The sequence below is a fragment of the Balaenoptera borealis genome (assembly GCF_965194805.1).
Source record: "Balaenoptera borealis genome assembly, chromosome: 17".
NCBI classification, from domain to species: Eukaryota; Metazoa; Chordata; class Mammalia; order Artiodactyla; family Balaenopteridae; genus Balaenoptera; species Balaenoptera borealis.
In genome coordinates this window covers 7,989,820-8,440,772 of record NC_138876.1, presented here as the reverse complement: position 1 = coordinate 8,440,772, position 450,953 = coordinate 7,989,820, and the positions used below count along the sequence as shown (strand labels likewise).

Here is a 450,953-nt window from a genome sequence, read left to right as displayed (position 1 = left end):
TGCCAGGCCTTGCACTATGCATCTTATATTTATGTATTTAGTAATCACATCATCCTACGAGTTTGGGCACTAATAACATTACAACTTCATAGATGGAAAAATTGGGGCATGGAGAGATTAAGTAGCTTGTCCAAGGTCATGCCATTGGTACTCTTGGTAGGATCTCACTGAGGTGGGAGTAGGACTACTCTGATGGATGATCTGTTCCTCTCCAAGACTTAGCCATTCTGCGTTTAATGGTTAAGACTATTGGATTTATGGATGGAGGAGTATGTTAGAGAATTGTTAGAAGGTAAATGCCCTGCCTTGTCCCCGGTTTTCAATCCATGAGAAGGGATTCTCCCCTAAGTGCTCTTGGCCTCTTATTGCACCCCATACTTTTCCATGGATGTTGTTAGTTACCAGGTTGGCAGGTAACTTTCCCTTTTTTCTAATGTAAACATTGTACTATAAATTTTCCTCTCAGTACTGCTTTAACTGTGTCCCACAAATTTTGATATGTTGTGTTTACATTTTCATTCACTTCAACATATTTTTAAATTTCCCTTGAGACTTCCTCTTTGACCCATGGATTATTTACAAGTCTGATGTTTAGTTGTTTGAAAAATTTCCTGTTGTCTTTCTGGCATTGATTTCTAGTTCATTTCCATTGTAGTCAGAGTATGACATCAAATCTTTTATAGTTGTTGAGATTTCTTTTATGACCCGGGATATGATCTTAGTATATACCCCATGGGTGTTGAGAAGAATGTGTATTCTGCTCTTGTGGGGTGGAGTGTTCTGTAAATGTTGATTAGATCCTCTGGTTGATGGTGCTGTTGAGTTCTTCCATATCCTTGATACATTTCTGTCTAGTTGTTCAGGTTGGGTCATTTTTATTGTTCTGTCTTCAAGTTCATGAATTCTTTGTTCCTTCCACTTTATTGTTTCACCCATATATAAAGTTTTTTATTTTGGTTATTTTATTTTTTAGCTCTAAAATTTCCATATGGTTATTTTTTACATCTTCTGTTTCGTTGTTCGTGACTATGCCTTTACTGAAACTTTCTATAGTTTCCCTTGTTTTGAGTATGTTCATAATTGTTTGTTGAAGCATTTTTATGATGACTGCTTTAAAATTCTTTTAAAATAATTGTAATATCTGTATCATCTTGGTATTGGCATTTGCTGATTGTCGTTTCTCATTCTAGTTGATATTTTCCTGATTCTTGGTAGGATGAGTGATTTTTGGTCAAAACCTGGACAGTTTGGGTGTGCGTTAAGAAAATCTAGATCTTATTAAATCTTCTGTTTTAGTAGAACTCGACATCACTGAGGTGGGAGAAAAGGCACACCACCTCACTGCTGTTCGTAAGGATAGATGTCCACATTCTTGCTCCATCTCCATTGCCACCTGACAGATATCAGTTGGTTGGGTGTGGGAGTTTAGGCTCCCTGGTCGGCCAATGCTGATGCAACCCTAGCTGGGAGGATTGGCATCCTTACTATTGCTGGCTGGGAGTGGGTGGAAGTTCAGGCTGCCCACGTGGTCTCTACTGACCCCACAGAGAGAGGGGGCTCATTCCAGCCCAGCTGGGGTAAAAATTCTGGCTTCTCACATGGCCTTTCAGTCACCACCCTGGTGGGGGCTTGGAGAGCCTCTTTAACTTGGCAAGGGTGGAATTCCCAAGTCTCCCCAGCTGGCTTTTGCTGGCATGGGTTGGGGTGGAGCCACAGTGTTTTTCTGTGAGGTTTGCTGGAATAGAGCAATTATTGTCTAAAAGTTTGCTGTCTTGCCAGGCTCCCCTTTCCTGGACCTTTGGCTCGAAAAGCTTTTCTCGGGGCTTTTTTGGGGGTCTGTGCTTATTGGCATTTCTGGTTGCTGTCTTCTCTAACACCCAGTCTGAGATACATGAGGCAAAATAACATTCAGGGAACTTGCTACCATATTGTTCCTCTGGTCCTGAGGTTGCTTGATGGCTGTCTTCTTCTGTCCATCTTTTAGTGTCTTCTTCTGTTTGTGTTACATATAATATCCAGGGGTTTTAGATGTACTTAGCAGGAGGAATAGGGAAAAAATGTGTCTATTCCATCTTCTGGAAGCAGAACAGAAGTCAAGTTCCAGGAATTTTGATTATTGCTCTGGCAACCAAGGAGAAAGAGGAATGTGGCTTTGAGTCACTGGTTATGTGGGAGATGAGAGTAGCTGTCCAAGACAGTGGCAGGGGACCCAGCAACATGGCAGCAAGCGGAGTTCTAGGGGAGATGGCTGGTAAGCAGTTCTCTGTGGTGGGCCAGAAAGAGTGGCATCTGATGTTTGTTTTGAAGCAATTTCCTCCTCTGGATTCCAATTATTCTCAAATTCCCCCAAATCTCCAGTAGGTGCTTATTATACCTAGCACCCTAGTCTTCAAGAATGAAGGAGATGAACGAGAAGACTATGTGATTGTATTAGGATCGAGGAGGGAGGGAGAGGTGACAGGGCCAGTGATGCCGGACTGATGGAGGCCTGAGCCAAGAGCAGACTGGGGGAGGCCAGACCAGGGCACTGCCACTCAGAGTTACCACAAAAGCTTGTACGTCCTCCCAGCTCAGGGGGGATCAGGTGAGAGCAGTGACAAGGAGCTGAGTCATCATGAGAAAGGGGTTTTCATGGTGAGGAGGCAGTGTCTTGGTGTAGTTCTCTCCAAGCTTACCGCTCCATCGCTTGGGTGGAGAGAAGCACCTCTCCTTCCAGGTATGCGTCATGCTGACTCTGAAGGAAGCCCCTGTGGCTCTGGCCCACTGGCTGCACGCTTTCACCCTCGTTGACTCCACTCTGTTGCTTCCCAGAGGCCAGACCAGCGAGAATGACTCAGCACACAGGCTGACCTGTGCAAGGTCCGTGCATGCGTGTTGGGGGTGGTAGGAAGCATGGTGAGTGGGGTTTCTGGTAGACCTCTAACCGTGGTTTCAATGTTTTAGAAAACTTGTCTGCTTTAGAACACCTGGACCTGGAGAGATGGCAGGGGCTGCAGAAGGCTATGCTTATTATATTGTTATAGGGTCTCCATAGCATGTGTAGAACTAGCCCGTGTAATGGGGGTAGCAAGGGGCCACACGGGGGGAGTTCTAATTTTCCAGTAAATGCCAGCACATCTTCTCAAATCACCTTTGCCTGAAATCTAAGTCTCGTTGTTAGTTATCTCCCTGACCCCACGGCCAGGTGCTTCCTTCTGAACACCTGTGGAGTGAGCCTCCATCCCCTGCCCCTTCAGGTGGAGAAGCAAATGGAGAAAACACACTGATGTGCAGGCTTCGTGTGGAAGACACGGTTCCTGCTCTTTTTTGGTTGGCGACATCCGAAGTCCTGGGACAGAAGGGAAAGGAGAACAAATATGAATATGAATGTGTGTGTGTGTGTGTGTGTGTGTGGCTTCTCTCACTAGAATTCGTACAGTCTGTATTAATGGTTCTGCCTGTTTTGTCCTCTGCCATATCCTCATTGCCTAGAATAGTGTCTGCTACACTTTGGGGCTCTAAAGAAACATTGTTGGAAGGAAAGAAGGAAGGGAGGGAGGGAGGAAGGAAGGAGGGGGAAGGGAGGAAGGAAGGAGGAAGGGAGGAGGGAGAAGGGAGGTGGGATTGCGTTTCCTTCGTGGTGGGCCTGAGCTTGTTGCCCAGAAAGCCGCAGAGCTTTGACCTTTACCCCTGAAGGTGAAGTTTGAAGCCATGCCCCCCAGTTCTCCTCCCCGACAGCTGCACAAGATTCTTATGCCCCACTGGCCACATGAGTGTCCTCAGAGGGAGCAGACGCAGGCGGAGGAGCTCCTTGTGGCCAGCAGAGAAAACAGGGCGGCGCTGCTTCACTGAGCGCCGCTGGTGGGTGGCCTGGGGGCGCCCCCATCAGCTCTATAAAGGCTCCCTGGCCAGAGCCCTAGGCGGCAGCGGCTTCTACCTCTATGTCCCTGGAAGGGCCCAGGAAAATGGCCCTGGCCCTGGCAGTCTTCAGTCTGCTGGGCTCAGCCTGCTTGGTGTCAGCCAACAGCTTTGGTGAGTTTTGAGCCTGAGGCCATGGAGCGTGGGGTCAGGAGGGAGCTCTCAGGCCAGCCCCTTGTTAGCCAGGATTTGCCCCAGGGCCTTGAACCCTCTGTGATCTCATTTAATCCTCACAGTGTCCCGAGGTCAGTTACTTGATCTTCCCTTTTCAGATGAAGAGACAGAGGGTCTTGAGAGGGAAACTGGATGGTCCGAGGTCACGGGGTCAGTGATCTGTGGAGAGGAGATGGGAAACCAGATCTTCCTAGTTGGATTCTAGTTCTCCCCACCCCACCCTGTTAGCAAATTTTGGCATTACCGTTGTTTTTTTTTTAATTCTCTTAGAGATCTCAAGTACTAGGTTATCCGTGTGGGGTATTTGAGAAATAGTCAGCAGGTAGTGAAAAACACAGATCTACCCGTGGCATGAAATAGACCTAAATTCTAGCTGTGGCTCAGCCACTTAACCTGTGACTTTGGATAAGTCTCAGCTTGCTTCCTCGCTGGGAAAGTAAGCATTTGTGACTGTGATTTCTGCATAAGCTCCTGCATGTTACACGCATTCTCCATGGAAAATAAGACACATGGGAGTTATTAATCTGTATTCCCATGCGGGACCAGGAAGGTGCTCTGTCTTCAGGGAGTGCCTTGAGAAATTCAAGAGCACCTCCTTTATGGTGTTCTGACCTGACCCAGCTGCTCCCTTGGGGAACGTGCAATCCAAGGGTTCATTTTGAATCCTTCTCTTGCCAGCTGTATGATCTTGAACAGACGACATTCCCTGCCCGAGTCTTAGGGCCACATGGGTAAGGTGGAGATAATGCCTCCCGGGGGATTACGGGAGCTAATGTCATAGTTGGAAAAGTGTGAGTAGCTGCAAAATTGCAAGTTAGAACATACTTGATGATGGTGCTAGAAATAAAACCCGGAAGAGCATCTGTGCCTTTAGGGAGCCCGTCTCTCTTACTGGAATCCAGACCAGCAACTCCTCTCTGATGAGTCACTTCCTTTGTGCAGAGTACCAGGTGGACGCCCAGCCTCTCCGTCCGTGTGAGCAGCAGAGGGAGGGGGCCTTTCTGAAGGGAGCAGACTACGTTCCCCAGTGCGCTGAGGATGGCAGCTTCCAGTAAGGCCTACTCCAGCCATGTGGACTCAGGGGCCTTGGAGGCCTTAAAGCACATCGCATTCCTGTCCCCTGTCCACCCTTCCCGCCCTCCCTCTGCTCTCCTCCTTGAACGTGAGATGTGGCTACTGTCACCTGGAGGGTGCCTGCCGCTCAGATCCTCAGATTAATCAACACTGAGTCATCTGACCCAGAGCGCCCCAACCCGTGCTTCATTGCAACCAGAACCAAAGACGCGCCCTCCTTTCCTGCCAAAGCTTCGACCCTAATTAACAAGGGGCGCAGGGCTGGGGAGGTCAAATGATTGATGCTTCGGCGCCTCTTCTCCTCCCTGCATCCTCTTGATGAGTCAGAGGTGGAGGGAAGCGGGGGCCTCTGGACTTTCAGGTCAGTGGCTGCCTCCAGGCTGTGCCGAGTTCGGCTCTCTGGGCGGCATGACGCCGTCTCTCCACTGGGCTCCTCTCGGAAAGGGGCTTTTGGCTGCCCTAACGTGAACTCGGGGCCCGGACTCTCTGCCGGCAGAGTGGAGTGATAACACACAGGAACCCTTTGCATGTGTTTCACTTTCCCCACGCTGTTCCAGCCACGTTTGAACAAGGGGGACTCCGTCTCTAGGACTGTGTTCTGGGAAACATCCCTGAGACATCCGGCACCCCCCACCCCACCTCCATTTTATTCGCACGCTTGCTTTGTGCGCCTGACAAAGCTCTTACCTACTCTCGAGAGTGCAAAGGCCAGCGCAAAGGCCGGTCCCTGCTTGGAGCTCTGGGAATTCTGGAGCGGAGGAGTTAGGAGGATGGTTCACCTTTGCCGCTTTACTTAATCTGTAGCTGTCCCCGTATCTCTTTCCTGGCCACGTGCAGGTTCAAGCCAGCCCTGCCCCTCCTCAGAAGCTTTTGCATACGATGTTCTCTTTACCTGGAACACCTTTTACCTTCTTGGGCCCCTGGTATAACACCTGTTTGCCCCTCCACCTCAGTTTAGCCATCACTGCCCCTTGGAGACCCACAGAGCGCTTCCTGAGTAACCGTAACCCAGGCCACTGTCTGCCCGCTCCTGGTCCACGTAAGGAGCACCTTTACCCCCTGCAGCCTCCATGGGGCAGGAGCGTGGACACCAGGGTGGCCTTTGCTACAGGGCTGGCAGACTGGCCGGGTGGAGAATGAATGTGCGGGGCTGTCACAGGGGTCAGCGCTTTCCCTTTCTCTAGTCACCTGCCCTGCTCCACACCAATCTCTTCCTAGTTTAAATGAATTAAAGCTTGGAGGGATGGAAAGGAAGAGGAAAGGTACCTGACTGTGTCTCCTGCCCTCAGGACTGTCCAGTGCGGGAAGGAAGGCGGCTCCTGCTGGTGTGTGGACGCCGACGGCAGGGAAGCGCCCGGCAGCCGGCAGCCTGGGCGGCCTGCGGCCTGTAAGTTGGCGGGGGACCCGCTGGGGACAACTCACGTCCTGGATAGAGCACTAGGCTTGGGTGTGTCAAGGGTGAGTCTCCCCATGGGCTGCTGGATCTTCCCCTTTGAATTAGACCCTATCTCCTACAGGACTGCTGTGAAAATCAAGGGGACAATCAAGTCATTTGTTTAGCTAATCGCCTCTGAATTCCCCCATGTGCCAGGCTCGGTGCCTGGTGCTAAGGAAGCAACAGGGAACAGACATCAAAGGTCTCTGAAACCAGAAAGCGGCCACGTGCACAGGAAGAGTTCTTTCACCTGGGGTGTTTCTAAAATTTGAGACTGAGGTGAAAACTTTCCTGTTAAAATAATTGTTATGATGAGTAGTCAAAGCCCAGTCCCCGTTTAAAGCATGTCACAGTTCAGCCTAAAACAAAGGTCAGTTTACACTGGTCATCTTAAAATTGTGAAACTGAGCCTGGAACCACTTATCCTTTAAAGGAGCAAAGCTCTGTTTTGGGCACTGGTTTTGGGGGCCAGCATGCTGCTGGGTCCCATGCTGTCACTGAGTTCTTGTTCCTTGTCTGTAACACGAATATAGTATCTGCTATAGGATCAACTGTGACGGTTGAGAGGATTTAAAATGCACATAAGACACCCGGCCCACAGTAAGTATTCAATAGGAGCAGTAATCACTAATGTCGCTAGTCCTCATGCGCCTGAAGAAGGCAGTTGTATTTTAATTCTATAGATAACGTCAGTGGGGCACAGAGAGGTGACAGACTTCCCCAAGGTCACGCAGCAAGTGTGCGGGGAAAGTTGAATTCAGACAAGCTGTCAACAGCCAGCCTGTACTCCATTCACACTGCACCTCTGCAGCGCCAGGGCTGTGGGGTGTCCCGGGGACCCATGGGACACGATGAAATCTGCCCTTCCAAGCTCGGTCCGCAGGATGTCAGAAGAAATCCTGGGATATAGAGTTGGGCAGTTGGAACGCTGGTCCTGAGGCTGTCACCAGCTCATCGAGCACCCATGGGCTGTGGGAAGGACCGCCCTGCCTTCCCGTCTCTGGGGAGGGAGCGTGGTCCTCCTGGGCTATGACCCCTACGTTGCCACTGCTGTCCTGCTCTGACGCCGCTCTTTGCTGCCACAGGTCTGTCGTTCTGCCAGCTGCAGAAGCAGCAGATCTTGCTGAGCAGCTACATCAACAGCACGGCCACATCCTACCTCCCTCAGTGTCAGGATTCGGGGGATTACGAGCCCGTGCAGTGCGACCTGCGACGCGAGCAGTGCTGGTGTGTGGACCCGGAAGGGATGGAGGTGTACGGGACCCGCCAGCGGGGAAGGCCGACACGATGTAAGTCCCACTGGCACCAGCACCCCATGAGGAGGCGGAGGCTGTGTGCGGCCTCCCATATCGGAACCAAAATGGGGTCAGGGCTCCCCGAGAAAAGGCAGAGGACCTGGCCCTCAGCACAGAGAAGGAAGGGATTTTAGGAAGGTTTTATCCCTTCTGATAGTTCCATGTGGTGGACAGCAACATTCACCGGCTGATCATTAGAAGCGTAAGTAGGATTTCGAGGAGCATCTCCTGTCCCAGGCCTTAGTCCCTGTTCGGGATGCTGTCACGAGTGTAGTATGAACCCATGCACCTAGACTGCAGAAGCGTACACACCTCCTTGTATGGAAGAATTAAAAATTGTTTTCTTGGAAACGTTTAGGTCCAGGGAGCTGTGAGATAAGAAACCGCCGTCTCCTCCACGGGGTGGGGGACAAGTCCCCGCCCCAGTGTTCTCCAGACGGAGCCTTCATGTCTGTGCAGTGCAAGTTCGTCAACACGACGGACATGATGATCTTTGACCTGGTCCACAGCTACAGCAGGTAAGGGCTGCCGGGCCCCTGAGTGTGCTCATCACGGGCCATCCCTGCCCATCTCCTGCCAAAGCTCCTGCTCACTTTGGGACTGTATGCTGGGGCGCGCGCACACGTGTGTGTGTGTGTGTGTGTGAGACACGCAGCCCGTGGGAACGGAGCGAGGCCTCGCGCTCCTTTGCTGTGACGGACATCTGAAGGGCTACAGCATTCCCCACAAAGCAGGCTGGCAACAGCCATTCAGATTAAAAATAGGTGAACCCTCTGGCCCAGCCAGCCTATGGAGATAAAAACACCAGAATGTGGAGATGTATGTACCAGGATGTCTACTGCATCGTTTTTTATTGTAGCCAAAAACTGGGAACAAAGTACTGACAACCCAAGGTGGATGGCTGGATAAATGTGTACCTGCCATAAATATTTCTACAGCCCTTTAAAAAAATGCAAATCAACTATTCCAGTTGATTCGGAGAGGATTCTGCAGCACATTAAGATAATATGATACACAAGGTACAGATAATATAAGAGGATTTAATTTTTAGAAAACAAACAAGCAGACAGGTCCCTTCATGTGCATATATGATTATATATTATGTTCATATCATGTGATCATGCTTGCGTCCGTATAGGATTAGGTGAGCGCAGAGAAAAATATGAATAAGCACATACTCTGTGGTTATCACAGCCGCCTTGAGGGTCAGGTTGCTGTGGAGAAGGGAACCAGCAGAAAAGGAGAAAAGATGGCTCCATAAAAAACGTGGACCGTTTTTATGCATTTTTATAAATTGCATGTATGTTTGCACCTATCAACGAGTTTAAAGATTTAAATAGCAAATATAAAAAGGGAGATGCATCATAGATCTTGGCCCAAATAACTGGATAGCTGCTGGTTATTCAAGATGGCTACTTTATTACCGTAAAGGGCTCGCAGAGACTTCAGATATAATTGAAACATTCTGAGTGAAAATAAATAAGAATATTAGTCTGTGAATACTGATAGGAATTCTCTTGGAGAACCTGAACCTTTATGTGGCTGGCTTTCAAAACAGCAAGTTTCTTTCCCTATGAGAGAGAGGGGTCACAGATAAAAGCCTGTGACCAAGAACTGTCCCAGAGATAAGTCTCTTTTGAGCTGCATAGTGTTTTAAAAACTGGGGGATTTTAAGTAGAATCCTGTGAAATTTCCATTTGTGTAGGTAAAAATAGTTGAACATCAGCAATTTTATATGTTCAGCATAATACACAAAATTCTGAATTCCTGATTCTGAAGAACAAGGGTGAGGGCTACATGCATTGTCGCATGGCACCAAGAAGCTGGTTCTCTTTGGACTGAGCGCGCACCCCCCGCTGCTCTGGGTCTCTCCGTGTCCTGCTGCCACACACCTCCTGCTCCATCTGTTCGCATTACCCGCCTGGCCCCACAGCATTTGCCCTGTGACCCTCATTCTGACTCTGTCACTGCTGGCAAAGTGACCTGGTCACTTACTTCTCTGAGCCTCAGTGTCCTCATCTGTAAGGACAACACTGGCTCGTTAGGTCATGGTGAAGATATGCTGAGCCCTTGTCTCTAAAACCACTGCGAAAATTGTAAATTATTATGCATCTGTAAGGAATCCTTACAGATTCCTTACAGATCACCAGCTTCAGCAAATGTAGGTTACATTCAGCAAATGTAGGTTACATTCCCCTCCCTGCCCCACAAGGCCTGCCCGTGTGCACATAGGAATCTCCAAACAGCCTGATTTACTGATGCTCATTGATGCAAACCTACATGTGCTCAGTTCAAGTTCAACTAGATGTTCACTATATACAGGAAATTTGAGATCCTTTCATTTACTTCAATATTTACAAAAATAATTGGAATTGATGGTCTCTGGCACACAGTGGGGAATCTGAAGCACAGAAGTTAAGGACCCTAGCCTAGGAAGCACAATTGGTGGGTTCCAGAGCTGTCTGTCTCCTTTTACCATCCCACAAAACCTCAGTTCATCTCTGTTCCCCACAGCATAGAGCACAGAGCCTTGCATACAGTAGACCTACAGTCATCAAAAGAACTTCTTGCAGGTGCCAGCTTGAGGCACAATGCATAGCTGCTTCCACCAGAGGGCAGCCGAGTTAAAGGCAAACATTCAGGACTAAGCGTCTATTGTTACGGAACAAAAAAAGTTCACCCTTGAAATGGGAGCCTTTCTTTCATGTAAGCAAGCATGTCTCTGAGCGAATTCTGATTTAAGAAGGTCATGGGAAGGGTCAGGTGGCTGGTTACTGGAAGCCCAGCCATATTCAGGAATTTTCTGATAAGCAGACCTGGGCAGTGCCAGCCCCAGTCACTCCACTGGGGCGAAGTGTCAGGAGCCATGGAGGCTACATGGAGAGTCTAGATGTAACACCTAGGGTCGCCAGTTGAAAAAATACCGGATGGCCAGTGATATTTGAATTTCAGATAAACAAGGAGTAATTTTTTAGTTTCAGTACGTCCCCAATACTGCATCAAGAATTTTAAGCCTGAGTGGGAGTTGGGTATATCTTATTAACCATCAGACTTGGATTTTGAAAAGAATGGACTGGGGTTGGGGAAGAGCAGAACAGGTGCCTGGGGGTGACTCTACAAGTTCGGAGGCTGCCGTACTAGTCCAGGTGAGAGGTGCTGTCGACTTGGACCAGAGCAGGTGATGGAGAGGACCGTGGTGAGATGGAGTGGGATTGGACAAATGTTGACTTGGTGGACTCCACAGAACTTGGTGAAGGAACAGACATGGGAGGCGAGGGAGAGGAAAAGTTAAGGAGGACTCCAAGGTCTGGTTTCTGGATGGATGTTACAGGAAGAGTCTGGAAAGGAAAAGTCACAAATTTGCTTTTGGAATATTGAATCTGAGGCGATTTCTATGGGAAATTCACATGGAGAAGTGGCGTAAGGCAGTTGACCTATTTCCATGGGGCCACCGGGAGCCTGGAAGCCTCATTTGCCAACCTGTTTGTTGTGGGTTCTTGATGTGCTGGGTGATGATTTACACTTGAACTTGGCCACAGCATTTGCCCATTTAAGGCAGGTCCTTTTGCCTCTTGAAAAAGGCAGCTGTTAACTACACCTGTTTGGCCGGTGACCAAAAAAACATGTCATGATGGGGTGACATGATGGAGTGAGCTTTGCTAGTCCTTCTGACCCTTCCCCCATCTTTCTCATCGCCCTTACCTAACCACTAACTAGGGAAGCGTTTTCTGGCTAAGCAGATTGTAGTAAAGGGCTTAAGAGCCGATGCCATTATCAAGGCTTTAGTGACCCGAATTAAATTCAGTCAGCTGGTTTCTTTATCAGCTCTGTCCTTAGTGACTGAGCTCATTCACACTTCTTCAAATGCCTTGCCAACCCATGCTATACAGGTGATCCAGGGAGAAGGAGCAGATGCGTCATAACATGTGGTAAAAGGGCCTCGTTACCTGCACGTGTGAGCGACTGTGTGTGGCGACATCCTCATGACTCATCACCTGTTACCCTCACAGGACCCTCTGCAGTGTCTGCAGTGCCCCAAGCATTGTGGGAGTCACAGCGCTTGACTTTGAGGAGGGCTCTGCTAGTCTTCATCAATGGCAAGATGTCTGGAGGGGCTGTCTGGGAGAGGGTTGGAGCATCTGACTGAGTAGGGGTTGTTGGCTCCCCGGGTCCAGGGGCACGAATCCTACACTGCAGGTGGGCAGGAGCGGACGCCTGGCAGGGGCTGACATTTTGTATTGCATGGAGCCTCATTTGTGGTTTCTTTAACTCTATGTTGGCCACAATCTGAACATAAAAGCAGAAACACCATCATTTTCCCCTCCACTACAATTTTCCTTCTTGAGGACTCTTTTATTATCATCCTGATAAAATCCAAAGAAAGCATCCTTTTCCATTAGTTGAAGGTTGAGGTGGGTCTCTGGGTTGAATTGGTGGAATGTGGGACTGGAGTGATTTAAACTTCCTGTGCCTCATGCTGGAATGGGCTTCAGAACTCCGGGCCAGCTGAGTGACCCATCACTGTCTATTAGATGCCAAGAAAAGCTCAGTGTCCGGCTAGAAAGAAGAGTGTCAAAACAGAGGACTGCCTCTCAGGATATGGGGCAGGAATAGGGTACAGCCAAACACACTGCGTAACACCATTAGCAGAGATCACGTGGTGGTAAAGCCCTGGATTTGAACCCCCGTTCCCACCACTGGTTCAAGACCCATGGCCAATATACCTCACTTTTTTAACCTCTAAAATGGGCATGAAAAAAATACCATCTGCCTTTTAGAAGGGTTAAATGAATTAAATGAGTCAACATATATTAAACATTTTGCAGGTTGTCTTCTACAAATTAGTGTTCAATAAATGGAAGTGATTATGCTACTATTATTAGCACTTTTGTAATTGAATTGTCCCAGGTTCCAATGAATGAACTTCTGTCATATACCTCCTGTCAGTGGGAGCAACTGGGCCAAGTGAGTTTTTAGTTTCTTTTATTCAACTCACTTAGTGTAACATTCTTTTTAATTTAACTCACATACACACAGTCATAGACCAACAACATGGAAAAAATCCATGATTCTACAGTGCGTTCATAGGTCTTATTTTGTGCATTCATTTCCATTCAAATTAACTAATACTCGTGCACCCTGTGTTCAGGCTCTGAGCAGTTCCTGCAAATATATTCCCTTCCAATACTGGTTCATTTGCATAGGAGCAATTGTAGTGTATGTACATGCCATTTTGTATTCTACCCTTTTTACATAATATTATGCATGCATTCGTTTAGGGGGTTTACTATAATTTACTTTTAATTTTCATATCTTTGGACATTAAGGTTGTTTTCAACATTTTGGTAGAATATATTACACAGCAATAGACCTATCTGTGCAGAGAGCTGCTTTTCTGCTAACTTATTGGTTGGGGATATATTTCCAGATGTAGGTAGAAACATACTATACTTGGTTTCATAGACTTGCTATATAGGGCATAAAATAAATCTCTCAATGTTGCATAAAGATGAACAAATCCTCTCTGGTTCCTATGTCATTGCACGTGGGAAGAACTCCTGATACAGCTTTACGTCACTCACCTGGGCTTCATATTACTTCCAGGATGGGGAGTCCAGCCAATTAGCTCCCTTTAGCAATTGCCGGGTCAGGCAGGATTTAGGCATCCTTTTCCTCAACTTATGGCAAGGGATGTATAGTCCTTGTTAGTGATTCACATTGATTTGGTGTTTTTTTCAACTATGGGACTGGGAAATGGCCTACATAAGAATTTCCTATCGTGGAATTTGGCTTCTTTTCAAGCTCTTGAAAAGTTGTAAAGGGATCTGAAGTCGTCTGATCTCTCCAAATGAGATCATCTACAATGTGTACCATATGTCTGTAAAGCACACTTGGCCCTTAGTCTCTAGGGTTATATTCTAGTAAAGGAACTTGTTAATGCAATGCTCATTAACTGTTTTCTGCCTGGTCCTATGAGACACACGCTTGGGCATAAATTGGTCAAATGCCACGAGTGAGAAAAACGCTAATTAGTAGATGACAGCCAAGCACAGCTTTATTTTCACAGGTCCAGCCTCGCTCTGGCCAAGGACAACCAATTTAGGAAAAAAAAATACATTTACTGCAGGAAGCCTGGAGCAAATGGCATGAAATAAAGAAGCAGACATTTCTTTTCCCCAGATGAAATGAGGCCACGTTAATTTATTTCTACAGGAAGAGCTCATGATGACTTGCTTTTTATGAAATGGTGATCGTGAATCCCATTGTCTCTTAGGTTCCCAGATGCATTTGTGACCTTCAGTTCCTTTCGCAGAAGGTTTCCGGAGGTGTCTGGGTATTGTCACTGCGTGGACAGCCAAGGGCGGGAACTGGCTGAGACAGGTAAGCGCGTTCGCCAGACCCGAGAGCCTAAATGTCACTCCCTGTAAACCAGAAATAGCGGCTGGGCTGCCCTGGATATGGAGGCGGGCGTGGCCCTCGCAGACTTTCAAGGGCGGCCCTGTAAACACAGCTGCTGCTGGTCCACGCGGCGCCTTTGCACACACTGGAAAGAGGTGCCCGGCCCCCACCCCGCCCCGCCCCTGCGCAGATGCAGCTCCAAGCTTGGCAGGTAGAGCCCGGGATGGACTGCAATATCTCACTCTCTCAGCTGTGCTCCCTTGTGCTGTGAACAAACTGTGCAACCGTACATAGCTGCCCTGACTTTGAAAACCATTAAAGCCCTGTTCAGACCCAAAGCACAATGATGCCAGTGGAGGCTCTGGCCTCTTCATATCTGTTTGCACGGTGAGGTCAGGGCCTCCTGTCTGAATGAACCCCTCCCTCCAAACGCTTGCTGTCTTGGCTCAGGTTTGGAGCTGCTACTCGATGAGATTTACGACACCGTTTTTGCTGGCCTGGACCTTGCTTCCACCTTCACTGAGACCACCCTGTACCGAATACTGCAGAGACGGTTCCTAGCAGTGCAGCTGGTCACCTCTGGCAGATTCCGATGTGAGTACTAAGCCCACGGCAGATGTGTGTGTTTCTGCTAGGAGAGAACCACTCGGGTTTCAAGTCGCTGCAGTCTCTGTCCCAGCAAAGTAGGTGCGGGGATTGAAACAATCTCACCAGCATCCAGAACGCATGCTGTAAACACACCAGTTGTCCTTTCCTTTACCACGCGGATCTCTCGTAGGCCCCACGAAATGTGAAGTGGAGCGGTTTACAGCCACCAGCTTCGGTCACCCCTGCGCTCCGAGCTGCCGCCCAGATGGGGAGTACCAGGCGGTACAGTGCCAGAGGGACGGGCCGTGCTGGTGTGTGGACGCCCAGGGACGGGAGATCCAGGGGACGCGGCGTCAAGGGGAGCCTCCGTCCTGTGGTGGGTGTCCTCTCCAGGCCTCCTCTCTTGTTCTCGTCAGGTCATGTGACTTTAAGTGTCTCTCCAGACGGACCTCTTCATAACCCATTAATTCCATTGCCTCCTGAGGGTGCCCCCACGGGCCCTTCAGGTTCAACATGATGCAAACCCGTTTTTTTTTTTTTTTTTTTTTTATAAAGGAACTCCTTTATTTTATTTATTTATTTATTTATTTATGGCTGTGTTGGGTCTTCGTTTCTGTGCAAGGGCTTTCTCTAGTTGTGGCAAGCGGGGGCCACTCTTCATTGCGGTGCGCGGGCCTCTCACTATCGCGGCCTCTCTTGTTGCGGAGCACAGGCTCCAGACGCGCAGGCTCAGTAGTTGTGGCTCACGGGCCTAGTCGCTCCACAGCATGTGGGATCTTCCCAGACCAGGGCTCGAACCCGTGTCCCCTGCATTGGCAGGCAGATTCTCAACCACTGCGCCACCAGGGAAGCCCTGCAAACCCGTTTATCATCATTAATTTCCAATACATTTCTCGTCCTGCGTCAGGCATGGTTGCTTCCTCAGGGAGCTCAGAGAATAGTAGAAAAAGAATTAAGTGTACACGTGCCATGAGAGAAGTGTGTGCTGATAGCTGAAGGAGCACAGAGCAGAACGGGGTCAATCCTATCTCGCAGCATGTATGGCAAGGAAACATCCAGGAAGGCTTCATGGAAGAGGTGACACTTGATGAGCATCTTCTAACATAAAGATGTTTCCTGAAGGAGGAAAATAAAGAGAGGCGTTCTCTCTACAAAGAGCAGGAGAAGCAAAATTATAAGGACATAAATACAAAAGGGTCCCGACTTATGATGGTTTGACTTACAATTTTTTGACTTTACAATGGTGTGAAAATGATACACATTCAGTAGAAACAGTGCTTTGAATCTCGATCATTTCCCGGCCTAGAGATATGCGATATGAAACTTGCTCGTGATGCTGGGCAGTGGCAGCGAGCCGCAGCTCCCCATCAGCCGCTCGATTGTAACCCATACACTTATGACCATTCAGTACCCAGACAGCTATGCTGTCTTTCCCTTTCAGTACAGTATTCAATAAATTACATGAGGGAATTCCCTGGCCGTCTAGTGGTAAGGACTTGGCACTTTCACTGCCGGGGCCCATGTTCAAATCCTGGTCAGGGAACCAAGATCCTGGAAGCGTCGTGGTGAGGCCCAAAAAAACAAATACTTACATGAGATATTCAGAACTTTATTATAAAATGGGCTTCGTGTTAAGATGATTTTACCCAACTGTATGCTAATGTAAGTGTTCTGAGCACATTTAAGGTAGGCGAGGCTAAGCTACAATGTTGGGTATTCAATGCGTGTTCGACTTCATGATATTTTCAGCTTACGATGGGTTTATCAGGATGTCACCCCACCACCGTCGAGGAAGATCTGTAATAGGCGTTGGTGAGCTAATGAACAGTGAATCCGCGAGAAGGATAGAGAAAAAACATGTTGGAGTATGTTTGGGGTGGGGAACTCTCAAAGGCAGGGGTAGTAAGGTCTTTCATAGCAAAGCAAAGGCTTGGGGGCTTCATCCTGGAGGGTCAGAGGAACTGTTGAGGGTTTTTAAGCTGGAGAGTGCCATGTGGGGTTTGTGTATAGGGAAGACAGCCCAGGCATTTTGGAGGGCAGATTGTACAGGAGCATCAAGCTGCAGGTAGTGGGGCGTTTGAAGGTCATTGCAGTGTCCTGAAGAGAGATAAGGGGCCTATGTTACTTTCCTGGGGTGGCTGTAACAGATGACCACAAACTGAGTGGCTTAGAACAACAGAAATATATTCTTGTACAGTTCTAAAGGCTAGAAGTCTAAAATCAAGGTGTCAGCAGGGCCGTGCTCGCTCTCAAGGCTTCAGGGGAGAATCCTTCCTTGCCTCTTCCTGGCTTGTGTTAGGCGCCAGCAATCTTTGTGTTTTTAGACAGAAACGTAATTGTTTTATTTTATTTTTAAAAAATTTTTATTGGAGTATAGTTGATTTACAATGCTGTGTTAGTTTCAGGTGTACAGCAAAGTGAATCAGTTATACATATACATATATCCACTCTTTCTTAGATTCTTTTCCCATATGGGCCATTACAGACTATTGAGTAGAGTTCCCTGTGCTATACAGTAGGTCCTTATTAGTTATCTATTTTATATATAGTAGTGTGTATATGTCAATCCCAATCTCCCAATTTATCCCTCCCCACCCTTACCCCTGGTAACCATAAGTTTGTTTTCTACATCTGTGACTCTATTTCCGTTTTGTAGGTAAGTTCATTTGTACCCTTGTTTTAGATTCCACATATAAGCAATATCATATGATATTTGTCTTTCTCTGTCTGACTTACTTCAGTCAGTATGATAATCTTTAGGTCCATCCATGTTGCTGCAAATGGCATTGTTTCATTCTTCTTTATGCCAACAATCTTTGGTGTTCCTTGGCTCGTGACTGCATAACTCCACACTCTGCCTCTGTTGTCACATGGCTGTCTCCCTGTGTGTCTGCCTCTGTGTCTCGTCTCCTCTTCTTGTAACGACACTAGTTGTATAGGATTAAGAGCCCACTTAATCCTATAATTAAGAGCCCTCTAGAGTAGTAGAGCCTACTCCAGTAGGCCCCATCTTAACTCATTACATCTACAATGACCCTGTTTCGAAAGAAGATCACATCTGAGGTTCCAGGAAGGACATGAGTTCTGGGGAGACTATTCAGCCCAGGATGGGAAGCAATACTGAAGTAGAAGCAGCGGGCTGTGGAAGAGGGTGTGGACATGAGACATGTCACCAGGCATCCCAGTAAGACTCCGTTCCAGGGACTTCCCTGGCGGTCCACTGGTTAGGACTTCGCCTTCCAATGCAGGGGGTGTGGGTTCGATCCCTGGTCGGGGAGCTAAGATCCCACATGCCTCGTGGCCAAAAAACCAAAACATAAAACAGAAGCAATATTGTAACAAATTCAATAAAGACGTTAAAAATGGTCCACATCAAAAAAAGAAAATCTTAAAAAAAAAAAGACTCTGTTCCACCTTGCAGTGAGACCCTGAAAGGTGTTAGCGGTGGAGGGGGAGGAATCCAGGAGCCCTTGCAGGCTTCCAATTTAGGTGAGCTGGATGGCCTGGGCAAGATTTGGAACAGTGAAGGAGGAGTACAGTCTTTTTAGAGGCTCAAAATAGACATGTGTTAATGTTCTTTCAATACTTCCCGGTAAACCATTTGATTTCTCCAACTTAACATTTTGAGTTCTTGGCACAGTATTGGGTACCATTCTATCTGCTAAGTGTGAGGATGTAGAAAAAGGACATTCTGAAGCTCTGCCTTGAAGGTAGTTTTACAATTACACTTTGGTTCTGTTAAAACCCAGAGAATATTGTGCCCTCCAGTTTCCAGGTGAAAATGAAGAACTGCGTTCTTCCAAGTTAAAACCAAAAGTACTTCCAAATGCATGGATCTTATATTTTTTTTTACTTTTTCCCTCTGGTGTATCAGTCCTGTTTCCATGGAAACAAATGCCACATGGAACGAATATCTGAATTTTCTTTCTTTTTTTTTTTTTTTGCCTTGGTAACTCTACATAACAAATGAATGGACAGGATATGCTCTTAATTTGGAAAGAGAGTAAGCCGAGCCGTGAACTTGATTTCTTCCGTACCTTGCTGTAATATCCATTAGAGGAAGCTGCGGCCTCGTGGACGGATGTGTTGTGTGTTCAGATGTTGCCAGTCTTTCTCACTCTCTCTGACCGCAAGTTCCAGCTCTTTCTCTATTGCCTGGTTACAGAGGAAAATTGGCTGACTTCCTTTTTGGCACCCATGTGAACTGAGGGAAAAGAATTATTTGGAAAAGTTGCGGGTGGGTGGGTTGCAAAGGCCTTCTAAGGTTTACGGTTTTATGGAGAAAAATGGAGCTTGCTCCCGTCCACCTATGTGACTGAGACAATCGGAGTTTGAATTTAAAATCTTTTCTCTGAATGGGATGACAGTCAACTTAGGATATTCAGATGGGATGACCGTCAACTTAGGATATTCGGATAGAATGACCTGACTATGCATGTATTGAGTTGACTGAGTTAATACTATTTAATTAATAATTTCAAGGAAAGGTCAAGAAGCCTGGGAGAATGTGCTAAGTGTGTTTGCTGAGTGGGCATTATTGTATTATGTTATGGGAAATATCATAATTCCTAAATACTGTATCAATATGTTGAAACAGGAAAATATTTCTAATTATGGGAAATACCAATAGCACTTAAAGTATGGTTCTTATCCTCAAACAGACTACAAACTAGTTAGCCTAGACGAAATGACCCACAAGGCGGAATTGGAAGCCACACGAAGAGCATATAATGAAGCATTAAAGGCCATTAAGAATTCCAGTAGGAGAATACTGGAAAACAACATTTCCTTAAAAACAAATAGGAATTTGTTGGTATAGTAGTTTCCTAGGGGGGCTGTAAGAAATGACCATGAACTGGGTGGCTTAAAATAACAGACATTTATTCTCTCACAGTCCTGCAGGCCAAAAGTCTGAAATCAAGGTGTCAGCAGGGCCGCGCTCCCTCGGAAGGCTCCGGAGTAGACTCCTTCCTTGCCCTTTCCTGGCTTCTGATGTTTGCTGGCAATCGTTGGCATTCATCGGCTTATAGCTGCATCACTCTTGTCTCTGCATCCATCTTCATGTGTTTTTCTTCCCCGTGTATCTCCTCTGTAACATGGCATTTTTTAAGGACATAAGTCATTGGATTTAGGGCCCACCCTCATCCAGTATGACCTCATCTTAACTAATGACATCTGCAGAGATGCTCATTCCAAGTGAGACCACATTCTGAGGTTCCGGGTGGACTTGAATATTGGGCGAGGCAGGACACCTGGTGGGGAGACATCATTCATGGTGGTGAATGTGTGGTCAGGGTTCCAGAAAGTGAGCTGGTGTCTCTGAGCCCAGCCTGAGGGGGAGGTCACCCTCTAATGAAATCTAGGAGAGAAAGTCAAGTCAACTGGAGTCCTTACTCCCCAAGATGGGGGCCACGGGTTCTGCTCAGGGGGAAAGGAAAAAATGTTAATAAAAAGATACAGAGAAGCAAGAGGTATGAATTCGGTCCTTGACTGACTTTTTTCATCTCATTACCAGAAAGATCTGAGGCCTTGTGTCAGGGTTACTGGTGATAGTAAAACCATTTCTCTGTTTGCATCTCTGTTTGCATTTCTCCTGCAGCTGAAGACCAGTCCTGTCCCTCTGAGAGGCGGCGGGCCTTTTCCAGACTCCGCTTTGGGCCCTCGGGCTACTTTAGCCGGCACGACTTGTTCTTGGCTCCCGAGGAAGGACCGGGCTCTCAGAGAGTCACCAGATTTGCCTCATCCTGCCCCTCCTCGATCAAGGAGCTCTTTGTGGATTCTGGGATTCTCCACCCAATGGTACAAGGGCATGATACACGGTTTCCTGCCCTAGAAAGTCTCCTCAAAGAAGCCATCAGAGGGATTCTTCCCTCCCGAGAGCTGGCCCGTCTCGCCCTGCAGTTCACCACCAACCCAAAGCGACTCCAGCAAAACCTCTTTGGAGGGAGATTTTTGGAGAATGTCGTCCAGTTTAACTTGTCTGGAGCCCTGGGCCCAAGAGGTACGTTTAATTTCAGCCGCTTTTTCCAGCAACTTGGTCTCCCAGGCTTCCAAAATGGACGGGCACTAGCAGATCCGGCCAAGCCCTTCTCCGTGGGACTGAATTCAAATCCTGCCACGGAAGCCCCTGAAGCCTTGAAGATGGGTGTTGCTATGAATAAGCCAGTTGTGGGCAGCTTTGGCTTTGAAATCAACTTACAAGAGAATCAAAATGCCCTGAAATTCCTTTCTTCCCTCCTGGAGCTTCCAGAATTCCTTCTCTTCTTGCAGCATGCTATTTCTGTGCCAGAGGACAAAGCAAAGGATTTAGGTGACGTGATGGAAATGGTGCTTAGCTCCCAGGGCTGTGGGCAGACACCTGGCAGCCTTTTTGTCCCATCATGTACTGCAGAAGGGAGCTACAAGGAGGTCCAGTGCTTTGCTGGAGAGTGCTGGTGCGTGGATGCCCGGGGCCAAGAACTTGCTGGCTCCAGGGTCAGAGGTGGACAACCGAAGTGCCCCGCAGAGTGTGAGAAGCAAAGGATGCGCATGCAAAGCCTCTTGGGTAGCCAGCCTGCAGGGTCCAGCCTGTTTGTCCCTTCTTGTACCAGTGAGGGGCACTTCCTCCCCGTCCAGTGCTTCAACTCAGAGTGTTACTGTGTGGACGCCGAGGGTCAGCCTATTCCCGGAACTCGAAGTGAACTTGGAGAACCCAAGCAATGTAAGTCTGTTGGGTATTCAATCTGCAGACTCTGATTCTCCCCTGGGGTGCTGACACAGTGCATTACAGTCGTAGCTAAAGCCCCAACTTCTGTTATGGCAAAATACGCTGGCTGATTTTTTTTTTTAACTTTTAATTTGATATGGGAGTATAGTTGATTAACAATGTTGTGATAGTTTCAGGTGTTCAGCAAAGTGATTCAGTTATACATATACATGTATCTATTCTTTTTCAAATTCTTTTCCCATTTAGGTTGTTAGATCATATTGGGCAGAATTCCCTGTGCTATACAGTAGGTCCTTGTTGTTTATCCATTTTAAATATTATGCTAGCTGATTTAAAAATTGTCCAGAAAAGTCTTGATAGTGTTCACCATTTTAAGGAGTGAATAGGGAGATTTATTTGGCCTTAAGGAACTGCCACATACGCGTCTGCCGTGCTGGCAACAGCTGGTCTCAACCGTGTTGGTTCAGTGATGGGGATGTTCTCTTTCTGGATGATATTTACAAATTTAAGGTTGATGGCGTCTCTATGGTTGTATAAGGTGTTAGATGGAGTTTGGACAGTTAAGGTCTTCCATCTCGGTCTTCGGGGCTTATTAAGCTTCTTAGCCTGACGTACCTGTGCTTTGTTCCTCCCCAGGCCCCACACCCTGTCAGTTACAGGCTGAGCGCGCCTTCCTTGGGACGGTGCAGGCCCTGGTCTCTAATCCCAGCATGCCGCCCACCCTCTCCAGCATCTATATCCCGCAGTGCGGTGCCAGCGGGCAGTGGAGACACGTGCAATGTGACGGGCCCCCCGAGCAGGCCTTTGAGTGGTATGAACAGTGGCGAGCTCAGAACAGTGGTGGCCAGGAGCTGACCCCTGCAGAGCTGCTAATGAAGATCAGGAGCTACAGAGAAGTGGCTTCCAGAAGCTTCCGTCTCTTTATTCAAAGTCTGTATGAGGCTGGCCAACAAGACATCTTCCCAGGGCTGGCAAGATACTCTTCAGTCCAAGATGTCCCGCTGGCAGTGTTGGAAGGGAACCTGACCCAGCCCGGAGGGAACATCCTTCTGGAGCCCTACCTCTTCTGGCAGATCCTAAATGGCCAGCTCAGCCGATACCCAGGGTCCTACTCAGACTTTAGCACTCCACTGGCCCACTTCGACCTCCGGAGCTGCTGGTGTGTGGATGAGGCTGGTCAAAAGCTGGAGGGAACCCGGACCGAGCCCAGCAAGGTCCCAGCATGTGAGTTAAACCACGAAGACCTGAATTTGTGGTTTTTTAAAAAGGGTGTCTGGTGGGAGTGTATTGTCAAAGCTGGAATGGAGTTTAGAGAAGGCCAGGTACATCCCTTCAACATATGGTTGAGAAAACTGAGTGTATTGGTCAGCTCAGGAGGCTATAACAGAGTAGCAGACTGAGGGGCTTAACCAACAGACATTTGTTTCTCTCAATTCTGGAGGGTGGAAGGTCAAGGTGCCGGCAGACTCGGTTCTTGGTGAGAGCCGTCTCCCTGGCTTGCAGAAGGCCACCTTCTTGCTGTGTATTCACGTGGCAGAGAGAGAGAAAGCTTTGGTCTCTTCATTTTTTAAGACACTAATCCCATCATGAGGGCCCCACCCTCACGACCTCACCTAAAACTAATCACCTCCCAGAGGTCCCACCTCCAAATACCATCCCACTGGGGATTAGGGCTTTAGCACATCCCTTTGGGGAGGACCCGAACATTCAGTCCATAACACCGAGGCTCATAGAAGGGAAGTGATTTCCCTACATCTACACAGTCAGGCATCGGCAAAGTTAATGTAATTCATTTTTAAATTTTCATATAATCGATTATTTAAATCAATGCCTCAAATTTTAACTGGATGTCTTCTGTGTGCAAAGCATTATCTTAGCCCAATGAAGGCTGTAAAGTGAATATGACCTGGCTCTTGCTCTGTATGGCGAATGCTTTAGTAATCTGTCATAAGTTAGGTGCATCGTTTGGTTAACCAGCACATATTATGATGGTTTTGTTACTTATAAGGACACTGCTAGGTGCTCTGGACCTCAGGAAGAGCTTCTGTCTTCAAAGTGCCTTTATTTATCCATACTTGAGGGGGGTTAATTCAAGGGCTAATTGAAGAGCTGCTGAAGGAGGTCTGTGAGTTCAGCTTTGTGGCAGAAGACTTATAACAAAGCTATGGTGTATGACATAAACAGAAGGAAGCTGACTTTGTGTCTTAAACTAAAATGCTTACCACCAAATAGCCATGCCATCAGTTTGAAAGAGCAACCAGACAGATTCAACACTGGTATTACCAAAGCAGAATCTCACTAACCAGCAGTTGCTAATTTTACAGGTAATATTATAGCTGTTTAAGTCCAATAAACTCTCTCAATTCATCCTTTGCAATGTTCAACATTGTCCAGACCTTTCTGGCTATTTTTAAAATTAATCAGACTATTTTTTTAATTTTAATTTTTTTATTTAAAAATTTTAAAGAATTTATACAGTTTTTAAAGGTTACAGTCCATTTACAGTTACTACAGAATATTGGCTATATTCCCCATGTTGTACAATTCATCCTTGAGCCTATCTTATACTCAGTAGTTTGCAGCTCCCACTCTCCCATCCCTATATTGCCCCTCCACTCTCACTGGTAACCACTAGTTTGTTCTCTGTATCTGTGAGTCTGCTTCTTTTTTTGTTATATTCACTAGCTTGTTGTATTTTTTAGATTCTACATATAAGTGATATCATACAGTATTTGTCTTTCTCAGTCTGACTTATTTCAGTTAGCATAATGCCCTCCAAGTCCCTCCATGTTGCTGCAAATGGCAAAACTTTATTCTTTTTTTATGGCTGAGTAGTATTCCATTGTGTGTGCGTGTGTGTGTGTGTGTGTGTGTGTGTGTGTGTATATATATATACACATCACATCTTCTTTATCCATTCATCTGTTTACAGACACTTAGGTGTCTTCTTTATCCATTCATCTGTTTATGGACACTTAGGTGGCTTCCATATCTTGGCAATTGTAAATAATGCTGCTATGAATACTGGAGTACATGTATTTTTTTGAATTAGTGTCACTATTTTGACATTAGCCAAAGTTTAGGCTTTAGCAGAAGTGGGTTTTGGGTGATAGGAATATGTGATGAGAACGGTAATGCCCTGGGCATCTTGAACAGCCTGGAGACCCACTACTAGGATTTTCCTTTAACATGTCAAGTCCTAGCAATGGGCTGACCTTCAAAGTCTACACACAGATGTCAGCATGACTGTTATATAAGAAGTCTCATTTACTTTTTGAGATTCTATGGACCAATGGTCAGGTCTCCTACACGGAGACATTCCTATAATTTTAGATGATTTAAGACTGAATTTGGTGCTCTTTGGATCTAATTTTTGGGGCCTGAGTTGCTGATACCAAAAGCACCTAGTAAATTCAGTAGCTAGTCTTATTCACTTTGAGACCTTATTCACCAAAGCGTTGGAGCTGGCCTCAGAATATACCATCTCTTTCATTGAGTAACGAGAGGTTGTGTAGAGTAGACCACCCGGGTGTATAGAATAATCCACTGGGAAGAAAGTATTAGAACTTCCATTTATATTTAGTATTTTATCTCTTCCTTTTAAATTTCTGTTTTTGTTTTTGCCATTAATTGTTGACAGCTGAAACAGCTGAGAAAACTGTACCCAGCACATTATTATACTGGTACATACATATGCTTTATAAATAAAGAAATGCACATGTTTTGCGGGTGCATGTTCAAACTCTTTCGTTGATGGGGGCGTATTATCAGAAGGGCTTGGTGGCCATTGGTTCAGAGCCCTGATGCTCAAAGTGGAGTCGAGCAGCACCAGCACCACTTTGGGAACTTGTTAGAAATTCAGAATCTCGGACCCCACCTGCGTAATCAAAATCTGCATTTCTGCAAGATCCCCAGGTGGATCTAATGCTCCCTAAAGTTTGAGAAGGATGGACCTAGAAGACAGAGCTCTAGGCATCTTGAATCCGGGTTCTGTTACCTCCTACTCTGTGAGCTAGAGGAAGGTCGTTCCTCTTAGTCTTAGTTTCATCTGTAAAATCTGGGTTATGACAGATAACTACTTCAAAAGTGTTGGTGTGAGAATTATAGCAGATAATAGATGGAAAGTGCTAGGTCCAGTACATAGAAAGCCCTCAACTAACTGGATTAATACGACTGACAGTAAGTAAGGAGGTGACCAGTAACTTACTACACACGTGCGGGGATGATGGCTCCTGCCTCTAGGGATATGGTGTCAGGTCCTGTCCATATTGCCGTCTCTGGCCTGTTTGCAATTTGCTTTCTTCACTTCATGCGCATTTATGGACCACCTACTGTGTGCACTGTGCCGTGTGATGAGGAAACAATCATGAGAAAGTTATGGTGTCTGTCCTCCAGGGGCTCAGAGACTAGTGTGGGAAACTGACTTGTCATCGGGTAATAAACTGAAATGATAGAACAGAAGTGTGAACACAGAAGACACGATGGAGGATGCCCAGAGAATGGGGCTACTCACTGAATGGGGAGTTGGGGACAGTTTGCATGGCATCAGCTTCTGGATCGTGAGGGATGTTTGCCCAGCCCTTCCTCACAGAGGAAATAGATGTGCCGAGTCAGGGAGACTGTGAAAGGGTCTGCTTTGTTGGGGATGGGTGGAGAAAGGTGGTAGGAAGGGGGGCAGGCTACCTAGGAGGGAATGATAGAAGGAGAGACTAAGGGTAAATTGGGGCCAGATTTTCAAAGGTCTTAAGTGTCCAGTTATGGAATCTTCGTTCTATTCTGAAAGACATGAGCAGTAAGCATAGACTTTTGAATGTGAACTTTTGCTTCAGGGATTCCAAATCCGTGGGATTGAGAGAATAGATTTTTTGATCAAGAACATCCACAGAAATCAATGTCTTCAAATTCCAGATGTCAAGAGTTTCTGGTAATCCTGTGCTCTCAAAAGAATCTACGGAACACATTCACTGTTGAATTCAGTGTGATTGATTGAAATAAATATGGCTGGGTGGCTTTTTATAGTAGTCACAATTTCAAGGACAACATGTACCAGACATGTGCCAACCACTTCAGCTGCCACACTCATAGAATAATTACAAAAACCCTATGGGGTAGATTCCCTGATTATCCCCATTTCACAGATCACAAGACTGAAGCTCAGAAAAGTTAAGCACATTATTACACAGCTGATAAGTGATCATGCTGACATTTGAACCCAGGGGTCTCTGAGAGTCATGCTCTTTCCTTTTCACAAGAATAACCCTCTACTAAATTACAATGTCTCCTTTCAACTTTTGATATCCATCCATCCATCCACTCATCCATCCACCCATCCATCCACTCATCCATCCATCCATCCATTCCCCCATTTATCCATCTATTATCCATCAATCCATCCATCTGTCCATCCTTCCATTTGAGGCAGCTGGTGAACATCACTGGTTCTAGAGTCATACTGACTAGATTGGAATTCTGAAGCAACTATTTGCCAGCTAGGAGCTTGTTTAAAGTTATATGACTTCTCCATGACTCAGTTTGTCATCTGTAACACACAGAAAATAATAACATCATATTGGGCTGTTTAATAAAGTAAATTGTTTGTGTAAATGTTCATAGTACAATGCCTGGCATGAAATAAACATTAACTACTACTAATCTTCTTACAAAATAGATACTCCATAAATGTTGAGTGAATGCAATTGTGGAGACAAAACAGAAAGAACATTTCAGGTTGTGGAAAGAGCTGAGGTGAAGGAAACAGCTGAGGCAGAAACATGTGTGTGAGTGTGTGTGTGTGTGTGTGTGTGTGTGTCTACATGCTCACATACTTCAAAGGGGTCAAAGGGAGCAACACGAGGTGGATGAATCCATCTGTGATGTCTTTACTCCCCTAGGTCCTGGCTCTTGTGAGGAAGTGAAGCTTCGTGTCCTGCAGTTCATTAAGGAAGCAGAAGAGATCGTCATGGCTTCCAACAGTTCTCGGTTCCCTCTGGGAGAGAGTTTCCTAGCGGCCAAAGGAATCCGGCTGACGGATGAGGAGCTGGCCCTTCCTCGCCTCTCCCCGCCCCGGGAGACTTTCTTGGAGAAGTTTCTGAGCGGGAGTGATTATGCCATTCGATTGGCAGCTCTGTCCAGTGAGTGCCCCGTGCTTCTGGTTTCTTGTTCCTTCTTTGGGGGAAGCAAGAGCTTGAATTAGTTTCTCTTCAGTCATCTTCAGGACTGTGGTTTCCCTGGGCCCATGGGTTCCGGAAAAGACAAAGGCTTTTTGTGATCCCAGCCAAAGCTGGAAGTTTGCCCACCTCTCCAAGATGTCCCCCAATCCTCCAGCAGAGCCCCTTGGGGGCAGGGCTTCACATTTTGTATTGCAGATGGTGCCTGCCGCCCACCTGGAAGCCAAGCATTCTGGTTAAAAGGTTCAAACGTGTGAGCCCCAAATGCTCCTACTCCCCTCATGGCCTGTTCTGAGGCTTCCCTCCATTTCCAGGGATTCAGGAACACCCCTCCAAGGGGGAAAGGAGAGGAACCCTCCTAACTGAGGAACTTCTGGGGTGAGGCACCTTCCTCATGTGAGCGAATCTAATGCAGGTAGTAATTCCAAAAGGCACAACTTAGTACCTGCATATAACAGAAATATGCTCAGAGGACCGACACTGCTCTGGCCTAATAACAACTCAACATTAGTTGACATGTACCTCTGGCCAGACACTTCCTGTGCTAAGCAGATTGCCAGATCTTTGCATTTGATCCTCCAACAGCTCCATGAGAATGATGGTATAATCACCATCTTTGATTCTTTTCAAATGTGGAAACAGAGGTTAAGTCACATGCCCAAGTTCACCCAGTTAATAACTAGCAGAGCCTGGATGCGATGCTGGTGGTTTGGCCCCCGGGCCTCTGTCCCATGCCCCTGCTCCCTGGTATGGCCAGGCTTGGAGCCTAGATTGGTCTCATCCCAGGGCCCCATCTCGTCCTCCAGCACCTGCAGCCTGCTCTGGCAGCAGGGTCCCATGTCCCTGCAGTCCTCTCGCTGACCCCGCACCAATTTGGCAGGGAGAACCGATTCGTCTGTCTCCCAGCATACCCGAGTTCCCAGCCCCTTGTCAACTTAGCCGATTCCCTGTCAGGGGTTCTCTGGGCTTGGGTCACAAAACAGCAAAGCAGTCCTCCCCTCACAACATCTGTACTGAGATGAAGAGCGCCCACGCCCGCAGGCTGGAGCCTCCCTGCTTTCACGTTCCTGGCATGTCTGCTGCCACCTTGACATTGGGTTTTGCATGTCTTTATTTCCCTAACCACATGTGAGAGTCTCCCAAGAGCCATCTTTGTTTCCTGCTTCTCTCCCTCACCAGCCATCTCTTCTGGAGGACAAGGCACCCGTCTTATTCTTTATATCCTGGGGCCTGGCACAGCACTCAACATATAGTGGGAACCTGGAAAATGTTGCTTAACCATCCTTGATTCTTTCCTCCTCTTTTTTTCTCTTCTCCTTCCTTCCCTCCCCTCATGCCCAGGTACTTTCTTTCTCTGTTCCTTAGAGACTTGGAGATTCTGCTTTTGGCAGGAAACCAGTTTTTTAAAATTTTGTGCACGGGCAGGGTATGATGTAATCAAAGAGAGGGGGAGGGACTGATGCCCCTTGAGTTGTGATCACATTGGTTAGGGAGGGAAATTTAGAGGAAGGGAAGAGAGAACGGTTGGCACCATAGGGATTTATTTGCTGAATGGTATGATGGCATGTTCCTCAGAAGTCAGGCTAAGGAAGTTCCCCTCCACCAAGCCACTGGCTCTGATTTTGCATGTCTGGCATCACTGGGAAAAAAGGAGGTGTCTGTAGAGAAGGACCAGGGTTGGTCACTTTCCTTGGCATCCCTCCAGATGAGAAGAGGCACGTCTACTGTTGCAGAGGAGAGGAAGCTCTTGGTGTGCAGACCTCCACGTCCTGGAGAGTATGGGGATCGAAGGCCCAGCACAGAAAGAGAGTGAGGTCCGCAAAGTGTCTTTGACCATCAGAACCTGGTAGCAGTGTCCCAGGGCCTCGTGAAGGGGAGGGGTGGGCGCAGGAGGAAAGGTAGCTGCTACGCAGCTGTGCCTGGCACATAGTCAACGTGTGATAAATGTCATCAGTGATCACTGCTGTCTCATGTGCCTGAAGACACTGTGTTGACCTCATCAGCTCTGAATGAGAATTCCTGAAGAAGGAGGAACAGTGATTCCATTCCTTCAAACTTCAGCCGGCACTTTTCTTTTCTTTTTTTTTTTGGCCACGCCTTGCGGCTTGCGGGATCTTAGTTCCCCCACCAGGGATCAAATCCGTGCGCGCTGCAGTGGAAGTACAGAGTCCTAACCATTGGACCACCAGGGAATTCCCATCAGCTGACATTTTAGTTTTATTTTTTTTTACATTTTTAGTTTTAATGGGCAGTCTGGTAAGTGCCTACCCACTGCTCAGTGAGCCTATTTTGGGTGGAAGTGTTTGTCACATAAATAAAAAGGCTGCCTATGTTGAAACAGGGTCTGTGTGGCTGTTCTCAGGATGGAGCCCACGCGGCCCGGGCTTTGCCAGTCAGGCACTCACATCTCTGCTCCTCTCTCCTGACTCCAGCCTTTGACTTCTACCAGAGACTCCGTGTCCACCTGGGCAAATCCCCACGGGCATCCACCCCTCTGCGGTCCAGCCCCTACGTGCCCCAGTGTGATGCATTCGGAAGTTGGGAGCCCGTGCAGTGCCACGCCGCGACTGGTGAGGGGGGCGGGCGCCCTGGGGAGGCCAAGTGACACCACTTAGAGGAAAGAGCCCGGCCCTGGGGGGCAAGTGAGCTGGACTCTAGGCCCCTGTTTGGCGGCTGGGGGCAAGTCCTTTAGTTTCTCTGGCCTCTGGTTGTCCCATCTGTACAATGGGAGCAGTGGCCTTCTACCAGCCCAAAGGTCACGTGGGTGCTTGCTGAGGTTTCTGGGTGTTGAGGCCTGTGATTGTGGACAGTGTTGGGGAGGGCAGACAGACGGGAGGATGGGTGAGGGACCTTACTGGCACTGCTATGCATGCAAAGAAGGAAAGTTTTTAAAATTTTTTAAAAATTTTTATTGGAGTACAGCTGATTTACAATGTTGTGTTAGTTTCAGGTGTACAGCAAAGTGAATCAGTTATACATATACATATCTCCACTCTTGTTTAGATTCTTTTCCCCTATAGGCCATTACAGAGTATTGAGTAGAGTTCCCTGTGCTGTACAGTAGGTCCTTATCAGTCATCTGTTTTATATATAGTAGCGTGTATTGCGGGACACTTGGGGCAGGTCCCTCAGGGCGCTTCCTGAACTCTGGCTGTGGCTCTTTTCCAGGACACTGCTGGTGTGTGGACGGGAAGGGAGAGTACGTCCCTACCTCGCTGGCTGCCCGCTCCGCTCAGATCCCGCAGTGTAAGAGGAGCCCCCCCGACCCGGGCGGTGGGCGCTCTAGTGGGGGGTGCCCGCTCCCAGCCTGGGGAGGCTCCGTGGGTCAGCCCTTCAGACGAACCCCTGAGGGCAGCCGGACCACACCTCCCCCAGTCCCCAGGCCTGGAAGACTCTCCCTGGGCTTGGCCCTTCCTAATCGGTGCTCCTCGTTTCCCAGGTGGAGAGAGGCAGCTGCGGGGAGAGAGGGGGCCCCAGGTCTCCCGCTGCATCTGCTCCCTGCGCAGTTTCTGCCACTTCTGTAGTTTCAGCGGCCACCTCACGTCTGGTCTATAGTCCAGCCTCTCTCCTGAGTTCAGACCCGTGCAATCAAGCGCTCACATTACAGCTCAGAGATGATACGTCCCATGTGGGTCTTTGTCCCTGAATCTCAGCCTGCTTCGTCTCTGAGGTTCCAGCTCTATGTATAAGGCATCTCCATCCACCCAGATGCACGGCTCTGACACTCGGGCCAGCCTGGGCTCCCCACCCTTCCTTGGCACCCATGGCCAGTCTGTTAAGAGCTCCCCTCTCTCCCCGCCAGGCCCCACCAGCTGTGAGAAGTCTCGAGCCAGGGCGCTGCTTTCCAGTTGGAAACAGGCTGGTTCCCAAGGAAAACCATCTCCAAAAGACCTGTTCATCCCAACCTGCTTAGAGGTAAGCCTCTGAAGGCCCAGGAAGGTTTGAGAGGGAAGCTAGAACTTCCTGGATGGTGATTTTTCTAGTTTTCAATAAATTTGTTTTAGTTGAAAACTCACAGGAGTTCTAGACCTGGGTTTTTGTCCCAGCCCTGGCCGACCCTAGCTGTGTGAACTTGGGTAATTTACTTACCTTCTCTGTGCTTCTCTGTACTTTGTTTTATCCTAAGATCAGGCCACATTTTAATCTTTCCTAGCGCTAGGATTGTTTTGAGGCCCTAAGGAAATATCTTTAATGAAAACTCTTTGAAAAATAATCTACATATACAGTTTCTGAGGCCATTTGCCACGTCACCATGCTCATCACATTTCAGCTTCTCAACATAAATGGGGGACGTAATATATTTCCCTCCGCAGCTCCCTGGATGGTTGTCATGATTTAGTGCAGTGACTAATGTGAAAGCTCTTAGAGAAAGGCTTCTTGCTGGAATCAACCACTTGGTGCCAAATGATGGAAATCTCTGTGCCTCAGGCCCCTTTCCCTGAAGTAGGGGTGATAGGAACACCGCCACCCACTCTGCTAGGCTCCAAGGGGCTCCAAGAAAATCAGATGAAATCAGCAGTGTAGAGGTTAATGAAACTGCAAATTACTGAGAAAAAATTTCCTTATTATTGTTCCTCATTATTATTATTGTTTGGTGCTGTAAACATGGACCCCAATTATGATGGAGTTTTGTAGAGAAATTTAATCTTTTATTTTGGCTGACAGCCCCCTACCGCTGGAATGAGAGTCTGCTCCATCATCCGGGGTGGCGAGTTCACCCATGGAGAAGGAGAGGCAGAAACCACAGCTCTGACGGAGGGAAAAGGGGTTCAGAGCAGGTCCCAGAGAACCTCTGATCATGTGGTTTCCCAGCCTGTCTCCTGGAGGACCCAGGTGCCAGGAAACAGGACCCAAGACGTCCACTGCCCAAACTGGATGTCTATGCCTTGGACCCAACTCCCGAAGAAAAGTCATGTTACTGGCTAAAGTGTTCTCAATTTTAAGTCTTTATCCCATATTTTCTCAAACCTTTGCTTGGCTTTGACTCTTACCTGTGTAGCTAAAAAGCCGTGCGCCCAGGGGTGCATCACCTGATTTCTCTGGGCCTCTCTGAGTAGAATGGGGACAGTGGGCTCCCTACCTCCCAGGGACTGAATGACACCCCCGGGGAGGGGGGGGCTCCTGGTTATGTTCTCTGTAAATGTCGGGTGTTGTTATGATGGTCGTTTCTTGTCTGTGAACATGGCACAGCAGAGTATAAAACGAACAAGTGCCCAAGGAAAGCTCAAGGGAGCCTCCAGTGACGGCCAGGAGGCCTGGAGGAGCTGCCCTCCCCCCGATACCTGCTGTTACACACACTCAGGAGAGATGGTGTTTTCTTCCATCAAGGGTTCTGAGAAGGAACACGCTCAAGGGTCCATCGAGTCCCACCTCCTTCCGTTTTAGATGAGGAAACTCTCCCCAGTGAAGCGAAGGAGCTTTCCCAGCATCCCCCAGCTGGCCCTGGGACAGGCCGAGGAGACAGGGGCCCCGGTCAGGGTTTGGGTGGCTGCCTTTTACCTTTCCCTTATTCCCTGTTACAGGTGTTACAGACTCCCTTTCTCCGAGGGATGCTTGTTGAAAATCATTTCTGGAACGGGGGGTGTTATTTCAAGAGAGTGGCTGGGCTTTGTGGCTGGATGGGTTTAGGCCTAGCCCGGGTCTGCCATTCCCCAACCTATGGGATGTTGTTCTGTCACTTTCCCTCTCTGAGTGAGCCTCAGTTTCCCCCGCCCTAAAATGGGTTAACTGTGGTTCTTGTCTCATGGGGTTGTTATAATCACCTGCTCAAATAATGCATGTAAAGGGTCTGGAAGAGGACAGCACGTCCCCCGCTACCCCTCCATTTGGAGAAGCCATCCCCAGTAGTTCTGAAGGAACATTCTTGACATCTGGCTACCGACCTATCAGCTACGAAATCACCTTCCCTTGGTGACACGACCTCGGCTTTGTCTCAGACAGGAGAGTTTGCCAGGCTGCAGGTGTCAGAGGCCAGCACCTGGTGCGTGGACCCGGCCTCAGGAGAGGGCACACCGCCTGGCACAAACGGCAGTGCCCAGTGTGAGTACGGCTCCTCGCCCATTACCCCCTGCCCCACCCATGAGCACCGGGTGTGGAGCTCCAGGAGCTGGGGCTTCACGTCCCACCTCGGCCACTTGCAGAGCTGCGCAAGCCTCTAACCTCACTGTGCCTCAGTTTTCTCACCTATGAAATAGGGACGATATTCCTCCACTTCAGTGGGTTCTTGGGAGAAATACACACAGCAGGGATTGGGGCTGCGCTTCGTAACTAGAGGCGCAAACCAGCGCTGGTCCCTATTAAAGTGGGCACTGGTGTTTTCGTGGGGGACCAGCTGTGCAGCACCGATGCTACCACAGGCTCCAGCCTGGCTCTGCCATCTGGTTTCCATGGTGAGGTCAAGACGATGTCCCTAAAGTGCAGATGTGTTTATGTCCCTCCTCTGCCTGGAACCCCATCGACACTCCCCATGGTCCTTAGGGCCAGGCTCTTTGCTGTGGCTCATGGGCCCCTGTGTGTCTGGCTCCTGTATCTTCTTTTGCTTCCCTTGTTTCTCCATCTCAGCATCAAGATCCAGGTATAATAAACTGTAGTCAGACTTTTTCAAGCAGGCAGGCACTCCCTTCCCCCGGGGCCTTCACATGTTCTGGTTCAGCCTCTGCAAACCTCCCACCCCTCCCCAACCAGCTGGCTAAGTCTTACTCAGCCCACCCATAGGTCCCTCCAGGAAGCCTTTGCAGGCCTCTCCCTTCCACGGCTGAGTTCACTACCTTCCTACGGACTCCTAAACTGCCCTGCACATCTCCTGTTGTCGCCCTTATCATCTGAACTGTGGTTGCTCACTTACTTGTTAGATATCCTTTAAGACTGTAAGCTCCTTGAGGACAGGCAGTGTGTGTGTGTGTGTGTGTGTGTGTGTGTGTGTGTGTGTATGGAGCAGATAGGGGAGTACAGACCTGAGCGAGGCCCAGGCTTTGCGCTGTCCTAGTTCAACACCCCAGTGGGGAGGCAGCCCCAGACCCTGGGGCCCTGCAGGCAGGTGGCAGTCGGTGGTGGGTGGTGACAAGGACTATGGCAGCTTCACGGGCAAAGAGCCCATGTGGCCTGTCTTTGTGTCAAGGCCCGAGCCTCTGTGAAGTGCTCCAGAGTGGAGTTCCCTCCAGGAGAGCCAGCCCTGGCTATGCCCCAGCCTGCACGGCGGAGGATGGAGGCTTCTCCCCAGTGCAATGCGACCCGGTCCAGGGCAGCTGCTGGTGTGTCCTGGGCAACGGAGAGGAGGTGCCTGGGACCCGCGTGGCTGGGAGCCAGCCGGCCTGTGAGAGTAAGTGGTGATGCCGCAAAGGGGCTCCCTGGGCTGGTGGGGTCCTGCTCATCTCTCCCTTTGTCCCGGCTGGGGTTGGGGGGACTCCAAAGGTGCCAGGACAGTGGGGGCAGGAAGGGAGACAAGGGAACCGCAAGAGGGATGTGGTCGCAGTTGATTCCCGTGATGCTGAAACTGCGTCTACTTCCTACCAATGCCCAACCCTGGGGCTCAAACCAAGGAGAGCCCGTGCGGGGATCTCCTGAGCCGGCACCTCACAAAGCTCAGGCGCTGGCCTGCTGAGGGGTGCCGGGTCTTGGTCTCCCCATCCTCGAGTGGGGAGGAGGGTACAGACAGCAGGATCTCAGTGTGGGTGGGTCCATCCCAGCCAGGGAGCTTTAGGAATCCGTGGAGGTGTTGATCTGTTTATTTTTATTTCTAGTTTAAAAATCATTTGGATATCAGATATTGAAACATATCTCTTATGAATATATATTATACTATTGAAATAGATTATTACTTATTAAAATATATTATTTAATTATCAATTACTTACCTTTCATTCCTCCTATATACTCAAGTCACAGGACATTGCAGTCATGCTAAAATTCATGGGCACAGGTAGGTTACATTATCTGTGACTTCCGTTTCAGAACAGTAAATGAAGACATTGCAAAATATTTATTACAAATTGGGATGTTGGGTCTGGCAGGGTTGAGGAATATTGCACTAAATACTACTTTTATTGCAATTGCCTTTCTTTTGCTGTCCTTACTGTTTCGTTGCCTTATTTTTAACTTTTGCAGTCTATAAGCAACATTTTGGAACTGCGGACATATTTAATTAGGTCTAGTGATTTCTATGCGTAAAGAGAATTTTTATATTTGTAAATTTATATTTATATTGTAAAGAGACAGGGGGTCTCTTCAAAGGAAGGGTGGGAAGGCAGAGTCACCTGCTCTATTTGTGGGGCTCTGTCCCCTTCTGTCCATTTCCTCACCTGCCCCTAACCTGTGGCATGTGCCCACGGCTCTCACCACACGCCTTTTCTCCCAAGCCCCCAACTCCGCCTCTCTGTATGGGGCCTGCTTCAAGGGCCTCAGCAGCTTCCATCATGCAGGGAGCATGGTAGGTGCTCGATGGGTATTTATGAGTAGCGCTCCCTGCCAGATGCTGCCGAGAGAAGTGACGTGGCCGCCTTAGGGTTGGGCGCCATGCACATTGAACTTGCAGGGCGTCTAAGAGTGGTCTGCACTGTCCGGGACCCAGGAAACAGCCTGATGTGTCTCCTGCAGGAACAGGTCCGGAAGCACAGCTCTTCCGGGGTCTGGGAAGACTGCATGCGGCTTGGCCTTGCAGGATTCCACGATAATAACTCACCTGTGCAGACATTTACCTGTTAAAATGTGCTTTTCACATTACTTATCCCATTTTTGCCTCCCAGCGATGCAGGTAAATAGAACAGTCCTACTCCCCATTATACAGATGGCAAAACTGGGACTCACAGAAGCTCGTTAATATGTTGAAAGCCACACAGCTGGCAAATGGAACAGCCAGCACTAACGAAGCCCCTTCCTGCTGACCTCCTGCAGGGCGTGGTGGAGAAAGCTCAGATGTAGGGGCCAGACAGACAGACCTGAGTGTCAGCTCTGCCACCTCCCTTGCTGGGTGACCTTGGGCTAGTCCCTTAACCTCTCTGGACCACAGGTTCCCAATCTGTGAAATGGGCATGGGGAATCGTAGCTATTTCTTAGAGTCATCGTTAAGATTAATTCAAATAGTCTCTGTAAACAGCTCCGCCTGGTGGCTCAGAGGGCAGCCTCCAGGGCCAGGCCTGGCTCCCCACTTGCTGCTATAGGACTTAGGGCAGAAATTTAAGGTCCCGCTGCTTTGGGGTCCTCACGTGTGGGATGAGGGTGACAACAGTCTTGCCTCACAGAGATGCTGTGAAGATGAAATCAGTTCCTGGGAGACGCTTGGGCGGCCCTGGCGCGCAGTAAACGCGCCGTGTGCACGAGCTCCCGTATGAGGGGCTGGAAGCAGGGTCTGGTTTCTGGTCCAATCACCAGCACGTGCCCCAGGCAAGCCACTCAGCTCCTCTGAGCCTTCGTTCTCCTCGCCTCTAAAATGGCGATGACGCAGTTATCCTTTGGAAGGACTGCGTGAGATTACGGAGGTAGAGTGCCCTCTCCATGCTGGCCCGCTGTGGGTGTTCAGTTCACTTCAGTTTCCATACTTCTTCCTTTTTCCCTCCTCCCCGACCACGGAGGCTGCGTGAGTCAAACCATAGCCAGGGAGTCTGCATTTCAGTGAAACTGGGGAAGAAGGCCGTGGGAAAGCAGGTCGGCTGGGCAGGGTGAGACACTGGCGAGAGGAACGTCTGTGTCTCAGATGACGCGGAGGCCCCAGGAGGAGATGCCTTCCCAGCCAAGTCAAAGCACTCACTGGCCCACTCCCAAAATAGGCCGTGGAGGGGAAGCAGAAGAGCCACAGGGTACAGAGCCATCCTGGGGGCCTGGAGGGGAACTGCATTTATTGAGGGTTACTCTGTGCACCAGCGGCTCACATGTGCACATTCCCTCACTGACACCTCGCTTTTCACACACATATGCGCATACGCCTGGCACACTCGTGGAGAACATAGGTTCTGGGGTCCAGTTTGGCCGTGTCCCAGCTCTCGGATCACAGGCAAGACATTTACCCTCAGTGCGCCTCAGTGTTGGCATCTGGGAAATGGGGATAACGGGACCTACCCCACAGCTTTGCGGGGAGAATTGAAGGAGTTGATACTGGTGACGCTCTTAACAGTATCCCTGGCACGTACCAAGGGCCACACCGTGGTTTTTAAATAGAGCTGTGGTATTGGAGGCTCAGATGGTGAGGGGCTTTCCCTGGGGTCCCGCGGGAAGGATGAGAGTCAGTTCTGGGCCCACATATGGGTCCAGCTGGGGATCCTGCATGAGTCCTGAGAGGGGCCTGGCCGAGTAGCTGCAGGAAGCCTCGGAGGACAGAGGAAAGAGCGTGGGCTGGAGACGCGGGGGCCTGCAGGTTGCAGTTCCGCTCTGCCTGGCGTGAGGAGGAGCTTGGCCTCGTCAGCCTCAGTGGCCTTGGCTGCAAATGGGGGCCTGGCTGCTGGTGTGGGAAGCCCCTCGCAGGTCCTCGGCCCCTGGCCCGGGCGCCCTCCCACGTGAGAGCTCACAACTCAGCGGTGCTCTGGCTTTCCAGGTGCCCAAAACCTTCCCCCCTGTACTTGTCCCATCTTGGTGGTCGGAAGTGCCAGGGACCTTTATCGCCATCCTAGAGGTCGGACACGGAGGCTCAGAGACGTACGGGGCTGTGCACAATCACGCGCTCAGCACGGAGGGGTGGAGTCCTCCCCCAGCCTGGCGAGCCCACTGTCTAAGCCAGAAATAGGGCCGGGGCCTGGGAGACGTCCGTGAGCCATTATAACACCGAGCGCTGAGGGCTCTGGAAAGGGTATGCTGGAGCCGGGAGCCCAGGGAACAGCACGCTCCCATCCCTGTGCAGCACCAGACTAAAGGGCCTTTCCCTGCTGGGGTCGTGCTTCGATTCAAAGAACCTGCACTCAAGCCCTGGCTCTGTCCCTCCAAATCCTCAAACCTCAGTTTCGTCATCTGTAAAAGGGGGATGATAAAACCGGGGATACCTGCTTCATAGGGTTATTTTGAGTGAGGTCCAATTAAGTATTGATCATGACAGAGTTAAACAACCTCTAAAATTGGTGGTAAATATCAGCTATTATTTCTCTCAGAAGCTTACCCTCGTGGTGCATCAAACGCTATTTCATTGTTCTGAAAGGGTGAATTCACACCCTGTAATCTCCAGTCAGGCAATAATGTGTTATGCTTGTTGTTATTGTTTAATAATTAATAATAATAATAATAATAACTAACGTTAATGACCATTTATTAGCTGCCAGTAACTCCTCTGAGCTCTTTACACGCCTTAATTCATTTTGATTCACACCATCCCTAGGTGGCAGGCACTAATGCTATCCTCACCATTTGATGGGCGAGGAAACTGAGTCACAGAGACAGTAATTAACTTGCTCTAGGGGGCTCAACTAGTAAATGATTGAGCCAGGATTCAAAGCTTGCAGGCTGGCCCCATAGCCCACAGGCTGACTCTTCCCATCCCCAGCGTACACGTGGTACTTGGTAAGAGCCAACTCAATAAGCCCTCAAATTACAGTGCAAAATTTTGGCCAGAGGCCATCATCTTTATTAGATAGAAGACCCAGGCTGCCCCCTGGAGATCAAAATGGGTCATTCTCCATCTCTGAGGCCCCCAAGTACTCCTGAGTCACATGCGGGTGGCAGATTTTAAAGCCAGACATATGCAGGCAGCAAGGCTATGCTTCAGAGTCAGATGATTAACTAATCTCTAGCCAGGTGTGACATTGTCTATGGAGTGTGTCTGTCCTTTAATTTACTTAGTTACCCACTTATTTAACACATACTCATGGAGCTTGTGTTCTGGGTCAGCATTGTGCCATGGCCTGGGTGGACAGAGGAAAGGGGTCCTCTTTCCTCTCGGAGCTCAATCCAGTGGGGAGACCAGAATGCAGATAGAGTCTTGAATAATTGATAACACGGCGGGGGAGTGGTCTACTCCAAGTGGCCTGAGAGCTTAGAGAAAGGAGGCCTAAGTTGGCCTGGGAGAACTATGGAAGGGGTTAGACAGTTTGAGGGGTTGAGCTGATAACTGAGGACCTGAAAAGGAACCTTCTAGGCAGATGAGCAGGCAGAGGGAAGGGCATGGGGTGTGCAACCAGCCTATGGTCAGGGAAAGACAACTATGGGGCAAAACGGGGCTGGAGGAGACCAGAGCAGAGAGAGGGAGTCGGGTCAGCAGGCGCTCGGGGGGTCTTGAGAGCCAAGTCCAGCTCCATTTCTGTCCGCCGGCGGCGGGGACAGGATTGGACATGGGAGCAGAAGGGCAGGAGATGAGACCCTAATGCGGGGAGCGGGTGAGGAAGCTTCGCTAGCCGTTCAGGAAGATGACGAATGTCTAAATGAAGGAAGTGCGGTGGGGAAGAAGAGAAGTCGAGAAGGTGTGAGCCTCTGCCTCGGCTGATGGGCAGAGGAGGTGGGACCATCTTGGCTGGCTGCCATGTTCCTGGCTGGAGGTGCCAGGCCTTGAGCTTGGGGTGCTGAAGCCGGAGCGGGTGTGGGCAGCAGACACTGAGTTCTGAACCCATTGGCTTTGAGGTGGAGGAGACTGGCTGGGAATGGGACTTAGAGATGGGAAGAAGCTCGAGAGGGCCTGAGCTGGAGGTGGAGGAATGAGAGTCATCCCTGCCCAGGCGTGCGATAAAACCGAGAGAGGATGGGCTCGGCCAGGCCAGGCGGAGGGCGGGGCGGGGTGGGAGCAGGCGCAGGCTGGCCTGCGGGAAGGGAGGATGAGGGGGCCCCGTGCGGGTGAGCGGCGGTGAGAGGGGCGAGCGCTCAGCCCCGGCGCTGGGCAGGTGCCCTCAGCTGTCCCTTTCCTTCTCCTAGGCCCGCAGTGCCCACTGCCCTTCAACGTATCAGACGTGGCCAGCGGGGCCCTCCTGTGCGCGCCAGCCTCAGGCCCAGGTGGGGCTGCCACACAGCGGTGCCAGCTGCTGTGCCGCCCGGGCTACCGGAGTGCCTTCCCGCCAGGGCCACTGATGTGCAGCCTGCGGAGGAGACGCTGGCAGTCGCAGCCACCCCAGCCCCGTGCCTGCCAGCGTGAGTGGCCCCAGGAAGGGCTGCCCGGCGCCCCGCTGCCTCTCAGGGCCCGGGGCCGAGGCCTTCGTTTTCCCCACCCGAGTGTAGCGTGTCCACCGTAAGCCAGGTGGCGTCAGAGCAGGAGAGAAGGCCCAATGGAGCATTTTCTTCTGGAAGGAGCAGATGTCCTTCCCAGACCCCTGGGGGGGGGGAGCTCTATTTGTGGCTTCTCTGGAGCAATCTGCCCCTTGAGACGCCTGCCATCATTTTGGGCTCTTGGATACAGGACTGCATTCAAGATGCAGGTGCTCCAGTGGCCGTATCGGTTACTATGGTATTGGCAAGCTTAGAGCTGCTGGTCCGGCCTCTGAGAGGGACAGTGACACTGCCACGCCAGCCCTGCCCCCAGGTGCATCTGGAGCTCCGGGGTATGGCATCCTTTCTGATCACTGTGGGCCTGGGCCGTATTTAAATATGGGCAGAGCTCCTTCCTCCTGTTCTCATAGCAAACCCACTTTCACATGCACGTGGCTGTGAGGCCACATCAGGCTCTGACTGCATCCGCCTTGGCAAAGGCTGGCCGTGGTTACTCACAGCCAGGCCAGGCGGGGGAGGACTCGGGGACCGGCGCTGGGTCCACCCAGGGCAGCGGGAGGGGCATTCAGGAGAGAGACCCAGATCCTGGGACTGACTGTCACAAGGCTCTGGGTGGCTGGTAGAGCGTCAAAGGACAGTATTTGTCATAAAGCATTCTGAAATAGAGAATACTATCCAGAAAAAGTTCAAAATATGATTTGGACAAATAAGTGGCCTATTTCCCTGGATGATGACAGAGTGGCCTGAGCCGAAATTAAGACCAGACTGGTCACGACTGAGCAAGGGACTTGGGAGAAGAGAGGCACAGGTCCTGAGCTCCTAAAGTGGAGCGCAGGGCTGCTGTGTACGACTGTGCAGGTTGTGCACTGAACAACCTTAGAGAAAGCCTTTCACATAGGCTGTGGTGAAACTCTTAACTGGCCAAACCAGGTGCAGTGGCCCTGTTTGAGTGCAAGGTAGTGTGGAAGATTTTTCCAACAAGAATGTCCAGGTCCCATATAAATGTAAAGCAGCGTGGTTTAGAGGCTGAGGCAGGACTGAGTTTGCCGTGAGGGCGCGAAGTAATTTGAGACGAGCCGGCATGCTAGGAAGTAGTTAGACTCAGAGGGTGACAAGCAAGATGGCAGTGCTCGTGGGCTCCAAGCTAAATGAAGAAGGGTTATTTTTGCAGAGGAAAAACCAAGCAAAGCAAAGAAAAGAATCCCACAGCTCTTCCGCCCCTGTCATTTGACCTCTGGTGCTTGCCTGCAGGGCCCCAGCTGTGGCAGACTCTCTGGACCCAAGGGCAGCTCCAGCTCCAGCTCCCGCCGGGCAAGGTGTGCCACGCCGACTACGCAGGCTTGCTGCCGGCTTTCCAGCTCTTCCTATTAGACGAGCTCACAGCCCGCGGCTTCTGTCAGATCCAGGTATGTGCCTGCCCTTCCCCACAAGGGGGGCTTGGACTGAGCTGAGGGTCACCGGGCAGAGAACCTCAGATTTCAAATGAACTTACGGTTCAACCCACGGTCGTATTACCAATGGGCAAAGTGAGGCCCAGGATGAGAGCGTAACTCAGACAAGGCTAATGACGTAGAGGCGGAGGCGGAGCTGGTATCCGTCTCAGCATTGGCCATTCTTTCTGCACAAAGATATCAAACCAAACGTGTGCTGAGCGCTTCGATTGTGCCAGGCACGGTGCATCCCTTAGCATGGATTAGTTAATGCGATCCTCACTGGAACCCTATTATTATTACCGTTTTATTACTAGAGAGTAAAAATAATTGGCCAGAGTCACACAGCTGGGAAATGGTAGAGCCAGGCCGGCTGACGTGAGGACAGAGCTGTGGTCGCCATATGGTACTGTCCCCAGCCATGAAGAAAGAGCCTGGGAATGGGGCAGAGAGGCTGCAGTGCTGCGACACGCTCTCTGAGCTGCTGTGCCGGGGCGGTCCTTAAATCTGTGAGGAGGCATCATGGATCCTCCGTGGAAGGAAAATGTTACATGCCAACTGGAAAGACATGGTTACCAGCGAGGTTTTAGCTGTGTAATAGGCAAGGACTTCGGTGATGTGACGTCCCAGGCGTTCACAGAGGGACTCTTTAAAGGTCACTCCGTTAAATAAGCCCTTGTTCTGCTCAAAGGCTGCTGACTCATCAGAGCAACTCATTTCTCGCACCTCATGTTAAGAATTTCGGAGAACACACATTTTCACAAAACCAAATACGAAGAGTATTGATTTTAAAACAAAGAGAAACAAGTCTTGCCCCCTTTTATCTAAAGAAAGGCACTTGACAGCAGTATCAGCAATATTTATTGGTTAGTGGGCCCTGGTTGTATTCCTGGTGCCAGGCTGGAAGTTCTTTCCTTATCTCTAATGATTACAGCACCCTCCTCACTGGGTATCATTAGCCCTTGATTGGTAAGTGAATTAACTAAAGCCCATGGAGAGTAAGTAAGTTGCCCGAGATTTCACATCACGGAGTAAGTCTAGACTCTTATTACACCAAATTTGTTCATTCTTTCACTCGTTTTTTTCCTTCCTTCATTCTTCCATTTAGCAAGTGTTTGGGTGCCTGTTAACAGGCCAAGCATGGTTTTAGGCACTGAGGATTGTCAGAGATAAACAAAGCCAGACACTAGTTACAGGGGCCAGGACAGATTTTCATCAGTAATATACTCGGCAGTCCTCAGCCTCTCCGAAGCTAATTCAATCTGTAACGTGGGGTAATGGTAGTTCTGACTCCACAGGCCTGTTTTGGAGACTAAACTAGCTAATATGTTTAAAGCGCTTCACGCAGGGCCTGAATAATGGAAGATGTTCAAAAAGTGTGCGCATTGCCTCCCGGGAATGCCAGGTGCCTGGCACACAGCGGTTCTTCTCCAGTGACAGTGGCACGAACCCCATGTCCGCTGGCGCACCTGCACCCTGGGTGTCACGGGGTGCACGGCACACAGTAGGTGCCTGGTACCAGTCTGTGGCTTGATCTGCCATTCATGTTGAATGACCTCCTGCAGCCCAGGGCCTGTGTTAAGAGGGCATCGTCTGGACCCTGAATGAGGTGGTTGAGGCCTCTCGTGCAGCAGGCTGACAGCCAAGGCCCAGATCGACTCTGGATCATGGATTGGACAGATGTCACTTTCCTTCACATACCCTTCCTTTTACACGGAACCTTCTCATTCACCTCTAGACGCCCAAGCTTCTGTTAAACTAACACCCGCTGGGGCTTGATATAGAAGCTCTTGGGATGTTGCTTTTGAAAGAGCATGATGGGAAGAGGGCCCAGTGAGGCTTGTGTTGAGCCCCGGCCCCTGCCTGGCCCTGTCCCCAGGCTAACCAGGCACCGCCACCGTCCGTCCACCCGCCCTGCCCTGCAGACGGTCAGGGGGCACTGAGGGCCGTGCTCAGGTTGGGAGGAGAAGCCAGGCCGCGTGGTCACAATGCAGGAGCTGGTGCTTCCCGGGAGGGAGGGCCGTGTCCTGCTGGACGTAGGTGTTGTGAGGACATCGGCCGAGTTGGTAGAAGTTGTTTCTCCAGTGAAGTACAGCCCTGTGAATTTGGAGTGTTTAGGCTTTCTTTTGTGTGTGTGTGTGTGTGTGTGTGTGTGTGTGTGTGTGTCTGTCTGTCTGTGCCCTTTTAATTTTATTTTTTTGAGAATCTTTAAATCTTTATTTTTTTTCTAAGTATACTTGTTTTCTTTGTAGTTTATTTTATTTTTACATATACGTGTATCTATTCTTTTTCCAATTCTTTTCCCATTTACGTTGGCTTTTACTCTGCTTACACCTCTGTCTGCAGGCTTCCGAGGACAAGGGAGGGGTCAGGAACTCCGATTGCCCGGGGCCAGTTCCTGGGTCAAAGGGAGGTCACGACCTCTCCACGACCTCCTCCGACAGTAACATAAGGCAGTTTCGGTGCCTGGCGCGGGCTCGGCAACGCTGGCTCCCTGCTCCGTGTTCTTGAGCTCGTGTCTCCGTGCAGGTGAAGACGGCTGGGACCCCTGTCTCCATCCCCGTCTGCGACGACTTCACGGTGCGGGTGGAGTGTCTGAGCGGGGAGCGGTTAGGAGCCAATGTCACGTGGAAATTGCGGCTGGAGGATGTCCCGCCCGCCTCTCTCCCGGATCTGCGTGACGTTGGTATGTTTTCCCGCATTGCTGCCTTGAAGGCGCACAGACTCGCTGGGTCTCAGTGTTCCTATCCGTCAGATGGAGCCACTGCGGCCCCAGCGCCTTCCTGTGGGGCTCAGGGAGGGAACCATGTGCCTGGCCCGTGTGCGGAGCTGGTTCCTGAGAAGTTTATAAAGAGCAATAGCGTTCTGGTCCATAGCTGACTAGAGCTAAATAATATCACCCGACTGCGCTTTTGAGAACATTTTCTAATTCTCCTCTTGGTTTTCTGGGCACAGAGCAGGAAGACAGGTGTGAAGTAGGGGAGGGTGGGGCGGGGTGAGGGGGTCTCCGTTGGTTTATAATTTATGTCCTGCCTACTTCCAATCAGAGAACGTCTCAGACCACTGACACTGTTTAAACCCATTATTAACACTATTTAAAATGGAGTGGTAATGATATGGTTGAATCGAGAATAGAAAGATCTAAGGAGAAGCAGAGTGGATCTTACGATCGTTACTCTGAACCAGGGTGGGACATGACCCATGGGCTTCTGACCAGAGGGTGGGAGCTTCTCCACTTCCCCTTCCACTATCTGGTGGCCAAACGCCGAGGGTCAGGGCTGGCTGGAGCTTGACCTCTGTTCTATGAGGGGGCACTTGTAGAAAACGCCACAGTGTAACCCAGGAGGCAGACTGTATCTCAGACATTCTGCAGTGCCTGTGGCCCTAATTACCATCTCCCCCCAGTAGCGTTATGAATTAAGAGTCACTTTTTGTTTTCCTCTGGAAACAGCCTGCATAATCTGGGTATGTTTGAAGCTGCAAATGGCTGAGATGTTTATTCCTGGCGTCCGTGGCCTGGGGCTGCCTTTACAGTAGCCGCTGTGGCGTGAGTGTTCGCTGCGTGCTGGGACCCGCCCCAGCTCCCGATGTAGTGCTCACCCGTCTGCTTTCTTCCTAGGAAACGCTTGGAGTTCGACAGCTGGAGGCCTTCTCAGCGTTTAGCTGAACCTGAGACGGAGGCTCTGCCTTCCCTTTGACCGGCCCCATCACATTCTCTCTTGTAATCCTCACCAACTGCAAGAGGGGCATTCCTAGCCCCATTTTTCAGATGGGGAAACTGAGGCTCAGGGATGGTGGCTTGGCCAAGGTTGGGACAGTAGCGTATCTGGGTAGTGTACCTTAGATGAGTGACTGAAGTCAAGATCTCCTGTGCCAGTGGGGGTCCCATCGCTGCCACAGAAATGACGGGAGCTGGAGGTCTGGTTTGGAGTCCTAGTCGTGCTTCTGATTCTGTGTACCTTTGGGTCAATCAGCCCCCTTCTCTGGGTCTCAGTTTCTCCCTCTGTAAAATGAGACACTGGGAAAGGCCTATGTCTCCTTTCTCTGTGGACATTCTGGGTGGCTCTGTCCCTGGATCCTCCCTGACCCTTGCAGGAACAATGACACTCCTGCCTCATCTTGTGTCTTGCAGAGGAAGCCTTGGTGGGCAAGGATCTCATCGGGCGCTTTGCAGGTCTGATCCAAAGTGGAAAATTCCAGCTTCATCTGGGTTCCAAGATGTTCCCAGCAGACACATCCATCCGCTTCCTCCAAGGGGACCGCTTTGGCACCTCTCCCAGGACACAGTTTGGGTGCTTGGAAGGATTCCATCAAGTCTCGGCCACCAGCAACGCCAGTCAGGACCCACTGGGGTGTGGTAGGTTCCCCCTCTCTCCCTGGACCGCTGTTACTGAGCTGTGCGAGGTTGTGGGAAAGGCCACAGAGCTCTGATAGAGGTTATTCTGACATACAGAGTGGAGACTCATTCATTTATTTATTCAATGAAAGCTTTTCAATTGTCCAAATATACGCACAGGCGTATAGTTATCGCCCACCAGGTAGTAGCTGAAACTAGAGGCAACATGACAGAGGAAGAGCCCCCATGTTTGAGGTTATCCTTCCTCTTAGTCCTGATGAGCTTGGACCCTGTGGCCTGGGCTGCACTGTCTTGGTGGAGAAGGCCGCTGTCTACCCCGTGTGCTCCGTGACTTTTCCTAGTCTGGTTATGGCAGCACGTCACTCACCACCATCCCCAAATGGCCAGCGATCATCCCAGGACATGATGGTTCAGGGGAAGGGATTCCTGGTGGAGGTTTACTGGGCTGTTCTTGGCCTGACACATAAGCAGCCTTGGAAGCCATTCTCACTAGACTGCAGCTGCCGGTTCCCTGAATAGAAGCTGTGTGATTTGCTGCCATAAAAAATCGCCACAAATTTAGTGGTTTAAAACAACACCCACTTATTATGCTATAGTTCTGTAGGCTTGAGTTCTCACACAGGGTCTCACTGGGCTCACATCAAGGTGTCAGGAGGGCTGCATTCCTACCAGAGGCCCTGGGAGGGAATCAGTTTCCTGATTTTTCCAGCTTCTAGATGTTGCCCACGTTTCTTGGCTTGTGGCTTCCTTTCTTCATCTTTAAAACCGGCAGTGTTGTAGCTCTCAGGCCGTTCTTCTGTAGTCACAGCTCCCTTGGATGCTGTCTGTCACTTCTGAGGACCTTATGATTGCACACAGCTGGGTAATCCAGGACACTCCCTATTTTAAGGTCAGTTGACTAGCGACCTTAATTCCATCTGCAACCTTAGTTTCCCTTTGCCACGTGACCTAACATATTTACAGTTTCCAGGGATTAGGACATGGACCTCTTTGGGGGCCATTGTTCCATCCACTACTGAAACTTCCAGGGCCTCATCGTGAGAAGCCATCCTCCCACATGGCATGAGACAGAGGCATTTTTATTGAGCTGAAGAGAGAGAATATGTTTCTCAGTTATTTATTTTTCCACTATTCATGTTGGTTGCAACACAAAAGCTATAAGGCCTTTCCTCTTATGAAAGCCATGCCAAATTCTAAGCTCCACACTGGATTTCAGACGCAGGCAACTCTTAACACAGAAACCAGAGACACAACCACTTCTTGCTAATATTTACAGAGGATTTTGCAGTTTACAAAGCACCTTCACAAATACTTAACTCTCACTATCGCCCCCGGTGGCAGGTCATCTCCCCATTTGACAGGTGAAGAGGGTGAGGCTCAGATGAAATGAGGTCATGTGTCTGTAGTGCCCAGAGCAGGGCTGACTCAAAGGAGGGACTCAGTTCTCTGTGGATGAGTTACCCCAGGTCCTCTGGGACCAGAGCTCACGATCCTTCCACCTCAACAGAGCTGCCCAAACAACGAAGATAAGAAGTAGAAGCAGGCGTGGATGGTGTCACCTGCCAGGGTGGGAGAAACAGGGTCACAGCAACGGAGGTGACTGCAACACCTGCCACTGTGTTCTCAGATGTGCCGTGAAGAGCCCTGGGCTCCATTGCCAAAAGCTCACTGTGTGTGTGTATGTGTGTGTGTGTGTGTGTGTGTGTGTGTGTGTGCACACAAGCGCGCGTGTATTGGGGGGAGGCTGCTTTTATAACCACCCCAGGCGGTGTTGGTACGGGGGTCTGGGAGCCCCGCTTGCAGGGGCTCAGCCACCTCGGGTGCCCCCTTGGAGCGTGGAGCCAAGAGGCGGGACAGCAGGAGAGGGAGAGAGGGACTAGTCAAGCGCCGGGCCCCCATTTCCTGTGTGTAGAATAAAGGGTGCGGACTGGGAATCTGGTCCTAGGCTCCCTCGGGGGAACTCGGTTGATGGTTAGAGGACCGCTTCCTGTCTACCAGGACGGGTAGTGTGGCTCAGCTGGGAAGTGGGAGGGGAGGCTGAGCCAGGAGCACAGACAGACTTGCCTGACGGGTGTCAAGCAGTGGGGACCCAGGGAATCAGACCCCAGCCTCGGGGTGACCGGGCTTCAGAGAGAGTGGGAGTCACAGGGTGGGCCTGTGAATGAAAGGTTTGGCCAGGGCTGCACTTGCTGCAGATCAGGAGGTGGCCACCTTTTTCCGTAAAGGGCCAAAGCAAGTCTTTTAGCCTTTGCAGACCATTCTGTTTCTGTCTCGTGGACTCAGCTCGTCCATTGTGGGGAGAAAAACGTGGCTGTGTTCTAATAAAACTTCGCTTGCCAAACGGAAGGTGAGCTGAATTTGGCCTGAGGGCTGTAGTCTACCCATCCTAGCTCTACACAAACTTACATTCTGTTCTTCAACTGCGGCAGCTTTTTACCAAGTTACAGAGCATTGTTGATCACACCATTCAGCCCCACCGCTTACTCCAAATGGTTAGAAAGGTCCAGAATGGAATTCACAAAAGCCGTACCAAAAGCCCTGGATTTTCTCCAGTGTCAATGATAACATCCATTCTCTATTGAATTTCTGCATTGCTCTGGTCCAGGATGTCAGGTATTTTTAATGTCATGGGATGGACGAAGCAGCTGGGGGGCATACAGTTAAGAGTGTTAGGAAACTGCTCTTGGGAGTCAGGTGGACCTGGGTTCGAGTCTTGGCTCCAGCACCTTCTTAGTGTGGGTTCTTGGGACACTGCCTATCTTCACTAGGCGTAATCTGGAAAACAGGGACAGTAGTACCTACTTCATGGGGATTGTGATTTGCAGAGCTGAATGTAATCGATACAAAGCACATTGCTTCACACAAAGTGAAACTTCAGCAAATTGTTTTGTTGTTAATTGGCCCAATGAGATTTAAACTCAGCCCTGCTGTTTCCAAATTCTTTGTTCTGTCTGCTGATTCACAAGTCTTCCTTCTCAACAAGGGCTCTTGGTGAAATCACGCCCTCGGATTCTTGTATCTATTCTTACTGGCTCTTTTTCCTTCTGAAGCACATCTGGAATACAGCTGTGAGGCTACAAGCAGAGCCTTGTCCTGTGGAGATAAGGCAGGGTTTCTGTGTGTCGTCTTGGGGGGCCAATCTGGATGGTCCCCTGGGGGAACAGTGATTCAGGGAGACCGGTGGGAATGTCCACCTCCCATGGCTCAGGCAGGCATGGCAGCCTTCATCTAGGCAGTGCCTACTGCAAGGGGTGGAGGCTTTGTTTGCACCTCCCATGCAGTCAGTTACGTTCACCCTCTTGCCTCACTGCCAGCCAGATGGCTTCCCCTCAGAATTACCTGCTGGCAACCTTCATACCAGGTTGGTCCATTGAGGAGAATCCCAGAGAAATTGTCTGGATTTTCCATTTCCATTCTGAACGACATTCACTGTCACTCGTTCACTCACTGCAAATTCTTATAATAGAGCTAGTTCTCTACGAATTTTTTCCTGAAGTAACATGTTATGCCTTGTTTCCTTCCTCCCTCCCTCCTTTCCTTCCTTCCTTCTTTCTAGTCATGCATCTGTCCATGCATGCATCCATCCTTCCTTCCATCCATCCTCCCATCCATCCATCCACCCATCAATTCCATCCAAGCTTTCAAAATATAATTATGTGTCAAATACCATGTGACATACTCAGGGAAGCAAAAGTCATAGCTCCACTTTCAAGGAGCTCACAGTCTAGCTGAAGAGAGGTTAAGTGAAAAGACGGCTAAAATATCACGTGAAAAGCCTTTTGCTTCCCAGTCAGGGCAGTGAGGGACGGCTTGCTGGGGTAGTCAAGGCTGGCGTGAAGTCTTAAAGGCGAGTTAGAATTGTCGCTTGGGCAAGAGCAGACAAGAAGTGGTTTGTGTGTGTGTGTGTGTGTGTGTGTGTACGTGTGTGTGCCCCCGTGTTGAGTTCACTAAAGTGATGAAGGACATTCCAGAAATGGAGATTAGTGCAAAAGCAGGGAGTTACGAAGTGCTGTGGCTTTATGGGGACAGTGCACATGGTTTGTGTGACTGGAGAATGGGGCCTGAGAGATAGGAGACGACCAGAGTGGGAGAGGCCTGGGGGCACAGCAAGGGGCTTGGTTTGGTGGGGTCACCAGGGGCGAATCTTAAGTTGGAGAGTGACGGGGCCAGGGGTGGGGTTGAGCAAAGCAGGCTAAGGAGTGAAGGACAGTTATGCTTCCTCAGATATTTTTCTTCAGCAGAAACACGGCTGCTGTTGTTTGGGGACTTTGGGAATGGGTTGGCTGGAGGGATGGCATAACCCCAAAGCTTTGTGCAACTTGCAAACTCAAATTGGCCAAATCGCCTCATTTTACGGAAGAGGGAACTGAGGCCCCAGGGATTTTTCCAGTGATTTCCATGAAGGGATTTAACTGAGGGATAGACATTCAGTTGTTGTGGTGGACTCAGGGTCTCTGGGAGGACCCACCTGCTGGGGAAGGAGGCAACGGAGCCTCACCGTGATGTTCACAAAGGTTCCTTTGGGTGCAAAAGACTCTTGACATCAGACATGGAAAGAAACAGAACGCAGATTGCTTGCGCGTGGTCGAGAGGCCTGAAACGTATGGCAGCAAAAATTCCCAGCTCTCTTTTTTCTGTCCCTTCACCTGCACCCTGGGTTCAGAGGCAGCAACTCAGGCTGGCTTAAAAGGTTTTGTTTTCCTTTAGCAATGAACTTGGAGACTACTTGAAAAAATAGCCACAGTACTGAGGTAAAAATACTAGAGATGATCAACAATGTGACTCATAGAAGTAACGAAACCCCGCTCTCTGAGCGAGGATGTGCATGGCACAGGGCAGGCCGGAAAACACACCATTCAGTTTCCAGGATGTGCCTGGAGTTTCTGATTTACTCAGAAACACCACACACATATGCACACTCAAGAGAGTGGCTCTCAGATCCACGCTGGCTCCGTTTGAGCACATCCTACACGTTTGTGCTCACTTCTTCGTCAAAGGAAGGTGGTTGAATTGGTGTGTGGAGAAAAGGCTTTGGTTTGGCGAGAATGGGGCTTGAATCCCACCCCTATCATCTAGCTGCCTGGTTGACCTTGCCTTTGAACACCAGTTTTCTCCAGGCTAGAATGACGCTGATAGCTTTCCCATAATGTGGTAACATTGTAATACCTGGCACTGTGCTTGGCGCGTTCTATAATTTTACTTCCTCCCTGCCCTTTTCAGAAAAGCATGCTGGGGGCGTCATGCACGAATGTCCTGAGTCTCAGCTTCCTCATCTGTGAAATGCGGGTAGAACACTAACTGCTGGGTATGCTGTAGTGAGGTACATGCGGTACACAGAGGAGTGCCAGGCACAAAGACAGCGCTCCCAAGAGTGGGCACGCTTTTGGCTCCCACCCTCACTGGGTAACAGCTCACTTCTTCTAGAAGTTATTTGGCAAAATCTCCAGAACACAACCCTGAATCAAGAAAAAAGACAAAATAGAACCTCCTTCTGCTATCCCCTTCTCTGAGCTGTCAGAATCCGTGTGGCCAAGTTCACGCACTCACCTCAGAGCAGAGCTCTTGGACGCCAACTTAGAACCCTTATGTGACATGCATCTGTCCAGTTTGGGTTTCTAGTTTCTCAGCTCGTATCATGTTGGAGGAAGCAAATTAGGAAGGGTTGGGAGTGTTAGAGGGACAGAAAGCACTGAGACTGCTGATTGACAGGGGAGCACAGGGAGGAGACGAATGAGGTGAATGCGGCATCCAGGGTGCAAGATGTGAGTAGGTCCTCACTCTCAGGGTCACACTTGGTGTTTCTGAGTAAATCAGACTCAACAAGCCAACTGTGAGGGCCTCTGTCAATCCTGTGCCCCGGGCATCTCACTCACCTCCCGGTTGTCCCAGGTCTGAGCCATGCCATCGCTGACTGACCAAGAGGGAGAGGCCACATTCAAGTGAGATGGTGCTGAATTGTTGAAATCACCCCACGGAAGGAGGGCACCCTGTTTGGACAGAGTAGGTGTGAGGTTGACTGCCAGGAATGACTCCCTCAAGTCTAGAACCATGCGTTGAGCACCTGTGGGTCTGGCATTATGATATGTGCTTTCTGTAAATCATCACTACACTCCAACGGGATAGTATTATTAATCCTTATTTTACAGAGCAGAAAATGGAGCCTCAGGGAAGTCCAGAGGCGTTTAGGTAGAGTGGGGAGAGGGGTTTTACCCGATCTGTCTGACCCCAAAGTTTGCACCCACCACTGTGCTCTCCCATGTTCCCATGGCAACCTATGGATGGACAATCATCTTTCCAGATGTTCTCAACTGCATCCCGTGACAACCTTCTCTTTGTCTACTAAGCTCTAGCTCAGTAGCTGGCTTTTATCTTTCCATTCCTTGAATAATCCAGACTCATTCCTGCCTCAGGATTTTCACACTTGCTGTGCTCTCTGCACAGAATTCTCTTCTGCATCTTTGCCTAGGGCACTCCTCACCCACCAGGTCTCACGTGTCGCCTCTCAGAGGGGCCTTCCTCACTATCGTGCCCTCCGCTCCTGCTTCATGTCACTCAACTCTGACATTCCTGTTGGACACCCTCTCATCCTACCAGCCCGTCAGCTCCTGGAGAGCAGGAACTTTGTCGACCCTCTTCACGGCTTATCCCCTACTCCTAGAGCCTGACGCACAGCAGATTCTCAGTGGGCAATTTGTTAAATGAACGAGCTCTTGTCTGATTTTGGAATTTCACAGACCCTGTGTGTTCTGAGGTTGTAACTATAAAGCCAGTGTCTTGTTCTTTAACCTCATTGCTCTGTTTATCTTTTCTAGTTAAGTGTCCTGAAGGAAGCTATTTTCAGGACGAGCAGTGTATCCCCTGCCCTGCTGGATTCTACCAAGAGCAGGCAGGTAGCCTGGCCTGCCTCCCTTGTCCCGTGGGCAGAACGACCGTTTCCGTTGGAGCTTTCAGCCAGACTCACTGTAAGTTCTAAAGGGTCCTGCTTCGAAAGAGAAACCCTACGGTGTCATGGGGACACTGCAGGACACCTCGACCTCGTCACTACTGACATTTTGAGACAGATAATTCTTCGTTTTGGAGCGCTGTCCCTTGCACGATAGGATGTTTATTTGCAGCGTCACTGCTCCTTACCTATTAGATGCCAATAGAACCACCCGTGCACACCAAGTTGTGACAACCAAACTGTCTCCAGACAATGCCAGATGTCTCCTAGATGGGGGCAAAATTGCCCACCCTTGAGAACCATTGGATACAGATCGTAATCCAAAGGGTACCACCTTTGAATGCCTGTGCTCTGTCAGGAGCTAGGCCAGACATTTTACCCGTGTCGCTTCATTCAATCCTCCCAACTCCCCTTCTAGGTAAACATTATGAGCCCAGCTTTTACGTATAAAAAGACTAAGGCTCACGGAAGAAATTTAGCTAAAGTCGCTCAGCTAGAAAGTGACATAGCTGGCCTTTGATCTCGGCATTGTCTGATTCTGAAAGTTCTGATTTTTGTAAGTCAGTGTTATCAGATTAAGAAGTGGAAGATGTTTTCCACCTATGATCATTACCACTGTGTAACTCATATTCCCTTTCTGGTCCCATGAATCTGTCAGGACTCTGTGTACCGGTGGCCTTCCTGTATGTCATGTGATTTCACTTGGCCTATTTACTTAACAGTCAACTGGGGAGTGTTGGGTTTTCCCTAGCAGGGGCCCATAACTTGCCTTGTCGCAAATCTTTTCATGTTAGTCTGAAATGGTGTCAACATGAGGCATTGCTTAAAATCAGAGTAGTGTTTAGAATTGTAAAATAATCAAAAGAGATCAAGTCACCTTCTGTGATAGAGGCAGTTTCCTTGGTCAGGAGAGCAGTGGAAATAGGGCGGTATTTCCAAGAAAGTAAATAGAGGAATTTCCTAGGCCGGAAGTCTGACATTCCTTCTGGAGGAGAAACTCTTCCCCAGGAACTCAGAGTGGTCCTTGACACCCGGGCGTCCCGCTCAGTTTGCACACGTTGGCTCCAGACACTGTGGTTTGGGATGACATGAAGTGTTGTCACACGGCCCGAGGAATCCTTTCTTAAAAGGAGTTCCCGGCAGTGCGCTGATCTTTGTCTGTGGAGCGGTGCTGCCTACATGGCAGGGAGCAGAGGGGGAGGCGGAGGCTCGCCACCCCCCAGACCCGTCTCCATCCTCACGCTCCCTCCTACTGGCACTGCGGCCTCGGCCAAGTCACCTTCCTTCTCTGAATGTCAACTTCCGGAAGTGGTGATAAAGACCAAGTACATATTTCTTATTATAAGTCACAGTAGCAAAGCCTGGGGCGGCTCGGAGGCTCGTATTACATGTCAGACACTGAGCGAGGTACTGGAATAAAATAGCGAGCAAAGCCAGATGAGGTCCCTGCCTGCTTGGGAGGGAGTCAGGCAGCTGCGAACCGTTCCCTCCCGCAGACAAACGGAAATGATAACTGCTCCCGGCTCTGAGCAGAGGCATGGGTCAAGAGGAGAGTGTGTAACTCTCGGGCATCAAGGGGTCTGCGGCTTCCCGGAGGAAATGAGGACCGGCCGGTGAAGAGTTAGCTCCTTGCAGGCTGGGGAGAAGGGTGCACCAGGAGAGGAACCGGGCGGCAGAACCTGAGTCCCAGCAAATGGTATCAGAGCAGGCGGTGCGCTCCAGGCCGACTGTGGACACACAGGAGCACGTGCAGGGTCAGATGGGCGGGGCCAGGTCACAGCGGCCTTAGGGGCCCAAAGATGAGCCCAGACTTTGTCTTTTGGTTGGGGTGGGGACACTGACAAGTCTAAAGCTGGGCGGTGTCTGGCTCCGACGTGTGACTTGGACGTCTGATCAAGGACTGGGAGCCTGGAGTCCGGCAGGGAGGGGACCCCAGAGACAGAGCACTGAGAGCTGTATCCATCTTTGGTTCCAGGTGTCACTGGCTGTCAGAAGAATGAGGCAGGCCTGCGGTGTGACCAGGACGGCCAGTACCGAGCCAGCCAGAGGGATGGGGCCAGCGGGAAGGCCTTCTGCGTGGACGGCGAGGGGCAGAGGCTGCCGTGGTCAGAGACAGAGGCCCCGCTGATGGACGCCCAGTGTCTGAGTACGTGCAGGCCGTTAAGTGAGCCACTCCTGGGGACAGGGCGTGTAATCCCAAGGGCTTTCTAGAAGGGGAGAGACATGTGAGATGCAGTTTCCCCAACCTTTCATTTCGAAAACTTTTAACCTATGTAGGAGTTGAAAGAATAGTAGGAAGAACAAATACTCGTCACCCAGATCCAAAAATTGTTATTGTTTTGCTCTTTCTCTCTCTCTCTTTTAATCATTGGAAAGTATATTTCAGACATCATGAAACCTCACCCCTAAATACTTCAGTATCATGAGAAATGAATTTAAAAATCATTCGTCTGCTGAGGTTTCCTTTCTTGTGGGCAGCTTGCCTCCGAAAAGCTGGTCAGCATTTCTCCCTCAGTGGGATGTTGGGGGAAGACCCGAGTGCCAGTCCTTCTTCCATGTTACTTGCTGGGTTACCCAGAGCAAATCGCTCAACTTCTCTGATGCTCATCACCCCAGAAGCCTCCTGCTCGCCTCCTGAGACACCGTGAGGGTCAATATTATCCTATGAAGATGCCAAACATTGAGCCCAGCTCTTCAATGAGATAATGGGTGCGAAAGAACTGACAGGAGTCCTATAATCCTAGGTGATGGGAGTGGGGCCAGAACTAGTTTAATCCCAATGGTGCCCTTTACTGGTCGTGCAGTGCTGGGCAAGTCGCTTACACTCAACAGTTTCCCCATCTGTAAAATGGGATTGTTAATGCCTTAGCGAAGCGTTAATGAATGCCAAGGATGTGTGTGTGTGTGTGTGTGTCTGTCCATGGATAAATTGCAAATCCAACGAAAATCTTTATTATTATTTGCCAGTATCCCTCCTCTTGGGCAGAAATAGCAATTGGGGAGTTAGAGCTGGAAGTGCTTTAAGAGATCAGTTAGGCAGATCTTTGTTATCCTTTACAAACGAGGGAGAGGACGTCCTCAGAGGGAAAGCAACTTGCCCAAGGACCACGGTGATTACTGGCCATTCTGGGTGCTTGCATCTTAACTCTGGCCCTCTGCATCCGTACCACTGGCTTGGCTGTGCGGATTATAATGCGCACTTTGTAAAGCATTTCCTGGCTTGTTCTGCCCTGTGTGCATCTGGAGCAGAAAGGCCAGTTTAATCAGTGGCACCAGGAACGTTTATGAGGAGCAGCTCAGCTTTGCCAACTTTGACGACGCCTCCCTGAAGTACAGGTTTATGAATAGCCTCCAGGTTGGTCCTCAGCATCTTGGCTTCTTATGCAAAGCTTGGAGCTTAGATTTCCCTTTCTGGATATGCAGGAGGATTTCCCTGTTAAGAAGCTGGGCCCCCACTGGGATGGCAACACGCTGTCTCAGAATCCTTTCAACTTGACTTTGAGATCTTTCTCTTTGGGCGTGGAATTGAAGTCTCATTGTAGAGGTTTTTGTCCCCTAGAAAAGGCGAAGTGCGTAGAGGTCAGCTGTATAATTCCCGGAACAGGTATCCACCAGCGAGGGCGGTGCCCCTTCCGCATCCCGACACCACCTCCCTTTGCCCGACCTGGGTCCTCAGACACGTGGATCACTGCTGTAGCCTCCTAATTCATCTCTCTGCTCCAGCCTTGCCTCCATCCAATGACTTTCCCACGGTGCTTCAGAGCAGTTAAGAGGCAATTCTACTTATACAATTCCCCTTAAAACTCTTCGGTGGCTCTGTGGTGCTCCAGGATACAGTAAAATTGCACCACCTCAGCACCCTCTCTGGACTCTAGCCTCATTAGACCACATGTTCCTTTGGGGCTAGACCTGTATCTTTCTTTTTGTTCTATTCAAGAGTAGCTGGCGCTTGTCGACACAATGAATGAATGGCTCTAATTATCTGGGCTTCTTCGGAACTATTTCCTAAAGGTCATCAGGGAAAGGGATTCTCCCACCACCTGAATTCCTGCAGCCAGTCTGACAAGCCCCGACACCGAGGCGGGGTGTCCTTGCAGGGGGCAGAGGGACCCAGCGTTTCCTGAGTTGTTGCCGGGTACAGGGTACTCCATGCTGCTCTGTTTATTCCTCACACCAGGCAGCTGAGACTCTCAGAGGTTGAGACATGCCCGGGACACAGAGCTGGTGAGGGCGGTGGCATCAGGACTGGCTGACTCCAGAGCTAGTGCTCCTTCCCCACTGCCAGCTGCCTCCTCACCTTTTATCTCTCTGCTGCAACTTCAGCGTGGCCCCCTTGATCTTTTTGACACTGCCTGTGGTAAACCCTTTGTTTAGACCTTGGCCAGTGGAAATATTTCAAGCTCATCTTCCCTTTAACTCTAGATCCAGTTTTCTAGTTCTGCCCTTTGTTGGTCCACACCGAAGACTTCATACTCCATGTCAAGTGCTCAAACAGAGGAATACGCCTACCATTGGAATTACACCATCTTCATAATGTTCTGCCCTGGTTTCCTGGTGTTGTAATGATTTTAGCAGTCATCCATCCATCCTTCCATCCATCCATCCATCCATCCATCCATCCATCCATCCACCCATCCATCCATCCAATAAGTAGAAAACTAGTATATATCTGTCACTATCCTAGCTGGCGGGTGTTCAAATATCATCAGAACATTATCCTTGTCTTGGAAAGAGACAGGCACATAAATAGCCACAGTACACTGTGCGGAATCATGATCAAACAGGGTGATGTGCTCTGATGCTGACCCTTTATACTTTCCCCAAAACATTTGTAAATATCTGTTATGTATGTAAATTTGTAAATATCTGTAAGACATGTGGCAGATTACACCAACAGAATGTATAAATCTGCACGCTAACTTAATATTCCATGGAATCATTGGTAGCTCAGTTCATAAATTGTTTCTGTTCTGTTTGTCAATGAGCTTCTTCACAGAACTCTGAAATGTCAGGACCTCCATCACCAAGGTGTCCCTTATGTGAAAACCAGCAGATTCTCTAACTGAAGTGCTAAACTTACAGCATTTATGGCTCCTGAGAAGATTTTAATTGGAAACTGAAAAATGTTTCAAATTTTATTTAGTCTCCTGCAATGCTGTAAGCTGCTGGTCCATACCAACCAAGCCTTAGGGACACTGGCTGCGTATAACGTGGTGTTTGCTGGACTGGAGCATCTGGCCCCTATAAATAAGACAACAAGGAGTATAAAAAATAAAAAAGAGAGGAGGAGGTGAGAGCGGAGGGACTGAGTATGGGCTGAGCACATGAACTTGGCAACTTCAATGATCAATGAAGGACCACTTTGTAAAATTAGAAATTGTTTTTTAACATCTTTATTGGAGTATAATTGCTTTACAATGTTGTGTTAGTTTCTGCTGTATCACAAAGTGAATCAGTTATACGTATACATATATCCCCATATCTCCTCCCTCTTGTGTCTCCCTCCCACCCTCCCTATCCCACCCCTCTAGGTGGTCACAAAGCACTGAGCTGATCTCCCTGTGCTATGTGGCTGCTTCCCACTAGCTATCTATTTTACATTTGGTAGTATATATATGTCCATGCCACTCTCTCACTTCATCCCAGCTTAACGTTCCCCCTCCCCATGTCCTCAAGTCCATTCCCTACATCTGCGTCTTTATTCCTGTCCTGCCCCTAGGTTCTCCAGAACCTTTTTTTTTTTTTTAGATTCCATATATATGTGTTAACATATGGTATTTGTTTTTCTCTTTCTAACTTACTTCACTCTGTATGACAGACTCTAGGTCCATCCACCTCACTACAAATTACTCAATTTCATTTCTTTTTATGGCTGAGTAATATTCCATTGTATATATGTGCTACATCTTCTTTATCCATTCATCTGTTGATGGACACTTAGGTTGCTTCCATGTCCTGGCTGTTGTAAATAGTGCTGCAATGAACATTGTGGTACATGACTCTTTTTGATTTATGGTTTTCTCAGGGTATATGCCCAGTACTGGGATTGCTGGTTCATATGGTAATTCTGTTTTTAGTTTTTTAAGGAACCTCCATACTGTTCTCCATAGTGGCTGTACCAATTTACATTCCCACCAACAGTGCAAGAGGGTTCCCTTTCTCCACACCCTCTCCAGCATTTATTGTTTGTAGATTTTTTGATGATGGCCATTCTGACCGGTGTGAGGTGATACCTCACTGTAGTTTTGATTTGCATTTCTCTAACGATTAGTGATGTTGAGCATCCTTTCATGTGTTTGTTGGCAATCTGTACATCTTCTTTGGAGAAATGTCTATTTAGGTCTTCTGCCCATTTTTGGATTGGGTTGTTTGTTTTTTTGATATTGAGCTGCATGAGCTGCTTGTATATTTTGGAGATTAATCCTTTGTCAGTTGCTTTGTTTGCAAGTATTTTCTCCCATTCTGAGGGTTGTCTTTTCATCTTGTTTATGGTTTCTTTTGCTGTGCAAAAGGTTTTACGTTTCATTAGGTCCCATTTGTTTATTTTTGTTTTTATTTCCATTCCTCTAGGAGGTGGGTCAAAAAGGATCTTGCTGTGATTTATGTCATAGAGTGTTCTGCCTATGTTTTCCTCTAAGACTTTTATAGTGTCTGGCCTTACATTTAGGTGTTTAATCCATTTTGAGTTTATTTTTGTGTATGGTGTTAAGGAGTGTTCTAATTTCATTCTTTTACATGTAGCTGTCCAGTTTTCCCAGCACCACTTATGGAAGAGGCTGTCTTTTCTCCACTGTATATTCTTACCTCCTTTATCAAAGATAAGGTGACCATATGTGTGTGGGTTTATCTCTGGGCTTTCTATCCTGTTCCATTGATCTATATTTCTGTTTTTGTGCCAGTACCATACTGTCTTGATTACTGTAGCTTTGTAGTATAGTCTGACGTCAGGGAGCCTGATTCTTCCAGCTCCATTTTTCTTTCTCAAGATTGATTTGGCTGTTTGGGGTCTTTTGTGTTTCCATACAAATTGTGAAATGTTTTGTTCTAGTTCTGTGAAAAATGCCATTGGTAGTTTGATAGGGGTTGCATTGAATCTGTAGATTGCTTTGGGTAGTATAGTCATTTTCATAATGTTGATTCTTCCAATCCAAGAACATGGTATATCTCTCCATCTGTTTGTATCATCTTTAATTTCTTTCATCAGTGTCTTATAGTTTTCTGCAAACAGGTCTTCTGTCTCCTTAGGTAGGTTTATTCCTAGGTATTTTATTCTTTTTGTTGTAATGGTAAATGGGAGTGTTTCCTTAACTTCTCTTTCAGATTTTTCATCATTAGTGTGTAGGAATGCAAGAGATTTCTGTGCATTAAGTTTGTATCCTGCTACTTTGCCAAATTCATTGATTAGCTCTAGTAGTTTTCTGGTAGCATCTTTAGGATTCTCTATGTATAGTATCATGTCATCTGCAAACAGTGACAGTTTTACTTCTTCTTTTCCAATTTGTATTCCTTTTATTTCTTTTTCTTCTCTGATTGCTGTGGCTAAAACTTCCAAAACTATGTTGAATAATAGCAGTGAGAGTGGGCAACCTTGTCTTATTCCTGATCTTTGTGGAAATGGTTTCAGTTTTTCACCGTTGAGAACGATGTGGGCTGTGGGTTTGTCATATATGGCCTTTATTATGTTGAGGTAAGCTCCTTCTATGCCTACTTTCTGGATGTTTTTTATCATAAATGGGTGTTGAATTTTGTCGAAAGCTTTTTCTGCATCTATTGAGATGATCATATGGTTTTTCTCCTTCAGTTTGTTAATATGGTTTATCACATTGATTGATTTGCATATATTGAAGAATCCTTGCATTCCTGGGATAAACCCCACTTGATCATGGTGTATGATCCTTTTAATGTGCTGTTGGATTCTGTTTGCTAGTATTTTGTTGAGGATTTTTGCATCTATGCTCATCAGTGATATTGGCCTATAGTTTTCTTTTTTTGTGACATCTTTGTCTGGTTTTGGTATCAGGGTGATGGTGGCCTCGTAGAATGAGTTTGGGACTGTTCCTCCCTCTGCTATATTTTGGAAGAGTTTGAGAAGGATAGGTGTTAGCTCTTCTCTAAATGTTTGATAGAATTCTCCTGTGAAGTGATCTGGTCCTGGGCTTTTGTTTGTTTGAAGATTTTTAATCACAGTTTCATTTTAAGTGCTTGTGATTGGTTGGTTCATATTTTCTATTTCTTCCTGGTTCAGTCTTGGAAGGTTGTGCTTTTCTAAGAATTTGTCCATTTCTTCCAGGTTGTCCATTTTATTGGCATATAGTTGCTTGTAGTAAACTCTCATGATTCTTTGTATTTCTGCAGTGTCAGTTGTTACTTCTCTTTTTTCATTTCTAATTCTGTTGATTTGAGTTCTTCTCCCTTTTTTTCTTGATGAGTCTGGCTAATGGTTTATCAATTTTGTTTATCTTCTCAAAGAACCAGCTTTTAGTTTTATTGACCTTTGCGATCATTTCCTTCATTTCTTTTTCATTTATTTCTGCTCTTATCTTTATGATTTCTTTCCTTCTGCTAACTTGGGGTTTTTTTTTGTTCTTCTTTTTGTAATTGCTTTAGGTTTAAAGTTAGGTTGTCTGTTTGAGATTTTTCTTGTTTCTTGAGGTAGGATTGTATTGCTATAAACTTCCCTCTTAGAACTGCTTTTGCTGCATCCCATAGATTTTGGGTTGTCGTGTTTTCATTGTCATTTGTTTCTAGGTATTTTTTGAAATCCTCTTTGATTTCTTTAGTGATCTCTTGGTTATTTAGTAGTGTATTGTTTAGCCTCCATGTGTTTGTATTTTTTACAGTTTTTTTCCTGTAATTGATGTCTAGTCTCATAGAGTTGTGGTCAGAAAAGATACTTGATATGATTTCAATTTTCTTAAATTTACCAAGGCTTGATTTGTGACCCAAGATATGATCTATCCTGGTGAATGTTCCCTGAGCACTTGAGAAGAAGGTGTATTCTGTTGTTTTTGGATCAAATGTCCTATAAATATCAGTTAAGTCCATCGTGTTTAATGTGTCATTTAAAGCTTGTGTTTCCTTATTTATTTTCATTTTGGATGATCCGTCCATTGGTGAAAGTGGGGTGTTAAAGTCCTTTACTGTTATTGTGTTACTGTCGATTTCCCATTTTATGACTGTTGGCATTTGCCTTATGTATTGAGGTGCTCCTATGTTGGGTGCATAAATATTTACAATTCTTATATCTTCTTCTTGGATTGATCCCGTGATCATTATGTAGTGTCCTTCTTTGTCTCTTGTAACAGTCTTTATTTTAAAGTCTATTTTATCTGATATGAGTATTGCTACTCCAGCTTTCTTTTGATTTCCATTTGCATGGAATATCTTTTTCCATCCCCTCACTTTAAGTCCGTATTCATCCTGAGGTCTGAAGTGAGTCTCTTGTAGACAGCATATATATGGGTCTTGTTTTTGTATCCATTCAGCCAGTTTATGACTTTTGGTTGGAGCATTTTATCCATTTACATATAAGGTAATTATCGATATGTATATTCCTATTACCATTTTCTTAATTGTTTTGGGTTTGCTTTTGTACATCTTTTCCTTCTCTTGTGTGTCCTGCCTAGAGAAGTTCCTTTAGCATTTGTTGTAAAGCTGGCATGGTGGTGCTGAATTCTCTTAGCTTTTGCTTGTCTGTAAAGGTTTTAATTTCTCTATTGAATCTGAATGAGATCCTTGCCGGGTAGAGTAATCTTGGTTGTAGGTTTTCCCCTTTCATCAGTTTAAATGTGTCCTGCCACTCCCTTCTGGCTTGCAGAGTTTTTGATGAAAGATCAGCTGTTAACCTTATGGGGATTCCCTTGTATGTTATTTGTTGCTTTTCCCTTGCTGCTTTTAATATTTTTCTTTGTATTTAATTTTTGATAGGTTGTTTAATATGTGTCTGGGAGTGTTTCTCCTTGGATTTATCCTGTATGGGACTCTGTGTGCTTCCTCGACTTGATTGACGATTTCCTTTCCCATTTTAAGGACGTTTTCAACTATAATCTCTTCAGATATTTCTCAGTCCCTTTCTTTTTCTCTTCTTCTTCTGGGACCCCTATAGTTTGAATGTTGGTGCGTTTAATGTTGTCCCAGAGGTCTCTGAGGCTGTCCTCAATTCTTTTCATTCTTTTTTCTTTATTCTGCTCTGCAGTAGTTATTTCCATGTTTTTATCTTCCAGGTCACTTATCCATTCTTCTGCCTCAGTTATTCTGCTATTGATTCCTTCTAGAGAATTTTTAATTTCATTTATTGTGTTGTTCATCATTGTTTGTTTGCTCTGTAGTTCTTCTAGGTCCTTGTTAAACATTTCTTGTATTTTCTCCATTCTATTTCCAAGATTTTGGATCATCTTTACTATCATTACTCTGAATTCTTTTTCAGGTAGACTGCCTATTTCCTCTTCATTTGTTTGGTCTAGTTGTTTTTTACCTTGCTCCCTCATCTGCTGTGTATTTCTCTGTCTTCTCATTTTGCTAAACTTACTGTGTTTGGGGTCTCCTTTTCGCAGGCTACAGGTTCGTAGTTCCCGTTGTTTTTGGTGTCTGCCCCCAGTGAGTGAGGTTGGTTCAGTGGGTTGTGTAGGCTTCCTGGTGGAGAGGACTGGTGCCTGTGTTCTGGTGGATGAGGCTGCATCTTGTCTTTCTGGTGGGCAGGACTGCCTCCGGTGGTGTGTTTTGGGGTGTCTGTGAACTTAGTATGATTTTAGGCGGCCTCTCTGCTAATAGGTGGGGTTGTGTTCCTATATTGCTAGGTGTTTGGCATGGGATGTCCAGCACGGTAGCTTGCTGGTTGTTGAGTGGAGCTGGGTCTTAGCATTGTGATGGAGATCTCTGGGAGAGCTCTCGCCGATTGATATTATGTGGGTCTGGGAGGTCTCTGGTGGTCCAATGTCCTGAACTTGGCTCTCCCACCTCAGAGGCTCAGGCCTGAAACCTGGCTGGAGCACCAAGACCCTGTCAGCCACACGGCTCAGAAGAAAATGGAGAAAAAAAGGACAGAAAAATATAATGAAATAAAGTTATTGAAATAAAAATATAATAAAATTTTTTTTTAAGTAATAAAAAAAAGAGAGCAACAAAACCAATAAGCAAATCCACAATGATAACAAGCACTAAGAACTATACTGAGATAAACATAAAAATCAGAAACTAATCAGTTGCATACAGCAAACCCCAAGTCTACAGTTGTTCTCAAAGTCCACCGCCTCAATTTTGGGATGATTTGTTGTCTATTCAGGTATTCCACAGTTGCAGGGTACATCGAGTTGATTGTGGAGATTTAATCCGCTGCTCCTGAGGCTGCTGGGAGAAATTTCCCTTTCTCTTCTTTGTTCGCACAGCTCCTGGGGTTCAGCTTTGGATTTGGCCCCGCCTCTGCATGTAGGTTGCCTGAGGGCGTCTGTTCTTTACTCAGACAGGATAGGGTTAAAGGAGCGGCTGATTAGGGGGCTCTGACTCACTCAGGCCGGGGGGAGGGAGGGGTACGGAATGTGGGGTGAGCCTGCGGTGGCAGAGGACGGCGTGACGTTGCACCTGCGGTGGCAGAGGACGGCATGACGTTGCACCAGCCTGAGGCGTGCCATGTGTTCTCCTGCAGAAGTTGTCCCTGGATCACAGGACCCTGGCAGTGGCGGGCTGCACAGGCTCCCGGGAGGGGCGGTGTGGAGAGTGACCTGTGCTCGCACACAGGCTTCTTGGTGGCGGCAGCAGCAGCCTTAGCGTCTCATGTCCGTCTCTGGTGTCCGCACTGATAGCCGCGGCTCGAGTCTGTCTCTGGAGCTCGTTTAGGCCATGCTCTGAATCCCTTCTCCTCGCGCACCCCGAAACAATGGTCTCTTGCCTCTTAGGCAGGTCCAGACTTTTTCCCGGACTCCTTCCCGGCTAGCTGTGACGCACTAGCCCCCTTCAGGCTGTGTTCACGCAGCCAACCCCAGTCCTCTCCCTGGGGTCTGGTCTCCAAAGCCCAACCTCAGCTCCCAGCCCCCGCCCGCCCTGGCGCATGAGCAGACAAGCCTCTCGGGTTGGTGAGTGCTGGTCGGCACCGATCCTCTGAGCGGGACTCTCTCTGCTTTGCCCTCTGCACCCTTGTTGCTGCGCTCTCCTCCGTGGCTCTGAAGCTTCCCCCCTGCTCACCCCCCGTCTCCGCCAGTGAAGGGGCTTCCTACTGTGTGGAAACTTTTCCTCCTTCACAGCTCCCTCCCAGAGGGGCAGGTCCCATCCCTATTCTTTTTTCTCTGTTTTTCCTTTTTTCTTTTGCCCTACCCAGGTGCGTGGGGAGTTTCTTGCCTTTTGGGAGGTCTGAGGTCTTCTGCCAGCGTTCAATAGGTGTTTGGTAGGAGTTGTTCCACATGTAGATTTATTTTTGATGTATTTGTGGGGAGGAAGGTGATCTCCACGTCTTACTCCTCTGCCATCTTGAAGGTCCTCTCAAAATTAGAATTTTTTATATCAAGATTTTTGAAGGCTTAATGCATGCCATTTCTATTATATTAATACTTCCCTCTCCCATTCCCACTCCAAAGGTAATAAACTTTTTTTCTGCACTTATTATGCAAACTGAGAATATATTGCTTTGGATGGCTTTGAATTTATTGACGTGATGAAAACCAACTCAGACATGGTCTCTTTTATAAAGCAGTGGATGTGTGTGAGAATGAGGGCCTACATACATGTTTATAATCATGTCTGCAAAAAACTAGTACTCATGCACTTCAGGGTTTCTTTTTGATAGTTACCTGTAAAATATTGACACTCTTGGGCATTTTGGCTTGTCAGATAAGTCTCATTCCTTGAGAGTTAAATGCAGTGCTTTTTGCTTGGTGAAAAGTGAGTTCCAAGTCTCATAGCCTTGAGAAATTTTATTTCTTTCTCCTCTCTTATCTAGTTCCAAGAGCATGTGACTGTGTCATTCCTACAGATAGGAGCTCAGGTGTGTTGATGGTACCTGGGAAAACAGATGCTAACATATCATTTAAACAAATGCTATCATAAAAATATCTGAGCCTAATGACACATTTTCAAACTTACGTGAACTCATGTGCACATGTTTTGTCTTTTAAAAATAACTTACTTCTTTACAGAAAGAGGACAAGTTGTTTTAAAATAAATATGAGATATCATTATAAATAAAACGTTTTATTTATAGAATTATACATAAAATAATTATGAGATATCATTAGCATTCAAAGATAAGGACAAGGAAATATAAATTTAGATAGAAAATCAATATCAATGTGAAAATGGGAGTTGTGAGGACTAATACAATATTAAATTATTCTTCTTACTTCCTGACAATGAGGTGGAAAAAGGAGACATGGCAAGTTATAGCTCTCAGTATTAGCCATGAGGCAGCATTCTGGAACTACCCTTAAAAGGGAATTTCTCTTTTTGGAACACCTGTGTGACCAAGGGCTGTGAGTGGGAAGTGATTTCTTGACCTAAAACTCTTTTTGGCTTCTCTGCAGAGGCCCCAGACCCCTCAGAGTGAAATTTCACAGATTTGCTTTCCTTTCAGTGATGAGGAAATTTGAGAAGCTCCCAGAATCTAAGGTGATCTTCGATGCCGATGTTGCTGTGATGGTCAAGTCCGAAGTTCCCGGTTCTGAGTCCTCACTGACGCAGTGCTTGGCAGGTGAGGGGCCGGGCACCTGGGTGGTGCCATACAAATATGCTGTGCTGATCTTGCAAGACACATCAAGTACAACCCTTGAAATGATCATCAAATATACGTTATAAAAAATACTTTGTAAATCACTTGATTCTCAAAATGTGCATCCAACTCATAATTTCAGTTAGGAGTTTATAGTGCATCCACCACCTGCCAAGAACGAGGCTCTGCCAGATGTTAGGGAGCAGAATTGAAGGGCATTCGTTCCTTGTAGAGCATTTTGTCCAGATCAGGAGCTGTATCTGTTTATTTCAGCGGTCAGGCCAGAGATGGGTAATAACAACTACCACTTACTGAGTATTCACCTTTACGAGCATTAGCTCATAATCCTCCAATCCTCCATGAATAGTCATCGTGACCCACGTTACTGTGTGTGTGTGTTTGGGGGGCAGGGAGTAGGGGTGTGTGTCCGTCTGTCCTCAGCATCTCCTGAGGGGCTGGCGGGTGACTGTCCCCTGGTGCTTGCAGGCTGTGCGCTAGATGAAGCCTGCAGCTTCCTCACGGTGTCTACGGCGGGATCGGACGTCTCCTGCGATTTCTATGCTTGGGCAAGTGACCACATCGCCTGCACAACTTCTGGTCGGGTGAGTCGTGGCAGCTGCATGGTGGGTCTGTCTCTTGTCCTACATCAGGCATGCCCTGACTGAATTGACACCACTTTGATCAGGTGATGGAATGAGATTGTCAATAGCTGATCCCACGTTACCTCCATTTCTTCAAAACGATGGGACTTTGGGAAACTGAAACTGCAGAGGACCAGTGATGGCTCAGGAGGAAGTTAACTTAGGGACTGTTTATCTGAGCAGCATCATTTCCGGACAGATCCATCAGAAGAGGATTTCCGTGATGAGCCCCCTCCTTCTGTCCCCCACCCGCTTATCTCATTGGGTAGCTTGGGCCACTGGACGCGCCAGGACATTGTCCAGAGCCCAAAATACCATCTGTCTCTCTGAGCCCCAGACCCCAGCATTCCTTCCCATTGTAGAAGTAAAACATGATTATGGCTTAAAACGGAAAAGAAAGTTAAATATTAGTTAGAACCACACGAAATTGCTGTTTCAGTAAGTCAAAGCTGGTCGGGTATCAGCAATTTCATTGTTACCATGAATTAGGACAGAAAGGTATGCAGTGAAAAGCAATTCTCCTAACTTCCTAACTCTTAGCCACATGCAAATCTCCATTTTTACTCCTCCATTCCTTATGGATCCTTCCAGAACATTTCTATGTGTTTATAAGTGTTTATTACATAAAAACATTTTTGTTTACATGCTAATATTTTACAATACATATTCTTTTCTACCTTGATTTTCTTACATAATATTTATCTTTCTGTATCTAAAAAATGAGCCTTGTTCTTTTTAATGGCAACATACCAATCCATTCTTTGCATGGACCTCATTTATCTCACATTTAAGGGCATATAGATTTGTTAGCAGTTTTTTTTTAAAATACATTTATTTATTTTATTTATTTATTTTTGGCTGCGTTGGATCTTCGTTGCTGCGTGCGGGCTTTCTCTAGTTGTGGTGAGCGGGGGCCACTCTTAGTTGCGGTGCGCGGGCTTCTAATTGCGGTGGCTTCTCTTGTTGCGGAGCACGGGCTCTAGGCGTGCGGGTTTCAGTAGTTGTAGCATGAGGGCTCAGTAGTTGTGGCTCACGGGGTCTAGAGCGCAGGCTCAGTAGTTGTGGCGCACAGGCTTAGTTGCTCCTCGGCGTGTGGGATCTTCCCGGACCAGGGCTCGAACCTGTGTCCCCTGCATTGGCAGGCGGATTCTTAACCACTGTACCACCAGGGAAGTCCCCTGTTAGCAGTTTTGCATCAGCACCAGGTACCAGTGCTTGTGTGCAAGTGCATATTCATAAGTGACAGCCCAGAAACAGCATGGAAGGTGGACCCCTGAATTTTAGGACTCAAGCTGGGGCCTGGAGCTGTAGGATCTTGAGGAGAGCAGAGAGCTGTCTTGGATTGAATCTCAACCCTGTCATTTTGGGGCTGTTTACCAGGTGCAGGTTCCTTAACCTCTGTCTCCTCATCGGTAGGATGGAGTCTGGTGAGGATCTGAGAGACTAACTCCGTACACACAGTAGATCGTTGAGGACACGTTCACTTCTTTGAGTTTAAAGCATTTTGAGGAGGATGACCGCGCCTTTATTTGTTTTCGCTATCATGATTCAGACCTGCCTTAAGATATATCAGGGGGAAAAGGGGGTGGGGTGGGGGAGGGAGGATGGGCTAGTAGGCTGGTGACGCTCAGCAGGAACTCACCACCTTAACCCATTAAGGTCAGGACTGAGCCGTGCTCTCAGTGTCGCCTCTCCTGCCCTGGGACAGGGCAGACAAGCTGGGCTTACTTGTTATCAGGGTCCAGGAGCTGCTCCTGCATCTTGGCTGGTCCACAGTGAGTGATTCTGCTAATAATGGGACACCTCTGTCCAGACTTCCGTCAGGTCCTTTGTGGTCTGAGGGTCACAGCTGTCAGTGACAGTGGTTCCCTAGGCGACTGTCAAGTCCTTGGGAATCCCTGATTTAAAGAACGTCTACTACTTGTGTTTCCCTAAGGGATCAGAACCAGCTTATAGAATTAATAATAACAGAAAGAGCTGACACTTGTTGAGTGCTTACTAAGCACCTGGCACTTCTGTGAGTAAACGTCTTAGATTATTGATCATCTGATCCTCTGCTGACAGCTGCTTGCTCAGTAAGTGTGGCTTTTAGTCTACAAGATATACAACATTTCATTTTATTAAAAAAGGCAAAAAAAGAACTAACTCTAACTTCAGCCCCTCAGCCCATGAGAGACACTGTCTTACAGGGAGAGTAGTTAGAAGGCGGCTCTGGAGCCAGCTTGCCTGGGTTCAAGTCCCAGCCCTGCTACTTGCTTGCTGCTCTTTTGCACCTTGGTTCCTCAGAGCCCCCATAAATATGGGGTAATAACAGCACCCGCCTCACAGGACTGTTGTGAAGTCATACATGGGAAAGCTCACAGGACAGTTTCTGCTGCAGAGGAAATGCTCGATGACCTTTGTCCTAGTCGTCACCATGGTTGTTAGTGTGTTATCCACACATCAGGTCGACAGGGATTCCATCTCAACCATTAGTAAGGCTCCTCTCCAGGGCCGGGGCCCTGCAGTGCCTTTGACCATGAGGGATCGGTCCACCCAGCCCAGAGCTGAGGCCACGGTCCCAGGAGCTGACTTCAGGCCCCTTGGCGCCACTGGGTCTGGGCCAGGCTCTGGGTGGGGAAGGGACTCTTGCTGAGGCAGGAGCCCCGTGCTTTGGGTTACCTCCGCCCCCTCCCTCAGTGCCCGCCGCCACGCAGCAGAGCCTGACTGCAGATGGGACCAGGGCTCCTGTAATCTGGGACCCAAGACTCAGGTCCTTCTCAGTCTGCAGGAATCTTGCCTCCTCAAAGGCTCTTCTTCCCTCCTCAGACCATCATCCGTTCAGTGAGTTCGGGTTTTTTTTCTAAAAAGCAAGGAGAGCTGTTGTCTTCAAATAGCCTTTGTTTTAGCCTCTGCCCTCCCCAAATTCCCAAAATTGAACTGGAAAACTCAAAGTTGGAAACTTTGCAGGGGGTGGGGGCAGGGAGGGGGCAAAATACTAGAAACAAGACAGAAATTGATACAGATTTAGCCTACCACACCCACACAGCAAGAGCTCTGGACCTAGGGGTCAGAGGCACTGGAAAACAGCAAGATCTTCAGAAGCCTGACCTCCCCATTTCCAAGCTAAAGAACCTTCCCCTGATCCTCCCTGTGTGCAAGCTATGTGCCAAACAAGGTCTTCCCTGAGCTGGGCCCTGCCTCTCTCTCTCTCTCTCCTCCCATCACGCCCCTCTCATAACTGACAGTCCCTGAGAACCACTGGACCTCGTTAATGAAAACACCCACGGGATCCCAGGTCTCCATCTCCGCCCTTTCTTCTGCTTACAATCCCCCTTCTCTTGTTTCCACCTGACAAACTCTTATTTATACGTCAGAACCCCACCCAGATTCACCTTTTCTGGGAAAATTTTCTAGCTCCCCTTTCTCAATAGAGTTAACCACTCCTTCTTCAGGGGTAATTATCTCCTCTTTTATTACACATGTCTTTGCAGCTAACACTCTGGGCTGGAATTTACTGCTTACATGTCTGTGTGCTTCAATAGATGGGGAGAAACTAAGGAGCGGGAATCTTCTCTTATTTATCTTTGTAGCCCCCGTGCCTAGCTTTGGTTAGAGTTTAATAAATGTTTGTTGAATTTAATTGTTAAATGTCACCGGACGATAATTCAGCCTCTTTCCACGTTTAGGAGGAAGATGCACTGGGGACCTCGACGGCCACCAGCTTTGGAAGTCTTATGTGCCAGGTGAAAGTGAGGAGCAGGGGTGGAGACTCTCCAGCTGTGTATCTGAAAAAGGGTAGGTTGATGAGCTGGATGGCCCGGGGCCCCCGTAGCTTAACTTGTTCAGTGTCTGGAGCTGCTTTCCCGCAGGACGCCTTTAGAGAGGAGCCACGCTGCCCCCAGCGCAAGGGGCAGGGAGGCCCGTCCTGCAGGTGAGCGATTCAGTTGCAGAGCAGACACAAAGGCTGCGGGCAGAGGCCAGCTGAGTGTGCCCTGTGCAAGCTCATGTGGCTGCCTGTGATACGGGGTGTCCCCAGCAGGGCAGCAGGCCCTGGGCTCCCTGCAGCTGCCCACCCTGACCCTCCATCTCACGGACCTTCACTCCCCTCTCCCTTTCGTGTCCACCCTCCCCGGAAGCTGTCAGACCTTCTCATAAGCAGCCAGACCTCCAAGCTCTTGTCTCTCCCTGTCCTGCACTCAGGACCTCCCCGGCTGCAGTGTGTATGCACGTTACCTGGGGGCTGGTAACACAGCAGATGCCGAGTCAGTAAGTCAGGGTAAGGCCAAGATTTTGCCTATCAAGTAACCTCTCAGGGACGCCAAAGCAGCTGGTCCCTGGACCGCACTTTGAGTAGCGAGGCCGTCTTGTATTTTATAGTTTACAGCTCACTTCCCCAGACGCCTTTCATTCCACCCTCACAGAGATTCTTGAAGGAAGGTGAAAATGGGATCGTAATCCCTGTTTTACAGATGAGGAAACTGAGGCTCAGAGAGATTAAGAGTGTTGCCCAAGGTCATATTGCTAGTAAATTGGGGATCTGGGTTTGAACCTAAGTGCGTCTGATTCCCCTGCATGGCCTCACAGAGGGGGTCAGGGAGATACTTTTGGTCTCTGTAACACATGTGGAAGAAGCAGTGGGTCTTTTCCAAGAATCCTACAGCCTGCACGACTCTGCCCTATCCATCAGGGCCAAGAGAGGGGACAGCAGTGCAGGGTCCTGAGCCCTGGCCCACGACTGCGCTCTGCCCGTGAGCTGTGATGCCCTTTCTAGTCACCGCTCTCCCGGCCTCGCTTCCTGCGGTTAAGGGTGAGGGGGCTAGAGCCCGCCTGGTGGGTTGACCCCAGCTCTGCCACCACGAGCTGTGTGTGACGGTGGACAAGTTCCTTGACATTGTAGGCTGCTGTGATTCCGTTAGTCAAATAAGAGTCACAGGTCAACTGAGGTTGTTGGGAGGTGGGAATGAGGATGCTTTCAGAATGATGCGATGCTTTTAAAACAGCGTGTGGCGTGTGGTAAAGAGCCAGAGGAGGGCTTCTACGACCCTTGTCACTCCTGCTAACAGTTTCCCGATGACCCGAGGCAATGGCTGTGGACCGGAAGACAGGCCAGGGGACCTGAGCGAGGACGGGGGGCGGGGGGGAGGGGTTGGAATGAAGGTGGCAGGCATGTCACTTCCTTAGGTCTGAAGCTCCGGGCAGGCAGCCCGGCTCCCAGCAGCTTCAGAATTGCGCTGCGAGCAGCTGGCGACGGAGAGGATGCCTCGGCCCCGGCCCAGGGCCTCAGCCGACCTCGGCAGCAGGCTCAGCCCACGGCAGGGACGAGCGTCTGTGTACTGTTGTCTCCGGTCCTTCTTTCGCCTGATACCTCCATCCTGTCTTAAATGAGAGCTCCCCTGGGAGAATGGAGTCCAGCAGAGCTGGCTTTTCTCTGATCTCTGGCCAGGTTTTAGAATTTCTGCCCCAGTGTTTATTCCACTTATTTTTACTACCCATTTTGAAAAATGACAGAACACAGAGATTATTTTCTGAAAAGGAAAACCAAAATAAAACAAGTAACCCCTCTCAAAAATGCTCTTTAAAACCCTACTTTGGCCTTTTATCATATTTTTTTAAAAACGCAATTGTATTTCTTTTTAAGTGTTTGTTATTTTTTTCTCCTCCTCATCTCCTGGAAGTTTATACTTTGGGGGAAAATTGCAAGGGAAATTGTGAAGCTTCTTTGCTGCCAAGCTAAATCAAGGGCAGAACTGTTTTTTGCCTTTTTTTGTTTTGTTTTGCCTTTTATATTTTCAAGCAGAAAATGCACAGACCCAGCCATTCTGGGTTCTGTTGTAATGGAAAGAGAAGGGAGGTAAACTGGATCTGGCTTTAGACTCCGCTGCTCCCAACTTACTAGTTCTATCTTTGATCAGGAACAACTTCTTTATTTTACTTTCTGTAAAGTGGGAATAAAATGCCACAGCTGAGCAGGAAAGGACACAGTTTCTGAAAGTCTCCTGCACAGTCCGTGGTACCCAGTAGGTAGTGAGCATGTCCCTCCACACGCCTGAGCTTAAGTGACCTGGAAGATGGGACAGCTTTGTCCATCCTCCACGGCCATCCTCTGTCCATACCCACTTAAGGTCCGTGGCCTTGACTGTGGAGGAGGAGCCATGTGATTTTTCAGTAGCAAAGGAAGTCAGGGCCTGAAGGTTCCTTGGAGATTATCTAGCCCTCACGTCACAGGTGAAGCCTAGAAACAGGAAGCATCTTGTCACACTGCATCCAGGTGGACCAAGGACTGTAGGCCCGACCTCCCCCAACTCGGGAACATCTCCCAGACCTGCTCCATTGTCTAGGACTCCAACACCATGTGGGTGAGCCCAGCACTGCACGTCCCATACATGTTTACTGAGTGCCCGTGGAAGTATACGCACTTCGCAAGTGCTGTGGGTGCCACTGTGATCGAAACAGACAGAATCCCTGATTGATAGAGGAATTGGTCCAGCAATAAAAGCACTTCAGAGGGTGATACGTGCTTTGATGAAAATGAAACAGGACACTGGGGTAAAGATGAACGTGGGCTACCTAGAAGAGCCAAATTCATGGAGAAGAAAGTGGAACAGTAGTTACTTAGGGCTGGGTGAGGGGGTAATGGGGAGTTAGTATTTGATGGGGACAGAGTTTCGGTTGGGAGGATGAAAAGTTCTGGAGGTGGATGGGGTGATGGTGCACAATATCATGAATGTTCTTAATGCCACTGAACTATACACTTAAAAACGGTTAAAGTGGTAAATTGTTTGTTATGTATATTTTATGACAATTTAAAAAGGAGAAGAAAAATGAACATGAGCTGCTTTGGGCGCTCAGGGAAGGAACTTCAGAGAAGGGAATGTCGGAACTAAGGATGAGGAGGAGCCCACCATGCCCAGATCTCAGAGCAGGTGGTCCTCTGTGCAGGCTGTGAGGAGGATGGCCAGTGAGCTGAGACGTGGCCCTACCATCCAGGGCGGCACTGTGCAGTAGAACTTTCCGCAGGGATGGAAATGCTCAATAAATCTCTGCTGTCCAAAATGACAGCCAGTAGCCACATGTGGCCACTGAGCACTTGGAACGTGGCTATTGCAGCATGAACTCTGATGAACTGAAATTGATCTTCGAGGAGTCACACGTGGCTTGTGACTCCTGCTTGTGAGAGCGGGGACTGTGTCCAGGGAATCACAACTGGTGGGGCAGCAGTAGCTGTCTCAAGTGGCTTAACTGTAGGGTGAAGGATGACAGAGCCTTAGTAGAGGCACAGACAGAATGTAAGAGAAATCAAGGGAGGGAGATGAATTCTAACCGTTTAAAGCTGGGAGATGGGCCCTTTAAGTCAAGCTGGGCTTTGGCGAAGGGTGGGCGGGGGCTTGGCCTGGCACAGTTAGAGGACAGTCAGGCAGAGGGGGGCTGCGTGAGCGAAGGCTTGGAAGGAGAAGATGCTCCCTTTTTGGAGACCTGTAATGTATCTGCTGAGCGTCAGATAAGGGCCAAGCTCATGGTTCAGCCTTTTAATGTCCAGTCTGTCTTTTCATCTGCTCAGCATCTGTGAGGATTATATACCGTCATCGCCGGTTACAGAAAGGAAAGCTGAGGCCCGGAGGACCTAAGAACTCACTTGCCAGGGGTGCTGCGGGGATTCGCACTCGGGTCCGCCTGGTTCTGAAGCTTGCACTCTTGCTCCCACGCTGTAAGGTCTCCACCACCTTTAGGTGCATGTGTTGGTTAAGACCTGGTGACCTGCCAGGCCACTAGGAGGTCAGGGTGGCCGAGAGCACAGGCTCTGGTGTTCTTTCTGCCACCACCAGCTGTGTGAACCTAGGCCAGACTGTTCACTCGTTAAGGTTCTCTTTCCTCAAGTGCAAAATGGATATAATAATAGAACAGACATGTTGGCTAGAGTGAAATATATATATCTGAAAAAACCTCATATTTGCAAAAATATGCTCTAAAAATAACTGGGCTTTTATGGGAAAACGAGACTTAGGGACAGGCAAAACCCAAACCAGGCCACTTCTAGCCAGAGGACTGACAAAAACAATAGCAATCCTATTTAAAATGCTAGCAAAACTTTAAAAAGAGACATATTGAATCCATCACAAAGAAATGCTACAGTAAATGTGAAGGGCAGGGTAGCTTGATGGGGGAGGGGAAGGCCTGAAGATGTTGAGGCACAAAGATGCACAGGGAGAAGGGAAAATCGCAGTCCTCACTTTGAAGACAGAGCCACTGGCCAGTCTGAGGCAAGAGGAAAGCCGTGGGCTGATGGGCATCATGTAGTCCTGTGTTTCTGCAGCTTGCTGCCTTCAGCTGCATGGGTATGTGCTGCATTCACCTGTAGTTTGATGACACAAGGCAGCGACAAGCTGGGAACACTGCGGATCAACCAGTGCAACCTCAGCATTGCAGCGGCCGAGCTGCCTGTGCACCACGTGTTCAAACCACTTTGCGTTACAGGAACACACGTGACAGCAGAGCAGTCCGAACCAAACTCAAGGGCAGTGAACATTAAATGAGGTCGTCTAGGTGAAGCACGTGGCCTGATGTCTGTGTGTATAGTTAGAGCTCAATAAATATTTGCTGGGAATAATAAAAACCATAATAAATGCCAGTTCTCCACACCTCCCCTTCAGACCCTCAAAGGTGTGGTGGGTGTTTGTCCAGGTGTGCTGGTTTGGGGCCATGGCTTTGGTGGGCTCCATTGCTCTGCACACGCAGGAGGCCCAGGATTGTCATGGCACAGAAGCATCTCGCTGGACCGCACCCTGTACCTGGTGTGGTCAGAGGGTCCACTGTCATGTGACCAGCACGCTCTGCTCAACTCTGCATTGTTTTGAGATCTTAAAAAAATTTTTTTTTCTACCTTTTCCCCAGGCCAAGAATTCACCACGACAGGTCAGAAAAGCTTTGAACAGACTGGTTTCCAGAGTGTGCTCTCCGGAATGTACAGCCCCATTGCCTTCTCAGCCTCAGGAGCCAGTCTGACCGAAGTCCATCTCTTCTGTCTCCTTGCCTGTGACCGTGATTCCTGTTGCGATGGCTTCATCCTCACGCAGGTCCAAGGAGGTAACATGACAGTGAGGGCTGGGGCTTCCCTCTTCCACGACCTGCGGTCTACAAAGTTTGGGAAAGGCATGGGATTGCAGAAGACAGGATACACAACACGGCGAATGCCTGGGGAAGCGGCCACACTCACTTAGAAAGTGATATTCACAAAATTAGGGACTATCATGACCCTTCGAACAGGTCACATACTATGTTGGCCACTTTGCGTTTTAATACCACGTTTTTCCTTAGTGCTGCCTTCAGAGGAGGTATTTCGAGCTCCATTTTCACAAACCAGGAAACTGAGGCTCAGAGACTTTCAACCAGCTGCTCCTAATCACTCTGCTCATGACACAGTCACGGAGTGACGGAGCTGAGATTTGAGCCCAGGTGTATCTTCAACAGCGTCTCACTGCCCCCTCTGAAGCCTGGACCATCCACATTTGGTTAGAAAATGTTAGTTCATTTCCATCACCCATGATCATTCATTCAGTGATTATTTATTGAGAGCCTACTGTATACTAGGTCCTGTGACCCATAGGGCTGGAATTTTCAGTTGTCTCTCAACAGTGGGAATAGACTTCTGTTTACAAAAATAAATCCTTGTCCTTGGCTACGTAGCCTTGTGGTTGTTGAGAAGGGGCTTAGGTCAGACGGACCTGGGTTCTAGTCATCACTCTGTCACTATCTCACTTTTCTTGAACAAATTGCTTAAACTAAGTTGTAGGTCCCTTATCCATGAAAGAGAGATAATGATAATTCCTATTTGTCTATTCGTTATAAAGATACTGGGTGCAAAATGCTGAACTTGAGCTTGGCTCCTGGTATGCTATTAATTTAGTGACAGAGGGACTTACCTGTAACCAACTGCATGATTGGCAGCTTCAGCTTATGGAGAATTCTGAAGACTAAAAAAAATGTGAAGTAGTCTTATATATCTTTTTATGACCCTCACTTACAGTCAGCTATAAACCTTAAGTGATCACCATACCTGTGCAATCCAATGTTCCAGGTATTGGGGATCGATAAAAGGAGCTTAGAATGTGGTCGGGGAAGCAAAGGTACCATGAAGGACCATGACCTTCACTCCCTCATCTGTGCTGTCATCCAGGCGCGTATGGAGTTCCGCTGTGCACCAGGCTCGATACACAAGGCAACACAAGTGTCTGAGGCCGTAGGAGGCTTGAGTGCAGAGGAGGGAGATGTCAAGGGAGCTTGGTGGTCAGGGAGAGCTTTCTGGAAGAGGAGAGACTTGATCCAGGCTTTGCGGGATGGGTGGTGTTCAGATGGTAAGAGAGGAGAGAGAGTCTGGTCAGAGTGGGCATCCCTGGGAGCTGAGCTCAGTCGGGGAGACCGCGCATTCTGGAGAACATCATCCATGACACTGGACTTATCAGCCTACAGACCCAAGGCTGTGATCAACTCTAGCATCTGTACATCATTCCCTCCAGACTCAGAGGTAGATACTGTTGGCTGTCTAGCTTGGTCACCTGGTGGGACAGTTGTATGGTGAGCGATGGAAGATATCAGGTGTCAGATTTGGTGATGGGAAAGGGAGATTTGGGAAGGTCCATATGGGGTATATGCTAAGTATGAAGTGGCTTTAAGACATTCACAAAATGTGGACTGAGCTTTTGGATACAAAGATTCAGAGCTCAGAGAGGGAGTCTGGGTGGGAGATGGAAATGTGTGAACAGCCAGCGTTGAGGTGGTAGTAGAGGTGTGGGTATGGATGGATTTCCTAGGAAGGGGGTGCTGGGTGAGAAGATGGAGGAGGGTGGGACTGATCCCTGGGAATATCTACATAACTGATGAAGAATCTGCACAGAAGACAGAGAGGAGGAGACCCAGGAGAGCAGCAGGTCATAGAAACCAGACTGGAGACGGTTGAAAGATGAAGGAAGTTGTCAACAGTTTTGAATGCTGCTGGGTGTTCAAACAATGTGACTCCTGAAAAATGCTGAGGTCAGCTCGCAGTGGTCAGCAGAGGCTACAGTGAGAATGTTTTGTTGGTGGTCAAAGGAGCCCGGGCAGGAATGTGGATTGAAGTAAGTTGAATCCTAAAATTCCTTCTAGGTTTAATGCTTTGTGGTTATGTGATGCGCATTCATGTCAGTGTTTAGATAAGCAAAAAAATAGACATTGTACACACACATGTACACAGACACATGCACACAGGCACACCTCATTTTATTGTACTTCACTTTATCGTGCTTCGTAGATGCTGTGTTTTTTTACAAATTGAAGGTGTGTGGCAACCCTGCACCGAGCAAGTCTGTCGTGCCATTTTTCCAGCGGCATTTGCTCACTTTGTGTCTCTGTGTCATGTTTTGGTAATTCTCAAAATTTGTCAAACTCTTTCATTATTATTACATTTGTCATGGTGACCTGTGATCAGTGATCTTTGATGTTACTGTTGTAAAAAGATTACGACTTGCTGAAGGCTCAGCTGATGGTTAGCATATTTTAGCAACGAGGCACTTTTAAAGTAAGGTATGTACTTTGTTTTTTTAGACGTAATGCTATTGCACCCTTAGAAGACTACAGTATAGTGTGAACGTAACTTTTATAGGTACTGGGAAACCAAATATTCCATGTGACTCACTTTCTTGCAACATTTGCTTTATTGTGGTGTCCTGGAACCAGACCTGCGACTGCTCTGAGGTGTGTCTGTATATGTCCTCTTTGTGTGTGCCTATATGTAGAAACACTGCAATTCAAATCCAGGGTGCTTTCTGCCTTCTTTAATCTTAATGTCTTTTCTGAGGATACCACAATTTCCCCAGATGTTCGATTACTCACCAGACCACAGGATTTTTCCAATTGGAAAGGTTGACTTCATTTTCCTTAGGGTCATCTATGGAATAATTACTTTGTTCTGTGGAGCAGGAAGCCCACACAACCCTTTTTTCCATGACGTTTCTGGCTAGCAGCTTGCCTATCTTTCCCTCCCAGTGTAACCCGTGATCTGTGAATTATGTCGATCTGAACAACCACCTCGCAATGCTGCAAGTTAAGCTTTTCTTGGAGACACACATCAAACATCAGGCAGATGTTTTTCCCGGTCTAGTCTGATGGGCAGCCCTGGAATTTTAACTTGTGAAGCTTTGGCTGGATCTGCTGATGACCAGAAATGGAATCCCGCTACATGCTTTTTCTGCAGTCTGGAAAGGCATTTAATTTCTGGTGGAGTCCTCCTCCTCCCCGTCCCCTCCTCCCCTGCAAGACTCCAGCTCCTCCAACCTCCAACCCTGAAATGGCTTTGTTTCCACTGATAATTATTAGTGAAAATTCATGAGGCTTCTGGACCTACATTTCATGAGCCTACTTGTAACACAACAAGGAGTTGAGGCCACTTGGAAATGGGGTTCAGTGGCACTTGTGTGGCCTGAGGCTCCCGGGAGCGTAATTGAAGCTGGCTCACGTGATCAGCAAAGCGATTTCAAATCTCCAGCCGGCGCCCACCTCTCAGACACCCGGGGTTCTCATCGACACTTGAGCATTAGTTAAAGAAGAAAGCTGCCTGCGTTTCTCTTCCCAGGTCTGAGAGCCGGAGGGAAAACGTGCCCCACCTCTTGTTTAAGTCCATGGTTCTTTCTTTGGCTTCGGAGAGGGGCAGCCGCAGAGCTCAGGCTTCCTCTGGGCTCTCGGCAGGCGCTTGCGCACCCCTGCTGCCCTGTGCTTGCTCCGGCCCTGGGTCCGGCCAGGCCGGGCGAGGCGCTCACTGCCCGCGGGTCCTTCCTCTAGCTCTGTGCAGTCACTCAAACAGCCCCATCTATGAAGTGAAGTGGCCTCACCAGCTCAGGGCTTCTGGGGTCCGGCTGTGCGCTAGGATCACCTGTGGTGCTGTTCACAGGACTAATTCCCAAATGCCACCCTTGCAACCTGTCAAGTCGGAACCTCTGTAGTTGGTGCCCAGGAACAAGCCCTTTCAAACTCTCTCTGTGATTTTGATATAATCGGTCTAAACACCCTGGTTTGAGAACCACCAAGTTAGTGGGTCTCTAAGGTAACTTTTTACCACAGAGATGCTGCTGATGATAATGATGACGATTAGTTTTAACTGCTCAGGTTAAAAGTGGGACAGGAGAGAACAGAATGTCAAATTCATAAGCCAGACGTCCGTGAGTCATCTACATTGGGGAAATTTTGGTGCAAGAAGTTTGAAACTTATCTGGATTTGGACATAAATTAGGATAAAGAAGGGAATAGGAGCTGCAGGGTGGTCTATTTCCTTTTTCTTTTCTTTTCTTTTTTTTCACCAGGAGAATCTGAACAACTATACTACCTAACAGGGTTATGTATCCAAATAATACATAAAGTATTTAATTTCTAGATCTCAATAAATTTGGGCAATGTACTTATGTGAAGCTCAGTTTCCTCATCCGTGAGATGGAGATAATAATGTCAATAAGAATTAAGGAGATTAATATACTTAAAGCACTTATCATAGTGGCTGGCACATCACAGGCATCCAAAACATTTGAGTTACTTATATTTACCCAACTAAAATCACTATCAAATTCAGTTAGCTTGGGGGTAGGATTTTCTGCTACTAAATAAATTCATAACATTAGGATAGCTTTTTTAAAATTCAGAGTTTGAAGATATATTCAAGACGAAATAGTCCAATGCCTTCCAATTACCAAATCTAGTAATGGATTTCTCTCTATGCATCCAGGGATGTGGGCACACAGCCTTGGCTTGGTTACATCCAGAGACAAGGAGCTCATTTCCTAACAGGGAGACTTGTGCCATGGGTGCACAGCGCTTGGCTTTTAATAGTTCCTTACTTTGAATCTAAATACTGCTTCCTGAGCTCCTTCAAGATTGATCTCCTCTGTGTGTGTGTGTGTGTGTGTGTGTGTGTGTACGAGAATGAGAGACACAGAGAGAGAGCTGTTTATTTCCTTGAAGCCTCAAAAAGATGGAAAGTGGAGACAGAGGATTCTGGCAGTAAGACCCCTGGTGGTATCAGAGGTGTCATTGCTGCTGTCCCCATGAAGAAGGGCTCTCATGGAGGAGGAGGTGGTGTCCCTCCTCTCAGGAATTTGCCAGTAAGACAACTTCAGGACGATTGGGGAAGGATAGCCCAAATTAAAACCAGGCTCCTGAGTTCCAGTGTCCACTCCCGAGGAGTAGTTCCCTGCCCACAGCCCACAAGCCTCTCAGGGCACAGCTGCGTGTCTCTAAAGGGTCTCTGCTTGGTCCCCACCACACTGACCTCTCTCCCCTCTCATGACTGTAGGTTCCATCATCTGTGGGTTGCTGAGCTCTCCCGATGTCCTGCTTTGCCATGTCAGAGACTGGAGGGACCCTTCGGAAGCCCAGGCTAAAGCTGCGTGTCCTGGGGTGACGTATGACCAGGACAGCCGGCAGGCGACGCTGCGTCTGGGAGGCCAGGAGTTCAAGAGTAAGCCTCTGCCTTTTGCCCATGTGCGTTCCGTCACAATGAACTGTCCTCACCAGCAAGGTCTGCTCCTTTGCTGTGAGCCCTCTCCATACCCTGAGCTGTTTATCCTTCTGAAAAGAAGCTGCACCCAAAAGCTGCAGAAAAAACAACCAGAGCGTCTCAGCAGCGCTCCACGGGAAGCGTGACGGAGCTCTGGGGCCGCAGGTTGGCTGGGGGGGAGGCTGGCTCAGCAGGGCAGCTGCACTGACCTTGGCCGGGCTCGTTCACGTGTCTCGGGGGTCGCTTGGTGGTTGACCGCTCTTGTCTGGACTTGGCCAGGGTGGCCTGGCCCTACTTCACGCGCCTCTTCTTCTGGACGAGCACGTTCCCCTGTGGGCAGAATCGGGAAAGAACGAGGGAAACAAGCCAGGCCGTAGAAGGTTGAGGCTTGGACCCGCCCCTGCCACCACTGCCTGTCGCACTGGCCTGGCCCGGCTGGGAGTCAGGAGTGGGGGACATACTCCATCTTTCAGTGGCAGGAACTGCAAGGAGGGGGAAGAACTGGGGCCAGAAATGCTATCTGTCCCCCCAGGGCCACCTCCCTGGGTGTGTCTCCCCCTCTGTCAGTTAAGGAATTCCAGGAGGCAACCACCGCACTGCCCAACCCAGATACAGGGGCACAGGGAACCGTCGGCCCCCCAACAGGGGCTCCACCGACAGAAATAACCGCTGAGCTTGCTCCTTGCCCTTTTTTCTTTCAGAAGCTCTTCCACCATGTTCCATAAGCGTATAAGCGCGGGATCTAGAGATCACCCCTGAGATCATCCGCCCCACTCCTCATTTTACAGGGACGGGCCTTAGCACCCGAGGCCCCGGCGGCCAGTCAGCTCTCCCTCCGCCTCCCCCAGCCCCGGCCTGTGCTCCTCGCAGCAGAGCTCCCAGGCAGGAGTAGAGACTGCTCTGTCCTGAGCCGGGGCCACCACGCCAGGGCGCTCAGTGTGGTCAGGACCGGCAGGCTTAGCATCGCCAGATGATCGTGAGAAATGCAGATTCTCAGGCCTCTCCCCAGACCCCAGGGAGGCCCCAGGAATCTGTTCTGACGGGCTGTCTGGATAATGCCATGCCCGCTAAGTTTGAGAAGCACGGAGTAGGTGACCTGGAAGTTTCCTTCCGACCGGGAGAGTCTGAGTTTTCGGCGTGAACGGGGCCCAGCTGCTCACTTACCTCTCCCGGCTGCAGTGTGAGGTCGGGGGCGGTGGGCTCCATCTTGCCTCCTCTCTGCTCTACTTACCTGCCGGCCTGGGAACTCGGAACTGGACCCCATGGTTCCAATCCACCCTCTGAGTTGAGAGGGCTGAAAGCACGAGCTGGTGTCAGCCCGACAGAGGAGAGGAGGGCACTGGGCAGAGGTCAGAGGAGCCGTGAGATGCCCTGGAAGGTGGTCCTCGAAGGGCTGGCAGAGACCATGTCCTTCCTCCCAGAGAAGTTTCCACGCCCTGCTTCTCAGTGTACTGCAGCCCTTGGGGTTCTAATGGCAGAGAGCTCAATGTCACCTCCTCCAAAAGCCCTCCCTGACTACCCCTGCAGGGCTTATCGCTTCCTCCTCTGCGGAGCTTTGTGCATGCTCCATGCATTGCCCTGTTAGACAGTGCAGTGGGCAGTACGTCTAAACTGAGGCTTTGCCTGGCTGCTTCTCTCCCTGGCCCAGCTGAGAGTTTGCCCCCTGGTGTTGAATCCCACCTTTGGACGCCAGCTGTGTGACCTTGAGCAAGCCAGTAAATATCTTCAGGCCTAATTGCTAATGGGGTAATGACAGTTTCCCTCTCACTGGGCTGTGAAGATGAAAGGCGAGGGTAAACAATAACAATGGTGATAGAAACGCCTTCCATGGTGCTCACTAGGAGCCAGGCCCTGCTCCAAGGTCTTGACCTTTTCTAACTCATGAATCCTCAACACAGTGCTTTAAGGGAGGTACTACTGGGACTCCCCTGGCGGTCCAGTGGTGAAGACTCCACGCTTCTACTACAGGGGGCACGGGTTCCATCCCTGGTTGGGAAACTACAATCCCGCATGCCGCGTGGTGCAACCAAATAGGAAATAAAGTTTAATTAAAAAAAAAAAAAAAAAAGGGAGGCACTATTATCATTATATCCCCATTTTACAGCTGAAGACACTGAGGCACACAGAAGTGGGGTTTTTCCAAGGTCTCAGAGCTTGCACGTAGAAGGGCTGGGACCTGAAACCAGGCATTCTGGCTCCAAAGTGACGTTCTTAACTGCTTCCCTATATTGGCACTTACAGATGATACACGTGTAGAACTTAGTGTGGTATCTGACACATAGTATTAATGTTAGATGATTTTATTGTCATTTAAAAATCTGTCATTTTTTGTTATATTTAAGAACTGGACTTACTATATAATATATAATAAGAACTGTGTCTTATTAATTTCTGGAGTCACACCATGGAGCATAAAACCTGGCATAGAGAATATACATAGTATCTGTGGAATGCCTATTTACCAAAGCCTGGAAAAAATATTGCAGATTTGTGGAATTCCATGAGGTTTAGTTTCTTTTGGGGTAAGTAAAATCAAATAGCTTATTTCTATGATGGATAGTAAACACATGGTATCCATTACTCTGAGAGGTAGCCCAGTGTGGAAACGAGCATTTGAAGAAAGACATATGATCCATTCATGGGCAATAAATCCAGAGTGAAATGCTTAACACAGAGTGTGTGCTTGGTACGTGCCCAAGAAGTGAAGACTGTGCCCTTGTCTGGCCTCCCTGAGAAGGAGTGATTACTGAAGACTTTTGAAGTTCTTTATTTTTTTCAGTGCCCTCTGTGTATATATATATTTTGGGGTGCTGGCAAAGCTTTAAGAAGGGAACCCTTTGATGGGGATTTCAGGCAGCCTGAGGCATATTCATGATGTTCCAAATTGAAGGTTGACTTGCACACAGACTGATCTGGAGGCCACCTCCAACTGGGAACAATAGGGCCAAATCCTTCCTTCCCACAATATGACATCAGCCTTAAGTACAATTAACCCTTGAGAAAATAAACATAGGGATTTAAATTCTTACTAAAGTGTGAGTACCTGATAAGTACCTTTTCCTAATGGCAGATATTGATGGAGGGATACTGATGGAGGGAAAAAGGAGTGAGGATTCCAGGTATCTGAACAACTGAAGGAGACACTGTGGAATGGATTGGTAGCACGTGGGAAGGGGATAGGGATGATAGAGGATTTCTATCCCTCCCACGGTTGGTTGAGGGCCAGCCTCTTCCTTCCATTTTGCAAATGGTTAGATGGTCTTTAAAATACAGACTCTGGAATCAGTCCCCAGGATTCAAATCCCAGTGTGAATGCTTACTCGTTATATGACCTCTCTGTGTCTTGGTCTTTCCAGTTATAAAATGAGGATAATGGTGACTTCTGATGCCTGGGGAGGTTGGGAGGATTATAGGAGGAAAGCATGTGAAGCACTTGGAGTAGTGCTTGGAGGGAGGCAGGCACTCAGTAGATACTGGAGACCCTGGAGCAATGGTTGGCATTTAAAATACTGCAGCTGAATCCTGCTTCCCCACCCGTCCCCCAGTTCCATGACCTTGTTCAAAGTACCTAACCACCCTGAGCCTCAGGGTCTTCATCTGTAAAATGGGGGCACACTTTTTAAATATATTACATAAGGCAGTGCTAATGTGCTCTACAGCATGTAGTTTAAGGTATCGTTTTCTGAACCCCAAGTCCCTGGTCCCCCAGTTGCACATCCAGCAGAGGCGCTCTGTAGGATGTCGGGTCTGGACATCCGCTCTCACTGTTCAGCTCACCAGTACGGCAAGGGTCTGCTTCAGCAGTTGGTTCATGGAGAATGAGTATTTTCTTATAAAATGTAAGTGAATTGATTGCCAGTTGTAGGAAATCACAACCCAACGGAACACACTAAATTCAAATAGTGAGCGCGTCAGTATCCGTGTCGCATTTTACAAAGCATTTTCACATCCATCAACTCAACTGATCCTTTTGACAATCTGGTGAGGCAGAGGCAATCTGAGGCAGAAGTGTGAGGTTATATTACACTTTTGCTCATGGGAGTGAATTTCATAGCTGTGACGTGTCACACTTCAAGAAACTATCTTTGCATTAAGTGCCATGGCTGGGGCTTCAACTCAAGCTTTGGAGACCAGAGCTGTGAGGGGCATCTCTCACTGTCTGCTGCAGTGGCCCTGCATCTAATTTACTGGAAGCAGAAAAGTGCTTCAGAGGTATGCTTGTATCATACCAGCAAATTAAGGAGTCTGGTAATTGAGAATTTTGCTCCCTGGGCATCTCTCTGGGGATGCTCTACTCCAGATATTGGGGAATGAATGTCATCTACCAGCATATTCTATTTCAAGATTTTAAAGGGCTGTGGGGAGAAGGGAACAAAAGGTGCAGGAAAGGCAGAGGGTCAATTGTGCACTGCAGAGATGAGCTGGGAGGGGCACAACAGCCATGGGGAGGGGAGTTGCTGAACTAGCTCAGCTATCACTCGTCCTGAGAAGCAGCTGGGTGTGAGGTGCCAGGCCAGGTAGTAGACTACAGAGACGGGTAGAGTGGTTTCTGCTCTCAAGGAGCTCACAGGCTAGTTGGGGTGACAGATACGGATATTATTAAAGTATAGTGGGCCTCCTATTTGCTCATCTTATGGACTGATGAAGGATTGTGGGACACAGAACCCCCTTTAGCACCTCTCTCCTCTTTTGTTAAGCCAACCAACCCTTTCCTGCTCCATGGGAGTAGGGTAGACTTCTAATATTACCCAGAACAAACAAATACACCCCAAAACAAACAACCCCACCAATCACCCGGAAGCAGTCTTACCAGCACGTTTTACTGGCTGTGAGGTTTCTCTTTCCTGTCACCGATTTCTGTTTAAACTGGTGCCAGGTTGACGTGTGTCTCAATAGAAGAGTCCACTCAGGGTCTGCATCTCCCAAATTCCCAGTGGACGTGTCGGGTGTTTTCAGCTCTTTGGTGTTGGCTGGATCATCTTCTTATTTCTAAGAAAAAAGGCTTGGAAAGCTCTGGGGCTGCACATGCCTCATTTCTGACAACACCTTGTAGTGCAGATGAATTAAAAAATAGGCAGACTGAACGTCCCCTAGTGCCCATAGGGATTTAAAATTGGATAGGAAAAACAGGCCTTGGAAGAAATACTTCTTGGTTTTTTCTACATCCCAAAGGCTTCATGTTGTTGATTAATGGTGAGGCTCAGCCCGATGGCTGGCATTCTCTTTGTGGGAGTCTGTTTTGTATCAATGATTGTCACTATCTTGGGATGCTGGGAGCTGAGTGGAGGAACTTCCATGCATCTATAATGTTCATGGTCACCAAGTGCATCTGGAGTAGATGTATGATGGACACCTACACACAGGATGGCTCTCTTAGTTCTTTACAGTAGCTGTCATTAGCACTAAGCAGAGCCTGAGGCAAGGATTCAGGAGTGTAGTTTATGTAGGAAGGGCAAGGAATATAAGTAGAGACATGGTGGAAGTGATGATACAGAGAAGAGAAAATGGCCAGTAAAAGATGGACTCTGAAACCTAGGTTTTCCAGTTTAGGATCGTGCCCACTCCCACGTTGTAGATTCAAACTACCCATACCATGCGCCCCTCCCCCCCTCCCCCCCGCCCCAGATGTAGCACGTGATCTCTGCAGAAGTGTCCTGAAGTCAGTTAAGACCACACAACACCCATCAACCCTCGAGAGTCAGGCTCCATGCCAAAGCCCCACAGTTCTAAATGTGTGTGTGTTCCTGCAACCTTGATTACAGAGAGAGCAGATCACATAAGCCAGAGTCTGCAGGCCTGTTTGTGTAACATGGGTATTTTAACTCAGTTACTGTGGAAGGCATGGAACGATGTCTGGACAGTCTAAACCATTAGCCAGGAACAGGAGGGATAACGTTTCCTTCTGTTCTATATATCTTCTCACCATCAACAATATTGAACTGGGGAAGTTTTGGGGAAAGGAGTGCAGGATCAGAAGTCTGCATTAGGAAATCTAATTTGGTGGCCAGCCTTCTTGTGCTTGGGCAGATGAGGCTCTGCATTTACTTGGTGGGCTCTGAAAATCATTGATTGCTTTGTTTTCCTTATTCATTTGTCTTTGCATTCGTTACGGTGCTGAACGCTGGTTCTATGGCAGGGATTTTACTAGATGTGGGTGATACAAAGAGGAATAAGGCCCATGTTCAGCCCCTGGAAGCTCACAGTACATTCAAGGAGCTGGAAAATTATGGTCAAACATGAGATTGAAGATAGACATTCCCAACCTCACGAATACCATCCCCGTTTGCCAATGGGGCAAGAGTCTCCGAGGACGTAAGTGACAAGGAAAATTAACACAGCTGTTGAGTCTTCTATGAGTTTGGTTCACTTTAAATCAATCCATAGTTCCTTAAGTGAGTCTCAATGTCACAGGATCCTGACCCCTCCCCACAATAGTCCCTTTGGTGCTCTAAGAAAAACACGTGGGCTCTGGTTTTGGAGGATGGAGGGAACGAAAAGTGCCCACTGAACTGAGACGGTATCTTGACACTGTAAAATGAGGCAGGCAGCTCCAAATAATCAATGGGTCTATTTATTATAGGGTAACTTACTCACAGGGTGGGATGGGGATTGAGCATCAATGATCTGGAAGCATTAGTAGCTGCACTCTGCACTACTGAGGAGCCACTAGGACAATTTTATAATTAACCTAGAGTATGGGGGTACGTGCTTGGAAACAGGACGTGCATTCCTAAGTGAAGATTTATGAATGGGTAACATACATCAGCCAAGGTCTTCATCATTGTTTGGAGGCTACCAGAGCACAGAGGCCACCTGGACCTAATGATCATTAAACAGTATCTATTAACTACAAAGCCCTTGATGACAGAGAAGTGATTTATGGCACAGTACAGCCCTAGGCAGGGTCAGTGGAAGGACAGAAAGGATTGTAGTGGCCCAAGATGGCATCAGTTATGCTAACATCCATAATTCTGGCCAGCTCTGGTTTTGTACCAGCAGCTGGAGGAAAACTCCGAGAAGATTTTGGGATGCGCCTTGTGTGGGAAACAGAGTTTCAGCCCCAGGAGGGGCCAGCGTCGGGGAGGTAAGGCAGTTATGATCATGGTGGGTCCCCAGTAGGAGCAAGCACACTCAAGCTCATACAAATAAACATCTTCTTTGCAGGTCTGACACCCCTGAAAGGAAACCAGAGCACCTTTACCAGTTTCCAGCAGGTTTATCTCTGGAAAGGTAAGCTCTGTGGTGGGAGGGGGTGAATAGGACACTGATGGCAGGAGACGGTCTGGATCCACTTCTCACTCACAGGGCACTCTGCTCCCCAGAGAGACAATGTAGAGATTTACTTTCCAAGTGAGTGCTCTGTGTGGACAGAAGGGCCCCAGTTCTCATCAGATAAGATACCAAAGTGTAAAACAAAAATGAAAAGTGTGGAAACCTAAGGAAGGATGAAGGAATTAAGCGCTGGTTCCTGTGAGATCAAGTTCATTGACCACAAGCTGCCCTTGTTAGTAGGATGGGGGCTCTGAGGCCACCGCAAACTACAGGAGGCGTTTCTCCAGGGGGCCTCGGCCGCAGGCCCCTCCTTCCCCAAGGCTCGGTGGGGGACAGGACCCCAGGTGGGTGTGCCATGGGCTCCTGCTTAGAGCTGATGCTACCTTGGGTTCATGGGACAGGTTGGGCTCAGATGAAATGCATATTTGGCATCTCTTTTCTGCTTTGTTTGTTCTCCTTTGAATTGAATGAACATTGACCTAGTGCCTGCTCAGAGCCAGGGACTGTGAAAGGCATGTGGGGTGAGACTAACATGGTGAGAGAGACGAGTGAGGCACAGCCTTGACCTGGAAAGGGCCGCAGCCTCAGGAGGGAGCAGACAGGCAGGGGATCGTTGCATGTCATGGTCCTAGGTGCTGGGTGGGAGGCATGAGGAAAGATCCCCGGCCACTGTACCACTCCCCTCCTCTTCCCATGACCCCTCCTGACTGATCTCCAGTCCGCTAAGAGATAGGACTGGTGACCTGATTCTATGCCTGTGAAATAGTGTGAGAGAGCACCAAGGGTGGGCTTAGAGTGACTGGGTATGAATTCTGGTTCCTTTACTTCCCACCCGTGTGAGCTTGAACACATGGGTGACAAGGCAGTAAAAACGGTCCTGGCCTCATAGAGTTGTGTGAGCATTGGCTCAGTAATTCCTATAACGTACTTAGTACAGTACCTGGTGCATGCTAATTGATGTGAGTGATGGTGGTGATGACGGTGGATGAGGAGCAAGAGAAGGAAGAAGGAAGAAGAAGAAGAAAAAGAGAGGGGAGGAAAATAAAAGGAAGGTGCCCATCATCATTTTCATTTTAAGGTGATATAATGAGATTATACACTTCTTTTCTCCTTTAGTAATACCTATATGGTACATATGGGGGTTGATATTCTGTTCATTTTTCAGACAAAAAAAAAAAAAAAAGAGAGACTTGGAGAGGTTAAGTGACATGCTCGCAGGAGCATCTCAGGAGGTGGTCCTGGGGTGGGCCCCAGACACTGGTTCCAAGTCCAGTGCTTTCTACTTATTAGAAATTTCTGTGTTGTACAATATAGCCTTGTAGCTTAATGACTATAAATGGAGTATACCCTTTAAAAATTGTGAGTCACTATGTTGTACAACTTTAACATATAATAGTGTACATCAGTGATACTGCAATTTAAAAAAATTAAAATTCTGGTAAATAATTTGCTAGCTGGTGAAAAATGAAGGACTTGCTTCTCCCCAGGACATTTGCCCCACTAAACAGAAGCACCCAAAGACCTGCCTAAAACCCGGTTCCCCTGTCACAGAAGACTTGTTCCTGACTTGGGAATTTCATTTAATTTTTTCAAATTCCAATTCATCTACTTTCTACCTGCATGTTCTGGGATAAGTTATTTCAAGTCTGTGAGTCTCAGTTTTCTCAAGAGTAAAATGGAAGTCTTACTCCGTCCCTTCACAGGGGGTCGTAAAGACCAATATTTATAAGCATATCCTGTTAACTCTAAAAGACTTTACCAATGCTAACAATTTCAATATCAAGGACAATAATAGTTCTCTTATGCAGAGGTTGGCTGACGTTCCACAAAAGGCCAAAGAATGCAGACCTATGCCACTGGATTTGTTCCAGATTGTACTGGGGCACCTGGCTGTGGCCCATGAGGATTTCCTACATTGTCATTACCATTTTGTTGACCAGAGGACTATCTCCCCTTTTCCTCCCCAATATTAGAACCGCAATCCTTTTTTTTTTCTCCTAGATTCTGACATGGGGTCTCGGTCTGAGTCTATGGGGTGCAGAAGAGCTGTGGAACCAAGGCCAGCATCTCCAACAGAAACAGGTACCCACCCAAAACCTCTTAATATACTTGGTGTCTGGCTGTGGAGACAGATGGTGAGGCCAAGGGTCTGGTCGATGAGTGGACCCATGAACGCCACTCCATTCTGCAGCCATGGCCTCCCTCTAAGCTTCTAATCCACTATCCATTTCGTAAATACGGACCGCTCCGCGGAGGGGCAGTTGGCACAAAAAAGTAAGGTGAAATGACTGCAAAGTCACCACTGCTGCTGAGAAAGAAAACAACCATAATAACAAATCCAGCAGAAAACTATTAAAGAGCAAGGTTTATCTGAAGGTGATCAGTGCCTTCGATTATGTACACTCTGAAGAATGTAAGCAAAATGTACATGTTCTGGAATTGTTTAATGAATGAGATGTCTAAGAGGGTCTTTTGAGAGAGAGTCATTTTATGCAGTGGAAGATGTAAATCCACACCTTCCTAGGGACAGAGTGTGTGTGGTGTCTGAGGCTTCTCCATTGCCCGAGGCTACAGTTGTTGTTCCTTAGGTGGAGCTGAAAGTCGGGGTGGGGGGCAGAGGGAGAGGGAAAGAGAGCCAGATAGAGAGAGAGAGAGGGGAGGGGAGGAGGGGGGAGGGAGACGGGAGCAGGTCAGCCTGCAGCACGGTGGTGGGGGACAGCACACCCGATGGGAGAAATACCACATTGCACAGCAGAGAGACTAGGGCTGGAGCGGCTTTTGGCAACTCATTATGAACTGCACGGCCATGGGTACTTTGCTCACCTCCTATGAGCCTCGATTCCTGCTGTGTAGAATGTACCTTGCTTTCCACTTATCCTCTTATAGAGAACATACCAGGGAAGACACCTGGCACATTGCCTGGTACATAATATCCCCAGATGCCCACACAATGGTAGTTTCTTCCCTTTCCCATGGCTTTGGTGCAGATAAAAATGAGATCATGTACATAAATCATTACAACTGGGGCTCATCCCATACTAGCTGTTCAGCAGTTACGAGTTCGCTCTGCGTCCATAGAGCTGTGGGCTCGAGGGCTGTGTCCTGATTCAGAGTGTGGTCCTCAGGTCAGGAGAGCAGGGTTCGAATCCCAGCCCTGTCTCCATCTGCCTGTGCAACCCCGAGTCATCTTCTCTGAGCCTCAGTTTCTCCTTCTTTAAATGAGAGTAATAGCACTCCCCATGAGACGGGATTAGAGGATGTAATTCTATAAGTTGCCGTGACACAGAGCAGGTGCTCACAAATCGGTAGCTGTTATTACGTGGTAGTTGGGATTATGATCCTAGCACCGAGCCTGGCTCGTAGCAAGCCTTCCCGAAGGTTCTGTCCCCAGTCCGTCTCTCTTCCTTGTATTGCCTGTCGGACAGCAGATCCCAGCTGGGGATCGTGCTAGGGTCACGGTGCATATTCCCGTCCAAATGCCTTAGCAGCTATGCCCTCTGCACCTTCAGAGGTTTGTAGTGGAAGCTTCAGTCTTGCCAGCGAGGTGGGGGGAGTGGGTGAATGGACACCCACTCAGGAGCCTTCCCCTTCTTGTTCTCAGGAGCAAGCATTTAGCTGGGTCCCTCCTGCACAGAGACCTGGCCCCTCTCCTGTGCCATCTTTGCCTGCACTGGCAGATTGGCATACTGGTTGTGTCCTGGGAGCCTCCCAAGCCCACGGCTGCTGTTCAGGTTTCTCTGCTGCCGCAGGGGCGGGGGCAGTGAGCTCACCAGGCAGGGGCGGGGGCAGTGAGCTCACCAGGCAGGGGCGGGGGCAGTGAGCTCACCAGGCAGGGGCGGGGGCAGCAGCAGGGGGCCTGCTCCCCCTTGAGACTCCTGGCTGCCAGGTGCTGCCTCTGGTGCTCTAAATCCATCACCTCGCAAACGTTGTGACAGCTCTGCTCATCGCTGTCGTTCTTCCCGTTTTACCAGTGAGCAACGCGGGGCTCACAGCGCCTGCTGGCCCTCGCTTCAGCCGGTCCAGCACTAAGAAAGCAGCCATGCTGGGGTTCAAAGCCTGGTCAGCTGACTCCAAGGCCCAGGTCCTTCCAGAACACAAGCTGCTCCCAGGGGCAGACAGTGTGGACTTGAGAGCTGAGTCTTGGTGGCCCCTGGCGGGCAGGGCAGACGGGTTCCGTTTGATTTGCAGAGTAGACTTCTGATTTTATCTAACGGGGCCAATATTTTTAAATTGGAAGATTTTATATAGAAATTCAGATTTCCAGCTTCTGTAGAGAAAAACAGAGGAGAAGCTCTAGCAGCGCAGGCTTCAAATTTCTGCCTGGCGACCACCCTGGAGCTGAGCTGAGCCGCCCCCTCCATGGGGTGTGGCTCTCCTGTTTGCCCCTCCCCCCCAGCCCCCTACACTCCTGCAGGCCAGCCTGCGCTGGGGACATTTACGTTTGTGGTCCCCAACCTTAGCAGCGCCTCTGAGCGGTAGCCAGACTGCTCGCGGCCATGTAAGTGTGAATGTTTTCCTGGTACTTGAGAATGTTCTGTGAAATCCGTCATCATCCACTGTGCCGGGACCGCATCTACAAAGCTATCGCATGATTCCCAGGGGAAGGACTCCCTCTCCTCCCCCCACCGGAAGACCTTGGAGGGCTTCAGGGTGAATAGACAAAGCCCAGCTTGGGTTTCCCCTTCCCAGCTGATTACATTCCTGGACTTGAGGAGATAACGCCCCTGCAGGAGAAACCCCGCTGATGGGCTCCCCTGTGGTGGGGCTCACTTCCCTGGCCGGTGCTCCTCCGTGCTCCCCAGAAGGGCCTTTCCCAGTCACAGCACAGCGAGGAATGTTCCCCTTCCTGCTTCCGGTTACTGCAGTTACTCCGAGTGTCTCAGACACACACAGAAAAGCAGAGAACAACCTCCCAGCTGGCAGCCCGCTATTGGCCTCCTGGCCTTCCAGAGGATTGCAAAGTTCTGAGAGAACAAGTCGAAAATGGGTTCTTCCTAATGCAGCATCAGGGATAAACTGAGAGGCTACAGTATCCATTCTTTCACCCAGCAGACATTTTCTGTGCACATACTCGGTGCCCTCGTAAGTTCCCAGGCTGGTGAGAATTCCCGTGTGCCAGCCACGGCGGGCCAGGGTCGTGAGGGCTGCGATGGGCTGTCAGTGCAGAGGGCTTGCAGGGAGGAAGGATGCTTGACAGCCTCCGGCAGGTAGCAGGGGCTTCTCAGAGGAGCCTGGAAGATGTGCCAGGCATTTCCAGAGAACACCTGGGTGAGGGAGGGCCAGGCAAGGGGGACAGCCTGTGCAGAGGCTCTGAGGACAAAGTGTGACTCCAGGATCTACAAGTGAGCCTCTAGGCCGGCTGCGTTGTTCTTCCTTTCTTCCTCTGCCGTCTTAAGGGGTGGTGTGTGCCCTCCTACCTATGCCAGGCATGGTTCAGCAGGGAGACAGGCGTGCAAACCAGCCATGGTACAGTAGCATGGGAAGCAATAACCCGAAGGGCAGTGGCTGCACAGAGGAGGGGCTGGCGACATGGTCTCTGGGGTCTCTGTTTGCACTAAACTTCTGGCCCTGCCAGACCTCATACACTTCTATCCCCTTTGGTGATAGTTGTTGGTGAGGAGACCCAGCCTTGGTGAGCCTGCTTTAAGTGGCCTGAAGAGTGGGCTTCTGAGAAGATGCTGCAGTCCAAGGCAACGTGGGGTATGCATGGGCTGTAGAGCCCCGCATTCCAGAGCCCCAAGCTAAGGGATGCTGTAAACCTGCCCCAGCTCATTCCATGATCCGCTTTATGCCCCCAGGGAAAGCCCCTCTGGGAAGTCAGAGCCCTCATGAGGTGCAGAAATGTACCCTTACTCCTGGGCTGGGATGCTGGGTCCCTCAACGCTGGAGACCCTCTTTATAGAGCCACTGAACATCAGAGCAGGAGGGAGCAGTGTTGGTCCTTGAAGCACAGGAGGACTAGGCAGGTGACGAGGAAGGGGGTAAAGGGCAGGTGAGCACGGACAGTAGTCCTGGGGCAGCAAGCAGTGAGGTGATGAGCTGGAATTACCAGTGTTCTGGGAGCAGAATAGAGATTAACTACACGATTAATGTAGTGTGATGTACGTGCTTCTTGAGCGTGAGTTGAAGCAATCAGAGATGAGGCTCCTAAGGCAGGTAGAGCCCGGACCAAGAAGAAAGCTTGGACTTCCGTCCCGTGGGCAGTGGTGTACCCAAAAGAGCCTTCAGCCAGAATCATGGCATATGAAGACACAAAGAAAGATGGGGGTGGGGTGAGGTGGGGGATGTGTAAGCTGGAACTTTCAAGTCTGGGGCTGAGCGGAGCTGAGAGCTGTCTTCACAGATGAAAGCTGCCATTGGGAGGAAGTTAGAACTTCCATGTGGCTTTGGAAGACAGAAGGAGCATCAGTGGTTCACATTTACAAAGAGGCGGATTTGATTCCTCAACTTCCTAATGATGGGGTGGGCGGCCACGGTGGGCACAGACATGTCATGCGGGGCTGCAGGGACCTCGGCCAGAAATATCGTGGGGAAGAGTTCTGCCTTAGGTGAAAAGTTGAACCATATGGCTCCCAAGTTTTCTCCCCAACCAAGATTCTAAGGTTTTGCAGCTCCATAATTTTTAGGGCTTTCTGGGACCTTCTGAATCTTTCCTGCCTGACCAGACTCCCAACCCTATTGACTCCAGACATGCTCTGGCCTCACACAGCCTGCAAGTGTGTGTGTGTGTGTGTGTGTGTGTGTGTGTGTGTGTGTGTTTGTGTGTGTGTGAGGCAGACAGACAGAGAGACAGAGATTCACCATGGAGATAAAGGCAAAGGAAGTTGACTTGCCCCTTCTTTTTCAGATTTGACAACAGAGCTTTTCTCCCCTGTGGACCTTAACCAAGTCATTGTCAATGGAAACCGATCCCTGCCCAGCCAGCAGCACTGGCTTTTCAAACACCTATTTTCACTGCAGCAGGCAAACCTGTGGTGTCTTTCTCGTAAGTATCCTTAGACCTCGTCCTCCTTCTTCTCCACCCTGTGGTCAGGCATCTCAGGCCTAGTTTAAAAACTCTTGAGACACAGATATGATCAAATTCAGTAGCATAACTCAGGGGTCACTTCAGTGTTAGTGTCATGGGTGATACAGAAGACAGGACATAACCCATATCTTCAAGAAGCTAATCGTGTAGTTAGTCTCTACTCTGCTCTCAGAACCTATCATCCATCCATCCACCCACCCATCCACCCATCCATCCATCCATCCATCCATCCATCCATCCATCCATCCATCCATCCATCTATCCATCCATACATCCATACATCCATTCATCCATCCATCCTTTACCTAACAGGCACATGCTGTGTTGCGCAGGTGCTATGATCTAGGCCTTGTGTTTCACCTTGGGAATGAGAAAATAAAAATCAGCCATATCCCTCCCCATTAGGGAGCTCACATGTACCAGTGGCAAAGTCTGACACGGGACTGGGAGCAGGGGAGATTGTTCACAACGCCACCAAATTTTACATCCTGTGGCCTGTGGTCTGAGGTCCTGACTGCCTCTGAGATGGTCCTGGGCAGATCCAATGGAATTTTACCCTCTCTCCTCCCATATTGCTGAGTTTCCAGCTGACCCCTCACCCTCTTGGACTTTGCCTTTTTTCAGAGCCACCTGGACTCCCTGTTTCGGGTATGGCCCTCTCCCCAGCTGGGAGAACCCTAGTGTTTTTCTTGGGCCGTCCAGACTGGACAGCTTTGACTGACCTGGGCCTCTTCCCTGCCTGGGAAGAGTCCCCACGGGGCATTTCTCCCAGAAGGTCCTGTAGAGGTAACCCTCCACTGCTGGCCTCCCTAGGACTAACACCCAACTGTTCTCTTGCCTGTAGGCTGTGTCCAGGAGCCCTCTTTCTGTCAGCTGGCAGAGATAACAGACAGTGCACCCTTGTACTTCACCTGCACCCTCTACCCAGAGGCCCAGGTGTGTGATGATGTCATGGAGTCCAGTCCCAAGGGCTGCAGACTGATCCTGCCCCGCAGGCCAAGTGCCCTCTTCCAGAAGAAAGGTGAGTGCTTGGTTGGATCAACCCAAACTGCGTTTTTATTGGGCTACTGGCTCTGTGGCTTTACAAATATCCAGATCAGTTCTTCTTCTTTGAAAAATAGACTTCCCTGGCGGTCTAGTTGTTAAGACTCTGTGCTTCCACTGCAGGGGGTATGGGTTCGATCCCTGGTCGGGGAGGTAAGATCCCGCAGGCTGTGTGGAGTGGCCAAAAAAAAAAAAAAAAAAAGTCTGAAAGTATAGTTACCCAGGCTCCTTGTAGAGATGCAAAGGCATTTAGAAATACATCAAATTGACTCGAGAGAGAATAATGTCACTCTGGAATCCCACTGTTCATAGAAATCATGTTTTTTGCACATAGCAGGTGGAATTCCAATTGGCCATTTATTATAGAAAATCCCAACAACTGTGGCTTCAACAAGATAGAAGTTGATTTTACCCCTTTGAGAACATTAATGATACTATTTGGGTGGAGGGGGGCTCACCTTGCCCAGCCTTCATTTCTTCCATCATGTTGAGATCTTTCATTTACTGTTCTATCTTCCTTGCTGGAGGCCTATCTCAGGTATCTGGTGACCCTTGATTTTTCCACTTAAATGTAAGACAGGGACCCAGAAGCTAACTGGGAAGCTCTGAGTGTGTTGTGGGAGCTTGTTGACTTGGGCTTTCTTTGTAGGATAATCTAGTTGGGCCACCCTTTGGGGACTCCCTCACGTCCGTATATCTAGGCCCTTCCTCCAGAGGAATCTTGTAATATCTGGCCTGGGGGCGTGAGCCTGGCTGCTTGTGGTTTAGATGCCAAATAAGGTTGGAAAATTAGGGGATCTCAATATTCACCATGTAGACTGACTGGAAAAAGTCCCCCGGCTTCGGTGTGGTACTCCCTCCATTACAGCTCAACCTGGCACCCCCGAGAGACCACATCCTTCCATGGTAGGAAGGGGCAGTTGTTGGCTGTGGAAAGAAGAGGAGGGCCTCTGGAGACCTAACCGCTTCTTCAAAAGCTTCGCAGCCCGTTCTGTTTTAGCTCACTTTCATCCCAGTGCCGCTGATACTTAAGCTTTTGGGGATTCCAGAAGGTGGATGGGGTTGCTTCTCAGTTCTTCCCACAGAAAAGGCGAGAATTCAGCTTTCTTAGGTTTATTCGGTCAACTTTTACTCCCCTGTGTTTTTTCTAGCTTCCAAAATTTGTTTCTCTCTCCCCTCTCCTATTCTCTCTTGCCTTGGGGGTATATGCCTTTACTATTATTTTAGTGAGATTTGCAGTGGGAGCAGCCTGTTAAGTACATGGGTTTGATATGCCATCTTAATCGGAAGCTTTCAGCATGGTTTGTATACCTTTGTCCCCTACAAAAGTATCTTTATGGCTACAGCACATCTCTCCTTAAATAATATAATGTCTTTCTTCCCCTGTGTAGTTGTACTGCAAGATAAAGTGAAGAATTTTTACACTCGCCTGCCGTTCCAAAAGCTGATGGGGATTTCCATTAGAAACAAAGTGCCCATGTTTAACAAATCCATTTCCAACGGGTAAGCTGTTTCCATTCACTCCCGCCCCACTGCAATACTCATTATTAAGACCCTTCTGTTTTCATAAAGATGGTGATATAATATCAGTTAAAGGCACAAGCATAAAAGACTGTAAAACCCAAAGCAAAGGGTGAAAAAGTAATAAGGAGGTAACTATCTAAAAACCATGGCTAAGGTCAGTTACTAGTAGTCAGCACAACATTTAGCCCTGAATATCTGGTCAGCTGATGCAAAAGGGAAACATTGACCTGTGTTTTATCAATTAATACAAGTTACCAAGCATTGTAATAAAGTTGATCAGCGAAGTCTTCCTGTGCTGCATTCAAAATCCAGAGAGCAAGCAGAACTTTCAACGGGACCATAGGCATATAAGGACTTTTAATTTATTTAATTTTTTATTTTAAAAATGTATTTTATTATTGATTTAATTAGTCAGCTGTAATTTAGTTGTTTTCATTAAAGGTGATGTTCCTCTCCACCAGTCTGTGGATCTTACCCATGAGAATTACCAGGAGGACTTTTTACAAACTGCATTCCTGGGCCCTACCCTGGACCTACTGAATCAGCATTTACAGGGGTCTCAGGAATCTGAATTTTACCTAAGCTCCCCCTGTTGAAGTTAGAATTTGAGAGTCATTGATCTATGAATTGTTGATCTACGAAGTGTGGTTGGTTTATGAAACTATGCCATGCTGCTGGCATTTAAGATCTGCTTTTGAAAATGGAGATGAAAAGATGATACAGGATAGTCTGCCTTGAGTTCTGGCTGGGTACCACCCATGCCGGCAGGAAGGGGCACAAGAAGGAGGGTGGGAAACGGGGGTCAGCCTGACCCTGGTGCTGGGGTGGGGGCTGCGGGAGCAGAGCTTGTGTGTGTGGACTCAGGAAGGGGTCGTCATAGAGAGCAGGCCCCCAGAAGTCAGTGTCAGCGATTCAGCCCACCCCATAGGTCCTGCCCAGCACAAACCTTCAGGCCTGCTCTTTTCCCCTTCCGCCAGCTTCTTCGAATGTGAACGACTGTGTGATGTGGACCCGTGCTGCACTGGCTTTGGCTTTCTGAACGTTTCCCAGTTAAAAGGTAATAATAATATATACAATGGAATATTACTCAGCCATAAAAAGGAACGAAATTCAGTTATTTGTAGTGAGGTGGATGGACCTAGAGTCTGTCATACAGAGTGAAGTAAGTCAGAAAGAGAAAAACAAATACCATATGCTAACACATATATATGGAATCTAAGAAAAAAAAAAAAAAAAAGGTCATGAAGAACCTAGGGGTAAGACGGGAATAAAGACACAGACCTACTAGAGCATGGACTTGAGGATATGGGGATGGGGAAGGGTAAGCTGGGATGAAGTGAGAGAGTGGCATGAACATATATACGCTACCAAAAGTAAAATAGATAGCTAGTGGGAAGCAACCGCATAGCCCAGGGATATCAGCTCGGTGCTATGTGATCACCTAGAGGGGTGGGATAGGGAGGGTGGGAGGGAGGGAGACGCAAGAGGGAAGAGATATGGAAACATATGTATATGTATAACTGATTTACTTTGTTATAAAGCAGAAACTAACACACCATTGTAAAGCAATTATACTCCAATAAAGATGTTAAAAAAAAAAAAAGGTAATAATGGTAACTCTCTCTGGTCTGCATACAGCACTTTACAGTCTAGAAAACCCGTTCACATCTACAGTCTGATCTAATCCTCAGCGTCTCCTCGTGGTGGGTGGGGAGGAGTGCCCTTCATTCACATATGGGAAGTGGGGGCTTGGAGAGGGGAGGTAGCTAATAAACATGGTAGCTGGGACATGGCTCCTGGTCCAGTGCCCGGTCAGCGTTACACGACTCTTCTACCTGACCCAAGTAGCCTTCCTGCCATGGCTCACTTAGCTGGCTTCTGCTCAGCTCTCAAGACCTGTCAGGCAGCTTGGTAGGGTGAACTTTGGATCCATCCATATGATCTGCATTTAAATCTTGATTCTGGACAAGCCACTTAATCTCTCTGAGCCTTGGTTTCCTTATCTGTAAATAGGGATAGAAATGTTACCCTCCTCCTAGGGCTGAGTGAGGACCAAAGAGTATGACGCAAACACAGCCCCAGCATAGCCCTGGGCACACGATGGGTCTGTGCTGTCTCCATCGATGTCCTCTTTGATCAGAAGCTCATTAAGGTGGCGGGTTTTTCATCAGTGACTAAGATCATCCCTGGAAGAGTGTGCTGCACCCCAAATGTCTGCTGAAGAATGAGTTTGCAGAATTTCTCTCATTCCGTTAGAATCTTCCATCATGATCATTTCCCTGGTCCTGGTTATTTTTTGCTCCAGGAGGAGAGGTGACATGCCTAACTCTGAACAGCTTGGGAATTCAGATGTGCAGTGAGGAAAATGGAGGAGCCTGGCGCATTCTGGACTGTGGCTCTCCCGACATTGAGGTCCGCACCTATCCCTTTGGATGGTACCAGAAGCCTGGTAAGTGATCTTCTCCGAACAGCTACATGGGCATCTTTAGTTGACTGCTTCTCAACTGTATATTAGGATGATGTCCTTGGCCCTGGGAGGAGATTAGTCAGGATTCATTGGGTGCAAGCAACAGAGACAGATTCTATTTAACTTAAGCAGAAAAGGAATGTATTGGAAGTCTGCTTGTAGACTCAAAGGAAAGATGTCCAACTAGGTCTCAGCTCCATGGATGTATTCAGCAGGAGTGAATGGACAACCTCTTCAGTGTGACACTGTCTTCATCAGTCTGCTCCAGAGGGTTTTGGAGGTTGTGTTCAAGCTTTAAATTTAAGGGAGAGAGTCTGGCCCTGGCCTGGTCCTTGCCCTAGAAATGAGAGTAACAGGATGTCTGACCTGGAGGAACCTTAGAGGTCTGTAACTTTGGTTTCACATTCTGCATTTCACCCAACACAATACTTTGCCCAAAGTCGGAAAGGAGAGGAGAACTGACATTCCTCACGTGCCCACTGTGTGTCTACATATGTGCTGCGGCTTCTACACGGGTTGTACAATGTATTACTCAGTGCCTCCATGGAGTAGACATTATTTCCTCCATTTTAAGATGAGGAGAGTATGGTGTAGACAGTGGAAGTTATTTGACCCAAACCACATAGCCATCAAGAAGCAGAGTCAGGTCGCAAACCCAGCTCTCAAGACTCCAAACTTCACTCTTCCCCTTTACCTGCTGCCTCCTGGCAGGTCTCCCATAGGGCATGAGTGACTGTATGTGAAACTGTCTGGACACATTGCCTGAATGGTTTTCCCCCAGCTAAACTCAACTGACCAAACAAGTAGTTGACCAATAAATTGAAAAAATAAAACTAATAAACTAATAAACAAAACCGGCGGTAGGTTGGCCTCTTATCCCAGAGCTATGTCCAACCCAAGAGGCTTGGGATGGGACTTTTTGGTGGAATCTGGTCCTTGACATTTGTTCATGAGCCTACTAATCCCCGAGACATTCTGTGGCTTCAGGGCCGGTTTTTTTGGGGTTGATTGTTACCAGGCTGAAAAAAATCTTCCTTGCTGATGTCTGCTTTGAGCATCCTGTGACTTGATCTGAGTTCACTCTATTTATTACTTTTATTTTATTTTAGCATCTTGAATTGTTTTAAGAAAAACATCAGGAGTGTATGATGAAACATCCTCAGTGGGTTTCTATTTGGGGGGGTGGGGTGGGGTGTGCCATATAGAGGAGGGGGAGTGAATGCCTGCATAGGACGGTGGCCCCGCAGGAGATCCAGTGCCAGCTCTGGGTATTCAGGGCCTTCAGAACTGAACTCTCAGCCCGCAATACCTCCTTGCCCATCTGTCCTCCCACACCTCTTCCCATGTCCTCAAACCACCAAAGCTGGAAAATGTCATTTTTCATCTTTCTGTTGCTCAGGGAAGAGTTGGATAAAAAGAAGCTAAGGAATAATTCATTTGTTCAGAAATGTGGGAATCAGATCAGAGGGTTACAACTTCTTGGCAGGACTTAGCGAGGAAGAGAACCCAAGGTGCTTCTTGTCCCCACTTTTTCCATCTGTTCCGTGTCTTTTTATCTCACTGCACAGACCACTAAGTTTTTCCAACGTATATTCTGTGGGGTCAGGCTGGGGACTCAGGAGTTCTGACCAGGAACTACAGGGCAGGGAATTACAAATTCATTCGACAGACACTGACCGAATGTCAGCCATGCCTGGGGGCCTCTGGTTTTACAAATCCAGCCTCTAATCCCTGGGCTCTTACTGTGCGCCTGGCTGGATGTCAAGCGCTTTGTAAGTGCTGCCTCACCTAATCCCCATAACCACTGTTAGCTGAGGTTCAGGGAGATTAAGTCACTTGCCCAAAGTCCCACATAGCAGGTAAATGACAGAATTTGGACCCAGCATTTTTGGACCCTAGTCAGAAAGAACTGGGTCCAAGTAACCAACCATATAACCATATTATATGGCTATGCTCAGCCATATGACATAGTCACTCTGTTACATGGCTGAGTAAGGATAAGAAATGATGCCTGTCCTCCAGGCGCGCACAACTTCAGGAGGAGTCACAGACTGTAAATAAATAAGCCGTTCTAGCTCTGGGTTGCTCATGTCGTAAATCTGGAAGTTTTCAAACTTTATTGAGTGTCCATACTGGGTCTTGCACTGTGCTGGGTACTAGGAAGTGTGGGGTTAATAAGATGTAGTCATTTTTTTCTTAGGTGCTCACATCCTAGTGAAGAAGATGCGGGCACATATGATTAATTGTAGCATCATAGGCTCAGTACTAGAACTGTCATGTGCATGAAGTGCTGTGGGAACATGGGAACAAGAAATTAATTCTGCTTCAGAGCGGTGGAAATCCATTACTGAAAGCCTCCTACACCCTCCTTTATGCTTCAGGGACCACCTCCTGCAGGCTCTGGCCCGCTGGCCTGGAGCTGCCCAGGCAGGCAGGTTTTCACCCTGCATGCTGCCTGCTTTCAGTGTTCGGGTGAGTGGGGAGAAAAATCTAAAAATGCCAAAATGGCATCAGTCTCTCAGGACCCCTGGGTGGAAAACACCTCGGGATGCACATGGCTTACGGCCATTCTGGTGTGAGTGGCTCTGAATTTTCCATTTCAGAAGAATGGGAGGAAGAGGGCCAGCTGTCAGGGGTTCTGGTGACCTGGTGTGACCCATGACCCTCCATCAGAGCAGAATCAGGTCCTCACCGGTCAGTCTTTTTCCCTTAAGTCATCTTCACCACCCAAAGCGGGTGGTGGCTTAAGTCTTAAGACTTGATGGCTTATCTCCTCCTAAGACCCAGGCAGAGAAAAGGAACCTTACTCAGGGAAATTGGTTTGGTAAATTAGACCATCTCTGCACTGGGTCACGCTGACCTAGTACAAAACCACCTTGTGTTGTACGATATATTTTGAGCCAAAGCACCCTCATCTTCTGGATTCTGAACCTTAGATGCTCATGTGTTCTGTTTTCTGTAGCAGACAAAACTACCCCAGTGTAACGCTGGAAAGTCCCAACGGGCAAGCTGACATCGTCGTTACTTTCCCCGCATCCTTATCTTTGTATTAGACAATCACACACAATAGTAGGAAGTAGGGCCCCTGCAGGGCCAGGGAAGCCTGCACAGAGGGGGACCTGAGCCTTGAAGGATGACCTCTCCGTCAGCACAGGAGACACGGGTTTTTACAAAGGAATTCTTGCAAAGAATTTCCGTCAATAGGCTTTGCCCTCGCTTCAAATCTATGGTTTGGTCATTTAGTGTACTGGCATCTCTGTTGAGTGATGAGCACAGACCCCTGATCTGACTGCAGGCTGAGAGCCAGACACAAAGAGGGTAACACAGGTCCTGTTTCTGAAGAACGACACTGAGGAAGGGGAAAGGAAGGGCTATTTGTTGAGCTCCTACTATGTGTCAAACACCATGGAAGCATCAGGGGTAGAAGGTCCTCCCCAAAAGCGGTTAGCCTGGCTGGGGAGGCAGAAGTGAGAGACATGTACATCTCTCAAGCACTTACTAATGTCAGAAACAACTCTCCAGCACTCTCCCTGCATTCACTTACGACGCCTGTGGGGCTGGTACTCTCCTATCCCCTCACCGGGAGGTAATTATTCCCTCTGTATCAGAAAGCTACTCAGCCCTGTGGCTTGTGTTACGGTGCGGGGTCGGGGGACCCACGGGGGCTTCTGAAGCACAAAAGGGGAGCAAGAAATTTTGTTCTATAAGGGATTAGGCAAAAGCCACTCTGGGGGAAAATCTGGGCGTAGATAAAGGAAAGCTGGGTGAAGGGCGCAGTGGCCGCTGCGTAGGGATAGTGGGTGGGGTGGCCGTGGTCCTGCCCTGCGGCCCCCGGGTCCGCAGAGATCTGCACACAGGCAACATAACCCTGGTACCGGGCTGTGTTCTCAGAACAGAAGTGAGAGTTGAGTCTCCTAGGATCCAGGAGAGAGGCACAAACATAGAGCAGGGAGCGCCCAGAGGGGCCCCCAGAGAGCCTGCAGCCATGTGCTTTCTGACTGCTGTCCAAAGAGAACAGAAATTTCCATGGGTCTGAGCACCAAACTGAGAGGCTCAGGCCAAGCAATTGTGGATGCAGATGAGGCTGTTGGCAGCCCCTTTGCGACAGCAGGACCCAACGAGGACGTATCCTAGCAACCAAGGTGGGGGTCCTAGCAACCAAGGTGGGGGTTCGGGGGAAGAAGGCTGCTCTGTAGTCCAGCTGCCCCAGAGCTCAGGGCTGCCTGGAGGGGGCGGCCTCCGGGGCGCTGCTACCTGCTGCCCTCGGAGGAGAATTCCCTCGGGCTGCCATTCGCTCCGCAGCTGTGCGTGACTTGCAAGTGGGGCAGGGTCTTTGGTTTGTTTACAAAGTCAAATGCGGCATCTAAAAAAAAACAACCGAAGCCTCACACTTCCTTTGTTCTTCTGCTAAGCAAATGTACTTGGACCCTGTAGCTGTTCTAGATATGGGAAATGGAAAGGAAATGACCAGCTCTTCTAATTATGCCTCTCTGCAGCCCACATAGAAACCACCACACGTAGGAGAACTTACCGTGCAATCTGCTCTTCACATCATCACTCACATCCCCTCAAGAGTGTCTGCCATTTACTTAGCACGGAGTGGGCTCCAGGGCTAGGCTAGTGTTTTGCAGGCAACATCTTATTTGGTCCCCAAAGAACGTGATGAGGTTGGGTCTATCCTTACCCGCATTCTCTGCTGTGCTGGCAAATGTGTTACAACTGGGGAGGGTGGCGGAGGCCCTGATTTGTAGTTCTGCAGCAGTTGCCACTTTCCATGGTGTAAATACTCCAGCCACGGCCCATTTCAAGCCACCAGCTTGATGTCACTGAAAGCGGAGCTGGGAAGAAGCAGAAGGGTTACCATCCATCTGTTTAACAAGCATGAATTAAGCTGAGCAACTTGCTCAAGGTTGCACAGTATGATTCTCTGTAGGGGCGTCCCCAGGGACGGAGTCCCTCCCAGGGGCTGAGGCTCAGTGCCCCGGGGCCCAGGGAAGCGGAGAACTTTCAGGGCTCAGCTATTCCTGTACAGTGAAGAAGGCCCCACCCAAAGGGCCGACAGCCCCCCGTCAGGAAACACTGATGGAGGATGAGGAAGGGTAAGTAGAGCAGCAGCAGCAGCAGAGCTAGGTGGTAAATGCCCGGCTGAGACACGCACATGGCAATTCTCCCCGCGGATGTGCGGCAGCTCGCCTCACTGTTCTCACGGCATTAGACGTATACAGTTTCCAGTGTGTCATTAGTGCTGTATAAATGTTTCCTTTGCAAACCGAGCTTGCTTTGAATTTCCAGATAAATTTCCAGAAGCAGAATTACTGGGTCCAAGGGTGTGGGCATCTGAATGCCCTCGATGTAGATTCATCAGACTGTTTTCTGAAGATTGCACTGACTCTCAGGGTCTTTGCTCTGAGAAAGCAAAGACGGACATTTAAATAAACAAGCTGGCCCCCTGGGCGCTGTAGAGGGTGGTGGGTGGTTCTGAGTCATTCTGAGTTTTGTGGGCGGAGCTCACAGAATGTTGGGTGACAGGAGCCTTAGCTCAGCGACCCTCAGAGTGAGTCCCTGGCCCAGCAGGGTCAGCATCGCCTGGGAACTTGTTAGAAACGCCGGATCTCAGGCCCCAGCCCACACCTGCTGAAACAGACAGTCTGGGGATGGGGCCAACGTGGTGTGTGTCATCAAGCCCTCCAGGGCATTCCAGTGTCTGCCGAAGGCTGGGAACCAGGACCATAGAATGATGACCGGGAGCAGGTGCTTCTAGGCAGATGGAGTCAAGCAGGAGAGACACACGACAGCTCTGGGCTGTAGAACTCAGGGAGGCTGGGTCGTGGCATGTCTGACCAAAGTGAGGAAGGCGGCGGAGGGGATGGGATGGGAGGGAACCCAAACCGGGACTTCGCGGACCAGAATAGAGCATGACTCTGACTCGAGGCTTTTCATGGAGGCAGACAAGGCCAAGAGTCAAGGACAAGGGTGTGTCACAGTGAAAGGGCGATGTTAAGAGTGAATAGTGGCCGGCATTTATTGAGTGCTTACTGTATGCCCAAAGCTTTACATACAACAACTCATCTAAGCCTCACAACCCTGAGAGAGGTACTGTCATTACCCCCATTTTACAGACAAGGAAACTGAGGACAGGGAGGTGAAGTAACTTGCTCAGGGTCACACAATCTCACCCTGGGTCGTTGACTCTTGACTGTGGGCCCCACCCATGAGCCTTGACCCCTGACCGTGCTACACCATAGCTCAGAGAGGGAGAAGGTCTGACAGCACTCCTAGTTTGGGCCACTGGAAGACAAGGATGCTGAGGCTTTGAAGATTTTGATTTGTTCAGTAAGGGAAGAGGAAGGGGAAGGGGATAATGAGCACTCAGGGTCACCTACTGGGTCTGCCTCGTTTCTCATTTAATTCTGACATCGTCCTCATGTGCCAGCACCAAAACTGGGTATAGAAGAAGCCAGATAACTTGTCCATCTGCCCTGCTTCTAAGAGGCATATGGAGGTTCGAGCCCAGGTCTGTCTGCCCTCCTAGTCCCGGCTCCGTCCACCTGCCATGCGGCCTGCAGTGAATAGCTGCTGTCTAGTGAGCTCTCACCCTGTGCCTGGCCCTGCACTACCTCCTGTCATGCCCACAGCCATTCTCAGCATATGTTGTGTCATCCCCAGTGTACAGATGTGAAAACTGAGGCCCAGAGAGGCTAAGTGCCCTCCCTGAGTGAGTCAGTTAAGCCATGGTGGTGGGTGTTTCACTTGTTCACTGTGTGTCTCTGGGTGCTCACTCTCTGGAACATGGTAGGTCTGCACTTCTTCACCGCTGGCTTTGGAAAACAATGTGAAGATGACGAGTGCTGTGTGTCACTCGTAGGCAAAGCTGTGAGAGCAGGAGTGAGGTCCCCTGCCACAGCGTCTGTGAGGCAGGGGCTTGATGGCGCCTCCCCGGCCTGGGCCTTGAGGGAGGGTGACACAGAGGAGAGAAAGCAGCCCAGCTGCAGTGAGCTTGTGGTGCCAGGTTGGTTTAAGCCCCCGAGATGTCAGGACGTCCCTTCAGCACAGCCTAGCCCGTTCTGACCACGCGGGAGTGGTGCCGGGCACTGTGGGCCCACTGTCTGCCTTCCAAGTTTGACTTTTCTGTCACCAAGTGGGACCTCTATTCCTGCCTTTCAGGACTCAATGATCGAAAGGGTAAAAAAGAGCTAAAGGGCTGCCTTTGTCTTCTTTTCAGTTGCTCAAAATGATGCTTCCAGTTTTTGCCCTTCGGTGGCTTTGCCTCCCCTCACAGAGAACGGTAAGTTCATTGTCTTCTTAATTTCTCCCATGTGATGCGGCCTCATCTTTCTCCTTGCTTTTGTCCCATAGTTTATAGCTCCTGCAACCCTCTCACATTCATGAACTCAGGCTCCTCTCAGTTACACACATGCATAGAGAGGGCAAGTACCAGCACCACGTGCATTTTACAGATGAGGACACCGTCTCACAGCAATTTAAACGGCCGCCAAATAATGCCCCCGGCTGGAAGCAGAGTGGGGCGGGAGCCCGTCCTCCCGATTGTCATTCTCAGGTTTGTTGCACCCTATTGTGTAACGACTAGGCCTGCACAACCCCGGGGCCGTGTCAGGAAGAGTAGTGTTTGGGAACTATGTGCAGAGGAGTCGGGGCTCCGAGCCATCGGTGCCCCGCGCAGCACAGTGACATCTGAGGCCGGGCACTGGCCCTGATCCCAGGAGCACCACCTGGGCTGAGGCTGCCGTCTCCTTCTGCACATGGCACCGTCGCCACCGCACACCCCCCGTCTGGCAGCAGGAAGCGTGGGGCGGTGGTCGCCGTGGGACCGGGCAGGGCAGTGTGGGCTTCGCTGCATGTCCCTTTTCTGCTTCCCCTTAGTCAGGAAATGAGAGGCTCTCATCATTCCTGTCCTGTGACATGATGTCTGAGGGGCACTAGATGTCTGTCATTATGGTCCTGGCTGAAGGGACAACATGTAGCTCGTGTAGGAGAGAATCATTTGTCATCAAGGCTGGGCTGAGAGTATAAATGTCCTCAACCATGTCGTCACTTCCTTCCCTCAGTTAAAAGAGCTGACTTTGTGCGTATTTTTCTTCCTGAGCATTCTGTACAGAATATCAATGTCTAAGCACTTAAAGATTTCACATCTAAGGCATTTGATCTTCACAGCAACCTCAAGGGGCAGGTCCTATTTTCCTATTTGTTAATTACAGAAAAATTCAAACAATGCTGAAATACAGAAGGAAAAATCACAGAATTATTTAGAAGTTACTCCATGTCAGTTCATACATCGGTTTATTTCCTAATCTCCTTAGACTTTTCTGTATGGAAAAGTAGTTGTAATCTTGCTACAATATTACGTGTTTTGTTTTTACCTAATATTGCATCATGTGTATATTTCCAAACAGTTATATATGTCTAAACCATTCATGTATGCATATGTATATTCATTCATGCATTCATTCATTCATTCATTCATTCATCTGTCTATGTTCTTACCCTTAAAATGCTCCCAATCTGGTGATGAAGAAACGAAGACAGTACAGTGATCAGACACGGTTGTCACATTATCCTAGTAGGTCGACGCACTGTCGTTCACTAAGTCATTCCTCTATTTCTGGGCATTTGATTGTTTTTGACTCTTCACTATTACGAAAATACCACAAGAATACCTTGGTACATAAAGCTCTTTCCAATGTTGAGATTATTTCCTGGGGGCACACTCTCCAAAGCAGAATTACTGGGTTTGAAAACTCTAGATTTTTTGACTCTAGATCTATATTGCCAAATTAGTCCCAAACAGTTGTTTGTAGTTGCAGACTTACTTACTAGCAGTGAATCAAAGTGGGGTTTTTTTTGTTTTTGTTTTTTTAATAAATTTATTTAATTAATTTATTTATTTTTGGCTGTGTTGGGTCTTCATTGCTGCATGTGGGCTTTCTCCAGTGGCAACAAGCAGGGGCTACTCTTCATTGCGGTGCGTGGGCTTCTCATTGCGGTGGCTTCTCTTGTTGCAGAACACGGACTGTAGGTGCTTGGGCTTCTGTAGTTGTGGCTCGCGGGCTTTAGAGTGCAGGCTCAGTAGTTGTGACACACGGGCTTAGTTGCTCCGCATGTGGGATCTTCCCAGACCAGGGCTCGAACCCGTGTCCCCTGTATTAGCAGGCGGATTCTTAACCACTGCGCCACCAGGGAAGTCCCTCAAAGTGGTTTTTTTTCCATCATGTGCTTAGAATCCTTAAGTATTATCACTAAAAATATGATTTATTAAATTTACGGTTAAAGAAGACTTCCATACCTAATGTCAAATGCATATATTAGATAGGAATCGATCAACACATAAACCTCTTCAGGTGATTTTACAACGCTTCCAGTCTGTTTTTGCCAAAATCTGTATTACTGAGCCTTGAGTTACTAACAAAAGAAAGAAAAGGTGTAGAATTCCACATCTCCCTTCACACACACACAAAGTCTACGGAGCTGAGTAGATGTTTTGAAGGCGGAATGAGATGTCACGGTATTTTCAAATGTGCCTTTGACGAGTGTGATTGGAAAGCAGGAGAGATGGGGGGCCGACATTCCATGTGTGCTTAGAGCTTCCAAGTTGGAATGAAGAGTTTGAGCATATTCCTTTGATGTGAGTCAGAGGGAGGACATCACTCTGCCTTCAGGGTATTGGTGTGTCTGTGTGATTGTGACATGGATTGTGTGCGTGTGCACGTGTGTGTGTGTGCTCACACTTGCATGTATATACCAAACATACGTAAAACCCTCATCTTTATGCACTTTTTATTCGGGGAGAAAAGGAAATATTTATTAAATACCAAGCATTTCATAAATCATTTAATGCTCAGAAGAAAGTTAGATGGTAACAAGGTCTATTTTTCAAATAAGGAGACTGAAGCTCTGTTAGGTTAAATGATCAAGCTGGGATTGGAACCCACATGTGCCTGCCTGGCCCCCCTCAAAGTTAGATGAAAATATTTGGTTTGAGCTTCTGGAAAGGGTGACAGAGATGGACTTCCCAGCCCCAGACTTGTCGGGAGACCTAAAGTCTTGGCCTTGTTTCTTTTATGAGATTGTGTGTATAAGCTGCCCATTCAAAGCCTCTTTGAAAAGGGGATTCTGACGAGCTGATTGGTCGATGGGGATGGTGAAGCCGAAGGTGACTTGTGAAGTCTCAGGGGCCTGTCTTGGGTACATACACTCTAAACGCTTGGTTTATGTTGCTCCAGAGAAGACTTCAAACACATTAACGGGGGGTTCGAAGACAGCAGGAGTTTGTCAAATGGGTGTTTCAGAAAGTCTTTCCAAAGAGAGTGCACGTGCAAAGGCCCAGGGCCACAATACAGCCTGAGGCATTCAGACATTGGAAACGGTTCAGGGTGTGGGCCTAGGGCTGTCAGCGGGAGAGACGGAAGGTGATCAGTAAAGAAATGCTGTAGCTTGAACGTGGAGCCGGTGTGGGACTTCGTACTGGGTTTGGAACGAGACCTTGGCAAGATCTCCTGGGAGCGCTAGGGTGGGCACAAACAGAGAAGCGTGTTATGGCAAAACAGATCCTCTTTCACTTCAATTTACTTCAACTCGGTGAATATCTATTTTGGAAAATGGATTCTGAATTGTCACTTACGTTCCAGGAAAGGTGTTGTGCTGGGTTGGAGGTCCTGATTGCAAAGAGAGGATCCCACCTACTAATCAGGAGAAAGGCACAGGAAGAAGGAATTTGAGGAGATAAGCCACTTACCAAAGTGAAGCCACTTCCAGTGGCAGTGGGAGCCTGGGGAAGGCTCCGCCAAAATTCACCGCATGGATTTCTATATTCCTAGTTAGTGGAAGCACCAGGCACATCATGGCCAGTCTGTGCCTTAAAGGCCAGCGTGCATTTGTCAGATGGCCAGCAGGGGGCAGGGGGCATCCTGGGCAGAGGGCGGTGCATGGACAGAATCCCGGGGCTTGCATTAGCACAGCACATGCAGGGAGATACAGGTAGCTCAGGACTGCAGGGCCAGGAGGGAGGCTGGACAGGGGACTGGGGCCAAACATTCGAGTGCCTTGGGTATCACAAATCCTTGAAGGGTTTTAAGCAGTTCCATAATGAGCTTTAAAATGACTCAAACGCTCTCCCTTTGGGCTGTGTGGGAGATGCACTGGTGCCTGACAAGCTAGGCTTTGAGAGAACGAGGACAGTTGCGTCATCTGTGTATAGAGTGCCGTTCTACGCTCTTTAGGGAAATATTGTGTGCTTTTTTAAACGGGCAAAACAGTAAAGATGCTATTTCTTCATAAGAGAAAATGTCCATTGCTTCTTAAAAGACCCACGACAACCAGTCCAGAGCAATGCTCAGGGTTAGCATGAGATGTCTTTTCAGATGTTGGACCCTGTCTGTAGGATGACCACTATCTGCCCCCTCCTGCCGGCCAAATGGCGGGGGGCGGGGGGGGGGTCTTCCAAGGTCTAATTCCCAGGAGAATTGACGTTTTGCTTGTCATCCACTATTTCAGAAGCTCTTCTCTTAGAGGTGCCATTGAAGCAAATTTAGATTATTTAGAGTATTTAGATTACAAGCGAGGGGAAAACACAGATGTGAGTCTTTAAAAAATTATACCTGTACTCTAAGTTCATTTCACCTGAGCAACTTCAAAATACCCTTAAAAAAATGCCCCAGCCCTCGACTGGGATCACAGGTTGCTACCAGCAGATCGAGGCTGTGGGTGAGGCTGCAGTTGAGAGGGTGTGAGGCGTGGCTGAGAGGGAAGCCTGGTGAAAGTTTGCCCTGCTCAGCTGCACCAGCCTGGAGCTCATTGACAGCAGCAAAGCTGCCACTGGGTATGTGGAGATAGAAGTGGCCACACCAGCAGTCTTTTCTGGGACATGCGATTTGTAGTCAATCACTTTTGTCTGCTTTGCCTCTGGCTTTTCACAACTGTGCCAAAGGGTTGATAGAATTCAGTTGATCTTTTCTGCAAATGTTTTCCACTAAGCTGGAGGCAGAGTCGTGTGATCCTAAAAAATGCCAGCCCTGGCAGGAGTGGGTGCATCATCTCATTGAGGGAAACGTCAGGGCATTCTGGCGTGGAGATGGGCTTTGAGGTCCGTCTGCCCAGCTTCCAATCCTGTTCCATCACTTGACACATGGGTACTCTGGGGCCAAATTCCTCAGCCTCCTGATGCCTTTGTTGGCCTCTGTAAAATGAGGATGATGGTGAAAAGTAAGAAATATCAACCTAGTAGGCTTGTGTTGTGGAATAAAGTACAAGGCTCGGCACAGAACCTGATAAGAGTGGGTGTTCAAGGAATGTCAGTAATAGTGCCCAAGTCCAAACCCATCTTTTTATAGAGGAGGAAACTGAGGCAGAGAGAGAGAGAAAGTGACTCTCCCAAGTCACAGCCAGTTAAGGGCAGAGCTATAAAATCATGAATTTGTATATTCCTAGGTATTGAGTGACTAAATATGTCAATCACTGTGCTAAATGCTTTCCATATTTTAATCCCCACAACTGCCCTAGGCAGTGTGCACCATTATGTCCATTTTACAGATTTGGAAACTGAGGGTCAGAAAGGCCCAAGGTCACATAACTAACGAATGGTAGAACTGGGGTTCAAAGCCAATCTGAATCCAAATCCAGAGTCTCCCCACTGAAGATGGTGACTGTTGCTGGTTGGCTTCCTCAGGAATCAGACTCTGAGTTCAGTATGCAGGTCATTTTTTAAGGGAATGGAATCAAAAGGGGTGGGAGAGGGAAAGAGAAGGGCAGAGGGAGAACTTGAGCTTCAGTGCAACCTTAGAGGAGGCCTCAGCTGACCTCTAGGGATGCTGGGACGATCTTCAAAATTGTTATGCCCTCACGTTGGTCACTCACTGATATGGGCTGCCCTTCTGGGGGGTCACTCTCCCTGCAGGGGCTGTCAGTGGGGTCTATCTGCCAGCAGCCCTCCTAGCGGCTGGGGAAGAGCCCTTCTTTCCTGAAGGGGGATCTGGAGGACATCACAGCCTGCAGCCTAGGGGTGTTATACTTTAATCATCTCATCTGGGGCACATTTGCGGGTGGAACGGGTGCTGTTACAACTGTGCAGTCTGCCTTGCACCAGCCTTGGGGCACTGTCACGTGCCTGCTGTAGCCACGAGTCTGGTGGCGCATTAACCCACACAAGCTAATTCTTAATCCCGTTGGTCCTTGGGCTGAAAGGGCCAGGTGAGCAGGCACTGACTCCAAAATTGCCTAATGTTTGTATAAAACTTAAATCTCCTTTCCAAATATGCACAGAGCTGATGCGTGCACACGCACACTGACACAGACAGACACACACACACACACACGCACACTCTCTCTCTGGGCCTCACGGTGTACACTCTGTCCCTACTTCACGGGAAGTGCTGTCCAGGGGAAGATCCCGTATCCCAGGGCCCATCGAGGTGAGGCTGGCAGGCATGCACTCTTTCCTACCTTCAGTCTGTCGAGAGTGCTGGGTCTAGTTAGTAGCTGCGTGCCCAGACTAACGCGTGCAGCCAGGATGCACATCTGCCACGGCCCCGAGCCACTGGGTAGCTGTAACTGGCAGGGCTGAGTGTGCTCTGGGCACAGCCTTGCATGTGGCAGCTCCCCTGGGCCACTTCTCTGCTTCTCTGAGACCCAGGGGCTGAGATGGAAGAACAGCTGGCAAACTGGGATCACAGCCACGGCAGACTGAAGGAAAGTGGGACACGTGGGGAAACTGGGCCCCAGCTTGGAAGGCTTCACTTCTCTCCACGAAGCAGGATGGAGCCTCCGGCCAGCTGGTGAGGTGCTGGATTTGGGACACAGTTATAGTTTCTTCTGCCTCGGCTGCCATTCCCCTGTTCATTCGCTTATTCATTCAACAGGTGTTTAGTGAGCACTTACTCTGTGCCGGGCACTAGGTGCTGGGGCTACAGCAGTGAACAGAGCCGCAGCAAGCCCTGCCCCATGGAGCCTTCATGCTAGTACATCTTCAGGGCTGGCTCCTCCTCTGCTCTGAGCTAACATCACTGCCTCAAAGAGACCCCCGACCACCCCCATCAAAGCAGCCTCTTCAGCACTCTCTACCCCTTCACCTTGCTTTATTGTCTTCTTCTCTTTTTGCTGTGAAATCTTCTCACTTGTTTACTTCTTGAGCATTTGTTTGCCCTCCTCTAAAAAGGAAGCCACAGAGGGCAGGGACTTTATCTGGCTTGTTCACTGCTATTTTAGCTCTTAGAAGAATGACTGGTACCTAGTCAGTTCTCAAGAAATAGTTACCAAATGAATGAATATATTTTTCTTGCTTGCTTGCTAGATTTCGTGCTCCAAAGGGCAGTTATTTTGTAATTCATGGTTTGATCCTAAACACTTAGCAAAGTGTCTAGTAGACTCTCAATCTTAATTGTTTGGTTTTTTTAAAAAAGAAAAAAATATATAAATGTTCACTTTGCTCTAGGTTAATATTTAAAACCAACAGTGATTCAATTAATGCTTGTTGAAAGAATGAATAAATGAATGAATGGTAACCACATGAGTGGATTGGAACACACATGGGATACAGGAATCCTATCTTTGCCACTCCTTAGGTATGGGAACTTGACTAATTTAAAAGATATTTGTGAATCTCAGTTGTTGCACCTATAAAATGGAGACGATGATGTTTTCAAAGAGGCTGTTATTAAGCTGGAAAGATATATTACATGTAAAATTGCTGCACCCAATGTCTGGTGAAGGCTGACTGTGTTGGAATAGCTAGATTAGGTCAAGCACTGCCAGTTCTAAGGGATCCTTTCCACAGGTCATCTTTGTGAATGCTGCCCCTGCAATTGTACAGTATACAACCTGTGCATATGTACATAGTGGGCCTGGGAGGCATTTGATCAATGTTTGCTGAATAGTTGTGTCTTAAACCTTTGTTAGATCTTTGAGGCTGGAGAAAACAGAGGATTTACCTTGATAACTCCCTCCCCAGACAACACCAGTTTTGTACCTGGTCCATCAAGGGTTTATTTGCTCGACTGAGTTGAAGGAAGTAGAACCAAGAACAAAATATGCCAACCTAGGACCTACCTTCTTTTTAATATAATATTTTCTCCAAGAGTGGTCACATTTTAACAAGTGGGTAAACCAGAAAGATTTCATTTTTAAGAGTGGAAATTCAGACCATTTGCTAAGCATTTGGGGGAAAATATTTTAGACAGGTTACCCTTCCTAGGAGCCCTGTAATCATTCTGAGTAGCTGACTGTGGATTAGACCATTCCTGAATGCAATCCATCAACAGTGGTAGATTTCCTTTAGTTTTATATATTATAATAATTTTAGCTGTTGATTTAAAAAGGTAATACTATGTTACCAAGGGCTACACAGTTTTTTTTAATTAAAAAAAATTTTTTTAATGATCCTTTGGTCATTCTTCATTGATTTTTCCCCCCCCCCACTGTTGAGTCTGTGCTGAATTCTCTGGCCTCCTTGGTGGAACTGAATTCAATTTACCAAGGAAGCAATCACCTTCCCTCCCCCATGAGTAAAGTCCAGGAGGGGAGAGGAGCCTAACACGGGAGAGACCGAGGGAGGGGCTTCAGTAGAGACAGAGCATCTGGGGTCATGGGAGGGGCAGTGGGGGACGAGGTGAGAGGCGATGGGTTCAGAGGATGGAGGAAGAAGTCGTGGTTTGTCCCGCTGGGATGGAGCGAGGTGGAGAGGATGAGCTCCCCGTCAGTGGGGTATTCAAGCATGTTGGAGATTCCCTCACTGTGTGGGGGGTGGTTTACGTGCCCTCTAAGTTTCTCTTTACGTTTTCTATTTTGGTCATTCTAACGATCGGCTCCATTACGCTTTAAGGTGTGGGTTTTTTTTTTTTCTTCCGTTTTTGTGATAACTTACCCACAGGCAAGCAGAAGGCTCTTGGCAGATGTTTTGAGAAGCAGAAGCAATGAAGCAGAGGGACCTTGGCGCTGGGCGAATCTGGGTTTCAATTCCAGTTCTATTCCTACTCTGTGTAACGGGGGGGCCAGTCACTTCACTGCTCTGAGCCTTGGGTTCCTTGAGGCAGAGTTTTCATAATATCACCTACATCCGCAAGTTGCTGTGAGATCTGGATGAAGTCGTGTAGGGCAGGTGCTTAACACAGTGCCTAGCGTGCTAGCGGGTGCATGCTGAGTGGCGACAGCAGCAGGGGCCCTACCCTCACGCTGACTGGAGAGGCAGAGGGCGGGAGTGCAGTCTTGGGAGTTTGCCCGCCTGGGTTCAAACCAGCTGTCAGACCTTGTGCAAGTTACCTACAGTCCACTCAGAGGTCAGGAGGGCCTCCGTCCCATGCTCTTGTTCAGTGTCTCTAGGGAAGCCTCCGCATCATTGGAATTACTTTACTCAGCTCACGTTGGTTCTCATATGCATCTGTGCCTCCAGATTTCTGCAGTTTTCCCCAGCTCCCTGGGATCACTCACAATGACCCCAAGAAAGAGGAATTCAGATGCTCTCAGTAACCCATTTATCATGCCACCTCCCAGGTAGCCTTTGCATGTGGGTGGAATTTGGGGGGTTCCACTTGATAGGAGTCAAACTTCCTAGAGAGAAATCAGATTCAATCTGAGCCTTTGAATTTCCACTAGGAATTTTGTTTGCAATGCGTTTAGTGATTTGTCATGAGGACATGGACAGAGTATAGCTCCAAGTCTGGTTTCATGTGTATGCTTTTTTCTTAGACATTTATCTAGAAGTGCCTTTGAAGTTAGCTGTGTAAAAGATGATTACTCACCAACCACAAGCTCATAATCTCAACAGATGCTGGACCATTTCAGATGTCTTTGAAAACCACTGCCTGAGATGTACATGTCACTAAAGGGAACCAATTTATGAGTCTGGAGTTGAGTCATGGGGAGAAAGGGGCAGCTGTGTTGGGGTGGGGATTGGGAGGGAGCAGTCTGGGTCAAGTCCTTGGCTTGCCAATCATGAGCTGTGACTTTAGCCAAGTTATTCCCCACCTGTGATCTCTAGTTTAGTCCCTTGCAAAATAGTAATAGTGATACAATTAATGCACAGGTTGATGTCATTATTAAATATCACAGTGTAAATGAAGATGTTTCACAAACTAGAATGCATCACATAAACGTGAGATATTATGAAATCAAATGCCCATTCCTTGCTTCCTATGTGATTAATTGATCAGCTAACTGATTTATTCAATAATTATTTACTGAGGTCTTGTGGTATGAGAATAATTATAGCATTAATCTTTATAGAGATGAAAAAAGAATGAGTATCCCATTTCTCCTTTATTAATTAAAGAGCTGTGTTCATTCACTCATTCATTACATATTTATGGATTGGGCAACTCATGCGAAATTGTAATGATGTTATTCCTGTTTAACATGTAGATCCCTTAATAAATGCTAGCTACAGCTATATTACTATTTCTATTGTTAATATTTTTATATGCTATCATGATAGGTCTTGGAGAATTAATGAAAACTAAGGCAGAGTCTTTGATCTCAAGATGCTCATAATTTTAACAGAGAAAAGAACATAAGTAAGTTTCAATGCAGCATATTAGTGGAACACTAGACATATTTAGAAGATACTTAGAGCAGAAGAAAAACTACCGGGGCATGGTGGAAGAAGGAGTCTTTCAGAGGGGTTTGCAAGGGAAGTGACGTCTGAGTTGGGTTTTGAAGGATGATACAAGCTCATCATATGCATAAACTGATTTCACTTTGTAAGTGTAAACAAGGGGAATAGTGAACAAAGTCAGACAACACAGAGTGTGTTGCTAGACCGCCAGATGTGACTTTGGGGTGGTAGGAAGTGGACAGACGAGAGAAGTGTCTGGAGAGGCAGGCGAGGGAGGCAGCAGACAGAACGTGAGGAAACTTGAGGGCCATGCATTTTGCTAGCAAATCGGATAAATGCATTTAGCCCATCCACTTACAATGGTAGAATCTGAAATTTCGAGTTGAAACTAATATTCATTTTGACTTTCCTTCTATAATGACCTTTCTAGATGGATGTTCAGTCTACTGAAACACCAGTTGAGGATGACGTTGAACGTTTCAGGTCAGGTAGTCCCGTGGGTGGAGTGCCAATTCTCAAGATAGAGAATATAAGGAGGGGACCAGTTAAAGAGTGTGGGTGAGGATGGAAGTAAGATGTAAGTGTTCAGCTTTCAACATGCTGAGTTTGGGATGCTTCAGGGACATCTGCTTGCAGGTGTCTAGTGAGCACTGAATATCTCAGCATGAGGCTTGGGCGAAGGTCTGGCCTGGAGATACATTTGATCATCACTGGCATGTCGGTAGTATTTTAAGTCATGGGGATCATGAGATCACCCACGGAGAGTGTGTAGGATGCAAATAGTAAAGGTCAGGGACAGATCTCTGAGGAATTGCAGTTTTTAAGGGAAGAGCAGAAGAGAAGCCAGAAGAGCAACTAGAAAGCTAGAAGGAGCAGGTGGTGTCATGGAAACCAGGGGTGGGGCAAGTGGTCAGTAACTTCAGGGAAGGTGGGGACTGAGAACATTCACTGGGTTAGTCATGAAGAACCCTTCGCAAATTTCACAAGGTGATGAGGGAAGAAACTACTTAGTAGTGATTTGAGAAAATGGAAACTACAAACTTTCCAAAAAATCTTGGCTCTGAAGAAAAAGAAAGAGATTGACAGCTAAAAAAAAGAATTGTAGAACACTTGTTAGTAGCTATCAGTGTTTAGGTCATGGCTCACCCATGATATTGTATTGAAGACAGCATACTCCCCCATACGTACCAGATTTTGCATGTATTTTCAGGGAAACGGACCCCCTTAAACCCAGACCCTAAGTTAAGAAACCTTGGGCTAGAGTAAAGGGTTGTTTTAACAATGGAGAAATGTGTGTACGTTTTTATGCAAAGAGTGAAGTGTCAGTGTCCAGGGGTAGACTGGGCATATAGGAGGGATGGGAGTGGGCCCGGATGGGGGGATAGTTGGTAGATGGATGTCCCTGAGGGGGTGAGGTCAAGCTCTCGAGCACCGATGGGGGAATTGGCCTCAAACAGCCACCCTTTCTCTGTTCAGGAGAAACAAAGAGGGAAAGATGGGACGGTTCATAGAGAGTAGATGGGGGGTGGGGAGTTGAAGCTGATGCTGATAACGGTCCCTCTTTCTCTGGGCGGCAAGAAGTCAGGCACCTGCTGAGAGTGCAGGGGTCATGGTGACACCTAGGCCTGGGGAGAACGGAAGAGAGAGAGGACTACATTGTCAGGCTGCGCTGAGACTTCAGTGGAGGCTGAAGAGCCAGAAGTTGTAAAGGCGCCAGTCTGTTTGTCTGTGGATATTTCTTTAGCCGTGCTCAGGCCAAGACAAGTTGCAGAGGCAGCAGGCCCATCGGATTAACCCGACGGGGAGGAAGGGGGGCTGAGGGCAGTGGCAGAAGGGAAGTTGAAATGATGGACCAACCAATCGGAGGCCTTGGTTTATGAGCCAGTGAAGATGGATAACATGGCGGGGGAGGGTGGGGTAAGAGAGTAGAAATCACAGTGAAATTAAAGAGCTGGTTTTAATGGAATAAAGTATAAAAATGCTAGAAGGAAGGAGGATTGTGGGATGTAACAGCAAGCGTCCCTTAGACAAGTAGGATTTACAGGGTGACAGAGCTCAGTGCCGTGCCAGGGTTTGGGATGCGATTGTGGAGGTACTTGGCTGGAGTGAATGCAAATACAGTTTTCTGGGATTAAAGAGGCCAGGAGACTGAGACCAGACTATGAAATGGGCCATCTACTTTCCCCATAGATGACAAAGTCCCCCAAGATTTTAGCAGGATTTGAGGTGAAGATGAAAATTACCAGCTGGCTGGCAAAGAATTTGAAGAATGTGGGAGAATGACCAGGCATCCCTAGTTGAGGATGAGGAGAAGTGCTAGAAGGTTTCATAGCTAGAAGATTGTGACTCAGAATGAGGGTAGGGGACATCATGGTAAGAACCCTTGTTTCCAGGACACAGTGGATAGGGGAGGATGAGAAAGGTTCGGGGATTCGCTGTGACAGCAGGGGAGGATTTCCGAGAGTGGCAGCTGCAGGAGGCTGGGTCAGGGGTCGGGTGAGACCACCTCCACGTAGAGGAGACAGGCAGGGCTTGGATTCTATCCTCGGACTGGAGGGCAGCTCATGTTTGCCAACTTTTCATTCTACCAAATAAGAACCTTTTTAAAAAAACAAAACAAACGAATCATTTTGTAAAAGCACATTAACATGCCAGGTTAGGAAGGAGAACTATCAACATGTCATAAAATTACAATATTTTACCTTCCAGATGGCATTTTCCAGATGACTCCTCATTCCTGGAAAAAGTACGAAAACTCCCTGTCAAGTTTCCTATTGGATTTTTGGTTCCCAGAATGTAGACCCTCCGTCCGTCATGGTACATAGTGACTGAACCCCTGTCCCTTCTGTCTCTGCCTTCGGGCCTGGGGGTCGCAAACCACAGCCTGCAGTCTGTTTCTGTGCAAGACTTGTAAGCTTAGAATGTGATATATATATAGATAACCTGCAGCAGAGAATGAATGTGGCCAACAATGCTTAAAATATTGATATTTACTATTTGGCTTCTAACAGGAAAGCCTTGCTGACCCCTGTCCTAGCCTGAAGATGTGCTGTCTTCTCCATCCTTCCTCCCAAGTCCCTGAATCATCAGAGTGGGTCTTTTCTGGTCCTCCTGGGCCCTATAACCAGACCTAACCCCCACTGTGCAACACTCTTGACCAGGAAAGTGAGGGGGTGGCAGCATTCCTATCAGTACTATTAATGCTCGTGTTTTGGTTGAAAATGCCCTGCTTTACAAGTAACAGTGTATACGCCCTTGTGCATTCAGCAGCACGGCAGAGCTAGAAGCTCTGGTTTTGGAGGTCAACACACAGAGGGTAAATCTTTAATAAATGTTACTGAGTACTTGTTCTGCTCCAAGCAGTCTGTAGGTATCAATCCATTCAGCCCTCACCCTCACCGTGTGTCCAAGGCCCACTGACTTTTTATGCCACCACACACACTGGGGACGATGATATGGTGTTGGGAAAACCAGATGGGAGGACCGGCACAGCTGCTTCCACCCCCTCCCTCAGGGAGGCTAGAAGGATCAATAGCAAGCTGTAACCCTTAGCATATGGGAGACCCTCTCTGTGACTCAGGTGACATCAGGTGACATGACTATTCCAGTTTACAGAGTACAATTTAGCCCATGTCGGAGCTGGCAGTGGGCAGAGCTGGGATTTGGGCAGGCAGGGTGCTCCCAGAGCGGTCCCTCCTTAAAATGTGCACACAGTGGTGGCCAGAACAGCCATCCACATGGCTGTGTGTGGATTAAATGAAACGACACACATAGCACATCGCAATGCATCTGGCAAATAGGAAATGGTTGGTAAACATTAGCCGTGGTAATATGTGTTATTTGACATGATAAGAATTATCATTACAGTCAGCATTTCTATGCAACACAGGGGTACAGCAGGCTCTCTGTGAGTCAAGGAATGGATGTTTTTACTGGATAGTCACTCACTGTATTAGTTCGGGCTGTGTAACAAAATACCACAATCTGGGGGCTTAAACAACAGAAATTTATTCTCTCCCAATTCTGGAGGCTGGTGGTCCAAGATCAAGGTACTGGCAGGGTGGGTCCTTCTGAGGGCTGTGAGTGAAGGATCTGTTCTGGAACCCTCTCCTTGGCTTGTAGATGGCAGTTTTCTCCCTGTGTCTGCATGTCATCTTCCTTTAATGTCCGTTTCTATGTCTAAATTTTCCCTTTTTATGAGGACACCAGGGACCATTCTAATGACCTCATTTTAACTCCATTACCTCTGTAAAGGTCCTATGTCCAAATAAGATCACATTCGGAGGTGCTAGGGGTTAGGATGAATTTGAAGTGTGAATCTTGGGATTGAGGGGGCACAATTCAACCCACAGTACTCACTGCCACCCCTCTGCTAAGCTCTGGAGGTGCAAAGTTAAAGTTGAAGGCATGCTTCCTGGGGAGCTCAAAAATAGGTATTTGGAGGCTGAACAGAGGTAAATACGTCTCTGGGTATTTTTCTAATGTTATAAATGTTAAAACGGGTCCAGTAGGGTCTGCTATGTCAGGCATTTCTCTCTGAAGGTATGCTAGACCAACATGGTCTGGCTCTGGTCACATTTTCATCTCTCAAATAGTTGCAAAATAACAAGGGACATCTTTTTTCTTCTTTCTGTTATCAAAGGAACATCTAGGTTTTGGGGGTTTTTTTTTTTTTTGAGTGTTAATGAGGGTAAAAATAGACCAGTGTGACGTGGTTCTCACTTGAAAGACGGTGTCTGGTGAGAAATCAGGATGTCTGAGTCTTGGTCCCATCCAATAATGACAGCACGCAAGTGTCTTCTACCAGCAAGATTTCGTGGCCGTAAAGCTGCGAAAGCAGCGTCAGCGAGTCTGTTATTCTCTGCTGACTCCAAGGTCACGGAGGCTTGCTGGTGCCTGAAATGGTTTTCCTGTTGAAAGGCTTCAAAGCGTTGATGTTTTTCCCCCGGCTGGCCTGGGCATGGAAACCACTTCCAGTATTTCCTCAAGCTTTTTCGATGTTCAGCACCTATCACTTCGATAAGCATTGAGGAGCAGAAAGGAATTCTTCTTGGTTCTGATTGCAAGAAGAACAATAAGAATCCTGGATTCTTTTCAGTGCTTTAGAGTGTCTACTTGTTATCTTCATTCCTGGTGATTCTTAAGAAAATCACATTGATCTTTTCTTTTAATAAATGGCTCTGTGATTATTTGAATGTCGGAGAGAAGGTCAGGCATTTGTGACTGGCTTGACATTTCTGCACTTTGATCTGATTAAAAAACTTTGAAAGGCTCTTCCCCCCTCCCCCCGCCCGTTTTTCAAATGAGAGGGAGGAGGGCCAGAGTGGGAACTCACCCTTGGTTACCCAGACAGCAAGCGAGACACCTGCTCCTCCTGGCTTAACACAGGTCTGTAGTTACGTGGGTGTTTGGTTTTTGTTTTGTTTTGTTTTAGCTATTTTTAACAGCTGAAATTACTCTATCTGAGCCTTGAAATCAAAATCAAACATTTCCTTCTTTAACTGATGTCTGTGTGGAAAGGAACAAAGGAAGGCAGGAAGACAGGAAGGCAAGAAAAGAGGAAGAAAGGAAGGAAGGGAGGGAGGAAGGAAAGGGAATTAAACACAGTTTTCCATATATTGGTGGAAATTTTCAAACATATTTTAGTCTAGTGATTTTTTTTAAGCTTAGTCTACATTAAAAGGGAATAATGCTGCCTGGAAGGGAATGGAAGTACCTTGCTATCACCCCAAGGCCTGCCTGTGCCCAAGGTTGCAGGCCGTGCTACCCCTCCCGGCCCCTCCCCTCGGCCCTGCCCACCCTCCGCAAGGCTTAGGTGTACGGGGGAGCATAATGGCACAAGGCTGTCCCGGGTTCAAATGCTGGCTCACTACCTTTCAGCTGTGTGGCCTTGGGCAAGTCATTGGCCCTCTCTGGCCCTCATTCACTTTTCTCTTCTGTAAAATAGGGATAATGTTGTCCATCTCAGCATTGTACTGTAAGACAGAATCAGATCATCTTGAATTTGCCGGCCCACTAGATGGTAGCACACGTTGCCAGTCCGTCCCCATCACAGAGGAAAGGTCTGTGTGACATGGGTGAGTCTCTCTTTCCTTCAGGGTCACCCTTTCCCCTCTGCTAATGGACAGGCAGGGCCACGTTCTTCTGAAGACGTGTTCTCCTCCAAGGTCTTCAGACCTGTTGGCGAACTATTTCATAGGTAGGTTGTTTACAGTATGAAAGAGTCATCAAGATTCCATACCATAACACAGGTTTGTGTCAAGGGCTGAGAGGGAGTGCATTTGCTGCTGGGAAGGAGGTCCCAGTCTACAGCCAGGCAGATGGAAACCACGCTGGCAGGGTCTGAGACCAGGCTCTGCCCTGTGACCTTGGGAGGAGCCCTGTGACCTGGGGGAGTGCCCTGTGACCTTGAGGAGTGCCACTGTGAACTTGGGGAGTGCCTCTGTGACCTTGGGGAGTGCCTCTGTGACCTTGGGGGGTGCCCTGTGACTATTCCTCCCGGTGGCTCATTGCCTCATCTGCTATGACTAGGATGGATCTGAGTTAACATAAGTAACTCAAATTATGTAGTAAAGCAACATCTCTTTCTACTTATGATTGTACAACGTGTTTGGTGTATGGGTGACCATGGCAGCACCCAGGCCCACCATGTGAAAGTGAGAGGGGTGCGATACAGCTGAAGACCTCAGCAGACTCGCCCTGTTACCCCGAGGACATTGGGCAGTGGGTGTCATAATCAGATTTGGAGGTGACCCCGGTTGCAGTGTGTCGATGGCCTGAGAAGGGATGAGGGGGCAGGTGACAGGGAGGCCTGTTTGGGTCTCAGTAACTGGAGCATGAGTAACTGGAGTGAAACTGATGAGGCCAGAATCTAGGTGGAAGAGAAAGGACAGTTCCCTGAGGGGCTGAGGAGGCGGAATTGCCAGGACAGAGTGAGGGAGAAGGTGATGAAGGCGGAGGGATTTCTGGGCTGGGCAGCAGGGTGGGTGGTGGAAGCGGTCCCCGAGGGAAGAAGGAGTGCGGCGTGGGAGCAAAGAGCAGGATGGAGGGAGGGGGCGGCGATAGGCTCACCTGGGGCGCGCTGGGCTCACCAATCCTTGAAGTGCTGCTGTTGCCGGAAGTCGCTGTATTCAGCAGCAGGCCTCCTGGTCGGGCACATGTCCTGCCTCCACTGTGCTAATGGCCTGACCGGGAGCCCTAGGGCCAGAGGCGGGAAGGGAGGTGCCGACAGAGGCCCTCCCGGGCAGGAAGCCAGGTGTCCTGGGACAAGGCTGGGGTGAGGGGATGAGGCGAATTCAGGAGGAAGGTTTTGAAATCACCAACAGTGATTTGTGCTCCTTTACCCCTTAGAGAACTTCCCCCAGCACCTCAGTCAGGCTCCTACCTCTATAGTTTCCAAAAGACAGTGACCCAAACACAGCAAGAACCCAGCAACTCGGCCCAGAGAGAATGGGAGCGGCTGATTTCACTAATCCTGCCCCAAGCAGGCTCTGTGCAGCTCACACACAGTAGCTCATTCATTCCCAATGGCCGTCTTAGAAGAGAGCATCTGGTAATATACCCATTTTACTGATGAGGAAACTGAAGCTCAGAGAGGGTGAGTGGTTTGCCCAGAGTCACAGAACTGTTAAGTGGAGGAGCTGGGATAAACTCTTGGAACCTGGCTTCTTAAGCAAGTACGTGTCACTTATGCCATCATGAGTTATTGCTGCTGGATGGCATGTATTCCCTAAAACTGGAATCTACTGTGGGCCTGTTTCCAAAGTAGCCACAGAGATATGAGCCTGAGCTTCAACTACGTCTGTGAGTTACATTCAGAGTAGGTTCAGGTCCTGTTAGAAAATAAATACACACAAATACAGAGCTTTCCTTTTGGTCAACTGTAACCATTTAAAAAATATAATGGGAAACAATCCCATTCCATTCTTAATGACACCGAAAATTAAACAGAATAAAATTAAAAATCTTTTTCTCAAATTAATTTTTCCAAATAACATCCACAAAATGTTTTCTTGAAACTTGACAAAGTGATTTTCAACTTCATCTGGTAAATAAACAACCAAAAAATATTTTTAAAGGAAAAATAATGTGGGAAAACTTTTACCATTTGACGATAGAATATAGTATAAAGTGACTCTAGTTTAAGCAGTTTGGGAATAGAGCCAGAATTAGCAGAGATGAATGAAAAAGAATTGGTACTCACCAAAGAAAACTCATTTACATATAAGGACTTAATATATGATAAACATGGCATTTCAAATTCAAGGGGAAGTGATTTTCTGATTTACTTATTTAGCTAGTTATTGGCCGCACTGGGCAGCTTGTGGCATCTTACTTCCCTGACCAGGGATTGAACCCAGACCACGCAGTGAAAGTGTTGAGTCCTAACCACTGGACTGCCAGGGAACTCCAACAATTTTCTTTTTTAAATAAGTGATGTTGACAATGCAGTCTGTAAAATATATTTTAAACAAAGGAAGAAAAAACTAATTAACAAACCACAGATGCTGCATTTCGGAGCAGACTATCCCTTTGGGTGAGTCTGAAAGCTGTCACCATCTCATGCACCCAGAGAGGAGGTCTGCCTTGGAGTAAATTGTGGATTCTGAAGCTGAAGGAGCGGGGCTCAAGCCCAAGCACTGCCACTTATCAGCTAAGCACTTTGGGTGTGTTTACTGGATGTTTCCTCATCTGTAAAATGTGCACAGTAGTGATGCCCACGGCACGGGTTATTGTGAACATTAAATAGCAATGGTATTGCGAGGTTCTTGGCAAATTAGTAAACTCTTGTGAAATGCTACCAAGATCACCCAGCTTTCACGCTTCACTATGCTTTTGCATTCACAAAGAACTTGTTCTGAGAATTTTCATGAGATGCATGTGGAACCCCGGATGTTAGATTCTGCATGGCAGCAATGGCTCATCCGGGGGTCCTGCCAGCCAGGGGAGGGGGACAGTTGCGGGGTGTGGCAGAGAGCTGACTCCAGGCCCTGGGATGGCGACAGATGAGCTGACTCTCACTTTGGAGGTGAAATTCACCCTTTAATTAGAGCGCTTTCCCCTAGACATCAACCTAAAGGTGGAGGGCAGCCAAGGCTTCCATTTTAAGACCATAATTGGCAAGTTCCGTCCTGAAATCCCATCATAACTCTTCTCTGAAATTGCACTGTGCTCACCATCTAAAAATATGCACCTCGGTTTGGCCACGTTGCAAAAATGCCACTTGTAATGACCATGAAAATAGCAACATGTGGAGGGTGCTTAAGGAAATGAAAGCCCAGGGTCTCTTACAGGGAAGCCAGGTCCCAAGTTCAGAAATACACGGTCGCGGTGAAGAGTGGCCCCCGCTTGCCACAACTAGAGAAAGCCCTCGCACAGAAACGAAGACCCAACACAGCCATAAATAAATAAATAAATAAATAAATAAATAAATAAATAAATAATTTAAAAAAAGAATCACTAGTGGGTCTGGAAATTAGTTTAAAAAAAAAAAAAAAGAAATACACGGCTCCAGATTCTGAGGATGGCCCTGCAGCTCTAGGACAGGTGTGGGGCTTTCACTTCCTCTTGCTGAGTCTACATGAAATCTGGTTGCATTATTTGGCCACCTCTCTGGATAAACCTTTTTTCTCGCTCTCTTTTTCTTTACTTTCTTCCTTCCTTCCTTTCTTTCTTTTTTCTTTTTTTTTTTGTCTATAAACAATGTTAAATTTATTAACAAAAGTCCCCTCACAGAGCAAACTTCAGATCTAGGTAGTTTCACTGACGAATTTTATCAAAGAATTCCATTCTTTCTCTTTCTTTCTTTTTCTTTCTTTCTTTCTTTCTTTCTTTCTTTCTTTCTTTCTTTCTTTCTTTCTTTCTTTCTTTCTTTCTTTCTTTCTTTCCTTCCTTCCTTCCTTCCTTCCTTCCTTCCTTCTTTCTTTCTTTCTTTCTTTCTTTCTTTCTTTCTTTCTTTCTTTCTTTCTTTCTTTCTTTTTCTTTCTTCCTTCCTTCCTTCCTTCCTTCCTTCCTTCCTTCATTGAAAAGAAGACTGGTGGTGCTGGATTGTTTTGCTACTTTATTTACCATTCTAATTTTAGTGATGCTCAGTGCTCTGGTGTCAAAGACAAGTTCAAGATAAAAATGACAGTCTTCCCCATATAGCTAAGAGCATGATGCTATCAAAGACAACGACCTTTTCCTACCTGGGGATAATTTTCTGGAGAGGATGCTCGACTCTGTAGGAAGCTCGGAGGGACGGAAGCAGCACTGGTTTACAGCCAGGAGGCCTGGGTCTGTCTCCGGCTTTGTCACTGTCCAGCTCCGCATTCCTGGAAAGTCACATAACCTCTTCCAGCTTCCGACTCCTCATCTGTGAAGGAGGCCTTAGAGTCCCTTCCCCACCCCCATCTGGGGCACTGCGAGGATCAAACATGATGATGTTTTACAGACAAGGAAACTGAGATGCTGGCGAATCACCCCCAAAGGGCCTGGGCGATAAGTGACGGCACTTTGTAAACTGTGAAATGTTACACCTAAGACTGCCATTGTGTTTTGCTAGCACAAGGTAGACACTCACAGATATTTGTCATAAGGGTGAACTACTACCGTCTTCTGGAAAAAAAAAAAAGTCAAAGACAGAAAGAAAAAATAAGTAGATAAATAGATTTTCTCCATTAACTATCAATGCTGTACCCACTGAACGGTTCCATACAGTATTCTGGTATTAGCGCTCCCAAGTGGTCATGGAGGCCTATTCTGGGAGGTGGCATCGCGCCTAGTTTGATGCCATTTGTGGACAGAATAATGCACTCATCCCCCTGGACTCACAGTCCTTCCTCACGGTGGAAGCTTGAGCCCCCCCCTGCAGGGTCACCTCTGTCCTCACAGGGACACAGGTGCTCTGGCAGATTTCTTCGCCTCTGCCAAGCACCTCTGTGGCCGCCACAACCAGATGTCCCTCCCTCTCGCTGTGACAGCATGTCCTGTGCAAGGACTGGGAAGCAGCAGAGTAGAGCAGTCGGAGGCACAGGCTCTCTGGATGCAGAGCCCTGCCTTCCATCTTGTTCCACTCCGAAAGCACAGCACGCTCTTGGACTAGCCGTTTTCACATCCCTGTGCCTCATTGTCTTCATCTTTTATAGAGGATGTCTTAGCTGGGGTTTTCCAGGAAACAGACTCTGAGATGGAGATTTGCATGCAGAAAGTTTAGCGCTCACTGCTCTTGGGAGCAACACCTGTGAGGAAGCGAGGGGGCAGAATTGGGCAGGGGGAGAAGTAGAACGTTGATGCAAACCAAACAATGGCCGCATTGATGCCTCAGTGAGCTGTGGAGCTGGGCCGGCCCTTGGGAGTGGTCCCATCTTGAGGCAAGGGGGCTGGGCCTTTGTATACCCACAGGGACTAGTTTGGGGAGGAAGGCTGACCCTGTGGAGGGGAGGCAGCTAGCCTAGACCTAGGTAGTTCCTAGAGAGGGACTCAGCTGGTAGCCCCGGCCATAAGCTTCCCAGCAGCTGGGAAATGAGAGCCTTGGTCCTGAAGGCAGCCCAGGCAGTACATCACAAAGCACCACATGAGGAACACTGACAAGCCTGTTATTATCATGGTTATTAGCGTTATTCTGACTTTTGCATTGTAACAACTGTACTACAGTGTTTGTCTTGTCATTTCACATTCTCTCCCTTCTACTGTGAGCTGCTCAATAGAAACGCCCATGCTTTTGTTGCTTTGGTTGCTTTGTTTTTCACCTCTGTATCCCTAGACTTGAGCACGGGACCTTGGCTCATATTAAAAAAACTCTTAAAAATCATAGTAGAATGGAGAGATGGATAAAGAAATGGGGTCACATGGGAACAGAGACCACCAGGAGGGAGCCCCTGGGCACCCTTTGGGGGCATCGGATGGCACTCCACTAACTGTCCCTGCTTTCCCTCCTAGTCGCTCTGGACTCATGGCAGTCCCTGGCCCTCTCTTCAGTAGTTGTTGATCCATCCATCCGGAACTTTGACGTTGCCCACATCAGCACCGCTGCCATGGGTGACTTCTCTGCTGCCCGAGACCGCTGTTTGTGGGGTAAGGGGAGTTTCCACCTCCAGGTAGGGGGTTGATTGGGATGGGACCCCTCTCACACAAGTGCTCCTCAAGATTCTGACCTCAAAAACACATAGGAGACCCCGAGATCACCTGGGGTGCCTGGCTGGAAGGAACTCACCTCGGGGAGAAGACCCTGGTGGGGGGACTCTGCTCTGTAGTCTCCTCATCCTCCTGCAGGGTTGGCCATGGTCAAGGTCTCCAAGGGCCTAAGCCAGCCAGAAAATGCGCAACATTGAACCAGGTCAGAGGAAGATCAGAGGAAGGATCTCGGGGGTTAGTCTGAGATGGAGGAGATGCGTGGAAGCTGTGACGGCTGTCCTCAGGTTACAGGTGGGCCGTCATGGCCAGGAGGAAGGATATTGTTCTGGCCAAGCTCATGGGACAAGCAAAGACCTATGGGTAAAACTCAAATTTCAAGAGACATTTTTCAGTGCAATATGAAGAACTTCCTAATAGGCAAAGCTGTCCACAAATGCCTACTTCCGTTACAGGGTTTCAGTCACTGGTATTTAAACAAAAGCTAGGTGACCATATGATCAGAATGTTCTACAAAGGCTTCACCTTGTGAAAGAGGCCAAGAGTGGGTAACATTTACACTTCTTCAATTCTGAGATTACATGGATCCCCTCCCCTACAAGGTTGGATACCAATAGGCACATATTACGGCCAGGGCCACCATGTACAGCTGTATAGGTTGTACATCACGCAATTCTGGGTGGTGCCACAGCACAGAGACTGGGCCATGACTAAGGCCTTTAGGCAAATGCATGACTTGCTCAATCACATGAAGCAGCACTACTTTCAGAGCTGTTCTTAAGACTGAATACCCTAATGCCATGAATCTTTTAAACAGTCTAGGGCATGACCTGGTACACATGGGAAAGGTCATAACCCCTGACGGAAGGTGGTGGGTGTGATGGGGTGGGGGAGGCAGAGGGAGATGAGGCTGAAGAGGAAGGCACGGGCTGGAGCGTGAAGAGCCTTGTCTGGTATGACTTCAATCGGAGAATGACAAGAGCACATTTGTGAATAAATAAACAACCAATATCCGGACTGCTGTGTGGAAAATAGATTGATGGGAGGGTTGGGTCCTCCACCACCACTGTTTTCTTCCCAGCCCCTAGCACTGTGCCTGGTGTTTAAATGAAGAAGTGAGTGTTTGTATAGATGGATGCACGCATGCGTAATTGGATGGATGAATGGATGATGCATGGGCGAACGTACAGATTCATGAGGCATGATTGGATGGAAGGATGGCTGGCTGGCTTGTCCCCTTGGAAACTTTGACTTCGGGCTGACCCTGAAGGAGGATGAGGAGACTGCAGCAGAGAGCCCACCCAGGGTCCTCTCTCCCGGGTTAATTATTTCCTGCTGGGCATCCCAGGTTATCTTGGGATGAATGGAAGGGTGGGTGGGTGGATGATACACAGATTTATGGATGTAAAATTGCATGAATGGATAGATGGATGATGCTTGGATAGATGGAAGGATGCATGCATGGATTCATGGACGCATGATTGGATGGTAGGATAGATGGATGGATGGATGGATGGATGGATTCATGGACGCATGATTGGATGGTAGGATAGATGGATGGATGCATGCATGGATTCATGGACGCATGATTGGATGGTAGGATAGATGGATGGATGGATGGATGGATGGATTCATGGATGCATGATTGGTTGGTAGGATAGATGGATGGATGGATGGATGGATTCATGGATGCATGATTGGTTGGTAGGATAGATGGATGGATGGATGGATGGATTCATGGACGCATGATTGGATGGTAGGATGGATGGATGGATGGATGGATGGATGGATGGATTCATGGATGCATGATTGGTTGGTAGGATAGATGGATGGATGGATGGATGGATTCATGGATGCATGATTGGATGGTAGGATAGATGGATGGATGCATGCATGGATTCATGGACGCATGATTGGATGGTAGGATAGATGGATGGATGGATGGATGGATGGATTCATGGATGCATGATTGGTTGGTAGGATAGATGGATGGATGGATGGATGGATTCATGGATGCATGATTGGTTGGTAGGATAGATGGATGGATGGATGGATGGATGGATTCATGGATGCATGATTGGATGGTAGGATAGATGGATGGATGGATGGATGGATTCATGGACGCATGATTGGATGGTAGGATGGATGGATGGATGGATGGATGGATGGATGGATTCATGGATGCATGATTGGTTGGTAGGATAGATGGATGGATGGATGGATGGATTCATGGATGCATGATTGGATGGTAGGATAGATGGATGGATGGATGGATGGATTCATGGATGCATGATTGGTTGGTAGGATAGATGGATGGATGGATGGATGGATTCATGGATGCATGATTGGATGGTAGGATGGATGGATGGATGGATTCATGGACGCATGATTGGATGGTAGGATAGATGGATGGATGGATGGATGGATTCATGGATGCATGATTGGATGGTAGGATAGATGGATGGATGGATGGATGGATTCATGGATGCATGATTGGATGGTAGGATAGATGGATGGATGGATGGATGGATTCATGGATGCATGATTGGTTGGTAGGATAGATGGATGGATGGATGGATGGATTCATGGATGCATGATTGGATGGTAGGATAGATGGATGGATGGATGGATGGATTCATGGATGCATGATTGGATGGTAGGATAGATGGATGGATGGATTCATGGATGCATGATTGGATGGTAGGATGGATGGATGGATGGATGGATTTGTGGATGCATGATTGGATGGTAGGATGGATGGATGGATGGATGGATGGATGGATTCGTGGATGCATGATTGGATACATGACTGAGGTGATCTCTCAGGCCCAAGCCCCACTCATCTCCTCCTCTGCAGAATGCTCCCATCACCAAGCCTGCGTTGTCACCACTCTGCAAGCCCAACCTGGCGCTGTGAGGTGCATGTTCTATGCTGATACCCAGAGCTGCACGCACAGCTTGCAGGCCCCAAACTGCCAACTTCTGCTCCGTGAAGAGGCCACCCACATCTACCAGAAGCCAAGTGAGTGCTGGCCTGTGTCTTTGCAGCCATTCCTGAGGGCCTGGGTGTGGCTGGGAGCGACTGTCCAAGCACCTGGTGACTCATGGGCAGTGGCTTTTGAGGTTCTTAAGGGAAAGTCGGTCAAAGTCATCCTAGGCTCTGTGGCACTCACATGGGATGGACTGAAGGAAGGTGAAAAACCCTGCTTCTGACCTAGAACTTCTCTGCACCGCCTTTACTCATTACTTCCTTTGAGTTATAGAAGCCATTTTGGCCTTTGCATTTCTGAGTAAAATAATTAAATAGGCCACTTTTTAACTACTATTTTAGAATTTAGAAAGTTGTTTCACATGCCTTATCCCATTTGATACTCACACTATCCTGTGAGGTGGCAAGATAAGGGTTTTATCCCCGTCTTAGAGATCAGGAGACTCTGGTCCAGGGAAGTTAAGTTACTTCTCTGATTTCACACAGCTAGCGATGACAGAACGGGGACTTGGAACCAGATCTCCTATCTCTAGAGGCAGTCCTCTCCCACAAAACCGCATCGCCTGAAGACCACACCACAGTGCCCGGAGAGAGCAGCTGCTTCCAGCTCGGTTTAGTTTAGAAACATTCAGTAACGTGCTATTATGTGTCAGCCCTTGTGTTAGGTGCTGGGGATACAGGGGTGAAGCAAGCAAGGAGAGAGCAGCATATAAATGCATCCCTAAGTGACCTAATAAGAGCTGTGGAACAGGAAACATGGGAATCGAGGGCCTGAGGGCCCCATTATACATGCTTATGGGATGAAATGAATAATTTTTTAGAAATGCTGGCCATGTCTGCCATCTTATCTTCAAGAGCAGATGTCAGCAAACTCTTTCTGTAAAGGGCCAGATAATAAATATTTTAGGCTTTACAGCCACAAATCTCTGTTACAGCTACTCAACTCTGCTGTTGTAGCAGGAAAGCGGCCACAGACAATAACAATCCACAGGCATGGCTGTGTGCCAATAAAACTTTATTTACAAAACCAGGTAGCAGTGGGATTTGGGCCCACCCTGTCCTTGAGCATTAACGGTCCTTCAGGCCTGTCTGGATCCAGTGATGTCTCCTCTGCCCCCTCCTCCACCTCAGCCTTTAGATCTGGAGAGGGTCCCCAGGGCTGGGAGTGCTTTGATTCCCATAAACTGAGGTCTTGGGCCCTTAATCTCAAGGCTTGTCTTCTCTCAGGACGTTTATATCATTCAGTCGAGTTAGATAGATTTCACCCATAGTGTAGCTAATCTGCACGGTAGTCCTGCTGAGAAATGCCTTCAGTTTGAGGTCTGAGTTCTGTAAAACAAATCCGACTGCTTCTCACTTAATTCTGTGTGTCTCAAATTCAATGTGAAATGCTCACTTTCCAGCAGAAGATGCACGCCCACATTTATCTACATAGATGTTATTTGTTTGCACCTAATGTATATGTAGAGCTACAGATAACTTTCTTAATCCAGAGAGTCACAGGGCCTAAATATGTGGGTATTCTGAAAAGAATCCACATTTCTGCAAAAGATTCCAAAGGGAGAAATGCACATCAAACATTTTCCCCATGTTGGATCTCTTTCAGTCTGGGATTCACTGGGCAGCCTCTGGAGGGAGGCTTAAATACCACCGTCTGTGGGAAAGCAAGCTTGCCTTCCCTCGAAATTCTTTAGCTTTTACATTTTCTGTCTTCACTCCCTGCTTCAGATGCTGCCACATTGGTGAAATGTGGCTGTTTCCTGCAGAGCTGACCTCAGATGGTTTGCTACTTTAGCGCCCACAGTCCTGAATGCTGGCCTGAGAGCCTGTGATTTGCAATTGAAACAGGAAATCTTGTGAGAAGGAAAGAACTGTGGGAGTGAGAGCAGTCATGATTTGTGATCAAGGCCAGATTACAAATCGGCAACTGTTTCTTTCCATCCTGAGTTTCCATTTTGAGTTCTAACTCACATGCCAGTGTTTATGCAACAGAGAAGTTTTCACTCAGTTTCCTTCCTTCCTTCCTTCCTTCCTTCCTTCCTTCCTTCCTTCCTCCCTCCCTCCCTCCCTCCCTTCCTCCCTCTTTCCCATTCACTCATTCATGTGTTGATCTCCTGTCATTTGCCAGGTACTGGGCTTGGGACATTACAGGCATTGTGTTATTTATTCCTAACATCTTTGCATTGTAGGGACTGCTACTGTTCCTATTTTGCAGATGGGAAAATTGAGGATGAGAAGAATTATAGAGGTTTTCTAAAGGAGCTGGTCCATAACACAAAACACAGACCTGCTGGACTCCTCAGACCATCCATCGTTTCCTCCTCACCACATTGACCCTCAGTGGCCTGGAAGTCATGAGTGCACATCACGCCAGGGAGTCTCGGCCCCGGCACCACTGACATCTGGGACCAGAAAGCTCATTGTGGGGACCGATCTTCTCTATTGCAGGGTGTTTAGCAGCTTCTCTGGCCTCTACCGTATGAGATACCAGTAGCTAGTATCCCTCGCCAACCCTTATGACAACGAAAAACGTCTCCAGACATTGTCAAATGTTTCCTGGGGTCAAAACCACCTCTAATTGAACCACTGCATGGTACCAAGCTTTGAGGAATGGATAGACTTCCTCCTGTTTGTCTGTCTCTCTGCCTCCTCTCCCAGGCTCACGTTTGGTCATCCTATATGTGTATTTTAAATAGACAGAGCTGCAGACAAAGCTGCAAAGCTTTCTCTCTCCATCGGCCCACAGAGAAGCAGAGCAAACCAAACACACATGTTGGAAATAATGAGAGACCCCCCGCTTGACACACACACAGACACACACACACACAGACACACACACACACACACAGAATCTCTTCACCAGTGTTGGTTTCCTCCGTGCAAGGCCCTAAGGCCTGTGGGGAACCAGGCACATGCCTGTCTTAAGTCCCTGAAAATGGCATCTGGCACTGAGCCGGGGCCCAACAGAAGTTTACTGAACCAATGAGTGAATGTGAGAAATATAGTGGAGGAGATAAGACAGGGCTGAAGAAAGGCTGATGAGTGTCTGGAGATGAGCACTGCAGGGGGGGGGACGGAAGGCCTGTGGAGCACAGCGCAGGGTGGCCGGCAGCACCGGCGTGAACTCGTAGACCAGCTGGGATCCGGACGTGAGCAAAGGGGGATGGCCACTGCACACCTGGGCCGAGGCCTGGCCTTGACCCTTTGTGGACCTCTGACCCTGTGGTCAGAGTTGGGGTTCAGAAAAGTATAGCTTTGAATCCTACATCACTTTGAAGTCCTGACAGCTGCCCACCCCCAGACTCTAAACCTATTTCCTCCCCAGTGAAATACAAGTACCAGCTCTGCAGTGCCTTAGCTGCAATTCTGAAATCCAAACGCTCTAAAAGTCAGAAAAAAACAATTTTTTGTAAGTTTGTGGCAAACTCGTTTGGTGGCAATATCTGACCTGAAGTGACCGAAGAAATGATATTATGTGTTCATCCCTCTTAGTAGGAATAACCTATACATTTCATCCCAGAAGTAACTGGTGTGTCTGTTGATGGGTCTCCACTCCACACCCCCATGGAGGACTGAACCTTGCACGTTCTGTGCCCCTCTGTTCTTTTTAAAATCCAAATAATTCTGAATTGTGGTAACATCTGGCCCCAGGGTGCTGAGTCAGGGGCTGTGGGCCTGGGTTATCTCTGGGAAGAACTTGAGATGGCGCATCTGGGGGAGGGATTGCTCAGTGCCCGGGGAAGATCAGGTGTCTTTGCTGGGTTTCTTTTCTTTTTTTTTTTTTTTCCACATTTAACACTAGCATGACTAGACTTAAGCTATTGGGGCCTGAATGAATAACTAACATTTTTTTTTTTTAATGCAGAAAGCAGTGTTTGGGCTTTTAGATTCGTTTCTTAAAGTACATTCGGAATACCTGTGAATAGAGCACCAGCTGCTTTCTCTCCCTCCCCCCTCCCAGACATCCCTCTGCTCGGCTTCGGGACATCTGCACCTTCTGTGACCATCACCACCCACGGCCGGCTGCTGGGCAGGTCCCAGGCCATCCAGGTGGGCACTTCATGGAAGCAAGTGGACCAGTTCCTGGGAGTTCCGTATGCCACCCCGCCCCTGGCAGGAAGCCGCTTCCGGGCCCCGGAGCCCTTGAACTGGACAGGGTCCTGGGATGCCACCAAGCCACGGTAAGGGTGGAGTGGAGTACATTTTGGGGGATGCCCAGGGAAGCCCTCTCTCATTCTAAGCCTTCAAGATGAGACTTGATAACAGACCAGTGCATTCGAATTTGAGCCACGCGTGGAGCAGGGGTTATATTTGTTACGATGGTGTTGAGTGCTTTGACACATGAACTCCCACCTGTCGGTGACTTAACATTGTCTTGGTCCCGCACAATCCCTTTGGTGATGGAGGGGCAGGTGGGCTTTGCTCCGTGCAGTAATGCGGGCACCCAGGCTGATGTGCCTTCTTCAGCGCAAACCTTCTAAGGTTCCTTCTAGGGGCCTTCCTTGACTTTGCATCCAGGAAAGAGAGGCTGTGGAAGAGTCTGCAGGGGAGGGTTCCATGGGCCACAGCTGCAGGTGGGGCGTGCATTCATCACGTGCCCCGGTGTGGCGGTGACCAGGACTCAGCCTCCCGGCCACTCCTGACTTCAGTGGGGCTGAGAAGTAAGCAGAGAAGGAAAAACACATGAGCTAGTGAAAAAATAATTTAAAAGGACTTTGATTCCCCCAACAGGAACAATATTAAAAGGAATTTTCAAAAAAGGGGAAAAAATGGAATATCTTATTTTCCTTCCTCATCAACTGCTTTCAATTTTGCCCATTCCCTCCCATGCATATACCACTGTAAAGAGTTGACAGATTGGATACGATCTTGTGATTTTTCTAATTAAAGCGTGTTCAGAGCGCCTGTGGAAAGAGCACCCATGTCGCCCTCTCCCATCCCCACGGCCTTTCCCCTTCCCACAGGGGTCCGTAGCTCTGTCTCAAGGCAGCCGCATTCTCCCGGTCCATCGCTCCCATGGCTGGCTGCCGGTCAGGTCTGCAGGCCCAGGGACAGATAGAGGGACGAGCTGGGGGCTCTGGACTGCTCCAGGCAAAGCAACAATGAAGACTTAAACCAGGACAGTGGCAGAAAGATGCAGAAAGTCATGAATAAGTCTCCACCCTTGGGCAACCAGGGAAACAAATATGGACTAATTAGAACACTTTAGCGTGTTAGGATACACCCATTGGACAGATGAGGTGGTTGAGGCTTTTGAGTGGAGAGTAGTTGGAGAGCTAGGTTCATCAGAGCCCAGTGCTAACAAGGCCTGGGCGGGTAACCATCGTGCCTCCATTAGATGTGTCCCAGATGCAGTCTCAGCTCTTATGCCAAGAGATGTTCCAACTGGCACACTTGGACCCTGTACTGATGTAGAAAGCAGGCTGGGACACCTTATCCCAGCAGGTCTGCTCACTTGGAGCCAGGAAGGGCCCAGGTTGCAGGTGACACACATTTTCCTCTTTATCCGGGCATCCTTCTTTCTGGGCCAGCCCTTTGTCCCTGTAGGATGTTCCTCAGGCCCGTGGTAGAGAGAGGGATGGCATGCTGCTGTTTCCACCGTTTACTCACCAATCCCATTAACCATTTCCTGAAGCTGCCTGATTGCTGGCGGGCCGCCGGGCTTTTGGAATGGGGCAGTTGGCTCTGCCGCCGCTGATGGGAAGGGGGCTGGGACTTGTCCCTTTGGTTTTTTTCCCTGCAAGTCATGCCTTCTGTCTGTACCCGCAGGGCCAGTTGCTGGCAACCAGGCGTCAGGACGCCTTCGTCCCCCGGGGTCAGCGAGGACTGCCTGTATCTCAATGTGTTTGTCCCTCAGAACGTGGTGAGTGCTGCAGCCCTTGCTATGTTTGCCCTGAAAACCGCCCCATTAGAAATCCCCAGCCCCAGAGCGGCCAGCACGGTCCGCGCTGCGCTCTCCTGGTGGGTTCTTGGCTTCCTGAGGCCTGAGTGGCTGAGAGCAAGCCCGGGTCCCCCACGGCCTCACCTGATCTCCCGCACGGGAGCACGTGCACGGCTCTCCTGCTCCGGTCCCCTAAGAAGTATCCATAAAGCGCCAGTCACAGGAGGGGCCGTCTCAGTGGGAGGCAGCTATGAACAAAGCCAGGCGGCCACCCTTGGGGGGGCTTACATTTCAGTGGCAGGAGCAGAAATAAACAGAGAAGCAGATAAATATATTGGACAACTGTGGTATTGATATGGTTGTGAAGAAAAACACAGCAGGGGAGGAGACGGAGAGACAGGAGGAGTGAGGTGGTGATCAGGAGGGCCCGCCTGAGCAGGGGTGCGGAGGAGGACGGGTGAGGACCAGCTGGTGACGCAGGGCCCCCTGGAAGGCCATGGGCTAGGGAAGTGTGGAGCTGGATCAAACTAATCCGCAAATGAGGAAACCAGTGGCTCTTCTTGGAGAGACCCTTGGAGAGACCCCCCTAGGGGGTATTTCTTTCCATGTGGTCTCTCATTCGAGGCAGTTCTAGAGGGTGAGGTTTGGGAGGTGACCCTGCCTTTGGTGAGGCCCTGTTTTGAAGGCTGTATCTGCCTAAGTAGCAGCTATGATCCTGATGTTGAGTGTTTGAGTTTCCTGTTTTGGGGGAAGGGTCAGAGCTCATGAGAGAAAACAGAACTGATGAGCCTTAGGAAACGTGAGTTTCTGGTGACGCCAACCCTGTACTGACAGATCCCATGGTACGTGTGACTGTGCCACCGCTTCCTGGTCCCCTACTTTACCAGCAGTGAGAGGCGATGTACTTTGGAGGTTTGGTCACAGCAAGCTGACCTGAGTAAGCTTTGGAACAAGGGCGCCTAAATGTGCAGGCTCTCCTGGGCTGCGTGAATGGAAGTATTCTCTCTTGCTCGTGTGCTACTCAATAAAAATAACTCAGGGTACTTTGAAGAGGGGGATACAGGGCCTGTCCCTGACCTCTCTGGTGGCCCACAGCAAATGAAACCAAGGCCACCTGAGCTGGCCTTTTTCTATGGCATTTAAAAGGCCTCCTATTGGAAGAATCAACAAGCCCACCAAGTGGTGACACCTACGAGAAGGAGTGTCCCAGAGGGAGGGAGGGGGGCTGGGGTCAGAATTCTGCTCGGTCCCTTCCTCTCTGTAGACGTTTCAAGAAGCCACTTCACCGCTCTGAGCCTCTGTTTTCACACCTGTAGAATGGGGGTGCTTAGAGTCGTCTACCTTGTGAGGCGGAAGCTCTAATCAGACGTTCTAGGTGAGCACACTTAGCACGGCACCCACCCGGGCAGGCCCTTGGTCAGTGTTTGCTGTTGGTGTCGGAGCCCAGGGCACATGGAGTAGAGAAGTCACAGCCCAGGGCTTCAGGGCCTGAGTGAGCGAGAGCCGCGTGGGGCCTTGCATTCACCTTGGCCTGGGGCGAGCTGTCAGATCCCCTAGACGGAACCCACTATTCTGATAGGAAGGGGTCAACCTGGGGTCAACCTGGGTTCAGACACCAGCTCTGCTACTCGTAGCCATGTGATCTGAGGCAGGCGCTTTAACGTCAGCAGGCCTCTGCTTCCTCATCGGTAAAATGGGAGTAACGACAACACGCCAGCCTCACGGAGCTGTTTGAGGACTGAATAGATGACACACGCAGATAGTCAGCGTGGTGCCTGGCGCTCAGTCGGGCTTAACAAAGGTGCTCTGTGTTAACAAGATGGGGTTCCAGGCACGGTGACCAAACTCAAGGACTCCCCAAGGAGGACACAGAACCGTCTTCCAGAATAAACGTGGGCCAGGAGCTGGGCTGCTGGGAGACCACGTGGCTGCATGAGACAGGTCCCCGGCCCACTTGGCAGCGTGGGCAACGTGTCTTCACTTTTTATGGCGCTCAGGGTCCTCATCCGGGAGATGGGTTTTGCTCCTTTGCTCAGTCTGCTCTATCAAAGTACCACAGACTGGGGGGCTGAAACCACAGAAGTGTATTTTCTCATGATTTTGAAAGCCAGAAGTCCAAAATCAAAATGTCTACAGGTTTGTTTCCTTCTGAGGCCACTCTCCTTGGCTTGTAGATGGTCATCTTCTCCCCCCTGTGTCTCCACAGGCCTCTCCTCTGTGTGCATCTGTGTCTAAATTTCTTCTCTGTATGAGGACGCCAGTCCTATTGGATTAGGGCCATCTTGTTACAGGACTTGTCTCCAAACACAGTCACATTCTGAGGCAGCCAGGGTTAGGGCTTCAAGATGTGAATTTGGGGGGCACACAGTTCAGCCCCTAACTGAGACTAAATATGCCTACAGGGCAGAGGTGAAGGAAGAGTCGTGCGTCGCCTCACAGTCGGGCACCTGCATGGGGAAGGCGCCCTCACCGAGCTCTGGTGGGGTGAGAGTGGCCGCCTGGAGCTCCCACATTTCTCCAATCCCTACAGGCCCCCAGCATGTCTGTGCTGGTGTTCTTCCACAACGCCGCAGAGGGCAGGGCCAGCGGGGGCCAGCCGGCCGTGGACGGCTCCTTCTTGGCTGCTGTTGGCAACCTCATCGTGGTCACTGCCAGCTACCGAGTGGGCGTCTTTGGCTTCCTGAGTTCCGGTGAGTTGCTGGCGTTGGTGGGGACCGCTGACCTCCTGAGCCGGGTGTGTTCTTTGTGTGCGTTTAGTCCTTTCTTCCCAAAGCCCCATCCCTTCCCGGCCCGCAGCCCTCCTCCAGCCCCCTGAGCAGGGAGTGGTATGACCAGTGCATTCACGAGACCCTCCAGCCATGCTGGTGCCCATAGATGAGAGTCACAGTTACTACTGATTACACTTATCATGTGTCTGAAGCTGTTCCAAGTACACGTTTTATCTTGTGATATATCTGTGCGTGCACGTGTGTGTACCGAGACGCCAGAGGGCTAGACCCTTGCTCAAGCTCACGTGGTCAGGAGAGAGCAGAGCCAGGATTCACCACCAGGGTCGACCTGCCCTGGAGACTCTAAGGCGTGGATTAGAGCTCTTGGGCCCTCAGGGAGCCATTTACTGGAGTGAGGGCTGCATAGACAGTGATTTCTGATTCCCCTTGAATTCCAGCGTCACTTGTGAACATCCGGCCTGTCCCCTATCTATCCAGTCACAGATGCCTTTATCACTCTGGTTATGCCCTCCACCTTCCCCACCAGCCCACAGGCAGAATTGAGGCTTGGACCAATCCCAGTGTCATCTACCCACGTCTTTTCCTCCATCTCCCCACCCCCCCGCCCCCAAACCCCCAGTGGTAGGGCAGTTGTTTGACAGGCAGACATGGCAGAAGGCAGACACACTGGTCTGGGAATCTGAAGAGCCAAGGGTTGTCTGTGTGACCTTGGATAAAACGCTTCCTTTCTCCAAGTCTCAGTTTTCTCCTCTGTAAAATGGGAATAATTTTACCCAACTTCCAAAGTCACTGTGAGGCTCAAGTGATATGTGACATGTGAAGGGGCTTTAGAGGCTGTGATGGGCTTTACGAGTCCTCAAGGACAGGCACCTAGCAGCATCTCTGCTCTCCTGGGATCTCATTTAAGACCTGGAATGTCCTGCCTGCTGAGTATGGCTGGGTGGGTGGGAGGTACCCTGGCGGGAATGACGGACTCCTCTAGAATGTGGCCGAGTGGGGCAGGCGTCCTGCGTGAGCAGAAGCCAGGCAGTGCTGGGAAATGAGGGCTGGATGGACCACGTGGCAGGAGGCCTTGAGTGTCATAAAGAAGATTCTTCGTCTGCACAACAAACATGAAACAGGCAACAAGTTAAGGCAACATGTGACCAGGTGCCAATGAGGGGACTGTGGATGATGAACAGATTCCAGACTTTCCTTCAGGGGTGCAGGGGCAGCTGCTGGAGCACTGAACGCCCTGCCCGGGTTTTCTTTCCTCTTTTCAAACACACGACTGACGATCTGTTAAATCAGGAGCTCCTTTCTCTAAAGAGATGGTGAAACTCAGAACCCAGCCTGTGGGACCCGCTCAGGTGGAGCTTTTCACAGACACGGCTGACTCTGGCTCAGAGCGTTTCCAGACAGAAGAGAGCGAATTTCCATATGCCATCCCTCCGTGAGGGGGCGGGGATTATGATTTCATGGGCTGTGATCTTATGGAGAATTCTGTGGGCTTCCGGGAAGGGAAACTCATTTCTGCTGCCGGCGAGGCAGAGTCCGGGGTTGGAACTCTTCCAGAACACCCACACCTTCTTACTCCTGACTTGCAACACTGCCTGTTCCTTGTGCTTAAAGCAAAGCTGTCAGCAAGAGAGGAGAGTTACCCTCACCCAGCGCCCATCTCTACCAGACATCTTTCCTGGGTGACGTCATTTCAGTCTCCAGGCACCTCCGCGAGGTCAGCCCTGTGCGGTCATGTCACAGAGGAAACGGCGAGGCTCAGAGAGTTTAAGGGACTTTATGCCCCGCAGCCGTGAGTTAAATTTAATGTCACACTGGGCGTTAAATCCCGTGGATGAAACACTAAGAAGAAATAATGGTAGCTTGCTCCCTCGATGTTTTCGTTTTTGTTGTTGTTGTTTTTGTTTTTTTTGCAACTTTCACAATCGCTTTTAATTCAGGACAGTTTTAAAATATCTTTAACATATAATTTGAGTGTTCAAGGAAATAGGGAAAGGAGAAAAATGTTAACTTAGTTGTTTTCACAAATATAATCTCTTTTAAAACTGAAAAAAAACCCAGCTATCTAAAGTTGACACGTCTGGAAAAGTTATCTGTGCCACTCCCTCTCCTCTCCAAAGAAAAGAAAACTCCTCAGAGAGAATTGCTTCCCCTTAAAGTTGCACATTTAAAACTGGGGTTCCAGGAGATTCCATGGTGTTTGCTTTCCTGTTTACATGTGTTGTCTGTGTAAGAGTCCTCTCAAGAATTTGTGCTGTTTGTTCTATTTCTTAAGCTGGGTGGTAGGTTAATGTGTTTGCTTTTTTCTCATGCTTTATATATAGTGCTTATATAACATATATGACATATATATTATATAAGCACTATGATATATAATTCATGTAAGGGTAGGCTATTTTTTAAGAAGTGGGGATATATATATACGTATAACTGATGCACTTTGCTGTACAGCAGTAACTAACGTGATATTGTAAAGCAACTATACTCCAATAAAAATTAATTTAAAAAAAATAAATGTAGGAGACAGGGGATACAGAGGAAGAAAGAAGAAAGAACAATACTTAGAAGTTAATGTTAAAGATTGAGAATAGGTATCATTTTAAAAAATAGCTTACTGTCCCTTGATGTTTAGAAATGCCCTACAGATTCCTCATTCTTCTGTGTACAGAGAGGGTCAGTGTTTTAATTCATTTAGCCTCAGGCAGCTTTTCTTTGCTTTATTCTGGAGACCTCCTGCTATTTCCCCCATTCCAGAGCTTTAGCATCTCTTACCTGGAGCTCCTTGCAGTTCAGCCCCTAGGGGAGCCATCAGTCAATCAAGTAACCGAGACCCAGAGAGTGGCAGCCAGGGGCGGGTGGGCGGAGGGGCAGCAGCGCTAGGACACACACACAGGCTTCCTGGCTGCAGGCAACCACCTCCCGCCAGACACTGAGCGTCCCACGGCAAGGTTCCAGGCGGAGAAGGTGAGCTCTCACAGCAGAGGGAGAAAAGGGCAGGTGTGCGATGCAGCTAAGCCCCCAGTAAACTTCCAACACAAATACATCATCCCTTTCCCATTAAACAAAAAATGTAGGGAATTCCTTGGCGGTCCAGTGGTTAAGACTTGGTGCTTTCACTGCCGAGGGCGCGGGTTCAATCCCTAGTTGGGGAACTAAGATCCCACAAGATGAGTGGCACGGCCAAAAAAAAAAAAAGAAAAGAAAAAAAATACATATATGTAATAGATTTCATTATTTAGATGATTTTAAGTGTACAGAATAATTTGAGCATAAATTACAGAGTTCCCATACGCTGCGTCCTCCCCTGCCTCAGTTTCCCCTGTTGTTAACATCCCGCACGGGTGCCACACATTTGTTACACTCCGTGAGCCCATAGCGGTATGTTGGTATTGACTAAAGTCCATACTCTACAGCACGGCTCACTCTCTGTGCTGTACATTCTGTGGGTTTTGACAAACATACCATGATGCGTGTCCACCAGTCATACAGAATAGTTTCACCGCCCGCCCTGAGACTTCCCTGCGCTCCACATATTCATCCCTCCTCCTTTCCGTTTTAAATAGTTGGAAACTGCGGTTCAGGACAGGTCCGGAAAGAGCTGGGCGACTTCAAGTGCCAGCCCCAGGCTGGTGTCCTGCACGGTGCACAGGATTTGCACCCGAGAAGAGCAAGGTCCAGGAGCGGCTCCTCGCTCCATGGGGCTCAGGGGCTCTGGGCGGGTCCCTCCCGGTCCCTCCCTCAGTGTCCCATCCCACGCCAGGCTGCCCGTCTCTCAGGAGATCAAGCATGTGAAGGCAAACACCGGGAACCTTGCTGGCACCTTGCAGGGGCTCCCGAGGGCTAATGCCCCTTTCCTTTCCCTGGCAGGGCCTCTCCAAGCCAGGGCTCTGCTGCAGCCGTGTCCCGGCCCTGCATCTGGCCACCAGCAACTGCAGCCGCTGGCATTTACTGAGTTCGGCCAAGTCGCTGCTTCATGTACATTATCTCATGTGATAAATGTGTGCAGCATCTGCTGTTGTAGCCCAGAGTGAAGATAATCCCCCAAGAGCTCCAGACTCAGAGGCACATTAAGAAAGGGATGGGAGAGACCTGAAAACAGCAGCTCATGCCAGGCCTGCGGCCGACTAGACAAACTCGTGTTCTCTGCGAGAAACCCAACAGTACTTAAAAGGAGCACGATTCCTGATGAAGAGCAATTGGGAAGGAAGTGAGGAGGTTGGTGACGGGCCAGGGAGGCCCTCTCCCAGCCTGGGCCCTGCCGGTGGGACAGACCCCAGGGGCGTGGGCACAGTGATTATCCTTCTCTCTCTGGCAAAACAATGCCGCAAGGGCAACCCGGGCCAGTGGCGTGCAGGGTCAGAGGAGTGGGTCGGCCATGGCTCGCGGGCCCTCTGCAGGGTGTGGGAGTAGAGGAAGTGGGCTTTGGCCAGGGAGACAGACCGAAGGCCAGACACGTAACACACCCACCACCCCGTCATCCCTGGGGCACTTGGAGCCTCCCCTCCGAGGGGGTCTGCTCCCCATCCTAACCAGAAAAACAGGCACAGAGTCCTGCCCCCATCACAGGTGTGGTTTCTGCTACTAAAGACAAGGCAGACCGTGCAAAGGGCACCTGTGAGATAATGCTGGCACCTAAACCTGTTCCATTTTACTTAAGAAAAACCAAACAAATTCCAGAGTGCTTTATGCCAGGCATTGCACTGTTCTGTTCCTTTTATGAATATTAACAAATTCAATCATCATAACACCCTATTGAGGTTGGTACTATTATTATTCCATTTTACAGATGGGGAAAGTCAAGTCACATTAAGTAACTTGTACGGGGCCCGGCACAGCTAGTAGGTGTTGGAGTGGGGCCTGTGCCCGGCTGGTCTGGGTCCATAACCTGCCTGCTAAGCCCACACAGCATGATGCCTTTTATCGATGGCCATCAACAAGAGCTGGGGGAGAACCCACTGTGAGCCCAGCTAAGGAGCTTTAGAGGGACAGATGAAGAAATCACACGAGCTAGCAAGAGCCGGTTAGACAGTGAGCGAACTATCGAATGTTTGCTGGTGTGTTCTGACCAGAGAGGTGGGAGCGCGGAGCTGGGGGTGCCGATCAGGGCGGCGTGAGGCAGATGGAGAGGAGCGCCGTCACACTGTCCAGACATCTTCCACTCACACCCGTCTCCCTCCTGGACTGTACACACCTGGCCAGCAGAGAGCAGCCCTGTCCAGTTTCACACCCCCAGCAGCACTGCGCGCTATGTGTTTGTGGCGGGGCTGAGCCAGGTGAGACGGAGTACCGGAGGATAAAGAGAATGGGGCTCAACCAAGGCCAGACTGCAGGGCGATGAACACGGGTAATGAGCAGACCCCGATGGCTGGACGAGGGCCGGTGTTAGAAAGTGAAGGGGACCCAGACTGCTCAGATGGGCTGAAGTCAATCTTAGGGGGAGCTGAAAAGCCAGGAAGGAGTTAGACTTGATGCGGCAGGAATGAGGGAGTTATGAAGGCTTCCGAGCAGAGAAAGTTCCATAAATAGAGTACTTAAATTTTTTAATGAAAATAACACAGTGCCTTGCACACCATAGATTTTTTTGACAAACGTTTGTCGAATTGGATTGAATGTTAGGACAAAGAGCTCTGAGTGTGCATTGGATTTAAGTGCCAACTTGATTTCAAATTTGCTTCTTGCACCTAAACAAACTCTTTCCCTCTCGAGTCTCAGGTTCCACCAGGGAAGGAAAGGGTTGAACTAGACCATCTCAGAGCAGCTAGCTGGCTGCTTTGTGTGTACGTCCCGGAGGGTGTCTGCTTCGAGGGCCAGGATCTTGCCTATCTTGCTCTCTGCGCTATCCAGCACAGCGCCTGGCATGAGGTGAAGCCTAGTTCAGACTTGCCTCCTGAATGCACCCTCATCTCTGACATCCTAGGGCTCTGTAGACCCCAGAATGTCAGCATTGTAAGTGGGAAGCTGGTACATGGGGCGTGAGAGTCAGGGACAGTGGCGTCCCTTCCTGTTGTCACTAGAAATGCAGGCCGTGGGCGTCACTTCCCAGACTGGGTCTTGTACAGCTGGTGCCTGGCTTTCCTGCCCTCCCTCAGAGCTTGGAAACAAAAGCACTCATCCTAACCAATGGAATGTGCATGTAATCCAGAAAAGTCCGCAGAGAGGATGGTGCCAATGGCTTCACTAAACCCAGAACATGAAATGCATTTGAAGAAATTCTGAGTGTCTCCCCAGCTGGAAGAGTAATTCGTACCATTATGTCCACTGAGCTGGTGTTCTCGTCAGCTTTGTGAACACCAGCTTGGGGAATCGGATGCAAGGTCTTTCTATTTTTCTATTTGGGAATATGGGTTCTTTCTGATAGTTTTTCACTTGATGTTGAATTGTGTTCATAATAACTGTAGTCATTTCATTTACCTAACATTTCATAAGGACCTACTCTGTGCTTCTGGTTTTCATGGAGGGTAGAGTCTAGCAGGGAAGCCAGTGGTGACAAATACTTTGAAAGGGGCCGCTCACTTCCCCTGAGGGCTGCCTGTGAGTTGATGGTGTAGCTAAGACTTGGAAGATGACTGGGCCAGAGGAGGGAGTTAGAGAAGGTCAAGGGGAGAGGGGGCAGCTCTGGGTGGAGGAAATCACATGTACAAGCACAGGCGTGGGGGAGGGCGGGGCTGGTGTGTTTGAGCATCTGATGGGAAGCCTGGGTCGTTACAGCACAGGACAGGGGGGAGACAAAGGGAGATGTGGCCTGAGAGATGGATGACCCGGTCCCGGGGGGCTTTGAATGTGCTAGAAGAACTGAAATGGTGTCCTAAGGACCATGGGATGAGAGGGGAGATTTTACATAAGATGGGGCAGGGTGTGTGTGTGTGTCAGAGAGAGAGATAATCAAGATTCTAGGTTTAGAAGACCACTCTGGATGCGCCATGGAGAATTCACTGTCGGGAGGAATGTGTGGATACAGGAGGCCAAGGAGAAGCGTGGAGGGAAGGGGCTGGTGATCAGTGGCGGGAGAGCCCGCAGCAGCTGGGGAGGAGGGGGACGCGGCCGAAGGAGGAGTCAGGGGAGACCCCCACGAGGTCGTGCAGGAGCAGGGTGGGCGGTGCTGCGCTTGAAGGAGAAGGTAAGAAACTCTGCCGAGGCCACCGGTGGGAGCACTCAGGAGACTCAGAATCAGTTCCCTTTGGGGCTGAATGGACTTGAGGTGCCCGTGAGACGGCCTCCTGGGGGAACTCGAGGGACCCAGGCCTGGGAGAGTGCCCTGGGCTGCGGACACAGTCCCGAGAGTCACCGGCATGTAGGCAGGGGTTGGAGCCACGGCTTCTGCTGGGGTTTCCTGGAAAGAAGCCAGAGACGAAGGGCATGAGCCTCGGCTCAAACCAGCACAGGCCTGGTGTTTCAGGGTAGTAAGTGGTGTAGACTGATAAGAAGAAGCTGTTGAATTCAGAGGGTGGCCAGAGGGGCCTGGCAGGGAGTGTCCCAAATGCCGAGGAGGAGAGCGTGTTTTGGCTATGTGTTTTTTTGTGTCTGAATCATTCGATTTAAAAAAACATGCTGAGCTTTTGATACATATTTACTGAATTCTATGAAAATAAGAGAGATGGACTCAACTTAGTGCTGCATATGTGGTCATATACATGACTGTAGTCAAAAGGTGTGTGCTTTGGAAACAAGCAACAGGATCAAATGACAATCAACAACAAACAAACAATGTAAGAAACTTGAATCGCAGCTCTGCCGCTGCTGCGAAGGTCATGGAAGGTAGCGGGAAGAGGTGGGACCGAGAGACTCAGCCGGGCCTGGCCATCATCGGTGGGGAGGAGACACGGAGAGTCACGGGCAGTGGGGGGAGATGGGGGGCCAGAAGTTCAGCTCCTTCTCGTCGGATGCGCCAAGCCTGGGGTCTGAACATGCACTGCCTCTCATCTGAGAAGCCGCCCTCTACGATGGGGCGGCCGTGGCCCACAGAGGTGGAGGGACATGTCTGCGGTCTCCTAGCTGGCAAAGGCTGAAGCGAGAATCCGGGCCGGATGGGCCTCGTTCCGGAGCCCAGGCGCTTCCCACTGCCCCACTATATTGGGAGACCACAGTCCAGACCTATGTGGACGGGAGCCCAGGCCCCCCACCGGCACCTCGTGCCTGGCTTACACAGCACGAGGATGGTTACATCCCAGGTTGCAGAATCGCGGAGTGCTGAAGGCTTTCCTCTTTCTGAAGGGTCCAGCGAGTTGAGCGGCAACTGGGGGCTGCTGGACCAGGCGGCGGCTCTGACCTGGGTGCAGACCCACATCGGAGCGTTTGGTGGGGACCCTCGGCGCGTGACACTGGCAGCAGACCGTGGCGGAGCCGACGTGGCCAGCATCCACCTTCTAACCACCAGGGCCGCAGACTCCAGACTCTTCCGGAGAGCCGTGCTGATGGTGAGTCGCCTGCTCTGCCTTCAGTCTTGCTGAAGGTGGTCCCTCCTTGCCCCCGTTGGCTTCAATTGCTTGGACTTGCTCTATCCTTTGTTCTGAGTGGGTGTCCTGCCCATGGCCATCTTTCCATGTTCACGTGAGCCAGGATGCTGCAGGGCTCCCCTGACTGCTGTCCATTCATATCTAAAATGTTAATAATTCTAGACGGGGAAGAGTTTCTATTTCCTGGGAGTGCCTCATTAGGGTTTAATAGCAATTAAAGGAGTGGCGGGCAGCTGGATCTGTCACAGAGCAACAAAGGTTTGGCCACCTTTGTTGCTGACTGGTGAATGAAGGCAAAGCATAGAACATAACACTCAGGATTCCACTGGACGGTCTGAAGTACCTGCTGAGTGATGATGATGATGATAGTGATGGTGATGGTGATGATGATGATGGTGATGATGATGATGATGGTGATGATGATGATGATGATGGTGATGGTGATGGTGATGATGATGATGGTGATGATGATGATGATGGTGGTGATGATGATGATGGTGATGATGATGATGGTGGTGATGATGATGATGGTGATGATGATGATGATGATGGTGGTGGTGATGATGATGATGGTGATGATGATGATGGTGATGATGATGGTGATGGTGATGGTGATGATGATGGTGGTGATGATGATGATGATGATGATGATGATGATGATGGTGGTGGTGGTGATGATGATGATGGTGATGATGATGATGGTGGTGGTGATGATGATGATGATGGTGATGGTGATGATGATGGTGATGATGATGATGATGGTGGTGATGATGATGATGGTGATGATGATGATGGTGGTGATGATGATGATGATGATGGTGGTGATGATGATGATGGTGGTGATGGTGGTGATGGTGATGATGGTGATGATGGTGATGATGATGATGATGATGACATGATAATGTTGATAGTGATGGAATAATTATGATGGAGGAAACAACCTATTGACCACAGCATATGCTCTGATGGCTATTGTGTCACTGATTAGCTTCTAATTTTATTGAATGTCCAACTGGTGCCAGGTACTATGCTCATTTTTGGAAATGCCATGCTAAATAATACATGTCCTAGTTCTCAGGAGCTTGTAGTTTACTGGAGAAAGAGGTGACAAACACTTAAAGCAGATATTTAAAAGAGCATCTTAGAGCAGCTCAGAGAGAAGCTCCCAACCAAACTCAGGGGAGAGAGGGAATGTCCCAGAATGCCTCCTGGGAGAGAGACTGCGCCAGCTGATGTTGAAGGCTGTGTAGGCACGTAACCGGAGTCCTGGCGCCAAGGGAAAGTTGGGCTCTTCGCTGGGATCTGCCCGTCGTGCCGTGCTGCTGGAGGAGCGGGTGTGCGTGGACAGCGGTGTGGAGGCAGAGAGCAGCCAGGCTGCGCTAAACGCCTCGGGTCATCCTGAGCGCATGGGCGCCTTCACCCTCCTTTGTGTGTTTGCTGGTTCGGTTTCCCGTTTTAACCAGTACTAAGTGTACAATTCACTGGCATTGAGTACGTTCCAGTGTTGTGCAACCGTCAGCATGAGTTGTCACCAGCACTTTTTCATCATCCTAAACAGAGACTCTGTACCTATTAAACACTAACTCCCCTTTCTCCTTTCCTCCCAGCCCCTGGCAACCGCCATTCTACTTTCTGTGTCTGTGAATTTGCCCACTCTAATATGAATTTACCTCATGTTAGTGGAATCCTGTAAGATCTGTCCTTTTGTAACTGGCTTATTTCACTTAGCATAGTGTCCTCAAGCTTCATCCACGTTGTAGCATGCGTCGGAATTTCATTCCTTTTTAGGGCTGAATGATATTCCATTGTATGTGTACACCACGTTCTGCGTATCCATTCATCTATTGATTGATGTTTGGGTTGCTTCCCCCTTTTGGCTACTGGAAATAGTGCTGCTATGAACACTCTCGTGCCATCAAAGGGTTTTAGGCAGGTGGGAAACTTGCTTAGACTCGCCTTCAGGAAGACTTCTCTTAGGGCTCGGCGGAGGATGCGTGTAAGAGGGGCAGTGCTGGAGGAGGAGAAAGCAATGAGGAGACTACTAAGTGACACAAAGGAAGGTACGAAGGAGAACCACTGAGGCCAGTGCCATGGACCTGCTGGCGATTCTGAGGCCATCAAACCACATCCAGCTCTCTCCAGCCTTCCCAGGATCCAACGCTGTGATCGTACGGAGGGTGGAGAAGGGTCACTGTTTGGGCACAGCTGAGGCGGGATCAGCATCGTCTCTGTCCCTGACAGGGAGCTGGGCCTCCTGCCACTTCGTCTCTCCCCTTCAGCCACGGGAGCCTGCTAGTACTCCTTGAAGGGTCCCTGCACTATCCTTCCTCTTACTGGTAGTTCCCTGTGTGTGGATTCCTTTTCTCCCATCTTCCTCTTTGCCCGCCCTACTCGTCTTTCAGGGGCTCCTTCCAGACTTTCCAGCCTCGAACCAGACCCTCTTCCTATGGCTGATGCCATCTGTAAATCTCGTACGGCATCTCTCCTGCTTCCCCACCGGTACATAATTACTCCTACTGCCGTGTGTGTCTCTCTTACAAGACTGTCACCTCCAGGACAGCCGGGGATGCCTGGCTCTCCACAGAGCCCGGGGCACCCAGCACTGCTGTCTTAGGGTCGATGCTCTGTGATTAACATCCTGGCGGTAAAGGAGCTCATGAGCCTGGGAGGGGGGGTGTCAAGGGACCCACAGGCTAGTCCACTTCTCGCCTTCCCACCCCTTTCTTGTGTTTCTCGTCCTTTGCTTCAGGTTTTCTTCAATCTGTCCCTTCATGCTTGGTGCATCTGAGTGGCAGGAGGCCTGAGCACAAACATCTTTCAGTTCCTGGTATTGAAAGCAGACCTTCCTGACTTTGAGTTGATCCTGAAGGGCTGCGTTGATTCCCCCAGGGCCTGCTCAGAAGCCAGACACTCAGTGGGACCCAGAGGACACCAAAAATTCCTTCCAGTGGGCCCAGAAGGCAGAATTTTCCTTTTGAAAGTTCTGGAGGGTTTAGATGTTTAGGGAATTTCGAAAACTAATCTGTTTTAACAAATGGTAGTGTATTTAAAAATAATCCCTCCATCTGTTTTAGTCATTTAGAGGCAGCTTTTACAACTGCTCCCTGCAGTTTTGGGGATGCATGTGAAATTATTTGGGAATGAGAGAATTAAAATACTTCAAGATATTAGCAGTTCTTCAATGTGCTCTCTACCAACAGATGTTTGGGGGAATGAATGTGAGTTGGTGCTATATTCTTGGATAAAATCTTCAGTCTTTCTACAAATCTGGGGACCAGAACTGTTGAAATTTGGATGAAACAGACTCCTGTGATAATTAATAACTTATATTTATTTGTTTAGCATGTTTGGGACCATAAATCACTTCCAATATATTATTACCTCATAGATTCCTCACATTAATTTGCCAGGGACATTTATTTTATTTCTAATCTAGACAAAAGAAAGCCAAGGCTCAGAGATGTTTAGTGACCCGCTAAAGAACACACAGTAAAGAAGGAGCTGCATTAGGGGTTGGAACCTGAAGCCAAATCCTGTGTTCTTTTACACTGTGAGGCTCCTTCTCCAAGAGCCTGTGACTCATTCGGGGTCTCAATGTGTCAGAGGAAGAGTGCAGGCCTAGGATCCGACAAGCCTGCATTAAGATGCTGGCCTTGGGTGAGACACTTTACCACTGCCTTCTTCATGGATAAAATAGGTGTGATTAATTCTGTCTCCCACGGGCTCACACAGTCGCGATATAGGGTTTGTAAAGTGCCCTGCACACCGTGGGAACTCAAGGAACCCGAGCTCCCCCATGTCGCAGGCCAAGCGAAGGCAACTCCAAGCAAAAGCAGGTCCTGAGTGTTTCACGTGCCCTGGGGGCCAGGTTGAAAAAGGAAGAGGGGAGCCATATTGCAAGCCTGAATTCTGTGGCGCTGACCCCTTGGCCAGTTTTAAGAGAAGGCAGAGGAGGTCATGTCCTCTGTGCTATGATTCTCAGGACGCAGAAGAACTTTCCATTGCTTTCCTTTGACATTGCCGCAATTCTGCATTCCTCCGAGTGAACTCCAGGCCTCAGAAACTGGCCTCAAGCTAAATTTTCCGGCCTCCTTTCCCACATGAGCCCTACAATCCAGGCTCACCAGCTCTGCCACCATTCCTAGAAAATGCTATGCCTTCCTCTAGATCTTTCCAGGCTCTTCTGTGGTCAGCACGTCCTGTTTTCCACCTGGAAAACCACTCCACCCTTCAGGGCTCAGCAGAATGGGGCCTCTAAGCCTTTCTCCAGCTCTAAAACAGAAAGCATCTCACCGTGGTGAAGAGACTTCTACTTAGCAATTTTTAGGAATTCCGGCTTGTGGTCCATGCTTGTTATTTTTTCTAACACATCTTATTCCATTTCTACTGTGACTCGGTGCTTGATTGGGTACGTGATTTATGCTCTTAGTAGCTCTTAGTACGGCCTTAACACTTAGCTCAGCTCCTGGTTCAAAGAGGGCACCTGAGACCATGCTGAGTCCATTAAACCAGCAGTGGTGGAGAGCGGGGGATGCTGGTTTGGGCCCAGAGCACCGATTTTTCGCGTTTTCATACAGACCTCCCAGTGGGAGCACTTGCCCCATTGCTTCCCTTAATCAAAACTGGCCTAGCTATTCACAGGCTTTGATGCTTCCATATATATTGTAGAATAATTCACGGATTTTTAAAAATATTCCTGATGGGAATTGGATTGTAGTTTCATGTAATTTTTCAAATCATTTCAGAAAAATATCTGTGTTTTTAGGATGTTAGTTCTTATATCCATGGATCAGTTTAACCCCATAACCAGGAATATAGTATTTTTGTCTCCTTACATCTTCTCATAGAGTTTTGAACTTTTCTCCATAAAAGTTTTGCAAAGTTATTTTGAGGCGAGACAGTATGTAAATGGTTTCGTGTTTTCTATTTTACTTTCCAGTTGGTAAATACGGGTGTAGGGGGAAAAGTTGGTTCCGCATTTGGCGAGCTTTCTTACCGCCTCTAATATTTTATCTGTTGGTTCCATTGGATTTTTCTATGAAGTTATCTCATTATCTGCAAATCATGGCGGGTTTATTTCTGTGTGCTTTGGAGCAAATACTCACCTGCTCTAACAAGGAGACCCATCACAAAAGTAGCTTAAATAACAAATGTGTTTCTTTTTTTTCCTCTTTCCCATAATGTTTCCCCAAGTGTGGAGTACAGGTATCTCGTGATCTCTCAGGGGCCGGCTTCCTTCTAGGCGTTTCTCTGTCATCCCAGGGCCTTGCTGTCATCTGCAGGGCTGAGCCCGGGCTGCCAGGAATTGCAGACTGTGGGGAGGGGACGAAGGAGAGGAGAGCCAGCCCTGCTGACATGGGGAAGGAAGGGCACATCTCCCCACTCCGCCCTGCAGGGACCTCCTCTGGTTTTCACTGCGATGGCCCCAGCACCCAAGACAGTGTCTGGTATTTAATAGGTGTCCAAAAATAGTATTTGTAGAAAGAAATTCTTGGAAGAACAAATAGCAGAGGTATCAAAAGTAATTTGCAGGGGTGTCTAGGTGAGACAAACTTTTCGTAACAATTGCTAAGAAATTGTTCTCTCCCTCGATCCCTGGACATCCACCTTCAAGTTGGATGAGACACCCTCAAAAGTCATAAAACCCTGGTTTCTTAAGGCTGCACCTCAAGGAGAAACCAAGATACTAACCAGTGCAGGTTCGTCTTGTGTTCCCTGGTCTCCTCTCTCTCCAGCTGCAAGTTTTTTTGAAAATTCGAAACCCACAGAGCTTCTGAACGAACCACCCACCGGCCTCACCCAGAAAGCTCTCCCCACTTTCCAAGAATTAAATATTTATTAGGTTTATTTTAATCAGGAATACATACGTGATTTAGCAAAGTGTAATGCTTCCCACTTAGAAATTCCTCCGCCTACTCCCCAAATGTTCCAACCACGTCAGTCACAACAGAAAACAATACAGAAGACGCTGTACACACAGGAGTTCACCAGGTCACCCTGCCTTATGGCGCAAGTCGGTGTCCCCAGAGTTACATTCCTTTCCCATACATTGGCTGGCTCTATAGAAACAGCCTTTGGGGAATGTTGAGGAAACCACAAGTGTCTTCTTGGATAAACACACTGGAATCTGATGATACAGAAAATCATGTAAGCGCGTGTGCACACACCACCAGCGCAGTGATCTCAGATGGACAGAATGTATATATACTGGACAGACAAACCTTTCCTGTTGGCAGCGCCCCTCCTCCCCCGAATCCCTTTGCAACTGGGAAAATGGGTCATGGCGACATCTGCAGCCCCCTTCCTAACAGGATCTGGAGATAAAGGCTTCTCCTGCTCTAGAACTTTGCTATGTTTTCTCTCTCATCTCTTAAAATTATGTTTGACAGAATTAAGCCACTCCAATTCCCATCTTTCCTGGAGCTGAGCATTTTTATTCACGTGGCTGCCGGACTTTTTTTAGAATAAGAAATTGGATGCATTATTCCTTTAGAACTTATCAGTTTCCTTTTTTCAAAAAATCCAACCATTCTCACTTATCCAGTCCAACCAACCCTTCCACTGTTTAAAGATCCAGCTGAAACATGAGCTCCTGGGTCACCCTTACCTGACCCCACTCCCACCCAAAGCTGTGAGCTGATTTCTCCTTTACAGCCCCCTTTCACAATATTTGTTTATACACTTTTCTCCCTGTCTACACTGCTGGGGCCTCTCTCTCTCTCTCTTTCTCTCTCTCTCTATACACACACACACACACACACACACACACACACACACACACGTATACATATTTTTGACCTGACACCTTACACAGAACTTAACACAGTGCCGCTTCTGGCAGTCACTATCATGAATGAGTAATTGACGCATTAATATAGACAAGAATCTCAGCATCCCAGAGCAGCTCTTTCTGTGCTGTGAAGCCGTGGTTGGAGACCTCATGAAATCTTGCGCGGGGCCAGGCCTGCCCTCGTGCTTCCCCCATCAGCAGCCACCCCCTCTCCCATCACTCGTGGTCTCAGCAGAAGTAGGGAGGCCATCTGACTTCTGCACACGTACCTTTGGAACGAGTAGCCCAGGATCTCCCCATTCAGGGCGCGTAAGGAAGGTTAGCATTTAGTGTCACTGAACTCCCTTAAAAAGAGAGGGAGATGTATCCCAGAGGTCTCTTTGCAGATCGATTACAAAAGTTCAATGCAGGAGATCAATTTGCAAACCCAGACTTTCTGCCAGGCCACAGTTTCTGGCTCATCTTCTTCTCAGGCTTTTCTCATTCAGAAGTTTTCTTCAGTGACCTCAGAGTGAGCCCACCTGGGTGGCGTGTTGGAGAGCGGTCCTTGGTTGGGCACGTTCCTGTGAGAGAGCGTCTTTGTCTTTCCCACAGATGCGGCGTGCACATGCACACACGCAGGGCTCTCCTGAACCCTCGCCCGAAGATGCCAGGAGTCCACATTTTGCAATGTGTCTGATCAGATGCCAGAGGGGTTCCCTTTGTCATGACGCAGATAGAGAAGATGAGAGTTCAATTCTCCATGTGGCTTCTCTTGGCTTCTGGAAGATGTGGGGTTCCCCAGGGACCAGGAAACCGTGCCTCTCTGCAAGATCCCAGGTGACAGTTTGAACCTCTGTTATTTTGGGCAAACACCACGGGGTCTGTTCTCGGGCTAGTCTTCAAAGTATGGCGTCGACGAGAAGAAAGAGCTCTTTCTTTTGCTTCCACTGTACATCAAAGAGACGCTTTTCTTCTTTCGATCGAAGGAGGTGCTGTCATCCCCGGTCAGGGACAGGTAGGAGGCGATGCTTTCCCGAAGGCCGTAGCTGAAAAGGGACTCGTCCACACTGAGTGGGTTCTCAGCCCCCTCCGGGTCATCTTGCCGTCTGCGAGTGGGCAGCACGTGGACAGAGAAAGGGGCAAAAGAGAGGGACATAGTGAGATGGAGGACAAAAGAATGAGAAAAGGAAGAAAAACAAATGAAGAGCCTGGTTAATATATATCTAACATTCTAATTCTGCTTCTTGCATTTGCGGCTGTGTAATCTTGGAGAAATCACTCAACCTCTCTGAACTGCCATTTCCTTGGATGGCTAAAACTTCCAACTATAAATTTTAATGAATAGTTCTTCATGATATTTACAAGGAAGATCTGTTTTATTCATTTCCCAGGCAATTCTGATGACTGATTTTCTTTGAATTTGCCAATGGGATGTCTGGATCGGTGTTTAATTAATAAGATAACCCCAACTACAGAGATAATCCCAACTACAGATACCCCTAAAAATGCAATAGCTGACAATCAAATAGAACAAATAAGGGAAGATTATTTTTTTTTCCCTTAAAAAAATGAAGTCGCCTTAGGATTTTGCTTGTATGTTTACCTTCATGATTAAGTTTACAGTAATATTAAATTTGTACAAGATTGATTTGTGTGTTATTCTCTAGGGTACTAACAATTAGAAAAAAGCAAGATGGTATCATTCAGCTAGAAAATATTCGGCTAACACCAAAGGAGGGCTCGATAAATGTTTGCACAACTGCGGGGACTGAGGCCATGGCAGGGAGATGCTAGGGCCATGCCACCCGGGGCGTGAGGCCTGAGGCTGGGGACAGTGGGATTCCTGGGGTCTGCATCTGCTCAGAGCGAGGGTTTAGCAGGGCCAGCGGTAACTGGCCATGGTGTTCACGTGCCAGGCTCACGTGCTGGTTTGGGGCTTACACGTTCGTTCATGGAGGACACACACACACACGCAGACACACACCTGGACACCCTCTTCCAGTCGAAGGTCTTCTGGCGCAAGGTGACGGGTGCGTCGGGGGCCCTCGCTGCTGGGGCAGCCGTGGTCTGAGTGAGGCAGGGCGTGGTCAGCACACAGCAGAGGCCGTCGGCCACCTCTGAGGAGGGAAGCAGAGAACCAGTCGGTGACTGTGGGTTGCCCCGGCCAGTGTGGGGTGCGGGGCCCTGGATATTCACAAGGGGGATGGAGGCTGAGATCTGAGAGGGGCTGGGAGTCACGTGCCCAGCTGTTGAAGAAATATTAACGTGTCCTGGGTACACACTGTGCTTAGCTTGACACAAGTAAAGAGAAGAGTTTAGGATCCAGAATCCACCAAACTTGGGTTCGAGTTTCAGCTCCGCCCAGATAGTGAATCACCTTGACCCTCTCTGAACCTGTTTCCTCAATTGTTGGATGAGGGGACTGAGCTACCGAGAGAGAACAGCTGGCAGAGCACTCGCACGAGGGCCCAGACTCAGGGGTTTCACACCCAGGCGCAGGGCCATCAGCTTCAGGTGAGCCTCCTGTGTGCACGGCGGTGGGGGAGATGCGCGCGACGTGGCTTCTCCCACGGCACGCAGAAAGGGTTCAGCACGGCATGGGTGGGGCTAGTGCATCTTTAGGAAGAAAGGGAGATGAAACAAGGGAAGAAGACAGACAGGAAGGGAGAGAGAGAGGAGGGAGGGAGGGAGGAAGGAAGGAAGGAAAGGAAGGAAGGAAAGGAAGGAAGGAAGGGAGGAAGATGGAGAGAGAAGGAGGGAATGAGGTAGAGAGAGGGAGGGAGGGGAAGAAGCAAAGACAGAACAAAAAGGATAAAAGACACAGAAATAGGAGGAGAAAAAAGATAAAAGGCAAATGGAGAAAATGGACGAAGAAAAAAAGGAAGAAACGTCTCTCTTCTCTACCCTAGATACAAAGAGGATGAAAATTAAATAAATCCTTTCCTTTTACCCCTCTGCTAGTAGGACATAGCTGAGTTTCCATGGTCCCCCATCTTTCCAGGAGCTTTAAGATAGAGAGCCTCCATCTCTTCGAAGCCTTCCCATAGCCCACGACATCATGAGAAAGACTCAAGCCTGCTGGGCTCAGATGTTCTTCCAGATGGAGGAGATTCTGTGTGGCCCTATTGAGGTTGAAGAGCCCAGTGGGTCTCATGTCCTGGGGGAGATGAGGTAGCCGAGTATGTGAGCTGCCACTGGCCTCTCAGGACAACGCCACTCCAGCCCCGAGCACATAAGTCACCAGGGTTTAGGAAGCTCATCGCCCCTACGGCAGGCTTCACCTCCCAGCTTATTGATGCAGCTCTTGGGGTGTCCTTGCCAAAGAACAAAAGGTAATAGTAGCTGAAGAAGCAAGCCCAGGCTGCAGAGGGTGGCAGTCAATAATGCTTCATCTCCACGTGATTTTCACCGTGAACTCAAATGTCCACCCACACTGGCTCACACTGAGAAATGTGAGATTGGACCCTGAGGTTACAGGGAGCTTAACTGGATGTGAATCTGAAATAATTACCTGTCACGGGTTGGAAATTGAAACGCCCTCCCAGATTAGGAGGCAAAGGAGACTGAGTCAGACACAAAGACAAAAGAAACCAGCAGCAGTAGATAGCACAGGCGGGGGAACGTCCTTCCTTAGCAAGGTTAACACTTAGGGTGAGAAATACATTTTGGCAAAGAAGAAGAGGACTAACACTTCTGAGCACGTAGGCTGAGCCTGGTGCTGAGCGAGCGTGGCATGTGTCAGCTCAGGGGACTCCGAGCTACTCTGGGCCGTCAGTACCGTTACACCCGTTTGGGGAATGAAGAAACCAAGGCCCCTGGGGTCAAGATCACAGCCAGTTCACAGGCATTATTTTTTTTGGTCCTAACAATAATCCTATGAGGCATTTTAATCCCCATTTTATAGATGCAGAAACTGAGGCCCTGAGATATTAAATAATTTGCCCAAGAGCACAGGATAATAAATATAAGTAACTCATAAAACAAAATTGTCTGTTCATGTCGCTTAGCACACATCTTCTCTGATTCTGCGCCTTTAGGAAGAACCTGGTGGGACGTAAATTGGCCACATTATTCCCACCTTGAGGTCCTGAAGGCACCGGAAGCCTTTCAGGCCTCCAGACCCTTTTCAGTCATTCGCAGAGGTGACTGCTGCCTGCGATCCCTGTGCTGATGCGATGGCCAGGGGCGCATATTTGGAAGGCGCTGCTTCTGTGCTGGCGTGAGATCCTCGGGCGTCTGCGGCCTGGGAGCCGTGTGGACCTCCTGGTCCATAAAAACCTTTGCTGGGCCAGCATCCTTTTCATGTTTGCTTTCGTCTATGCAAAACTTATGGTCGCCACACCTCTCAGATGATTCTTATTAAAAGCCAAATACCACAACCAAATTTGACTCATGATCAGTAAAAGCTGACTGTTTCCAGGACTCCCTTCCTCTTTCATTTTTAGCTAAGCTGCTAGGTGTTTGGGTATCATGGGAGAAATATTTGTTATCATTTATTTTGCGTCCGCCATGTGCCAGGCTGTGATGATCGTGTTACGTTCACCTTCGTGTTCAATAATCATGACAACCACCTGCAGGGGCTGCTGCTCTCACCCACCTTCCATGAATGGGGATCCGGGGCTCTGAGAGGTGAAGGTCTTCGCCCACGGTCTCACGGAGCCCGTACAGGAGGCTGGGCCTGGGTCTCCCTAGTGGCCATTCCTCCTTCCAGACCTGCACTTCTCCCAGGCCAGGTGTGACAACCCAGCCCCGTGGACTCCTCCTTTCACCTTGAAATGCCCTTCAAGATCCCACATCCTAAAGAACCCAGGGCGTGGGATCAGACATCCTGAACCCAGAAGGGGGAAGTTGCTTACAAAGTGAAAGCAGCTTCTGTCTTCCTCCCTTTCACAAGGCAGAAGCAGGGAGGAGGGAGGCCTCCTGGCCGGGGAATAGTGGCTCACGTAGCAGGAGCCCACGTTTGCGTGCCCGGCGCTCTCGTCAGCACTTTCCGCGCTCTAACTCGGTGAACCTCACAGCATCCGCGCGGTAGGAACAGTTAGCACCTGCATTACCTGGAGAAATGTGGGCACAAAGGTGAACCGCCAGCCCAAGGTTGCCCAGATCTGGGATATGAACACAAGAAGGTTCCAGAGCCAGCTCTTAGAAATGCAGCCACCTTTTTACTATTTCTCCCTTTTCCGTAGGGTAAAACTCTAACTCCTGACCTGGCATTCAGGCCTTTCCCAATCTAACGTGAAGGTCCTCTTCCAACTCTGCACACTATATCATCGCCTCCATCAAACCCCACTCTGCTTCCTCCATCCTGGAGGATACGCCCCATCCTGGTCAGCATGGAACATTTGGACCTCTCTCCTGGGCCCAGGGAGGATATATGGATGAACAAAGTATAATCCCTGGTGTCTAAGAGCTTGTTGGGAAACACAGACTAGTACACAGTTAACTAGGTCACTGGGCAGGACGCCCAGAGTTCTAGGGAGAAAAACACCTGACATGCTAGGAGAGCAGAGAAAACAGACCATTAGTTTTCTGACTCTTAGGGCTTCATCAAGGAGGCGGCTTCCTGTTGGCCTTGAAGGTTGACGAGGATTTTGACATGCAGAAAAGGGGAAATGAGTGGCATTTCAGAACAAAGCCCCAGAGGCCCAAGCGTACAATCCACTTAAGGAAGTGCAGACTGTCTGTGGTTGTGAATGTAGGGACATCCTAATTCGTTTCACTTACAGGTAGAGAGGGGGTGAAGTTGAGGTTGGCTGCATCTTACTTACTTAGGCAGCCTTCACATTCAGTCTGTTTTAGCCTGGAACTTACAGTCTGAATTAAAAAGAAAAGAGCATATGAAGAAGCCAGGATGGGCAAGAGAGCAAAGTAAACCACCTGGCATATCTTGGTGACCCGTGTGCAGCCTAGAGTGAGTGCCCAGGGTAGGGGCAGTTAGCAAAGAGGGGCGTCATGTATCGGTCCCAATGGAGTGTTTCTTACCAGAATAGTGGTTCACCAGGTCCTCCAGGCACTGGAAGGTGAGCCTCGGGGAAATGTAATACCAGTTGTTCGGCAGACGGAAGATGCGGTAATGCTTCACCTGCCGGTGCCTAACCGAGAGCGAGTAAAAACCTGCAGGAAGTGGAGGACGAGTCAGTGGCATTCCATGTGTCCCCACCCAAGGGCCGCCAGCTAAGGAGCCCACCACCGCTGAGGCAGAGAGACCTTCTCGGCCTTGTGATATGATGGTGGTACCCAGACACACGCTTTTGTGTTTCGAGCAACGGCTGCTCAAACCCTGTCTGCTTGATTGTAGCTCACTCTTTAGAGACCCCGGGAGCGTGGTATTTGAGCAGCGCAGTTGCATTAACCTTATTGCAATGCAGGTGTTCAAATGCAAGGGCTAAGTCTTTGCTTTGCGAGTTACCATTCTAGGGTCTTCCACTTCCTTTTGTGGGTCCTTAGACCAAATGAAATGACTAGAGTTGGGTTGCACCCTGTACATCCCGGATCTGCGGTCATTCTCGAGTCTTTCCCAAGTTCACGCTCCAAGATATTTGTGCTGTCATTTTCCTCCATCACACAGTTGAGGGGCCCTTACAGTTATGCCCCCTTTTCCTGGTCCCTTCTGCCTCTGACTTATGCTTCTCAGAAATTCAGGAACTGTGGCAGTTAAGACATTTTTCTGAGTATTCCTAAGCGGCATGAAATGTGTTTTGTCTCCTTCAGCACCATGAGGGTAATGACCCAAGATGGGTTAATCAGAGTAGAACTTTGGGTGAGCACCTGCCACTACCTCTCTTAGCCTCGATTTCCCCAAATGGAAAGTGAGAGAATTGAGCTTAGGTCATGTTGAAGGGTCCTTCCTGCTCTGTCTTCTGGGGTTCGAGGAGTGAAAAGGCTGGCGAAGCAGTGAGATGGAGGGGCACTTGTACTTGCTGAGTTTTTGCTGCATGTGCTGGGCTGGGGGTTGAGCTATTTCATAGCAACGTCTGTGATGATTCTCAGAAAGACTCTGGGAGGTATTGTTCTCAAATACTATACAGATGGAGAAACTGAGGCTGGAGCGCTGCGTGCAGTAGCCTGAGGCACACAGCTTGGAAGTGGCAGCCCCGGGGTGGGGCCTTTGTCCTCCCAGAGCAGGCCTCCTACCATTCTGCTGGCCATCCCTCGCTCTGTCCCAGGCCCGCCCTCTGAGTCAGTTCAGCATGTGTCTTCCGGTAATGTCAGCAGGGACTTGAAGGATGGTGAGTAGGTCAAGGGTAGCAGGTGGAAACTTATGAGAACTTTGCATACCCAAGGGAGCAGGGCCTGGGCCCCCCACCTGGGCCCCAGCTCGGCTGCAGCTCGGCCTGATTATTTTTAGATCAGCTCTGGCAACTCACATTGGGTCCGTCCCCCGCCGCCCCCCGGCCGTGCCTGAGTCTGGGTCTCCTGCCTCGGGAGATCCCTGGGACCTGCACAAGAAGTTTTGCCTTTGCTTCGCGCTTGCTCTTACCCAGCATATTCAGGTTTCTGAGAGAAAAGTTGTTCCTGGATTTTTTTAAATATTTTAATCACGTATATATGGTCCCTGCTTCCCCAAAGGAAAGCTGATGCTCATTTCGGTGAAGGGCTCCATCCAGCACCAGGTAGCTCTGGTGCTTAATAAGTGCACGGGCAATAGTCTCAGATACCACATTTTCTCTTCTTTGATAGCGAACGTGCAAGAAGCAGGCTAAGAACTTGAAAATATTTTCTATATTTAAGAAGTTAATATCAATTCTCAGTTAGCCTGAGTAAGCCCAGGCTATTAATGTTTTGCTTCTGCGAGTTTAAGTGTATACGCCATTCCAGACACCTGCCAAGTATTTTCCTATTATTAATCCCATGTTATAAAGAAGGGAACTTGGGCTTAGAGAGAAGAGGTGACTTCTTAGTCATTCACGCAGGCCAAACTAGAGTTCGGGACCCTTGCTTCGAACCATGACAAAGCCCGGCTCTTTCTTTTTCACTGAATTCCTTAGTGCGTAGGATGTATGAAAATTAAAACAATGAAGGTCATGGTGAATCTGCTGGTCCCGATTCTCTAAGCTGCCTGATTTCACTGTAGGGCACAGCCAGGACTACGAATGAAGGTCTGCTGTGTAGTAAGAACACAACAGGTGTGCCAGGCCTGCCGTGGGTCAGAGCCTGTGCCAGCGACGCCCCCCTCCCAGGTCACTGCCCCTGGCTTGGGTGCTGGCCGCACTGATGGCGTGTGGACCGCTGGGAGCTCACCGCGCCGGACGGGTTTGCGTGCCTCGTGGGAGGAGGGAACCTGAACCAGGTAGTGGGTGCGTCAGCGCGGAGCAAAGCCTGCTTGTCTGACGCACGTACGGAAGGATGCATTGGAGGCTGCTCACCTCTCTTGGTCTCACTCTCCCGGATCATGAAGGAGCCGATCTTCGTGTCTGGCAGCTGCAGTAGCTCCTCAGCTTTGTCTCTGCCCAGCCCTTCAAACAGCCAGCTGGGGAGAAGAAAGACAGCCATGGGCGTCCTGAATATACCCCCCCACCCCAAGAAAGGCAGGAGGCAGGCAGAAGTGAGCCAGGTCCAGCTAATATAAAACCCTCTGTTGGGATTGAAAAGATAAAAGAGCAAGGCAATCAACGGTTCATTCATTCATTCATTCATTTAACCTTTCAAATAAAATTCCCAAGTACACACTGCAAGCCAGGTGTTACATTGAATAGTGAGGACACAGAGATGCACAAAGCATCTTTCTTACCCTGTTTCTCAAATGCCAGCTGCACTGTGCCCGTTCCGTATTATATGAAAGCATCCTAAAACATGATAAGGGACCTATTTGGTAGTTTATTTAATGTCTATGTCCCTGATAATCTGACTACCCGGCTTCTCCATCCATGGGGGCAGGGACCGTGTCTGTCGTTTGAGGTTTTGCCTTTGTGTCCAGGTTATCAAGCTTGGTATATATCTGTGAGTGAATGAATGAATGAACATGAGAAAGGAAGGAAAGAAGGAAGGGAGGGAGGAAGGAAGGAAGGAAGGAAGGAAGGGGGAGGGAGAGAGGGAGGAAGGGAGGAAAGAAGAAAGAAAAAAATGGTGGTGCCTAATTTCGCCACCTGATGCCCCACCTTGCATTCATTCTATTTCCTCCTTGTCTTCTCTTTTCAACATATTTTAAACTCAGTTGTCATTGCATGATGCATTTCCATACGTTTCTTGCTTTTTTTTCACTTAACAATTGAAAAAAGCAGTTGTAATACTGTAGTCCAGCTTTCCAATGTAATGTTCACCTTCCAGAGGAGAGTGGGCACTTTGAATACGCTTTAGAAAGCAGCTCGGGACACAAAGGAATCTGTGTTCTAAGGGGAAGGGCCCTTCTCATTTTGCAGACCAGGCTGGGCCAGATCTCAGCATGGAAGGAAATGCTGTTAGCAGCTGGCTGGTGTGTACTCGGAAGCAATTGTACATCCTTTTTTAACTGACTCTGTTTCAGTGAACGTGCCCCGGCTTTCAATCACATGTCTGGATGAGTGCGTGCTGTGACCAGTATTAACACTCTGCTGTTTCTCACTCTTTAACATTCCCTGTGGCATGAAAGCGGGCCATTGACGGGGCTGGCTGAGGGCTCCTGAAGCACCGTGTGTGAGAAGACACGCAGGCATAACGTCCCATACCGTTTATTTATGAACTGGTCTCCAAGAAAGATTTTGTTACTAAGATCATGATGACTCCATATTCGGCCAAATATTTCAACTATTCCCTTAGGTCTCCATAGTATATGGCATATTAATTATTTCAGCGTACATGACATTCATCCTTTCAAGTCCTTACATGAAATTCCACTTATAAATATGAAGACAATAAAACAATGACAGTAACAACAGCCACGCATGAATACTAATTATCGGCCACATACCATATTAAGCACTTGAAATCTAATCCTCATATCAACCCCCTAAGACAGGTAGTATTATCTCTCTTTCACCGATGAGGATACTGAGGGTCAGAGTGATTAAGTAATTTATCCAAGTTACCCACGTTGCAACTGATAGAGCTAGAATTGAGATGCATTTTTCGAATTCCATAACCACTATGCTGCATCACCTCTCTTCCTGTTACATATTTTAAGAACATTTATTGCATCTGCTAGATTAGAAGTGCTATAGTGTCAGGATTACATCTTATTCATCAGGGTTCCTCACTCCCTGCTCCTGCCAGCGTTCAGCACCACATCTTCAACATGAAGGTATCCATGCATGATTGCTAAGTGAATGGATGGATCAATGACACACAGCTGATGAGAAGAGTTCCATGACTCACTTCTCTTTCAGAACATAACTCTCATAGTAGCTACTGCCCCACCTCCACTCAGCTTCGTCATCCTAAGCACAGAGACAGTTTTGGGTGTTCATCATCAAAATCAGTAACACTGCCATGAAGTGCACTGAATTCTATGCTTCAAATATTCAGGCAGTTTGCTCTGCTTCCCCAGGTGAGCAGGTGGCGTGCAGAGTCCTTCTCTGACTGTAAGGAAGTTATTTCTGGATCCCTCAAATGCAAAGTAGAGCTCCCTTCTCCCTTCCTATATGCCAAGGTCTGGCCTTGGTAGCTCGACAGATGAGGAGACTGTGGCTCAAGGAGGTTAAGGAAGTTTTCCGAGGCCCCACCAAGGAAGCAGGGCTGAGACACACCTGTCCTGGCCTGGGTGTGCTGGCCACCAGGGCCACCCGTCATGTCACAACTGCAGGGGAAAGCAACGTCCTTGCTTTCTCATCTGCTGTGCCCGATTATTTAAAGGGTCTCCTTTCCTGCTTGACTTCTCCATTTGTCAGGTTGGGTACGTAAGCATTTTTGTCAGAGCCTGTTCTCTGTGTTCTGGATATGATTTGGTAAGAATGTAGCTAATACGTATTGAGTGCTGATGGTAATGCCAGGCATGGTTTCAAGAAATCTCCGTGTATTAGCCTATCTCATTTTCCTAACAACCCTAGACTTTGGTCCCATTACTATATGTTATTATTCCTTTCATTCTATACTATGATCTCTATTTGACGCGTGAGGAAAGGAAACTGATGCTTACAATGTTGAACGACGTGCCCACTGTCACACAGCCCATAAGTGACAGAGGCGGGTTTGAACTTAGACTGGCTTTTGGCTGCTGCATCCTGTGATCACAGTGTCTGAATCCTGATTGCTACAGGAACACCGCATTAGAGCTGCAAGGTCCATCATTTGTCTTAATATTGAGGAAATCGAGTCTCAGGGGAAGGTTAGCCCAAGGTCGCACCATTCCTTAGGGACTGAGCTGAGCGTAGAAGTGACCCTCTCGAACCAATACCTTCCTTTCCACTGTCCCAGGCTGGGATCTCTCTATGCAGATGTCTGAGTCACTTGCATAAAGATCATGCTTTATTGATGCTATTTTGGAAATGTACTCACCCATGGTAAACTCTGGCCACACATATTCCAGGAATGTAGCTCTCTCGACCAGTGCTAAGGGAAATGGCTTTCCACCAGCCCCCTTCACTAGAAGGACAAGAACAAATAGAAAAGAGCGAATAGGGGAGTGGCAAAGTGAATGAACGAATGAAGAGAGTAATCAGATTTAACCTGGGATACATTGGGATGTTCCTTTTTTAAGGTCTGTCAATGGCCATGTTAACTGGAATTTCTCCCTATGAAAATTTAGTTTTTAAGTGTATCCCCCCCCCCAATTCTGAGCTAACAGGAAATCTTCCCACAAGTTGGCAATAGCCACCTTTCAGGGGTCAGCAGATGGTGTTTCCAGCTGATCTTCCACAGTTGGAGGCTTTTTAAAAATAAATGTTTGCTGTGCTGAAATAGACCCTGAGATTCAACCAAGATAGTTTCACATGTCTACATCAATGAGGATCTAAATAAAAGGCTCTCAGAGCCCCTATTCCTTTTATAGCCTATTTCAAATCATGGAGAGACAACAGGCTAGAAGGCAATACCTTTCTGTTTATCATCAGAAGTTTTTTTCGGACCTCTGTGTCCTCTTCCTGAGTCTGCACTAATATATAATATCAACCCTGCCTGTGTCGGGGAGATGAGGCCAACATGAGAAGCAGACGTTGGATCATCAAGGGCCTCAAAAGCCAAGTTAAGGAATTAAATTTTATCCATCAGGCAATGGGGAGCCACTGAAGGCTTTAGAGTACTGGCAGCACTAAGGAGGGTTAAGCATTAAGGCCTGCTGTATGGGCCAAATTTCTCACCTCACAACAGGACCAGGGCCCATGTGGAATTGGACAGCTATAGCTAAAATCTAATGATTCCCACCAAAATCGAGTTCTTCTTTTGGGGGCTTTGTCAAAGTTTTGGAAAGCTCACTCACTCAGAAATCACACGCAGTTTCTCCCCACGGCGGAATATCGGGGGGCTGATGTCAGGAGACGGGTAGTCACTCAGCACAGCCAGGAAGTCGCTGTCCACTCCTGGGGAGACAAAGGCAAAGGGGATGTAGAGGCAGAGGGAAGACCTTCCTGGGGACTTTTCAGCTAAAGACACTTGATTGTTTTGAAATAGCAATTTTCAGCTGGTCCTCCTCTCTTCAGGGATGGTGAGGCAGGATGCTTGAAGGAACCCAGAGGGTCAGGTGACCTACTCTCATGATCAAGCCTGCCCTGGCCCTGACGTTCCCATCTGAGAAATGGGGATCCAGAGGTCCTTGAGCTGAGGTCACAAGATCTGACTCCATGGTCTGCCCCTGTGTCTACTGATCCATATAATCTTGGGCAAGTCCTGGAATGCCTCCTAGCCTTGACTTTCCCATCTTTAAAATGGGGCTAATAATACCTCTTTCCAGGATTTTTTTTATGAGATACGATGAAAGTATGTAGCATCATCCATGAATGATGGGATGTTGTGAAAACGTCCCATCTTATTACCATCACCTCAGGTACCCTCCTTGGGGTTTGTGGGCCCCATGTCTGCAACGTATCAGGGTCGGGATGTCGGGCTTAGGCTCTGTGAGTTCTGAGGACCCACCAGGGTCAGGAGGTATTAACTCTGAAGCTCAACAAAGCCCTTCTTCCTTGTAGAATGTAAGGTGCCGTGTCGGGAATCTACTTAATAGGGACGTTTGCTGGGGAGGGGAGGTGAAAGAAAAAATAAGTACTCATCATACATATGTTGAAAGTAATTCTGGTAAAGTTTTGAAAAGGAAAGCATGCTCTCTCGTTCATTCTGGTTCGGGTGACTACAGCTTACTGTAGACTAGAGATAAAGAGATAGCATGGGAGTTCACGTTTTGACACTAAACAAAGCCTTGTTTCACAGCCTTAGTGATTTGCCGTAATTCGGATCCCTTAGCTGCAGGAGAATATCGGGGTATGTCTTTGGGGAAATAGCATATCCTACAAATTGGCAGATTCAGTCATTGTTTGCTGTGCTGTTGCGTTGATCAGTCTGTCTGCTGGCTGGGCATCTGAACTCAAAATTCTGGGTAACATACCATTTATTCATTCATTTGCCAATTATTTATTGAGCACCTACTGTGGGCCAAGCATGGCGAACAAAGCAAGCCAAGTCTCCCTGCTGTCACAGAACTCACATTCTAGAGAGTGCACCAATAATGGGGGGAGGGGTCATTCCCCGCCCCCTTCACCCCAAGAAAATCTGGAGAAATCCCAGCCAGCACCTGGGCACCTCAGGCTTGGTGGCCACTTTCTAGGATCCAGATACCCTCATGCTGGGACCTCTAGCCCCTGCCCCTTAGAGCCCATATGTCCTGTAGTCTCCAACTCACATCTCCCCTATCAGACTAAGTCGAAAGAGAACTTAAGTACGAGGATGAATAAGAATAAATGAGAAACGAGTGATCTCCATGGAAGAGCGCACTCAGACGGATTGTTCACTTGGGGAAACTGAGTCACAGACAGTGAGATGGAAATCAAAAGTGATTCACGGTGGCCACAGTCAGTGAAAGCGGGGAGGGCTCACGAGAAGGAGTGGAGTCGCCGGGGAAGGGCTGACCAGTGAGGCCTCTGACCTTCCCTGAGCCTGTGGGGAGGCCTCTCCACACTCTGCTTTGCTATAAAAAGAGTTCTTCCCTTGTGTAGCTCCGGCCCAGTCCAATAAGTAGAGGTGGCACTGCAGTTGGGCTTGAAGCCCGGAGTCCTGAGTTTTAATAAGGGATGGATCCAGACTTGGTGGGACACGAAGCCTATGCACATTTGGAGGTCCTCTTTAAGAAAAAGAGCACGAAATTGCAGATACGGTGTTAGGTAAGGGCCCTAGGAAGGTGCTGGGCAGTGAGTGGGGCCTGGTACATAGGGTTTGTCCAGCTGCCCGGTAAATCGGCCCCGGTTCTGAGGCTGATTTGCCACTCTGAGTGTGGACACATTTTCCCCTCTGGGGTGTGGGTTAGTCTGGGAAATGAGGGGTTGGAAAATGCCTTCATGATGGAAATCTGTCCTTCGTGGACTAATTGCTCCCAAATATGAAAGGACCACTTAGTAACATGGCCTCCACTGCCTCCGAAGCGGTGAGATAGGCCATTGTGTTTTTCTCAGCCGGCCAGGTTCCCCCATCCTCAGAGCCTGAGAGCAGTCTGTTCCCTCTGCCTGGACTACACTCTGCTGTCCCCTCTCTCGTCCCTCCCACCTCTGTCAACTCAGAGGTCACCCCCAGAGGGGAGGCTAGCCTGATGCTTGGGAGAGGCCCAGCCCTCCTCTTGTACCCCCTCTTGGGCCCTGGGCTTTTCCCTAGAGGCAATTAGCCAGGGTTGTATGTGTTTTTGCATTTGTGTGGCTATTGGGGAATGGCTGTGAACCTCTAGCCAGGGCTGTATGTGTTTTTGCATCTGTGTGGCTATCGGGGAATGGCTGTGAACCTCTAGCCAGGGCTGTATGTGTTTTTGCATCTGTGTGGCTATCGGGGAATGGCTGTGAACCTCTAGCCAGGGTTGTATGTGTTTTTGCATCTGTGTGGCTATCGGGAAATGGCTGTGAACCTCTAGCCAGGGTTGTATGTGTTTTTGCATCTGTGTGGCTATCGGGGAATGGCTGTGAACCTCAGGAGGGTCTGGCCGGGGCCCCTAGCCCAGCACCAGTCCCGTCCCACCCAGGATGCCCAAGGCAGGTTTACCAAATGAAAACGTGAAGAGGTCCCCGTGCTACTAGGCCTTTGGAAAGTGCTACTGGGCTAAGGTTTTAAAGGGTCCAGGAGAAGGGAACCTGATCTGCAGCAGGCAGCATGGGGTGGGGAGGGCATCACAGAACCAGCCCCTTCTGAAAAACGAGTGTGGAAATGAGAGGCACAGCATTTATCTGTGCCGATAATGGAAACTTGAAACACGTTGTGTGTCTACAAGAGCGGCTGGGCCTTTGATCTCTGATTCAAGAGTAAGGCTGTGAAACAGAACAACCGTCTTTTCATATTGCTAAAAACAGAAACAAAAACAAAATCCCGTTATAAAAAAAATGTTTCAATCGGGGAAAATAGGCTTAAGGGTCTGGAGAGTTTCAATTTCACAATAAGAGTTGAGTTTCCTGTGGAATTTTCGTAATAATGATGTTTTTTTATAGTTATGACACTTAAACACTGCTGAGAAAATCTTGCATTGGAGCTTCCGCTTCAAGGTTATGGCCTTTGCGTGGTCCTTTGCCAGGGATTTCAGGTCCACCCCTATCACCTTTTTCCCCAGCGTTGGAAAAACAGAAGGCATAGAAAGTTCAGTTTGTACTTTTGTGGGAAGGGCGGCCATTCTAAGCAAGGTCGGGGGCCAGGATCCTAGCTAAGTCTTCCCTGAGCTTTGGTCCCTATGGTGAAATAAACGGAAGATAGGAAATTTAAGTTTGCTCATAAAGTTCAAACACATTATTATGGACTTCTGGAGCCCCTGGCTTTGTGGAGAGCAGAGCATTTGAATTAAGTCAGACATATGAGTGATACAGGGAAGTGGAGCTCAGAGGAAGCAGATGGGATTATTGCAGACTCAAGATAAGGAAACAGATTAAATGAAGAATAGTGTGCAGGGCAGACAAAAGAGAAATCCAGGGAGAATTTTCAGGAGAGAGAACCGGCTTTGAAATAAATCAGGCCTGGCTTAAATTCCACCTCCTCAACTTAATTGTTCTGCAAGTTGGAGAAACATTTATTTTTAACTAATCTGAGCTTGATTTCTTCATGTATAAAACTGGGAAATATCAAAATGGGCTTCATCTGATTGGGTTAGGATTCATGAGGAACTGTCTGTATAGAGCCTGCCTCAATCAGTGGCAGCTGGTGTCATGTTTATGGCACCGGGTGGGGTTATCATGCCGTAATCCAAGGCCAGTCTCAGCCAGTAGTGTTCTAAATTTTGAAAAGCCTCTAGTCCCATAAATTTGAAAATATTCTTATCTTCTAAAAACAAACTCCATTTGCTGAGAACAGAAGATGAAATTCAAGAGACCAAATATTGGTGATAGCTCAACTCAGAAATGAGTCAGACTGAACACTGCACAAAAGTGTAAAATAGGAAATGGATCCAAAAAAGGAAGGAGACTGAGGCAGAACTTACTAGCCACAAATATTACTTGGTCAAAAGAGGACAGGCCCTTTTTTGCATTATTATTCCTTAGAGTAGTATAATCATTTCTTTTAAAATGCTGAAAATCTTTTAGTAGATCCCATTTATAACCATCTTGCAAAAGCAGCCATTCTTTACTTCCTTTGCTCCAATACAATGCTGCCGAACATATATTCTTATTTAAAGGGTGAAGAAACCAAGGCTTGGGGGAGTGTTAGGAAAATGTCTGGGGGAGAGCAGGAGGGTTTCCAAGCTCATGGTCAGGTGCCTAAGCCACTCAGGCCTTTTTGAGATGTAGTTATCAGGCTCTTCCCAGTTGATCTTGACCCCTGACAGGCTGGGACAAAGGCTGATGTAAGGGAGGCTTCAGAGCTGGCACAAGGAGCTCAGTGCCGCTGGCAGGAGAGGAGTAACCAACCCAGTGAGTTCAGCTTCTGCTTTTGCATTTCCTTGAGTCGTGCTCAAACTCATGGCCTCGGGAGGGGTCAAAGCAGACCTTACTTTTAGTATCTTTTACTGGAAATACACCCCCCACCCCCCAAACACACACCGAAACAATAAGACAGGGCTAGGCAGACTGGCCTGATAGAAGGTCTACTGAGATCTCTTGGTCACCACGAACCACTTGTACCTGTGGGTCCTGTGTTAAGGGCTGGAACGTGAGACCCAGTGGCCCAGAAATCTCTTGGCTTCTCCATTGCTCAGATGGGACAGAGTGGGACTGAGCAGGCCCTGAGGTTCTCAAATGGTACAGCCAGGTGGAGAGTCTTGCCAAGAACACACAACCAGTAAGTTGAGGGCCTCGTTTCGGAGCCAGGTAACCTATCAGCAAAGGAGGCAGACTCTGTTCTTGATGACCTGCTCTTCTCCTGGTCACAACTGAGTACCACCTACACTACCGCTTACTTAATAGCGTTTCTCTTCATGTTAATTCAGTTTAAAAAAGCCTTTAGTCCCCTTCTAAGCAATGTGAAATCGGGGGTTTGATGGACTAATCATAATTTGCATGGTATCCTTTAAGTGTACGAACGTTGTACATTCAATATAAAAGTTGAATGATCATGTTGCACCTAAAGCCATCGTATGTACCAGCAGTGGGGTAAGTGAGACCGGGGGGAGAAACCTGCATCTAGTCAAAGATCTGACGCGGGTTCCCGTCTGTGTCCCTCACAAGGGCACTTGAGTGTCTGTGTCATTAAATCTGGTGACCACGCTCTCTCTCACTCCAGAAAACACGTGTGCTTCTTGCAAGTCCGTCCCCTCCAGGAACGTGATGCGTGGGTGAAGAGGGGGGACTAGATTCCGGCCACTGACTTCAAATCCCAGCCGTATGGCCTTGGGCAAGTAACCCTGCTCGTCCCTCAGTTTCCTCAACTGCCAAGTTGAAATGATAATAGGGATCACCCCTTGCACTGTGTGAGAATCCAGAGTCGATGTGTCTAAAGCACGTGGCATCATGGCTGGCACATCTAAGCACCAAGTAACTCGAATTATCCTCATGTTACCAGTGAGGACAGAGAGACACTAGGGAGACAGCTGGCTTCTCTCTCTCTCTCTCTTTCTCTCTCTCTCCTTGTGTGCTGGTGTAGGGGTAGCTCTGTGGTCTGCAAGTTTTAGGGGGCTTAAGATGCACCAGGGGGCTTGTACGAAATCAGGCGTGCTGCTCCCTCCCGCCACCCTTGGATTCCCACAAGCAGGTCTAGCGTGGGGCTCAGGAATCTGCAGTTTTGATGATTACCCAGGGGATCGAGGCAGGTGGTCTGAGCACCACTCGCTGAGAAGTGTTCTGCTGTCTCTGAGGCTCCCTGCCCCCTCTTCCTCCCCCAGAGCCCCACCCGCCCCTCTTTCCACCCACCCTGGCAGCACCCTTGATGCTATGTAAATGCACAGTTTAGCATTATTTCCATCCTTGCATAGAAGGGGGTCTGAGCAGCGTCTGGGTTTGTGTTACCACCTCTGCCAGTGAGATCTCACTTCAGGCCAGGGCAATAAGAAGATAAGGAACGGGGAGAGGAAAAGATCACAGCAATGTGACTGAACGCTGTTTTTAAGGTGGAAATATGCTATTTCCCTACTCCTCGGGAGTTCCCTGGGTCTCATTCAACTTTGTACCGCCTATGTCGGGCCCAAAACAGGAGTCTGAACCATGTGTAGAATTTGCAGAGAAAATGAGCTATTTGGGATGATTTGGAAACAAGTCACGGAATCCCCAATTCTATCACTTTAAAACTTTTTTGGGGGGAAGGCCATTTAGACACAGCCGAGTGCAATCAGAGAGCCCCAAATGGAGTTAAATAAAAAAAGTTCTTCTACCCACGTGTATCAGGCGGCTGCTTTGTGTTGCCATTACTGCTGTGGAGGGATTGCTCTGATCTCCATTTGAGAGCCTCCCTCGTGGGAGGCTGTGTGACTTACCTGTGGTCAGGTAGCTCCCAGGGGACAATACAAGAAGCCCAACAAGGTCATCTGACTTTGAGACCTGCCCTATTTCCATCAAGCCCTGCTACCTCTCTGGGTTTTGTGATGTTTGTTCGTCTCTGGGAACTAGACTAATCAGGAATGTTCTGGAAAGCTTAGTTTAGGAGAAAACCGAGGGGCAAACCCATATTCCAAAGCATTCACAGTCCTGCTCAGGGCACTTGTTTGTCTAGAAATCCACAGGTTGACCTCCTGCTGATCCCTATGCGGGGCCTGGGGCCTCAGGCCCACCACTCAGGCTAACGTCAGAGGAAGCACTAATTGTTTGTTGGCCCAAAGCAATCCACTCCCACATGACCTCCTAGGCAATTGAGACCAATCAAATGAGTAAGCAGGAGTGTTACCTGAGAGGTGGTTGTTCCATGAAAACCCACATTCTTTACATCATTTGAATCGAGACTAATTAATGTAGCATCAACTGTACCACCTGTCCCTTATTCGATTAGGTGTCAGAGAAAAGAGGAAATCAAGTTAGGACTGATCGCAAAGGAAACTTTTCAGGGGCGGGGGATGGAAAAGCCACCACCCGCCAGCGCTTGATGTGGTTGCCTGGATCACAAATTGGGTACGACCTGGGGAATTCTCCGAACCAGGGGGCGGAGGGTCGGGGAGACCCCTCTCCCTCCTCTCTAGAGGTGACCTCCCGGCCACACGGTGGAAAAAGAGAAACTTATTTCATGCCGATTTGCATTGAAAAAATAAAGGCAAATGGGCAAGTCCTTGGAGGCCCGTGTTTTCATGGGGTTTGCTCAAGCATGCCGCCCCTGTCAGCCCCGTGGGAGGGGCGACCACGCAGGATGGGCTCGTGGGCGGTGCCTCCCCTGCCACGGAGCCGGCGCCCTGGGCCTGGCAGTGTCGGTTCTCTAGAAGTGGCCGTGACCAGAGGAGGAGTCTAAGACTTGAGCTGGTTTGGAGGAGGTGGGAGAAGGGGCCCAGGGCCTCTCCCATGGTGGCAGGAGAACTGCACACAGCCCTGAGCTTTGCATCGGAGGGAAAAGGTTCCCCCGCTCGCTCGGGGGCCCACGGCGCAGCTCCACCTAATCACGTGGTTCCATCTCCGGGAACATTCTTCTTGTCTTCCCCCACTTCTGTTTGGGGAGGGGTATTGAGGAGCTGGAAAGGAGGGTTGCTAGAATTGCCCCGCATTTTACTTGAGCCGGGGACAGAACAGGAAGGTCTCTGCATGGTCACTTGGGGACATCTGAGGAGTCATGAGACTGTGCATAAGTTGGGGGCCTCCACTTTGGAAAAAGTAAGAAGGCGGCTCCTTTTTGAAGGGGCCCCAGAAGTCACGGAGTGAGTGGCAGGTAGCGTCACGGCACCTGGCTCCGTCCCTGCTCCGCTCATGTGGAGCTGTGCTCGGCACACACCATGCTGGGCGTCTGTGCGTGTGAACGTCACCCAGTTCAGTGCTGCAGGGGACATGGTGGAACCAGGTGGGGTCACCCCCATTAAGAGGGAGGGACCAGGCCCCAAGTGCTGTGATGTAAGGCGGGAAGCCCAAGTGTCCCAAATCCCCCATGACTCACCCTGGGGACACTGTTGGGTCACCCACCCTCCTGACCATCCCCCTCCTAACTCCTAAAGGACCCACAGGTGCAGCCACAGTGTCCTGCTAGGAAATAAAGGTGAGGGTGTTGGTGGCCACCAGCACCCCTGAACCTGGAGCTCGATGGCTTTGCTCTCAGCCTTATATGAGCTACAAGGAAATTTTAATAATTAAATTCCTATTTTTTAATTTGTATTGTTTGAGTTTCAAATTTATAATCTCTAATATCATAAATGCTTGCATTATGTTACGCGCCTAAATCATCATTGCGGATGTCCCCTCTCAGCTCTCGGGCCATCCCTGAACGAGACTCTGTAGCTTCGGGGGTCTGGCTCAGCCTGGCATCTCTGGGAAAAGCTGATTCTTGTCGTCCTCAATTAACCCATCACATTGTGCCCTCCCCCTAGAACGCCTGTCCCCTGTGATCCTACCAATGGACACAAGGATTCCTTTATTTTCAGGAAGATTTCCTAGGGCTAGTGGCTAGCTTCGTAAAGTTACACTGAAAACACTCCAGCAGAGCTCTGATAACATTATATACCCATGATAATATTATATACCCATGATAGTATCATATACTCATGAGAGTATTATATACCCATCATAATATTATATCACAGCTGGCAGGCTATGGTACGAAAGAGCCTAGGTTTCAGAACCAGACCCGCCTGGGTTGGAAATCTGACTCTACCAATAGCTAATATACAAATTACATTTGCTTTGTGGGCCTCAGTTTCACCACCTATAAAATAAAAGGATCGGGGCTTCCCTGGTAGCACAGTGGTTAAGAATCTGCCTGCCAACACGGGGGACACAGGTTCGATCCCTTGTCCGGGAGGATCCCACATGCCGCGGAGCAGCTGGGCCCGTGCACCACGGCTGCCGAGCCTGTGCTCTGGAGCCTGTGAGCCACAGCTGCTGAGGCCCGTGCGCCTGGGGCCCGTGCTCCGCAACAGGAGAGGCCACAACAATGAGAAGCCCGCGCACAGCAACGAGGACCCAATGCAGCCAAAAATAAACAAATAAATTTATTTAAAAAAATAAAAAATAAAAGGATCGAACCAGCTGCTTCGAAGGTCCATCGCAAAGTGCCAGCGATTCAGCATCCTTCCAGGGCACCATTGTGGATCTTTTTTTAACATTTAATTACAAACATGTTAACACAAGCCAAGCGAGAGAGACAAGTATAAGGAAGCCCAGCGTACCCACTGCCCTGTTTTAACAGCTCTCAGCACCCGCATTGCCCCATCTTCGCCAAAGAAGCCAGACTTACCCTCTGGGCTAGGCGGAGACCTCTCGGGAGGCGCCGGGGTAGATCGCATGCTGTTTCCCATTTCTCTCTCTCCCCGGGCTGTCGAAGCCACTCGAAGCCAACGGCTCAGGGGATCCACACGGAGAGTGAGCCACGAGCCCTCTGGGTGGAGAATGACCCAGTTTAGAGTACATCCTGCATCATTTTTTCAGGCAGCTCACTTCTTGAAAGGCGGGTGTTTTTATGTGAAGATGAGATTCGTGAAAGTTGGTTACATTTGTGCAGCTCTACTTCTTTTATCAAGGGAATGACAGAGAAAAACCACAGAGAGGGAAGTTGCTAGCAAGTGCTGTCGGTGGAGAAAGCTTCTATTCCTCCGCACGGCTGACAGCAAGCAGCCGGCAGTGTTTGTGTGAGAGACTGAGTGCCTTTCAGATCCCCCCGCCCCGGCTCTCCTGAGCCCTGACCCTCAACTCCCAGGGTCCTGGCATTCGGAGCTCTTAAAACTCAGGAGTTATGTGGCTCCACAACCAAAAGGGGGTGAGAAGAGGGTACTTTCTGTTTCCACTTTCTCTCTTCTGTTGGAGTTTCTCAACATGCTCTAAGCAACGGTGACAAGTGAAAAACCCTGACAATACAGTTTGTTGGCCGCCTGCTTCCCGTGCTGCTACAGCACTTTGACACCTGCTGTTACTTTTGATTATCATAGAATCTCTGCATCCCTAACCCCATTTTGCAGAAAGGAAAACTGAGTCTCAGAGAAGGTAAGGATTTTGCCCAAGGTCACACAGCATGTAACCGGAGAGCTGGGATTTGAATGGCTGATGCTAAGTCTCCGGTTTGTTCCATAATGTTCAAATTCTGGCTCTGCACATGCAAGCTAGGTGACCTCGGGCAAGTTCTCGACCCTTTCCTGACTGTCTCAGGGAATAATAATAAAACAACATTGGGTTGTGGCTGCAACGTTAATAGATAAAGCCTGTGAAACACTTAGAACATGACCCGGCATAAAATCCTTGTAGGTTATTGCCATTTACTGTGTGTTTTCTGATAGTCCATAGTGAGAAAAGCTTGAATTCTGGGTCTTCGTACAAGTATTTTAGAAAGGGACTTAAATGATTCCAGCATAGGCGTGTCCTCCCAGGCTGCTTGAGGCACAGAGAAGAAGGCCACATCCTTAGACAGAACTATTCCTGTCTCCTGGGGACGAAGACAGTTGGTGGGGCAGAATCCCCCAGCCGGTGTCCAGCCCACTGGGAAACTTGCATTCCACCCCGTTCTTTGTCTCCAGTTTAAGATCAATGCCTTATGAATTTGAAAGGGTCCCAAAGTCAGCTAGTCCAACCCCCAGCCTGGCCTTACATCCTTCCTTTATGCATTACAGTTTCAGATACTGGAAAGATGGGTACTCTCAGAGCAAGGCCTTTCAGAGGCTGAGGGAGGTCTGCACCACTTCCTAACTGGGGGGCGGGGATACCTGGTATATTATGAAACAAGGAAAACCAGAATGAGTGTTCTTTGAAAGTTAATCTATTTTAACTACTTACATGGACAGTTGATCACTTACAACTCAAGCTAAGAAACTGTAGTATCATTGTGCTGTTCCCAAGATAATGGCAAGACTTGCAAAAACTGTAAACTCATAATGCACTGCAGAACATGTGGCTGGAATGGGCCACATGCTCAAATGAGGAGTCCTGTCTTCTGATCCTGTTGGTCTTTGTGACTGGACACAATGGGGATAGTTTAAGGGTAAGGCCCCTCCTGATGCAAGGCCAGGGCCCTTCTTCCTCTACCTCGCCTCCCCCCCTCCCCAAATACAGCCAAGGGGATGCTTTGTCCCTGGCAGGGCCCTTCCTGCAGGCGGGGCATGTTTTAACAGCATCACCCTGGCTCCAGGGGGCAAGGACGACTTTTCTTTGTCCCTGGCCGGTCCCTGGTCTGGTGTAGGCACTCCCAGAAATGAGCTCCAAAAAAGTGCTGGGGAAACCACGCCCTGAGCCAGTGCCCGGAGGAAGGCGGCCCACGGGGTCCCACCCGGAGGACAGGGAAGGCCGCCGCCTCTGGGGCCCCGCCTGAGGCTGGTCCAGGGAAGGAGCCAAGCAAGCAGACTGACTCTGGGGAGCCCGCGCCCCACGTGGGATGCACAGGTGTTCGAGAGGCACCTGCTGCCTCCGTCCCGCTCCCGGTGCCTTTCTAGAGCCCACAGTCTCCCCAGTCCCTCAGCCTCCCTCTCTGTTATCACCAAGGCCTTCAGGCCTCTAGAGAAAGCTCTCGGGACAGGTGGAGGAGAGGCCCTGGCAGGCCTGCCACGCGGAGATGACTCTGAAATGTGTGCTGGCCTCGCCCCTCACTCTCCCAAGGGCCCTCACACCCCCGTCACTTGACTCCTCGAACAATGCCACTCTGCTCCCTGCAGCCTGATGCTTGGCCTCCACGATCGGCTAGCCCCCAGGGCTTGTGCCTTCCCCCTCCCCGCCCCACCAGAGCACCAGTAGGCAGGTGAACTCCCACCCCTGCAGGCATCCCAGGCCCCTTCTCTGCAGCGTGTCTTAGCCGCCCTCCTACTCCATCTTCTCCCCGAGCCACTTCCAAGCGACAGCCTCTAGCCATCATGTCCAGCACTCATCTCTACATCAGCGACTCCAGAAAAGTCGTGGGGAGAGACTTTGTTATCTCTCCAAGTGAATTCTAACTTCACCTCCCTGTCCAACAACTTTATAATTCTTCTCAGGCATTTGTGTGCTATTTGGAGGAGTTCAGGGAATCCAATACAGAAAAACAAAACAAAACAAAAGACTTGAAAATTGCATTTTACAGACGGGAAAACTGAGGTCCATCCGAGGAAGGAAACATACCCATGGTCTCGAGAGGAGAAAGCGGAGTGGAGGCCGGGAGCCCGGGTTCTTGGTCCTCTCCCTGTTTCTGTCTGGCAGGTGGGCGCAAGCTGTGAGCAGGGGCTGGGCTGGGCTGGGCTGGGCTGCAAGCACCATATCCTGCCCGCGCTTTTCAGAAAAGCTCATCAGTCCAGCTGCCCCTTAGGGGTCTGCTCGCTGGCTTCCTATCGGCTCCAAGTAGGAGTGAACTCATCTGAAAGAGGCTTTCATTTGAGAAGAGCAAAAGTGCCTCCAGAGACTGAGAGCTGGGGTCTGCCTAATGAAATGGCTGAACAATCTGATTTAATCTGTGACAGTTTTATGCAGTGGCTGGAGGTGGGAGAGAGGCTATGAGAGACAATTGCTTCTAGAAACAATAAGGAGAGAGCCAAGGAGAAATGAGTTAATTAACATTGGCTCTGAACAGTCTTGCTTTCCTTCTCCCTTTTCTTTGTGATGTCAGAGGATTGAGACTGGCACTCGCCTCTTCCTTTTCCCCCAGTCTTTGGATCAACGCTTCTGTTTCTCTGCATGACCTTGGGCCCCAGTTTACTCTTCTTAAAAATGAGATGAGTGGAAAAGGTGATCTCCAAAGAGAGAGCCACTGAATCCCTTTCAATTCTAGCCATCAAGACTCAGTGACCTTTTGAAAATTATTACTAAGAGAAAAGACCCACTGTCACTTTCTTATGAAGTCCCATTAGACAGAATCCAAGCCTTGTCTTTACATCCCTCAGGATCCAGGCAAGGCAGTTCAGGTATGCTGTATGCCCACCTCCTGGTGGGCAATTAGCAGATGCCACTGCCTTTTATCTTCCCAGCATCCCAGGAGGCAGAGTTTCCCAGCTCACCTTCTCTGTATAGGGGTCAGCCTGTTAGCTCCCCTGCCCACACACCTGGGGCTGGAGCCCCGGAGACCAGGGATGCAGGGGCCTACCTTCCCCTCCCGGCCTCAGAGCCCACGTCCTTTTCCCAGGGCCATGCTGCCGTCTCCACTGGAAGCCAGGTCCCCGAGGGACTCTGTTCAGCAAGTGGGTGGCCACCCTTTGAGCGGACACCTGGAGTGGAGAGGTCACAGGAATGTGGGCTGTGCCGTCTCCAGCTGGTTTCTGTTTGACCAGATCAGGGATCCTCTTGTCGCGTGCTCTGCGTTATCGTGTGGACACAGGGGCTCAGACTTCTCAGAGCCTTCCACTCCCAGGACAGCTCTGTGCATCTTGCCCACTTTGTGCTTCTAAAAGCCAGGCCTCGCTGTGGGAAAGGAAGTAACCTGAACCCCTTCATCGTATGACAAGGGGGCGACAGCTCGAGGAGCCCCAACCAAGGGAAGGCAGGTCTGGGACAGTTGGGAAACCTTGGCGACAGTCGGAATGTGAACACCTACTTAGGGATGGAACCCTCCCTTTGGCCCTAGGTATTTCTTCCACAGAGCGTGACAGCGGGAAGCCCACCCACCTGACCTGCTTCTAAGGTGTGGGAGCAGATGGCCCGAGTGGGGACCCTCATCACCCGTCACATCCACCCCCCCCACAGCAGCAGTCATGTGAGAGCCACTGCCACCACCTTAGGTGGTCAGCCCTTCCTCTGCCAGGCACCTGGCTCGGCATTTTACAGCCTTCGTCCCCTGGGTGGCTCATAGCAGCCCTGCTCTATAGGCGACATAAATTAAGTAACGTGTCCAAGGTTATACGATCAGTAAGAGGACAAATAGGTTTTAAACCAGCTCTGCCTGACTCCAAACCCCTGCTCTCAACCACCATGAAATGCTGTCCTGCTTCTCTGCCCTCTGGTCCAGTCCAAGAACTCAGTGGAAAGTGATTTTGAAAGGTCACCAAAGCAAGCTTAGGGGACCATAAACTTTGGGGTGAAACTTTAGTCCAGGGGACGCAGAGGTCCAGAGGGGTCTCTTGGATGTCAGGTGGCCCAGGGCTGGGGATCTGGCTGGGAAGGGTGGCGGGGCAGGAGGGACCGGAGAGAGAAGCCAGTTAAGGCCTGCTCAGGTTCAGCTGTCATGGCCACTGTTAGGTGGCCTGGCATGGTCAGAAGGGCAGGAATGAATCATGTGGAATGTTTTCCAGCCTTTCAAAGCATTGCTTTAAAGAACTATTAATGCTATGGGGGGAAAAAAGAACCCAAAACAAACAAAACTAGTCATGCTCATACTATCTCAATTTTATAAAACTTTAACATGCATATGCATATATGTAGAATAATATTAAAGGCAATTATTGCCGAGATGTTTCCAAGGGCTCTCTCTGAGTAGTGATTTTATAGGTGAATTTCTCGATTTCTTCTTTAATCCTTTCTAAAATGTCCCAATTTTTCTCCCATGTGCCTGATTTGCTTTTATAATCAGAAGCAGAACTAGAGAAGAATGAGGGTGCCTTGCAAAGAGGGTTTTCAAAGCAGGCAAGCCTGAGTTCAGATTCCAGCTCCCTGGCCTACTGGCTGTGTGTCCTTTGGCAAGTTACTGCACTTCTCTGAGCCTCGATTTCCAAATGCAGACATTTGAGGTATTAATACATGTCCTGAAGGGTTATTTTGAGGATTAAATTAAGGTCATATTTAAGCAGAGATAAGTTTGGTAAGATGGGATAGCTACAGATTTACCCACACTGGATCCCTTGGGGGTACTGGGTGGCCAGCTAAGTCACCGTGCAAGTTTGAGCAGTCCTTCCCCTCCTTGGGCTTCAGGTTCTCAAATATGATGGGGAAAGAGTTGGGCCAGACAATGGCTCACAGCCGTTTTGCCTCATCTACCATGCCCCCACCCCCTGCCCCGTGCCCCGTGAGTGGTACCGGGTATCCGCCCAACTGCCCTGGGACTTGCTCAGGGCTGCTGGTGGTCTGCCACTCTGCACCAGGGGCAATAAGAGCTGGGACAGGGCCTTAGCATCGGTTGGCTCCCCTGCCAAGGATCTCGCAGGATTTCCGGGGGGCACCCCACCACATCCTGACCTCGCTCGGCAGGTGCACCACCCCTGTGACCCACATCGTTCCCTGCTCTCCTCTCCGGGCAGGTGCAGCCACAGGCCTGTCCTCCCTGCCCCCCGGGCCCACCTTCTTTTCCTGCCGCTCCACGGAGAAGGAGGCTGCGATACAGTCTGCTGGTTGAAACCTGTTTTAACAAAGTTGCCCCAGAAGCTCAATATGAAAAATAGATAAAAGCAAGCTGCCGGTTGGGGGCTGGGGGCTCAGCACTCTTGACCCTTTATTTCTCCTGATAGGACTCCCTGATCCTAGGATATCATAAAGCACCAATTGAAACAGAGCAGTTCAGTGCCCTCACATTACAAAGAAAAGGCTCAGAGAGGGCAAGCCATCTGCTCTGGGTCGCTCAGTAAGTTTGGATAAGTGCTATGACCCCCTGTCCAGCACTCTGTCCACCACAGAGAGCCATTGCCCATTTGCCAGCGCTGACCCACATGTCCACGAGCCCGTGTTCTGGCCCCTTCCACCCTTGGGTGTCCGGAAGGGGATCTCATATACCCTCAGGATAAATGGGAGGCTTGGCTTTACCCTAAGACCAGGGTGGATGCATCCTAGAAAACATTTTATGGTCATTTTAGGATGTCATAGGAAGAAGCCAGATTTGGGACCTCTTGGTGCTGGGGCAAATCTCAGTTTCACCTCTTAGGAAGTCACTAAACTTCTTTCCACTGTTTTTTGTTTGTTTTTATTTAAAAAACAAGCGTAGCCATATCTGCCTTGCTCGATTTTTCATGAGTAAGGATTAGAGAGTAGGTGTTACAAAACGAGCATGTTGCGGGGCAGGGGCGGGGGTCTCTGTGGCTCAACTCTCTGCTGACAGTAACTGAGCTACAAGCAAGTGCCTTCTCCCCAAACCTACGGGATGCATGTGAAGCAGTGTCCAGCATGGAGAGGTGGGCAATACAGTCATTCCTGACATGGCTTTAATATGTCATTGAAAGCAAAATTTCAAATTTCCCCATTTCTTTGTTTTCTAGATCAGCTTTTCATACTCAGAGCCTCCCCGCCGCAGCCAATACCCAGGGCTGGTGGGATATGGTACCTCCAGTCTGTGAGCCTGTTGGACACTGAACACATCTGACAAAAAATGTTACAAATGAGGTTCAGGCCCCAGGCCAGGTCCTGGATACCCTCATAACCTATAAGCTGACATCATAATCCTTGGCAATGAGAAAACAGTTGTAAAGAAAATTATTTTGATGTTAGATCACACAGATACACAATTGGACAGAATAGGACAACAGTGAATATGAAATAGGCTTTTCTTTTCATTTCAAATCTGGATGCTTGGGAAATGCAGGACTCCTTAGAAAGAGGAGGGCATCTGGACACGTGGGCCCAGGGATCGTGAAGTTAGTGATTCCTGTATTACATCGCCTTTCCCAGCAAGACTTAGTTTTGCTTTTTGGTCACACACACGAACCACCGGCGAGGCTCATAAGCTTATGGAGTGAGATGGAAATTGATATCTTGCCTCCTAACGGCATTTGCATGTGCTGAGCCCCGCGTGAATCACTTGTCAAAACACACAGGTGCCCGGGGTGAGGACCCCCGAGCTACTCTTTTTCAGCTCACCATTCCATCCTTATCTCTTCGGGTTCACCTGCATTGCCCCTGAAGTGGATTATGATTCTGACACTCATTTCTGTGATTGTTTGATGAATGACTGTAAGTGCCGTGAAGACAGAAGTCTGTTTTCACTCAGAGCTGGAACACAGTAGATGTTCCATAAGGAAATAAAAGGAATAGATGAAAACTGAGGAGACACTGTGCCTGGGAGAGACACACCACTGTCATTATGCCTCTTGTATGACTGAGGAAACCGAGGCCAGAGAGTTTACGTCACTTGTCCGAGTTTATCACCAAGCTGGTAAAAGAGAAGGCAGGGTTTGAACCCAGGCGTCTGGCTCCAGAGCCCGGCTCTTAAGTATTCTGCTCTGAGGCATAAGGAAATGGACGGAGGGTTACATAAAGCTGAATCAACCCCTTTTTATGACAAGATCACGGCACTTCTCTTGTGTGCTAGAGGGTCAGATACATCATAGGTGTTCAGTAGATGGACCAATAGGCATATCGATAAAGTAGCATATTGGGAAGTGGGTCCTGACACTCTGGGTGCTTGGAAGTTCTGTTCAGAGGATGTAATTTTTTAGCTGATTGTCCATGTGACTTGGAGGGTGTGGAGGTCTGGAAGAGTAGGGGGAGATGGCACATCTGTACTTTGAGAAGGAGCGCGGCCGCCTGCCAGGGTTAACGTGAGAACTAAATTTAAAGACTTCAGTGACAACTGGTTCCCCTCTGCTCTCTGTCCTGGGCTCTGTCCCCTTTGTGGCTCACGCCACAGTTCATCATTATGTATTTGTTTCTTTCACAACCCCAGGTTATAAACTCCCTGAGAACACGATCCCATGTCTATTATATTGCTCAATGAAAAATCATTACCTAGCAGGTGCCTGGCACATAGTAAGCGCTCACTGAATTCAGTCGAGTGGATAAAATTACCATCTACAAAGTACTCAGCCCAGTGCAGGCAGGTGGCGCTGTGCTTTCAGCGGCAGCCTGACCCTCTCAAGGTGGTCCTTTCCCCCTGAGCGCGATCGGGGGGACAATTCCCACTTTCTTCTGAAGCTCCTGAAGTCTCCCCACCTTCCCTCCCCGCTCCTCAACCCTGAGCGCCCCCGCCCCGGCCATGGTCCCAGCTGCCTGGATGGTGCCAGGGAGGGAAGTGTGACTTTGCAAAGCTGTTTGACAACAAAAGTGAGCCACGTTGAGGCCACACAGTTTCTGTCTGTAGCTCAAGTTACCGTAATGAAATGAGACCCCTCCCTCCGTGGTTCTCAGATAGGAGGAAGTGGTTCGGACCCAGTGTACTTATTTCCTTTGGAACTCTTGGGGAGGAAAGAGAGGGAGGAAGTCAGTCACACAGTACAACCTCAATGCATATTCATTAAGGGAAGGATAGATGGATGGACGGGTGGACAGATGGATGGATAAATGTGCTTACAGGGCCCTCAGGTTGGCTGACAAGAACCGAATGCTCTAGCCTCACATGCTGGAACATTTTAATGAGAATTTTAAGCTCCAGCTTCTCTCAGAGCTGGGGGAAATAAATTCTTGCTGAATGTCAAATGAAAAATTAAAACCCAGCAGCATCTATTAATGCAGGAAGCTGATTGGGGTTTACTGAAATGAATCATTTCTAAGTCTTTAAGAAAGATTCAGTCCCCTTGGAAATACATCGAAGCTCAGCGTGGGGAAATTTTTTCCGTAATAGGAAAATGATGTCAGTGCAATACAAACCTACCCGTGTCTGCTTCACTTATATGAGATGGAGGAACACTTAGAAATAAGCATTCAGAAAAATCAAGAAGGAATGTCCAGGTCGTCAGCTGTGCAGTTTGACCCATCATATTTAACACAGTCTGCTACTGTTTACTGCCTAGGGATATACAAGTAACTTGGGGTACTTTAATTTTCTGGATTACGAATGATATTAATAGCTGCTATTTAGTATTTAGCATCTCCTACATACTGTATATAATTTAAACTTCTTACTAACACACATGGAAGCTGGTCTTCTTTTTACGAGGAAAAAACTAACCCTCAGAGAAGCAAAGTAACTTGCCCAGAGTCACTCAGTTCACTGGCGGCTGACCCAGGATGTTGGCCCAGTGTAGCTGATTAAAACAATGGGTTTCCCTGGTCTTACTTCCCTGATTCTAGATCTGTTTAAGACGCAGGAGTCTAAATAGCTTTCAGTCTGTCTGTTCCATCGTTTGTTTTTTTTAATTACTATTTTTCTTGAATTTAATTTATTTTTTATACAGCAGGTTCTCCTTAGTTATCTATTTTATACACATCAGTGTATACATGTCAATCCCAATCTCCCAGCTCATCACACCACCACCTCCACCCCGCTTTGCCCCCTTGGTGTCCATACATTTATTCTCTACATCTGTGTCTCTATTTCTGCCTTGCAATCGGTTTTTAATATTATTACTATTATATTTGTCAGAGCATGTTAAGCACTCTTGAATAGCATTTTTCCAACTGGAGACTATAGATTGCACCAGATTTTGCCAGAACTTCGATTTGGCCTTACCTCCCCAGTTTTAAAAGGACCACAGCCCCAATTTATAGCACCTCATAGCACGCTACAGAAAGACGATTTGCAGCTATGGGGTGTTATTTCTCCTAAGACAGGAGCACTGCTTTAAAGACACACTTCCGTCCTTCCCACACCTGCTCTCACTGAGGTAAGGCTCCTCCTCCCCCACCTCAGCCCTTGGAGCCCTCAGAGGCTCTCACCAGCTGTGTGACTTGGATGAATCACCAAGACTCATAACCTCTCTGAGCCTCATTTTCTCACTTGTCAAAAGCAAACAGTCATCGTAATCTTACAGGATTGTGCCAAGGAGTGCAGGAGAAGAGCCTGTCATGCAACACCCGTCCCCTGCCACTCAGCTTGGCAGACTCCTTCCCTTCACTCTGCGTGCATAACCCCGATTCAGGACAGTCTGAGGCCAAAACCCAGGCCATTTCCCTGACACCAGGCTCTCTGGACCTCTAAGAACCTAAAAAGATGTGGAGTGTGCCACATTCCTTAGGGGATTCTAGTTCTCCCAAATCTCTTCTAATCCTCACATTTTGTTTTCAGATTTTATATGCCTCGCATGTTTGCCTTTCCTTTAATCCTACTCCTGCCCTGTACACAGCCCACCTGCTTGGATTCTTGTTGCTTATTATCATCCGTTCTCGTTGGCATCTTCCCACAGAAGATCCACACTCCCAAACTCCTAGAAGCACTATTGTGATGTCCGCCTGCCCGGGTTCCATGTACCTTTAGACGTCATGACTCCACACTGATAGCATTTATTGAGCACCTACTATGTGTCTGAAACTGGCTTGGACACTTTGCATATGTCAGCTCATTTAATCTGCTCGATACCTGTGTGAGTTGGGTACCATTATTCCTACTTCACAGAGGAGAGAATGAAGGCCTGGAGAGGTTTAAATGTCTCGCCCAGGGTCACACTGCTAAAAAGTCTAATAGCGAGCAGGAGTGTCCTCGGTAAGAAGCCTGCTATGTGCTAGGATGTTCTGTGGCTGGAAAATCTTCTCTGGCAGGAGCGTGCCCGTCCCAGCTCTCCCAGCCCTTCCTGCCACACGGTTCCCCATCACCGAGCAGCCACGACACGCCAGCCACCGTGTTAGGTGCTGAGCCTCACTTGAGACCAGGTCCTGCCTGTCCTCCCAGAGCACATCTGTCTCCAGAAAGTCCACCTGCTACCAGCTGTGTGTCTCTGGGGTCCTGAAGCCTCCTCCACCCCAGCCCCCCCCCCATGCGCCCCCAGATACCTTCAACAGCTGGGCATGGTCTCCCCTGGGAGTAGCTGAAGAAGGGCTGCCAGGAGCACCGTCACCACCTCTCCATCAGCGGCCGCTTCTGCGGCAGAGTGAGCCTCGCGCGGGTGCTGAGGAACCCATGCTGTCAAGAAGCGCAGTTGCTAAACCAGTTGCAACTTCCTCTGCTAGAAACAAGAAAGGCTTGCAGAAGGCAGGTTCCTGTTTTCAGCAACGGCACTGAGCAGACTTCTCTCTGTAAGGACGGGGCAGATAGCAGCATTGTTCTTGTTCTTTTACAAAGCACTTGGGGATATAGGCAGCTTGATTCTAAATGTCTGGGCCATGCTGGGCTTTCAGACACTGGAACTTTGTGTCTCTAATTAAAAGGCAGAGGAGGCCAAGAGGCTGCTCTCACGGTCCCCAAAGCTCACTGGGTCCAAGGAGGCTGCAGTTCAGAGCTGCAGCTTCTCTTTTCTCAGTTTATTGATGTCACTGCCCAGTGGACCCTGGAGCAGAGCTTCTGGCCCTGGCTCCGCTGTAGATGAGTTTTTTGTTTGTTTGTTTGTTTTGTTTTTTTAATTTATTTATGGCTGTGTTGGGTCTTCGTTTCTGTGCGAGGGCTTTCTCTAGTTGTGGTAAGCGGGGGCCACTCTTCATCGCGGTGCACGGGCCTCTCACTATCACGGCCTCTCTTGTTGCGGAGCACAGGCTCCAGACGCGCAGGCTCAGTAATTGTGGCTCACGGGCCCAGCTGCTCCGCGGCATGTGGGATCTTCCCAGACCAGGGCTCGAACCCGTGTCCCCTGCATTGGCAGGCAGATTCTCAACCACTGTGCCACCAGGGAAGCCCTATAGATGAGTTATTAATTGGCAGAGGCTTGAAATAGTGGGCATCAAAGACCCTTTACAGAAAGGAGCAACCCACCAGCCTTCCCGGGGAGGCACACCACCTCTTGGCTGTGCTACACCAGAAGAAACTAGAAAGGTTCAGAAAAATAATCAGCTTCTCCAGGTTTCTGCTTCCAGTTGACTAAGAAAACAGGGTAACTGAATGTGTGATGCTTGACTGGATCCTGGATCGAGGGAGAAGGACTAGAAAAACATTGGGATGGAGGTGGGGGATATTCAAATATATATGGCACGTTAGGTCACTTGTGTCGGTGGTAATTGTCCTGGGTGTGAGAATGACATTACAGTTATGTGAAGAAAGTGTTAGTTCTGAGGAAATACGTGCCGATGTACTTAGAGGTCAAGAGGCATGGTGTCTTTAACTTTCAAATGGTTCATTAAAAAAAAAAAAAGAAAACACACACACATATAAAGAGAAAGAGAATGAGAAATGTATTTGAGAAATGAGAAATGAGAAATGTATTTGAGAAATGAGAAAGCAAATGTGGCAAAATGTCATACTTTGTCAATCTAGGTGAAAGGCATAGGTGCACTGTACTATTTCAACTTTTTGATGGGTCTAATAATTTTTAAATGATAGTATACAGCTCCCTGTTCATAGCATGTGAATCTCAAGCAGGAAAGCCCAGGCACATGGGGCACAAGGGCTTGTTGGTGGCAGAGATGGAAGCTGCCGGGATGCCGACTCCAGGCGGCCCGCCCGGAGTTGCCTGCGTGAGCTGGGAACGCCGGATGAGTTCCCTCTGAGAGCCCTGGCCCAACCCGTGCTTCACAGAGAAGACAGAGCATCCAGGGACTTGCCCAGAATCACACAGCTGGTCCCCAAGCAGAGCCAAGGCCAGTGTCTTGGGCTGCTGTCACGGCCCCAACCCGGCAGGGCCAACACGGCCAGCGGGGACAGTCATCTAGAAACCTCTCTCAGTGTTGTTCTCGAAGATGAATTAAAAACACCAGGGCTGCTTCTAGGTTTAGCAGGAACTCTGTACTAGAGAGGTGATTCCTTAGACAAGGAATCGTAAAAGCCCCTGCTCTGCACAGGGCACCCTGGGAAGGTGCAGAGGAGATGGTGCAAAGACTGAATGGGTGATTCGCTTGGATGGAGAAGAGCGGGTGTGCAGGGAGAGGCAGAAGTGGAGTTTTTTTCCCCCAGGATTCACACAGAGGAGTAAAAAAGGTTCAGATTGATAGTCAAAAGTCATGAGCTTTCGGCAACTTTTCAAAAAATATTTACTGAGAATCTATTATGAGTTTGACTGAATTCATCCCCTCATTCAATCATTTATTCAATGAAGTTTTCCAGGCGCTGGAGTTCAGCCGTGCACGAAAGCCCCACCCTCACTGAGCTTATTACCTCCTCCGGGGGAGCCAGGGGATAAGGACTGAACTATAGCAACTGTCAATTCCGGTGACTCTACAAGGAAATGACATGGCCAGTGTGATAGAGGGGACCAGGGTGGGGGATGGGCTCTCTGTGCCATTGGCTGAGACCCGCGGGAGGAAAAGGACCCGGCCTTGGCACAAGCTAGGGGGTTAGAGGCTCATGCAGACTCTGGAGAGTAGGGGAAAGGCACAGTGGGGCTTAAGGAAGCTTCGAGTCTGATGGCGGAGGGCGACAGCAGGCAGACAGGGACCAGAGAGGGGTCTCCATCAAAGGCAGCAGTCCACACCCAGGAGAAGCTGCTGCAGAAGGAGAAGCCCAGAATTTGGAGCTGCGGGAGCCCGGGTGGCGGGAACCACTCTGCCCATGTGCAGGGGGTGACTAGGTAGCCTGGGGCTATTGCCCTGGCCCTGGTGTTTCACTACCTCCCTGTCAGACCTGCCGAAGCAGAACGTGTGTGAGATGTTCTTGAAGCTGTCAACCGCGCTGCCAAGAGCCCTGGGCTGCGGGCCGAGCAGGGGAACGGTACGGAGGTCAGAGCCCGCCCTTAGCAGGGGATGCCCCCGCCAAGGTCCTTAAGGATAAGTCTGGGGTCAGCCCTGGCTGGGTGACCACGTCGTGTCCGGCGGCCACACTTTAGAGCACATGGAGACACCCAGGTCCATAGGTGTAAAAGCACCTGATTTCTGGAGGGCTTTGCAAGTTAATTCGCTGTTAGGACCCAGGCTAGTGGCCACAGGCAGGTTAGCAAGACGCCCCCATGGGTTGAGATTTGCTCAATTAATTTCCTCGTACTTATGTGCGGTCATCACCTTATTGAAATCAAATGTTCCACTTTGTAAACAACCAGATTTACACACTTAATATTGTCGGGAGCCGGGTGTAACCTCCCCACCTGGGGGTCCTCAGGTCTCCTAACCCAAGCAGGACCAAACCCACTTCTCCAGCGTCAGGTCTCAGAGGGGCTCCAGGCTCCAGGAGGTAAAGGTGACTCAGCGTCACACGGCAGGGGATGCAATGCTTAAGCCCCACAGTTTACAGCTTGGTCCCATGTTAGCAGCTTCCCAGTTCTACTCAAAAGTATTTTTCCTTCTTTCTACGTAAATGTTGGAAAGGATAGAAGATGAAAAAGGCAACCTCAAGTACTAGTAAACCCCCTGTCAATGGGGAGAGTCAAGTGTAAGTTAGTTCACTCAGTAGGGAAGTTCAATAAGCATGTATCGAACATGAGACTTGTACTTGGTGCCATCAAACTGTCGATGGGATTCTCCTTTTCAAAGGGGTTAAACCATACAAGCTTCAAGATCCCATGCAAGCTACTGGGTTCTCTGAGAGCCAAGTTCGTGCACCTCCTATGGCTGGATAAGTACTGACTTATTCACTCATTCAATCATTTATTCAACAGCCATTTGTTGAACACCTGCTATGTGCTAGATGCTGCCCTCGGTGCTGAGTTAGAGAAATGAACAGGTAATGGCATAGAAGGTGGCTGAGAGAGTGGGGACAGCAAGAAGGCTCATCTTGGAAGAGAATTCTGAAAAGATCCCAGAGTGCCGCCATCATGAAGATCAAGAGGAGGAGCCATCAGGCAAAGCCAAGGGCACGTGCACAGGTTTGGGGTTAGAAGTTCTTGCAGCGTTCAAGGAGCAGAAAGCAGGGAAAGGGATCTCATACTGGGGGGATGCCAGGAAAGGAACTTGGCTCTTGCTATGGTCCCTCTTTCTTCTTTCCAATGGCTCTCTATGTCTAGACTTCACCCAAAGAAACCGAGGCTCCTAAGGTTTAACTTACTTGCTCTGGGTCCCACATCTGATGAGGTCTAGCCCCGGGAGGTGAGCTTGCTGTCACTGTTTTGCTGGCTCCCACCTGGTCCTCTCCTGTCCCAGTGCTCCTGTCACTCTGTCCCAGCCCTGTATGCTTGAATGAGACTTAGCGCCTGTCTCCGTCCTCCTCAAGTACCTGCTGAAGACTTCTGCATCCCACAGGACTGACTCCATCCCTTTTCAGCGTTCATCACAGTTCGTCCTCCCCACTCCTCCCGTGAGTCCCCACTCAGAGCCTCCACGCCCTGTTCCCTGCAGGGACCTCCTGCGCCCCTCTGTGCTGCAGCCAGGGCTCCTACCTCTTCACCGTGTACTTTGCCGCTGCCCTGCCCTTCCCTTCCCTGGGTGAGAGGTCCTCCCTCCTGCCAGGCCCAGCCCAGAGCTCACCTTGTCCTTACGAGTTCCCAGACCTCCCCCAACCAAAAGGGATTGCTCCCTCCTCGCAACACCCCTTGGAGTTTTACCTGCCCCTGCAAAAATAGGACACACGCATATTGGAGTCAAGAGAAGAGAGCGGTTCAGGGTATTTGGGAGCTGTGTGACCTTGCCAAGGTTTCTGAATCTCTCTGTGAGCCGAAATGGTGTTACTAATCCTACTTCTTTCCTAGATTGTGAGAGTCCATAGGAGGATGTGTGTAAATTACCTAGCATAGGGCAAGGCACGAGGTGGGGCACGGAACATGCACGCCCCCCCCCCCCTTTCCTTTCAAAGTGGAGAGTATAAGCTGGGGAGGGCAGGGACAGGTCTAACACAGGACCGTGAGCCCTGCACCCCGCCTGTCCCCAAACAGATGACCCATCCCCATCCCTCAAGTGCACAGATAAATGAAGGTGATGGATCTGCCTTCTGAACAAAAGCATGTTCACTGTGGGTATTGGCTCTTCACCTCTGGGGAGGAAAATGAGCTAACCTTGGAAATCATCTGGGGGACATCAGACCCTACTGTTTCTCTAGAAGTGGGAGTTCATGTTTCTGGAACCATCTCCAAAGTAGGGTAAGTGGTCCATCTGGATGAGCTGAATCCTCCAGCTAGAGTGGGACCTGAACGTGCATCGTCAGAATCTTCGTGCTTCTCTGGGAGCCCTCTTGGAGCTGACAGTGTCCTTGGGAAAAAGAGAAGCAGAAGCTCTGTGTGCACTGGGCTTCTCTGCTGTGAGAAATTGCATAAATGCTGCCGATTCACCAGAGCTGTTCTCTTCTGTTGTTGCCCAACCCAACCCCATCTTGTCCCCCTCAGGGACCATGGGTTCCCAGAGCTGGGGAGGCTCTCTGAGCAGGGGCCCGGTTTCAGCCTTCTCAACGTCGCAACTTTGCTTTCCCTATTAACTTCCTCTAGACGCACTAAGATGCACACTCTTGTTTTCTGGATCTAACAGGTGTTTATTTATTTAAATGAATATTGTATTACGTAAATATTAGCCTCACGCCAGTCATGAGGCTAATCTCTGGGGGCACAAGGATGCCTGGGACACATGCCCTGTCATCCAGGAGGTCGGGAGCGGACCACGATGACAGCGCAGCCGTGTGGGGCCTCCGGGGTGAAGGAAACCAAAGGAAATGGTCCAAAACGTTGCAATGGGCCCAAGGCTCAATGGACGGGTGATGTTCAGCTCAACCTTGAACACAAGCAGAGTCCACTAAGGCTACGCATTTGCTGGTGCTGGCCAGGACGTTCCGTTTGTGCCGTCTCGTTTTTTCCCGTTATGGGATGACAAGTTGCATCTTGTCTGGAGTTGGAAGTGACTTCAGTATCTGCCACTCACCGGTCATCCTGCCCCCTGTGATCTCCTCTGCCCTCTCAAATGCACCTGGGGCAGGCTGATGAGTTGACCCTCCTCAGATCAGTTCAGTCTCAGCCCAGATCTGCCCCCGCCTTCCACCCACCCTCCCCGCACTGTGCTCGGCATCTGTGTGGATTCCTCCCTGGTCCTCACTGCTCCAACCTGCCGTCTCAGGGACCTTCCCCTTTCTCCTATTGCCTGGCAGGCTCTGCTGGCTTTGCCTCTGAATTTACTCCCATTGTTCCCCTCATTTTACGATCTGCCAGAATCAGGCATGAGTCTCCAGTCCGGGCCAGCCAGGGCTTGATCCTTTCCTCTTAGGGACTCGGAGCCTGGCGGAAGGGCTCATGTTCCCTTTACCCCCTGCAAAAGGTGGGATCAAGCCCTGTCTGCCCAGGTCATGTCCTCTGTCCTAAGGTGATGTTCCCCAGGCCGGCTCCTGCCCCGTGACAGTGGTGGGGAGGAGGGATGGAAGATGTGGTGCCATCTGTCTGCAGGATCTTAGTTCCCCAACCAGGAATCCAACCCGTGTCCCCTGCAGTGGAAGCGCGGAGCTCTAACCACTGGACCACCAGGGAATTTCCTTAAAAAAATGTTCTAAAAGGATAAGGCTACCTAAGTGATATTTATAAGTAAATATTTTAGAATTTTCTTCCTGTGCTACAGTGGATTGTCTCGTACACCCTATCTGGGAGACCAAGACTCTAGTAGAAGCATAAAGGAGGAGACAAGGCATCATTTCTACACGAAGAGCGTTCTTACCAAGGAATTTTGAAACATTATGGGTTATCTTCCCTTGGGGCAAATATGTAGTCAGTCTTCTGGGAAGGGCACAGAGACCCTTGTGAATTCCACTTAGAACAAAGACAAGAGGCAGTCTCCCCAAGAGAAAGAAGAGGTGGTGCATAGTGGCATCAGGTGGTATCAGGCCCTGTGAAGGGAATTTCTTCAAGGGTCTCCCTAACATCTCCCTTTCCCATCTCCATGTTGGTGTGACTTCCAGAACCGTTAAGTTCCATGAAGGCAAGGAGCCTACCTGTTTTTGTCAGTGCTTGACACCTGGCACTAGCACCTTGCATGGCCAGAGTGGCCGTCAAGCATTTACTAGGAGGCAGGAAGGGCAGGGAGGGAGAATTGCAGGGTGGGACAGAGGAAGTAAAAAAACAAAAAAGCTCCCCTCCCTGTAGATGACAAACTTTCTGAAGGTTTTAATCATCTTCAGATTCCCTGCAGCATCTGGCATATAAGAGGTGCTCAAAAATGCCCCTGGAATTATCCTGATAACAGACTAGCTTCTAGCAGCAGAGCAGGCTGTGTACCTGGGCTGGTAGAAACAGCTGGACAGACATTTAGAGATCAGGCCTCTGTGATTAGCTCCCCAGCATGACCAGAGTCAGACCTCTTAACTGCTTTGCCCCTGTATTTTCATCTCATAAACAATAATAGCAATTAAACTCGCCCAAACACCTCGAAATGTGCTTTAACAGCACAAAAGGAGGTTACGATCTATCACAGGATGGTTGTGGCTTTTATTAAAGTCCCCTTACTAACTTCTAACTCGCTCGTTCTATGATGTCTTAACACTTCTGTGAGATAGGCTTTTCACGCGTGACGAGATCCTGTGGTTGTCCTCTAAAGAGCAAGCTCAAAACTGGCCTTGATGTAATTTAGAATGGTGTCGTCCATTTATAAGCCACTGGATGGGTGTGAAATTGTCAGCCAGCCTTTACTGAGCCTCAACTGAGCCACAAGTAATTACACCCAGCATCATCGGGCCGCTAAGGAGGGATAGGAAAGGACAGACAAGCTCAGCTGCTTAAAATATCCTTGGCCAAAACAGAATTTCAACCCCAAAGCCTTCTTTAGACTGGAGAAAATTTCACTATTTTTTTAAATTTTAGTTTGAGTAGCAATAATATTATAAATAATAATAACTGATCTCTGACAGTGCTCTACAGGTTGTAAAGTATTTTTCAAACCTGTTATTTCATTTAATTTTTGCAAGAACTCTTTGAAACATCAATTCTGAGTTTAATGACGGCTACTGCTTATTAGAAAGCTAACACATGTAAGTGCATTACCTTTTATGTTACCAGCTCATCTCAACAAGCAAGTGAGGTAAATATCCTTCTTACCCCCATATTACATTTGAGGAAACTGAGACACGGGGGGGGTTTAAATAGCTTTCCTGGTGACACACAGCTGGTAGGTGGGGGATGCTGGACTTGAACCTGGGCTAATAATTGACATACGGCCCATGCTCTCGATGCCGTACCTTGAGACACTATTATATACCCATTTTACAGGTGGGGAAACTGAGACCCAGGGAGTAAAGCCACTTACCAAGTTGTCAGCTCAGGTTTCAGTAAGATTTCTCTAATCCCAAAGCCCATGCTCTGCCCATTCTTTTTTCTACACTGTATAATAATTTATACTTGTTTTCCCTGACAAATTTGAAGGGGATGGAGTTGCAAATGATATGACATGGACTCCGGGAGCTCAGCTGGGGCAGGGCTTCAGGAGGGTACCTATTTAGTTCATAGTAATGCATCAGCACCTTAGCCAGAGTCCCCTGGGATTGTCAACATGGGAAAGTTTGGGGAGTGGGTCTGCTGGAATGATGGGCCCCGGGGCTACCCTTGTTTACAGGGCGGGCGCTAGGCTCAGACTTCACACCCAGCTAGAGCTAATACAAGATAAGGAAGTGGGCAGTGGAAAATGCCAGGCCCATCTGAACACACAAGGCCAAGTGCGGGGGGGGGTGGGGTGTGAGGCTCAGGCCCGAAGGCACAGCCGCCAGGACAGGCCCGGGTGGCGGGTTTCCGTTCAGGTGGTTGTGCAGGCAGTTTGCCCTTTGCAACCTCAAAGAGCAAGTCCACGGTGGCCTCTGTGGTCCGGACGTTACGGGAACCCTGGACAGTCCACTTCCAGTGCGGCCCCCTCGCTCCAGGCCTCCTCCCCACCTCTGTGGCCAGCACAGGGGCTCCCATCCTGGAACCTGACCCCAGCACCCTGTAACTGAGCTCCCTGGGGCAGCCCCCTCCCCACACCTTGGCTCGTGGCACCCAGGAAGGCCCTCTTGGGCCAGTGCCCTTCCTCCCAGCCCAGCCTCCTGCCGAGGTGCCCCCTCCTCAGCTGACCTCTCCAGGGATGTCAGACCCACGCTGGGCCACATCCCTCCTCTCTGCTCTGCTCCTGCTGACTCCACCCAGAGTCACCACCAGTCATGTCCACGCAGCCCGGGTCACCCCTCCTGCTGATACTGTCCCCTGAGCGGACACCCTGTCCCCCAGCCAGTTCCCCTCCTGCACACACAAGACCATCCACACCTGCCAGAATCTCAGAGCTTCCACACACACTGCGCTTCTCCAGGGCAGGCACAGGGAGCCCTTTCTATGGGTCAGGAGCTGGTCGGGGCCATTTACCCCAGGAGGGAAGGGAGAAGGAAGAAAGCAAAGGAGGGGGAGATGGAGAGAGGGAGGCAATCGGGGGTGACGGGGAGGAAACTAGTAATCAGACATGGCTTTTGCACTCCTAGATTTCTGGGCTGGGCTCTACCGTCTTCTAGCTGCTCATATTTGGTGGGGAAGTTCACGTACCACAGCTGACTGTGGAGTCAAACTTACAGGGAAAACAAGCAGCTCCGTCTCTCCCGTAGGGCAGAGCGGCCAGGCTTCGGTTCTAGGCCAGCCTCCTCTGGGCTGGGAACCCAGGCAGTGCCTCTCACCCCTCCATCTTTCCACCTTGAAATTAGATGTGCAGGTGCAGCCCTGGGCAAGGGCTGGCTAACACCCAGAGCGGCCGTCACTACCATTCACTCATGTATCCTGATGTCACCAACCCACACAACAAAACTAAGAGGGATGAATAAAATCCCGACTTTACAAAATGGATTTGGTGAAGTTAACTGATTTGGTGAAGTTCATTGATGCATCACTATGAACACGACGAGGCCACTAAGGGACAGAGCAGAGGCTCAAACGCAAGTCTGTCTGATTTCTAAGCCCGTGTTCTCACCACTTCTCTACACTGGTTTTGCTTTTCAAAATTTTTAAGCGCACGACAATGTAGAATTAGTCAGCAAAGGGCTGGCATGTCCTACTGGGAGGACGCACAGAACTAAGAGGGAGAGAAGGAATGGAAGCCAGTGAAGCGTTTGCTCTGCCCCAGGCCCTGCGCTGAGTTCCTCACACAGTGTACTTCCCACACCTCTTGCAATAAGGCTGTGAGGCATGTGCTGTATCGTTGAGGGGACTGAGGCCTAAAGGGGTGACTGATTTGTTCAAAGCCAAAGAATAAGAACGTGGGAAAGCCGAGGCTGACATCCTCCGAGGCCAAGGCTTGCCCTCTCTTCCACACAGTCCCAGCTGCCCTAGGCATTATTCCGGGTCAGCTGGTCCCTGAAACAAAGCCACAGGAATACATGACTGGAAAGAAACATCTAGGCACTTTTGCAAGTTATAATTTTGATATTAGCTTTAAAAAGCGACACCTGCCCACCGTGTATGTATGAATTGCTTGTTGAGAACAGGGAGAAAGACTCAGGAGCCTGCCTTTTCGATTCCCTTTGAAATAAGGGGGCAGCCATCGCCTTGGCCATCACTCAGGGTGTCACTTTTAAAGGGTGATACCTTTGCCTGGGAAAGCAGTACTTTTCAAGTGCCAAGAGTTTAAATGGTTTCTGACAGCCAGAAGGTGACTGAGGCCGTTGGATGTAATGTTTGTGACAGATGGAAAAAGGCATTTTGTCAAGTGTCCAAGAGCCTGGAGGAGAAACATGACAGGAGAGCAAGCTCTGTTCTAAAGGGGCAAAGCCAAGGCCCAGCAAGTGCCCGGGAGGCTCCCAGACCCGGGAGGGCTCCCCCCAGCGGATGCCTGGGCAAGGCCTCCACACAGCGCGTCCAGGTAAAGGGGACAATCTGTAGCCAGGTCACGTGGAGAGTACCATTTGCCAAAGATGTCAGGAGAAGGGAGGCTGAGAGCAGAGAGTTGCCTTTTCCCTATTCCCTTTGGCATAGGGAGGCCGGACGGTGCAGCTGCTTTGGAGACAAACAGACTGAATCCAACTCGGAAGCAGTGGGTGATTTGGGGCAAGTCATTTATCCCGTCTGAGGCTTTGTCCCTCTTTCATAAAAGGGACACAGTCTTCTCTCCCCAGTTCCGAGGTTTAGAAGATGAGGTAAAGGGCGTGGAACGCAGCAGGCGCCCATTACCTGCTGGCATCTCCTCCTCTTTCTTCCATGTGTAGACACGGTTGGTTGGTGGGTTAAGTTTGCAAATAATAACGCCTTTTTGTAAGGCATTTTGGCAGCACGTTATAAAAAATGTTTTAAAAATATGTATAGTTAGAATGCTAGGCAGGACTCCTGAACCTTGGGTTAAGCAGTGGTTTCTTATATATGACCGCAAAAGCAAAAACAGCAAAGAAAAAAATAAATGCATTGGATCTCACCAAAGCTAAAAACTTTTGTGTTGCAAAAAATACCATCAAGAAAGTGAAAAGGCAACCCACAGAATGGGAGAAAATGCTTACAAATCATATATCTGTTAAGGGACTTGTACCCAGAATATACAATGAACACTAATAACTCAGTAACAAAAAGACAAATTATCCCAATTTAAAAATGGGCAAAGGATCTGAATAGATGTTTCCCCAAAGAAGATATACAAATGGCCCATAAGCACGTGAAAAGATACTCAACATCATAGACATTAGGGAAATGCAAATTAAAACCATGATGAGATACCACTTCATACCCACTAAAATTTCTATAATAATAATAAAAAAGACAAAGCGTTGTTGAGGATGTGGAGAGATCGGAACATTCGTACATTGCTTGTGGGAACATAAAGTGGCACAGCTGCTTTAGAAACATGTTGGCACCTACTCGAAGGGTTAAATATAGAGTTACCATATGACCCAGCATACACACATACATACTCCTAGGAATACAACCAAGAGAAACGAAGACATATATCCACACACGCAAAATTAAACACGAATGTTCACAGCAGCATTGCTTATAATCACCAAAAAGTAGAAACAACCCAAATGTCCATCAGCTGATAAATAGGTACACAAAATAATCGTATATCTAGGCAGTGGAGAATTATTCAGCAACCAAAAGGAATGAAGTACTGATGCTTCCATGCTCTAACATGGATGAAGTGAAAGCAGCTAGACACAAAAGGCCACGGTATTGTGTGATTCCACTTATATGACATGTTCAGAATGAGAAAGTACGTTAGTGGTTTCCAGGGGCTGGGAGTGAGGGTGGGGAATGGGGACTGACTCCTAGTGGGTACAGGATTTCTTTGTGGGATGATGAAAATGTTCTAAAATTAGATTATGGTGATGGTTGCACGACTGTGTGAATATAACTAAAAACCATTGAATTATATGCTTTAAATGAGTGAACTGTCTGCTATGTGAGTTATAGCTCATTAAAACCATTTTAAAAAAGTTAGCTATAGGGGCCAAGAAACATGGATTAAAATACTATCTAAATATTTACCATACATATACAATAAAAAAATATTTCCCTTTAATAAAGGTTTTCACATGATATCTATTGGGAAATGATTAAAATATTATGTAAACTGCTCATTCAATACATTTTCGTTATCTCGCAGAAAAAAAAATATGTATACCTTTTGACCTAGTAATTCTTTTGTATATGAAAATCATGATGGCTATGTGAATAGATTTAGCTACAAGGATGTGCATTTCAGTATTGTCTAAAACATCATAAAACTAGAAACAATAAAGCTATCATTTACTGAATACTCACATGTGTAATGCACCCTATTGTTATATGAAAATCATCTTATTTTTCACTACAACAGTCCTCTAGGGAAACTATCAGCATCATTACACTCCTTCTTACAGATGAAGGAAGAGTCCAAATCAAAAAGTACAAATCAGAGCAGGGCTTTGCATCCAAGTGTGACCTGCAGCTGCTCCTAACCTCTCCATGACTCTCTCCCTAACAGCCTAAATACCTGATGCACGATGGCATTAGAAAATCTCATAAATGGCTAGGTATCAGCACAGACTGATATTCACAATGCACTGTGAGATAAAAAAAGACAAGTTCAACATCAATATGATTTAACTTGTTTCCTACTCATAACACACACACACACACACACACATACACACACACGGAAGATACATGCTAGGAGGATAACAGTATTTAACCGTCATGCTCCCTGATTGAGAGGACAGTAAGTAATTTTAATTTTCTTTGTTTTGTTCACCTGTATTTTCTACCATAGACTTTTGTGCTGCTATTTTTGCTTTAAAAATTGCAAAAGTTGCCGTTCTGCCTTTAACTAAACTGAGGTGACACCGATGGCTGTAGGACAATGCATGTTAGCTTTTTTCCAGGGTGTGAAGAAGATTGCCATTTCGGTAGACCTGTGATGTGATGATGGCAAGGCTTGTTCTTGGGACCACTCCTCTCGGTCAGGACGGCCTCTCCCGCCCTCGGGGGTCTTCCCACCTCTTATTTCCCCTGATAAGTGTTCTTCCATGGCCTTGGCCTTGCCACTCATCCACTGATCAGTGACTATGGCTGCTTTCCTCTTGACAAGAGTCAAGTTATGTTTTAGTATGGAATTGATCTTTTAAATGTAATTAAAATTCTTTCTAATTAAAAGTAATATAAATTCATTGGAGAAAAGTTAGAATATTCTGAAGAGTGTAAAAAGCCCATAAAACTCACCCATCATTCCCTCTCCTGGAATTAATAGGGGACTCTGGGAGTTGACAAAGTTGGACTATCCAGAGAGCCTGGTGGAGTGATAGGCAGTGGGGAGATGGCATGAATTTCACAGGACCCCTGCCCTCCCTCGAGGCAGCGTGGCATCATGGGAAAGCCACAGCATCTTGGGGTTCAGAAAATCTGGCTTCTTAACCTCCTTCACCTGGTACCAGCAGCTTACTAAACTTCCTTGACACCCTTTCCTGAGTATACCCCAATTTCTTTTTGGAATGAAGTGGAGAATGTACAAAAGAGGTGATTAAACAAGTAATGTATTTTCTTTTTAAATAATACTGGTTCTTCCTACTTCATCACGTGGGTGAGGGTATTGAAATGAGACTGAGTGAGCGCTCTGTATAAAGCAGAGTGTGGGACAGTTGTAAATGCACATCAAAGTGACCTAGGGTGGGTTCTGGTCTGTGTGGCTTTTCCAGGCTGCAGACATAACGAGAGCATGACAACGGACCTTTGCAAGCTGTCCTGTGTGACTTCCCCATTCGGCACTCCTGACGCAGGAGAAGTCAGACTCTCCCCGCCTTTCCTCTCTCTGTCCTGGCCACCCTCGCAAAGATTTTGTTTACAGGTCATCACCCATAAGCCACCCCGAGTGGCGTGGAAAATAAGGGTGTGATGGGCTGAGTTCTCGTTGTTTCCAGCCATAGGTAGGACAGTGTAGGGGAGAGACAGTGCAAGCCTTATAACCCTGGCTCTACTGCTTTTAGTCCCAAGACCTTGAGCAAAGTACTTGCCCACTCGGAGCCTCCATCTATAAAGTGGGGATGGTAATCCTTATAGGGCTGTTGCTGGGATCACATGAGAAAATGTGCATGAATGACTGGCTCTTAAAAGGTACGTTGTAAACATTTAATTGCCTTCCACTTCCCTTTAAAAGTTATATAAAGATGGAGCAGGAATTCCCTGGTGGTCCAGTGGTTAAGACTCCGTGCTTCCAATGCAGGGGGCACAGGCCCTGGTTGGGGAACTAAGATCCCACATGCTGCGTGGTGCGGCCAGAAGCTTTTTAAAAAATGTTTTAACAAAAGTTATATAAAGATGGAGAGACGCAGGTGGAGAGAGGCTGCAGAGGGCTTAGCAGGCGTCCCACGGCCGGGAGGAAGCAGACCTGGCCGTGAAGCCGTACCTCTTGCTCAGTTCCCTGCGCCTCAGAGGGACCAGGCTGTTTGTCTTTCCGGCAGGTTCTGACTCCTGCCATCAGCTGCAATTTATGAAGTGCTACCCCACTTTGCCACACTGGAAGTTGCTTTCAAAGTTTTAAAGAGAATGACAAGGTAGAATTAGTCACCGAAGAAGGGCTGGCGAGCTGTTGTCCTATTGGGAGGACCCACGGAACTAAGAGGGAGAGAAGGAATGGAAGCCAGTGGTGAGCGCTTGCTCTGCCCCAGGCCCCGCGCTGAGTTCCTCACACAGTGTACTTCCCACACCTCTTGCAACAAGGCTGTGAGGCTGGCGCTTTATAGTGGAGAGCCCTGAGGCTTACAGAGGTGATGTATTTTGTACACACACACTTCTCCGTAAGAGAGGAAGCACTCACGGAGCCTCTTTCCAGCCTTGCCTTTCATGTGCTCCCCTAGGTTACGATTCATCCCTGTACTTGGTGTTAAGATGCTTGGAGGCAAGGGCAACACCTCGGCTGATGTTCAAAGGATATTAACAAGGGCTAAGATACAGGTTTTTTTCCGCATCCAAATTCCCTGGGCTTTCACCAACTAAAAACAAGAACTGCTGATTCCTAAGAAGAAGAGGAAAGGGGAAGCGTGCTCTTATGCCCTCAGGCTAGGGTTTCAAGATGAAAGTTGTGTTAATTACCATCCCTTTGACTGAACTTTTGCCAAACTCAAAGTGTTACAAATTAGACTAAAACTCATGCTTTTAGGGATCAAGAAAAGAAGACGATTTCGGTGTAGAAAAGATTAAAGAGAATACTAATATTAACTTGGATGTACAGAAGGTTTTTTAAAGAGTCTATCTCTTGCTTTAGTTTGCGGAATTCTCTCTGAGTTGTCTGCCTCAATGGTGTCCCCCAGTCCAGCTAGTCTACAACATTCTGGTCTCAACCTTCCAGGCTTGGGCCCGTTCCTAGGAGAGGGTCCTATGCAGGGCAGTGGCAGTGAAGCACTGGATCACGCCTCACCCCTTTCTCCTCTGGCCACACGAGCCTCTGCTGGGCTTCCTGCTTCAGACAACACCTCTCCCATTCATCCCACTCAGCGGTCAATCCACCATCCAGCCATTCATTTGAGTTCCTGCTCACCAATGTTTAGCGAAGGCCTGCTGTACGCCAAGCTTTGTGCTAGGCTCCGGGGGTAAAGGAATAACCATCCCAACCTCTGCCATCAGAAGTTCATCTTCAGAAAGCTTCGAGGCTCATTTGCTGAGAGGCTATTGAGTGCTATGCACTATTTTCAGCACTGAGATGCAAAGACAAATGACTCAAGGACATTCCTAAAATACCTTCTCTAACACCCTGTTCAGAAGCCTGTACTGACTCCTCACTGCCTGTGAGATACCTGTCCTGTATCTTGGGGTTTACTACCTTCTAATTGCACCTCTTGCTTAGGCTGGATTTAAAGCCCTCTCACTTTTGTTCCTCACTACCTCTCTATGCCCATGCCTCTCTTCACCCAGGAGAATTAATTGGTCCATCCATCCACCCATCCATCCATCCATCCATCCATCTACCCATCCACTTACACAGCCACTAGCTCACTCATTCAGTACATATTTTTCTAAGTCCTGTTCTGGGGATGCTGGGATACCTGAAACCAGCTGCTACCCCCTACAGCTCCCTTGGGTAATCAGACCCCTGAATTCACCTGCCATCCCTGCCTTTTCCCCCCAAGAGTGGCCACCTGCCGTCTTTCCTTTTCTCTAATCGTTTCCTCCCATCAAAGCCCACTCAAGTCCTACTTCTGTGCAGCTTCCTCTGGACCACCCTCATGCTCAGAAATCTCTCCCCGCTCTGAACTTTGAAAGCATGAGAACTCCTGGCTCTCTCTTGACCCTGATGATAGACAGATTCATCTTGAGGCCACTAATATGTGTGTCCTAGGGATATAGTCCATATTTTCAAAAAGTAGGAAGTGAATGTGAACAGAACTCCAAGACAGAGATTGCAAGGGACTTGCTCCCTGTCACTAGGTTTGTAACAACAGGTTTAATTAAGTGACTTTGATAATGATAATATCAAATGATAGTACGTCAAATTGTAGGAGTGAAATACCTGGGTAACAGTATTCATCACGATAATTGTAACTAACTTTATGGAGTGATAATTCCATGTTAGGTAGTTTGCATCCATCATCTCGATCACTCTGCGTACCAGCCCCGTGAACGTTCACCAAAATATCCCCATTTCTCAGATCAGGACTTGGAAGCTCAGAATGACAAAGGGAGTTGGCAAGATGGCAATGGACGGAGCTGGGGTCGAAACCCTGGTCTGCCCGGGCCCGGAGCCGTGACCTTCCACTTTGCTTTGGCCTCACATTCACACAGGGACAGAAAGGGACCGGTGACCAGAGTCATAAGACTGAGGGCTCACAAGGTTAGAACATGTTGCTAAGGAGCCAGCTGCCTGGATTCAACTCCCGGTGCCCTCGCTCTCCAGCTGTGAGACTCGGGGCAAGGACCCTGATCTCTGCCCTGAGTTTCACCCCCGTAAGGCAGAGATAACCCTGTCCCCACTCGTAGGGTTGTTCTTGGGTGTAAACCAGCCTCTATGTGTACAGCCTTCTAGAGTGTGTGGCACATACTGAGTGTTATTTAAATGAGAATTATTGCCATCATTGTTACATCTGCGTGCAGGGCACCTGCGCAAGGGCTCGGCGTGAATTAACTCCTTGATTCCACACTGTGCCCCCGGCAGGCTCCCAGCTTCCCACCCACCCCCTCCTTCCCTTCACCGTCCCCTCACGGGTGAGGGACCCATTGTGGGGGGGACGGGTGGCAGAGGGTGACGGACTCGAGGAAGGAGATGAGAAGGAGCTGGCACCTCCTGGAGGGCTCACCTGCCACCCAGAGCCACCTCCTTGGACTCACCTGTCCCCCTAAGAGAGGGCCACCAGGCCCTTCTGGGATGGCGTGTTTGTCACAGAAACTACCCCCTCCTTGGTGCTTTCCGGGGAAGACCTGTGAGTGGTTCACTGAGGTGTCCATTTCAAGAAAGTCTGGTGTGTCTTGTGTGTGTCTCTGTGTGAGAGTGTGTGTTTTTGAGTGTGAGTGTGTCTTTGTGTGTGTGTGTGTCTGTGCGTGACTGTATGTGTGCATGACCGTACTGTGAGTGTGCCGTTCTGTCTGTGACCACGTGCTCTGTGCCCATGCTTGGCCAGGGGCAGGCCCTGACTCTCGGGTGACCACAGTGGCTGGCTGAGTTCAAGACACCTTCCCATGTTCAGAGGCTCCAGAAAGAAACAACAGTGGTCAGCAATGGTGGTTTTGCCCTGCACTATTTTTAAAGTTAAAAAAAACAACAAGCGGAAATTCATTGCCACTCTAGGTCAGATTTAGGTAAAGCGCGGGCCCAGGGCTGGGGAGGGACGGCTGGCGTGACAGGCGGCTGGAGAGACCCTGCTGCCGGTCCCCAGCCCCCTGAGCCCCGGGCGCTCACAGCAGTAGGGACCTCACCGCCCGCCGCGGGGAACACGCAGCCAGCCCCTCTGGGCATGCGCACCACGGCCTGTGCAGTAGGTGCGTCGTCCCCATTCACAGATGAGGAAACCGAGGCCCCAGGTGTCACTCACTGGCCAAGGTCACTACATCAGCGAGCGTCAGGGCTGGGGTGAGAGCCTGGTCCCTCTGCCCCCAAAGGCCCCGCTCTTTGCGCGACTCTGCGCACCACACCCTCCTGCCACCCCCAGTTCTCTGTCTTCAACCAAGTGCTTCAAAGTGAGGGCTGAGCCGGCCGTTGGCTTGTTTAACCACTGATTTTCCATGAAGAATGTGGTTTCCTTCAGAAAGATCGATTAAAACACAGTACTTGAAGAGAGGAAAGTTCTCTGAGTTCTCTCTTGCCATGTCAGTGTAACCCACGCCTTTAACCACTTCCTCACCGTATCAGGGACTCTGGCTTTTTATATCTGTAGAAAATGTAGAACACATTAGAGGGCCCCATCCTGAAGTCCACATCTCCTCACAGCCTATCTGTGGGCAGACGAGGGTCAGAGGCCCACCTCAGACTTCTGCACTTTGTCAGCTCGAAGCGCAGTTTAGAACATGGGGCTTTAACCTTGAATATCGTGAGCGTGTATTAGTGTGTGTGTGTGTGTGTGTCTGTGTGTGTGTCTTTTCCCTTCAGACTGAGCACATCCAATGGTTCTCAGAAAAGCTGACATTCTCAGTGTTGGAAAGATAAACCCATGGGCACAGGGACTCCACGTAAGGGTTCAACCTTCATGACCTTTACTTGCTGACACCATTGCTGAGCTCCAGGTTGGCTGGCATTGGCTGGCATTTTACTTTTATTACTGCTTAGGACTCGCCCTGGTTTATAGACGCTGAAGCTCAGAGCAAGAGCCCTTGGCTGGAGGTCCACAGAGCCTCTCTGTGCCTGAAACCCCCTCCTCTATAAACTAGGGTGATAATTCCCCCTGCCTCGTGGGATGGTTGTGAGGCTTGAGTAAATTAATATCTGTCAGATACTGAGGATGCACAGAGACACTCCATCGAGGTTGGCTCTTACTATTCTTGGGCACCTCAACCACCCCAGAGGGGCCACGTGGATCGATACTTCTGGGTCAAGGTGCCCAGGAGGAAAGGTGTTGAGGATCATGTGAAGTCAGCCTGTAGACTTGGGGCCGGGTCTGGAGCACAGAGCTTCTACATTCGCTGCATTGAGCTTCTGGGATTTGGAGCCTCGACCCTCCTTGTGGACAGGCCCAGTCCCAGGCCCCAGGCAGAGGGCTGCCTGCCCTCTGGGCATCTGCTTGGCCCAGTGCTGCCCTCAGCTCTCTGTCTACCCTCAGGGCAGCCTGTTCTCATTGTGGCGCCCGTGCTTTGCCCGTGCCCCTCAGTCCTGACCTGAAGCACAAAGACCCCTGGGACCTCCGGGGGGCAGCGCTGGAATGTACTCCCTGTTCCAGGAAGCTTGTCCAGCAGGCTTTCAGGAGGATCAGTGCCCTCCCCTCTAGACCTCTGTCTGTTGTCTCTTTTACACAGTGGGTACGAGCACCAACGACCCAGGGGAGCGTGGGCACTGCACTTTACAGTTTCCAGAGTGCTTCCTCTGCATTACCTCAACGCCCCTCTCAAAGACCCAGAGAGAGCCGTACCTGCTGGTAAACCCATTTCACGTATGAGGAAACCGAGCTCTGTGTTGCTGGTATTTTTAGGTCAGGGTAGGGCCTAAAATGGAAACAAACACCATGGAGTCAGCCAGATCAGTGTTCTCTTTACACTGGAGCAAGGGGGGCAGTTCAGCTCCTGGACACACCATCTTGTGCTGGATGTGAAGACACACATGGCATCACGTGGGGTTGAGAGCACAGCCCAGGGGTGGGCTGCTGAGACTGGGGTCCTGGCTCTGCCGCTCACCAGCTGTACGACGTTGGACAAGATACTGAACCTCTCTGTGCTTTGCTTTCCTCTTCTCTAAGATAAGGGCATAAATAATATTTACCTCCCAGGGTTGTGGAGAGGATTTATTGAGTTAATACATGTGAAGTACTTATAGACTGTGGTTGCCAAGCTCCTAGCTCCTGGTATATATTAGGTACTCGATAAGTGAGGATTCTCCCTTTCCTCTTGGAGCCTTAGTTTGCTTGTCGACAGGGCGGGGATGACGGTTGTACCTACCTTGTATTCTTCTTGTGACGATTACACGAGATGAAGCAGAAAAAGTTCTTGGGAGGGGACCACCTGGCAGGTGGCAGTAAGTGCCCCATGACCAATACTCTCCAGCCCAGCTGCCCCTCATTACAGAGGTTGGTCATAGATCTAGAGCTTTCCACTTTCTGCCCAAGGTCCTGGAACACAGCAGACTCTGAAGCCCAGCTGTCTGAAGTCACAGGCTGGTTCCACCTCTGATAAGATTTTTGGCCTTGGCCAAGCTACTTCATTTCCCTATTTCTTTCTTTCCGTATTTATAAAATGGAGACAGTAACAGCCGCTAACGTACACATCTCTTATGAGGATCCAATGAGATAAAAAGGCGGAAGCTCTCGAGATAGTCTAAGTCCCCAGTCAATGGCTGTTCTGTTACTATTATTAGTGGCAGCATCACGAGTGATGGTAGCGGTGCCAGCAAGTCCCAGACCGTCCCTGATTCCATGGTGGGCAGTAGCCCGCGTCTGAGCTGGAGGGAAGGGGTGACCCACAGAGGATGGGCCCCAGGGTCCTACCCTGGTCAAGACCCCACTCGGCTCACCTCTTCCACCCCTGGCAGAAGACCCAGTTCCACCAACAGTCCAGGCCCGGAGAGCCATCTCCCAGAACCCAGTAACCACCACCTGCATTCTTAGAGAGGAAATGCTCCCAGAGACCTGCAATTTGTACGGAGACTTACAATGACTTTGCTGATACAATTTACTTTCACAATGACTGTGTTTCCATCACCTTTAAGTGGGCATCTATTTTAAAGTCCAACTCTAGCTTAACTGAGCCAGGAAAGCGTGCTATTTAAGGAGCCCCAGGAGGTGCTGGGGGGATGTATCCGCTTTTGCAGAGTCCTCTTCTCAGAGGACAGTTCTGACCTTTGTCCCTGTTCAACCACCATCAACTCTTTGCCTCAATATACAACTTTAGTTCATAGCCAAGACTGAAGATCACTCGGTCCACTGCTCTCACTTCACAGGTCAGAAACCGAGGCCTAGGGAGACTCACTCAAGAGCTCACAACATGTTGATATAATATTGATCAGCTCTGACTTCCTAGATGCCTGTGGGTCTCCCGGGAAGGGTCCTGGGGCTCCCATGCCTAGAAGAAGGATGCAGAGCCCTGATGAGGCCCTGAGGTCTCTGGGCTGAGCGGAGGATGGGAGGTGATCTAGACTTTGGGCCCTGAGTCTGCTTTGTCTTCCAGGGCGGCTCCGCGCTCTCCCCCGCCGCTGTCATCAGGCCGGAGAGGGCTCGGCAGCAGGCAGCTGCTTTGGCGAAGGAGGTTGGCTGCCCTACCTCGTCCATCCAGGAAACGGTGTCCTGCCTCCGCCGGGAGCCTGCCAGCGTCCTCAACGACGCCCAGACCAAGGTGGGCACTTGTGTGCGAGTTGGGCGGGACACCCTCTGATCTTTCCCAAATGGAAACCAGGCCAGAAAGGAGACAGGACCCACCCAAGGCCACGCAGTAGATTGGTGACCAGCTGGAACTGAGTGCATATTTCCAGACCCCCCTGTGCCGTGCGTAGGCCACAGGATGTAATGGACCAAGCACAGGTCCTGAGGGTCGACAGATCTCTGGGCTCATCAGATTTTATCTGTACGATGGGGATAATGATGGGAACCCTATAGAGGAGGAAAAGATAATGAAGTGACGTAGGTAAAGGGTCTTGCTGGCACCTTGGTGGCACCCCGTCAAGCCACAGCGACATGTACTGAGCACTGTGGCCACGGCTGCAGTGGAGTGAGGCCAACATGCCCCCTTAGGTCGGACAGCGGTGTGCTTCCTTCTCCAGCCTATAAACATCCTGCTCGCAGCCCCCAGTCTCTCTGGCTGGCCCTGATATTAACAAAGGGGACTCTAGCAGGAATAGCTTGTCATCTGAGCCGACACTTTAATCCCTTCGGCAATGAGCCTGGACTTGCAGACCCCGCGCAGGTCTTATCCTCAGCTCCTCCAAACGTGGGCTAATCGGATGGTGGCTAAAGCTGGTGAATTTCCCTGTCATATCCTGCCTTTGGCCACCACCTCCTCCTCGATCAATATCTCTTGCTTCACTCACTCAACCACAGGCTCAGGCTGACCCGTTCCTCCCTGTGGATCTGTTGTCACTTCGGTGGGAGGCTCTGGGATGCTCCCCTAGGGACCAACCAGTGCTCAGAGCAAGACTCACCTTCCCAGCACTGTCGCCTGGTGTCCTGCCTGGCTATTGTCTGGCCACGTTACTCTTATTTCCCAGCAGAGCTTTGGGTGAATAACCAGCACTGGTGTTCATTATGGTTAAGACCCAATTAAGTGAAGCAATGCAACGCATTATTCCAGTACCATTTTTTTAAAGGACAAAGTCCATATAAATCATGACACCCCTTTGCACCTGATGCAGCTCCTGGCCGTGAGTGGCCCTTTCCACTACTGGGGTCCTGTGGTCAATGGCCAGTACCTCCAAGAAGCTCCAGCCAGAGCACTGCAGAGAGCTCCGCGGGTGAAGGTGGATCTGCTCATCGGGAGTTCTCAGGATGACGGGCTTATCAGCAGAGCCAAGGCCGTGAAGGTAGGTGGGAGGAGGCCCCAGGGGCCCCTGCGGGGTGCAGCCCGGTGACTCTGGACCTAAGTCTGACCTTGGTCGAGAGTCATCGACTTACTTGCTTATTTTCAAAACAATCGCTGAAAAACGACATGTGTAAGGGCTCTATAAGAAGTTTGGGAGGTGGTAGTGGTGGGTGGGATTCAGAAATAGGACACCTGCCGAGTTGTGAGCAACCCAGACACATCCACAAATTACAGCTGTGAATGAATCACCGTGGGAAACCGCCAGCAGGGCTGACCCAGGAGCTCTGTAGCTTCAGGGTTCCTGGCCGTGGGTACCGCTGCTGCATGAAAGATGCTTGTCCCACGGAGGCTGGGAGAAGGAGAGGCGTGGGGATGAAGAGAGTCCTGGCAGGGAAACCCAAACACTAGCCTTCCAAGCTTCCGAGCTTCCCAGCCGTCCCAGGAAAGTGTGGACCAGGCACAGGGCAAGAGCAGCTTTGTGTGGCTTGCTGGAGACACAGCAAAGTGCGAGGGATTTGTGAGGTCATTTATCTGCCCGAGCAGACACTTCCTGCTCAGACCAGAGAGGCCATCACTCCTCACCAGGATGCAGCCACCCGGGAGGAGGTCGAGCACACTCTCCCCTGGCCCGCCCACCCCTCCTTGTCAGCTGCTCCTGATGGGCCCTCTAGGTCATCAGCCTGGGATGGTGGTCCCAGCACATGACACAAGGTGAGGACACACACACTCAGCGTAGGGCTCTATTGAATATAAGGCAGTATGCGTTGGAATTAATAACAACAGAAAAAGAATCATTAATGCAACCAAATGGGGTCTTGCATCCTTTGGATTATGCTATCCCCTTGGGTAAGCTACCTCACTTAGGGGAATCTATCTTACAGCAATAAAAGCACCACTTTGACACGAGATATATACAAGGGTATTAATCACAGCATTAATTACTGTGGCAAAAACATTGAAAGCAGCTCAAATGTCTATGAACAGCGAAATGGTTGACTAGATGAAGATACACACTATTGAATATGATGAACTATTGAATATGATGCAGACGGTGAAAAGAATGAACCAGATACATCTCTCCTGGCTTGAGGATGCCTGTGATATGTTGTTAAATGGAAAACAAAAAAATCAGAATGCAGAGGAGTGTGAAATTAAGGTAGCATTCATATATTTAAAAAACAACCAACCTGTGTATATCTATAAATATGTAAATGTGTATAATTGTATTTATTTCTATGTGAAAGGATAGTGCTGTAGAAAGATACACAGCAAGCAATTAACATGGGCTATCCCAGGAGGTGTGGCCATGTGAAAAAGAATACTATGAATTTAATATTACTAACATTACTAATATACATATGAATACATCACATAGGCATATATGTGTGCATATATATGTATATGTATAAATAGAGCGCACTGTGTTGCGTTGTGTGTGTGTGTATTGGGGGGTGGCATAGAGCAGAGCTTAGGTCACTAACAGCTTCCATCCTGTTGACTCACAGCCATGGAGAAGGAACTTTTGCCCCTGATCCATCTCTACATTTTTCTGCCGAGCACCCGTATATGACTCAGCCCTTTACTTCAAGGGGCTGCAACTTGATTATTGAACCAGACTGACGCTCAGGAAACACTGAAACAATGCCACTCTCCGCCACTAGCCCTGGGCTTTTCTTCTCTAAAGTAGTGGGTCTTCAAATTCCCACTACTTCGATCAAGCCCGTCATCAGTTAAAAAATAGTAAGCACAGTCATTTGAGTGTAAATTATATACATGAGTACTCTTATACTAAGTGTTACAAAAGAGTCACAAAAGCAAAGAATTATAAAGCAAGAGAAAGAAACGAATGTCCTTACATTTGTGCTGCACTCTGCGTGCTGCCCGAGAGAGACGATGCCCTACAGCATGGGCAGCATGGAAACACATGGCCATCGGCCCTGGATCCTCTTCCATGCAACACCTCGTTCCACACTGCCCGTCAGGGGAGGATGTGGAAATCTTTGTGCAGAAGATACTATATCCTCACAGCTCTGATTCTTTGGACCACGCGCTGGAAACGCATCCCAGCCATCTCCGACCTTAGAGAGAGAGAGGAAGAACTACATTCCCGGGAGCCTGGAGAATCATCCTAGAAGCAGGCCCCAGCAGCAAGTTCCCAGACTCCTCCCACCCCCAGTGGAAAAGCCATCCATCGGGGCTGGGGGGAGGGGAGCTTTTATTGGCAGTCTTGGTGCTGGGGTTGACCCTAGGGCAGCTCAAGTTTATATTTTCGGGTGATGCCAACCCATCGTAAGAGGATCGTCTGCGGCTGCCTTGGTGTTGCCTGGTCCTCTCCCAGCAGCATCTTGGGAGTTTCCCAACTCTGCCCTGGATTTCTGAACCCCCTCCAGCAGGGAACCTGCATCCAGAGGACTGGAAACCCTCCTCAACAATGCATTGAGTTTCCCTCTGAGGCTTTCAAGGAGATGTTTCCTTGGTCCACTTGCAAAGAAAGATCGTGTCTGCTGACAGAGCTCACTGCCTGCACCAGGAGATGGGTAGGAGAGTGTGCCCTCAAGTCCAGGCGCCAGAATAGGGAACCGGCTGGTTATTCCTGTCTGACTTCCCTTCTCCATTGATTCTCCTTTGAACAGGCGCTAGTGCAGTCGTTGGGTGGTTCTTGAGAGCCTGCATCCCGCTGGGAGCCCACCTAGGTGCTGACTGCTGTGGACAGTTGGGAGAAGGAGGGATGCAGTAACAGTCGGGTTTGAGGCCAAGTCCACACTTGCAGTGCCATTACATGCCGGCATCTGCTGAACGTGTACCTCCAGCCCCACTCTATACCTCCCGCCTGGGCTTTTCCCTTGAACTCTAGACTGGGTTAGCGCAGGGTCTACTTGACGTCTTCACTTAGATACCTCATCGCTTCTCACTCTTAACACAGCCAAAATGAACTGCTGATTCCACTTATGTCCCCACCCCCAACCAGCTTATGCTCCCACTGTCTTCACCATCTCAACAAACGGCAACCCAGACTCCAAACCTCTCTCTCTGCCTACCAGCATTCCGTCAGCACATCTATCTTCAAAATGTTTCCAACCCCCTCTCCCCACCTCTTCTGCCGTCACCCTGATCCTTGCCATCATCTTTCTCCGGGAGTTTTACAATGGCCCCCAACCATCTCCCTGCTTCTGGCTTTGCCCCCTTTGCTCTATGAGAACCACAGGGGCTGGAGTAATCCCTTTACGGTGTAAGTCAGATCACGTCACTCCTCTCCTCTTCTTAAAGCCGTCCAGTGGCCTCAGCTCATGCAGAGGAAAAGCCACAGTCCTTAACGCCCACTATCTGATGTGGCCACTATTTGCTCTCTGACCTCATCTCCTGCTGCCCGCCTCCTCCCGCTCACCGTGCTGCAGCCTAACTGGTCCCTATGGTGTTCCTCAAATCTGCCAAGCACACTCCCACCTTAGGGTCTTGGCACTTTCTGTTCCCTCTTCTAGAATGTTCTTCCCCAGGTAACTCATTCCCTCACTTCCTTCAGGGTCTGCTTCTTTGGCGAGAACATCCTGGACCACTCTGGTGGGAAAGGCATCCACACCCCCAGCATCCTCTCTCCCCTTTATCCTGCTCCGCATCCTCAGCGCTTGTTCCCCTTGACGTGTTATATATTTGTCTACTCTATTTCTTCCTCCTCTAGAATGTGAGCCCCATGCGCTCTGAGACTTTATCTATTTTGCTTTCTGCTATATCTCTGGTGCCTACAAAAGTGGCTGGTACACAGTAAGTGCTCAATGAATCTTTATTCAATGGAAAAAATGAAATTATGGATCTGACCTAGGAGTCTTCAAGGAGATAATTTATCCCCAAAGGACCCTATGGATCAGGGATTATTATCAGTAATGCTCAGATGGGAAACCAGTTCAGAGAGAAGCCAGAATTCAACTCCAAAGCCACCCTCTTTCCATCCCAGCCCTCTGGGAAAAGCCAGGCCTTCCCTCCATGAGCTTGTCGTCCAACAATGACAGCATGCTAGGTGAGCACAAACCCAGCTAGAATCAGGGCCACTCGGTGCAAAGGGCTTTGCAGTTCCACCCACATTCTTCTTTTATCTCAGCCATAATGCTATGAGCTCCATACCCACGAACCAACATTTAACACCATTGTACTGAGGAAGAAATAGGTTTCGAGAGGTTTAATGATTGTCCCAAGGTCTACTCGCTAGTCATTTGCAAAGCCAAGTCTCCACTGAAGGTCCTCTGGCTCCAATTGGGGGTGCTTTGTGCGCTAAACTCTAAGACAGTGATGGAAATGCACTAGCACCACCTACAACACCCTACAGCCAGATCATAGCCCAGAGGAATAATCCTCAGAATCATGCCCAACACAGAAATGCCATGGAGTAGCGTGGACATCCAAGTGGGGGCCGAGCTACCAGCTGCCCTCTGGAGGCAGTATTGAAGTTCCTCTTCTCTTTCCAAACATGCTGCTCACTCGTGCCCTCCGGGCTGCCCTCCCTTCCTCAGCCTGCTCGTGACCTGCGTTCAGCGTTGGGTTGTGGGTTTCTCCACTTCCCCCTGGAAGGCTCCATACCACCTGAGTCCAGCTGCCATTAGCCGAGGAGAGTCCCAGGATGGCACGTTCCTGAGGGCCTCCATCCCAGCGATTCCTTTCCCGAATCCTCTGTCCATCCATACGGGCCGAGCCCTTCCCACCCTGTCTGTGCTGAGAAGCAGGACATACCAACTGTAGAAAATTTCCACATCCGCCTAGAACAGGGTCTCAAGTAGGTTTTCCCAACACAGAGACCTGTTCATTTAGTCATGGGGACACTTCACAAGGTCACTTACTATGTGCCAGATGCTGTGCTAGGTGTCTGGGGGCATCAATACAAATTAAATTCCTGCCCTCGGGGAGCTCAGTCAAGTAACAAAATAGAAAATGGGCAAAAGTAAGTAACTAAAATGCAGTTTGATACACACTATTTGGAGAGATGGTCATCCTACTGTAGGACCTCAGGGCAGTTAGGGAAGAGGGGGGGGGGTCACTGGACCCGCAGTGGCACTGCCAGCAGGAGTGACCCAGTGACGAAGGAACTGACCAGGACCCTGTTCCCCCAGCTGTCTGTCAACGGAGCGGGGAGAGTGCCCTGGGTGTCCATGGATTGTAATCAGGAGTATTTGAGTTCTCCAGAGCCTGAGCCTCAGTTTCCCTATCTGTAAAATCGGGAGATTATTAGTACATATCCTCATAAAGATGTTGAAAGAAATCATACATGCAGCAATGTCTGGCAAATACCATGTGCTTGATAAATGTTAGTTTTTCACTTAATTCTTTAACTGTACTACTATGGTCAGTATCCCAAGCTATTGTCCCCAGTCCAGAGAATAATCCCGAGAAAGCAGGAATACAAAGGACGTACAATCACTAAATCACCTCGCCTGACCTGAGCCAATTTTCCAAATCATGGCAGATGCACACACATGCTTTCTCCTCATGCCACCCTGCATCAGTACCATCCAGAGCCCAACCCACAAACACACACCATCCAGCTCCCCGGGGGAAGTCACAGGAGGGGTAGATGTCCCTCCCACCGCAAGTGAGCCCCCGGACTCACCCGTCCATCACATCAGCGGAGACCCACTAAATTCCCGCAGCCCAAAGAGGTTGGGTAGGGCTTCCAGAGAGTCCATGTGAAGACCCTCACCCACTTACCACCCCAAGCCAGCTACGGCCCACCCAAGGAGTCTTAATGACACCAGCAAAGTTAACCACATACCCGTGGAACATCAGCGCTGCCTGAGATGCCTGGAAAGGCTCTGTTCGCAGAGAACAATCTTATTTTCTGAAGTAGCAGCTTTCTGTTGAAATTCTTCGTCAGTTGCCGTGGTGGGGATTTTTCCCTCTCTTCTCTCTCTCTCTCTCTCTCTCTCTCTCTCTCCCTAACTGGTGAAATTGACAGTCTGCCTACATTAACCGGGCATTAATTTGCATGATCAAAAGCAGATTTGTTCCAAGAGGCAATGCTCTGCCTTCCCCTCCAAAGCACAGGCATCTCCAAGGAAGGCGAGAAAAATCAGAATCGGCGCCGCCGCTGAGCTGCCCCTGAGCTTGGCCAGGAGTTGGCCTCATCCAGGAGCAGGTGGGATGGGGGCCCTGCGGAGAGTAGGGAGGGGGAGGGCAGCCCGCCTGAGAGTTGGAAAGTGGCACCTGGCAGCCCCAGGCGCTGGCACGAGCTCCAGCCTGGGAAAATCAAGCGTTTGGTGACAGATTATAGCAGAGGATGGTACAGGAGTCCCAGGGAAGTACGTGGATTTCCTGCGGAGAGGGGCTGCTGCACCGAATTCCCCAGCCCTTTGGGGTGGGGTGGTGCGAGGATCCCAGCCCTGGGCATCGTGAGGCTCTCTGGAGAGCCCGGGACCTGGAATCAGAAAAATGGGTCACAATTCCTCGCTTTAGCCGTGCAATTCAGGCAGGTTGCCTAACCAGTCGGAGCTGCCTTCTCTTTCGGCTTTGAATGGGCACAGGGTGACCAGCCCTGCAGTTATGAGAGGACTTCTAGGTGAAGGAGACAGTGCCCAACCCCTGGGGACCACGCTGGGACCCCTCCACGCCGGCGCTGTAGCCATCCGGCCCTCAGAGTCGTCACACACGCACGGCACCTCGTCTAAGTGTCCCCCGGCCCTGATGCGTGGGATTATCATTCTCAGTGCAGAGGAAGCCGGGGATCGGCGGGGTTGACTTGTCCCCCCAAAACAGTAAAAGTATTTTCTGACTGTGCAGGTAAAAGATGAATGTAGGCTGGATTCATTATTATATATCCATTATTATCATATTTATATTTTCTTCTGATTTTAAATTAAAAGGAACATTTTATCGTGTGCCCCTGCAATGATGGTGGGGTCTGGACACCGGGCCTGCTGGATGGTGGAGAGGTTGGCCCCTTGTCCCGTCACATCCACACGCAGTGGTCGGGGCAGGAGCGGTCCCGAGTTGATTCACGCATGCAGCCAACACTTACTCATTGAGGGCTCTCCCCCAGGCTGGGGGGAAAGTTGTAACCCGAACCGATAAGGCTCCTCGCTCATGGAGTTTATGTTCTCGGGAGAGGACACAGGGATGCGTAAGCAGAGAAAGTAAGAGTTTTCAGATCTTGAAGAGTGCTCTGAAGAAAAGTGTAACGGTAATGGGAGAGGAAGTGATGCAACGGGGGAGAGCGCTTTCGCAGGGAGGTCAGGGAGGTGGCTTCCGGTTCTGAGTGATGAGAAGGGCCAGCTGTGGGGCGAGTGAGGTGAGGGGCCAGTGCAAAGGGCTGAGGCAGCGCTGGTTTGGGGGACACAGAAGGCCAGGTGCTGGGAAACCCAGTGGATGATGGAGGAAGCAGTAGGAGAGGAAGGCAGAAGTGTTGGAGGGACCTCTTAGGTCATCAGAAAAGTGACTTATTCTACTTGCAGGGGACAGTTATCAGGAAGTTTTAAGTTAGAGAATGATCGTACTGATTCATCTTTTTTTTCTTTTTTTTTTTTAGTAATCAGGAAAATTCACTTTATTATTATTTTTTAAAATAGTTTTACCATACAAATACAACATTGTAAATCAACTATGCTGATTCATCTTTTTAAAGAGCATTCTGGCAGCTCTATGGAAAATTGACTATGGAAGGGTAACAAAGGAAGTAGAGACCAGACTGAGGTCCATGGCGAGGTCCAGGGAGCAAGCTGGTATGTTAAATTAAGGTTAAAGACAGACGTGGTAATGGTGAGAAATGCCCAGATTTGGGATACATCTTAGATCGGCAGCTGGGTAGATGAGTTGGGAGTTCAGGAGAGAGTTCAGAGCTATAGATATGGATTTGGAAGAAAACCAGGAAACTATGATGTCACAGAAAGCCAAGAAAAGAAAGTTTTTCTGAAAGGAAGCCGAGGTCAAGTGTACAATGTCATTGGAAGTGGTGTGAGTTGAGCGCAGAGATCTGACCCCTGGACCTGACAGGATGTAGGTCCTGGGCGCCCTTGGTAAGGGCCATTTCAGTGGAGTTAGTAGAAGGCCTGACTGGTCAGAGTAGGCTGAGGGGAGAGTGAGGAAGGGGTCATGTGCTTCCCAAACTCACCGTCTTTCCACTGTACCTCCATCTCCACTGGACACCAACCCTCAGCCAGGTTTCATGACCACTTCATTCATTGCCACATTACCTCTGCAACCTTACCAGGCTGTCCCATGGCAAGATCTGTGTCATGTTCATTTCAAATCCTCAGTTGCTGGCCAACAGTAGGTCTTTAATTTATGCCCATTAAATGAAAGAGTATTTGTGTCTCCACCTACCTCAGAGCTCTAGAGAATCCTGGGGGCATTTGTTCATTCATTCATCCTTTCAGAGTTCACCCGATTGCCTTTGGAGATGCTGCCCCAGGTCTCCCTCTTCTCAAACTTACGAAGTCATAACCATTTTGCATAACATCAAGAGTAATCGATGTATGAAAGTTAATCAAATATCTTCTGTGTACAAAGCACTCCTCCTCTAGTCCCCACTCCCCAGAGAAGATTGTCAGTGCTTCTGCCCCAGGATGGGAAGGAGAGGAGGAGGGAAAGAGCGCAGATGGGGCAGCAGGAGCGGATAGGAGGAGTGTATTAAGACATCCTCAGGAGGAGAATCAGCAGGATTGGGGTACAGCAGAGCACTGGGGAAGATGAGGAAGTGGGAGGAGTCGGGAAACATCTCTTTTCTAATCGGGTCACTGGGTACTGGTCTTCTTCACTGAGGTTAGGAAAATAGGAGGGGAAGAAGGTTCTGGAGGTGAGGAAGCACACAGGCTGGAGAGAGATGTAGGAATTGTCAACTTACAGATCATTGTCGAAACAAAGGGAGGAAATGGTGCCACCTCGTGAGCATGTGTGGATGGAAGGGGATGAGAAAGGGCAGGGGTGGCAACTGGGTGGGGTGGGACATCAGCATTTAAAGTGGGCAAGACAGCCAGGTGGCGGGGAGGTTCAGAAATGAGCCCAAGATGGAGAATTTTATGGAAAAGGAGTTGGGGAGGGTCACCGAGTCCAGGCAAGAAAGAGCCCCAGGCTGGGGTGGTGAGCAGCGCCGGCATGGGCGCTGACCGTCAGTGACCTTGGCAAGCATGGAGGTGGGGGAGTGGAGGGGCCAGGGAGCTGTGGGGTGAGGGGTGAGTTCCCTGCGCTGGGAACGCCGAGGTAGACAGACAGACACCTTGGCTGGCGTTTCGTTCTGGGTGGGGGTAGGAGTCACGGAGAGTTGCACATCGCAGGTTCTAAGAGGGGGGAGATTTACCCAGTGACGTCGCTGAACAAGCAGAGGGGAGGGTCCCTAGAGCGCTGGGCAGTGAGGCATCAGCCTCAGAGGGAAGGAGTGTCCCTTGGTCCAAGAAGAGGGAGGGGATTCGGGAAGGGCATCTGGACGGGCCGTGTCCCTGAGAGTAGAGGATGGTGCGGGTGTATGGAGAGCTCTGAGGACCGTCTTGGGGTTCCGAGCAGCCTCGTGGGACCCACATGGCAGAAGAGAGGCAGGAAGAAGCAGCAGCTCCCGGGCTCCCTCCTGGGGCCCTGCGGAGCCCACACCCAACGCCCACTTCCCTCCAGTCTCAGCCCGCTGTCCTGCACGAGGCCCGAGGCCCATCTCATGAGCCCATTTACGATTTCAGCCCTCGCCAGCCAGCACCCTGTGCCCTCCCCCACCCTGCTTGTGCCATAGTGCTGATCGCCACCGAACCTCCTCTGTTACAAAGATTTGTCCTGTGCCATCCCTCCCCCGAACTCGACTAAAAGCCCCCGAAGGGCCAAGAACTTGGGCTGTATGGTTCCCCGATGTACCCCAGATGCCTGGAGCTGCTCCTGGCACATGCAGGCGCTTGACAGAAATTTGTTGACTGAACAGTGACTTGAAGATAAAGACCCTGCAGCAACGTGGCTGTCATCCTGTTTCTCAAACTTGGGGTGAACACAAGGACGCCTACTTTTAATAATTTACTAACCAGAGGGGAGAGAGAAGTCATATTTACTGTCACCCATTTGATAATAATTAATGTTCTTTTGAGTCTAACATCAGCCCCAGGCACAGAGAGGGGTATTCAGTGAACGAACTTACTGACCAGCAATGAGTCTTCTGAGGTCGCCTGCGGATCCAGGTCTGAACCCCACACTCAGTCCCCTAGGTCACAGGCATCCGAGGTGACTGTGGACCCCTCCACAGTCACTAAATATTTCCCAGGGCTCTAACTTTTCTATGGGAGGTGTTAAGAACGGTCCTTTAAAACTGTGCCCTGCACCTGTGCCAATTCTTGATGGCCCTTAATGAGCCCAGGCCCAGCAAACCCGCGTCTGAGGCACATCTTGCCTGTCATTACAGCTTGTGGCGTCAGCCCTGGCTTGGCAGTCACGTGGTAGCCACACCCCTCCCGCTGCCTCTCTAATTAAACCAGCAACAGCACCTGTGCTTCTGTCCTCGCCAAGAAGGAAGAGACCTGGGTCTTCCTGAAAACGGGCCCCTTCGCATCCCCACGCACCCCCGGGGGGCTCAGATCCACACTCTAGCCGTCTCTTCAAAATACTGACTGTGGACGCAGCCACGGCCCAGCTTGTCTCAGGGGCTCAGATCCCCTTAGAATGGGAAACGAATCGCAGTCTTGTGGAAGCAGAACCTGGGCCCCTCCCTTTAGCATTCTAGCCATGGAATTGTTCAGATTGTTGGAGGTACTTCTAGCAAGGCCCAGGGCTTGGTGCCCTGCTGCTCCTAAAAGGTGCCCTCTTGTGGAAAGAGTTTCCGCAGCACCCGTGAAGGAGGCTCTGTCCTTTGGGTGAGGTCAGTCGTTTTCTAGCAGTGATCCGGAAGAGGAGTTCCCAAGGGTCTGGACCCACAGCCAGCGGGACCAGCCTGGATCAGGCCTGGCTCTAAAGCATGGGCTCCCCTGGGCCAGGTGAGCTGCAGACACCTAGCCGCCGACATCGTGCTAACAGTGTGTAGGTGTCATCTCCTTTAACCTCAGGACAGTTTTATGAAGAGGGTAATATTATTGCGCCCATTGTACAGAGGAGAAAACAAAGGCAGAGAGGGATTCAGTAAGTTGCCCAAGGTCACATAGCTAATACATAGCAAAGCTGGCATCCAAGCCCAGGTCTTTCCAGCTCTGGGATTTGAATCTAGGAGGTTTGACTTTGGACTTGCAGCCTCACCTGTGTTATCTCTATGAAGGTCAGTGTCTCTTCCATTCATTTGTCCAACACTTATTTCCTGGGCACCCGCTAGAGCCCTGCGTGCCCCTCCGCTGCTTGGTAGTTCTGGAACATTAGGCGTTAAACTGACAATAACAGCACCTGGCGATTCAGCGCAGCATCTTGAAGCACCCCAGGGGCCCCTGCCTGCGCCTGGGACGGGGCAATAGTAATCGCTCACAGCTACTGACCGTGTGTGCCCAGAGCTGTGCTAAGCCCCTTATATGCAGGTTTCATTGGAATTTGGCAATGATTCTATGCAACTGCCCAACTCATATGGTGATTTTGATACTTCAGTGAAATACACATGCTAAATGTTTGGCAATAATTGGAGTTATGCGAATGGTGACTAATATAATTTTTGTGATAAAATATTCCAAAAACTCAGAAAAGAACAGAGAATAACATAATGCAGGTTTCCCCCTAAACTATTAGTAGGCTGTGAAGTCAATTAAATAGATTTCAGGCAGGCATTTTTGAATAGACTAGATTTGACTAGAATAGAATAGAATGGAAACTATCAGATACATCACGTATGTTAACAGCAATGAGTATGAATGTTATTCGTGAACGTTACTACAGGCATTGAGTGTGAGTGTGTGTGTGTGAATTCCGCATGTATAAAATGTCTTTTTTATTATAGATCATGGTCAGAAATAGTTGATATAAAAAACACGGATATAAGAAACACATCACTATTCAGATTTAACAGATATTAATATTTTGCCACATTTGCTTCAGGTCTTTTTCCAAAAAATAACCCATTATAGATAGATAATGAAGATAGATAGATAGAATATAGATAGAATTCAAACGAAGCCCTTTTTGCACGCCTCTCGCTGTCTCCTTTCCTCATCTCTCCAGAAGCTGGTGTGTGGCCACCAGCAGACGTGCCTCTGATCAGTGATTCCAGCCACTGGTCCAGCCTCTTGGGGAGTCAGGCTGAGGGCAGTCCAACCCAGGACCCCAGGATGGGCTGAAAGAGTGTCTCAGACGGAAGGGGTCGCTTACCGGTCACATCCACGCCTTGCATTCTAATCACAGTTCCTGGCTGCTTGGTAATGTTTAGAAAAACAATTTAAACATGTCAGGGTATCCTGATAAGCTCATGTCAGTGTTGAAGTAAGAGCCTAGAAATATGTAAACACACGTCCTAGGACCGTACAAGGGCCGAGGGGTCTGGATCTCCCGTGCCAGAGCTGCCTCACTGACAGTCGCTGCGCCCCTTGTCTTCAGAAATGAGGAAACTGAGTCCAGAGGGGAGGACATGGCCTCCCCAGACTCTCCCAGGCAGACAGGGTAAGAAAGGAAGGAAGGAAGAGGAGGAAGACAAATACCATATGATTTCACTCGTATGGGAAACAAACAGATGAGCAAACCAAACCAAGCAAAAATAAACCCGTAGCTACAGAGTAGTGGTGACCAGGGCGGGAGGGTTGGGGAGAGGGCAAAATGCGTAAAAGGGATTAACTTCAGTTTCATTTACTGGCTCAAGTGTGCGTGACCAGACGGAAACTAACCCTTTGGTGGTGAGTGTGCTGTAGGGCACACAGAAGTAGGAACGGAATGTTGGACACATCGAACTTGCACAATGTCATAAGCCAATGTTATCTCGATTTAAAAATAAATCTTAAAAAGAAGAGGGAAAAAAGAGAGTGAGGAAGAAAGAAAAAGGAGGAAAGGAGGGAGGGAGGGAGGAAGAGTTATTTCCATCTGACACACATCCCAGAGAGCTCCCTGCCTTCCCTGCCCATCCTATATAAAAGAGCCCTGCCCCATCCCTTCACCCTGCTCCGTTTCTCTTCATAGCACCTGTTCCGGATGAACTGCACAACTCTTTGCTTATTTTCCGTCTCCGCCCACTAGAACGCAAGGCCCTTGAGAGCAGGGAGCTTGATTAGCATGTTCAGGGCTGTTTCCCAGGCCTAGCAAGCCGCTGGCCCTGGACCAAGAGTGTGTCTATCAGTAGAAAAGGGTACAGACAGTGTCCCTACGTTGAATGCTTTGAGTCAGTGAATGCGACTGAAGTTAGCTCTCCTAACAAAACCAGGTGACAAGCTGGCTGAGAGAGTCAAGTGCACGAGCACGCGTGAGACCTGTGATCAGCCTGCAACAAAGGCTTGTGTTCAGTGAGCACTTATTAGGCACCAGGAGCCATTTTCAGGGCTTCACGTGTATGAACCCTTTTAACCCTCACCGCCACCCTGCTCGGGGGCTCCACTGTGTCCACCTTCAGGCAGGCACAGAGGGGTACAGGTGCTTGTTTAAGGCCACACAGCTGGAAAGAGGCAGAGCTGGGATTCCCACCAGGCAGTCCGGCTCCAGCGCCCACGCACTTCTCGCCATCTTCCACTGCCTCCGAGAGAGAAAATTCTAGACCAAGGGCTTGAGCTATGCTCAGTCGGGCCTTTCAGAATCTGACTGGGGAATTTCCATATTTTTTTTTTTTAAGCAATTTGAGGAAAGTCAAGGCCGGACCAGTAGCAAAGCAGCCTTTTACCAGGCGCTGCAGAATTCTCTGGGCGGCGAGGCAGCGGACAACCGCGTGCAGGCTGCGGCCACGTGGTACTACTCGCTGGAGCACGGCGCGGACGACTACGCCTCCTTCTCCCGCGCCCTGGAGGCGGCCGCGAGGTGAGCCGCGTGGGCGCGCCGTCCTGCCTCCGCTTCCCCGAGGCCGTGGGGATGCTCAGATCCCCCGGAGAACCGGGGCCTGGTGCTGCTGCTTCATCTGTGTCAGTCGTTCAGTCCACGGCGCAGGCTGCCTGCCCGCCAGCGGGAGACACGAGGGGTGACCCACCCCTCCCCTCCGTGGTGCGCGTGCGCCATCAGAGGGTGCCTGCTTGGATATGCCCCGAGCCGAGAAGCTGCGCTCAGCTGGTGTGGATGGAGAGCGGGCGGGGGGCAGTCCAGCAGAGAGGACCCCGCCTCCAGCCCAGTACCTGGACCCCTGCTGCCCTTGAGAACAGCGTGAGGAGCGTTCCAAGGGTGGCTGGAGCCCAGGCCTCGTAAGCATCGGTATTTTTCAAGGCTCCCCCAGGTGACTCTGCTGGGCGGCCAGAGTTTACTTTCCACAGGAAATGGAGGCCTAGACAGGGGAAGGTTTGTGCCTGATGTCACACCCAGAACAGAAGGCCCAGGGCTCCTGAAGCCGTGCATCCCCTTCCCGGGGTTGGGGGCTGCTGTTTCTGCACTCACTGCTTATGGGTCTTGTTGCTCAAGTTCACTGCTTCAAGCTTCCTTCCCTGGGAAAGTCTGCCCAGGTCCCCCAACCCAAGAGTGGTCAGTGGGTGCCTCCACCCATCACAGGCTCTGCCGTCCCCAGAATGTCCCTCTCAGCACCGTCAAGAGATAGCCAGGATTCCAGTTCTCTCTGCCTGCAGAGCCCCCTGGGATGACACCACAGTGGGGACTCCAGCTCTCGTGTCACCTTTGAGCTCCTCACGGGCCGCTTGACATGTTCTGTTTCCCTGTCAGGCCCCCCTCCAAGCCGGGAGAGTGCGGTCAGGTGGTGTCCGCATCCTGTAACTTCTTTCCTGTCCTCGGGGAGGGAGGTCCACGCTGGCCTTTGCTCTTTGTCCCCGGGGACAGAGCCACTGTCATGGGCTCAGAGGCCTCTGCTGAACTTGACTCTGTTGAGAAGAGATGGACTGAAGGATGTTGAGGCCCACTGTCCTGCTTGGTCACTCCTCCCAGGAGTCTGTGGCTTCCAATCAGAGGGTCACGAGCTCAGAATAAAACTTTGTACCACCCCCTGGGACCTTGGGGACCAGGAAGGCTCTAATTTTCCTTCTAGTGGAGAGCTCAGCTTTGAACAAAATAGCCAACACCTATTCCTGAGGGCCCAGCCCCAGACTGGACCTGAAGAACTCACAGAGGTCCGAATCCTGGACCCTGAGAGGCTCACAGCCAAGTCGGGACTGGCTTAGATCAATGTTGTAGAAAGAGCTCAGGGCTAGAGTTCATAAACCTATGTTCATTCTTGCCCCAACTTTGCCTGTAACTGTCTTTGAGGACAATCTGTGAACAGGGGCAAAAGCAGGGGTCTGAAGGAGGGCAGGTAACCAAAAAAGGCTTCATTGAGGAGGTGGACTCCATTCCTGCCTTAGGCCAGGTCCTCATTCTCTCCTGGCCAGACTGAGGCAGCAGCCTCCACAGGCCTCCCTGCCTCCAGTCTCCTCGGCAAGGCTCGTCCATAGCACTGCCAGGGTGGAATTCTCTGTAGGTCTGCTCCCACCCCTGTCCTGCTCACCGCTCCTCAGGGGACCATGAGGTAAAGAGGGCTGCCTTCATCTGCCCTTCCAGACCCTCCCACCAGCCCCACCCTCTATGAGAGCCTTTCCTGTAAACCCTGGAGGTGCTGGTCTCAGTCGCCAGAGGAGGGGTAGGCAGCCCTCCTCAGTGATGGACTTTTATGGGGGTTATCAGAATCTCTGCTGTAGGCGCAGGGCTTCAGTAGTTATGGCTCGCGGGCTCTAGAGCACAGGCTCAGTAGTTGTGGCGCACGGGCTTAGTTGCTCCGCGGCATGTGGGATCTTCCCGGACCAGGGCTCGAACCCGTGTCCCCTGCATTGGCAGGCGGATTCTTAACCACTGCGCCACCAGGGAAGCCAAGGGTCAGGCCCTTGGGCCCCATTTCTCAGCTGAGGAGGTGGAGCATCAAGGAGACGCAGGGATGCTGAGTGAGATTCAAAGCCTGGTGGCCCCAGACCAACCAAACTCGGCCTGATTCTAGCCACGCCTGCCTGCCTCTGGGCACGCAGCTCGTGCAGGACCACGCGCAGGACCCCACTGCTGAAAGCGGGTGCTTCTGAAATGTATTCACATCACCCCCAAAGAGGGAGTGGATGTGGAGCTTTGGGAATCTAAAGCAAGGCTCTCAGACTCCTCACTGTTGACATTTGGGGCTGGATAATTCTTTGCTGTGGGGTCTGTCCTGTGCATTATAGGATGTTTAGCAGCGTCCCTGGCCCCTTCCCACTAGGTGCCAGTAAAAACCTTCCACTCCCAGCTGTGACAACCAAAAGTGTCCCCCAGACATTGCCGAACGTCTTCTGGAGCGTGGAGGCGTCCCAGCTGAGAGCCACTGGTCTAAAGGTGTCACACACCCGAAATGTCCCTGAGGTCTCCATCTTCCTTCAGAATGCACAATTATTTTATGTTCAGCTTCATAGTATATTATATTCATTTTACTATAAAATGTTTTGCTCCCAAGTCTTTGAGTAAAATTGATGTCCTGGGAAGATGTTTGTCCCATGGATCTCTTGACCCTGCGATGCATCATATGGACATAGTGTGTGATCGTGGCCGTCCATGAAGCAGGCTGGACCGTGTGCCAGCAGGGGGGCCAGCAGGGGCGAGACGAAAGCTGAAGGGTGCGAGGACGGGGTGGGGGGTGTTCTCTGCAGGCCTACGCAGTGGGGCTGGTGGCCCAGGGCCCTTGCCTGGGAGACGCCTTTACCCGGCACTGTTGTCCATAGAGCTGTGCATAGCTAGACCTCGTCCTCTGTCCTCCTCTCACCAGGGACTACTTTATCATCTGCCCTGTGATCGACATGGCCAGACACTGGGCAAGGAGAGCCCAAGGAAACGTCTTCATGTATCATGCTCCTGAAAGCTACAGCCACAGCAGGTAAGGTGGCTGCGTGGCCACAGCGGGTGTTGGCACACAAAGAGAATCTGGCAGAGGGTCCCTGTCACTTCTGTGATCCACAGGGCAGCAGAGAAAAGAGGGCAGGACCATCATACAAGTCCTGGTTCAATGACGTGGGACGCGTCACTTAACTTTTCTGAGTCTCAGTTTTATCATCTGAAAAATGGGTAGAATAGTAATCACCACTTTATCTCACAGCACTGTAGGAAGAGCAAGTAAAATAAAAGATATAGAAAGCAGTTTGGAATTGCAACATTAGGTATTCACTGATTGACCTGGCTTGGGGGGAGGAGCCATCTTTATTAATCCTACCTGTTTATGTCTCTAAAAACTGAACACTTAGCTTAACTTAAGAAAATGACTTTCCAAGGTATAAAAAGATTTCTTTTGCAACAAAAGGAGTTTTATTTACCCCTAATTTATATACCCTTCTAACTTCCAGAATAAGTTCAATGTATATTATAATAAAAGTCTCAAGTGCAATAAAATTATCAAAATGGAAAAGAAAAATAAGAGGTACAAGTAAAAGAAAACCAATGATAAAGGAAGGGGCAACCAGTGGGCCCAGAATGTGATCCTGAGTTTCCCAGAAGTCAAAGAAAAGATTTAAAAGTAAAGAAGAAAAGAACAAAGGTTCGGTTTTCATAGCGCCATCAGCTAAACAAAGGAACAGAGAGGGGTGGTGTCATAAGACATATTTGGTCTCGGCCAGTGGGAGGGCAAAGCAACGTGCGTCGCTGGGGCACAAGGTTTCCAGGGCATTGGAGGGAGGACTGAGGCCACATGTTCTACTTCTTCGTGACCTTACCGTCCTTCACCTGTGCTCTTCACCTGAGCTCCTCACCTGAGCTCCTCACCTGTGCTGGAAAACCCCAGGTCCCTCCAGTGCTGGGCCAGTAACTTCCCACATAGTCGGATATGATTCCCACAAATTACATCAGATTAGCCACTTCACACTGGAGCTCCTTTGGTAACAGAATGTCAGGGGGTCAGGTGTCACAAGATGCCAGAGTGTGTTGCTTCATTTCATACGAGAGTATGAAGCCAGGACATATGGAGCAAGGACATCCATCGCCCATGTCCATGGTCTGTTTGGGCCGCAGGGAGACTGGGTGTAAGAAAGTCAACTTTTTTGGGGGGGCTGTGTTGGGTCTTTGTTGCTGGATGTGGACTTTCTCTAGTTGCGGTGAGCAGGGGTTACTCTTCGTTGCGGTGCGCAGGCTTCTCATTGCGGTGGCGTCTCTTATTGCAGAGCACGGACTCTAGGCCTGCGGGGTTCAGTAGTTGCAGCGTGCGGGCTCAGTAGTTGCAGCACGCAGGCCCTAGAGCTCACGGGTTTCGGTAGTTGCAGCACATGGGCCCAGTAGTTGTGGCACGCGGGCTCTAGAGTGCAGGCTCAGTAGCTGTGGTGCACGGGCTTAGTTGCTCTGCAGCATGTGGGATCTTCCCGGACCAGGGATCAAACCCGTGTCTCCTGCATTGGCAGGTGGATTCTTAACCACAGCACCACCAGGGGAGTCCCAAAAGTGAACTTTAGAGCTGAAGGATGAGCTCCACTACTTGCCAGCTGTGCAATCTTAGGCAGGCTCCTTTGCCTCTCTGATCTTCAGTTTCCTCATCTACAAAATGAGGCTAATAGTTTCCTCTCACTGAATTGGTGTTAATAATATCTGGATTATAAATTATCCCGCTTTAACCTGTGTTGCTTTGCAACAGCATTAAGGGACATCTTACAAACATACACGATTTCTTATTATAATTGGCAACATCCCTATAGTAGGTTGAATAATGGTCACCTGAAGATACCAGGTCCTAACCCCTGGAACCTGTAAATGTTACCTTATAAGGAAAAGGGGGCCTGCAGATGTGATTAAGTTAGGGATCTTGACGTGGGAAAACTATCCTGAATTTTCCCAGTGGGTCCTAAATGCATTCACAAGTGTCCTTATAAGAGAGAGCAGAGAGAGATTTGCTACACATAGAAGAGGAGGCAACGTGACCACAGAGGCAGAGATTGGAGTGATGCACCCACAAGCAAGAAATGCCAGCACCCACCAGAGCTGGAGGAAAGAGGAGTGGCTTCTTCCCTAGAGCCTCCAGAGGGGGCCTGGCCCTGCCCACACCTGGAGTTTGGCTCAGTGAAACCGATTTTGGACTCCTGGTCTCCAGAACTATGAGACAGTAAATCTCTGTTGCTATAAAGTCACCAAAGTTTGTGGTAATTTGTTACAGGAGCCATGAGAAACTAATACAGGCCCCCAAACATTTTTCCTAAACAAGCACTCTTTACCTGGTTTCCCCCAACGGGTTATTCAATTTATAACACTTCACGGAACATCCATCTTTATGAGGCCAGCGGTGTTGAAAAGAGCATCTCTGTGTTACAGATAAAGAGTCTGAGGTTCAAGGAGTTCCACGTGATTTCCCCAAGGACAAGCAGCAGTCGGTTATACAGCAGTGACCTACTCATAGCTTCTCCGAGCCCCAGAATTCTCTTTCCACTAAAACACGCGGTCTCTCTGCTTAGAATTATTTATAATTCCAACTTGATTTACTTTCTAGATTCAAGCAACTGCCTCCAGGTTGTGGGAAGGGAAGTAAATGCCAGGCTAGGGTTCTGGTGAGAAGGCATTCGGGAGAGAAGGAATGGTGAGAAGAACCGAGGGTTTGGACAGAGATGAAAGGAAGTCTCATAATCCCGTGGCCACCACGTCCAGGAGGCCAGACCACATCCAGGGAGGCCAGGCATCGTGGAGTGCTCCCAAATGCCAGGGCTCTCAGGAGTTCACGCCCAGAGCACGAGTTCTTCAAGCTGGTTCTCCGTCTTCCCCTCTTTTACGGCAGAGATTGTAGCAGAAGCCGCGATACTCCTGCAGCAAGTCCCTCAAAAGCCTTCAACATGTGCATACACCTTGGAACTCCAAAAGTTCCAAGTGGCAAAAAAATAAGAACTGCACCTGTTATATGAGGACAAAAGCAATCAAAACGTAACGTAGCAAAAGGATCCATATGATTCCAACCAGCATCAGTAATGCTTTGAGCCCACCTGTGTTTGGTTCCTAGGGCTGCTGTTACAGAGTACCATACCCTGGCGGGTTTAGAACAACAGGTATCGTCTCACCGTTACGGAGGCCGGGAGTCTGAAATCAAGGTGTTGGCACGGCCGCGCTCCCTCTGGAGGCTCTAGAGGACGATCTGCTCCAGGCACCCCATGCCCCAGCTTCTGGAGGCCTCAGGCATTCCTTGGCTTGCAGACAACATCTTTCCACTGTGTGTCTGTGTGCAAATTTCTCCTTTTTATAAGGACACCAGTCAGACTGGATTAAGGCCCACCGCAATGACCTCATTTTAACTTGCTTATCTCTGCAAATACCCTATTCCCAAAGAAGGTCATATTCTGAGGTCCTAGAGGTCAGGGTTCCGGCATATCTTTTAAGGGGGACAGAGTTCAACCCAAAGCACCACCCTTCTCTCTAACGTGACAGCCCTGCTGGGGAGGCTCCCGAGGGGCAAGGGTGCAAAGCAGGCTGTTCTGGACCTGGGATCGGGGTGGTTCCCGGAGGAGCAGCCCTTGAACAGAATCCAAACCACATCCTCAGTCTCTTGTGGCCAGTTTGGGTTTCTCTGTTGCTGAAAAGCATCCTCACGCCCCTCTGGGGACCCACAGACGGGCCGCCACTGCGCTGATCCACAGAACCTTCCTTGAAAGGAAGCCACGCCCGTGCATCAGAACCACACAAAGTGCCTCCCGGGTCACCTCAGGGCCTAGAGACCCTCCTGGCACAGAGGAGGTATAGTAGGTGCTCAGGAAATCATGCTGAAGGACAGAAGCTGATCCAACTACCTCAGTTGACAGGTGGGAAAGGGTCTCTTCCACTCTAGTTTACAGGCTCCTTGGGGCTCGGTTTTGCTATCTGCAAAATGGGAGTAAGGAGGTGGGACAGGTCAGGAGTACTGATTCTTCACTGGGCTCTGTGGACCCGGGGGAGGAGGAGAGCGAGATGGAGGGTCCGAGCTTCCCAGCCCCTTTCTCTCTACTTCATAACTGAGCTTCAAGTAAAATTTCAAGGTCATTCAGTTTACAGAGATGTGAAAAATGTCTGGGCTCAATCACCTTTCAGACACCTTCTGACTCTGACATTTTATCAGTTTGGGAGGAAAGAGACACTCAGAGCCACTGAAACATTTTACAGGCAGAGATGTTGCCAACTGTACAAAGGCAGAAAGTGTCTTGGGTAGAGCAGCGACTCTGGGCCAACTGCCTTGTTAGAAACCCGTCTTGACTCTTATTAGCTCAGGGACCTAAGGCAAGTCACTTAACCTCCTTGGTGACAGTTTCTTCAACTGAAAATGGGAAGAATAATAATCGTACCTACTTCAGAGGGTTATTGTGATCATTTGTGTATAGAACGGGACCTGGCAAACAAAGTGGTAAGAGTGTGTCATTATTCTCGTCCATCAGAACACGTTCTTGATATCTTTCTGGGCATATATCATCTCTCCCCACCACGACCATAATATGGTGCCATCTATATAGTAGGTACTTGAATCAATGAATGAATCATAGAAACTAACCCATTGTTGGCAAGTTTATCTTTTCTGCTCGAAAAGACATCTCTCTCACTCTGCCCTGGAGCTGTCACACTCTCATTTATTTCTGGCTGAAATCTACAGACTTAAAATATATGCGCGTGCCTTATGGTTTCAGCCATCTGTCTGTGAGCATATATTAGCTTTCCTGGCATAGCTAGTGAACAAAACACAATAAATTACCACTTTCTTGCAGACTCTTGTTAATTGATCACAGCATTGCATGCTCACCTGGATTATGTAGATGAGATTTGCATCTCTGAAATTGAGGGCCAACTTTTGTGAGGAAAGAATAAGTGTAATGGATGGGGGAGGAGACAAAAAAAGGAAAATCTACAGTGTGAGAAGAAGGTGCAATTTTAAGATCCAGATTCAAAGAATCATAGACTATGTAAGATGATTTCATCCAACTCATTTTACAGATAAAGAAACAAACGCCCAGAGAAGACTGGAATTATGTCCCAGTCACAGAGTTGTAAGCGGCAGTCTGGACTCAAAGCCTGCCTCCTGCCCTTTCTCCAGTTTTCTTTCAATTGCACCCACTTCAACCCAAAGCCTCTGAGTGCCTGCCACGGCTAGGTCCACCGCTAGCTGTGCGACTTTGGACAAGTTGCTTAACCTCTCTGAGCCTCCATGCATCTTTATCTATCCAAGGGGAGAGTAATAGTGCATGTCCCACAGGGCTGCTGGAAGGGTTCAGGGGTGCAGTGTCTGCATCTAGGGGGTGTGTGTGGGTGTGTGTATGTGTTTGTACACACCACAATGCCTGGCAGCTTTGCTCACCAAGACTACTGACACGAGGACAAAGCTTAGCAGCTTTCTTTTGCTCCATTCTGCTCACTGGGGAGACTTTGAGCCAGTTTCCTCCATGGCTCCCATCTATAGCCCGCTGTTTCATGAAGAGGGATTTTCAGTGATGACTGTAATCCAGGGTTTCTCAATTTGGACACTGCTGACCTTTCAGGCTGGATAACTCTTTGCCGTGGAGGGCTGTCCTGTGCGTTCTGTGCTGTTTAGCGGCATCTCTGGTCTCCACCCACTCAATACCAGAAGCACCTTCCGAGTTGTGACAACTGAAAATGTCTCCAGGCAAGGCCACTGTCCCTTGGGGCCCAAAATGGTCCTCTGTTGGTAAGCACTCCCTTAAAACGGGAGTTATCACTAACACCACCTGGAGAGAAGGTGTGACCCCTTTCCCAGATCTTATCCCTGAATCAACACGAGATCCCCCCACCACCAGATACCGTCCCTGGTCCCACGGACCCCCGGGCAGACCACAGCGCACCATGAACCGGAGCATCTGGCTCTTCTGTTACAGAGCTCACCTGGAAGGCTGGCAGGTTGTCTCCCGTGGTCACACCAAGCAGGACCCTGGCCTGCTGTCCGCTCCTAGGTCTGAGGCCGTGGGCGTCCTCTCTCCTGCCCAGCTGTGTCTAGGCGCCACCTCCCACGCTCTGCTGGGACTCTGTCCTCCCTCCCGGCATCGCCATCTTGTCGATTACAGTTGATGTCTTTCTCTCTAACCAGCTCCTCCCAAAGGACACTCTCGCCCAAATGTCTTCCTAGGAGGGACCCCCATTGTGTACTCTGCCACTCACGAGCCACGGACTCCAAGACCCTGTGGCCAGCCCAGGTTTGGGGGATCCCCCTCCAGCACACCTCCAGGAGCCAGGCCCCAGCAAATGTAGAAGGGAGCACTGATGTATTCTCTGGTGTTGCCGGTCCTTAGGGGGCTTATCCTGGCTCTGTCTCTCACTTTGAGCCTCTGGCAAGTGACGACGTCTCTGAGCTTTGGTTTCCTCATCCATAGATGGAGCTAATAATAGTACACTTATAGGAGTGTGTCGGGATCAAATAAGACAAAACATGCAAACGGCCTAGCTAGCTGGCTGGCATAAAGTTGGCACTCAGTAGGTGCTACTAATACTGCTTGATGTATTATGCTGGGAGAACCCACGTTGGAATGAACAAGATCCAGGAAGAAAGCAACCACGGAAGAAGTGGTTTTTGTGTACTAGCTCCTGAAAGAGTTGCTGTGGCCACTTCAGAGGGGAGATGGGGGCCCATCATCTTAAGATTCCTGGGGGTGGCACCAGTTCATCGTGTCCCATGGAAATTCACCTCGGGGCTGTGTGTGAGCCATCATGCTTGAATTATGTGCTGTGTTCAGGTCCTTATTCCAAAGTCCTTCGTCCCCAGAGTCCTGAGGTGTCATTCCCATGCCTCAGCGGTGCAGAGGCATTTTAGAGAGATGAGACTTGACTTTGAATGGGCAGTGGGGTAGGGCTCTTGGGATTAAACACCTACCCAGGCTCCATGTAGGATGTTGGACGATTCTTTAATTTTGGGAAAAGCAGTTCAGTGTAGTGAAAGAACACAGCCTTGGAGGTTAAACCAACTAGGGTGTTAATCCCATTTCTTCCATTTGTTAGCTATCTGCGTTTGAGCAAGTTCCTTCACCTTAGTTTCCTCACCTAGAAAATAGGTGTAGTTACATCTACTTCATAGTGTGAAGATTCAAGTCAATGTACATTAAATACTTGGCATGTTGTAGATGGCCAATATTTGGGTTATTTTCCTTTTAGGACAACTAAGGTTCTGAGAAGAAAAATTATCAGAATGACTAAAGAGGCAGTAATGTTCCTCCTTCACAAGTTGTCCCAACCCTGGAAAAACAAAGGCATCAATTCCAGACTCAAAATATTTTGCACACCACTGCATTGGCATTCTAGATGTTTCTGTGCATTCCAGGGGCCTTTAACATTCCAGATTCAAAATATTGTGTTTTTAGTTGACTGTCTTGGTGAATTAGTTGGAATTAGCAAACCAAAGCAACAATTAAGTGGTTGAATTCTTGAACTGGGTCCATTGGCCTGGCTACATCCTGTGTGATTAACAAGATTATTTCCCAGTAAAGATGGAAGTAAATCATTTTCTGAGACTGAAACCAAATTCATGATGTATAAGGGCTTGTGCTATATATCCTCTTCAACACTGATTCGACAAATAATTACTGTCTTCTGTGCCCCAGATTCTCTGAGATGGAGATCCTAGAGATGGAGCAGCTGGTAAGACAGAGAAGGGCTACCATCTTGAGACTAACACTGTAGTCAGGGGGTGGGCTGATGAGGGTCTAGGGCTAGGGTGCAAAGAACAGACAATATGCGAATAAATATGTAGAGTAAATTCAGATAACTGCCCTAGGAAGGAGAAAGGGAAAGGGATTGACATGTTTGAGGATAAAGAAGGACAGAGAGCTGGAGTTTATTGAAGAGGAGGAGAGTAGTTGGAGATATGGGGAAAAAAGACAGGGTCTTGCAGTTCACATAAGAGTTTGTAAGCTGTGGCAAGCAAAGAGTATTTTATCTGAGTATGATGGAAAGTCATTGGAGATTTTTAAGACAGGTTATATAGAATGCACCTTGGTCTTTTCTCTCACACTCATAACACAACTCACTAAAAACCAGATTTTTAATTGAATGTAGAATAGAAACCCTGTTTTCCAATATGATGGTCATCTAGTTAATCAAAAAAATCAATTAAAGTGGGAACTTATGACTAATGAATATGCCTTAAACATTTAATTTTCAGTCTAAGCGTACAAACGTGCATTTACTTGTCATTCTTCTCATGCAGGGTCAAAAGTTTGAGTAGGAAAATGTGGTTTGGAGTTCTCCCTTTGAAATTTGTGCAAACCCATAACCATAATGCAAGCTCTATGATGTCCACTTTTGGTTTCTTGAAAGTGGGGCATCCACGTGATATGTAATGCATTTAATTAAGCTCTATGCTTACAAGGAGAACTAACTGGCACAGACAGCTCAGTGATGAACACAGTTGGCTCTTGGTAAACATCTAACTTCCTGGTGAGAGTAGATGTGTTGGACCAGGAAAGTTCAGCCTTTTCTGAGCAACAGTTGTTACGTCTCATATAGAGAATAAAATGTCCAGGTTAATCCAGCAAGTCCGCTGAAAGCTTCGCCTGATTTGCCAAACCATATATCATCCAGCTGTGCTGGGCTTTAGGGAGTTATGGAAATATTGCAAGTATTTCATCTGGGGCCGGGGATGGGATTGTATTATTTAAAGTATTGCGTAGCGAATCTCTTTGTAAAACGCAAGCCAAAGCATATAATTACTTCTTGATTAATCCCTAGGCAGCATCTGAACTTTTGAATATTAGATTTGCCCAAAGAGAAGTACGCTGGTAAACTCCTGTTTGTAAGTTATTTAACAATCCCTCAAAAAAAAAAAAAAAAAAGAAAAAATCCTGGGAAGCAGAAGGGCTTTTATTCCTCCGTGTTCCCTAATTTCTTTTGGAGGAAGTTATCTAGAGATGCTGGCTAAAGATTAAAAAAAAGGAATATATTTTATGGGGATGAGGTCAACAAACTTCCTCTTTCAGACAGAACAACAAGGATGGAAATCTCTGGGACAGCAGACTCTCAAATCAATCCAGTGAGGTGGGGTGGAGCAATGGGCCCCAGCCAACAGCCTCTTCAACCCCTGGAAGGTGAACATGGGGCCGGTTTATGTCAAGAAAGATCCTACCCAGTCCCTCTCCTCACCCTGCTCCCCAGCTCAGGTCACTGTGTCAGCAGGGCCCAGGGTCAAGTGCATTCCTCTGGGGACACCATCTCAGTCGTGCTCCCTAACGAGCCCCAGTGTCCATGCGTGATGCCTCTTATACTGGAAGCAGAGCTCAGGTCAGGAGCTTGTACGTGAATAGTCTCTGAAAGGTGGCTTTGGCTTTTGACTTGCTGGAATGCAGACTGAGCCGCCCTGCGCATTCACACCAGCAGACTTAAGATGAGTGGGATGCTTGACAGGTGAGGTCGGGGGACAATCTGCAAAAAGAGCCAAACTTCCATCTCTCCTGGATAATTGCAGCCACCCTGTGATTTCTCAGTTCTAAGCTTTCTTCCCAGCCCACTCCAGCAATCGTTCCAAAAGAGATGCAGCTTGTGACTGGCTTGTGTAGAAACTGCCAACGTTCTCTATCCCTTAAGATGTGGCCCTCAGTTCCTCTGGCCTCAGTCCTCATGCCTTTCACAGGACCGGAGCCTAAAGACCTTAGCGAGCATGCACTTGAGTGGTTCCCAAATTTTGATTTTCCTGGATCAGGAAAAACTCCAATTTCGTTTTTCAGCGTGATGCACTTCTCACAATACACGAGGCCCAGAGCACTGGAGGCTCCGTCACCTGCCGCCATAGCTCCCCATTCTGCCTCCGCCCTTCTGTGCCAGACCACACCTCCCACCCCATCCTCCGTACGAAGCGCAGAACCCCATCTGTGATTCACACACCCCGAGTCTCTGCCCGGACACCCGTCCACACTTCACCCACTCCTAGAGACCTCCACTCACCTTTCAAGGCACACATCAACCATAATTTCTCCTTTCTGACTTTCTACAAACTCCTCTCCATTCCCTTGCCTGAAACAAGTAGTATTGCTTTTCTCTCTCTTTTTATGAAGTTTGTAAGCAATTCTATCATTTGATATCTACTTATCTATCATGCAACCCACAGAATTTTATTTTTTTAATGTTGGCTTCTTTGCATTTCCTGTTAGACTGTGAGCTCCCTGATGGAGGGCAGACTTATTCCTCTTTTCCCCCAGCACCTATTCAGAGCACGGTGCACAGTAGGCATTTGGCAAATATGACTCAGGTACAGTCCTGCCCCGACAGGCAGTGTTTTGCCACTGTCCTCACTGAACGGTATTCACATCCTGAAACCGAAGCACACGCTCAGTTATCCCCCGGGCTCTGTGGCTGTTCAGTTCTTCCCGCACTCTGGCTAAATGTACCGTCACCAGCACCAGCAACAGTAGCTCTTGTTTGGATGGCAATTTGTAGTTTTTAGAGAGATTTCCATCCACCATCAGTCTGTGAGGATCTGGTGATACCACGGGGGAGGCTGAACAGGGATGATCAGCTCCATTTCACAGGTAGAGCAGCCGAGAGTCAGTGGTGGAAGTGGGGTTTGAGCCAAGCTCACCCAGCCTGGGCAGGGAGCTTTCCTAGACCCCACGTCCACATGGGACGATGGGAAGATCCAGAGCTGGTCTGAGATAGGATGAGTGACTATCAGGTTAGGGAAGGATGATGGGAAGACTATTATCAAAGACAGCAAATGACACCAAAAAGCTAAATAAAAGCAGTGTGACCATATACCCACATGAGTGCCCCAAGTCTGGGCATATGACGTATCAGTGATCAAATCCAGCACAGAGCCGAGAAGCCAAATCAATAGGCATGAACTGTCTGCCTCAACCTGCAGCACTGCAGCCATTCAGCTAGCGAGTTTCTCCTTTTACCTCGTCAGTCCCTGGAGTGTCCTTCCGTGTCTCCCTCTGCTGACACTGAATCCAAATCCCTCTTCTTCCTCCAGAGGGTCAGGGACTCTCAGCCCAGACTCACTGAGGCCTTGGTGCTCCGATCCCATATGCCCTCTTCCAAGGCTCCCACTGCCTGCCCCTCCTCCAGATGTCTGCCTTCAGCAGCTTGAAATAACTCTAGCATCCTGATAAAGATCAGCCCTGCTAAGGAAAAAACAAAGCAGCAGTCCTCATGCACAACAAGCTCTCAAATTAAACAGATCAGATGGGCTGCAAGGCCAGGCCTTTCCCCAAAGCAGTGCTCTGTAAACTTTGGATGGTGGGCTGGAGCCAGCTTGTGTGTGCTCACAGGAGCCGGTGTGCACATCTTTCCCCAACTTCATGTGCTATGACGTCCCTTTGGTAGTTTGGCATTGTCTATGGCGGGAGACTGTGGAAACTGGCAAAAGCCAATCATTAAGCGTTTACCATCACACCATCGGCACAGATCTTCTTGAGAACTATGAAAGCTTCTCCCAAGAAGGAGGCACATACACAGTGTCACAGCATGTTACACCTAATTTCAGGGAACTTGTGGTCCTCTGAAACCCTATAATGGACCCTCAAGTTAAAGACCCTTATTCCTAAGCTTTCTGATGGTTCTTATGGGGAAAAGAAAATAGGAATGAACATTGGAGCCAGATACTGAGCAAGAGATTTGAAAAATTTTGTTGCTAAACCTCATTCAATGTTTGGAAGCATGATTGTGTCACCATTTTACAGATGAGGAGAGTGAGGCTCAGAGAGGTTATACACCTTCTCCAGGATTTCACAGCTTTACATGATCGAGCCAGGATTTGAACTCTGCTCACTGCACCATTTGGAATGCAGCTTTCTTTGGAAGAAACAGTGGAAAAGGCCACTGTGGAAGGCAGGATATGGCCCCTCCAAATGTCCACATCCGAATCCCACCCAACATGTGAATATGTCCCCTTACGTAGCAAAGGGTCTTGGCAGATGGGATTAAGATTAAGGACCTTGACATGGGAGATGATTCAGGATTACCCAGGTGGGCCTGATCTAACGACACGAGTTCCCCAAAGCAGGAGAGGGGCCAGAGGAGTGGGTCAGAGAGATGGGAAGAGAGAAGGTCTCCACTGACTGTTGATGGCTTTGAGGATAGAGAAAGAGGACCATGAACTGTGGCCTCTGGGAATGGCCTTCAGTTTACAGCCCGCGACAGAACGGGAACCTGGGTCCCTCCCCTCGGGGATCTGAATTCTGTCACACCCCCGATGAGCAGGAAACATTCTCCCGCAGCCACTCCCAAAGGAATGAAGCCCGCTGACCGTTTGATTTTGGCCCAGTGAGACCCATGCTGGACCTTTGAACTCCAGAGCCTGTGAGATAGTACATGTGTGTTGTTTTAAGCCCCTCAGTTTGTGGCATTTCTTAGGGGGCAGCAGCAGGAAAGGAATAGAGTCACTTTCTCTACAGGGCCTTCCGAGACGTTTCCCTTCCACACACTGTAGGGGAGGAGCGGTTCCGGGGGTCGGGGCAGCGGGGAGAGGGGCTGACCCCTGCGACTCCGGGCTCCCCTGGTTCCTACGCAGCCACTGAGACGCACAGACCTCAGCCAGTCCAGTGGTGGTAGTGGTGCCGCTGGACGACCCCATGCAACAAGGCCAAGAGGACGGCGGGCCTTGGAATCCAGACCTGGTCCTGGCATCGCCGCTGAGTTTCAGGGCCTTGGGAGGAAAATGGCCTCTGGGAGCCTCAGTTTCCACCAGTGTAAAACTCCATGAATCATTCCAATACCACCTACTCACGGGGCCCTTGAGACAATCAAGGCGACAGTGATTTGTAACAACCAAGCGTGGGTATTAGTGAGAGATTTTTTTATCGCCCTTCTTACAATGTCTATCTTCCCGGCATGTTTTTGTCCTGTGTTCCTTTTCCTTTTATGGATCTTAAAACACCACTGAGAATTTGGGGCATTAATACCCAAATTAATGGGTATTTGGTCCTCAGCGCTGCACCCGCAGAGGTAGAGTAGACAGAGACAGGGTTTGGGGTCTGGGAAACAGCTTCCGATCCTGGCTCTCCCGTGTCACTTCACCTTTCTGAGCCTTGGGTCATTGCCTGGAAACGAGGCAGATGATACCCATTACTTCCTGGCTGGTCCTGAAAGTTGCTGATAAAACACCAGCCACAGTCCCTGGCACATCTCGGGCACTCAGGAAACAGCAGCTCTGAACAGGCGCTCAGGAGGGCTGGCCGCTGAGCAGGCCAGCTTGGCGGCCGCAGACTCTGGGCTCTTGTCTGAGCTTGACCAGAGCTGGACAAAGAACTTGGCTCTTCGGGTCCCAGGACCTATAAGTTCTGATGCCACTGCCTCTTCCTGCTTCCTGCTCAGGAATGAAATAAAGCTTACAGCTGCTCTAAGAGGGTCGGGGTACCTGACAGCAGTTGCAAAGAGACATCACCCTTTGGGGCTGTTATTCTCTCCATCCTGACCGAGTGCTGTTCGTCCTGTGCGGCTCACACTGTCTCGTGTTCCTTCTATGATGCCTTCCAGTGGAGGTGCCCGATATTCACACATAATAATCATAATCACAGTAGTTCCTGGCATTTGTGAAACACTTGTTTTAATAGCTTCCACGTGCAATGGCTGCTCTGGTCTGTATCTCACAATGTAGAAACTAAGCCTCAGAGAATTCATCCAAAGTCATCCAATGACTCATCCAAAGTTACACGGGTGACAAGTGACAGAGCGGGGTCTCAGCTGAGTGACTCAGTGGTGTGTCGTTTCTTCTGTGCCGTGCTACTAGTCACATGTACACCTGCTGATAATTCTTACGATGAAAGGAGGAGTTCCAGCTCTCGAGCCCCTCAGAAGTCCCCAGGCTGGGCCAGGTGCCTGGCTTCCAGCTTCAGCCCCACGCCGGTGGGTCACCTCAGTTCCCAACATGAGCAGGCAAGGGATAGCAGAGAAGGCCCCCTCTTGGCTTGAAATGTTCCCCTTCACATCCCTAATCTTGAGGGCCCCCTTTCCCGTCTCTGGGGTCATCACAGTGAGTCACCCTGAGCCAGCGTCACACTGTCTATTCACACAACTTTGCATCTTGATTTAGAGTCGTTTAGCCTCTGTACAGATTGCCTTTACCTAGGAGCCACCTGGTCTGAGCCCTTTCCCAGGACATCTGTCCAATGGGTATATCTGCCCATTACACCAGCGTGGATGAGAATCACTGATCGCCTGGCCAGAGACACTGCTGATACCTTACAGGTGGTTGATTACATCCGGAAGTATTTAGAATGATGGATGAGAAAGAAGTGGGCCAGGCTTTTAAGTACCTACTGCATACACCATCTTATTTCCAGCTTCACAACAACCCCGTGCAGTAGGTATTTTATACCCATTCCCTAGATGATGAAGCAGGGAATCAGGGAGGTCAAGTAATTTTCGAGAAGTCACACAGCTTGAAATTGAAGGAGCCACGACCCGGGGACGGTGCCCCTGGGCCCCTCCAGGCCTTTGCTTAGCATCACGCTCCCTAGCAACGTTCCTGACCCGACTCCGCTGCTCAAGTTACAGCGTGTCTCTGCGTAAGTCAGGAAACCTCTCTGAACTTTGTCTTCCTCGTCTGTAAGATTAGAGATTGGCTCTTGTGATAAATTAGGCCAATTACAAGGTCAGAGAACACAGTCGCCACACAAGATCATGCTCATTTCTAATGCCAAGTGCAATTCGGGGGGGTTCCTCAAATCACCCTCTGGTCTGATAATTCACTAGAAAGACTCACAGACCTCACGGAAAGCTGCTGTACTCGTGGTTGAGGTCGTCACAGGGAAAGGATGCAGATTAAGATCAGACAAAGGAAGAGCGACATAGCGGCGGGCCTGGAGGGTTTCCACTCACGAGCTCCGCTGTCCTCTCCCCATGGAATCAGGAGGGGTCACCCTCTGGGCATTGACGTATGACGATGCACACACAGTGGTGCCGGCCAGGGAGGCTCCCCCAGACTTGGTGTTCAGAGGTTTGATTGGGACCCCGTTACATAGGCATGATTGACTGCCTGTGCGGTTGGTGTCAGCCTCCAGGTTGACTGTTACCATGTGACCCAAAGCCCCCCACCCTAAGTCACGTGGTTGATCTTTGGCATGGCCGGCCCCTGCGCTGAGACTGCTGAGTGAGGCCACATTTACAGAAGGTCCAGCGTGGCCAGCCGCTGCCCTAAACAAAGACACTCGTATCAGGTATGACATGGATTACCTCCCAGACACCAGAGGGCAAAGGCCAGACTTCTCCTTGGGAAAAGCCAGATTCTCTACTACACAGCTGTAAGGTCCCTCCAGCTTTTCTCCTGGTGCTCACTCCCATGGCCCCCTGTACCACTGGACTGGTCACCCCAGTGCCAACTCAGTCCATTTAAACCACTCATCTGGCTTCCAAATCTTTATCCCCCCCTGTCTGCTGCATATTAGATATCCAGTTCAGCACAGCATATATATTATTGACCAGCTATGTGCCAGGCACTGTGTTAGAGCTGGTTCCATGGATGAATAGCAACCTTGAAGAGCTGGAAAGTATAAGCCATCTATGAACAAGGACTAGCACAGAGAAGGGGTTGAAAATGCAGCCTGTTTTGAACAAACAAATGTTCAGTTGATACTCTAAGTATCATGGTTGGAATGTGGTCAAGAGAACATTCTCTTGGAAAATTGCTTACAAACTTACAGATGTTTCCAGGGAGTTAAGTGCTCAGCATTGGGTACACTTTAACCTATAGATTTGCCATGGATCTGCCCCAGTGGGGCCATTGGACTAAGGGCCAAGCAGAATCTCTACTAAACTAAGCACCAAACAGTAATCCTAAACATAAAGAGAGAAAAATCTTCACTGGGCAAAAAATATTGGGTTTTGGCTCATTTGGTTCTTCCAGCAGTTTATTATTCCTTTAACTTTTGCTCCTTCTTCTTTCCATGTGTTTTCCCAGCTTGGAATTGCTGGCAGATGTTGGATATGCCTTTGGGCTTCCCTTCTATCCTGCCTACGAGGGGCAGTTTACTCTGGAGGAGAAAAGCCTTTCCCTGAAAATCATGCAGTATTTTTCCAACTTCATCCGATCTGGGTGAGTGGACCACGTGTGCCTGGAGGCTGTCCTGTGCATTCCCTCCCCTCATTCTGAACTCAAAGGCCACACTTTGCGTTGATGGACTCACCCTTTCCTCCCTACCACTGGTCTCCCCGGCTCAGCCTCCGCTTCTAGCCAAAATGACCTTTGCATAGATTAGTCTCGGCAAAGAAACATCCCAGTCATACACTCCCTTGTTCAGCCACATTTGATGGCCCTAGATCAGACTTCTCACCCTCGGCACTGTTGACCCAGGGCTGGATAAGTCTTTGCGTGGGACCGTCCTGTGCATTGTAGGCCGTTTAGCAGTATCTCTGGCCTCTGCCCATGAGATGCTGGGAGCACCTCACCCCTGTACCAGTTGTGAGAACAGAAATATTTCAGATATTGCCAAATGGCCCCTGGAAGGCAAAATCACCCCAAGTTGAGAACCACTGTCTTAGATGATCAAATGAAGTTACGACACTCGAGACCCTTCCTTGTCTACCTCTGGCCTCCCCACACACCTCTATTCTAGCCCAGCTAGCATACTCACCCTTCCCACTTCCAGAACTGGTTCCTGCTCTCCTTTCCACCCTGTGGTTTACCTGTCTCCCTTTACACCAGACGAGCAGTGCTCACCTAGCACGGCGCTCAGCCCCCTGGAAACTTCAAAGGGAAGTTGACCTTCAGAAGGAAGGTGGCCAACAGGTTTGCCCAGCTCCTGGCCCACCTTCCTGCACAGGCCTTGGGCAAACAAAGGCATTCCAGACACTGGCTGTGGTGTCCAGATAAAGGACACCAGGACTGAGAGAGACACGGTGACCTCTTGAGCATTCAGAGAGTCAGGAGGGCAGCACTAGGTCCTGAGTAACGCTGCTGGGTCACGAACTCACATCTTTCCTCTTCCAGAAATGGCCTAAGAGCGATGAGTTAGGGCATCTGCAACTTTTGTTGTGTGTAATGCAGCTGTTAAGAGCACAGCCCTGGAATCAGATAGGGCGGGTTCAACTCCTGCTCTGACACCTAAAGATGTGTGACATGGTCCTCAGAGACCATGAGCAAGTGGGAAGTGGTCCCAGGTGATGAAAGGAGAGAGCAGTTTCCCTCATGGGGAACTTTCTTTCCTCATGGGAAACTTTCTTTCTTTCTTCTCATTTCCCCAGAAATCCCAACTACCCGCATGAGTTCTCCAGGAAAGCGCCTGGATTTGCATCCCCCTGGCCTGACTTTGTCCCCCGTGATGGTGCAGAGAGCTACAAGGAGTTCAGTGTCCTGCTCCCCAATCGACAGGGCCTGAAAAAGGCCGACTGTTCCTTCTGGTCCAAGTACATCCAGTCTCTAAAGGCCTCAGCAGGTAGGGATCCAGGGCCACTGGGTTACTGGGATGCCATTGGCATTGCCCTTTCCTGTGAGGAACTCACAGTCTGCGGGGGTGGGGGGGGGCTCCTCTTTGTCAAGGGCCTCCTGTTCTGATGGGAGATGGGAGGGGCACAGGGAGAAGACATTGGGGGGCCCGGGGTGGGGAGGGCTGGGTGGGTTCAGTAGGGAACCAATGGCAGCATTGGTGTGGGGAAAGAAGGCAGGGTCTTGAACCTCATGCCTGCTGCCCTTGGCAACTTGGACGAAACATCTTGGAGAGGGATTCCTAGCCAGGGGAGAAATGGGTATTTCACTGCTTCCTGTTGAAGAGAACTTCCTGTTGCAAAAGTGCTGAGAGGAAGTGAATCATAATGAGGGCACTGGGAATATAGAGATCAATGCAGTGCCCTAAGAAGCTTCCAGAAGAGTGGGGGAGTGAGTGACAGAACCCAGCGAATGTCCTTCAGCGTTTGGGGTGCCATGATGGAAGTCTACCCCCAAGCTAGTGAGACCCCAAAGGAGGGAGGACTCACATCTCCCCGGAAGGCTTCCTGGGGGAGGTGGTGCAGGGCTGAGGTTTTCAGCGTGACAGGAGCTCTTCACGTGGGGAGGGGAAGAGTGGAGCATTCAGCAGGAAAGCAAGCTTGCCCAGCATACATTTTAGACTCTCAACTCTGCTTTTATCTTCTCAGTGGATGAACCCAAGTCCATTGTAGCCTTAGCATGTCCCTAGAGCCAGGAGGTAAGTCTGGTGCCCCACCCCAGAAATGTCCCTCTGTAGGGCATTAGTAGGGAACTCCCATCAGAGGCTGGGGTCTCTTTGGGCCAAAGGGAAAGAGACGAGGGAGGATAAGTCCTGAGCCAGGTTAGACCAGCCTTGCCTCTCCTGTTTCAGATGAAGCTGAGGATGGGCCGTCAGCAGGGAGTGAAGAGGAGGACCAGCCGTTTGGCTCTGGGCTGACAGAAGACCTCCTGGGTCTCCCAGAGTTTGGCTCCAAGACCTACAGCAAGTGACCAGCCCCCGAGATCCACCCCCCAACCCTGCCAACCTCACCCCAGCTGCCACCCGGGGCACCTTATTCTCCAACTTAGCCACTAACTTTCAATAAAGTGTCTACATGCAGAGAAGCATCGGTGACTCAGATTTGTTAATTCAAGAAAATCCCTGGGAGACGCCAAACTATGTCTTAATAATCCTCCAGAGGTTTGAATCCCAGGCTGCTGTTTCCTTCCAATAAATGCTGATGGAGCATCCTCTGTGCATCAGGCCCTGCTGGGTGCTGGGGAGGCAAGGACCCTGCCCTCTAGAAGGAGAGAGAGGCAGGTAAACAGTGACCCAGGGAATGGGGATCCATCAAGGGCAGGCCCCAGAGTGACACAGCCTCACCTGTGTGTTAGAAAGAGTTCTCTTGTGAAGGTTCCAGAATGGAGGTAGGAGACCAACTCGGACTGGGAAAATTTTCTGAGTGAGAAACAGTGTGGTCTGGAAGGAGGCAGTGAGGGCAGAGATGGAGGGGAGGTCCAGATCCATGGACTCTTCAGGAAGTAGAATCGACCTGGTTGAGTGTGAGAGGGCGGAGGTGCAAGGATGCAGAATTATCACCCCAGCTACTGGTTGGTTTGCATTCCCAGATAAGCACCTGAGTTTATCATTCACCTCCTGAGGGACACATTTATGAAGGCAAATCTTCTGTTTAAAACTTCTTTCTTCCCCACCCCTACCCCCATTATACATACACACAATTAACCCAAAGTCAAAGCAGGTGGAGCCGCTTAACAGTCTGTCATTTACATGGCATGTCATAAAATGTGTTCACACGTCATTGCATTTGAACTCAGACCAAAGTCAGTGAATATTCATATGTTGGGACTATCACCCCCATTTTGCAGATATGGAAGGCGGAGCTCAGAAAGCCTTATGTTATGCCTAAATTCACACAGGGGCGAAGTGGAGGATCAGAGTTCAACTCAGGTCTCCTGACTTCTCTGTTTCCTCACTCTTCCTGGACTTCACATAAATCTATAGCCACATCATGTGTCCTGTAAAACCTATTTATATCACTGAAAACCCCAGGTAACCTCTAACCTACATTATAGGCTTTTTTTGTTCCATTTAGGTAAACAAAAACCCAACTACAATGCCTTAACTAAAGAATACTCCCAGAGGCAAATGGTCCCAAGGTTGATCAGTGGCTCAGTGATGCCATCAAGGACCCAGACACTTTGTAACCTTCCTCTTTGCTATCTTCAGCACATGGATGATGGCTCACTTCACTAACACAACATAGCTGCCACAGCTCCAGACATCACATCCCCTCCTGCCAGCATCCCATGCTGGAAGCAAGCTGCCATACCACATTACCATAAAGGGTGAGGAGGGTGGTCTTAAGACAACAGTAATGAATGGTCTCAGTTCTGGAAGCCAGAATCCAACATGAAGATGTTGGCAGAGCCAGTGTCTCTAAGGCTCTGAGGGAGAATCCTTTTCACGCCCCTCCCTCAGCTTCTGGTGGCTGCTGGTGACCCGTGGGGTCCCACCAATCTCTCCTCCATCTTCTCACGGACTTCTCTGTATGTGTCAAATCTGCCTCTCCTGTCTCTTACAAGGACACCCTACATCCAAAATGATCTCATCTTGAAATCCGTAATTACAACCGCAAAGACCGTATTTCCAAATAAATTTATATCCACAGGTACTTGGATGAAGACTTGGACCTGTCTTTTGGGGGGACACAATTCAACTCACTGCAGGATTCAAGACCTGGGGGGGCCTGACACTGTGTCAGGGAGGGATGGGAGGGAGGCTGACGCCCGGGTGGCCCACCCAGGACTGCTCTGGGAGAGCCTTGAGCTCAGATTTCCTCCGGGGGAGAGAGAGGAAGTGGCCAGCGTGGACTTTGGGGTGAGGCTTCACGCGTCCAGAAGGCCCTGCTGGCACTGCTCTCCCCACAACCCGGCCCTGACAAAACCAATAGCAGCATCACCGTTTTCTGAGGTCTCACACCCTGTGCCAAGTTTTGTCCTATAAGCACTGTCTCATGTTCCTCCCCCAAATGAAATCCTGTTCTTGTGTTGCCATCAGGAAATGGGTGCTTGAAATTCTACCCCTGAACCTTTGTTCCCTTGGTTTCAACTACAGTCTGTCTCCAGTTAAAGTACCAATTCCCTGCGGAAGAAATGAAGGCTTCTCCTCTACCAGCACCTAGTGGGGGCTTTGAAATAAGATGGGCCTGAGTGCAGTGCCTGCTTCTTCAGGTGTTCACAGTAGGGCGGTGACTTGGAGTAATTCCTGGAGCCCAGTGGCTCCAGGCCTTGGCTGTTGGGTAGAATCATCTGAGTGCTCGTAGCAAATCCCAGCGCCCAGGCCACACCCCAGATGGATTAGATCAGAATCCCAGAGGGGTTGGGGGGGGGGCATCAGGGGATTCCAATGCACAGTCAAGAATGAGCCCCACTCATAAGCTCTCTAATCTTTAGTTTCATCACCTGTAGAATGAATTCAGCTGAGTTGACTGGGTGAGCAACACTCAGCAAGGTGTAAGCTGGAAGTATTTGTATTTTCTCCTACCATTTCCCATTAGTGGTCGGCAGAATGATGGCTCCCCAAAGATGAACACAACCTAATTCCCATAACCTGTGAATAAGTAGGGTTACGGGGCAAGGGGACATTAAGGTCGAAGATGGAGTTAAGGTTACCAATCACCTGACCCTAAAACAGGGGGAAAATAGCTGGGATTACCTGGGTGGGTCCAATGTAATCACAAGGGTCCCGAAAAACAGGAGGGAGGCAAGGGAGAGGACCAGAGAGATGCCAGCGTGAGAAGGACCTGGCCTGACATTGCTGATTTTGAAGATGGAGGAAGGGGTTATGAGTCCAGGAATGTGAGTGGCCTCAAGAAGCTGGAAAAGGCAAGGAAATGGATTCTTCCCTAGAACCTCTAGAAAGAAATGCAGCCTGCAGACACCTTGATGTTAATCCACTGCGAGTCATGTCAGTTTCTGATCTACAGAGCTGTAAGATAATAAATTTGAGTTATTTTCAGCCCATAAATGTGTGGTAATTTGTTACAGCAGCCATAGAAAACTAATACATTGCTGTACTTGTTCAGAGGTATATTTTATCCTGTGCTTGGACCAAAGTTCAGGCATAGCTCATTATTTTCCTGATAATAAAAAGTTCACTCCTGTCCAATATCAAAACCCCAAATTCACCATCGATAGCCTGGAAAATGGGGCGTTCACATTCTTTAACCTGGTTGGGGTGGGTGATGGACTGATGCTCACAGAGCCCGTCTGGGCCACCCCCTTTGTAAACCCTGCACGTAGGGCCCAGCACCGGATGCCACAAGCTACTCGTTTGCAGCCTTTGAAAAACTGAGATAGAAAACATCCCATTTGAACATCCTGTCACCATCATCACGCCTACTTTGCAGATTCACCCTGCTGATGTGCTGTGTACACGAACAGAACACAAGAAAGTACTGTCCACAAAGCCTGGCCAGTTGACCATCGATTCAGGCTACCTACTACATACGAGGCAGTCCATGAGAAAGGCAGGGATGGGGAATCAGAGGGTCCAAGGGCCAGGCCATCTTGGCTCTGCCCTGGAACAGCTCTCAGAAAAGCCTGGCCAAAGAAACACATACAGTAGTTAGACTGTCTGAGCTGGAGGAGGCCTGAGCCCACATCCCAAGGAAGGAGCTGAGCGGGGCTCACCCAGGTCCCACAACCAGCCCTGCCGGGGCTGCTCTCAGAACTTGGGCCCAGCTCCCATTCTAGCACTTTCTCCACTGCAGAGATGCCTCTGCAAGTCCCTGTCTGTTCCCAGATGGTCTGGGCCAGCCTGACGTGTGGCAGGGCAACCATGAAGATGTCAAAAACTTTCCCCGCCTCTGCTAAGGGCAGGAAGGCCCCAGAACACCTGGCATCAGGCGAGGGTCACCAGAGAGTCAGGAGGTGAAGGGGGCAGCACCTCCCCCTGAGACCCATGGTGACCTTGGGGATTAGTAAGGCAGGAATCAGGAAAGGAAGTGACGGCATTCACCGTGAGTCCAGGGTCGGTCTGAGTCAGCTTCCTCCCGAGCCAGAAGCCAGACAGACAAGGGGATGAGGTGAGGAACTTTCTCAAAGGGAAGCTGTGACACAGCTGCGAGTCCCCCAGCTCCAGGCCCCGGCGCAGGGGCCCCAGGGTGTCGGGAACTCGGGGAATCCAGGTCCCCAGTGGAGCTGGGAAGACAAGGGCAGGTCCTTCTGGGCTGGCAGGCAATCGGCCCAAGAAAGGTCTGAGCGCATGAAAATCACCCGAGGTTCCTGTTCTCAAACTTTTGAGGACACGTAGGTCTCAGGTAGGGCTCCTAAATCTACATCTTCAAATAAACAATACCCCTACTTAAGGAATTCCTCCCTTGTTCCCCCATCTGCCCAAATCCCATTTTCCCAACTTCTCACAGTTTTCATTTTAGTTCAGTCTCCCTGCTGTGACTCTAGACCGTGAATTTGCTTCTATTTGTGATTTATCAGCTTCATACTAGGACTATTGATTTCCTGCTGAGAAAGCTGAAGGTTTAGCTCACTTCACCTCACCCAGCCTCCCCTCACAAACCTCCAAAAGCTCAATAACGGTATAATTCTTATTTCTTCTTCTGGATACTTCTGTAATTCCGAACAAGATATTTTTTTCTCATGCCACCAATTTTCTAACAACCCCTGTCTTGCTAGGTAAGTGACGAGCGTGCTTGTATCCTGATACCTCTTCTTCTTCTTTTCTTCTTTTTTGCTGTCCAGGCTCTTAGAATCATTTTGTGCTGCAGCCTCCCCTAAGCCTTCCACACTTTGTTCTCTCGGTGATTTCTACAGTTAAAAACCAGTTAACTTCATTTACCAGGTTAAGATTTTATATATATTGTTCACAGGCCAAGCTGTGAGCTAGAATTACACATCCTGTTCTCTTGGTCTGTGATGCAGCCCCTGGGCATTTCAAGAGGACTATTCCTAGCCTCTAGATCAAATAGCTTCTCTTTTACTAGACACCATCAGTTCCTTAAAATCATGCTATGTTTTAGGGCGATTTCTGTTTAGACCATAGTATTATAGTACAGCTTCTTGTTTTATCTAACATTTATAATTGCTTTCTTTCCTCTTCTTTCTCTCTTCCCTTCCTTCCTTCCTTCTTTCCTTCCTTCCTTCCTTCCTCCCTCCCTCCCTCCCTCCCTTCCTTCCTTCCCTCCTCATTTTCCTCTGTATTTTTTTCACATCTTCCAGGAATGTGTATGTTCTTACATCCCCCTTAATGAGTCTCAGCCAGGTTTGGGTATCACTGCCTTAAGGATGATATATGGTTTTCAGATTCAGATAGGAGTCTGAGTTCTGACTCAGCAGCTCTCCCACTGAATGACCCACCAAACCCCTCCACCAATTGGGGCATTAGCTCCACCTGGAAAATGCGGACAAGTCATCACTCTCCTGGCCCTGCTGTGAGGCTCCTATAAGGCAAGAGAAATCAATGTCCTGCATAATTAGAAATTGACGGACAATCATTGGAAGATGTTTTCATTACCAATATATGTTTCTGTTCAGCTCATTCCCCACTTTGGGCCGAGCCCTCTACTCGGTGCTGAAAATACAAAGATAAATAGTCCCAATGCTTGAGGTGCTCCGGGTCTAGAAAGAGGCTCAGACAAGTAAGCAGCGGGTCTCAATTCAGGGCAACGAGTGTGCTGATAGAGACAAAACAGGTTTCAGGAGCCAGAGGGGGCACCTAAGTCCGATGGGAGAATGTTCTCGGTGGCCCCAGGCTGAATACAAAGGATGAATAAAAATAAGCCTGGCATAGACAGCTTGGGCAGGTGGGGATGGTGTTCTAGGCACCCCCCATCCCCTGCAGGAACGAAAGCACAGCTGGTTCCCAGCAAGCATACAGGAGCCCCTAAGATATGACAACATCTAGTAAGCTTACAAGTTCAGGAGCTGCCTCTCTCCAGCCCGGGTCCCAACCCGCCACTTGCCGGGGGAGCCCCAGGTCCCTCCTGAGTTTCTTTCCCATCGGCTCCGCATCCTCCCAGGGCTCCTGGGTTTGCCCAACCCCCTTCGATGGTCCTGCTTCCACCCTCCACCCAAGCAGGGGCTCAGCTTCCCGTGCCTGGAGCAAGGCTGCTCGAATGCCGTGCCGGCACCCCCGTCCCAGTGGTGCCTGTGTGAGCCGGCCTTCTGGGCCTTTGCGAGGTCGGAAAGTGAGTCACAGCGGGCAAACAGACAAGTGAGGGGACTTTACCAGCGAACCTGGGGGCAGTGACCAAGGTCTGGGGCTCTGCCGAGGTGCTGCCTGGCCTGGGGTGTGGGCTGCCTTGAAAGGGGACGTAGGACCAAAGTGTGCCCCAGGTCTTCGCTTGCTGATCCTTCTCTAAGGTAACCCCTGGGATCGTCTCATCCTCTTTGTTTCTTTATATTCAAACTGGAATTCGCCGGGTCTCCCCGTCTCTGAATGAACCCTCCACCTCCCTCCCTTGCCCTCGTCCAGCTGTCCCCAAGCCTCCTTGAGTCCAGCTGTGTGCCTGGCCAGCGGTGAGGTGATGAGAGAGGAGGGGCACATAATCCCCCTCATGAGGACTTGGCATTTGTGTGCATCTCACTGAAGGGCTAGAACAAGTCGTGGAAGAGCTGGGGGGACGGGTGTTCTGGGAAGAAAAAATAGCAAACTAGGACAAAGCCCCACCCCAACGGCAGAGAGAAGACCCAGGAGTTCTGGGCCTGTCCCCTTAGGTGGAGAAGTCAGTGTGACCTCAGACACCAGCCCAGGTGTCTGGGCCAACACGGTCCCAGAGAAGGACAATGCAGCATAGAAATGCCAAAGCTTGGCTTCCAGATCCAAAGCCACCATTCTTTCTTCCTTCTGGTGGCCCTTCTAGCTCCGGGGTCCCGGCTTTTCCAAAGCTCGGTTTGTTTCACTGTAAAAACGGGGAAGAAAATGACCAACAGCACAGAGTTGTGGGACTACAGTATAAATCAGGGACCCAAAGGCCTTGCTGGTCTCCACGTGGCCTGGTTGGCTGTGAGTTGGCAGAGGGCACACCTGCCCCTTTGAATCCAGACTCTGCACCTTGCCAGCTCTGTGTCCTAGAGCAGGTGACTTAACATCTCTGAGCACCTCCAGACTTAGTGATGAAATCCCATATCTACGCCTCTCAGGAGCCATAAGGAGTAAATAAGTTCTCATCTATCAATGGCACCTAAAAGCACTTACATGCAGCAACTGTTCAAGAGGTGATTGTCATAATTAAGAATAATATTAGTAACTGGAGGTGAGTTGCTCTTATGATGCAGTGCTTTTTATTTGGATATTTCTGGCTTTTTGCCACGGCCCGTCTCACTTAGTTCAACAGCACGCATTAACACCTAATTTGTTCCCAGTCGTCTGCAAGACTGTAGTCTGAAGCCAACTACTCATTACCCTTTGAAGGATGAGCTATAAATACATCAGGTCATCGGAAAGAGGAAGGAGCACACCTGGGCAGTCAAGAACATGTAAATTTGGCCAAAGGAGATTTCAGGGCCCAGAGCCCACCCAGCACCATAGTCTCCCCTCTGGCGTCTGCAGAACAACTCTGGGCATCCCTGTCGGGGACTGCAGGCCAGCTGGCTCCCCCCTCCAGCTTCCTTGGGAAACCCCCCGGGGTCCCTCAGGAAGGCCACAAATGCAGACAGCCTCACGCTCCAGGGAAGAAGGAAATGACCCCTGGTGGGGAGGGTCCAGGGCTTGGTCCCAGCAGGTGTGGTGTTTCCCTCTGTGGACTGGAGATGTCCGGAGGGTCTAGAACCTGGAAGGCCCAGGAGGAACGAGCAGGTGAGTCCTGACTGTGCAACATATAAGCTGGACGATCTTGGGTGCGTTGTTGAACCCCTGAACCCCAGTGTTCTCATCTGTACAATGGGATGTTCTTGACCATTATAGAAAATGCATGAAGTCACCTGCCACATCATAGGTGTTCAACAGGAGCCAGTTTCTTTTTCTCTTTCCTCTTAGTAGTATTATCACTTCCATTTTGTATCCCAAACACTTAGAAATTTCCTGGCACAGGGAATGCTCAGTGAGTGCTTTTCAGAAGGATGAAGGAAAACTCAGAGTTCCCCAGATCAGACAGAATTCTCATGGTGGGACAGAATTCACTGCAGGGTGTGGTAGACTGAATAATGGCCCTGCAAACATGGCCATGCCCTGATACCTAGAACCCATAAATAGGTTGTTATATGCCAAAGGGGGCTTTGCAGACGTGACTAAGTTTAGGGGCCTTAATATAGGAAGATATCTGGAGTATTTAGTTGGGGTAGGGGCCAATCTGGTCACCTGATCCCTTAAAAACAGGGAACTTTCTCTGGCTGGGGGCAGAAGAGATGCTGCAGAAGGGGAAGGCATGGAGATTCCAAGCATGAGAAGGATTCAACTTGCTGTTGCTGCCTCTGAGATACAGGGGCCTGCATACAAGGACCAGACAGAGGCCTCTGGAGCTAAGAGTGGCCCCCAGCTGATAGCCAGCAAGGACCTCAGTCCTACAACCACAAGGAACTAGATTCTGCCAACAACCTGAAGGAGATTGGAAGTAAATTCTTCCTCAGAGTCTCCAGTGAGAAATGCAGCCCTGATGACACCTTGATTTTAGCCTGGGGTGACCATGGCAGACTCCTGACCTACAGAAACTGTGATAGGAAAAATCTGTATTGTTTTAAGCCAATTTGCTATGCTAGTAATAAAAACCAATACACAGAACCTCCAGGTTATGAAGAAGTCAGAACCTCCAAGCTCCTTGGCTACTGTATACTTTTACCAAGCATACTGGAAGTATAACCGTCACCACTGTTTGTGGTGTCTGCTGAGAGCCAGGCCCCATGCTGGTGGCTCCCATATCCCTCTCTTCCTTAAACATATACCATCCTTCAAGATATCTTACCAAGACCCATGGACCATTAGACTTTGGGCCCCTAGGGTATCAGACAGGGTAAATTAAGACCAAGACATTTTGGCTAGGAGAATCTTGGGGGAATTTCATTGGAACTAAACATATCCCATACAATAGAATTCGAGTAATGTTCCAAACAAAGTCAAGATTTTCCCCAAAGATTTCACAAGTGCCATGGTGAACTAATGTCCTGAATTCCTTCCCATTGATGGCACCCCTCCCAATTGTGTAACGGCTCACATCCATTTGATGGGTCATGCAGACAGGTGGGGATTCATGGGGGTGGAGGAGATGGGAACAGGGAGGGGGTGGAGGAAACTTTACTGGGAAGACAGCTTGTTGCCACTTCCACCTTGAACTTTGATATCACGTCGGGGTGAAAATCCTTTAGTTGTGGTTTCACATGGCATTAAGGTAAAAGTCACCATTCTCCTCTCTTCTCACCCCTTTTCTTGCTCGCAGAGGCTGAAACTGGGTCAAGGATTTGGGTGCATGATGGTTCAGAACAAGACATGGCAAACTCGATCAGCTGGGCCAAAAAGAACCAAAACTGTAGCCTGGTGTTTCAGCGACCTTCCCTTTAAAGATCTCCAGGGTGCCTGGGAGAGAAGGGAGACCAGCTGACCATCTCTTTCTGAGTTCATTTCCAGTTTTAATATTAGACACCTGTCCTGATTTAATAATTATTTCCATCCCCCTTTTACTGATGAGGAAGTAATTTGGGTGGGTTTATGTAAGGTGCCAGAGGGTCCAGAAATGTCCAGGAGAAGCTACCATGAGACACAAAGGAAGATTATTTGTCATGAGCAGCAGCAAACAATAACCCTGACCCAGGCCGAGCTCTGCCAGGATCATACATGAAATTCCTCGTTTCGTTCTCAAGTGAAGTGAGGGGTGAAAAATCCATTTCACCGAAATCCAGAGGAGTGAGAAATCCTGCCCAAGACCACACCCTGTAAGAGGGATTTGGCCCTAGAAGTCTGGCACGAGGGCTCAAGCCATGAATGTCCACACCACGCTGCCTCTGTGCGACCACAGTGGAGGGGACTTTGAAGCAGGCTCTTTGAAGGATGGGCTGAGGTTAACCATGCAGGGGCCAGGGGCAGGAGCTGCTGCTGGGTAGAGGGCCTAGCACGAGGCGAAGTTCAGGGTCAGCTGGGGATGCGGAAGAATCATCAAAACTGACCTTGAAAACCTCCTGCAAGGTACCGTAGACACAGTTACGATATGAGCTCTCTCAGTGGTGGAACAGCAGGAAGCCCAGGCAGGTTGGGAGGACGGGGGAGGGCCCGGGCGTGCCAACCCCCCGAGGGCGGAGGCTTAAGGCCAAACCCGCCAGACCTAGCCAGCTCCTCCCTTCCAGCCCTGGAGCTTCTTGGGCTGTCCTGGTGGATTCCTATAGACCAAGTCCAGGGGAGACAGCTTCCCGTGCAGGGAACAAAGGGGCCGCCTCCAGGGACTGCCCCTCCCCAGTGACTTCACTGGCCACAGAGCCACACACGCAGACAGCAGATGACATCATAACCACAGCCGTGGGCCGGCCCACCGGGTGACATCACAGGCCCCGAATAGCTCCGACATATGTTAGCAATTGAGAGAGAGCAGGGTCACCGGGGCCCTCTACGGCCAGCCACTGCCGTTCCTCTGGTGCCCTCTGGGGATCCTTCCCCAGCTGCTTCTTAGATCAACTGGCGACTTACAACTTGGATTGCAGAGGCATAAGAAACATTGCTAAAAGCAGACCAGACAAAGGAGAGAAATGAAATCACCCCAAACCCCAAGACCCAGAGAGATACGCTCACATCGTTCAGAGTGTTATATCTTTCTACTTCTTTGAGTATTTATGAACATACTACTGTAGCATATAATTATTTACACACTTACACAACAAAAAAAGGCACATATGCTATATACTATTTTGTACCCTACTTTAAAAAAAACTTTTTTAATCAAATGTGGGCACTTACTGCATCACTAATTATTCTTCTAAATAAATTTTAATCACAGTATATTACTTTAGTACTGAATTTAGTACTAGTACTAGTATTACTCTGAATCTTGCAGTGTTGGAGGGAGGTTAGGCTCAGATATCTTGAGTAAAAATCATATACAGCCAAAATTAACCTTGAAAATCTCCTGTAAATGTCCAATAGGTACAGTTGTGGTATAGAGTACACCCTTTTAAATCTATGTCAGCTTTTTCTCTGATGTTGAAGCAGATCTCTGTTTTTTTGGTTCACCACAAAAGACCAATAGATAGCTTGTATTTATAGACATTTGATTTTTTAAATTTCCATATTTTCATCATACCATTATTATTACTATTTACTTAGTGCATAGAGTTGACTATTCACAAGGTAATGCAAACACAATGCAGTTTCACCATGTCCTGCTTTATTGGACCTTCTTCAGCTTCATTTCTACCTCCTCACTGAGGACCAAGGAGGAGATCTGAAGGTCCAAACAGTCCCACAACAGAGACCACATTGTATAGCACTATAGTCGCATAGAAGGTCAGAGCTTGAAGGGACATCTGGAATCATCTTGTCCCCCTCTGCCATTTTCTAAATGGAAACTGAAGCTTGGAGAGAGGAAGGGACCCACAACAGGTCAACAGCAGCTGGACCACATGTTATCAGGTCCCCCAGGCGAGGCTGGCGGGGACACTGGGGATGATGTAACCTGGCCTCACCAGGTAGCTTGACACATGGTCCTTGACTGGCCAGATGGGGTCACCAAACTCCCACTCCTGGACTCTTTTATATAAACATGACTACCTTGGGGGTGTCCACAGGGCATGGATGTTTATAACTCGTCTGATCGCCACACCAACTCGGGCAAGTAGGCCAGAGAGAGAGCAGTTATCTGCATTTTACAGATGGGAAACTCGGGCTCAGAAGGGGTGAGTGACTTGCCCACCATCACAGAGCTGTTCCCTTGGGTCTCCTTGGGTCATTCATCTGACGCACTCCAGGGCATTTTTCATCACGGTGCACTTCATCTCACCCACTGTGTCACGCTGTGTTTTGTAAGCTGGTGGGGAAGTAGAGCCACTTCTCTGGAGGCAGAGCTGGGGCAGTACCTTCCAAGTAGCCACAGCGGGATTAGAGCACAGGGCTCCTAACTGCAGGCCAGTGTTCTTGGAGCTCTGCTCTCCATATTTACGCGGTTGGCATCTATGTTGTTCAGAACAGGGTGTGCCCCTTCGGGGAGGCCCCTGTAGGTTCACGGCCTGGTGACAGACAAGAGGTGGATTTCAGCCGCTGCCCTTAGTCCACTGGTGGGGACTAAGCCAACGCTGCCGTGCGGAACGGGACTTCCTCCGTCAGACACAAGGGCGTGTCTGCATTGCCCAACCAATCTCTCTGCTGTTGACTGCAGAGCTCTATCCCCCTGGCTGGACATCTATTTGTAATAGTCATATTTTTCCTCCTCAATTCTTTGTTCAAGTTTTTAAAGATGCAGAATTTCTTCCAGCCAGGCCACCCCCTCCTCAACCCTGCTGGGGAAATGGGAGGAGATGGTAGATCTACCTTCATGATACAGGCTGCTGAACACCCAAAGCTGGAAGTTTCTGCCTGAGATGTTACTCTTTTCCTTTGTAGACAATGAGCTCTGGGGAAGTCAAGAAAGAATAGAGTTTCAGAACTGCTCCCTGCAGAGGTCAAGCCAAGCCTTGGGGTCAGGCAGCGTCACACCCCTTAGCCGTTGCCTCTGCCCAGAATGCTCTCTGCTCTTCTCCCTGGGCAGCACTTCTCCCTTCTTCCTTCTTCCTGCCTACCTTCCTGGGAAGCCTGCCTCGGCCCCTCTGGGCCCTAGGGAACTCTCTTCTTTACCCTCCACAGAATTTCACTCGCTGCCCTGTCACCACAGAAAATGCTGAAGTGCAATCAGTAACGTGCCCGTCTTCATCTCTGGGTGGTGAGTAGTTCAAGGGCTGGAAGCACGTCTTACTGATTTCTGTAGCTTGAAAGCCTATGTCAGTAATCTCATGTCCCCAAACTCTCCAATCTTTTGGGGGGTTACTTTTTCCTTTAATGAGAATAAATGGCTCAGGCTCCCACCGCTCAGACCTCAGGAAGCCCACTGCCCTCCCATGCACAATGATGCGTCTGAAAGTGGCCTACGGACTCACTACGAGTTACCTGGATGATAAGCCACTTAGGCCTGGGGTCCCCGCCCTCCTGGTCAGAGGGGCAGCACCCAAGCTGAGCTTCCCTCTAGACTGGGTCTTCCAGCCACGGCAGCTGTTGCCTGGGAAACCAGCTTCCCGTGGTCCTCGAGCTCTCCAAGCACTGGGCAGCTAGTTGCCTAGACGATAGCTGTAAACAGCTGGCACCCAAAAGCAGACCTCCTGGCCGTCGGCAGCCTGTGCAGTTCCCCGCTGATGAGGCTGCCTTCTCACCAGGAGCGGTGGCCACCCTCCCCGGAAGGTAGAGCCACGCTGCCGCCTTTGCCCCCCGCCTGTCTGTGGGGTGACGGGAGGACAGGCTTCCTGTGGCTTCTCCTCTTGCCAGCCCAGCCTTGGAAGCTTCCCTTTAGCAAGAAAACCAATCCCATGTGCGTGACCCTGTGGCATTCATCCCCAGCCCCGATGCCTGGCCACCCGTGACGCTGCAGCAGTGGCCAAACGAGTACAACACGGAGGTACACACACACACACACACACACACACACGTGTTCACGCTCACTCTCCCTCCCGAGTGTGACCCTCCGATCCCCATGCCCCTCACTCGGCCCCCGCCTCTGCACCTCCTTCCTGAAATGCCCCGCCATCCTTGGTGTCTACCCACACTCTTCATGTGGCAAACCCTCCTGGTTACATGACAGACCCGTACTAAAGGCTGGGGTCATGAACACCACCCACAAAAGATCAGGAGACAACTCGATACATGACCCTAGACGTTTTGACTTCTTGGCCATCACACCCTGGGCAATTGTCTTTTTCCATCCTCTCCCCAAGCCCAGCTTCCCACTTGCTCACCCATGGAACTCTTCCTATATTTTCCTCTTCTCTTCTTTCCAGGCTCTGGCCTCTCTCTCCCTGCCCATCAGAAAAGATCTGGAATCCCTATTATGGTATCAGGTGAGTCATCTTCATCTACGGCCAATCTGTGTCCATGTCCTGAGGAGGGTGGCGGAGAGACGTGTGCTTGTCCGAATCCAGAAGGCCGTCTATGGCATTTTTCTAAACCGAAGAGTCACCCAGGATCATCAACGACACCATCCCTTCCATCGCATTCTATCTCTAGCTACATCAGGACAGTTCAGAGGCTTTGCAGGCGTCCCTCAGCGCCTCGATGGGTTCCACCCCGTCCCTCCCCAGCTACTGCACCCAGGCAAGGCCCCAGTTCCAGTGGAGTTGCCCACTGGTCACAGGTTGTGCGGCTTCTTCCCTTCACACTAGCACAGCGGGAATGAGTGAGTAAACACTGCTCCTTTCTGGGTGGCAGGGAGAGTGTATGCCTAGATCGGGCTGGTGGTGGTGTGAGTGCGTGTTGTGTGTGTATGTGTGCGGGCACGTGCATGCACGTGTGACAGGCTGGAGATTGTGCGTGGGCACGGGCTCCCTCGTGCTGGTCCTGGGGGTGGCGCGAGCCACTTTAGTTTTCTTGCTCAAGGGAAGCCTCCACTCACGTACGCCCGAGCTGGAGGTCAGGGGGCTGTGCAGCAGGAGGACATTTGTATATGACTTGAGAGTTCCCAGGCCGCCTCTCGCCAAGTGGTTTCCTCTGAAGCTCAGAATCAGCCCACATGGCGGGGACGGAAAATACCCGTGTCAGCAGCCAGTCCCTGACTCATTCCGAAAGCCCGCAGGCCCGCCGCCAACAGACAGCCGAGAGCCTCCGGCCTGCTCCCCTCTGCCTCCAGGTGGTGAGTCTGAGGACCCGTGTTCCTTGCCCACAGCTCGGAGGCCCGTGGAAACCCTTCACCACCTCCATCACCTGACTCCCTCCCTCTGGCTGGTTCTTCTACCCAGAGCACAGCTCAGTCTTCCACCTTTGCCCTCGGTGTTCAAAATCTCCCCAACCAGAGCCTTCCCAACTCGCCCCAGGAGGTCCTGGAGCGTCGCCGAAGTCCCACAGGTCCTGGTGGCCATGTCTGCCCTGCTGTCCCTTTCCTTCTCTCCTACTCACGCCCCCTGCGGGGACCTGTCACCCCAGAGCCAGGTACATGTGACTCAGCATCAGCTCTGCTGAGACGGGGCACTGGGACCGTGTCCAGCAGAGAAACCACAGAAAAGTCCACGTTTTCATACCCCAGAATGTGCACCCCAGACACCTCACCCCATCCGAGACCCTTCCCCTGCTCCTGATCCCCTCCCCTCCCCTGTGGTGATAGCCCGGGGTGGGGGGGGATGGCACATGGGGCAAGACGGGGGAATATTTGCAAGCACATCAGTCAGCAGGACAGGGGTCCGTCATACAGTCAGACCAGGGCATCTTGATGCATCGAAAGGCAGCTTCCAAATGGCCACATCAAAGGGCCCCAGGGTGGTGCCACCTTCTGTGCTGGGGGTTGTATCCCATAGGCAGGGCACTGCCCTGAGCTAAGGCCACTCTGTAATTTCACGGGGTGTACCTTCTGCTGCCACGGAGAGAATCAGTGCTGATATTTGGCTGGAATGCATTGGAACCACCACGCTGGTGATTTACAGGCAGCAAGCATGCTGGAAAGCTGATTCACTTGCCCTGGCTGTTGCTAAATGTTCTCCCCTTGGGCTCGGGGAGGGAATCCCTCCCACCCACTACCCTTCCACGACCCCCTACACTCACTCATGCATTTGGAACCTCACTGCCATTCAGACACCCAAAAAGCCCCCTTGCCTCTCAGGTTAGCAATTTCTTCTGAGTGAACTACATCGTCTATTTCTGCCTCTAGCCCCCTCTTCCTTGGTGTCAATAGACGGTGAGCAGAGCCAAAGGGAAACTTCACACAGCCTTGTCTTCCCAAATCCCCTCTCCTAGCTGCTTCACTGCCTAATCCCTCCCTCCTGTATCTGTCCTTGATTTCTGCATAAAGCCCCAATCGCTGCTGGGTTCCAGGATGCTTTCTGGAACGACCAGGGCACCAGCGGGACTTCCACACGGCCCTGGAGGACACTGTCTGGCAGAAGCAAAGCTGGGCCCAGGGAAGATAGATGCTCTGCTTACAGGCTGTGTTATCATTGCTTGAAAAGCCCTCAGAGAGGAAGCTCGTTACCTACCACCTGAGGAACCTTCTGATTATGATTGCAGTAGATTCTGAATTTTACTGTCACCAAAACAGATAACAAAAATTCAACTTAAAGTCTATTTTGAGGGCCCATTTTTGCCAGGTAACAGAAAACACGATGTAGTCATTTCTTGACAAATTGAGTCACTGCGAGTACATGTGGGAACTCTTTGGGGTGACCAGGCAGGAACAGACATTCCCCTGCCTCCTGTCTCACCAGGAGACGTCTGAATCCTGGATCTCAGGGCGTTGACAGGGACTGGATGTCTGGTTCATGTCCCCAAATGTCCCTTAATGATGCCCACCGGATGTAAATGTTCTCTGCCAGGATTTGGTCTTTGCAAGTTGGGGTCTCAGGAAAACAGCAGTGGGGCAGGCTTAGCTCAAGGTGGGAGAGGCAAAGCTGGACCACAGCCTGGCCCCCTGGCCCCAATCTGCTATTCTTGTTTCAAAAAATGATGCATTCATCATGTTGGTCAATCTTTGACCCATTGATTAGAAGTACATGCTGCATATTATTTTTAGTAGCTCTACATTTTAATCCCCAAAGGTACTACAGGTGATGTAAAGGAAGTTGCTGGAGAAGACTTGGCCTCAATATATAGAAGCTACTACTTGGTATGTAGTAGGAATATGGGCTTTGGAGAAGACAGATGTGGGTTTGTAATAAGAGTGTGAACTCCTGACACACAAGAATTAAAATGTGTTCTGAAAACATTGTGGACCAGGATGAGGACTTGGGCTTAAAGAGTCTTCCTGCAGAAAGAGACACACATTTCTTACAAGGTCTCTATTTTTTTCTTTTAAGATTGTCCATTGCTTTTTTAATTGTAAAAGTCACACAAATTTGTTATGGGAAATTTCGTAAAAATGATATGAATAAAAAAATTTAGTCACCCATAATCCCCCCAGAAATGCCGGAAATAATTGTCATAAATATTTTGACAAAGTTTCTTCTGGCCTTTTGTCTCTGTGTGTGAGTATGTGTAGATTTACATAATTATGCTAATTTTTTACATACACTTTGCATCATTTTTTGCTGTGTTTTTGTTCGTTTTCTTATATCTACTATTATACCATGAGCTCTTTGAATTTTCCACTAAGATAGCTGTAAAGCCACCAAAGTACAAGGTGAAAGAGAAACTTAAATTTTCTTTTTTTTTTTTTACGTTTTTAGCATATTATGTTCTGGTCGCTGAGTGTTTAATATACCATATATAACCTCTCTTCACAACAGCCATAGAAGGGAGGTACTACTTTTCCCCCCATTTTACAGATCAGGAAACTAAGATTTAGGTGGGTAAGTAATGCGTACGAGGTAACAGATAGTAAGTTGTGGAAATAAAATTGAATTGATCCCACACCATACCATTCATTCATTTATTCATTCACTCTACAAATGACTGAGTACTTCTATTGCCAGGCATTGCTCTGGAATACATCAGCGATCAGAACAGGCAAAAAGAAATGCCCTCATGACGTTATTTTCTATTGGGGGTCAGTGGGTTGAAAATAGACAATGAATAAAATAAATACAAACATCTTATAGTATAATAAATGGTTATGAGTGCTATGAAGAATTAACAGGGAAAGAAGAGGAGGTGAGATGGGATAGCATCGCAATCTGAAATAGGATGCTTAGGGTAGACCTCAAGGAGACAGTGATATTTGAGCAAAGTCTTGAAGGAGGTGAAGGAGGACATCTGGGGAAAAAATGTCCCCCAGAGGGAGCAGCACATGCAAAGTCCCTGAGGTCGAGAGTACTTGGACCGTGAGTAGGAGAGAGGGGTGGAGAAGCTAAGACTTGAGATTTGAGTCAAAGGGTCCAGTCACTCTTGTAAACCAATGTCAAGACTCTGGCTTTTCCTTTAGATGAGATGGGATGGCATTAGAAGACTCTGAATAGAGTGACGTGGTCCAGCTTGTATTGTAGAAGAATCCCTCTGGCTTTCGTGTGGAGAAAAGGCTGTAAAGGGAACAGGAATTAAAAAGAGCAGAGTTAAAACTATACTTAGCATTTTGTAATAACCTATAAAGGAAAAGAATCTGACGTTTAATAGATATATATACATATATGTATAACTGAATCTCTGTGCTGTACACCTGAAACTAACACGACATTGTAAATCAACTCTACTTCAATTAAAAAAAAAATGTGTTTAAAGCATTAAGAAGCTATTGCAAGGATCCAATGATCCAAGCCAAAGATAAAGGGGGAGGGGTTGGACCTGGGTGATAGAAGGCAAGGTGAGAAGTGGTCAGATCCCAGATCTACTTTGAAGGAGGCAGAGAGGACACAGGAGTGTGGGCGCCCTGAGAGTTACTCCAGATGATACTCGAAGCTTTCAGGTTAGATGAGATCACCTGGGAGGTGTGTTCTAGAGAAGAGAGACACCTGAGAACTGAGCCCAGGGCCATTTAACAAGCAGAAGTTGAAGAGGAACTAAGAAAGTTGAGGTTGTGAGATGGAAAATGAGTCTCTTTTGAGAGTCTGAGTTGATTCTCAAGCAAGCCGAGTGAAGCGAGTTGTCAATGCCTGATGTGCGTTAGTTTATCACATCCCCGCCCTTCATCCTCTCCCCAGTTTATAGATGAGGGAACTTGAAGCTCCGAGACAAGAAGGGAATTATCGAAGGTATCAAATAAGGATGTAACGGAACTGGGATCGAAGCCTTTTTCTGGGTGATGTGATGGGCAGCTTTCTTGGACTGGCTGTGTCCTACACCCACGCGTCAGACAGGCTCATGTGAAAGTCTGCATTTCTACACCAGCCTTCCACCAAGACAGAAAGGGAGTTGATTTATACACACTCCAGCGTCCTCCCTCCATGGGTGGGATAACTCTGAGCCATGTTCCGCACTCCCTCCCAGAGCTGCCAATGGGGTTGGGCCGCCGTTGCCCTGGTCACCACTGTGTGTTGACGATGTCCCTTACAGTCCCTGTGTCCCTTGACCATTCTCTTAGTGGGATTCCCCAAATCACCTCCCAATAACTCCCTTGCACTTGAATTCTCATCTCGGGACCTTCCTCTGAAGAAACTCAAATGTAGACTCATTCACATTGTGGACAAAGAATGTCGCCTGTCATTTCAGTAAACGAAGGATGTTGCGGTCATAAAGCCATCAGTCACTGCAGCTGCCCCCGCCCCCCTCCCTCAGCTGTGCACCTTGAGGGGATTCAAGATGGAGAAAACCAGGACGCTCGCCCTAGATAGTTAAGGTGCACATCAAAGGAATAATTTCATTTAGCCCAGACTCTTGCATCTTCTCATACATAGAAAAGTGTTAAATTCATTAACTTGAGATGTCTGTTTCTTCTTTAATTAGATTACTATCTTCTGATGTTTGACCATCTGTGTTTGTTTTTGTTTTTGGACAAAACTCCTATATATCCCGGCTGCTCCCTTACCTCTTCAGAACAGTCCCTCAGAGCAATCCAAGAGGCTGTATCCTGGGCTATAGTCCTCAGTAAGTCTGCTGAGTAAAACATAATTTTCAACTTTTAGATTGTGCATTTTTATTCAATCAACAGTATGACGAACAAAGACACAGAGCCTGGGGAGGAGAATAGACACGTCCCAGAGGCCCTGCTGCGTCCATAATCCGGGAGGGGTGAGGGATGAGTTGCCATACACATCGAGCCTGCGTGTGTGAGACACGTAGATCTGGGCACGCATCCTCGTGTGCATGTGGGTGGGTATCCACGTTTGTGGGCCAGCTCATAAGCTAAATATAGGAAAGGAAAATGTAAGCAGCTTCTTATGTAAATATTAGGCAACTGAATAATTTTCTTTTCTTTCTAGTCATTTCAGTTTCTGAAACTTTGCTGCCCTTCCCCTTGGATGGAGGGTAGGAGTGGAAGTGGTGGAAAATGAGGGTATTTTTGTCCTGGGGATTTCAGGGCTCCTCCCTTTATGCATGTCTCACCTCTCTCTCCCACCCACCTGAGCCCCCAAAGGGAAGATCTACTGAAGAGAGCAGGTTCTTGTAACCTTGGCAAAGAAGACGGTGCCTCTGCTCATCCGGATAGCAGATAATCCACTGAGAGACACAGACCCACCCGATGGCTCCCCCACCGCCAGCCCGCCCCTGGTGTCCCAGCCTGAGAGAAAAGGGGTGAGCAGGCGCCAGGGCTGAAACAGTTCTAGATTTGATGATGGAACCATAGGTTTGCAATTCACCTAGAGTTGTGACAAATTTAAGTCATTCAACCTTTCTGAGTCTAAGCAAGGGGGTGACGGGGGCTGCCTTGCAGTCCTCAGGGTGGCTGTGAGCTTCGGATGTGCTTAGGAGCCAGTGGAGAACATTTGAAAGAACAGGTTTTAGAACCAGGCAGACATAGATTCAAATCTTGACTCTGCCGTTCCTATGACCTTGAGAAGTAAATTCATCTCTCTAACTCTGTTTTCACACGTGCAAACATACTGTTCAGTGAATGTTTAAGTAAGTATAGTTGACCCTTGAACAACATGGGTTTGAACTGCATAAGGTCCATGTACACACAGATTTTTTTCCAATAAATATTTTAGAAATTGCTTTGGAGATCTGTGATCATTTGAAAAGAACACAAGCAAACCATGTGGCCTAGAAATATTGAAAAAATTAAGAAAAAGTTAGGAATGTCATGAATGCCTAAATGTAGGTCCTAGTCTATTCTTACATAGGCAGAAGGTGGGTGATATTTAATATAACACTAATAATGTGTTAGTTTTCCTACTGTTTTATAACTTTGCTTTCAAAGAATTACATTACTGTACAGTATGCCCCTCTAATAACTGGAGAAACTGCCTATCAGCCTATTATCACAAGTAAGTGGTTTTTTGGAAAAAAAAGCAACGTTTCCAATACTGTATAATGACTATGACTCCAATACTGTATGGCATAAAAATTTTATAACAATGTATTCATTGGTGTACAGGCCAAGCTACAGTGAAGCATTATATCGATTACCCTAGGCTACCATAAAGCAATCACATTGCTGCTTCTTTGTTATCAATGCATGAATTGTTATACTTGTAAATAAATGTGAATTTCTTTTTCGCATTATCTTTTCTTTTCTGATGTCTAGTGTTAGTAAATACCTACAGTGTTTTGTGTCATATAAGAAAAAATTGATGTAGATACTGATAGAAAATTCATCTTGTTAAACAGACATCATAAACTTACAGTATCAACAAATGTAGTACAGTACTATAAATGTATTTTCTCTTCCTTATGATTTTCTTATTAACATTTTCTTTTCTTTAGCTTACTTTATTGTAAGACTACAGTATATAATACATATAACGTACAAAATATGTGTTTTACAAGTGTTCATGCTATTGGTAAGGCTTCCAGCCAACAATAGCTTATTAGTAGTTAAGTTTTGGGGGGGTGAAAAGTTATTTGTGGATTTTTGACTCCATGGGGGTTCTGTGCCCCTAACCCCTGCATCGTTCAAGGGTCAGCTGTAATGCTGCGTTATACCAGGGAACGTTACGGGATTGTTTAAAAACCATATTTACATTACATCAGTTTGATTTATAGAACGTATTTTTGAGTGATAAAAGTGAGACGCAAAGAGGTGTGTTTCCATTATATTATGTCATTTTGGTAGAGCAAACAATGATCAAAAAACTCTATCCATGGATGTACACATACATGTGTACGGGGAATGTGCACATCAGGTTGGGATCACTGATTATCAGGGTGGGGTCCAGGGGTGGGGTGGGCGTATGACGTGAAAGGAAGAGGGTGAAGGAAGCAAAAAGGCAAAAGAAGAGAAAAGCAGGTCAGCGAGACCAAAAGTACGTACAATATAATCTCATTTTGGTGCGTGTGTCTACATCCATTTAAAAATTCAGGAAAAACAAAAGATTCCATTAGGTGTACAACATATGACTCAGTGGAAGGACATGGCACGTTGCTGGGTAAAATGAAACTAATAACTATAGTGAAAATGCTAATGAGTAGGACTTGAACTTTCAGTGATGTAGGGAAAGGACAGTCCCAGCAAAGGGAGGAACAGGTGAAAACACTCAGACCTGAAAAGCGGGGAGTGCCCTCCTGGCCTGGAGAGGCACGTCCCAGAGTAGTGGGAGAACAGATACAGGAGAAGTGGCAGCAGGAGTGTAATTAAGACCACAGAAGTTTTCCTCCTTTCGTTGGCAGTGGAATGGCCAATAGAAGTTGTGAGAAGGTGGAGAAAGGAGAGGAAAACGTAGGGAGTTTAAGGGTCCTGATGTTCTCATCGTAAACAGTAGAAAATGAATTGGCCCCATGCAAATCTGATGAATTAGAAGTAATTAAAAATTAAGAAGAGTGAGAGCGATCTTCTAAGAGATGATACATGTCATACCTCTTAATTAACCAGCATTTTCAGATGACTAGAATATTCCATTTCCCAAATATTCTGACTGCAAAGTTCATCACTCAAACGATCTATATTTACAGACTCTTTTGAAAGGAAGAGGCATAGAAATCTCACACGTGTAAGCGTATCCTGAGTCAAAAGAAACTTCAGAAAAGGTTTATATCCCTTATCCCATATCTTAGCAAAATCTCCAGTGCTGATTCAACTCCATGCCCTCTCTCTGATGGATCAGTTAGCAGGCGCCATCCAGGGAGGAAGCTGGGATCGGAATGGTAAGAATGCGGAAGGAGAGGTATCACTAGGTTCAAGACCCGTTTAAGAGGTAAAAAGAGGATTTGTTAAGACGGTAGATAAGGAAATGCAGAAACATCCCCATTTTTCTGGCATTAGCCAGTGAGTAGATGGTTGTGGCTTTGTTAACATGGAGAGACTGTGAGAGATTCTGGAAGTTCTACCAAGAGCTGAGTTGAACATGTTGTCCTTGGGATGTCTACGACAGATCCATTGGACATATGAGTCTCAGGTTCCCAGGAGAAGACTTGTCCGGAAGTGTCCATCCAGCAGTTGCTGGGATACTGTTGTCATTTAAAAGCCCTGGAATGTATGAGGTCACAGGTGAAGCAGAGAAGAGACCCTTAAAAGGCTCAAAAACCAACTCAGTTATTTCCAAACAAAATACCCAGATTCTTGAGGATTTTTGAGATAAAGGATTTGGAAGGATTTCCTCTGAGGAGCTTGGTTCCACTAATCATCTTTGGCTGCAGGAGTGATGTTGCAGCCCCGGTCCTTGGCTGGCCCATGCGGTGCAAAACCGTCTTGAAAACCACGTCTCCTCCAGCGGTCCCCGTGCCAGACCCTGTAATCCCACTTCGTCCCACTCCCCCTCCTTCCACTGCACCTCCGCCCCACGAGATAAAGGGACTTCGGTCTTAGAGTTCCGGAAGGGTTCTACAGATTTAACAAGATTTTGCCTTCTTTTTCATATACTACAACTTCAGTTAATATTAGTCACAAATGTCCAGAAAGGAAATGAGAAAGCCAAGTCTGTGGGATTTTGTTTTGGAGATGCCTCAGTTCCAGAATGAACAGCTACTGGGGGAGGTCCAGCAGGGTAGACACAGAATAAAAGGGAGGGCTCTGGTGTCTGGGCAGGTAGAGGTCACCGCAGAGGGAGGAAGGGGTGTGAGCATCTTTCTCAGGCGTGGCTGTGGATTTCAGCATCCCTCCCCTTCCACAGTCCATCCTCCACACAACAGCCAGGGCCTTCTTGCTAAAGAGTAAGACGACTATGCCACCCCTGTGCCGCAGGTCCTTATTCCTAGAGCTAAACCCAAACTCTACGGCCAGCACTGTGGTCCAGCTCCTGGCTAATTCTCTGTTTGCATCTCCCTCCGTGCTTCCTCCTATTACTGTGCTTCTCCACACTCACCTCCCTTTTGTCCTCAACCATATCACCCTCATCTTGCTCCAGGACTTCGCATTCTCTGTTCCCTCTGCCTGGACCACCCTTGCCCCAGATCATCCTGTTTCTGCCTCTTTCTAATCATTCAGGTCACAACTCAAGTACCACCTGCTCTCTGGTCTTCCCTGAACTTGGCTAAGGAATTGGCTGCCTGAGTCTCCATCTACCAATATTACCTTATTTTTTGTCTCCATCACAGCACCTACTGGTACCTGCCAGTTTCTTGTGTATTTAGGTAGGTATTTGTTATCTGACTTTCTTCTCAGAAGGTCGGGACTCTGTCTGTCTCTGACACTTCTATATCCTCCATGTGAAGAAGAGTGTCTAGCCCACATATGGCACTTAATAAATCTTTGTTGATTGAGAGCTAACGTTTAATAACCCCTCACCTTCTCCTGGGAAAGATGTTCCATGAATAAACTTCAGATTTTAGTTCATATGAACTATGTGGTTTCTCCAGCCTACTTAACCTCCCCGAGTAAACTGGGAGATAATAAATGTTTGTTGTGGTGGTTTTTTTAAAAAGAAAAAAAAACCCTTCCTTCAAGGAGGTGAAGATGCAAAGGTCACTGGAGTTGAAAAGATCACCTGTTTTTTGAACATTGTCTGTTCTCCCATTTAATCTTTCCAACGGCTAATCTGGAATGAATGTTTTTGTTCCACTTGACAGGTGAGAAGACTGACATTCAGAGCAGCTAAAGGATTCACTAGAAGTCACACATGCAAAGTGGCAGAGCAGGACTTGTACCGTCCACACCGACAGCAGCGCTCAGGCCTCTTTCACGTCACCTCGAGCTTACACTGGGCCTGTGGGCGCTGACCCAGCTCTCCTCCTTAGTTTGCTGTTAGCCGCTCTTGGCCTCCATCTTCCTGTCTGTGAAATAAGCAGATGGTCCTGATAACACACCCTCCCACCTCTCAGCTCCCGTCTGTGACCCACAGCCGGGCTGTGAGGACTCGTGGGGCTGAGGCCGGCCCTCACTCCATTCCTGGAGTGTCTTGTTATTCTCCCAGAGTTACTCATGGCAGAGAGACAAAACCCACATCTCAAGTCCATGAGGTTTAGGGGATTTCACTCTGAGGTCAAATGCTGGCTTTGGGTACCCCTCACCAACCACAGATCTGCCCCCAGCCCAGGGCAAGCTTGTCTTTCCCAACCCTGAGGGCGACTTGCCGGCTCCTGAGTGAGCTCACGGTGGGCGAGCAGTGGGGGGACCACAGGGTCGGCTCAGATTGGTCCAGCACATGATCCGGCCATGAGAGACAACACCCTTCCAGATGTGCGGAATGGCCTGAGACCAGGCGCTTGCAGACGCCTGGAAAATGTTAGCTCTGGAGCATTATTAGCCAAACCTCAGCTCTGGCCATGGTTAGACCAAGAACAAGGAAGACAGCAGGAGAGAAGGAGAAGAGGGGATCTCATCATGGAGGTGGAACAGTGATGGGACAGGGGATGATGCGAGCGGGGGGCGGCATAGCCTCCCCTGCTCTTTACGTGAGTTCTTTTTTTTTTTTTTTTTCCTTGAACATCTTTATTGGAGTATAATTGCTTTACAATGGTGTGTTAGTTTCTGCTCTATAACAAAGTGAATCAGTCATACGTATACATATGTTCCCACATCTCCTCCCTCCTGCATCTCTCTCCCTCCCACCCTCCCCATCCCACCCCCCGAGGCGGTCACAAAGCACAGAGCTGATCTCCCTGCACTATGCGGTTGCTTCCCACTAGCTGTCTATTTTACGTTTGGTAGCGTATATAAGTCCATGCCACTCTCTCACTTTGTCACATCTCACCCTTATCCACACCTGATCTTGTTCATTCCAACTGCTCTTTTAGACGCGGTCTGTAGACACCCAGTTTCTTTTCTTTTTTTTAATTTAACTTAATTTTATTTTTTATTGAATGAAAGATCCTTTAAATTCTATAATGCTTTACAATTTTTTAAAGTTTCATGCACATGATTTCATGTAATCCCATAATAACCCTTTTATCCCCTACCCCTATATTGCCCCTCCCCCTTCCCTCCTCCCACTGGTAATCACTACTTTGTTCTCCATATCTGTGAGTCTGCTTCTTTTTTGTTTTACTCACTAGTTTGTTATATGTTTTAGATTCCACATATAAATGATATCATGCAGTATTTGTCTTTCTCTGTCTGACTTATTTCACTTAGCATAATGCCCTCCAAGTCCATCCATGTTGCTGCAAATGGCAAAATTTCATTCTTTTTTATGGCTGAGTTGTATTCCATTGTGTGTGTGTGTGTGTGTGTGTGTGTGTGTGTGTGTGTGTGTATATATATATATATCACATCTTCTTTATCCATTCATCTGTTAATGGGCACTTAGGTTGCTTCCATACCTTGGCAATTATAAATAATGCTGCTCTGAACATTGGGGTGCATGTATCTTTTCAAATTAGTGTTTTTTTTTTTTTTTTTTCAGATATATACCCAGGAGTGGAACTGCTGGGTCATATGGTAGTTTTAGTTTTTTGAGGAACCTCCATACTGTTTCCATAGTGGCTGTACCAATTTACATTCCCACCAACAGTGTACGAGGGTTCCCTTTTCTTGTGGACATCTGATTTCTAATGGTAATTAGGCTCCAGACCATTTATTATGCAGCAGAATAAATTTTTTAAAGGTACTACTAGTTGGCACCAGAGTCCCTTCAATTCATTCATTTATTCATCCTTGCTAAAATATGTGTTGAGGCCCTGTGATATGCCTACACTCGTTTGGACTTTATGGATTTAATAGTAAAGATAACGAAGTCCCTGCCCTCCTCAAGTTTACATGCTGATGGGAAGAGAAACAATAATAAACATGGAAACTATGTACAGTACAGTCGTCCCTTGGTATCTGCTAATAGGTATTTGTTCCAGGACCCTTGACAAATACCAGTATCCAAGGGTCTCGGTTTCTTTGTACAAAATGGTGTCGTACAATCAGCTCTTTATATCCACTGGTTCTGCATCCGCAGATTCAATCAGCTATCTGTGGTTGATACGGTGGGCTGACTGTGTGAGGTAGGCATCAGTGCTTTGCATAAAATGAAGATGGGTAAAGGGGTAAAGGGAAGGGGGTGGTCATTTTTTATATGATTACCTGAGAAGCTTCTCTTAGAAGGTGACATTTTCGCACGGATGATTGTTTAGAAAGCACCTTTGATCAGCAGCTTGTGGTTGTATTGGAAACTGAGGGTATAAATTAGTAAGAGACAAGGACTCAAGGAGTGTTAGAAATAAAGATGGATTTGGGGTCAAGGGATGGGAAGAAAAGAGAAGAGAGAGGGTCTTCCCTGGTGGCGCAGTGGTTGAGAGTCTGCCTGCCAATGCAGGGGACACGGGTTCGAGCCCTGGTCTGGGAAGATCCCACGTGCCGCGGAGCAACTAGGCCCGTGAGCCACAACTACTGAGCCTGCGCGTCTGGAGCCTGTGCTCCGCAACAAGAGAGGCCGTGAGAGTGAGAGGCCCGCACACAGCGATGAAGAGTGGTCCCCACTTGCCGCAACTAGAGAAAGCCCTCGCACAGAAACAAAGACCCAACACAGTCATAAATAAATAAATAAATAAATAAATAAATTTAAAAAAAGAAAAAAAAAGAGAAGAGAGAGGCCCAGCCACACGGCAGAGAGGCTGGTGACCCGGTAAAATGAGAGACGGGTATAATTCATTTTTAAGTCATTTGTATTACTGTGAATAAATTTTCCTCCATCTCCTCAAAGTTTTATGGTAAGCTTTGCTACGTACAGAGGCCCAGTGTGTGTGTGTTTGTGTGTGTGCATTTGTGTGTGTGTGTGTGTGTGTGTGTGTGTGTGTGTGTGAAGTAGAGGGCTGAGCCCCAAGTTTGCGTCCATCCCAGGACAAGTTGCAGAGTAAGAACAAAAATGCAGAGGCGGCAGAAGGAGGTGACGGCTGGAGGTGACTATCTATGGTAGAACCGCAGTCTTTCTGAAGCCCAGATTTTTCTCCTAGGCAGAGGGAGTTCCGTGAGTGTATCATCCCCCACGCTCTCTGTCCCGTCACACACCCGGCCCCAGGAAAGAATAACAGCTTAATGCAGCTCTTGCCCTGTCCTCTGGGGAGAGAGCTGCCCTCCGGGAGCAGGCATCCTTTTCTGCTCATCTAAGCCCAAGTCTTGCCTGGACAGGTTCTCCACGTGGATTCCATGGATAATTCCACCCCCAGAATCAGGTTGAAAGATCCACTCATCCAAATGTTAGTTATCGCTATCATAAGCGCTACTGTAAGATATAGACTGAGTCTTGTGTAAGCAAGCAGACTCGGCACACAGAAGAGCCACAGATCCAAGACTTGGAAAATCCAGGCAGCTTCCTGGAGGAGGCATTTCAGTTATCTATTGCTGCATGACAGACTACCCCCAGCTCAGTGTCTTAAAACAATCATTCTGTTTTGCTCACAGTGTGATGCATTGGTAAGGGCTCAGCTAGGTGGTTCATCTTTGATGCACATGGCATTAGTTAGGATGGCTGGGGCTGGAGCCCTCACTTCCAAGATGGCTGCTTTACCTTGGCACCTTGGCAGGGATGGCTGGGAGGCTGGGCACCTCTGCCTTTCCACATAGTCTTGGGGCCTTTGCAGTACGCTACAAACAACCAACGAAGAGGCTTCCCATCCTTTTAAAGGCAAGACCCCAGTGATTTCTGCCACATTCCGTTGGTCAAAATAGCGATGGGACCAGTCCAGATTCAGGGGCAGTAGAAATAGACTCTACCTTTTGCTAGAAGATTATCAAAGAATTCCCTATCATCTGTAATCTTCCAAAGGAGGTCATGCCTGAGCTCAAGGATCCAACATTTATTGAACACTTACTATGTGGCAAGCACTGGTCTGAGCACTTCATCTTTATATGTAATAGCTCCCTTAATCTTCATCACATCCCTCCAAGATAGGTATGATCATTAGCCCCATTTTAATTTGTGAGAAATGAGGCTCAGAGAGGTTGAGTAACTTGCCAAATACCACACAGAGTTAAAGTGACAGAACCAAGATTAAAACCCAGACTGCGTGACCCAGAGCTCACCCTGTCTAGCCCCACTCTTAGGAGGTGGCCAGGTGAAGGGGCTTGTGAAAAAAACTAAAATCAGGGATGTGTCTTCCTGGCCAAGAGAACAGAATGAGCAGGGTCCAGAGGAAGAGAAAATGAAGAGTCTGAAAGATGCTGGGGGTCGACGGGTCAGGAGAGACTGTATCCCAGACGGGTTTGGGTGCCAGGTTTAGGAGTCGATCTTACCTTGAGAACAAAAGGAAAACTTTTATAGATTTTAAGAAAGGGAATGTAACAGTCAGGTTTCTCTTGTAGACCAATCACTACAGCAGCCGGGAGAGGAGGAATTGGAAGCAGAGGGCTGCAGAGAGATCAGAGAAGAATTTGCTGCGAAGTGAGAAGTCGGATGATGAGACTCATTGTAGGAAGACGTCCACACGCAGCAGGAAGAAGGGGCTTCATCCGGCACTTATCACTATTTAGTCCTTGTATCTGTCCCAGCCCCTAGCAAGGTTTTCTTACATGTGGAGTAAGTAGAACCAGAAACACATGGTTCTGGGTTTCTCACACTTAGGAAGCCAAAAACAGCTCTACAAGAGAAACCTCTGAACTCGTGCTTTGAAGCTCTGGGCCAAGCCCTGAAAGATAAGAAAAAAAAAAAAAAACGATTGTCAGCAAATATCACGCTTTTTACCCATGTTTACATGGCATCTCCCCTCACTCCACTTCTCTCTAAATCCCTTAATCTTCTCCCCTCCCACCAGGCAGGCCATGTGGGGAGGGGGTGGGTGCAGGTCCTAAAAAGGGTGAATCTGTAGCTCCTTAGTGAGATGTGGGTGGAGACCAGGCTCCTGGATTTCTGGAGGGAGGCCCAGGGCGGAGCAGTGGGGAGTGCAAGTCGGGCAGAGATGGAGTTTGAGAAACGCAGCGAGATTGGCAGGTATTGAAGCCTCAGCCCCATAGGAGGACCTTGTGGGTAATACAATCGTCCGGGGCTTTGGTCCCAGACAGACCTGGGCTCACAGCCTGGCTGCGTGTCCAATGACAGGGGATTGTTCTCGTAAATCACAATGGGTCCACACACGGGGTATCACACAGCTAATTCACCCCAGGCTCTCCCAGGAAACTGAAGGCACAAAATGTTCAGCTTAAAATATCAAGTAAACAGTAAATAAATAAAAGTAGCAAGACCGCAGTTTCTAAATATACATGTAATTTGTACATACAGAGAAAAAAATTACTGAATGTCACTCAGTGGTAACAGGGCTTATCTCTGGGAGTCAATCTTGGTGTATCTTTTGACTTGCTTCTTTAAAAAGATTCCTTTGATAAGCATATGTTGTTTTTAAAAAATATAAATTATATATACATATATACACATGTACACACACACATATTGGTATTAAAAATAGCATTTCTCCATGTATCAGACATTTGGCTAGACTCTTCTTTATAAATGTTCTAATTCTCACAAAACCCTTTCTGGTCAATTATTAGTAATTCTTATTTACAGATGAAGAAACTGTTAAAGATATTCAGCAAGTGAGCAGAAATTAGATTTCACACCCTCAGCTTCTCCCCCTGGGCACAAATGCCCAGCCATGGGCCCCAGTGCCCTTCCAGCCCCCCAGGAATCTGCTACATCTGTCGAGTGTGGACATTGGGGTGAGTTGCTTTGGAAACCAGTCTGGGCTGTTTTGCCTTGGAAGATCACACTGAGTTCAGTTTGTTGACAAATGCCAGTTTCCCACTGACCTGGCAGCTTTCTCCAGAGGAGAATTTGCTGAATCTCATAGAAAATAGGGGAAAAGAAAGAAGTAGACAGACTATCTAAACCAGATCTGGAAGAGAGAAGAGAGGCAGCATTGTGTCTGGGTGAAGCATGCAGGCCGGGCACAGTGGGGACGAGGCACCACACACACACACACCACCCCCCCCCAGTAAGGCTGCCCACGCAGAGCCAAAGATGCCCTGGAGTCTGCAAGGCAAATGGATCAGGTGCCATCCAGCTGGCCAGTGGGGCAAGGGGCTATCCTGATTCCCTCATCCAAGGAGGGAGCTGAGGTTTGCCTGGCAAGTCAAGGAGAGTCGGAGGTGAAGTTTCAGATGGTCAGTCCAACCCCTCATCTTACAGAACAGGAAACTGAGGCACGAAGACGGGAAGGACCAGCCCAAGGACTCGCAGTGTGGTAGTGCCCAAACGTACTGCAGAAGCCAACACCCCATGCCCTAGACTCAAAGGAAAGCACTGACTCTGCACCAGGCTGGCGTACAGCTGTGGGCAGAGTGCACAAGCTCATTGCTGTCTGGACGCCACACGTCCATGTGATAAGCGCTGTATCCTAATTTAACAGAAAGGGAAACTGAGAGCTGGCGGATTAAGCAGCTTGCTCCAAGATCACTTAAGCAGGGATAGTTGAGGTCTTCCCTACTGTCTTTGCACACACAGGTTTGTGAGTAGAAATAGCCCTGAGTTCAGAGCCAGGAGTCAGGTCTTTAGGCCCAGTTCTGCCAACAACCAGCCAAGTGACCCTGTCATTCTCTGGGACCTCCAGACCACAGACGGTAGGGTTAGCCCTGCCATGCCAGCGGTCTGTAAAAACTCTAACATTGCTCTTCCGTTCTCCCCCGTTCCTGTTTCTTCATCCATTTACTCATCCATTTAATCACTATCTATCCATTCATCTGTCTGTCTATCCATCCGTCCACCTATACATCCATTCATCTTTCTAACCATCAAACCACCCTCCCATAGATTCATTTTCCAAGTCAGTCATCTTTGTATTTATTATTTTTGCTCTTTATCTTTTTCCTTTTCTTCTTTCCTCTGTGCTCCCTCTCTTCCTCTTTCCGTTCCCCTCTTCCTTCCCGTAAACACTTAACCTGAACAAGGTCAGACATTATTAGCACAGGTGTACACAGCTAAGCAAAGTCCCACTTCTGACCCCAAGTAGCTCACAGTCTGCTGAGAGAGTTGAAAGTATATCCACGTGATTATAATATACATAATACACGTGTATATTTTATGTGTAACATCTGTAACTGTCTTTTGAACCGAACAGGGAAAAACAAAATGCTGTAGGAACAAGAGATTGAGTGAGACCTCTGGCTGACACCTGCACGGAGGAGAAACAATGGATGTGGAACATCTGAAAGCATTCGGAGCAGCAGGGATGGGAGACACAGTCGTGCTCTGGTCTGCAAGCCTGCTCTTGATTTCAGTGTCCAGTCTCTGTCTCCATTACTCCTCCAAGGGCCATGCCCTCTGTGGGGATCCTGGTCAGCTTGTTCCCCAGCCATACCCAGTGCCGAGCGCCAGGCTGGAACTTTGATGAGCTATTCACCTTTGTTCTCACCTCCACTCACGCTGCTTTGCCCCAGTGGTGGAGTTTAGCCCGTGTCTCCTGAATGCCCAGATTCTAAAGTCAATCAACGTGGCAGCTGTCACAGGTGTGTTTCCACCTCATCAGGTGTCCCTTCTCCAGCCTGGGACCCCAGCCTGCACACTTGTCTCCCCTCGTATCTGCTTTCTCCCCACCACTGCCAATCCATCCTTCCATCCGTCATTTACTGACCTCTCATCATGTCACCTCCTGCTCAGAAGCCCGAGGAGCTGCCATCACCCGGAGACCGAAGTCAACTGTCTCCTGACATGCTCTCCTTGCCCCGTTGAGCCTTTCCCTCTACTACACCCCTTGTGTCCCCCGAGCCCCAGTCTCCCTGCCACTGTACCCTAACCGGCTTCCAGCTGGACCCCCTCCTCCAGCTCTCTCCTCACCATGCCTTTTCCTGGCGGCTGCCACCAAGAACATTCTAGAAGATCTGACCACAACACTGTTCTGTCAACACCTTTTCAGGGGTTCCCACAGCCCTCAGAGGGGACCCCATACTCCTTAGCAGGACCGCAAGGGTTTTCTAGTTCTGGCCCCTTTGCAGCTTTCCCAACCACTCGCCTCTCAGAGTGCCCTCCCCTGACAGGCTGGACTCTTCCCGGCCCGCAGAGGTGCAGTGCCCTTCCCTTCTGTGTCCCTGGGCCACCTGTTCATCCTTCTGCCTGGAAACCATGTTCCCTTGCTCTACCTTACTAAGCGCTACCTTTTGTGTCTCTACTTCCTCCACCTGCAAACTCCCACCCACCTCCGGCCCCATAGACCATGCCTCCCCCAGGCTGAGTGTATCCCCATAATTCCCTGAGTTTGCCTCAATGGCAACTCTATTGCTTAGTATTGAACTTGACTATTTCTTTATATATTAATGTTTTGGAGGCCAGGGCTGTAACTGGCCACCCTGACCCCAGCTCCTTTCAGTGTCTGGCACACAGTAGGTGCTCAGAGAACAGAGAACAGCGAAGGGGAACATCACCATCAGGCCTGTAGAGAACTAGACTGGAACCATGTTAAGCAGGCGGACTTGGAGGCAAGCTCTATGGTTCGAATCCCACCTCTGCCACTTAGGAGCCATGAAATTTGAGGCATGTGGTTTAATTTATCTGCAAATATAAAATGGAGATGAAAGGACTGCTGTGTTTTGTTTTGCGGTGAAGATTATTGAGTGAATATGTGTAAAGTGCTTTACAAGGCACCTGGTACAAACAAAGAGCTCAGTAAACGCAGGATTGCATGGTGAATCTGTGCATTCTTTCCTCTGCCTGGAATTTGACTCCCTCTCCACACCCTACCTAGCAACCAAACTCTTATTCATCCTTATGTGCCCTTTATGTCCTGCCCATGGCCTTCCCAGGTTTGCTCACCTTGATCCATGCCTGGATGACCTCCATCTGCCATGTGGGGAAGTTGCATGTGGACCTGCTATGATCCCCATGGCTCTGCAGTGACCAGGACCTCAGCTTATCTCCTTGGTCACCTTGGGGTCACCTCTGTAAGTGAGGGCCTAGCTCACTGTTGGGTCTGCAGACAGTGTTGAGTTAAATTGACTCACTTTACACAGATGTTAGTGAGAGATTTGAGAGTGGGGAGGACATCTGAGTTGGTGCAGAGCAAAGGGCAAGGGTCAGGAGGCTGTCATGTTGCTTCCCCACAGTGACATCTATGTCTCCATCTGTTCACGCACACTGGACACAGAACTGGGGGAGAGTGTGAGACATCTGGCACTCAAGGACCGTGATGCCCAGAGACCAACATTGCTGCTCAGAGGCACCGGGAAGAAATCATAGCCATCTCCAAAAGCCCCAGACGGGCTTGGCAGGAAAAGGTGCCAAACCGGGGACGCTGTCTGACTTTTGGGACCTCCCACGCGCTCAGAGCTCCAGGGAATCGTGTGGGACTCCAGCCGGCTGGCCTCTATGTTGAAGCGAGCTGAGCGCTGTGGCCAGGGGAGAGAGGTCATCCCAGTCCTGCTGCAGACCGGCCGTTCATCCCCCAGAACAAGCTCTGCAGCTCAGAGGACTGTGCACAAACCCAGTAGCCACCCGGCTTCCCCAAACCCCGGCCCACGGTGTGCTAGGCTGAGTCAAGGCCCTGCCACTCACCACGTCCGCTTGCCTGTCCCTGGAGAATTTGCCCTGATGATTGATTCAAGGGAATTTGGCAAGGACGTGCGCAGAGAACCAGGGCCAGGCCGGTCGCTCAGACACGGTCAAAACAGACAGGCTCATGAGGACGTTAGGGCAAGCAAAGCATCACGCTGTATGTGCTTTAGACCTGGGTCATCTGTGGGTGGGCAAAGGACGGAACAGCCCCGAAGGTTTGGGTTGAAGTCCAGCTCTGTTGATTACCAGCCATTTGTTATGCACTGGGTTGGATCCCTCCCTAAAATTGATGTGTTGAAGTCCTAACCCCCAGGATCTCAGAACGTGACTGTATTTGGAGACAGGGTTTTCAAAGGTGTGAGTACGTTAAAATGGGATCACTAGGGTGGACCCTAATCCATTGTGACTGGTGTCCTTATAAGAGGAGATTGGGAAACAGACACCCACAGAGGGGAGACCGTGTGAAGACACAGGGAGGCATCTTCTACAAGCCGAGGACGAGGCCTCAAAGACACCAGCCCTGCTGACATCCTGATCTTGGACTTCCAGCTTCCAGAAATGGGAGAAAATAAATCCATTTCTGTTATTTAAGCCATGCAGTCTGTGGCACATTTTAAGAGTCTCGTGCTCTACCGACTGAGTTAGCCGGGCACCCTGTGGCACTTTTTAAATGGCAGCCCTAGGAGACTGTACACTGTGGGATCTCCCAGAGCCTCAGTTTCCTTGGCTGTAAAATGGACATCACTATACCTGGTGTCATAGGTTTGGGTGAAAATAGAATGAGTTGTGAACTTAAAAGTGCCTGGAACGTGGAACATTCCCCCCAAATTCTACTTGCTCCGTTTCCTCTCTGTGACCAATTTCTAATGTGTTCTTTTCTTTATTGCTGAATAGAATTCCGTGGTGTGGTTGACCACAGTTGGTTTAAACATCCCCCCGTTAAAGGGCATTTCAGTTGTTTCCAGATTTTGACTATTCACAAATAAAGCAGCCGGCAACCAGCCCACAGAGTTTTTGTGCAAACATACATTTTCCTTCCTGCCCAGCCACCCCTCCTCCCGCTTCTCTTCCTCCCTCTCCTACCCCATCTCCTCCTTCCTCTGTTCTTTGCATCCTTTACCTGTTCTTTCTCTTTTTCTTTTTCTCTTCCCCCTTCTTTTTTTTCCAATCTCTCTTACATTGGTTTTGTTGCCCTGGCGTGCCCCCAGCTTAACTGTATTTTCAGGTCTGTGGCTCCCTCTCATCAATGCTTTCAAAACTCCTCTCTTGGTTTGTTTTGTCCCTCTTCCTCCTGGTCCCTCTCTCTTCCCCTCTCCTTCCAGCTGCAGGCAGCGTTACTGCGTGTGTCCTTGAATATGTACCGATGTTTGTAAAAGAGTGCGGTTGTGTGTATCTGATTTTAATCCACATCAGCGGTGCTGGCTGGAGGCCTCCTTCCCTGTTTAAGTCTTTCATTCATCTCTGGATTCACAGTTCGCTCCTGTTGCTCTGTACGTTGTTTCTCCGTGGTTTGCATTGTCCACCGTTTACTTCCCCATTTTCCCCACGTGGACACCAGGCCCCCTCCAGCTCCTCACCACCGCAAGCAAAACCCAGATTAACATCTTCCCACGTATCCCTTTATAGTCCCTGGAAAAAGTCTCGGGGCATATACACAAGAGTGGGGCTGCCGGGCCATAGGACACACGCCTGTTTTATTTTACTGATCTTATTAAACAGTGCCGGATTGCTCTGCAGAGCGGCTTCCCAGCTCACGCAGGGAGGCGGACCCGGCCATGCAAGCTTCATCTTCAGCAGATCATCTCCAGGAAGGCGGGGGAGGGGGTAGGTGTGGCTTTAAGGAGGCAATGACTCCAGCCCTTGGCCCCAAAAACCCTCCAACAGTTGACAGACAGGACCACCCATGGCAGACACCTGCATTCCCCATCCAGAGCTTGGGAGAACTGGGGATATAGCAGAATATCATGTGTCTAGAATGTTTTTCTCCCTAGAACAAGGACGCAAACCAGTAGATATGTGTGTGTGTGTGTGTGTGTGTGTGTGTGTGTGTGTGTGTGTGTGTGTGTGTCTACGCGCTTGTACTGTGGTCCTGAAAGAAATCCTTGTCTTTTGTAGCTACAAGGTTGAGATTTCTGAAAGCCAAACCCAACACCAAATCCTGGGGCGGCTGGATTATAATGCAAATGGAATTCACAGCCTTGCGAGGAAGGAGGAATTGGGAAAATGGGACCCTCGATGTCAGAATGAGGACATATGGGAAGATTCCAATGAAGATTCCAAGAACCACAGAGTCCCTAATTCCACAAGCTTCCTTTTCAAGTAGAAACAACCCTTCCTCCCCATCTGAGAGGCTCATCTTCCCTTGTCTGTAGAACCTATGAAGAAGGGTCCTGAGGGGGCTTCATGTGGGGCAGTGTCAATCCTCCCCGAGGTCCACCTCCACCAGCTCACGTTGCTCCTAGATTTATAGCCAGATGCATTTTCCAGCAGCACTAAGGGATGCAATGTATCACCTGTAAAATTTTGCTAATTTATATCAACAGGCACTTAGGTCATCTGTGTGTAAGTGATTCATAAGGATGTCGAATCAGGGCGAAAGGAACATGATACTGAATCAGGTCTTATTTGTTGACATGATCTTACTAACCAGAGATTCTGGATTCAACATGCCAGCTTAAGCAGCTGTGAGTAGTGTTTTGTTTTTTTTTTAAATTTATTTATTTATTTATTTATGGCTGTGTTGGGTCTTCGTTTCTGTGCGAGGGCTTTCTCTAGTTGTGGCGAGCGGGGGCCACTCTTCACTGCGGTGTGCGGGCCTCTCACTGTCGCGGCCTCTCTTGTTGTGGAGCACAGGCTCCAGACGCGCAGGCTCAGTAGTTGTGGCTCACGGGCCCAGTTGCTCCGCGGCATGTGGGATCTTCCCAGACCAGGGCTCGAACCCGTGTCCCCTGCATTGGCAGGCAGATTCTCAACCACTGCGCCACCAGGGAAGCCTTGTGAGTAGTTTTAACAGTTTATTTGGTAAATTCACTGAAACTGGCTCAAAGGTGGTCAAAATAGAACAAAGTTGAAATGCCAGAATTTCCTTGGTCTTGCATGATGGACTTAGGGAGGCTGGATTACTGGAATGGGTTTTTTAATGCAATCGGCTCACCCACCCCCGAGTTAGTTTCCCCAGGAGGTTCAGTGGACATTCCTTCTTCAAGCCTTTGGGATGTACACTGGTGAGGGAGCTGCAGCATCCTTGAAAGCCTCTGATGGCAATGTATCCTGCAGGGCGGTATGGACAGCGAGAGGTGTTCCCATCAAATGTGCGCCCTGTGTCCCGTGGGGATAACAGAGTCTCAGAGCAGTAACTGCCAGAGACCCAGTGGGCATGGGGGTCGTGACAGGTAGCAGGGTCAAAATCAAAATCTGGTGGACTGATTAGGGACTGTTCCCTGACCTCACCTCTCCCCATTCCTCCCTGTTCAATACTCATTTGTGTGAGCACTAATGCTGAAATTCCCATACAGAATAAATTCCATAAATTCCTTTTTGCAATGCATGGAATCTGTATTCCCATTATGCTTATGGCAATTCCTTTCCCCCTCTGAATCGAGAGTGATACAGAAGCTTGCTGAGGGCCATAAACCCTGAGCAGATGCTTGAAGGATGAGTAAGAGTTTGCAGCAAAGAAGCTGCTGAAAGGCTCGGTGGGAAGAGCAGAGACCAGGGTGCAACCTGGCCCTGTGGGACATCAGCCTGGCCTGGGCAGAGGAAAGCGAGGCTTGTGTGGTGGGAGATGAGGCTGGAGGTCATCAGGGACAGTGTTGGGTACACGGTTAAGGACATTGGTCCCTCATGCCTAGAAAACCCCACTTTCCGCTGGAGCCCTTGATAATCTCTCTTTCCTCTGCGCTAATGCTGCTTACGCAGTAGAGATGTCATTCAAATACAGAGCCCAGGGCCTCAAGGCTGCAGAGTGGAGGCCTCCTCTCCACCACATGGATGGGGAACTGAGTCCCGGAAGGGGCGCTGATCTGCCCCACACCCTCAGGAAATATTGAGCAGCTGGGCTGATTCTCGAAGCCCCGACACACCCGAGGGCCAGCCAGACTCCACCCCTGTATCTGGTGAGGCCCCGAGTTCCACCACGGCCACTGCCCTGCACCTACGGGTCCAGCCTCGGCCGCATACCCAGCCACTGGAGTGGCTACCAGCCCTTCTCAGGACTCTCCCGGGGCTGACACTGTCCCTGGTGAGCCCAGGTCACAGGACCTGAATGGTGGCAGTGGAAGTGGTAAGAAGTGGTCAGGTTGTACATTTATTTGAAGGTAGAAAGAGCAGAATTTACCAACAGAGAAGCAAGAAAGGGCAGGAGTAGGAGAATAATATTTATTGAGCCCCTGTGATGCCCCAGGTCTCGTACTGAGAGTTTTCAAATATAGGGTGGTGAATGATAACTGCCAAAAAGATATTGGGTTGGCCAAAAAGTTCGTTTGGGCTTTTCCATAAGATGTTATGTGAATGTGACTGTATTTAGGAAAGGGGGCTTTACAGATGCCGTTAAGTTAAACATCTCAAGGTGAGATCATCCTGGATTATTTGGGTGGCCCCAGATCTACTGACAAGTGTCCCTTATAAGAGACACACAGAGGACAGACACACAAATAGGAGAGGAGAGGCCATGTGAAGACAAGCAGGAACCAGAGTGATGCGGCCACAAGCCAAGGAGCGATGGGGCCCTCCAGGACCTGGAAGCGTCGAGGGACAGTCTCCCCCAGTATCTTGGAAGAAAGTCCAGCCTGGCCGTCACCTTGATTTCTGATTTCTGGCCTCCAGAACTGTGAGAGAATACATTTCTGTTGTTTTAAGTACCAAGTTTGGGCTTCCCTGGTGGCGCAGTGGTTGAGAATCTGCCTGCCAATGCAGGGGACACGGGTTCGAGCCCTGGTCTGGGAAGATTCCACATGCCGCGGAGCAACTAGGCCCGTGAGCCACAACTACTGAGCCTGCGCGTCTGGAGCCTGTGCTCCGCAACAAGAGAGGCCACGATAGTGAGAGGCCCGCACACCACGATGAAGAGTGGCCCCCGCTTGCCGCAACTGGAGAAAGCCCTCGCACGGAAACGAAGACCCAACACAGCCCAATAAATAAATAAATAAATAAATAATAATTAAGTACCAAGTTTATGGCACTTTGTTACAACCGCACTGGAAAACTAACATGGTTTTTCATTTCATCCTCATACCCACAATGGAACGTATCTTATTACCCCATTTTACAGATAAAACATCAGAGGCTCAGAGAATGTCCACAGCTCCTCCAAGGTGAAACACTGGCAGGACCCGGGATCAGGCCCAGGCCAGTTTGTATCACAGCACAGGCTTATTTACTCTGACCAGTTTTTCAAATCAGGCTCCAAGGAAGCCCTCCTTCAGACTCACCAGGAAGTGTTTGTTTAAAAGCAAATTTGCAGCCCTTCCCAGACACACTGACTCACAACCTCTGAGTGGCAGTCCTGGGAATGTGTACATTTTAAAAGCTTCCAGGTGAATCCCATGCACAGTTCCTTTCAAGAATGCCCAGTCAACCCTGGGCTGCATCTGAGGCTGGTCAGACACCCAGGGGCTCAAGAATGAAGACACAGTGGCTCCCCCAGCCTGGTTCAGATGCTGGGGTGTCTCCTGGCACAGGCTGGTATGGGACCTGCTTCTTGAATGTTCTTTCCATGAGTGCTTTGGAAAGCCTCAGAGCCAAGGACAAGTGTAACATGATGCTCCTTTCCAAAGCAGGGCTGCTCTCTGCTTCCCAGCCTGGAACCCAGCATCCTTCCCGCCGGCTGCCGACCCAAACCCAGGGCAACCTGCACAGTCCAGCGTGCACAGAGCTTTTTCACCAAACCTGCCCAGGACTCCAGACCATGCTCTTCCTCGTCTGAGCACTCAAGAACCCTGGAGCCCCGAGAGCCCCTCGTCCCTCAGAGAGTCATAAACCTGGGCAAGGGCACCAGCATCCTGGGGTCCAAATCCCAGCTCCACCCCTCATGTGACTTTGGGTCATGACTTACTCCTGTGAACACAAGTTTCCGACTGAGTAAAATGGGGATGACGTTAGCGGCTGCCTGTCCAGTGGCTCTGAGGTGACGAATTAAAACAACAGTGAGATGCTACTCTACACCTACTAGATTGGCCCAAATCCAGGACACTGACAACACCAAATGCCGGTGAGGATGTGGATCAACAGGAGCTCTCAGGCACTGGTGCTGAGGATGCAAAATGGTAGAGACGCTTCGGAAGACAGTTTGGCAGTTTCTTGTGCTCTTTGGTATATACCCAAATGAGTTGAAAAGTTATAGCCACACAGAAACCTGCCCACGGATGTGTATTACAGCTTTATTCATAATTGCCTGCACTCAGAAGCAACCGAGATGTCCTTCGGTAGGTGAATGGATAAATAAACTAGTGCATCCAGACAATGGAATATTATTCAGCACTGAAAAGAAATCAACTATCAAGTCATTAAAGACAAGGAAGAAACTTCAGTGCATATTGCTAAGTGAAAGAAGCCAATCTGAAAAGGCTACATGCTATAAGATTGCAACTGTATGACATTGTGGAAAAGGAAAAACTACAAAGACAGTAAAAGATCAGGGGTCTCCAGGGGCTAGGGAGGCAAGGGGATGAATGACAGAGCTCAGAGGATTTTTCAGGCAGTGAAACTACTTTGTGTGATACTGGGATGATGGATATATGTCATTGTATATTTGTCTAAAACCATTGAATGTACAACACCAAGAGTGAACCTAACTATGGACTCTGGGTGATAATGATGCATGAATGTCAGTTCATCCTTGGTAAGAAAGGTACCATTCTGGTGAGTGATCTTTATAATGGGGGAGGCTATACGTTTGTGGGGTCGGTGGGTATATAGGAAATTTCTGTGCCTTCCTCTCGATTTTGTTTTAACCCTAAAACTGCTCTAAAAACTAAAGTCTTTAAAAAAAAAAAGGGAGATCTTGGGCGAGAACCTAACACATAGAAGCAACCTGTGTCAGCTCCTATCCCAGGGATCGGAGGCACTTTCTTTGATTTAATGCTCACAGAAATCCCATGCAATAGATGGCATTATCCGTTTATAAGAGGGTGAGGGAGCTTTGTTTTTGTAACTAATGTCCATTGAGTGACTCTGCATGCCTAGCAAAGGGCCAGCTCCCAGGGGGCGTAGAGATGACAAGGGTGTCCTGTGACCCTGTGTCCCTGCTACCACGCACAGCAGCGCCTTGCTTTTGCCCGGGAATCCTTGTAGCTGGAGCCCAGGTCCGGGGCTGGAGGGGGTCTCTGGGTGGGAGGGTTCAGGATACATTTACATGTGGTTCTGAACGGGTCTTCAGTGAGGCGACCCCGCCTCCCCTCTAGGGGAGAATTCCCAGGGTGCTGTCAGGGGCCGGCGGGGAGTGAGTCAGGCCAGGTGGCACTTCTGCCTCTGTCTCACCGGTTTCATTTCTCTTTCCTCACCTGCACACACCCCCAGTCAATTTCATCAAAGAGACCAGCAGAAACACTCGCCCTGAAGACTGGGAGCTTTTACTGGAGGAGGCGGGGTGAAGAACAGGGGACGCTGTGTCCCAACCTCAGCCCTGCTGAGGACAGGAGCCTCATAGCTGGAGGGGAGGGGTCAAGGTGTCCCGGGCGGAGGACACTGGAAGAGTGTCTGTGATGAAGAGCAAAGAGGAATATTAATAACAACCATTTCGCATCTACCACATGCTGAGCGCTAACTTCGTCTCCATCACAGCCCTGGGAGGTAGCTATTATCATCACCCCCATTTTACTGATAGGAAAACTGAGGCTCAGAGAGGTGAAGTGGCTTCCCCAGGATCTCCCAGCTTGTACCTAACAAAGCGAGAGTTTGACGCCGGCCCGCCTAACCCCAAAGCCCTTGCTCTTCTCTTCCACCTTCCCTGGGGGGCCCTACCTGTAGCCATGGCTGGCGCTAGAGGTGAGCTTCTGCCCAAGTCAGTTGCGGCTCAAGAAATGAGTAGCAGCTGTGCAGCGGGCCAGGGGCTGCCCAGTGACCCTCCCAGAGCCACCCTAACTGTTTAGGCTGGGGCACGAGGGACAGTTACCTTGACCTGTGGGCCTCTGAGCAGACCTGGAGCCCAGGGTCACCTTTCATCAGTGCCTCCATTCTTGCTTAGGCCCCAGGGGGAGAGGTACAGCCCCACCTGTGCCACCGAGCCGGCATCACAGGGAGGCGGAGGGCAGAGCAGACCAGCCCCAAATCCTCTGCTTTCTAAAGCAGCCGTGTTGGTTCAGCGGAAGTGGCCTCTGCTGCCCCGGCCGGGGTGTGGGGTGTGCATCTGAGTAGCCCCGGGAGCTGGCATCGTGCCGCCATACTGTGTGGGCTCCGTGCACATTCGTGGGACTAATAAGTGACAAACAAGATGTGAGCAGATCCGGGGCCTCTGGATGCCTGGTCCCGAGAGTCTCTGGAATTCTCTGTGCATCTGGCTCTGGTCACGGAGGCCTTATTGTTTGGCGTCGGAATGCTTTCAACAGGCCTCTGTTCTTAAACCCCTCCACCAGCCCCTCTTTGGAATTTATTTACAGCTGCTCTGGGAGGTCTGTTAGAGAAACCGCTGAAAGGTTGGGCTCAGACTGAAGGAGAGCTTACGAACAGCTGGATGCGGGGACCCTCGGCCGGGAGAGGCGGAAGTGGGGCCGTGGCCTCCTCGGGGAATGAGGCCAGAGCCCCGACACTGTCCCCACCCCAGCCTCTGTCCTCCCCGCCACATACATCCCGATTGCCTGCTGTGTGTCTGGCCAGGTTGCAGGGCCCAGACCTGGACGCCCTCGTCCAGACCCTGCCCTTGAAGCACTCCCGGCCCAGAGTCCAAAGAAGAATATTCATCACGGACCAGGGGCTTTATTGAGCATCTAGGTATATGATCAATACCTCTCTCATCCTCGTTTTAGGGGTGAGGAAGCCAGCACACAGAGAGATTATGTGACTTCCCCAAGGTCACACAGCAGGCGAGTGGCAGGGGGCAGGAGACCGACCCAGGCTTGTGCAGGCAGCCCTGAACCATCTGCCGCATGGGAACGGCATCAGCAACGGGAACAGCTAAGGGTGAGGCCTAAATCCCAGAGAAACTCCCCAACAGGCCTGGAAGGTGGGGAGTCGCAGGTCACAGGAGGGCCCCTCACTAGGGGGATGGGATGAAACAGGACCCAAAGGTCGCACACTGGGGAAACCAGGGCGACGGTCAGAAGCCACACACTGGAAAGAGGTAGCCAGAGAGGTCGGAAAACCGGAACAGACCGGGGAAAAGGAGAAATGACGGGGCTGGAGCATTCCGCCCTTTACCTAGAGTACAAACTCACACATGTCCACTCTCTGCCATGAATCTGCTCTCTGCTGCGTACCTGCTGTGTCACCTCCTGCACGGTCCTTTAGCTCCTCGTGCCTCGATTTCCCCAAATGTAAAGAGGGGATGAAATGAGCACCGACCTGAGAGATTCTCAGAGCAGACCTTAGCACATCATTAGTGCTTTTTTTTAAAAAATTAATTAATTAATTAATTTATTTCTTTATTTTTGGCTGTGTTGGGTCTTCGTTTCTGTGCGAGGGCTTTCTCTAGTTGCGGCAAGCGGGGGCCACTCTTCATCGTGGTGCGCGGGCCTCTCACTATCGCAGCCTCTCTTGTTGCGGAGCACAGGCTCCAGATGCGCAGGTTCAGTAGTTGTGGCTCACAGGCCCAGCTGCTCCGCGGCATGTGGGATCTTCCCAGACCAGGGCTCGAACCCATGTCCCCTGCATTGGCAGGCAGATTCTCAACCACTGCGCCACCAAGGAAGCCCCCATCATTAGTGCTTTACATGCGATTATTAAATTGACAACCACTGCATACTTTAAAAGGCCATATACATACACATTGCTCAGGGATGTGGTTCCTGTTGTCGGGTGTGGGGAGAGGCGTGGGAAATAGGGATAAGGGGAAGCAGGCAAGTGCTGGACTCAGAGGGGCCCTGTGTGGCCTGGGCAGCGCACCGTGAACCCTCTGCAGCGCAGATAGAAATGAATTACAGACGACGAGATAAATAACCCTGTGCGATGGCCCTGGGCCCCACGCCTGGGTGATGCAGTCTGTCACCCAGCCCCACCGCACATTCCTGCTGTCAACTAGACACAGCTCAGCCCCGTCTTTCCTGTACTCCTGAGCTTGCTCTTTCCACAAATGGACTCTGAAAACCTACTATGTGCTACGCAGTCTTCCAGGGACTTTGAGAAGCAGAGACACGTGGTTTTGTTGGTCTCTTCCTCTAGGCCTGCCTGCCTTCCTCCTTTCCTTCCTTCCTTCCTTTTATTTCCTCCCTCCCTCCTTCCTTCTTTCCTTCCTTCCTTCCTCAATCTGTCCCTCCCATCACCACGTCATTCGTCTGCTTCCTTCATTCATCTGGCCCTTCCCTTGAAGTCTGCCTCTAACACACGCTGTGCCGGGTTCTGCGTGTTGCTGGGCTTCAGCCTAGAGAGGCAGGCAGATGTGGGCCTGGCCTCGCCCGTGGATCTCAGAGCCCAGGAGGGAGACAGTCAATAGCTGAACAAAAAAGCAGTGGTGCTGGGGCCAGGGCAGTGAAAGAAGCCGGTGGGTGATGGAGCTGAAGAGTTAGGCAGAGTGGTCAGAGAAGGGGGACATGGATGCGGAAAACTGAAAATGAGGATCCCGTCCTGGGGAGACCTGGGAAATGGAATATTCCTAACAGTGGAATCATCTACCCACACATTCAGTCATTTGTCCATCTGCCCATCCGTCTGTCCAGCTACTGTATTCATTCATTCCTGTATTTATTCCCTTATTGGTTCCACTCATGAGGCAGCTTGGTCTACTTGGAAAAAAAATTGTTTTGGAGTCACACAGGCCTAAGTTCTGATGACAATTTTGCCATGCACGAGCCAAATGGCTGGGGAAATTTATTTCATCTCTCCATGCCTCAGTTTCCTCATCTGTAGAATGGGCATGAGATGACCTGAGATGAGGATTCAGTGAAATGGCAAGTGTCTCCAGGGGCGCGATAGATGCTCCATAAATGCAGCTACTGTTCCGGTCACCACCAGCCAGTCACTTAGAGATTGCCCAGCTCATGAGCGGGAAGTGCCAGGCCCTGGACCCGTACTCACCATGGCTGACCCCAGACACACACCCAGTCTGCAACATGAGGTCTGCCAACACACCTAAGCCCTGACGTAGGATGGGCACAAGGCCACCCAATCAGACCAGCCTGGGCTGCGACCCATCCTGGCTCCTCCACTCGCAAATGCTGGGACACTCCAAATTGTCTGCTTAGGGGGCCTCCTGACAATCACACAGGGTAGGCACTAATATGATCCTGTTTCTTCAAGCAAACAAAACTGAGCACAGAGAGACTGTTGGTTGTCCAAGGCCCACAGGTGAGCAGCAGAGCTGCGGTGGCACCCCAGGCGTTTTCCCTCCTAACCCACTGCCCTGCCTGGCTCACCATGTCAGCTCACTCCAGGTTTCCTTGGCAATGAAGAATGGCAGCTGAGCCATCTGAGGTTCACCGGCAGGCACAAGGGGCCAGCATTTCGATCATGATTTGGGGTATCTGTTGCAAGTGCTTGTTGCAATCAGATTTCCTAAAAGTGATCCTGACATTCTCTGGGCTCAGCTTCACTCTTATTACAGAATATTGAGGGACTTTAGTGGGTGAAGCCGGCTTGGAAGGGTTCAGTGGCTGTCAGGGTTCAAAGATTTTGGTTCCAGCCCCCCTCCTGCCCCTAATTTAGTGCATGTCCTGACATCACCTGGCATCTCTGAGTTCCCGCTTCCCCTCCCCCATAACATGGGGTAGTAATACCGTCCACCTTGTGGTCATGAGCTATCTCTTAGTACAGGGCCTCTACATACCTGGTGCTCATCAAAGGGTCATTGAACCTGGATTAGACCTAACACTTTGGGTGATTCCTTTAATGACACTTTTCCGCAGTGCTTGCCTCATGGAATTTGTTTTAAGAGCATCAAGTGAGTTCATGAGAAGAAAATGAGGATTGATGTTGATTGGGCAGTTTCTTTGTGACAGATACCCCACTGCCACTCTACATACATGATTTCTACAAATCCTATATATTAATTAGGATTATACGAGTAAATTACTCAATCTATGGCTTAAGCAATAAGTCATCAAATTATTTCATACAGTGGGAAGTCTGAAGGTCCAGGTTTAATTCAGTAACACCTTAAGTTCCAAGGACCCAGGTTCTTTCCCTCCTTCTGCTCTACCATCCTCAGCATGTTGGCTTTTCATCCTCCAGCTTGTGCCTTATATGCACAAAATGACTGCTGTAGCTCCAGCCATCAACTTTGAACTCAAGGAAAAAAGAGAATGTATAGAGAAGTTTTTTCTCCTCCTGAGGAATGGAGTCCTTTCTAGGAGCCCCCAGCAGAGTCCTCTTTCTGTCTCATTGGCCAGAATTGGGTGAGAGGCCCACCCCTAAGTCAATGAATGGAGAGATCATCAGAGTCACCTCTTATGGGGGTCGTGTCTATGGTCATAATCTCCCTCCACAGGCACAAGCCTGCCGCCACCTCCAAGCAGACACACATGGTTCAGCATCCCCTTGTATATGTTACAGTAAAAGGGAAGAGATGGCGTAATTGTTATGAAAACCACAGGGGAGAGAGTTCCCACTGAGGTCCAGAGATGGGAATTTGCTGGGGTGTGAGAGGAACAGCAAGGAGTCCACCGAGGCCGAGTGTAGTGCAGGGGAGGGAGAATGGAAGGAGAAGAGATGAGGGAGGCTGCTGGCCTGGAGGCCACGCAAGGACTGGGAATGCCATGCTAAGTCAATGGGCAGGCTTTGGGAGGCTGGAGCCAGGAGAGCGCCATCACCTTGGTTCCATTTGCCAAGGATTGTTCTGGTGGCTCTGAGAAGTGTGGACGGTAATGAACAGGAGGCTGGGGGACCAGTCAGGAGGCTGTGGCTAAGGTCCACGTGGGGATGAGGGGGCTGGACAAGGGCAGACCAGGCTCCAAAGGAGACCCCTCACCAATGTGGCAAGTGCCCAGCAAGGGGTGAAGGCCAGGCACCCCAAACCCACCAGGGATAACAAGCGCCCAGACATGGGGAGACAGCTCCAGTACCAAAGGGCTTCCGGCTAAAAGCAGGGGCGGGAACGCCTGTAAATTGGAAACCAGAGCTTTAATTTGTAGAGGAGGTGATGATGGTAACCAGTGCCCCAGCCCTGAGCTCATTTGTGAATTCATACCATTTCATGATCAGTGGACTAAAGCCACCCTCCTTTGCTTGCAGCCAGGGAGAGAGGAGTGAAAGATGACAAATGCAAACCAGAAGTAGGAGCAGCCAGAGGGAATGGAAGGGAGTTTATTTTCTCCACTGGGAGCGCTTTCAAAGCCCCTGCCAGCGCTGGCCGCTGTAATTGTATCTCCACCTCTGCCTGGTACCCTCCCACCATCTGCCCCTCCCCACCTTTGAGAAATGCCTAGGCAGGATGACCCCAGCTCCTTCTGTGAGAATTTACCGCCCTGATGTGAAATCATAGCCCTGTAACTTTCCCTTTAAGAGCTGTCAGAGCCGGGGAGGCTGGCCAAGCTTGGGCTGGAGGTGGGGACAGAGGGAAGAAAGAAAAAAAAAAGAGAGAGAGAGAGGCAGGAAAAGTTTTTTCAGAGGAAAATGCAGGGTTTGTCCTTAACCCTGACGTCAGATCTTGCTTTAATAAAACCCCCTAAGGGCTGCGGGAAGAGGCATATCTGGCACTCCTGATGGGCCAGGTCAGTCTCGGCCCAGCTCCCCCGAGAGGTGGCCGGATCCTCTGGGCTGCTCCGTAGATGCCTTGGCCACTGACCTCCAGGCATGAGGTGGTTCCTGCCGTGGACGCTGGTGGCAGTGACAGCAGTAGGAGCAGTGGGCAGCACCCTGGCCATGGTAAGTCCTGCCCGGAGGGGCACGGAGAGGGGTCCCAGCTCCCATCTCCACCGGTCCTGCTGCATGGGTGGGCAGGATGAGAAGGGCTGGAATGTTAGGGGGCAGGGAGGTGTCCACTGAGGAGCAAGGGCGAGGCCCAGGGTGAGGAGTAGGGCTGCTGGGGACAGCTGATCCTGGCACGGGGAGGAGCAGGGCCAGCACCTGGGGAAACAAAACAAACAGGACTTCCACGCCCTTTATTCCCACCTGAAATGCAGCAGAAAGGGACACTCGAAGGAACAGAATCAGAGAGCCTGGACTCCAGATGTAGGTCTGCCCAGACTGGCTGTGTGACCTTGGGCTAGTCACTCACCCTCTCTGAGCAGCATAAAGTAAGGAAAACTGTTGTTAGAATTCTAGTCTTTGAGTTTGGAAAATGAGTCTCCAAGTGTCGGAGATGCTACAAGGCAGGGGGTGGGGGGGTGGGGGAGTTAGAAAAGGCCAAGAAAAGTTGGAAGGGAAAATATCAGCTTTCAACAAAAGCACTTACTTGTGCAAACAGTGCTTGTGCTGATTCTCTAACCCCAAATGCGGCCGCCTTGGGCTTGTACAGCCCTCTACAGTTTATGAAGCATGTACATTCGGGTCTGCAGAGGAAGCCCGCTGTTTCAGGGGAACCCTGAGGGTTCTCTCTCTCCTACCTCCATCCCAAGGCACATGGAGGCGAAGGGAGGAAGGTCTGCACCTCCGAGAAGCCAGGGAGCAAGACACGTGGCAGCACAGAGACAGGCGGCTGGCTTGGGGCATGGAGCAGGCACGGGGCGGGCAGCTGTGAAGAGCTTCTGAATCCAAGATCCCACAGCCCGTGCCAGGGCCTGCTGCCAGTAGTAAGGCCAAGAGAACGAGGGAGGATGGCAGGAGGGAGTTTATTACCCACTCCCACGGACAGCTTTCTTGGGGATTGATGTGCCCCATTGCTAGATGAGGAAGCTGAGGCTTGGGGGTAAGCTACTTGCCCGTGGGCTCAAAGACGCTGGTTCTGAATCAACCAGATCTGAGGCTGAGAGCTGACGGCTGGCCACAGGCTGGTTGCTCATAGGCGCCGGGTGATGGGTATTCCTCCAAGCACGGTAGTGTGATTAATGAGATCAGGGAGGGCGTCTGGGTGACTTGCTGTTAAATCCGCCATAACTTGTGTGGCTTCTGCCTGTAGTTGGTGCTGAACCATCCTACCAAAAAAAAAAAAGAAGAAGAAGAAGGGACTTCCCTGGCAGTCCATTGGTTAAGACTCCGCCCTCCCAATTCAGGGGGCACGGGTTCCATCCCTGGTCAGGGAAATTTTAGGGAGTTTGGAGTTTGCGGTTGACATGTACACACTGCTATATTTAAAATGGACAACCAACAAGGACCTACTGTATAGCACAGGGAACTCTGCTCAATATTCTGTAACAAGCTAACTGGGAAAAGGATTTGAAAAAGAATAGATACATGTATACGTATAACTGAATCACTTTGTTGTACACCTGAAACTAACACAACATTGTTAATCAACTATGCTCCAATATAAAATAAAAAGTTTTTAAAAAAGGATATTAATTCCATTTTACAAATGAAAGAAATGGAGACAGGGCAAATAAGGGACATGCCCAGGGTCTCACAATTAATAAGTGGGAGGGCTCAAACTCAGATCTTTTCCTGCCAAATCCCACTCTCTCTTCCAGAGCTTTCCTGAAAGCTGGAGCACCCAGAAGACGCCATATCAGCCTTTATTTCAGGGTTGCAATGTCTGGGAGGACAGGGGGTGGATGGAGAAGAGGTGAGAGGGGTCGGGTAGTGAGGTCTGAGTGAGGAGGAGGAGGAGAGAAGTATGTAGGGGGGTCCAAGTACATGGGAACCCCAGGTACCTCCTCAGAGCAACCTGTGCTAGGGAAGAGGGGGTACAGGTCCGCAGGCTCAGCCGAGGGGGCGCACAGCACAGGAGCTGGGTGTCCAGACAGACCCAGGCAGCAGGATGGAGGGAAGGTTTCTGGGAGGAGACAAGGTACCTCTCTTCTGTGCCCCTGCCCGGGGACCTTCTGTGGGGACCCATACTTCCCCCCTGCAACACTGTTATCTGATTCAGGAGCTCCCCGGATAGAGCCTTAACCCCCCAGCGAGGGCTGGGAGACAAACGTCAACCTGCACTTTCCTTTAGAGCCAAGTTCCGTATGTGGCCATCCTCCCCAAACTCATACATAAAGGAAATGTGAGTCCATTCAAGGTCCCACTGAGGTTTTAATGGAAAAAATGATGATAGATGTCCATATGGAAGAAAAAGTTCATGAGAATTGCCAAGAAAACTTCTAGGAAGTCGAATTGTGAGGGGGGACTTGCCCTGTCAGATAGTAAAACATTATCGAAAAGTTCCGTAATTGAAGGAGGAAGAGGCCAACCCAGGAAGAGATAAATCCAGGAGCGGGACAGGGCAGTGCGCTCAGAAACGTAGCCAAGTGTACTCAGGAATGTAACATATGATAAAGGTGAGCTACAGACAGACCTTGTTTTTCCATCTCTTTGTTCTTTTCTTCCTTCTACATGTAGTGAGTACCTCCCTTGTGCTAAGAGAGAGGGTCTACATTTGGGGGGGGGGTTGCCGAGCACTGTGCCAAAGCCTATGTATTTATATACGAAAGACCTTCCTCAGTTCATCCACATGACATTTATGATTATTTATTAAGCATCTCCTAAATTCTCATAGCAATACTATTAAGCAGATGTAATCAACTTCCTTTGTAGATAAAAACTAAAGCTCAGAGAGGTTAAGTAATTTGCCCAAGGTCACACAGCTAGTAATCTGTGGAGCTGACATTTGAACCTAGGTCAGCTCTCAACAATACAGCCTCTTGCCTCCCCGGTCCATGTACTTGTGCAAACATGAGAAGCACAAAGTCCGTGACCCTACTGAGCTTACAGGCTGGCGAGGCAGGTGACAGCCACTCATACGTTGGAATGAGAGGTGGCAGAGGTGATGTCATCCAGGAGAGAGAGGCCGGGTGCAAGCTCTGCCACTGGCTGAGCCAGCTCCAGCAAGTCCCCCAACCACTCGGACCTTCCTGTCCTCTCTTGTTAATCGGGGCTGACAACCTGAGCCCCATCCCGTTCCCCGTTGCCGAGGAGCGAACACAGGGCTGCTTGAGGAAAGCCTCTCGGAAGCACGTGACCAGGTACATGAACGCTGTGCTAATAAATTCCAGGGCACACATCAGGTCTCTGGTTGTCTGTGTACAGCTGAGACCCATATACCTTCTCCCATAGAAATGTGTGTTGGTGTGCATAGGGGTATAAGCATGCATGTGTAAGTGACTGTGGCTTGTCTGAAGGTATAAATCCCCGTGGTGTGTGTGTGTGTGTGTGTGTGTGTGCCTGAGGATACATGGGCTGAGTGTGAAATGCAAACCCACTTTCAGCCCCTCAGACCAACTGCAGAATAACGTGGCCCCGGGTAAGCGGCACATCCCTTTTAAAAGATTGCAGGAGCATAAAGGGGATGGCTTCTTTACACTTCCTGTGTGTAGCTGGGATCTGAGCTAGCATTTCAAGCCCCACACCCAGCAGCTCCCTGCTCAGAGCCTCTTCCGTCAAATCGGACACTCTGCTCCCAGCTCTGGGCCCCTCCCGCCCACTGCTTGTCCAGGATGCTGGCGGGAGCGTGGCTCGGGCAGGCATTTCCCACCCGGGCACGGCCCCTGGTGAGGGCTCACCCTCTGGAATGGGCACGGGAACGGTGCTCCTTGGGAGACCCAATCCTGACCGTGGGCTGGGCAGTACCTCCAGGCTGTCAGCGACATCACCTCCCCAGGTTTCAGGACAGGCCCCTGCCCCACGCCTGCAAAGCAGCCGAACGCCAGGAGGCTGTCTTTGTACAAAGAGAAACCCTGGAATTCCTCCCAGGAAACTTTGCCATCTCTCTGAGCGGAGGCAAGGGGCTGCTACACACACTGTAGGTTACATACGGGAGCAGGGAGGTGAGCCGGCAGTGGTCCAGGGTGGGATCGTGGGAGGAGCTGGGAGGGATGGCAACCACAAGCCGGGAAGTAAAGCCGGGTAGGAAGGCTCACAAGAGAACCGTGTGACACTGCAGACGTCCACGGGCGAGGCTTCAGTACGTTGTTCATTCATTCAACAACTCCTGTGGAGCACACTCTGCCCCGGTAACGTGGGCGATGATGAGGGCTGACACTGATCCAGCGCTCACTGTGTCCTGGGCGCCGTATCCCCAGCATCTGCGTGTATCAGCTCCCTCGAAAACCACACACCTACAAGGCAGGCTCATTAGAGTCCAGACCTGCACTGTCCAACCAGTAGCCACTTGCTACATGAGGCCGCTGGGCAGCTGAGATGTGGCTGGTCCCAGCTGAGCCAAAAGGCTAAAATACACACTGGATTTCAAGGACTTAGTGTGAATACAAGACCATAAAATTCTCATGATAATTTGTTTATCTTGACTCCATGTTGAAATGATAATACTTTCAATATATTGGGCTAAACAAAATATATCATTAAAATAAATTTCACCTTTACTTTTTAGTGTGGCTGCTAGAAAATGTAAAATTCCATCCAGAACTCACATTATGTTTTACTAGACAGTGTTGTCCTGGAAAGACACAAGTGTACGTAGAACGGTCCTAAGAGGTGGGGAAGGGAAAATACTGAGCTCCCCTCCTTGCAAGCTGTGCACCCTCAGACAAGTAACCCAGCCTCTCTGAGCCAGTTTCTTCATCTGTAAAACGGCATAATATTAGTACTCACTTCTTGGGTACTGATCTTCTTGGGAGGCTTAAAGAATAAAGGGAGGTAAAGCACATGAAGCCCCAGCACAGCCAAGCGGAAATGACAATTGATCCGCACTCCGGACAGCAGGGGCGGGGCATCCCACCTTGAGGGGAAGCACTGGCTGCAGACAGGTGCCAGGTCCGAGCAAGTGAGCAGGAGTTTATAACGACCCCAGGCTCAGTGCCAGGTGGGCAAGAGGAGGGGCAGAGCAATTGGTGGGCTGTGCTGGGCTCAGTGCTGGGTTGGTCTTCGGAAGATCTCGAGGTTTCCACATCCTGGCCAGCTTCCCAGAACATTTAGAGGGAGTCAATGATCACTTCTGGATTATCATATAGGAGAAAGAAATACTGATGCTGGTGATGGTGATAATGCTGATGATAATGGTGCTGATGGTGCTGGTGGTGGTAATGATGATGGTGGCGATGGTGATGGTGATGGTGGTGATGGTGATGCTTGAAGGTGAGACTTGCGTCTTACAACCCTGAGTCAGGTTGGCAATGACAGTGATTTTCACAGCCCAGCCACTCACTTGTTCCATGGATGCTGACCATGTGACTATGTGCCCAGCCCCTTCCTATTTCTAGAGATGCGGCGATAGATGGTTAACTCAGTCCCTACCGACAAGGATGGCTCACGTGTTGGAGACAGATTTTTTCCCTAGCACAGACGAATGTGTTGCAAATCTGACAGGGAAGCTTAGAGGGCTGCAGGAGAAAAAAACTAATGTTGGGGCCCTGAGCCTGAATTCCTGGGGAGACCTCCCACCCCCAGCCCCAGGCACCTGTACATTAACTGGCACCTTGAAGATTCTTACACACACATGGTTTCCAAAACCATCGAATTAGAGAGACTCTGGTATCTCCTCCAGCCTTGACATCCTGATAATCTACCAGCTCTCCTACCCCTCCTCCTTCCGTCATGGCGGGGCGGGAAGAGAGACAGAATCACAGAAGGAACTGGGCCTCTCAAATGTGAATAATGGGCATTCCAGGGGATGTGATCAAATCTGCTCACCCCACCCCCCTAATCTGGAGGCAAGTCCAGGCTTGGGGCATGGGCCTTGGCTCTGCTCAGCCTTGGTGGTGGTATGAGGGGGAAGAGAGAGGAAACGAGAGCCCAGGCCCAAAGGACAGGAAGGGAGGGGTCCTCCCCTGCCCCTCCCATAATCCTGCATCGAGTCTCGAGTCTCGGAGTGGAGAGAAGGGCCGTGTGCCCTGAGCCCGCCCAGGGCTGAAGGGGGCAGGAGGAAGGAAGTGGCCTACGGGTGGAGGAATATTCTGAGAGAGCTGGGACTCGGGTCCTGCTGTGGGGGCAGAATAATGGACTTGCACAGAGAGCTAGTCGTCACTGTGACTTTAGACAAGCCACTTGCCTTCATAGGGCTCATTTGTTAATCTTGAAAATGTGGAGGTTGGACTTGACCCCAAACTTGCTTCCAGCTGGAGGCGTGATCCACTCCTAAGGGCCACACTCATTCACCAGGTGGGCCAGCCACAGGGCTCGGGTGCCATGATTCTTGTAAGGGGACTCATGCTGCTGCCTTCATTAAGAGTATGGTTGGCCTGACACCCCAAAAGCCCGTGCTCTGGAATGTCCCTCTAGATATGCTTCCTCCCTTCAAGGTGTCCCCAGATATTCTCCCTTTTTCCCACGTCTCCTCTTTCAACCCTCAGAGCGTACCCCTGGTCTCATAAAACTGGAAAGCATACCACCAGCTTAATCTCCAAGGGTCCCGCCATCTCAGTGGTACCCCGTCAGGCCTGGTCCTTAGGATGCCCAGACGCTGCTGCAAAGACCAGTGTCGGCTCCCCTGGGTCTACTGAGTGGGCTGAGCAGCCATCCAGGACTCCAGAGTTTTGATACTTTCCTCCGCAGTCAATCCTTGAGGCCTTGCAAGTTCGAGAAGCATCCTTGTAAATACCATTAAGAGCTTAGTCCCACCTGCCTCCCCATCTCCGTGAATAATGCCTCCATCTGCCCCGTGAGAAACCTGTGCCATTATCCACCCTTTTCTCCCTACCCAGGGCCTCCAGCTCCCCACTCGGACCCGGTCACTAAGAGGACTGATCAGCGAGCCATAGCCACGGGCGTGGTTCCTGAACACAGAGCAAGGAGTCACAAGACCCCATTCTAGTCCAGGCTTTGGTTTCATCTCTGAGCCTGGATTTCCAGCCCAGGCTTTGGTTTCATCTCTGAGCCTGGATTTCTTCATCTGAAAGTGGAGACGAGAAACCCACTCTGCCCGTGCTCTCGGCAGGATGGAGTGGTGGCCGAGGGGAGAGGGCGGCACACCACCTGGGGCTGAGAGCCAGCCCCCCACCTCCGGGCTGGGCCTCAGCTTTTCATCCATACAAGGGACCTAAAAGCCCGACTCACACAGCCCCAGCGACAGAGGCAGAGAATGCAGGTTGGATGCTGAGCGTGTGTCGAGAAGGAGCTTGGGGGCCGCGATGAGAGAGTGATGATCAGGGTGCTTTGGGGTTGGGGTGCTGTCTTCTAGGCTTTTCTGAGAGCTCCTGGACAGCAGAAGCTGGTGGGTGGGTGCTGCGTGGACTGGGGGCTGCAGCCATCTACCTGTCCTCCCTACTGCTGCCCTTGGTGTTCAGATCTGTCCCCCATATACACGCACACTCACTCCGGCTGTCTCTGGCCCTATACCCCAAGTAGCCACGTCCTGACAACTGCAAACTTCAGCTCTTAAAGGATCAAAAGCACCAGCCCTTGCTGGGACCTCGCTGGGGGCTGAGGACCACACGGAGCTCACTGAGTCTTACTGAGTCTCACTGAGTATCACCCCCACTTTACAGACTTGGAAACTGAGGCACACATTTTAATGACCTCCCTGCGATCCACGCTTCAAGAACACCCCCAAGCTCCCCACGCTGGCAGGACCCCTCCCCAGGGTGTCCTGTGCCCGAGCCTCTTGCCCATGTTCTGCCCTCCCCACCTGAAACAGGGCCCCATCCAGGAGGAGGGAAGGGGGGGGCGGGTCGGGCTCCAGGCGGTGGAGGGAGGGGAGGCCTTATCGGAGGCCCGGCTCAGTGAGCCGATGGTCAGAGTCAGACAGCGCCAGAGGGATTGCCTCAGCCCACATGCCTCTGCCCTGTCAGGAGGGCAAGCAGCTTGTCCAAGGCCACAGTCTCAGCATCAGGGCTGCAGCCCAGGGCCTCCCACCTACAGGTCCACCCGTAGGGACTGAAGACAGTTCCCTCTGTCCTACTGGACGGCTACTAGCTCTTCCCTTGTATACAGAACAGGCTTAAGCTCAACAGAGGGCAATTTCTTCCCCCCGTGTCTGTACTGGTTCTTGCTGCAGGGCTGGTCCCCTCCCTGGTCAGCCATGGCCACCACCACAGCCAGGCCTGGGATGTGGAAGGCTCTCTGCTCCTTTTCGTGAGTTGAATGAACTGGAAATTAGGCAAGAACAGGGTCTCTTCGAGGTTGCTGGGGGAATACGAGACCCAGAGTCAGAGCAGAGTATATAATTGTCTTGCTGTGTCTCGAACCTCCATGGGCCTCAGTTTCCCCATCTGTCAAATGGGGACCATCGGCACTGCCCTTGCAGGGTTGTTCTGGTCATCGCCTGGCACAATGGGTTGGCTGACTCAGGAGAGATCCCCGTTTTCCCCCCAGCAGGCGCACACGGCCCAGGCATGGCCCTCAGGTCCTCTGGCCGTGACACCTGCTTGCCTTCCCCGTGTCCTTGAACCCTAAGCCCCAGCAACGGTGACCATTGGTCATTCCTGCTCCATGCCACTTTGCAGCACCCGCACGCCCCTGCTCATGCCGTTCCTCAGCTTGGATGTTCTCTTTGCCATTCTGGTCAGTTCTCACTCATCCTTTAAAGATGCAGAGCAAATGGCTCCTCCTCCAGGAAGCCCTCCCTGCTTCCACGGCCCCATCCCTTCCCTTCTCACCTTGCTCTCATAGCCCCTAGACTCTGCTGAGACACCCCACCGTGTGGCCCTTGGGTGTGATGCCTTAAGAGACTGATACTGGTTCAGATCCCAACTCTGCCACTTGTGAATGGTCTTGGGCAAGTGATCTGACCTTTCTGTGGCTCCGTTTGCTTATCTGTAAACTGGGGGAGATGATTATAAAAGCAGCCTGCCTCTTAGGGTTCTCACAACGACTAGATGACTTAGCATGGAAACTAGTAACAGAGGCATAAAAGGCAAAACGCAGACCACGTAGACCTCATTTTGATCTTGATTCATAGAAACCATATGATTTTTTTTAAAGCTTTGAGATAATCAGTGAAGTCTGAATATGGACTAAGTATTTGCTATAGGGAAAATTACAAAATTGTAACCAAACTAAGTTAATTGGTGTGAAAATTGTTTTGTTTTGTTTTTAATTCTCCATACTTTAGAGATACTCTCTGAAGAATTTCAGGTAAAATCACATGATGTCTGAGATTTGCTTTGAAATCCTCAAGAATGAAAAAGTATGTGTGTAGGCGGGAGAAATAGAGGAAAGGAGATGGACAGAGGTTGGTTGATAATTATTGAAGCGGGAAAAGGTATGCGAGATTCATTATATTATTCTCCCAACAGTGTGAATATTTGAACACATCTCCAAAAAAGAATGAACACGTTTTAAATTTGATTATACGTAACCCTGGTAGAAATGCTCGCCACTTGCTGTGCACTCCGTCAGGGTTAGCTCTTATTAATAGCGCTGTCACTCTATAACAGAAGTTAGTGATCATTTCCTAAAAAAGACCAGAGAGTAAATATTCTAAGCTTTGTGGACTATAGGCTCTCCATGGGATCTTCTTTTTTGTTTTTTTACAGCCTTTTAAAAGTGTAGAACCCGTTCTAGTCTGTTACCAAAAATGCTGTGGGCGGGATGTCCCTGGGGGCTGGTTTCTGATCCTTGCTCTATAATGCAATTGCCTTTTTCATACTGCTGTCTCCTGGGGAGGAGGCTGGGCGCTCCCTGAGACTTTATACGGGGAACTTTGTAGATGCTTTATATTCATCTGATGAATGAACAAATTCATGAGGGCTCGTTATTTGGAAAGAAATCTGGCTTCCTGCCCTCTCTACCTTCTCCATGTAAAGTCGACTTTCCCAAACAGACGCTCCTAAGACTGCATGTTTATAAAACTAATTAGCAGAAAAGCTCTACAAACCTTCCACCTCCCAAGACGTGCAGCCTGGCCAGCGCTGGGTCAGTGCTGGGCCTCAGGTCCCTGGAGATCCTGCCATCGGAACCGGCGTGAGCATGGAAGGCTCTGGGCAGTGCTGGGTCCTCCAAACACTCAGGCCATGAGCCTTGGGGGGGTTTGAGCTAAGAGTTTTCCAAGACGGTGACCCCACCTGCAGGGCATTCCCACCAGGCCCTGGGTACAGACCCCTAGGGGTATCCTCGGAGGGGGAGGAGATGCTCAGAAAATGTGTCCATCAGCTCACGCGGCGGCTGCTTGTTAGTTACACCAGAAAAGTGAGAGCAAAGCGTCGGAGAGGGCTGACCACAGGGCATCCCCAGCTCTGGACCCAGGCCTGTGTCCACATTCTGCCACTGCCCACCGAGGCCTCTCTTTTCAGGGAAGGAGCAAACAGAAACTGCTTCCAGACAGGGCAGCCCTTTCCTAAAACCCCCAGGGCCCAGCTGAGGCTGGCTCAGGCCATTCCTGTCTCAACCCTGCCCCCTGGTGGAGCATCTGGGGGTGGCCGCCTAAACGTGGGCAAGCCAAGCTCTCTACCATCCCTTCCATTCATGAAGCACTAGCCCAGGGTGTGCCAGGCTCAGTGTTGGGCACCTAGGAGTCAAGAAAGGGCAATCTGTCCCTGCAAAGCCCCGCGAGAGGCTCCCATCTCCTCTTCCGGGGGCCCCTGGAAGCTTGGGCTCAACTGAATCACAATTTCACCACCCCGTGTTGTAATCTTGCGTGTGTGTCTATACTGTGACTGCCTTTGGGTAAGAAGCACGCCTTGTTCATCTGAGCACCAACCGCGCGGGAGATGCTTAGTGCATGTGTGTGATGGGAGGATGGAGGAATGAATGTATGGATATGAATGTGAAGGAATGATGGAGTAGGGCAGCATGGTGATAAGTCCCTCTGGAGGGACACTCTGGGGACACTCAGAGACCCCTTCCCAGCGGCGAGACTGTGAGCAAGTTACTTAAGCTCTCTGAGCTTCAGTTTCCTCATCCGTAAAATGGGGGTAAGACCATAACTGCTCATTAGGGCTGCTGGAGGATGCTGTCATCATTACTATTTTACAGATGAGGAAACTGAAGCTCAGAGAGGGTGAGCACGGCCCCAGGTCACAGAGCCTTGGGAAATGGGTTCCACTCACTGCAGATGCCCTGCCCTTTCCTCCTGGTCCCAGGGCCCTATTCATCGATGAACCACACACACTCTCAGAGGACGGTGAGGTCCAGCTCCATCATCGATCAGGATGATTAAGGTCTCAGGGTGGCACCCCACCACGGCCAGCCTCCTGCTCTCTGCTCCCATGCCTACCACGATTCATTGTTGTAAAAATGTCTTCCTTCTTAATTTTAATCTGCTTGAGTTTGTCCAATAAATATGATTAAATGGATTGATTCATTGCTTTTAACCTGCCTACTGATTACCCTCCTTGCCCAGAGGGTTAAGTAGCAGACGTGGTCTTAGTCCATTTGGGCTTCTATAAGAAACCACACACTGGGAGGCTAACAAACAACAGAAATGTATTGCTTATAGTTCTGGAGGCTGGAAGTCCACGATCAAGGCCAGCATGGTCACATTCTACATGAGGACCCTTTTCATAACTGGCATCTTCTCATTATGTCTTCACATGGTAGAAGGAACCAGGGAGCTCTCTGTGATCCTTTTTATAAGGGTACTAATCCCATCCATGAGGGCTCCACCCTTATGACCTAATCACCCCCGAAGACCTCACCTCCTAATACCATGACCTTTAGAGAGGTTAGAACGTCAACATATAAATTTGAGGGGACACATTCATTCAGTACCCAGCAGACACTTAGGGGTCTTATCATGGCAAGCTGCTCCTTTTTTATTTCTTTCTTTTTTCAGTCTTTCTCACAAAACAGTAAAAGCAAAGTACATCATTTTCCATTAACTACATGAGGCCTGCTTACCAAAAATGGTGTGTTTTCTGCAGGTTGGCCTGGACTGTTTTGTGGAAGGCTGATCAAGCTGCCAGCAGGTTAGGCATGTACGTGCAGTTCTAGAAAAGTCTTGTTAAGAAAGGAAAATGGCCTAGAACCTCCCCATCGTACCCTCCCCTGGCCCAGTTCTCTAAGACGAGGGTTCCCATTCTCACAAGAATCACCAGGGGTGCAGGTCAACATATAAATTCTGTGCCCAGCATAGAAGAGCTCAAGCTGAATACTCCAAGTAGGCTTCAGGCATCTGTATCTTAACAAGGTCCTTAGGCAAGTGGACCCTTCTCACCCTCGGCTGCATTCAGTGCCCAGGATTCTGCCCAGACCACTTCAGTCAGGCTGTCTGCGGACAGTGGCCGGGCATCAGTGTTTATCAAAGCTTCTGGATGGTTCTAACATGCGGCAAAGTTTGGGAGCCACGGTAGGAAGTGACTGTGTGAGGTGCTGCCCTGGGGTCTCTGGGATGGAGGTGGGCAGTGGGCTCAGCCCGGGAGCTGAGGGGCTGAGCAGGCAGAACCAGGCAGGAGCCTGAGCCCTGGGTGCCCAGCCCGGGAAGCATCAGGGCACAGCCCCCTCCTCCTGTCTTTCCTGTAAACACAGTGGTGTCCGCGGGGAGTCCACAGCCAGAAGCACCTTGTAAAAGAGACTCTTATGTGAACAAGTGCAATTTGGAAGTACCCAAGGCTGTTCTTGATTCTCTTGGCTTTCTCCAGACGATAGATATTCTCCTTGCTTTCTGATTGTTTTCCTTCCCTTTTTTCACCCTTAGCTTCTGCTGTTATAAAAAATGCTGTAGCCCCATAGAGCAGTGAGTTTGCAATAGTCCCTGTATCATGACCAAGGGCAGGTGGACATGCAGTGCCATCTTGAGTATTCAAGGTGGCTGACGCGCGCGTGTGTGTGTGTGTGTGTGTGTGTGTGTGTGTGTGTGTGTGTGTGCAGTCAGTTTCCCTGGGGTGTGGGTGCTGGACAGAGCAGTCGGGATTCAGAAGGTCATGCACCAAAATGAGGAGTCCTCAGGCCTTGGGGTCTAAAGGTCTTCCCACCCCACAGCTCTCATCAAGGACCTTCTAGGGAATGGGAGATTTCCTACCACTAGATGGCGCCAACAGCAAGGGCTTGGCTCAGGGGAACCAGAGCTGCTCCCTCCACTGCCCCTCTGTGCCATCACCTGCTTCCCTCATCCAAGAGGGGGCCTTCTCTGCAGCTCCCCTTGAGGAGCTGGGTGCCCTGGGGCTCCCGGCATGTACTTGGAAAGGAGGCTTCCTTCTGGGGAGCTTTAACTTGGAATGGAGACAGCAGGATGGATAGTAACCATGTGGAGGTGGTTACTATCCAGATTCCAGCCCATCCCAGCTCAGCTCAAAGTGTCCAGACCCCTAAGTCCTGTGCTGGGCTGTGTGGGTGCGAGGTGGGGCGCACAAGCAAGGGAGCGCAAGGGCAAAGTCGTGCTTTCGAGCGTCTGCCCTTTGCCAGGCCTGCATACACAGTGCTTCTGCATACACAATGCCTCCACCCTCCCAACAGTTCCCGAGGGGGCATTATTGTGGCCATTTCACAGATGGGGATGTTGAGGCTCAGAAAGTTTGTCCAAGGACACACAGAGAGAAACCACTTCTGTCTCGGGTCCCATACTGTTTTCTTGACACTCAAACTTAGAGCAGAGAAAAAAGCTTCCAAGATGGTAGATCCTGAAAAATCAAGGGACACCAAAGCCCCTTAGAGTCAACAATTCCCCATCCATCCATTCCACCAGGCGACACTTACACAGCCCTGCTGTGGGCCATGAGCCGTGTTTCAGGCCCACAGAGAGAAGTAAGGCACAGACCCTGCCCTTTACAAGTTCACATTCTAGTGGGGGAGGCAGCACCCCTAATACAACTTGGGAAAGGCATGGAAGGCTTCCTGGAGGAGAGGGCTTTTTTACTTCCTCTGCCAAGAGTAGGTCTTGTGGGTGTAGAGACTGTCAGAGATGGTCTGGGGGATTCCTAAAGCTCCAGGCCTCCACTGTCACAGACTGACAAGGAAAAGTCTCTCTGCATACAGTCAGAAAGATGAGGGTGTGTGAGTGTGTGTGTGTGTGTGTGAGTGTGTGGTTTCATTGATATGGGGGTTTGGGGTTTTGTGTGTCACGTTGTGTTTCGAGGAAAAGCAAACAAGGGAAGGTAACCTAAATGCTTTCCAGATGAGCACAGACCAGCCCTGCCAGCCTCCAGAGCAATCTGCTCCCCACCAGCAAATCTGCCTGAAACCAAGCCTAGAGGTGACAAAAGCCTCAAATCAAGGTTTGCATTTTTGACTTTCAAAGGCCCTTAATGTGTCAAATCAATATTTACTGCACTTGTTATGTGCTGAGCACAGAACCAAGAGCCCAACTAATCCAACACTTCAACCTGGACCACCTCTCCTGGCCTCTGGTTCTCACAGCCAAGCATTCAAGGAGGCACATCACTCACCTCGGCAGAGAGCTTCCTGCCCTGGTAGTCAGAGAGCTCCTGGGGCCGCCCTGGTGCCCGGCGCTCCCACACAGCCTCACGTTGTGATCAGTCACCTCTAATGTCTGTCTCTCCTATAAGCTGTGGTGCCACAAGCACAAGACTTTTTTCACTTCATCTTCAAATGCCTAAAACTTAAGAGAGACGGTGAGCTAGCTCAGCAAATGTTTGTGGAGTGACTGAAAGAGCCCAGAGGGAGCAGAGGTAAAGGTCCCAGAAATGAGAGCTTGGAGAGTCATTTGTGCCTAGGCCCTGACGTGGGCCGTGTCATCCTGGATGTGTCCCTCTGCCTTTTGGGTCTCGGTTTCCTCCTCAGGAAAAGAAGGAATCTGTCGGAATATCTCAGCATCTATTGTTCAAAGAATGAAGCGCAGATCTGTAAGTCCACAGGGCAGGCTCTGGTTCAGGACGGAGGAGCTGGCCCGTGGGGCACCCCGCACAAGCCCTGGCTCCACCTCCGCTAACCTCAGAATTCAGGAGCCCCAGACAGCAGGCTCCCCAACAGGGACCGCCACCTGGGGTGGGAAAATGCAGCCTCCACTCTCCATCCTCAGGCAATTCCCTTCCTCCCTGGGCCTAGGTTTCCTCCAGTATAAAGAGTGAGGGGCCAGGAGGGCCGTTCAGGAAGGCAGCTGGAGGGGCCGGGCGGGTGACTGGATGCCTGAGATACAGGCAGTTGGGAGCTCCTAATACCGGCCGGCGTCCCAGAGCAGCCTCCCGTTCTATCTGCCTGATCTTCAGCGCAGGGAGGGCTCTTTGGGACGTCTGTCTCCTTCTCCTCTGGCCTGTTGTCCTGTCCATCATATTTGCCAGCATAAAGATGAATATATGGGCTGGGGGATGGGAACGGCGTTCTGGGGAGGAGTGCAGGTGGGGGAAGTGGTGGAGTGGTGGTCCGTTACCCTTAGCACAAAATAAGACCCCTCTCTGCATGGTCTGCAACAGCAACAAGAGCATGACTCCCTTCCCTACGGAGGCAGAGCAAGGCAGCTGCAGGAACTATGAGGCTGGACACCGCTGCCACCCACTGCAGCCCTTTCCTGGGGCTCAGAGGGGAAAGCAGAAGGGGAAGGAGAAGGAGAAGAAGAGGAAGAGGAAGAAGGAGAAGGAGAAGGAGAAGGAGAAGGAGAGGGAGAGGGAGAAGAGGAAGAGGAAGGAGGAGGAGGAGGAGGAGGAGGAGGAGGAGGAGGAGGAGGAGGAGGAGGAGGAGGAGGAGGAGGAGGAGGAGGAGGAGGAGGAGGAGGAGGAGGAGGAGGAGGAGGAGGAGGAGGAGGAGGAGGAGGAGGAGGAGGAGGAGGAGGAGGAGGAGGAGGAGGAGGAGGAGAAGAAGAAGAAGAAGAAGAAGAAAATTAATAAAAATAAAAATAGCTGCCTGAAACCCGATGTTAAATATGCATATCACTTATATGTGGAATCTGAAAAAAAAAAGATACAAATGAACTTACTTACAAAACGGAAGTAGACCTACAGACATAGAAAACAAATGTATGGCTACCAAAGGGAAAGGGGGGTAGAGGGATAAATTAGGAGTTTAGGATTAACAGATACACACTACTATATCTAAAATAGGTAACTAACAAGGACCTACTGTATAGCACAGGGAACTATACTCAATATCTTGTAATAACCTATAAGGGGATATAATCTGAAAAAGAATTTACATATATGTGTATGTGTCTATGTATGTATGTATAACTGAATCACTGTGCTGTACACCTGAAACCTCAGTGGAGAGGGTAGATCTTTAGGACGCAGAGAAAAGAACAACCGGTTGAAAAGAGCGATGGGGTGTGGGCCGTGCCTCACAGCGTGACTCATCAGAAGGCATTTACTCAAAGCTGTAGCTCCCTCATCACTAATCGAGGCCAACTCACGGACCTCCCAGGCTTCGGGATGATCAGAAGGGAAGGAAACACCCACGGAGCTCAGAGATCTGACATAGAGTCTGCTTCCTGCCCCCCGGCCTACCAGCTGGGGAATTCGGGCAACTGGCTTCAGTCTCTGAACTCCGGCTCCTCCTATGTTTGCACTGAGGAGAAAGGAGACGTCTGGCTATTAAAAGCATGGTAGAGAAACATAATTTCGCGTAAACCTTTTGAACACCATGAAGATGGGAAGGTGACTGCAGACCTTTGGCCTTTGAACCCCTTACCTGGCAGCTCCCTTTATGTCTGCCCTTCCCCTGCAGGCCCTCTCTCCAGCTCCCGCGGCCACGGTCTTCACCCCGGCTCGCCTGGAGGACACCCCTGCACACCCCCAGTTCTGCAAGTGGCCGTGCGAGTGCCCGCCATCCCCGCCCCGCTGCCCGCTGGGGGTCAGCCTCGTCACAGACGGCTGCGAATGCTGTAAGATGTGTGCTCAGCAGCTCGGGGACAACTGCACGGAGGCTGCTGTCTGCGACCCCCACCGGGGCCTCTACTGTGACTACAGCGGGGACAGCCCGAGGTACGCAGTAGGAGTATGTGCACGTAAGTGACACCCCTCACGCACCATCCGGCCAGCCCCCAGCACCCCCAGCTCGGGCCCAGGGCCCCCCACCCGTTGCCCTTCCTCTGGCCTGGCTCCAGTTCTGCAGTAAATACCCCCCCGCCCCCTAGCCCAGGCCATGATTAGAGGCCAGAGGCTGGGCTCTTCCTGAGGAGGGAGGGATGCTGCATTCCTCTGGCATCCAGAACCTGGCTGTCTTCTCTGTTCTCCATCCATGGATGAGTCCAGGGAAGAGGGATCCCCAGTCAAGACCTAAGCCTGGTTCTGTTTTCTTAGTGGTAGAACTCTTTGCTGGATGCCCATGACCTCCCAGGGGCACCAGGACCCTGCAGAGCTCCAGATATTTCAGTAATATTGTAAATTAAAGTAACATGGTTTTAAAACATTTAGTAGCCTTGAAAGAATAAAAACCAGCAGCCTGAAACCATCCCTTCCTACCATCCACCCATGTACCTCTGGTTACTACAGTCACTTTTAACTTTCAGCCCTTTCTTCTGGTAGTTGCAAATACTCAATACATGTCTTCTGTTATATATTGATTGGCTTGAAATATCAATTGTGGATCATCTGTGAATGATCCTATATGATAGCTAATGTCTGAGTTCCTTAATACCAACTGACATCTCCCCCATCTTCCAATATCACCGTCAGGTTTTTGGTTATAAACCACTATTTACAATATTAGGATTATGTAAATGTTTTTCACTGTGACATGAGATAGTGTACTTGTTTGAATTTCCTTTATTATGAAGTCTTTTGTTTTTCCTGGGGTTTCTATTTGCCTTTGCTTTTTCTTTACTCTTTGTCCTTATAATAGCCCCATGCCGTGGGAGAGGCTGTTTGTTGTTTGTTTGCTCTTCACAGGGTTCTACCATTTCCTTTGTTGTTCTCAGAGACCTCCTTTCTGGGACTTTCTGGTCTCCTGCTTCTATCTGGACTGTTATTCACTTAGCTTGAATCATCTAAGCATTTATTCAAGATACCTGATCCAGCATGATGAAAAGAGGTGACTAGGCATCATGATGCAGCAGCCTAACTTCTGAAAAGTTACACAAAGCCTCATAAACCCAAGAACTCCCTTCTTCCCTTAATGCTGAATCAAGCTTTCCCCATAACTGTGATTCTAATACACCCCACTGCATATTCACACACAGCAGACTCTCTCATCCTCAGTTAACCCATTATATTTCCTGAAGTGGGTTGTTGATGAGGGTTATGCACAAAATTCCAAGTCAAAACAATCATGGTTAACTTATGAGCACTTTCTGCTCTTTTGACCTCAGTTCATGCCTCAACTTTCATACCAAGTCATCTGTCTTTAGCGTTCCAAGTAACTACCATTGATTCTGACATCTTTCCATTTTTTCCCCCTTTTACTGAGACTCATTATTAGCCCCACAAAATTCTGTTCAGTGAGAACTTGCAGATTCCATCTGCATAGAATCATCTGACGTGTTGGTTAAAAATGTTATTCCTGAGCCCCACCCCAGACTTACTCATTCCAATTCTCTGGAAGTGGAGATAGGAATCTACAACTTTAACAAGCTCCTTGGGCGATTCTCATACTCAGGTTTGAGAGTGACTGCTAATGTATATAGTCACTCATATACTCTCTCCCTGTACCCAGGTAAGGAAACCAGGCTGAGCTTTCCTGCAGTAGAATCCCCTCCACGTCTATGAGACTGTCTCATCATTTCTTTCCCCTTTTACAGCTGTTCTTTAAGGTCATTAAAAGGACATTCATTGTGACTATACGATTCTCTAAAGTTGCAATGACATCTCACCACGTGCCAGGCACCACAACTTTATAGACATTCTCTCATGGACCCATAGACTGTACAGACCCTGGAACTGCTTTTCCTGCCTGCTTTTACCACCAGGGGCTTGGAAACCCACCTTCCCAATCCACCCCCAGCCCTCTCTCTTTATATGTCAGCTCCTGCCTTCACTTGGCTCCTTCTCATCATGAGTCTCTATTTCCATTCCTCGTATTTGAAAAGAAGACTGTGGTTTTCAGGAGACTGTAATGAGTACTACACTTGCCAAGGGTTCTCTGGTCATATAGGTCTACAGACACTGGAACGAATAAGGTTCAATAAGTGAAACAGAACTTTTCAGAGGTTTTAAACATTCACATCCATTGTCAAATTCCAAAAAGAGAGCTGTCATAAGAAGACTTTTCTTTTTGAACTTATTTGCACAGTGAACACGTTTTCCAGGCAGATTTTTACCCAATCACCCACCTACCCCACCACACACACTCACTCAGATACACACACAGCATGCATACATGTGCACACACACACACACACTAAATTCACCAGTGTTCTACTGAACATCTTCCCGGAAATGCTGCCATAGTGTCTGAATTCATGAGACCCTAATGCAAGAAAGAAGAGAGTCCAGGGTCTGAGGCGCTAGAGAGGAAGAGGCTTCGGGGCCAGAGGAGAAAGAGAAAGAAGAGTTCCTCCACACACACAATCTGTCAGCAAATGGCCAACAACCAATGGACGATCCCCAGGACAGGCTAAATCTGTCCTTCAAGATGTGCGTGTAATTAAGCCAGGACAAGGAAATAAAAACGAGCAGCTGCAACACTGGCACAAATAACTCAAAGAGACGATCACAGGGATTACGGAAAACTAGTGAATGCAAGTTTTGGCCACTGAGGCCAGGCAGAAAAGTGAGTTTGGTCTGATCCAGTCTGCTCAGTTTTCAAGTGAATCCAGAAAGAAATCCAGATTTGTGTACGATTTGTAAATGTTGGCAACACATTCAAAACTCTTTTTAAAAACACTCCATGGGCCAAACTAAATACATCTGTGGGCCGAGAGTGACCTCTGAATTAAACTGTTTGGCTATTTTGGTGGACAAAACATGACTCTGCATTCAATGCAGCTGGGTCAGGATTGAGGGCAGTGTGGTTTGCTGGAAGGATCATGAAATTTACAGGCAGACAGACTTGGGTTTTGCCTCCTGGCTCTGCCACTTACTGGCTACGTGACCTTGGGCACGTCACTTAAGGAGCTTGATCGAACCAGCTTCGCGTGGGGGTTGAGGCTGAAGCCTAAAATGTGGTCAGCTGCTCTTGGTGACTATCTCATGTGCTTCAGCTTTCCTTTGTAGAAGTTCCCTTAGCCTTGTCCACGGTCATCCTCAGAGTTTGGGGGCAGGGCTGGTTCCAAGCTCAGACTCTCCCATCTGAAGAGGGAGGGAGTACAAAACCCGCGCATGGTGTTTGGAGCTTGACAACCTAAGTTCAAACCCCAGTGCCGCAACTAACTAGTACAATGGTTTTAGGAAAGCTGCTTAACCTTTTTAAGTGTCAGTTTCCTCATCAAGGAAAAATGCAATGAATGAATAATGCCTACCTCTCTGGGTGGTTAGGATGTCGAGTGCCTGATACACGGTAGAAGCCCAATACAGAGTAGGTTTCACCCCACCTGACATCCATCCGTCTGTCCACTGATTCATTCACACGGTGAACACAGGTTAGTGATAATACAGCAATGGGGTTACAAGGCATGGCCCACTGTCCCTGTTCCCAGGCAGGTGACAGTCCTCCAGGGGTGGGGCAAGGGGAGTAAAGGTCCAGATGGCACAGCAAGGTGACTTGAGTTCCTTGAAGTCCGTCAATAAAATGAAAGCCCACCAGTTCATGCCTGGACTTGCAAGTCTGAATGGTGAAGGAAACTCAGCCAGCTTCCCCATCTAGCCAGGACCTGGTCCTTCAATTAGTCAGAAAGAAATCGAATCAGGAAGGGGTGCCAGAGTCCGCTGATGGGACAATCCACAGCCACCACACATGCCATCCATCCCTTGTCCCCATCCCCTAAACCTCCCAGGAGACCGTGAACAACTTCTAGAGGCAAAGGTTCCCAATCCTGGCTGCAAACTGGATTCACCTGGGAGCTACTAGGGCAAAAAAATAAAAATACTGAAACCCAGGTCCACCCTCATATACTGGAGCATAGTGTGGGCATCAAAATTTTAAAGAGCTCCCCTGGTGGTGCCATCGTGCAGCTGGTGTTGAGAACCACTGTGCTAAGGGCTCCCGGCACCCAGCACTGCCCTTTCCACCAAATGTTCCCACACAGAGGGGCAGAGACGGGCTTCAGCACTCCTGTCTCCCCCTCCACCAATACACACGCGCACACGCACACGCACACGCACACACTCCCTGGAGCAAGAGGGCGCCGCCAGGGGTGACTCAGAATGCAAAGATGAGTGATTCACCCAGTGCTTCCTCTGCTTTGTTTGGTTTTCCTATTTCCCCTCCTTTACCGGTGTCTGGTGGAAGGAAATGGATGGTGGAGTCAGAGCCCGCAGGCTTTGGGAGCAGCTCCATCAGTCACCTGTTGGGTGACCTCGAGCACTAACCCCACACCCCCAGTTCCCGTCTCTGCCAAAGGAAGGAAACAAAGCTCTCCTAGGGCAGTCACTGCGAGGACCGCATGAGATACCAGATGGGGCCTGGCTCCAGATCAGAGGGGCAGAAAGTGCTGGTGCCTTTCCTTTCTGTACGTTCTCCGGCACAATCACCTCCCAAGGAAACCAGCAGTCACTCCAATATTCCCACAGGCTGCCCTCACTGCTCTGCTGAGCCGAGCTCTGTGGCCTTAGGTGCGTGATTCAACACCGCTGAGACTCAGGTTTGCTGTAGGTGAAAATGCAGGTGATGATGTGGTATCGTTTCCTTATGGGATGAAGTCAGCAATACAAGGAAGCCTAACACAAAGCAGGTCAGGCAACCAAGAACCCTCACTCCTGCTGGATACAGGGATGATGATGATGATGATGATGATGATGATGATGATTCACCTTCAGGTGGATCCAGGAGATAAGCTGGAACTCTTGGCAGACCAGCCCTCCTCGGGTGAATGCCCTTGCCGCCCTGGGCTCTCTGCTTGCACTTCCAGACACTGCCCTCAGGGTGGGACCCGACATCAAGGGTGGGAATGCTGGTGGGGGCCCAGCAGCCCCAGATCTCTCCTGGAACTCCAGGCTTGCAGAACCAGCTCCACATGGCCACTCTGATGTCAACCGGGCATCTCGTGTCTAGTGAGGAACTTGAGTCCACCCACCCCAACCTTGCTCCTCTGAGGACAGGGAATCCCTCTCCTTCCAGGCTCAGGGCATAGAACTAGGAGTCCTTCTTGATGCTTCTCCTCTCATCCTCGCATCCTATCTGTCAGCGAGTCCTTCCAAATATACCCAGAAGCTGAGCCCTTCTCCTCCTGGCTGTCCCTCCCTGGTCCAAGCACCACCACCTCTTACCTGGATTCCTAGTGTGGCCTCCTGACACCACCCGTACCCCATCAGTCTGTTCTCAACTCAGCACCACGAGTGTTTTTGTGAAACATAATTCATATCACTGATTCAACAGTGACTCATTGAGCACCTACTGTGTGCCAGCCTCAGTTCTAAGCTCTAAGAGCTTTGTATTTTCCGCTGAGCCTCCAGGGAAGCCCCCTCTCACTTCATCTCCTGCCTCCTGACTTTCTCTCACCCTTCCCTGCCCTCTCCCACATCCCAGGCTGCTCCCACCTCGGGCCTTCCCGCCTACAGCCCCTCCCTGCCTGGAAGGCTCCTCCCCCAAGACCTGGGCAGCTCACCTCCTCACCTCCTTCCCACCTTTGCTGAAGCATCCTCACCTCCGTGAGGCTTTGCTTGCCCACCTTGTTTAAATCTGCAAACCATGCCCCCCCCCCAAATCCCATCAACTGCTTTACTGCCCCCATCAGCATTCTAGATGGTCCGTTGTCTTTCCTCTGTCCCTCACTACAATGTAACCTCTTCGAGGGCGTGGTTTTTTGTCTCCTTGCTTCACTACTAAATCCCCAGCACCTAGACGACTCTATAAATTTGCATTGAATGAACTGAGTCTTTGTTTCAAAGTGTTCGAATTGGCTTTACGTCTCGTCTGCTGGGCTCAGAACCGTGACCCTGGAGGCAGAAAATTGTCAGGACCAGGTTTTGTGCCACCTGATGGATAGGACAAGGGGCTAGCCACACGGCTCCCTGTCCCGGCCTCTCACCCCGCTCCAGACTGGCACTGCGGGTTTCTCCGCGGGTTAAATGAACTGGCGCTCCCAGGGGCTTCACACTGCTCTGCCTTCGCCCCTCCCGTACGACGGGAACATGGGGGGGTGTGGTCCAGCGGGGGCGGGGCTGCCCTGCGGGGGGCCGCCGGAGCCCATCTGCCTGACCCTCGGCGCCTGTGTCCACAGAGGTGGTCGGCGTGGGCTGCCTGCTGGACGGCGTGCGCTACAACAACGGCCAGTCCTTCCAGCCCAACTGCAAATACAACTGCACGTGCGTGGGCGGCGCGGTGGGCTGCACGCCGCTCTGCCTCCGCGCGCGCCCCCCGCGCGTCTGGTGCCGCCACGCCCGGCGGGTGAGCGTGCCCGGGCGCTGCTGCGAGCAGTGGGTGTGCGACGACGCCGCCAGGAGGCCACGCAAGACGGCGCCGCGCCACACGGGCGCCTTCGGTGGGTGCCGCGCACGGGGGGCGGGGCGCAGGGCGCGGGGGGGAGGGCGGACCCTGGGGTCGGGGGTGGGGGGGGCGGACCCTCCCGGATCTCTGACCGCCCACCTGTGATTGACAGGAGCCCCTGGCCCCCAGTCCCCAGTCCACCACTCAAGAGCGGTGTGACCTTGGGAAAGTCACATCTCCTCCGGGACCCTATTTCTCCGCTGGTAAAATGGAAATACGACCACCTGTCCACCTGTCTTATGGGATCCTCCATGCGTAAAAGGAGGAAGTGCTTCGTAAAGAAGGAAGCAGACACGTGCGGTTCCTTATTCTCCTACTAAGGAGTTTAGGAGGGGAGGGGTGGAGGCGGAGGAAGGACCGGTGTGTGGGTACCTGGGAGGAGAGGCTTGAGCAGCAGGTGGAAGGGCAGAGAGGGAGTGGATGGCTTCCCGCTCACTCTGGGGGATGGGTGGACAGGTGAGACTTCAGCCAGGTAAGCCAGGCCAGAGGAAGCTCCGGAAACAGAGGACAGGGACAGACCTGTTCGTTTCACCCACAGCTTACATGAGCCTAGCCAATGCCAGACACTCAGCTGGTACCAAATCGATGTTCGTCATATGGATGGATGAATGGATGGAGGGATGCATGGATGGATATATGGGCTGAGGAGACCTGAATTGGGGCAGTGGGAGCAGAGGTATCAAGGAAGGGACAGATGCGAGAGGAACTGGACAAGTAAGACTGAAGGGCTCGGCGTCAATACAACGGGTGGGGGGAAGGAGAGAGAGGAGTACAGAGACTCCCGGGGCTCGTCATCACTTAGGACACAACGCAGGGAGCACTTCTGGGGAGGAGAGCCCCCTCGCCGGAGACAGGTTGAGGCTGAGGCTGGGTGCCCTGCCCATGAGATCACCCAGAGGAGCATCCTGCGGGGGAAGCACTGGAGGAGGGAGATGGGGCAGAGAGGGACCTCTGGAAGTCTCCGGCCTAGAGCTGCTGATGGCCGAGGGGTAATGTGTTGGGGGGGCCTGGGGCAGAGGTGGGGAGGGGCTGATGTTTGAGGGAGGACAGAAGAGGAGACCAAGGGGGAGACAGAGAAGGAGAGCCAAGCATGTAATGGGAAAACCAGGAGGGTCTGATGACATGGAAGACAGCAGATGAGGACACTTCTAGAAAGAAAGTGTCCACCAGGCAAGTGGACATGAGGGAGTGAAGAAATGGCAATGGAGTTTGGGCGTTCTGAGGATACTGGTTGTTTTTTTTAAAGTTATAAGTGCGTGAGACTGCTCAGAGAGATTGCGTAGAGCAGGGTTTCTCGACCTCGGTTCTGACAGCATTTTGGACGGGATCATTCTTTATAGAGGGGACCGTCCTGTGCTTTGTAAGAGGAGGCTTACATCTGGCCCCCACCTACTAGATGCCAGTAGCGCCTTCCAGCCAAGTAGTGACAACCAAAAATACCTCCAGACATTGCTAGTTGTGACCTGGGGGGCAAAATTGCCTCGATGGAGGACCACTGATGTGGCCCTGCGACACCACCATGTAAGGTGTGAGAGAGAATGAAGCTGAGGAAGACAAATCCAAGAGGCAGGACGGATACAGGAGAAAGAGGGTTTCAGAAACCAAGTGGGGGAGGATTTCAGAGAAGAACAAACTGGACAGGAGAGGGGAGGGGAGGGGAGGCGAGGGGAGAGGGGAGTGTAAAGGCCAGAATAGAGACCTGTCCCCAGGCTGCCCGCCCCCGGGGGTCTGACTGGACCAGGAAGGAAGGTGGTACTGCCACCCCTACAGTTCAGGGATGCACAGCCTCTCTGGATGGGGCTTGGCGTGCCCCACGCGGGGCTGAGCAGCCCCCTGAAGCAGCAATCCCCTGCCCATGGAGGAGGTGTCCGGGGAAATTCTGTCCCCAGCAGGCCTCCCAGGGCAGAGCACAGGAGGGTCACGGGGTGAGGGTGCAGGGCAGCGGCTGTCTGCCCATCGTGTCACTGTGTGTGGCCCGGTGACCCCGTTCTGACTGAGCACAAGCAGAGCCCCTGCCGAGTGGCTGACCCAGAAACCAAAGCCCTTTCATCCTTCTAAGCAAATCCCTCCCCACTGCCCTCTCCGTCCCTGCTTGCAGCTCCAGCTCATCCCAGCCCGGACTCTCCTCTCTTCTGTCCTCTTTCTTTCTTCTGTCTTGTCCGTCCTCTTCTCTTACTCATTTATTCCTGCATTCATTCATCCGTCTCCCCTGCACACCTACCGTCTCTGCCCGTTCCTCTCTCTGGTTTCCATGCATGTGTGTGCTGGGTTGGACTGGCTTCCTCTTCCCATCTTTCTCTTGGGTATCTTGTTGCATCTTTCTGTGAGATCTCTCCTTGGTCTTACTGGCTTTTTACCTGCCTCCATCTCTAGCTCACTCCATTTTCCATGTTCTGGATGCCAGGATACATGCATTGATAGAACCAGCCAAGAGTTGGGGTTCAGTTCACATTTACTGAGGGCTTACTAAGGGCCAGGGACAGCTTGAGCGTTGTCACATGTCTGAACCCATCTTTTCTGTCCCCAGCCTGGGACAGGAGGGAGAGAGGTGCTACTGTCAACCCCTCTGACAGGTGGGGACACGGAGGTGGGAGCTATTTTATTGGAAGCTATCCAGCTGCTAAGTGTTGGTGCTCAGAGCTGAACCCAGGCCATTTGCCTCTGAAACCTGCGTGTCCCCTTAACCACGATGCCCGCAGCATCGCCCAGATGAAATACTAGTACTACAGTGCAGGCACTTCCCTTTGACCTTCCCCACATAATATAATCTCTGCAGGGGCAGGAACAGTGTGTTTTAACCTTTTATTCCCAGCACCTTGCAGATGCCTGATGTGTACTCAGTCAATATCTGGACCCTTTTATTGCCGTACCAGCCCTGCAAGGCAGATGTTATTGTTCTAGTGAAGACCCTGAGGCCCAGAGTGAGTTGTCTAGAATCACACAGCCTCTAGGTGGTCAAGCAGGAATTGAACTTAGGTCCACCTGTCTCTAAAGATGGTCCTCCCTCCAGAGAGGTATAAGGAGCTCAGAACGGTCCTCCTCTCCCTGGGAAACTATGCTGGTTAGAAGCCACCTTGCCCTCCTGTGCTGAGGGACAGCCCACCTCTCTCCTGCCTGAGGTTCAGGGACCCCAGCCCTTAGGGCGGTGACGACAGGAATTGGGGGCTGACAGAGACTGGAAACTCACAGGGCATCTGGTTCCCATCCGCAGCGGTCATGGATCAGATAGAGCCATGGCACAGGAACTGCATAGCCTACACCAGCCCCTGGAGCCCCTGCTCCACCAGCTGCGGCCTGGGGGTCTCCACCCGCATCTCCAACGTCAATGCCCAGTGCTGGCCTGAGCAGGAGAGCCGCCTCTGCAACCTGCGGCCGTGTGACGTGGACCTCTGGCCACACATCAAGGTGGGTCCACCTCCCAGGGTGGGGCAGGTGTCTCGGACGTAACAGACAAGCCTGGCTTTGAGCCCAGATCCTGAGCTTGCTTGTGGGGGGCTGTTTGTATAATAATTAAGCCCACGTTGTAGCAGTTTCTTGGGATAACATGTGTCACTGGGTTGGTGGGTTGTGAATTTCACTCAGTGGAAGTGGTGACCATGTTATTACAATCAAGGTGACTCTGGAGAGATCCCAGGGTCCCTCAGAAGTGCTCTCCTGTGGTGATTCCAAGGACCCCTCACCGACTGCTCCTGGGCCAGCCCCCACTCACGTGACAGCCACACGGGGCAGTAGGGGACAGCGGGACTCAGGACTGCTGGAGTCAAATGCCCATCTGCTGCTGACTGCGTGTGACCATGGCCAATCTCCTTGCATCTCTGAGCCCCAGTCCCCTCATTGGTAAAACACCAGAACTGGTCTCAGACATCCCTTCCAGCTTGGAGAGTCAAACATAATTAAAATAAAGGATCAAGGGTGTAGTGACCACAGTAGACTAAGACCCGGTCCTTGGAGTTAGAAATGGATCTGATTTGCTTAACCCAGGACCTCCTTGCTAACGCCTTAGGACTGGTCATCTGCCTTGGTGTCACATGAAAAATAAAGAGAAAGAAAAACTCAGCACTGATTCCATTTGGGGAGCATTGGTGGTTTCTTGAGAATGCTGAGGAGAGGGTTGTCCACCAGACAAGACAGCCTAGCTTCCCACAGTTCCTCCCCTTGTCTCTTTTTCCTCTCTGATTATTTCCCCTGCCCTACTAGCCTTTGTATTCTTGGTGCTTGGTACTCAGCAAACATCTCTTAACTGAAAGCATGGAAGGGAAATTTACCAGCAACAGGACAAAGAGGAGCAGAGTCCTAAGCTGGGTGAATGCACGGTGCTTGCGAGGTAGAGGTGGGTTCACCACCGAACTAATTCACGTCCCTTGCTGTTGGCTCATGCTTTCCACCCAAGTTCATTTCCATAATTATGTGCCTAGGAGAGCTCTCGGATCAATCATACAAGCCTCAGACCCACCCCACATCGCCTGGATCTGCTCTACCCCCGTTTCTGGCATAGTGCCGGTACATAGTAGACCCCGACAGCCATTCACTCAGTGAGTTTAGTAAGTGCCTACTATGTACCAGGCACAGAATTAGACTGCAGGGACACAGAAAGAGCCGCACTCTCGAGTGGCCCACAGCCCTGTGGAGAGACAGAACTCCCTTTAGATAATGCCAATCCAGTTGCATGGATTGTGAATGAATAAATTGCATGGAAAGGGTGTGTGTGAGAGTCTGTCAGAGGCAGAGGAGGAGTTTAGGGTAAAATGCATCCCCCAATCAGGGAGGCCATGATGGTCTGCCCCTAACCAGCAAGGGGTACTTGATTGGCTAAAGCAGCCGCAAAGGCATCCCGTGTTAGTGAAAGTGACCAGGGACTGGGCATTGGCAAGGCAGGAACACAGGAGGGAAGGGAAATCGCAGGTTGAGAGGTACCACCACAGCAAGGCATTCCCCTCCTGTGCTCCGTTTCCTCCTGCGTAATAAGACTGGGTCCTGCTGTATTTGGGGTGGTCCTTCCCAGTTGGAAGATGCTGCAAATCTGAAAGTAAGGTGGAGTGCGTGGAGAGTGAAAAGGGAAGAATTGAGGGCTTGGAGGGAAGAAAGTGGCTGTTGATCCTCTGAGCGTCTCAACTGAAACCTCCTTTCCTGCAGGAAGGGAAGAAGTGTCTGGCCGTGTACCAGCCAGAAGCGCCCGTGAACTTTACGCTGGCCGGCTGCACCAGCACACGTTCGTATCGGCCCAAGTACTGTGGGGTCTGCACGGACAACAGGTGCTGCATCCCCTACAAGTCCAAAACCATCGACATCTCCTTCCAGTGTCCTGACGGGCCTGGCTTCTCCCGCCAGGCCCTGTGGATTAATGCTTGCTTCTGCAATCTGAGCTGTCGGAATCCCAACGATATTTTTGCCGACTTGGATTCCTACCCTGACTTCTCAGAAATTGCCAATTAGGCAGGCACAAAACACGAGCTCGAGGCCTGGCCCCATGCTTGTAAAGGAGGCTGCCTTCTGAGGCCCACACTGAGCCTTCTTTTGTCCACCTTACCCCGATCCGGACCCGTGGCCCCTTTCCTGTCTCCGACCACCCAAAGCACCCATCGTGGTTCTGCTCAAGCCCAGACCATGGGTCCTCTCCTTGACAATTCCACGTACGCTCCAAGGAAAGTGCCTGTCTCCAGCTGTTCTGGTCAATACCCAAGCCTGATCCGCCTGTCCAAGTCACTGGAAGTCCTGCTGGATCTTGCCCAAGTCTCAAGGAACAGAATCAGCTAGGCATTCAATGTCACTAATTCCTTCTTTAAATACCAAATCGTAAGACTCTCTGGGTCCATTCAGAAGGATAGATGGGATTTAGAACTACTCTAATCGACAGTTTTGACCACCGCACACCAAAGTATCTCTCATTCCAAAGATTTGTGCCTCCCAAGGTCACCCAACATTTGCCAAGTGAGGTGAATGGCTGTTTGGGTTTGGTTTTTTTAATAAACAATTGTATCCATTATTCCGGGCATTGTTGAGGTTAGGTTTCTCTTCACCCCTGCACTGTGAAGGGTGTACATTGGGTTCATCCCAGTCAGAAATGCAAGATGATAAACTTCCTTCTTGTTCCTGGGAGAAGTCCCCAGTCAATACTCCAGGGTCAGAGCAAGGTCAGTCAATTTTCAGAAGGAGCGATTGACCCCAGCCCTGAATCTGCTGCTCGTGGACAGGGCAGGGCGCTGGGCAATCGGCCAGGCTCCTCACATCTGGATCCTCTCCCTGCATGGGGGCTCATGGGAGTTGGTAGAGTCCCCTGGGGTGATGTCTCTGACCCCTGAGAATGGTGCCCTGTGACATTCCTGTGCTCTTTAGGGAGTCTTGGGTCCAGGTTAAGTGTGGGTCAAACCAAGGAGTGGTTTCACAAACCAAGAAGTGGGTCCAGTCTGTATCAGCCTAGAGTGGCAAGGGTCCCTGGGCCCAGGACATGTCTCTTTCTGCCTCAGTGACCCACTTCACAGACTGTGGGTCCTACTGACCCATAAAACCCAGTTCTGGTGCAAAGACAGAGGTTAACCAGTTGTTTCAAAACAGAAGTATATTTAACAGGGGTGAAAAGCTGAAAGGGCTTGAAGCTATTCAACAAAAGGAAGAGAAAGTTGCTATTAATGGAAATGAGGCTATTATTTATTTTATTAGTAAAATATAAATATTTACTGCTATAATTCTTTTATATAGTACCTTCTCTGTGTCAGACATTGTTCTCAGTGCTTTACGTAACCGTTAACACTAGCTCATGGAAACTTCGAGGTCGTGTTGAAAAGTGCCCGTTATTATTTCTGTTCTTACAAATGTGAAACAGAAGCTCAGAAAGGGAAGGGTGCTTGACTGAAGTCACCCAGCTGGTCAGTGGAGGAGTCGGAAGGCAAATCCAAGTTGAATTGACTCTGTAACCCATCTTTTCCCTCTACTTTAGAGCTTCCAAATGTGTCAGAGCAGGAAAACATGTCAGGACAGGCGATTCTTGCATCATTTTTGGTTCTTACTGTTGTGTCTCTAGCTCTTTTCACAAGAGAAGAGAGTGTCTGACTTTCAGATTATTTACATGCCTAAGCATCAAACAAAATCTGGGCTAAACCAAAATCCATGAATCCCCTACAGATCGTTCCCTCCTTCAAATCAGAACCAGCTCTCATATGTGTCTGAAGATGATTTTGTTACCCAGTGCTGCAGACTGAGTGATGGTGCGGTTATTCGTGAGGGAATTCTGGGTGGTGAGCAGAGGTATTCCTAGACAGGGAAAAAGGGTTGAGAATGTGCCCTCCTTACGGTGACCTCCTGAATGCCCGATGCAAGGCATACAATGGTGCTCAATGTGTATTTGATGAATAAAGGAAATTGTGTACATGTTCCTACTTGTATTCAGAAGATCTCTTTCTTCCAAAGGTACATGACAATCTGATTTTTATCAGCCAAATCTTAAATGCCATAGAAAGACATTTACTACTGAAAGAAATGTACATTTTTATCGGAAAAAAAACCAAAACAAAACAAGAATTCCTGTGTGAAGAGAATTTACCCCATGAATAATCTCTTCTCTAAGTCTACATGGAACATGTTGGATTTTCGTAGAGTGAAATCACCTGCCACCTACAAACTACAAGGACTAAGTGAACGCTGACCCCATTTGAAATTCAGCAGACACCCGAGAGCTAGGTTCTTACTGAATTTGCTTCGCAGTTTGGGAAAGTGAGCATGGCTTCCAAGATCATAGGAAGCCTGGTTGGAGGAATTGGGGGTTTTATCCTGGGAATGGGTGGGATGGCGTGGCCGGAATGCTCCGGTTTGAGAAATGGATCTGTCCTAGGCGGGCCCCAGAGGGAACGTCTCAGCCCCATGTTTTGAAGTCATGGGGAAGGAGCTATGGGCCCAGCCATGGTGTGCCCTGAGACAATAAAAGTTAAGAATAATAATCATAATGAAAATCTGTCCCTTTATTTAGAGTGCTTGCTTGGTACCAAGCACTCTTAAGTTTTGAATTATAGTACTAATCATCACAGCGATTTTGAGTAAGCATCTCTTGCCCGTTTTATAAGTGGAAAATCTGGGACTCAAAGAGGCTGGGAAATCTGTCCCCCCAAAGTAGCAACCCAAATCCCAGCTTATTCCACTCTGCCTTGCTCTTGGGGAGGCCTCCGGAGAGAGCCTGAATGAGCCCTATCGGAGTGTCACGTTGGCGGGGGGATCAAATAGAGCAGGAAGCTTGCCACTCTAGTCCCTTGTGACCCCATGTTCTGGGGGGAGGGAAAGGTATGCTAAAGATTTGTCAACTTTTGGTGAAGAAATTCATGTAAGTGCTTGGAGTGAACGTCTCTTGTGTGTGTAGGTGTGTAGGGGGAAGAGGAGACCTGAATTTACTAAACCACTGATGCTTGCTAAACCTTATCATTAGCATCTGTTGAGCACTGACCAGGCCTTATACTGAGTGCTTTACTGCACTGTCTCATTTAATCCTCAGAGCAAACCTATGAGATACGGCATTATTATCATTTACCCATTTTAGAAATAAGGTAGCTGAGGCTATTAGAGGTTAAGTTATTTGCCCAATGTCTTACCAGCTAATGAATTACCAGGATTGCAAACCAAGGTTAGTCTGACACCCGAATCAAAAGGCACAAGACGTGCTTTACTGACAATAGCTGCAATTTTAACTTTGAAAGTGATTCAGAGAGTGATCAAAGAAGGTAGATTCAAGTGATATGATTGTCTAGACTCTCATTGACATTGTAAGTACTGTGTATACCTAGAGATTGTGGGGAGGTAATGCAGCCTGTGACTATTATATTGAATTAGGTCACTGATTTTTAAAGACTTATCTTGATCCAAAGTAACTGCAATGATAACCCTGTACAGCTGGGAATCATGAATGGTCAGAATGGCCAGCTGTGTATTTCTGCACATATACATATGTGATGTATGTATGTGTATATATATGTGTGTGTGTGTGTGTGTGTGTGTGTGTGTGTGGGTGTGGGTGTATCTGTTTTCAGACTATGACTTAATATTTAAGTATTCCTACTGCCATTTTTGTGACTAAAAAATACATATGAAGAAATGTCTTGGAATTTCCCAATAGAGGAAAAATAGCACTTGGGCAATCTGTCATGTTTTACAACAGTCCTCATTTTTCTTATGATTTGTGTAGCATGGAACGTGTTTATTTAATGTGAAGGGTTTTCATTGCTCAAATTCCCTGTTTATAGCTTTTCGCCTTAAAGCAATAAATCATCAGCAAAGTGACTTACTGGATTGGGTGAGTTTTCTTGTATATTCAGTTATTATGAGGCAATGATGGAACATTGAACACGTTCAATAAATGTGCAGATGGTGGAAATTAGGTCCCAGATATTTTATACGTGACAATAAAAATAGCTAAAAGTTTGGAAATGCACTGAGAAATATGAATTCTGGCATGTAGAAAACACCAGGGGTACAAATGTGTCCAGGCCGGAAGACATCTCATGTAAATATAAAATGAACATTTGGCATTCATTCATTCATTCACTTACTCGTTTATTCAATGCCTTTTTATATCCCCAACTGCCCTGTGGGTACCTGGAGGTCAGAGACCATGACTGCATCCTCTGAGCCTTGTATATGTCAGGGACTGGGTAGCAGGGGTTGGATGGACAGAGGGATGGGTGGATAGAGATCTCTTGCCAGCTGCCTTGGGAACCAAGGGGAGTGAAATGAAGTATAAGGAAGGTTGCATGACGCGATGGGACCAGTTCTGACTTTGGGAGTCCAGTGGATCTTTATATCCTTTATTCTTTACCGGAATTCCTCACTTAACCTTCAGCTTCCTCAGCTGTGAAATGCAAAATATGACAGTACCTTCCTTGTGGGGGTGATGATGTGATAACCAAAATGCAAAATGCATGAAAAGCTTTAGAATAGCGCTTGGTACATGGTAAGCACTTAACAAACGCATCTATTATTTAGCTGAGTCGGTTTCCTTATGAACTGGGAATAACCCGCAAGGCGATGGTAAGAATTGAAGTCAGTGTTTGTGTCTGCGTATTTTACCTATTTAGTCCTATCGCAAAGGTAAAGAAAAAGTGTCACCGATATTCAGTTGAATGCTTTAATATTTCAATCCTATGCTTCTCGATCCCTTAACTTTTTATTTTTATGTTTTCATTTTATGCTGTAATTTAATTAAGCCCCCAGCTTCTTGAAGGCAGGAAGGGTGCCATACTTTTCTGTGTCTCCCAAACTGTGCATAGCACATGCTCAGCTCTTTGAACAGATGTGCAGGTGGTTGAGTAAATGAAGTGAATGATGCATTTGATACCTTCCAGCTAAATCCACCTCATCCAAATACCCCCAAAACAGTTATGCTATTATAATAAAGTCTAGGGGAGAATCCATTCCAGTACAAAAATAATTGCCCCATGAATCATTTCCAAGTACACTTCTATCCTGAAACATACTTTTTTCAAAATTGGAATTCAGATCGTGGAGTCCAATGGATGCCTCCAATTAAGATGAATGTGTAGACTCTGGGAAAGATTTCTGATGATATCAGGTGGTTGAAGTTTTGGGAAAATGGGATTCAGGGAAAATGGCCAGAGCATTTTATTATGAAGGTTAAAAAGCACATAGCAGAGAAGTCAGTGTTCTCTCTCACCCTCCACTGATGAAATGAAAATGCAGAAGCATCCTATGTATTCAGAGGTCCCAGTTCCAGCTGAACCTGGGTTCTCTCCAATGTAGAACTGAGCAAAAATGATTTCTAAGGAGATGAAAAAGCTGGCACCAAGCCCATGTATGGTTTCATATATTATATGCTGTAAAGAATGTTTCCAGATCTCCATGATAAATCTTGTTTTTCATACACCACTAGCGAAAGTGTGTTTCTAGGTCCATCCCATAAAGAGGAAGAGGAAGCTGCTAAAGCCTGGCTTATTGATGGCAATGAGAAAAATGTCAGCCTGCCAGCAAAGGAGGAGACAGAAGAATTAAGAACCAGATGAAAGATACGGTAAAGGCTGGCCACCGCCTGGGTCGGACTACTTAATGGAGGGACAAATGTCCCCATGGGCAGTAAAAGCCGCAAGGTCCTCCAGTTTATTAGTCCCAGGAACTAACCAATGTTCTACAGTCCCAAGACGTCAATAGGTGGTTGCATTAGTCATGCTCTCAGCCAACTGTTTTCCAGACAAGAGGGACGTAATCCATTTTAGAAATGGCTGCACAAGCCACTTCATCTCTGTGAGCCTTGGCTTTCTTATCTGTGAAGCAAGGATAACTCATCCTCACAGATAAAGATAAAAAGGGAAAAGAAACTATAATAAACGCTACATATTACTGTTATTAGTGATACATTCTCTGCAGGGTGCCCTTGTCACGAGGTCATATGGTCAGTGCTTCCTGGGGAGGGCGGGGTGTTCAGGAAATTTCTCAGAGCAGGAATGAGGAAGGGCCTTTCCTGCAACAGGGAGTTTGGCTGTCAGTGGGTTTAATGGCAAAGGACATAGCAATTCACCGGCTACAGCTACGTCAATTACTCGGAATCCTGCCGTGTGTATGTGGAGGAGGGGACGGGAGTAGTGTGAACTAACCTCTGATCGCAATGCAACGTCTCCTCTGACCTAAAGGTGGGCCACGAACCCTAACATCACCAGTTGAAATCACATATATTTTTCTTATCACAATGGTGGCAGTTATCTCGAGATGCTCTTACGCTCATAGTTGATTGGACAGCGAGTGGACACTTGAATCAAGCTGGTCCCATCCAATTCTGACCCTTGAAAGACACAAAGACCCGTTTGGTTCCAGGTCCAATAACCAGAAGGTCAAGGAGCCCATCGTTTTATGCTTTAGAGATGCAGGGAAATCTGTTCTTAGAAAGAAGGAGGCTCATCCGCTCACTAAGCACCCTCCCTAATCCCATCTCCAAACCCATAAGGCCACGCCTCCCTTCTGCCCTTGGATTCCGTGTGGAACACAGCTGAAGGGTTTTCATGCAGCCTGAGAAGCCCAAGATGGATTTCGGCTGTACCTAGGGACCCATCCAGTGACCGAGAGCGAGGTTGTGTCTGAGAAGCGGAATGAGGAAGGTGGCAGATGGGCCTCTGTTGCCCCTGTAGAGCCTGCACGTGGTGGATCTTGGTGCACACTTGGTCTCCCAGCTGCTGCTGACACCCTAGGGCCTGGGGATCGAAACCTAAATAAGCAGCTAGGAAAACAGAAATAGATCCCCAGCTGGCCAAACAGCCTCTGGGCAAACCATCTCTAAATAGCACCTGATACATGCAAACACCTGCAACAGCTCATTTCTCTCGATGGAAGCCTGAGCTCCAAGGAGCTGATCGTGGCAGGTCCGGGGGGGGGGTCTCTGTGCCACATGTGCACCCACTGCCACGGGGATTCCTCGCTGGCTCTTCTATGCCTGCCTTTCCTTTGATCCTGACTCTCACACAGGATCCGTCACAGAAAAGGCCTTCACTGTGAATGTAGAATAAGGAAGAGCCTACATGCTTCTCCTCCTGCATCTAAAGGAGGGCTCATTAACCTCGGGTCCTTGGACCAGAGATCCATGGATTAAATTCAGGGGTTGTGTGCTTGGATGGGGGGGAAATGAATCTTTGTTTTTACTAATCTCTAATTGCAGCGTGGCATTGTGGGCCACAACCCTAATCTCACCAGTTGAAATCACATGTATTTTTCTTACCACAATTGTGGCAGTTTTCTCGATGTGCTATTACGCTCGTCACTACCTTGAAATTATATTGAGACCTGCCTCCACATCGCTATTTAACTTATTAATAAGGAAAAGTCACACAATCGGAACATTTGGAGAATTACACTTCAGTATCAGTGGTTTCTTTGGCAATATCATGTGCTGTATTTTATGCGTTAAGACCCTTCCTGCTTCCCTTCCTGATGTGCACACCACACACGGTCACCTCATTCTTCCCTGCCCAGGCACTTGCTGCACGATGATGCAGGCTGCAAAAGTGTTTACAGCTAATTACGCTAAGAAACTCTTCAAGGTACGTGAAGAAAAAACCAATATAGTAAACAGTAAGATAGTTGTTTAAAAAGGAGGGGGGTGTTAAGCGTGGGCTGCATTTAGGGACTTGCTTCAAAAGAACAAGTATGGAAAAGCAGAAAAAGTAACTTAACAGTTGAGACACCTGGCAAACACGACCTCAGCCAGACGATCAAGGTCAACCTCATCCGTGTTAAATCACGTTGGCCCATCATGCTGACAGCACGAGGTGATGAGAACGACACTGAGCCTCTGGGGTCTTCATTCCAAAAACTCAGAACCCCAGCTGAGCCATGAGAAAACCATATACGCAAACCTCAACTGAAGGCCGTTCTACAAAACGCCCCACCAGGGCTTCTCAAAACCATCAAGGTCATCAAAAGCAAGGATAGTCTGAGAATCTCTTACAGGCCAGAGGAAGCAAAGCAGGCATGATGACAAAATGTAACCTGCTATCTGGACGGGATCCTGGGACAGAAAAAGGACAACAGGGAAAAACTAGTGAAATCCCAAGAAAGTATGGAGCTTAGTTAATAGTAATCTATCAATGTTGATTTCTTAGTTGTGACCAATGCACTGTAGTGACATAAGATGCTAATAATAATAGGGGAAACTGGAGGTGGGGTATATGGAAACTCTCTGTACTATCATTGCAACTGTTTTGTAAATTTTAAACTAATTTTAAATAGAAATGGGAGGTTGTACTGAAACCTGTTGTGTCTACATTTTTAAAAAAAATACAAGGGCCAGAAGCATTACAGGGATTGTCACTGGGTGGTCTTTCCACATGCTTTCCTATAATAAAAATAAAATGTAAAAAAAGATGTTTCCTTCTAATTGTAGGTTGAAAAGCTTGATCCCTTTGTCACTGTATTATTCAGCTATTGAGCGCTTGAAACAGGGCTGGTCTGAATTGAGATGTGCTGTGATGTAAACCACACCCTGGATTTCTTAGGAGGAAGAAACGAATGCATGATACCTTAATAATTATATTGATCCTATGTTGAAATGATAATATTTTGGATATGTTGGGTTAAATTATTAAAGTTAATTTCACTTGTCTCTACCTTTTTTAATGTGGCTACTGGAAAATTTGAAGTTACATCTGTGGTTCGTGTTACATTTTTACTGGACAGGGATTCTCTAAAGCAAAGAATTTCAAAGGGGAGGGACATGTGGAAGGAAGCCCCAGGTAAGGAAAGACCCATCCCAATGCACGACCTCTCAGGCGGAGGAAAAAGACACAAGCCACTGCAAAGTTACAAATTTATTGGTCTGGAAATAAATACAAATATTTCATTAAGAAACTCCTCTGGAAAGACTTGTACACAACAGTTGCTTGTTCTGATTCAGCCATTTCTGCCTCCCAGGGGGTAGGTCGCAGATAAACTGAGCCATTATCCCCCCAAGCTACCTAGAAGGCTTGCCTATTCCTCCCAGTAACCACTAGGCCCCGGCGGCTGAGTCACAATGTTCCTTTCACTCTGATCAAACTTCCTATAAGAAGATCCACGGTTAGCCAAAGTCAAAATCAAAAGGCAGTAAGTAGTACAGGAACTTGACAGCTACGCTGACGTTGCCCAGAAATGTCAGTGGTGCCACCCCGTTCAGCGAGAGGTTAGAGGGGCAGGGAAGAGGGGAAGGCAGGAGAGGGAAGGAAATCCCATGGAATACACATTCCAGAATCCTTGCATCTTCTGGGCCACCACTCCCCAAGGGAATCCCCACTCCCTACAAGAGCGAAGAGTTCTATCTGAAGATCCCGGAAGGTCACCAGGTCAGAAATGTTTGGCAGTCCAGTTCAGATTCAACCCGGGTTGTCAAAGATTGGAAGCTAGATTTAACTCAATCACACATGATTCCTGGGAACCAGATGGGATCAACTGAAATCACAACTGCACTGGATTCCATCATGACCACGAGGAATCCTTTACATCTAATAACCAAAAATACCACCCCACCCCAATGCCCCTGCCCCCCTCCCCCGGCCACAGCCAGGCACAGCCCTCCATTTCAAAGAAGCAACTACAAATCTACATGATCTTCCCCATGAGTGAAATAATCACTCGTCCATGTATTTGGGGTAGGAAGTAGGCGACGTGGAGGAAGAGGCAGGCGGCAGAATCAAAGCCTCAAACCCCCGATACCAAACATTTGCCAAGACCGTTTCTTTGAAAAACTGGGAGATTTTGTCGCCTGCTTCTGTTGTCCATTAAAAAAATGCCAGAAAAACAGTCTTCTGGCATCGGCACTAAAAAGTGTGTATATAGCACAGACGTTAAAAATCTACTTCTTTTTTTTTTTTTTCCCTTAGATTCCGTATATATGTGTTAGCATACTGTATTTGTTTTTCTCCTTCTGACTTACTTCACTCTGTATGACAGACTCTAACTCCATTCACCTAACACACCATCGTAAAGCAATTATACTCCAATAAAGATGCTTAAAAAAAAAAAAATCTACTTCTTCAAGTTCACTACAGAGATTTGCTCTTCCAAACACTTCCGAGCCTCCGCATAAATTCCACCTCTTTCCCCGCTTCCTGTTTGGCTTTGTTAAAAGAGCTCGCCACCATTCCCTGCTCTCCCCCTCTCCAAATCAGAAGGGGTTTGGTTTCCAGAAACTGGGTCTGTTTTTTCTTTAGTTGGAAAGGAAACAGGAAGTAGGTGGGCTGGGCTTCCAACAAAACGTCCCTTCGCGGCAGGATGCTCAGGTCAGCCTAGCCTTGGATTGATCAAGTGTTTGCTCTGTGTTTCTTGTTTTTGGCAGTTTGGTGTCTCTGAGGGAGGGTATGAGAGTGGCCTCTAGGCCGCTCGCTAGTGGAGAAAGGACACTGAGATGCTTCTTTCCCTTTGGTCCACCCCGCCCCGCCCTCGCCGGAAAAGGAGCCCTCCACAAACCCAATCTCACTTTGTCGTACAAAATAAGCTTTGGATTAATACCGAGCTACATGTGGTTGGCAGGCAGGGGCGGGGAGGGGCCGGAGGAGGGGCAGCTACAGCGATTGATCCCAGAGTCCAGGGGCGGCCGTCCCCAAGGCCACCTAGCAGGACACCTCCGTGGAGTTGGGCCCTGCGCTGCTCCCGGTGCCGCCGGAGTTGGGGACGATGTCCAGCCGGGCGCCCTCGCTGGTGTGGGAGCGGCTGCGGGCGCCCTCCAGGGACGTGACGCTGGAGCCCGAGGCCGTGCGGGACCTCATCAGGCGTGTCATGCTGGCAGAGGGCACTGGGAGAGAGGAGAGAGACCCGTGAGGGCATGGGCCAGCGCTGGAGGCACCTGCACGCCGGGGATGCTGCCTGCCGTGTGCCCCGCCCGCCTGGGCACCTTTGCTCCCGTCCATCCTCGCAGCCATCGGCTGCTGGGCTCCCCAGAGTTTCTGTGTCTGCCCACAGAGGTGGAGCGCAAGAGCCAGGGGGAGTGAGGACTTGCTGCGATCCCACGGCGGCGTGAACCCACATCTGGTCTGAATTCCAGCTCTGTCTGCTACCTGCTACTTGAATCCCAGCTCTGGGACTTTGGGAGTGTCCCTCTCCGAGCCCCCTGCCCCCCCTATAAAATGGGAATACTACCCCTGACGCCCTGGTAGCAGCGCCGGGGTGTGTGCCCACCACCCTGTAAGGTCAACAATTGCCAGAGCGGGGAGGACGGTCAAGGTTGGCCAGGCTAATCCCTGTACGCCACAGGCTGGAAACCAAGGCCACATAGAGGGGTCAGCTGTCATCTCTTCCTTCAGGAAACCTGTGAGCTTCCAGGTACTATCAACGGCACTGTCCATTCCAAAGGATCTAAAATGCCCTTGAACACAGCAGGTGGCTTATAAAGTGGAATGAAGACAAAAAATCCCTGTACTGGGTGGAATAGCATCCCCCTAAATTCATGTCCACCGGAACCTCAGACTGTAACCTTCTTTGGAAATAGGGTCTTTTCAGATCTATTTAGATACGATGAGGTCACCCTGGGTTGGGGTGCACTCTAATGCCATGGCCGGTTTCCTCTTAAGAAGAGGAGACACACGTACACACGGGGAGAAGCCATGTGAAGACAGGGCAGAGATCAGAGTGATGCAGTTGCAAGCCAAGGACTGCTGGCGACCACCAGAAGCTGGGACCAGGCAAGGAAGGATTCTTCCTAGAATCTTTGGAGGGAGCATGGCCCTGCCTACATCTTGACTTTGGCCTTCTAGCCTCTAGAACTGTAGCACTGTGAGAGAATAAATTTCTGTTGTTTTAAGCCACACAGTTTGTGGGGATTCGTTATGGCAGCCCTGGGAAACTACTACACCACCCAACTGAAGCATCATTGCCAAGGCCATATTGAATAATGGATATCACACACTGAGGCAGCTGATAAATACACAGGCATGTAGGGGTTACATTATTCGCTCAGTGGGCATAGGTGTTGGCTTTCTGTGGCAGACACCCACAGACAGAATTCATTCTTGCTGTACCGAATCCTCTTCTTACAGAGCTAGTTGTTGAATCCAGAAAAAAATCGGAATCAACCCTACATCTGTTGCTCACATATTTTCTCTGAGCCCTTATTTCTTGACCCCAGATCTGGGGGCTTACTGACCTGGCAGGGCTCTGGTGACCCTAGCATGGTGTCATGGACGCTGAGGGCTCATCATACTGGCCCAGTGCCGTGAGCAGGCACTCAGCAAATGAATGATTACTCTGTCTTTGGTTGATGCCTCCAGCTCTCTCTGCTGTCTTTCCCTACGACCTGCAGGATGCTTCGGCTTTCTGGAAATAGAAGCTTATGTGGGGGGAAAAACAAGGCCTGCCTTTCACTTCCTTTCTCCCCAGAAAGCACTTTCAACGCAGAAATCTAAACCCAGGGCAGGTCCAAGACAAACGAGTTGCAATTCATGGCTGCAAGGTAAATGAAGGCCTTCTCTAGTTACTGCCTTTGCCTGCACACTTTCTCGGAGGGAGAGAGGCTGGAAAGGCAGGAGACCCACAAGCAGATGTTTTCTGTTGGAAGAGGGCACGTTGGGACAGGGATCTTGTCCGAAGCATGTAAATCAGGCTCGGCCACTCTTGGCCACTCTAGAAACTAAACACGGCTGAGGCCAACCTTAAGACTGCAGTCAGTTGACCAAACATAACATTACTATTTTAAATGAGCAAACAGGTTAAGCCTCAGCAAAAAAAAAAGGGGGGAAGTGATTAGACGTTCAGACTTCCTTGTTAAGGTGGGCACATGAATTATAATTCCAGGCAGCAGACAGAAAGAACCCAAAGAACCACATCAGGGCCGGAACCGTGGCTGACACACCAACATATACCAACAGCGGCCGCTGCCGGCAGTGTGCTTGCACTTGGTGTTGTCTGTCCCGGTCATGGGGCTGCATTTCTGAAAATGTGTCTGTGAATAAATGTCTGTAAATAAACGATAATCATAACGCAAGAAGCTCCAAGTTCTTTAATTGTGCTTCTATTTATCCTTCAATTCCCAAATCTAATGATTTAGCAAAGACATGCTCTGTCTTGAATGTAAGTGACTTTATCACCCACTTATTCAGAGCTTTACAGTTTTCAAAGAACTTTCACAGATCCCCACTCTGCTCCTTACTTAATCTCTCAAAGCCTCAGTTTCATCATTTGTAAATGAGGATAAGAGTATCTCCTAGGATTATTGTGATGATTAAATAAGAAAAAAATAAAGGATTTATTAATCTTTCATCATCACCACCATCACTACCACCATCGTCACCACCATCACCACCACCATCACTACCACCATCATCACCACCATCACCACCACCATCTTCACCATCATCATCACCATCATCATCATTACCATCATCATTATCACCACCATCATCACCGCCACCACCATCACTGCCACCACCATTATTGTCATCACCACCACCATCATCACCATCATCATTACCATCATCATGATCACCACCATCATCACCACCACCATCATCACCACCACCACCATCACCACCATCATCATGATCATCATTGCCATTACCAGCATCACCATCATCACTACAAGTCTCTTAGAAATTATGTAATCAAAATTAAAAAGATTTTCATGGTCTCATTGTTTGTTGTCTTCTTGGTGCTCAGAGGGACAGTCCTCACCTAAACCTTAAAACATTCCCTGGTGTGAAACAGCTTCTGTTCAACAGTGGAGGGAGAACGAGGCACTATGGTGTGAGGAGATACTAGAACCCTTGCCCTGTTGCGCATCCTCCACACACCTAAATACTTCTTCCCTGACCTGCCCACTTTGCAAAAATGCTGAAGCTGGCCAAGGCGACACAGAATACTGTACTCATCCCAACCTGGTTCCAATTCCCACACCTGCCCTTCAGCCCACCGCCTGCTAGGAAAGGCCATACTCACTGTATCCCATGCCCTGCACAAAGTACTTGAAGGCCTCGGCAAGCTTGGCCGGCTGCAAGAGAAAAGAGGGAAAGTGCGGTCAGTCACCAGAGGTCCAGATCATGCAGCCGTGCCTGTGGTCACCTTCATTAAAGAGCTTGGCCCAAGACGGAAGGCTTCTTCAGGTTGATAGGACAAAACACAGAAGTAAAGGAAAGACTATGGGATAATTATGGAGACCAAAAGTAGCTTTGACCAGAAGTTACGTGACCTGTCTGAGCCAGTTTTCTCACCTATAAAATATGGGCAGAGTGCCACACCTACTCCTGAGGGCTTCTGTAAAGAAGACGTCATTGGATAAAGTGATGAGTCCAACTCAGGGTCTAGAACGTAATAGCCACTCACTGTGCTAAGGGCTTTGCAGCATTATCTCATCTTCCCGACAACAACCTTATGAGGTTAGTACCATCTTCATATACATTTCACAGCTGAGCAGACTTGGAGAGATAAATAATCCGTCCAAGGTCTTATGATTAATCAGTGGTCTTGTATATTAACCCAGGGCTTTCCAAACCCCATAACAGTTTACTCTCAGCCTCAATAGCAGGCTGGATGGCTGGCTGGCTGGCTGGATGAAAGGATGGTGGATAAATGGACAGATGAAAACAAAAAAAGACAGATGGAAAGAAGGAAGGAAGGAAGGAAAGAAGGAAGGGAGGGAAGAAGGAAGCACGATGGATAGATTAATGAAAAGAAAGGATGGATGGACATAAAGAAGAAAGGCTGTATGGATGGAAGGAAAGAAAAATACGGAAAGAAGGAAGAATAGATGAATGGATGAATGGATGGATGGATAGATGGATAGGTGGACAGACCAATCAATCAACTGGGCTACTTTAAGTAAAATGAGTTGGGAATGCTGAGAACACACCCAGTTCTACCAATTATTCTCAAAAATTTAATTTAATCTAAACGGGAGGTGAAGGCCATATTCGCAGGCTAATTAATTCCAACTCTTAAATGCAATGTCCTGGGTCTATTCTCACACCCTCTCATTTCACTGGTGAGCAGTCATCGGGGAGGGAGTGTCCCTGCCCACCTCCACCAACTCCTGCCACTGTTCTCAAAGAGCCAAATGACATTTAAAGAAGAGACTGTGCTGCAATTGGCCTCTGGGGGTCACGTGATGATTGTAAGATGGGGACGAGAGTTGCAGGAACATCTGTGTTCAACATGGCGGAAAGAAACAAGAGGACAGGCTTGCAAAGGAGAATATCTGGGCCCAAACTCGGCTCCCCTGGGTGACCAAGGGCAATCTCTCCCATCTGTTAGCCTCAATTTCCCCTTCTGTGACTGTGATAGAAGGCATGCTCTTCCCCCCTCTAAAGACTGTTGCAAGGATTGAATGGAATGAAGGATGGGAACGCCCTTTGTAAAAACACACCCAACTTGCAAGGGCAGGAGGAGGGATTACACAGCTATTGGTCCCCACTGGGCGGCTCTCCTGGGAGCCTGGGCTAGCTCAGCTCCTGCCATGACATAGAAAACGTGTTTTAACTATGGATAGAGTTAGATTTTTCTCATTTCAAGTAAAGAAAGGAATAAAGGAAGGAAAGGAGAGAGGAAGGAAGGGAGAATAGGTGGAAAGAAAAATGGCACCCCTTCTCTGCAGCCAACTTAAGCTGCACTGTCTCAGTAGGAGTGTCAAGCAGGCTGGGTGGATAAACGGCTCTGTCACTAGTGTGCAGGTATTAATTCCTGTTTACATCTAAGCAGGGCTCTACTGGAAACCCATCTGTTCCCTCCAGAAACTGAGACATCCCATCCTGCTCTGGCTACTCCAGCTATCAAACGGGCAAAACACAACAGCAGTTAAAAAGTTGAAAATATTTTGTTCTTTGCCAGTGGGAGCAGAGAGAGACACTGGAAACAAGTCAAGAGCGCCACCCAAGGCCACCTGTGCCTGGTCACTCTGCAAGGGAGGTTCCCAGGGAGCTCAGGGGGACTTGTCAGGACTGGGGGGGCACCTAGAGCTAGAAAAAGGCACACATCCGATTGAGAAATCGCTGGATTACCGAAGCTCTGAAGTCCCTTTCAGGACTGGAGGGAGAAAGAGGGGCAGGGCACAGTTTGGTGGAAAAGACAACCCAAAATGTGCAAAATATTTCATTGTAAGATAGAGTACAAAACTGTAATGATAGAAAATTATAAGAAGAGATAAAAAATTCATTCACTTGTTACGTTGGGGGGTGGTATTTATGGGTGGAGACTTGGAGGGGACAGTTATCGTGCAGCAAGCGCACTACAATGATTGATATGTTTATATGTGCATACACACATATGCATACATGTATACATATACATACTCACATACACACATATGCATACATGTATACATATACATACTCACATACACGCACATGCATACATGTATACATATACATACTCACAAACACACACGTGTATACATGTATACATATACATACTCACATACACACATATACACATGTGCATGCACACACACAGACACAAACACAGAAACACACCCTTTGGTCCATCTCCTCTCTGCGCTCCCTGCTTTGGCCCTGGGCTCCAGGAGCCTGTGGCTCCAGCGGAAGCCTGTGGTCTTTGGGGTCAGGCATACCTAGATTCTGGTGCACGACTGCCAAGCTGTGTCCACTTGGCAAATCCCTTCACCCCTGTGAACGCCAACATCAACTACTCCACAGGGGCTTCTGGGGGAGGACCAAGTAAGTCCTGACGTGCAAGCGCCTTTTATAAACGGTAACAGGTCCAAATGTGTCATCAGAGGTAATAGCAAGGTGGGCGGCCAGCAGGCAGTGAGGGAAAGGGGGGTAACAGGTCACAGAGGCACATGCCCTCCACCTGGGGAGTGGGGACAGGTGGAACTCACCTGGGAGATCTGTGGGAGGCCGCCACAATCTGCCATCTGGGAGAAAGAAAGCTGGTTAGTGCCAAAGGCCTCATGGAGGGGATGCCGGCTCTGTGGACCAGCTCCAAACGGGCATCCACTCTGCCCGCTGCCCTGCCCCGGGGCTGCCTGGCTGAGGGGGGCCTGGACATGTTACAGGTGGGGAAACACCCGCCTCACCTGGCACGCCTGCTTTGGTTACTATCCGTCTCGGCATTAAACTCTGCCTTCTTGGCAACCATTACTTGCAGCTTACAACAGGCCAGGCGCTGTGCTAGGCCCTGTAGATGATTTCACTCTGCTCCCCAAAAACCCTGCAAGGGACGACTGTCCTAGTTTAGAGGCAGAAACTGGGCCACAGAGAACTTGAGGAACTTGCAAAGTTCTGGCCAGGGTCTGTCTGACCAGAAGGAATTCACTGCACGAGGCCCTGGACACACAATCTCTTTAAAGACCCCTCAGAAGGAAACTGCAAGATTCAAGGCTTCAGGCCTGATGGGGCTCCTGGTTGGCCACCCTTGGTAAATGCTATAATTTCCAGAGTTGCAAGTAAATCACCAAACCCAAAGCCATCACTGTGTAAAGCCATTCCAGGCACATGTGAATATTTATCCAAAGCCCAGGGCTCTGAAGCACTTGGGCAGCGAGGTGAGGATAGGGAAATAGGACTGGAAGGTCTTGGTGAGAGTGAGTGGGGCTGTGGCCAGCCTATAGCCCAGAGTCTCAAGACTAAATCCCAAGGGCTAGCCTCAAGGTCAGCTAACTTGGGGCAGCCTTCAGCCCAACGGGAACGCAGCGACAGAACTCCAGGGGCCCATTCAGAAGGGTGGGGTGGTGCAGTGGGGAGAGTCTGTCCAGAATCAGGCCCCGCCCACACAATTCCTATCCATCCCTCTTCAGAGCACCATGGCCGGCAGCCCGTAAACTCCTGGGGTGCCAGAGAGGGATCCCCTCATCTTTGCAGCCTTGGGTTACCAGCCAGCACCCAATAGATGTTTGTGAACAGACACATTAATTCACCATTTCTGTGATTTCTGACCACCAGCTTTGCCATAATCAGGCACAACTCAATTCTGCAGGAAACTTAGGGATTTCTGAGAAAGAACAAACGTAACCCTCCATCATTTTCCCTGTACCTTGAGAAGAGTGGTCTTCGTTGGGTCCAGTTTCGAGTTGCACTCCACCTAGACAAGAAGAGGGAGAAGAAATTTGCAAATTGTCTACCTGGAGCCAAAGTCATAAATTTTCCCCCCCTCCCTGCCACTCTGCCACCATCATCAGGAGCTCCAGTATTCCTACTGTCAGGGAAGAAAGAATGTGGGCTTTGGGATTCAACAGAGGTGGCTTTAAATTCCAGCCCTACCATCACTAGCTGTGTGAACTTGGACAAGTTATTTAACTTCTTTGAGCCTCAGTTTCCTCATCAATAAAATGGGGATAATATCTTTTTCAAAGGGCTGTTGTGAAGATTAGCTAAAATGTAGAAGGTGCTCCAGAAACAGCTGCTAAATGAATGGGCTTGTTTAACCAGCTGCTGCCAGTAATTCTTTAGATTCAACATCCCCAGTCCCGACACCCATTCTTCAAATGAAATCATATCCACCAAGATGGTTTCTTTCTTCAATTTGTCAATGACCCTCTTAAAAGTGCATCCAGAAGTGGGCAAAATACCCACCCGTAACCTGTGATGTTCAAAATGCCTACGGTAGAATTATCACCTCCCTTAATGTAAACAATATATCTTTATTGATGCATCTTATGATTATGTCCAGTGGACTAGATTGCAAGAAATTCATGGTTCCTTTGGATACCCCAGGTCTTTACTAAATTAACATTTGCTGACCCTGCTCTAGCCTACTGCACAAGGCATGTCGCTACTCTAGGACTCCGCCCACTAGCCCCCAAGTCTCCCGTGTCCTCGGCTATGGGGGTGTTGGAAAGATGGAGTCCTGTTTTGCCTCCACCACATCACAGGTGGGAATTAAGGGGTGAAATGAGCCAGAAAACCTTTCCTAAGCCCCGCTCCACAGATGCCTGTCTGCCCCACCAGATGGTCAGGCTCCAACCAGGTCTGAAAGCTCCACCTGATTCCCAAACGCGCAGACAGTCTCCTGGCCAGGAAGCCAAGTGGAAACACGCCCATATAAACAAGCCAGTGGGAGGCAGATCGGCAGGTGAGGGGGCCTGGGAGAGGAGACAGAGGCCGCACTGCCAAGCAACTAGGGCTGGCAGTCACCAGGGAAGGAGGATGGTGGCTGGGCCCTCTGACCAAAGGCCAATATGGCATCTAGAAGATGTCACTTGCCCTGATGGGAGCAGAGGAGGGGAAGAGGGTGGGTGGGCAGGGAGACTTCACACCAAGGTAACCAGAATTGGACCGTTGAGTTAAGCACAGAAACCAGTGGTTGATTTCTACATACCACAGCGTCCACAGCAGGAGAACTGTCCCCAACCACCAACAAAGCAGGACACCTGGGGGCAGGGAGACAAGGGGGAGTTAACATAAGGTTCACTGAAAGATTCTCATGCTCCCAGCCCTGCCAGGCTGGGGCCAGAATTCTAAAAAAAAAAAAAAAAATCTACTTTGTTTTCCCCAGTACCTTTGGCTCTTTGTACTACCTTCATTCTCTATTCTCTGCTTTATTCTTAGGAAAAAAATGGGTTAGTAGTCATTTACACCTTAGTATGAATTTCAGCCAGAGAATTTCTATGCCCTGATGTTTTATTTTCAAGCACCCTCTCCTCAAGGAAGGATGAGTAGGACTTTGCCAGCAATCAAAAACAGAGATGAAAATGACATGCCTGACAAAGAAAATGGCATGTGCCAAGTTCAGGTGTCAAACAATATGGTTCACTTAAGGAACTATAAAAAGACATGGTTGTTACTGCTGGAATCCAGGTGGCTGTACCCACAACTGTCTTTTCCTTCTAGCTTTATAGGGCACTTCAGGATGGGTCCTATGTCTTAGTCATCTCCAGGCTCTGTGAAGCAAAGCCTCACACAGTATTGGGCACAGAGTAGGTGCTTCATAAATTCTGTCCAGTTGTGGTTATTAGCATTCCTTGTTTGAGATCCAAGGCTCCCCCCCGAGCGCTCGGGGACACCCTACAAACCAAATTCCTGCACAAGGAGAAGGCGAGTGAGGCTGGGCCGTGCCCAATCCCTGGGCAGAATCCACGCAGTTCTCGCTGACTGGGCTGTCCTAGCACAAGGGGGGCAGTCCTGCCAAACTCAGAACTAAGGCGCTGCCGGCAACGGTGAGCACAGCTAAAGAGATGGTGCAGGAGAGAAGGGCAACTCACTGCAGGGTGACCGTGTGGGTTCCGGGCATCGGCCGCTCAATCTCCAGGTCCCGCCGGCTACAGACAAACAACAAACAAACATACCTTTACATCAGCAGACCCTCCCCTGGAGGAAGCCCGTCCCACCAAGCCAATCCCAGGAGCTCCTGCACTGGCCGCTCTGGCAAACAGCCACCTACATCCCAAGCTGTGTGAGGTCCCACCCCAGCCTCTCTGGGTCCATAGAAGTGGCTTCAGAGACAGCGGGACTCATGGACCCCCCCTCATTGTCCCCCATGTGCTTTTTTCCTTTTATGTACAAATCGCATCCTCCTCTACAGAGGGTCCCTGCTTCCCGTTCTCCTCTAGCAGGAGCCTCTACCTCCCAAACGGTGTCCAGCCTGTTCTCTTAGCCTCACTCTCACTCTCACCCCCAACTCTGAGTCCTCTACATAGTAACCAAACCAACTCTTTAGAACTCAGACCTGATCCTTTCACTCCCTCATTTTAAACCCTCCCATGGTCTCCCACTGTACCCAGTGTGGCTCCATTACTCTCCCCTGCAGATGGACACCAGCCTCTCCCTGCCTGGCAGCTCCCACCATGAGACACCCTTTCCCAGCTCACAGCCCGGAGTCAGCCCGGCTGCATTCAAATCACGCGCCTCTGCTTCCTAGCTGTGTGACCTTGGGCAGGAGGCCGAACGTCTCTGTGCCTTCGCTTCCTCAGCAGGAAATGACGGTGAGAGCACCCTCGTCATAGGGTTTTTCAGAGGCACCAGTTCGTCCCTGCAGCATGTGGGGCTGCGAGGGGTTGTCGCTCGTCTCCTCTGGGTGCCCACTGCCCAGCCGAAAGCCTGCCCACTCCAGTCCTCACTTAGCGCTTGCTGAATAAATGAGCACTCAGCCTCCGTGTCTTTGGTTACACGCCGGGGCCATTACCAGTCCCCCCTGCACTGAGAGGCTGGGTGGAGGGTAAGAGGAAAGGGACACGAATGCCCTTCATGAAGTCAAGTTATTAACATGTGAGCGACACAGAGCCCAGGAGGCTGATTCCTGCCCCCTCTGTGGGAGCGGCAGGCTGAGTTCCCTGGAGATTCCAGAACCCCTGGCTGCTCCCAGTGGCCCTGAGCTGTCCCCTCCCTTACCTGAGCCCCAGATCAGCACTCAGGTATCCTTAAGAGGGCTGCGCCCTCGCCAAAGGCCATGCTCAGGTGTCCTTATCCTTGGAGTGACTCCTTCGCCTCCCAGCAGCCTCCCTGGATTCTTCCCGTCCTCCCCCAGTGCTCTGCCGCCCTCCCTCTCAGCTCTCCCCACATCCAGACCTTCCTTAGGGTCAGCGCTGGCACAGATGTGGACGCAAACCCTTTGTGATATGACTGTTCCCACTCCTGCGTGCGCCCCTGGTGGTCTAGAGTAGAAGTTCAGCTCCTTGCAAAGCACTCAAAACTCCAGGAGGCACCTGACTTCCCAGGGGCCCTTACTGGGCACGCTTGTTCTGTTCATCTATTTGCTCAGGGGCTGCATCTTATATTAATTTTATAATCCCTCCTCTCTTGCCCCATGTTTGTTCCGGACCTACAAAAGGAGCCTGACAAGTGGCCATCGTGTGGCCCAGCGGCATCCTGGTACCTGTTGTAGACGTTGATGAACAGGTGCAGGTTGCCGGGGTTCATGTCGTTCACGATGTGCTGGCGGCAGGTGTGGACCACCTCCACGTTATTCTGCATTTCCTCCTGCATCGACAGAGGGGAGAATGTCGTTCGTGGGAACTGTGGCCACGGGCCGGTCACTACCCTCACCAGTCTTCAGGTTATTCAGCTACGTAGTGAAGGCAGCAATGCGTATTCCATGAGCCTGCTATGGAATCTGAGGGAACCTTCAGGAAAGCGGAAACCGCACCCAGATGCAGACTGATGTCTGAATATCAGCTGGCAGCAGAGGGAACGCAAAGCTGGAGGGGCAAGCACGCCCTTCTGGGCTCAGACTTCAGGAGTTTTGATCTGAAGTCAGTCCTCTTGGCTCTGTCACTGCCCCTTAATTGGGCGAGTGCTTCACCTCTCTGAGCCTCAGCTCCCTTTTAAAAAAAAAGAGTGGGGATGACATTACCCACTTCATCAAATTGTAGGATTTATCAGAGGTTGGCCACTCTGGAAAGCCCACTGTAAACAGTAAACATCGAGGCGACTGTTAGCAATTACTATTATTTTCTTTTTAATGGGGAGAGGTGAAAAGAAGTTTTTCATGATTGCAAAACAAAACCAACTCATGCAACAGGAGGTTGCCGGAATGAAGGGCAATCTTGATTCCCAGGAGGGCCAACCAGACCCCTGCAGAAGGCTGGCCTCAGCCTTCCCTCTCCCTGGTTCCTTTTGGAATGTGATTTGGGACAAACAAACAAGTTATGAGCTTGCTCTGTTTCTCATTTGTGCAACAGCGGATGCTACAGGTTTCACGAAAGGGCCTGATGTGATTGACAACGACCAGATCAGGAGCGAGAGGGAGAAAAGGGGGCCCAGTGTCTCCCTGAGCTGCGTCAAGACAGTCCACGGTCACTGAAGCAACAGAGACCAGCTTTTCCCCAAAAAACGTCAGGAAAAAAATAGTCCGAGGAATTGTGCTGGGGTTACAGATTGAAACACAGCTGCAGCAACTCGGGGGTACCAACAGATACCCCAGGTAATTTGGGGTACAGTCAGGCAAAGTTCTCACTCTATGCTTGACACCCCTCTTCCAAGAAAATACAGATGCTGGCTCTGATCTTTCCCATATTGCTATCAGATTCAGATTATACACTCAGGGTGGAGAAAATGTATTGCAAACCGTGAAAGGAAGCATGAAAAGGGAAAGAGGACTCTAGTGGGCTACAAGGTGGCCCCAAGGACATGTTTCACATCAAATTCCTGGACTCTGCGAGTGTTATTTGGAAAAAAGGTCTTTGCAGACATAATTTAAGGATCCAGAGATGAGGTCATCCTGCCTTATGCCAGTAGGTTCTAAATCCAGTGACAAGCGTCCTTGTAAGAGAAAGGCAGAGGGAGATTTGAAACAGACACAGAGAAAGCCGTGCAAAGATGGAGGCATAGACTGGAGTGAGAAACCACAAGCCGAGGAAGGCTGAGGCTACCAGAAGCCGGAAGAAGCAAGGAAGGATCCTCCCCTAGTACCACTGGAGGAGTATGGCCCGGCCAACACCCGGTTTCAGACTTCTGGCCCCCAGAACTGAGAGGGGATATATTTCGGTTCTTTTAAGCCACCCAGTTTGTGGTACTTTGTTAGAGCAGCCACAGGAAACTAACACAAGGACCAAACAGTGCACACTTCAGCAACCCAGCAAAACCTCTGCTTCCCTGGGTGTCATATGGTCACACGCCAGATGGTCACACTCTTCAGCTAAGGAGCAAACAGTGGTGTGTGGGCCACACACGGTGAGCAGAGCAAGTCACCTCAAGCTGGGCAACTTGAGGGCCACATCAGACCCCTGCATCAGAGCAGTACATCCTCCAGCCCAGCAGGAGGTACAAAGCCAGAGTCAGGGGCCACACTGGCCGGGTGACAGGGTAGAACCACACACCACTCGCATGCTGCCAGGGGCTTGGCTCAGCCCATGCTCAGCGGGGATAAGTGCACCACAACCCGTCTGAGAGCCAGATACCAGCAGAGGCACAGATGGTTACAGGACCCACATTGGAGCCAGACTCATAGGCTCCAATCCCAGCCCCTCGCTCTGGCTGTGAGACCTCACACAGCTCACTCAACCTCTCTGGTCTCAGTTTCCTCATGTAAAACTGGGGAAAAAAATAGATCCATAACTAGGAACAAAAGGTCCTTCTCATACAGGTCATAGAGTCCTTAGGACCAAGGCTGACACACAGCAAATTCCATGGGTGTGTTTGCTGTAGGCTTTGTTACAGCCCAGAACTGGAAAGAACCCAAATGTCAATCAACAGGTGAATGCAGAAGCAACCTCTGGTACACCCATACCACAGAACACCACTCAGCACTAAAAAGGGACGAACTCTTGATTCGCCCAATGACATGGATGGATCGCAAAATAATTTAACAGTGAGTGAAAGAAGCCAGATTTAAAAATAAAAGAGCACGTACTGAAACTGTTTACATAAAAATCTAGGAAATGCAAATGAATCTACAGTGACCCAAAGCAGATCAGAGGTTACCTGAGGAGGAGGGAGAGAAGGATTACCAAGCATCACAGGGGAAGTTCTGGGGGTTATGGTATTTTGTTAGTCATCTGTGATGGCTTCAGTGATGGTTTTCAGAATGTCAAAATTTGTCGAATTTGTCAAATTTCAATATGTGCAGTGTATTGTACTTCAACAAAGCTGTTAAAAAAAGACTTCTGTTAAAGGGAGAGCAAGAGAGAAGGAATGGCGTGACGACTGTGAATGAGTAACGATGGGCTATTTCAGGAGGGTCAGACGGAGCGGCCCCTTGCTGTGCCTGGGCCGTCTCTGCGCTCTACATGCCTGGCAGCGACTGAACAACACAACGCCGGGCCACGCCGCTCACCTTCCCAAAGAGGTGAGACATCACCATGTCTGGAAGGGCTTGGGTCCATCCGGAGATCTGGGAGGACAGAAACAGGGATTAGAAAGCCGGCGTTCACAGTAGCCGGACAAGGTCAGGCCGATCCCACTGCCCTGGGGGCGGAGCCGCAGTGTGGGCTCCCTGACACTCAGGTCTGAGGACGCCCCTGGATGGGAAGGCGGTTACCTGTCTCCAGTTACTTACTGGACCTGGGGCCCTGGAAGGCAGGGTCATCAATTCCTTACTCTCAGAGCCCGGGCCACAGGAGATGCGGGGAAAATGCGTCTGAACAAAGACCCCCCGTACTCCCAGCTTTTGTCGGGCCTCAGCTCACCAAGTCCTCAGTAAAGGGGGCCTGTCCATGATTTCTAAACACACACTGAGCTCCCAGTCTACACGCCAGGATCTGCTTACCTCAAACTATCCTTTCTGTATCATCCTCTAGATTTTCCCTCTTAAGCCAGTTTCCTCTCTCTAAATATACTGACCTTCTCTTCTCTACCTGCTCCCACCGACAATGCTAGGTATACAGCAGGAGCTCCATAAATGCTAGGCATACAGCAGGAGCTCCATAAATGCTAGGTGTGCAGCAGAAGCTCCACAAATGCTAGGTACACAGTGAGAGCTCTGTAAATGCTAGGCATACAGCAGAAGCTCCATAAATGTGTGTGGACCAACTTCAGTGTCAGGCAGGAACCCATAGGGGCGAGAAGCTCTAGACCTGGGGGACCTAGGCTGACCCGTCTGCCACCTCCTAGCTGTGTGGCCCTGGGAGGGTAGCAGAGCCACTGGACCTCAGACCTCTCATCTGTAACCAGGATGCCAGGAGCTTCAGAGTCACAAGGCCAAGGTGAGGGTTACACATGGCAACTACACATGTCACAGGATCAGACCCCAGTGCCTGACACACACTAGGTCTTCCTAGAGGAAGAGGTCTTCCTCTTCCAGGGCTGGGGCTGGAAAGGAAGGATACGGTGCAAATACTAAAACCCCCCAAACAGCCCTCGGGCTCCACTCTAGCCAGTGGTCAACGTCCCAGCCCCCATGTCTGGCTCAGAACAGCTACCAAGAAGCCAAACTGGCCGACTGCAGTGCCAGTCCCTTTGCTGGAAAACAAAATAAAAAACAGGGAATGTGTTCCGCTCCTGAATATCACGCCGGTGGGAGGAAAGGGCCCCCTCATCCTGGTGGAATGTTCCAGGAAGAAATGAAATATCACAGTGGCCAGGATGGGGTGGGAAGTAGAGGGAGGGGGGACTCCTTCAAACCTTCAAACCCCCTGTCCCCAACAGCCATCCCAAACTTGGCAAAAACACACTTTCAAAATGAGAGGCCAGGATCACCCCGGCTTGAAAGTCTTTGTCCTGTTAGAGTTGGAATGGTTTCCCCCTCTCCTTGGCAAATACTGGGGCCTTTATGAAAAAAAAACAATAATCTTTTTAAAAGATAAACAAGGAACCCAGCCAGGGCACAGCTTCCTGAGGCAGCTCAGGCCCTTTCCCCAGGCAGGGATGTGTCCTGCTAGCTCTGCATTCCCAGACCTGCGGTGCTTGGGTCTCGGCAGGCATTTGACACCTGCTGATGGAGCGATGGGGCCGGCGGTGAGCCCTGCTCAGAGGTGATTCCAAGGACCACAGAGTCCAAGGGATCTCGTTCGGCCCCAGTTCTCCCACTGCCTGGCTCTGTGCGGCCCTAGACAGCTTCCTAACCCCTGCGACCCTCAGTTTCCTCCTCTGTAAAATGGTTATAACAATCCCCACTCCTGGAGTGACTGAGGATGGAATGAGGTCATGCAGATATAGCCATGGAGAGTAGAAAGAGAACTTGATAAACATTCAATGCTTGTTAGCTAATAAAGAGAACCTGATAAACATTCAACACTTGTTAGCTAATTATTATTATTGTAAAGTTAAGTGGCATAGAATCAGTACCAGATATGTATTTCTTTTTCATTAATAATATGTAGGTGACTGGGGTGACAGGCATTTGTCTTGTTCATCTTTTTATTCTCAGCATCTTGATCTAAGCCCAACATATGCTAAGTCCCCAGCGAACACTTCTTAACCCAGGTTGTCCTTATAAAAGCTGGCTCGGGACCCATGTCCCTCTGGTATCGCTGGCTCAGACAGCAGGGTCCTATTGAAATCTGAATGGCACATGGCTGAGGTCATGTTCACTATTCAAAGCCAAGCGGAGGAAAGCTGCTTTCTTTGCTGGGGGTGGTGAAGGGGTGGGGCTAGGAGAGGTCTCTTGCATTTTGTGCTCCAGGCAGAGTCAGGTACACCTGCCCCTCTGCAGACTGGGACACCCCCTGCCCGACCCAGGCCCCCAGCCTCACCTTAGAGGCGGCCCAGTCCATCCAGCCTTCCGCACAAGGGTTCACGTTGATGAGGACGAGACCCTCCACCATCTCGGGGTTGTTCAGCTGCAATCGGAGACACGAAGTGAGAGAGACAACCTAGCCATCTGAGAGACCGTGAACTTTAAAGTCAAACCAAAGACTGAGAAAAGTACCAGAAGAGGACCCGTGTGGACCCCCAGAGCAGGCTGCTGCTCTCGACACTGCCCCCCTTCCAAAACTGAGGTTCCAGGCTAGTAGACACTAAATGGGGTTCCTGAGAGAAGGGAAAGAGGAAACCATAGGAGAAGTAGGAGCACGTGTGCTTGGCAGACCTACGTGGGACAAGTCACTTCACCCTGCTGCCCCTCAGCTTCCCTAGCTGTGAAATGGGTACATCATACCATGGACCTCATAAATCAGACAAGCTAATCAGCTCTTCAGTAATCAGTAAGAATTCTATTACTTCTCAGAGATATGGAGATAGAGACCTAAGACACAGTTGAGACCTTATTTTATCTGCTCAGAGCCTAGACAGCCAGACCATTTTGTATTCGTGCCAGCATGCCTAACCTCTAGCAAAGTCCAGCGAATAATAGGCCATCAGATGACATATGGTTGAATAAAATGAGCATCACTGCATTTTGAAACAACTGTTTGGTAAGGATACAAAGGACCCAGCAGCACCTGACCTGGACCCCTAGTAACATAAGTGACATCTGTCATGTTAACACAGATATCTCTGATTAGTTTAGAATTACTCAGGGTCCAAGAGTTCCCTGACTACAAAAACCGTGCAGCTATCACAAAGAAGTGGCACAGCAGAGTACTCAGTGACGTGAGGACCTGGCCACAATCACTGCGAAGCGAGCGAAGATGATGATCAAGGAACATGTCTCGTGCCGCATTTCAGTGAAGGGAAAGAGCTGCTGGTGTGTACGTGAGTGCACACCCACACACCCCACATGCATACGTAACTCTGGACCACACACCCCAAAGTGCACTGTGGTTCTCCTTTGGGAAATGGAATTATGGCTCATTTCTTTTTCCTTTTGAGGAGTTTTTTTTGTTGCTTTTCTAATTTTCTTCCTTACTCTTGAATTAATTTTATTTAAAACATATATATTGTGCATATAGAAAGAGAGATAGTTTTTTTTTTTTTTTTTTTTTTTAATGAAAGAACTCACAGCAAATCGAGTGAGGATGTAGGCGCCCGCTCCGGTTCCCATGCCAATGATGCTTTTCAGTCTGGAAGGAGAAATAAAAATTCACGTCCCAGAAGGAGTGAGCGATGGGAAGCGCCCTTTGAAAACCTTCCCCGCCCCTCTCATCTCCCCAAGGGTGTGTCGTGGGCATCGCTGAGGGCGGCTGGCAGGCTAGACAAAGTGGGACCACGCTGCCATACGTGACCCGCAGGACCTGCAATGCATCATGCTTTATGTCTGGACAGAAGACCTTGACCTTGGAAAGACTCATGCCTTTCCCTCACTCCTCTCCCGACCGCGGCCAGGCTCTGACAGGCCCGCTGTCATTTACGGGAAGGCCTATTTACCAAACTGCTTCTTCCCGCTCTTCAGCTTTATTTTGGATTCTAAAACTTGGAATGAAAATGAATTGGGCAAGAACTTGGAGGTGTTATCATCGTACAAAAGGCTCCACTAAGAAGTTTCCTTGAGCCCTGAAGAAATAAAGGCCTGGAGGGAGATGTTAAGGGTTCAGGCAACCCTATTCCAGAATGTTCCATGGGAAAGAGAAAGCAATAAGAGAAGAGAGGCGAGGAAAGGATGGGTGGGGTGGCTGTCATTGGGTGATGGATTGACTCAAGGAGAAGAGCCCGACTTGCAAGAGGCAGATGGGAGTAAAGAGACTGCATGAAAAACAGTGTCTGCAGAGTACAACAAGCTGATTTCTTCCCTGATCTTTAAGCATTAACCTAGATTTCAGTGCTGGGGCCAGATCAAGACGCCAGGAGAGGCAGAAGGTAGAGATCACCCTTCTCTGCAAGCTGGTGGGGGAGTGGATCCCTCACTCTTACCCAAACTGGTGAAGGACTCCGGGCAGCATTTCTGCCAGCTGGTCCATGGAGGGGTACATGTACCTTGGGAGAGACCATGCAGAGACAGTTAACAAGAGCCGGGACCCCGGCGGAAATGAACAGTGCAAACGAAAACACACTTGATAGGCAGGGACTGTGCAACAAACCGCCCTGTATGCCCAGACTCCTCAGTCTAGTCCCCTCCCACGGCCCCCACTCCAAGCACCCCACCGTGTACACAGCCTGCTCCTCTGAGCAAGGATGCTCTCCATCCTATTTCCCCCACCTTTTACTTTGTAAAGTGACCCTTTACAAACCGCTTCCTATGTTCCAGGTCCCACAACAAGCATTTGATGAGCATTGTAAGCTCATTTAATCTTTACAACTAGTCTATGAGGTTGCTATGAGTTCCCTCATATAAGGATTGTAAATATCATGAAGGCTAAGAGATAAGTGACTTGGCTTCACAGACAAGCAGGGATTTGGAGCTCTCGGGATTTCAAGGCCCACGTACTCACTTACCTTCCCAAAGGAGGTCTCCTGGCAGCCCTCCCGTGAAGCCCTCCTGACCTTGGGGAAGCCCCTCCCTCTCCTCTCCTCTCCCCAAGAGATGCTTGAGAAGAAGCCTGGGAGACAAGGCAGAGAAGGCAAGCCACTCTGACTGGCTGGACACAGTGGCTTCGGGAAATGGATACCCAGGGCGATTTTAAGGCACAGGGATGCCTCGACTCACGCATCTTCCGGGACCACTCCTCCTGTTAACAGAGGGCTGGGGGAGCTCCTCTCTGTTCAAAACTGGCCCAGGACAGCAGGTACCGAGGAGGGTGACGGTGGTGAGGACTCTCACTGGGTGATCAGGGAGCCTGCAAGCTGCCTGGGTCTGTACATTAAGGCGAGGGTTCCCCCTTTGCTGGATGCAGGAAACAACAGTTTCCCATCATCAACTCCTTAGCAGGGCCTGGAAAGGGTCTCTTGTTCCCACTGTGCCCACCTTTCCAATGGGGACACCAGAGGCCAACCTCTGGCACCACACGAAGCCACCTTCCAGGCTGGCTCCTTCTTCTCGGCCAGCAGGTTCTCCTTCCAGACTATCTACCATTTCTAGACTGGCTCTCCTCTTGGCCTTTGCACATGCTGTTCCCTCTGCCTCCCCAGAAGCAAGTGTATGTTCACCTCCGTTGAATTTCCAGAAAGAATCCCTAGAGCCTTTGCCCGGCCAGGTGCCTACAACCCTAGCCAGAGTTTCCACACATTTTCTTTCCCATCTTCCTGGAAGGAACGCAAAGATTTGTTCTTTTCTCCAAGGTCTTGGCTGTCATCAGGGAATCTGGCCCGTTTTATGGAAAGTGAGTCCACACGGCACACTGTGTTAGGAGCCAGCTCCTCCGAATGTCCCGTGGTCCTGGAGGCAGGTCCCTGGGGGAGCCGTCAAGATGCCTCACAAGACCCACTCGGTCTAGGTGCTGGGGGGAGGGGGGTTGACACCCACTAGAAGGCATTCCACAATGCCGACGTCGGGGCTCAGGAATCAGAGCAGGCAGGAAGGAGTCCCTTCAACAGAGGAGTTGTTGGGCCTTTCTCATGCCAGGTTCCTGGTGAGGCAACGGGAACCCATGTGAGCAAAGCAGACATGGTCCCGTGCAGGAGCCGGGGGGCGAGTCAGCAGAAACAAATATGCGTAACTCATGACAGTGGCGACCACCGGGGAGGGGAAGGTGCTGAGAGCGGGAGGCTGAAACAGCGAGATCTGTTCTGACCAAGTGGTCAGGGAGGGCTTCTTGGAAGAAGTGTCATTGAAGGGGACACGGGCTGGGGAGAGCTTGAGGACTGAATAGCGTAGGGAACATTCTAGGCAGGGGGACCAGCATGTGCAAAACGGAAAGAGCCAGGAAGACCTCGGTTGGCGGGGCTACACATCAATGAAGCCATTTTCTTTCTGAAATGGTCACGGCTCGGTTTGGAGCCAGCAGCCCCCAAACGGTGAGAGTTGGGGAGACACCTAACTCCACGGCTTCTTTCCTCACTGCTCTTGGTGGGTGGGTACACAGCCAGCAGGCAACAGGATTCTACTCACGAGGCCCCATGTGTAGAAAGCTGACTCCAGAGCCGGGAGTGACCCGGCCAGGGGCCCCTATCCCTGCTTTGCCGTCTCAGCCTCAGGATGAGGAGGGTGCACCCTGGAGGGCCTAGGAGACCCCTGACCACGCCAGACCCCACTCAGGCAGTGGGTCCCACCAGCCACACGCTGGAATCGCCTGGTAACTTAGGGGAACACATACCCTGCGCCTTGGCCTCCGGGTCAACTGAACGAAAATTCCTGAGAGTGGGGCTCAGGTTTCAGAATATTTTTAAAATCTCCCCGTGGGGAGCTGAGAGTCACTGGGTTACCCCAAGTCTTTCAAACAATTTGTCCAAGCAAAGATGGATATACTGACAGATGCTTAATCTGCTGCTGTATTAAGAGGCTTTTAGCTCTTTTAACAGATGTCTGGGCATTCCTTCCCTTCCTCTCTGATAAAGGTTAATGATTAAGGATGATTCAGAACACTAACAAAAAACATCTCTTTGTGATTCCAAGAAGGCCTCTTTGGCAGACTTTAAACCCAAGAACCTGGTCCCACCTTGGCTGGGTCACAGCACGGTGAGGGGCCTCCGAGAGGTCTGCCTCCCCCATGTGAGCCTAACTGTCCAGTGCACTCGGTAAGCCTGCCCCCAGCCTCGCAACGAGAGCTGAAAGCCCACATCAGCCACGCACCGGGGAGGAGCAGGCAGTGTAGACACCCGGGATCAAGGCAGCCTGATGTTCCAAAGACAGTTTGAGTCTTAGAGCCAGCAGACTGGGCTCAAACCCGACACCCCCCCCCCACCCCAATTAAACCAGCTGTGAGAGCTTGAGCAAGGCAGTTAACCCCTCCACGCCTCCGTTTTTCCATCTAGAGAACGGAGCTACCAGCACCAGCCATGTAAGGATTAAATACAAATGACATTTGTAAATAAAGATGATTAAGTCTGGCCCACAGGACGTACTTCATCAATATCATTTCCAATTATGGTCTCTATTTTTCTTCCCAACTTTCTAGATCTTTCTCCTAACTATTTCATATTGTCAAGACCCTCTTCCACTTCAGTCCCGTCTGGGCCATGTACCCCTATAAAAAGCCAGCCTAGCTGGGCTGCTGTGTGGGGTGGGGACAGGGTGTCTGCAGCGTGAGGGTCGGGGAGCTATTGATTGATGGTTATGGGGGTTCAGTTTAGGCTAATTAAAAGGTCCTGGAGATAATGGTGGTGATGGCTGCACCACAATGTGAATGTACTTAATGTCAGTGAACCACACACTTACAAATGGTTAAAAACGGTAAAATTTAGGTTATATATATTTTATCACAGTTAAAAAAGAAACATTAAAAGCCTGACTAATGCCTCCTCCCACCACCTGTTCCCACCCTGCATGGCTCTCCTTTCCCTGTCCTGGGGCCCGAGGCTCCCTCCTCTTACCCCGTGGGGAAGGATGCAGCACTGTCCTGCTGGCCGGGGGCGTCCACGTGGCAGACAGCAAAGTGCTGGGTGATCTCCTGCATGTCCTCGGAGTTGAAGAGGGGGTTATAGCAGGTTTTGTCTGGAGAACAGGCAGGGGAGAGAGAAGAGGAAGAAGTTAGGAGAGAATAAAGTCTGTATTCATTCTGTTGGTTTCGTGCCTACACAGCAGGGGGAAGGAACTTTCAAGAAAGAATGGCTACATTTTCTTTCCCACTTTCCTCTGGTGATAAAAAGGCAAGAATAAGTCATGGGGCAAGGGAGTGGGTGTGGAAGTGGAGACGGTCGGTAAACTCTCCTGCCTATGCTGGTGGATGACATAAACTTCCAGGCAGCGCTGGGAGGGGGTCCCATTCCAGCTCCTGCTTCTTCCCCCAACAGTCGTGGCCGTGATGGTCCTCGTATGAGGTGGGGTTGCCCCACTGACACTCTCTTTCTCTCTAGGTCTCCTAAACCCTCACCTCAGGGATACTGGCCAGGGCACACAGGATTTTCAAACAAGGAGGACCACTCTTATGTGGGCTTGGATGAGCCTCCTAATTGCTGACGCAAAGATGGCCAGCTGGTCGCCAAAACACTTCCCTTTTCTTCCAGGACACACTTCTGGACTACATTTCCCAGCCTCCCTTGCAAACAGAGGCAGTCATGTGATCAGATTCTAGCCAATAGCATGTGAGGCTCCCCATTTCCTCATAACACCTGCCACCCAATCCTCTAGGTTTCTCTCCTCTTTCTTTCATCACTACCAGGTGTGGAGGAGCCAACAGAAGCCTCGGAGGCTCCAGGGGATGGTGGAGTCACAGCTAGAAAGAGCCTGGGTCCCTGAATCACCACATGGAAGGTGTCCCACAGAATGTCCACTGAGTTGTTACATGAGTGAGAAATAAACATATATCATGTTAAGCCACAGAGGCCTTGGGTCTTTTGTTACAGCACTTACTGTACTCTAACAATGGAGGAGTAACACCACCAAATGCAATTCCATGTCCTCATCAGAGTCAGTGGAATAAGGTGGTATATATCAAAGTACCTAGCATCGGATCTGGTACATAATGGTACAAGGGGGCATATGGGGGGAAAAGAGAGATAAAAGAGAAGTGAGAGTGAAGGAGAAAAATGGTTTTCAGTGACTGACATCATTCGCAGCCTCGAGGTATTAATAAGCTGTTGGAAAAACAGTGTCATTCAGTCCATCTGTTAATCAAAAATCAAGCAAGCATCCAGCTTGCAATACGCACTGGACCAGGAAGGGCCATAAGCGCCTTCTGAATCATCACAGAAGCATTTCTGTTCTGTGTAATTGTAATACTAAGTAGATCTTATTCCAGTCCCATCTGTGAAAAACCCACATTGGGGAACACTTCCTGGTAATCTCAAGAATTCGCAATCTAAACATCCATAGCAGCAGTATTCAGAATAGTCGAGAGGTGGGAAATCCAAATGCCCATTAAACGAGGATAGACAAATAAAATGCGGTGTATCCGTACAATGGAATATCATTCGGCAAAAGAGAATAAAGTACTGATATATGGCACAATGCGGACGTACCTTGAAAACATTACGAAAGAAGCCAGTCACGGAAGACCACACATTGTGTGATTCCATTGATAAAAAATGTCCAGAATGGGCAGACCTTAGAGACAGAAAGTAGACTAGTGGTGGCCCGGGGCTGGGGGGTATGGGAGATTGGGGGGCGATAGATAAGAGGACAGAACTTCTTTTCAGAATAATAAAAATGTTCTAAAATGGGTTGTGCTGAAGGTTGCACAATCCTGTGAAAACACTAAAAACCACTGTAGGCCTTCATTAAAGGCAGTCACTGTCACACAGCCTGATGGTGGAGGACTCCTGAGTCCCCAGCATTTCCCAGCCCCCAGGCAGTGCATTCCGGGCTCATCCAGTCTGTGGCAAGAGTTCTCCCCAGAACAGCTCCAGGAAGTCCCGGCAAAAGAGGATGAGGCGGACTCCCAGCCACCCGCCCTTCCTAACTCTCCTCTCCTCCAACCCCGGCAGGAACCGGCTCGCCCAGGACACGCGGCTCCTTGGAACTTACGGTTCATGCCAATGTCGTGGTAGGTGAGGATGATGGGTCGGTTCCCCTTGGGGGTCCCACACAGTGTGACGTGAATGGAGCCATGCAAAGTCTCGATGTCCTGCTCCTGGGGAGAGACAGACAGACGGGCCTGTCATGTGGGACCCGCAGTCACGGTGTGGCTGGAATTACAGCCTGCAGACACCCAGCGCGCGTCTCACTGCGGTTGGAGGAAAGCTCCTAATTTGGTCGTGGGAGCACTGGGCTTCGGGGGGCAGCTCTCTCTGGCCAGAGAAGCCGCTCCGAGAAGCAGAGACGAAAGGGGAAGGGGGACCAAGGAAGCACCCCGCCATCCGTTGAGGTCAGTGGTTGCCAATCTGAAGAAATTGGCTCGAAAATAAATACACCCCAATTTTCAGGTTCCACCCTGAGAGCGGGAAAACTCAGTATCTGCGCTTTGAACGAAAACCCTCTCCCTCCTCCATCCCAGGCTGAGAGATGCTGGGGCTTCCAGGCGTCTGCTTTGAAGACCCCTGAAGCATCTCCCAGGCGGCCGTTGTGCTTCTGTGACATGGGAAGAATAATGGAACCTCAGGGGGAAGGGTGAGTGCTTAGTGCCCAGGCCCATCCCCAGCACAGGGGTCCTCCTGGGCCACCTGCCTTATACCCCCCAACAAAATGAGTGCCCTGAACACAGAGCTCCCATCTCCCCAGCCCTCTCTCTCTTCCTCTGAGTGCCTGTTCACTCCTGCCTATACAAACGCTGGAAAAATCCGCAGACGGTGGGGCAATGGTCCAGCCCCCAGGGGGGACCACAGATCATCTGCTGGGCCGAGCCCTGGCCCTGAAGCCACCGTGGGAACAATGGTACATTGTGGGGACCGCATTCTCCATTGTCTCCTCAGCTGACCCACAAGGCGCCCTCTAAAAATAGGCCAGGCTGGGCAATGTCCCCACCGGCCTGGGGCATCAGGGTTCAAATCCAAGCTCTGCCTTCCCCAAGCCCTCTGAGCTCCCGGAGCCCCATCCGTAAGACGGGAGGGAGCTGACCACCCCGGGTTCCTCAGGAGAGGAGATAAGCCTGGTGAGGAATACAGTCCCCGGCGAGATGGGGCTGCTCAGGATGCGGGGGCAGGGGGGTTAATGAGGTGCCTGAGCACCACCTTGGTGGCAAGGTGTGGGATGTCCAGCCCTGGCTGGCACCCAGGATGTGTCTAGCAGCCCCCAGGGGTGGGAATGGGTAACAGATGCTGATCGATCTCTTTGAAGGCCTTAAAATTATAAAGCCGTGGGACCAGAGCTAAATTTGTCCAAGAAGGAAGAGACTGCCTCTGTCCTGTTTACTGTGACATCCTCAGGCCCTGGCACAGCTCAGGATCTGCTGGATAAAGACCTGACACTCGCATGATCATGGTGAACATAGCTTCTCTAGGGAGTCCATTGACCTATTTTGGGTTCAGGCTCCACTCTGCCCCTTTCGGCAAGCTCTCCCCACAGAATTCCCAGGACGGGTGTGAAGTCTCCCAGGATTGGCACGAGCCCCACGGAGCACTAACGCTTCACCCCCACAAGGCACCACGGAAGTGCTGTGACCGTGGCCCGTGGCCTCACACCACTGCAGACTTCAGCCTGTGCCGCAGAAGAGCCATCAGCTGTGGTTATCCTTATTTGGAAGGATAAAGAACCCAGCCTCAGAAGCTGGAAGTGGCCTGGTGTAGGTGTACAGGTGTGGCAAGGTCGCCGAGAGGCAGGGATAACATTCGCTAAGTGCCCACCAAGAGCCAGGTGAGCTGAGCGAACCCATTTTCCAGATGAAGAAATCGAGGTGACCACCCCCAAGAGCACACAGCTTGTAGTGTGAACCAGGATTACAACCCACGTCTGCTGGGCCCTCATGCAGGTGTTGGCCCCCATCAGCCCTCCTGAGTTCTGTGTCCACCTGCCCACACGGGGAGGAGGAGGGAAGGCAAGAGTGACCTTCCCCGTGCCTGAGACCCACTCCTTAAGTCACCCGCGCACACGCACAAGGTTCTCAGCCGACCCTGGGGTTCTCTCTCCGCTGGCCCAAACCAAGAAGGCTGGGTCTGAGATTGCATGGAGGAATTAAAACTCTCACAGACACGTCCCTTTGTCCTCTGCAGTCCCAAAGGAACATTCTGCCCTTCTGTCTCCGTGGGGATGAATCACCCAGTGTCCTGGAGGGAGGAACCCACCCGTGTCCCCCACGTTCTCCCAAAGAGAGGGCACCGAGGGACCCAGAACTGCATGGTCCACTCCCTGTCCTGAGAGGGGAAAGCTCTGTCTCAGGGCTCCTCAGGGGTCCCCCGTCTGGCTAGAACAGTGGCTGGAAACACTTACAGAACCCCTCCACCATCCAGACCGCCATCCTGGGCTCTTCCAAGTTCAGAGCCAGATCTCAAAAGTCTGGGCTCACAGGGGTCTGATCCAGCCAGGGGCATGCAAGAAAGAGAAGGCCAGGCTGCCTGGATTTTCCTCTCACCTCCTCTGGAAGAGTCTAGAAAGCCACTCTCTCAGGGTGCAAAGGGGAGGGCAGTATGACGGCAATAATCATTGCATCTGGCCCTGCTCTGAGGATTTTACATCCGCTTTCCCATTGAATCCACACAACAGCTCCACTGGGTAACAACTGCCCACATTTCACAAATGAGGAGACTGAGGGGAATTAGCTCGAGGTCACACAGCTGGAACAGTGCAGCAGGATCTGAACCCGAGACCGTCCAAGTCCAAAGCCTGTGCTCTTTGCTGTCTCCGTTTTAACACTCTGTGCCAGGTGCCCCGTGAAGAAAGAAAACCTTTAATAGGCAACGTGCACAGTGACTCTCTAAAGAGGGACGCAGGAAGTCAGGTCCCCATGGATGTGACTGTAGATTGCTTTTTATCTCCCCAGCGTCTCCAAAACCCAGTAATCCACGGGGCAGGTGCTGGGATACACTGGTACACAGAACAGAGAAATAACATCTGCTCCTCCCACCCTCCCCAAATGCACATCTGCCCCCAAACTGCAGGAATGTACAGCAGGTGTGTCTGACTTGGAACAGCCTCGGCACAAACGTCACTTCCACGGGGTGGCCCTTCCTGCCACCCACTGTACACAGGACACATGGCTCCTGTCCTCTTCCTTGTAGCATCTACCACAATGGCACATATCTGTTTCTTATCCATCTCCCCAACCTGACTGCAGATTCCCAGGGAGAAAGGCTTGCTCTGCCCTGGAGAAGGTGCGTAGAGATTTACGCAGTCTACACCACCTGTAAGCTGGTAAGTTGTGAAACGGCACCGATATCACCTACTGTCTGCACTGCCTGTAAGCTGGCAGGTGGTGAAAACAGAACCTACCACTAAGTAGTCCTCAAAGATTTCAGCTCTTCGGCTGCCAATTCTGGCTTGGGAGCTTTGTGAGCTACGGCAGACTATGTCGGTGGGCCTCCCAGACATTCGTTGTCCTCTTCTTTACGACAAAATTCCCAGCAATGTGCCTGATGAAATTCTCTCCTTCCCCGTCTCCCTTGTAGCCAAGGATGGTCAGAAGATTCAGTTCGGGCCAATGAGATGTCAGCAGAATTTGCTGCAGCTTTGAGGAGAATTCTTTTAAAGACTCAAACTTGGCCTTTTAATTTTTCTTTTTCACCCTTCCACCTGCTTACTACCTGGAACATGGGTGAGATGCCCAGGGATTCAGCAGCCATCTTACAAGCATGAGGACAAAAGCTACATGCTCAAGGTGGCAGAGCAGCAAGCTGAAAGGAGTCTGAGACTGGGTGGCATTCACAGCCTGCTGTACTAGGCCTTCTGGGTCAGCGAAAATATCAACCATTTCCTTGTTTAGGGCACTGTTTGTTGGATGATATTAATTCTAATGATACACCCACCATGGGACCTTGGCCAAGTTACCAGACTTCTCTGAGAATTCCTTCCCTCAGCTGTAAACTGAGGTCAGTAACAAACCCTTCTGCTTGTGGAGGTGCTCCCAAGACTTTTAGAAGGGACCGGAAAGTGTTTTGGAAATTGCAGCGTTTCCCTCCATGCTGGCTGTTCCAGATGCCCACCCCAGAGACGATTACTGTGAAGCCACAGGGACCAGTCCCCAGGGTTTAAGTCCACTGGTTGGATGATCTAGGAGAGCTCTGAGACCAGCTGCTGCACCTCCCTCCATAATCCGCCTGTCCAGCAGGCCCTAGGGAGATGCTGAACGCTTTGGACTCTAAGAGGATGACACACTTACCCGGGCTCTAAGTCAGCTGGCGCGCTGGGCCGCCCCTCCCTTCAGTCTAGCAAGCCTTGGTCAAGGCACAGCCTGAGGGCGGAGGGCACCCTTTGGAACAGCAGGCAAAGAAAGCTGATTTAGGCTCATCAGACGTAGCATTAAGTCAAGGCTTGCTGAGGCAAGCAAGGCAAATCATGAGAACAGAGGCTCCAGAGAAAATGCCAGGGGCTTGCCCCACCACCAGGTTTATGTGAAATAACCCCTCCCCGTATCTTCCTGGTCCATCTCCTGTGCCCGCAGTGGGGGAGGGGAGGCCTGGCTGAGCCACTGATCTTGTCCTGACCATTCAGTAAGGAGCACTGGATTATGAAGACTGACAGGGGAGGGTACGTGTGTGGAAGGAGCACGATCGTATTTGCATAGAAGGGCAGCCATCCCCTTACCGGACAAACACCATAAGGCCAGGTCTGGCCCCGGTGCTCTCAGGACAGCCATTTCACAGATGGCAAAAGCCAGCCTCCAGGGCTGAAGCCTAGCACCCAAAGGTAACAGCTGCAGGTAACAGAGTTAAGATTCCGGACAGGCCCTTGGGCCTCTGAGTCCTGATACCTGGCCCACTGGGACACCTAGAAGAGAAGAAGATCTCAAAGAGGTCAAGCTCCCTCCGTTTCTCAGCTTTCTTTAATGTTGTCATCACATCGAGAAACAGAAAAGTTATAGTCAGGAAATGATCTGTAGCGGGGGAAAGGGTGCCAGCCTGGGAATACAGCGGGAAGCTGGAACCCACGTGAGGACGGCGATTCTCCAAGCAAGCAAGAATCGGGAGGAAAGTCTCTCTTGGATTAGGGAAAAGAGGAAGAGTGGAAGCAGGGCCATCCACGGAGCGGAGGGAGGCAAAGGAGGCCTGTATGCTGAGTCTGATGCTGTGTTTATGGCACAATCGTGACACCCTGGGGACAGTGTTACTACCGCCATTTTTACAGAGTAGAAGACTAAGCCCCTAGGAAGTCAGGTGACTAGCCAAGAACGCAGGGCTAGCAGAGGGAAAGCTGATCTGAACCCGCTTCTGTCCACTGTATCTATTTTGCAACACCAGGAGATGGGCATCTACACTAGGTCAGCCTGATGGCCTGGGTTGGACCGACCTGGGAAGCCCATCGGAGCCCCATCACGGGGATGCTGTTGGGCGAGGTGCTCCGTCCCCTCCACCAGGAGGGCATTCCCAGGAAGCCCACAGAGGAGGGCAGAAGAGGCAAAGCCTCCCTTGGCACTGACCCAGATGCGTGCCACTGCCATCTGTCACTCGGAGTTTGCTCTAAGTCCCCACGGCTTTCTCAGAAGTGAGGCTGGGGGCAGGCGGGGATGGGAAATGGTGGGTTGAGGATTTCCAAGCCCCCGAGGTCTGCCCACCTTCAGTCAGGGGGCAGGAAAACAAGAAGCAATCGTGTGCAAAGAAAGAAATTCGTAAAAGGTCACCATTTCCATTTTCCCTGTGAGCTGATCTGCTTCCAAGAGATGGGAAAAAAAATCAGCACCCACACAATGGGGATCAGACGTCCCCCTCTGGCCCAGTTCCACCAGACTGGGAGCTCCAGAGCAGGAGCCAGACCCCAGGAGACCCTCCAGCCCACTGCCCCTCCTGCCCCGGCCCCCTCTATCCCCTCCACCCGGAGGCCCTGTGGGTAACATCAGCTCATTGCCCGGAGATCCCTGGTGAGCACACAAACACAGATTCCCATGGAAACCGAATCAAATCAAACCATCCAAATAACTAAAGATCCAGGTGGAAGGAATTAGAAATAGCACCAGGAGAGGAGATTTGGGGCCAAAGGAAGTTACCCAGCCCCTGAGCGGGGAGTGACAAGCAGTGGACTCAACTCTGCTGTCCCCACGCTGCCCTACCCCCACCCCCCAGTTATATGGCCTTTGGCTCCACACTGAGTCAAGTGTTGCCATCTATCTCATCATCGTGTGACAATGGGCAAGTCCCTTAAACCCTCGTCTCTTCAGCACGGTTGGCAACAAAACCTCTTTTAAAGGGTTGTTTTGAGGATTAAATGAGATGATGCAGGAAGAGAGAGCAGCACAGTTTCTGACACACAGCTAACGCTCAAGATACATCAGCTCTTACGACTCCCACAGTTAGTATGTATCTAACAGTCAGATGGACCAAATTTAGGACTATCTCAATAGTACCCTTTGACGAGTTTCTTAACATCCCCAAACTGGTCTCTCATCTGCTAAGGAGAGTATCATTTCCCACCTTGGCAGGGAAGCCCTGAGACAATGGGTGGGCAAGCAAATACCCATTTGCTCCCTTCCCACCTCTTCCCTCACCTCAGTGGCCTTCCACAAAGCTGCCCCACCTGGAGCAGAAGGGGTAGGGCTGGATAATAAAGAATCTGCCAGCTCTGATATTCTTGGATTCTAGAATTCTAGCCAAAGAAAATAAACCAGAACCCAAAATACTCCCACTTTCCCCACTCATCAGATTTGCAAACACAACTGCCTAGTCTGATGCCAGAACCTTCTCTGCAGAGTCAGATCAAACCACTTCCTTCCTGCAGCCCCAGCACCTCAGGCCAGCCGCCCACCCAGCTCCGTGCTCTGAGGGCCCCAGAGCCTCTCCAAGAGGGGACAAAGTAGGGTCTCAAGAGCTGCCCATCCTAAGGTGACGTCAGGCCGGAAGAGATAAGGCCGAGATGCCATCTGCTCTGGTAGCTAAGCTGTCTCCTAAGACAGCAGCTCTGGAGCTGCTTCTCACTGAGGAGCTCTGGGCTAACAGTGCGTATTTTGATTCATGCAAAAAAAAAAAAAAAAAAAAAAAAAATTCTTGACCACTTTGGGAAAGGAAACGAGTCTGCCCGATTTAGCCAAAATGCTGAAGCACCAAATACTCCTCGAAAAATAACATTGGCTGCTTTTGGACACACAGTAAGGCAGCTCAGCCTCCTTAAACTCAACTCCCAAAGCGCTGCCCAGACAGGGCCCTGATTCCATGAGCTGTAAGGACCAACTAAATGAACAGATGAAAGTGGGCTGCCGTTGAGGCATGTCAGTTCTCGGGTCCTTACAGCAGCTTCCCCTCAAGGGCTTGAATATAAACCCACCATAGCACTGTTCAGATTATCTACCTGGCCAGATCTTTTTTGATAGAAATTGCAAAGGTGACCTAGAATCTAACACTGCAGTACATGTCGTGGTTGAGAGAGCTGATCTGGGGCAGAGTTGGGTTCGATGGGGCCCCTGCACAGTCGCTGGCCATGGGAAAGCCTCAGTTTCCTCATCTGTCAAGCAGGCATGAGGGTACAAAGTCCCAAAAGATTCAACAAAAAGCCCCTGGGAAGGCCTGGGCCCTCGCCTGGCTGATCAGAGAAGCTGAAGCCCACAGCAGGCAGGAGACCGTCATTTTGCAGGAGCTCCCGCGTGAATCCAAGGTCAGGGTGTGTGGGCGAGTCCCTGGGCTGGTACGCTCTGCAGCCACCCTTGACCAAGGTGCTGTCAGTCTCTGCTCCCGGCCCTGTGACCCAGAGAACATCAGCCATCATGGTGCACTGCATCTTCTGAAGGACATACTTCAGCGACCCACGCCCACGATTTTAGAGACTGCTGGAAATCTGGAGGAAACCTTCATAGATATCATGAGTCAACCAGATCTAATAGCCAAATCCAAATGAATATAGTTTTATCCAAAGACCTTTTTGGAAACAACCTTGACAAAGTGTCACTCGGCACTCGGATGCAGCCCAAATATTGTGATTCAATTGTAAGATGGATCCTATTAACAGCTTACAGGAAGAATTCATTTCGCCCTTGGAGGACTCAGAATCCAAGCCAGAGGGACCTCTGCACGTGCCAATGCCTCTGCATGGGTGATCGGTCCCTAATCTTCTCCTGTCATATGACTTCACAAATCACTCAGGTCTCAGTCCAATGTCACCTCCTCCAAAAGCCTTTCCCGACCCCTGAACCGAAGACCTGCCCCATCTCCTCACCCTGCACCATCGTCTTCCAAGCCCCGACAGTGGCTGGGGTTGTCACTTTGCTGAATGCTTCATGTGCGTTGCCTCCCCCTTCCAGGGAGTCAGGAGGCTGGGTGCAATCCCAGCCCTACCCCCCTCCCACCCCGTGACCCCAGGCAAGCGACTGAAACTCTCTGCGCTCAGGCTCTCCATCTGTCAGCTGAAGACAGAGTTCGTTGTGAGCAGTAGGAAAGCAAAACCGGGCAACACACTGGGAATGGTGCTGAGCGATTCGTTTAGAACTGCAGCCCCTGGAAAGAGGGCTCACTGACCGTCAGGCTCACTCCAGTATCCCCAGCACCTAAGACAATGCCAGGCACAGAGCAGGCATTGGTTCAAGGAACAAAGGAATGCACAATTGGGAAAATGCATCCACCTCCCAGGACAGCTCTGGGATTCACTGGGAGGGCTCAGCCCAGGCTGGGGCACGATGTTGATGAGTCGTATCCCGCCTCCCCAGCCCCTCGCTGAGGCCAACCTCTGTGGTCTTCAGGTTGCCGCTCTGCTGATGTGGTAGCCCGCCCACCCCAGCCTTGGCCACCTTCAAGTTCGCCTGCGCAGGGCCCAAACCCCTGTTCCCTGCTCTTCCTACTACCCGTGCCCGGAGAAGGGAGTGCATAACAGTGCTTGGCAAACTGTCAAGAGTGACACAAAAGCGAGGAATTACCTTCACAGAGAAGACATAAACTACGTTTTCCAGGTTTCTTGAATGACCAAAATTTTAGAAATCTACAATAACCATAGGACCCAACAACTCCGCTTCTGGGTACGTACCCAAAAGGACTGAAAGCAGGGTCTTGGACAGATGTTGCACACCTATGATCACAGCAGCACTAGTCATAGCAGCAGAAGGGCGGAAGCAACCCAAGTGTCCACTGGTGGACGAAAGGATAATTAAAACTCGGTCTAGACATATAGAGGAGTACTATTCAGCCTTAAAAAGGAAAGACATTCTGACACAGGCTACAGCGTGGATGAAACTTATCTCACATGACATTAGGTGAAATAAGCCAATCACAAAAGGACGAACACTGTGTGATGCCACTTACATGAGCTACTTAGAGTCATTAAATTCTTAGAAACGGAAAGTAGAATGGTGGTTGCCAGAGGCTAGGGGGAGGGGAATGGGGAATTAGTGTTCCATGGGGACAGAGTTACAGTTTTGCAAGATGGAAAGAGTTCTGGAGGTTGCCAAGGGGAAGGGGGTGGGGGAGGGAGGGACTGGGAGTTTGGGGTTAGTAGATGCAAACTATTATATGTAGAATGGATAAACAACAAGGTCCTACTGTACAGCACAGGGAACTCTATTCAATATCCCGAGATAAACCATAATGGAGAAGAATATAATAAAGGAGTGTATAAACTTGTATAACTGAGTCTCTTTGCTGTGCAGCAGAAATTAATGCAATTTTGTAAATCAACTACACTTCAATAACAAAATTAATTTTAAAAATTTTTTTAAAAAAGAAAGAGTTCTGAGATGGATGGAAGTAATGGTTGCACTATATTATGAATGTACTTCATGCCACTGAAGTGTGGACACTTAAAAATGGTTAGGATGGTAAATTTTATGTTGTATGTGTTTCACCACACACACAAAAAAAAAAAATTGGAAAAACTTCATGACACAGTTGGTAGACCGGGTGTGTTATTGGACAAATACTGATTGGGAAACATCACATCAGGGCTCCCCTCCATCACTGTCCTCTCTACACAAGGCTGGAGCGACTTTCCCCATTTCACAGATGAGGAAACTGAGGCTGAAGGGAGGTGAAGCATCTTGCTCTGGGTCAAATAGCCAAGAAAGGGCAAAGCCGGCTCTCGAGTCTGGGTGAATCTGTGGCCTTGACCCTGGGGAGGAGGGACATCACAAGGCTGCTGTGGGAAGACAAAACCACAGAGGTGACAGCTGCTTTGGTGGCGGGAGGACTAAGAACTGACATTTCAGTGACAGAGAAAGTACGTTAGTCTCCCTGCCCGGAGCCCCGCCCAGCCCAGCCCCGAATGATCAGCCAGCCCCTGGGGCTGCCACTCAAGCTTCACAGCCCCCAGAGCCCATCAAACAGCCAGGGCCGCCCCTGCCACAGCTGCTGCATCTTTGCAGCTCTACTGCCCTGTCGCTCGTCTCTCCCTGTTCTCACGAGGGTGGGAAACGGTCAGACAGAGGATCAGATGCCATCACCCTCAGCTCCCCGCACCTCACAACCCTGGACAAACGATTCCCCTCTTTCTCTGCCCTTCAGTTTCCCCAGCTGTAAACTGTGGGGTTGGGTGAGCCAAACCTGGGACCCCTGGAGACAACCTATTCACCTCCCACTTTCCCGGAGCACCCCCATGTGCCCAGTGTCCTGTGAGACAAGAGGCCAGCGGGCGGAGCTCTGGCCCGGGGACAGGAGAGGCAGAGACCTCGGCCCGTGAACGGCACAGTAAGAGCACGGGCTTCCTTCCCGCTCACACAGACCTGGGTGGGATGTCCAGTCCCAGCCTCCGGCCTCAGTTTCCCCATCTGAACGATGAAGATAACGGTACCTCTGCTTATGCTGTTGTTGAGGAGTTAAATGAGATATTGGCTGGGAAGCCCTTAGCACAGGGCCTGGCTCGCAGGAAGCACCGTTAAACCAGCCTCATCAGGCGTGGGCAGAACGGGAAGCTCTCAGGGCTGGAAGAGGGAAGGCCCGGGGTCTGGTGCCACCTTCCTGTCACTGCAGGGGACCGCAGGCAAGCGACTTCCGAACCCTGACTCTCTTCTTCTTAAACAAGTATAACAAAGAGTAGAACCAGAGGCCATGTCCCATGAGACCAAGTGCTCCTTGAAGACCAAGGTCTGTGTTCTGGGTGCCGATGCAGCCTGTGAAGTGATGGGTTCGGGTCCCCCCATTCTTTGATGGCCTAGAAGGTGCAGGGAGCTGACAGTCTGAGTCACAGTCGGACAAACGAACCGGACACGGTCCGTTGATGGGTGGGGCTGAGTGACTAGCCATTGTCCTGGGCCCTGAGCTACTCATAACCCCCCCTCCTGGCTCAGTCTTAGACCCAGGGAGCCGTCCTACCCATCCCAGGTCCCTCTCTGTTCCTCTGCACAAAGGTGGGCTGAGCCCACCGGGTGGCCTGGCTTCCAGCTCTGCAGACTCAGTCAAGATCACCCCGCTGACCGCCCACCAGCAGTGACCCCAGAGGAGAAAGTGTGCCTGGAGGTCTGACCACGTTTCTTCCCACCCCCGAGGACATGTGCAGGGGGGAGCTGGGGGCTCAGGGGGTTCCCAGACCCCGGAGTCTAAGGGTCACTTCCACATGTCCATCCATGCCTATAACCTGCATTCTTGCAGAGAGTGTGGCCTCTGCTTTCTGAGCAGTAAGCGCCGCTGTGAACAGCACTGGTGTCTGAGTTACGGCCGGGAGAGACAGGGAGGGCACCCTGAAGTCTGGGGGGACCTCCCTGGCTGCATGACCCGGAGGCACCACTCATCTGTAATAAGATGATACCAGAACCCACACCCAGGGCTCTTGCAAAGAGTAAATGAGCACACTTAATTAAATTAAATTAAATTAAAGGCAGCATGCTTAGAACAGTGCCTGGCACATGGTAAGGGCTCAAAATCAGTCATTCTTACTGTTTTAATAATTTTACAGATGGAGGGTAAGGGAGGCTCAGAAGAGTTGAGTAACTTGTTCAAGGGCACACACCTTGAAAGGGTCAGCTAGAATTAAATCCGGTTGGCCTGGCTCAAAAATGAGGGAAAAAAAGATGCTTTTGTTCAAGATGCCATGACATCTCAGCTGTGGCCTGACTGTGGCAAGTTTCACCGTCTGGGTGGCTCAGTTTCTTCATTCATAAAATGGGGAGATGGCAGCCCTGATCTGAGTTCATCCACTGCAGATGCACCGAGAGGCTGGGACAGGAGTGACGCCATAAACCCAGGGCTGATGAGTCAGAGAGCTGCTCCCGGGGGGTGAGAGGGCATCTCCAGGCTCAGCTGCTTTTCATCAGAAACCCCTGGGGTGGAAATGACCTGTCCCAGCCCAAGCTGTCCCTGCAGCCTGCCCCAGACGCCCACTGACAGCGAGGGAGGCGAGAGGGCCCCAGGCTGGAAGGACCTCCCTCGGGCGGGCGGCATCCCTGCCAGCTCACGGAGTCGCCTTCAAGCCAAGCCAGCACCACTCTTAAGTACATGGCACGTGAAGGCTGCTAACCTTTGCTCAGGCTGCCTGCTCCTGGCTCTGACACAGACGTTGCTAGGAGGCTGTAAAAGCAGGTTTCATGGTCAAATCACACAGGGCACTGTGCGAGCCGTGCAACTGAGGGCCAGGCACGCTTAACCTCTGAGCCTGTTTCCCCAGCTTTAAGAATGGAGACAGCAATCCCGGCTGCATAGCGCTGCTGGGGTTCAGTGGGGTGTCCCCTGCAGAGTTCAGGTGCCACAGGTCTGGATGTCCAGGGCCTGGTGCACAGTGGTGGTGTAATAAGTGTGCTCTGAACAAGTCAATGTTACACAGTAGGATGTGTTGGCCTCAGGGAACAAACAGCTGGACGGAAACCAACACCTCGGACACACCCCATGGGTTCCACGGGCGCGGGTCAGGGTGGTCTCCAGGTATAGCCAGGATGACGCATAAGGGCACCAAGGCCCACACACCTTGAGTGTGCTCTTTGCACGTTCACCTCCCTGATTTCACACCAGCCAACGTTTCCAACCCCTCTCCCTCTTTCCCCTTCCTTCCAAAGACAACGCCAAGATTCCCAGCCTCTGGTGGATGGTGGGCCGATCGTCGAAACACGAGATTCAGGAGGATGAGTGAGCTATTTGGGGGGGAAGCGGGTGAAAGGTACGATGGAGATGCAGGGCTCAGAATGGGCCGGAAGCCGGGGCACCTGTGTGATGTGCAGGCAGAGTTCCAGGTGAGCGCAACGGCCTGCATCTGGTCTGTCTTTGGTCCTGTCTTCTCCAGGAAGCCCACAAGACCCGTATGTGCTCAGGCTTCCAGCTCCAAACCCAGGACCTGGCACAGCATGGGGCCCATGCAGCTCTGGGATAATGAGTCCAGGATTTACAGTTCCTGAGGTTCTGACCCGCCCCTGGACCATGAGAGGCCAACCCACTCTCCCCAAAACTTGTTCTTGGACAGACCTTCAGATGCACCTCCCACCTTGCTCTCATATCAACCTGGAGCAGAGATGGAGCCAGAAAACCACAGAGAAGGCTGGTTTCACTTTCCCAGGCAGAGCCCAGAACATCCAGCCTCTGCTTCCTCCATTCCCTCCCATTTCAGGGTCCCAAGCCCACTCAGTGTCTTGCCATTTCCTCCACACATGCCCCACAGCTCTGCCCAGCTCTGCAGGGTTGAAGGGGGCTGGATATCTGTCCTGCTTTCACAGGGCGTAACTGGCTCCTACTCCCTTGGACAGAACTCAAACGCGCTTCTCTCCGGGGAGAGAAGCTGAGTGTGGGGAATCAGCTGAGGCCACTTCCTTCTCTCCCCTTACCCCTAACATCTGAACACTGATCTAACCAATGGGAGAAAGAGGAAAAGAGAGAAGACAGAGTAGGAAAGGGGGAAGGGAAGCCACGTCTTCTACTTGCCTGAACATCAAACTCTTGCAGGAGGCCAGTGATGGTCTGTGGAAAGACAAGAGAGATCATCAGTTTCATCAGTTTCCCGGGGCAGAGAAATAATGTCAGAACACACGGACCTCTCCATGCCCTGAGTCTGTTATATCTACCCTATGTCCTCTGTGGGGCCTCTCTAATGCCTTACAGAGAGAGACTTTTCATCTCAAAGAATAGCAGTCCAGCAGAAAAGTAGACACAGTAGGTGGATTCCTTTTTGACTACAGCCTTAGTGAAAAAAGATCTGAAGGTCTAAGCTGACAACAAGCTTGAGAGATACAGGACTGTAACTGCCTATTAACTGATCTCTCTGTCTCCACCTATGTGCTACACTTTTAAAGCTCAAACCTGACCATGTTCCTGCCTTTAAATTTCTTCCACGACAGCCCATCATCTAGATTAAAATCCAGTCTCTCATGGGTGGAAGAGGAGAAGAGAGCATTTCCCTCGATCCAACAATTCTGAGTGTCCAGCCCAAATTCCATCTTTCACCAGAGCTGACACTGGCAGGCCAAGCCCAGGAAGACAGGAAAGGGGCCCTTGTCCCCTGGGTAGCAGTGAAAGTACAGCTCAGAGTTGGAGCTGGAGCCACCCTGGGCCAAAGTTTCCAAGAGATGTTGCTGGCATGCTTTCCTCTCAGCTCAGAGATGGAGTTCAAACAAACACCCCCTGAAAGCGGAGGCCCAGCTAGACCCACCACTACCCACCATGAAAGAAAACAGCCCAGCAGAGCAAAAGGCAAAAGAGGTGACGGAAGGGGAAGGAGGACCCCTTGGGACAGCCAGGGGTTGGAAGATAAGATTGTAACAGCCGCCTGCTGAGGGAGATTAAAATAGCTTCACACCCCCTGGGGCTGCGGTTAAGAACATTAGGGAGTTTGATAAATTCAGGTGGAAGCAAATGTGGCCAAAAATACTTCGTGTGTGTGTGTGTGTGTGTGTGTGTGTGCGTGTGTGTGTTGCTAGGAGGGAGTAGAAAAGCTATTCTGAACAACACTAACCTTCAATATGTTAACAAGAGTGCAGAGGTCATCCAGATTGAGGACAGACATCAGGAAGAACTTCCCAATAGCAAACCTAATTAAAAACGCTTTGCTGAGTCAATCTAAGGAATTGGAAGGTTTATTTCGATCTAAACCTTGAAAGAAAGGGTCAATATCTACTTAGAGACAGACTGACATGTAACCTGGAGTTGATAATCTTTTAGATGTTTGTTTGAGAAGTAAAATTTTCCAAGGGTAGCACTATGCTGCCTAAAATATATAAATGCTGTGTTTAAAAATGCAATTACCCTTGCACTCAGTGATGCCACTTGGGGAGTTTACCTTAGAGCTGCACCTGCATGTGTATGAAATGACGTACATGTAAGATCCAACGAGTGTATGAACATCCTGCAGCCCTGTTGGTAATGGTAACATGGACCCAAGTGTCCACATACAGGGCACTGGTCAAATAAACGTGGTGGAACACTGTGACACCGGAAAGAGAGAAGCAAGTGCTCTATGGACTGATGTTGGAAAGGTCTCCAACATAGGTGGCTAAATAAATAAAGCAAAGCATGGTATACTATTTCATATGGTTTTTCAAAAGGGATAAGAATATGTTGATATGTATTTGTATCACCTAGGGGTTTTTTATTTGTATGTTTGTTTGCTTTTCAATACTGTGTCAAAGATTCAGACAGAAGAGGAAATGGATTTGCAGCATGAATAGTGAATAGTATTATAGTTGGCAAACTATGGCCCTCCCCATTCCTCCACCTTTTTTTTTGTAAATAAAGTTTTATTGGAACACAGCAAGCCCATTTGCTTAAATATTGTCTAGGGCTGCTTTCATGCCATAACTGTAAAACTGAGTAGTTACAACAGAGACCATGTGGTCCTGAAAGCCTAAGATATTACCATCTGGACCTTTATAGCAGATGTTTGCAGACCCCTAGCATGGGAATGATCTCAAGCATTCTGCAGCTTTGCCTGGCTTGGCTTCTAGTACTAGCTGTGTCACCTATCCAAATGAACTTGGGAAATTCCCTTCCCAACAAGACCAGTTTCCTTATCTATATAATGGGAAATGGAAAGTTGCCTCTCACCTTCTTAATGAAAAGTCCATGAAATAATGGACCTAAAACAGAGCAGCCACTAGCAGAGTCATAAAGGAATTAAATAAGCCCATTCCAGGGGCAGCTGGCCCGAGCTTGGCTCCATGCCCCACATTTTGTAACCATGTGACCGACCGAAGAGGACAAATTAACCTCCTGGAGACTCAGTTTCCTCTTCTGTAAAATGGGAACAATCAATGAACCTAGTCTCTAATCAACCACAGCCTTATCCTTCCGTTTAGCAGGAGAAAATCCACGAAGTATGACTGGCCCAGAGACAGGCACACAGGACGTGGCTCATGCATGCTAATTATTACTTTCAAAAGCATTTAATTGACCTTAGAGTAACTGTACTTTTGAACCTGAGCTTTACATTTTAAAAAAGCTGTCTCATCACCGGCCGTTATGAGGCTCCGTGAGAACTGGGACATGAACATAGTTCCCTGGTGGCGCAGTGGTTGAGAATCTGCCTGCCAATGCAGGGGACACGGGTTCGAGCCCTGGTCTGGGAGGATCCCATATGCCGCGGAGCAGCTGGGCCCGTGAGCCACAGTTGCTGAGCCTGCGCGTCTGGAGCCTGTGCTCCGCAATGAGGGAGGCCGCGATAATGAGAGGCCCGCGCATCGCGATGAAGAGTGGCCCCCACTTGCCGCAACTGGAGAGAGCCCTCACACAGAAACGAGGACCCAACACAGCCATAAATAATAAATAAATAAATTAAAAAAAAAAAATACAGTGTCAACTATGTAAATGAAAAGGCTTTTCACATCCATCCACAGCCGGTCCAGGATGGATCGTGCCAGGCTGGGCTGTAGGGCAGGGGCTTCTGTTTCCAACAGGGAGGCCTTGTAGACCTGAAAGGTTTGGCCAAAAAGATGGTAATAATTGTAGCAGCAAGAGCTCAGGAGCAAAGCTGGTCCCCTTCAGGGCGGACAGGTTTCTAACGGCTCCACATGAATTAACCCACTCTATCCTCATCCTGGCCCCATGACATAAGTCCTAGTGTCACTGTTTTTTAAAGTTGGGGGCCTGGAGCACAAAGAGGTTGAAGGATTTGCCAGTGGTCCCAAAGCTGCAGGGTGTCCCAGGCAGGGTCTGAACCCAGATAGTCTGGTCCCAGTGTATGTGGCCTTAGCCTCTAAACTATGGGGCAGACAGAGTCGATGGACAATGGGCTTCATGCTGCAGGTTCTAGAATCACAGGATGCCAGAGGTGGAGGTGCTTAGAGGAACTCTGGTTCGATGTCCTTACTTCACAGATGAGATCAGTGAGGTGAGGGCAGAAAAGCCAGCAGTGGGCAAGAGGCCTGGCCACAGTGCCTTAGCCCTCGGGAGCCAAGCTGGGACTTGAACTGGTACTGCTTGTCCCTTTGCATTCCGGGACAAGGTGACCTGTGGAAACCAGGAAGCAGTGGACATGTGCACGTGTGTGCATGTATACACACGTGGCAGTGTACATGCATGTGTGTTCCTAGCGTGCACACACGTATGCCCGTGTACGAGTGGGCACGGGATGGGGTTAGGCAGGGGCATCTCCACTCACCTCCCCTTTCTCCACCAAAGGCTTCACCTCAGCGAGGTCCACGTCCTGCAGCTCCCGAGACATGACCCTGCTGTCACCTGCCTACAAAGGGACAGAGAGTAGGAGGTTAGCGCTTCCTGCTGACAGATGTTTTCGGAAAGGAGCAAATCTGAGGCCAGGGAGCAAGCCTTCTCTTGCACAGCCCAGCAGCTCCTACCTCCTCCCCACCGCCCCATCCCATCCCACTCTTGCCCCTGGGGACCCAGGGGAGTAGATTTCCTAGGATGGGAAACTGAGGCTTACCGACGCGTCTACACTCAAAACCAGGCCCTCACACCCAGTCCAGGACCACCCACCACACCGAGGACGTTTCTCCCTGCATTTTAGAAGGAGACCCACATCGCCGAGCCCAAAGTCAGGCAGCCCCAGCTTGACGACCAAAAGGGGACAGAAGGTCACGGAGGCCCACCACAGGCAGGCGTGGCACTAGCTTCCTCCTCAAACTAGAGGGGCCCCGACAGAGGGGCGGCCACGCAGATGCCCCCGCGTCCACCCCTGTGCAGGGCACCCCTGCTCCTTGCTGCGGGGCAGGGGGCAGGGAACACCTCAAGCCAAGGGGTCTGACACTGAACACTCAGGAGGATTTTGAAAGAAAAAGGACTTTCGAGGCAAAAAGCACTTCACGAGCCAGAGCGGAGGTGGGAGAGCAGGGGTGGGGAGGGCAGGGATGGGGGCAGAGATCGGGGTGGGGCAGAAGAGGTCCTCCTTGGCTCTGACACCCAGGCAAGTGCAGAAGAACCAAAAGAGCTAAGCTGAGCAGAGTTCGGCCGGTGGAAATGCCACCATAATCGACTCCCTGGGGAGCGAGGCTTGGGTGGTGACAGTTACTGAGCACACATCTGGGTGCCTAATCAAGGACCTGGTGGCATAAACGTTTCTTGTTACGGATGAATAGTCAAACTGGGAGAACAAAGCGCCCACCAGTACCGGGGTGAGGCACAAAGAGTCCAGAATGAGGGTTCCGTGCTGCAGGCAGAGGCCGACGAGATGGGGTGAAGAATAAGTGACAGGAGGAGGCCAGGGACCCTCAGGTCACAGACTCAGACCTTCCGAATCGGGTACTTGGTGAAAAGCCGCCTGACCTCGGCCCTCACGCTGCTCCTTTCCAGCATGGGGACCTCGCCCCAAGCTCCCCACAGATGCTAGCGGCCAGAGAGAGAATGCAAGTCTCTGAACTTCCAGCCCGGGGCTCCTCTGAAGATCCAGCTCCCCGAACCCAGAAGAGCCCTCTTTGTGACACACCTCTCAGAGGTCAGCGGGCGACAGAGCCGGGGCCGCCCGGCACCCAGCCCTGCGCCGCTGGTACATGGCATTCCGTGGGCAGATCCCCTGGGACGCTCGGGTCTGGGGCCCCGGCACGATTTTCCCCAGTAGATAACCAGCCCCACAAGAATGCCTTTATGCAGCCTTTGGAGTCCAGGCTCCAGAACATTCTGAAAACAAAGTCGGTTTTATATTTGTGAACATTGCTGGGCAGCTGCCAGCTTGGAAGCAGGAGGCATGAAAAGCCAAGGTCTGTCGGCCTTGCTAACTCAGCGTGTTTGTGGTCCCGAGACCCTGGCCGTGGGACACCTCGCCTACACAGCCCAGGGAGACTTCCAGAAGCCCGGGGCTCTGGCAACACCACCCTTTGTGCTCAGAGGGAAAGGACTTTACATTTCACGGGGGCTCCTTCAGAAGCCAGGGATGAAGTCGGGGTCTCCCGCTACCCCCTGGGCGGGCCCAGGCAGGCCTCCTTCAGCCCCATGTGCGAGCTCCTTAGGACAGGAAGCCTTCCCGGCCCATTCCCTTCCCTACCTGTAGCTCCTAGCATCACGGCCAGGTGCAAAGTCGGGCCTCAACTCTCTTGTTGAATAGATAGATGAACGGCTTTTGTGCAGCTTCAGAGCAATGTTTGTACGTAAATCCACTCTTACGTGATCACTAGACCACAGGAGTGAACCGCTTTGAAAACAGGTCTACATTTATAAGGGCTCATCCCAGGCTGCAGTTCAGCCCGGTGTGCTCAGGTCTCCTTGGCTGCCAGATGCCATGATTCCACTAGAGTGTTGGCCTCCAACTGCCCCCTCATCCTCTTTCAGAACAAGAAAGAGTTCAAGTCCAGCCTTCCTGGTTTCCCAAACATGCTCCCAGAGAAATCTCTTTACTCCACACCTTCTTTTCCTTCCGACAACCCAGCTTCCCAGACCCCAAGAGACAGTGGGTTGAAAACTGACACGAATCCCTTAAACATCAGCATCTGAGAATCGCTGCTTTGGGAGGGTTGGGTGAGGGGGCCTCCCGGAGCCCCACCCCCCATGTGCTCAGGGCCTTGAGGGGGCTCAGGGCGGAGCCCACAGAGAGCTATCCCGGTGTTTGTCTAAACGAGGGTGATTCTTCCCCCCCCCCATTTGGCGCTGTCTGGAGACATTCTTGACCGTCATGACTGGGCAACGCTACTGGCATCTAGTGGGTGGAGGCCAGGGCAGCTGCTAATCATCCCACAGCGCACAAGACGCTCCCGCAGCAGAATTATCTGGTCCCAGTAGGGAAGAGGCTGAGACACCCTGGCCTAGACCAAGAAGCAGCTAGTGAGGTCCCCAGGACCCTGAAGTCTGCAGGGAGACCAGATAAAGCAGAGGGACGCTCCAGTTCTCCTTGTCCGGGGCAGGGGGGTGCCTGCAGGCCCTGGGCAGCCTGTAGCTGATAACCGTAACTGCAATTGTCCCGACAGGAAGAGCTGGCCAGGACCTCCATCTAGGTCACTGCCCGCAATAACCAAGGCTGCCCAAATGCGCTGCACAAGGTGCACCTTGAACCTTCCCCCTCCCCATGCACCCCACCGCCCTTGCTGAGCTACTGGAGGAGCAAGAAGACAGCCTGCTTGGCACCCAGCTCTGCCAACGTAGGCCACTTGAGGCCAGCCCTTACCCTGTCTCTGTTGCCTCAATCCAAAAACTTCGCCAACTTTTGGTTCAGAAGCTGTTTGCCTAAAGGAAACCTTATAAGGAAGTTCAGTACATAAAAATTGATTGTTTTTAAGAAGAAAGCTGACATGCTTTGGGTGAAGCCAGGGATATCTCCCAGCAGCCCCTCGTGCTCCCCCTTCCCATCATCTGCCACCGCCCCCCTGGCAAGACTAGCCCTCAAAGAACATCTGAGTTCCAAGAAGCGTGGACTGTACGGCGATTTACTCGGAGGTGGCTTTCCCGTACGGTAGGTTCTCATGCGACAGGCACTGAGCAAAGAGGACCCCTGATAGCTCCGTTGACAAGTCTACTATGTGACAAGTCAGGGACCGATGGGAGGTGACCTGATTTGGGTGCTCTGGCTGGTGCCCCCGCCCCCTCCAGGTGCCACTCGGAGGGTCACACCCAGGGTCACTCCCCGCAGCCGACCTGAGGCCCCACTTGGCTCAGCAAGCTCTCTCCCTGCACTTGAGGCCGAGCGCTGGATGCCCGTCTCCGCCCTTCTCCACGGCCTCCTGAAAAGTCCCAGCGCAGAGTGTCGGACTGAAAAGGGCTGAGGCAATCATGCAATGGACAGGGGGTGCCAGGGCCAGGCCGCACAGGGCACAGGGGTGGAAGCCCAGGAGTCCGACCCCCGGCCCTCTGCTCCAGCCTGTAGCATGGGGATGGGGCCGTACCTGCCAGCTGTGTCTCAGCACAGAAGGAAGCCGCTCCAGACAGGAAATGAGGTTGGGACAGGCCTCCTTCTGCTAGAACCCCATGCCGTGCCCAAAACAGGGCTCCAGGTCACAACGCCAGCTGCCTGACTGGTTTATACCACATTTTCCTTTCCCACCTACTTGCCCAGAAGGAATTCTGAGAAAACCAACATCGCAGAAGTGAAAGGTAGCCAGGAGCTAGGTGGGGAGACTTGAGGGTCAGACCTGGGCATCACCATTGATTGGCTCTGTGATCTAACCTCTGAGCCTCAGTCTGCTCATCCATGAAATGGGCATAACAACTCCTGTTCCCAGCGAGTAGCAGCGGGGCTTAAATGAAACTATGGCACACAGAATCTGGCAAATAGCTGCTTAGTTAATCAGTGCACTTTTCTGGTTGCCTCAGAGACCACGGACATCTGTGGAGACATAGTCTATGTTTTTTTACATCCTTCGTCCCCGAGTGGCCCAGCAAGCAGGGGACACAGAGAAGAGCTTCAGCAGGTGCCACATCGGTTTCCGGCAATCAGACCCAATGCACCATCACGCGGGTCAATGAGTAACGAAGGCCCAAGGGGGGCGGGCAAATACCTTTCCAGTTCAACAGACCCAGGAGTCAGTCAGCAATTAGCTGGACTTCACGGGTTCCAGGGAAGCCAAGACTGAGATTTGTCCAGAGGAGGGAAGTAGGTGACCTCGGGGACTGGGAAGGCAGCGGGCAGAGGCATCTCAGGCAATGAGGTCACGTGAGAGCTGTTAACCAGTCACCGGGAGAGCGAGGGGACACAGAGCCTGGGATTCTCAAAAACCCTGGTAGTGCAGCAGGAACACTGCTTAGGAGTCGGGGCATGGGAACCCTGCCACATGACTTTCCCCAAGTCATTCATCCCCTCCCTGGGCCTTGGCTTCCCTTCTACAAAATATGTGGCGTGTGTTCTATGGACAGCACGTGGTCCCCAAAACTCAGGATGGATGGGAGCCTAGGCCGGAGGGTGCTGCACGCAGACAAAAGGGCCGTGCACCCTGGGGTCCTACCAGGGCCCCATGCAGCTTGGCTCTGCCTGGATCCATCTGCCCTGGGAACCTGGAAGAACCTCTCCTCCCGGCCTCGACCCCTCCCTGTCCGTAAAACTGGAGTCTCCCTCCAGCTCTGGCACTCTTCTAGCAAGCCACACAGGGGGAACCTATCTGCAAGTTCTGCGGGGCCCCTAGAACTCCCCCGAGGCAGGGCGGGGGTGTCCAGCAGACAAACATCCAGGATGTGCTCTGGGAGCCCCAAGATGCACCCATCTCAGCAAGAGTGGCCAAAACCCTGCACAGACACAGCAGGATCACAGCAACAGGAACTTCTATGGCACCTCCTGGGCTCCAAACTCTGTCCCTCCTTTGAGCTTTCCAGCAACTCTAGAAGGTGGACCTTATGGTGAACAATCTGACAGGGAAACGGAGGCACAGAGAGATTATGAAATGTACCCCAAGTCACCAAGCATCAAGATAGCACAGCTTAAAGCAACCTTAAAGGGGACAGTTGACCATGACACCAGCCTGCTCTAAATAGACACACATACCGTGCACCCAGCCCCGGGGTAAGGATGTGCTGAGGATGGGCTATATGTGTGCCCAGGAGGCTTCTCCTGTGTGGATCAGCTGGGGGAGTCATGTGTTTCTCCCTCTACCGTGGGCAGCCCCCCAGAGCCACCACGAGAGCCCCCCTTCCCTGCAATGCCACTGGGATCTTCCTGTAGGTTCTCAGCCCCCCTGAGCCACCACGAGAGGCCCCCTTCCCTGCAATGCCACCCGGGATCTTCCTGTAGGTTCTCAGCCCCCCTGAGCCACCACGAGAGGGCCAGTCCACGTCTTAGACTTTTCTATTCTCCCTTCACAATACCCAGAAGGACTTCTGTGTTTAGCTTTTCCCCAGAGTGCCTTCCTGACGTGGCAAACCCAATACTTTGAAAAAGGGCTCACTGCATTGTTCTATCTGTTCCTCAAGGAGGTCCCTGGGAGAATGTGGATCTGATCATCCCAGCTTACAGATGGGTCACCTGAGGCTCAAACGCCAAGGCCCATGTGACTCCCTTAAGGCCTAGACTCCATCCTTCGACGTGGGTGCAGGTGTGCAGGGCAGGGGCGGGCAGACCACAGCCTCCTGGAGTCCTTCAGTGAAGCAGAGAGAGAGGGCCCAGGAGCGACTGTTGATAAGTTTGCATCGATTGTGATGGTCAGCCAGTGGTCCAGATTTTGTCTGCTCCAGAACACGCCTGGTTTCCAAGCCACATGAAAGCGGTGTTTTTTCCAGCACACTGGGCTCTTTATAGAACAGAATTTAAAAGGGGGGCAGGGGGATCAATGGGTGCTGCTGTCGCCACAACATCTTCCCCGAATACAGGGATCCCCAGAAGGTTCCAGAGAACAGTCCCCCGTCTGCATTAACCTCAAGGAAAGTAGCCTTGGGGTATGCCTTGCCTCTCTCTGCCTTGCCGTGAATGCGTTCTTTGGTCCTTTCTTTGCCAAAGAGATTTTGATGCCAAGCTACCAGGCAGTTCGTGGGTTCTCTTGATGTTTTCTGGACCTTTCGAAATCCAAGGCTCTGGGGAGGGTGAGGAACTTGGTGGCCTTAACTCTCAATGTTTTTCTTAAGTAATAAACCTAGTAAAAAACATGGCTGGACTCACTGGACCTTCAAGAAAGTTCCCCAGTTGAGGGGAAGGGAAGTCAAAAATAGGACTTTCGAAAGTCAGTAAAACAGTGACAACACAATTGAGGAAAAGATCAGACAATCAGAATTCCTCGAGGCCCCTGGTGCTTTGCATGGGGGTTGGACCTCAGCAGCATTCAACGAACTGTCTGATATTGAAAGAATGAAAAAGGAATCACTAAAGAGAAGACACACCCCAGCTGCATCCATTCCCCGGGTACCAGGCTAGAGCTGAAACGGAACTTGTCTGTGTTCGGCCAGAGCACAGAACTAGCAAGAAGGTCAGGGAGTGTGTCTGGGACACAATAGCAGGAAGAGGGAGGGGCCAGCTCTTGGTCCTCGCCCACCCCCTTCCCTGCAACACCACCCAGGATCTTCCTGTAGGTCTCAGCGGAGTTTTGGCAGCCCAGCTACATGTTTGGCAGAGAGAAGATCAGACCGTCTGCAGGGACGAGCAGAATAACGGAAGTCCAAAGGAGGATGCTGGGTGGGTTAGAGGATTTTTCTGAGAATCTGCGGGACACACATGGGCGGCACTGGATGGTCTGTGAGATAATTTGTGGAAAGCACACAGACGGAGCCAGTGTTCGCATTGGATGTGGATGTAGTTTCTTCCTACAAAACCCTTTGTCCCTGAGATGGGATGAGTGCCACGCTGACGGGATCCTTTCCCGAACTGGTCTTGCTGCTTCTACCCTCTGGATGGCCTTCCGACCTTTCCTACACAAGAGGGCCCAAGTTATTTCCTTAATAAGTGGAGGTTTCCTTTGGACCAACATTAATTGAGTGCCTACTAAGTGCCAGGCTCTCAGGTCTATGGGGAAAAGGGTGAATAAGGAGACAGCCCAGAATGATCCAAGAAGGGTACCTAACCCAGCCTGCCTGCCTGGAGGGGAAGGCCAGGGAGGGCTTTCTGGAGAAAAGAGACAAGTTCAATGATTAATAAGGAGAGGGGAAAGGAGGTGAGGGCTCCCAGCTAAGAGAGTCCTCAGAATTACCTGCCTCTTAAGAATGCCTTTCACACCCACATTCAGAGAGGGCTGCCCAGAACCTTCTCAAAGCCAACAGGGTGGAGTCGGGGGTCAAGATGGGGGAACAGGATGGAACCCTGGTCCCCATCCACCTCTTTAAGCAGAGCTGCACATGGGCGTAAAATTTATATGTACAGAGGTTTCCACAGGTTTAAGGAGGAAAAAAAAATCTATAAAAGATAAGGCCCCCAGACTGCTAACGAGCCCCATTTCCTACCACCTGTTGGAGGAACAGCCCTGCTGGAATGGAAACGCCTGGAGATGGAGCCCGGGTGAGCAGGGGTTGGCAGGTCTTCAGTAAATGATGAAGTCAAAGATTGGGTCAAAGAGAGACCTATGTGTGGACCCGAATTCTGTAATCTGGTCTGTTCTGCAGTGCCAAGTCAGATTCCCAGGGTTACCCAGGTCTCTTCTCACAAGGCGCCCACCCTGGAGAGCTGGGCTCCGTGCACACCTGATCAGAGCCTCCCACCCCTCCTGCCCACCCCGCCTCTGACAAGCCTGGGCTGGCGCAGCAGGGGGCCAAGTGAGTGTCCAGGGAATTTAACCTCCCCAGGCTCTGCAGCAGAAATGGCCAACCCGCCTGTCTCTGTCTCCAAACATAAAGAGAAAGAGCAAGTAGAAGGGCAGGGCTGGAACCAGACTGAGATCAGGGAGGCAGGAAGGGCCGCCTGAAATGAATCCAAGAAACAAAGTTCAAGTTCTAAAGACAGGTCCAGAAGGATCTGGGCAGGGAAAGGTCCAGGGCGGCTCATGTGGAACAGAACCCCATCACTTGATTCTGGACAAGCAAGTGACCTGCGCAAGCCTCAGTTTTCTGACCTGAGAAGTGGCAAGGATGTCTCCTATCTCGACTGAACCAGGCGGTGCCCTGAGATCACACGTCACGCTAGCCAGATAAGAGCTACTTACTGAGTACTGTGTCCCCAGACCCTGGAGTATGAGAAATGTGGCCACCCCTTTCTTTTCCTCTCCCCCTACCCATTATTCTGGAGCAGGTATCCTCAACTCTGGCTGCCTTCAGTACACCCTACCCCCAGCTCAGCCCAGGGAGCTTTGAAACAATGCAGATTCCTGGCATATCCCAGACCTACTAGGCCTGGAAATCTGCATTTCAGACAAGGTTCCCATTACATTTTTATGCGTTCAGCACAAGCCTAGCTTTTTTTTTTTTTAATAAATTTATTTATTTTATTTATTTATTTTTGGCTGCGTTGGGTCTTCATTGCTGTGCGCGGGCTTTCTCTAGCTGCAACGAGCAGTGGCCACTCTTTGTTGCAGTGCGCGGGCCTCTCATTGCGGCAGCTTCTCTTGTTGTGGAGCATGGGCTCTAGGCGCACAGGCTTCAGTAGTTGTGGCTCACAGGCTCATGTCGCCCTGCATTGGCAGGCGGATTCTTAACCACTGCACCACCAGGGAAGCCCAAGCCTAGCTTTTTGGAAAAACCTCAAGAAGCAAAACATGAGTCCAGCATTTGCAGGCGCTCCCACTGGTCTGGGTAAGTTTAGAACAAAGGTTCCTGCCACTGATTGCCAAGGAAATGCCTTGTCATTTGTGGAATTGATTGACAGCAAAGTCCCTCATGGTGTCCTCACAAGCAAGTACTGTTCTCAGTTCCTTCCATGGATTAACTCAATTAATATTTGCACATCCTAGTGAGACAGTGTCTGTTATTCTCATTTTTCAGGGGAGGAAACTGAGGCCCAGAGCTCCTGATTGCCTCTCTGTACTTTTCATTCAAGCCCTTATGCAATCACCCCAACATGCTATCATGAAAAAGAACAAAGGCTTTCAAGTCTGACTCTCTGGGTTCTAAGTCTGGCTCTCCCACTTTCAGTCACGTGGCCCACAAGCAAGTCCCTTAAACATTCTTGGCCTTGGTTTTCTCATCCATTCAATGGAGCCGAGACAGCCCAAGCAGAGCTCTTGCAAGGACGAGAGGGGATGCGAGGATACAGCCACTGATCTGAAGAGAGAGAGGTCTTGTCCCTCCCCGGCCCTCTCCGCCTGAGTCAGGCCCCCTCCTTGCTAGAATCTCAGATGCTGAGTCATCATCTTGGCTTCCTTTCTGAAGCACAGGGCCTTCTGAGTCACGCCTTGGATGGGATTCTCTGGAGTTGGGTCCCAAGGAAGAACTGCAGCTTCAGGCCATCAGAAAAACACAATGCGATCTTTCTTCCCCATCCTTGCTGAGGCAGCTCAAGCCAGATTTCAATGCACTGAGGGGAGGGAAAGGGGGGTCCAGCTCTGTTTAGATCTGGGGTCCAAGCTGGAGGAGGCAGCCCAAAACCCATCAACCACCGCTTAGCGGGGTTGCAGCCCTTTCTCACTAGACTGAGTCTGCTAATCTCTCAAGAACACACAATTCACACTGAAGATCAATCAATCAATCACCCACATGCTGTCTGGAAAGTTTCCTCACCAGAAACTCAGTGAAGAGCCAATTTATTTTTGCCCCTCTGACGGCAGAAAATAAATCTCTCAAGACTGAGACCCCCTTTGACCACCTTCAATCCCAGCCAGGAGACCCCTGGAAAGAGTCTTGGAGAGTCGATTCCCAGTTTCGGCTCATCCTTGGTAAGTCGTTCCCTGTCTCAGTTTCCATCTGTAAAATGGGTAGAAGTTGGACCAGTAACTTGTGTGAGTTTTTAATTCCAGTCCAAATTATCAAACCAATGGATAGTAATCCTGGATTTGCTTCTCAGCAGAGGAGACCCCAAGAGATGCTCCAAGGTCTCCTTGGAAAGCCCAGGCACATGCTACCACCAAAAGGTCTACTGCCTCCTTGGGATGCTGGCTGCCGGTGGGATCATCGGGGAGTGGGGCAGAAGGGAAGGAGCCATTCAATTCATTCAGCGTCTGTATTTGATCCCCGCCCAAGGGCCTGGCCCTGGGCCAGGTGCCAAGTGATGGGGCGAGGCAGGCAACGCCTTCCTTCTCCCTCTCTAATGAGAGACAAGGTCCCTAAAAGCTAAGAAGGGACATCCCAGGCTTGGATCCTTACACCAGAGCACTGTCCCTTTGGAGGTTTCCCAGCACTTCCGGACCACCTCTACCTCCCCTCCTCCCCTGACTCCCACCCTGTGCCACTCCGCTCCAGCAGTTACTGCCACAGAGGGCTGGGGGCTGCACCCGCACCTGCATTTCTCCCCTACTTGGTGAGCCCCTTGAAGGCAGGTGCCGGGGCTGACACTTTCTGTACCTTGCTTATTTCAGTTCACGTTTGTGAAACTCAGTAACGATTCCAGAATTTCTATACAGGAGGAGGCTGTGCTGGAAGGTGTGCCTTGAAACTGCACTTTTCCTAGCAAGAACTCGGTTTGTGTTTAGATATTTTGCTCTTTAGGAGAAGGTGAAGTATGGCTAATGGCCATTAGGAGGAGGCTACAGTCCTCCTGCGTGGCCACTGGCTGAACTCTCTTTGAATCTTTAATCTCTCCCAGTAACTCAAAGGAACCAAACAAACTGAAGCGCCCAGGACATCTGCGAAGAAGAGTTGGTCTCGGGCACAAGACAACCGGGCCCTCCACCACCAGATTTCCCTCCCCCACCAGCTGCCAGGCACCTCCCCCTTCCAAGCCACAAATCGGTGCTGCCCCGGACCCACAGGGACGTCTGACAGCAGAGGCGACAGACGGGCGAGTGGGACTGGTGGGTTGGGGTGGGGGGGAGGGGTAAGGAAAAGAGCCACTAACGTGGCCCAAGCGGTGACCGCGCGTTTGCCCCGGAGCCCACCGCTTTGCACACGCCCTGCCCGCGGCTGAACCAGAGACCGCGGCGGATGGCCGAGGAACGTCCGAGCGACTCCAGCTGCTCTTCTCCTGGGGGGCAGGAGAGGCGGGCCCGGGAGGCAGGGGAGAGAGGCGAAGCGGGGGAGGGTGGGCGGAGGCGAAAATGATGCCACTCGAAGCCCCAGCCGGCGCAGGGCCGCCAGATGCCCACGCGACCCCTCCGGCCCAGGCCACCTCTTCCGCGACGCCACAGTGCCCACCCCGGGCCACCTCGGGGGGCGCACCCTGCCACCCTCGCTCCCGCGCGTGTCACACGCTCTGTGACACACCTCGGACCCACCCCACCGCACACACACACACACACACACACACACAAGCGCGCCCCACCCCGGCTCCCAGGCTGAATGGGCCCCCGCCCCTTGGACGCACCCTGACTCTGGGCACACCCACGCCCACTTCTCCCGCCTCAAACCCATCGCCGCTCACCCCTGCCCACCGCCTTTCTACACACGCGCACTCAACCCCTCCTTCCCCAGACACCCCACTGCAGGGACAAACGCCAGCCCGCCCCCGACACACGCACTCTTGGTCCCTCCTCCTGCTCCCAGCTCCAGCTCGCCCCCCGGCCCGCGGCGCCAGCTGTGATCTGGGAGGCCCCCGGGAGCGCGGGCAAGGTGTGCCCCGAGCCTCTCCACCCCCGACCCCGACCCCCAGGATCCCACTTCCTCAGCTAGGGGAAAGGTGAACGGGGACCTTTTTTTGCTCTTGTAGTCGAATCGAAACCCCTCACTCCGGCAGTGCCCGCGCCCCCAAAGCCCCTGCTCGCTCTCGCCCTCGCGCCACGGGGAAGCCGAGCACTTGCAGCTCCGCGGGGCCACAAAGGGCGGTCCAGGAGCTGCAGCAGCACCCACGGGCGACCGATCCCTCCCTGCCCGGCGGGAAGAGGGCGTCAGGCTTACCTGAGGTTGAGAGAGAAAAGCAAAAAGAGCCGGAGCTAGGCTGGCGGCGCCCAGAGGGAGCGAGGAGAGCGGCGAAGAGAGGCTTGCGCTCCCGAGCCGGAGCTGGGAGCCAGGGGAGGTTTGTTTATGCCCCGGAGGAGGGCGATTTTATAGGCGCTGCGGCCCCGCCCCCCGCGCCTCGCCCCGCCCCCGCCCTCCCGGGCCCAGCTCGCAGCGGGGACACACCCCTCGCCGCTCCCTCCTAGCGGGCGCTCCTCCCGCTCCCTTGGGCGCCCCTGGCCGTGCTGGGGCAGCGCGCGGCGGGCGCCCGCCGGAGCCGCCGCCTGTTGCGCAAGCCCGAGCAGGGGCGCGGCGGGGAGGGGCCTCCGGTCCCGGCGGCCGTTAGGCTCTGCTGTCCCTTCCTTCGTCCGGAAGGCCGGGGCCTCGGCGTGGGCAGCGGGCGTGTGTGCACCGGGGATGCGTTTGTGCGCGGGTGCGTGTGCCTGTGCGCGCTCGTGCGTGTGCATGCGGACTTCCGTGTGTCTCTGTGTGACCATCTCCATCTCAGAGTTTCTTCTTCCGAGTCCCGTCGCGCCACGCCCTGACATCCCTTACGGGCGACTCCCCACTTCCTCCAGGTCTTAGCTCCCGAACCCCATTTAGCTGCCTCCTTTGCTTCCCGGAGACCCGCTCCCTGCGACTCTCACCCCATGCCCCTGCCTTGTTGCATCAGCTCTCCGCTGAAATGCACGCTCGCGTTTAATCACGTCCGTCTTGCTCAGCCCATCCTACAGCCTGGACACCGCCCCGCCCCCGCCCCCCGTACCGCTTCCTATCCGCCTCCCGAGTTCTGAGCCCACCCGCCCTTTCCCGCCCCGGCGTCCTTCTCCCCGCCCCCAGGACCCTGGCTGGAAGGGAGGATTCTCACTCTTTCCTCTCCTGGATCCCAGAACTTGTACTGAGCACCCTTTCCACGCTTAGCTGCCTTGTCTGCTATCTGGTTTTTGCCTCCGTGTTCTCAAGCCGCTCTGCAGGTCAGAATGCCCGGCGGAACTCTTTTTTATCAGATACGTGCCAGGGCTCCACCCCAGGACAGTTCGATTAGAATCTCAAGGATGGCAGACCGGACGTCTTCTAAGAGCTTCCCAGATGGTTCTAATGTGCAGCCCCGGTGAGAATCACTGCACTGAGAGAGCATCATTTTATGGGTGAAGAAAAGACCCTTTCGTTGTCCCCAGGCCCCTTGCCCAGACTTGTGTTTGCAGGGACCTGCGCCCCTCCCCCTCCGTCTGCCTGCCGGTGGTAAACCTCTTCCCTCCACCAGCCCAGGCTTTGCTCAAGGCAGGAGCCTGCCTCTCTTCTGTGCGTCCCATTTGCCTGCATGGGCCCTGATATTTACCTATTCTGTCATTCCACAAATATTTATTGAGCCACTGCTGTGAGCCAGGTCCTGTGCTCAGCTGCTGAGAAAAGGAGTGAAAAGGCAAGGTCCTTTCCCTGGGGTTCATAGCACAGGAGCCCCAAGGCTCAGTTTCTCCATCTGCACAAGGAGAAGGTTAAGCTGAGCTCATTCACTGGGTAACTGGATTGAGCACCTGCTCTGTCCAGGCTCTGTTCTAGGCTCTGGGGACCTGGTAATGAACAAAAAGTTTGCCTCTTCCAGATCCGCCCTGCTGTAGGAACACCCTCCCTGGTCTAGCAGTCTGCAGGCCAGCTTTCTTTTACCCCACTCACATACATCCATTTTCCCTTACCTCCCTCAATTTGACTTTGAACACACATTTATTGAGCCCCTATGGTTTACTACCTGGCAAAAATATAGAAGGTCAAGTTCAAAAGTGGAATAGGCTGCCTACTCCTTCATTAACAAGTGGAAGCTTTGAGGAAGACTTGGGGGTGGGGCACACAGAGCAGCCCAGACCTGCAGCCAGATTTGCGCAATGGGAGGCTAAGCTTGTGCTTAGGAGCCCCAGCCTTCTGGAAGACAATAAACAGCGAACAAGTGAGAGGACAGAGGAGACAAGGTACCAGAGGCAAAGAGAGGAGAAAAGAAGAATTCTACAGGGGAGTAGAATTTTCTGAGAGGGGTGGCGTTCTTCAGCCAGGGTGAAAGGAGATCGTTGCAGAGTCCAAATCAGCTTGGAAAAGTTCTGATGTAGGTGTCGTTTGGGTCCCAGATTCCCTCTCACGGGTCCAACACAGCTCACTTTTTCCTTCAGTGCTGCAATGCATAGTTGTTTCTGCGATGCACTGAGTACCAGATGAAGCAGTTTTCTTGCATTTCGCTGTAGGAAGGACTGACTTGGGGGCAACCCTGGCTGCACACACACACGGGTAGAAGATGCTCATCCTGTGAAGCAGCCCCAGGGAACTGAGAGCTTCCTGCACCTCCGCATCCCCCAGCCCAGGCCAGCTGAGACAGCAGAAGCTCTCGGAGCCAAATGTGGGTGCAATTGTATTGAACTGTTTAAATTATTTCTCTTTCTCACTGGTCAGCAGTAGAATTAGGTTTGCTTAGTAAATGCACGTGTGCTGCAAAGCCATCACAGAATGAGACTGGATTTTCTGGACTAATGTCCCTGGAAACTTCTAGTTAGCAACACCAGAATTTTTTTCATAGACTATTCTAACTAAAAGGACCATAGGCATCATTCATTCCCGGCCTTCTTTCTTGGAGTTCATGGGTACTCAGGGTTGAGAGAGACCCAAGAGAAAGCTGGAGTTCAGGGGAAGAATGCCTGATTCCAACACCCAGTAGTTGTGGTACCTTGGGCAGTTACCCTGCCTCTCTCTGCGTCTCCTCTGGGTAAGAGGAGCCGTCAGACCTTCTGACCACATTTTATGAGCCCACTGCTGCAGTTCCATATTTTCCCCTCCCGTTAAGATGAGAAAGTGTCCTTGAAAACCCAGCATCCCCCAGCTCTAGTATTGGGCTCCACCCTCCATCTTCGAGCTTCTCCAGAATCCATATCTCCCTCTCTTGTGGGTCGTTCTAATCAACAAGTACACATTCACGGCAGTCACTGACACATCCAAACAATCCTCTCTTACCCCAGGTTACCGTTGCTGTAGCCTTAACCTCTCCCTCTTCCTCCCCAAACTTCTGTAAATAGATGCCCATCCACATAGTCTCCACTTCCTCATCTCCCCTTCCTTTAACTTTTTAGTGTTTAATTTATCAAGTTGCTCACGGGTCAGTCCTGGCTTAACAATTCTACAAAGCTTGTTAGGAAAAACAGTAGCCTTCTCCGCCTCCACACCCCACCCCCCCAACTTTCTTACTTCCCCCTCCTCCTCGGAAGCCAGTACTTTCATCTCTTTGCAGATCATTTGTATCTCATCTCTGCCACTCACCAGCTTTCTACCCCTGGGCAAGTTCTATAATTTCCTGCCTCAGCCTCATCATCGAGAAGATGTACTCATAATGACAGAGTTAAATTCTAGGGTTGTCGTAAGAAATATGAGTTACTACATGTAAAGGACCTGTGAAAAGTCCTAGAACAGTGCCTGGCACATAGACAGCCCTTGAGAGAATGTTAGTCACCACCATCATCATCATCATCACCATCATCATCTCATCCCACATCTCCTGACATCCTGCAAAGTACCTGATTCATACAGAAATCCAGTAAATATTGGTCGAATAAGTGAGTGAATGCAAACGTTTATTCCTGAACTCTCCTTACTTTATGCAGCCTTGCTTGGAAACTTTGTTGGGAGGGGAAGGGATCTCTCTACTTGCTTCAGGAGCCCAAGTGGAAGGATCTCTATCTGGGGACCTAGGTACATTCTCCCAGCCCTCTGAGAGCATCCTTGACATATAATGTCCAGTTGTGAGCAATGGGGAAAATCTGCAAAAGGAAAACAATTCCAAAGGAGGGTAGATGTTAGCCTATGTTCAGGGTATGTAATGAATCTTTTACTTTGAACAGAAATGAAGAGGTATACAACTTTTGGCCCATAAAAATCAGGGTCTCTTTGCTCCTGGTTTGTAATAGTTTGTCAGGGATGCTGTAACAAACTACCACAAACTGGGCGGCTTAAAATAAGAGAAATGTATTGTTTCACAGTTTTGGAGGCCAGAAGTCCAAAATCACGGTGTCAGCAGGGCCTTGCTCCCTCTGAAGCCTCTGGGGTAGAATCCTTCCCTGCCTCTTCCAGCTCCCAGTGCTTGCAGGCAATCTTTGGTTTTCCCTGGCCCGTAGCTGCATCACTCTGATCTCTGCCTCTGTCACCACATGGCCTTCTTCCCTTGTGTCTCTGTCTCTGTATCTCTCCTCTTCTTATGAGGACACCAGTCATATTGGCTGAAGGGCCCACCCTAATGCAATATGACCTCATCTGAACCTAACTGATTACCTCTGCAAAGACCGTATTTCCAAATGAGGTCACATTCTGAGGGGTGGAAATGAATTTGGTGGGTGGGGTGGGGCAGCGGTGCCAGGATTCAACCTAGTACACAGTTAATATGTATTTAACAAATATTTTTCATGTATTTACAGAGAGACCTACTTACCTGCCGGCTTGGGGCAGCCCTGATGAAACTACTCTGGGATGATCCCGCAGTGGTTCTTGCCCGGCTTCCCACCAGCCGCCCCACTTCTGTCATCTACCCTCTCCGTTCCCTTCATCCCATGCTTGGCTGGCATCTTGAATAACCTAAATCATAGGTCCTGCCTAATTAAACCTTCTCTTGCTCTCGCTGCCTGCCACGTTCACCACCCCTGCCCCCGTGTGTCAACGGAGATGTCCCCCGACATGTCCATATTTTTCTCTCCGTACTTCGGTCACTGGGTTACTCACCGCTTTCCCTTGAGTAGACCGTCACGCCTTCACCTCTGAACCTTTGGCCAAGCTCTTTTCTCCTTCTAGAAAGCCCTCCTACACCCCCTTCTCTGGCGTTGTCACTCATCTGGGGAAAACACTGATTTAATCTAGAAAGGACTTGCCTGAGAACAAAGCTAGTGTGGAGCAGACTGATCTGGAAGATGCTGAGAGCCGAGATGCCACCAGATTGGTCACCCCCATTTCAGCTCTTCCACCGTCCCTGAAATTAGGCACATGGGTATGGTTTTCACTGTCAGTGAACGGGGAGTGGAAGTGATTCGTGTCCCTTCCGGATGGGGACTTTAACAGCCAGCCTGTAATTCACCTCCTGTCCTGGTCATTCTTTGCCCAGCCACACTGACTACTCCAGGTGGTAGAAGCTCCATCCCCTGGGCCCTGGAAGGAGGAAACTCAGAGCAGAGTCCCCAGCTGACCAAAGTGGACGTGTGACAAGGAGAAGAAATAAACCCTGTTGCCACGTGCCACTAGCATTCTGAGGGTGTTTGTCACTGCAGCCCAACACAGCCCATCCTGACTGGGTCACCATCCTCCAAGGTTATGGCAAATGTCAGCTCCTCCAGTAAACCTCTCTTGTTCTTCTCCAACTAGATTCACTTTTTTAAAAAATTCAGGACATGGAAGCAACCTAAGTGTCCATCATCGGATGAATGGATAAAGAAGATGTGGCACAAATGTACAATGGAATATTACTCAGCCATAAAAAGAAACGAAATTGAGTTATTTGTAGTGAGGTGTATGGACCTAGAGTCTGTCATACAGAGTGAAGTAAGTCAGAAAGAGAAAAACAAATACCGTATGCTAACACATATATATGGAATCTAAGAAAAAAAAAAAAGAAGGTCATGAAGAACCTAGGGGTAAGACAGGAATAAAGACACAGACCTACTAGAGAATGGACTTGAAGATATGGGGAGGGGGAAGGGTAAGCTGTGACAAAGTGAGAGAGTGGCATGGACATATATACACTACCAAACGTAAAATAGATAGCTAGTAGGAAGCAGCCGCATAGCACAGGGAGATCAGCTCGGTGCTTTGTGACCACCTAGAGGGGTGGGATAGGGAGGGTGGGAGGGAGGGATATGCAAGAGGGAAGAGATATGGGAACATATGTATATGTATAACTGATTCACTTTGTTATAAAGCAGAAACTAACACACCATTGTAAAGCAATTATGCTCCAATAAAGATGTTAAAAAAAAAATTCAATACGTAGTTGGTCTAGCATTTAAAATCCATCAGGCACTATGTGAAGTGCTAGCAATAAAGAGATGAAAACGGCATGACTCTATAACTGCAATTGTTACAAATGTTGTTAAGAACACAGAGTCTTAGAAGACTATATGACCCAAGATCTCACCTACTCTCAAGGTTTTGGAAAAACCCTCCTGAAAAAGGGGTATTTGAAGCAGGCAGCCATTAGACTAGGCACGGATAAGCATGTTCTTACCACCTTCTGCCCCCAGAGCATTGTGCGTTTTCCTTTCTTGTCATTAGTTAGAACTCATTGGTGTATTGGTGGCATAAACATAATTTCAAATGGCTTAAGCAATAAAAGGGGGGGATACTTATGGGCTCATGTAGCAGTAATAGCCAGAGGAGTGTTAGCTTCAGGCATGGCTGGATCCAGGGCCTGGTGTCACCAGATCTCTGTCTCTCTAGCTCTCAGTATCTCCCAGATCAGTTTTACTCCAGTTGGCTTTGTTCTCAGATGGGTCCTTTCTAGAGTAAATCAGAAGGCTGTCAGTTAATTTTAGGTCAGTTCGTTAGAGAACTCCTAAACTCTGAGGAAGACAGAACCCTGGGAAACTTCCCCTATTTTCTCTGAGAGATCATGGGAGCTTTGAAGAGCCTGCGTGTATGTTTGGCAGCCACTCATCCTGAAGTTGCTGACCCTTCACTCTCCACCCACCTTCATGGCTTGACCGTCTGTCTCCACCACCACCTCCAACTGCACTTTCCAGCTTAACCTGCCTGCCTGCCCCGCCCAGCCGTTCTGGCTCCTTCATCCTCTGTGCTTTGCTTGTACCTCTGTAGGCAGAGCTCCCTGCAAAAAGGAGCAGCAGATTCTCTGTCTTGGGACCACACTACTTTGCACAGGGCAGGAAAAACTTAAGTAATATTTGCTGATTGAACAGAAGGAAGGAGGAAAGGAGGAAGAAGATGTGATCTTATGTACAGACAGTCGACTTAAAACTACTGTAACCAAGCAGGACACTACGGGGCCTTCCCAGGACAGTCACCCGCCACCCTTGTCCTCCACCTGCCTCTTGTCTGTAGGAAAACTTTAGCCAAAGAATAAATTTAATCAGAGAAACAAGAAAAAGCAAAGGAAAGCAATCAAACAAGACCCAATAGTAATAGTTTACCCATTAAACAAAGTCAAGGACTTTTAGTTCCTCCTCAAGGGCTATAGATAATATTCTGAGCCATATCCTTTGAGTTGTTTTGCAGATACTGAAACCCCCGCCAGGTGGAAGAAGTTAACCATATGCTGCCCACAAGCACGTAGACCCACACAGGTCGGAACCGGAAGGTTGATGATGCCGACTTCCGATTACCTCCCCACCAACCCATCAGAAGAATGTCCCCGAGCTGATCACAGACCCTACAACCTCTCCTTAGCATGTAGCCCTTTTACTCTTTTCCCTGTATAATCTCTGAGCAAAACCTGGGAAGCGGGGAGTTGATTTTAGGGGGACATGAGTCCTTCTCCCCAGAATTGCAGGCTTCCTCAATAAAGCAATCTTTTCTTTGACTCAACACTTATCTCTCAGTTTTGGATTCTTGAGCCACGAGCAGCTGAACCTGAGTACAGTAACACAACCACTAATCATCCAGCTTTAGGAGACAGGATGATTCTTTGGCATTTCCTAAACTTTAATCTGCTCTTTTTGCCTCCAAGTCTGCATTTACCTTATCTCTGCAGGTGCTCGCTGATGTTCTGGGCAAAACTTTAGATTGTCTTAGTTGGTAGGAAGTTAGACCAGAGTCTGATAGGTGTCCCTGGGGGCTCCTGGCTGACAGCTCCCCACCTACCATCTCCTGGGACCAGGTCAAGAAATGCAAAAGGATTTTTTGGGTAGCAACCATGCATTTTACTTCCCAGCCAGATTAGAGAAGGAGTATCACATGACTTTGCATTCCTTGTGTTAAATTAAATCTCAGCCACCACCACCCCCCTTTCCTGGACCTAGCGGCAAATTCCATCTTGGTCAATAAATTATCCTGCCAGGCCCAGTGTTATTACAATTAGGAAAGGGAGTTTACTGCCTTCTTCCCCCCTCACAATGCTTTCTGAAGCTAAACCTGAATGATTCTTAGCTTCACCTCTTGCTGGGAGCGTCCAAAAGCACAGCTCAGTGCAGCCCTGATTCTGCAGGGGCCTGTGGCTCCCTCTTTCTGCACAGAGACTGAAATTTTCACCCCACCCACGCATTCAAGCAACGTGTGCCCTTGACCACCATCAGGATCATGTGCAAGAAGAGGGGGCTCTGCAATGCACCTGGAGGAACAAGGTGCAGACATTCCCCCTGCAAGCTACAAGGAACCAGACGACAGATGTGAGCATGTACAGGGCAGAGCGGGCTGGAGCAGGAGAAGTTAGGTCATTTTCAAGGTACAAGGCAGACAAGGCATAGCTGCCCTGTTCCTAAGCAAAGGACAGAGGGATGTGGCGGGAAAACAAACAAGTCTTTACTTAAAACCCAACCAGGTTCGGGGCTTCCCTGGTGGTGCAGTGGTTAAGAATCCGCCTGCCAATGCAGGGGACACAGGTTTGAGCCCTGGTCCGGGAAGATCCCACATGCTGCGGAGCAACTAAGCCCGTGCACCACAACTACTGAGCCTGTGGACCACAACTACTGAAGCCCGTGCGCCCAGAGCCCGTGCTCCACAGCAAGAGAAGCCACCGCAATGAGAAGCCCGCGCACCTCAACAAAGAGTAGCCCCCGCTCGCCACAGCTAGAGGAAGCCCACACACAGCAACAAAGACCCAACACAGCCAAAAATAAATAAATAAATTAATTAATTAATTTAAAAAAACCAACCAGGTTCACCTGAGCAGGTGGACAGGTTTGTACCTAGTATTCTTTCTACAAGTGCAGAGCACAGACTTATCAGAGGGAAGTGCCACTTGTTCTGTGGGCAGTGTGGGTGCTTTTAGCCCCATTTCACAGATGAGGAGGCTGAGTCCCAGACTGGGCTGATAGCACAAAGCAATCCAACTCTTGGCCTAGGCCTGAGAAGGTGGCCCTGGTGACCCGCAGGCTGCATGGTTGCTGGACAGGGAGCCGGTGACCTGAGCAGATTGTCTCCGAGGAGGAAGACAGCCGGGGAGTGTCCGGAGAAGAGAAAAAGTGGCTGCCACAGTTCCCCAGCCTTCCAGGGAAGCAGGGGACAGAGCCCCCAGAGTCATGTCGGGGCGGGGGTGGCGGATGGAGCCTGAGTGGCTCAGTCAGTCCACCCACAACAGACAAACAAGCCCTTGTTTATATCAAGTCCAAATGCATGTTTGTCCAGGCAGATGCTGACTTAACCTTCGGCATGTGAGCACCAGTGGCAGTGGACCGTGGCTTAATCCTGAGCCTGTTATGAACCAGGGAGTGCTATAGAATGGGTGTTACTCCATAACAAGAAACAAAAAACGTTTCAGAAACTAACGCCCCCTGTAGAAGTATTAGAAAATTCAGAGGAGCGCTAAATACATATATACATACAACCAAAAAAAAAGTATAGAAAATTCAGTAAACAAACCACCCCCCAGAAATAATCTCTATTAATATTTTAGTGCTTGTCCTTCCAGACATTTTCCTATGGGTATGTGTGGGTAAATGTATATTTACAATTGTAGGATAACATTTAATTGCAAATAGATATTTTGATGACAGCATTTAAAAATGCTATCATACTATATTTTTATATGTTTTATATACAAAGATAAATATATGTTTATAATCTGCTTTTTTTTTTACAAAGCCATACATGATAGACACCTTTGCATTTTAAAAAAATCGGTCCAGGGCTTCCCTGGTGGTGCAGTGGTTGAGAGTCTGCCTGCCAATGCAGGGGACACGGGTTCGAGCCCTGGTCTGGGAAGATCCCACATGCCGCGGAGCAACTGGGCCCGTGAGCCACAACTACTGAGCCTGCGCGTCTGGAGCCTGTGCTCCCAACAAGAGAGGCCACGATAGTGAGAGGCCCGCGCACCGCAATGTAGAGTGGCCCCCGCTTGCCACAACTAGAGAAAGCCCTTGCACAGAAATGAAGATCCAACACAGCCAAAAATAAATTAATTAATTAAAAAAAAAAAATCGGTCCATACATTTTTTTACTTTCTTCTTATAAAATGCAACATCATAAAACAGAAAATGCATCAAATGTAAGTGTACAGTAGACTAGAATAATTATAAAATGAACACCCATGAATACGACAGCCGCCTGGCGTAAGACAGGGACCATGGCCACCCCCTGGATGGTTTCCCCACTACCACCACCGCCATCCACGAGGCTATAAGATCCTCCCTAGTGACACATAGTATTTATTCCATTACATGGATGGACCACACTTCATTAAACATGTCCCAGATTGATGGACATTTTGGGTGTTTCCAGTTTTCTCTTGGGATGACTATCCCTGTATATGCTTCCCCAAACCCATCATTGTATAAAGCTATAGAGCAAAATCTCTGGGCCAACGGGTATATATATATATATATATATATATATATATATATATATATATATACATACATATATATATATATATATATATGTATATGTGTGTGTGTATATATGTATATAATTATAATAATATATATTTTATATATTATATAAAACCACCTTCCGATAGGCAGTGTGAGGTGGGGTCCCAGCAGTTGTGCGTGGGCACATCCCCGCCCCTGGGACTGTTTGCCCATCTGATAGGTGAAAGCTGGCACCTCATTGTCTCAACGCATTTGCACATCTTTGTTTGCTGATGAGGCCGAATGATGTCATTTATTTTATGTATTTATACTTGGCCTCCCAGGATTAGAAGTGAGAGGTCCTATTATTAAGACATGTCATCTCAAGAGTTTGTCCCATCTCTGTGTTCATCCCTAAGAAATAAAAAATCCCATCTCACCCCTCCTCTCTCTTACCCCATGTCCGGAGCCATTTTTCAGCTCCCAAGCTTGAAGCCAAACTCTGTATGATTACTTTAGACAAAGTCCTTGGCTCTAACAAAGAGCTGTGGGAGCCGGGCTGCCACCCCCGTCTCAGCCTCATGATTCTCGGCAGACAAGAGGAGAGAACAACCAAATCAATCAGCAAGTGAGAGAACAATCAAAGTGGAAAAGAATTTGAACTCTATTTTTTTTTTTAGAGACTACTTATTGAACACCTATTATACACCAGGTACTGCATCAGACACTACGCATTTTATTTCTAGTTTTTACAGCAACCTGCAAAGCAAGTATTATAATCCCCATTTTACACTCGAGGGAACTGAGGCTCAGAGAGGGGAGGTGACTTGCCCAAGGACACACAGCTAGGAAGGCTAACCAGTGTGGCTGATTCCCAAGAACCTGCTGTCTCTGGAGGGCCTGGCACCATCAGCAACTCTTTCCAGTACACGGAATGACCATCACTCTTGAGTGGCATCTGGGAAATATTATGTCTCGATCTGGGAATTTTCTTGGAGAATGTCACTCTTCTCCTGCAGTGGTACCATTGCTGCTTGGTGCCACATCCAGGCTGATGGAGAGACTGCTTCACACCTGTCCAGAAGGCTCTCCCTGATGGAAACTCAGAATATCTAACCTGATGATTCTTAGAAGGAAAAAAATGAGGGGAAGGGGCTTTCAGTGACTAAATGTCAATTCTACACCAGGGTCTTTACATACATCATCTCCTACAATTAGCAGTCTAACCTCAAAGTAGGGGTTGTCTCCATTTTGCAGATGGGGAAGCTGAGCCTCAAACAGATAAAATCCTGGGCCAAGGATTCATGGCTAAGGTGAATAGCTGATACCTGTTAAGCACAAGGTACCGGGGACTGTTATAAATCATTTGCATGTGATAATCATAATCTTCACCACATCTCTAAGACTCAGGGTACCATTTTTGTCATCTCTACTTCATAAATGGAAACACCAAGGCAGAAAAAATTAAGTAATTTCCCGAAGACGGCCCAGCTAGTACATAGTAGAGCTGGATTCAAACCCAGGCGGTCTGGCTCCCAAATTTGTCCCTAACCACTGTGTCTGGAGGGTCCCCTAACCCACATTCTTTCTCCTAAACCACCAAGTGCCTTCTAAATGCAAGCGGCTCTACAAACACTCTTGTATGTAATGTTGGTGGGGAGACGCTTGGAGCCAACACTTTCTCTCTGTAGGTGGAGGACCTGACAATCAGAGAGAGTACATCGGGCCCCAGGCCCCAGGCCCTGTGACTCTGAATCCAGTCTTCCCACAATCCCAGCCAACACCACCTCTTCTCAAAGGGAGGGAGGGTTTTGCCGGTGATGTCACTCCTGCCTGCTCCGGGGCAGTAGGGCTGCACTCTGGGAAGGGGTGACAATGTGTTTAATCATTAAGTGCATAACCGTGGGTGGCTTCCTGTGGCTGATTATTAATAGAAGCTGGGGAAGGTGGGCACACTCACCGACGGGCCAGCGGTTTCTGACATCACTTGGGTGATTCAGATTTTAGGCCGTCTCCCTTGACGCACCCCCTGGCTGAGGGCTGGGCCTCTCCCCACTGGGACACCCCGTTCCCAAGGCAAACTGCTGTCTCACCTTCCGCCTTGCTCCTCGCCTACCTCATCCGTTCCCAGGCTGGCTGCAGGACCTGAAGCTTCTCGTCCGTGAGACCTGGGTTTAGACCCTGGGAGACCTTGGCCAAATCGTCTGACCTCTTGGAACCTCAGTTTCCTCATCTTTGAAATGGGCACGACGACATCTAAGTCGCGAGGACTGGCGGGAATAATCGCATAGCAGACACTCAGTGAGCTGCCACCATTCAGATGAACTACGCTGAGGCTGCCCCACTGGAATCTGGTTGCCGCGGAGCTTAAGGGCCTCTGTCCCTTTGCACGTGCTGTTCCCTGTGCTGTGAATGTCTTTTCCTGGCCTCTCGCTTTCTTCTCCTTGTGGGGCATCACAGTTTTATGAAGAAGTGTAATTAATTGCAATATTAAACAGTGGGGTTCTTTTAAAGTTTTTTCAGTAGGGTTCTAGGGAGAAAAACCTGGCCATTTTGAGCCTTCTTGACCCAGAGTTGGGGTTACTGGGCTCAAAGCAAGACACAGCCCCTGCTGGTTTTTGTTTTGGTAAAGGCTGAAGCGAGTAAAATTTTGATTCTGGCCAAGAATACCAGAAGGGAAGGAGAGACGCTAGAAGAGAGTCTAGGGTTCTATTAGCAGCCGGGACCTTTGACCCCATGTCTTAAGGAGGGGGAGGGGCGGCAGTATCCTCAACCCACCCTCTCCAGAGGGTCCTGGTGCCCAGGAGGCATCCCCTGCCAGCAGGAAGCTTGGGTTACCCAGTGTCTGGCTGCTGCATAACCCAGCCCTGGAACCTCGCTGTGGCACAGCTGTGGGAGAGCCGGGTGCCACTCAGGGCTGAGACCGAACTTCCCCCGGAGCTGGCAAAAAGGGAACTGCCAGTCAGGTTTTATCTGACTTAAAGAAAATAAGGAGGGCTTCCCTGGTGGCGCAGTGGTTGAGAATCTACCTGCTAATGCAGGGGACACGGGTTCGAGCCCTGGTCTGGGAGGATCCCAGGTGCCGCGGAGCAGCTGGGCCCGTGAGCCACAACTACTGAGCCTGCACGTCTGGAGCCTGTGCTCCGCAACAAGAGAGGCCGCGACAGTGAGAGGCCCGCGCACCGCGATGAAGAGTGGACCCGCTTGCCGCAACTAGAGAGAGCCCTCGCACAGAAACGAAGACCCAACACAGCCAAAAATAAATTAATCAATTAATTAAAATAACCACGTCCCTTTAAAAAAAAAAAAAAGATATATGTGCTTATATAAATAAAATTTAAAAAAAAAAAGAAAATAAGGAAATGGACGTTTCCTGTGCGCCTGAGTGTGCGGCCAGAGATGTCAACACCACACCTGCAGCTGGGTGCCCGCATCCCCGCAGGAGACAGAGCACCAGGGCATGAAGCGCTCCTGGAGAGAGTGTGCCTTAGGAAACAGGGTGGATGCAGGTCTGACGAGGCAGCTTCCTTGATGCCCAGCCCTGCGCTTTCTAATATAATAGCCAGTAGCCACGTGTGGCTATTTTAAAATTAATTGCAATGAAATGAAGTGAAAGATTAGCTACATTTCAAGGGCTTATGATAGCCCCACGTGACCCAGTGGCTGCTGCACCAGACAGCAAGTATTTCCATCATAACAGGAAGTTCTACTGGGCGCCGCTGATCTGGACAATTCCCTGGGAAACAACTTTCTCTACTCTGCCTGACAGCAGGTGAAGACCTCCACCCTTTTCAGGGGCAGTTTTAATAATTTCCAACGATCAACATGGAAGAAGAGGCTTAGAAGAAGCATGGGGGACAATTAAAATTTACGAGGAGGAAGCGTTCATACAAACAGTCTCTACGTGGCCTGCAAAGGTATTTGTGGTCATTTTGTTCTCTGAGACACATCTGTGGGTTCCTCCTTCTCAGACCTTCCGGGATGCCATCCGGAAGGTCGCCATTGCCATGTCCCCCCATGGCACCCCTAATGGAGGTTTTCTGTGATGGCAACATTGCAATGAAGACTGAATGTTTTGTTTGCAGGGCTGTCTCTTCTTTTGTGGGGCTAGCTCTTTGAGAAAACTCTCCTGGTGACCAGTGTGTCCCCAACATCCAGAGCCTGGCTGGCACAGAGAAGACACTTAATAAACGTTGATGGAAGGATGCATGCATTGCCGGATGGCAGGCTGGCTTGGGGTGGCTGGCTTTAATGTCTGATATAATTGTATTTAAACCTCATTATCTCCAGGAAATTTCTGCCAACTACAGCCTCCAACTCTGGGCAGAATCATAGGTATTTAAGAGGCAGAATTGCTCTCTGTAGGGATCCAAGATTTCCCCATTGCTTTCTTAGGTTCACAGAACTGGCTTTGGGATTACAGGTATAAGGGCAGAGAGCTCAGTGACAAGAAAATGGGGAGTGTCTGGCGGCGGGGGGGGCTCGAAACTCAATACGCAAAAAAAAGGAGAAAGATGGATGTAGCGGGGCATTTGGAGTGGACAGGCCCTTGTGTCTGCCCAGGGCAGGTGCCGGCCGCTGTGCCAACAGGCAGCCCAGCTGGAACGGTGTCTCTCGCCTGTTTCTCTGACATCCTCACCCTGCTCGCATGCTTGGTCATGTCCTGCTCGTCGGTCACATCCCCCATGCACGCTGCGTCAGCCTCACAAGATGCAGGTAAGCCTCTGGCCCAGGCCCAGGTATGTCTGGTAAAGGTCACCTGCTGGGCAGCGGTGACTGAGCGTCACTGCCTCTCCTTTCCCCCAAATACAGAAATCCCCCATTTTGACACTTGGGCACTGACTTTGTTTTTAAGCATTTCCGTCTAGATAATAGAGAGAGAACAACTGAAAGCAATTTTAGTCCTGCCTTCTTCCAAGAAGCATTTGAAAAGGCATTCATTCATTCACCCATTTGTCCAACACTATGTCCTTCTAGGAGCGGAGTATTCTGTATTCCACTGAGTGCTAGACATTGGGAAATGGGTAGGGGATCTCTGCCCTAGAAATCTGGTGGGGCAGGGCGCCAGGTAATCATCATCATAATTATAGATTTACTTGCTGAGTGCTAATTCTGTGTCAGGCCCTGTTCTAAATATATTCTGTGTTTAAAGCCTCAAAACATTCTTATGAGGGAGATCCTATTGTAACCCCAATTTTATAAATGAGGGAAATGGACACAAAATTTGTGTGAAAAGATGCCACACAGCTTGTATTAGTTTGCTAGGGCTGCCATGGCAAAGGAACACAGACTGGGAGGCCTAAGCAGCAGAAATGTATTTTCTCAGTCCTGGAGGTTGAAAGTCCAATATCAAGGTGTGGCAGGATTGATTTCTTAAGTCTTCTCTCCTTGGCTTAGAGATGGCTGTCTTCTCCCTGTGTCCTCACATGGTCTTCCATTTGTGTATCTCCTTGTCCTAATCTTCTCTTCTTTTTTTTTTTTTTTTATCTTATTCATTTTTATTTTTATTTTTTTATTTTGTATTGGAGTATAGCCAATAAACAATGTTGTGACAGTTTCAAGTGCACAGCAAAGGGACTCAGCCATACATATACATGTCTCTTCTTATAAGGACACCAGTCATATTGGATTAAGGTCCACCCTAATAACCTCATTTTAACTTAATTACCTCTTTAAAGACCCTGTCTCCAAATACAGTCCCATGTTGAAGTCCTGGAGGCTAGGACTTCACCACATGAATTTTGGGGGCCACAGTGGCAGAGTCAGGATTTGAACCTAGGCAGGCAGCTCCAGAATCCATGTGCTTGGGCCAAGCACTGCCCCTTACAGAGAATTGCCGCTGTGGATGACGGAGCCACAGAGGTCCCCTAACCTGAGGTTGGAGGAGTCCCAGAGGAGGGGGCACCAGGAGGCAGTGAGAGGGACTGATGGCTGGTGTCCTGCAAGCCCCCTCACCACAGCTCTCCAAACCCTGGTACCCCACGTTCCCTGGGAGTTCTCAGGCTCCAAGAGGACCTCCTTACAAGGCCAGGGAACGTCTCTTCCCCTGCAGCAGAGCGACAGACATGTCAACAGAAGAAAAGTCCCTGCTCTCCACGAGGCACCCTACTGGGTGCTTCCCCTCAGGACCCATTCAACCCAAACAATAACCCTGCAAGTGGATGATTGTTATCCCTGAGAGGAGAAAATGGAAGCCAGGTTCTTTGTGGTCCTACCTTTTCCCACATCTCAGAGACATCACGTCAGAAAATATTCTAACTGGGAGGTTTATATGAGCTACAGGATTCAAGAATTCTATAGCCGAGGATCGACTGAGAATCAGAGAAGGGATGTGGTTTACTGAAGCCATAAAACTGGCTCAAAAGTCGTAACTAGGACACCCAACTGGACTGTGAGCCTATAGGGCAGGGATGCGGTCTGCCTTAGTCCCCCTGAATCCCCTGGATGGAAAACCAAATGAGCAGAAAGTAAGCCTTTTGGACGTATTTGTGCATATTTGTTTGAAGAATGAATGAACAGTGAATAAATTAATTCCTAGCCCAAGCTTGTTTGCTTGTTTTGCCCCATTCCACTCCAGAGAGAATGGGTTCTTTCCATTCTCTTCATCTCTCTCCATCATAGAACACCAGTTTTTAACACAAAACCAGCCAAAATAAATATATTTCCATTTCTCTTATATGTGACTAAGTTTGGAGCAATACTAAGTTTTAAGTAGAAGTAGTTGAAATCTAAGAAATATGTTTAAAGGGAAAAAGCATGCACAAGTTAATCTGCTTCCTCCTTAATGATGGCAAGAATGAAATGCAATGGCTGGAGCTCCAGCAGCCATAGTGGACCGTGAAGTAACCTTAGGAATGAAATGTAGCATAGAACATGAGAGAAGGAATCTGGGTTATTGATATCATGGGGCACCATACCAGTCCTGAACAGCTCCTCTGGACACCTTGGACATGAGAGAGAATTAAATTTCTATATTGCTTAAACTACTGTTATTTGGGGTTTTTTTTCTATTACTCAGAATTAGACAAAACTATTCCAAGTCTCTAGTAGAGACACCTATTTAGCAGAGAGGCCACATGGAGAATTAGTCAAAAGCTAAGGCTATAGATTTAGATGTACTTTCTAAAGGATCACCTTGTACCAGTTACTCTACCATCCAGAATCTCAGTTCAGGGTTAGTAATAACTTCTACCCCATAAGGTTGGTGTGCAGATTAAGTGAGATATATCATATAAAGTACTCAGCACACAGCTCACTGCGAGGTCCAGGCAGTGGAATATTCCCATAGAGATCCTGCCCTGAGCACCCAGGCCCCAGCTTGGACACAGGATCCGCTTTTGTCAGATAATGATGATAATGATGATGCTTTCCTTTCTGTCATAGGTGACCATGAGTCAGCCTTGACCATGGGACAGCCCAGGACTCTTGGCTGAGCCTTCATCAAAGGGGGCAGAGAGCTGCCAGGCAGGAAAAGGCACCTGGGGAACTCCCTTGACTTTCCAGCCTTTGCCAGCTCAGAGAATTCTCTGGAAATGTGGGTGGGCCTAGGGGGAACTGGGCTGACTGTTCCGCCACACCGCAGGAATCAGAACACCACAACCTCTAACCATGAAACCATATGCATTCAAATCAAAAATTTTTACCACTCTATGCCCCCAAACTGTCCAATACTTTAAGTTATAGGGACAAAAAGAAGTCTGGCTCAGACAGTTTTAGTTTGGAAGGGTTTGTCCTGTCTCGTATCTGTTATTTAAACAGGTGGGAAATTCATTCACTTGGTTTACCTGCCCTGGAACCTTGGGGAAGAAGCCATTTTAACTCGTTGAGCCTTGATTTTGTCACGTGTGCAATGGGGATAGTAATACCAACCTCAAAATGTTGCTAAGATATAAAATACAATTTTCTGGCAAACAGTAGGTACTTAATAAATATTCTCTGTTCCTTCCCTTACCCACCCCCTCAGGGCCACAATAGTGGGCCCCTAGAGAACACAGAATTTATTTCAAGAGCGCAAGTGGAGAAGGATGTGTATCTGTCCTACGTGATCTCCTGACCACAGGTGAGCCAGACGGGGGCAGAGCTCAGGCCAAGTGACAGCACGTCCAGGTGCAGCAGTGCCTTGCAGGAAAGCTCTGCTCCCTGCCCTGGTCCACATCACACCAAAGAGAAATGTTTTAATGTGAATTAAAAGTTAAGTAATTTGGAAGTGGCAATATCTTTTAATTTTTTAATTAAATATTTAAATTATTTTATATTTTAATTTCTGATAGAATCTGAGATATCAGAGATAGCAAGATTGTAACGGGACTTTGGAGATCTGTCTAGACTGGATAAATGGATTTCACCTCTCCTGCATGGCGGTGGATGAGAAACGCCTGCCTGGAGTGCACTGAGTTAAGAAGTCTCCCGTCATAGCAGCTAGTGATGTCTGCCCTTCATGTCAACTAGTGATGTCTGCCCTTCATGTCAACTAGTGATGTCTGCCCTTCATGTCAACTAGTGATGTCTGCCCTTCATGTCAACTAGTGATGTCTGCCCTTCATGTCAACTAGTGATGTCTGCCCTGGGCATAGGGCAGAAATGTGACCATATACACATGTCGGGGTATTTTCCATCCCTGGGTTAGTCCCTTCCTATCATCTGGTTAAACCTCATGAAGCTAGGTCATAGCAAGGTAGTAGCTCAGAGACCTTCCCTTGGTGAAGGCCTTCTCCAGGCAGAGCTGGAAGTGAAAGATACATTGATACATGGATGCTGTGTTAAGTTATCCAGAACTGAGCACAGAAGACTAAACATTTCACACACATTGTTTCTGATCCCCCCAACAACTCTGCAGCGAGGCAAGAGGATACCCATTTTACAGATTAGGAAATTGAGTTTCTGAGAGTTTAAGTGACTTGCCAGAAGTGTACTGAATTGTTAAGTGGCACAGCTGGAATCTTCCGTTCAGCCACACCATGTTCCCATGGGGCAAAGGAGTGGACCCTCCAACTAGACCATTACAGAAGCTCTCTTTTCCTCGGGCCTCACGGAGTTACCCAGGCAACCTCTTTGGTCTCCATTTGGCTTTGACTCTGGGACACAGCCTTGGCTTTCATCAGACAGTGGGGTGGTTCTTCCAGGGGTTGGGAAATGCCTGTGTTTTGTCCCAGACAGTTCCATTTGGGCCAGAAGCACGTTCTCCATGGACTCACCTTTGAAAGTCATTTCTCTGCATGCAGAGGCAGGGCCAGATGCTGACTCAGGGCTGCCTGGATGGTGCAGGTTGCTTATTCCAGCAGAACTGGGAGTGTTAATACCTGTGTTCTCTCCACCAGCTTCTCGCCTGTGGGCCAAGCATCTGGGGGGCCAAAGCAGGCTCTTCGTGGGAGCATAGGAGACTTCGCTCCCCCTCATCTGCACCCCTTCTTCTTTGTATTGCCTTTGTGCTAATTTTGCAAATGTGTTCATGTTAAGTAACTTTGAATAAGGAATAAATTTTAATAGCTTAACAAAATAAGCAATATAAAAAGGTACAGATGAAAATTTCTTATTCCCGCTCCTGTCCCAACCATTGAGTTTCCTCCCGTCCACCGTAACAACCAGTTTTGTTCCCTTCGTGCAAGTCTTTCCTAGTTTCCTAGAGAAAACACTCTCATATCTGAACATATATGTTTATCACCCCACTTCTACAAGGCAGAAGTTAGCATATTGTATATATCACCTTAGACCTTGTTTATTTCAAGTAACAATATATCCTGAAGCTCTTTCCTTATAAAACATAAAAAATGTCCTTGCTCTTTTTGACACTGCATAAATTCTATCGAATGGATAACTAGAGTATTTGATTAGTCTTCACTTGATAGATATCAGGTACATTTCCAAATTTTTACTGTAAATAATGCTGCAGTAATACCTGTCACATAGTAACTGAGTGAGATTATCAGCTGGATGAATTCTCGGAAGTGGGATTGTTGGTTCAAAGGGTACATGCTTTTATAACTTTGCTAGTATTGCCAAATTGCCCTTCATAAAATTTGTGCCAATTTACACACTCACCAGCAATGAACCAGTTTCCATCCAATCTCACTAATAGAATGCACTATAAATATTTAAATTTTTAAGTAAATCTGATAGGTGAAAATGGTGTCTCAGTATTATTTTAATTTAATTATCTCTTATTTTGTGTCAAGCTCTACATCTTTTTAATATTTTTAAAAGCCATTTAGAGACTTTCCTAGTGGTCCAGTGGTTAAGACTCTGTGCTTCCACTGCAGGGGGTGAGGCTCTTTCCCTGGTCGGGGAACTAATATCCCGCATGCTGCACAGACGAAAACACCAAAAACCAAACCAAAACAAAAAACATTTATGTTTTTTACTATGAACTTTCTATTCATATCTTTTACCCATTTGGGGGGTTTTAGTCTTTTTCTTGTTTATTGCAGAGCTCTTTACTTTTTTTAAAAATTAAAAGCTTAGTTTATAACATAAGTTGCAAATATTTTGCCCAGTTTGGGTTTGTTTTTTGTTTTGTTTTGTTTTGTCTTTTGATTTTGCTAAGGGTTTTTGTTTTGCTATGTAGAAATTTTAAAAGATTTTATATAGTAACATTTATCAGTATATTATTTTATGAACCTTGGATTTTGAACCGTAGTTAAATAAGCCAGCTTACTCCATATTTTCTTCTGGTGCTATTATGGTTTACAATTTTACTATTAAGTATTCTATCCATTTTGAGTTTATGATAGTGTATGAAGTAAGGTATGCTTAGGAAGATGCCCAGTTGTCTCACTATCCCTTATACTATCCTTCTCTGCTGATTTAAGAGGCCACCTTTATCTTGTCTTATACTAAAGTACAGAATATATTTGGTTCTATTTATCAACTTTCTACCCTGTTCAATTGGATTGACTATTTATGTATCAGTGCCATGCTAATTTAATTAACAATAATTAAGTAATTGATTACTGAGCTTCATAGCATGTTTTAATATCTGATAGGGCTGGACCTCCCTCATTGTTCTTATTTTTTAACCAGATTTTTCCTTGTTTGTTTTCATTATGAACTTTCTTTCTTTCTTTATTATTATTATTTTTATTTTGGCTGCATTGGGTCTTCATTGCTGTGCATGGGCTTTCTCTAGTTGCAGTAGGCAGGTGCTACTCTTCCTTGCTGTGCACGGGCTTCTCATTGTGGTGGCTTCTCTGGTTGCAAATCATGGGCTCTAGGCGCGAGGGCTTCAGCAGTTGTGATGCGCAGGCTCAGTAGTTGTGGCGCACGGGCTTAGTTGCTCCGCGGTATGTGGAATCTTCCCGGACCAGGGCTCGAACCCGTGTCCCCTGCACTGGCAGGCGGATTCTTAACCACTGCACCAGGGAAGTCCCCTTCATTATAAGCTTTAGAATCATCTAGTCTACCTCTCAAACTAAAACAAAAATTTGGCATTTTTATTGAGATTACATTAAATTTAGAAGTCAACCTAGAGAGAATTGCCATCATTGTGAAAGGAAATCTACCTGACCAAGGACAGAGTATGTCTTTTCATTTGTTGAAGTCAACCTTTGTGTCTTTCAGTGGAGTTTTATACTCGCCTCCATAACAGGTCTTGCTTATTTCTTTTCAAGTTTATTACTAGATATTTTATCTTTTTATTGTGATTGCTCGTGGATTTTTTTTTCTTCTTCTCCTATATCTATTTTATGGTTCAGGATTAGTCAGTCAGGAAAAAGAAATTCTGTTAGGTATTTTGGTTTGAAGGGATTTCATACGGGAATTAGATTCAAAATTACTGGAAGTGTCGAAGAGCAAGAGAGAAGAGGTTTTACCTTGAGCTCAGGAAGCTGCTGACATAAAGGCTGGAGCCCAGAGCCTGCCCTGCCTCTTGTACTGGAGGCCATGCCGTTGCCTGTGCTAGACCCCCAGTGAGGGCCATGCACTGTGGTCCCTGAAGTTCTCATCTGCCCCATCCAAGCCACTGTCATGTCTCTCCCGCCCCGACAACTCCAATCTCCTGCTAAAGCCTCCTATTGACAGAACCTAATAGGAGCTAGGCTGCTAAGGGAGCCTGGAAAATGTAGTTTTTGGTCTTCTAGCCCCCAGTGTTCAGAACATCCTATAGAAGGGAGGAGTGGGACTAAGAAAGAAAGGTTTTCTCAGAAGTATATAGGTATGTATAAAATTATTTATTTTATATTAATTTTTACCTGACTACTTTACTGAATCCTCATAATATTTGTAGTAGTGGTTCATCTGAATGTCTTAATTTTCCAGATATACAATCATATTTTCTTCAGTCATTCTTTTACTTTTTCCTTTCCAAGATTTCTCCCTCTACCTTTCTTTTAGAAATGTTAATTGTGTAATTAATTGCCTTGTACCTCAATTAAGACAAATACAACAGAGTCGTGAGAGTTAATAATCATTTTTTGTTTAAAAGCAAAAAAAAAAAAAAAAGACGTTAAATAAAATCGGTGATCGTGAATATCCTTGTTGATGTTGCCTTTAACAAGATTGTATCTACGTTTCCTCTTGAGTAGAGAGAGACACATTTTACCATGTTAAAGAAATATCCATCCATTCTTATTACTTTAAAAAAATTCAAATGGTTGTTGGATTTTTCAAATGGATTTTCCGTTTCTATAAACATAATCTTATGATGTTTTCTTCTAGATCAATTAATGTAATACATTATATTAAGGGATTTTTTTTTATTAAGGGATTTTATAATATTTAACACATTCTAAAATTTCTGGATAAATTTTACCTGGTCACCATTCTTTTAATGTGTTGCTAGATTTCATTTGTTAATGTATTATTTAAAAGTTTTGCATTGACATCTATTAGTGAGACTTGTCTCTTTGTGCGCACCTGTGCCTTCGGGAGCACATGGCAGGCAAGGTTGCCATGGCAGGGAAAAAGGGAGGAGGTGTGATGACCTGAAACTGACACAAGTCACTTTTTCTCATAGTTCATTGACCAGAAACAGATGGAGGGTCCCAGAGTAAGTAGAAAGGATCAGGTAGATATGGGGTGGGCATTAACGTCTTCTGCCACAGGTGTTATCATTAGTGTCTGTATGTTATAGTGGTATCACTAATAACAGTGGGAATGTAAAATGCTTTCTGCTTTGGGGGTGGATAACAAGAATTGTTTTATGAAACACATGTGTTAACTTTCCTACTCCTCACTGAAGCCCTATGAGGTGGGTCAGATCATGATCCCCATGTACAGCTGACTCAACTGGGGAGAATGAAGTTAAAGAACTTTCTCTCCATGGCTGGCTAGGAGAGGAACAGGCAGCCTGCTGTTAGCGCTCACTGGACCACTTCATTAGACAGCTCGTGGGAATGGAAGCGTGTTAACTCCAGGTGAGCTGGTAATAAGACGTTATTCTACTGCACACCTGCATCTTGAAAGAAGAGAAAGGGGTATAGCGACAGCTTCTTTGATCAGACTTGGGCAGAACTGAGATTCCCTCTCAGGAGCAAATCGCTGTTGTCGTCGCCTCTCTGGTGGGTTTCAGCAGGAGAAAGATGAGTGATCTAAACCATCCATCATTCGAGGAAGGGAACAGTGTTGGAAGACAGTTGCTTCATACAGAGCGCTGAGTATGTGCCAGGCTCAGACATTTGTGTCATTTAATCGTCACAACCAGCCTGTGAGTATGCATTATCACCCCATTCTCCAGATGGGAGCTGAGGCTCGAGGAGGTGAAGTGGTCGGACCAAGGTCATAGATGGAGCAGGGTCAGGACTCAAATCAAGTCCTGTGTTGTCAAAACCCACGCTCTTGGCTACACCCATAGTCCATCCCCAGCTAAGATGCCAAATGATCTTGGAACATGCTTGGAGCAAGAGGGAACAGCCTGGAATTGGAATCAGAAGACCTGGATTGGATTCCTGATAACCGTGTCCTGGAGCAAGTAACCTAAACCCTCTGTGCCTCTGTGTCTTTAAGCACATAATAGACTTAATATGAGGCACAGAATGTGAAAGCACTCTGCAAACAGTAAAATCTGGGAAAAATATGCAAGCCCCTGCTTCCTCCCCTCTCCTCCCTCTCCTGTGCCTGCTTCCCAGTCTTAACCTCTAGGGAATATTTAAGTCCCCTTTCCGAGCCCTGGACCAACAGGCTGCCCTCCTAAGATGAGGCAGAACAAGGTTCAAGCTTGCTCCTTCGGTGAATAAGAAACAATCCCATTTGTGCTTATAAATGTTCCCATTTTAGGAAGAAATTCCAGGGTTTCATAATGTAGGAAAGACTTAGCATAGGGAGGGGTGGCTGCTTCATGCCATCCTGTCTTCTAATTGCACAGCAATCCAAGGACATGACAGTGATGGGCACACCCTGGCCACTGCATTTCCCAGTGAGGTACACCGAGGTCAGAGGAGCCAGCACCTTCCGGAAAGGTTCACGGCAGAGAGGTGATGGGAGCTGGGCTGTCTGATTCCACACTCCCTCCTGCCTCATCTGTCCTGTCTCCCCATTCCCTTTCCCAGCTGATGACTTAACTCTCCACTCTGGGCTTGTGGGTGTTGCCCTCTGGCTGAAATTAGGCAAATCCCAGATTTTAGCTAAAGAAATAATGGGCCCCAAGAAGTCAGATTTAGCTTAACGAACCATCACGGGGATTAACCAGGGGGGTTTTATTAAGTCGGAAAGCTAAGCTAGAAAGCATCTCTTCTTGCAGGGCTGCTTCTCACAGGCAGAGATAAAGCAGGCCCGCTCTGCTGCCCAAAGACATGGTAGAGTCTGCAGAGCTTTCTGAAGGTGGTTCCTCAACTTTCGTGGGAAGAAGATGAGTCAAGCTTGGGGAATCTACTTTGAGAAGGGGTCCAGGTGGCACCCCCAGGGGCCTCCCCGCCTGGCTGCCAGCATCATGCACATGCGGGTGCCCCCCTGCTCCTACGAAAGTCCCTTCGCACCACCCAGGGCTGGGGAAGGGAAGCAGGAGAACCACTCCGGAAAGCTGGGTTTGTTCAGAATCCAGTCCCAGTGGAGTTGATCTGCGGCAGCCACGGGCACCCATCTTTAAAAGGCCCTTGCAGGGCTTGTACGGAGATTAAATGCATGGATTCATTTATTTTTCAATTATTACTTCATCCATTTTGCCCATTGCATTGAGGCCGACCGTTTGTCATGCACGAAGACTCCAACGGAGCCTCGGAAAACATGTGCTCGCCCTGGTGGAGCTTACCAGCAGGAGGAGATGGGTGGTATCACAAGATGACCTGGAGAGCCAGGTGAGCTAAAAGGTAAACAGAGTGAGAGGGGGTGGTTGGGAGCACCATCCAGGAGATGCTGAGAAGACCTGAAAGACAAGAAACGTCCCCTGCAGATGGGGTGGAACAAAGGAAGGTTCTGGTAAAGGAGAGAAAGGAAGGCAGCGGGCGGGCTGGAGTGCAGGCAGGAGGGGCTGAATGGGTTGAGAGGGAGGCTCCCCAAGCTGGTGGGTGTGCCCAGGAGCTCAGGTTCCCTTCCAGGGTGAGGGGAGGCCCGGAGGTCCTCGGCAGGGGAGCCAGGAGATGATTTGACTGCTGTGTGCAGGTGTGGGGCAAGGTTGGAAATGCAGCGATCAGGAGGAAACTACCGCAGCTGTCCTGGTGAGAAGTGACAGTGCCAGGTCCCAGCCTAGGGTGGGCAGGTCACGTGGAAGGAAGGGACAGAGCCGAGATGCGTTTTGGAGGTGTTACTGGTATGCTATCCAGCCCAGACCCTGGCACATAATAGGTGCTCAGTAAACATTAGTTCCCTCTGCTGTGAGCTCTGAGCCTGATTAATTTCCACACTCTCCCTGCCTAGCTTGGCCCTTGGATACAGTAGATGCTCATGGGCATTTGTTGTGCTGAACTAAACACCTTTTACCTGTGTGACCTCAAGGAAGTCCAGTAACATCTCCATGTCTCAGATTGCGCATCTGTAAAATGGGCGTGATACCGGGACCAACCTCATAGAGTTGTTGTGAGGATTCAGTGAGTTTAGAACAGGCCCCGACACCTAATAAAAATTATCAAGTTGTCGTGATTATTATCATTATTTACCTCTCCCCTTCACTCTCACTCCCGCATACATCATGATCTGGCTAATGTGAGTCACCTAGAAATGCTATCATACCCTGCGCGGTTTATTGTACAACAAAGATTACCCCACTTAAAAATTTCCCACTGGACATCCACACAAGTAAAACAGTCTTTTATAATGGTCTGAGCCCGGAACCCATTTCTCTTTTGCATAGACACTTGAAGGGGTTTTTGCATGGAGTTAATATTCCCTGAATTTTCTGGGATGCAGCTACATGTAAATTGAGGGAAATTTGTGCTTTGTTGGCTCTGGGGTCTTTTCAAGAGTTGTTCACTGTTTTGGAAAATCACATCACTCCCAGAAGTGCTTTTCATCACCAACAGAACACACCCAGGTTGGTCTGTATGTGTAACTATTCATGGTGATTTTTTTTATTTATAGGTGTAGGCAATCTGACTGCTTTGTTATGTTTTCCAGTACAGTCTTGCCCGAGCATTTACATATCAAAATACGTATCAGTGTATTGCAAAATATTTTCCTCTTATTCCTCCTTTGTATTAAAGTTAGAGCATCATATATATTTTCTTAAAATCATACATCAACTATGCTCCAATATAAAACAAAAATTTTTTTTAAAGAAAAAATATCATATGTAAAAGCAGGTTATACTATGATTTTGATTTCAAGATAGTACAGGATTACTTTTAAAGGGGGGCATGGAGTCGCTGATTTTTGCTAGGAGATAAGTAGGTCAGGAAGAGGAAGTGCCTTGGTAGAGGGTCATGGTGGAATTTGAGGCATGTAAACATCACTTAGGGAAGTTACTTGATGCTCCTCCAGTAATTCCTCCCAGGCCTCTAGGCTGCACTTTCTTCTGGTCTTTAAAGCACCAGCAATATCCATGTGTCTTTGCCCTTAAATGGCTTTAGAAATAATTAAGGGTTTTTGCTCTTCAGGATACGGGTTGCATGTATTTGTCTTTTACAGGGCAAGGGACCCGGCTGGGAGGCAGAAGTCCTCAGTTTGAGTTCCCTTGTGCGGCTAACCTGGGGACCCTGTACTTCTCTGAGCTCCTGTTTCCCCATCTGTAAAAGCAAGAATGATAGTCCCATCTCCGAGGGGGAGTGTTTGGGGATCTGTAAAGGGTCCCGTGAGCACAGGGCAGCTTGCCCTGGAGGCTGGGGCCCCAGGCACTTCGGGGAGTAAGTCAGGATGCCCTGGAGGGTGAGGCATGCTGAGAAGGCCTCCAGATCCGCTCTGACCACCCCTCCCCATCCCCCGCTCCCACCCCCGTCGGCACTGCCACCCCAGGTCTGCGAGGCTTACCTTCAGTTTCCCCATCCGCAAAGCAGGCACAGAACCCACTCACCAGATGTGTCCTAAGGCCCATTTGCCCACGAAAGTCCCATGAGATTAATTTAAGGTTAAACTTGTTCATGGAAAAGGGACATACATTTACTCAGAAAAAATAATCTCTATTCTAATAATGCAAAGAAGCTAAACCCCAAACGTTCCACATGTCTAGAAATAGCCTCAGGAGGAAAAAATGACTCCCAGGGAGGAGGGTGATGACGGTCACTTCCACGTGCTGTGCCAGCTCCCAGACAGGGCTCCTGTGTCTGAGCTGTGAGCAAAAGGCTTTCCCTCCTTGGACACCGGGTCAGCCCAGGACCATCCGTCTTTCATTTGATGAGCACCTTCCCCCAGCCAGGCACCTCGGGTTGCTCCAGGTCAGTGAGGAGATGGGTACAGAGAAAACTCAGCACAGGCTTGTGTGCCTACTGGATGACTGAGGTAGCCTCCAAAGTGACAGGAGCACAGGGGGTGCAGGTGTTAGGGAAGGTGCTCAAGAAGCACCACACGAGATCACATTTTTAAACAAAGAGAAGGATTAGAAGGTATGGCGGTTCCAGGCAGTGGGAAGAGCAAAGGCATGGAGGCATGAGAAAATGTGGCATGTTTAAGACTGATTAGTAATAGATTTATTGGGCATAATATGGGGGTTGGAAAATCTAGAATTGAGTTTAATTGGGTAGATGGGGGCCAGCCAGGAAGGCCCTTGTAGACTCTCATAAGGATTTTTTTTTTTTTGGCCACGCCTGGCAGCATGCGGAATCTTAGCTCCCGACCAGGGATCGAACCTGCTCCCCCTGCACTGGGAGCACAGAGTCTTAACCACTAGACCGCCAGGGAAGTTCCTCATAAGGAATTTTGATTGCCCTTTGGGCAGCTGGGAACCACTGAAGGTCTGCAAGCAGGAGAGGACATAGATTTGTGTTTTCAAAAGGGCTTGATGTCTTCCATTGTGTAGTGGAAGCACAGAGCAGGGAGAGAGTGGGTGATGGTTATAAAGGGAGAGACCATGGAAACTGAACTGAGGCTGTGGCCATGGGAATCACTAAGAGGAGACGGGGCTGAAAGATGCTAAAGAGAACAGGGTGACCAGAGTGCAGTCTGAGTGGCTGTCACCAGCAGGTGCCCAGGCAGAGAAAATTTGCCCAGAGGTGTAAAGGACAAAGCTGAGGATCTGAGATGCAAGATGATGATGAGTTTTATATGGGTGGCACCTGACGTGGAACAATGTCACATGAATCTTTGGACCAACCCTGAGAGTTGGTTGGTCCTGGGATATTTGTTCTTCAGAGAGAGAAAGTGACTTGCTCAAGGTCACACCTCCAGGAACCAAGCCATGATTACATCTGCTTATTAACTGGGACCCTGAAGGACAGAATTTTGAAAGGCCCTCCCAGAACTCTTGGTTGTCTGCCGCTGTGACACTGAAATGTGTTTCAGCATCTAAGGAAGGGTGTGGGTTGTCCTCATGGGAACGCTGCCTGTATGCCATGGCATTGCGAGCCTCACGAGCTATCCTGGGAGAGAAGACACAAAGCCATCACTCTGAGCAGAAGGGTCTTTCGTTACCATGGTGACTGGGGATGGTGAGAGAAGCTTCTTGTTCTCGTCATTTAAAACAAACAAACGAAAACAAAACAAAACAAAGTGAGGTGTGGTTCCTTCTGTGATAAGTTATAAAATGCCTGACATGGTCTCCCAATCTGGAGGCCTCTCCTCTCTTCTCTCTTCCCTTTGGCTTGTGAATTTCTCATTACTGCTAAATAGGTCAGTTGAACTGGAAACATTAATTGTGTGTGCTGTTGGATGCCAAGGTTCCTGCCTGGCCTTCCTCACCTGGCTCAAGTTCACGCACACTTCAGAGCCCGACTCAGATGTCCCCTTCTCCTTGAAGCCCCCCACCCCCTGCTTGCCGGCTCCATGGCCCCTACAACATGCCCTTGGCTGATTGAGGAGATCACTGCCTCTGGAGCCCTCCTGCAGCCCCGATGTGACCCCTCCTGGCACCCATTCCTGAGGGGTCTCCCCTACCTAGACTCTGAGTGTTCTCTCCTTTGTGTCTTCCCACCTGGGATATGACTGCCACCAAATTGTTGAATGAATCAATGAACAAAGGGATCAAACCATGCGTGAATTTAAAGGACAACAGTAAAATACTGTAATGAAAACACTGTCTTTGATATATTTTAAATATCTTATTACAGTATTTTTATAAAACCCACATACTGGATCCAAAAAAATCCTGTAGTGCCTGTTTCAGTTCGTTCAGGCTAGTGGAACAAAAATACCATAGACTGGGTGACTTCAACAACAAACACGTGTTTCTTACACTTCTGGAGGCTGTGGGGTCCAAGATCAAGGCCCTGGCAGGTGAAAGCTCACTTCCTTGTTGGTAGACGGCCAACTTCTCACTGTGTCTTCATGTGGTGGAAGAGGGTGAGGAAGCCCTCTGGGGTCTTTTTTATGCGGGCACTAATCTCATTCACCAGGGCTTTACCTCATGACCTAATCATCTCCCAAAGACCCCACCTCCGAATACCATCACATTGGGGGTTAGGATTTCAATATATGACACAAACATTCAGTCCATACGGTGCCCAAGGGTGTCACATGAAAAGTGAGTCTTTTTTCCACCTCCTAAGACCACTCCCCAGGTGTTCCAACCCACAAAACGGTTTTTTATATTTTTAGAAATTTCCCTTTTATATGTGTTACATAACTGAGGACATGTTACACAGTTGTTCAATTAGAAGAAATAAATAAAACAAAACAAAATAAAATAAAATCTTTTTATTTCTTATAACAATATTATGGAGATATGTCAGTCTTTATTTAGAGCTATATAGAGTTCCATTTGACGGATACGTAATAATTTATTTAACCGAGTTTCTCTCAGAAGATGAGGGTGATATGCCAATTAATATGCTCACGACTAGGGCCTGTTTTCCTTCATCTTCAGTAGCACTAGGTACTATTTAACTCATTTTTGGACCTCACTGGTCAACTTCTGGATGAAAGAGGTGGGGTTGTCAATGTATATTTATCCATGTCAATTACACTGTGTTATACTTAACAATTAATATGTCTGTACATTTTCTCCAAAGACTGTGAAAATGCTTTTAAGGCAGGGGCTGTATCTTGCCTAATTGCTGTTCCCCATGTTCACTCAATACGTTTGTGGAATGAATGAGTAATTGAATGTCTGAATGGTCAGGTCTGGATGACGTGACGTAGGAAAGGTTGGCAAATATTTTCTGACGCCAGGTCAGTGGCACAAACACCAAATTCGTTAAGATATTTACTGCATTGTGTTCCACGAAATCAATGCAACTATTTATTTGGTCCATGATTAATGGATAGTCAACTTCCTTTCAATCTTTTACTATCTAAACAACACTGTATGCTTTTCTGAGTATTTCCTTACCAAAAAGTTCTGGGAAATCCTAAATGTGGAATTGCTGAATCAAAAGATTCATTATTTTTAGAGATTTTTGGTCCATCTTATCAAAATTTCCCACTGGGAAATTTACAGAAATTTTTTATTCCAACAATGGTCTATGAGTCTTGGCAATACTCTCTTCCATTCTTGGGTGGGGAAAAATTAGGTGAAGTTTAAATGTGTATTTCTTCAATTATGTTGGGTTGAATATATTTTTATACGTGTGTTGGCAATTGGTATTTCTTATGTGAATTATTTGTTCTCATCCACTGTCAGTTTTTCTGTTGGGATTTTCTTTAATTTCTCATTGTGGCCGAAGGTTACTTTGGTGTTTCCAATGAGCCATGTCTCCTGGTATTCATGCCTTTTCTCCCTTCCCCCTTGAACCTGGGCTCCTCTGGTCACCTGCTTCCACTGATAGAATGAGGCAGAAGTAACACTGGGACAGTTTCAGGGCTCAGCCTTCAGAGACCTTAGCAGCTTCTGCTTTGGCTCTCTCGGAAACCAGTTGCCAGGCATCTAGTCCTACCACCATGACGCCACCGTACCATCAGAGGCCCAGTCTAACCATATGGACAAGCCTCGAGGTAGAAAACTGAGGCTCCAGCCAACAGCTCTGGCTTGGATCCTGGCAGCCAGCTGCGTGAGTGGCCACCTTGGCAGTGGGTCCTGCGGCCCATTCCACCCACTGCTCGCTGATGAGCAGACATGCCCAGCTGAGAGGAGCCGGCCATGCCAAGCCCCGTCCAGTTGCAGGATCAATAGCAAAATCAATCAAACAAATCAAATTGCTGTTTCAAGCCACTAGTTTGCAGTCATTCTTTGTACCCCAGTAGCTAACCAAAATGCCTACTATTTATACAAATTCTACAGATTAAAGTTTATATGCAGACAATATTAAATGTCCAAAGTTAACTATCAATGGTTCATTTTATTTTCTCCAGAATTTATTTGGCTCTTTATTATAGCTGATTGATTTAATCAAATCTATTCCTTTTTCTCTGCACAGCTTCAGCTTTTGAGGTCATGCTTAAAGCTCCTGCTCAACTCAGTAAAGTACACTAATACTCCCCTATATTTCTGCTATTGTTTTATTTATTTGTTTGTTTATGTTTATTTATTTACTTTTATATGTTATATTGAATGTTTTCATTAATCTAGAATTCACACTGAACCAGGGCAGAGGTAGAGGAAAAGTCGGTGGGTGCCCAGGGCTTTCTCTGGACCTGAGGTGAGAAGATAGAGGAGGTGGGGTGGGAAGGGACCAGCTGTGTGAGAGCACAGTCGGCTGGAGGAGGGGGGGCAGGTGACATGGGGGGCAAGGGTCAGGAATAATCCAGATGCCCTCACCAGCCCGGGGCCTCTGGGCTCCCTCTGATGTGACAGTGGTGCCTCGTCCCCAGAGCCCGTCTTCTGTTCAGGCCCCCCTGGGTCCCCATGGCATGTGCCACCCCTTTATTGCTGAGAAGGTCACCAGGAGTCCCTTTACTAACACCACCAGTTCTGAAAATAGCCACGTTCAAGCCCAGCTGGGAAGGAGTTGTAGGTGGAAGAGGGGACGGTGAACAATCCCAGGGTGTGGGGCGTCCTTCACGATGTCTGGCCTGCCCTTGACCAGCAGCCAACCTCAGGGAAAAAAGACTGAACAAAAAAGGGGCAGGCAGGAGGCACACATCTAGGTTAAAAGAGACTTAAAATACGTATACGTGATGCACTGCGCAGATGTTGATCAAATCCTGATTTGAAAGAAAAAAAGAAACATAAAAGTTATTTGGGAGACAGTTCTGTACATTTGGCTGTGGGCTGGGTATTACATGATATTAGGAATTCATCATTAGTGATCTCAGGTGAGGTGATGGAGTGTGGTTATATGAGACAAGGCCCTTAGTGTTAGAAGATATTTGTTGAAGTATTTAGGGATAAGTGATCATGACGCCTGCATCTTATTTTCCAACGTTCCAGCAAATAAAAAAACAAAATAAGAGTAAAATGCGAATCCTATTGAATCTTAAGAAGTAGTTACAAGAATGAACATTGTGTTGTTTTCAAAAATGAAAGATAAAATGCAGGCATGGTGCCAGGGAAAATGAGACACAATCTCTTTGGGTCCTCTCTCAGTATTTTATCAAGATCCTCAAGAAAATGCCAGTCTGCCTCAGTGGTACTCTAGGGCTCAGGCCCCTCCCTCCCGGGGCTGAGTTTCTAAGTGCCCATCATCAGGGTCTGGGCATGGCAGAGGGAGTGTCCTCCCTCATGGAGCTGAACTTTAGGTCTTATGGATCCTAGAAACACATCCAGGGCAGCCCTCAGCAATTTAAGGAACCTCTCTTGAGGACTGGACCCAGCCTAGGCGGGGGGCCCAGCAAGCCCACCACCAGGGTGAGCTGAATGAAAGGGTATAGATGTGTGTGATATTCCTTCGCCCACCATAGGAGGCGTGCTGAGATCCAGGGCCTGGCCCACACGATCTCTCTGGCCTCCTTCCTCTGCCCTTCCAGGCTGCCCGGTCCGTCGATCACTATGTCATGCATTTGAGCCTGGCAATCGTTTTCTAGGGTGTAACTTAGAAAGTGTGACAGAGATCACTATTGATTGCTGGAGACCACGAGCATTTCCCCATGGGGCTGGAAAGGTCATTGGCAGTTCATTTATTCACTCATTCAAGAACCTGGCTCTGCTCAAGTGCTGTTGACCTGGGGATTGGCAGATAAATGAGGCACAAACAGTGATTAAGTCCATCATGGGCTATGCCTTTAGAGTCAGCATGGCACAGGGGAATAAAGAGGAGGGGCTTACCCAACCCAGGGTGAGGAAGGGAAAGGGTGGGGACAGGGGGGGCAGTGAGTGGGGCAAAGGGGCTTAGGATGGTCTCATGAATACTGACATTGATCTTTGCTGAGGTCCTTGCTCATGTCAATGCGGCAGGCATCATCGTCTTCAACCCTCCCAACAATCCTAAGAAGACCTGATTCTCATCCCCCATCTCATCCCCAGACGGGACATCACGGTTGAGAGAGGTTATGTAACTTTCCCTAAAGGCAAGCGATGTGGATGAGATCTGAACCCACCCATGAGGCTACCCACTCACGAGCTGTGCCGCTACCATCGGGTATCGCTGCTTCTGCAAGGAACGGGCAGGAACACAAAAGCCAAGAAGGGGAGAGCTGCCCATTAGAAGGGCAACGAGTTTGGCAGAGCAGGACAAAGGGTGTGAGGGGAAGGGTTGAGACCTCACGGGGCTCAAGCCACAAACCCTTTATTAGCTCATTTTGCCGGAGTGGAGACTACGCTCAGGGAGGTTAAGGGAATTGCCAAAGATGCACAGCCCCAGCGGCTGAGCAAGAATTCAGGCCCATACTCTCCGCATGAGGACCTGTGGCTTTGAACACTACCGGGGTGGCCTGACAAGCACTGGTTGACCTTAGTCTTGAGCGGAGCCAAGGTCAGCTGGGCCTTGGAGTGGAGTGGGAGATATGAGCAGGGGGCAGGGAGCAGGTATCTATTTTTTTTTCTTTTCTAGTTAAATAAAAAACTGGAGAGCAAAAGTGCTGCCTCAGCACTAAGCCCACATGTGCACAAGGACATGTACAAATGCGTTGACAGGGCTGACTGGTTGAACTCCTCTGAGATGGGGCCAAAGCAGGCAAATATTTAACCAGGGAAGGGACAGGTATGTCCTGTGCTTCCCAGAGCCTACAGGACTCCGCCCCAGCACTGACCCCAGGCACTCCTGAAAAGTGCAGTGTGAGGGCCCTGCCTGGGGATGCCTTCCCCTCCCCCCCCTTCGCCTCCCCTGGAGGTGCTTCCTGGCAGCTCCAAGCCTATAGGGTGCAGCCTCCACCCTTTTCTGCGTCCTCAGTGCTGGTCAGCTAAGGTGCAGGCATCTCCTATAATCAGGTCAGAAACCCTTAGCTATAGAGGTGTCGGGGGATTAGGACTTCCGCTTTACAGATGGGGAAACTGAGGCCCAGAGAAGGGAACCCCTTGCCTAGAGTCACACCAGCAGAAGAGGGATACAAACTCAGTCTCCTGACACCCAGTCGGGGCCCCCATCCTTCTTGTCTTCGTCTGCTCAGGCTGCTGTAACAAAAGACCATAGACCAGGTGGCTTAAACAACAAATATTGATTTCTCACACTTCTGCAGGCTGAGAAGTCCAAGATCAAGGCAGATTTGGTTCCTGGTGAGAGCTCTCTTCCTGGTTTGCAGGTGGCCACCTTCTTGCTGTGTCCTCACAAGGTGGAGAGAGAGCTTTCCTGTCTCTTGTACTTTTCATAAGGGCGTTAATCCATCATGAGAGCTCCACCCTCAAGGCCTCACTAACCCCATGCAACATATGAAAACAGTGAGCTTCGGAATGAGAAAAATAATCACATAGCAGGCAAGTAGCAGAGACAGTATTCTGCTGGGTCCCAAACCCATGAGACTGATTGAGATCAATCTTTGTGGGCAGGTTCCTGCACCTGGGAGAACAGGGATGGGCAGAGAGGCCAGAATGAGGAGCCCAGGGAAGGTAAGAAAGGAATAGGGGAAGCCGGGGCCTCCCCGCTAGGTCTGACCTACTTCTCCACTTTGCTGAGGGCAGCGCTCAACATGGGCACCACCCGGCCTGGACGGGTCCTCCCCCGGCTGGCTCTGAGCCCCAGGGTCCTGCCCCTCCGAGAGGCAGCAGTGGGTCAGGCCGGAGCTGTGCCAAGTCCCCCCACCGACCTGCCCTGGCAAAGGTGGTGCTGATGTGGGGAGTGGGGAGGAGGGGAGGGGTCGGGAAGCGTCTATGGGGTCCCAGGCTCCTCTGCACCAGACCTTGGGGCAAGGCCATGCCCACAGGGCAGTGGTATACCAAGGTTGTCTCTCTACTCCTTCTCTCCACTTAGTATCAGAAAATGTTTCAGGAGGCTGACAAAGTCTGCCCTGGGATCCTGGGATCTAGGATGGCCCATCTGAGCGGAGCAGCTCATGAAGAATAAAGGGACACTACGTCTGTTTGTCATTGCAAGGGTCAAGTACAGCCATCAGAGGAAATTCACAAGAGCCAGAGAAGGTGAAAAGGAAAATAAGTTACCTACGATCCCACTGCACAGAGACCACCACTGTTAACAAGCTGATGCATTTTCCTCCCACACCTTTTTTTGATCCAGCAAGGGAGAGTGGAAGTAATTCACTCACTCACTCATTCATTCATTCATTCATTCATTTATTCTGCTGGGTGCCAGGGACTATTCTAGGCTCGGGGAATGCATAGTCTCAACGTCTCTTCCCTGGCAAATTAGGATTCAACTTTTGCTCGGCCTCTCAGTGGCCCGGTGACTTTGGGCGGTGACTCCATGTTTCTGGAGTCTGTTGAAGAGTCTGTAGAATCAGAATCAGGAGGCGCAGCTCAGTGCATTGCCAGCGGCCTGGGAGGCAAGCGTCTTGCGGATTGCTCTCAGGGTAATGGCGGTGATCATCAGTACACTCTTCCCAGGCTGCGCATCGGTCCCGGCACCCGTGATGGGGATGGTCCAGCCCCTGTGGGTGGCTGGCCATTGTGCCTCACAGAGCAGGTCCATTCCAGCCGACACCCAGAGGCTCTGTTACACCCCGGGCTGCTCCCTGGAAAATGTCCAGCCTTATGCCTCAGTCTTATGTCTTTGGGTCACAAGAGCCAGTCCATACCTGTTCCAATCCATGGCAGGACCCCATGGAGTTGGAGTTTGATTGAACCCAGCCCTGGCTCCCAGAGACACTGATCCTGGCTGTCACATCACCCTCTCTGCGTCTTGCTTTCCTCAGACCTATAATAACGACAGTAATGATTACCTGCCGTGAAGGGTAAAAGTGATAACACCTACAAAATGGCCAGCACAGTTGCCCGGCACATGGTAAACACCCACTAAAGGTTAGAGATTTTATTACCTCAATTCCATTTGTGAGCAAGATGTAAGTTACCAAAAGTCTGCCTGGGAGGCTTCTCTCATAAGCTTTAGGGTGGGGAAAGTGGATTTAGTGGATCTCATGGTTTTATTTTATGGTCGCCTCCAGTTAAAGCGCTGGATGGCTGTATAATGGGCTGTGGTCATTATCATTATTAAGGTCACTGGTCTCTTCTGCAGACTGAATACACTCTTCATGTGACCAGTGTCCCAGTGGGCCATGTCATAGTCTGTCACCAAAGGCCTCTCCCAGGACCCCTCCCCAGGGTTTGAGGACTCTATGGTCCCTCTCACAGCCCATCAGAACTACTTCCTTCTGACAAGAGCACTTCCTGCCGCCAGGACAGACTTGCCGGGGAACAGGCTCTGCCCAGCCCACAGGCCTCTGCTCATGGAGATGGGGCTGGGGGCTGCCAACATCATTTTCTGAGGCACAGTTTCAAGGCATTAAATAAAATCACAGAGGACGAAAATTATTCCCAAGTTAATTCCTTAAATCCTCCCTGTTACATCCAGGAGCAAGTATCAGTTTGCTACTGGCGTTGACATTTCTCGAACACTTATTCTCCTTTCCTTGTAACAAGGAGAAAAGCAGTCTCTGTGCTCAGAAGCTCCCCGGGGCAGCTGTATCTAGCTCGAATTTAATACCTCATTTGCCTTTGATGGTGTTTATTTCTACCAGTGATTTCAATTTATGACCAGCAAAAGGGCTTCTCCACTTAGAACAGTGATGCAATGTTTTCCTTAATTTTTTATGTTTCAGTTTATATAAGGGAGTCCATTAAATTTTTTTTAAATGTGAAGTAATAAATTTTACCAAATGTGCTTGGGTGATGGTGAAAATCATAAATGTAATATTCCAAAGACTGCCGTTTGGGAAACATTACTCAGACACAAACATGAATCCAGGCAGGGAAAATGAGGCCCCAGAAGGGGACGCCAGGCAACCAGTATGTGGAGGAGCTGGGACCACCCAGGGAGTCACATTTATTATGCACTTACTTTCCCTAGGTTACTCTTGCCACCAGCCTGCAAGATGCCATTTTCCCTGTTGCGGTTGTGAAAACTGGGTTTCAGAGACCTTAAGTAACTTTCCCAAAGTCACACAGCCAATTGAGGTGGAGACAGGACCAGAGGTCTTGTCCCCTGGATCAGTGCCCTTTCCACCCTGGCGTGAAGCTTCCCCGTTCAAGGTCCCTTCTCCCCTCCCCTGCACGTTTAGGGAGCTGAGTGTGCAAGCTCTGAGCTGTCTTTTCTGAGCACACCTCTGTCCTCAGTACCAACTCTCGTCCTGGTTACACTGGCTCCATATAAAGGGTGGGATTCTTCACTGTGCTGACCCTGCACGAAGCGCTGATCCTTCTCCTAAAACTGCACCAGACTCTCTCTATTTTCCCTTGCAAGAAGCCACGCCTGGCCATCTAGAATTCTTGCACCAAGGAGCACCTGCTCGGACCTGGGGCCTTATTTATATTAACTTGACCTTGCACACAGCCTTGTGTGTTACTCCACTTTCAACCTGAGTACACTGAGGACCAGAGTGGTTCTGTCACTTACCCTCTCACCCAGCAGAGAAGGGGAAGCACTGGCATTGCAGCTTGGTCCCCCTGCCCTTGACCTATAATTTCAGAGAAGCCTCCATCTCCCTTGACCCTAGTATATCTGTAATAGCCTGAGTCCCTTGCCTCTGGGCTCTCTCCTGGGGCTGGAAGCATCGGCCACTTGATGCTGGGCCATCAGTTGTCACAACAGGTTCCTGGGAAGAGGTGGGACTGGGGGATGGAGGGGAGGCAGGAGCACCTGTTTCCTCTCCTAGAGACCCCGCCCCTGGGCGTGCAGACCCTTGGCTGCAAGGGCAGAACGGAGGGAAGAGTCTGGGCTGGGAAATCGGAAACCTCCATCCCCGATCACTCACTCACTCCTAGGGACGGACCTTGGGCAACTGTAGCCCCTCAGTTTATTCACCTGTAAAATGGGGAGGAGCTTCAGGAATTGTGAACTCAAGGGCCTTATGTGGCCCACAAACACTCTTTTGTTCCTTTCTTTCTTTGTGTTCCCACCCCCCGCCAACAGCAATTTAAAAAATCAAAACATTTCAAATAAAAATCCAACTGTCCAGATTTTTACTTGAGAAGGACAAAACTGGTATCACTGGCCTCATTTCCTGCAGGACAGAGGTGGCTGGAGTAGAGTTCTGGCCACCCTGGGGAATGGGACACCGGCTCTCCAGACCTCCCCATCCCCCCTAAGCCCTAGGGTGTCCCCAGGTCAAGGGTCAGCTGCCTTTAGCAGTGCGTTTCTTCTGGGGGTTTATTACAAGGGAAGAATAATTCTCAGTATCTGTGTCTTTCTAAAGTGAAAGAGGAAAAAAGCTGAATAGAGAGTTTATCTAGGAAAGGAAAATTTTCCCTTTCTTTCTTTCTTTTTACAATTTTTTGGGTTTTTGTTCGGTTTGGGGTGTGTGCACACACACGCACACAAACACGCTCACTTATGCACACACACACGCACACGTGCATGGAAATGACAGATCTTCTTATTTAATATGCGAAGTGGGTCTCTCATTTCCGTGGTCGGCTGTCTGCCCCTGGAGGCCCTGGAGAAGGCCGTGGCCCAGGGCTGGGGGAGCTGGAGCTTCCTCCCGGGGGACAGGCTCTGCAGCAGCTGGCTGACCACATGGCAGCCCAGAGGGTCAGCCGCCCGGAGGTTGAGTCCAGAATGCACTGTTTTGTTGTGTAATTAACACACAGTGTTCATTTTTAGGGCCTGACTCGGGAACGAGAGCCAAGAGCATTCCGAAGGGGTCAGAAGGGAGCGTGTTTACTGTCAGGCTGGAGAAGGCACTTCCTCCAATAAGCCCTTGGGGTAATGCTTTCAAGATCCAGGACTCAGCAGATTCTCACCAGGCACCTACTGCGTGCCGGCTCTGGACCAGGCCTGGAGAGCAGTTCCATCAGTTAGATGCTGTCCCTGTCCTTAGAGAGCTCCAGGGCTGTGCGGGAGGCTGTCCTGTAAAGGGACAACCCCAGGGGGGTAAGAATGGTGACAGTGATAAGTCCAGGGAACTGTGGGGAGGAGGGTAGGGGTCAGGGAGGCTGGCAGCGTGGGGCGATGAAGCCAGGGAAGGCAGTAGAAGGATGAGTTTACTTCTCCTAGAAGGCCATTTGCAAGTGTCTTCTTTTGGAATCAATGATATCTTTTCCTGACTGCAAGTGTGTCATTTGTTCTTTTTCCCCAAAATGTTAAATGCTATGAAATGTGTGATTTCAACCATACATGTTCATCAGAGATAACCTATGACCAATGTCGGCTGTGTACATTTCTCCAGGATTTTCTTCCAGGCTTCAGCATAACTAAGACCCCTGGGGGCTCACTTTGCTCCAGGCCTGAAAGCATCACGTGGTTTCACTTATTTAATCTTCACAACAGCTCCATGAGGAAAGTACTATCTGCACACCCATTTCTACATGGGGTAACTGAGGCACAGTGAGAGTGAGTCACCCGGTTGGGTAACACAGGAAAGAAGTGGCAGAATCAGGACACCTGGCTCCAGGTCTGAGCCCTTAACCCTGAGACACAGGAAGTCAAAATACTCACCCACCCTCACGCACACTCTCCCAGCTGGTCTTATTCTAGAACAGTTGGACTTAACCCTGCTTTCTGCTGCCTTCAACATAATGATTAAATATATCCACCTACATTAAAATGTTATTTGCCCAAATGGTCTCATGGTGTACTAAATATCCTGCATTTCAGGTAGATCTTGTGCTTTCACTGTTACTACAAGTAAATCTACCTCCTTCATTTCAAAATCTGGTACTCCAAATTCGAACATACCGTAATTGATCTGAGCCATCTCTTCTTTATGGTTTTCTGGGTGGTTTCCAGTTTTCTGCTCTTACACACAATGCTCCCATGGGGACCTTGGCAAAGGCTGATGAGCATTTCAGCTGGACTGGTTCCTAGAAGAGGGTCTGCCGGGTCAGTGGTGTGGACATGCAGCCCAGACGGGCTTGCCAAGCCGCCCAGGAAAAACTGCTCAAGGGCTCACTTCCGCTTGCTGGAGCAGGAATGTCTGAGCTGGGTGGTGTTTAAATGCCTTTTCCCAGCCTCCATGCACTTTGTGTTTTCATCTGTGCTCTTAGATGGCTTTGAGAAGGTCATTAAAAAAAAAAAAAAAAAAAAAAAAAAAACAAACAAACAATCGTGCAATTAACAAAAGCCGCGATGCGGTCAGCAGCTACAGTTCCCAGGAGGACAGGTTCGTTTGGTGGTCCTCGTGTGTAAGTCACATGGAGGTGCCCCTTCCTCCCAGCAGCCCCCAGCCAGCATACACAGCCCAGAGAGCAGAATTCAAGCTGGATTTCAGCCTCCACATGTGCCCCTGTGCAGGGTACAGCCTGACCAACCTCCCACGTCATTCTAGTTGGGGCAGTGAGCTGGCTCCTGGCTGCCTGGATTCAAATCCCACCTTTAAGTACTATGAATCATGTGCTCTTGGACAAGCCACTTAAACTCCATGTTAGCACTATGAATCATGTGTTCTTGGACAAGCCACTTAAACTCGATGTGTCAATTTCCTGGTGTGAAATAGATGCCGGTTATAATACTGTCTCTCTGCCTAGGCGGCAGCGGTGAGAATTAAGTTGAAATATCTAAAGCCCTTAGAGGTGTACACGGTAAAGATTCAATAGATGATTTCTACCAGGCAGTTAATCATCCCGCTGGGCAGTTATTAAGGTCTGACCATCCCTCCCGGAGGCTTTGTTTTTCTCCATCATAAAGGCTTCCTTTGGCCTTCAAGGCTGCGTGTTTTAATGGAAAGATGCTCAATTTGGGAACCAGAGAGAAAGGAGCTGGGATCCTGACTCTCCCCTCCAATCCATGTGACTTCAAGCAACTCCCTTTTCTGGTCTGATCTTTACATCTCAGAGTTTTGTGTGTATATTCGAGACCTATCAGTGTACCTAGCCAAGAGGGGCCCCATGAATGCTGGCTCCTCTATCAATTCAAAGACACCAGATCAGTAGAGGGTGGGAGGTGGGGAGCTGGGGACCAGGGGGGAGGAGGGGTGTGTGGAAGGATCCAGAAAGGAGCCCATATTTTTGGCTTCCAGGGCAACCTTCCCAAAGCCATCCATGGTGGCCAAATCCTGCCTTGCCAGCCTCCCCAAGCCCACCACAGAGCCATCCCGAGGCCAAGGCACCGGCAGGCTCAACATCTCAGGGCCCAGCACACCCCCTCCTCCAACCCTACTCATCCTTCAAGACCCAACCTTGTGCCACCTTCCTCCTGGAAGCTTTTCTCCAAACTGGAATTGTCCCCTCCTGGGATCTCCCCCGGCTCTTCTCTTGTACCTTTTTGCAGGGGCTTTGATTCCACCTGGATTTCAGCCCCTGTGAGCTGCTCTGTTCTCCCTGGGAGATGGAAGATTCCAGAGGGCAGAGGCTGGTGTAATGCAAGGCAGGTGGGGGGCTGGGGGCTCGTAGTCATGAGGTTACCATCAGGCGGTTCCTGGGGCGAGGCACTTAACCTCTCTGCCTTAGCATGAGTCGGGCCGACACTGGTCACCCTTTGAGAGCACCCACTCCACCCTGCTCTGTAGCTGGAGGGCTGCGTGCATTCTGTGGATTCTTAGAGCAGATGGGTTCTTCTCCCTCTTCCGCTTTTGTAGGGAAGGAAACAGTGGAGACTCAGGAGACAGCAAGAGATTTGCCCAAGGACACACAGGCTGTAAGGAGCAGAGCTAGAATTTGAACTCAAGTTTGCAAGTTCATGCTCCCAAGTGTCACCTCCTTCACAGCCCTGCAGGGGTGGGAGAATCAGGAGAGAAGCTGATGGGGGAGAGTTCTGTATCCTATAAAACACGGCGCATGGATTTCCGATAAGGAATTTGACCCGGCAACAGCACGCAGATGTTGATTGCCTTGAGTCATCATGATTCGGGTTTTCGAGTCCAGGTGGAGCAAATGACGCCAACCCCCCCCACCCCCCCAGCCAATCCCTTGCCAAGCCGGGAGACCCACCCTGCAAGAGAAAAAGAGCTGTGGCCACAAGTCAGGAGATGTGTGTTTACCTCCCAGCTCTACCCTGACACTGCCGTTCTCCCCTGAGGCTTGGGAACCTGTTTTGCTGCGAGGATTTGGAAGCAGCATGTGTGAAAGCCTTGGCCCCGTCATGACCATCATCACAGACGAGGAAACTGAAGTTTAGAAAAGTGAAAGAGCCCCCGGCCTTCTAACTCAGGTGAGTCAGCGGCATATTTAAACACCAGACTTGACTGCGTACGTTCTTCTCCATGCAAGATGCCCGCACATGGGGTGTTTATAGGAGAAATGCAGACCCAGGGGCTGACATGGCCTGGGTCTACGTCTCTCTCCACGCTGCCTGCCCCCAGCTGTTTATAACGCTATTGGAGTCTATTTCTGCGAGGCTGGCAGCAACCTGCCCACTCGCACTTCGCTTGTTTTACAACTTCCACTTATAAAATGAGTTGAAACCCAGCCAGATAAGGCCTGACCTGTGGAATGACAAACGTCTCAGCTTGTCCCTGCAGTGGCCACACCCAGTGCCTCCTGTTGGCTGAAACTGCTGGAGATGTGGTGTCCCCCCCAAAGAGGTGGCACCTTTTATTTTTTTTGAAAATTGTGCGAAGATGGGTGGAAGAGGTCTATTCTTGCAAAACGCTTGTTTCTCACCCCACTGGCTCCTTCCCCTAAGTGGACTGGTGTAAGGGAAGAGCATTCTAATCACAGGTTCCTGGGCCAATATTAAAGCACCGGCTGCGTGACCTTAGAGCAAGTTACTAAACATCCCTGAGCACTGCTATCTTCAGCTGGGACAATTCCACATATCCACCACCCAGGCAGGGAGAAATAATAAGATAGAAAAAGCAAAAACAGTGCTGGCAGATGCTTGGTTTATGTTAATTTATTTTCTTTGCCTTACCGTTAGAAAGAGATAATTTTATCAGTTCTTTTTTCAGAAATGCATCTTGGTCTGCAGAGACATGTGTTCGTAAGATGTCGCTCCTGGGAATGTGATAAAAATCACTCGGCCGCATTGCTTGCTGGTTTGTGAGTCTGTATCTAGGAGCTTACTAGATGGCTGCCTGTTGCATTATTTAAGCTGCCAGCATTTATTGTGCACCACTGTAGACCCAGACTGGAGCGAGGAGCCTGGGGGTTGAAGAAACCCAGGTCCAGTCTGCAGGAGCTCGCAATCCAGTGGGAGAGGAGACAGCTCCAGCCAGAATGGACAAGCATCCCGGGGGACACCCCCAGGGAGTTATTGCTTCAGACTGTGGGGTTCTGGGGGTGCATCCTGGAAGGGCTGGCATTTTAAGCGCCTTCAAATATGAGCGAGACTGCTGTAGGCAGAGCTGGGAAAAAAAGTTATCCAGGCGTAGGGAACAGTCATGGAATGACTATGGTGTCAAATTTGTTAAACTGTGGTGTAGATAAGGGCTTCTGGAATGCTAGTTGGCACCAGAATCACCTGGAGGGTGTGTGGAAAAACAGATCACACAACCAAGATGTCCTTCAGAGGGTGAGTGGGTAAACTGTGGTCCATCCAGACAGTGGAATACTATTCAGCCCTAAAAAGAAATGAGCTATCAAGCTGTGAAAAGCATGGAGGAAACTTGAATGCATACAACTAATTGGAAAAAGTCAAACTGTACAGTTTACATACTGTGTGATTCCAACTATATGACATTGTGGAAAAGGCAAAACCATGGAGACAGTAAAAAGATCAGGGGTTGCCTGGAGCTAGGGAGGAGGCGGGGATGAAGAGACAGAGCACAGAGGATTTTTAGCGCCATGGAAGCTACTCTGTATGATATTATACTGATGGATACACATCATATATATTTGTCAAAGAGAATGTCCAACACCAAGAGTGAACCCTAATGTAAACTATGGGCTTTGGGTGATTATGATGCATCAATGCAGGTTCATCAATTGTAACAAATGTATCACCCTGGTGGGAGGTGTTGATAATGGGGGAGGCTATGAAAGTATAGGGGTAGGGGTATATGGGAAATCTCTGTACTTCCTACTGAATTTTGCTGGGAACCTAAAACTGCTATAAACAATAAAGTCTATTAAAACACACACAGATCACTGCACTCCAGCCCAGAGTTTCTGGAGTGCAGCTCACAAAGTTGCATTTCTACCAGGTTCCCAGGTGACGCTTGTGCTGTGGCCCCACATGGGGAAGAAGAGGTTATAGAGAAAGAAAGTAGGGAGGTTGCGTGGAGACAGACCACGGCTAAGCTCGAGGGCCTGGCTGTGTGCTGGGCGATGCTCGTCACATCAAATACTGGCCGTGGTCCTCTAGGTGTTCATTACTCCTCCACTGAACCAGTACCTGCCGAGCCCACCGTGTACTGTGGCTGTGAAACAGACTCCAGACTTGCAGAGGTGGAGAAAATAGTCTGATTTTTGCCATGATCTTTGTCCTGCTGGCTTACAGTCCAGAGGTGGCTGGGTGCTATCACACGCGACATCCTATTGCCAACTACACCGACACCAGGGTGCAGTAGACAGGACTCTGCAGGTGGGACTTGCTGTCAAAATCATGTCTGTTTAAAGAAAGACCTCGTCTTGACCAGAGTACCCCACAATGTCTGAGGGATGGATTGCCGTGCCGTGACTCTTGGTAACGGAAGGTTATACAGCCCGTTTGTTGGACTATAGGGTCCGCTGCTCCAACAGAGACAGGCTTAATCACGACCAGAACAAGAGAGAATTTTATTTCTGTCTCCTGTAACAGGCCAGGCTTGGGCAGCGCATGGCTGAAATGCCTGTTCCACGTTGGGGCCTGGGGGGACTCGGCTCTTTCCCTTCACTGCTCTGATATCCCTGGGGGTTGCTTCAATCCACAGAGCTGGAGATGATCTACTATCCAGCTTCTGACTGCACGACCCCGGGGCCACTTGCATGGGATGCGGTGAGAGCTGTGCTCCCAGGAGCTGTGCAATGTGGTCCCACAGGGCACCACAACCTCTGCGCAGAGGCAAAGCGGGAACGGGGGTGGGAAGGGGAGGGAACGTCCCTTCAAGACTCGCCCTGGAAATTGCACACCTCACTTCTGCTCACAAACCACACAGCACAACCTAGTCACGTGGCCTTGCCTGGCTGCAATGGATGTCGGGGTGGGATTCAATGACCACGACCTATGCTCTTTCCTGCCGTTCTGTGTAGCGATCCTTTCTGAAATGTCATACTCCGCCATCTGGCCTTCCTCCTCCTTTTATGGAAGGAACCTGCAGAGATATAGGTATTGCGGATAGTCGTTCTGTCCCATCAAAATTCTTTTGAAATCTTCTAACATCTAGACAGAATTGTCACTTTGCATCAGAATCACCAGGGGAGTGGGTGCTCTTAAAAACACAGATGCCGGGCTTCCCTGGTGGCGCAGTTGTTGAGAATCTGCCTGCCAATGCAGGGGACGCGGGTTCGAGCCCTGGTCTGGGAAGATCCCACATGCCGTGGAGCAACTAGGCCCGTGAGCCACAGCTACTGAGCCTGCGCGTCTGGAGCCTGTGCTCCGCAACAAGAGAGGCCGCGATAGTGAGAGGCCCGCGCACCGCGATGAAGAGTGGCCCCCACTTGCCGCAACTAGAGAAAGCCCTCGCACAGAAACGAAGACCCAACACAGCCATAAATAAATAAATAAAAATTTAAAAAACAAAAACAAAAACAAAAACACAGATGCCCAGGCCCTCTTGCCAGAAGATCCAAATTTAATTTGATTGGGGTGGGGTTGGGACATTGGGGATTTTACAAAGCCTCCAGGAGACGCTGAGGTGCAGCCAGAGTTGGGAACCCCTTGCCCAGGCTCACGCCCTGTTTTCTTTTTATGATTAGGTTTTGACTCTGGCTGAAAGGGGCTGGAAGATTCCGCCATATTAAAGAGGGGGTCTTCAATGATCTGCTTTGGAAGGTGGCGTCCAGGACGCACGCTACGGCTTGACATAAACACCAGCTGCCCCCAGGAGGGCTTTTGCTTCACTGTTCTTCCTTCTGGGTCTGCAAGCAGGAGCAGTGACATCAGCCCTCGGAGACCAAGGCGGTCATCACCACCAAGCCCCGCTGCTGGGGAGTTCATGAGAGAATAAGGGGTTTCCCAAAGTCGCAGCCAATCGCTGTGGAAAGTGCGATTCCTCCGATGTCACATGCTGGGTGGACGTCCCCAAGGGTGCCTTCTGCCCCTACGGCCCTGGGCAGAGGACGAAGGGCTGGGTCTGGGGGACCCCTCCAGGGTGCTGTCCCGCACCCACTGAGTCAGCTGCAGCCTCCTTGGCCTCCTCCCTGTTGTAGCTGGGGGGCCGACTCAGGGCTTAAGAACGATGGAACAACAGTGTGGCCGGAAGTCCGGGGAACCAGCACACATTTCTCTAACTCTGGGGGTCCCCATCCTGTTTCTCTTCCCCTGCAGTAATGGCCACCTGAGGCAGCACCAAGGGCCTGCAAGGAGATTCTGTGTAGATTCTTGGGATGTGCGTGCCTCAGGCCACACGGTGAAGGGCGCAGACCTCCCCTTGGGGGTCCTGGAGCCTCCCTGCTCTCTGTGTCCAGGGTTCAGGAAGGCAGTGGTTTCCTGAGCGCCCGCCTAGGGGTCTGGACACTCAGAGGGGACCAGGGTGCCCAGGTCCCAGCCCTCAGGAAGAGGGGCACAGTCAAGGAAGGGAGACATCACATACACACCCTGTTTCAGTCCAAGGCGGCACAGGGCGATAGGGGAGGCTCAGAGGAGGCCCTCGGTCCTTCCAGGAGGAGGAGGCAGAAGGGGAGAGATGTGTCCCTGGCTCCCTCCGGACCCAGCGCCCGGCACCCACCCCTGACACTTTGCACACTCCCCTCCCTGCCCCACCCCCTCCAAAATAAAACAAAAGGAACTTTAAGATCCTGACTTGCTTACCTTGGCCACAGGTACCCTGCGTACAATAAAATGCTTGCTCAGGCTTACCTGGATTCTGGCGGGGCGAGGTATGATAACCGGGCTGATCGACACCACAGTATTTCAGAGGCGAAGACCGAAGCCAGAGAGGGACATTCCTCAAGGTCCTTGAATCCCCCTGCCAGGCCCAGCACTTGGGTTCTCTAACTGAGCTCTCCATTGCTGGAGGTAATCAAGGATCCGCAGTGGAAAGCTTGTCAGGGAGCGATCAGGACTGCTGTTCCCCTGTTTTCCCTCGCATAGGGTCTAAGGCTCAGATTCTGTGTCCCCTACTCCTCACTGACACACCGTCAATCTGTCCTCAAACATTTAATGAGTGCCCCATGCCTAGGCCTAGGTCTGGATCTGAATCCCGGCTCTGTCTCTCACTAGCTGTGCAACCTGGGGCACCTAGCTTGTCTCTGTGCCTCAGTTTTCTCATCTATAAGGGGGGATGGTAACCTCTGTTTGCAGAGTTATTGGAAAGTGCCCAGCATACTGCAAGCGCTCCATAAATGGTAGCTGTCATCAGTCCTTAAGACGTGAAGAGGTCTGCAGGCTCTGGGAAGTCCTGAAGACCCCAGGGTGTCCCTGCTGCTGTCCCATCAACCTTGGACACCCTGCCAGTGGGACTTGCTCTTGTGCAAGGAGACAGCAAGTCCCAGTGGAAATGCAGGTTCCCTGAGGGCAGTGGAGCTCCCGGAAGCAGCAAACCTGCAGGAGTGCATGCCCCCCCTCCCCCGGACTCCAGCATCAGCCTTGAGCATAGCTAATGTTCTCCCCAATTTTCCAGACACCCAGAGAGATAAAGTAGCATGTCAAGTCACCCGGTCAGTATGGAGCTGCACAGACTACGAGTCCAAGCATCCCTGCTTCACAAGCACGTCCGTCCCCTCCATGCTCCTGCACCTCTGCCCTGCTGCTTCTTGAGCCTGGAACACCCCTCCTGCCTTCCAGGCTCTTCCAGTTCCAGAATTTTCTGCAAACCCTAGTTCACAAGGCCCCTCCTCCTGGAAGCTTCTCTGTGGGCTCTGGACACAGGTTTTGGTTTCTCCTCAGCTCCCACAGTCCTTTGCCCAAGGCTCTATTACAGCCTTATCTCCACCACCTTAATTACCTGTTTGTCTCCTTCCCAGTGAACTGGAGCCACCCAAGGACCAAGACCTTAACTGAGAAGTAGGTCTATTATCTCCAGGACCTTATCACTCCCCTCCCTGAATTATAGTTATTTAGGTTCCTACCTCCTCTCCCCACCCTGGCTGGCTGAGCTCTGGAATGATTTTAAAACCATTTCACTGTTTGTTAGCCAGAGCTTTCCCAGCAACAACTAGGCTGAGGCCCCTGACAGTTTTCAAATCACAGGCTGGGGACACAGGTAGGAGGGAGAGGCTCTGGGAGAGGTGGGGAGAGAGAGAGAGAGAAAGAGAAAGAGAGAGAGAGAGAGGGAACAGGGAGAGAGAGAGAGGGCTTGAAATGCTTAAAATGCCCAATGAAGGGACTTCCTGGCAGTCCAGTGGTTAAGACTCAGTGCTTCCACTGCAGGCAGCAGAAGTTTGAGCCCTGGTCAGGGAACTAAGATCCCGCATGCCTCGCGGTGCAGCCAAAAATAAACTCATTAATTAAATAAAACAAAATGCCCGGGCTTCCCTGGTGGCGCAGTGGTTGAGAATCTGCCTGCCAATGCAGGGGACATGGGTTCGAGCCCTGGTCTGGGAAGATCCCACATGCCGTGGAGCAACTAGGCCCGTGAGCCACAACTACTGAGCCTGCGCGTCTGGAGCCTGTGCTCCGAAACAAGAGAGGCCACGATAGTGAGAGGCACGCACACTGCGACGAAGAGTGGCCCCTGCTCGCCGCAACTAGAGAAAGCCCTCACACAGAAACGAAGACCCAACACAACCAAAGATGAAAATTAATCAATTAAAAAAAAAAATGCCCCGTGAAGACAGAGTTTACCCTGGTTCAAATGCGTCCCCCAGGGCAGCACCTTTCTCCAGCTCAGCCCTGGACCTGGTCCTGGCTTCCAGCCACCCATGTGGCTGCTGCAGAAGCTGCTTCCTGGTGGAGACCCCAGGACCTCGCCCGCCAGGGTCTGGCTGCATACTACAGTGGGCAAGCCCAGCCATGAGGCCAGACCAGATCCTGAAGCCGGCTTTGGCACCAACAAGCTGTGTGACTGTGAGCAAGCTACTAGGTCCATCTGAGTCTCAGTTTCCTCCACCTTGAATTGGGACTAGGACACCTAAGTCACAGGGCCCCTGGGAGGGTTCAGTGAGATGATGGAGGCAGAGCCTGGGGCACAAGGTGGAAACTCTCTTTCTGCTGAAACTGAGCAGGACGCTGTGGGGCTCCTGAGCACCGGAGCCTTTCAAACATTTGCTAATCAGGGAAGGAAGGGGATGCAGAGACAAGGGAGGAACAGTCAAGAAACAATAGTGCAGCCTTGGGGCAGGGTCCTGGTTCTACCTCGAGGGATACACACAACCATATCTCTGAGCTCTTCTGCAGAACTAAAACCCGCACCAAATGGAAGATGTTCCCGAGAGAAGGTCACAGTTTGATAACCTTGAGAAGCTCATCAGGAGACCACTTGAGGCCAGATTAAAGGAACCAGAGAAGCTCATCAATAGATTACCTGAGACCAGATTAAAGGAGTGCAGGCCCTGAACACACCCTGATCCTTATCGAGAACCCTGCCCTTGAACCATAGCTATAAAACTCCTCACCAAATCCTCCAGGTTAGGACACAGTTTTTCAGGGCACCATCCCACTGTGTCTCCCTTTGCCTGGCAAAGTAATAAAGCTATTCTTTTCTACTTCACCCAAAACTCTGTCTCCAAGATTTGATTTGGCCTTGGTGCACAGAGGCTGAGCTTTTGGCATCAGAACCAGAGACTAAATAAATGAAATCCAGGACCTCCTGCTGCTCTCACTGTGACTTGTGTAATTGATGGGGTAGCATCATCGCACATACACTTGGGATGAGTGCACTCTGCTCACTTTTCTCTAGTTAAGTAATTTCTCAATTAAACAACAACAGCAAACAAACATTCATGGCAGCAAAAATCCACCATTTGGGCCCAACCAGCTGTCTTCTCTATAGGATAATAACACTCATTCATCTGACTACTCGTTGCATCTTCAACTACCCATTGTACAGATGAGAAAACTGAGGCCCACATGGTCAGGCACGGAGCAAGGGTTGAGCAGTTGGGCCAGATCCAAGCCGATCTGCCCACCAACTGCTCTGGAATCACCAGGGTTCACGGGGCAACAGGCACCACCTCTCAGCGGGTCCTCTGCCATTCACTGCCGTTTGTTCATTCAACAAACATTTCTGAGGGCTTATTAAGCACAGGAATTGAGGACACCATGGAAAGCAAATCCAGGAAGGCTTCTGCACACACGGAGCTGAGTCTAGAGGGCAAGACGCACAAAAACCAAGTAAACAAGGTGACTCTGACTAACAGTGACATGCATTCTGCCAAGTAAAACCAAGTAAAAAAGAGCCAGTGAGGTCCCCTGGGTGGTCAGGGAACACCCACCCACCTCTCACCCATCATCTCTCTTCTTGAGGACACACTTTGCTGTAGGAAGAAGATGGAATATGCCCATTCGACAGAGAGGCAAACTAAGGGAGGTGGGGTGGATAGGTAAGACCCCAAGTCCTCCACCCTCCAAAATCTTCCAAAAGGCCAATCCGGGCATAGCTGCCCAGCAAGAATCTGGGTCCCTTCCTTCCTGAGGCTCCCCTGCAACACCTCTAGCTCCACCAGCCTCTCCATCTGACTTCAGGGAGGCCTTTGGGCAGTCTGTGCTCCACTTGTTTTTAGCAGCCCAGAAGACAGGGTGGAGCAGTGTTATTTATGGCCATTCTGCAGATGTGCCAACTGGCAGCTCAGAGAGCAAAGAGCTGGGCCCAGGGTCACTGCCGCTGGATGGCCAGGCCTGGCACCTAAAGTCCCTGTGCCTTGGGATAAAATTATAGGTCTGTCTCTCACGCGGAGCCGTGGGCTCCAGGAGCACTAGGCAGGGTCTGGGTGCCTGAACCCCAAGAGGGCTTTTAGCTGGTGCCCAGACAGCTGGGTCTTTTTCTGGTTGGGGCTGCCCATGAGCGGAGAGGAGCTGGTGCTGAAAGCCACCCTCCATCTCCCCGCTCCTGCCCGCCCCAATCCGGGACGGGACGTGCCGCGCCTCATGCCCCTCCCAAGAATCCCTCAAGGCTGAGAGGTGACTCAGCGCCCCGTGAGCCGGGCCTCCCCCCCCAGATGCAGGGCAGGCCAGAGCTGGCGCGAGGGCGGGCAGCGTGGGTGTGGGCCGGTGGGCGGGGCGACCCCTCCCCCGAGCCACCAGCACCTGCACTGCCAGCTTGTACTTTTTTCACCCCCTGCCACTCCCTGCAGTTTCCTTCCACTTTCCTAGGAGGGACCTCACACATCTGTCATGTCCTCCATACTACCGTCCTCACTCCCTGGGTGCAGTGCTGAAGGCCTCCACGGAAGTTCCCTCCTGCCACCCTCTCTGCAATCCTGCCAGGCCGGCATGGGGAAACTGAGCCTCAGAGAGGGGCGGTGACTTGGGCAAGGAGCTGAGATTCAAAGCCAGCTCAGCCTGACCCCAAGACCGGGAGCTTTCCCCATGGCAGTCACACTGAGTGGGGATGGTGGGTCCTTTGGGGACTACTGACAGCCAACCCGCTTTTGCCCATTTTACAGAGAGGGAGACTGAGGTACAAGGAAGGGAAGTGGCTGGTTGGGGAGAGACAGGTCACCATGACATTGTCCTAGGACAGGACCACAATTCCCTCTCTGCTCCTTCTCGGGGTGGGCTCTGTGGCTGACAGGAGCAGGAGTCCACCCACAGAAGGGGTGGTGAATGAATGAATGAGTGAATGAATGAATGAGGTGTTGGGACACTACTGCCCATATGACAGTTTACAAGAGGTTTTAGAGCACTTGAGTTGTGACCAGAGCAACCAAAGAACTGAGTTTTTCATTGGATTTCATTTTAATTTGTTAAAATAAAAATTTAAAGACTGATAGTCAATGCAGATATTGGAAAAGTTTGAAGTGTGTTTGGAATGGGTTGAGTACGTGAACCTACTTTTTCCAACTGCAAATTTTATGAAATCTAAATACAGATCAAGTACTTCAGATGAAAATTTAGCATCTGAATAAAGATGTACTCTATGCAGTGTGAAATACACACCAGATGTCAAAGACTTGAAAAACAGAATATAAAATATCTCAATTTTTTTTTATTGATTACATATTGAAATCATGTTGGGGATATTGGGTTAAATAAAAATATAAAATTTGAGTTCATTTCATTTGCTTCTTTTAACTTTTGAAAACATGGTTACTAGAATGTTTTATGTATTAAATTACATATGTCGCTTGCCTTATACTTTTATTGGATAGCACTGTGTTGGGAAGTGACTCGGTCAGGATAATTTCACACCTTTTCCAAAGAACTTTGCATCCTTAAGTTCAGAGAGGCCAAGGGACTTGCCCAAGCTCACACAGCCAGGAAGTGGCAGAACCAGGAGAAGAGAATATGCCTATCCTGACTGTCTGCCAGTTTCCTTCCCGCTTTGGGTTTTAATCATAGCTTACTGGCAGGCCCACCTCTAAGTGCTGCACCTGCGTTATCTCACTTAGTCCATCCACCTCCCTAAGCGGGAGTTGCATTACTCCAGTTTTAAGACAAGCAAACAGAAAAGTTTCATTCTTTGCCCAGTACTATATGGTTAGAAATCTGCAGAGTTGGGATTTGAACCCCAGGCGCTCTGGAGTCTAGATTCTGAGGCCTAAATACTATGTGAACAACGTGGAAGTGAATGGTGCATGGGGCCTGTGGATTAGGCAGCACTCCTGTCACTGAGGCCTTTGGGTGATACCTTGGCCTCTGGGCACTAGGAAGCCCTGGACGGGGCAGGGGAGGGGGGCGGCGGTGAGCTTGGGGCATGCATGTCAGACAGGAGCTTTAGGAGACGGCTCTCGCTAAGACATGGAGAGGGACTTCAGGGAATGAACTTGGGTTCCAGATTCCAGGTGCGAGATTGCTAAAGAGCCAGGTGAGAGATGACTCAAACTCCGAAGGTGATGCAGAGAAGAAAGGACACGGAAACAGATACGGAGCTTGGTTGCAAAGCCAGCTTGTCAGACGTGCACTGGGCAAAAGCCTGGGAAGCAGCTGAACCAAGAATCTCAGGTGGCAGCCTCACCTGCACAGAGTGTGGCTGGAGGCAAAGACACCCTGGGGGAGAGCTGCGGAGGGAGCCCACCCACCGCCCAGTAGGGCCCTCCTAGGGCCTGGGCCCTACTGGGGACAGCTGGACAGAAAACTCGAGGGCATGGGGTTTACCTTCAGACAAATCAGGATTTCAGCAGGAACCTGCGTCTCCGTGGCCTCAGGAACTTGCGTGGCCTCAGTGGCCTCAGGACCTGCAACTCTTCAAAGTTGCAGTTGCAGCCTCCCAACCAACCCAGGACGCCAAACACACCAAGTCATGGCATTTCAACCAGACACGGTGCCAGGGAAGATGTCTCCACCCAGCGTCTTCCAAGGGCTCCCTAAACACTAGCTTTAAGAGAGGCACAGAAATCCTCGAGGGGAGCGAGCAGGGAGTAAGATGATTGCGTTTGTAAAAGATAGACATAGGATTAACTTGGACGAATGCTTAAAAATAGCCTTATTGGGTAGTAATAAAATGTTTGCTTACTTAAAGGAACTACATATTTAAAATTGCAAACCACCCACACTCCTCATGCCCTGTTCTTCTTCCCCAATTGTTTCTTTCTTTGTAATACTGATCACTGTTTAATAATCAGCTCTGTGTCATCTATGAATTTATTTTGCTGAAAACCTATCTCCCCCAAATGGAATGTAAGTTCCACTAGAGGAGGGAGGTTTGGGACTGCTTTGTCCATGGAACTCACAGTGCCTAGAACCGCACCAAGCACTCAGTAGGCGCTCGATAATCATCTGTTCAGTGAATGAATGAAAGCATGGTGACAATAAAACACTGACCGAGCATATAATGTGGTGCCCCTGGCAGGAGGGGGGGATGAGGCTAGGAGTTTGGCCCATCACGAGGGCCATGCCTCTGACATGCATTAGAGGCTCACTATGGACCAGGCCCTGGCCCAGGAGCTTTAGAGGAGGAGTCTCACCTAGGAGACCTGTCAGGAAAGGAGAACATGGTCCCCTAAGTCCAAGTGTCTGGCTAGTGCAGCCCAGGTCTCAGGGAAGTCACCTTAAGCTCAGCTCAATGCCAGGTGCAAGGTGCTGAGCATGATTGTCTGCTGCAGGCCAAGCCGGCCTGGCCGTTTGCAAGGAAAAATGGGTGGTGTAGGAGAAGGGTGCTGTCCCCAGTGGGGCTGGGGAGAGGCCTTCTGGCTTATCTTGTACCCTGGGTGTGTCCCCTTCTGCTTCTCCTCGCCCCACCCTGCTCCCCTGTTTGCCCTGGATATAGTCATTGTCGCTTTGAAGCTGGCTGGTCGCTCTGGGGGATCTGGAAGCTCTTCTAGGAGTTCAATGCAGGGGGGACTCGCTGAGATGGAAAGAGGCAGGCAGTGCCAGGCTGGTCTTGGTGGGTGCAGAGCCCTGGAAGGAGCAGCTCAGGACCACCCAGGGGCCGGCGGAGCCGATCTCCTCTCTTAGCGCTCCTTGGTGTAGACTGTAAAGGTGGGGATCCCCTGGGTTCTAGAGCTGCCAGGGCCCTGTTCAAATGCACCAGCAAAACCTCTAAGCTGTGTGACCTTGAGCTAGGTACTTCCTCTCTCCAGACTCTGGTTTTCTGCACACGAGCACACACACACACACACACACACACACACACACACACACACACACATACATAGTCATTATTTTTTTGCCTTATAGGGTTAATGTGCCTATTAAGTGGCATATATGTAAATGCTCCCTTTTCCTCCTTTAAACTTGACTTTTTAAACTTTTTAAACTTGACTTTTAAAGATGATCCACACTCAAGTCATACATGCTTATTCCAAAAAGATTTGAAAATACAGGATCTCAGAAAGAAAAAATTTAAAAATCACCCATCAGCAAGAGAACGAGAAGACAAGCCATAGACTGGGAGAAAATATTTCCAAAAGATGTATCTGATAAAGGACTGTTAATCCAAAATATACGAAGAAACCTTAAAACTCAACAATAGAAAATAAACAATCAGATTAAAAAATGGGCAAAAGACCTGAACAGACAACTTTACCAAAGAAGATATACAGATGACAAATAAGCATATGAAAAAAATGCTCGACATCATATCATTAGGGAAATGCATATTAAAACAACAGCAAGATATCACTACGCACCTGTTAGAATGGCAAAAATCCAAAACTTTGACAACACCGAATGCTGGTGAGGATCAGAGCAAGAGGAACCCGCTTTCATTGCTGGTGGGAGCACAAAAGGGTAGAGACACTTTGGAAGACAGTTTGTGGTTTATTACGAAAGTAAATATGCTCTTACCATACAATTCAGCCCTCTCCCTTCTTGGTATTTACCCAAATGAGTTGAAAACTTATGTCCACACAAACACCTGAACACGAAGGTTTATAGCACCTTTATTCATAATTGCCAAAACATGGAAGCATCTAAGATGCCCTTCAGTAGATGGATGGATAAATAAACTGTCGTGCATCCAGACAATGGAATATTATTCAGCACTAAAAAGAAATGTGTCGGGCTTCCCTGGTGGCGCAGTGGTTAAGAATCCTCCTGCCAATACGGGGGACACAGGCTCGAGCCCTGGTCTGGGAAGATCCCACATGCTGCGGAGCAACTAAACCCTTGAGCCACAACTACTGAAGCCCGCGCACCTAGAGCCTGTGCTCCACAACAAGAGAAGCCACCACAATGAGAAGCCCGTGCATAGCAACAAAGACCGAACGCAGCCATAAATAAATAAATAAATAAATAACCAAATAAATAAATTTATTAAGAAAAAAAAAGAAATGTGCTATCAAACCATGAAGAGACATGGAGGAAATTTAAATGCATATTTTTTTTAATTTAATTAATTTATTTTTGGCCATGTTGGGTCTTTGTTGCTGCACACAGGCTTTCTCTAGTTGCGGCGATCAGGGGCTACTCTTGGTTGCGGTGCACAGGCTTCTCATTGTAGTGACTTGTTGTGGAGCGCAGGCTCTAGGCGTGCGGGCTTCAGTAGTTGTGGCACACGGGCTCAGTAGTTGTGGCTCACGGGCTTAGTTGCTCCGCGGCATGTGGGATCTTCCCGGACCAGGGCTCCAACCCGTGTCCACTGCATTGGCAGGCGGATTCTTAGCCACTGCACCACCAAGGAAGGCCTAAATGAATATTATTAAGTGAAAGAGACCAAATCTGAAAAGGCTACGTACTGTATGAGTCCAACTATATGAGATTCTGGACAAGGCAAAATTATGGACTTAGTACAAAGATCAGGGGTTGCCAGGGTTCCATAGGGAGGGAAGAATGGGTGGAGCACAGAGCATTTTGAGGGCAATGAAACTATTCTGTGTGATGCTACAATAGCGGATACGTGTCATTATAAAAACCCACAGAATGTACAACACCAAGAGTGAACCCTGATATAAACGATGCATTCTGGGTGATAGTGATGCATCAAATGTAGGTTCATGGATTGCAAAAAATGCACCACTTTTGTGGTGGATGTTAATAGTGGGAGAGGCTATGCATATGGGGGGGCCAGGGGGACACAGGAAATCTCTGTACCTTTGGCTTGATTTTGCTGTAAAAGTGAAACTTCTCTAAAAAAGAAAGTCTATTTAAACATAAAGTCACCCATCACCCCCAGGAATTTTCTCTTGTATTTACTACTGTGTTCCCAGCACTTAGTATGCTTGCAGGCACACAGTAGGTACTGAATAAATGTTAGTTAGGTGAATGAATGAATAAAGAGTGACTAAACAAACCCGAACTAACTGTGTTAATATTATGCTGTATAAAATTCCAGACATTTTTCCAGGCACGTATATCCCACATACATAATTTTTTCATTTAAAAGAGACTTTTCCAAACACATGATTTTGTAATCAGTTTTATCTCTTAATATACTGTAACCATCTCTCCTGGGCGATAAATAGAAATATTCTTTAGGGTCATTTTAACAGCTGGGCAGTGTTCTGTCATTTGGATAGACCATCATTTATTAAACTCAGCTCGTATTTTGACCTCTGGGTCGATTTTGTGTTACTGCTTTCTGATACAATATAGCAACAGGCATCCCTGTATGCCTGTCTGTTACTAAGTAACTGTTTATTTGTCAGGATTGATTTTATTTATTTGTTTGTTTATTTGTTTATTTATTTATTTTTGGCTGCATTGGGTCTTCACTGCTGTGTGCTGGCTTTCTCTAGTTGCGGCAAGCAGGGGCTACTCTTCGCTGCAGTGCGCGGGCTTCTCATTGTGGTGGCTTCTCTTTGTTGAGGAGCAAGGGCTCTAGGTGCGCTGGCTTCAGTAGTTGTGGCGCACAGGCTTAGTTGCAGGATTTATTTTAAAGTGATCTGGACAGAACAAAGAGGGAGGGTGGTAAGAATGTCACCTGAGTTTCTGGTGACAGAAGGATAAGTCTTTCCCTTACCTCAAAGGGCATTTCGGTGATGGAGTTCTCTGTATCCACCTTCTCTGAGAAATTTCCCCATGAATACACCAGAAATGCATTACTCTGTGTCAGCTCCACAGTCAGGGTGACTGTATTACCAAGCCCAACATCTGGCCTAGGGGTCTAACAAGGCAGGGGGCACCTGTCATGTCACCACTGATCATCCAGCAATAAAGCCACTCGGACCTGGGTTTGAGGCCTGAGGTTGCCACTTTTTAGCTGTGTGTCTTTGGTGAAGTGAATTAACCTCTCTGGGTTTTAATCTCCTTGTCTGTAAAATGGACACAATAACAGCACTCCCCTCCTGGGGTTGAGGATTAATGGAGATAATGCAGTGATGCCCATGGAGCACTGTGGAAAGCGCCCAGCATGGGCTGAGAGTTCATCCAGAGGGAGCAAGGTGTTATTATCACAGATCCACACACAGCACTTACTGTGTGCCTTTCCCACAGTTCTAAACATCTCCCTATTCTAACTCATAGCATTTTAGCCTGAGTAGGTGAATTGTTCTTGGAAATTTGTCTACCTGAGACAGCAAACCCTGGGTCTGGAGCTTATTTTGGAAAGAAATGCCATCTCTCCTATGGTGGGGCCTGTGTCCTCAGGGAGGGAGGAGACTTTAGGCCTGAAGACCCGAGATGGAGCCGCAGCCCCCAGGAACTCAGGGTCCTGAAGTCACTTCATGCTCTGAGGCTCAGCGTCTCCAACTGTAAACCAAGGGAGGAAGGCCTTGATCCCTAGGCCCTCCCAGCTGTAACAGTCTAAAATCGCTTCCCAGAAATGTTAAACACAGTTATCTATCCCAAAGGCCTGCAAACTACAACACACAGGCCAAATCTGGCCCAATGCCTGTTTTCATAGGACCCACCAGCTAAGAATGGTTTTTACATTTTTAAGTAGTAGAAAAAAAATCAAAAGAAGAATAACTTTTTCATGACAGGGGGAAAATGATGTAAAATTCAAATTTTAGTATCTATAAATAAAGTTTTATTGGAACACAGCCATGGTCATTCATTTACATACTGTCTATGGCAGCTTCAAGTTACTGAGGCAAAGTTGAGTGGTTACCATGGAGACGGTGCGACAGGCAAAGCCTGAGATATTTACTATCTGACTCTTTACAGAAAAAGCTTGCTGCCCCCTGGTCTAGAGTTGACTTTTCTGATTACTCACTGTCTTTGGAATATTTCACATTTTTCTTT

At 49.5% G+C, this 450,953-nt stretch overlaps 4 protein-coding genes and 3 long non-coding RNA genes across 18 annotated transcripts; 4 read left to right on the top strand and 3 right to left on the bottom strand.

The window, feature by feature from the left end:
• The first annotated feature begins 3,612 nt into the window (after window positions 1-3,612).
• Window positions 3,613-250,838, top strand: TG (thyroglobulin). Its single transcript, XM_082363748.1, has 48 exons — window positions 3,613-4,011; window positions 5,014-5,122; window positions 6,435-6,532; window positions 7,666-7,869; window positions 8,234-8,393; window positions 14,150-14,256; window positions 14,725-14,868; window positions 15,053-15,238; window positions 20,462-21,562; window positions 22,205-22,792; window positions 27,460-27,699; window positions 30,168-30,305; window positions 30,904-30,981; window positions 31,538-31,650; window positions 33,672-33,774; window positions 34,853-35,053; window positions 40,552-40,764; window positions 42,091-42,245; window positions 44,799-44,955; window positions 46,402-46,626; window positions 53,439-53,588; window positions 55,545-55,715; window positions 67,128-67,244; window positions 67,749-67,864; window positions 71,572-71,680; window positions 76,775-76,966; window positions 82,194-82,358; window positions 89,562-89,627; window positions 91,671-91,751; window positions 96,517-96,654; window positions 97,541-97,717; window positions 99,132-99,243; window positions 100,242-100,321; window positions 101,570-101,713; window positions 108,954-109,016; window positions 131,205-131,339; window positions 134,254-134,418; window positions 138,347-138,566; window positions 140,155-140,248; window positions 142,797-142,956; window positions 151,204-151,406; window positions 212,906-213,070; window positions 214,083-214,250; window positions 227,910-228,091; window positions 230,982-231,089; window positions 247,020-247,154; window positions 248,303-248,493; window positions 249,394-250,838. The coding sequence occupies exons 1-48, from the start codon at window positions 3,921-3,923 to the stop codon at window positions 249,510-249,512; spliced, it is 8,337 nt and encodes a 2,778-aa protein (XP_082219874.1). The 5' UTR covers window positions 3,613-3,920; the 3' UTR covers window positions 249,513-250,838.
• Window positions 152,145-294,561, bottom strand: SLA (Src like adaptor). 7 transcript variants are annotated; one of them, XM_082363792.1, is made up of 9 exons: window positions 242,020-242,534; window positions 191,229-191,469; window positions 180,025-180,165; window positions 170,546-170,645; window positions 169,627-169,713; window positions 166,584-166,687; window positions 164,200-164,331; window positions 160,202-160,334; window positions 152,145-159,323 (listed from the first exon to the last, which is right to left on the bottom strand). In XM_082363792.1, exons 3-9 carry the CDS (start codon window positions 180,083-180,085, stop codon window positions 159,110-159,112), a joined length of 831 nt encoding a protein of 276 aa, XP_082219918.1. In that variant the 5' UTR covers window positions 180,086-180,165; window positions 191,229-191,469; window positions 242,020-242,534; the 3' UTR covers window positions 152,145-159,109. The 7 variants fall into 7 exon arrangements, with proteins under 7 accessions (XP_082219918.1, XP_082219916.1, XP_082219921.1 ...); XM_082363790.1 differs by lacking the exon at window positions 242,020-242,534 and adding an exon at window positions 220,005-220,589; XM_082363795.1 differs by lacking the exons at window positions 191,229-191,469; window positions 242,020-242,534 and adding an exon at window positions 294,550-294,561.
• On the bottom strand, window positions 292,190-391,111 carry NDRG1 (N-myc downstream regulated 1). Of its 3 annotated transcripts, none has more exons than XM_082363777.1 (16): window positions 390,968-391,111; window positions 378,864-378,944; window positions 375,197-375,232; window positions 361,392-361,497; window positions 359,300-359,420; window positions 355,805-355,867; window positions 354,957-355,017; window positions 353,770-353,856; window positions 351,414-351,470; window positions 348,516-348,619; window positions 346,906-346,962; window positions 346,023-346,074; window positions 344,739-344,786; window positions 343,585-343,620; window positions 340,692-340,743; window positions 292,190-292,224 (listed from the first exon to the last, which is right to left on the bottom strand). In XM_082363777.1, exons 2-16 carry the CDS (start codon window positions 378,924-378,926, stop codon window positions 292,205-292,207), a joined length of 963 nt encoding a protein of 320 aa, XP_082219903.1. In that variant the 5' UTR covers window positions 378,927-378,944; window positions 390,968-391,111; the 3' UTR covers window positions 292,190-292,204. The 3 variants fall into 3 exon arrangements, with proteins under 3 accessions (XP_082219903.1, XP_082219901.1, XP_082219902.1); XM_082363775.1 differs by lacking the exon at window positions 292,190-292,224 and adding an exon at window positions 335,585-337,557 and having other exon boundaries at window positions 390,968-391,110; XM_082363776.1 differs by lacking the exons at window positions 292,190-292,224; window positions 355,805-355,867 and adding an exon at window positions 335,585-337,557.
• Window positions 297,722-336,790, top strand: CCN4 (cellular communication network factor 4). 3 transcript variants are annotated; one of them, XM_082363778.1, is made up of 5 exons: window positions 297,722-297,923; window positions 314,523-314,802; window positions 321,052-321,312; window positions 324,529-324,722; window positions 326,451-336,790. In XM_082363778.1, the coding sequence occupies exons 1-5, from the start codon at window positions 297,852-297,854 to the stop codon at window positions 326,748-326,750; spliced, it is 1,107 nt and encodes a 368-aa protein (XP_082219904.1). In that variant the 5' UTR covers window positions 297,722-297,851; the 3' UTR covers window positions 326,751-336,790. The 3 variants fall into 3 exon arrangements, with proteins under 3 accessions (XP_082219904.1, XP_082219905.1, XP_082219906.1); XM_082363779.1 differs by lacking the exon at window positions 321,052-321,312; XM_082363780.1 differs by lacking the exons at window positions 321,052-321,312; window positions 324,529-324,722.
• On the top strand, window positions 351,478-353,856 carry LOC309614906. The gene is made up of 2 exons (XR_014236462.1): window positions 351,478-351,984; window positions 352,072-353,856. It is a non-coding gene; the product is annotated as an uncharacterized lncRNA (long non-coding RNA).
• Window positions 391,112-391,226: 115 nt separating the features above from the next.
• On the top strand, window positions 391,227-398,719 carry LOC309614905. Of its 2 annotated transcripts, none has more exons than XR_014236460.1 (3): window positions 391,227-392,017; window positions 393,242-394,593; window positions 395,449-398,719. It is a non-coding gene; the product is annotated as an uncharacterized lncRNA (long non-coding RNA). The 2 variants fall into 2 exon arrangements; XR_014236461.1 differs by having other exon boundaries at window positions 391,227-393,389; window positions 394,272-394,593.
• On the bottom strand, window positions 395,446-401,621 carry LOC309614907. The gene is made up of 2 exons (XR_014236463.1): window positions 398,708-401,621; window positions 395,446-397,513 (listed from the first exon to the last, which is right to left on the bottom strand). It is a non-coding gene; the product is annotated as an uncharacterized lncRNA (long non-coding RNA).
• Between the last annotated feature and the right edge of the window lie 49,332 nt (window positions 401,622-450,953).

Excerpts from the sequence above, each read along its gene's own strand:
- CCN4 (XM_082363778.1), top strand. The coding sequence starts at position 297,852 with ATGAGGTGGTTCCTGCCGTGGACGCTGGTGGCAGTGACAGCAGTAGGA. Across the intron at positions 314,803-321,051 it reads CGCAGTAGGAGTATGTGCAC|AGGTGGTCGGCGTGGGCTGC; the intron begins GTAAGTGACACC and ends CTGTGTCCACAG. Across the intron at positions 324,723-326,450 it reads ACCTCTGGCCACACATCAAG|GAAGGGAAGAAGTGTCTGGC; the intron begins GTGGGTCCACCT and ends CCTTTCCTGCAG.
- NDRG1 (XM_082363775.1), bottom strand. The coding sequence starts at position 378,926 with ATGTCTCGGGAGCTGCAGGACGTGGACCTCGCTGAGGTGAAGCCTTTG. Across the intron at positions 359,421-361,391 it reads CCACGACATTGGCATGAACC|ACAAAACCTGCTATAACCCC; the intron begins GTAAGTTCCAAG and ends CCTGTTCTCCAG. Across the intron at positions 348,620-351,413 it reads TGTCTCACCTCTTTGGGAAG|GAGGAAATGCAGAATAACGT; the intron begins GTGAGCGGCGTG and ends CTGTCGATGCAG.
- SLA (XM_082363795.1), bottom strand. The coding sequence starts at position 180,085 with ATGGGAAACAGCATGCGATCTACCCCGGCGCCTCCCGAGAGGTCTCCG. Across the intron at positions 169,714-170,545 it reads AAACTGCGTGTGATTTCTGA|TGAAGGGGGCTGGTGGAAAG; the intron begins GTGAGTGAGCTT and ends TTGTCCTTCTAG. Across the intron at positions 166,688-169,626 it reads GTGGCCAGAGTTTACCATGG|CTGGCTGTTTGAAGGGCTGG; the intron begins GTGAGTACATTT and ends TCTTCTCCCCAG.
- TG (XM_082363748.1), top strand. The coding sequence starts at position 3,921 with ATGTCCCTGGAAGGGCCCAGGAAAATGGCCCTGGCCCTGGCAGTCTTC. Across the intron at positions 99,244-100,241 it reads AACAAATCCATTTCCAACGG|CTTCTTCGAATGTGAACGAC; the intron begins GTAAGCTGTTTC and ends CCCTTCCGCCAG. Across the intron at positions 214,251-227,909 it reads GCAGAGCCAAGGCCGTGAAG|CAATTTGAGGAAAGTCAAGG; the intron begins GTAGGTGGGAGG and ends TTTTTTTTTAAG.